Here is a 576,716-nt window from a genome sequence, read left to right as displayed (position 1 = left end):
ATTGTGGGTGCTAACTTTTGTTTAGATGGTTTCCATGGAGACTGTCTCTACCCATCCAGGGGGAGGTTAATTACTGGAGCCTTTTAAGAGGGAACCATTTTGAAAAAGCTTTAGAGCCAACAGAACAGGCAGAGTCCTGGGAAAGGCACTGAAGAAGCCTGGAGAGAAAGCTAGCAGACATCATCACATGCCTTTCCAGCTGAGAGAGAAATCCTGAGCATCACTGACCTTCTTGAACCAAGGTACCTTTCCCTGGATGCCTTAATTTTTATAGCCTTGCCTTAATTTGGACATTTTCACAGCATTAGAGCTATAAATTTGCAACTTAATAAATTCCCCTTTTAAAAGACCATTCCATTTCTGGTATATCACATTCCAGCAACTTTGACAAACTAAAATAATTACATTAAATGTAAATCATCTAAATACAACATTTTAAAGAGAGATTGATAGAGGGGATTAAAATACACCCCATTGATATTCTGTCCATGAGAAACTAAATATATCAATATAGGCAGAGTGAAGGTAAAAGAATGGAAAAGGATCTCCCACTTTGAATAGTAATCAAGGGACATCAGAATTGGCTATAATAATACCAGACAAAGTAGACTTCAAAGGAAAGAATACTATTAGAGACAAAAAGGGACATTATAAAATGATGAAAATCCACCAATAAGACATAGCAATCCTAAGTGTGCATGCACCAAACAACAGAGCTACAAAATATGTGAAGCAAAAACCTACAGTGCTATAAGGAGATATAGACAATGTAGACAATAATAACTGGAGACTTCACTGTCCTCCTCTCAGTAATTTATAGTACAACTAAACAAAAAATATCAGCAAAAATATAAAAGAACTCAACAGCACAACCAACCAAAGGGATCTAATCAACATTTATAAAACATTCCACCCAACAACAGCAAAATGCATATTATTTTCAAGTGGCAATGGAACATGTCAAGATGAGACTCTATCCCGGGCCGTAAAGTAAACCTTAACACATTTTTTAAAATTCTAAATAATATAAAGTTTGTTCTCTGACCATAAAATCAAAATAAAAAGCAGTAAAAGAAAGACAACAGGGAAATCTTGAAGCACTTGGAAACTAAATAAGACACTTCTGTATAATTCATGGATCAATAAAAATAGACATTAAACTGAACAAAAAATGAAAACACAACATATCAATTTTTGTGAGACACAGCAAAATCAATGCCAGGAGGGAAATATACAACCCTGAAGGTGTATACTAAAAAAGGAAAATGCTTCAGATCAATAATCTAAACTCCAAGAACCTAGAAAAAGAACAACAAAATAAACTCATAGCAAGCAGAAGGAAGGAAATCAAAGAGATAAGAGCAGAAATCAATGAAGTTGAAATATAGAAAAAACAACAGAGAAAATCAATGAAACTAAGAGTTTTTTTGAAAAAATCAATAAAATTGACAAATCTCTAGCAAGTCTGACAAACAAAAAATGCAGAGACGACACAAATTACCAATATCATGAATGAAACAGAGAGTATCACTACAGACCCTGGAGACTTTCCCTAAGGGAAAACTAAAAAAAGCTCTATATGGAAAACACAACTTACCACATTTTACCCCATATGGAGTAGATAACTTGGATAGTTTTATTACTATTCAGAATAAAATAATCTCATTACTATCTATTCCATATGGGGATAATTTTAAAACTGTGAAAAGAAATCTCTAAGTGCCTATAGTTTCACTGAAGATTTTTACAAAACTTTTACAGAAGAATTAACACCAATTCTACATAATTTCTCTTCCAGAAAATAAAAGAGCAGAGCACACACACGTCCTAATTCATTTTATGATTCCGACTTACCCCATAACCAAAGTCAGGAAAAGACTACACGCACATACACACACAATAACAGACTAATACTCTCATGAATAACAATGAAAAACTCCTTAACAAAACATTTGTAAATAGAAATCAGCAATATATAAAACAAATATACACCATGACCATGTGAAGTTTATTCCAGAGATGCAATGCTTGCTCAATATTTGAAAAGCAATGGCTAAAATAAAAAATAGTTACACTACCATGTACAAGTAACGATTCAGAGAAACTGCATCACTCATACATTACTTGGTGGAATGTAATGGAATACAGTTTTGCAGTTTCTTAAAAACTAAATATGCAGCTAACATACAACTCAGCAATTTTACTCCTGAGCATGTATACCAGAGAAATGAACACATAAGTTAACACAAAGTTTTGTACACAAATGTTTATGGCAGTTTTGTTTGTGATAGCCCAAAACTTGTAACAACTCAGGTGTCCTTCAAATAATAGATGGTTATGCAAACTACGGTACACCCACACAATGGAGTACTCAGCAATGTATATGAATAAATAATTATAAGTTCAGCAACTTGGATGACTCCCCAGAGAATTATACTGAGTGAGAAAACCCAGTCCCCAAAAGTTACATATTGTATGATTCTATTTAAATTATATCCTTGAATTGACATTATAAAAATGGAGAACCGTGGTTCTCACAGAAGTGAGGGGGTAGGGAGGGAGGGAAATGGGTATGGCTACAGATGGGCACATGGGGGATCCTAGGTGTGCTGGAAACGTTCAGTATCTTGACAGCACCAAAGTAAAAACCCTGGTTGTGATATTGTACCATAGTTTTGCAAGATGTTACCATTGGGGGAAACTGGGTAAAGGGTAAATGGAAACTCTGGATTATTTCTCACAATTACATGTGAATCTATGATAACCTTAAAATTGAAAACATAATTTAATTTTTTAAAGTAATTGACTATCCCAACATCCTTTGTTTATTTGCACCGTATCTATTGGTATTTATCACATTGGACCTGAAAATAGAAATTTTGAAAATATGTATTTACTATGTCTTTAAAAACCCATTACACGTTGCCTTGAATGACATGTTTTTATGGAAAAAAAACCCCATATTTTCCGAATTGGAAAAAACTTGTGAAAAGAGAGCCATTAAATTAAATTGAAGATATATTTGCAATATATCTTGCAAATATGGTAGGTGGCTAGTTGTTCTCATCTGCTTCTGTACTCAGACTTTCAGAAAATGCTGTTTTGGAAGAAGTATGTACAGAAAATGTGTCTTTACACAAATATATAGTTGGAAAAGAGGGGAGTGTTTTAGTGGTCTTTCTAGTTAATTGCTGATATTCTTCTTTAATATTACACAAAAATTCATCAGATAGTAGTTTCTTGAAAGTTGGCTGCAGAGTGAAATCAGAAATATCAATGAACTTCCCTGTGCTCTTTTTGTTAAAATTTATTAATCCATCCTGCATTTCAAATGGATCTTTTACCCATGAATCGTTTAGTAGCATCATGATGTGGTCATCTGAAAATATTAGTTTATTGTGTATGCAAATCTTCCAAATCTTGACACAATTTATTATACAATATAAAAAATGGCATTTGTTGATACCATCACTGAGCATATGAGAAAAGTCTTTAAGCACTGTTAGATACAAGTTTTCCAAAATTCTAATTTTTGTTTCAAATTTTTGCATTTATCACTGGCAATAAATACTATCATTTATTTTCCTCTAAATGAAAGGCTCACGTTGTTCTTTTTTTAGAAAATATCTGCCAAATACCTAAGTCCTAATGACTATATTTTCTCTGTTGATAATTTTTTCAAGTTAAAATGTTGTTATATGGGGGGGAAAAGGCTAGTTTGGCTCACAATTCAAACAATTGCACAAGTGCTTTTCTTCATGACAATCATCATACTTCAGTATACAGCAGCAGAGCTTCATAAGCACTTAGTATTTTGTTACCAAGAGCCTGAAAGGATGGATATTCAAGTGTCAAATATAATAAAGTCATTTTTATTGCTACATCTATGGAATTTTTAAATGAAAACAGCATTGTTTTTTAAAAATGTGAGAGCATGCTAAGGTAACTTTCCAGAAATCTACAACCTCCAGATGGGTCCCTGGACAAGATAAGTCCTGAGATGCAGAGGGGTCAGCCTTTTCAGAACATCATCTAGTCCCATCCCCCTATCATATTATCGACAGCCCCTTTCAACATGAAAAAGTTAGAATGGGCATAGCCCAAATACTCCTAAACATCAAAGCTGATGGTGGAGTTATACAGAGAAGGTAGGGTTTAAGGAATGAGCATGAGAGCTGAAACACTATGCTGCTATTTCTTTGAGCCTCCTGTACCTTATAGCAGCTAGAAGCAGAAACCTAAAATGGTGGAATTGTAACCCATACGAAATTCTGAAATCTGTTTTACAACTAATTGTTGTGATGTGCTTTGAAATGTATTGTTTTTTAGTATATATGTCATTTTTCACACAGAAAAAGAAAGATTTCTTCTAGCCTCCAGTATTTTGAAGCAACTAGAAGAAAAAATCTGAAATAGTGGAATGGTAACCAATAACAAACACTGAAATCAGTTCTGTATCTACTATTGAAGTGTACTTTAGTATCATTGCTTTTTTTCCTTTTTCTTTTATATATATTAAACAATAAAAAAAGTTTTAAAAATGTGAGTGCATGGCTATGAGAAAGAAAATGACTATTAGCCCAGTTTGATACCACTGACGTGCTTCATGTTAAGGCACCAGCAGTTAAACCCATCATTTCTTTTGCACCATCATTGCAAATGTCAATACAGTGAAAGGGCGAATAACGTCTTAATGCTATTATGAAAAATCTGTAAGAACCCCTCCCCAGTTGTCTTTGGACCACATTTTTGCCCACCACTGTTCTGCTAGAACAACATCTTGCTTCTTTAGTTCTAGTGTTTTCCTAGTTCTTAGAACAGTAACTGGCCCATAGTAGATATTCAATAAATATTGGTTCGATCAAAATTAATGGATGAATGAATGAACCTTGTAGACGCTTTACATTCTAGGAACACATAAAAGCAAATAACTTTCCCATGAATTACTGCCTCAATGATTTAGTGCCTCAACTAAGCAAAGAAAAAAAAAAAAGAAATAGTTCCAGCTTTGAGGACATAGGATCTAGTACATAAAATCAGATGCAAATAGAGAAATAAACAATATGGAAGCAAAACAGATATTCACAAGGCATCAAACAAACTACAGTTTCTTCCTTAACTCAAACTTCCATGCAAGTCCATTATAAAAAAAATACAGGTTTTCTGATTACTTTATAAGAATCTGCTAAAATAGATTATCCTGGGAGAAAAAAAGGACAATTTCCTTTAACAGTATCCCTTTTGACATTATTATCCAAACATCTAATACTGTTATTATGATAACCTTTTTTTAGTTATAGATTAGATACTAGTAGAGCACTCTCTGCATCAGATTTTTTTCCTTAATAAACTGTGTATATATGCATATATATTTAATTCTAAAACATGCCACTTCACCTAAAACACAAGGAACAAGTCAATTAGTTACATAGCATAGGTATTAGAAAAAAAGCAAGATTCAAAATTTTCTCTTTTGAATAGCTCACTATTCACAGGTAGTAGTTCATAGTCAAAAGAGTTTGGGGTTAGAAAGAACAAAGTCAGGGTTGGGGCATGTGTGCTGGGTTTGGTATGGTGGTGACTAAGGTGTGAACCTGGCAGCTTAAGCAGAGCCCCTGGCTAGCCTTTATGTGCCCCTGGGGCTCCACAACCCTGGTGCTGAGCTGGAGCTGAGCCTGCCCAGCCAGGTCAATGGTGTAGCATTTTCTGGTCCAGGCTAAGCTCTAGAGTTCCTGGGAGAAAATATTCGCTGCCTTCCAGCAGCATTATCTGAATCCGCCTAGCAAATGTCTTGCTGGAAGACAATACACAGAGAGGTTACACTGTCCAGGAGGTCCTGTTCCTGTGTTTCCTGACAAGACCTACAGGATTCCCTGCTAAGCCAAGCGATTGCCAATGTTACCAATTCAGTGAACTACCTGGAGGACTCTTTTGTGGACTTAACAGAATCAGACCATGACCACCTTCAAATGGAACATCAGCCACACCCTGGCTGATGGTGGTGGAGGAACCGATGTACTTATGGTGTGTACTGATGACATTGGCGTGACCACAGTCCACCAGGAAAACTGGATCTCCTTTAGCTTGTTTGGTTATCCAAAGCTGCCCAGATTTAGTCTAGTTCAGTTCAAAAGCAACATGACCAAGACTATGAGGGGTTTTGAATACCTCTTGACCCAACTGCAAGGGACGGTCCCTTCCAAAACACCTGCTGAGACAGCCAAGGAAGCCAAGGAACAGACAAAGGAGAAGGCACTGGCAGCTAGGAAGTCCATGGACCTTGTCATCAAGGCATCTCCCATGAAGTGGCAGCAGCTGCAGTTCCTATAGCCAGCCCAGGCCCTGGCACAGTGGGTCCTTCCCCTCATGGCCACAGCACATCAGAACACCTGGTTCAAATCCCTCCACCCTTTCCCCATTGGACTTTATTATTAGAAATCATCTTCCATCCCTAACCACCTGGGTGGTGGCTTGGGGTGTGTGAGCTTTTAGGCATCTACCCCGGGCAATTACTGATGTCTGAGCCAGACCTGCCTATTCTCCTGTCAAGCAGCTGAGTGGCATGACCTGCCCTGAGACCTTTACCTACTGGTCTCAGACCTTTGCAGGTAAAGCAGCAATTATGGCTAAACTGTAAGGTCCGCGATGGCAGGGATTTTTTTTTTTTTTTAAACCATGGCTGCCATTTTTTTATTTATTTGTTTTCTTTATGGCCTGAGGAGGAAGTCAGATGTTTGTAGGGCTCCAGATTTTTTTTTCTTTGTCATTAAGCGGAACACAAGAGGTTGAAAATGAGGGATAAGGGGGGGTCCCACAGCCTTCCACATAACACACAGCCCGTTAATACTGTGCTTCCAGTTATGACTCACATTCCTTTTGCTTAGGACCCCACATTAAACCCCTCCAACTCTCAAGCACATCCCCTCGCGTTTTTTTTTTTCTTTGTATGCTATATGGCGGGGGTTACATTTCATTCTTTTTCTATGTAAGTATCCCCTTATTACAGCACCATTTGTAGATTTTTTTGTTTTTGTTTGGGTTTTTGCTTGCTTGTTTCGCTTGTTTGTTTGTTTGGTAAGTGCGTGGGCTGGGAATTCAACCCCCAGGTCCTCCCCCTAGCAGGCGAGAATTCCACCACTGAACCACCTTTGCACCCCCTCAAGTACGTTCCCTCTTAGCGTTTTATTTTCGCTCCTCTAAGAGCACTCGGCTGGCTGTAACAGCTGTCTTCATACTCCCTGCATTGTCACGGAAAGAACCATCCCTGGGAGCCTGGCCCCTTGCGAAATTGCAAATGAAAGTGGTGCCTAGACCTTAACAGGATACTGTAGTTACAGTGTTTGCATTCATTCAGTTGGTGGAAGAAGCGCAGGGGGACAGTCCTATCAGGTTCTTTCTTTGTCATTCTCTTCTCTCCTATCCACCCCTTTTTTCCTGGTTGGGATGGTGCCCTCCCAAAGGGCAAACTGGTAGTGGATATCTTAACTGAAAACCAGCACCCAGGCCATGCCCGGTAAAATCTTACAGGGTAAGATGCCTTCTCTCCTGCCCGTGGTACCCGCTTTCAGTCAGGAAGTCCTCTCTGAGGTCCAGTCTCATTCCCTCCACCTGTCTCCTCTTATCCTCTCCTGTGCGGAGGAAGGTTTTGTGAGTGGGGGCCTTGCTGGCACCTTTGAGAGAGGAGAGGGCAGGTATCTTGAACCCCCGGATGCTGGGTTGGTGGCCGGGGTTGCAAGGGTGGCTGGCCTGTTTGGGGAGAGAGCATGCTCCGACAGGCAGTTCCTCCTGGAAGGGGAGCTTCCAAGTGGGAAGCTCTGTGGTGGGTTTGGTAACCTGTCCTATAGGCTGCAGGGACAGCAGCTGGGCCGTGTGCAGGGAATGGTGAGGAGGGCTACAGCCCATCCACTGGGACACGGTTGTGTAGCCAACACAGGTAGAGGTCCCTGCACGGGGCCACTCACCTGCATTAACAAGTCTGCCCAGCCGTCCCTATTATGTTAAACTGCTGTTGGGTGTGGGAGCGGAGGCCTCAAAGCTCTGGTCCCAGGGCTATTCTGGCCACCAGGGTGTGAATTCAGGAGCAGCAGGTCTAACCCTGTTCTACTTTTCCTCTAGGCTATGGGCTGTGTCCTGGGAGGGCAGGGCTGGGACTGCGGGGCCTGGAGCTCTGTATGAGCCATGACTTGAAGCATCGCTGAAGGGGGGTCTCTCCGGTGGGAGGCTGGGTAAGGAGAAGAAGCAGACACTGCGAGAGGGCAGGGATCTCTGACTTGTCCTCCAATATATCCAAAGTACCTAGAACAATATATCATACATAATAAGCACTCAACAAATATTTTCTGAATCTGCCTGAAAAAAAAGATCAGGGTTGGAATCCCAGATCTGCATCTCTTGTACTTTGTCAGTCTGCACGTGATTTTTGATTTTTCTAAACCTCAGTTCTCTTATGGATAAAAGGGAGATAATAAATTTATTTCCCAATTCGTGTGAGTTTCAAACGAAGTGATATATGGAAACATGGTTTACAAATTGCAAGGTAAAACTAAAACTGATAGTTATATTTATTACTGTTTTTCCAATTCAAATTAAGTTTGATTACTCCTAAACAGTCTTCTTAAGGAATTGAATATTGGCAAAAAGTCTTATTTATGAATATTAAATTGAAAAGGAAAATACCTTTCATTTCTGAGGAAAAGAGTATTTGCAATTTAGATAATCATTTCCTATCTCTAAATTGATGAATCATAAATCATGCATGTTCCAAGACTCCCAATAAAAACAGAAGAAAAGAATTTAAAGATCCATGATAACAGAATAAGAAAGGATTCATTGTAATTGCTAAACCACTGAGGAAACAACTTATGGGGCATTTAATGGCTAGCTGCCAAATGGCCACATTAAAGGAATATGTTTTGTCCTCCCTTTAAGATATTTTTTGCATATGTAAAGTGTGACTATCTTTCAAGTCAATTATTTCCCACAGCATGAGACCATTCCCAGCATATGCACATGAGAGTAATAACAGATTATACTGCTTGTTTGAATGTAATATGTGCACTAGAATGTTCTACCAAACTGCCACACCTTCAATTTTCCAATGTTAAAAAAGCTTTTTAAGAATATAAACTAGCAATAGTGTATGGAACTCCAGTATATGGATACTGCTTCAATTGCTTAGAAGGTTAAATGCTTTGGGAAGTCTTCTTTTGTTTTTTGTTTTTTGTTTTCCTTCAAAAAATGCAGGGCAGGGAAGCTACAGGGATCGTTTCTTGTCTTAGGCTGAGCATCCCTGTGGAGAGGATGCAAGCGTGAAGTTTCTTTGAAGTGAATGGAATCTCCACACTCAGATCAGCTCTGAGGGTATATAGAAAAGAACAAAAACTGGCAGCATGAAAGCAGACATTAGCATTTAAATGATGCTGGGCTTAAAAGAAAATGTATGCATTAAAAATATTAAGATTTATAAACTAAGATACAATTGTTTAGCAATCCCAAGTCAAACCACATTGCATAAGATGTAGATGTTTCATAGATCTAATGCAAAGGAAACAGTAGAAAATGTTCAAAGACTCAAAGATTAGGTCAGAAGTAGGGGACCTAAATCATGTTGAAATATTACCAATGGTACTTCTTCTATGGATACACTCAGAGGTCTGGCGACATCCACCAATTGTAGGTACCCCAAACCCTGCTTTTCATTCTGTATTTAATACTGGTGGGCTGGGAAGGTAAAAACAAAACAAAAATTATCATCATAAAACAATATTCCAGTCAAGAATTCAAGCATGAATCTTGCTAATGTGGGTAAACCCATCATAGGAAATATAATCTTCTTTGAATGCAAAAATGTATCAGCCACCTATAAAACCAAATAGAAAGGAGAATCAGAGTTATCTCAATATCCATCAACTGTCAGTCAGAAGTTAGTCTGAATAACACAGCTACTTAAGGCACAGTGCTTGGCTGATTTTAAGTCATGGTTCCTGAATTGATGTTTACACATAAAAACATAGTTAAGTATATAAGACAATATATGTTAAGCATCAAAAATTCTATGATATAAGAGGATTATAGAAGCTAAGTTGGCCTGGAAATGCTTCCTAGACAGGGCAGTCATTGGCTGGTTCTTGAGAGATAAGAGAGCACATAGCTCAGTAGAATAGAGTATTGAAGTACTCTAGGTGAAGGGAAGTTCCCCGGGAGACACTTGGAAATAGGCAGAAACAATGAGTTTGGGAGACAAGAAGAAACCATTTGGACTAAAACAAAAGGGTCTCTGACAATAGTTAAAGGAGAGAAAGATTGGAATCAGAAGGTGATGGACCCTCCATACCAGTCTTCTTGTGGCAAGTGATAGACCCATAGAATCGTACATTGCAGGGGGATTGTGGTGACGATCAGGTCCACACTTGATAATTACCACCAGGTAATGCCTGATTCCCCTTCAAGCACCCATCACAAATTGTCCACCAGCCTTTGCTTAAAGAACAGTTTGTTACTGATGGTCACACTGTTCTGAAAGTGACCTCTTGCCTTTCTCCATGCCCTTATTTCTTCTTCTTGCAAACATCATACATTCACATATGAATGTGAACTCCCAAATGGTGTTTTCGTGGCTGACTGTCAATGCTAGGAGACTTCAGGGAATGCAGACGTAAATAGCTGGGGAAGTTATCATAGAAAAGAAGGATATCCACTGGGCTTTGAAAAATAGATAGTATTTTTTTAATGTTTTTATTGAGAAATTTTCACACACATACAGTCCATACATGGTGCACAGTCGATGACTTACAGCATCATTACATAGTTGTGTATTCATCACCATGATCATTTTTAGAACATGTGCATCATTCCAGGAAAAGAAATAAAAAGAAAAAATAAAAAACTCATACAAACCATACTCCTCACCCATGCCTCTCATTGACCACTAGTATTTCAATCTACCCAATTTATCTTACCCCTTATCCCCTTACTATTTATTATCCTTTTTTTTTTCAATTTTTAAAAATATTTTTATTGTAAAAACTTAACATGCAAACATATATCCTTGACATTAAAACGTTTCATACATGGTATACAATCAATGGCTCACAATATCATCACATAGTTGTATATTCATCACCATGATCATTTTTTAATATTTGCATCACTACAGAAAAGAAAAAGAAAAAAGAAAAAAACATACATACCATATCCCTCACCCCCCCTCTCATTGAACAGTAATGTTTCCATCTACCCAATTTATTTTACCCTTTGTCCCCCTTATTATTTATTTATTTATTTTTATCCTTTTTTTTTTTTTTTACTCATCAGTCTATAGCCTGGATAAAGGGAGCATCAGACACAAGGTTTTCACATTCACACAGTCACATTATAAAAGCTATATTGTTATACAGTCATCTCCATGGATCAAGGCTACTGGAACACAATTCAACAGTTCAGGTACTTCTCTTCAATTACTCAATACACCATAAACTAAAAAGAGATATCTATACAATGCATAAGAATAATCTCTCAACTCTTTGACATCTCTCAGTCACTGAAACTTTGCCTCATTTCTGTCTTCTCTCTTTTGGTCAAGAAGGTTTTCTCAATTCCATATTGCTGGGTCCCAGCTCATCCCAGGAGTTCTGAACCACATTGCCAGGGAGATTTACATCCCCTGGGAGTAATGTTCCACATAAGGAGGAGGGCAGTGAGTTCACCTGCTGGGTTGGCTTAGAGAGAGAAGCCACATCTGAACACAAAAGAGGTTCTCTGGGGGTGACTCTTAGGCATAATTATAAGTATGCTTAGCTTCTCCTTTGCAGGAATAAGTTTCATGGGGGCAATCCCCAAGATTGAGGGCTCGGCCTATTGATGTGGTAGTCCCCACTGCTTGCAAGAATATCAGGAATTCCCAAGATGAGGAAGTTGAATATTTTCTCCTTTCTCCCCAGTACCACAAGGGGACTTTGAAACTATCTTTTTATTCATTGCCCAAATAACTCTGGGATATATCAGGGCATCATACTAAACTATACAAACCAACAAGATTGCATGCCCTGAGAATAGATAGTATTTAGGAGCAGAGAGGAAAGTGATAGATTCTAGACAGGGGAATTTTAGGAGCAAAGCTCAAAGATAAAAGGTGATCCTGCATTAATATTAAAAAACAAAAAGCAAAACCTCTAGGATTAAACTGTTCAGCACAAAAGATTTTCATTGAAAATTAGCCAATATGAAAAACCTTGAAAAAAAATTACAAAGAGTTTAGATTTGTTAATGTTGACAGTAAGGTTTTATAGTACATTCTTAAGTAAAATCAAAGTTTAAAATATAAGGAAAATGTCTGTTGAAAATATTTTTTTAGGAGGACCAGACTTACAGTGGTAGGTAAGACAGACTGATTTGGAGATAAATTCGAGGCAGAAAGAGTCTTTGATTTGAAAATTACTAAGTATGAAATTAAGGCGACCACTTTGGAAAACAGTTTGGCATAACCTGGTAATGCTGCAAAGACACATATCCCATGGCCCAGCAATACTGCTCCTCTGATATTTCCTAAAGGAACTCTTAACATGTACATCAGACAACAAGTATATGAATGTTTGCTGCTGCATTATTTGTATTAGTAAAAACCTGGAAACAACCCAAATATTCATTACGTGTAGGATAAATACATTGTAGTGTATTCAAATAGAGCAACGAAAATGTGTGAACTACAGTCACATCAACATGTGAAAGACACCAAAACATAATGTTGACTAGAAAAAACAATTTAAAAGAAAATGTTATATATTATCTCATTAATTTATATGTGTGTGTGTGTGTGTGTGTGTGTGTGTGTACAATTTTCCTATGAATTGTTTTGGTAGTATAATTTCATTTTTATGGAGTTCAAAAATAAATAAAACAACTATCCTTTGTTTAGGAATAACAAACATATGAGAAAACTATAAAGAATGGAAAGAGAATAACAACAAAGTTTAGGTTGTTATCAGCTTCTGGGGAAAAGAGTATAAAACTGGAGAGGGACACACGAGGGCTTTCCAGGGTTCTAGCAATATTCTATTTCTTATTTTGTTGTTATTTTAACTGCATCAGTAATTTTTAATTTCCTTTGATAGTTATGATACATTTAACAAACTAAAAGGTTACAACAAATAATAAGAATTTGAGTTAGGGTGATATTTGTGGGCATGTAAGGGAATAAATGTGCGGTAGGGTCCATATTTATTCATCTGGGTGAGATTATGATGAGTCAAATTTGTACTAGTAATATTAGGGCAGAGAAGAAACCATTCAAACCAACAGTGTCTTAAAATTATTTAGAATGAAAGAATAAAAATTTCAAGTGTGTTTTGCCTTGGCTTTTTGGACAAAAGGTAGTTTGGTAGGTGGGATTAAAGGCGTGAAATATTGAAGCAAGCTAGGATGCTTTCATCATCTCAGAGTAAAATGCAATTAGGATCTCTAAGTATGAGCCTAACAGGTTGACCTTCCATTCCATATCCCTTCTGTCCCATCAATTCCATACATATTTTTGAGTCCCAGACTTGTCATAGAATTTCTCATTCACTTTACCAACAATATTTATAGAAAATAAAAACTTATGATATCACATCTGTGGTAGTTTGAAGCTGTTATGTGCACCAGAAAAGGCCATATTCTTTTGATTCATTCCTGTGGATGCAGACCTGTGGTAGGTGAGACCTTTCGGTTAGGTTATTTCACTTGGGATAATAACGTAACCTATTCGAGGTGGTCTTAATCCTTTTACTGGAGTCCTTTATGAGAGAATAAATGACAGAAAAAGCCGAGAGAGCTTAGAGAAAATTCCCCCAGAGAAGCTGAGAGAGGGAGCCACTGAAGCCAGAAGCTGAAAGCAACAGAACCTGGAGAGAAGGATGAGCAAACATCAACCATGCTTTTCCAAGTGACATAGGTGTCCCAGAAGCCGGCAGCTTTTCTTCTGAGAAGGCATCATCCTTTTGATGTCTTAATTTGGACATTTTCATGGTTTAAGAACTGTAAATGTTTAAACTAATAAATCTCCTTTGTGAAAACCAACCTATTTTCTGGTATATTGCATTCCAGCAGCGTTAGCAAACTGAAACAGCATCTTTCATCCCTTTCTCCATTTTTACCCTCCTTTCTTCATCCAATATTGACTGAGTAAAAACTAAATGCCAATGCTATACTAGCTACTGGATACTAAAGATAAAGAGACTTGGGTATTGGCTTTCATACCAAAATAGCTTTCATACCGTGTTGGTTTTCTGTTGCTGCCATAACACATTATCACAAACTTCCTCTCTTAAAACAGCATAAATTTATTATCTTATAGTTCTGTAGGTCAGAAGTCCACAGCAGGTCTCATACAGCTCAAATAAAAATGCTGTTACTTGCTTGGATTTCGAAGAAAGAATCTATTTCCTTGCTCATGCAGGTTGCTGACAAAATTCATTTCCTTGGGGTTGTAGGACTGAGGTCTCTATTTCCTTGCTTACTATCAGCCTGTGATTGTCCAGCTTCTACCGCCACCCTACCCCTTCGCTGGTGGTCCCCTTTGACTTCAAAGCCAAAGTCACGTCCATCTCATGTCTCATCTCCCCTGTCTCTTCTTCCATAATTTAATCTCTCTGAGCAATTCTTCCACTTGCTTCCACTTTTAAAGTCTCATGTGATTAGACTGGGCTTACCTGGGTAAACCAGAATAATCTCTCCATCTCAAGTCCTTAACTTTCCTAACCTTGACAAAATTCCTTTTGCCAGATAAGATAACATAGTCATAGGTGTTAGGGATTAGGGCATGGACATCTTCGGGAACCATTATTCTGCCTATCCTAATGGATTTTAACAAATTGTAACATGGAAAACAAAAGCCACATCCTGATTAATGGAGTAGCCATGATGACAAAAGATTAGATCTATTATTTTATTCAATATATCTCTCCATTTCTTTTCTTTCCTTTTCTGGGAAGAGAGAAGGATACAATAAATGAGGGGCGTATCACACTGCCTGATAGATGATAAGCATTCAACAAATAGAAGATCTCCTGTAACCCAAATACCCGCAATAATTTCACATTCAGTTGCCTTTTCTTGAATACCCAAATAGTAATCTGATCCTCCACTCAGTTTATTGGTAAGAAGGCCCTTTACCAGATTCCCTTTCCCAGGCAGATGAAGGAAATCTCCAGGCCCACAAATCAGTCTTGGGATTCCCATGGTCTCTCTCTGCACTGCTATCACAGGTTTCCTGCACAGCAACTCTTGCTAGCACGTCATCCTCATTTCCCTATTGCTGCAGCTGTTGCAGATGTTCCTCACAGCTCTTCCCCAAGCACTGACACACACCTTTCTTTCTGGTCTCCAAAGCTCAGATAAGACTGGAAGATAGGAATGAAAAAAATGGATACAATGCAAGCAAGGAAACTTAAACTTGGATATTCATTGTTATTGTTCACAGTGTCTGATACCTGTGCCCTACACAATAAGGCTGCTACTGACCATCTCTGTGATGTTGCTGTACTCCTAGGACCACCCTAGTTGCCACCGACCAGAGTGTGCTTTGTCCAAGCCCTCCCTGCTTGACTCAGGTATTGACTCAGATTTAATGTCTCTGGGGCCTTTCCTTGTCAGTTTAGGTCTTTATCTCTGGAGAGTATAACTGCCCTTTGGTGTATCCCTCCAGCACAACGATCTCTTCCCTTCCCCAAAAGACAACAGAATAGTGCCTAGGGACTTAATGCTAAAGCAACAAGAGAATGTTAACATTTTAAAATAGCTGCTTCTTTTAGCTATCAATATTCCTCAAATACAAAGACCTAATCTAAAAATACTTGTATTAATTTTTGCACTATTTTCCTTGCAGAATTATTATGTTATTTTTGAAGGAAACTTGCAATTCTCTAAACCAATGTCCTCAGTATAAGGTAGAAAACTGAGACCCAGAGAAGAAAAATGAAGTGTATAACATCACACAGCTCATTTGACCTAAATGCACAGTAAGAAGAAACGGGTATTCTGACTTCCCGTGTGCTATTTTGAAAAGATGTTTTTTTTTCGATTTGCAATAGAAACAAAAATTTTCAACACCTGAATATTATTTTCTTTCTGTGGCTAAATATGAATGGAAAAATCTATGTCATTCATTACATATCTGTATATTATATATATATTATATATCTGGAGTTTTTTTGTTGAATCTGAAATAGAAACTTGCATCTACAACTGCTGAGTGAAAAAAGTACAAATATGATGGGAAAGAAAACTATGTAACAAATCCATTTCATTTTTGATTTTCAAGTTACTGAAAAGAAACAGAATCTTGTGACAAAGGATGTCGATTATGCCTTTTGAAAATATCCATTATTTTTTCCAACAATAAATGTATTCCCACTATTTTGGAAAATCCAGAAAAATATAACACATCTTTTTTTTTTCGGGCTTTTTTGAAGCAAATCAATTTATTTCGAACAAGAGTTATTCATTAGCTCCCTTGCTTCATTCCAAATAAGTATCCCCTTACCATTTCTGAGTCTCTAGCTGTAGACAAGTGTTCTGGGTTTTGGTGTCAGCAAAAGGATTTCTTTTCTAGATTTCTAACAGTGAAATCATACAGTAGCTATCCTTTTGTGTATGACTTACTTCACTCAGTATCATGTGCTCAAGGTTCATCCGTGTTTTCAAATGCTTCAGGGCAGCATTTCGTCTTACAGTTGCATAATATTCCATGCTATGTATATACCACATTTTGATTATCCACTCCTCTATTGATAGTCACTTAGATTGTTTCCATCTTTTGGCAGTTGTTAATAGGGCCACTATGAACATCGGTGTGCAAATGTCTGTTCATGTCACTGCTTTCAGCTCTTCTGGTTATAAACTGAGTATTGATATTGTAAAGTCATAGGGCAACTTGATATTTAGTTTTTTGAGGAAACACCAAGCTGTCTTCCACAGTGGCTGTACCATTATACATTCCCACAAGCAGTGAACAAGTGTTCTAATTTCTCTACATTCTCTCCAACATTTGTAGTTTCCTGTTTGTTTAATAGCAGCTATTCTTATAGGTGTGAGGTAGTATCTAATTGTATTCTTGATTTGCATTTCCCTTACAGCTAAAGAAGATGAGCATTTCTTTACATGTTTTTTTTAGCCATTTTTATTTGCTCTTTGGAAAAATGTCTCCTCATATCCTTTGGCCATTTTATAATTGGGTTGTTTGCTCTTCTGTTGTTGAGTGTATAATTTCTTTATGTACACAGGATATAAACCCTTATCCAAAATGTGATTCTCAAATATTTTATCTTATTGAGTTGGCTGTCTCTTCATCTTTTTGATGAAGCCATTCGAGGCACAGAAGTTTGTTTGTTTTTTTTGTATGCTGTATGGTGGGGTTACATTTCATTCTTTCTTGCCATGTGAGTATCCCTTTATTGCAGCATCATTTATTGGATTTTGTTTGTTTGTTTCTTTGCTTGTTTGGGAAGTGCATGGGCCAGGAATCGAATCTGGGTCTGCTGCATGGCAGGTGTGAATGGCACAGAAGCTTTTGACTTTAAGGAGTTCCCATTTATCTTTTTTGTTTTATTTTCATTGCTTGTGCTTTGTGTGTAAAGTTTAAGAAGCTACCTCCTATTACTAGGTCTTGAAGGTGTTTCCTTATATTTTCTTCTAGGACTTTTATGGTATTAGCTCTTATATTTAGGTCTTGATCCATTTTTAATTAATTTTTATATAGGGTGTAAGATAGGGTCCCCTTTCATTCATTTGGTTATTGATATCCAGTTCTCCCAGGCCCTTTTATTGAAAAGCATAATCTGTCCCAGTTCAATGGATTTGGGGGCCTTGTCAAAGATCAATTGACCATAGATTTAGTGGTCTCTGTCTCGATTCAATTCCATTGGTCAATACTTCTATCTTTGTGCCAGTACCATGCTTTTTTTTTTTTTATGATTCCATTTTTAATAAAAATCCTAGAAAATGCAAATTAAGCTATAGTGACAGAAAGACGGGAAGTGGTTGCAGGATTGGGGAAGTAAGAGGAAGGGATTACCAAGGGGCACAGAGAAATTTGGGTGGGTGAAGGAAATGTTCCCTATCTTGATTGTGGTGATGGTTTTATGGGGAATATATATTTTAAGACTAATGAAGTTGTGCACTTTAAATATGTACAACTTATTATATGTTGATTAGACCTCAATAAAGGTGTTTTAAAAAACCAACCAAACCCTATACAAAGACTTATGATGTTAAAAGAATGAAATTGCAAGCCACAAAATGGGGAAATATATCTGCAACAGATATAACTGACAAAGGGCTCATATCCAAAAGAAATTACAAAAGCTCCTACAAATAAGAAAAAGACAGAAAAGCCCAATTAAAAATGGGCAATATATTTGAGCAGACATTTCACAAAAATAGATATCCAAATAGCCAGTAAACAAATGAAAAGGAGTTCAACCTCATTAGTAATCTGGCAAATAAAAATTAAAACCACTTTGAGATAGTACTATATACCAGAATGACAGAAATAAAAGTGATTATGCAAAGTGTTAGTGAAGATGTGAAACAACTGGGACTCTCATACGCTGCTGATGGGAGTGTAAATTAATACAACCACTTTGGAAATCTGTTTGGCATTATATACTAAAATTCACCATAGGCAAACTTCACAATGCAGAAATTCTACTCCTAGGTTTATGCCCAAGAGAATACATATATATAGTGCCATGCTTTTTGACCAGTGTGGCTTTGTAACAAGGTTTAAAGTCAGGAAGAGTTAGTCTTCCCCACTTCACTCTCCTTTTTAAAGATATCTTTAGGTCTTTGAGGTCTCTTTCACTTCCAAATAAACTTAATAACTAGCTTTCCCAAGTTGGAATTTTGATTGGTTTTGCATTGAATCTGTAGATCAATTTGGGAATAACTGACATCTTAATGACATTCACCCTTCATATTCATGAACATGAACTGTCTTTCCACCTATTTAAGTCTTCTCTGATTTCATCTAGCAATATTTTATAGTTTTCTGTGTACAGGTTCTTAGCATCCCTGGATAAACTTATTTCTATATACCTGATTCTTTTAGTTGCTATTTTGAAGGGAATTTTATTTCTTTTTCTCCTTATTTACGGCGTTACTTGTGTATAGAAGCATTGCCAATTCTATAACAAGTTCAGACTACTCAACAGACATCGTAGAGGCAAGAAGGCAGGGGTATGATATGTTTCAAATACTGAATGAGAAAGACTTCCAGTCAAGAATCCTTTATCAAGCCAACTTGTCCTTCAAAACTGAGGGAGAGACTAAAATCTCACACAAACAAAGGCTGAAAGAATTTATTAACAAGAGACCTATTCTATAAGAAGTACTAAAGGGAGTTCTGTCAGCTGAAAAAAAGAAATGACAGGAAAAGGAGGTCTGGAGGATGGCACAGAATTGAAAAGTATCAGTAAGAGTAATTTAAAGGATAAAAAGAGAGAGAGGGAAAAGAATATATAGATCTGATAAATAAAAATTTAAAAATTAAATGGTAGATTCAAGAACTGCTGCAACAGTAATAACTTTGAATGTGAATAGACTAAACTCACCAATTAAAAGATACTCGTTGGCAGAATGAATTCAAAATTATGATTCAACTATATGCTGCTTGCAAGAGATTCATCTTATAAAGATACAAATAGATTGACAGTGAAAGGATGAAAAAAAATGTTCTATGAAAGCTGTAACCAAAAGAAAGCAGGAGTAGCTATACTAATATCAGATAAAATAGACTTTAAGTGTAAAGATGTCACAAGAAACAAGGAAGGAAACTACATATTAATATAAGGAACAATTAATTAAAGAGAAATTACAATCGTACATGTTTATGCTCCCAATCAAGGAGCTATAGCCTATACATGAGGCAAACGTGGGCAAAACTGAAGGAAGCCATAGACAGTTCAAAAATAATAGTGGGAAGCGTCAATACACCACTCTCCTCTTTAGCCAGAACAAGTAAACAGAGAATCAGCAAGGAAATAGAGGACTTAAACAAAGTGATAAATGAATTAGATCTAACAGAGTATGTAGATTGTTACACCCCAAAACTCCAGAATATACCTTCTCCTTTAGTGCTCATGGAACATTCTCCAGGATAGATCATATGCTGTGACACAAAACAGGTCTTTATAATTTTTATAAGATTGAAATTATCCAAATCACTTTCTTTGATTGCAATCAAATGAAGTTGGAAATTAATAACCACCAAAGAACAGAATTTTCACATATACATAGAAATTAAACAACATACTCTTAAGTAATCAGTGGGTCAAAGAAGAAATTGATAGAGAAATAGGTAAATATCTGATGACTAATGAAAATGAGAATACAACATATCAGAACTTATGGAATGCAGCAAAGGAAGTGCTGAGAGGGAAATTTATTCTCCTAAATGCCTATAGTAAAAAAGAACAGATGAAAATTGAGGACTTAATTGCTTTCTTGAGGACTAGAGAAAAAACAGAAAACTAACCACATCCTTTCTTTTTTTTTTTTTTGTCAAAATTGAGATCCTATACTCAGATATTTTTAAAGTATTTGCCAGACCTTTTAATTTGATTTAGTAATTTGCAAATAATTTGTCTTACTTTCCTGGCTGCTAAAACAAACACCATACAATGGGTTGGCTTCAAAAGGAAATCTTATTGTCTCATGGTTTTGAGGCTAGAATTCCAAAACTGAGGTATCAGCAAGGTGATGCTTTCTCCCTGGGGCTGGCTGCAGACAATTCTTGGGTCCTTGGCCTTCCCATCACATAGCAATGTCCTCTCCTTTCTTTCCCTTCCTGCTGATACTCTGATTCCACTCTTTCCTGTGGCTTATGAGGCCTCCAGTGATAGGATTAAGGCTCATGCTATTTCAGTTGGTTACACTTTAATAAAAATAATATCTTCAAAAAGCCCTATGCAGCATGGGTTAACACCCACAGTAATAGATTAAGATTAAGAAGATTATTTTTTTCTGGAGGTACATAACCAACCTATCACGTAACTTTTTGTATATGTTTTTCACTAGAAAAATATGTGGAGCTTCCTCTTTTTATTAGGAAACTAAATTAGTCCATCTGTTGGGAAATTGAATTTTTCACCAAAAAATATCAAAGCTTGTGGAGCAGTTTTAGAGGCCCTGATTTCCAGAAATTTCTATTAATTCAGTGGCTTTTCTAACCTCAATTATCACCACACCAAATTCCTAAATTGCTAGGAATCTCCCCAAATAAGATGATAGAGAGAAGCAGTATTTACTTAGGCTTTACATGACCTTGTAATCTCTATTTTCCTATCAAATACTATTAGCCTTTTCAACTTCTCCAATCTATCCATTTACTGTCAATTAATTTTCTCCCCATATCTCCCTATTCCACCTCACTCTACCTTACTCCTCTATTTTGTTTTGTTAAAGCTGCCAGGATGCTATATACCAGAAATGGAATGGCTTTTATAAAGGCAATTTATTAAGTTATGAGTTTACAGTTTTAAGACTATAAAAATGTCCAAACTATGACAACCATGGAAAGATATCTTGACTCAAGAAAGGTCAATATTTCTAGAACACCTTTGTCAGCTGGGAAGGCACATGGCAGGCATCTGTTGGTCCTCTGGTTTCTGGTTTCAAACAGATTCAGGGGTGGAGGGGCATTTTCTTTATCTCCAGATGCCTGGGTCTCCTGTTGACTCTGAAGCAATGGTTTTTTCTCCAAAATGTCTTCCATTTTAAAGTATTTAAACTAATCAAGACCTGCCTTGAATGGATGGAGTCACATCTCTGTCTAATCAAAAGGCCACACTCACAACTTGGTGTGTCACATCTCCATAGAAACTATCCAATTAAGGTTTCCACCCCATAATATTGAATCAGAATTAGAAGAAAAATGGCTGCCCCCTTAAGACTGAATCAGGAAAAGAGACATGGCTTTTCTAGGATACATAACAGCTTCAAACTGGTATACCCTCAAACAAAATTGTGCATTGGAAAAAATTTTATGGTTTACATTATAATAATCCTTAATACCTATCACTTGTACTAACTTTGGGGTAATATTATCTTCATTTCAAAAACATATTGAAAGCATTTATTACTTACATGAAATTGCCCACAGCATTTTAACACTCTTCTTTCAAATTTGGTACTTCATTATTGTTGAATCTACATAAAATTGATGACCCTGGTAACCCTTGTAATTATTTGGATTTTAAACTTCAGACTTTATAGAAAGAATTAATTATAGCATGTATCTCTTTTTTTAAACTCTAAATTGGATAATGGTTTAATAGATTAAAGGAATTACTTGTGGGAATTTAGATTGATAAGATTCAATTAATCCCAAGTTTGTTTTCCTGTGTGATCTCTGTCTTTGATTCCAGTAACAACCCTCTCCCCACCCCTGTCAAGTGAGCACTGATCATAAATTTTCATTGTGAGCCAGTGTGGTAGTTTGAAGGTATTATATATTCCCAGAAAAGGCCATGTTCTTTTCATCTTTTCCTGTTTTAGGTGGGACCTTTTGGTTAAGTTATTTCACCTGAGATGTGACTTTGTCCATTCAAGGTGGATCTTAATCACTTTACTGGAATCCTTCATGACAGGGTAAAAGACAGAAAAAGCTGAGAGAGCTTAGAGAAAAGGCCCCTGGAGCTGACAGAGGGAGCCACTGAAGCCAGAAGCTGAAAGCAATTAAACTCAGGATAGAAGAACCAGTGGTCACTGGCCATGTGCCTTCCTACATAAAAGAGGTGTCCAGATGCCAGCAGCCTTTCTTTACAGAAGGCATTGTCCTGTTGATACCTTAATTTGGATATTTTCACAGGCTTTGAACTGTAAATCTGTAAGCAAATAAATCCCCATTGTAACAACCACCCCATTTCTGGTATATTGCCTTCTGGCAGCTTTAGCAAACCAAAACAGAAATGGGGTGCTACTGTGATTTACAAATACCAAAAAAAAAAAAAATGCTGTAACAGCTTTATGAATGAATGAGGGCAAGATTCTGAAAGAATTGTGAGATGCTTAATAGAAAAGGCCTAGATTGGTAGAAATATGGACTCAAGGCAATTCTGATGAGGCTGTACATGGAAATGATGAGTGTGGGTCAGACTAGGAGAAAGGAAACTCCTGTTTTAAAGATACAGAGAACTTGGCAAAATTGCATCCTGATGTTAGATGGAAGGCAGAGTTTGAAAGCAATGAGTTTGGATACTTAGCTGAAGAAATTTCCAAATTGAATGTGCAAAATGTAGCTTGGCTTCTCATTGCAGCTTACAGTAAAATGTGAGAGGAGAGGGATAATCTGAGAACTGAACTCTTGGGTGAAAAGAAATCAGAAATTGAGAGTTTGGAAAAGTCTGAACTTTTGGAAAACAAGTCCCCAGAGAATAGTGTTGCATGTGAAGGAAGATTTAGCCAAACATGGAACCATCCAGACATTTCAGAACAAGTCACGGTTAGAAAGGAAGAACCATGGGAGCTGAGGTCTGAAGCCAGGATACCTTAGGCCAGTAGAGCAGACCACACATGCATGTGAAAAGGTTGAGTTCGCCCTGGAGTTTGCAGAGGGTGGGCCTTCTGCCCCATTCTTCAAGAAGAATGCTGCTGCCTCAGGACTCTCAGATGCCTCAGTGATGGAGGAGAGCTTAGCTGCCCTGTTGTTGTTCAGGAAGAGTGTTGCCACCCCAAGCTTCAGAGAGGGTGGAGCACATTCACCAGGGATTGGGGAGAGCCTAGCCACCACCCCAGTTTTCTGAGGGGTTTGAGCTTGTGACTTGAAGATGCCAGAGAGTACAGCTGCTGCCCCAATGCTTAAAGAGAGTGGAACAGAGAGGGTGTCTGTCTCCTCTATGCTTGGAGGTTTTGGAACCCTCACCCCAGTGTTCAGAGAGAGCAGGACTGTTTATAAACCTTGGAGAAGGTGGCACTTCCATTCTGTCAAGCCCTGAGGATAAAACATGACTCTATAGATGTCTTTCATACCTGGAAATCTAATGAAGTATGTCCTGCAAGTTTTGGGAACTGTTTGGGTCTGGTGACCTCTGTTTTCCCTCCAATTTCTCTCTATAGAAGTGGAGACATTTAATCTCTGACTGTCCCTCCTTTGTATATTGGAAGTAGACAACTTGTTCTAAGTTTCACAGGTCCATAGCCTGAGGGGAATTTTGCTTTAGGAGAGACTACTCCTGTAACTGATTTTGAGGAGACTTTATACTTAATACTGTTATTGAAATGTTTTAAGGGTTTTGTGATATTGTGAAAAATTGAATAAATTTTGCATATGGAAAGAGCATGTCTTTTTGGGATCCAGAGGGTACAGTGGGATCATTTGTAGCAATTATGCACCCCAGTATTCAGGCCCAACCATGTTCCTGCAAAGCATGGTTCACTGCCACTGCAAGACTGAAAAGCACAACAGGCACAGAAGCAGGCACAGATTTATTAGGATTTATAAACAAGAGACAGTCTCCCATGGCAGTGGTCTGGAGGGGTAATGCCCTACATGGGGCAGGAATGCAAAGGGCAGTATGCATATGATTTTAGAACAAAGACATTCCATATAGCATGAGGACATTGGTTCTCTAGTGTAATCATTAAAGTTTCTTAAAATCTAATGTTTTACTAAGATTAATGTTTAAGACTAAGATACAATCAGTGCTATTCTGTTCCCATCACTTTACATCCATGATTACATTCTTTTCCCTCTAGGGAGTTTGTTTTCTTTTTTGACCTTTGAATTGGTCAAACAGGTTGTTACATACTTGGGGCTCATTCTGGTTTATGAGGGAGCGGGAGCCCTGGGCTGCCACACCCAGGAAAGGCCAGATTTTAAAAATCCATTCCTGTGGGGGCAGACCTCTTGTAGGTGGGACCTTATGGTTAGGTTATTTCACTTGAGATGTGAGTCAACCCATTCAAGGTGGGTCTTAATGCTTTTACAGGGGTCCTTTACGACAGGATAAAAGACAGAAAAAGCCCAGAGAGCTTAGAGAAACAAGCCCCCAGAGATGCTGAGAGAGGAAGCCACTGAAGCCAGAACTGAAAGCAATGAAACCCGGAAGAGAAAGGTCAGCAGACACTGGCCATGTGCCTTCCCATGTGACAGAGGTGTCCCAGATGCCAGTGACCTTTCTCCAGAGAAGGTATACTGTTGATGCCTTAATTTGGACATTTTCATGGCCTTAAGGCTGTACATTCTTAAGCTAATAAATCCCCATTATGAAGAACACCCCACTTCTGGTATGTTGCTTTCCAGCAGCTTTAGCAAACCAAAACAGCCAGACTTGGCTGTAAGAGCCAGGAACCTACCCTAAATAGGGAGAACATAACTTAGTACGGGAAACTTATCTTGTTAAACCAAATTAGCAACTTTCTTGATTTAAATAAAAAATAAAAAATAAAAAACTGTACCTAATAGGTAGATCTGTTCATATTAAATAAAGTTTATTTAAAACAACAGTTTTATTTTTATTTTCTACATGTTTATACTCTATCATTGGTTCTCAGCCTTGACCGCACATAAAAGCCACCTGGAGAATTAAATAAATACCTGTCCTCAGCCCCATTCCCCATTGTTGCTTATTTGGTCTGAGGTAGAGCTGAAGGATCAGGATTTTTTAATGCTCCCCAGGTGATTCTACTGGGCAGTCAGGATTGAGAATCACTATGTCTAGCCACTAGGAATAAAGCTTTTTTTTTCTTTCTCTGAATAAAGGGATTGTGTGAAATTAGAGGGACCAATACCTGGGGAGTGTGGGATATATGCATCATAATTAGGCTCTCTACGTGTCAACCACAGTTTAGACAGGGAACACCAGTGGAGGCAAGAATTAAAAATGAATAATGTCCTTTGTACCGTCATGATAATATATTCTACTCTCTGGGAAGCTATCAAAATATTCCTCTTAAAATCTTTTTCAAGTCCAGTTTAAAGTGTCACAAGAGAAAATAATATAGTGTATTCAAAAAAGCCGTGGGTACTTAACCTGGCAGAGCTTCCTGCAAAATATTTTGGTATTTTATTCATGTATGCATCATGCAGTGAAAGAGGGGGAAAAGGGAGTCTGCCAGAGAAAAGGAAAGAAAGAGGTTTCACATTTGCATTACGTCAAGGAAGTTTGACTTGGCCCACCTATCTCTTAATGCACTTTGAAAATCTTGAGTCTGTTTGATGCATAAATTTCATATGAGCCTACCCTCATTTAAATGATAATTTATGTTCTTAGAATGCCATTTTTAGCCTTTTTCTTTTCATACCCTTAGAGCAGATCAGAGTATGGTGATCTCATTGTTTTTAAAGGAAGCTTTCCGTGCGTGCTCTCTCTACAGGGGTTAGTAGAGAAAGACAAGAAGATGGTCCCCTAGTGTTTCTGCCAGGTAATGGGGAAAACTTTTCCTCCTATATATATCATCATGGGCAATTGAAGTAGCACCCCAGTAAGAAAGAAGTTGCCGTTACATACTCCTATAGTTTTTTTTTAATACCGTAAAATTAAAGAACATGCCAGCATGAAGTTGCATATTTTTGATCACTTTCAAATAAGCAATGTGGTATGTTATTTCTTTTATAGCACATGCTGTGCAATATAATTGACTCCATGACAGATGTCTATTTTTCAGAGGAAAATGTAGTTGTGAAAGAACAAAAATATATTACTTAAACATAGGGCAATTCATTATGTGGCCCACAAGGTGCTTTTTGTTGACTTGGAAATTGAAATTAATATTTTCTCTTGTGTTCATAATATTCATAAGCAAATTTGATTGATTGATATCACCAATTTGAAGCTTTTTCTACTATTTGAACATAACCTCCTGTTCTCAGTCAAGGTTGGGTACTCTTAGATCATGTTTGAAGAACTGTGGAATGAGGAAAGGTGGACATGTACTTCCAAATTTTTGGAGAAGCTTGTAGGCCACACTTTCCCCCAGTCATCTGGGATAATTTCTATCTATCAGGCCATTCTCACTACCAGAAAGATCTAAAAATAAGTTATACAAGAATAGTTTTCTAAGGATCCTCCCTCACTTGGTCACTTCTACTTGAAATATCACTCTTTTCAGAGACAAACACTGGTAAGGAACAGCATCTGAAGTCCCTAACCCTTATACTCTTTAGTGTGAGGTATATTGGTTTGGAAAACCAGCAAGGTTAGGTGGACAGGGTGAAGGCAAATTGCCAAAAACAGGAGGCTTACGGAAGAATGTCCATCTCCATTTATTTTGTCACACTGACCAATTGTATTGCCTGTAAATAAATCCTCCCATTCTTTTTGCTATAAGAAGTTTTCCTAGTAGAAAACTGGGCCTTTTATCCCAGTCACCTGATAGGATGCTTTTTGCAATAAGACTACATCATACGTATAAAATTTAAATAACTATTATACAGAGGGATTATCATATTCGAAAAAGGATGTTAATTTTAATAAGGCTCAACTCCAGAGATTTTTTCTTTTAAAGGGACGAGAAGGAAATTTTTTTAATTCAGGCAAACCTTTCTTCCAGCCCCTTGAACTTTCAGTGGCCCTGTAGAAATAAGGGAAGGAAAACAGATTTTCTAATTAAATGGGAAGCAGCCTTTTCAAAAACAAAACTGCACCACTCTAGACAGGTCTGATAACCACACTTCTGGTGAACAGAAGCCAAACTCAAGTGGGGCGGATCCCTGAGAACAACTGAAAGAAGCCTTCCTCTTGTCCACAAAGTGTCAGTTGTTGGCTCCAGCCTGTGCGTGCTAAATTTAGGTGTCCAGTAGCTGGCCTGCACACAGATTGCATGTTGGGGAGCTACGACATACGAGGCTCGGAGGGCCTGGGTTTAGCAGTGGCTTCCTTAGGCATGCTGGCTCTCAGTCAACACTGCCCAAGCTGTGGCTGTGCAGACGGGGGCCTTGAGGGTGTGAGAAAGGGTTGCCAACGGATTGCATCGCAAGCGTTGTCCCAGGTGCTCTTCCACATTTAAAGGCAGCTGTAAAAGTGTGGCCACCCACTGAACAAGAAAATTATCTTGACATTAAAAAGCACTGAATTAAGCTAGAAAATAATAGGTACCACAGCCCTAGGACTCCTGTGCTGGTTTGAGGCTATTGTGTACCCCAGGAAAGTCATGTTTTTTTTCCTAATCCCGTCTTGTGAGGGCGCACCTATTGTCTGGGTGGGATCTTTTTGATTAAGGTGTTTCCAGAGAGATGCAACCCACCCAGTTGTGCATGGATCTTTTTTTTTAATACAACTTTTTTGAGATATAGTCATACAGCACACAATCTATCCAAAGTATACAATCGAAGAATCACAGTAACATCACATAGTTCATCACCACGTTCCATTTTTTTTATCATCATATAGTTGTATATTCATCACTGTGATCATTTTTAGAACATTCACATCAGTCCAGAGAAATAAATAAAAAGAAAAAAAAATACTTACCCCTCCTTCTCATTGACCACCTATATTGCAATCTACCCTCTTTTTTTAACCCCTTACCCCCCCTCCCATTATTTAATTAGTTTTGTTCTTATGTTTTTACTTATCTGTCCATACCCTGGATAAAGGAAGTATCAGCTACAATGTTTTCACAACCACACAGTCACACTGTAAAAATCATATAGTTATACAATGGTCTTCAAGAATCAAGTCTACTGTAACACAGCTCAACAGTTTCAGGCACTTCCCTCTAGCCACTTGAATGCACCATAGACTAAAAAGGGATATCTGTATAATGCATAAGAATAATCTTTCGGATAACTCTTTGAAATCTCTCAGCCACTGAAACGTTGCCTCATTTCTCCCTCCCCCCTTTTGGTCAAAAAGGCTTTCTCGACATCATGATGCCAGCTCCTGGCTCATTCCCAGGAGTCATGTTCCACATTGCAGGGATATTTACACCTCTGGGAGTCATGTCTCATGGATGGGAGAAGCCAGTGAGTTCACCTGCTGAGTTGGTTTAGACAGAGAGGCCACATCTGAGCAACAAAAGAGGTGCTCTTGGGGCGACTCATAGGTGTAATTATCAGTAGGCTTAGCTTCTTCTTTGCAGAATAAATTTTATAGGGGCAAACCCCAAGGTTGAGGGCTTGTCCTATTAAACTGGTTGTGCCCAGCATTTGCAAGAATATCAGGAATTTCCCAGGTGGGGGAAGTTTATTATTTCTTCTTTTCTCCCCGGTTCCCTAAGGAGACTTTGCAAATACTTTTTTACTCCCTGCCCATTACTCTAGGATATTTCAGGGCATCGCCCTAACCTGTATAAACCAACAAGACCTCACTCCCTATTCAAGATACCATGTAATTAAGGTATTCAAATAAATGAACTACACAAGTTAAATTAGATAATTGCTACCAAAAATGTAAATTTTGCACCAACTTAACATCTTTTCCTTTGGTCTCAAATCCTGCATTCCTTAGGCTAAAATAGTAGCATGAATTTCTGGCATTATCCGCAGATTGTGATATATTTTACTATCTCAGCTGGAGGGTCAATTTTAGAGGCTTTCACACTTGGGCTTACTCATTAAATAACTCATATCAGAAGGGAAAATTCCGAGGTAGTATTTATGCCAATGCATACCTAATGAGGAATATTTTTTACTAGTAATAAAGATTTACTGATTCTAATTAATGATCTTTATGAAATAATGATGAAAATGCTTAAACCATCTATCTGAATAAATAAATACTTTTATCTACAAAAAAAAAACACACAAAAAAACAGAAGTTGAAGTTTTAAAATATGGACCATATCATCCTTTACCCTGTATACAGATTTACCTTAGTCCTATCCACATCAGCTTCATTCATATCTCAAGTTGAAGTCTGATCACTTTTTCAACTTTTTTTTAACAGTTGCTATGTGGGTAATGCTAACTTTCACAGCTTAAGAGCTCTAACTCTGAGTCTCAGCTTTCACCCAAATACCTGAGGTTCCAGGGAATGGCTTGGTTATAAACAAATAGTCCAGCATCTCACATTTAGAAATAACAGTTATGAATCAGAAATAGATGTGACTGCTGTAAGAGCTTACAATTTAAGAACTTTTACAATAGGCCCCAACCTGCTAGCCTATGCTCTCAAGTTCAGCTCTCCAAGTTTGCATATTATAGTTAGTACATTAGGAGTGGACTCGGTAGTCACTCAGTAGTCCATTGTATGATGTATACATACAATGTATACACCAGATTTCCCCCTCCCATGCCTCAGTGGATATACCCTTTGGCTCCTTCTATTCGTTGCAGATTTTGAACACTGCTGGCACAAACGTGGGTAGGATCTTTTGATTAGATGGTTTCCATGGAGATGTATCTCTGCCCATTCAAGGTGGTCTTAATCAGTTTACCAGAGTCCTTTAAGAGGGAACGATTTTGGAAAAAGCTCAGAGCCGACAGAGAGAGAGAGAGCGGTTTGAAGATGCAGAAAGAAAATCCCCCCAAGGAAGGTTTTTGAAATCAGAAGCTAAAGGACCAGCTGAGATCAGCCACGTGACTTTCCACCTGACAGAGGTGTCCCAGACTTCATCAGCCTTTCTTAAGTCAAAGTGTCTTTCTCTGGATGCCTTAGTTTGGGCATTTTTAGATGCCTTAGAACTGTAAACTTGTAACTTAATAAATTCCCTTTATAAAGCTAACCCATTTCTGATACATTGCACACCAGCAACATTAGTAAATTAAAACAACTTCTGTCTCTTCACATTCCCTCCTCCCTTCACCAAAATTGACTTCTTATTGAAAGAGTATATTCAAGCGCTAGCTTTATTTAATGAGCCAGGCAGCAGGAAAGGCAAAAGTGATTTGAGGGATGCCTAAAGCAGAACAGCTGCCTTGAGCAGTAAACTAATCCAGTTCTGAGTCTTCTTGCATCTTGTCCGTGACCATTAGTTTCTAGAATGAATTTTTTTATCACTGGCCAAGAGCTTGTGGTCATTAGTCTGCCTTGAAATTCTGGTTGATGACTGGGATGAGTAAAGGCACTTCTTGGCCTAGACCATAGTTTATCCCTGACTTCCCACTGTCCCCGGGGAATTCTGTTTGAGGAGGTGGCCCAGATTTTCCAACCCACTGGTTGGTTTCCCTAAGGAGAAATGAATTTCCGTCTTGGAAGTTATCCTGACTTGAGGTCTCCGCCTCCCCCCTCTTCGCACCTCTTCCCTGCCCTTCTTAGGTCCGCCCTTTCCTTCCTTGTCCTCAGTCCCCTTGCTTCTTATTCCTCATCTTCTTCAAGAGAAGTCTGCCCTCTCAACATAACTCTTCCTTCTAAGCACCCAAGTGGGCGGAGTTGTCTAGGAATATGTGACTAAGGCGCTGGGAATACAGGACATATTGGGACCGCACTGCCAGGAGCTAGGATGGACAGGTTGGGAAAGCAGAGGCAGGGGGAAGAGACGTGGCAGGCGCTGGGGACGACAGAGGCGCGGTGCACACGTCCAAGCGCTCACCCGCTGAGGGAGAGCCTGGCAAAATAATCCGCTCTCGAATAACATGCGTGTCGAACCGCACGTGGGGTCCGTAACGCAGTCATCACAACAACTTGGGTATAAAGTCTTCTGGTTTGAACTCCCCAGCCCCGCGGCTCCCAGCTTTTCCCTGCTTTGGCGGTGAGGCGGGGTGACTGGCTCCAGTGTTTCGGGGCGAAGTGGCCGGTGTGCGCGCGCTGGCAGCGCGGTGTGCTGAGGGTTTTGCAGCAAGGGATACGAAGATCGAGGGCGGTAGGAAGCCAGGATAAAGAGTGCCCCGGGCCCGGGGTGCAGGTAGAGACGCACTGCTCAGAACTTGGCGAGGTAACCTAAATCCAGGGACCGGGCCAGGGGTGTGAGTGGAAATCGTACCTTTCCCACGAATTTGACCCCAGGGCCCGGTCTGCCTGTTCCGCGCACTCTACGTGCGGGAGTCCGGAGTCCGGATTTAGGGGGGCAGGGGGAAAAGCTCCACGGGCTTCTCGGGAAACGGCCTCCTGGCCTGGCGCTGGGCGGAAAGTCGGACATTTTCCTCGGCCCGGCTCGGGGCAGTCGGCGCAGCCACCTCGTAGAGGGCTGTGTTTAGGGACACGGGGCTCGGGCGAGGCAAAGGGAGTCTACTAGGGCCGGTGCTCAACCCCCTCCCCGGGGCTTTCGAGCGAGAGTTTGAGCTCTCCGTCCCCTCCTCTCCTCCCGGGAATTCGAACCTTCAGTACGCACGACCCCCGCGGGAAACCCCAAGAAGCTGCGCGCATCCGGGGGTTACTGCGGGGACTTCGTGCCCACCCCTCCGAGGCCCTGGGGAGGCAGGGGCGGGACAGAGGCGGCCGGCGCGGGGCGGGACCAGGGGCGGCCGGGAGCTGCGGAGCCGCCCCGGGGGAGGGACTGGGAGCTGCCCGGTGAAGCCGAGGGCAGGCGGCGGACAGGGCCCGGCACCGCGCGCGCGGGGAGGAGGGAGCCCCAGCCGCCGCCGCCGCCGCCGCCGCCGCGTGCTCAGCCTGTCCCCGCCCAGGGAACCGGAGCCTTCCAGCTAACTCCGCCCGCCGATCCGTCGCCCCAGGCTCCGGCTTCCGTCCCGGACCGAGCCCGCGGCCGCGCAGGTTGGTGCTGCCGTAGCCGCCGCGAGGCGTGCGGGGCCAGGGTGAAGGTGGGTGCGTGAATGGAGCTCGGGAAGTTGGGCAGATGCTGAGCCCAGGACGAGGATCCTGCTACAGCTACAGCTTCTGTCGCTTCCCGGTCCCCGGGCCGTTGTCGATTTCCTCCCGGGCTGCGTCCCGCGTCCTTCTCCAATGCTGCCCTGGGGGCGCTCCGGGGTGCCCGGGACCTTCCTGGGCTTCGGCCAGCGAGTGTCCTGGGGGCTGAGCCATCCTCGCCTTCCCCCAAATCTCTCTCTGACCCGCCCCCCTCCAGCCCCCACCCGGCGTCCCTTGCCAGTTTCGGGGGAGGGCTCACTCTCCTGTCCGCCTCACGTTTACTCTTCTCCTTGCGCCCTCACTCTCTGGGAATATTTGTTCATTCGTCATTGCAACCTCCAACTTTGGAAAACTCTCCGTAACTACGCCTCCCCCCACCCCCCGGCTCGCCCTCGAGACTGGTTGGGGGCAGTGAGGACCGCCAAGCAGACAATAAGGGGATAGAGGAAAGTGGCGACGTGGGGTGCTGAGTGCGGGCCATGGCCGGGAAGCGGTGGAATTTCCTCCTTCTTTCCCGTCCTTGTCCTGCTCCGCTCTCCTCCCTGCGGTTTTGCCAGCCGTAGACTGTAACATGCCCGTGAAGAGTGATCGCAGAGGCGGAATGGAAAGTATAATCGCCGCCTGGAGTTAAATGGAGATTTAAGTCTGGGTTCAGTCACTTTCCTGTGTGTGAAATACGACCCATCAGAACCTCTATCCTTATCTGCAAAATGTGCGTCTGCTCTGCCCGCCGCCGAGGGTCGTTGTGAGGCTCCAAGTAGGATGGCAAAGGCATGTTACTTTATACTGAGTTCAGGTCTGTTGTCTGAGCACGCTGCCTTAATGGCAGGTCCTGTGTTCTAATCCTCTGAGTTGGTCTTCCTTGTGAGATGTGGTTATTATGTCTCTCTAGAGGATTGGGCGAATCGCACGTGTGCCCAGAGCGCGCATTCTTTAGTATTCGGGGTTGAAATCGTCCTCTCTTCACCAAAGTAATGGACCCTACATCTTGTGTGACATGTTGTCATGGAAATGCAAATAGCAGGAAGATTGTTTTTGGTCCTAGTCTTTGGAAACGAGAGCTGCATTAGCTTCAGATGTTTTCCAGTCTTTACAAGCACTTTTTCTTCTCTGGTTCACATTTAAATTCTTGATTTGCTGCTTATTTTAACAATGCAGGGAGGAGGTCTTTTTGGTAAAATAAGTTCAGACGTTTAGCACAAACAAATGACATGTGACGTTTGATTTGTAAATTTTCCGTTTATAGTCGCAGGCACAAGGAGCGTTGTTATAACCAGTCTAGTTACTTTATGGAAAAAGCAAGTAAATGGCCTAAGAAACTCAGCTTTAGACTTTGTTTAGATGGCTAAGACCTGTCATTCTTGCATCCCTAATTTAACAATTTCATGAGTTCTTGTTTTGTGTAGTGCACTTTGCTGTGTGCTGCTATGGAAGTCAAAGAGGCTTCCAATCTAACTTAGAGACTAAGCAATTTTAGTTCATATTTAATATGGACATCAAATATATCCTGATGGCTGCATGTGGCAAGTAAAATTGTGTCAAGAATGCACTATCAAAGGCCTTTTAGGATCTTTATTTGATCAATCTAATGAATAGATTGAAACAAATGCCAGGCTTTGGCTAAGGCAGTGTTTTCCAAAATAAATTTCTAATGCCTCTGCTTCATCAAATAGGTGCGCAACTTGTAAATAAAATGAATCCTGTCTTTTTAGAATTCAAGCTCTGAAAAACATCCTATACATGTATGACATGGTGATCAAACGTTACAAGTAGAAATTGCAATTCTAACTTTAATCAGTAAGTCCATAAATTTATGGTACCCAGGTAAAATATTTCCTCACCTTGAAAAAAGAAAATTATTTTATATTGTCTAGAAAAAATACAGATTGAATGTAAAATTTTTAATAAATCAGAACTTGAAAAACTTAAAGGCTTTATGGGCCCTGAATTGACTGGGAAGTTAAATGTTCTTCTTCTTCTTTTTTTTTTTTTAACCATTTATGCATGTGATTTAGATACCAAATACCCAAAAAAAGATTGACCAGGATTCTTCCCATCTAGACTCGGCTGTATTGTGTGTTACTAGGTGGCATTTCTCATTCTTTTCTTGCTCCTGGGAAGAATCTTTCTTTCTGCTGGGTAAGTGTAAAATTTTGTAGGCTTTACATACTGAGCACTGTGATTGAATTCACACAGTGAGGCAGGACAGAGGGGTAGTCTGAGGGAGCGGATTTGAAATTTATACTTGGCCTTACTGCTCATTACCTTTGTTTTCCTATTTGTAAAACGAGATTAAAGACTCTTAATACTTCCCTGGAAATTGTGTGGTTCGGTAGGATAGTCATGAGATATTAAACTAGAAAGTGTCTTGTATAAGAACTTTTTTCACCCCTTTGACCCCTTTTATCTTTAAGAACTAATTGTTAAAACTGCAGACAAATAGCTTAGAAGAATGTCCCTGACTAAGGTTGTTGTTTGTGTCATTGCTGTCAGGTGTTCTGGAAGAAATTTCACTGATCTTTTATCTCCTGCAATTTACTCTACTGATGTGGAGAGTGAGACCATCATTCTCAGGGTTGAGCAGCTAGTTAGTGGCAGGCGTGAAACTCTAATTGTGATTTCCTTATAACCAGTTCTGTGTTTTTTTCCTTACCCGATATATTCTTGTTATCCAGGGCACATTAAAAATTTACGTTTGTAAATTATGTACGATTAAGAACTTTGACTTTTGATTCTGATGGACCTGGGTTTGAGTGCTCTCCAAACATTTACTAGTCATGTGAACCGTTGTAAATGACTTAACCTCCCAAGTCTTCAATTTTCTCATCTCCATAATGGGAACAATAGAAATACTTACTTCTGAAGACTGTGTAAGGTTTAAATGAACTAATGTAAAGTGCTTCTCACACTGGCTGTGAAATAGTACACAACTACTGCTCTATACTGAAATAGTAATTTCAGTTTCTTTATTGGTGGGGGAAGGGGGGGTTAACATATCAAATGTCCAATTAAAAAATTTTTTTTCAGTTGCTATTCCTCAGCTAAATTCTGTTTAATTTATTCATTCAAAAAATGTTTGTTGAGTGCCTAATGTGTATTGGGCCTTTTCCTATGCACTGGCATAAAATGGTGTGTGAGTCATAGTTATTCTCTTATGAATCTCAATGTCTTGAGAAGGAGGCAGCTTTGTAAACATAAAATTACAATATCATGTGACTTGTGCCATGACACAGGTAACACAGAACTACAGAAGACGGGGTGCGAAGGAAGGGACCTAGGTGGGTGACTAGGTTCACATCGTACATCTGATGGGGGTTGGTGGTGGCCAGAGAAAACTTCCCAGAGGACATGAATACACTGGTACCTGATACATGGGTGGTAATTAGCAGCTGAAAAACGTGGAAGGGTTAAACAAATATTCCAGGCTAAGGGTAACAGAGGATTCGCACTGAATTTAGGTGGATAATGTAAAGAAATAAATAAATGAGAGCATGAGGGAGAGGTGTGGCAACCTGGAGATTCTATGCTTTGTCTAAAGGGAATAACTGACATTCAGCTTCCACCAAGAGTTGGGATGTTGGATGTCACATAGGGATGTACATGCCTGGTGTTACCAGATGTCCTGATTTTTTTAAAAAGGAGCTTAAAATTTATTTTTAAAAATGTGACATCTCCTAATGTTTGAATGGCCTAAATGTGTTCGTAAGTATTGTGTAGGAGAAACCTAACAAATTTGAAATTAGAATATCACCTGGGGTCATGACTTTATGACCTGTGTATATAAGCAACTGAAAGCTTAGTTTTGCTAAAGGAATGCATTCTTAGAAAAGCTAAATGAGAGCCATGCTCACAGATAGAAGCCGAGCCACTTCATTCAGGGCGTTGAGGAACTTGCTAAGGAGAATTGGCTTCCACCTAAGAGGCACTGGGTGACATCAAAGATTGAAAAAAGAGTGACACAATAGATACGTGTTTATAAGGAACATTCTGGCGACAACATAGGGAATGCCTGGCAGGAGGCAGTAGCGGAAGTACGATAACCATTTAGGCATCTATTGCAGTATTCCTAGCAAAAAATAAGTATTACCAGTACCAAGATAGTCAAGCAAGGAGAGAGGTGGGTGAATTTCTGAGATATATATGATACTTTCACTGTTGGGAGATATTTTCCATTACTAATTCATGTTTCCTTACATATTGTGAGCAGAAGCACTGACTATTTTCATTCCGGACTGTACTTCAAGGACATTTGTGTAGCAAAGAGCCTTTGAAGACAGAAGTAGTGTTTCCCTCTAGAACAAACGGCAGATAGACTTACTGTCCAATATAAACAATCAGGTACTCTAAGTTCAGTATTCGTTTCCTGCAATGCAAATCACTGTGTGTGTGCAAATGTCAGCTGGTCCTTTGCATATCATTCTGTGGGAATTGGGTTCCAGGGAACTGGAAAAATTATTCTGAAACTGCTGTGATTGCTTTTCTGTGAATAATAAAGTCCTTCATTCTGACCCAAGTATCTTATGTCTTCTCCCAGCATCCTTTGAAACTGTGGCATGCTAATTTATTAGCTTGCAAGTAGGATAAAATCTCAGGTCCACTGCAGTTCTTAAGAGCCACTAATCGCATTGACTGATACAAATTTAAATCTAAACTGATTACAAGAAAAATAAAATTTAAAAATGTCATTTACTCAATTGCATTAGCCAGATTTCAAGTGCTCAGTCGCCACATGTGACTAGTAACTGTCATACTGCACAGAACAGATAGAGAACAGTTCTATAATTGCAGAAAGATCTGTTGTTGTGCATTGCTGGTTTAAAGCAATTTTGTGTGTGCATGTGTGATGTAGATGAATAAAGGTGGTAGAAGTTAGGTTCATGGTGGTTCCTATATGTAGACGAAATATTCCAATTTGGATAGTCTGTACAGCGTTTAGTTTAGGCCTGTCAGGCAAAAAGTAGAAAACCATCTGCGGTGTCAGTTTGGAGACTACGCAGACTGAGACAATGAAACAGAAGTTCTGCATATCTACGGCATTCCTTAAAGTCGTGTGTGACTGTGAGATTGGGATCTGTGCCCAAAGGATCTTGAACTTCTGAACACTGTCTTCAGCCTTATCTGCAAGCCATGTTTTACATGAAAGGATGAGGACTGCATATTAGCAGCAAGGGTCTGGAACCCAGCCAATCCAGCAGCTCCAAGTCAAGTGCCTGCCGCAATCCAGCTGTGCTGGCCTGGATGGAGGACAAAAACAAGATTTCCAAATCGCTCTTGTTCCCGGAGCTTAAGAGGGCAGCCTCGAGAAAAGAATGACCAGGACTTAGAAGAGAAGACATGCAGTCCTTTAAGGCACAACTGAAAATGACCCAGCAGAGGTGAAATGGGGCAGTGGTCATGGTGGTGCCAAGAAACAGTAGAAGCTGCAGATCTACTTCCCTGTCAATGGCAAAGCGCGTTTTGAGGAGGGCTTGGACCACAAGTACTTGAAGTGGAAGTATCAAAAATGATAGTCCAGCCAACAGCAGCAGCAGCCGCAAAGGATCCATTTTGCCTGCATTGAGTGTGTCGTTGACGGTTGGTCAAGTAGTTACAACATGAGCAAAACAACGGACAGTGGTAGAAATAAATAAAAATGAAGACTTAAGACCACTGTGGGAGACCCCTATTACTACCTGCTCTTTCCACGACTAAAAATACCTTATTATAAATTTCAGATATTGGGGATTTCATTTACCTATGCGGGAGAAGTTTTGCTTTGAAATAGCACTTATTTGTAAGTCCAGCAAAAATTTGTGTCTATGAAGATTAAATCATATTTAAAAAAATCTATTTTAGAATATTAAAAAAGATTGAATGTATTTAATATTATTTTTAAGCACCTACATATATAACCCAAAACCTGCTAAGGGTGTTACCTTTTTGAACTCTTTTTAGGAGAATTTTTGTAAAGAGATAAGTTAATCTTGAAGGAGCATGATAATTGTTTGCATGTAACTGGAGATTTCTAAGGTATTTAAAAAAAATTTTGTTTAGATTATACATATGCATCTGGTTTATGATACTAATTGCACCAGTTACACTGCTAATTGCGTTTTCATAGATAGCCCTTCCCAGATTTCAGGAGAGCCAAGGTCATGAGTTATTAGGATTTGTACAAATGTAGAATCTCTTGCCTAAAGCACATATCTCTTAATAGATGGGTTTTACTCCATTTTCTTTTTTTTTTCCCAACTTTTTTCCTGTTTGAGAACATTTGTCCTTCAATTTTCATTTAAAATCAGTCTCTTTAAATATCTGTGCAAGTTCTGAGTGGGGAAGACTGAGGAATAGATGTTGCAGGCATTCTTTGTTGGCTCACATCCCTTTCTCTCTCCCCTATCCATTTAGTTCCCTCCCCATTTAGTTTTCAGTGCTACTTTGTTAGCATTTTTTAATTGTGAATTCTAAAATCTTATTTCTGTAAGGGTAAAAAAAGGTTGGTTATCTCCCCTGCACTTCCCCCTCTCACTCTAAATCTGGTAAAGTCAGTTTTTCCAGAGTGCTTTCATTTTTCCTTTCTGTTTGTTTGCCAGGTCTCTTATTTGTGCCTCAGGTTTTTATTTCCTTGTGTCTCTGTTCTCTTTATGTAAACAGCTTGACATAGGAAATAATATTTGTTTTATTTTTGGAGACCAGAATTTTTGCTATTTTTGTGCTGTCCTTTCTCAGACAGGGTGTGGTAAGTCAGCTTTGGAAAACTGACTCCAGAAAACTGGAGTATGCTGTTGAAACGTTGCTGTGCCCTCTATAGAAAGCAAATCCAGAAGACTTGCTAGCTGTTGCATGAGTCCCTGATGGATTCAAATGAAAGGAAATTTTAGATTTTTTTTTCATGTTCATCAACATTAGATCTTCTTTTAAAAGAAGCTTGAAAGAAGGAAATAAAAATAAACTAATAAGCACCTTCTCCTCAGAGAATTTAGAATTATATGGTTTCTGGTGTTTTGTGAACAAAACGGTAACAATGCAGGTTAAAAATTTGGCCTGTTCTTTAACCCATAATATTGTGTAGTGCTCTAAACTTTTCGGCGAGTACACATCCTCAAGTTGTGCTTGAATAACTTTAATCAGGAGTAAAGTGGATTCTTTTTATTATATGCCATTTCCTCCCTGGCCCTTGCCTCACTTAGCTATTACTGTATGCCTAATCAACCACAGTGAAATGCCTTTAAAACATTTTCCAGGGGATAAGGATTTTTTGGAGAATTTTTATGAAGGAAAATGCCAAGGAGAGCAAAGTGAGAATGGCTTCTCTGCTTAGACAAATATTTCCAAAGTGGCTGAGTCAAGGAGTCGCTAATAGGATATGTAAATGTAACCTTTCACCTATTTACTGTCATTATCTAAGTCATAGCTATGTCATTTTAGTAAATTGTTTGAACCGGTTCTTGTCTAGTTCCTTAATGAAACAGTCTCTTCATCTCATTCAGTAGTCAATGCTGTTTCAAAGTAGGTATTGTCCCATATATCCCTTTCTCCTGTTTTTTCTTTTTTTTTTTTCAGCAGCTGCCCATTATCATATCATGGATTTTTACAAATGTCCTTGCCTTCAGCTTCACTTCAATATTTGTGGAAAGTTTCAATAACCATGTATTTGACTATGGTTTTTTAGCTCTTTGATCTCTGTTTTAGTTTGTTAAAGATGCCGGAATGCAATCTAGTAGAAATGGAATGGCTTTTTAAAAGGGGATTTATAAAGTTGCAAGTTTACAGTTCTAACACTGAGGAAAATGTCCACATTAAGGCACCAACAAGAGATGACCTTCACTCAAGAAAAGCTGATGCTGTCTGGAACACCCGTGTCAGCTGGGAAGGCACATGGCTCTGTCTGCTAGCTTTCTCTACCGGCTTCTTCAAACATCTTCCTGGGGGCATTTTCTCTCTGCATCTCCAGAGGTCTCTAGCTTTGTGGGCTTTGTCTGCAGGGAAGCTTTTCCCAAAATAGTTCCGTCTTAAAGGGCTCCAGTAAGGGACCCCACCCTGAATGGGTGGAGACACATCTCCATGGAAACCAGCTAATTAGAAGTTACCACCTACAATTGGCTGGGTAACAGCTTCATGGAAATAATAAAAAAGCTCCCACCCAGCAATATTGGATGAGGATTAAAGAACATGGCTTTTCTGGAGTACAAACAGTTTCAAACCAGCACAGTCTGCAACAGGGTATCTTCTTTCATTTATTCAACAAATGTTTATTCTGTGCCCACCAAGTACCAGGCATTATTCTTGACACTAGACATCCAGTGGGGTGAGTAAAATATTCATGGTCTATCTTATCATCGAGCATAGAGACCAGGAGGAAGATCGTCTTTAATTAAAAAGAAAACAAACCAACAGAGGCACTAATGAATATAAACTGGGGTGAATGCTGTGAAGTACAGCAGTACAGATTTGTGGGCATGTAGACCCCTGACATGAGTTGCTCTCTGAAGAGTGAGTAGGAGAATCTGCGAGGGTGGAAGGAGAGTTTTCTGTGGTCCCAGGCAGCCCAGGGAACTACAGTTTGTGCAGAGGTCCTGTAACAGGAAGGAATGGAGTGGATTCAAGCAACTGGGGAGAAGCAAGGGGAGAATCCAAGGGGGAGAGGAGCAAGATAAGGCTGGATGGCAAGGGCAAGGACAGTCTACACAAGTCTTGCTGCCCATTTAAGGATGTAATCCTCATCGTAAGAACATCGAGTGTTTTAAGTAGGAGCTGGTTACTCAATCTGATTTGTGTTTTGATAAAATGATCTGTGGGGGGATGGATTGGTGGGGAACGGGCAGTGGGGTGAAGCTGTGTGCCTGGTAAATTCTCAGTCCAAATGAGAAATCATGGGATGTATTAGGCTGGTTGTGAATCCTGGAGTGATATGTATTGGCAGTGAAGATGTAGAGACAATGGTGGATTAGAGGGTACTCACTAAGGAATAACATCAGCTGTACTTGGGAATAAGACTGGATTTTTTTTTTTTTAGTGAGTCCCGACTGTGTGCCAGGCTCTGTGTTAGGCCCTGGGAATAAAACTGAGAACAAGACAGGTAATATTCCTGTACTCATAGAGCTTATATTCTAATAGTAGCGACAGATAATCAATAAGAAAATATATATGTAAATATACTTAAGTTTAGGTAATTGAAGTCTTGTGGAGAAAAATAAAAATGAAGTAGTCTTATGCAAAGATCCTCCTCTAAGTAGAAGGAAAAAGTAATACAGGATCTTGAGGCTTCCCTACTAAAGAGCACCAAGAAGCCTTATGTCTAGAAGTGTGGGAGGGGCGGGGAGAGGAAGAAAAGGAAGGTGTGAAGGATGTCTTGCCAGTAGCTGAAACTTAAAGTTATCTAAATAGATTCATTATCTTCTCTTCAGTCATGACCAATTTTCAAAACCACACATTGCACCAACCACGATTCTTAGTGCACTACAAATAAATTGTTTTAAGCATGGCTACTATAACAATTTCCTTCAAAAAACTGATCTCATCTCATACTGCTTAAGAGCTGACAGTCGTAACTACATGTCCGTTCTGTCAGTGATAACTCTTTGATCAGATCACTTGAAGGGTCTTTCCTTACTTCAGCCCATTTCCCACTGAACCTCTTTGGACATCCCCAGGGAGTGCATTTCTTTGTTAGGCCTTCCACATGCCGTGATGCTTTTCTCCTTGGCATTGCATTCATCATGGTGCCTTCTCCCTTTCTTTTAGTCTATTTTCAGCTGTTCTTTTACGTTCTCGTTCTCAAGTTACCTTATTTACACATTTCTTCTGATTTACTCCATCCTACTTGGATCAGTGAGCCCCTCTGCCTACTTAATCTATATGATATTTTTTTTCTTTCTTCCTGAGTCCCCAGGAAAGGCACTACTTTAAATTTGTGATTCTAAATTAAAATACTTATGATTGTATCCTTTCCTCCTAGAAAAGATTTAGCACCAGTACTAGCGTTGATAGTTGAACTAGCGTTCAAGTCTCTGAGAGGTTCAGATTCTTTGTCCATAAGATAAAAATAACAGGCCTCCCTTATTTTATTCAGTGTGGTCGTGGAGACTAAATGAAGTAAAGCACATAAAATGTTATGCAAATGCAAGGCATTACCTTTAATTTTAGGTGGCTGGATTTCATATCCTTATCTAAATTGTAGGTTTCTAACACCAGCTCCCACAGCATGGGATTGTGTGTGTGCTGCAGAAATTCTGTGAGACTTCTTGGGCCTCTAGCTGCACTATGGTAGCTTACGTCAGCTGCATTCGCAGCTTGGTTCAGTAGGCATACAAGAAAGGGTAGTCACCAAAATGTGGAGTTTAGTTGTATGTTACAAGAGTGATTCACATAGGAGATGATGCATTAACTATGTAAGAGCTAATTTCCTGTATGAAATAGGGTAAAAGAAATGAAATATTTTGTAAAAGTTGTATGTGGAATTTTAAGTGTTCATAAATACTTATTTTAGAGTTCTGCAAGTCCTGTTAACTTCAGATTGGTATAAATTAGAGCTGAGAGGATTAGCCAGGGGGAAGAAACAAAGGAACCCAATAACTTTTTTTTCCCCTAAATTTTAATAGTACGTTCAGTTATTGTACTGATGTGAATGGAAAAAACCCACGAGATTCATGTGCTTATTCATTTAAGTTTTGTGTGGCCCTTTTTTGTGTGAATGATTTTATTGCTTCATTCCTTTGACTTTCTGGAAGGCCATGTGTGGTCCCGTGATGTAAACTGACCATTTCTCTGCTGAACACCCCGGAGGGTCCAGGTTTTTGTCTTGTTAGATGCCCCCGGCTTGACTGACAAAAACAAAGTTACGATTGCACACACTCTTAGACTTAAAGAAACTTATTGATGCTATATTGTGTGTTTTTTTTCTCACCATTATGTATTTATGTCTTTATTGTTTTTTTTTTTCATAGTTCAGGGAAGAGGAATACATTTTGACCTGTTGATGTTAGAGGATACCTGATTCCATTGTTTAGGGACTTTTATCAATACTTGGCATGAAGTTGTTTCATTTTATCTGGTCAGCATGCAATTACCTACCTATGATATAATGCCTCTTAACTGGGTATCTAGTCAGTCCTTGCTTCAAGGGCATTAAGGAAAGTACCTAAAGCTGTTGTGGTATTTTCCATGAACCTGGTTGACCAGTTTAATAGTTTAACTATTTTTTATTTTCTAACGGTGTGGCACATAGATCACATCTGAGAAGCCTCTTGTAGGAAGTCATTCAGATTTAGTGACTAGAAATTGAGTACTTGACCTTTAACTTAGAAAAGTTGCCTACCAGAAGAGCTTTCTTAGCTTAGCTCTTACATTCCAAAAAGCTGGGTGGTAGAGGTTTTTAATTGCTGCACTGTTATTAATTTGCCTCAGTATTATTGCTGCTTCAAGAATTTCACCCAACGAACAATAGCCATAAGTTGTTTATTCTTGCTTACTGGTTTTTTTTCTTTTTAAATTAAAGCAAGAGACAAGCAATATATTTCAGACTTCACAGCTATTGTAGAAATAAATTTCCTCTCTGTATCCTATCAAGCAGTTGTTACTTAGAGAATAACAGTTTCGATCTTAATCTTTCAAACCTAATAGAACACCTTCTCTCTGAAACTGTAAAAGTGAAAGAGTTTTATAAAAAGGATAGCATATGGTTACCTTATTCTTCACCATCTGAAAATTTCTATTCTTCCTTTTTCTTAAGTTTTTTTTTACTTAAATATTTTTCCTTCTAAGCATAAATACCAGAAGGTCAGACCGAGTGACTGAAGTGATAAAATCAACCGTGAAATGTATTGAAGAGAGAATATTTCGGACAGAGAGTTTCATGGGTTGGGGAATGAGGCAGGACATTTTAAGAAAGTCGCCTTTTTTTTTTTTTTCTTGAAACCAGGAGACATTTTTTTTTCTGGCCAGTTAAAACCTTTTTTTTTTTTTTGTTAAAGTTTATTTGGGCAACAAATGACATGCAAATGCAGAGTCAAACCAAAAGTGGTAAGGAGCTCTGCCAAGGAAGTAAAAAGGGGAAACTTACATAGGGTAAACACAGAAGCAAGAGAGGAAATATTTTGACAGGAAATGTTCTGATTGGTTGTTTCCGTTCCACGTAAGGGGGTCTAATAAGATGGGAACAGATAGACATTGATTTGTATAGGATATCCATTGTGATAAGCTGTCTCTCCTGGACCAAAACTGGTTTATTACCAGGTATTGTTTGTCTGAAGGTCTCTAAGTTACATTCTGTTCTTCCATTTTCTTGAAAGCCCCTGCAGGTCAGTTGTTTTTGTCTTCTGGAAAAATCCTTTCTTGGAAAGGAGTGTTTTTTAGCCATGCCCAATGAAACCAGCTATTTTATTTTACTTAACAGTCTTTCCCCTTTTGGTCGTTTATATCAATGATCTCATTGGGAATTTGACCAAAACACTCTGGCCACCGTTATCATTGTTTGGGTGGCTATTCAATTACATTTAAGACCCTGGGAGTGGGATCCCTTTCTCAGTTTAGAAGATTATGGATCTGGCCCTCTCTCCAAGTCAGATGTCTGTTATTTTTATTTTTAATCTCAGTTTACTAGACACAGTCCCATTTCTCTCATTTTCCTTTTGATTAACTATCTTAAGAGCAACCATCTGTTAGAGGATAACGAAGAACTTGAACAGATTCTTGAGACACTGTTTGTACAACAAAAAAGAAAACATACACGAGTAATCACAATTAAAAACATATACCTAGGGTGGGCCACGGTGGCTCAGCGGGCAGAGTTACTGCCTGCCATGCTGGAGACCCGGGTTCAATTCCCAGTACCTGCCCAAGCAAAAAAAAAAAAAAAAAGCATGGATCTAGAATCCTAGTTGTCCCCATGTTCTGGTCTGTTTAAATGTTCTTTTTTGCTGTTTTTGTTTTTGCAGTCTTCCATTGCTGTTCTAAGTTAAAATATTTATATGTATATTTTTTCTCTCTAACTCATGAGCTTAAGGTCACACCTGGGACCATCTGGTGTTTTATGTAATCTCAGTATCCAGTAGAGGTCTCTGAACCAGTGGATCCTTAGCCACTGGGTTCAAGGACAGTCATAACCTCACTGATACCAGTTGTCTTTTTTGATGAATTCCTTATTTCTTGAGCCATATATATATACACTTGAAAGTGACAGGGCTTGTTTTTCATGCAAAAACTTCTTTATATTTTTGGTGCTAATTGGTGAGATACATGGCTCTATACAACCCATTTCAATCATATTTACCTTCAAGATGGCAATATTACTTATAAACCCACTAGTTAACCACCATCACTTCTTTCAATTCCCATACATTTAAGTTCAACCTCATTAGGTCACATTCACCTATCTCTAGCTCCTGTGTATCTCTAGATCTCCTATATTCTACATTGTAAGACTCTGACTTTACCTTTAACAAGGTAATATTAGCTAAATTATACAGTATCTGTCTTTTTGTGTCTGGCTTATTTCACTCGGCATTTTTCCTTAAAGTTTATCCATGTTATATGCTTTAGGAGCTCATTCCTTCTGACTGTTGTATAATACATCAGTATGTTGTGCTGGTATGAAAAGATTATGTGCCCTAGAAAAGCCATATTTTAATCCTAATCCAATCTTGTAAGAACAACTGTTTCTTTTAAGCCCTATTCAGTACTGTATGTTGGAAACTTAATTAAGTTATCTCCATGGAGATTCAACTCACCCAATTGAGGGTATTAACCTTTCATTAGAGGGAGATGTGACTCCATCCATTCCAGGTGGATCTTGATTAGTTTGCTGGAATCCTTTAAAAGAAGCAAGCATTTGTGAAAGAGCCATGAAGCAGAGAGTCCAACAGCCAACGACCTTTGGAGATGAAGAAGGAATATGCCCCTGGGGGAGCTTCATGAAGCAAGAGGCCTGTAGTGTTCACCATATGCCTTTCTAATTGAGAGAGAAACCCTGAACTTCATTGGCCTTTCTTGAGTGAAGGTAACCTCTTGTTGATGCTTTACTTTGGACATTTTTATAGACTTGCTTTAATTGAGACATTTTCAGGCCTTAGAACTGTGTACTTGCAACTTAATAAATTCCCCTTTTACAAAGCCATTCTGTTTCTGGTATATCACATTCTGGCAGCTAGCAAACTAGAACATATGTATATACCACATTTTGATTATCCATTCATCTGTTGTGGACACTTCAGTTATTTCCATCTTTTGGCAACTGTGAATAATGCCGCTATGAACATTGGTGTGTAAATGTCTGTGTCGCTGCTTACAACTCTTCTGAGTATATATCTTGAAGTGGTATTGCTGGATCATAGGTGTGCTGGTTTGAAAGGAAGTATGCCCCCTAAGAAAAGCCATGTTTTAATATAAATCTCATTTCTTAAAGGTAGAATAATCCCTATTCAATACTGTATATTTGAAACTGTAATTAGATCATCTCCCTGGTTGATGTGATTTAGTCAAGAATGGTTGTTAAACTGGATTAGGGGATGACATGTCTCCACCCATTTGAGTGGGTCTTGATTAGTTTCTGAAGTCCTATAAAAGAGGAAACATTTTGAAGAATGAGAGATTCAGAGAGATTCAAAGAGAGCAGAGAATGTTGCAGCACCACGAAGCAGAGAGTCCACCAGCCAGCGACCTTTGGAGATGAAGAAGGAAAACACCTCCCGGGGAGCTTCATGAAACAGGAAGCCAGGAGAGAAAGCTAGCAGATGACACCGTATTCGCCATGTGCCCTTCCAGCCGAGAGAGAAGCCCTGACTGTGTTCGCCATGTGCCGTCTCACTTGAGAGAGAGACCCTGAACTTCATCGGCCTTCTTGAACCAAGGTATTTTTCCCTGGATGCCTTTGATTGGACATTTCTATAGACTTGTTTTAATTGGGCATTTTCTCGGCCTTAGAACTGTAAACTAGCAACTCATTAAATTCCCCTTTTTAAAAGCCATTCCGTTTCTGGTATATTGCATTCCAGCAGCTAGCAAACTAGAACAGTAGGGCAACTTGATATTTAGTTTTCTGAGGATCCTCCAAACTGTCTTTCACCGTGGCTGAACCATTATACATTCAACAGGGCTTTTTTTGAGATGGTTAAAGGGGGTGAACTTGAGAGCCAGACTGCCTCGGATTCAAATCTCAGTTCTGGCATTTGCCAGCTGTGTGATCCAGGCAAGTGATTTATCTTCTCTGTGCCTGTTTCCTCATCTCTGAAATTGAATAACAGTAACAATAATAATAAATAACAACTAGCCCTCACGTAGTATTTATTGTATGCTAGGCACTGTTGTAAACATTTCACCTATTAAAAGGTTTAATCCTCACAACAGCCCTGTAAATAAGTACTGTTACTACCTCTATTTACAAATGAGGAAAGTAAGATACACAGAGGTTAAATGTCACATAGGTATGAAGTGGTAGGACCAGGATTTGAGTCCATTGAGTGTAGCTTAGGGACTGGTGTCACCTCACAAGCTTGTTGTGTGGGAATAAATGAGATGGACCATGTAAGGTGCTTACCAGAGCAAGCACTCAGACTACTTCTATTACTATTACTATTAATATTATATCTCTGATTGGTGCTTAATCATATTTTATTAATAATTAGTAATTTTCCCAAGCTGTTTCAATGCACCATGAAAAATGGCTTTAGTAGTGTCTCTCTTTGTTTTTTGTTACAAGGCAATATTACTTGCATTGCTTCTCAAAAGAGGTTATATTTTATTTTAAACCAGCATTTAGAGCATGTCGGTATAACACAGTGTTTTATCCAGTGATGCAGCTGCAGCTGGGTAGAAAAAACGAGGTTTTGGTTAAGCCTTTTGGGCTTAAAGAATTTAGGCCCTGTAGCAATTTAAAACTTCCTTTTCTGTACAACTTATATTTGATTTCAGGGGATGCAGTTTGGAAATGTTGGGGACTGGTATCACCCAATAACCTTTTTATCTCTAAAAGAGATAATATAATATAAATTATTCTGTTATAATGATTATTTGTGTGGCTCTTTAAGTAAAAATGAAGACAAAGCTCTCATATAGGCAGATGTATTTGTCAGCCAGTAATGAAATTGAAGATCTTTGTCATTTAGTGCCACATTCTAATTAAGGAGAGCACAGAAGATGGGAAGAAAGTAGTGTTATATTTCAAAGCATAAACCATGTGCAGTTGAAGCTCACCAACTTGAAATGTTCCCCGGTGGTTTTTCATCTGTCCAGCCAATTTGGTGATCGTAGTCTGTGTAGTCAACCCCAGGAGCCCAAATCTGGGAAAGACTGGAGGAGGGGCCTTTTAGACTCCTGAGAAGAAGAGGAAATTGGTGTTTACACTGCTGGTGGCTGGAAATGTGAAGCTTTTAAAAATAAAGTTGCACTGTGTACCCTGAATTTTATAGAGAGAAGCCTTGTGCCAGTGGAAAAAAGCATTCTGGAAAGTTTTATGACCCAGGAAACCCTGAGGCCCCCTCAGAGGCTGTGGTGTACTAGAAAATCTGGGGCTAGGTTTAAAAGAAGAGATGTTTATGTCTTCTCACCCTGATAAACTATGAACATCAGTATCATAAGCATGGCTTCCGTTTTTCATGGTAGCTTTGTATAGTGGAGAGGAAAACCAACTTCCTTTTGGCGTTAGGCATTTGTATCAGGTCTCAGTTTTGCTTCTTACTAGCTACGTGACTGTAGGCTAAGTACTGAGCCTCTCCGTGCCTCAGCTTTGTTCTCTGTAAGAGGGGGATGCTAGTACCTACTTCATAGACTGTGGCCCTAATGATTCTTTAAGGTGATGCATATAAAATGTTAGCAAGTGCCTCACACAATGCTACGTAATTTACCTCAATATTGGGTAAATGCTAGGTGTTATTATTATTATTCAGCGTTGGGTACCTTAAGAGCATCTCCATAACCTCACAGGTGAATCTGTAGTTCACAGAAGTTAAGCAGTTTGTTGATAATGGCCATTCTGGTGGGTGTGAGATGATATCTCATTGTGGTTTTGATTTGCATTTCTCTAATGGCCAGGGACATTGAGCATCTCTTCATGTGCCTTTTGGCCATTTGTATTTCCTCTTCTGATAGGTGTCTGTTCAAGTCTTTTTCCCATTTTGTAATTGGGTTGGCTGTCTTTTTGTTGTTGAGATGAACAATCTCTTTATAAATTCTGGATACTAGACCTTTATCTGATATATCATTTCCAAATATTGTCTCCCATTGTGTAGGCTGTCTTTCTACTTTCTTGATGAAGTTCTTTGATGCACAAAAGTGTTTAATTTTCAGGAGCTCTCATTTATTTATTTCCTTCTTCAGTGCTCTTGCTTTAGGTTTAGAAAATGACAAGTGCTGGAGAGGATGCAGAGAAAGAGGCACACTTATCCACTGTTGGTGGGAATGTCAAATGGTGCAACCACTGTGGAAGGCAGTTTGGCGCTTCCTCAAAAAGCTGAATATAGAATTGCCATACGACCCAGCAATACCATTGCTGGGTATCTACTCAAAGGACTTAAGGGCAAAGACACAAACGGACATTTGCACACCAATGTTTATAGCAGCGTTATTTACAAAGAGATGGAAACAGCCAAAATGTCCATCAACAGACGAGTGGCTAAACAAACTGTGGTATATACATACGATGGAATATTATGCAGCTTTAAGACAGGATAAACTTATGAAGCATGAAGTAATAACATGGATGGACCTAGAGAACATTATGCTGAGTGAGTCTAGCCAAAAACTAAAGGACAGATACTGTATGGTCCCACTGATGTGAACCGACATTCGAGAATAAACTTGGAATATGTCATTGGTAACAGAGTCCAGCAGGAGTTAGAAACAGGGTAAGATGATGGGTAATTGGAGCTGAAGGGATACAGACTGTGCAACAGGACTAGATACAAAAACTCAAAAATGGACAGCACAATAATACCTAATTGTAAAGTAATCATGTTAAAACACTGAATGAAGCTGCATCTGAGCTACAGGTTTTTTTTTTTTTTTACTATTATTATTACTTTTATTTTTTTCTCTATATTAACATTCTATATCTTTTTCTGTTGTGTTGCTAGTTCTTCTAAACTGATGCAAATGTACTAAGAAACGATGATCATGCATCTATGTGATGATGTTAAGAATTACTGATTGCATATGTAGAATGGTATGGTTTCTAAATGTTGGGTTAATTTCTTTTTTTCCGTTAATTAATAAAAAAAAAAGTTAAGCAGTTTGGTTTGAATGTGAAGGCGTCTGAAAATTATCTGTCTTGTGCCATCTTCCTCATCTTGACGATTGTACTGTGCTGTCACCCACCAACCTAAGCTTGCGAAATAAAGAAACCAGGGACGGTGACTTGTTTGTTCTTAAATTATGTGCTAGGATATTTACACCATTAAACGCATCCACATCGTGTTCTCAGACTTGTGAAATGTATGTGCCTCCTTCAAAGGAAAACATTCTCACTTCCAGTTTTACATAATCATTTTTGTCTGAATGTTACTTAACTATATTCAAACTTGGAGAAGTCGTCTTAGTTTATAGCACTTATACAGTTACAAAATAAAACACATTTACAAGTTTAATGCCAGCAAAAGTATAAAATCCAAGTAATTACATTAATTTATGCAACAGACTATGTTATTTTGCTGAAAGCAAACTGTCAGTTTTGGTTCATCCATACTCAGGCTAAGTTGTTTTGTTTAATCTGTGACTGCATTTTGATTTCATAATATTAATGCATCATAAACCTCTGAATATAAGCAATTTTGCATGGGTCAACCTGAAAAAAAAACTATGCTTTTAAAAATAAATATGCTATATAACTTAGTAGTAATGATTTTGAGGCGTTGTTTGACATATCAAAATAATCAGATTTCGGGACTAGCAATTTTAGTAATATTATTTGGTAAACCGGGAAAGCTGTTTTGCTTATTTGGAAGTCAAGATAATTTAGTAACTCAACTTAGCCCTGGCCTGAGCTGAGGGTCTGGAGTCAGGCTTCTTGGGTTCTCACTGCTGAAACAATATCTTTGTGCATAAAAGTTTCTGAGAATTGTACATTTCTTTGAGATAAACTAAACGTATTGGGTTAACAGGTATCTAAAGTTCATGCTTTGTATGAACACAAAGTTCTCTTACAAGTTCTCTTACTCTGACAGTGTACGAGGCAGCCTGTGTCAAAGGTCAGCAAACTTGCTCTGAAAAGGGCCAACTGGTAGGTATTTTTCTTTGTGGGCCACATAAGGGCACTGTCACAACTACTCAATGCTGCTGTTGTATGAAAGTGGCCATAGACAAAACATAAAGCATGGCTGTGACTGTGTTCTAATAAAACTTTATTTAACGGATACTAAAATATGAATTTCATATAATTTTCAGGTCATAAGATATTATCATTCTTTTAATTATTTTCCAACAGTTTAAACATGTAAAAACCATTCTTACCTCACAGGCTTCACAAAAACTGTATGAGGCTTGCCTTAGAAAACATCTGATAGTACAGAGGTACTTAAAAAAAAATTTTTTATTTTAATTATGGAGGTAGGATGGTGTGATGATTAAGAGAGGAGCTCTGAAGTGAGACCATCTGGCCTTGAACTGTGACCTTTCTGTGTCTCAGTCTTCTCATCTGGAACATAGGGGAGAATTTTAAACATTCATTGGCGGATAAAATAAGGAACTGTACATGTAGCCCTAAAATAATATGTGATATGGGGTAAGTGGTCTAACTTTAGCAAATACTATTTCATTAATTTCTTTACAGTTTTTCATGTGCTTATTGGCCATTTTAATTTTTTTATCTTCTTTTGTGTCTTTTTCATTCATAGATATTATTTGTTCTTTAGATATTGATACAGATGAGTTAGTTATATGTAAGGTTATCAACCCATTGCCAAATATTTTGCAAATCATTTTTTTTTCTGTTGTTAGCCCTTGGTTTCGTATGTAGTGTTTTCTTTACATCTACAATATTTTTATGTATTTATAAATTTATTGTCTACATTGTTATATTTATAAAAATATTCTCGCTCTAAAGTTAGGTAATATTTAGCTAGATTTTTATTCTGGTTGTTTTATAATTTCACATTTTATACTTTAATGCTGATATTTAATTTTGTGTGTATCATGGTATAAGTATCTAAATATGTATTTTTTCCCAATAGTTTTAAAAATTGCTTCAGCATATTAATTGAACAATCATTTCATCCCCACTGATTTAAAGTGCCACTTTTACCAGACTCTAGATAATTTGATTGAATGAAATTTAGCCTGAAAAAACAAATTAAAGCAAGATTGTTAATATGGCACTGTTTTTCCTGGTCTCTAGTGCTTGGTAGTTTGGTATAATATGAAGCATTTTGTGTTACTTTAAGAATTTTCTTTCTATCTTTAAGACTTTTTTTAACTGTTTTTCTTTTTTAAAATTTCTTGCTAATTTTGGGTCAAATGGAAATCTAGTATCTCTGAATGGATGGAGTTATTAATATCATTTATGTTTTATAGCTTTTGGATTTTTCCTTAAAGAGTATGCACACAATTTGAAGGGGGAAATTGGTATGAGAATCCTATTATTTGACATTCAGATTATTTCTGCTGATCCCTTAAGTCTGGACCCTTAAATGGTCAAAAACCCTATTCAGGCTCATTTATTGAACATTTGTTTACCGAGTTCCCTCTGTGCAACCTATGCTCCTATTTGGTTTACTCTTATATCTGCTCTTACTGAATATTCAGTTATTTGAACTTATCACTATGATTGAATATTTAGTTATTTCCGCTTTGCAGAGCTGCAATAGCAGGACTTTTCACTAGTCTGAAAATAAATAACAGCAAAGCAATAATGAGGTGAAAACGCTTTTTAAAATGAGCAAAACACTTAAAATGCATAGTTTTAAACCTACTCCCATTATGCACCACAATTGCCATTAAATGAAAAATAAATTAGTGAAAAACTTAATTAAAATTGCTTTAAAATATGTATAGCTAAAAAATTAAAGTATAATATAAATTTATTGCATAACATCTAGGAAATTGGCACAAACTAAAAAGAAAAAAAAGTTACCCAGTGTCAGTTTATTCCCTTCAAGTGATCTGGTAAAAAATCTAAATCTTCTTTTCTCTCACTGTCACTTTTTTTTAAAAGTCAATTTTTAGTGACTTTATCTCTCTGCTTCTCCCTTCCCTGCCTCCTGTAGCACTTTAATCTACATAATTGTGTGTTTGTGTGTGTGTGTGTGTAAGTATGCATAAGTGTGACATAGAAATGAAATCTGAAATTTGATTCTCTCTCCACTTCTCTTAAACCAACTTTTTGAACAATTTATCTCTTTCCAACTTTGTTAATTTGTGATTGTTTTTAATTATATATAGTTATTGCATCAATTGTTGGGAAGTCTGTTCTTTTCCTTTGATGTATCTGTCTGTTCTTCTTCAAGTACCATATTGATCTCATTAATGTAGCTTGAAAATAAGTTGTAATGATTGGTGACTCTTACTCCCTAATTCTTCTTTTGATTATTCATATGATTTATTATTCCTGACAATTGATTCTTAACTAATGTTACATACCAGAACAATCTGGGACGCTTTGGCAAAATATACATAATCTTTGTAAATTCTAGTTTAGTAGTACTAAACTATACGTGTTGGGGCATAGTCATGTGTATTCTGAGAATGCTCCCCGAGTGATTCCAGTATGTGTCCCTGTTTAAGAACCACTATTCTAGTGATATTAGCATCATTCTACTCAGTTCCACTCTACCTTGAGATTTTCAATGGAATTGCATTAAACCTGTCAATAATTAGGGCAAAATTACCATCTTTACAGTATTTAGTTTTCCCATAGTAGATAACAGTAAGTGATTCCCTTTGCACAATGCTGCTTTTATAACTCTCAGCAAATTGTTGCATTTTCCCCTTTGTATGCCACATATTTCTTATTAGGGTTATATAGGAGGAGGGTATTTTGTTTTTGTTTTTGTTTTTTTGTGAATGGGCTTATCTCCCACCTACCCTCTTATAACTTCAAATTTGTTTTTGTGGGTAGCCAAAACTTTTTTTTTTTTTTTTAGATATTTCTAATGTAGGGCAGTTTTGTTAATGTGTTAACCTCATTCTTAGGTGAAATGAATCTTTTTTAACGTCACCAGGGAGAATACAAATAGCAATATAAAAATGAAAAAGTGAAGCAATGTATGAATGGACTTATTTACAGAGAAAGGGGAGTTTTCTATGAACAGAAGACATCAGGTCACTTCCTATTGAGGCCTACCTTGATGACTCTATTCAAAATTGCAAAACCTTTTCCTGTTATCCTGTATTCCTTTGTTCTGCTCTTCTGCCACCCCCCACAGAGTTTGTAATTGTCTAATATATTATATACTTTTCTTTTTCCTTATTATTTGTCCCATCTAGAGTTGAAGATTCATTGGAATGGGATTTTTAGAACAGTGCCTGGGATTTAGGCACTCTATAAATATTAGTTGAATGATTAAAACTTTAGATAAAGAAAAATTTAGTATTTTAAGTACGGTTTCTGTAAAAAAGTGACCTAAGTGAGTAAGAGCGAGAAGTCTGATTCCACTAGAGAAATTAAAAATGAACACAAATGTGGCCTTTTCTTCCCAGAAGGAATGTGTGGGTAGAATGAATATTTGGGAAACAGTTCTTTAGCTAAGAAGTGAGTGATTTGTATTTAACTATGTGAGGAACAGGGCATGGTTTACCAATCGATTCCCAGGGCCCATTTCATTATATGGAGGTCGTTTATTCTCCAACTCTCCTGAAATAGAGAGCATACTGGCTTAACCTTACCCCCTCCTCCATTAAGTGGAGGCCACTGAAGTTATCTTTTTCCATTTTTATAGATGAAAGAGAGAAAAATTGTTTTGTTACATGGAAGATTAATAGGGTGTATTTCTGTTTATTTCTTCTGTGATGCTGCAAATGGAAGGCCATCTGCCAGTTTTCTCTCTGCCCTTGAGAGTACTGTAGTTCATTCTTCTTCAGGCAGGGCTGTATCAGTTGTGACTGGAACCTTGAACACGTAAATAGCATAGGGCCATCTGAGGATAAGCAGGCTGGATATCCAGGAAGTACCTCTTGGAAGCCACAAGATAGAAAAAGTCCACAGGAGAATGCCTGCATCACAGAAAATGAAAAAATGAGACTTGAGATAATTGCCTTTCGGCTTCTTGGCTCCCCACAAGTTTTTTTATTCCCTGAAATTTGATTTGTGTTCCCCTTAATACTTGTGTATTGCTCTTTAGCAGTCTCCTTGATCTTGCTGTGTGCTTCTGTTTACATGTTTATATTTGTTCTGTCTCCTCCTTTAGGTGGTCACGTCGTCAGAGGCAGACAGTTTGTCTTCTACTTTATCATTCCCGAGAGCAATCTGTACAGTGTTTAAAACAAGGAACACTCAATTAACGTTTATCTAACAAGTAAACAAGAGGGAAAATTAAGGCTTTCAGGAAGGAGATTGTACTCTTACCCAAAATCATATTAAGGAGTTACAGTAATGAAAACAGGCATTTGGTCTCCATAGCATTTAGTGTTAGATGAAACATGGACCCCATATGAAAAGATAAAATGAGTTGTGGGACTGCTGAAGTAGATCATTATTAATTCCTTCCAAAGCCTGTCTGACATTTTTTTTCCAGAGCAATGCTAGACCTGAGGTGATTTAATTTTGTAAAATTAGAAACCTTTGAAATGAGTCATTCTCATTTCCATTCACCGTGTTTTTATGTAGAAGATTGCATAGATTGAAAAACAAATGAATGAAGCTTAGTTTTCTGGTGGGTTGTTGCTGACGGTTTTCTCAGTTTGTCATGATTCCCACTGTAATATTTTATATGTTATGGCTGTACAGGTCAGGTTTATTTTGTGTGTTTTGGAAGGAATACTTTGAATTGGAATCAGGCTATCCCTAGTATGCTGAGCTCTTTTTATAGCATGGATATAAGATCAATATAGAAGGAAATGGCATATTGTGAACTTGCCGTCAAAAGACCGAATGGGCTCTTCTCTGAGCCTGCATCTTGAATTCCATAAAATGAAGGGGTTGAGTAGGTAATCTGTAAAGCAAAGATTCTCAACTATATTGGACCCAATGCCTCCTTTTATTTTTTTTATAACATGTTTTGTAGTGGTCTCTTTACTAGCATAAAATGAAATTCTGCCTACCTACATAATTAATTATATATATATAATATTTCTAACTATAACATAAAAGAGTAGTAAAAGAAAAATAATTTATAATAAAATAATATATTGCAACATGTACATTCTGGGTTATGATTACACTGGAAGATGTAAGGAAGTATTCAGAAACTTTTGCCTATAGATGGGATGAAGCAGATATGACGGCTACACACACACACACATTGATAAGTCTACGTTGGATTGGCCACTCAAGGACTACAAATAGCATTATTGCTAGTTTTGTCACTTTTTGAAAACAGCAAGTGACTCTTAGGAAAGTTCCAAATCAAACAAAATACTCTCTTCCATTGATTTACACGGAAATTTGCATTTCTAGAACATTAGATTTTTTTTTTTAATCCATGCAAAAATTATTTGTGTTTAATGTAAAATGGGTTTGAGGTGTATCACTTAGGAAACTCATGGGGGCATTTGAAAGCTGAATAGAATAGTGCTTCATTCAGAAGGATTCTCTTGCACACTGAAGGCTGCATCTCTGGTCCTTGCCTACTAACGCCAGTCGCCTTCGCCCCCACCAATCCCGACAAGATTTCCCAGTCATCCTCTAGGGACAGTACTGTCCCCATGAAACTGCTGCTCTAAGGCAGGGTTTTGTAACACTTTTGACATTTTGGGCTGGATAATTCTTGATTGTGGAGGGCTGTCCTGTAAACTGGAGACTACTTAGCAGTGTCTCTGGACTTCTATCCACCAGGTGACGATGTCATTGCTCCAGTTGTCGTAAGTGAAAATATCTCCAGACTTTGCTAAATGTCCTTTGAGGATAAATTGTCCCAGGTTGAAAAGCCCTGGTCTAAGGTCGCTACCAGCTCCGCCACCCCAAATCTGTCGTTCAAATGATATACCATTTGTTAATATGGATACAAATATTGCATGGTGTCCAAAGGGTATTATTAATATTTCTGTCAGACTTGGTTAGTATAGTAATGGATGTTTTAACAATTTCTCATTCTTGTTTTTCTGGTGATTAACACTGCGATTGTTTTATTGCCTGGTATAGAGGGGTGAGAAATAGGTACAGTTTAGGATGATGAATTTGTGATATGAAAGCATAGAGAGCTAGAATTTTAAGAAAGACTGCCCCAAGAGGGCCCTTTGGTAAGAGTTCACTTAACTTCCTTTCTGACAAAATTGACATTACTGCTAAAGGTTATAGCATCAGAATTTAATTTTAGTATTTCAAGAAATATTAGAAATTCAGTGAGAACCTTCTCATTTTACAGAGGAGAAAAAACTAAATGCTAAAATAAAGTCACAGCTTAACTGTGACCCCTGACTTTAATCCATGTTTTGGGCTGTCCCCTCTGCTGCTCTTTGTACACATTACAGTGCTTCAAAAGCAGGATATGTTTGTAAAATATGTTTCACTTTCTGCAAGCTCTGACCCTTGTTAGGAAATAACAGACAAAATGATGATTTTCTTTAAAACCTTGATCTCTAGTATGCATGCTAAGAAACAGAAGTGAGCATGTTTGCTATAATATACAGACGTGCATTCATAGATTAAGTCCAGAAATAGTTTTAGTACTAATATACCAACACGTGCTTTTTCTGTACCAGGCATTGTTCTAGGATCTGTACCTTTTTTAATGCTTGCAACAACCTCATGAAATAGGTACTGTTATTATTCTCCCTGTTATAAAGATGAGGCACCAAGAGCTTGAGAAACTTTCCTAAGGTCAAATGATTGTAAGTGGCTGAGCTGGGATCTGTGAAGCCAGGCATTCTGCTGCCATGTCCACGCTGTTGCCTGCTACTCCAGTCTGCCTGCTTCAAGCCTCACTCCCTGAAATGAAGAAAGATTGCATTAGATCCTAGTTATGCAATTAATATCCTTCAGAGCTAAACATTTAGAGAATTTCAAACCTGAAAACTTTCAGAACACATTATATGTTCTTCAGAGTTCAAGTCACTCTTCACATTTCTCCAGCATTTGCACCAAGAGTGAACTTACTCTTGATATGATGTAAAGAAGAGCTTCTTTCATCTTGTCTGTGTGTGAAGCGTGGTAAAGCAGAATTCTGGCACGAAGTTCGTACAGCAAGCAATCAGGCTCTGAAATGAAAGGATTATATGAAGTAATCTTTGTTTATTTCACCTTTTGCTTTTCCCCTAGAGGAAGGAGATAATGATTTTGAAGTCCTTTATTGCAAAATGAGTTTGAAGTCGACACAAAAAATATTTATGATTGACAGATATTTAAAAAAGAGGAAGAAAGAAAAATCCAGTTCTTATTTCAGAAAGACCCTTGAAGGAAAAACATCTATGTGTTTGAGAGGTGGAGACAGACCATCTCAAGCATAATATTTAAAAATGGAAATAACATCACAGGGTTTAGAAGTATATCTGAAGTCAATATTCAGTTTTTACGTTCCAGGTGGCAGAAAAGGCAGAATCAATTAAGCTCTATATTCCCAGTGCACACTTTCTCTCTTTCTTTAATTTTATTTATTATCAGCGAAATTGGTACATGCAACATGTGGGGTTCTTCTTTCCACTCAACTTTTTTAAAGAAATTGTGCTTTTGTGAAATAATCTTTTTTTTTTTAAGTTTCCTTTCCTTCTACTATACTCTCCATATTGTTGGTTGTATCTGAGTCTCTAATGGGCCTTCATTTCCAAGTTTTTATTTCCTAGTTGTCAGCACCGCTTTTACACCTTTGCACAGATGGAAACTTGGCAGGAAAGCTATACGCCAGGGTAAGTTTGTATGTGTGAAAGTGTGAGGAAGGGGAGGGAACATGCTCATATAAAAGTAAGAAACTTTTTCATTGAGTATGATCTCAGCTTTTATTACTTAGGTCATCCACTTTCCTTATTAAATTGATGTTTTCATTTGTGGTCATAATCAAGGTCAGCTACATAATTATGGGGCTTGGTTCAAAGGGAAAATGTGGGTAAGGTTGCCAGATTTAGCAAATAAAAATAGAGGATTCCCAGTTAAATTTCATATAACAGCAAATACTTTTTTTGTATAAGTATGCTCTGAATATCATGGAACACAATATTGCCCAGTGTTCTAACATCCAAAATGATTTTAAATGATCATTGCTGAGATTGAGCTCAGTTTCAGTAAAAGCAAAAATGTAAAACCCACCTGAGTTGCAAAATAATTTGCTACTTAGTCAGTAGAGTCCTTCATTTTCTCAGTACCAATGCTAGTGTTTAGAATTATGCCTTTATTTGGGGTCTCTGAAGATTTTCAACTGTGAGACTGTGCCCCCATGGTAATACTAAGCAGGAAAGTTGGGATAGGAAATGAGAATTTGCAGATAACAGACTTTGTTCTCAGGCAGTTTGGTTTTAGGAAAGAATGCAAATTAAGACTGAGACTCTAGGAATTGGCTCTTTTCAAACTACCCCTGTGCTGGTTTATTCCTTGGAAACTCTTCAGGTATTCCCAGGAAGGCAAGAGTTTGAGGACCAAGGGATTATATTGCAGAGGAGAAGATGAATAGAGCTCAACCTCTGCATGGAGGAGCCTACCAGCCAGAGGCAGAAAGCCTTGTAAAGACCTAACTGCGGGAACTCTCTAATGATTTCCCTTTGCTTTTGGAACATTCTCAAATTCTTCACTTGGCCTGTAAGGCCCTGCATGATTGGGTCCCCTAGCTGCCTCTTCTGTCTTATCCAATATCCCTTTCTCTCTGCATGATTCCTTAGCTCCACCCACACCTACCTTTCTGTCCCTTTCACACTGAAGTCTCTTCTGGCTGAGAGGCATTGGTCAAGTTGTTTGGTAGCCTGGAATCCTCCTTGCTGTTCCCCTCTTCCCTCGGCAAGACTTAGGTTTTAGGTTTTCTTGACGCTCCCAGCCTAAATGAATTTAGGTGCCCCTATTATAAGCTCTCATGGTATTTTCGTTCTCTTGTACAGTGCTTATCGCAAAAGTGATTAATTCTTTACATTTATTAGTTTGTCTGATTGCTGTTGAGTTGTTAGCTTTCTCAGGGCAGGTATCATGTATTCCCAGTGTAGAGAATGGCCTCTTGCATTTAGGAAGCGCTCCATGCATATTTGTTAAGTGAATTACAATGAGAAGGAAGCTAACCTTTATTAAAAAAATGATTTTGTGCCAGCTGCTGGATTGGCATTAACCATGTATCATCTCATTGAATTCTCACAAAATCTTTGGTGAACAGTTGCACCTCTTTTAGAGATAAGTAAACAGTATTTATTACTATTATATTGTTATTATTAATTAGTGATTAAATAGGGCTCTTGGGTAGAGCACGTGTGTGAACACAGGTGAAGGAAGTTGAATGCTGTGCTAAAGACATGGGACTTCTCTCTAAAGACCAGTGGTGCTCAGTACTGCCTAGAAATCAGAATCACCCTGGAGGATTAAAAGCATACTGATTTGCATATAGCTGGTTTGGGGTGACATCAGGCATTTTTAAAAACTCCACAACCTGCTTTGATGTGCAGTATTGGTTTGAGAAATTAAAATGTGGACACCGGTCTGACCTTAGCCCCCCTGGGGAACTTGTTAGAAATGCAGATTATTGGGCTTCTAATCCTGACCCTGATGAAGTGGAAACAGGATGGTGACTGGTGAGGTGGGGCTTGAGCAGGCTGTTTTTTAACAAGCTCTGCAGGCAAATCTGATGCACTTTAAGGCTTGAGAACCTTGGCTATAAACTATTAGAAACCATTCAAGAGTTTTAAAACTTCTGTGTTTTAATACACAACTCTGTAGATATGTGGTCGGAGGGGGTGGGGTGCAGATTAAATAAGTAATAAACCAGAGAATAAGGGAACCAGTTAGGGGCTGTTAGCTTTACGTAGATCGTGGTGGTAAGATCTAGAGCAGTGGTTATGGAAATGAAAGTAGATGAATTCAGGAGGCATTTTGGAGTCAGGATTAGTGAAATTTGTTAACGATTGATTGGATGGAGGTTTGAGGGGTCAAAGAAAATGTGAAATTTCTTTCTGAATTGACTGAGGGATGTCATCTAACCAAGCAGATATGTCTTTAGAAAGTGTAGACATAGAGGAAACAATAAAAGTACTGAATATAGGCCACCTTTAAGAAATGTCTTGCCTAGTTGGAAGTTTGGTTCTAGAGCTTGGGAAGCAATTGGGGATTGAGTTCTCACCATGGTATTTACATTTTTAAATTCATTCTTTCAAAAAAGATGTATACTCATTTATTTTTTAATTTTTTAAATCATTCTTTCAAAATGATGTATGCTCATTTATTTTTGAATATGTCAGTTTCGTTTCAGATTGAGTTAAAGATGTTAAACTTTAAACAAATCTATAATTTCATATTTGGGCCATTTATAACAGCTATTTTTACTAATTAATCAGATTTGTGGAATATACGAAGAAATTATGTCAAAACTGAAAAAGTTACTTTTTGTAAAATTACAGTGCTGTTCTTGAGTCAGATATACACAAAACACATTTGTTTTCTGATAAATAAATGATAAGGAAAAAATAAGAATAAATTTCTCATTGCAAGAGGCCATTCTGAATTGTGATTAAGCCCACAGGTTCTAGAGCCAGACTGAGTTCCATCCACTTCCTACAGGTGTGACCTTGGATTTACTCTCTCTGTGCCCCAATTTCCTCACATGCAAAATCAGGAAATTGATATTACCCATCTCATAAGGTTTTTGTAAGCACTGAATGAGTTAATATCTGCAAAGGCACTCTGAGTAGCAATCATTAAATATAAGGTCTTATTAATATTGAAAACAATTTTTCTCTCTCTACCCTCAGTCTTATTTTTTAAATTGTTACTATAAACAGTTTATGGTTCTTTTATGTGATTTCTGTTAGCTTTATACCCTTCTGAACACAGAAGGGAATGTGATTACAAACCAGGTTTCTAACAATTAAATTCTCAGTCATTCATGAGAAAATATAGAAGTGCGCCAAAAATAGAGTGTAATTTCTGAATGCATAGAAATGAAAAGTTATCACTCAGTTCAGAAACCTACAATTTTTTTAGCTCGAAAATTGGAGGGCAGGAGCTACCAGGTTGTAAATTCTTCACAACTTTAAATTTTATTTCATACATCTTCATTCTGAGCAGAGTAAGTGACAAATCAATGATTTATTCTGAACAGGAATAAGTAAATTATCAGTCTTTTGATGCCTCTTATAAAGGTCAAAATTATATTAAAACAATTTCTACACCTACAAGTTATAAAAAAGAAAATTATTAGGCAAACTGTAATTATAATTAGCAGTAATAATGGTAATTCCCAATCGATACCTTTGGCCCTTTCAGCTCAACGGAAAGAACATGAATGTAGTCCCTCTGGAAGCAGGAAAGGATCTTCTTTCATCTGAGATTTGCGAATTAAGGCTGTTCATCATTGCTCATGAATTGTAATGATCTGGGGTTCACTAACAATTTTCCTTTCCTTTAGAAATCATATGATGGTGTAAAGGCTGGGGAGAATGCGTCAACGTTAACATTTTATTTATCATCCTCAAAATAGTTTTGTAATCCACATTTTCCACCTGTTTCATTATCGGGGACTAGGGAAGGGGTAGGGCTAGGCAGAAGAGCAATGGATATACTTCTGGGTGTTTGTACTTCCAGATCCAGCCAGATTCAAAGAGCACTTCTAATTTGGGCATATATCCAGGCATATTCTAAATATAGCTGACACGGTCCAGAGCTACTTGGAGTTTTCTTGCTCTGGAAGTGGCCCATAGTGGGGATAGATTCCCTCAGCTCAGTAGAAGGTACAGAAAATATGCTACTTTAGGGTCTAGATGATTAAACGCAGTGTAAACAAGACCCCAGTCAGCTTTATCCCTGGGAGGGAAACATTGTGCAGCTGTCAGAAAGGGAACCCATATTTCAACGAAACCTATGGAGGCTAATAGCTCATGCAGAGGTTTGACTCCTTTGGTAAGTGAATAGAAGATTCAACAAATTACAGGATTTTACAGAAATCTTTAAACAAGTGAAAATAGGTATTCCCAGGAAATGTTGGATTCTTCTAATGTTTATTTGTACCCCCCCCCCAAGGAATTGGGAGTGCATGACACATATAATATGGATATTTCCAGGGTGTTACTATCGTGGTTGGCAGATTTGGCAAAATAGATATATTAGCTTTTTTTTTGCGTGGGCAGACACCGGGAATTGAACCCTGTTCTCCAGCATGGCAGGCGAGAATTCTGCCACTGAGCCACTGTTGCCCACCCAATGTATTAACTTTTGATTTAAGAACTAAAATTGAATCATATCTGTGAGAAATGTTTTGCTTTTCCTGTCTGTAAAAATACTTAAGGAAAGTCCTTGTCAGTTAATATGCACTTCTGCAGCTCACTGCTGGTGTGCAATGAGGGCCACTCACTTGCACACCAGTAACAGAAATCATCAGTTTGATGTCTTAGATGAGAGATCGACTTTACTTTTATAATTTAATCATTCATTTGGATTGTGGGTTAAGGTGTGACAGTTTATGTATTAAAAATTAAAATTTACAATAAGAAACTGCCCACATACTTTACTTGAAGGGTGATTATCCTCCATATACTCCATAACTCACCAGCTTTGATGAAGGCGGCAGTGAGTTATTATGGTCTTTACTTTGTCAGACAGACTTCAATAACTTTATCATGCCACTTGTGTCTAAAGTTATGGATCATATGCAAGGCATAATAACTCTTTTTTTATAGAAATTACATTTCTTTTCCCAAGTGGTCAGTAATTCACAGTTAAGAATTTAAAAACGAAGGCTCATACCTCTATATCATAGAGATATCTAGATCTAGATCTAACTCAATATAGATGAAATACCTTATATTCATGTGGTTTTAAAACTACGAAGAATCCTTACATATTAATTTTTCAAAGTGTAGTGAAATCCTTTGGCAATACCACTGAGTAAGCAGATGGTAATATCTGTGTAATGGCCAGCCATGTTACATCTGGCTTTTATGATCAAATTAAATTAAATATTGTGCTGCTGGGGATCACAATTTTATCTGAATTATATAATAATAGTGTTGGGCTCAGGTGATAACTTTAGAATTACAATTTAGCAGCATAAAGGACTGACCCAAAGTGTAAATGTGCAAGGTTTCCACTTACCGAAATCTTCCTTATTTTTTTCCTTCTTATTCCATTTGGCTGGAATTTTTCCCACTCAGTAACTATTATTTTAACCGCAAAATTGTGAGCATTTTGGTATCTGGAAGTGGGAAAAAGGAATGTTTTATCAGCTGCAAGCACAGAATGCATTGGTGGTTAAAGTGCCCTGTGGTTGACGTTCAAGGGGAGAGGCTAGAAAGTATGAGGAAAAAGGAAGAATATTTATGGATAGCATTACCAAGAGCAACGGGCTTTGCTGGAGAGAAGTTGGCTAGCAGTGGCGTTATCAGGAGATTTATCTTTAGTCATAGGTATGAATGTTACATTTACTTTTAACTTGGGTTTTAAAAGCATACAATGAAAGGAAATAAAATAGCTCCTTCTAGACTGAAATTGATGATATCAATTTTTAAAACATTCACCAAAAGACATGCTTATAGAGAGTTGGAATTTTTAAAAGCAAAACTTACTAAGAATAATAAAATGTTCCCAGTTATTTAGAGAATGAAGTAAAAGTCTAATATAAGGGTTGGCTAATAATTATTCATACTCGCAAATATTCAGTAGTCATCATTAGCCTAAATTTAGTGAAAATATAATTCCCTTATCTTGTATATGATCTAGGGATTGACTTGCCTATATTTGAAAGTACTTTCTTTCACTACTTAGCATGATCCTTAGAACATGGAATGTGCTCAAGAAATAATTGGGGATTGGTATTTGTTTATTTGGGAAATTATAATTTGTTTATTCAGAAAATTATATGCAAAATATTCAGCTTAACTGTAACTCTTTAAACCTACAACACACTCAGTGAGCAGGTAGGAAACAGACTTTAAAATAGAGATGATCAAAGAATTGTAGTGGGTGATACATTACATAATGGGGACTGACGTAGCTTAGCTATTATAATATATGCCATGAATTGGTTAGGCATTGATTTAAAAACAAGAATAATATTCTTTCAAGAAATGGCCAGTGATTTTGGCTGAAAAATGGCCTCTGGGATTGATAGTGCTGTTATTCCCATTTTATGGATGTACGAAGGATTCCAGAGGCATCATGGCAGTGCTTGAGGCACCTTGGTGCTTGTTTTCCTCTAACAGTGGCTTCCTAAACCTCTGATTCTTGTGAGGGTGATTCACCTAAAATCCTGGGAATAGATCTTAGAGTGAGGACAGGAAAATTATTACAATAGTGTGGAATTTGGATAACACTGCTCTATAGGCTTCTTTTACTAGGTGGACAAGTGATGCCATTCTCTTCTTTTCTGTATGCACAGAGTCAATTTTACCCCTTTATCTGAAACATATAATACTAATCTTGGGTTCAGGTGAAAACTTTAAAATTACAATTTAGCAGCATAAAGGACTGACCCAAAGTATAAATATGCAAGGTTTCCATTTACCAAAATTATTTTCATTAATCTGACCCTGTAGTTCTAGTTATGGAAACTAAATATCACCAGAATAAGAAATTACACAATTTTTTTCTGAACAACTTTTTCTCCCTGTGCTTACTTAAACTGTACTTGTTCATTATAGAAAACTTGGCAAATGAAAAAGTAGCACAAAGGAGACAATATTTTAAAAATTACCCATTATTTTAACACCCAGAGATAAGCGCTATCATTTGTGTGTCAGCCATTCCACTGTTCTATTCTGTCTTTGCATATATGCACACACAAACCGACAGGAAGATATAAAGTTGGAAGACATAAAGTTAGGATCATAATGTTCATTCTACTTTATAACCTGCATTTTTTCACTGCACATTAGACAGTGAACATTTTTTCATGACACTAAATGTTCTTTCTGTCTGCTTTCTAAGTAACTGCATTGTACTTTTATGCATGTACCAATCCTCTATTATTGGTATTTTAGAATGTTCTTTTTTTTTTGCTATTATAAATGACACTGTGATAAAGATCCTTTTTAGATTAATCTTTTTTTACCTATTTCTGTTTATTTTCTTAGGATAAATTCCTAGAAATAAAATTAAGTCAAAGAGAATGAACACTTTAAAAGACATTTAATATACATATATATATATATATTAGTTTATATGTTTGGCAAATGATATATTTAGTACATATCAAATATATATATGTGTGTGTGTGTGTGATATACTCACACACACCAAATTGTCCCTTCAGAAGACTATGTGATTTTTATACTACTACATCATCTGAATGAGAACACCCATTTCCCATCCTGGGTTGTTTTTTTTTTAACTGTCAGTTTAAGAAGTAAGGAATAATAATCATTTGTTTTATTCTGCATTGATGAGTTGAATAGTTTCTTATGTAAATTTTAGGTATATGTATTTCTACATGTCATTGGTTAATCTGTTGATGTGTTTCTCTTTTCTTTTATATTTGTAAATTTTTATTTATGTGTGAAAGATATTAACCCAGTAGTATGTTTCTTTTGCCAGCTGTAGTTTTGGTTGTGTGTTTTTATGTTTTCAACATTTTGCCAAATGTTACCAAGGAAAAAAGTAAAATAAATAACTGAACAAACTAAATCTTTTGGTTACCTGATTTACTTTATTTTGGATTTCTTTCTAACACAAGCTAGATGAATAAATTCCTTTTCTTCAATTCCAGGTGAGAAAACCTTCCTCTGTCAGTTAGTTACAAAGCATTCAGTCTTATAAGTAAGGTAACTTCAGATAGCTTGTCTCCAGGAGTTTATCTAAGATATGCCAGGAGTTTCTTGAAGGGAAGTGTAGTTATAGTGAACATTTCAGTTAGGGTCTGCTTCGTTACCCCAAGTATTGCTTACATACAACATTGGACAGTAAGCAAACAGTTAGAGAAGTTCTGTCCATACTAATAAGGAAGATAGTAATAATTGAACTATTGAATGGGATTTTCTTTTTACAGCAGAGAGTATTTGAGCAACTCTTGAATCCGTTTTTCCCTGAATGGAAATTAGAGTTATTTTCGGTTGGGGGTTGTAATTATATTTAAACATGGTTTGTATGGAATTTAGAAAATTCACTTGACATATCGAAAGTTAGCAATGTGTGTGTATACCTGAGTGCGTGTATATGTTGGAAGGGATAGGTGGTGACAAAAATAATTCCAAGAACATTATTTGAGAAAAATATTAAAGGTAATTTAAATCTGTATTGTCATAAACTGCTCTCCATTCCAATAGTGATAAATGGCATGTGAAAAGACTATGACGTTGTTTTCAAAACAAACATTTACAAATTCCAGGAAATGAATGTGTTTATGTAAAAAGCACTTAGTTGCACAAGGCTTTTTCTTCTTTTACTGTTTACCAAGCAGTTGACTGTTAAGGTCCATTTCGTTGCCTTAGGGGCTTTGAACTTGCTGTTTTAAGAATGTAATGTCACACTTGGTTTGGCACGCTCTTAAGCTTTCAAGACACCCATTTGCAACTGATTGAGGTTGTGAAGAGCCGAGAGGGAGGGTGGTATACAAGTATGAAAGGTCCATGGCAAGTTTACTTTTTGTAATTTGAAATCCAATCTCAATACATTAGAGATGCCTCTTATTTAAAGGGATCCAAACAAACCGTAGTTTTGTCAACTGAAAAAAGCTTCTGAAAGACATACTTACCATTGGTTTATACTACTTGCAAATCAGAATACACTTTCACATTATTTGCTGCTCATTATTGTTTCAAACTGACTGGTAATTTGATTATGAGCAAGGACTGTGCTTTCTTAGACCTCTTAAAAAAGAGGGACACAGGAGTCTCATATCATTTAGGCAAATGAGTTTACAGTACTGCCAAGTGGAGTTTAGTATTGATCAAGTAATATTTGAATAATTAGTTTTTTTCTCTAAAAAATCTCACCTTTAAGATCACTGTCAGCTGGAAGAAGTCTTGATCCTCAGGAAAACAGAATACATTTTTTGCTGCCTACCCTAAAATAATGTTTTAATTCTATAGCACTTTTTCTTTTCTTTCCTTAAAACTTACTTAAGTTTTTCTTTCCTTAAAACTTACTTAAGGTCATCCACTCAGAATGTGTGGATTTTTATGGAACATCTACAATTCTTTGTGATTAAAGTTCCTGTACGGAAAAAAATACATAGATACATATTTAAATATACATAAATTTGATTATGTGCAAGGTGTGTAGGTTTTTTCAGTTTTTTTTAAATTTTTTTATTAATCAAAAAAAAGAAAAGAAATTAACACAACATTTAGAAATCATTCCATTCTACACATGCACTCAGTAATTCTTAGTATCATCACATAGATGTATGATCATCATTTCTTAGTACATTTGCATCGATTTAGGAAAAGAACTAGCAAAACAGCAGAAAAAGATATAGAATGTTAATATAGAGAAGAGAATTAAAATAATAATACTAATAATATATATATATATAAAAAGGAAAAAGAAAAAAAACAAAAACAAAAGATACAAACACACAAACAAACAAACAAAAAACCATGTTTCAGGTGCAGCTTCATTCAGTGTTCCAACATAGTTACATTACACTTAGGTATTATTGTGCTGTCCATTTTTGAGTTTTTGTATCTAGTCCTGTTGCACAGTCTGTATCCCTTCTGCTCCAATTACCCATTATCTTACCCTGTTTCTAACTCCTGCTGGTCTCTGTTACCAATGATATATTCCAAGCTGATTCTCGAATGTCGGTTCACATCAGTGGGACCTTACAGTATTTGTCCTTTAGTTTTGGGCTAGACTCACTCAGCATAATGTTCTCTAGGTCCATCCATGTTATTACATGCTTCATAAGTTTAGTCTGTCTTAAAGCTGCATAATATTCCATCGTAGGTATACGCCACAGTTTGTTTAGCCACTCGTCTGTTGATGAACATTTTGGCTGTTTCCATCTCTTTGCAATTGTAGATAATGCTGATATAAACACTGGTGTGCAAATGTCCATCTGTGTCTTTGCCCTTAAGTCCCTTGAGTAGATACCTAGCAGTGGTATTGCTGGGTCGTAATCCATTCTGCCATTCTATGTCTTTTGATTGGGAAATTCAGTCCATTAACTTTTAGTATTATTACTGTTTGGATAATATTTTCCTTTACCATTTTGGCTTTTGTATTATATATATCATATCTGACTTTCCTTCTTTCTACACTTTACTCCATACCTCTCTCTTCTGTCTTTTCGTATCTGACTCTAGTGCTCCCTTTAGTATTTCTTGCAGAGCTGGTCTCTTGGTCACAAATTCTCTCAGTGACTTTTTGTCTATAAATGTTTTAATTTCTCCTTCATTTTTGAAGGACAATTTTGCTGGATATAGGAGTCTTGGTTGGCAGTTTTTCTCTTTTAGTAATTTAAATATATCATCCCACTGTCTTCTAGCTTCCATGGTTTCTGCTGAGAAATCTACACATAGTCTTATTGGGTTTCCCTTGTATGTGACAGATTGTTTTTCTCTTGCTGCTTTCAAGATCTTCTCTTTCTCTTTGACCTCTGACATTCTAACTAGTAAGTGTCTTGGAGAACGCCTATTTGGGTCTATTCTCTTTGGGGTGCGCTGCACTTCTTGGATCTGCAAATTTAGGTCTTTCATAAGAGTTGGGAAATTTTCAGTGATAGTTTCTTCCATTAGTTTTTCTCCTCCTTTTCCCTTCTCTTCTCCTTCTGGGACACCCACAACACGTATATTTGTGCGCGTCATATTGTCATTCAGTTCCCTGATCCCCTGCTCAAGTTTTTCCATTCTTTTCCCTATAGTTTCTGTTTCTTTTTGGAATTCAGATGTTCCATCCTCCAGTTCACTAATTGTAGCTTCTGTCTCTTTAGATCTACCATTGTAGGTATCCATTGTTTTTTCCATTTTTTCTTCTTTGTCCTTCACTCCCATAAGTTCTGTGATTTGTTTTTTCAGATTTTCTATTTCTTCTTTTTGTTCAGCCCATGTCTTCTTCATGTCCTCCCTCAATTTATTGATTTGGTTTTTGAAGAGTTTTTCCATTTCTGTTCGTATATTCAGCATTAGTTGTCTCAGCTCCTGTATCTCATTTGAACTATTGGTTTGTTCCTTTGACTGGGCCATATCTTCAATTTTCCGAGCGTCATCCATTATTTTCTGCTGGTGTCTGGGCATTTGATCAGATTTCCCTGGGTGTGGGACCCAGCTGGTTGAAAGGTTTTTCTGTGAAATCTCTGGGCTCTGTTTTTCTTTTCCTGCCCAGTAGGTGGCGCTCGTGGCGCTCGTCTGTCTGCACGGCAGTTGGCCCGGGAAACCGCGCGTGGAGGCGGGGGTCGCTGGCCGCCGCGGCTTGGGAGAGTGCCGGTCCTAATTGCCCAGCTGGCCCGAAACGCCAAGCGTGACGGGAGGGCCCCGCTATCCAACGTTCCCAGTCAGACCGGGGAGCCACATGCGTGGAGGGGACCCCAGTCGCCAGCAGCCCCGGCCGGGAAAACGCGCGCCCCTCGGGTATCTCACCGCAGCAGATTCTCCCTGCCCGTTCAGCTGTTCCAGAATGGGGCACGCTGTCTTTTTGGTCTCTGTCGTGACTCCGGCCGGGAGCTGTTTCGTATTGTTTCTGTTTCTTTAGTTGCTTTTCTGGAGGAGGAACTAAGACCCGCGCGTCTTACTAAGCCGCCATCTTCTCCGGAAGTCCGGTTTTTTCAGTTTTAATGCTTAAATCAAAAAGTTCTTATAAGTAGAACTTTTTAAAATTTTGAAATGAGTCTTGGTTTCAAATGATTCTTTATTTCAGAGAGGATATAAAATAACCTTTCTCACTTAAAAAACAACTAATATAAAATTTTTAAAGAATTTAAAAAGTAACAAATGCATTAGGTAATTCTAACAACAATTTTATCCTAGATTTATATAAAATTAATTTATCAGTTTTGTAAAGTAAATAGAATTAAAGCAAATTAGTTTTACATTTTGAAAAAAACTCAAATTCAGGAACCTATGAAACATATGTTGAATATATATTACGTTAATTTAGCTGAGAATTTCTGGTTTAGCAAATTAAATACACATTTCTGTCTTTCCTTTTTGTTTTTAATTCATTTTGCATTGTCATATAATTACTGTCCTTGCTTATTGGGGAATTTTAACTAAAATTCACCGCTTGTTTAATCTTTTGAATTCATAATGTACTTGAAGTGGTTTATTTATCCTTGGTCAGTTAACCCTTGAAACTCTAACTTCCTCTTTTATAAAGCTAATTTAAAGGATCATTTAAACACTGAATTACTGTTTCTGGTAGACTTTATTTCTTTTACCTTGAGGATCAGCAAAATGTAGTGCAAATCATGACGGCTGAGCCCATCTGCAGAGAGGACGGCGGCAGGGCATTCGTCTCAGAGAAGGTACAGACTGGCCAGCGCTTGGGGAGGTATGAATTGGGCAGGTGGAAAGCTGTTTTCTAGAATGAATCAGCAAAGTAGGGTCATATGGATCTAGATACATTTCTACCAACTGAAGGCAGAAATTATTAAACCCAGTGGAGAACAAAGAATTTCAAGGGTTTTAAAAGAAGTGGTTAGAATAGGTAGATTTTTCTTTCCTACTTGAAAACAAGAGAGAAGATATTAGTATTATTAAACTAGCATATTCTTGCTAATATATTATTTTCAAAGTAAACTTTTAGGGAAGAGTTTATTTTGTTTAATCATATTGATTAAACGTGAACGTTAGTGAAATTAAGAGTTATGCTTATCACCCCTAAATATATGTATAATTTAAACCAAGACTTTGAGCTTGAAAAATATATAGCTATTACATGTTAAATATGTATGTCACTATGAAAATTTAGATGCCATTTTTTTCTTTTTTGATAACTGTACTTTAAAATCTGGCTTTTTGATACCTGTACTTTAAAATCTGGCTACATCTTTCAGGAGATTCACAAGTCCTGTTTCATTGTATTGTTTGTTTAGATTGAGACATTTCTCAAAATTTAACAGATGTTAGCTTGTTGTTTCAAATAGTGACAAGTTAAAGAAATACGAAAAAGTAAATGGAAATGAGAGCAGAGTTATCCCACCTTGATACTTTTTTTATGTTTCCTCTTCTATTATCTTTCTTTGCATATCCTTATATAAAACTTAAAAACCATTGTTGAGATTTTTATGGGAAATGAATGAGGCATGGGGGAGGAGGCAAAGTTTCCAAGTGTAGTTTGACCCCTAATACTGGTGATGCTCAATATTTTTTGAGTACAGCAAAGGTTTAAAAGTGCTTATCAGAGCAACTCTTTACTGCCTCAATTTGTGTGTACACATTGCAGTTAGTGTTGTTACTCCCTGGTAGTATCGGGCTTACTAGCTAATTTCTTTATTTATTAGCTAAATGATTTTCTTAATGGGTACCCTTTTGACAAACAGGAAGTCTTAGTTGCTCTGAGAGGGAAAACCAAATTCAAAGAATCAAAGTGAAAGAGATAAAGGCCATCTGTATTCATGCTACGGCTGTGTTGGTGTGGGAGAAAATCTGGGGATTGACCTTGATTTTTGATGGAAAGTCAGGAAAATATGCACAATTTGGCCTTTGTCCATAAAACAAATAGCAGCTGACTCCATTTAAAGGAGGAATTCCATTTCCTTTGTTTTGAGTGTAGAAAAGGAAATCTTTTCCAACCTTATTATCGAAAGGTTTAGTATAATTTTTCTTGGAACATTTTAGAATCTTTGTTTGACAGAAGTATTTAGTTTGAATCCATATTTTTCCTAGCCATGAGTTATTTTTTTAATTTATAGTTTTAAAATTTATGTTTAAGAATTTAGAGAACTGTAATAACGTACTTAAAGGAGAAATGGCTTTTTATTAAACAATCAGACCAAACTGAAATAGCATCAACAAAAACTCCCAAGATCTGATGGCAGATTTTGGATCAGGGTCCTTGAGCTTACACTGGGGAGGGACACTGGGAACTTACACTGGGGAGCCAGTTTGGGTTTTCTAATACACAAATCTCACTTTAGATTGGCTTCAGTCAATGAGGGCAGCACACGCAGAGCTGTAACCCTCTAGAGCTAACAGTTTAAATTCCACTGACCTATGTGAGTTACTGTTAATGATTCATTTGGTCACCAAGGATCACCCTCCATGCATATGGAGAACCAGCTTTATAGGTAAATAGTCCAGGACTCTTCTAGACCTATCTGTGCCTCTAACACCAGTGAATCTGACATGGAACCAAAATGTGTGATGAGTCACCAGAAATCATCTCAGAGCTTGGGCAGTGAGATTGTATATGTGTAGTTCCATGCAGCAGAGATCCATTTTATAAGTAAGGCAATAAAAATTGTGCTTCCTAGCATTTCAGTCCAGTAGAAGTCAATTTTGATCTTGCAAATCTGGTTGCCTTTCTTTATTTTTTGCATATTAAGCACCACGCCAAGTACTAAGGTTAGAGAAAATGAACAAAGGAACCATTTGTCCTTATTTTGTTCCTTCTTTTGATTTTCTTTATACTATGCCTTCTCTATTTCTTTCCCTTGGTTGTCTGTCAGATTAGGGCCTTGTATGACTGCCTTCCCCCATTGAAGTTTAGTCACTGGCTGACTATCTGTATACCTATGAGCAAGATACTGAACCGTTTTGAGCCTCAGTTTCCTTATTTGTAAAATAGAATAGGGTATTACCTATATCATAAGGTTGTTGTTAGGATTAAATGCATTCAGATATGTCAAGCGCTTGGCTTAAACCTGGCTATACTAAGTACCAAGTGACCAGTTCTCTAATAATTGCTGAAAGAATCTATTAGTAGACTAATGATGGAAGTGAGAGCCATACACTCTATTGTCAAGTTTCAAAATGTTAAAGTAAGATAGAGCTGTGAATTCTTTGTAATTTCAACACCACAGAGGCTGATGAGTTCTTCTTCCATGTGTGTAGACTACTAGACTGTTTTAAAGATATGAGAGGTCTATTGGGTCAAGCCCCAGTAGATGACTGGAAATAAGAGCAAATATCCTAAAGATCCCAGGAATCCTATTGAGCATGTTACTTTTATTGGCTACATAGCATTGAGCTGGTTGGGTATTTTATAAATTCTGTAAACATTTTTTCTCTCATACTAGACATGGTGCCTTCTTCAGCTAGTGTGAATGCTCTAAATTATGTGACCATTATTAAATTTTATTTTTAAATTAATTTCTGGTATGCTAAGTACATTTCTTTTTAAGGCAAATGTAGAATCGTTCCAACCCCACCCATTTTACTTTGAGAATACTGCATGGAAAATAATTTTGAAAGACATTTTCTTTCCTAGTATGTGCTTTCAGCAGGTGGCTAATGGCTTTTGACCTGCCATGGTAGCATACAGGCTGTAACTGAATGTCAGATGGAATATTTTTTAAAAAGCTGCAATTTCATCTTGCATAAGGAAGCACAGTATTTCTTTTGAGATTGCCTTGCATATTTTTCCAAGTAGTTGTTGATAGAGAAGTTCAGTTTTGTAGGAGAGGTTTTACAAATATTTAAATATATTCAGATTGGCAAATGTGAGTATTTTAATAGATGATCTCAGATCTAATATATATACAAGGTAAAAGTCATTGAAATACATGGTATCAGCATTCCACATTTCCCATATCTTTTGGCCATTGATATAAAAGCTCACACATTTTAATCCATGCATTTTCTCCTTGAAATGTATCCAGGATATAGCATACCCTATTTTCAATGCAAAAATTAAGAATTATTGTTATTTTGTATAATTTATAAACTTTAGTCTATATAATTCTTAAATTTGGGATGGAAGTGAACCATGACATATACCCTATAAATGACAGAGAAGGGCAAGCCTCTAGGATTAGCACTTTTAGGTCATTTTCAATATTAATTCCAAATTATGTTTTCACACACATTTTTATATGATCCAGATCTTTGCAATCGTATATTATGTTGAATAACATTAGGATTTAAACTTAGTTGAATTTTTTAAATGAAGATGTGCATGCATCTTGACTGGTGCTCAAAGAACCTTGTGAAACGAGTGGCATGATAAAACGACAATGTAAAGAGTTTTAATTCCTGTATGTACATGTTAAAGCTGCCATCTTGGCAATGAACTGTATGGTAAGGGAGGAATATTGTTTGTGGGCTTTGAACATAAGTGATCATTTCCAAGGCCGAATTCTAATTCCATTTATTCCCTTAGGTAGTTACTGATTTTCAGAGATGGAAAAGAAGTCTATTATTGGAATTTTTAAAAATGGTTAAACTTGCGTAGCAGACATGCTTTCTTTCAATTTAGGCACTGGAAATTCTCACACATCAAAGCAATTTGTGACTCTCATTTGTAGCCAGAGAGTTAATCGCTTTTCAATAATGCTTTGAAGTTAGCTCTTTTCTTCTTTTTTAACCCAGCATGGGTTCATTAATAAAATTAACCACTCTAATAGATATAGTGCACTATTGCTTTTGCCTGTGGCTTTTGCTTATAAAAATTTGCATCCTGATTAGTTTGCTATAGTCAAATCAAAATAGTATGTGTAGTACTTTTTTCCCGTATTGAAGCCCTCTCACAAAAGTAGGTAGGACAGAAAGCATGGGGGTGGAGAGATGGGACAAGGTAATTCAGGTTAAGTATATTTTAAGATTTTCTGCCTATGTTGTGTGAGTCTGTAACTTGTAAAGATTTTTACTTCTCACAGTCCTAGAATCCTAAAAATTGTGAACTGAAAATCCTGTTCTTTCACTAAAGTAGAGGAATCTGCTGTAATATGGATGAAGTAGCAATCACAATAATGGCAGTAATTTAATTTGATAATGTATATGTGTGTTTTGTGTGTTTGAATGCAGCTGTATGAGAAAATGTCAACTGAAGAGTAGGGTAGATAGTGCAACCATTTTTAATAACTTGGAATTTTCACGGTTGCCAAAATTAAGTCAGCTTGCTTGCATGCTTAATCGTGAAATCAAATAGGGTTTGGCATTTTAACGAATGGGATGTTTTCCACTAATATCAACATGGAAAAGAATTGTGCCTGGATGCTTGCTTCAGAATGTGACATGTGAATTTACAGACCAGAGAACATGCCAGCACCAGAGTGATGACTGTACAAGGCACTCCATACTAGAGCCAGATGTACTAGGCTCAGCTGGAAAGATCCTTAAAGTGCAGTTAGAGGGATACAAATAAGAAGCTTGTTTAGCAAATTTGCGTTAAGTGTTTCACAATGGTTAGGAGCATGATCTCAAGAGTTATACACCCAGATTTGGTTCTCACCTTTAACTACTTGAATGCTGGTCACTTTGGGCAAATAAAGTAATTTCTATGAGCCTCAGGTTCCTTACTTATAAAATGGGGATAGTATTTGTGTTCAATTCATATTAATATTGTGAGAATTACAAAAAATTAAAAATATTAATGAAACTGAGAGTGAACAAAAACTGGCAATTCCAGAGCCTTGGCAATATTAATTATTTACATATTTTTGCATATAATGAAATGCTTTGTTACAGTGGCTCTTACTTGGCCTCTGAATCCTTCTCAAAACAGGAAGCCAAAAACCCCCAATGATTTCATAGAAGTTGAAGTATAGTTAGGCTAATCCAATCCATTTGTCTTCTCTTTTCTTTCTATTTTGTTGACAGTACCTCATGCAAGTACCAATTCAGTTACTTGGGAAAGTGGAAATGGAGAGATTGGTTATCCATAATCATAATGTTCATGCACTATGCTATGTGCTTCATACAGATTTTTCTTATTGTAGGAAACTATCAAATTTATATTTCTAGGCTTGATCTCTGAACCCAAGCTTCATTCCGTACATTCCCTTATTATAGGCCCTGTCACTTAGTTGTCTAATAGATGTCTGAACTTCCTGTGCTCATTTACTCCAGCCACACTGAAGGGCTTTATGTTCCTTGAACATGTCAAACTCATTTCTGTCTTGAAACCTTCTTGTATTTGCTTATCTCTGTGCCTGGACGGCTCTGTCTTTTGATTTTATGCATCTTGCTCCTTCTCCTTATTCAAATGTCATTTTTTTCCGGTGACGGAAGGTTTTCTCTGACAACTGTATCAAACTCATTCCCCAATCCCATCGGTCTGTATCTCATCACCCTTTTATATATTTTTTCAGAGCCCTTTTCCACATCTGTGAAATTATGTTATTTCTTTAGTTGTTGGTTGTTCTATCTCCTGAAGCAGAATATTAAACACCATATTCCCAGTGCCATAAACAGTGCCTGGCCAATAGACGTGTGCTCAGCAACCTTCAGAGATGGGCTTATTCTTTAATTTTATAGGTAACAAAAGTGAAGCCCAGTGAGGTTAAATAACTTATCCCCAATCACAGAGACTAGGAGTGGCAGAGCTGGGATTCAGACCCAATGCTATGCTTTAAAATACTGTGCAGCACAGCTTCCCTTTCTGCAAGCTAAAGTCGAGAACATTAATGGGGACAGGTGGATGTGTTGAGTTCCTGGAATTTCTTTGGGTCCCTGAGCCACCTGTTGTTTCCACGGCATTGTTGGACAGGAGCTGGTCCTGATCACTTTGTACCCTACTAGCCTTGACTTACCCTTTGTTCCCCTTCCCTTTTAGACTCATTGCCCAAGACACGCCTGATTAATATTTTACAAGGATGTATTCAATCCCTTACTGCTTGGAAGAAACAATGAGACATTGGAATTTTTTTGCATGGGCTGGCGCTGGGAAATGAACCCAAGTCTCCAGCATGGCAGGCGAGAACTCTGCCTGCTGAGCCACCGTGGCCCTGAGACCCTGGGTTTTAAAGCAGCTCTCAAAAGACTGGAATCCATGGTTTTGAGCCCAGATGGGCTTTTCCATCTGTCTTGGGTTCTTTCCTTTGTACGTACTTGCTATTTTCTGAGTATTTCTGCTTGACAGTGGTTATAGCTATAGCTGTCTTAATTTGCATTTGTGTTAATAACACAGATATTGCTTTGGCTCTAAGTTATTTGCTCTGCCCTTGGCCCTTGAGGACCAGCATGTCCCATCGCACACCCGGCCTGCCAAATGTGGTGCTGAAGTTGGGCTATTTATATTGTTTTAATCTGACATGGAGTGAAATAAAACAGGCTTTCCTGTAATGCAGATCATTAAAATTTATAAATTGTGTTTCAGCTTGGTGCGTGTGGGGGTGGGGTGGGGGGTGAAATGAGAGAGAGAGAAAAAAGAGAGAGAGAGACCAAAGCAGTTGATTAAAATAGGATAATCCACTGGGTAATAAATCACAACCAGCAGATTATAGAAGGAGTAGTTGTTAGTGCTCTGTACTCCAGGACATTTGGTATATGTTGCTGCTTTTGACCTTTTAGAAGCCATTGACATCATTTGTGAACCGCCTGTAAACCTGCCTCAATCAGTTAAACTGAAGGAATCTTAGCATTGTGGAACTGACCAGTTGATTAATTTAAATCCTAACACACACATTCCAGCCTGGATGCCCTTTGTAAGACCCTTGCACAAAAGGATTTCATTCAGAAGCATTATAAACCACATGCTGCTGTCAGACCCTTTCAGCTCTGTTTGCTTTCTTAGGCTGCAAGCATCATCCTTAACCTCTCTGTAGGCTGCCTTTTATTTCACAAAAACAAAATCTATGCTTAAATTCACATAAATGCTCTACATTTCCCTCAAGGTTCTTTATTTGTATCCTGGGGAAAGGATATTTTAAAGTTCCACTAATTGAGAAACTAAAATAGGAACTTATCTTAAACTGACTGTTTTAGAAAAAGTATTTTAGAACTTAATCCAGCGCTTCCTCCGGGAATTTATAATCAAAATTAGAATCAGGAAATGTTGAAATGAGATTTTGGCATTAGAGTTAGCCATCATCTACAATTCCTTTGACTTTTAAATTCAAAACATTGAAGGCTTTCTAATATAGTGTTTAGTTTGGGGAAACAAATTAATGATTCTGGAGTGAGTTCAGAGATAATATCAGGGTGTAGTTTTGGGCCTTTAAATGAAAGCAAAATTAAAATTCTTTAAGGATAAAACTTTGAGTAGCTTCTGTCCAATATATGGACTGAATGAAGTAACCAGACATTGGGAACTCCACTGGACTCGGTTGCAAAAGAGGGAAGATATTTATAGGGGAACACATAGCACATAGGATTTAGATTGGAAGAGAACAACACTATCATTATGTATTTAAAAACAAACAAACAAAATTAAGACCCCAGTTATTTTCTCAAGCTTTTAAAGACTCTTACTTTACTACTTCTGCCTCCTCATCACCCATATAAGCACTGTCCAAGAATACAGATGAAACCTGTCAGTGAAAAGTGTATAAGATTATCTATCATTTTGTACATTATTATTAATTAGAACAACTACTGTTTAAAGCACAGTTTTGATGTATCAGTACTTTTTGTGCTATCTTTGTCCTCACAACTACCATATGTTTACTGTCTGTGTTGAAAGTGATAAACTGATATTTAGAAAAGTCAGTGGCTTGTCCAGAGTAACAGAATCAGTCACTGAGACAAGATACTTTGCTTTCTCATGAGAAGGGAAGATGGCAGCTAGATGTAGGAAAAAGGAATGGGTACAAGAGATGCTTCTCCCAAGCCTCATAAGTTGCTCTGAGTAAGTGAGAGTAAGAGGAATGACTAGGATATACATCATGGATAAAGAAGAAAAATTAAGGACATTTGGGCATTAATTCTTCAGAAAAAGTGGCTTCACTTTGAGGGAACCCCATTTCTGCCATTAGAAACAGTAGATGTCCGGATGAGAAGCGAAATTAGGGAACTTAGAAAGTATGTGACACATTTCAAATTTGTATAATTTTGAATCTTTTTCCCTTTCTTTTTCATTTTTAAAAGTAAAATTCTACTTTCTAACTTACCCACCATCCTGGGTTGTTTCAAAGATTAAGTGAAATAATTTACTCTTCAGCACTTGGAAAAATGAAAAAAAATTAGGATATAATAAATTTTTGTTCATCTTTTTGTTCATTTATTGAGTAAATGCCAAATTCAAGGCACGGTGTTATATAGAGAATTAGAGAAGAGTGTAGACAATATCTGTTCTAGTTTGCTAGCTGCCAGAATGCAATATACCAGAAACAGAATGGCTTTTTAAAAGGGGAATTTAATAAGTTGCTACTTTACAGTTGTAAGGCTGAGAAAATGTCTCAATTAAAACAAGTCTATAGAAGTGTTCAATCTAAGGCATCCAGGAAAAGATACCTTGATTCAGGAAGGCTGATGAACTTCAGAGTTTCTCTCTCAAATGGAAAGGCACATGGCAGACATGGCATCATCTATTTTCTTCTTCTCCTGGCTTCCCGTTTCATGAAGCTCCCCGGGAGATGTTATCCGTCTACATCTCCAAAGGTTGCTGGCTGGTGGACTCTGCTTCTCACGGCTATGTCGTTCTACTCTGCTCTCTCTGAATCTCCTTCATTCTCCAGAATGTTTCCTCTTTTATAGGACTCCAGAAACTTCTCAAGACCCACCCAAATGGGTGAAGACATGTCGCCACCTAATCCAGTTTAACAACCACTCTTGATTAAATCGCATCTCCAGGGAGATGCTCTGATTACAGTTTCAAACATATAGTATTCAACAGGGATTATTCTGCTTTTACAAAATGGGATTTTGATTAAAACATGGCTTTTCTAGGGTCCATACATCCTTTCAAACCAGCACAATGTCTCTACCTTTCAGAAGCTTTAAAGGAAGTAGGGAAAATAAGATATGCGGCAATAGCTATGCAAGAGAGCGTTTTGAATGCCTTTAGCGAGGCAGAGAGCATCGAGGTGGTTCCTGGGAGGAACTGATTCCTGATGGAAGAGGTGGGTCTGGAAGAACACACAGGGTTTTGATTGGCAGCGAGCAGAGGGAGGAAATGTGTATGCCCATTGTAGATGTGGAATTGCAGGAGGTGAAAACACTAGGAACAAAAGGCCTAGAGGAGGGAAAGTGCAACATATTTAGTGCAGTAGATGGGCTGAAACTCAAGATGCCCACAGGTGAGTCTGGCACACATGGGCATATATGTTGAGTCTGTGGAATCTGCACTTATTTCAGAAGCGCACAGAGGAATCCTTTTAGGATTTTGGAATTTGGTGGTAACCTGGTCAAAGAACAATTTTGTAACGATTCCTCAAGGACAAAGTGATGCATAGTATCATTAAAGGATGCAACACTGAAAGCTGGTTAAGAAACCAGAGCATGGACTTCCGGAGAAGATGGCGGCTTAGTAAGACGCGCGGATCTTAGTTTCTTCTCCAGGACAGCTACTAGGGGAGTAGAAACGATACAGAACAGCGCCCAAAGCCACAACAGAGATAAAAAAGACAGCGTACCCCATCCTGGAACAGCTGGCTGGCTGAGAGAAGCCGCTTGGGTGAGATCGCCGAGGCGCGCGGGTGGCGCTCCCTTCCCCCTTCCCGGGCCGGCTGGGAGAATTGGAGAGGTGGTCCCCTGAAACCGCGGCAGCTGGTGGCCACACCACGCGCGGCCCCCCGGACCAACTGAGAGAATTGGATCGGAAATCCCCAGGCCGGGGAGAACGGTGACGGGCGGGGGAGGCCCCTTCCAAACCCGTGACTCCCCGGGAACGTGCACTCTCCCGGGCGGGCCGCTGCCGCTGGCGCCCTCCTGCCACACTTGTCGCCCGGGCCGACTAGGAAATTCGGACGGGCGCTTTCCCGGGCTGCGGCGGCCAGCAACCCTCCCTGCGTTCAGTCCCCTGGCCGGCTAGAACTCTTCCAAGCCGCTTTGGCTAGCGAACCTCCCGGACAGCGAGAGTTTTCCAAAGTTAAAGGTCCCACAGCACCTTTTACTGGTGGGACCCGCAGACAAATGTGTGCCATGAGCGCCACCTACTGGGCAGGATAAGAAAAACAGAACCCAGAGATTTCACAGAAAAATCTTCCTAACTTTTGGATCCAATACCCAGGGAAATCTGTCTAAATGTGCAGACGCCAACAGAAGATAACGGATCACGCTCAAATAATTGAAAATATGGCCCAGTCAAAGGAACAAACCAATAGTTCAAATGAGATACAGGAGCTGAGACAACTAATGCTGAATATACGAACAGAAATGGAAAACCTCTTCAAAAACGAAATCGATAAATTGAGGGAGGACATGAAGAAGACATGGGCTGAACATAAAGAAGAAATAGAAAAACTGAAAAACAAATCACAGAACTTATGGAAGTGAAGGACAAAGTAGAAAAGATAGAAAAAACAATGGATACCTACAATGATAGATTCAAAGAGACAGAAGATAGAATTAGTGATTTGGAGGATGGAACATCTGAATTCCAAAAACAAACAGAAACTATTGGGAAAAGAATGGAAAAATTTGAACAGGGTATCAGGGAACTCAAGGACAATATGACAAATAGACGTGTTGTGGGTGTCCCAGAAGGAGAAGAGAAGGGAAAAGGAGGAAAAAAACTAATGAAAGAAATTTTCACGGAAAATTTCCCAACTCTTATGAAAGACCTAAAATTACAGATCCAAGAAGTGCAGCGCACCCCAAAGAGATTAGACCCAAATAGGCGTTCTCCAAGACACTTACTAGTTAGAATGTCAGAGGTCAAAGAGAAAGAGAGGATCTTGAAAGCAGCAAGAGAAAAACAATCCATCACATACAAGGGAAACCCAATAAGACTATGTGTAGATTTCTCAGCAGAAACCATGGAGGCTAGAAGACAGTGGGATGATATATTTAAATTACTAAAAGAGAAAAACTGCCAACCAAGACTCCTATATCCAGCAAAATTGTCCTTCAAAAATGAGGGAGAAATTAAAACATTCTCAGACAAAAAGTCACTAAGAGAATTTGTGATGAAGAGACCAGCTCTGCAAGAAATACTAAAGGGAGCACTAGAGTCAGAACCGAAAAGACAGAAGAGAGAGGTATGGAGAAGAGTGTAGAAAGAAGGAAAGTCAGATATGATATATATAATACAAAAGGCAAAATGGTAGAGGAAAATATTATCCAAACAATAATAACACTAAATGTTAATGGACTGAATTCCCCAATCAAAAGACATAGAATGGCAGAATGGATTAAAAAACAGGATCCTTCTATATGCTGTCTACAGGAAACACATCTTAGACCCAAAGATAAACATAGGTTGAAAGTGAAAGGTTGGGAAAAGATATTTCATGCAAATAACAACCAGAAAATAGCAGGAGTGGCTATACTAATATCCAACAAGTTAGACTTCAAATGTAAAACAGTTAAAAGAGACAAAGAAGGACACTATATACTAATAAAAGGAACAATTAAACAAGAAGACATAACAATCATAAATATTTATGCACCGAACCAGAATGCCCCAAAATACGTGAGGAATACACTGCAAGCACTGAAAAAGGAAATAGACACAAATACCATAATAGTTGGAGACTTCAATTCCCCACTCTCATCAATGGACAGAACATCTAGACAGAGGATCAATAAAGAAATAGAGAATCTGAATATTACTATAAAGGAGCTAGACTTAACAGACATTTATAGGACATTAAATCCCACAACAGCAGGATACACCTTTTTCTCAAGTGCTCATGGATCATTCTCAAAGATAGACCATATGCTGGGTCACAAAGCAAGTCTTAACAAATTTAAAAAGATTGAAATCATACACAACACTTTCTCGGATCATAAAGGAATGAAGTTGGAAATCAATAATAGGCGGAATGCCAGAAAATTCACAAATACGTGGAGGCTCAACAACACACTCTTAAACAACGAGTGGGTCAAAGAAGAAATTGCAAGAGAAATTAGTAAATACCTCGAGGCAAATGAAAATGAAAACACAACATATCAAAACTTATGGGATGCAGCAAAGGCAGTGCTAAGAGGGAAATTTATTGCCCTAAATGCCTATATCAGAAAAGAAGAAAAGGCAGAAATGCAGGAATTAACTGTTCACTTGGAAGAACTAGAGAAAGAACAGCAAATTAATCCCAAAGCAAGCAAAAGGAAAGAAATAACAAAGATCAGAGCAGAAATAAATGAAATTGAAAACATGAAAACAATAGAGAAAATCAATAAGACCAGAAGCTGGTTCTATGAGAAAATCAATAAGATTGATGGGCCCTTATCAAGACTGACAAAAAGAAGAAGAGAGAGGACGCAAATAAATAAGATCAGAAATGGAAGAGGAGACATAACTACTGACCTCACAGAAATAAAGGAGGTAATAACAGGATACTATGAACAACTTTATGCTAATAAATACAACAATTTAGATGAAATGGACGGATTCCTGGAAAGACATGAACAACCAACTTTGACTCAAGAAGACATAGATGACCTCAACAAACCAATCACAAGTAAAGAAATTGAATTAGTCATTCAAAAGCTTCCTAAAAAGACAAGTCCAGGACCAGATGGCTTCACATGTGAATTCTACCAAACGTTCCAGAAAGAATTAGTACCAATTCTCCTCAAACTCTTCAAAAAAAATTGAAGCAAAGGGAAAACTACCTAATTCATTCTATGAAGCCAACATCACCCTCATACCAAAACCAGGCAAAGACATTACAAAAAAAGAAAACTACAGACCAATCTCTCTAATGAATATAGATGCAAAAATCCTCAATAAAATTCTAGCAAGTCGTATTCAACAACACATTAAAAGAATTATACATCATGACCAAGTAGGATTCATCCCAGGTATGCAAGGATGGTTCAACATAAGAAAATCAATTAATGTAATACACCACATCAACAAATCAAAGCAGAAAAATCACATGATCATCTCAATTGATGCAGAGAAGGCATTTGACAAGATTCAACATCCTTTCCTGTTGAAAACACTTCAAAAGATAGGAATTTTAAGGGAACTTCCTTAAAATGATAGAGGGAATATATGAAAAACCCACAGCTAATATCATCCTCAATGGGGAAAAATTGAAAACTTTCCCCCTAAGATCAGGAACAAGACAAGGATGTCCACTGTCACCACTATTATTCAACATTGTGTTGGAAGTTCTAGCCAGAGCAATTAGACAAGAAAAAGAAATACAAGGCATCAGAATTGGAAAGGAAGAAGTAAAACTATCACTGTTTGCAGACGATATGATACTATACGTCGAAAACCCGGAAAAATCCACAACGAAACTACTAGAGCTAATAAAGGAGTACAGCAAAGTAGCAGGTTACAAGATCAACATTCAAAAATCTGTAGAATTTCTATACACTAGTAATGAACAAGCTGAGGGGGAAATCAAGAAACGAATCCCATTTACAATTGCAACTAAAAGAATAAAATACCTAGGAATAAATTTAACTAAAGAGACAAAAAACCTATATAAAGAAAACTACAAAAAACTGTTAAAAGAAACCACAGAAGACTTAAACAGATGGAAGGGCATACCGTGTTCATGGATTGGAAGACTAAATATAGTTAAGATGTCAATCCTACCTAAATTGATTTACAGATTCAATGCAATACCAATCAAAATCCCAACAACTTATTTTTCAGAAATAGAAAAACCAATAAGCAAATTTATCTGGAAGGGCAGGGTGCCCCGAATTGCTAAAAACATCTTGAGGAAAAAAAACGAAGCTGGAGGTCTAGCGATGCCAGACTTTAAGGCATATTATGAAGCCACAGTGGTCAAAACAGCATGGTATTGGCATAAAGATAGATATATCGACCAATGGAATTGAATAGAGTGCTCAGATATAGACCCTCTCATCTATGGACATTTGATCTTTGATAAGGCAGTCAAGCCAACTCACCTGGGACAGAACAGTCTCTTCAATAAATGGTGCCTAGAGAACTGGTTATCCATATGCAAAAGAATGAAAGAAGACCCATCTCTCACACCCTATACAAAAGTTAACTCAAAATGGATCAAAGATCTAAACATTAGGTCTAAGACCATAAAACAGTTAGAGGAAAATGTTGGGAGATATCTTATGGATCTTACAACTGGAGGAGGTTTTATGGACCTTAAACCTAAAGCAAGAACACTGAAGAAGGAAATAAATAAATGGGAGCTCCTCAAAATTAAACACTTTTGTGCATCAAAGAACTTCATCAAGAAAGTAGAAAGACAGCCTACACAATGGGAGACAATATTTGGAAATGATATATCAGATAACGGTCTAGTATCCAGAATTTATAAAGAGATTGTTCATCTCAACAACAAAAAGACAGCCAACCCAATTACAAAATGGGAAAAAGACTTGAACAGACACCTATCAGAAGAGGAAATACAAATGGCCAAAAGGCACATGAAGAGATGCTCAATGTCCCTGGCCATTAGAGAAATGCAAATCAAAACCACAATGAGGTAACATCTCACACCCACCAGAATGGCCATTATCAACAAAACAGAAAATGACAAGTGCTGGAGAGGATGCGGAGAAAGAGGCACACTTATCCACTGTTGGTGGGAATGTCAAAGGGTGCAACCACTGTGAAAGGCAGTTTGGCGGTTCCTCAAAAAGCTGAATATAGAATTGCCATACGACCCAGCAATACCATTGCTGGGAATCTACTCAAAGGACTTAAGGGCAAAGACACAAACGGACATTTGCACACCAATGTTTATAGCAGCGTTATTTACAATTGCAAAGAGATGGAAACAGCCAAAATCTCCATCAACAGAAGAGTGGCTAAACAAACTGTGGTATATACATATGATGGAATACTATGCAGCTTTAAGACAGGATAAACTTAGGAAGCATGTAATAACATGGATGGACCTAGAGAACATTATGCTGAGTGAGTCTAGTCAAAAACTAAAGGACAAATACTGTATGGTCCCACTGATGTGAACAGACATTCGAGAATAAATTTGGAATATGTCCTTGATAACAGAGTCCAGCAGGAGGTAGAAACAGGGTAAGATAATGGGCAATTGGAGTTGAAGGGATACAGACTCTGCAACAGGACTAGATACAAAAACTCAAAAATGACAGCACAATAATACCTAATTGTAAAGTAATCTTGTTAAAACACTGAATGAAGCTGCATCTGAGCTATTGGTTTTTGTTTTGTTTTGTTTTGTTTTGTTTTGACTTTACTATTATTACTTTTATTTTTGTCTCTATATTAACATTCTATATCTTTTTCGGTTATGTTGCTAGTTCTTCTAAACCGATGCAAATGTACTAAGAATTGATGATCATGCATCTATGTGATGATGTTAAGAATTACTGATTGCATATGTAGAATGGTATGATTTCTAAATGTTGGGTTAATTTCTTTTTTTCCGTTAATTAAAAAAAAAAAAGAGAGAGAAGGGGTAATTGGAGCTGAAGGGATACAGACTGTACAACGGGACTGGATATAAAAACTCAGAAATGGACAGCACAATACTACCCAATTGTAATGCAATTATGTTAAAACACTTGTTAAAACACTGAATGAAGCTGCATGTGAGGTATAGGGTTTTTTTTTTTTCTTTCTATTAATGTTTTAATTCTTATTCTGTTGTCTTTTTATTTCTTTTTCTAAATCGATGCAAATGTACTAAGAAATGATGAATATGCAACTATGTGATGTTATTAAGAATTACTGATTGTACATGTAAAATGGAATGATTTATAATTGTTTTGTTAATTCTTTTTTTAATTAATAAAAAAAAACTAAAAAAAAAAAAAAAAGAAACCAGAGCATTATGAGATAACCAATAGTCAAGACCTCAAATTTGTGCTTCTGTGGGTGGCCTACTCTGGGTGTGTGCTTTGCAGGGTAGCACTGTGCTAGCCTTGAGATTCCAAGCAAAGGAGGTAGAAATTTTTGTATGATGTCTTTAACTCAAGAGTTTATGATCTCTAAGAAGGCAGTGAGATTGCACTGATCAAAACATTTAATGGAGTGACAAGACTAAATGGGACACTGACTAGAACATGATGCATTCGTCTGCTGTGTAGATTAGATACAAACTAAATGAGGCTTATAATAGGGAGTTGGAGGTTGGAGAAATTAGGCCCCTTTTCTCTAGAGTAAGCGTTCTTTACTAGGCCACCTAATCTGGCCATCTGGGGTTGAGTGTCACGCCAAAACTTGATTTCTGTTTCTGCTAGAGGTTTTCTGTGTCCCCTTCAGCCTTCTGTAGTGGCCAGAACCCTTTGGCCTGACCTTGTTGGTTATGCTCATTTCCAGTCTGTAGCATTTTTAATGTAAAACCAGCTTTACTGCTGGACTATTCTTTTATGATTCAGAAATTCTATACACTTGCCCCTTTTCGTGTGTGTGTGTTGCCTGGATAATCTTTATTTGCGTTTTCCATCCTCATTCTGTTTAAACAGGTGGATCGTCCTGTAGTAAGAGTTAGAAACAACCTTGAAGAAGCCTGGCTAGCTTGTAAGGAGGACCTACACCTTGAAGCTGTCCTTGACCTTCACTGAGAGTGGATTTGCTAGGACTGTCATCTAGGAAAACATGTAGATGAATTTCCATTTTTTAAATTGCAATAGTAATGGTTGTACATGACAAAAAAATAAAAATTTGAAAGTATAGTAGGCTATGATATAGAAATAGGACTGTCTCTCAAACTGATCTCCAATATAACTGCCACAAATAACCTCTCCTAGGGTAGAATATGTCTCTTCTGGACATTTTTCAGTGCATGTTCATATAAACACATATTCATTTTAAAATTTGAATCATACTATGCACACACACATATGTATAAATATGTAGCTTCTGCACTATTTTCACATATATCATGGTAAACTTTTGAGTGGTTTTCTTCTATAACTCAGGATCTTAGGAGGAATAAGTGATAGGTTAGAAGAAATTCTGTTTTGTTAGAGAATATACAAAATAAGGCCCTGACCTTCCACTGCTAGAGAGCTTCTTGACTTTACCTAATCTTAGGAATGAAGTATTGCATCTTTTGTGAGGGCTGACTTAACTATTCGGTTTTTATGTTCTCCCTAATCTTTACAATAGTGAAAAGTTCAGCTTGTCCACTAGGCTAAAATTATCTACATTTTTCCACATCGAAAATCGGTGCTATTGTATTCCATTTTACTATTTTTGTAAGCAATATTATTGTTATGCATTTATATACTATTTTCTCACAAGGGGAAAGTTAAAAACCAGGCTTAGCTTCATCTAAATTGAAATGGAGAAATAATAGTTTCTCTGAAGTAACTTAGCTCTAAGTAGACCGTACAGAGTGACAGCCCTCATTTGCTATTGTGTTATGAGTATCTTAAAGAAGATCTGCAAAATTCCTTGCTTATCTTTACAATTACAGTATTTGCAGTAGAAAAACAGACTGTGGTGTTGTGTTAAAACATGTCAATCTAATATTCATGGAGAAGAAAACAATAGTTTTCATAGTACAGATGATAAATTATATACTTATTAAAGCAGCACGTTTAATCAAATAAGCATGATATTTGACTGTAGACTCAGTTTGATGTTAAAACATTGTCATTTTAAGCAATTACTTTATAACTGGTATTTTAAGGAGGGATTGTATTCCTCTGAATGTGGGTGGCAGATAAAGCGAAGGACAACTAGTTCTAAGGGAAAATTTAAATTATGCATAGTTTTGGGGGTTGTTAGAAGTGGAAATAATTCTGCTCCATTTAGAATGAATGAACTTCAACAAGGAAACTGGGTAGCAGTCAGTAGGCAGATGTCTTCTGATTTTATCAGGGTCTCATAATCAGGCATTTAGCTGGAGGTGTTTTCTGGATAAGTGATGTATAGACGAGGATCTCCTGGAGCTTGGAGATAAATGGAATGGACAGCTGCTGCCTCCTGGAGAAGTAAATAGAGAATCAGTTTTCATTGTTATCAGTACGCTGACCTCAGAAGGCACAGATGTGAGCTTTCTTTTCCAAGGAAATCAAGTATTCATCCTTAAGGAATAGGTTGTTTGTAATACTATAATACTAATGCTTGTTACATGAAAAAAATATATAAGAATCCTTATAATAGTGCTACCTGGGGACATTATTTATTAACCTGTGACTTCATCAGGGCTTCAGATGTGAGAAGAAGATTGCTAATGGAATCATGCAATGACATTTGTCTTTAAAAAGTCACAGAGAAATTAATAGATTCAGAATTCATTGAGTCCTCTTGCCCTGTGTCATACTCGCTGCCTCTGTGACAACCTTCATTTCCTACTTAGCAAATCCAAGCCCGGTAGCTGGAGCCCCAGGAAGTTGTTAAAGCAATTAAAGGCTTCTGTCTCCCAGCACATTGCTCGGTTACCATAGTATCCTCTGCCTCCAAGTCTCTCCTGATGATGTCAGTATGCATACAGGGGTTGTTCAGAACAGCTACGTGGGCATGATTCACCCTGCAATAAAGCCCCTCTCCTTTTGCTCGGTTTTCAGTGCGATTCAGATGTCCCTAGCAATGGAAGGTAAGTGCCTTATTTTGCATATTCAAGAATTGCTAAATGCCTCTATTATTCTGTTTCAAGTATATGAATGGTTTCTTGCTTTCCAAATCATAGTGTATGGAAGCATTCCAGCCAATTACCATGAACAGACTTAGAGTTTGTACTTAGAGTGTCTGTGTGTGTGTGTATGCGAGCACACGTGTCTGCAGTAGGCTTATAAAAATAACTGAATGCACAATGAAATGCTTGCCACTCTCCCTAGTAAACAGCAAACACAGCAGAGCTTTTTATTTTAAACTATTTGAAATATATAAATTTCTTTACATATTTTGACAGGTGTCACAGGGCAAATGGGGATATTTTTTGTGAGTGAATTATGTGTTTTTATTGGCACTTTATATATTCTGTCCAGCTTAAACAATATTAATATTTGAAACATTTAAGATGATATAGGAAGATATTATTAGAAAGAAGGGCCAAGTTAGGTTGAAATTTTATGTGTTCTAAATGTAGACTTTCAAACTTTGACAAATTGAGAGAATATATCAAAAGGAAATAAACAACTGTAGTACAAAATTGAGTTAATCATAGAGAGGTTCAAAGTATATTGATAACCATCATTTTATACCTATTTCATATTTTTATAACTTTTAAATATATTGCCCTATGATAGTAAAAATAATGCTACAATTATTTTGATAAATGAAGTTCATAAAAGTTTTCCTTTAATATCTTTCCCTGCTTCATAAGGGTAAGCCAGCTGTGTTCAGCTTTATGAAAAGAAACTAATACCATAGAACTACTGTTAATATTCAAGTAGAAAACCATGAATGAATATTTTCCTTAAGAAGTTAAGATTTTCTTTTAATTTTTTTCCTATACTGTTTCTCATCAATAAACAATCAATAATGAGGCACACAAGATGGGTTTCTCCCTATAAACATACTTCTGAATATCAGTTCTGAGAGTGGTGCCCATATGACAATCTTAGTCTTGTACATTTGCTGTTCTTGATTTCCAAGGGACCATTTCAGGATATTCTGTGAATAATGTAATACTGGGTTTAAATGGAGGTGGTAGTTGAAGGCAGTTTCTAATTAATTAATGTATAGTTTTGCAAGAGAAAAAAATGAATGAAAATGGAGTGATGGGGCAGGGAACTCACCCATTTCTTTATATAGCTGGACTCTTTTTCTTCCTGGGAGGTAGGTAAATGGCTTTTTCAGTTTAGCCTGTCTGTTGCTAGAATGATGTTTATTAAAACTTGCAGTTCATTTCTTGTATTTTTGGAATCTGAATATTCTGGAATCTACCCTGTTGTCTAACTTTGCTTTTGATTATGGAAGTTTATATATTTAAAAAATTAAATAAACTTGAGCTGTTTCCATATTTCTAAAACCCATGTTATTGAAACACTTTCATAATGCTTGTGCTGGAAAGAAGAATAATGTTTTTATAGGCTGAAAGATTTTCCAGTTTTTTCCTCTTTTTTTTTTTGTTAATATTTTGGGTGATATAAATTAATCTATCAAGTAGTTAAATTTTTGTAACAAACATTTCTTCTGCAGTTTTGAATACTTTTGAGTACTTTTTCCTAGTTAACTTTAAACTCATTTTTGCTCCACAAAAAGAGTGATTAAAATAGTGTAATATCTAGGAAGGTGCCTTAGTTTTCTATTGTCTCTTTGGCAAATTGCCACAAACTTTATGGCTTAAACAGTGCAAGTTAGAAGTCCAACACAGTTCTTGTCAGACTATAACCAAGGTGTCAGCAGGGCTATGCTTCTTCCTGGAGGTTCTGGGGGAGAATCTGTTTCCTTATCTTTTCCAGCTTCTAGAGGCCACCTGCATTCTTTGGCTCATGTCTTGCTCCCTCCATCTTCAAGTGCAGGCTGAATCCTCACACTGTGAGATCTCTGGCTCTCTGCAGCTAGGAAAGGTTCTTTGCTTTTAAAGGACTTGCTGTAGTTCGCTAAAACTGCCAGAATGCAACACACCAGGGATGGATCGGCTTTTAACCAGGGGATTTATTTAGTTACAATTTTATAGTTCTTTAGAGGAAAGGTAACTAGTTTTCATCTGAGTTTCTCTGTATGGGAAGGCACTCAGTGATGTCTGCTGACCTTCTCTTTTGGCTTCTGGGTTCCAGTGGCTTTCCCCGGGTGATTCCTTTCTGCATCTCCAAAAGTCTGGGCTGAGCTGTGAGTGCTGAGATGAAGTATGCTGAGCTGATGAGTTCTTTTCTGACTTCCCTCTTTAGAGCCTCCAGCTAATTAAATTAAATGTCACTTATCGAGGAAGGCACTCCCCTTAGCTGACTGCAGATATATTCAGCCATAGATAATTTCACATGGTGATGATATAAGTCCGCAGCAACGGAACTAGGCAGGAGCACTTGGCCAAGTTGACAGCTGAACCTAACTTGCACAAGACTTATATGATTAGAATAGGCCCATGTGGATAACCCAGAATAATCTCCCCTTTTCAGAGTACACAACCTCACTCACCTCTGCACAATCCCTTCTGCAGTGTAAGGTAACATATTCACAGGTTCTAAAGATTGGGGTGTGGACGTTTCTGGGGCTATTATTCTGCTTACCACAGATGGATTACAAAATGAACAGTTGATTTTATCAACAATAAATTCACAAATCAATTTTTTCCCTGGAAACTGTAAATTAAACCAGTGAGTGCCAATAGAGACAGTGAAATTTTGACCTAATTCAGTGGATGCAGTCATCCCTAAGGATATTAAAATGCCTCAAGGTAATTAATGAGAGAAAATCAGATTTAAAATGTTTCACCTACTCAGTTCAAAATTCTGAGGTACAGATGTGAGCCTTATATAGTGACATTATTCTCAGTTTAATATTTTTATTGAGAGTCTCACATCAGAGGAAGTTAATTAACCAAAGCTGATTTGGGATTGTGAACATTCCATTAGTTAATTCCTATGTGAATGAGCCTGGGTTTCTTTTTAAAACAAAAAACAAAAAACACACATTTATTCTTTTATTTAAAAAAAAAAATTTTGTGTGTGCGTGGGCAGGCACCAGGAAACGAACCCAGATCCCCAGCATGGCAGGTGAGAACTCTGCCTGCTGAGCCACTGTGGCCCCCGCCCTCCTGGATTTCTTTTGAAATCGGACGGTAATGGCTGGGCCACTAGAGGCCCAAATGTGAGCTCTAGTAACTCTGAGTTTTGAATAACACTATCTTTCACAGATCTGGCATTAAGCCATATAAGTCGCAAGACCCAGGAGATGAATCTGGCAGGTAGGTATGCCCTATGTGGTTTCTTAGGAAAGACGTAGCATATTGCCACAATCGATAACGCTAGACTGAAGTCAACAGTTTCAGTAATAGTTTCTCTTATTGTTCACATCCTGTGTTTTTTTAATAAATTTGAGCCAATTTATGGCACATGAGTCCATCCATATTAAGCATAAGAGTGTATATCTAGTGGCAGTTTCCTTTGCTAAGTGATTATTAGCAAAGAAACATTAACTAGTAGTAAAAGAAGCAGAGGAGAAACTACGTTAGTATTGGTTTTGTATGGAAAGGCTAAAATTACATTGTGTTATGTTTTTCGGAAAGAAATGAGGTGGAAAAGAAACCAGCCGTTTTCTTGCTCATATTATTTCTTAATTTTAGAGTCCTTTACTGGAGGAAGACTAAATATTAACTTAGGAAACTTGCTTAGAAGCAAGGGCTTGTAGAAAGCAAATTTCTTTGCAAGAAGTAATTATTTTAACATTGATTCTTTTTGGTACTATACTGATATAACAATCTTAGGATTCTATATAAAAGCATAATTCATTTAATCTAATTTTATGCTATCTTGGGATGTATTTGTCAATCAAATTATCATCATTAAAGACGAAGACTTATTTGACAATTTAAAAATTTACATCAGCTAGTTATACAATTTGATAGAAAGTAGCCATGCATCTATGAAAACATCTCTATAAATAAAATACATATTTAGTTGAGTTTCTTCTTTATCCACATGTGAAGCTCCACTTCAATGTATCTTTTATCTGTCAGCAATATATAGCATTTCAAGTGTCACAAAAGAAATAAAAACAAAACCCAAACATCTTTAAACAATTGATGATTTTAAAAATGTATACAGATTTTTCCATATAATGCTAAAAATTTCCAGCTATGGTAAATTAAAATGAGTAAAGATGAAATCTCTGTTTCACTTAAAAAAAAATCACAAAGCAGCTGCTTTCTCTGTGATAGAAGAGACTGTTTAATCTTTACTTGAGCTGGCTCACTTGCTTTACTGAGCCTTTCACTTCGTTAAAAATTATCTCGAAAGCTTATCTTTGAGAGATGTCTGAGATAAAGGAACTAATGGAGAGGAGAGCTTTGAGGTTTTGTATCTTGTTTGGTCAGTGGGTGGTGGATTGGATGGAAGACTTCAGAACCAAAAACTTCAAAGATTGTTATTATTTATCAGTGACTATTCTGAAAACTAGTCCAGAGTTCTATTTCTAGGGGGAATTTTTCCCAGTAAAGATGGAAGCAGCAAGTAAATGATGGAAGTAAGAAGTTATCCTAACTCTTTCTTACTCCTTAGGCTTTGCAGATCAGAAAGCCACAGCAAGCTGTGCTCATTTTCTTCACTGATCTTACCTTCAGATGTTTCCTTTAATTTATTGGTGTTTTAATTATTTTTTTTTAACTTTGTGTCCAAGATGAGCTGCCTTTGTGGTGTTTTAATTTTATATACATCTTTAAAATAGAATGAAATTTGGAGAAAGGAAAGTAGTTATTGGAATTGTTTTATGAAGAAAGTTCTTTTAATTTGTATAATGCTCTTAATTCTATCAATTTCTGAAGAAAGTTCATTTAATTAGTGTAATACCCATAATTCTATCAATTTCTGAGATTCTATACTTCAGATCATTTTAAAAAATTAACTCCTCTTAAAATACTCTGCATAAGAATCAGAATTAGTGGAAATAATGGGTACCCTTTCTGTGAGCAAATATTCTTGGCGTGGGATAAATAGAAAGAAGAAAGGATAAGCAGCAGTATCGTAAATGGCAGTATCTTAAAGGAACAAATGCCTGCCATCTTCTGTTGCTGAGTTGTTGTTATCAATGCATTGTAGAATGAGCCAGGACGTGGGAAAGTTTAGAGAGAATTGTGTACCCTATCCTTGGTGCTGACTTCTCTTTACAAATGATAAGAGTCTATTTCAGTTTGATAAAGCTGCCGAAATCTATATACCAGAAATGGGCTGGTTTTTAACTATAGGGATTTATTAAGTGACAAGTGTGCTGTTTTGAAATGATGTATGTACCCTAGAAAAGCCATATTTTAATCCTAATCCCATTTTGTAAAGGCAGCGGTTTCTTCTAATCCTTATTCAGTATTGTATGTTTGAAGCTGTAATTAGATCATCTCCCCGGAGATATGATTTAATCAAGTCATTGTTAAGATGGATTAGGTATAGGCGTGTCTCCACCCATTTGGGTGAGTCTTGATTAGTTTCTGGAGTCCTATAAAAGAGGAAACATTTTGGCGGAGGAAGGAGATTCTGAGAGAGCAGGATGACATAGCCATGAGAAGCAGAGTCCACCAGCCAGTGACCTTTGGAGATGAAGAAGGAAAATGCCTCCCGGGGAGCTTCATGAAAGGAAGCCAGGAGTGAAAGCTAGCAGATGACTGTGTACACCATGTGCCCTTCCAGCCGAGAGAGAGACCCTGACTGTGTACACCATGTGCCCTTCCAGCTGAGAGAGAAGCCCTGACTGTGTTCACCATGTGCCTTCTCACTTGAGAGAGAAACCCTGAACTTCATCAGCCTTCTTGAACCGGTCTTCTTGGATGCCTTTGACTGGACATTTCTATAGACTTGTTTTAATTGGGACACTTTCTCGGCCTTAGAACTGTAAACGAGCAACTCATTAAATTCCCCCTTTTAAAAGCCATTCCATTTCTGGTATATTGCATTCTGGCAGCTAGAAAACTAGAACAACAAATTATAATTCTCAGGCTGTGGAAATGTCCAAATTAAGGCACCAAAAAGAAGATGCCTTTGCTGAAGAAAGGCCAATGGCATCCTGGGTTCCTCTGTCACCTGGGAAGGTGACTGCTCATCCTTCTCTCCCAGGTTTTGTTGCTTTTAGGTTCTATGCGCCCTTGCTTGCTTCCCTGGGGACACTTCTCTGAGCTCTCTGTGTCCTGCTGGTCTTCTCTTAGCATCTCCAGGATGTTTTCTTCTTACCGCTTCCTTCACTTGGTTTTATCTCTCTGTTCTCTGTATCTGTCTCTCCCTGTGTGTTTTCTTGTCTTTATTCTCTTTCATAAAGGACTTCAGTAAAAGGATTAAGACCTACCTTAAATTAGGTGGGTCACATCTCCTTGGAAACAACCTAATCAAAAGGTCACACCTACAATGGGTCTGCACCCAAGGGATTGGATTGAAAGAACATAGTCTTTTCTGGGGTGCATAACAGCTCCAGACCACCATAGAGTCTTTCGTGAGGGCAGGAGAGGCTGGTTCCTGGATACAGCCACAACCATGATGAGAAATAGAGCTATTCCCTGGTATTTCTTCTGGGGGTGGAGTGTGCTAGAGAGGAAGACAACCAGAGAACCATCAGTTCAGCTTCTATAGTAATAAGTAAGGGAATGAACTCACCAACCAAAAGATTTTCAGAAATTCTTACCTACCAATTACAAATTTATACCACAAATTAAGCTCAGAACTTTCCCAAGAGTCTCACTAGAGAAGGTGATAGAGAAAAATGATTTACCGATGGGAATATTAGAGTACAAGAAGATCATGCGGCATGTTTTCCTTATTGGCAAAGGTTAGTCCTGTCCTCTTCAATCAAAATGCAATCTCAGTAATTACTATTGAATACTCTCACGTGCATGACGGCGCTCTAAGCACAATGCAGAATTAATCAAAGGACAGTGTGACCTCAGATTTAAAGGAGGTTCAGCTAAGAGCATGACTGTACATATCGAGTAACATTAAATATTTAATAATCACTTATTTTTGACAAGTGGTAGGTTCCAGTTGGGATTTATTAAATTCATTTTCTTTTCATTAGAATACAGAATAAATGAATTGATGTATTTGTTTGGTGGTAGGTACATGATTATCTTGCCTATGCTTATCCCCCCCACCTCTCTCACTCTCATTTTCCTGACTGTAAGATTCATTTATCTTCCTCTTGTGTTCCTTCTATCATAGAATGTCTTTTTTTTCTTTTTCTCATACATACCTGCAAGTGTAGCACACACACACTCATACACACACCAAGTTATTTTAAAATGAACTACTCCCATCCTAGTCCTTTTCCTTTTTGTTTCCTTCTTCTAGGCTGCCAGTAACATTTATTTTAAGCAACCAACTCTATTTATTGAACCTCTACCAAATAAAGCATCACGCTAAATGCTGAGCTTCCCAGCCCTGCCCACTCTCCCTATGCAGGTCCTTGGTTGTAGAATTATATCAGTATTTCCTCCTGGTGGGTAAAAGGTAGATGAAATGAAAGAAGAGAAGGGGCATACAGAAGGAATTTGGCTACTTACAGAGAGAAGAAATTGAAGACAGAATTTGTAAACAAGGAAAAGGCAGGGTTGAAAAACATAGCCCTGAGGTCATTATGGGAGATTGGAGGAGAGAAAAAAACTGTAGAACCAAAATTATTTTGAGTGTTTTATCAGGCATTTTATGGTGGGTAAAACAGATTGTTATATTTTTACATTGAATCCTCTGTACTAAATTACCAATTTATCTTTTTCAACTAGCTAAAACCTACATTTAAAAATCTCAAAACCACACATATCTTTTTCATCACTGCAGTTATTCCACTATCCATCCCGCCCATCTGTGGCAATCATTTCTCAATCTCTGGTGCTAAACTAGTAAAATGAAGTCCCTATATTCTATTTAAGAACAACTTGTATTTTCCAATGTCCTAAACCAGGAATCCGCATACATCAGACTTAACATATTATCTAGAATTTCTTCCTAACACATTAGACCCTCTGGGAAGTTTCCAGTTAGGCTGAACCATTGTTGGAAAATTGATCATGCAGAAACAGTAGCTTGAATTCTGTCCAGACTTAGTAAAGTGTTAGAAGTTGGAAGAATAATTGATTTTTCTAGTTAGTTTATTTTTCATTGTAGCAATCTTCTGTATTGATTTGGTTTATAATCTTTGGTCTTTTTGTGTCATAGATGATATCTGACTGGTTATCTGCTTAACGATTTCAGTATATGAGTTTTTTGGTGTTTTTTTTAATCTTTGTAGTCATGTCAGTGAAATGTAGGTTTCAGTGGTTTTTTAAAGTTAGGATTTGGCAAGAAGAAAAAAGATCATTCTCAATGAGAGGTTTGATTGAGTCATACAGAAATTCATACTTAGGTTTCCTGACAGCCCATAATTATCATATTGCAGTTATTTTTTTAGAGGTGTTTACACTGAGTTGAGGTTTTAGCCTATTGATGATTTGAATCATGAGTTAACGCTTCTGTTAATCCAGTAGTTTACCTCAGTCATCAGTCTGCCAGCCTGTTCAAAATTACCATATTACTACTAGACTCATACTTTGACTTCTTTGCCACATAAGCACATTGGGATCAAATAATGAATCCATCTTCTTCTTTAAGGAATTTACATTATAATAGAAGAGAGATAACAAATACCCAAGAATATGACTCACACTGATACAAACGCCCCCATTTCTTTGCTCCTCTTCAGAACTGCTCAAGTATATTCCATAAATGCTGTCTATAGATCTTCTCCTCTTGATCTCTCTTAAGCCCACTCCTCTCAGACCCCACCACTCCACCAACACTGCTTGTGTCAGGGTCACGAGTGACTTTCACATCAATACAGTGGTGAGTTCTGTCCTCCTCTGATTCTATCCAGCATCTCTTGCCACAGGTGGTCACTCTCTGCTCCAAACAGCATGCTCTTCTGGTTTCCCATCAACCTACTTTCCTGTTCTTCTCAGCCTTGTTTGCTATTTCATCATCATCTTTCTGACTCTAAAAATAAGAGTGTCCATGGGTCCATCGTTGATCCTCACTGAAACTCACTCTCGAATGAAACTCACTGTCTTGGAGATGTCAGTCTCCAAGTTTCATATTTGGAAACAATATGAGTTTCCAAATTCATATTGTTGATTTGAACATTCCTATGGAACTCTAGTCAATAAATTTCCACTTGGATATCTAATTGACATCCTGTACATAATATGTGCAAAACTGCTGCTCATTCCCCTGTGCCGGACCTCTCCTTCTATGTTCTTTCCAATCTCAGTAAATGGCAACTTCATCATTCAAGTTCTGCAGTAGTGCAATATCGTAGTCACTTGCCAAATGTGGCTTTTGAGCACTTTAATGCAGCTAATCTGAATAAAGCTGTGCTATATATGTAAAATACACACCAGATTTTAAAGACATAATGCAATAGAATAAACTTACTAATTTTAATAAACTGTCTTAATGATATAATGTTGATTTCTTATTGAAATGCTGTTTTGGTTATATTGGGTTAGATAAGATATATTTTAAAATTGATTTCACCTTCTTTTGACTTTTTTAACCTATCAGAATATTAAAAATTATGTGCTTGGCTCACGATTATGTTTCTGTCATACAGTGTTGTTTTAGTTGCTTAGTCAAATTACTGGAGTCATTGTTTCCTCTTCTCTTCCTTTTATACTCCATTTCCTATTGGTGCTACCTTCGACATATATCCATATATCCACCTCCACTACTACCGCTCCGCTCCAAGCCATCATTAGCTATTGCTTAGATTGTTGCCACAGTCCCTTATTTGTTTTCTGCTTCTGCAGTCTGGTCTCAACACAGTGGCCCAGATGATCTTCTTAAAAATATGTCAGATCATATCTCCCCTTTCTCAAAACCCTCTAAAAGCTTTTCATCTATTTCAGAGTAAAAGCTAAGGCCTGAAATCCAAGCTCTTTAATACCTGGTTCCTCATTATTCCTTCAACTTCATTCCTCCTTCTTTCCCAGTTATGCACTGAGCACCTGTCTCCTTTGGGCTTTTACGTTTGTTCTTTCCTTTGCCTCAAGTGCTCTTCATCCAGATCTCTGCTATACCCATTCCTTCCCCTCTTTGCTAAACTGTTACTGAACCTTCTATTTAAATTTATGAGCTTGCCCCATTCTACTGTGCCCGAATGATCTCTAACCCCTTTCCTTGCTTTATTTTTCCTTCTGAGTACTTATCAACATCTAACATAATAAAAATTCTTCTTATTTATTTTCTGCCTCTCCCCACCAGAATGTAAATTCCATAAGGCAGGAACCTTTGCTTTGTTCGTAGCGCTGTCTCCAGGTCTGATAATAATGCCTACCACATATTAGATGATAAGAGAATATTGGTTGAATGGCTGAGTAAATGAATATGTTAGCATCATAAGTGCTCTATGATTTGAAGTGAGAAATTACAGGTATTTTGGAATAGTAAATGACTGCTGCTTCCTGTATTGAAATTAACTATAGGGAGATAAGGCTAGGTGGCCAGGAAGGGACATTGTAGAGAGGGCCTTAAATCCTAGGCTGAAGGATCTGCATTTAATTCAGTGGAAAATAAGGAGCCTTTGAAAATCTGTAGGTAGAAGTAGATCAGGTTGGGTTTAGTTTAATCTGGAAGCTGAGAGAATAGATAGATGGACAGACAGACAAACAGTTGATCTCAATGCATAAAGATCATTGAGAGGCTAGAGACAAGGTCAGTTGAATGGATGATGCAGCCATGCAGTCAAGAAATAAGGGCCTGCTAGCTGTGAAATTGAGAGAAAAATATGGGCGAAACCATCCACTGCTGTAAGTTTTGGCAACTGACTCCATGTGAGAAAGGAGGGAGGGGTGGGTAGTTAAAGATGACTTTGCTGCAATCTGTCTTGTCACTGTTTATTCTGAAAAGCCAGATGAGAAATAAAATTATGAGAAGGAAGATGGTATTATGCATGGGGGTTAATTGGGATAAGAAAAAAATAAACTGGATTATTTCAACTAAAAAATCATTATTTTCTATATACTTATATAAACTCTTCTTATTGTTCAATTTAAGAGAAATATAACTCTTCAATTATCTTAGCAGTAATTAAAACACACTTCCATATAGTATCACAAACAGGAGAGATTTCTGACACATTTCTATATGTTCAAATGCAAAACCTTCTGTCCATTCTGTCTCATCTTCAAGGTATTACTCTTCTCCCTTCTCTTTCCTCTCACTGCCAAACTGCTACTTTTACTTCTTCACTTTCAACTCATTTTGAATTCTACGTCAAAACTATAAAAAGTCCCTGATAGCACTCAAATGGTTAAGTGTAATATGCCCTTTTCCTCATTCCAAATAAACTTTTGGTAGCATTTGACCCTGCGGATCACCATTCCCAAGAGATAAGCAGGCATAAAAATGCATTAAACTGTGAAGTGTCCCTGCCTTTGCTTGTGCCACTCCTTCTGTCTAGTATGACTTTCCTTCTGCCTCAGTTGTCCCAGTGAAAGCCTGCTTAACCCTCCACAAGTTGCCCAGAATCCCAACAAGATGAATTCTTCCCTCGGCACTGTCATGGTCATGCTTATACATCTCATTACATGTGCAGCATTGTTTTCTACTCAGCTATCTGTGGGGTTGGACACTTTCCTGGCCTCTGAGATCTTTTAGGTCAGGGTCCATCTTTATTCATCTCAACTCTCAACATGTCGTAAGCACTTGCTAATAAGTGCTTATTGAATGAATCTATTATGTAATGATGTACATTTAGACTTTGGAAATCTTTTCATTGTCAATACTTGGGCCCATTCATTTCTCTTCTCAAACTTAAATGTAACTGAAACTTTTGAAATCAGTATGGCATTTCCGAATGTACTTTCTAACCGTATGATGCCAAATAGTTAGAGGGCTAGTGAGCAGCATGGAAGAGAAGACTGGTTGAGAGTACATCAAATGGAAAGACGAAAGGGAAGCCATTAATTTTTAATTCCTTCCTAAATTTCTTCTTGCTTGCTTGTTTTTGGCAGCCATGAATATCTGAAACCTGCCAAGGCTGATGCAGCCCTTTTAAGTTTTATCTGTACTCTCACATTCTTTATGGACCCATTGATGAATTAAGATGAGATCCAGAATAACTTCACTAATGAGGGTAATAACAACCAGGAAAACAAAATAGAACAGCAAAACAACCTAATATCATTTGGAAGAAATTAAACAGGTGTCACTTGCTGGAAAAGTTTTGAATGTTCTGGTACTTCTTTTCTTCTTTGGGGGGTGGGTGCATGATGTTGGAATCGAACCTGCATCTTCCGCATGGAAGGTGAGCATTCCACCACTGAGCCACCTGTGCACCCTGGTACTTCTTTTAATAATGTGATCCAGTTGTAAATTTTTTCATTTTGTTGAATTTTAGGAGAATGACTCTTAGGTGTCTAAATATTTGGATAATTTTCACTTTTTAAGATATTGCCTCTTCTTCCCTATGTATATAGTTCTTTCACAAATACAAGAATTGCCTTAGAGAAAGAATGTGACACATAGTTGCTGCAACAAAATAGTAAAATATTTTTAAGAGGCTATTCATACAGTTGCTAAATGATACATTTTGTTCAGAATTGACAGTGCTCATTTTTTTTTTTTTTTGGCCAGTACTCTATATAGCAATTTCTACATTCATTTATGAAATAAAGTACGTGTTATGTCTCTTGTACTCTATGAAAATGTGCAGCTCTGGCAGTTACACTCGATGGTTTTGCTATAGTAATTAAAACACAGATGGAGCTCATTTCTTTCCCAAGTGTTTGATTGGCAGATACTCTGTGATCAACACTCCTCTCTGCTGAACACATCAGCACCATCTGCCTTCAGTCTGCTTGGAGAAGGTGGTCGCAGTGGAATTTCCTGATCATCACATGAGCTAATTTCAACTCCCAATTTGAGCAGAATATATTCCTTTTGCTGAAGCCATCCAATGAGTTTTGAAAAATTGCATGCAATATATAAGGTTTTCACGACAGTTGGTTTGCAGCTTAATGAAATATTCATTAAATGGTATATTTAAAAAAAGAAGTCATCATTCTCTCTCCCTCTGATTAAAATATTTAGAGTATGACATAAAGTGACTACACCTTGAAAAATTAAAGTTTCTAAATAAATTTGAACTGACAGGGCATTTTGTTTTCACTGAAGCTGTTTGAGATGATTACAAATCAGGGTCTTGCGTTTTGAACCATGTGTACAAGCACTGGTTACAAACAGAAATGCTTTAGTGTGTTCTCTCATAAGCTGGCATTAAAATAGTTGGAAAGAATATGCTAATTTTAAGAATTGTGTATATTTATATCTGTTAGAAATAAATTATGGTGAATGTTGCTTCTTTATTTGGATATCTGGGTGAGAAACGGATAGAAATTTACATTTATCCAGTTTTGATGCAGATAAGTGACTGTCAGTTGGTTATTACATAGAAAAAGAGGCATTTAAAACAGTGGGAGCTCCCAATGCACCAGTGGCTCAGTGGCAAAATTCTAGCCTGCTGTGTTGGAGATCTGGGTTCGATTCCCAGAGCCTGTACATGCAAACAAACAAACAAACAAAAATATTGGGAGCACAGAAACAATGACATTTTTAAAAAGGAAGTAGGAAAAAAAATTATTTTATTGTCCTAAAAACATGTCTTTTTGATGGATGATACTTATACATACAAATAGTCTAGATTTGAGAAAAATGCCCATGTATTATGCATAATAACATGAATTCTCCATATAATTATATAATGGAAAACTGTTTTGGGTCTTTTTCCTTCTTTCTTTCCAAATGGATAAATAATTATGTCGGAGAAGATTAAAAACATGTAGTACATATGGGGGCAAATGAATGAACTAAACTATTGCCTACAAAACGTTAGAACAAAGAATCAAGCAATTAGATTGAAAAACGTTCTGAAGAACCTTGGAATATGCTTACTGCTTATGGTTCCTGTGGAAACTCACCTATCATAAAGGACAAGAGTGGCCTTTGGAACTTTGGCAAGGATTTGAAGATTGATTTGTAAAGCCAATCATTTCACAGTTATAGAGAAAAATAACATGAGTTTTGGAGGTGAATCAACAGAAAAGGAAGAAGATAATTATGAACATAGAGATATTTACCTCTTCTTCTGTTATCAGGAACCTCTAAAGATAAACCTTGAATTAGCTTCTCATTTTGTTTGAATATTTAATCACATCAGTTCAAGCTTGGAATTTTTCAAGGTAAGGATTGTGGGTGGGGAGAGAGAAAGAAGAGTTCTAATTTTAGTGATTTAAAATGCAGTTTAGTGTACACAGTAAACATTTATCCTGAGGAGCTTACATTTTCATAAGGAGAAGGATGTGAATAATTTTGATACACAGACTAGGCTAAGTACCATAAAATAAAGTGCTGCAAAAGTTCAGAGAAGATAGAGAGTGCCCAGATTAAGGGAATCCAAGAACACATACATTTGTATGCTTGTTCACTTGAGTTCTATTCTAACACCAGCATCTTATTTTCCAACTGTTTCTTTTTTCTGTGCCAGTTTTAGTTCATGTCAATATTTTCTATGTACTTTAACATTTGCAAAAACCCATCTTACTATGATTATATGTATAATATGGATCTCCAGAGAACTGCATCAGATGTCATTTGATTAATCACAGCTAACATTTATTGAGTGCTAACCACATGTAAGGCACTCTTCTAAGACCTTTTCCATTTTGCTCTCACAGCATCCCTGTGAGGAAAGCGCTGTTATTATTACCTTATATCACAAATGAGGAAACTACCTAAAATGACCCAGCTCATCCAGTAGAGAGATGGATTGAAATTTCATCCCAGGCAGATTGACTCTCGATTGCTCTACTCTAGTACCATTTAAATAGACCCAGCCCCTACAGTTGCCCCCCTCCACCCCTGCAGTCGGATTAAAACCCATAGAAGGGGCTGTACTGAAGAAACTCAGATTTTAGGAAATTTGCTAGAGCCTTAGAAGAATTCCTGGGATGAGAAATTAAACTGAGAAGAAGGAAGAGGAGCTGGGAAGAGACTGGGTTGGAGAGCAGACTGCTTAGTGCATCTGCACACTGGCACAGAGCCACCTTTTCCACACATACTCTCTCTGGTGTGCCTGCCCACTGGGTCCTCCACCTGATCCCAGGCTGATGGGTGACTGAGAGATAAGATGAGGAAAAGCACTCCTTAGATGAAAAGAAGTTTTATTTCATTGATTTATTTTTTGTCCATTAAAAGGGCTTTCTGAGCATCTAGGCTAGGTGTTGAAGGATGTGGAAAAGTGAATCTCTTGCCTTCAAACATGGTAGAAGAAAAACTCCACGGGCCTGAGGAAGTGTGAAAACCCTTGCCTTTAACTTTCTCTGGTTTTCTTTACTTGTGGGTAAGACAAGGGAACTGGGCTAAAAGTTCTGGAGAGTCCCTACTTTTTTATTTTGAAAAAAGTTTGTGATGATAAGGAGCTTATACTCTATCTGAGAAGGCATGAGAAATGTATATAAAAAGTTAAATACAGGGAAAATTAATATAGAGAGAAAGATGTCAGAACAGATGTTGCCTATGGGAGATGGAGAATGGCTACAGGGCAGTAACCTACTGGTATGGTGGTGACACAAGTTGTAATTTATCAAAACTCATTGAACTGTACATATCAAGTGTGCAATTAATTCTATGTGCATTTGCCTCAGTAAAACGACACAGCAAAAAAGTTAAATGACAGAATGCTGCAATATATCTATGTATCTCAAATCAGTATAGAGATTTCAAATGACTAAAACCCCAAGTAAGAACTAAAAGTTCAGGAGAGATGCTGAATTGGGAAGACAGAGGATGAAAATGTTGTAAATGGGACTCAGGTAGTTTAATACAGATCATTGCTCTTTCGTATATATGATAAGCTATGATTTTGGTTCCTTTGACTATCTTTGTTTTTTTTTTGAAATATTTTTGAGATTATTTGATTTTTCTTATTTTTCTTGTCTTTTGTAAGCTGCACCACATTTTTGCTTTATCCTTTTTTTTTTTCAAAGCCAGCTGCTGCTACTTCTTTAAATAACCCTCTTTAGCTTTATTTTTTTTCTTCTTCTTCTTAAATCTGGCAATTACTGTGCATGGCTCACATGTCTAGACAACTCCTGGCATATAGTTAGCACTCATTAATTAGTTACACAGGACTGTTGAGTTGATATCACTTTTAGTTGTACTTCAGCATGCTGTGTGGTTTTCTGTTTAAGCATTCATTCACCTACTTTTTCACCTTTTTCTCTGGAGACAGATGATATGTTAGTGTTCATTACACTGCTCTTCCAAAAATTTCTTTTGTTCTCCTTTTGGGAAATGCCTTTTTAGGTTGGTTTCTCACACATATTTAAAATCTTATCTTTGGTTATAAGTTTGAACTATTACTTCACTGTCTCCTTTCACTCCGGTGGTGAACAAACTTATCCATATTTATGCAGATAGTAAATATAATATTTGTATGTATAAGTATCATCCATCAAAAAGACATGTTTTTAGTACAATAAAATATTTTTTTTCCTACTTCCTTTTTAAAAATGTCATTGTTTCTGTGCTCCCAATATTTTTGTTTGTTTGTTTGTTTGCATGTACAGGCTCTGGGAATCGAACCCAGATCTCCAACACAGCAGGCTAGAATTTTGCCACTGAGCCACTGGTGCATTGGGAGCTCCCACTGTTTTAAATGCCTCTTTTTCTATGTAATAACCAACTGACAGTCACTTATTTGCATCTGGCCTTTGGAACTTTGGCAAGGATTTGAAGATTGATTTGTAAAGCCAATCATTTCACAGTTATAGAGAAAAATAACATGAGTTTTGGAGGTGAATCAACAGAAAAGGAAGAAGATAATTATGAACATAGAGATATTTACCTCTTCTTCTGTTATCAGGAACCTCTAAAGATAAACCTTGAATTAGCTTCTCATTTTGTTTGAATATTTAATCACATCAGTTCAAGCTTGGAATTTTTCAAGGTAAGGATTGTGGGTGGGGAGAGAGAAAGAAGAGTTCTAATTTTAGTGATTTAAAATGCAGTTTAGTGTACACAGTAAACATTTATCCTGAGGAGCTTACATTTTCATAAGGAGAAGGATGTGAATAATTTTGATACACAGACTAGGCTAAGTACCATAAAACAAAGTGCTGCAAAAGTTCAGAGAAGATAGAGATTGAAATCAGTTCTTTTGTTATGCTTGGTCTATATTTAAAGAAAAAAAGTGTTTGGCAGCTCATGATCGACTGTGTTAGATGTCATGAGTCTTAGAAGATAACATAGCTAATAATGAATCATACTAAATTGTCTTACGTTAAAAAAGATGGGAAGATTGAAAAAGAGAGTAGAAGAAAGAAGTTCACATAATGCTCAGCTTAAAAGATGAAGCATTAAACTTGAAAGGAAGCATGAGATGAGGAAGAGCAGCTGCGTCTTTTCCCTTCTTGTGATGGTTCTTATGTTCTAGTCCATCCTAATGTCATCAACAAAATTAACTTGTCCAGATTTTTGCTGGTCTGAATTCTTACTGGGCCATGCTCACTTCGGTGTTGGTCATTTTTGGTCTTTTTTTTTTTTTAACCTTGGTCCCAGAACTTTATAAAGACAATGTTTAATGTTCTTTGTTTCCCAAATCCAAAATGCAAAACTGACTCTAGAGAGTGAGGGTAAGAGCAGGAGATAGAGCAGTGAGACAGGCATCGGAAATCAGGATAGGGCTGACGAAACTGAAGTGGACCAGAGACCCCGTCCATGGGCATGACCGAGATCCGATCCAAGAAACATGATACTGATTTCTCGTTCCCCAATAGGTGATGGCAGGCTAGGACCCAGGGGCCAAGGCAGGTGGGGAGGACTCAGTAACTTGCATCTGTACAGCCCTGGCTCCCAGGAGATTTATCTGACCCCACAGGGCTCTAGAGGTTTAATTTGAGTTGGTTTTGGTATTTAATGGAGGCCAATCTGTGAGGTTCATTAGGGCAGGAAGAGCTGTGGGCAGTGGCAATATTTGAAGTCATATAATAAAAAGGGTGGGATTAGAAAGTTTTATGAAGAAAATAAACAAGTTTCTAAGACATTTTGTACAAATTTTAAAATAGTTGATCACTTGTAGTATAATTTCAGGTGGAGGCCACGTTAGATTATAAGCCCCAAGACTGCCGAATATCCAAGTAGGTATTATTAACCCCAAGCCCTCTCAGAAGTGAGAAGCCCAGTCAGTGGCATTTTTAAGGCTCTTGGATTATTGAATACCAAATGTCAAAAGCAGCTTACAAAAACTGTAACATATTGTAAATGATTACACGTAAGTTGTTAAACCCCTGTTAAGACATTCATAGAAAAAACCATGGCTGGTATGTAATATAATTCGAGGATAACGTTAGAAGTCCAAATTTATGGCTTTTCATTAAGAGCATCCTGGCCAAATTGCCCTCTCTTTTCTCACTGCCAGCCTTCCATAGTCTCTAGTTAACGAATGCTTAAAATGTTTCAAAATGGATGCTGATAGAAATGATTTTTACAGAATTGTAAAATATTGGAAGAAAAAATTCTCAGTTATTTCTTTATAATAAAAAATTGGGGTGGGGGAAGGAAAGAATGCACAAAGAGTGTGGTATCATAAGGAGGATAAATAAGAGGAAATATCAGGATAAAGCTTCAGCTCCCTCAGAGTGCTGTCTCCCACATTAATAGATTTTCCACTGAAGCAAAAAGTCTTCAGACTCAGAAGTTGTTACAGATCAGAATAAAATCACGATGTTTACTTAGCAACATTGAGTTGAAATCGAGTTACAAATTGCTCTAAAATTTCACTGAACTTTAGAGGAGAGAGTTATAAAAGAATTAAAAAATGTATCTCTTAAAATGTGAGTAGGAATTGATGGTAAAATTGTACCTCTGTTTTTTATAATCAAAGCTTTTCAAAATGGTTTTTCTTGCTTAAAATATTTCATTTCAAGTACGTGATCATCACATAGACCTTTGATGTGGGAAATAGTCACGAAAAGATTGAACAACTGGTTGTTCAGGCTTCCTCGCCCCTGTGACTTGATTCCTGGAAGGAACACTGGAAGAGATGCCAAACTGCAATCAGCGTGAGCAATAAAACCAAGTAATGTTAGCACACTCTTGGCCAGGAATTAAGAGTTATGGCTCCTCTCTTATTCATTGGCACTTTTTTCCCCAAGGGTAGACATGGAGTTAGAAACTGCCCAGACCAAGCTCTAAACTCTGTCTTCCTGACTTTAAGTTTATCATAAATCCTTATATTCCATGCTCATGGGTTAACCTTTTTTTTCTTTTGCACATGGGCAGGCACCGTGCTCATAGGTTAACATTTAATAGACCAATTCACATTTATAGTTTTTAAAGCAGTATTCAAGCTTTTTTTTAAAGTTTTTTTATTAATTAAAAAAAATTAACTAACAAAACATTTAGAAATCATTCCATTCTACATATACAATCAGTAGTTCTTAATATCATCACATAGTTGCATATTCATCATTTCTTAGTACATTTGCATCGATTTAGAAAAATAAATAAAAAGACAACAGAAAAAGAAATAAAACGATAATAGAGAGAAAAAAAACAGAAAACAAAAAACTATACCTCACATGCAGCTTCATTCAATGTTTTAACATAATTACATTACAGTTAGGTAGTATTGTGCTGTCCATTTCTGAGTTTTTGTATCCAGTCCTGTTGCACAGTCTGTATCCCTTCAGCTCCAATTACCCATTATCTTACCCTATTTCTATCTCCTGATGGTCTCTGTTACCAATGACATATTCCAAGTTTATTCACTAATGTCGGTTCCTATCAGTGAGACCATACAGTAGTTGTCCTTTAGCTTTTGGCTAGTCTCACTCAGCATAATGTTCTCTAGGTCCATCCATGTTATTACATGCTTCCTAAGTTTATTCTGTCTTAGAGCTGCATAATATTCCATCGTATGTATATACCACAGTTTGTTTAGCCACTCATCTGTTGATGGACATTTTGGCTGTTTAGTATTCAAGCTTTTGATAATCATAACACAGAAAGGGACTCATGTTGACCCTGGCCATGAAAAAGATATATGAGCAATTTTGCCCTCTTTTTTTCAGGTAGGGGGAAGATGCTTCAACTGTCATTATCTAATCTTTTCTTTGTGTGTGTTGATAGTTTATTGAGAATTAGTTTGATTTAACCTCCATTTTTATTTTATTGTGGTTAGGAGCATTGGAAATGGAAACATTTAAGATGACATTTGGTTTATTAAAAACCCACAGAACTAGCAGATGGGTTAGGGAAGCAGCATTCAGACGCCACTTGATCCTTAATTCAAGACCACACTTGATGCTGCATCTGGAGGACGAGTTATGCCAAGAAAAATGCTGTTAAGTTAAAGACTATGTTATTCATAAATATTTAAGAAAATAAGAGATTTGTGTTCATGAGCATTATATATGAAACCAAGTACATTTTCCACGGTGAGGAGGATTCTGTAAGCTATTTCTAAATCTGTAGTGTTTATTCATATAATATTTTAATAAGCCTATGGAAAATAGAACTTTATGATGAATCCAATCAAAATTTTATAGCTACATTTTTTTACCTTAATGATTTTTTGTACAAATGAAAGTTGTCATTTTGTAATAGTCACTGGGATAAATAGTTATTGTGTGTTTAAACACCCTCATACCAAATATGGAGCCTCTAAGTTTTCTGTCTTTAAATATTTTCCCAACACTTATGATACATCTGATAGTGATTAAAAAGCTGAGTAGAGTGAATTGGTACAATGTATAGCTGTGATAGCTGGCATCTGGTTACTTTTCCTATTATGTAATTTACTCTGTTTTGCTAAAGCCACGCTGTTTGTGAAAGTTTTTACGCTTTCTGCTCAAGACATGCTAATTTGTTTTACAGTGAGAAAAAGGAGGAGGCGTCAAAGCAGTGTTAATTATAGGTGCCACGAGCATTTCTTAATTACTTTTATTGGTGTAGAAATAAGTCACTTAAAAATTCTCAAACTCCTTTTGACCGCTTTTTTTTTTTTTTTTTTTAATTTGTTGATGTCAATTTTCTGGACAAAATCTCATTTCCAATGGATTATATATAACCCTTGTGGACAGCATATTCTTGCTAGATCTATAAATTTATATCTAAAAGCCAAATTAGACTTCAGAAGACCCTGGAAGATTCTGAAATGGTCAGGAAAAGGGGAAAGTACTTCTTACAGTGATGACAGAGCTCTGTGGGCTTCCTAGAACTCAGGAAACTCAACAGCTGAGAAGGAAGCATCTTCCCCACCTGAGCATTGATACTCCCGACCTGTAACGTGAGGCCTTTCAGCTACTTGTGTAAAGTACCAGAAGCAGAAAGAATTTAATTTAAACCATTTTCAAATATATAAATTAAATAGCTAAAAATTTTATTAAAAAAAAATAAACCTTTCCACACAGAACATTCAAGAAGAAACCTTGGATGATGGATCTCCTTTGGTGCAGGTGGTTTTAGAGTCTACAACACTGTTACGGATGCTTCAACATTGCATGTTTTAGATGTAGGCTCTGGGTGAAAAATTAAATATTATCCAAATCAAATATATTCTTAATAGTTCAAGAGAATAAACGCAGAAGAGAATCAAAGACCATCTTTGATGGAAGCTGGCCATCTATTGTTTGCCTGTGTCAAAAAGCAGCGTGCTGTGTTGCAAACAGCATATAATATTCTTGACCCTAGTTCAAGTTACATGAGTACAGGCTGCGTGAACGAACTTGGCTAAGTCATGGAAGCTCCTTGAGCCTCAATTCAATTGTGAGTAAAAAGAGTATGCATCGTGAATAATACTACCCCCTAGAATTAGTGTATTATGAGAAAGAAATGACATTTGCAAGTGACTTGTCCTGGCTCAAACCTGGACTTGATTTCTGACTTTACCACTTAGAAGCTTTGAAATTTTGGATAAATTATGTAACCCAATAAAGTCTTGTTTTTCAATCATGAAATGGGGATAATTAAGAATACAGTGCTTGCAAATTGTTAGAATAAGAGCTCAATAAATGTTTGTTACTTTTACTACTACTATTGTTTTTACTAAAAATCTACAAACACATTTAGTGTCATCTGGAGATTTAAAATGATGTAATCAAATTTCATTTTGTTTACAGTTGAAAGCTTTATTCCAAAAGTAGTTAGTTCTACTTGGAAATTTGTTACTCCACACGCTTTTTTCTTACATAAGAATTACTTTTAAGTTGGGCAGTTATGTAAAAATGAGATATTTTCTTCCTAAACAGATTATGTTCCCTCTGTGTGTAATTTTTAAGCTTTCAGATGCAAGGAACTTGAGGAGAAATGGATGTCCAGGATACTTTCATTGTTTATGGTTTACCCTAGTTAACAATTTATGCATTTTTTGGTTGGTGGATTTAGTATGAGAAGGGAGGTTTGTAGGACTTTAGAGACATGGTATAGAATTTTTAAATTTTTGAGAGGAAAACATTTGATGACACTGTAAGTTGCTAATACCTTTTCTAAAGAACATATTTGAGATGTACCAGACATTGCCTCCCTCTTACAATCCATTTAGAGAGTCAGCCTCAAGCCTTCCCTTAGGTAATGGGATTAGCACTATGTTGATTATCTGTTGGGGCAGCAGTCCACAAGGCTACAGATTTGTTTCCTAAATGTTTTAGATAGTAATCCTGTGCTGCCTGACAGGTCTTACAATATAACTAAAACTTTTGAAATGGAAAATGCAGACATTAGACCTCTGTCTGCTTAAATAGGAAATTCAAAGACTATAACAGGAAGTATTCTGTCTAGAGAAAGGAAAACTTAGTTGCTCCTCATCTTTGTTCTTCTATGGTGTCAGTGACGGAAAGCCTATGGGACAGATTTCAGACTATGATGATATATAGATGTAAAATTTTATAAGCTAATCAACTATGCCTGGATCCTTTTCCTTGCAATGTATTTAATTTTCACAACTTTTTTTAGACAAGTATGCTAAGAAGTATTTTCCATTTAAGTATAGCTCATGATAATTTTAAACCTCTGAGCTTTTATAAAGGAATTCATTATAAAAGGAATAAAAGCCAAGAATTGTTTAGTTCTTCTCTTTTTTATCCTCTTTCAACAAGCTGTCTCTTTCTTCCCGGGAGGCACAGCAGGGGTGCAGAGACATGAGGATCTTTGGAAGATAAAACAAGACAAAATCTTAGTAAATTTGCTTTGACACATTTCTAGTCATATTCTAATAGTTTATTCCTTTTAATTTTTATTCCTGATATTAATAGTGACTAACATTGCAAATAAGTAACTATTATTACTTTAAGACAATGTCTTCTTTTTTATGATTTGAAATATCCCAGATCTGTTATTATGAAGCATATTTTTTTTTTAGCTAGGCTTCCAATGAGATGTAAAATATAAATTACAGTATCTTTTGAAGATTACTGGGATTTTAATATAAAAACCACTCTTGGACTAAACTGAGTAGCTGAGATAAAAAGACAATTGTTGAGTATGTTAGTTTCCTAGGATTTCTACAACAAAGTACAGCCAGTTGGGTAGCTTAAAACAGCAGGAATTTATTGTCTCACATTTCTGAAGACTAGAAGTCTAAAACCAAGCTAGGGCCATGCTTCTTTGAAGCCTCCAGAAGAGGACCCCTCCTTGTCCCTTCCCATCTTCTGCCGATTGCTGGCAGTCCTTGGCAATTCTTGGTATTCCTTGGCATCCCTTGGCTTATAGATTTATCACTTCACTCTGCTTCTGTTGTCACATGACATTCTTCCTGTGTGGCTGAGTCCAAATTATCTCCTTCTTATAAGGACAGTGGTTGTTGGGTTGGGTCCATCCTAATCTAGAATGACTTCATCTTAATTTGATTATATCTCTAAAGACCCTATTTATGAATAAGGTCACATTCGCGGAGTTATTAGGGGTTAGAACTTGAGCATATTTTTTTTGATTGATACAGTTCAACCAGAAAATATAGTAAAAATTTACCTGGAATTTGTTTGTAGTCCTTTCTTTTGAAAGGATTTTTTGAAATTCTTCTAAACTTTTTCTAAAATGTTCTAATCATTTCTCTCTCTCTCCTTGAAGATACTATACTATCTAAACATTGACTTGTCTTGTTGGCTTTTGATTGTCACTATGAATACTGTTTGTGTCTGTGCTATAGAGAGCACAAGGTACAATCTAGGAATACCAGCTTCAGCATCAGAGCTTTCAGTTTTCTCATCTGAGAAAAATGGGATTAGTATAAACATCTTGGGCAGTGGTGAGGAATATGTGAGTTCTCGTTGTATCTAGCAGTCTGGCATATCAATGACATAGAGATATATGATATTTCATTCCCTAGGTCATGATAAATGGAAATGCAAATGCAGGTGTAGGAGGTTTGGGTTTGGAGCTGAATATATGCTGATTGAAGTTGTGATCTTGATAATGATTGTTTGCTTATTTACTTCTAATTAAAAAATTAATGAAGGTAGTATGATAATGACTCTTACCCTAGACTGAAAATATATATATGTAACTTAATTACCTGCATTTGCAAATAAGAATTTCTTACCTTACAGAGTTACTTCAGTGACTCAGATATATAGCAATTCAAAGAGCAGAGCACATGCTGAGCATTCAGTAAAGTAAGCTGTTGCTAAAATAAAGATGAGATCCTTGTAATAGAGGGGGTGGGACTCCAAATTTTGGCTAAAAATCTTATGTGCAAAATGCTTTTTTGAAAAAAAATGGTTTCTGGGCACTGCAATTTAAGTGAAGCTTTAAACATTTGTAGTTAACAGAGTTGCTAAACTTTTAGAGTATATCTGAAAGTATATTTGTAGAAACAGCTGTCTTTTTTTAATCTTTAATATGTATTATTTAAATAAGAATCAGAATTAGCAAACAGGCAATTTTGGTTTTATAAAATTGTACTTGTGAGAAATATTCTGAATTTACCTGGTCTTTTATCCGAATATATACAAATTGTCCGTGGGTGTTACCTTTAGGAATCTCAGAATTTGGAAAGAATAATTTACTTAGTCCTTCTTTCTGAGCACTAGTATTATACTAGGTAGATGGATCAGTATTGTACTAATCCAGCAACATATATAGATTTCTTTCATTCTACCCATTCTAAATAAATTATTTCCGTATAACTAGGGCTTATGTCAAACTGGCACACATTGGTATTACTATACTGGGTGTGTAATGCACATTCATTCCTGATTGACAGAAACCTATATAGTATTAGTTGCTAAATATTTTTAATATTATCCTTGCTTAGAACTATTTATAGCTACTATCTGTGTCCTCATTTTCACACTTGAGTGTAACAAATTTTTTGTGTTTCTTTTGTCTTTCGCTACAGGAAGATTGAAATCTATAGAGTCAGATGGTTTTCTACAGTTAGTCAGATCTTTACGCTTAAAACTAAAGTATCTGCTGGGTTGTGGCTTAACTTGTCTCTGTAATGTATCTTAATACTGTATACTGGGCATGACACCAAATTTATAATTTGGATAGCACATTACCTAATTTAACTTGTATGGTCTGTTTAGTTGAACACCATCAGTACTGAAATGTATTGTTGGGTTGCCTTCCTCATTATCTGTTGTTTACTCATGGCTTTTTTAAAAATGCAATTTTATTGTGATTGTATACCTTAAAACTGTCCAAAGTATACAATCACTTGCTTCCAGTATCTCATGGGTTTTTGACATAGGACTTATAGCTGATAGCCCATTCTTCTCCATAACTCTCCTATTCTTCCACACTCAATCCCTGAATTTTCTCTGGTGAGACAATATCCTAGGAGGTCCTGATTAGTAAGCTATATTGGTAGAGGTCTTCGCAGTAGATTTGATAAAATTAGAAATCAGATTCACCTACATAAGAAGCATTGGCTCATCTTAGCCAGTGAACATCCTAATTATTTGGTTAACACCATCAAGTGTCCAATTTGCCACGAGTGTGGCCCATGCCTATATCCCCTGGTAGGTTGTCCACATTTCTGAATAGTGTTCATCTGAAATTAACTAAAAATACTACATGGCAAATTATTCATTTTCTGCTTTGAAAAGAAACGGAGAGCCTAAAGGAGCCTCAGAAACTTGACAGGAACAATGCTTTTACCAAGTATTAGACCTATGATGTTTCTTTGTTTATCTGGGAGTCTTATAGTTGCAGAGTAACTCAGAAGCCAACTTTGTTAATTTATAGTTAAGAATATAAACTTCATGTTTATGAAGTTTAAAAAGGATCAGATTTTGTCTGGAGAGATAAGTGAAGCTGATCTGGATAGGACAGGGGTAGATCAGAATACAGGGTAAAGTATGATCTGTCCATACTTTAATACTTCAACTTCTGTATGAGACCAAAGGGAGAGATGTTTAATTGGTGCAAAATTTGTAATTTGGATAGCACATTACCTAATTTAACTTGTATGGTCAGATTAGTTGAACACCATCAGTACATCAAATCTTGAATAGGGTGTGATATCTTGTCGGTTTGTACAGGTTAGTATGATACCCTGGTATATCCTAGAATAATTTAAGCAGTGAATAAAGAAGTATTTGCAAAGTCCCCTTGGGGAACTGAGGAGAAAGGAGGAAATATTCGACTTCCCCATTTGGAGAATTCCTGATAGGCTCACAAGCAGTGGGGACAACCAAACCAGTAGGCTGAGTCCTCTATCTTGGGCTTCACCCCTATGAAACTTATTCCTACAAAGGAGAAGCTAAGCCTACTTAAGTTATGCTTAAGAGTCACCCCCAGAGAGCCTCTTTTGTTGTTGCTCAGATGTGACCTCTCTCCCTAAGGAACTTGGCAGGTGAACTCACTGCCCTCCCATTCCTACTTAGGACATGACTTTAAGGGGTATAAATCTCCCTGGCAATATGGAACGGAACTCCCAGGTTTCTCCGGGACCTGGCATCATGGGATTCAAAAAGCGTTCTTGATCAAAAGGGAGAAGAGAGAAATGAGACAAAATAATGTTTAAGTTGCTGAAAGATTTTGAGAGGTTATCCTCGCGGTTACTCTTATGAATTTTATAGATATGCATTTTTAGTTTATGGTGTATTGGAGTGGCTGGAGGGAAGTACCTGAAACTGTTGAGCTGTGCTCCAGTAGCCTTGAAGACTATTATATAACGATATAGCTTTTACAGTGTGACTGTGTGATTGTAAACACCTTGTGACTGATGCTCCTTTTAGCCAGGGTATGGACAGATGAGTAAAAAAATATGGATAAAAAAATAAATAAATAAGATGTGGGGATAAGGAGTTAAATAAATTAGGTAGATTGAAATACGAGTCATCAGTGAGAGGGAGAATAAGAGGTATGAGATGCATGCATTTTTTCTTTTTACTGCTTATTTCTTATTCTAGAGTGATGCACTAGTTCTCAAAATAACTATGTGATGATATTGTGAGCCATTGATTGTACACTGTGTATGGACTGTGAATGTGTGAAGATTTGTCAATAAAAATGTTTTAAAGGAAAGAAATATGAAGGTCAGAATATTATAAATGATTAGCCCAGGGATGGATAGTAGGTTTCAACTTCCAAGTCATCTCTGTCAGTTGGGATTTGGGTTGCTTGGAATGTTATATTTAAGCTATTTATCATTATTGAACTACGTCAAAGTCACATAGCTGGTTTGTGGCAGATTCCAGAGTAGAACCCAGTTTTTTTTTTTTTTTTTTTTGCTTTTTATTTCTGGTCTCATTTTCATGATTTCTAGTCATCTCATAATTATCTTTATGGAAATTTTTATCTTAAAGACATTCTCATAACCTTTCAATCCATTATGCAGTCGTGAAAAATCAAGATTCTGACTTTATTATATGTAAAGAAAGTGAAAATTATCCTGTTAAAAATGTCATAATTTTTCTATTTTAAAAACACAGAAAAGATGTATGAAAGAGAAATGTAGTTCCTTATGCACATCTTTTAAGTATGAGCCTTTATTATCGAGCTTTTTTTTTCCACAAAGAATGCCATCAGCTTTTTTTATGGACACATCTCTACATGGATTAAATCTTTGGGGACTTAGCTTGAATTATTTATAGATAATTGCTGAAGCATGTGTACATCCATGTGTGTAGAATAGATTTATGTTTATCAATAGCTAAGACTAATTGCTTATATCTTGATTTATGAATAATACAACTATATTTCATAACAGTTTTTAAACCCAGTGGGTGTAGTTTGTGCATTTCCCTGGCTAACATTGTTAGTACACAGTAAATATCTAAAAATAATGATAGCTCTTTCCCTATACAGCATTCACTTTGACTAGAAAAAAATTACTACTATGTTAATGTGGTCTAATTTTTGTATGTTAAGATGCTAAGTAAATTTCATGGCACTATCATTTTTATAGGAACTGGTCTCTCTCTGTCTCTTTCAAACATGCACACACACACACGCACACTAAACCTCATGCCCCCTTCCTATGGCATGCTTCGTGTTCACATCTTACTGCCTGGTAACCAGGCCTCCCAAAGTTCCACATTCCACTGAAACCCTGAGTCTAAAGGATGTTCTCAGAGCCATCCCTTTCTTCCACGGTGCAGTGATTCTTTATAATCTGAAAATTCAAAAATGTAGTTGCAAATTTAATCATGATTATAACTTTCCAAACTTTTCAAAGTGTCCTGGTGTTTGAGTGCCTACTCTGTGTTTAGCAATGTGTTCATTATTTGGAGAAACCCAGTAATTCCTCTTTTAACAAAGAGGATTAAAAAATATTGTTAAAGTTAGCATCCCCTTAAGGCAGGCCTGATACAGACTCATGCCCACCACTGGAGCAAGCTTAAGCTGGCCGGTTTAATTTCAGGGACTTGCGTGTCCCCTTTTCCCCAAATAATATCCTGTTTTCCTTGATTTTTTTATAATGTCCTTTATTCTGTAGTTATTTGTTTGTGAAGACAAAATGCAGAGGTCCTATACTCTCCTATTTGTGTTAGTGGCCATCTTGATTTCAAATAGAGGAGAATCAGTGGTATAAATGCTTGATTTAATTATTGAATGGGTTTGACATAAAGTGGCTCCTTTTTTTTGATTTTTAAAATTTTAATAAAAGCTGGATCTGAAATGTGTCCTTTAATGCTGCATTGTTATTAGGTCAAATAAAAGATTTTATGAATATGCTGGAATTTTTCCCAGTTTAATGTCGTTTTATAGACACATAGACACACCAAACATGATTTGATTTATTTTGTTTCATGGTATTTTTTAAAAGAAGTGAAAAATCTCACTTTTGTTCCTCATAATTTATGTTATCTTTTTTCTCTTCTTTTTAGAAAATTTAACTTGAACCTTACTGCTGAACTCAACAGAGTTTACTTTAATATTATGGTCTACAGGTAGCTCATGTGTGTTTATGATGTGAAATTTGTGGTTTTATTAATTTTCCAAATGATTATTGGATTCCTGCCATAGGCTGGACACCGTGCGAGGTACAATTGTGAATAAAACAAAAATCCCTGCTCTCATAGAGTTTACAGTCAGAAATTAAGCAAATTGATAGGAAAATGATGTCATATTGTAGATGGGGCTAAGTCCTCTGGGACCATAAAGGGCCATAGGTGATGCTAGGAACATGGCGTGGGCTGCAGGTATATAAATGGGTTAAGGAGGAACTCACTGGGAAGGGAACAGTTGAGCAAAGGCCTACTGGAAATAAGGGGGAAACCACATAGATCCATGGGGTGAGAACATTGTTGGCAAGGAAATAGCAAGCGTGAAGACCCTAAGGTAGAACAGTGCCTGTGTGTTCAAGGAACAGCAAGGAGGCCGAGGTGCCTGGAGGACGGTGAGCAAGGTCAAGTGTGGAGGTAGGAGACTCATGACGTGTGGTCGGGTAGTGTAGGGTGATTGGGCTCTGCAAGGCCTCACATGTCAGTGCAAGACTCAAGCTTTTATTCAGAACATGAGGAGAAGCCCCTGGAAGTCATTAGGTAGAGGAGTGGTACGGGCTGGTGTGCCTTTTTGAAAGGTTTCTGTGATTTGTGTGCATTGAGAACATAGTACAAGGTAGCAAGGGCAAAAGCAGAAACACCATTTAGGAGGCAGTCACTATAACGTGGGCATGGGAAGATGGTATTTCTCCACTTGCTGTGTGTTTGATGCTACTGTATACAATAATATGTTGTATAAAGAGACAATGCATAAGGTGCCATTTCTGCTCATTTTTCAGCATCTGTGTTTTTCTCCTCATGGTTTAAGTATTACATAAAAGGGAGAAATCAAAGACTTGTTCCACGATTTTTTTTAGTCATTACTGGTAATGATGTTAATCGCATTAATTTTGCATGTATATGGAATTTTATAGTTTTCAAAATATCCTTCTATATCATTGCCACACCTAGCCCTTGCAATAGCCTGCATTTATCAATGAGAATTCCAAGGTTTGCCAGACATTTCTTGAGTCATGCAGCTGGTCCCTTTTCTTCATAAGAGGGTATATATTGGCTTCAGTGAATATGTATAAACCCAATAACTTTTATTTGTGGAGGATAAGACTTGAACTCTTAAAGAAATTTACTTAGCTGCTAACTCATTAAAGAATATATCTGACTTTGGTTGTGGTTGGGTTGTCAAGTTGAAAAAACATATCGTTATTGGAAATGAATCAGTAAATGGTTTAGAGGAGGTTCTTTATCAACATTAATATTCATATTTTTCTCCTTTCATTTCACCTTCTCTTTTTTGCAGGGTTCGCATATCTAGAGATAAAATAGAAAAAGTGTACTAAAACCTAAATGTGGAAGGAATTGTATTAAAAGATATTAAATTTTTGATAAGCAGTATTACTAAGTGTGGTGTTGTCATGTATATGTCAGAATATTTCAGGCAAGGGCAATTTTTATATATGGGATTTAAATAACGAGGCTCATGACATTTTACTTTTAACCTATAAGATACATTGAATACAATTAAAATATTAAAGTTATGTCAAAGAAAATAACAAAGATAACTTTTCTATGCGATGTAACTTAAATGTAAAGTATATTTTAAGTGTTTCAGTGAAAGGATGAGAAATTGTAGAAATTGCTATATGTAATAGTAGCTGAAAAGCAAGGTGTGCATTTTGTATTCAGAAATATATCGTGTAACAGCTGCTGCAAAATTTGAATGAAAAATACCTGAATGGGCAAATATAGCTTTCTAGTCAAAGGGAATAATATATCACTTAAATTGCATTCTTGAATTGCCATTTGTCTAGGAGATTGAATTTTTGGACATAACATCAGTAAAATGCATAAAAGGCAGATTAATATGGTGATTTTGTGAAAAAACTTAAGTGCTCAAGAGAGGAGCTTGAACTTACAGTTCACACAACAATAATCCGTTTCTTTTTTGAAAAAATGTGATTAATGAAAAGATTGATATTTAATGGTGAAAACCCTACTTACTTGAGTAAGTTTTCAGTTATAATATCCCCCATTAAATATATGTATAAAATAGAGCGGATATTCAGGCTATCAGTCTAACAAGTTTTTACAATACGCAGAACCTATGTTGAACTTTTTGGTAGAGAATGGTTCTGGGCAGCTGTGGGACTGGTATCATTTATAACATCTGAGGTTGCGTGGTGTGGTGTTCTCTATTCCCGTCCTTTTTTTAGGTGTACCACTTCTTCATTTCCTTCTTCTCTTTCTCCTTTTCCCTTCTCTTTCTTATTATTTGGCTTAACGTATCTATTCAAAAATACTACTGAGTGTCTACTATATGTCAGGCGTTATTCTGAGAGCTAGAAGCCTGCTATGGCTTCTCTTTCATACTTTCTACTAAGAATCTGCTAATTATTACCTATTTTAGGAGATTTTCCTTATTCTTCCACCAACTACCAGCCCCAGGGTTTCTTTCACCCTCTTGGCAGCACACAGCATGTTGTGTTTGTTTCTATTCTATCACTTCTTGAATTGCCTGGCAATATTTGTGCGTTCTTCCATCCCCCTCTAAAATGCCACTTCCTAACTTTCCCCCAGTGAAAGCCAGGTAAGCAGCTTCTCCTGGTCTTCGCCAGAATGATTTCTACTTATTTTTGTTTTTCCAGAGCCTAGCACAGAATCTGAAGCAAGTAAGTTTCAATAACTGTGTTGCATTTTTCCACCAAATTAAAAAGTTGTTTTATCTTCCAGTGCTTGTTCTTATGATAACGTGAACCCACAAATAAACTCCTCTTCTTTCCAATACTTACCAGATTAAATGAGAGCATAAAATATAAGGGGTCAATTTAAGTAACAGTGCATTTTTGCCAATGAAATAAAATTGTAAAGTAAAAGGTGCATTAGCACTAGTTACTCTCTTTCATTATTTTATTTTTTCTCTCTACCAAAGAAAGCAAGATGCTGAACCACACTTAGAATTAGTCAGAAGAACCATTAAGAGACATGTGGAAAAATAGCACTATTATAAATGCACTTTTAGACTGCAAAGTGAGATTAGATAAATCATTTGAAGATCTGTATGATTCATTATAATGCAATCAGTTATATCGCTCACCTTAGATTATAATGAAATGCTGAGAAAAATCTATGGCCTTAAGAAATATTTTATGTGGATGATGGTATTATACATTCACATAAATCAGTATAGGTATTCTTGATTTTTCGTTGGAAATTTTCAAACATCTTTTAAAGAAACGTTAAGAAGAAAATTACGTTTTGAATATTTAGTTTACAAGTTTTTGTATTTGTTAATGAAAAGAAAAAATAAATACCATCTATTTGCAGATCAGCAGTCATTGCCTTCAAATATTATGGTATTGTTCCACTATATCTTGGAAGGTATTTTTAAGTCTACAAATTAAAATGATTTCACCATTTTAAATAATAACAACCTTAAAGAAAGACCATTATAAGCTTAACACGGATTACTCCAAAAAAAAAAAAGGAAAATATAAACCACACATGCTTAAGTCTATTTTTTGTAAAAATAGCTACATTTAAAGAACTATTTTTATATGGGTCCTTCTAAAATGCCAATTGCTAGACAATAAAAAGATAAATTCAAAGGAATATTGTAATGAAGAAAGGGAAGAAAAGATAAGATTATTTAATAATTTCTGAACTTTTGCTTTCCTCGTGTTGAGGAAGAGAAACTTGTTTAAACTCCTAAGGTTTTAGCTGAAAAATAATTCTTAGTATTTAAAGAAGAAACATTAGCATCATTGTAATTGTGTTCTCGAGGTGGATGCCTGTTTCTGTTTTTATTTTATTGCAAATTCAAAGGGAATGGCTGTTTTCATAATGAGTTTCTGCCCCTGACCAGTAAATACAAATAAGAAGAAAACAGTAAGGAGAAGAAAACTATAAGAAGAAAAGAGAGGAGCAAATAAGAAAAAAGTAGAATTGGGGCTTCTGCTTCCTGTATTCCAATACTTTGGAGACACATATATGTCATGAATGTCCTTAATTCTTGATTAAGAATTTTTATTAAGATGGTAGAGTTTTGGGTTTTTCACCTTTGAATATTCTTTAATATGGACAGGTGACAGTGATGGATTAACTAATATGTAATAAACCCAGATCATAGGTCTGAAATAATCCTTGAAAAATCACTACCAATTCCCTGAATCTCGGAAGAAGTAGACCTAAGTATCTGAGTTCCTAGCGATCGTTAAAGAAAATCTCATTACTTTCTCCACGTGAAATGCACCATAAATATAGAGGCACGCATAAAGCTTAGTTTAGAAAATAGCTATGGGCACCTATGGAACCACCACCCACATCAGGAAAAGAACGTTTCTGCTGTGCCAGGAGCTCTCTCCCTGTGAAATTTCATTTGCTTTTTCTCACAACCGCTTCCAGTTGTTCTCAAAGTTTATGTTCTAGGATCCCAGGTGGAACCGATGTTTATTTTCTCCCAAATTTAAGGGTCTTATTATTGGAAAGATTCAAACTTCATAGAAACTCTCTTGAGGCTAGAAGAATTACCATTTTTGGTACTTTTGAAATGCATTCAGTGGCGAAAGTAATAATGGGTTATTTGGGCAATTGTGCCTGTTGATGCATTTTGGTGAATCAAGTGTGGAGAGCATCCTTTATTCTGTTTTTAAAATGCGGAGGCAAAGGTGAAAGGATATGGAGATTTGGGTGATGGGTTTGAGGAGGGATTCCTGGGTTGACACTGATTTAAATCCGTCCTCATGTTCCTATAGCAAATCCAACGGAGCTACAACCACTTGCAGAAAAAGCAGGGAAGAAGGCAGCCACTGGGAGGCAAATCTCAAACGTTCAGGCATCAGCAAATGATTTAACAGTAATATAATCAAGTTTTTCAGAATAAAAATATTCTACTGCTTTGCCTGACTCAACACGAGCTCTTTAAATACATACCCCAGTGCTCTGCCCATAAAACATGTTGTTTTTCTTCATTTTGACAGACATTGAATTATGTCCAAACTTATTTCTTACGCTGCTTTCTTACATTGGGGCCATTTGTTTGGTTTTGTTTTACTGTATTTTGAATTATTAATCATGGAGCAGATACTTTATTACTTTAAAAAGAGTGCTAGCTATGTAAGAACAGATGGATGCTGCTTCTGCAGTTTTCCTTATTTTTTTATTTCTGGGATAGCTGCTGGGCAAAGTATAACAATCTGTGATCAGAATTACTGGGACTGAAAGGAAAAGCAAATTAGCCATATACCAGTCTAAGTACACTTTTCTAAAAAGAGAGGAAAACAAACCAGGCTTTAAATATATGTATTTATCATAATTATTATGAAGAACGTGATAAATGCACCCCCATCAAAATTGATACTGTATCTCTCAAATTTCATTTTTCTTTTTTTTTTTTTTTACCATTCTTGACCATTTTTATGTTCTGTAGCAGATGTGATTAATAATCTCTGCTGCTGGAGCAGAGCTACCATCAGCCCAGTATGTGACAATTCACAGAGAGATGTTGTGGCATTCCAAGACACAGGGGACATTAAATAAGATGTAAGACAGAACGGGTCTTTTTTTTTTTTTTTTTTGCCCTATAAAACATAGATGCTATTGAAAAAGAAAATCACTACACCGAATATCTTTAGCCAGCAGCTTTGGAGGATATCAGTCTTCAAGGTTTGCACCATATTTTATTACTGTAGTTTTGTTTCTTTTTTATGTTTTGAAAGAAAATCAACAGGATTCACTGTACTATCTATGTAATTCAGAACAACTTGTCTGGCTTCAGAGTCATCTCTGAATGGAGTGCCACATTTTCTTGTTAGAGTAGATTCTTTAACATGTTAAAGGGTCATGTATTTTATTATCACTAGCTGGGGTGAAAAACAAGGATTGATCAGTATTCTCTCCTAGCCTGTCTCTGGATGTATTACACCCCCCTTTGTTTGTTTCTTGTTTCTACTTTACTTTTCCTGTTAAAGGTCTTTTCTAGTTAAGGTCTCTCACAAACTCCATACAATCCATCTGAGAATCAAATTATATCCAGAATCCTACCACTTCTTGTTATATCAACCACTACTACCCTGGACTGAACTGGATTGCAGCAAAAACAAAAACAAACCTTGCAGTTTCCTTGCTTATAAACCTTTATCCTCTTCCTTTCTCCCAATCTTTTCAATAAAGGAGATAAAGGATCCATTTAAAGTACCAATCTGATCATGTTATTCTTCTCCTCAGATTCTGCAGTGTCTCCCCATTTCACCATGGATACAAGCCAAAGTCTTTATAGCATCCTACAAGTTCCTACAGACTCATTCCCATTACCTTCCTGACCTCCTCTCCTCTGTCTTGCCCTTTCCCCACTCAGGTCAACCACACTGGCCTCTTACAGCCCCTTCCATCTGCCTGGAGACGTCTTCTACAGACACCCATTATACCTGCTCTCTCACCACCTAGGAGTTTTGGTCACCTTCCTAGTCTTAGAACTACCCCACATCTTTTTTTTTTTTAATTTTTAATTAATTTATTTATTTTATTTTTATTTACTTTTTAAATTAATTTAAATTTTTTTAAAATAGAACAACAAACAAGCACAAACATTCTTGACATGTGATCATTCTGTTCTACGTATATATCACTAATTCACAATATCGTCACATAGTTGCATATTCATCATCATGATCATTTCTTAGAACATTTGCATCAATTCAGAAAAAGAAATAAAAAGAAAATAGAAAAAAAATTCATACATACCGTACCCCTTACCCCTCCCTTTCATTACTCACTAGCATTTCAATCTAATTTTATTTTAACATTTGTTCCCCTTATTATTTACTTTTATTCCATATGTTTTACTTGTCTGTTGATAAGGTAGATAAAAAGAGCATCAGACACAAGGTTTTCACAATCACACAGTCACACTGTGAAAGCTATATCATTATACAATCATCTTCAAGAAACATGACTACTGGAACACAGCTCTACATTTTTAGGCAGTTCCCTCCTCTCTGTTACATCTTTACTAACAAGGTGATATCTATTTAATGCTTAAGAATAACCTCCAGGATAACCTCTCGACTGTTTGGAATCTCTCAGCCATTGACACTTTATTTTGTCTCATTTCTCTCTTCCCCCTTTTGGTCGAGAAGGTTTTGTCAATCCCTTGATGCTGAATCCCAGCTCATTCTAAGATTTCTGTCCCATGTTGCCAGGAAGGTTCACACCCCTGGGAGTCATGTCCCACGTAGACAGGGGAAGGGTGGTGAGTTTGCTTGTTGTGTTGGCTGGAGAGAGAGGCCACACTGAGCAACAAAAGAGGTTCTCTTGCCACCCTCCATCTTATTCCATCCAGCATTCCCACTGTTCATTACCCTGCTTCTCTTTTTCTTTTCTCATAGTAATTATAACCTTGTAGTATGCTCTATGATTAACTATTTATATGTGTTTATTCTCCTTTTCCTGATGGAATGTAAGCTCCATGCAGGGCAGGATCCTTATTATTTTGTTCAATAATGTATTTTAAGCACTTAGAAATTCTGGGGGGAATAAATATTTATAAGATAAATAATTGGTACATCCCCCACTTCTTGTTACTTTCTTTTTTCTAGAGTCTTACAGGTGCCCTGCATTAGCTCTCTCATGTATAGTATCTTAAATCAAATACTGAAACTCAAACTTTGAACGGAAAGTGAATCCCGAATATAAAAATCACTTGATTACTTTTAAATGATCATAATGTTCTTTATCCTTCTGTCTCTAAAACATTTTCTTTCCTTGTTTCAACAAGGAGTTGCTAAAGAAAGGAAGATATATATATATTTTTAATTTAGGTTTAATGTCTGTCTTGATATTTTTGTGACTAAGTGTAAGACAGTTCTCCATTAACTTAGATTCCTAGATTTTGAATTAAAATGTCAGAATTAAAGAAAGAAAGTTTTTAGGAGAAAGTTCGGCATTATTTAATAACCACAAAAGTTGGGGAAAAAAAGCATTTATGGCAATGTTTTTTCTTTTAAGGAAACAACACCATATATTGTGGCTCAATTGAAGAGTTATTATTTGAGCCAATATATTTAATATTTTAAGTTACCATTTACTTGCTAACATTTGAAGACAGTATGAATTCTACATAAAAGGATAAAGATCTCAAATTAGTGAAAAAATATAGATCAGCAAAAAATGCAGTGGGAGTATGGGTTGGGTGCGAGAATGAGTAAGTGAATTGAAAAATTTTGCTGAAAGTTGCTGATCAATGGAGGAATGCTGGGTTCTACAGCTCAGTTTTACCCATCAAATTAATCAGAGTGTGATGTGTTAAAATGTTCAAAGAGGCGATACATGCATTTGATTAGTGAATCATGATCCCAAGCTTTTGTGATGGGTTGGAGCAAAAGTGAATGAAATCTAATAGGCGCAGTGTAGGCATCTCGTTAGATCCCCCCAAATTAAATGGATATTTAAGGGATTCTCCTCATTATCTGCGAGGAGTTTCAAGCAGTTTTATAGTTGACTTTATTTAAGGTTGTCATATCAAAGTGGGGTGAGATTTGATTTTTTCCAAGTGTGGGAACAAAACATAACAAAACTAGACCAAATGGGTGGAGGCTGTTAGAAGTAGAATTTTAAGGCTCAGCACAGAGAACAACTTTTAATTGGTGTAGCTCTCTGAAGATGAAGAAGACTGCCCCACTATGTAGTGACTTTCTTTAAGTGTTCCTATAGCCTGGAGGATGACGGGTTCATAAACTAGGAGCCTTCCATCTCTGAGCATCTACAACTGATTTAGGACCTTCCCCTGTCCCAGCCCAACCCACCAGATAGCACCGCCAGAAGCAGTATCACAATCATTATGTATTTATGTCTTTTAGACTAATGCATTATGAGTATACTGCCATGTATCTACAAAGTTTTCAATATATTATCAAAGAGTTAAATATCCTCCTAAGGATTGTTGGAGCTAGATAGCATGATGTCTGTTTTATAAATAGTAAGCAGGTTCAGAGTAGTGGTGGCTTTCCTAGAACAAAATGGTTGATGGAAGTGGGAGTTTCACAAAGGCCCTTTAACTTTATTTCTATTTTTACAACTTGGAAATTGTCAATAAAACTGTCAAAATGGGCACATTCCTGGGAAAATATTTCGACAGAACCAACTCAGGAAGAAATAGAAAATGTAGAAGATCTGTGACCCGAAGTAATTCAGTCAGGTATTAAAACGTTATTCAGCAAAACTCCCCAAATGCCTCAGCATTTCAAGTTCTACAAAACATTCAAGATACAAACAGATCCAATCAGAGACAAACTGATCCAAAGGCTGGAAGAATGATTATTTCCCAAGTCATTTTATAAGGCTTGTATAACCTTGATATCAAAACTAGACAAGGGAGTATGTGGGAAAATTTAGGTCAATCTCATTAAAATTAGATACAGAAAACCTAAATAAAATAATAGAAAGCCAAATCTGGCCATATATTTAAAACATGTGTCACTACCAGGGAAGTTTCATCCAGTGAATTAGAGTGGCTTAATGTCAGAAAAATCTATTAAGGTATTTCCTCACATTAATAGATTAAAGGAGAAGAAAGTATTATTGTCTTTATGGTTTCACAAAAAATGTTTGATAAACTTCAGTGTTCTGTCATAATAAAAACTCTTAGTATACTAGGATTAAAAAAAATCTTTTTGGACTTGATAAACGGTATCTACCAAGACTCAAAGCAAACATCTTACCTGATGCTGAAACATTAGAGATATTCCCTTTACAATTAGAAATGAGACATATGTTTATTCTCACTGCTTCCGTTGTAGTAGATCAGTAAAACAAAAAATAATGAATAAAATTTCAAAATTATATCACTTTAAAATTGATAAATTGCCGTCTTTGAAACAACATTCGATCTAAGCTATTTTTCAAGGAGGAGGCTTTTAATGGGAAAATAGATTATTTGTTGCTTATGATTTTTATAAAAAAATCTTTGTTTCTTTATAAAATGTATCGATGGAAAAATATCTGGGCCAAATGAGGTTCTAGAAAAAATAATGATTGTCTTTTTGTCTTGGAAGCTTTTTGACATGAGGATATTTCAGTTAAAATGTATTGACTTTGTCATAGTGAGTTTTTATGACAATGATAATTTGAAGAGGAATTTCTGTACAAAGAAAGTTATAATATATTGGGTTCCACAAAATTATCCTTCTGGGCGGTGGTGGTATATAATTTGGGATTGGGTTCAGCTGCATATAATGAAACAAATGAAAATAATATCTTCAATAAGTTAGGAATGCATTTCTTTCACAAATGAAGGAATTTTGGTGATAAACTGGTATGGCTTTTCTACGTAATTATTAAGGACCCAGGCTCCTTCCAGTCGTCGTTCCTCCATTTTTATGGTATAATCCCTGTCCTTAGAGCTGTTAAACCTCTAGTCATTGCTTCTCACTTTTAGTCCGTGTGATAAGAAGGAGCAGAGAAGGGCACACAGCCAAAACTTTGCCACGCAACTGCATCTATTCGTAAGGGAGTAAAGGAAGCTGGGACATTTGGTCCTTTAATTGAGCAGCAATATGGCCAACTAAAACTTAGCTAAACTCATGAAAGAGGAAGAATAAAAAGGATATTGAAAAACTAGAGAACCATGTTATAGGTGGATGTATTCAATTAATAATTAGGCTAGTTCAATTGTTGGAATATCAGAAGTAACATATTCTTTCCTAATTTTACCTTTTCCTTTCAGTGTGTGAATAATGAGTCATTGATCTGTTTTTTTTTAAGACAATTTTGCCATTGTGAGTGTGAATAGAAAACAATCTAGCATAAACACAAGAAAAAAATACATAAGCTTCATTAAAATTCAGTTATTTAGAGTGAAATTACCTAATTCTTCAGGCAGTTTACACTAACAAAATGTACTTATCATAATTTTTAGGTTAATACTATCTCTTTTCCAGATTAAATATTTTTATTTGAATTTATGTGACAATTTACTTCTGCATTTAGGAGTACACTGTTTTAAATATATTCTACAAACCAAACTCAAGCCTTACTTTTTTTGCCATTTTCTCCTGCTCATTCACACACACACACACACACACACACACACACACACACACACACACACACTGTTGTTTCTCTGCTTTGTAGCCAAAGGATCATTATTTCCTCATTATTTTCAAAACCAAACTAAAACTAAGTAATCAGAACATGTGCAGTTTGTGGTTTCTCTGACCTTTGAAAATTGAGGCAGTTGTGTTGCATGTATATAAAGACTTAAAAGAGCTTTATATCTTGAAAAACAAGGACAGGAATTTTAGTTCCTCATGTAAGTTTAGGGACCCTTTTCAACCATTCCTTTCAATCCACGTTTCATAACTTCACTGATGGACATAAATGAAGAGTTGCAAAAATACAGTACATCCAAAAATGTATTTAGAAATTTGATCAAAATCAAAATCTCACTAAGACTTATTTTGAACTTGAAAAAAACAGACTTATTAATTTATCTTGAAAAGTAATCTGGAGATAATTCCAGCCAACAAAGATATTGATGAAACTAAGGGAACTTGAATTGTCAGATGTCAAAATGTATTCATTATAAACCTGGCAATGAAATGAACAGTTAGATCAATGAAACTGAATAGACATTTTAAAAATGTGCTCAAATTTGTTTAAGCATATAGCATGTGTCAAGATAGTCTGGATAGGATTTAATATGGCTAGATGAAAAAAATTGTTTGTGAAAAATAAAAGTCAATCTCTATTGCATGCAATATACAGAAATATATTCTGGATAAAGTAAAAAGTTGTTGATGAAAATGAAACCATGACTCAAATAATCTCTGGGTAAGGAAGGACTTAATGATGGAAGACAAACACAAAGAAAAAAACTTTTGATAATTTGATTTCATAAACATATAACCTAAATTTATGTATATGCACATCTATATATATATATATATATATAAGTACATAGAAAAGAGACTGAAGAATACATGCAGAATTGTTAATAGAAGTTACCTTCATTTAAGTGGGATTGATGTGGGGTACAATGTGAGATGGTCTTTCTCAACATACTTCTAAGTAGTACTGTTTTGAGTCTTAAACAATAGCAATGTAATGATTAATGCATTACATATTGAATCAAAAAATTTATTGGAGAATATAATGAAAAGCAAAAAAAATTAATGCACGAATCTCACCAAACTGTATTGAACAACTTTTATGAATCAGACTTTGAGTTGGACATAACTTCTCTCAAATGAGAGTAGGGTTTGGGCAGTTTGTCAAGAGTCCAGAAACATTCTGATTCCACCATCAGAGACCATTGTAAGAGAGGAAGAAGAGAGGGGAAATGAAGGCAGGCATCAACATGCTCCTTAGAAGCAGGTCAGCACCACACCCCATGAAATGGAAGAGTCTTGCAGCTTGGTCTGTGGTAGAGATGTATAGTGTTCTACCTTCAGGCCTGATGTTTTAAAGAAACCACTACAGCCTAAATGCTTTTTGTCCTATGAGTGAATGTAATACCATATGTGATCTATATCATGATAAAACATTTTAAGGCTTCTAGAACTGTGGTTTCTTGCATTTGATATATACATTTAATGTAGTGACTCTCTCGGGGTTTTTTTTTTTTTTTTTTTACCCCAAAGTTACAGCTAAATTGAAAGTATATCTTAAAACTGATAGTCTGAGTAACTGGACATTCAAAGGCAAAACCAAAAAGCAAAACAAACATTAAAACACCTCAATCTAAATATCACAGCTTAAGCAAATATTAACCCAAAATGGATCACAGACTTAAATGTAAAACATAAAAATATAAAACTTTTAGGAAAAAAACATAAGAGAAAATTTTCAGGGCTAGGCAAAAAGTTCTTAGATTTGATACTAAGAAACATTCCATAAAAGAAAGACTTGATAAATTGGACTTTTCAAAACCAAAAATTCTTCTCTATGAAAGGTCCTGTGAAGATGATGTAAAGACAAGCTGCAGACTGAGAGAAAATATTTGCAAACCAAATATGTGATAAAGGCCTTGTATCTTAAAAATATTAGCTCTCAAAATTCAACAGTTAAAGAGCAATTCAACTAGAAAATGGACAAAAGACAGGAAGAGACATTTCATCAAGACAAAATACAAATTTCAAAGAGGAATCACAGATGGCATAAGAAAAGGTGTTCAGCATCATTAGCCATTAGAGTGTTCAGCAAATTAAAATCACATGAATACCTCTTATAATATAGCTCATGATAATGCAACACACCTATCACAGTGGTTAAAATAAAAAATAATGACAACTCCAACTATTGGCAAGGATTCAGAGAAACTGGATCACTCATACACTGCCAGTGGGAATCTAAAATTGTGCAATTGCTAAAGAAAAGAGTATGTCAGTTTCTGACAAAACTAAACATGTAGTACCATACAACCCAGCAGTTCCACTCCTGAACATTTATCCCAGAGAAATGAAAATTTATGTTCATACAAAATCCTGCCCATGAATATTCATAGCAGCTTTATTTGTAAACCCTCCACATTGGAAACAACCCAAATACCCTTCAGTGGGTGAATTATTAAGCAAACTGTGGTACATTCATTTTGTGGAAGAAGACTTGGCAATAAAAATGACTGAACTGAACCAGGCTGATGATACATGTAACAACTTGGATAGAGCTCAAGGGATTTATGCTGAGTGAGGAATGCCAATATCAAAAGGTTACCTACTGGAAAAGAAAAAAAAGAAAAGAAAAAACAAACACAGAAAAAGTTATAAGGTCTAAGTGCCAGTTTGAATCTGTGGACCCCAGAAAAGCCATGTTCTTTAATCCTCATTCAATATTGCTGGGTGGGATCTCTTTAGTTGTTTCCATGGAGATGTGACCCACCTAATTGTGGGTGGTAACTTTTGATTAGATGGTTTCCATGGAGATGTGTCTCCACCCATTCAAGGTGGGGTTACTTACTGGAGCCCCTTAAGAGGGAACCATTTTGGAAAAAGCTTGAGCCCACATAGCCAGAGGTCTTTGGAGATGAAGAAGGAAAACGTCCCCAAGGAATGAGGAGAGAAAGCTAGCAGACATGCTCTCCAGCTAAGAACTTGGTAAGTCCTTTCTTTGGAATTAGGGTATCTTTCTCCGGATGCCTTAATTTGGACCTTTTCACGGTCTTAGAACTGTAAACTTACAACTTAATAAATTCCCCTTTTGAAAGCCATTCTGTTTCTGGTATATTGCATTCTGGCAGCTTACAAACTAAAACAGTATGTGATTCCATTTATATATCGTTCTTGAAATGAATTTATAGAGCTGGAGGACAGATTAGTGGTCACGAGGGGGTGGGTTCAGGGAGTTGGCCGTGGCTATCAAAGGGCATCTCCGGGGATCCCGGGGATGAAATAGTTTTGTATCAAAACTGCGGTGATGGAAACACGAATCTCCACCTCATAAAATTGCACAGAACGGGGCGGGCCACGGTGGCTCAGTGGCAGAGTTCTCACCTGCCATGCTGGAGACCCGGGTTTAATTCCTGGAATTGCACAGAACTAAATGTACACACACACACTTAAATGAGTGCATACAAAACTGGTGAAATGTGAATTAAGTCAGTGGATTGTGCTATTGTGTTATGCACAATAGATGTGCAAGATGTTGCTATCAAAGGAAACTCTGTGAAGGATATACAGGATATCTCTGTACTATTTCTTTCAACTATATGTGAGCCTATAATTATCTTAAAATAAAAAGTAAAAAAAAAAAGAAAGAAACAAAGAAATTAATGGTCCCTTAAACTAAGGGAAAAGAAAACAAGGGACAAAGGACTCCGCGGAGAGGTTAATTAACTTGCCGAGGGTCTCACTGTAGCAGAGCTTAAATTTGAACTGTTTTAAATTTGAGTTTTTTTGAATCTGAAATTTGTCTCTATTTCCACATTACATACCAGCTTCCTGGGATCTCTTATTTTTGAAGTAAACGACAGTAGTTTTTGTATGAAGGGCTTGGAAGCCATTTCTCCAGACCAGCAAAGGAAATTGAGATCAGATTTTGTGGTCAAACTCTCCTCAATTTGTGTTTTCCAAAAATATCTGGTAATGCTTCTCAAACACAAAAGATAATGTATATAAATACCTTGAAAAATAGTAGACTATACATTGAAAATTGTACTGAAATAAAGTAATGCTAAATACCTTAAAAAGATTAATGTAGAGATTTTGATAAAATGTATATTCTAATTCAGTCTTAGGTAGGATCTGAGACTGCATTTCTAATAACAGATGTTGCTAAAGTTGCAGACATGTGGGTCACAAATTGAATTGCAAACTATTTGGAACTTCTATCATACTTGTTTGTAACGAAGGTGTCTAAAAAATTGACTTACAACAAACACAGCATTTCTGATGTGGCTAAGGTCCTGCATTCCAGTGGTGCATGAAATGATAGCAGAGGAAACTGTTGTTGGGGTATAGCTTAAGTATGGGGAGTCACTCATAAGGGTAAGAGAGCTATGTTTCATTTGTGTACATTTATACCACGGAAGTGAAGATAATTGACAGGTTGTCTTGAGTGTGGGAAGAGAACTCATGCGTCAAAACTTAAAGTGATGCTGTGCAGGTCAGTTGCTAGAATAATGGCTATTTGCTCTAAATGTAATTGTGTCCAATTTCTAATCACTCATGTATAAGAGAAATTACTAATAAGGTAGGAAGTTCACTGTGTACCCAGCCTAGACTCTCATCAAATCTGACAGCTCCATTTTCAAACATTTAAGTATTAGAGGTCTTGATTTGTTCTGTTATCTAAACTAAGATTAGAACATCCATTGCTTCCATATATTCAGGAATATGCACATATTCCTTTTGTGTAATTGAATGGCCAAAAATATAGTGTCAAAGGGTCTTAGATACCCTACTTTCAAACCCAGTCTTTAAATATTAATGCTTTTTTTCAGACATTAGGAAAGGTGCTATGTATGCTGAAGTAACTAAAGCTTGATATAGCTTATATTATGATGGGAAATTAATAAATGAGTATGTGAACTGGGGAAATGAAGTGTGAAATTGTGTGATATTTCAATATGTGAGCCTCCTTTGTGATCTATATTTTATCATGTAGTAAGTCACATTTGGCAGTGCATTTGCTCGTGGGTCAACAAGCTCTTAGGCTGTGATGGTTGCTTTAAAACATCAGTCCTGAAGGGTAGAACACTGTACAACTATAATGCTGAGCAAGCTGCAATGTGCTTCCATTTCACGGGCTGTTGTGCTGACATGCTAAATTCGTAGGACTATTTTGTTGTTTTTGTTTCCTTTTCATCCTTCTTTAGAATAATCCCTAATGGTGCAAATAAGAATGGCATATAAAGTAACCCTTGAGAAGCTCACTTTCTCACTGATCTCTTGATTCTGCTTTGGTCCCCACTCCAGCCTCCACATCATTGCCAGAATAGTCTTCTGAGTTACACATCTGACCACATCACCTGCAGGTTAAAGACCGGATATCTTGGCATGAATCGCAAGGTCTTTTTGCATCAACTCAATGCCTTCTCTTTTTTGCCCTTTATTTCTTCATCTTTTCCTAGTACTCTGGTTGTGCTTAACTGTTTGTAGTAGTTAGAATGCAACTTAATTCTCTTCTGCCTCGAGAGTCTACCTATAGATTTACTCCTCTATTTGGGATGCGTTTTTCTCCATTGTCCCCCTGGTGTACAAAGTGGTATCTCAGACACCATTTCCTACATGAAGCTGACTATATTTGTCAAGGCTGTTTGGTTTCAAGGAAGAGAAGCTCACTCAAATTATCATAAAATGGTCATATTAATGAAACTGCAGGCCACCTTGTGGACATCCAAGGAAAGAGAACAGGAAATATAGCTAGGACTTTGGGACTGGAAGAGGCCAGTCATGACCAAGGCTGCCCACATCATCTCTCAAGTATTGCCTGGTCTCTGGTCTCTTCTCTCTTTGTGCCTATTCCACTCTTCTCTTTTGATTTCCAAGGTCATAGTTCTGTATTCTTTGCTCCTCTGTTTTATCATTTTGCCCATGGCTTGGCTTGCCCCATTATCATTTTGGCCCTGACTCTACATGAATTTTCAATTCAACTAACTTCTCATTTTACCAATTTTCAAATTCCCAGGGAGAGATATTTGAACTGGCCCAGTTTGAGTTCAGTCGTCAATTCATTATTGCTGGGAATTGAGGACACTGTTTACATGGGGCTGTGCCTTCCAAGGGCTGATGGCGTGGAGGTGCTGTTGATCTCTCTCCACCACTTAGGTGGAGAAGTGATCTTTCTCCTTTCTCCCAAGTCCCACCTTGCTGAGATTAAACACATATTCCTACTTACCATTACTCTAAGGGTAAAAGCTACTCAGATTTGAGGACATGCCTCTGACCTCATATTAAAAAATTCTTCTCCAAATTTTGGGTTTGTTTTCCCTTGCCAAGAAGAAAAGCAAGTCAATAAAAAAAGAAAACAAACAAAGAAGAAAAGCAAGTTCAGTTTTCTTAGTGGGCGTGGTCTCACTGGACTCGTATTTATACATCTTTGTTTTTGGTGGATGCCGGGGAATTCAGGTCTTTTGTTTGTAAATAAAAAAACTGTAAACAATTCAAAAGATAAAACTGAATTATTGTATTACTTGTGCTATGATAATTTATCTACTTGAGTGAGCTAAAAATAGTGAAGTTATATTTCGGTTACTATCACTCAGCTCTTTAAACTACTTCCAAAACTTCCAGTGACAGTATGTTAGATAAGGAACTAGGTAGGTTTTTTTTCTTTTCAATTAGCAAAAAAAAAAGAATCTCTTTTTCTCTTTTACTCTGCTTTATCCAGGAGTCATAGAGCTTGATCCTGCCTTACTTTTCTCATCCATAAGAAGAGGATATTGATACCTATTCTGCTTACTGTTGTGATCGTTTTGGGGGATCATGTAATTGTTCCATATAAACTGTCACATTTTAGAAAGATGTGTCACTGTTGGAACTTAATATATATACAGTGAAGGGAACAAAAATGACTGAACACATGGCCCCTGCCATAAAGGAGCTTTTAGTCCATTATGGGATTTAGAAAAGGGCTCTTTTATGGGAAGCTTCATGTTCTGGTGGTTGACACCTAGCTTGGGGGTCAGCCAAATTCTGAGTCAAAAGATTTAGGGTGGGGCCTGGTGCTATTTTTAATTAGCTTCTCAGATTCTCATCATTGAAAAAATTTCGGAAGTACCGACAAAAGGTTTCAATCTCATTCATGAAATGGGGGCTGAAACAAAGTTGGAATAAGATGACATTTCTGAAAGCACTTCTGTAGGCTTGGTGCATGATAGAGGTTTTTCAAATGGCAGTTCCCCTTCCTTTCAATAAAATGAAGAAGGAAATGATCAGAACCTAAGAAAAAGTAGAAATAAAGTGTCCTGGTATTTTAGAGCAGGAGGAAGGGCTCACTTCCATTGGGGAGGGAGAGGAAGTGAGGTCCCCTGCTGGCCCATCATTAACCTTGAGAGGTGACATCTGCGGTGGGTTTAGTGGGCAGCTTTGGTTATTTAATGAACTTGGTCCTACAAAACTTGGGTTGAAATCTAAGCTTTTCCATTAGCTGAGTAACCTGAAACATGTCACTTAATCCTGTGTCAGTTTTATCACTATACAGTAAGGATAATAATAAACCCTAACTCATAAAGTTGCTGTAAGGTGATAAAGCACTTCATTCATCCATTCATTCAACAAATATTTTCGCATTTTTGGAAGGGGATGGGGCAGAATAGGAGACTATCTAATTATGTCTGATTTCCCTCAAACATCAGTACACCACCTTCCTTCTGCCCTTGTGTTAGGCTCTGAGTTTTTTATTCTCACCCAGATACCACTTTTAGAAGCAAGATAGAGAATCCTAGATTAGTGCAAGTGGAATGGTTCTTCAGTATATCCTGTGTTGTAGGCCAGTCTAGATTTAGTTGGCCCAAAGAAGTGATCACCTAAGGAAAGAAAGTCAGGGAGAGAGAGGGCTAATGTAATAAGAGTCAGACCTTGATACCACATTGCCCTGGGGAGATGCTGTTGGTGTGGGGCTTTTACCAGAAGGAGAGATTATTTAAGGCAATGCTCAGACTTCTACATGAACCTGGAAGCCTTATGATCAAAACCCCTACACTCTGATTTTCAAAGTTGATCCTCACTCCATTTGTATCAGAATTATCTGAGGACTCTTGTTAAAATGCTTATTCCAGGGCCCTCGCAAGAGTGACTAAATCTGAATTTGTAACCGTGGGCCCTGGAATTTGCATGTTAAGCTCTATAAGTGATTCTAGAGCTTGAGCAACACTCTACTGTGGGGTTCCAGGAATCTAACTCAAATCCAGGAAGGCCCAAAGTTGGCCTTGATGTCAAAGACTTTTTGCTAGAAATGGTCTTCTAGTTTTGCTTCTGCCCTGGCTCAGCTAGACTTGAGTAGATAAGTTTTCGTGGGAAAGCATGAAAGCTGACCTGAGGGCAGCGCTTCTCAACCTAGGAACTTTTAAATTTACCCATGTGCCGGCCTTAACCTCAGACGTTCTCATTGTATAGGTCTGGGTTTAGGCACTGACATCTGCATTAAGCTTCACAGATCCTATCATAAGAGGATTCTTGGGCCAAGCAAGCTCGTAACTTTCTTTATCCAGTCTTTCATTTTGCTTCAGAACAGGCTCCAAGATATTCCCATGCTCCTAGTTTGCCTTTTGACCTTTCAAAAATTCTTTCGAATAGCTCAGTGAGGGGACATAGACCAGATGCTGATACTTCAAGATTGATGCTAGAATATATTGGACATTTCGGGGCAGTTCCTCTCTTCCTGATAGATCCTCAAATGTGAAAATATTTTAAAATAAAATGTGCAGAGCCCTTTCATGGTTATTATCTTCTTTGGACCTCTCAGAATCACTGTGATGTACAGAAGGCGATGGGTTTTGTTGTTCTCCTTTCAGTATGTATAATTAGAATGAATGCTAGAAAATTCAGTATCAGAACAAACTGGGGCCTGATACATAGACTTGAATTCGCTTGTTTCAAGAGCAAACTCAGGAAAGTTTTTTGACCATTTGTGAATTCAGAGCTATGGAATACTTGGGTCTATTTCTAGTACTAAATCTAAAGGAATATAAATAATTTACCTCTTTTCCTTCCCTCAATTAAGTTCTAGTTTCATCAAAATGCATTTTACAGTCTTATCTGTTGTAGGTATTAGGTATTCCCACTGTGTCCCGAACAAATGGCTAAAGCACATGTATTTTAAATTCCTGAATATTCCTGACCTCTCAGTGGACTTAGCTAAGAGATACAATTATGAGGAAATGTATCAGAAGTTTCTCGCCTTGGGCTAAATATTCTTTGTTTGTTTATGCCTCATAAATAGTAAAACCTTTCTTTTATTTTGAAATATCTAGTTACAACTTTGTACTTAAGTTGGAAAAATTTCCATTGAGAGAAGCACACATTCCATCTGTGCAGTGGTGATAGGGTAGTCGAGGTTTGCTAATGTTTTAGCTGCCTTTTAATACCTATAACAATAAAGATCATTTCTGCTGCATTGTACCACTAATTCACTATTTAGAACTAAATGTTTTAAACTAAATATTTAATTTATTTGTTTTCCTAAGTAAAATAAATATTTAATACGTTATTTTAAACTTTTATTGATTATCGAGAGGTGTTTCATCATGTTTCCTGACATTGTTTTCACATTATTGTGTTTTATTTTGGGATTATGGATGTTTTGAGCACAGTTCAGTTGAATTTTAAAAATTCGGTCTCCTTTTAGTTTCCTCAAGCAAATACCTTGAAAGGTTGAGTTAAACAATGGGAATTTATTCACTCACAGCTTTGAGGCTAAGCGAAAGCCTAAATCAAGTCGTTGTCAGGGAGATGCTTTCTTCCTGAAGACTGGTGTTCTGGGGTGACGGTGATCCTTGGTCCTTGTCTCCTCCGTCACATGGCAAGGAAAGAGCAGCCTCTCTCGGCCTTTCCATTCTCTTCTGCAGTCCCTTGAATTTCAGCTTTGTGCTTCCTGTGGCTTTTTCTCCATCTCTCTGTATTTCATTCTGCTCATAAAGGACTCCAGTAATAGGATTAAGACCCATTCTGATTGAGGTGGGCCACACCTTCACCTCAAGTAGCCTCGTCAAAGAGCCCCCCTTCACAGAGTTCCCCCCGACAGGAATGGGTTCAGTTTAAGAGCATGCCTGTCTGGGGGTACCAGGTCCCAACCACCATGCTTATCTAGGAACATTTTTGCCCTAAAATTACTGTTTGAGTCCTTAAACACAGTGTTTTACTTAGCAATATTTAAGCTTATGTTACAAATTTAAGTGTGCATGTAGTTTGAAAATGGCTATTGTATCATGGAAAATGAGAATGTCCTATTATTTCTATAATAAAAGCTACAGAAAGTGAGAGTCAACATGATCTAATTGGTTTGTACACGTGGACAGAGGGTGGAAGAGCAAGCGGTGATTCAGGGAGGGCAAAGAGGTGTATTTGGCCTGGGTGCATGTCAGAATACTGGGTAGGAAAGGAACCTATTGGAGGAGTGGTTTTGACCTTTCAGAAAAAGGGTCTTGGTGAGAATCAACGAAGCCCTGACCCCTCGCTGCACCCTGCATGGATTGTCTGCCGGCATCGGCTCTGTTCACCCCTTACCTGGAATACTCCCTGCAAGATCTAATGCAAACCTCAGCTTCTTTACAGAGCCTTTTTTTAATTGTCCCAGCCCTCAGGGATTTCCCTTTCTCCCAACATGTTTGGTGCTCATTATTATTATTATTTTATTTATTTATTTATTTTTGCGTGGACAGGGATTGCACCCAGGTCTCCGGCATGGCAGGCGGGAACTCTGCCTGCTGAGCCACCGTGGCCTGCCCTGGTGCTTGTTATGTTTGACTCACCGCATTCAGCACGTGCTCCCCTGAGTTGTTCATTTTCTCTTTAATTATGTAATTAATGTCTGGTTATGTAGTATATTTCTTGTCTCTCATCCAGGAGGCCTATAAATGCTTTTCTAGAAAGACAGTTATATGGGGAGTGGAACTGAGGAGGCAGGAGACACTTTCTCACCTCTGCTCTGAATTTAGGAAGGCACTTTGATCACTGCACTTAACCTACCTTTGTTTCTTTCCTCAACTATTTAATGAGGTAATTGAACTAGATAATCTCTTGATAATCTATTTTAAAGTGTTATCTCTGGGACTTCAGTGTTGCAGATTAAGTACAAGACTTTTATCTTCTCTACTTCCCCAAATCCCTCTGAAGAGAATGGTAAAGGGATTTAAAAGTTATAAACCTGTAAAGATAAAGGGAACAGGTGAGATTCTCCAGGAAACAAAACGCACCTGTGGAAAGAAGAAAGTGAGTCGAGGATTTAGTAGATTTAGAGCAGGGGCTGCGTTAACGAAGTGCCCGGGGGCCCTGCTGAGTGGCGCCTGCGGGGAAGAAAGTATGGAAGTCTGCCGAGGACTGCTGCTTTCATTACCTGTTGTAATACTATTTGGCTTTTAATGATGTGTTTTTACTATTTTGATTTTTAAAATCAGTTCTAAAAGTTTATTTTCTAGCTCTAAGACTTCATATATACTCCAATTAGCTATATATCATTATTCTCACACTTCATTATGAGAGTTTAAGGAACTGCATGTTATATCTCTTGTTCCCATTCATTCTCGACACATTCGTTGAGTATGTAAAGGTATTGAGAGAACTAGGTACAGGGATATACCAGCTGAGACGATTAGGATGAAACTCTGTACTTATTCAATTGAAAAGGTATTTTCTCTGAACTGGAGATATGTATAAGGCCTTAGCTAACTGTGCATGGAGTGAGCATGGAGGCCTGTGTTGAAAGCCACACCGTATTTTACCTGTAACTGATAGAAACTTCATAAGCCCCCGTCCTACTGGCTAGTTGGGAAATAATTAGATTTTCTCATTAGAGAAAATCTGAGTTTTCTGTAACATTCTCTTTTCAGGTAAATAGTTGGACCATTTTAAAGTTCAAATCCCTGTAAGGGCTGTTTCTTTTCTGGCCTCTGCCTTCCTAAGCACGTGTCTGGGTTCAGATTAATGGAGCAGCCTACCTCTGAGCTCTCCTGGTCACTGGCAGAAGGAAAGAGAGTATGGCAAGTTACTTGATGGCTTTTAAAATTTTGGCTTTGGCCTGCAGAATTCACTTCTGCTCCCGTTTTCATTAGCTAAAGGAAGTCACATGGCTACATATAAATTCAAGGAGTCTGGAAAGGGCAACCCCCCATTGAAGTACAAGAAAACTGGAAATCGTTGGTGGACAGTACTGGTGACTTCCCTCCCCAGCCGTGTCACATGCTCCCCAGTTCTGGGGCCTGAGGCTTATCTTTTTTTGCAGCAGATACAGTGTCCTACAAAAATGAGACTCTAGGGAAATTTTGATTTGGAAAATTAAGAGAAAAGAAACATAGAAGATGAGGGGCAAAAGCAATTGATTACCATGAAGTCTGAAATTCAACGAAATGAATTTGTAGGGGATATCGGAGGCAGCAGGAAACTCAAATTAGCAGGTTCCATTTTGGGAAAGCAAAAAGCCACATAATATACTGATCAGATCTGCATGGAGCAGGAGGAACACAGGATTGGGAGAATCTGAAATTGAACGTGTGGGAATGACTGTTATCAGTAATCATGCATTCTCCAATTAGTATACAAAATACCATTTTTGTACGATGCTTCCCCTTAGAATTTTTAAAATAATTTTATTAATGTTGACTTTCTCCTTAGGAAAAGAAATTAAATACAGAAAGGTTCAGGAGTGTAAGTGCAATGCTTAGGTTGTGCATATGTATATTGGATAGTTATCGGAACACATTGCATAATTAAACTTAAATATTTTACTATCTCATTTGCTATATCCTTGGAGGATAATTGTAACTCAGTAAAGAATTTCCCCTGTTCTGTTTTTTACATAACAAAGACTGCCTTAATGAACCTTTATCTGTGTACAATGTAATACCAATAGTGATTTGAATATCAAAATTTAAGGGAAAATTTATCTTGTTATATTCCCTTCTAGTCAAATAATTAATACTGCTTAATCCATTCATTTTTCTGATTTTAAAATTAGCATTTAGCTAGAATAAAACTTACTGATAAAAGATGTTGACCTCTTTTATAGAAAGGACATTTTTTGATATTTTGTGAAAAGATAACGAAAGGATTACAAAGTTTCAGGAACACGAAATCAATTCGGCCATCTTAAAATGTTAATTTGGCTAAATCAGAATGACACAATTAATATTTTTGTTTTAATATTCTAAAACAACTCTGTGGCCTTGTGTTCAAGACAAAGATAGTGTATGTTAGTGCTCTACAATTATTTATGGAGGAAGGAATTCCACCTTTTTGGTTTTTTTCTTAACCTTGATATAATTGATGAAATATTCTTTTAAAATGTATTTTCTCATTGCATTTGAATTAGCTCCCCTCATACTTAATGAGTGGAGCTAATTCTTTCTTTCACCTCTGTATCATTCAACTTATTTTTTCTATTTTGATGTAAATGAAGTAAAATACACATTTTGCTGTGCTATTGAGAGCAGTAATCAGTACAATATGTTCATATTTTCCTAACTGTAGATCCTCCTTAACAAGTCTGGAAGCTGCCTTCCCAGGTGTTACCCATCTCTGAATCAAAGATGCAGCCATCTGCAAAGGCCATTAAGATGGTGGAAATGACTGGACTGGTCACGCACAGGCCATTAATTGTGGATGTGTTGACACAGCTGTAAATTTCCCTGAAAATCAGACTGAAAGCTGAATCAAAAAATGGTTAGCTTCTTTTAAATACATTCTGATATACCTTAGGGTTAATTATTTTACAGTTTTATTTTATCAGTGGAATCTTAGTTTTCTTTAATTTAATTTCTACTTTTACAGAAACTTTAGGAATATGCCGTTTCAAGAGATAACGTGGCCTTCAGTGGCTATTAGATTGGAATTACATTTTTTGTTTTCTCACTAGACTTTCAAATTTTGTCTTGAGTTTGTTATATCATGAGGAAAGATATGTTTATCTGAATGATTTCTTCATTGTTTGAAAGAGACATACACTTATGATAATAGAAAAATATGTGAATTAAATAATGGGAAGCCAATTTAAAAATTGTACATATATACTGAACTTCTAAAATACCACTTTGAAACAACCATCTTTCAGCAAGATAGTTCACATAATCACTCTATTTAGGAATAAATTAAATTCAGATTCAAGTAAATAGTAATAAATGGGATTAGTCATATAGCATTTAGTACTCGTATAGCCCTTAGTAGTCATATAGCACATTTTGTCTTTAAAATGCTTTAGCAAAATTGTTACATTTCATGACAGTACTCCTATAAGAAGATAGGCAAATATTACTGATAAGAATCTATTCTTCTCATTTAAACCTCAAGCACCCAGTTGGGTCTACAATTTTGTATTTGATTTGTTCACAGAAGATATCTAACTCCTTTTGGAACTTACATGCAGACTATTTACCACCATTGTTGATTTCTTTGGGCAGTTGATTATGCCTCTATCTAGCTTTCTTAAGTCATGCACATAAATTTCAGACTCTAACATACAGTACCTGTCAGTGCCAGTACCGAAAAAATGTTTCTGGATAATGTTGAAATAATATTGATAATTCTTTTAGAGTAATAATTTTTATTCCTGAGCACATTTCAAATGATTTCAGTTAAGATTCTAGTCTTATTTATGCTAAATGATAGAGTTACTGTTTTTGCTCGTATTTTTAACGTTAGGAAAAGTGTTTGAATTTGGTTCTTTTGGCCCTATTTTTTTTTCTGACTCTTCAACAATAACTATATAGTGTTTCCCATCTAAAGATGTTCTAGACTCTGTAACATTACTTAAAGATGAGATACAATTTCAAAAAGGACAGTGTAAAATAGAAAAATAGAAAAGTATTTTACATTTTATCCATTGATAAAGCTGAACTTGTAACAACAATAGAAACTTAAATCTATGGTGCTTTACTCTTTTCAGAATTTGCTCAGATTATTTTATTTGTCTCTCACCTAGCCCTTTGGTATAATAGTATTTGTTTATTTATAAAGGTTCAGAAATATGCAGTGACTTAGGCATCAGTTCCTAAATGGGCCTTAGACCCACTATTTCTGATTTCAAGTCCAAATTTGCAGTCTCCAGTGGTTTCTACCTGGTGTCCCAGAATCCATTAGATGAGGAAAATTTGGGGTGGGATCCAGAGTCCTTGGCAGGAAGCGAGGATTGTGTGTTGTGGAATAAATAATACATCTTACGTCTACTCTTGATTTTAATGATGTGCCATGTAAAATACATATTTATTTGAAAACATTACACATAATGTGAGCTTATTTAGTCTTTAGGTATTTTCTAAATAAGCAAACACCAGAAGTATAGCCTGTATCATATGTAGTCTGGTGACTAATAACTTCTGCCAGCTTATTTAGTCTTTAGGTATGTTCTAAATAAGCAAACATCAGAAGTACAGCCTGTATCATATGTAGTCTGGTGATTAATAACTCCTGCCTCTGAAGCCAGTCAAACCTGCATTTTAGTCCCTGTTCCACCGCTTCTGGCAATGTGGTCTCAAATAACTTTCTTATCCCCTCCATGCCTCTATTTCCTTATCTGTAAAATAGCCATGATGCTAGAACATAACTCACAGGATGTTGTGAGAATTAAATGAACTAATACATGAAAAATATTTATGACCCTGCCTGGCATATAGCAAATACTCAGTGATGGTTAAATAGGATTTGAGTTATTAAAATTGCCACTATTGTTTTGTGTGGGTCCATGAAATGTTGTGACTTTTAAAAGGGATTTTCATACTTCAAAGATGGGAACAATTTCTCTATGCTGTGTTGCTTTGTGGGTCTCTTCATTTTTGTTAAAATTGGCAAACACAATTAGGCTATTGCACATTTTCCTGTGACTTAAAACTTAAATTTTTGTTGTGATATAAACCGTATTTGTAGCATATAACTTCAACAATGGAGAAAGAAGGCCAATAAGATCAATTGAGCGTGCTCAGTCCTCACTTACTTGGAGAAATACTGCTGGATCTGTGCCCAGTGTGTTCTCTCAGGCCCCTGAGAATCCTGGGCGCTCTCTTTTTTTGGTTCTCGTGTTTAGTTCCAGAGTGTATTGCAAATCGCTATGGGAAGCCTCATAAAGAAGATTAAAAATTGGGAAAGAGCAAGCCACTCTGTAAGCATCTTGTTAAAATAAACCACTTCTTCCTAAGCACAAGAGAGCAAGAAACAGTTTAATAGCAATGGAATAAATTCACCACCTGTTTGTGCGGCAGTATCCAAGAGTTCTAACAAACATGAGAATGCTTTGATCCGTTTCAGCCAGAAGAAAAGTATGAAACTCTTCATTGATAGCTCATAGGGAGTTTGAGGATACTGATCAAAGAAAACTATTATTACTATAGACTAGAAATGAAAATTCCTGAATGTAAGCCACTTGACTACTTTGCATTTCTTTTAATAGCGAGTTGCATGTTTAAAAATTCAAACGGTCTTCCTATGGTTAAGCTAAGTTTTATTGCAGCTTCTATGCCCTGAAATAAAAGACATTAAAATGTTTTTAAGCAACTGTGTTCCTTTTGCTAATAGCTTTATATGATATAGTTGGTATGGATTGAGAGGGCAGTGTATACTGCGTATTTTGTAGAATCCTTCTTAGTTATTGTACACCCAGTTGAGCAGAATTATATAAACGAGAGCACATTCTGACATTCCTTTGTGATCTTTAAGAAAAGTTCCCATTAGTTTTTCCAGTTCTATAATAGCATTATATGATTATAGATTTCATTGTTAGTACTGCAGTTATGCAGCTGAAAGGTTGAAGGAAAGGATAGCTAATCTTTTATAATAGCAAACGGTGTGTTTATGGAAATTTTATTGTAAGGATTTGAACATTTGAAAATATGTTTCTGCTGTGGGAGAAAATGGTTCTGTGTGAGGCGCGCAAGAAGCAAAAGATAATGTTCAGTGTTATTCTTGAGTAAAACTCCAGACATTTCCTGTAGATTTTTGCTTATTAGGGAAAGATCACTTAATTTGTAAGCACACCTCGTGGATCTCAGCCAGGTTTCATGCGTGGTTAATAGATCCAGCCTCTGAAATCATTGGAAAGCTTTAACAAAATATTTATTAAAATGTTTCTGAAATAACTATGGCTATGGATATGAAATCATAAACAGGAAAAAAATCACCAACAAAAGAGGATACCACATAAAAAACGTGTTGATTGATTACAAGAAAAATGGAAGTTAATGCAGATTCCCACCGTCTGAAGACATCTATCCTAGTATTAAATATGTGCATTTAAATACAGTGCTCTTTCCCTTCCTCTCTCCAATCATACCAACTTCCTCTTAAAAATAGAAGAAAAATGAATGCAAGACCCACGAAGAAAGCATTACAAAAGCTTAAAGCAGAACACCTTTGAATACCCAAATCAGTGGGTCATTTGATGAGTCACACATTATTGGAAATGTTGTCAGGTCTTTGGTTTAGTTTCAAACTAGTTCTTCAGGGGTGGCCACGGTGGCTCAGCAGGCAGAGTTCCCCGCCTGCCATGCCAGAAACCCGGGTTCAATTCCCGGTGCCTACCCATGCAAAACAAACAAACAAACAAACAAGCAAACTAGTTCTTCAGGAGTCTCACTGAAAAGCAAGTTAGAGAGTATTAATTTCTGAAGTAGTGTATTGTAGCGCTAACCCCACCTCCATGTCTCTGAGTTGGGATAGAGATCTCTGAGGCTGCCCACCTCACTAAATGGCTCTGTTAAAAAAAAAAAAAAATAGGTTGAAGGGCTGTTTCCCTCACTCCGCAAGGATGTTTAAAAGGAGGTGACAGGTGCAAAAGTGCTTTGCGCGTTCCTTCTGATACTAAATTCCATGTGATGTTATGAGCTTATAAATAAATAAGATACCTGGTGGGCAAATGGGTAGAATTCAAGGAGCTAGTTTACCTCTCTGACAGTTAATGCTTTCTTGTGCTGTTCAGTAGTCTCATGAGAACTTCCCAGTACAGTCCTTAGAGCTAAAAGATGTGTGCTGTTTGGAATACAGGGATCTGTTTTATCTTACAGTAAAATATGCTAGCACTGAGTTTAGATACATGTGTTATGAGATAACATTTGTATTAGTCAAAACTGAGAAATTTAATTAAGAATAATGTCTCTTGTTATTTCCCCATGGAAGTATTTACAAGACTGAGCAACTTGATGACTAATGGACATATTTAAAAGGCGTCTGGTACCGATCATGGAGAGCAGAAAAATAAAATAAAATTTGTTTCTGTTGGCAAATTCTTACTGCAGCACAATCATATGCTGACTGGTACCATTGAGATTGTTTAACATATATATTCTAATAGGTACCCAAGCAATTTTGATGTGTTTTACTAATGAAGAGAGGCTAAAAAATAAAATAAGAAAAAGGAGAAGAAGCAACTCACTATGTCTTAAGTACTGCAAACCCACATGGGGTGACGTTTGCCTTCCAACATAAAGAAAAGGTGTACCCCAGTAATCAAAACACAAATGACCTTAAGGTATCAGTTCTTAATGTTAATGAGCAAAGATGGCCGGGTATAAAGCAAAACAAAATAAAAACCAAATGAACTAGCAAGTAATGACAACGGCACAGTCGCCTTGCCCAATGGGAGTTTAAAATAAGTAATTTTAGCCTCAGGGTTTAGGAGCAAATAAGAAGGGCTGGGAACTGTAGATTGGTGGCCCAGTCTAAAAATGGTTTGAGTGCCCAGTCTCTAAGAAGAGAGACACTACTCGGTTCAGCTAATGTGGAAATATGGGCCCAGCGATACCAGATTTTACAGATATTCAAGAGATGCTGGAGGTCTCTGTTTTATGTGAAGAATCTTCATTTTGAAATGCTTACTTAGAATTCACATTTTGGGGATGGGGGATATTGGGAAAAGCTCTTGCAGGCCAAACAAAATCTACTTTGAGATCAAATTTGGCCCATAATCATTTGTCCCTCCTGAGTTAGCTAAGTGAATAATGTTTGTAAGGTTGTTGAAGAAATGTTAAGGCTTTCTAGTATACAAATGACAAAAAGATAAGGTTACATCTTGTAAACTGAGGAGTTAAAGGCTTGAGCTGTGTGAAGTCAGATTGCTTGGTGATGTCTTGGCTGTGTACCATAGGTAAATTATGTAATCTCTCTGTGTCTCAGTTTCCATCTCACTAAAGTGGAAACGATAATTTTACAAATTTCCTAGACTTGCTATGAGGATTCAGACAAGTTAAAGTGTATAGCCAGTACATAGTAATTGCTTAGCAAACATTAGCTATTATTATTATTTTTTAAATTTATTTATGAAACATAATCACAAACACAAACATTGTTACCATATGATCATTCCATTCTTGTTATATAATCAATAACTCAGAGTATCATCACATAGTTGTATATTCATCATCATGATCATTTCTTAGAACATTTGCATCAATTCAGAAAGAGAAATAAAAAGAAAAGAGAAAAAAATTCATACATACCATATCCCTTACCCCTCCCTTTCATTAATCACTAGCATTTCAATCTACTAAATTTATTTTAACATTTGTTCCCCCTATTATTGATTTATCAGCTATTATTATTTTATAACAAAATATTTAGAGTACTTTGCCCATTTTTAAATGTGTTATCTTTTTGTTTTGGAATAATAAGATTTCTTTAATATATTCTGAATATTATACCTTATGAGTGTACTCATAAGAGTATAATATTCTTTTGTAATATGGATTAGAAGTATTTTTCCCCTTCTGTAGATTGAACTTGAATGGGCATATCTGCAAAGTAATGGCTGACAAGAACATGAAAAGATGGTGAAAAGCATTAGTCATTAGGTAAATATAAATCAAAAACACAGTAAGATACAATTTCACATGACTAGAGACACTACTATTAAAACACATAAAATAAATTTTGACAAGGGTCTGGAGAAACAGGAGCTCAAAACTTTAAGTGGGTTTATAAAATGTTGCACTGCTGTGGTAAAGTTTGTTGGTTTCTCAAAGTTAAGTACTGAATTACAATGAGACTCACCAATGACACTTCTAAGTATAAAAAAATATATATATATTTAGAGTAGTTTCTTACTTATTTTAAAGAGAAACCATCCCTGTGAATGTGGAGTTCTGGTTTATATTGAAAAGTATACATTAAGAGCATAAATTTTGGAGTCATCCAGTCAGGATTTTAAATCTGGTTCTACCACTGTGCAATCAGAGCAAGTTAATCAATTTTTCTAGCCACAGATTCCTCGTCAATATGATGGAAATACTTACCCACACTCAAAGTCTTAAGGGTTATCAGACAGATTTTATCAGTCAGATAATAGGCATAAAATGCTCTAGTTAGTGCCTGGCATAGAAGTTATTATTTTTCCAGTTTTTAGCAATTCCATATTTGCAAGCCCCAACCCCCTTTTTTAAGCCATTATGCCTTGTTATGTGTATTTCATGGAAGTGGCATCACAGTGCAGTTGCAAATTAAATTTCATCTTAACGAGCCCCAATTGTAACAGTGGTTTCAAACTGTGATTTTACCCTCCAGGAGACATTTTGAAACATTTCTGTTTGCTGCTGGAACCTACTAGGTAGAAGCCAGGGACAGAGATACTGCTGGGCATCCTACAAGCACAGGGTGGCCCCCCCATAGTAAAGATCTGGCCCAAAATCTCAGTAGTGATGAGTTTGAGAAATCCACGTTACAACTACATGGCCACCATAAAATCAAATCTCTAAAATTCTTGGTAAGCAAAAGAAGAAGGAGTGTTTTTTCATATTTCCAAACAACACCTAACTTTTAGATAGAAGTAAAAAGATAAATTGTTATCTATGAAGCCAAATCCAATAAAAAATTTTTAATGTAAATAGTCATATTATGATTTCAAAAATAGGCTTGTGAAAATTAAAAGACTATAGCAGGATATAAAAGAAAGTCAGTCTCCCTTATTTTTCTACATAGAGAACTACTGGAAATGGTTATATTGCTCTTGATTTCTAAAAATACACACGTAAAAAGTGGGAGGGACTTAAAAAATATAGACAGGATCACATTTTTTTATACTTTGGCATAATTTGCTTTTTAACTAATTAATATGTCTTTCTCTTCTCTTCTTGTACAATTCAGTCCTAAAGCCATTATGTGGGGCAGAGCAAGGCAGATGTTGAGGAGGGGTGGCCTGGCATGGGGTGTCTGAGCCCAAATGGGGTAAGGGTGGCATCCACATGTGGACAAGTGGGATGAAAAGCACAGAAGGGCAAAAAGCAAGTGTGGTAGTAGATTCAGTTGTCAACTTGGCTGGGTGAAAGCACCTAGTTTTGTTGCTATGGACATGTTTGACTTCATTGGCTGGTGCTTAAATGAGAGAGCGCAACATAGCACAGCCCAAGCAGCTCAGCATACCTCATCTCAGCACTCACAGCTCAGCCCAGGTCTTTGGAGGTGCAGAAAGGAATCACCCCGGGGAAAGTTGTTGGAACCCAGAGACCTGGAGAGAAGACTGGCAGAGATCACCCTGAGACTTCCCACGTAAGAGAGAACCTCAGATGAAAGTTAGCTGCCTTTCCTCTGAAGAACTAATGAAATAAATCCCCTTTTATTAAAAGCCAGTCCATCTCTGGTGTGTTGCATTCCAGCAGCTAGCAAACTAGAACAGCAAGAAAGTGCTCAAATAATGATGGGGACGTATCAGAAGGACCCCAAAACCAGGCTACCACAGAGGCAATTTGAGCATCAAGATAAATAATGGAGAAAAAAACCTAACACAATTAAATAAATGATGTGATAAGAGGTTGTAACCTATTGAGTTAAATAGGAGATCAACAGACCATCATACAAATAAGTAAATGAGTACATTGAAACTTTGATGAAAATGGGATATTTCTCATCAATATGAAGTAAAAAATAACCTCTTATGCATACACACACAATATTAATTATGAAGAGAAAAATAACTTTTCAGTGGAAAAGTGTGGAAGAAACTACCTTATTCGAATGATTAGAGTTAACATCATCAACAATGGGATACATCAAAATTGTGTGTCATCTGTGGTCAGCAGTTTCCAAGAAGATGATCCTTGCCTCCTGGTGTTCGTGCTGTTGGGTGGTCTCTTCTCACTCTGAGTAAGACTGACTGGTACAACCAATTGGATATTAAGGAAAGGATGGTGTGTGACTTTTTTTTGGTTTTTTTTTATTAATTAAAAAAAATTAACTAACACAACATTTAGAAATCATTCCATTCTACATATGCAATTAGTAATTCTTAATATCATCACATAGATGTATGATCATCATTTCTTAGTACATTTGCATCGATTTAGAAAAAGAAATAGCAAGACAACAGAAAAAGAAATAAAATGATAATATAGAGAAAAAAATAAAAATAAAAAATACAAAAAATGTATATAAAAAACAAACAAACTAACAAAAAAAACTATAGCTCAGATGCAGCTTCATTCAGTGTTTTAACATAATTACATTACAATTAGGTAGTATTGTGCTGTCCATTTTTGAGTTTTTGTATCTAGTCCTGTTGCACGTTCTGTATCCCTTCAGCTCCAATTACCCATTATCTTACCCTGTTTCTAACTCCTGATGGTCTCTGTTACCAATGACATATTCCAAGTTTATTCTCTAATGTCTGTTCACATCAGTGGGACCATACAGTATTTGTCCTTTAGTTTTTGGCTAGTCTCACTCAGCATAATGTTCTCTAGGTCCATCCATGTTATTACATGCTTCATAAGTTTATCCTGTCTTAAAGCTGCATAATATTCCATCGTATGTATATACCACAGTTTGTTTAACCACTCGTCTGTTGATGGACATTTTGGCTGTTTCCATCTCTTTGCAATTGTAAATAATGCTGCTATAAACATTGGTGTGCAAATGTCCGTTTGTGTCTTTGCCCTTAAGTCCTTTGAGTAGATACCTAGCAATGGTATTGCTGGGTTGTATGGCAATTCTATATTCAGTTTTTTTAGGAACCGCCAAACTGCCTTCCACAGTGGTTGCACCATTTGACATTCCCACCAACAGTGGATAAGTGTGCCTCTTTCACCGCATCCTCTCCAGCACTTGTCATTTTCTATTTTGTTGATAATGGCCATTCTGGTGGGTGTGAGATGATATCTCATTGTGGTTTTGATTTGCATTTCTCTAATGGCCAGGGACATTGAGCATCTCTTCATGTGCCTTTTGGCCATTTGTATTTCCTCTTCTGAGAGGTGTCTGTTCAAGTCTTTTTCCCATTTTGTAATTGGGTTGGCTGTTTTTTTGTGGTTGAGTTGGAAAATCTCTTTATAAATTCTGGATACTAGACCTTTATCTGATATGTCGTTTCCAAATATTGTCTCCCATTGTGAAGGCTGTCTTTCTACTTTCTTGATGAAGTTCTTTGATGCACCAAAGTGTTTAATTTTGAGGAGCTCCCATTTATTTCTTTCTTTCTTCAGTGCTCTTGCTTTAGGTTTAAGGCCCATAAAACCACCTCCAATTGTAAGTTTCATAAAATATCTCCCTACATTTTCCTCTAACTGTTTTATGGTCTTAGAACTAATGTTTAGATCTTTGATCCATTTTGAGTTAACTTTTGTATAGGGTGTGAAATATGGGTCTTCTTTCATTCTTTTGCATATGGATATCCAGTTCTCTAGGCACCATTTATTGAAGAGACTGTTCTGACCCAGGTGAGTTGGCTTGACTGCCTTATCAAAGATCAAATGTCCATAGATGAGAGGGTCTATATCTGAGCACTCTATTCAATTCCATTGGTCGATATATCTATCTTTATGCCAATACCATGCTGTTTTGACCGCTGTGGCTTCATAATATGCCTTAAAGTCAGGCAGCACGAGACCTCCAGCTTCGTTTTTTTTCCTCAAGATGTTTTTAGCAATTCGGGGCATGCTGCCCTTCCAGATAAATTTGCTTATTGGTTTTTCTATTTCTGAAAAATAAGTTGTTGGGATTTTGATTGGTATTGCATTGAATCTGTAAATCAATTTAGAGATGTGTGACTTTTGATGGTAGGTTCCAGCAGACATTGCTCACTCTGGCAAAGGCAGCTGTCATGTTGTGATGGCACTGAAGCAGCCTAGAGACAGGTCCACATGGGAGGAGCTATTGTTTTTGCTGAAAACTAAAACTAACTTCCGACCATGTAAGGGAACCACCTTGCAAGCAAATCCTCCTGCTCCGATCAAGCCTTCAGATGATAACTGACCTGGCCAACACATGAGTGCAACATCATGCGATATCTGAGCTAGAAGTACCCACTAAGCTGCTCTTACTTTTGACCCGCAGAAACTGTGTGAGATAATGCTTAGTGTTTTAAACTGCTGAATTTTGGGGTAATTTGAGATGCAGCAATAGCCAGCTCACATAGATGCAGTGAGAACAACATGGCATCGTCGCTGTGATATTCCTGCCAAGATATATCAGCAGAGTCTGATACTGATGAAACAAAAACCAAATACCAATTGAGAGGCTTTCTGCAGAAAACTTGGCCTGTAATCCTAAAAAGAGTCAAGGTCATAAAAGTCAAGAAAAAACTGAGAAACAATGCCAGCCTGAAGGAGATGAGAGGTACGACAATTTTACATGCAACACCTGATTCTGAACTGTTATTTTACTATAAAGGACATTATTTGAACAATTGGCAAAGCCTAAATGGGAGTCTAAGGATTAGATGGTAGTAATGTGTTGATGTGAATTTCCTGGTTTTTTAATAGTATATTATGGTATTTGGGAAACTGCATGTGCTTTTAGGAAATCCATATTCAGGGGTGATGATACATCAGGCAGTAATTTATTCTCGAATGGTTGAAGATAAGAAATATTCTTTTGTACTGTGCTTGCAACATTTTTGTAAACTTGAGAAGATGATTTACAAATATTTTCATTATGTGAAAAGAAAAAGGAATGCCATGCAATATGACCTTGCCTGTTGTGCCTGTTTGAAAGGATTATGTAGTCTAGAAAAGCTGTGTTTTAATTTTGATCCATCTTGTGGAGGCAACTATTCCTTTTGATCCCTATGCAGTACTGTAGGTTGGAAACTTGATTAGATTATACCCATGGGGTTGTGACACACCCAATTGTAGGTGTTAACCCACCAAGACCAGGTGGGTCTTGATTAGTTTATTGGAATCCTTTAAAAGAGGAAACATTTTGGAAAAAGCTAGAGAACCATGAGAGCCCATGCAGACACAGACCTTTGGAGTTGAAGAAGGAAAATGCCCCTGGGGGAGCTTCATGAAACAAGAAGCCTGGAGAGAAAACTAGCAGATGTCACCATGTTCGCCACATGCCTTTCCAGTTGAGAGAGAAGCCATGAACTTCATCAGCCTTCTGGAACCAAAGTATCTTTACCTGGATGCCTTCGATTGGACATTTCTATAGCTTTGCTTTAGTTTGGACTTTTTTCACAGCCTTAGAACTGTAAACTTGCAACTTAATAAATCCCCTTTTTTAAAAGCTACTCTGTTTCTCGTATTTTGCATTCCGGCTGCTAGCAAACTAGAACATCTATAAAAAGAGACCTATAGTGTCCTTTATTAAAAGTACACATAATGTTCCAATATTTTAAGTATCAAATTTTTTTTTTACCAATCTATTGATGGAATTTAATTTTTTTCAGGTTCCTTGGTATTTTAAAGGTCCAGTTCTTTGTTATTATGAGCAAAGCTAGTGATTAACCTCATAAACATGTTTATGTATTTGCCCAAATTTTGCTCTGGAAAAAAAAAATCCCTAGAAATGAAATTGCTATGTGACTCGATATCCATCCTTAAGTCAGTTAAATTGTATGCCATTCAAAGAAGATGTGGTAGTTAGATTCAGTTGTCAACTTGGCCAGGTGAAGGCACCTAATTCTGTTGCTGTGGACATGAGCCAATGGTACGTGAACTCATCTGTTGCTGATTATATCTGCAGTCGGCTAGGAGGCGGGCCTGCTGCAGTGAATGACGTTTGACTTAATTGACTGGTGCTTAAATGAGACAGCACAACGTAGCACACCCCAAGCAGCTCATCATACCTCATCTCAGCACTCACAGCTCAGCCCAGACCTTTGGAGATGCAGAAAGGAATCACGCCGGAGAAAGTTGTTGGAACCCAGAGGCCTGGAGAGAAGGCCAGCAGAGATTACCCTGAACCTTCCCACATAAGAAAGAACCTCAGATGAAAGTTAGCTGCCCTTCCTCTGAAGAACTAATGAAATAAATCCCCTTTTATTAAAAGCCAATCCATCTCTGGTGTGTTGCATTCCAGCAGCTAGCAAACTAGAACAGAAGATGATCTAAAAATCTCCTTAGAAGGACATAAAATTTATAATTTGGCAGTTTTTTATTTGTTTTCCCCCCACAAGAAAGTCCCCTATAAGAGTGGGGACTTTGTCTGTCTTGATTATCACCATCATCAGTGTTAAAATAACCGTAAGTACTCAATATATATTTGTTGCAACAACCATAAAAATAAAAACTGCACATTTATTATCTATGAAGCACAGTTCTAAGGATATTAATTCAGTTTTTCCTTGCAACAATGCTACAAAGTAGGCAGTATTATCTTCACTTCCTGATGAGGAAACTGAGTCACAAAGAAGTAAGGTAGTTGCCCAGTTTCACACAGTTAGTAAATGGTGAAGCCAGGAGTCAGGCAGTTTTGCTCCGGTTTCTAAGCCCTTAGCTATTCACTATGGTTCTCTCTTTGTTGAATAAATGAATGACTACATAAATGGCCAATATATTTATTTGATTAGTTTACCATTTACCGGTTTCAAATATCTTTTCTTTTTTTTTTTCAAATGAAAATGGGAGGAAATGAATTTCCCACATAGTAAGAGCCCCACCTGGAATTGATATGTATCATTCTTATTTGCCAAACTTATGGAAATATAAACAGAAGATTTGTCTTGTATCACAAATAAAATAGTAATTCCAGGTCTACAGCTTAAGTCTAGGAAGGAGGACCTAAATTTACATGTTCTTGAAACACATCCGCTGCTGCCCATCTGGGCTCTTTTCCCCCGGCTATTCCTTACACCTGGAAAGCTGTCTGCCTCCCAAAGTGAGAATCCTAATGATCCTCCAGGGTCCTCCTCAATGGCCTCTCTTCCACTGAAGCCTACTTTATCTTTCTCTTTTTTCTTACTCTTTTGTTAGGGTCTAAATGATCTTTCTATTCTCAGAATGTCCTGAAACATGTTTAATGGCACCATTATTCAAAATAAACAAAAACAAGCCTTATGTTATTTGTGTAAAGTTCTCATCTCCCCTAATGGGCAGTACTCTGTTTTGTATTAAAATAGCTCATACTTAGTATGAAATTAAATATGTGTTTGGATGAGTGAATAAATTATATTAAGGAAATGTATTTTGCATTCTTAACATTTTAAATAAGATTAATACCATTTAGTATTACATAATATACAAATATGAGGAAATCACAAATAAAATGGTTAGACATGTTTTTTCTTTCATAAGATGATGTGTATTTATTTTGTCTTCAGTTTACAAGGCATCAAGAACCAAGAGGCAATTTAAAGACCCATAAAAAGCTCTCGTTTCTGTAAGACCTTTTGTTCTATTCCTGGCAGCAAATATCAACTTTGCTTCCACCTACAAGTTCAATTTCCTTTTCTTTTAGTAGGTGGTTTAAGGACATCAAAGATAATAAAATCAATCAAAGCGATAAGTGGAATTTTTTGTTTTCAAAAGCTAGTACTTCAGTGAGTCTTCCTGTTCGAGAATTTTAATACTAAATTTGTTTTTAAGTGTTTGTATAATACCAAATCTCCTTGCCAACTGGAAGAAGGCCTGTCCTTGAATGTTGGTCTACATGAAATAATAAAGTATAATCCCTCCTTCATGAATACATATATATATTTTAAAGGACCTCAGGGGATGTTAAGTGCTGTCATCCCACCAGATTATGCTTTGTGCTAGCGAAGGCAATAGCATAGCCTTGAGGCCAGTTGTTTCTCTACTCTATAAAGAGGCCTCTTTTCTTTAAAGACCCACAGGATAAGGTCAAAGCTGGAGGTTTTTGTTGCTGAATGCTCAAGCAGCAAGCCAAAGAAAAAGTTCAAACAAAAAATTATCAGTTTTTCAAAAATGGCATTGCTTATGTAAATTAACCGAGGTCCTTGGGTACGACTGAGCCTCAAGCATCCTTGAATTGGTTGGATATTCAATCATGTTTCATTTTTATTTGGTGCAAAGTATGTCTCTTCTGGAAAGCACAAACCATGGAGGCTTCTCATTTAAGTTAAGGTTAGTTAGTGCTTTTTAATATTTGTTTTGGTTTGGGTTTTTTGTTTTGTTTTGTTTTGCTTGTTTTCAGATTAGATTCAGTATCTTATGATTTCCAGAGGAAATTTAGATAGCAATGTGTTGGAGCTCTTCTATATGCTCCCACTGATTTTGATTTTTAGTGCTATTTGGTAAATGGATTTACTTGGGATCCCCACTCCATGTTTTATAATGATTGATTAAAATAAAACTTTAAGAAATCCCCATTTTTGGAGGTCTGTTTGTGTTATGAATGATACTTTTTCATTCAAATAATGCCTTGTGCTCCAGCCTAAATTTACAAACTTCATATACCATCTGAAATATATTCAGAACAAAGTAAAGTGGAAATAATTCTAAAATGCAATTTAGTTGAGTCTTGGTCATAAAATGCAAGGCCTCTCATTGGTGTTAACATGCAGTTCTTGATCATACCTTTTGTAGATAAAATCCAGTTTGGGCCAGCTGAGATGGTCCCTGCTGTTTCTGACTGTACTGCAAGTCACCAAACTTTATTTCAGAAAGAGTATCTTTTGGGAGGTATGCTATGAGTAAGAAATTAGTTGCATATTACATGCAAGATTTAAAAATGGGCATTTATGTTCTTATATCACATTACTTATAGATTTTTGGTTTGTTTTGAGATAATTTTTTTTTTCCCAGGGAAAAATCTGCCACTTTATTCACACCTTTAAGAGCAAATGAACATAGACACTTATAATAAAAGCAGCCCTGGCCTCTGACCCCTGAGAACCCCCCATGGCCGCCTCCTCCCTGGGCACCAGCTCCTTGTCCTCAGGAGAGGACAGCCAACACTTCTGTAGTGATCAGCGTGAATTCTTGGCCAGAGAGATCTTTTTCCTTAGACCTGCAGCTCCGTGGTGCATATATGTAAACATGCCTTTGTTTTCAAAGTCTTTTTCTGACTGATTGGTGGAGTATCCAAATGCTTCATTTTTGCCTTTCAGTTTTCTTTTTTCTTGTGCAATAGCCTGTCATTTGTGAACATTAAATGCATGTTTGGTAATATAAGGGATTGATACAGGAAGTAAGGAAAAGAAATCCGGAGAGTGGGGTGGATGTGAGGGAGAAGGGAAAAGAAGGAGGAAAAGAAAACGGGGCAGTAGAGTGTGCGTGAGAAAACAAGTAAAAGGTAGAACAGGGACATGGGGCTTTGTGAAATCTTAGGGGCTGGTCCTGGGTGATGGAGAGCAACAGACACAGTATTTTCCCCAGGCTGGGACTGAAAACTCACTAATGTATTAAAAAAAAAAAAAAAAAAAAACCTCAGCCGGGATTTGCTGAGGACACATGCTGTAATGTGTTAGTCATCCATTATCTGCTTCTATTTTTGCAGGTTCTGAATGATGACTGACGCGGATTTGTGTGATATCCCTCCCAGTCCCTGTCATTCCGGAGTGATAAGGAGCGCGTACTTGTAGCCCCAACACCAGGGCCGAAAAAAAAAAAAGGGCAGTCTGGAAGGAGGGCAGCTTCCGCCTGCGGACTGGACAAAAGTACAGCCTTCCCACGGCTCTCTGCCTGCGATCGAGACACCTCGCGCCGTCCAGCTCGCTGTTCGCGGCTCCCGGTGTGTGGCGGCAGCAGGACGCCCGCCGCGCCCGGGCCATGAAGTAGCGGCTGCAGGCGGCGCCGCTGCGGGATCGCCGGCCCTGCCCTGCGCTGCGCTGCCGGGTGCTGTCCCCCGCGGGGCCGGACCGGCGCGGACATGGCCGGCCGCGTCCTTAGCCTGCTAGTTCTCCTTGTTTTCCAAAGCAGCTGTTTGGGTTACAGAAGCCCACTTTCTGTCTTTAAGAGGTGGGTGTGTATGTGTGTGTGTGTGTGTGTGTGTGTGTGTTTTAAAGAAGGCGAAATGTTGTTTGGGTGGTTTCTGTGCATGCTGTTTAGAAATGTAATCACTTTTACAAACCTGAGTGGGAGAAATACACAGGGTTGATGCATTTTGCTGTAATGAGTTGGGAGTTTTTGGCACAGTAACTTCTTGTAAACTCCCTCGTACAGAAAAAGCCCACTGCATTGTAGCCAAGCTGCCCTGGCTTTCAAAACTCCAATTAAAAGTTGTGATTTCCAATACTAATCACTCCCTCTTGGGGAGATATTTCAGAAACTACGATGTAGCCGTGTAGACTTGAATGTCTTCTTGTAACGGCTTGGAGAATGAAATATCAAGTTAGATCAGCAGTGGGGAGAAGCAGAGATAGACTGTAAGAGCTCACAAGAAAACATTGAGCTGTAAACACACTCCTTATAATTACCATATTAAATATTTATGCACTTTTGCATTTGTAATTCACATCACAGGCTTTTTATCACCCCATACAACTCTGCCTCCTAGCAAGATTATTCTTGGTTTTTGTTTCTGATTAGTCACACGCAACACCAATATAATAGTTTTAAAAATTTATACTGAGTTATGGTTAATTTTTCTATCATTAGGAAATTGGCATGTCTGTGATCATTTCTAGCTTATTAACAGTTTATCTTCATTAACTAGACACAAATATATATTTTGACAAGTTTTTATTGAATGGAATTTTAAATGTTGCCTTCTTGGTTGCATTGGCTGTATTTTGTTTACAAGGTGTGTATATATTGTGGTTGTCCTCTAAAATACAGTTCTGAGTATATTTTAGAAAATTATGTGATATGCACATCTTTAGAGTTTACATTGGATTTAATTCAGTCTTTATTCTTAGAAAGTCATAACATCCCCTTTTTATCTTGAGTTAAGATTCCATTATGCCCAAGGATATTGAAATTGTCTTTTTTTTTTTAAGGTTTAAAGAATCTACCAGGTCACTGCCCAATGAATGTCTTGGTACCACCAGACCAGTAATTCCTATTGATTCATCAGATTTTGCATTGGATATTCGTATGCCTGGGGTTACACCTAAACAGGTGAGAGAAATTCTGTGCTTCATTATTCACTTATTTACCATATATTTTATAATAAAGTAAGAAAACTACATTTACAGCAGTAGTAACTTCTTTAAAGTAGACATTTGCTTCCAGGACTCCTCAGAGTGGCTAGAATAATCGCATATTATAATTTCAATTATATTTTGTTTTTAAAATTTTACTCATATTTAATTTTTTTTTTTTTACTGATATTGTATTTGTGTTTTGAAATGGAACCTGGAAAATTTACTTTTTGGAATTCTCAGTGGGGTAACATTCTGTGTAATGCATTATGTAAATGTATATTAAAATGTGAAAAACTTTCAATAAAGGGAAATTATATTGAGCAGCTACATCTAAGAGGTCATTGCAGCCACAAGTTGGGAAATACAAGCACGTAGCTTACTGCTAAGAATTTTCAAAACAAAGCATTCCACACATTAAAAAGTGAAGAAAACTGTTCATAACAGGTAGTTGATTGTGAGTTTTCTTTAGCATGACTTCCTTGTATTTGTTGTGTTTTGAAGAAATAATGGCAGAGCTCGTTCAAACGTAGCTATGAAGCATTTTGAGTAGAACAAAGTTGATGTTAGGGATTTTCTCCCCTATTTTCGGTATCTACAAGAAACTCAAACCCACTGCTGTAATGAATTTGAGGTGTTTCATTAACCATAAAAAGGCCAGAATTAATTATGCTTTGCAGGCAGGCAGTGCAGGGATTTATGTGTGTCATTAAAAGATAGTCCTCCCCTTTTGAAGGGCTGCAGAGACAGGGAAAGGCTTGGATGTTGTTGGAACTGCAGTGGTTGATGACTCATTGTTGCAGATAACATTTTTTTTTTTGAGTACTGAGAAAATTAATGTATTCTACTTATTGGGGAGAATTCCTTTGGAATTGATACTCATAAGTTCTAGAGAGTACACTCAATGCTTTTTGGAGGGACTAAAGAATGACAGTCATTTATTTGATGACTTGATCAAATTTTCTATAAATAACTACTTTACTACTTTACTGTAAAAATGACCCTTACTCCCCCATTCCCTAATGGTCATGCAGATTACTTTTCTGTATATTTGGTTGTTAACATCTTGGCCTTTAATGTTATTAGGTCCTTAGCATTTAGTCAAAAGAAGTGTAAAGAGATTAGAAATAGGAGAGAAGAATGACAGTGCTCATTTGTGAAGTGTGCCTCTTCTTGTCTCTTTTCACTTTTTTTTAAAACATGACAACATAGAAGCACGAACATTCTTACTATATGATCATTCCATTCTTGATAGATAATCAATAACTCACAATATTATCACATAGTTGTATATTCATCTCTTCACTTTTAAAAGAGATTTTCTCCCTGTATTTGCTTAAATTGAGTTTATACTACTAAAATCTAGTAATTGGTCTATAAGCACTCTTTTAGCCCAAGAGTATCGTAATTTTATCAAATAGTCATTTGTGGTGGTTTGTAGTTATTTTGTTGTTCTTTGCTTCTCACTACTTAACAATAATAACAATAGGTAACTGTTGGGGTCAGTATTCTCAAAAGAGTTCCTAAAGGACTTGATTATACAAAAATACAGAGTTGCTCCATTTTCATAAGCTAAAATGAGTATGTTGACTTTTATAATGTTTAATTATCAAAATAACTCAATGGGAAAAAAATACATTAATGAAATGGCCATTTTTTATTTTGCACTATCTACATTAACCTTCTCCGCAAGCAATGGGCATTTTCTGGTTGCCTTCCTGACACACAGTTCCTCCTTGCTTGTTCTCTGAAACCATATGGCTCCCAGGACCTTCTACCCCAGCTCCAGGAGTACAGCACGTAGAACAGGATTAGCAAAAGTCACTGCATCCTGCCTGCCCTTCTGTAGTAATTGATTCAGAAGAAGATGGGTTATGACCTATGACCTAGCACAGTCCAATCAAATCTTACGATTTTTTTCTGGGAATATTTTATTCTGCTGTAGAAGCAAGGAGGCATGCAGTCCTGGTGTCTGCTGCATTCATGAAGTTAGGCACACTTGAAATAAAACTAATGCCATAGAAGGCAGTTTAGGGAGACTGAAAGAAATTTCAGGTTTTGGTAATATCATCAATATGAGTCTTTCCTGTTTCAACCAGGTTGAGTTAGGTTTTCTCTTACTAAACTCTTAGGATTTAGCAGTACTGAAAAAGAGATCAATAAATCTGATGTAAATCCTTTCATTGGGAAATATAAGATTGTTAGGCAGGCTAGGTAGAGGAGAAAGCAGATACAGAATTTCAGGAATGGAGAGAACCTTCGATGTGATAAAATAATAGAACTTGCTGATTTTACAAATGGAACACAAGTCTAGATTAGTGTCTTATGAAAATACACCAAACCATGTCAGGAGGCCTCTGTGTTCCCATCCATTCTGCCAGTCCACAGGACTTCAGAGCAGCTATTAAAATTTTTTCCCAGTAGATCAGATATCCCGAGAGTCCAGGGAAAGTAGTTTATCATTTATTGCAATTTCAGTTTTATAATCAAAGGGAGCTCACTCTTGTTTTTTTCTGATTTAACATTTCAAAAATAATTTCTGTCCTCTTTCATATGTTCCCTGTTAATGTTTCCTTGAAGGAGAAGAGTAGGCAGTTTGTAGGTAACCTAGAGTAGAGGTAAAATGAGCAGAGCTGCCAAATGATGGTATCTGGAGATTCCTTTTTTCGCACCTTTTCTTTTACATTTGGTTCCCCTTTTCACCAGGATCCTATGGGCCTTTGCTGTCACCAACTCTGATATCAACAAATAAAACAATTCCCCAGTTCATGGTCATAGTAAGGTGCCATCAGCAATTTGATATAACTCTCCCATGGGTATTTGGTTTAAAAATCAAGCAAGCGAGGGCATAATTGTGATGATTTTACATAAAGTGTAGTGTCAAAATCTCAGTGAAATCCAGTGGTTTAGAATGCAGTCTTCGGGACCAGTCTAGTAGCATTCTTGTCCCAGCTCTTGCAGTGCCAACTCAGATGTAATTTTTTAACCATCTCATCCTGTTCCTTCTTCTGTGGAGAGGATAATAGTTGTACCTACTAGGGTTGTTCTGAGGACCGAGGTAAAAAGTAGCCTTTCAGTTGGTACAGCGCCCTGCATGTGCTAAGTCCCCCAAAATGTGAACTAGTATTGTTACTGTTCATACGTGTGTAGAGGAAAATGTGGATTAGACTTAAAATAAGAAAGATATTGCTAAACTTTTTGCTTTCAGTAATGCCTTCATGGAGAAGGTAAGAATTGCAGTGAATTTAAAGGAGAGGAAAGGTAACCAAATGCAAAAAAAAAAAAAGTCCAAAGCAGGGCATGAGAAGCCTGCATAAAGTAAGCAAAGAGAGGAAGTAAAACTTTCTGTGTGGCCATTCTTAAATCATTTCTATTAAAAACAGCCCTTATAATAAGAGAATGAAAGAACCCTGAGAATAAATATGGTTTTCTCTAAGTCCTTATATATCTTTTACATTTCTTGGAAAAGAAGTTATGAAAAGTAGTTTCATTAGTAAAGAAAGCATTGATTTTTTAAAAAAAGTATTCAGTTTGAAATTACCTTGTGTTTCTAAAGTGCCTGCTTTCCTGAAGGCTTTGTTGAGTGACCTTATGAAAAAAAATCACTCTTATCTAATGTAAATGCTTTCAAATCTGAAGTTTACATAGCATTTATTTATTTTGGTTTTGTTCAATTCATGCCCTCTGTAGTTTTGACTTATGTAAACCAGTTGTAAAAAGTATGCTTTTAGAGGGTTGGCCACGGTGGCTCAGCAGGCAGAGTTCTTGCCTGCCATGCCGGAGACCCCGGTTTGATCCCCAGTGCCTGTCCAAGCAAAAAGAAAAAAAAAAAAGTGTACCTTTAGAAAAGTTTTTCTTTCAACCTAAGATCTTGAACCCACATTTAACTAGATTTCCTTCCATTAATATGTATTAGACTCTGAGGGTAGTTATTTTCCTCCTTTATTTGGGAGGTGGTTTGGGGACCACAGAGGAATAAACTTTTCCCTTTATAAATCTTTTTTTCTACTATTTGTCTTTTTCTGTATTTGTCTTTTAAAGAGTCAGATCATGCTTTGAAATCAGAAAGCACCCTTCCTCCTTACTGAGCATAAATATTTATTGCCGGGAAACAGAATGCTTCTAACTTTAAATATCACATCAGTTACTCTAGAACAACAGGTTGAAAAACTTAAAATTAGAGAAGTGTTACATTATTACTTATTTTTAAAAAATGATGAAAGAAGGCAAGTATTGAAATGAAGCATGAATGAACAAAATGTTCCTATAAAATCTCAAAAACTTCAAACGGGGTTTCTCCTTGCTTTTCACTAAAAAATGAGCACACACTGGAAAATATTTATTATTACGACTTTAACTTTTTATTTTTTCTAAAAGGAGAAGAGAGTCCTCTGTCCTCCACAATGCATACATAATCATGTAATAAGAACATAAGTTTCATAAGCTTTTTTTTCTGTATTCATTCAAGGAATCAATTTTAAAATAATAAATAATATCACTTTAACAATTGTCCAGAATATATTTCTATCAGAAAGATAGTATGAAAGTTAAATGCAGAAATGCTATAATACCTTATTTTTCTTAAGTTCAGAATGCTGATTAAATTAGATCTTTTCATGTAAAATTACTCAGTTGTACAGAATGTTGGCTTTTGGCCATTTTGAGGATATTATGATTTGTTAAATCTATAATGTAAAAAATTCAGTCATTAAGAAAAATACACAAGTCAGTGCCAAAAACTCAGGGTAAAATTAGCAACAACCTCGAAAGAATGAGGCTGTCCTGGAATGCTTTCCAGCTCTTTAGGGGTTATGATTACTTTATCCTTTTATCCCCGGTTATTAGCATGCAATGGTTTGCATTTTTTTTAAAAAATAAAAAAAAAATTTAAAAAAAATAAAAATTCTGAGTTTTCTTTGGGGCATGAGAATAAAAAGAAGGGAGACACTGCAGACCCCCACTTCTCCATTTCCCCTCATAAACTGGCTTGACTTTCAGGTTAAATTTCACTACAGAAGGGGAAAAAATTATCTTTGGGCACCAGCTGTTAGGTTACCCGTTATACTCACTTGGAGGAAATGGGTCCAGGGTCTTCCAAAGCAGCGGTGTCTTTGCTGGGAAAGTTCTGGGGAACATCGCCACCCGACTCCCGCAAGCCTGGAGCCGAGAGCTTCTGTAACTGGAACACCCACAGAATCCCTGACCACCTCTGTGGGGTCAGCACCATGTTCCGTTCTACCTTCTCTGGTTCTCTGACCTGCCCACCACTGCACGCCTTGCCGTCTTCTAGCTCAGTTTGGACACTGGAACAGGCATGGCAAAAGGGGTTTCCTTTTTTGGGCCAAGTCCACTTGATTGAGAGGAATGACTGGAAAGTGTGAAGAAGTGTGAGGTCACATCTGGGCTTGGTGGGAAGTGGGCAGTGATACATGAGCGATGGCCGCCAGCAGTGGCAGCGTGAGTGGCAGTCTTCTGCCATGTGCCTGCATTGTGCTCCTGTGTTGAGGATAGACCATGGGTGAGAAATGATTCCATTGCCATTTTCTTAAAATGAACATGACTCATGGCTTTTGGTATTTCTTTTTCCTCCATTCTTTTTTTCTTCCTCCCTCCATAAAAAATAAAAGGAGCGTGACCTTGCTATCAGAGGTGGAAAATTGAGAAATACCCGAATTCTGGATTGACATTCACTTTTTATTTAGAAAGACTTAGGCAATGTGTATAAAATTCCAAGAATTGGAAAGAGTGTAAGAATAACACCTCGTAGATACTGTTATGCCATATTCTTCTCATCCCACTGAGGAAGTACCGTTATGTCCATTGTACAGATGGAGGAGCTAATACCAAAAAAAATTCAGTGATTATTACAAAGCACAGTCCCTTGTTTTGTTTACTTAGCTGCCTCATATTAAAGTGTTTTTTCCACCTATTTTGAAAGCTCAGGATTGGTGTCATTTAAACAATAAGATGCTATATGGGGTGGGCGATGGTGGTGCAGTGACAGAGTTCTCCTGGTGTCTGCCCATGCAAAAAAAAAAAAAAAAGATACCATATGGCAAATTCTCAAATTTTATACTTTTTTGTATAATGCATTCTTTGCTTTATCAGTAAGACTTAGTTATATAAATTAAAAACAAGTACAGAAATGTTAACTGTTGAGTTAAAATAGCATGCAGTTCTTTGTTAATAGTTTAAATTGTGATGCTCTCTCTTTGTTTTTACTGACATCTAATGTTGTCCTAAGAAGATACAGTTGAATGATTAATATTTTCTTTTATGACGATAATCTAAAGAAGTGACATATCTGGGTGAGAAAATGCAAATATAAGTGTAAATTAAGCACTTTTTCCTTTCTTTATTAAAAATGAGAGCCAGAAGGAAATATTTTTCTTTTCAATTAATTTTTGGTGTTTTGGAATTAATATGACACTTAAATAATATTAGAAAAAAGCAACTACAGTTTAAGGGATGTCATGATCACCTATTTTCTCATTAAGATTTAATGTTTCTAGTAAATATTTTGGAAGAGAAACAACGGTTCTATTGAACACTCATTATGTTAACACTATTGTATGAGGCACGTTACATGTATTGTTTCATCAATTCTCATAAAATCTCTGTGCTCAAAGTATTATCCCCCTTTTTTTATGTGAGAAACTGAGACTCAGATTAAAAACCTACCAATAGTCAAATAACCAGTAAAGAGAACAATGAGGCTTTAAATCTGTATTTATTTGAATCTGAGACCTATGCTCATTTCATAATTCTTTGGTGCCAACATGTGTTTCCCAGAGAATGTTGCCATATATATTTTTATGCGTGCACATATATGCATGTGTGTGTATACACACAGGGATGTGTTTTTACATACATATTGTGAAAATATAAGTTTCCTTTTGCTGAACAAACAAAATGTAGATTCTTCACTCTATCCTAAATCCTTAAATAACTTTTTCTTACATTTTCTTAGGCCTTCCATCTGCTGGTTAGATATTCTAGGTGATCAGACCTGGCTAGTAAAAGACACATTGCAATCAACTTCATTTAGTTTATTTGAACATAATTTAAAATTATTCCTGTCTAAAATTAAACCAAAGATTAGTCATTTTTTTCTTAAAGGATCAGGTAGTTAATATTTTAGACTTAAGAGCCATACAGTCTTTCTTGTAACTGTTGGAGCTAAAAGCAGTCTTGGACAATATGCAAACACAAAGTATGGCTGTGTTCCAATAACAAGCTTCATTTACTAGAATCACCAGCCAGCCCATGGGCTGTAGTTTTCTGATCCCTAATCAAAACCGTGGTATCTGCCTTTTAAGCTAATAAATTGATGTAACCTTTGGCATCTCCTGGACTGTGTATTACGACTTACAGAGCATAGAGGATAAAAATACCAATACAAGGTTAAGAATGCTTTGATCTTTATTACTTAGTTGTGTTTTAGGTTCCTGGCTGCTAAAAACAAATACGTCCTGTAAATGGGTTGGCTTAAAAAAACAGGAATTTATTGGCTCATGATTTTGAGGCCGGGAGACGTTCCTGATTGAGGTGTCAGCAAAATGATGCTTCCTCCCCGCAGGCATCCTTGGGCTGGCTCCTGACATCTTTGATCCTTGGCTTTTCTTTCACGTGTTGGTGCACATAGTGAGGTCTTCTCCTTTGTCTTCCAGGTTCCAGTGACTTCCAGCTTCTGGCTGCTCCCCTGGCTTTCTCTCCATCTCCAATTTCCTTTGCCCATAAGGACATCAGCTATATTGAATTAAGGGCCACTCTCTTTCAATTTGGGCACATCTTAGTTAATAACGTCTTAGTTAATAACCTATTTACAAATGGGTGCACACCCACAGGACCGCGGTTGGGACTTGAATGTGCCTTTTGTAGGGAACTTGATTTAACCCTCAACAGTTACCTATTCAGTTGTCATAAATAAATGATCATGAACAGGAGTCTTTTGCTTGGGATATTATAGTGTTTCAGGCTTCTGTATCACAGCAAATGGTAATTCTTATAGTTCCTCTAGACCAAATGCACTAGACTCTTTCCTGACTCCTCTTTTTCTGTCTGACACCCCTTAACCAATATACAGCAAATCTTCTTGGTTCCACCTTCCAGATATAACCAGAATCTAGCCTTTTCTCACCACACCTGTCTTTCCCGCTCTGGCTTACGCACCCTTCTGTGTTTCCTGGGTTATGGCAGCAACCTTCCTAACTGGCCTCTCTTGCATCCTAGTACCCCTAGAGACTGTGGGCCATACACCAACCACAGGGGTCCTTTCAAAACAGTTATCAGATATGTCATTCTCCTGCTGATAGCCTTTCAAGAGTTTCCTATACCACCCGCAATTAGGGCCAGAGACCCACCAGTGACCTACAAGACCCTTCATTTTTCCTGCTCTCCTCCCATTCCTGTCTGTCTCATCCTATTCCAGTCACATTAGACCCTTTACTGTTCATTGAAGGTTCTAAGCATCCTCACATGAAAGGCCTTCTCAGTTGCTAATTCTTCTGCTTAAAGAACTCTCATCCCCTAGATACTCACATGGCTCACATTTTTAGGTCTTTGCCTAAATAACAGCTTTTTGGAGAGATCTTCCCTAACTTTCCTATCATCTAGGAAAACTCCCTCCCCAGGTCCCCCCTGTGCCTCTGCTTTATGTTTCTCTGTAAATACTTATCCTCACCAACCTATTATTTGCTTGCTTATTGTCTCTGCCTACTAGAATATAAGCCCCATAAGGTCAGGCAGTTGGCCTGTTTTGTTCACTTAAGTGTCACCATGGCCTAGAACAGTGGCTGGGACATAGTAACTTCTTAATAATTTTTTATCAAATGAATGAATGAAAACATGGGAATTGGAAATGTGAAAACCTTATGCTCCAAGAAAAATGCCTTTCAACAAATATTTATTATCTTTTATGTGCAAAATTTTGTGTTGTAAGTCATTATGGAGACAAGATGAATCAGAATGCTGCCTTTACTACTTACCAGCTGCGTGATCTTAGATAGGAAAAACCTGAATGTATTTCAGTTTCCTCATCTGTAAAATGATAGTTTCTATCTGATAGGATTGCAGTTCAGTGAATTGATATGTATGAAGCTCAGTAAATGCTCCGTAAATTTTAGCTGTCATTATTTCTGCCTTGTGGTATATTACGAGGATGAGTTACATCCTGCAAGGCAGTATATGATAAATACCTTAGAAAAGTAGAAATAAAGAATTTTAGAACATAATGTTTATGCTTGGAGAGGGTAGTTGCAAAAACAGTGCTACAGTGAGGACCACAATCATAATTTTTTAAGTGCATTAAAGAAGTAGTTAGAATCTATGTTTCTCTCTTGTTTCACTAGGGAAATCTTTGTGGAAAAGGTAGGAGTTACAGAATGCCATTCACTGGATAGGGAGAGAGATATGGAAACAAAAATTTAGAATCCCTATGCAGGCACCACTCTAGAAATAGTGCTCTCCACAAATGAAATAATTGGGACTTCAACTTTTATAATTCTGTTTTAAAATAATCTAGTAATTATTAGAAGTGCAATTTACTAAGAGATAAAATATTCTATATTTTTAAACCCCCAAGTTCCTTATTACCAAGCATGCAAAGCAAACCTTTGTAGCAATAAAAAGAAGTTGGTTTAACTATAGTTATAGAGAGATATGTGATATATAAATTAGATATCAAAGCAAGCATACAAAGGATTTTAATATTTCTAACCACAGAATAATATATATTTAACATATGATAAATATAATTTTATCTATATCTAGATACAAATTTTTGTCTTAAAATCATTATTTTTCAATATTATGGAATATTTATTGAAAATCACAGAAGTGGATATTAAGAAGTTTTAGTTGACTACAATAATTAGAAGTTTTTTGTTTTTTTTTTCCGCATGGGCAGGTACCGGAAATCGAACCCAGGTCTCTGGCATGGCAGGTGAGAACTCTGCCTGTTGAGCCATCGTGGCCCACCCAATAATTAGAGTTTTATAACTCCCATTCCCTGATCATAATCCAGTAAAACTCGATAGAAATAAACAATGGAAAGGTGTCATGGAAAATTTAGCTACTTAGAAATTAAGAACCATCATTCTAAACAACTTCTAAAGTAAGGCAAAAGTCAAATTGAAATTACAAATTGTCCAGAGAGTAATGACAAAGAAAATACTTGACAAAACCCATGAGTCCCTACTAAAGCAATAATCAGAGAAAAATTGAGAGTCTTAAATGCTTTTATAATGAAAAAGTATAATAAAAGTAAAATGATATAAATATTCATTTAAGAAATGAGGGAAAGAATAGTAAATTTAACCAAAAAAAGGAGTTAATAAAGATAAAAGCTGAGATTAATAAAAATAGTTTAAAAATTTGTAAGCTATATAAAATAAGAAACCATTTCTTTGAAAGGTCCTTTAAAATAGATAAATTTACAGCAAGCATAACTGAGGATAAAAGAAAAAAAGCAAAAATGTATACATTATTAAAAATTAGCGGGCGGGCCGCGGTGGCTCAGCGGGCAAGAGTGCTTGCCTGCCGTGCCGGAGGACCCCGGTTCGATTCCCGGCCCCAGCCCATGTAAAAAACAAACAAACAAACAAAATATAATAAAACAAGAAAATGTTTAAAAATGTTTCCCTTTCTTCCTTCCTTCCATCCTTCCTTCCTTCTCTGTCTTTCCTTCCCTTCCTCCCTCTCTCTTTAAAAAAAAAAAAGAAAAGAAAAAAAAAAATTAGAAAGGACACAGAAGAGTTTTTCAACACTGTTAAGTACAACTCTGTGCCCATACATTCTATAATCTTGAGGAAATGGATGATTTTCTAGAAGGTAGTAAACTACGCAAATTGACTTAGGAAGAGATTGAAAAGGTTAAAAGACATATGCATACATATAAACAAACTTCTCACGATAAAAACTATTTAGCCAAGAACACAATAAGAGTTAAAAGCATGTAAGAGGGACAATGGTTTAGTATGCCTGCTGCATATAGAGATACTACAGATTTCTGAGAAGACAAGCAACTATAAAGAAAAGTGAATGTAGAATATTAATGTTAAATTCAGAGAGTGGAAAAAGGTTCTACCTGTTAAAAATCAGAGAAATGAAAATTGAAGAAAAAGTAGCAAACCATATATTTTTACCCAGTAGTTTGGTAAAAATAAGAAGAGTTATACAGAGCTTGTAAGAATGAGAAGACATGGACAGTCTCACAGATTGTTGGTGGGAGAGTACATTGCCTCATGCTTCTTAGAAAGGTTATCTTAAATTATCTTTTAACATGAAAACATTTACATCATTAAAATTGTGGGAACGCATTCTATAAAATATTACATGAGTGAGTGAAAGAATGAATTTGGTCTGTATCTGCTGTCCTAGAGTTGTCGTAGTGTATTCTTAAGTGAGAAGAGCAAATTTTAGAGTCCTGTGTGCAGTATAATCTCATTTTAATAAACAGAAATAATAACAAAACCCTTTTATGTTTAGTTTGTAGTTTTTTTATGGGCATGGAGGAAGTTGGAAAAAGGCACATCATCCTGTAAATTTTGGTTCCCTTGGAGAGGTGTCAGTGGAGGAGGATGAGAACAGATTTTTTTGGTAAAGAATCTGAGTTGTTTTATTGATAACATGATCATCTGTTATTTCATAATTGTTGACAATAAATAAATGAATAAATAAATAATGTTATCAAAAAATAATCCAGTTAGATCTAATTCCTTTCTGATATAAACCCCTAATGTTCTAGAAATCTCTAGAGGGGTTTTCCACACAATGCTTCTAATTGATAAATTTTTAATTCCTATTCCTCTGCTTTGCCACAGTGCTATTAAGAAAACCTGATTAATTAAAGAAGTTAGGGAATTAGGCACATGTTTAGAAACAAATAGAGCCGGATATGTAGGGGGTCATCGTCTAGTATAGTTGGTCTGAAGGTATTTGTGGAAGGCAACCATGCATATCTTTCCACATTAGCAAGAAAAGTGATTCTCTTTGCATTTGTTAGCCACCAGAAGAATCCTATTGTTTCACTTATTTTCAGCTTTATGTGGTCTGAATTAATATTTCAATAACCCTATTTGAGAGGAGCATTTGGAACCATTCCACATGGATGTTGCATTCTTTAAGCAAAAGTACAGAACACACTCTTTCAAGGCACAGCTTGCTTTTCACACGTAATATGTTCTACTTAATCATGTATAAAGGGACAAATCTGATGTACACATTAGAGCAGTAGCTCTGTCTTGGCATGCAAAAGTCATCCCATCCAACAAACCTCCGAGCATTTTTAAAGAGGAAGGTTTATAAAAAGAGCAAGTACATTGCTGCTTTTCAATATGTTGCATTCCCGCCCTCAGCTAATCCAGTATTAAATGAAAACATTTGCCATGGCAACATCGATTTACAAAGGGCAAATGATGTTTCTGAGAGATTGGAGTATTTCCTCTCATCTCAGATACACACACAGTTAACACTTTAAAAACCTTATTTAATAATTTTATGTAAAACTGAAAAGCTTTACTTATTTTTAAACGGTTTGATTTGGAAAGAGAACCCTATATGAAATACCAACCTCTTAAGAAAAATAAACATCAAATTAAATGCAAGCAGCAAAATACCACTAAATTATCTGAGCCTTCACTGTTCATGGGAAGAAAAAAATTGTTTCATGTGATAAACTGTACTGAACTATGGTTAAATCATTTACTTCCAATTGAATGATCATTTAGCTCAGAAAATGCACGTTCTCGGTTTACCTCATATTTCTGGAATTGATGTTATTAGTTATAATGTTTAGCTTCCCCATTTTGGACATGTTAAAATATTAATTTTATCTCCTTAATGTATTTTTCATAGATGGTATGGCAGTACTCAGAGATATTTTATTGTCGTGGTTTCATCTACTTGACTCAGACACAATAGACGTAAGAAAGAAGGTAGATTGCTAGCTTGGGTAAACGCCAGTATTAAAGAGGTGACTATAGCAGGGTCAAACAAGTTTAGAAGTTAACAAATAGTCTCTTCATTGTTTCTCTGCTGTCATAACCACACTGTAATATGAAATGGAGAAAATTGTGCTCAAGGGTTAGGAAATTAAGTTCCTGCTCTAAATAGCTTAGAGTTGAGAGCAAAAGATTTATCTTTTCAAAATGAATTCTTTGACTGTGCCAGAGGTATATACTGTTCCATCTTCTACCTATCATTTATTTAATCAGCACAGTAAGCTTGGGTCTAGAAGCCCACGGCTTTTAGGTATAAGGGGACTTCTAGTCCTTCAATCATTATGGCTGGAGACAGTTGAAATAAATAAGGTATTTCACACAGTTGCTGCTCAAAATATTCCCTTTTCACTTTTGTTTGTGATTACCTGAAAATCTTCTACAATAGCCAAAGAGATTTGAAGCACCACTGAAGCAAATAAAAGCCAATGCTTTTGAGTCTGCTGCTGTTTGAAGAGTCTGAGTTTATTGGAAGACGGTTTGTCTTTTATCTCCCTACTTCCCTTCTTTCCTTAACAGGTAGTCCCCAAGATCCAAAAATTTCAGTTAACTTTTTGAAAGAAGTGTACAAATATATAAATCCAAGAGAATTTCCTTGCAGTTTAATGAACACTCCAAATGCATTTATTGTGGTTAAAATTTTAATAGAGATAGAGATGAGCAAACCCAGGAATCACTGTGCTGTTTGCACTTCTTTTATAAAGGAGAACGTTAAATTAAGAATGATCTGGTGTCTTCATGTGGAAGTGGGCTTAGGAAACTGTTGATTGAGAATGAGCTTTCTCTTTGAGATACGTGAAATTCTAATCTAGTGAAACCAAAATATAATATTATATATATTAGTATTAATTGAGTTAATTCAGTCCATCCTTGTTTTTATGTGTATATCTATGTATTAAACATTTTTAAGGAAGAATTGGAATTACATTTACAGAAATGTGAACGAGATTGAAATGATCTTTCCAACTCTTCTCCTTGCCTAAATATCAGTTCACCACACTATTTTTTTACTCCAGGGCTTTCATCAAATAATCTTAGGTCACCATTGTTCTTTACATTCATTTTTCATTATTTAAATGTCGATTACAATACTGAACCTAACCTATTGTGTTTTACAGGGAATACAATAACCTTGTTAGCTAGCTGTCACTTATTGTCTTACTTTTGTGGGGAAGTATTTCCTGAACTCCATCTGAGTATTTAGCTTTCCAGAAACAAATCTCTATATCATCTCTTTTCATTGAACTATCATCACCCCACCTCTCTTTCTTGAGGTATGATGTCAAGAATAGAGGATCCTTGAGAGAATTTACTATTGAATCCCCTAGGCATAGAACAATGCATGGTATCCAAAAAAGATAAGTTGAATTTTTTTTTAAGAAAGATGGGAATTGTTTGCACACAAAGTATATTAGCTGCCTCTCCTCAACACCCACAAACATGCCTTCAAACATGTACTAGTAGCTGTAGTATTTTTTGTGCATTCACACTGAACACTAGTTATGGGTCCTCTGCTGCCATGTTCTTCATAATTAGGATATCCTTAAGTTCGATGGCTTTTTTTCAACTGGTGCCTAGTATTTTATCCCACAAAATTCATATTTTCATATTTATCAGCTTATCTGAAACATGATTTACTTAGAATAAAATTAATCAATTTTAATTGTATAATTCACTGAATATTGACAAGTGTATGGTCATCTAGCCACCTCCATAATCATAATGAAGAACATTTCCACTACCAAAGGGTTCCTTTGTGTGCCTTTGCACATACAGACACATGTGCGTGCACCTCCAGCTGCCACCTTTCATTCTTTTCCCTCATCCCTCCACCCTGACAACCACTGAGCTACTCTGTGCCACTGTAATTTGGCCTTTTCCAGATTTATATATAAATGTAATCACAACAGTACGTAATCTTTTGTGTCTGGCTCTTTCACTTAGTAGAATGCTTTTTTAGGTTCATTCATAAAGTTATGTTTATCAGTAGATTCTTTCCTTTTTATTGCCAATGCCTGTCCATTATGCATTTATGTTTTTCAGTCAATATGATTTTTTTAAGCATTCATCGTTGATAATGTTATTCTCCTACTCATTCTGACCAAATGCATTCTACTCCACATTTGGGGTATGTAAAGTGTCTGATTAATAGCCCTCATCTGTATGTTTTTAAGTTTTTTTCCCCATATTGCTCCTTCTTGAATTCCCTATTTTCTACCACACTTAGCCTGCTTGTTATTTTAACAAGTAGGTATTTTGAACCTCCTAATATTAGTAGTTCTACCTGTTATAATTTCTTTGCCCTGCTTCTTCATCCACTGGAATCATAACCATTATCATTACGTTATAGATTAGGTGTCCCCTTCTTAATGAATCTACCTTATTCTCACCAACGAATATAATCTGAGTGCTGTAATAGTTTGTACCACACTTACGGACTTGTGTTGTCACTTACAGTGATTGTAGTGATTTATTTTTATGTTTGGAATCTCTCATACTAAAGGGTCGGTGACACCAATGACTGTGTCTTATTCATCTTTTTGCATTTTTTTTTAGTTTATGTTCATACTGAGCAATCAGATACCACGATCTATGTTTTATACCTGTCCTGCAGACAGGGTATTGTTTGCCCAGTATCGTGTTTTGCATATAAAAAATGTTCAGTGAATCTTTGTTGATTAATTTGAACCTATGTCTAGCTATTCCTTCTGCTTTCAGGTACAGCTAAGAAAATAAAATAGTCTGATGACCCATATGATGTAATGAAGATTATCTTCTAGTTAAAGCTTCATCCCACTGCCTTGCAGATCTCCTGATAAATAGTAGATATCGATAAATATTGTTGAGGATAGGTGTATATTGGTTGTGTGCGTTGGGCAAGGCACAGAGCACATTAGCAAATACAAATTGATTAGACAGACATCAAAGGAATTTATTCTTTGGTGAATATCTAAGCTCCTTGGTTAAAATGGCTGGATACGCATTACACTGTCTTATACATCCTTAGTGGTCTGAATTCTGGGCGTGTACAGTTCTTTCATTTCTCCCTTTGAAATGTCTTTCAAGTGTATCCCTTTCTCTTTCTGTTCCAGCTACAGCAGTTTCTTTCATTCCTTTGTACTTGTTACATTCCCTCCCACAACATATGTCATTGCCTATGCTGTGTTCTTGCTTTGATTGCTTTTCCCTTTCTGTTTAACCTGGTTAACATCTTCCCATCTTTCAAATCTCAACCTGAGCGCCACTTTCTCAGTGGGAAGCTTTTCTGACTGCTCCCCCTTCCCCTCATCCCCCTCCCTCATTCTTCATGACTACAGTTTTGCAGTTGTTAGTGTCATTTTTCGATTCATGCCTCTATTTCCCCTTCAGATTGTAGATTACCCAAGGGTGGGCACTGCATCTGGTTTTGATCATCATTGCATCCCCTCTGCCTAGCTAGTGTCTGACGATAGTAGACCCAGTATTTATCTGTGGGATAGACAGACATATGGTTGGATGAATGGGTGAATTTCCACGGCTACTCTCCTATTATAGACCTAACCCAGATTGATAACAACACCTCTTTGTTTGTTTTCAGACTCTATCGCCTCACCCCTTCCCATTATATCCTCATCGTTCATTCTCAGTTCCATCAAAATGTTGTTCCTAAAGGACTGCACTCATGGTTCATTGCCCTGAACCTCACTCTTCATGGCTAACATCACATTACAACAGATCAAATCTAAATTCTCATCTGTCAAAGTCTTTCTATCCAATTTCCTTACACAGAATTCCCTAAATTGTCAACTCTGGGAATATTAGTCTAGTTACCACACTGTCTACCCATCTCCCATGTTCAACCAACTCGGTTTCTCAGCTCGGAGGACCTTGTTCTCAATTGGTTTATCTGAATTCTTCCCTCCCATGTAGATACTCAACTTTGCTTCATAACCTCTCAGATGTAATAGCCTAGGTCACTTCTATTTGTTTTTGAAGCTCTAATTTTATAATTTTTAAAATATTAAGAAATACCAAAAGAGTTGCATAATGATAGGGTTTTATGTTACATTCCAGAGAACCCCTCCAGGTTTACTTTCCACTCTTCTGCAGCCTACCCCCACTCCTGGGGACTGTTTATGGACAGCATCAATGGACTCCTTTGCTCTCTGACTTCCAGTTGACTTTAGTCTGGGAGGAATTGGCAGAAGACTGGAGGGCAGGAGGAGAATGAGGTCAGGGTGTTTGTTTTCTTGGCTCATTCTCTGTATGATGGGTTGACACTGACTGGATTTCTCTCCCTATGGCTTTAGCTCCTGTCAGTCTTCTCTTGTGGCTATAGCATTCTCTACTTCAGTAACTCTCCCTCTTCTCAACTTGCAGGAATTTGGGCAGTAACAGATTTCTGATTTTTAAATCCCCAGGTGTTTCCATACTCCTTAACCTAGTCCACATCTTTGTTCGTGGTTCTTTTGTTAAATTCTATTCAATTTTCCCTTTATTTGTGGCTTCTGTTTCCTAAAGAAACCCTGACTGATATATTTTAAGTATTTAATAAGCACATTAATCTTTTCATATAGAAACAGTTCAATGCCATTTACAATACAATTACAGAATTTATAAAATATACTTATTTATTGTGCATCACGAGTGGTGGGGTTTGGACACAAATTAAAAGTTGTAAGATAAATGTCATCTTCTTTCAATCCTGTCTTCTGTTTTGACTCTCTATACAATCTTTTTGAGAGAAAAGGCCCTCTGTGAATGTTAGGCCTGGCCAAATGTCCCTCCCCGCCCTCCTCTCCTTCCCCCTGATAAATCCTTGTCTAGACTACTTCAGCTTTGTGATTTCTCCCTTCTCTGAACTTCTATTAGTCTTCCAATCCTTACCACAAAGCTTAACACTTCACCATTTCCTAGTGGTCTCATGAAAGTAGGATTAGAAAATTTTCTTACCTATTTTTATGCTCCAGGAACAAAATATATGTAGAATAAATACATATTTGTTGTTCAGTTTGTTTGTTGTTAGGGTAACTGATTGGTTGGTTGGTACTGAAGATTATTGGGGACAAACTATCTTTTTAGTATTTTAAATTTTTTAATGGGAAAAACTTGTAATATATACAAAACTGGAAGACTTGTATTGTGAACTTTCATATACAAATCAATGGTTATCAGCTCATGAACAATGTTGTTTTACTTATGCACCCAACTAGTTTATTCCTTCTTTAACACACACATTGCATTTTGAAGTATCTTCTAGACATCATTTTATTTCATTTCACAGTATTTCATATGTTTTTTAAAAGACAAGTACTTTATTTTTTAACATAACCCCATTCACCGTTATCGCCATTAATGTTGTCACCTACCCAGTCAGCGTCACATTTCCCTGGTTGCTATAATTTTTAAACATTGGCTTGTTTACATGGATCCCAAATGGGACACACAGGATAAATCTTGTCGATAAATCTCTTTAAAAAATCTTGAGGTTCACTTTCTCTCTTTCTTTGTCCTTTTAATTTAGTTTTGAAGAAACCAGGATATTTATCCTATAGAATTTTCCATATACTAAGTTTTGCTGATTCTCTCACCAGAGTACCATTTAACATGTCCTCTGTTCTGTATAGTTTCAGTACTGTTAGTTACATCTCAGACTTGATGAGAGTTAGGTTAGAGCTTTTGGCAAGAAAACTTATAGGTTACTTTGTGTATGTCCAGTAACAACTTAATTGTTGTTAAAACCAGGTCTCACCTTACCGTTCTCTACATTTGGTTTTTATTGGTTGCATAACTGTAGTATCATTTGGCATGTTCCTCTGTTCCCTATATTTCTTATTAACTGGTAGTTCAATCTGGAGGTACGATCAGATTTAGTTTAGATTATTTTGGCAAGGATACTTCCTAGGTGGGGTATTATGTACTACCAAAAGGAGTTAGTTATGTAATGTCTGATTATCTCTCTTGTGATGTTAATCTTTGAGTTAGAAATTGTGAGATTGATCAATCCATTATAAAGCTTGCTATCAGCTTTTTACCTGTTGTTCTTAGCTGGTCATCATTGCTTAGAGTCTTTAGAAGTTGTTAATTGTCATTCTTTCTGCATTTATTAGTGGAAATACCTCTGTGAAAAGAAGCTTTTCCTCATAAACTGTATGATTAGCCTGAAGTACAGTTTATATAGTCAATATTCTATAATCACTGGATATAAAAGGTCACTTTTTTCTTATAACATTGGTTAAAGGCCACTAACTATAGAAACCTCACTGTATAGAAATGATTATTTAGGATCATTTCATTTTATCATACTTATACTCTGCATGTGTGTGTGTGTGTGTGTGTAAAAATCTGAGAAAAAATAAGAAAATTAAGCTGACTTTAAAGCACTGAAGTTATTTTTACATTTAGTACGAAAATTTTCCAAGCTGGCTTAAAGGATACCATGCACTGAAGTGCAGTATTTATGTTTATAATGTATGAACTGATGACAAGTGAAACCTATCTAGAAAATGGACATTTGCAGTTTCTACAGCTATTTGGTTCATTATAATAATAACCCCATTAACTGTATGACAAGTATCCACCCCTGGGATTTTAGATACAAAGAGAAGACAACCTTTATAGAGTCATTCCTTTTCTTGAATTATTAATATTGCCTTTGAATGAAAGTTGGAAAATTACAGTGGAATAAATTTGGTTTGATAGCCTTAAAGATATATAAATAAAATCCTTAAAGGGAAAAATGACTCAAGGCTCTAGAGCTATTTTTGTAGGAATAGGCCCTTTATGAAAGGTTATTACTCATGTAGTATAATAAAATTCAACAAACTAATTCAGCTAAGATTCACTGAGTACCCAATTCATATGCCAGGTGGTCTTTGGGAATACAAAGGATAAATCAAGGCCCTAGCCTTTAAAATATAAAAAATCTCCTGCTATTAGTCAATAGTAGGAGACAGACTAGCAAACAAGAACCTTTGTTGTAACTGCATAAGATTGTAACAGAGATATTTATGAAGTAAAAGGGAAGGCAAAGAATATTCCAAAGAATTTTATATTTGATTTTATAGTTTCTCTTAAAAGTTCAAGGCACAGGATGCAAATATGTAGAGATGTTCCTGAATGAATTGGAAGTCTCATGAAAATGGATGGACAACAGAGTCAATATGGGGCTGATGAGAAGAAGCAGACTGATTTTTCCATTAATCAGAACAGTTCAATTATATTACTCCAGCATTTATGTCTCTTCTTTTAAAAAAAATAAAAAGTGTTGTTTTTTCAGAAGGCACAGTTATATTAACTTAGAGCTGAACTGGCTTTCCGTCTCTTATTTCCCTCAAGATTGTCAGGTTTGCCAAACTGGGAATAAGCATTTTATCCATTTTTGATGCCTTGAATCTTAGCATATCTTGACATCTAATTGAGAAATGCTACAGAAAGTGGCTTGTTGGATATATAATTCATTTTGTTAGTTTATAAGACAAAGAGTCCAAAAAATTCTGAACATTCCAAATCAGTGCACTGAAATGAGCCCGACTGACCAATGATTATCTGCCATTGGATAAATTTAGAATCATGGGGGTTTTGTTTTTATTTTCGGAAATGTACTAACAAGGTTCTCTTGGTTGCTTACTTTACAAGCATTCCCTTCCCTTCTTTCTCGCTAACAGGACCCACTTCTTTTCCAGCATTGACCCTGGAAGTAAAATGTAATTAAATGAAGCCAATTATGGTAATTCTTTCCCCTTGTTAATGAGTGGTTTAGGAATGGATATGTGATAAAATTCTGACCATTTAGATATGAAGGGAAGTCTTCTGGATCTGAAGCGCTTCTGGAGAAATTTCCGCATTAAAAAAACCTTAAGGGAGGGACTTTCTCTTCACTGACCTTTGAACATTGTTTCGTTGAGAATGTGGTGCTGGAAACTGCTGCAATCATCTTGTGATCATGAAGAGAGAAGCTTATAGATAAAAGGCAGTGTGCTCAGTATGACAAATTGAAAGATGGAAGGAAACCTAGCACTTGATAACATTGCCAGACTGCTGGATTCAATAACGATTCTGACTCTGTCCTACCACTGGACTTCCCATTGTGTGAGAGAATGCATCCTTGTTGGTTTAAACCATCTGGAGTTGGTCTCCTGCAGTTTGCAGTCTAATTCATCCTATATGTAGAACATTTTCTTAGACCTTAAAATATGACAGTGATGCCACATATTTGATTTAGCGTGGTCTTTGTGATATGTCCTGATGACCTTATGTTCATATATTTGATTTAGTGGGGTCTCTGTGATATGTCCTGATGACCTATGATCAATACAATTTAGGGAGAAAAGTACTGTTTCTGATAAACAGTTGTAGCCCTAACTATGCATTGCCTTTTTGTTTCCAGAATCATTGTACCAATTTTAAGCATTAAGAGCAATGGAAAAAAATAAAAGATTAATTTATATTTCAGGTCAAAATTTTTGCTAATATTTGCCGTGATAAATAAATATATTTGAGATTACAAGATTATTTTCATGTTTTTCATCTTCTCTTCCACAGAAAATCTACCAGGCAATGAATTACTGCCATTACCTGTTATCAATGCATAACAAATAGAAGTGCAAATAATACGTTAATACATTAATTTGCAAATTGTAGGGAAAAGCAAACTCTCTGCTACTGCTTGTGTAGTAGCAAAGTCATAATTGACACAGTGTTCTTCAAATATGCAAAGAACATGAACATTGTTCTTTCTTAAATGGATCTAATTTAGTTTCTTAAGCCCCTGACTCTGGGTAGCAGGGAGTAAAAAACTTTAAAGGTGTCAGTTGAAAGTATCTCAGTCTCTTCTGGTTCTACATGATTAGCTCAGCTCCCTATTAAGCTGTTTCTCATTCTCATCCTTTTTTTTAATTGTCAGGATAGTGTCTGGTTGTATCAAAGGGTAGTCTTATATAAAAAGCTCTAGGCAAAGGAGTGCCCTGGGCTCTATCTAAGTCTCTACAAAAGCTTTTCTTAGTAAGTTTATTTTCTCAGAAACTTAAGGCCAGATTGATCCTAGGGCAGATAAGTCCTAAAACCCAGAGGTACCAGTCTCTCCAAGAACAGCAACTAGGTTCATTCCAATATCCTAGCAGGTCAACAGCCCTTTCGAACCCAAAGAAGTTAAAGTGGTCCTTGCCCAGATATCCCTGAAGATCAAGAAAAAGATCCGATGAGAGGAAGAAAGAGTATCTGAGCATTTAAGATTTAACAAATGACATGACTACTGACTTATTATATAGATATTTCTTCTTAGTCTAGTGTTTTAGAAGAGCCAGAAGGTAATAGTTGAAGTTGTTGAACTGTAATCCGGTAGCCCTGCCTGATCTTTGATAATGATTATATATATGACTATATTGCCAAAAAAAAAAAAAAAAGTCAAATGACCATGTTTGTATGGATCTAATTCTGGAGGTTTTGTTGATCTTTTTTAATACTTCACTGTCTTAGTTAACCTACCTCTATAAGCCCTAAAACTGGGTAGATTGCTATACTAGTTGTCAATAAGAGGGAGGAGTAAGGGGTATTTCTCCCTTTCCTCACTGGCATTAACCCTGCCCCCTTCCTTGAAAAACCAAATGTGGTTTATTTGCTAGAGGAATATGAATGCATAAGTTTAATATTTTCAAATATTAGTTTCCTTACAAATCTAAACTATGTAATATCTGAAGACCTGATGCTTTGCCCAGAACTGTAACATGTATAGTAGTGTGCTAAAACTGGTTGGATTCTTACTAAAAATTGCCATATTTGATATTGTAATATTTGTTCTTTGCTAACTCTTCTCTGTGAAAAGCATGCACTTACACAGCTTATCAGCTCATGATTTCTTAATAGATTATAAGGAAATAATTGAAATCAGTATATTCTGAAAGGGTAAAGCAGGCATTCAGGCGTTTGTTGGCATCACTAGTCTGTGGAACAGAGAGTTTCCTGGGTTGGCAATCAGTCAGCTTCCATAGGGGTTCACAACTTGGGGGTATATAATTAGTGGGAACTTACATAGTACCAGTATCACCTCAAATAATTTGTCCTTACCTTGATTTATTTTGCAAATTTGGGATACTTTTTTCATTGACCTGCTTGAGCCATCCTATTTCTTCAGCCTTCTCAGTCTCCCTTTGGTTTTTGTAATTGTTTGTTTTTCTTTTCATTGAGGTTCTTTCTTTCTTTCCTGTTTCCCAAGTTGCCTAGGCCCTGTGATCATCACCCAAGGAGCTGGTGGGAAACTGTGGAGATGCTATCATGTACTGTTATGGGGCGTATTTCTACTGGGAGATAATGTAGATGACTGTGCTGGAGAGGCTGGGGGTAACTTGGACATGGAGTGTGGTTGGAGCTCTACATAACCTTGAGAAGATGAGCTCGGATCGTGAGATTAGAGGAGCCATAGTCGTAGTGCTTATGTGAGGAACCACAGGGAAGAACTGACTTTTTCAAAATAAAGTTATGACTATTAACATACAAAGTAGATGTCTAAATATTAGTGTTGTATTATTATCATGCCTATGAGAGCATTGCTAACTTGTGGGTTTTGATTAGTGGCACTGGCAGCTACTTTCTGCTGCTTCTTCCCTCACCTTCAGTAACAGCACTCATCTGGATTTCCTCTAAGCTCCCTGGCTGCTCTGCCCATGGCTAGTCCCTTCACAGCAAGGTCAGTTCTCTTCTTTGCCCTCTACTTTCACTTAAGAGAACTTCTTTACATTCGTTGCCCAATCACCACCCGGCTTTTGTGTCTCATTAGTTTACATTTCCAAGCCAGACCTTACCTATGAACTGTAGAGCTTTGACCCAGCTGCCCATTTAACAATTACATGTAGACTTTTTAAAACCTCCTCAAATTTAATATGCCCAACAACAAAAGCATTATTGTCTCCTTCATAATTGGTCTTTGTCTTGTGTTTTCTGTCTCAGCGAATGATACTGTCAGTTATAAAATCTAGGAATCATCCTTGACACTGCCTCCTTACCTTCCACTTTTCCATTCCCCAAGTTATGTCTGTTTTATCTTTAAATGCCTCCAAAATTCCTCTTTGCTCCTCAGTTGCTAACACCCATTTTAAGCTATCACCACTGTTCTGAACAACTGCCATGGCCTCCTCTAGTTAATTCTGGCCACCATGTCTGCTTTCTACAAAATCGTTTCTGTGGTTTTCCTTTGCTCTTAGAAAAATCAAAACAAAGAAAAACAACCAAAGTCCTTAATCTAGACTAAAGAGCTCTACATCTACATTTCTAGCCAATCTCAAAACATGCTCCCTCAGTCTGTATGCACTGGCTTTTGTTTTCTCAACTACACCAAGTTCTCTTCAATTGCAAGAACTTGGAAAATATTATTTTCTCTGCTAAAACATTATGTCCCTCTTCACCTGGATAATTTTCTCTGAGTTACTGGCTCTTGTAGCAACCTGTACTGCTCTCATGTAGTACTTAAAAACAGTTAGAATTTAACATTTACTTGTGTGATTATTTAACTGTTTGTTGTTTCAGTAGACCATAAATTCCATGAGGTCTGAAGCCATAGATATTTTTGCTCACAATGGTGTGAATGTAGCAGAGTGTCTGACCATTGGGAGTTTAACATGTGTTTTGAATGAATGGATAGATGGATGGATGCATGGATGGATGGATGAATGGTTGGATGGCTAGATAGATAGATGGATGGGTGGGTAGAAGGAAGAATGTATTTCTAAAACAGGTATCAAAAGAGATATAAAGGTGGGCAAACACTAAGAAGGTAGCTATGACAAGGTATATGAGAAAATAGAAATTGGGAAGGCCACTTCATTTTATGATGGTTTATTTTAAGCATCAAGCGAATGGAATGCAGATCGTGAAGTAATTGACAGTTCTTTTCCCCTTCAAATCTAAGCGTCTCTTCCCAATGCTGTGTTTGCCCAGAATCAGGGCTAAGCCACTTACTATATAATATAGAAATATGGTATTGGGGTAGTGATTGTGGAGCTTTCCCATTCTGAAGTTCCCCAAACAGATTGGATAAAATACAGTTTTCTGTCCATTGTGCTGAAGTAGAGGACCATAGATTTTCATACGAAGTGTTGGCGCAGGTTCAGAATTGGACTGCTTCCAAATTAAGGAAAACCTGATGAAAGACATGAGCCAGTGGCTAAAGGTTAGGATAGAGGAGCGGTATGGGTCATGGCAGCCCCTGTTCATCAGAGCACTTTCACTTGGCATGACTTCCTCACAAGCCAGGGAGTCAAGTAGGATTGCCCACTGCTACCACCACCTGCTTGGTCATAGGTGACTAATCAGACAGCTGTTCTTATATTCCGTTCTGTTTACTCTTAAATGAGTGTGTGAGTGCTGTATGACAACTCTTCCCTCACCATAATATTTTCCCCTTGTCATTTGCTCACATTTATTTCTAATTCCCAAAGAAGTGCCTTCCCCAGGAATGTAGCTTCCATGTAAACGACTTGGCAGTGAGAATCTTATCATCGTCAGCCACAGTATGGTTATAGTTTAAAAGTGCAAATGGGATTCTAAGATGAGTCAAACAAAGGTTAAATTTCATACATAAAAGTGATGCTATATAAAACCCTAATTAGGTGGTATGTTTAAATACAGGTTTCAGTTCAGTCTTTTCTTAAACTGTGAGTTTATTGCCATCAAAGGAAGATGATATGGGCAACATTCAGCAAATATTCATAGAGCTCCCAGTATGTATCAGAGATTGCTCTAAACAACAAGGATTGCAGATAAACATGAATACTAGACGCTTAGACTTCTAGACTCGTATAAATGTTAAAAAAAAAAAAGCTGGTGGGAATGGAGCTTTGTTTAATGGTAAAGATTCCTGTCTTTACCATTAAGGACAAGAGTGAGGATTTGAGAGGATGCTTTCTATTGATCATTTGTAAATGTTTTATTATAAAATTTTCACTATGTTTCTTCTAGTCTCTAAGAAAAATAATAGTTTACTTTTTATTTATTTGGTGAATAAAAGACAACAGGGAAAGGAAAAATGGAATAGACTACATACAAAAGTGACAATTTGAGGAATTTTACTTGTAGCAAGTGTCACAAGTTCTGTTTACAAAGAGATAGGTATTTTAAACCTGAGTTTTTGCTTCAGAAAGTCTTTTCTGCCTTGATATAATTTCCCTTTGCTCTACTTCTTTTTGTAGTAAGATGAAGTTGAGAATACAAATACCTCCTCTTCAGCATAAGCTTATTATGTATGTGTTAAAATTACTTTGGGAAATAGGAATTTTATTCTATTATGTTTCTGGATCAATTAAAAGAAAACCCTGAAAAATAATGTTCTGATTGCTTTCTTCCTCTCATAACCAAAATTCTTGTTAAAAAGGCCTGATCACTTTCTGCACTTCTCCCTTGTTGGAATGACAGGACCACTGTCAGTTCCTGAGATTCCTCTTAGCTGTTTGCAGAATTTAGATCTGAAGTGAGTTCTGCATGAAAATGTAAGGCCTTATGGATCCTGTCTGGTCTGAATTTAATATGTGCATGATTTGAGTTTAGTAAGGAGGTTACTTCCTACTTGCTGAACAACTGCGCTAAGGCATAAGGTCACAACTAGTGCCATGAGATGGCTCCACTTGTTCTGGTACTTTAAATATATTTTTTAACATTTTTACTCTATAATATAACATATATACAAAGCAAAGAAAGAAAAAAGCAATAGTTTGCAAAGCACTCTTCAACAAAGAGTTACGGGAAAGATCCCAGAGTTTGTCATGGGCGACCGTACCATCCTCTCAGATTTTTCCTTCTAGCTGCTCCAGAACCTTGGGACCTAGAAGGAATAAATATTTCTTTATCATAAATACAATCAACTTCATTTTTTCTTTTTTGTGAAAATAACACATATACAAAAAAGCAATAAATTTCAAAGCACAGCACAACAATTAGTTATAGAACAGATTTCAGAGTTTGGTATGAGTTACAATTCCACAATTTTAGCATTAAGATACTGTAAACTGAAAGAAATATCAATATAATGATTCAGCACTCCTACTCGTTTGTTAAACCCTACCTTCTCTGTATAATGCCCCCATCACCTTTGATCTGGTTAATATAAGGGATGGCTGAGAAAAGTTACAGAGACCATGCTTTACACAATATAATATTTTTATGGGATGTGGCCAATTTACAGAGAACAACCAGTTTACAAATAACCATAGAAATAAGCAAAAGGGCCATATCCAGGTAAACCTGAGCAATCCTGTGCATTTGTGCATCTATTTGTGGTACAATATTGAATATTCTCCATAAGTGAGGTAGTCTGCAGGGCATTCTTTAGACCTACATTAAAAAGGGCTGTGAGAATATTCTCCAATCAGGATTGGATCATGGCACTCAACGCTAGACTCTGAATGGTACCTCTGGTTTCCCAAAACAAAAATTACTGATTTTATGTGAATAGTTTTCACATACAATAGCATGCAGATGGTTTTGTTTGTCCCATATTGATTTAAACAAGCAGTTAATTTTATTAACTACTTATTCCATAGAAACTTCTGCATCTGTCTCATGAATGACTAAAATAACACTTTTTTTCCTTAAGTAGTGTAGGCAAGGGTGCTATCTATTGTCTACATGGCATTCTTGGTTTAAAAAGGATAGTAATAGAAAATCATAAGAAGTCTTTAGTAATAAGGGCATGTTTTATCATTTCTAGCACATTGTCTTCTTTTGTCAGAAAAAAAATGTGCTTTTCTTGGATAGTTCCCAAGAGCAGCAGTAAAGAGGCATCAGCAGTATGATATCCCTCTTGATTCAGATTTGGCTGATGTGCCAGAACAGATAGCACTGGGAGACAGGGCTGTGTAGATTGGTATTATTTCTCCCTTTTTGTCCATCTGAGCCTAATGTTAGCAGTTTGAATCCGCAGCATTTTACAGGTAGTCCCCTGGCACCAAGCGTAGATGCAGTGCTGTTCCCACAGAGAGAAAAAGAGGATTTATGATAATGATGTATGGAAAATTGTGAAAGGCTGTACTAGTAGCTTGGGTTGAATTATAGAAGCGTCTTTCCTAGTGTGTTCGAATGAAAAGACTATTATACTGGGCATTAAGGTGCAGTTGCTCCTGTGTCTTCAGGGTGTGTTAAGAGAGAAACATTGATCTGAGTTATGTATATGTTTTCAGATAGCTTTACTTTGCAGAGACAAAATAGTGACCAACGTAAATTGCTGTGGCTTAGGTCTAGTTCAGTGGAGCTTGTCAGCAAACCATCATGAAATTTTTTCAGGTACTATTGAAATTTAGGTGATTTGGAACTGAAATTTTCCGTTAAGTATTATGTCTTTGATTCTTTAATTTTTCCTGTTAATAAAGTAAATGACTAAAATTGTGTCTAAGAACTGACAGTTTTTTTTCTTTTCAAATGATAAGGGCATTTTAATACATATCTTTTCATAGTGGAAAGAGACATAGTTTAGTGGACCGAGTTTAAATTCCATTTTTTCAATCTCTGAAATTTTTTTAACGTCAAACAAGTTATTTGTCTCCATTTAGTTTCTCCATCTTTAAAATGGTGTCTTTAATACTTGCCTGGCACTGTTATCATGGAAAATAGCTATAACTGGCTAGCTTCTAGAATAAAGTAAGAGCTGCAAAAAAAAAAAAAAAGAATTCTACCTTTTACATGGTATCATAGGCCAAGTATAGATAGAATGTCTCAATCATCTGATTTTTAGAAATTATCTCTGAGTGACAGAGGCTATAGGATACATTTATCTAATAAGTATATTATTAAATAGTTTTTTCATATTGAACATGGAGAAATGGAAAACACAACTGGTTGCCTACTCATATTAGTGATATAATGATTTTTATTACTTTGAGAAATGCATCATTCCACTTTTCTTAATATTGTGGCTTTGGTAGGCTAAGCTCCCAAAAAAACCTTTTTAAAAGGGTTCTCAAATCACAGGGTTAGTTGAAACCAACTGTATGATTGCAAATTATTATAGCCTTAAACTCCTAAACTGACTGATGCTTGTAGCATGTATTTTAAATTTAAAGTAACCATCCATTCTTGGTGGCCTGCTATAGAAATTAACTGGCATTGATGAAACAGTATTTTTTAATCACCCAAATAATCTTTTTTTCCCTGGGCTGTATTGAGCTCTTAACAGTTTGGCAAAGGCTAATGTCCTAAAATACAGAATTTAGTTTTGTTTTTTAGACAAACAGAGGTTTGTCTAACTAAAGGGATATCTAGAATCACAATTTAGCTTGAATAAAATGATGTTAAGAAAGTGGCAAGAAGGATACTTAGTCATCTTTAATGGTCCTTTTCAGTACTTTTCACTAACTCACCGGGTGCTGCAGTTGGAGAGGTTACCTTTGGGTGAATCTGTTTCCATTTCTGTAAAAAAGGGGCAGCGCCTCTTAGAACTGTCGCAGCATCATTGTGAAAGTAAAGTGACGTCACACCAAAAAAATGCTTGCTCCTACTCAGCCAGCCTCAGCAGGACAGAATTTGCTCCTGAGTCATTTTTATGATCCGACTTCTTCAGTTAAACTTCATGAATGATCCTACGGAGCTTATTTTCTTTACCTTGAACCTGCGCTCTCAACTCAATTCTAGAAACCAAATCATGGTACCAGAATACTTCAGAACAAAATCACCAGTGTCTTTTTCAGCTTCAGTGAAAAAGATAAATTACCTTTTGCTATTCTCTGTTCTGTTGAGCAGTGGTCTTCAGAGCTTTCATCTGGAGATATAATTATTGATTTGATATACATGGTATTTTTTAATGTGCTCATTTTCAGGAAAAAAATATTTTACCTTTCTTTCTTCTAACAGAATTATCCTTGATCTTGAAAAATGGGACATAAATATGATGGTGCATTTTACTTGCTTTGACAGACAGAAGAGAAAGAGTTGAAATCTCAACACATTCTTAGTATTAGAGAAGTTATAAGACAAGAAATATAAATTAGTAGAAAGAAGATTTTCTCAAATTATTCTGTGTCTTTAAATTGGGTAGATGATGGGAAGATCAAGTATTACGGTATGGATCTGATCAATGCCAAATATAAATAGCAATTTCCTTTATTCTGAATGTGTGTCATGACCACCACCATGTCTATTCTTTATTATCAAGAGAACCAGCGTTCTAGATTTGATGTATATTTTTTTATGTCTCTATCTTGCCCATTCCAAAAATAACTTGAAGTGGCTTATAATAAAATCGAAGATAGAGAAAAATCCAGAAATATTAGTCCAAATTAAAAAAGAACTCCTGCTTGGTTTTCATTATATTATGACCTTTGACCCTTGCCTGTTATAAATATGTACTTAGCTACTTTACATTTACTTTTTCAAACCCTTTTATTATGAGATACAACATATATACAAAAAAGAAATACATTTTTAAATTACTTTTTATCAAGTAGTTATAGAACAGATTTCAAAGTTTGGTATGGTTTACAGTTCCACAGTTTCAAATTTTTCCTTCTAGGCTATTCCAAGACACTGAAGACTAAAGAGAAATATCAATATAATGATTCAGTTATCCTACTCATTTGTTAAATCCCAACTTTTCTGTTATCAGTCTTCCTCCTTTGAGCCTTCTTCTAATCTTTAGGGATGTTTGGGCTATGCCCTTTCTAACTGTTTCATGTTGGAAGGGGTGTCAACAATATGGGATAGGGGGTTGGATCTGGTTGATGTTCTTGGAGAGGCTGGCCCCTCTGGGTTTCAGGACTTATCTGGCCTAGAAACCATCTGAAGATTTTAGATTTCTGAAAAGTAGACTTAGCAGTGAAACTTTTGTAGGATCTCAGATAGAGCCCCGGGTTTAGGGTTAATAGGAGTGATGTTGGTTGCGGTTTGGCAAACCATTACAATTAGCGGTATTTAGCTTTAGCTTACATAAGAGTAGTTTCCAGAATTACCTCTGGACTCCATTTGAGCTCTCTTAGCCACTGATACCTCATTTTGTTGCATTACTTTTGCTCCTTTTAAATTTACTTTTGTTTTTATATTTGCAGTTAAGTCATTAATTGTCAGGTTGCTTTGTATTATCTGTCTGCATTGTTCGGACTGCATATGTTTAAACCCTTCCTTCTGTACTTGTTAGCAAGGCAACCTCGGCAAGATTACTTAACCTTGGTTTGTCTCACTTTCCACATCTGTAAAATGGGTATAACAGTAGAACCTACAACATAGGAATGTGTTTTGAGAATTAAATGAATTAATACATGTAACTTGCTTACAACTGTGCCAGCATATAGTAAGCTCTCAATAAATGTTATTACTGTTATTATCTTTAAAATGGGGTTAATAACATCTTTCTACCATCTCAGATATTTTAGCTGTTAGATTATACATGATAAGTAATACGTTTATAGCCCTACTTGGCTCATAACAAGCATTCAATAAATGTTCACTAGAAATAGTAACAGCATTGGTAGCTTTGATAGCCTCTAAACAGCAATAACTCAGGTTACCAAGTAGAGAAAAATCTTGAATTTATTTTTCATATTAGAAGAGTAAGTATGTTTTGTGACATTATTAATTTAAAGATTGAAAAATACTTATGAGAAATCTTGTGAATGATTGAAAGATCTTAAAACATTATTATTTTTTTGCATTTGTTCCCCCTATTTATTCATTTTAACCCATATATTCTACTTGTCTGTCGATAAGGTAGATGAAAGGAGCATCAGACACAGGGTTTTCACAGTCACACTGAGAAAGCTAAGTCATTATACAATCATCTTCAAGAAACATAGCTACTGGAACACAGCTCTACATTTTCAGACACTTCCCTCCAGCCTCTTCATTACATCTTAACGTAAAAGGTGATATCTATATTATATAAGAATAACATCCAGGATAACCTCTCGACTCTGGAATCTCTCAGCCACTGACACTTTATTTTGTCTCATTTTGCTCTTCCCCCTTTTGGTTGAGAAGGTTTTCTCAATCCCTCGATGCTGAATCCCAGCTCATTTTAGTATTTCTGTCCCATGTTGCCAGGAAATAAAGCATTATTTTGACTATATATTCTTAGATTTTGCATACACAATTGATTTCTCAAGCATTTATGTGGCTTAACCTCATGACTGTGCAACTTTCAACATTTTCCAAAACTTCTCCTCCTTAGCAAAATAAAGATGAATTTAAATAATTATAAAGTCTTTTAAACAGTCTATCAAATAAGAAAAATGGCATATGCACTGCAGGAGTAACTAAGACTGAACTATAATTACATAATTTTTTCAAGTTTTAAGATTCTTGCTTGATGTATTTGAACCTCCTTGTTCACTGAAACAAAAACAAAACTGATATAAACTTCACAATTTTTAGGTGCTAACCAATCGGTTTAGAGAAGCCCAAATGATCATTATTTCTGCTGATGGAGTCTTGATTCTAGCACTGTGCAGTAATAATCCATGAAGTATGAATTACACCCTATATTTTTATTGGATATATTATCAACCATAGCACATACTTCACTGCATATGGATTTCCATTACGAACGTGGCACAGACATATCAACAGAAGTCCAGTCTCCTTAAATTGCAATTTTCATCACTAAACGCTCTTGATGTTACTATATCTGATAGTGGAAAAATGACCTTTTAGATAAGAGACCAGTAATTGGAAGAAAGGAATAACTGGATTAATGTTGATTTCTTCAATATATTACATAAAGAATTTCAACCTAAGGGAGGACAATAAAATATCGTATTATATTTTAAGGACAATTTTTATGCATTTGGACTTTTCTCATTAATATATTGGGCAGCTGAGATTCAGGAAATTAAATATTTAATTATGCAAATAGCATAGATGGTCATTGAAAACTAGCACTATTTATTTATTATTATTATTATTATTATTTTTGGCATGAGCAGGCACCGGGAATCAAACCCGGGTCTGTAGCATGGCAGGCGAGAACTCTGCCTGCTGAGCCACCATGGCCCGCCCTGAAAACTAACACTATTTTAAAACCAGATGAATTACGCTGTTCCACCCTGTATTATATATAGCATCTATATTTTCTTTTGTAATCATTCTAGAAATATGACTCATATAATTGATTTTATAAATAGGATCTGAAGTCACTTAGGAAAAAATCTTAGAAAAACTTTTAGGGAACCTGAAGTCTGGATGTGTCCTTTGTCACCCAGCCCTAGCAGGTTCCATCACCTCACTGGAACAGTAGTTTTTTGTCTGTTAGTTTGTTTTTTTCAGCTGCTGAGACCCTGCTTTTTTCTTTTTTTAAATACCAAAAAACATCAAACGCAAGCATTCTTATTTTGATCATTCTGTTCTACATATATAATCAGTAGTTCACAATATCATTACATAGTTGCATATTCATCATCATGATCATTTCTTGGAACATTTGCATCTATTCAGAAAAAGAAATAAAACGAAAACAGAAAAAAATACATGCCATACCCTTTACCCCACCCTTTCATTGATCACTAGCATTTCAAACTAAATTTATTTTAACATTTGTTCCCCCTATTATTTATTTTTATTCCATATGTTCTACTCGTCTGTTGACAAGATAGATAAAAGGAGCATCAGACACAAGGTTTTCACAATCACACAGTCACACTGTGAAAGCTATATCATTATACAATCATTTTCAAAAAACATGGCTACTGGAACACAGCTCTACATTTTCAGGCAGTTCCCTCCAGCCTCTCCATTACATCTTGAATAACAAGGTGATATCTACTTAATGCATAAGAATAACCTCCAGGATAACCTCTCCACTCTGTTTGGAATCTCTCAGCCATTGATACTTTGTGAGACCCTGCTTTTAATAGTTAATATCTTTTGTTTACTAGCAGTTGTTTAATTCACATTTTGTATCTTTCTCTCTTTAACAGTCTGATACATACTTCTGCACATCATTACGTTTGCCAGTGGATGAGGAAGCTTTCGTGAGTAAGTATTAATTGGGTGGTCTTGGAGGGGGGAAGAGTGAAAGGGTCTGTTTGATGGTTATGAGCATATTAATCTTTTACTGTCAGTTTCTAAAATGCATTTATCATGCCTAATGCAGAAACAAACTATAGAGAGCTGCTGAGAGACAAGGTTACAAACTGTATCTGGAGAAATTCATGAGTAATAGTAGTTAAGGGGCTGCATGCAGATGTCAGTGGCTGCCAATACCGTGTGGTCCCATTTGTATAGTATCGGTTTTCTGTCGGTGGCTGGATGCTTAATTCCGCTCTTCTCAACAGACTGTTTATTTACCTGCTGGTTCGTGCTATAAATCAACTGCACTTAGAATCAACATTAGGGGAAGTAAGATTTTACCTATTAGGCAGGTAGATGGAGAGGGAGGGAGGGGGTGGAGGGAAAGAAGGAGGGTAGGAAGGAAGGGAGAAAGGGAGAGAGAAAGGGAGGAAGGAAGGAAGGAAGGAAGGAAGGAAGGAAGGAAGGAAAGAAGGGAAGAAAAGAATCAGCTCTGTTGTTTATATTATAGAATAAGAGGACTCTTAAATAACAATTCCTACCTCAGTTATGCCTTTAAATCGGATAGGAAAAGTGACAAAGCACCATCTGTTTTCCTCTGGGTTGTTTTAATTTAAACATCCCTTATGACAGACTTTTAACTGTTTAGGGAAGAGGCTTGGTTGGCAAATTGTTCATGGTTTTGTTTTTTCCACTTCATTTTTGGTTTGAGATGTTGATTTTGGAGAGCAAGTGATGGTCCCTTGAAACTAATCTTTAAGTGGGCTATTTGAGATGGCTGTTATGTGAATTGTAAAATGTGTACAGTAGCCTTGGGGCAGTCTGAAGGTGAATTTTCATGAAGTGTCCCCCACAGGAATGCACATTATAGGCCTGCAAAGCCAGAGCAATATGCATTTTTCCCCAGACACTTTGATGGCAATCACAACAGAAAATACAACTGATGATAACACTTTTTCAACAACATTTGCTCCATGTTAATTCTTAAGATGAAAGTCAGATATTGGAAAGTTGAACTTTGCCTGACGTTTTGTATATTTTTTTAATATTACCAAGAAAAGAAGTTAGGAAGTAATGTGGTCCCATGTCCTGAGAAGAGTAACTTTAAAGATAGAAAAATAATTTAAGACCCTAGTTGTAGCACTTTGAGGAACACCAAAAATGATAGAATATAAATCCATAGTTAAAATTTGAACAGTGAAGCTTCCCTCAATTTCATATTTAGCAGCCTAGGAAAACAATAACATTGTCTCCTGTAAAGGGAGTTTGCATGCATTTTTTTGTTATAACTTTATCCTTTGTTCAAGTTAGGGGTAGTCGTGATTCTTTTTGTTTCACTCTTGGTTTGAAGAGAACATTCTACACACTTGTGTAAATAGCAGTAGTCTTGCTACACAGCAGTATTATGGGTCTCACGTTATACCGGTTTGTTTCTTGGGGTTAGTGATAGTGTACTTTTTTAGAGCTGGTGACTCTAAGGGCTATAAATCATATGTCCTCTAATATGTTATTAATCTTCTAATATAAATGTGTTTCCTTTCACATAATTTAAAATTGGAAACTACTAGTGAATATATTCAGACAAGAAAACTATTCATAGTAAATGTATAAAAGGCTATATAAAATCAAAGCACTAAACGATTCTGCATTTTCCGAGGCAATTCTCTTCTGAAAGCAAACTCTTCCATATATCAAAATAGTTGAGAGATGTAGTGCTTCATGTTATTGTTTATTATTTTTCCTCCTTTCTTTCGGGAATATTCTGAAAGTTCCAAGGTCCTGAAACATCTTCTAAGATTAAGTAGTGGTTTCCGGCATTTCTTCATCACTGGGAAGAGTGTATGAATATTAAAAATATTATTGCCTATTTTATAGGTGTTTTGTTTCATTTTTAGTGTAAGCCCTTTAACCTACTACTTCTGGATGATTTGTGGTGACCATTGTTTCCATAATAAGCAACTACAGCAGTTTAGATGTCAGTAACCTGGAAAATTGAAACTAAAAGACATATCAGACAGTCATTTATATAACAAGATAGGTAAGGGAAATTTTGCATGTGTTATTTCATTCGATTCTTAGGACAACCCCGTGGGGATTCCCACATTGTAGTCAGAGAGGCAGAGACAGGAGCATCTGTCTGTGATTTAATCAGGCACCAGAGCAGTGGTTAGTGTAGAAGCATTGTTTATGTAATCATACAACCACCATTATCACCAGTCATCTTTTACTGCTGGGTCTGCCAGCCTATGCAAGCCGTTTCACAGAAGAAGAAAGAGAGGAACAGAGAGGTTAAGGAAAATCCCCAAGGTTTTACTAGCTTGTGTTCACCAAGTTTTATGTCATTTAAATTATAACAGATTTGGGAGTGAGGTTAGTGATACAAAGGAGGAAACGGAAGAAGTTATCAAGTAAATAGATAGGTGGAGATGCAATATAGCTTAGCACATGTTTTATCTTCCTTACATCAAACACACACTTATTCTTTCATTCCTTTACCTTCACTCCCTACTAAGAAAACTGACCAGTTTGGCCAAAAAATCAAATAAATTTCAAACTGTCTTCCAAAATAAATCCTAACACACGTGAAGAAGATTCACGATTTGGAGAAGAAAAGGAGCTTGCATAGAGAGAGGTTTTGTGCTGGGGGGTAGGGGGGTGGCGTGGCTCTTCATATGTAATAGCTTTCCAGGACCCCAAAAGTAAAAGTTTTGCTTGTGGAATAACCAGGTCTTCTTTAGAGTATTGCTTTTTTCAAATGATTTTTATTAAAAGAAAATCACAAAACTGGAGCTGGTTAAGATATGATAAAATCTGTGTTTTACCACTGAGCTGTGTGGCTGTCTAAAAAGTGTTTTACAGACACTCAGAGGAATTGGCTCTGACAGAAGCCTACTCAGCCAAGAAATTTGACTGTCGTCTTCATCCAGTTGCTTTCCCTCACATGGGTGACCAGTAAATAAATGTGTCTTTTCTTTAGTGAATGATGGCAGGTCCCTATCTATCAAATCGCACTCTCCAAATAAGGTAGAAGCCATTGTATTTAGAAATAGATGAGATTAATGTAAGGATTCATTGCTTTTCTTGGGCTTCTCTGCTTTGAATGAGAATAATTTTGACAGCCGAATTGCACAGTTAGATTAGAATATTACCAAATGTGACCTTTCTTAAGCAAAGCACATGTTTAGATGATGTTGAGACGCTTCTAAAGCTGTAGGAACAATCTAATTGTGATCGTGCTGTGGGTCGCTAGATAACATGAGCATAAAGACCAAGGTCTGGCAGGCTGTAGCGCCATATTCCACACTTTGTCGCATGAACAGCAGTAAATAAGGGGTAGGGTGTGAGTGTGTTTCTATTTCTAATTGTGTGAGTCGCCATCTCCATGCACTTTCTATCACCTTTCTGTCTGATTTTTGCTTCCGGTGGCTGATTGCCATCTCTCCCTTCTTGCATCAAATAGGATTTTCTCCAGCATGAATAATTTAATCTCCATCTTCCAAATGACCATTGGGTATTTTCCAGCAGGGAAATACCCTGGAAAGCTGCTCTGGTTTCTTCTGGAGAGCTGCTTGGAGAGAACTGAGAGGGCACAAATGGTACATACTAGACCAGGGGTCTTTGAGTAGATAAAACCCAATTTGCTTGGTGATAATCATGAAGGAGAAACTATTTTCATGTACTCTGTGTCAGAGTCTCCGAGTATGTCTTGAATGACCTCTTTCTTTTGGAAACCTAAATATCATCTTGATAATGTTTTTCTCAAGTAATAAAAAGGGGAGGAGGAGAAAGCAATTCATTGTGTTTTATAACTGCTTTTAAAAATCGTTTCCCGGGGGTGCAAGGGTAGTTCAGTGGTAGAATTCTCGCCTGGCCGTGCTGGAGACCTGGGTTCAATTCCTGGCCCCTGTACGTCCCTGTCGCCCCTCCCCCCAAAATTCAACAAATGATACTGTGATAATTGGATAGTTACATGGAAAAAGAATGAAATGTGACCCTGACCATACAGCATACAAAAAATACATATACCATTTCCTGATAATAATGTCAATTATAATGATTGTAATTGTTGTAAAATAAAAGGTGTTAAAATGCTAAAAAAATAAAGTATGATTTTATTCTCTTCTTCATATATATGTTTATACATGTATAATAAAATTATGGATATGCCTGATATTTATTATCATAAAAATTTCCTCCATGTAATTAAATATCCATAAAAATATGGATTTGGGTGGCTATATTATATTCCTTGTGCATTATATCATGTATCTATTTCCCTATGTTTAACATTTAGGCTGTTTGTAATATTTTGCTATTATAAATACTGTTGTTCTCATTATATGTATAGACTGAATACATGTATTTATTTCAGCATCCTCCTAAAACATGACTGAAGTGAAATTAAAGAAATAAAAAAAAAGCAAAATCCCACAATTACAAAATTTACAGAAGAAAACAATATCCAGAATTGTGTAAATAAAATTTTAGTGATTGGCCAAGTAATAACTTTAAATTCTGAAAGCAGAAGGTCCACTAAGGAGGAAAACAAGAAGGAAACCAGTTCATACCTCAGCATGCTTAGAAAGCACAAAAATTGGAATCAGGCAACCAACAGCCCCTACCTGCCCCCTCCGCTGCCAGAGGTATACTCACTGAGGAGATTGATTGAAAGATGCTCTGGACTTGGAGATAACAAGAATAGCTAAGAGTAGAGGGACAACACTGTACTGAAAATGTAGAAAGGGATTAAGTGAAAGTCTACTTTCTCATTGTTAAGGATCCCCTGCCCCACTGCCACTTTTCCCTCAGCTCCAGCAGTACTAACAGCCAGAGTTACACTTCTCAGAATGATGACTGGAGTATTCTGAAAGTCAAGAAAACTGACTTGCTCAAGAAAAAAATGCTCAAGAGCAAATATGATTACCAACATTTGGGGTGCTCTCCCGATGAAACAGGCAGTGTTTATACCATCAAACAGTAAATCTAAGCACAACAAAGAGCTTCAGAAGATCAACAGATATTTGAGAAAAGCATCCTACATGAAAGAGAACAGAACAGCAGAAAAAAAAAAAATTGGAAGAAACAGACAACACAGAGAATAAAGGAAAAATGTATGATTATTTTCAGAAAGAGAAGAGAAGATTTTGAATCCATAACACAAGATTAGGATGCTACAGAACGGTACTTTGGGAGGACATCATGGGTTCTTGGAAATACCAAAGATTAGGGTAAAGAGATTAGAAGACGAGATTGAGAAAATGTCTCAGACAGTCAATCAAAACAAGATAGAGTGATTCATAGGAAAGAATGAATAATTAAAGAATTTGTCCAGGAGGATTTATATCCAAAAATAGGAGTTCCAGAAAGAATGTACATCTTCATGGCATTTAAAAATATCAAGGTGTTTCAGCCATGGGTCTCCAGAGAAACAGAAATAAAAAGATGTGTGTTTGTTGATTGATTTTAAAGAATTGCCTCATGTGATTGGGAGGGCTGGCAAATCTGACATCTGTAGGACAAGCAGGCAGGCTAGAAATTCCAGCAAGAGTTGGTTTTCTAGTTTTGAGCCTGAAATCCATAAAGGAGGGTGGCAGGCTATAAGTTCAGACAAGAATTGAGCTGGTAGTTTTGAGGTAAATTTTCTTCTGTTTTGGGAAACCTCTGTTGTTTTGTTCTTAAGGTCCGCAGTATCCAGGGTAATCTCCGGTTCTAGTTTGCTAGCTGCCAGAATGCAATACCACAGAATCAGGATGGCTTTTAAAAAGGGGCATTTAATAAATTGCTAGTTTATAGTTCTAAGGCTGAGAAAATGTCTAGTTAAAACCAGTCTATAGAGATATCCAATCAAAAGTATCCAGGGAAAGATACCTTGGTTCAAGAAGGCCGATGATGTTCAGGGTCTTTCTGTCATCTGAAAACGCACATGCTGAACACAATCACAGTTTCTCTCTTGGCTGGAAGGGCACATGGCGCGGGCAAGGCATCATCTGCTAATTTCTCTCCTGGCTTCCTGTTTTCATGAAGCTCCCCGGGAGGTATTTTCCTTTTTCATCTCCAAAGGTCGCTGGCTGGTGGACTCTGCTTCTCGTGGTTATGTTGTTCTACTCTGCTGTCTCTGAATCGCTTTCATTCTCCAAAATGTTTCCTCTTTTATAGGACTCCAGAAACTTATCAAGACCCACCCACATGGGTGGAGACATGTCATCACCTAATCCAGTTTAACAACCACTCTCAATTAAATCACATCCCCAGGGAGATGATCTGATTACAGTTTCAAACATACAATATTGAATAGGGATTATTCTGCTTTCACAAAATGGGATTTTGATTAAAACATGGCTGATCTAGGGGACATGCATCCTTTCAAACCTGCACATCTCCTTTGCTTAATGTCAGTTGATTGTAGATGGTGTAAGATATCATCTATGAATTTCTTTCACAACAATATCTAGGCCAGTGTTTGACCAAACAACTGGACACCATAGCCTAGCCAAGTTAGCACATAAAATTAACCATCACACAAGGATAAAAAGAAAATCCTTAAAATTCCAGGCAGCCAATTTGGTTCATTGACACAGGGTCAAGAATTGTAATGACCTGAGATTTCCCAACAACAAGACTGGAACCTAGAAAATAGTGAAACAGTGCCTTAAAAAATTTATGGGAAAAAAATATGTCCAACCTACTATCCTATACTGAGAAAAAATAATAATCAAGTGGAAGAGTAGAGTAATGACATTTTCAAATATGCAAGATTTTAAAAAGTCTTTCTTTAGTTTCCTTTTTCTCAGAAGATGGCTAGAGGATGTGCTCCAACAAAATAAGTGAGTCCACCAAATCTGAGGAAGACATGTGATCCAGGAAACTGGGAGAGAGAAGGAGACGTGATGAGGAAGGCAAAAACCTCTTAAGGTCAGCCATACAACTTCTAGAGATAAGGGCAGAGAGGCCCAACAGGAGATGGGGAAAATGAAACTTGGAGATTACTTGATGTACTTGAATGACTTGAGAAGCAATTCAGAATTATATCAGAGTGGGGACTGAATAAGTAAGGGACACTTAGAAAATTTAGTGAACAAATGAAAAGCATTTAATACTAGGAAAAACAAAATGTCCATGTTTTAGTGACTTGTCCAAGATCCAACAGCCAAATAATGCTCAAGTAAAAAGACCAATTTGGAAAGCTTAGGCTTGAATCACTTTTGATCTATAAATGTGCTTCACTGGTGGAGGTTCACAGGTCATTCTGAAGTACGCATTTTATCAATTTCAGTGAGGGCTACTTTAATGGCCAACTCTAAAAAAAATCAATATGAGTTGGTCTAGTCAAAGAAGAGTTCATGAGGGGTGGTAAGCAAGAGTTGATCCAGCCTGGGATGATAGTTTTATTTGAATATGCAGAGGTGGGGAGAATATTCGAGGGGCCAACAATATGAGCACAAAGGATTTCACTGAGCACAAGTATGAAAGACAGAGTCCTACAGTGGTTAAAAAAAGCAAGCTGTAACCCAGACAGACTGCTCTGCCTTTATTATCCCAACTTAACTACCAGCTACCTGCATGACCATGGACCAGTTACTCAATAGTTCTGTGCTCAAGGCTCATCAATTTGCAGGGGAAAAAGGACCAGACCTATAAGGTCATTGCAAGAAGTAAATAGTTTTCTGGCACACTGTAGGTCCTTGGTAAAAGTTATTGATTATTGCTATTAAGTGAAGAGAGCTGCTCAATGAGAGGGAAGAGTGTATTTGGGAGTTGTCATGTTGGAAAGGAGTTTGAGCTTGGAAGACTGATACAATATTATGCATGACCTTAAAAGACAAGGAGGGGAAATGGATTTGATCACACAGGCAATTAATAGGAGACTATTATAGGAATAATATTACATAAAGGGGGCTTAATGAAGACCATGAATTTTATCTTGCATAATTTGGCAAAGAAAATCTATTGATTCCTTATTAGTTGGTTCTGGTATACCTAAAGTTCCATTTTAAAAGGTATACAATCTAGAAGTTTAATTCCTTTTGTGTTGAAATCCCTTTACTCAGAGGACAAGATGATTTCATTTTTAAATTTATGTTCCATTTACAGACTTGCTTAGGTGTCTTATTTCTTGGTTAATTTGGCAATAACAGCTTAAAGTCCTCATACACCATGTGTTCTAGTTTGCTAGCTGCCGGAGTGCAATATGCCAGAAACGGAATGGCTTTTAAAAAGCGGAATTTAATAAGTTGCTAGTTTACAGTTCTAAGGCCGAGAAAATTTCCTAATTAAAACACGTCTATAGAAATGTCCAATCTAAGGCATCCAGGGAAAGATACCTTGGTTCAAGAAGGCCGAGGAGGTTCAGGGTTTCTCTCTCAAGTGGAAGGGCACATAAGGAACACAGAGTTTCTCTCTCATCTGGAAAGGCACATGGTGAACATGACGTCATCTGCTAGCTTCTTCTCCTGGCTTCCTGTTTCATGAAACTCCCAGGAGGCATTTTCCTTCTTCATCTTCAAAGGTCACTGGCTTGTGGGCTCTCTGCTTTGTATGGTTATGTCGTTCTGCTCTGCTCTCTCTGAATCTTTCATTCTCCAAAATGTTTCCTCTTTTATAGGACTCCAGAAACTTCTCAAGACCCACCCAAACGGGTGGAGACATGTCATCACCTAATCCAGTTTAACAACCACTCTTGATTAAATCACATCTCCAGGGAGATGATCTAATTACAGTTTCAAGCATTCAATGCTGAATAGGGATCGGAAGAAATGGCTGCCTTTAGAAAATGGGATTAGGATTAAAACATGGTTTTTCTAAGGTCCATACATCATTTCAAACCAGCACACCATGTTAAAGGATGCCTTATGAATTATACATCCATATCTATGTTTGCGAGAGTGAATGACAAGTTCTCTATTAAGCTTTCTGATTAAAAATATTCAAGCAAAGCATCTTTATTTTAGTAGAATTACTTTATAAGAGGGATACTGGTGAAGATAATGAAATATGCCATTGATGTGTGTTCTTAACATGCTTCCAAAGAGAGTACAGTACGATGAGCTTTATGTTTATCTGAACCTTCCTGGCCCAACAGCAAGACCATACGAACATCAAGGGCACTCATATGCACACTTAAATTACAATTTAGAGCATTACTATCTTCAATTCCTATGAATAGTTTTGGATGCATAATCTTTATTTTTTGGAAATAAATAAATATTTAAGATTGCAATGTTAAGATTTGGAGGCCTGCAGTTTTTGTTTTTGTTTTTGTTTTTTTAATTATGACAACACTTTTAGTTTATTGTTTGGTGAGCCTTACACCTCCCCCAATTTTCTCAATATTGTATGTGCTTGAAAACACTTGCAATTTTAGTATATTGATTCTTTAGCAAAGGCACTTAGATAATCACTACACACTCTATGTATATGCCTGCTTCAAGCCTCAGCCCTCAAATGATTTTAGGCAACCCTACTTAAATTATACCATGTGGCTCAGAATCCCATTGATCCCTTTTAATTAAAAAAAAATCTTAATATCAACTATTTTTTGCCTTCAAAATTTGCATATATTTATTTAAAAGTAAACATATGTACCATGTGCCCTTTTATAAAAGCAGTAGAATCTCAATCTTACTAAGATTAGTTAAAATCTCAATCTTACTAAGATTAGTTAACTAAACTCTGCATATGCCCAAACACTAGAAAACTTTCAGCCACTAAAAATATTGACTGTAGTTCAGAATTACCTGTGATTCACCAGTCAAACTTTTGAAGGAAACGCTTGCCCAGAAATGATCTTAGGAAATTTGATTGAGATGTTGACGGGGGCAGGAGAAGATATTGGTTTAGCATTGAGTCTAGGCATCTGTATTTTAAACAAGCTCCATAGGTAATCTATTGCACAGTTAAGATCGAAAAGCACTGTTGAAGAAAAATGTTTAATAATATGTAAACATATCCACACTATATGAAGTATTTCTATATATAACATAACTCCACTGGGAGGTTTAAAAAAAGTTAATTTTTTCTGTAACCACATCATTTTCAGGCAACAATTCTAGAAGGTCTAAGTTCCGGATATCTATAAATCAGTTTTGTTCAATGGGCGAAATATTCCTCTACTGTCCATGTATAAATAAAAAGGGTGCTCCTCCCATTGCCAGTGGTAATTTAGGGTTTGTTACATGTACTTAGATACTGCCCATATCCCTTGATCCTGTTCATGGCTATGTGGCTCTCCAAAATCTTTCCTTGTCCTGGGTCTGACAGAAAACATCAAAATTTTAACATGCAGTCATGGATATCCATTTAGAAATGAAAAATGCAGAGAAAAACAAGTGCTAAATGAAATTCTCTCCTAGGTCACATTCTTAAGAGAATTTCATGACCTGGATTATAGTTTGATGTTAGCTAAAGAGCCCATAAATCTCCAACAACCTCATGCAGTTAAAGAACAAATTTAGCTTAAAACTCCAGAATACAGACTTAGTTATTTCTCTCCTTAATGTTACCTACACACATACTTTCAAGGCATGCAGTTCAGATGCCATTTTCCATCCTTTAGAAATCTTCTTTCCTATGCACTTTCTGAGTCATCATATTTCCTTTCATTAATGTGTGTGAGTCACTATTTCTAGAGTCTTAGCTTTCAAACTTATTGGTTCCCAGGACTGACTCATACTTCTCTGTAAAATTTTCCTTGCTCTTATACATTGGGCAGTTTGAAACACTTTACTTACACTTTATTTGCACACTCTGAGACTGAAGCAACGTTTCCACTTAACTGTCATCTTATTATTGAGTTTGAAGAGTCAGTGGCACTTATAATCTTATTGGATACGATATTCTCGTGTCTTTTCACAAGGCTATGTCATTGCCCAGTTGATCACTTTGTTTATTTTGCCTATTGGAATCACACACTTAAATGCAGTTATTTTCATTATTATACTCTAGCTCTCTTCCTCTTGGATCCTGTATTTCTCAGGTGTGTGATGGGAGAAAAAGAAAGGGGATTTCTTTTAATACGTGACCTAAAAATACTTGCCTGTATTCTGTTTTGTGTAATATTGAAGTCTCCAGCATAGTCAGGTGTATATTTTGTGCTTGAGGGGCCTCATTCTTATTCACTTGGGGTGGCTGGGGTTTTATTTTGAAAAAACCAGGCAGGATAAATAGGAATGGAGCAAATGCAGGAAGTGAACCTGCCAGCCTCACCTTTTCTGAACTGTCACTCCTCCTCCCCAGTAGTCTCAGACCCTTCAATGCATTTATTCAAGTGGTGCTTTATTTTAAGACATCTACTGCTTTTTAAAAATTTATGCTTTGTTATGACATTCCTTTTTTGCTGGAGGTAGTTTTCATTTACACCTTGAATGAATTTGGCTTTGTGCTTTAATTATATAAACACTTAGATATAATGCTCTTTCTTTAGTGTATGGAAAATGTGGTTAGTTTCTTGTTTTCAACTTGTATCCCTAACTTACTCAGTATTTAAATTAGATCTTGAGTTTCTGGAGGAACATATGAGTCAGTGAGTATAAGATTTTACGAGAGGGAATGCTGAGGAATTTTATTTTACTACCACTTGAAAACACTGATGTTTCTCATTATAGAAATAAAAATTAAACACATAGCCAGAAAGAGTTCAATTGGAAGCAAATAACTGGTGCTTAAAAGACCAGGCCAAAATGAAAAAAAAAACAACAAAAAAAGTCAGACAGTGGTTAGAGGATTTAATACTTTGAGTAATTAAGATTTGTCTTTCACTAAACACAATTATAAAGACCCTCTTACATAAGCAGGGCCCCAGGCAAATCACGTGGCATTCTTTCCTGGTGAAAAGCCGGAGGTTGGCTGTTGTCTTTATGATCTGTTCCTCTTCCAACATGTCTCTTCCCTGCTCTTACCTGAATCTTTTGCTTGGTAATATAATTAATGATAGCCCACACCTATTGAAAAATATTTTTGCCTTGGTTTGCTGTAGGGTACGCCCTACTGCATTAACATTAAAAAATGCGTGGTTGGTGTCTCCTTCACAGATCCTGACGTCTCTCTGGTCTGAACTTTCTCTATGGCGCCTCTTTTCACCTTTGATACTTTTTGTTTGTTTTAAAGTTATTGAAGTTTATTAAAATTAAAGTTATTAAAACTTTTTTATTGTATAATATAACATATATACAATGCAAAGAAAGAAGAAAGCAATACTTTTCAAAGCACACACTTCAACAAGTAGTTACAGAACAGAACCCAGAGTTTGTCATTGTCTACCATTCCGTCATCTCAGCTTTTTCCTTCTAGCTGTTCCAAAACACTGGAGGCTAGAAGGAAGATTCATATAGTGACTCAGCAGCTGTACTCATTTGTTAAATCCAGTTTTCCCTGTTATACCTTCTCCTTCTCACTTTTGGTACCTTTATCCATCCTCATGCCTTTAGGGCTCACTTGCTGAGGATTCCCAAATCTGTAATTCTCTGCCCTCTTTCTTGAACAAGAGTCACACGATTCCAACTGCCGGCTTAATATTTCAACCTGGAATTTGAGCCAATGCGTCAAAGTCACATTGTTTTGCATCCAACAGTTCAATTCTTGAAATAAACTGCAGTTGGCATTGTTGATTTATTACCAGAGTTCCCAGAGTGGCTCAAGTTTAGGAACTCTATTAGCATAATCCACTCATAATAAAATAATCTAAATGGTAAAACTGCGATCACCTCCATAGGTGCTATAAAAACAGAAGAGATGGACCTCTTGTTTGGCAACCCCTTTGTGGGTTAGCAGAGGGATGTTTAAAAAAAAAAAAAGTAGAGCAAAGGAAGGAGGGGATGCATCAGACAAGAAAATTATAGGCGTCCATAGAATGATGCAACCAATTTGGTAAAAATAAATGTAAGATAACACGATATATCATATGCTGAAATAAATTTAAGGTGAAGAAAAAGAACAAACAAAGGCTTGGCACTGCCTTTTAGGGATTTTTAAATTTCCTTCTCACCAAGAAAGATCCCCTGGGAGGATTCTGGAATGGAGGAAGGAAATCCTGAGCTCAACTTAAGTGTCTGTCAATGGGGATGGAAGATCTATCCTTTTTTTTTTTTTTAAGAATATTTTTATTGAGAAATCTTCCACACGTACAGTACACTCATAGTATACAATCAATGGCTCGCAATATCATCACATAGTTGTGTATCCATCACCATGACCATTTTTAGAGCATTTGCATCACTCCAGAAAAAGAAAGAAAAAAGAAAAATGCATACATCCCATACCCTTTACCCCTCGCTCTCACTGACCTCCAGTATTTCAACTGCCCAGTTTTTTACCTTTTATCCCCCCTATTATTTATTTATTTTTTGTTCTTATTCTTTTTTACTCATCTGTCCATTCCCTGGATAAAAAGCATCAGACACAAGGTTTTCACAATCAAATGGTCATATTGTAAAAGCTATGTAGTTATACAGTCATCTTCAAGAATCAAGGCTATTGGAATGCAGTTCAACAGTTTCAGGTAATTCCCTCTAACCACTCCAATAACACTATAAACTAAAAAAGGATCTCTGTATAATGCATAAGGATAACCTCTAGGATAACTTCATGATTCTGTTTGAAATCTCTCAGCTACTGAAACTTGAAACTTTGTTTTGCCTCATTTCTCTCTTCTCCCTTTTGGTCAAAAAGGCTTTCTCAATCCCATGATGCCAGGTCCCAGTTTATCCCTGGGAGTCAGGTCCCATGTTTCCAGAGAGATTTACACCCCCAGGAGTCATGTCCTGTGCTGGGGAGAGGGGCGGTGCGGGGAGGGCCGTGAGTTCACCTGCTGAATTACCTTAGAGAGAGAGGCCACATCTGAGCAACAAAAGAGGCTCTCTGGGGGTGACTCTTAGGTATAATTATAAGTAGATACAGCTCTGCTTTTGTAGGAATAAGCTTCACAGGGGTGAGACCCAAGACTGAGGGCTCAGTCTATTGAATTGTTTGTCCCTACTTTTTGCGAGAATATCAGGAATTCCCCAGATGGGGAAGTTGAATATTTCTTCCTTTCTACCCAGTCCCTCAAGAGGAATTTGCAAATACTTTTTTACTCTCTGTAGAAGGCTTATTTTTCCTTCCCTTTTTTTCTTGCTGACAAGTTGAGGCTTGGGAATAGTATGCTTTTCTGTGATTTGTGACATGTTGTAGCTTCCAATTGATTCTTTCTTTCTGAAGTATCTTCTATGTCCTAGGCTTATCATATTCTTTTGTAATAGAAACAAAGCCTCAAGTTATATCAGGTCCATTTTCCAGTCATTTTTTTTTTTTTTGTAAGAGTGGTATGAAAACCTCAAGATTTAATTTTTAGGCTTTAAACTCTTATTTTCAGTGCAGTAAATGAAAGGCTTTTTATTTCCCTTGAAAGTTCTAACTCAAGATGGATTCACAGTAAGTTTCCTTCGTTTTCTGATTAAACACACCTTGCAAAATATAGCATAGTGTTATATTTTGATGGTAGCACATTTTTTTATTTTATAAATACATCTCATATTTTGGCAATAAATTGGTATTTTATTAATTATACCAAACAGATCAAAAGGGCTAAAGGATGAAGTTTTGTACACACCTGAGACCTTCAGTCATTTTAGGCTGTTTAGCATTTTTAAGTGCAAAGATAATTTGGAAACTGCCTGGGAGCATTTTGAATGAGGATGAAAGAGGATGAAAAAGGATGAAATAAGTCCAGTCCAGGAAAGGGAATTCACGCTGAATATTGACCATTAGTATCAGTATAATTTATTTTTTCTTTGTTTTACCCCTAAACTGTTTTTTTTTTCAACATCTTGCAATCACTATTATTAGGAGGAAGAGAGAGAGGACATTATGTAAGATTCAGCATCCCTTTGGAAGTGGGCAGTTCTCATTCAGGACAGTAAATGTGCATCTTATTTTTTGTACAGTTGCATTTTCCACTTTTATTTTTCTTTCCTAGTAAATTGTTTCTCTGGGTACATCCTAGTGACTACTCCTGTTATGTAAGATAGTAATATATTTGTGTTATGAATCCTTCTGCTCATGTTTTGACCACTCACTGTGGCTGCTGTTTCATTGCCGTGTCGTGCAGTGTTTTATTGTACTCAGCACTCTGCTGAAATCTAGAAGGAAATGTATTGTGAATACATAGCCTGGAGCTTTCAGTTTATGCCTATATATTGCTCTCAACACTTAAAAAAGGGTCTTCCATTAAAAAAAAAGTGTGTGTGTGGTGTTTGGCTTATTAATTATTGTTTTCCTTTGTTATATAATAGTTTACTAAATCACTAAATCAAATTATCAAGACATACTCATCCTAAGGAATAAGATCATTTATACTGGCCATACTATCATGTGAGCATTGGAACATCTTTGTCATACTGCTCTTTTGTCTGTTTGTGGTCTCTTGTGACATTTGTGGACAGAAGTATAACTTGTATTCACAATCATCTTTTTTTTCTTACAGTTGATTTCAGACCTCATGCCAGCATGGATACGGTCCATCATATGCTACTTTTTGGATGTAATATGCCTTCATCTACTGGAAATTACTGGTAAATATAAGAGACTCATAGACAAAGAGGTATAGAAAATGTGTGCTTTTTTCATGTGTAAAGTGCATCTGTTCAAGTATTTTACCACTGATTAATAAATGTACATAATATATGATTTTTAGAAAGAGAGCCATGTTCATTTGCATCACATGGTTATCAAAATTCAATTATCATAGTCATTTTTGATTGCTAGAAAACATATCAATCAGCCTTGATATACTGCATTAAGAAGCATATGTCTTTTATCAGAGATAGTATGTCAGGTACAGATGAATTGTAAAGAAAGACCAAAAATTCATGTAACGAATACTCTGGTGTTAATTTTTTAGAGTTTTATCATTCTACCCAAAGAGCCTGACAGCTGTGTGCATTGAGCACTTTTTTGTCCCAGCGACTGTACCAGATGATCTGTAGCCACGATTCCATTTTAACCTATCAGCTCTACAAAGTAGCTACTATTACCCCCTCTTTACAGACAAGGACCCCAAATTTCAAAGAGATTTAGTAACTTCTTAACATAACAGAGCTGGTTGGCGCCAGAAAAGGATTGAACCCTAGGTTGTCTGGTTGCAAATGTGAGGTTATTTCTATTTTACCTCATTACTCCTATTTTTTCAAGTAACTGTTGTAGTTTTGGAATTCATTTTAATTGCTATGATGAATCTAATATCATGTCATGAATAATCAATAAACATCTATTATATGCCTGTCATATGTCAGAACTGTAATAGATGCCATGGGAGGTTCTAGGTTAAATAAAGTAGGTTATCTACCCCCCAAAGCCTACCACAAATTTATGGCTTGAGATCTTCCCTTTCATTTTGTTCTTTGATGTTCTTGCCCTTTCAGATCAATGAACCCTGAAAGCAGCCATGCATTTTAAGTCTCGTGTTTTTCACCTACACCTGGAATTGCTCCTACCTATTTAACAATTCAGAATTATTGGTATGGCTTCCTTTGTATTGGGAAAGGATCTGTTTGAGGTCCTTGTAGCTACATAATTATGTAGACTGATAGATCCTTCTCTGCCTTCTAATGGTCATTAGTCTGATGCAAGGCATGCAGCTACTGCTTTCTCCGCATTTTTATAATAAACAATTGTAATATGTATTTGGAGCTATAAAAGCACAGGGCAATTAGTGGAAATCTCCATGGACCAAGTACCATCCAAACATTTGTTAATAGGCTTAAGTTATTTGATAAAAGGAGCACATCACATAGGAACCCAGCTTTCTTGGCTCTGTTTATGTAAAAATGGGCTCAACAAATCACAGTTAGTACCCTTTGATATCAACATTCCAGATGTTACTCTTCAGTAAATTTTTATAATAAATTTCTGGGACTGAAACTTTATTTGTTTCAGTTCTCTTCCCCCTTTTGGTAAAGAAGGCTTTCTCATTCCAGCAATGCCAGGTCCAGGCTTACCCCCCCTAGAGTCATGGACCATGTTGCCAGGGAGACTTACCCATGTCCTTTAAATTTAAATGGATTTTAAGATATCTGCCTTGCAGCCCATATTCCCATGGCATATTCCCATCTATAGATTCGTTAACCATAAAATAAGGAAAATAATTGATATTGTTATTCATCTTTTTACCAAGCCCAGAGTGTTTCATCTAACATTTAAAGGTAAATACATATCAATATGTATTGTAGAATAGGAGATAAACACTGTATTGTAACTCTGACTTCCACACCCAGCATTATTCTCCATTTTAAAGATGATATAGATTATCTGTCTTCAGTATATCTCATGGGCTGTGCTTTTCTGTTGCTGCATATGAACCTCTTTTATTCCCACTCTCAGTGCCACACGGGTTCAGCCTTGGAGACATGCCATGGATTTTTTTTGTAGTTATTCAGCTTCTTATCCTCCCACCTGAATTATATATTAATAATAAAAATCAGTCAGTGTCACAAGTCTTGTGTTATTTTTCAGAAATTTTTGAGTATTGGAATTTATCACATTCGTTTTATAGTTGTGAATCTATTCTTCAATTTTTCTTAGATAAAGACAGTTCTTAAATTAAGATTCCCAAACTTTCATGTATATTTTTACTTATAACACCTATAATGGCTTCCAATGCTTACGAAAATCAAGAACTCATTTATGCTCTAGGGAAATCTTTAAGACAACACAAAGCTGTTTTCGCGAAAGAAAAAAAAAATAGGTAGTAGGATATTTCAACACCAAAATGTCAACCTCAGATTTCCTCTCTTTTCTGTTTTGTTAGCTTGGCTTTCTCCTTGTTTTACTCGAATGTTTTATTTTCATTGCTAACAGGTTGTTAGGTAGGTATATGCTTTTAATATAGAAAACATTTTTCCCCTGAAATTATGAGATGGCAATTCATCCTCTGTCTTCAGGCAGCACTTTTAATATGAATGCAAAGAACTATTCTGATGATGTTTCACTGTTGTGCTGCCCTCCTTTGCTCTTTGTAATTGCCTCTTTCTACTGTTCATTAAAATACATTTACAGTTATATTAAGTTTAGATGAAAATAGTAGACACAGCATGAGGCAGTTTTCATTATGTAGTCATTTTAATTTTAAAGCTTTTTCCCTCTCACATATTCCAGTCTTTTGTGTCTCATTCCAAATTAGCAGCTCACACTGATAATGTGTCTAGTTAATTATATGCATGTGCATTTAAATTGCATACATTGATGGGAACCTTTTAATATACTGTTGGGTGGTCCTTTTATAGTTAGGATGAGCCTGGTGTTCATTTCCAAATTAACACACCTCTTGAGGATGCAAATAAGGACCAGTTGATGGGAAAGCAGCAATTCTGCTGACCCATGTAAAGAAAACAATACCTGTCTGATGCAATCCTAATACTTTCTTTCCCAGGCTTTTAAGAAAAGAGACATGTAGGAATGAACCAACAAAAAGTTACACCTCTAAAACTGAAGCAAGCATAGCAGTAGCATGATTTGTTGAATCCTGTTTGTGTATCCTGATAAAATTCAAAGCTTGGCAATTCTAAGTACCCCAGATTTGTAGGCTAAATGCAAGCCATAAATGAGCAGTTGTCCCTTACTGTCTTTTGGGACAGTAAGGTAATGGAGGTGCTGAAACTGGGTAATTTACATGTAAAAGTCTATTATTGCTCTCCAATAAGAATTGGTAAATATTAGGATATCCTTGGAAATTAAAATACTGCTTTTGTCTATTCTATGAATGCCTTACTTTATTCTAATTTTATTCTAATTAAGCAATTCTTAGCAATGATCAGCCCTCTAGTTGAGAGTTCAGGTACTCATGGTGATTGAAAATCATGATATTTTGTTCATACAGATTGTTTCGGCTTTTAGGATAATTTCTAGAGCGCTCTGTTTTTTCCACGTGAGACTGTAGACTTGTGCCTACAATTTATTCTGCTGACCCCAGGATTTAGGGCTTAAAGCGATTTATGATTGTAAACTCCAAGATTGTGTATTTAAATATATTGGATGATTAAACTGAGCCTTTTGTATCGAGCTTTGAACTTCAGCATGATCTTTTATGCAAAATTAAAATGATTAATTTTAGTCTTAATAATTAATAATTAATTTAAAAATGATTTCTAATGATGCTATGACCAACTAATCTTTACAGATCAAAGATGGCTTCTAAGGGTTATTTGATCTTTTCTGAAAAGAAAAATCCCAGCTGATTAAATGAGGCTATTTCCAACTGCTCTAACTTGGAATCACTTTCAAGCTAAAGCAATAGTGCTTTTCCTTCCTATGAAGCTTTAGCTTAAATCCCTTTCACCTGCTTCTATTATTAACCACCTGCTGTGTCTTTTTAAATGCCACTAGCTCCACAGGGTTGCAAATGCTATGAGGAGAGAGAGAGAGAAATAGCTAAAACATACAAATATATAGAGAAAAGCCTGTACCTGAGACACCCTGCTTGGTTACTCATTTAAATGACAGTCCTTTTTTAGGATGTTAATTCTTTCTGGATGAGTCTACATCTTCGTTCCTTCCCTCATGATGATAATGATTCTTTGGTGGAGGCTGGCATTTCCTTATGCTGCCTTTATGCAGTCTGCATATCCCAGCTACCCGTCTACTCTACCTATACCCTGGTGTCTTCTGCAATCCCCTCTTTGTTTTTTGTTTTGTTTTGTTTTACAGTAACTGCACTTCTAAAGTCAAACGTACATAGCATCCTTGTTAGTAAATATAAAAACTGCATGAATCTTATCCACACCATCCTTTGTTTCATCCACTATAAAATGTCTCTTTGAGTGCTCAAGAACAAAGTTAAGACATAGATTTTGGCCAGGCTAAAATAATTGTCTCCTTTTCCTTTTTACATTTAAATAGTATAATAGAGCCATTGTCTTGCACAAGAATGGTATAATGTACCAGTTCGATAAAAGACAGTACCTAGTTCTAGCTGCTAGTCACCAAAGATCATGTTCCTTGGCACATTTTTAGGTGGCCTGCATTAGAGGTGTTAATAGGAGTTCCACAGCCAGCTACCCAGTTCTTAGTAGAATAGTGTGAATTTCAATAAAAAAGAGTGCCACGTTTGTAACTGTTTTGACACTTTCAACAGAAGCAAGCACTAAGTAATTTTGAACATTTTTCTGTCCTGATAAAACTAGTATTTACGTGAAACCAGAATAGCAGCATTAGTACACAAGGCTATAGTATTTAACATAGAACTGGAACTTTGAAATCAAAGAGTCTTGGGTTTAAATATCCCAGTTCTGCTACTTGATAATTGTTATAAACTTTGGTTAAATGTTTTAACCTGTATTGGTCTGCCTCCTTATCTGTAAAGTAGGGCCATCATAGAGATTAAATAAGATGATTAAGTAAGTAATGTCCTGGCATATAGAAGTACTCAATGAATAGTAATTATCCTTATTCATCAATTATAGACTCTTTATTAACCACACACTATGTGCCAAGTGCTTTATTAGGTACTGGGAGTTTAGCGTGGACCAAACAGACATACCCTCTGCTCCTATGAATTTGTTTGCCTCTCTGATCTCGTGGGGTGAGGAGGATGGGAGTTACTGGGGGGTTGTTTATCAGGCTGGTGCTTTTTGATCACTGCTCTAGCTTTCCCATGAAGCAGTCTTCTAATTACTGTGTTAATGCACACCTATTGCATTGAAATTCACATAGAATTGTCTGAATTGAAAAAAAAAATGTTCTGTGGGTTTATACAACAGTTAACAGGATTTGAATATCTACTCTTTTGAAAGGTAAGGAAATTCCACACATACCATTGACTTGATGTTGTATTTCTTAAAGAAGTTTTGTAACTTTGGGTTAATTATCCTGGCTGTGGTTCTGTTAGATACGTAATGCATTAAAATTGTAATTTAAAGCCATACATTCTTAATTTGAAGGTTTGACAAGTTTAATAAAGAGATTATTTTAGCCAAAAGAAGGAATAGGCTATCAGTCTGATCTTCCCCGAGTAACCTTGGATTTTAAATAGTCTTTAACAGGTACAACCAGAAAGTACTTTAACAGTCAATCATGTTTTATTCAGACAGCTTAAAATGACAGGCTAGCACTTTTCAGTGCTTGTCACAGTCGGAAATATTCATGCCATCTGAATGGTTTCCCCATGAATTAGAGGTGAAAAAGGTCTGTAGCAAAGGTCCAATAAACCAAAATAGTTTTCAAATGTGTATTTTCATCATTTTTACTGTGAATATTAAGAAACTACAGGGCCAGAGGATCTGGGTTCGATTCCCGGCGCCTGCCCATGTAAAAAAGGAAAAAAAAAGAAAAAGAAACTACAGGGAAGCTATGTGAATCTTTTCATAATTTCATTGACTTAATCTAGAGAAGCCTTTAGAAGCTGCTAGGATTATCAGAATAAGAAACGTGGTTGATAAAGCCTGAAATTACAACAGCCATTGATCAAGAGTTACATTGCTTCCAAAGATTGAGACTGCTATTAATAAAAATGGTAAAAATCCCCTCAAATTTTGTACACCCCTTTTTGGGAAGCCAACCATGAAATATCATGTTGATCTTATTGGTCATTTTATGTGGAGAAAATACGATGCTGTTTTCAGTGAAAATGGGAAGTAAAAACCTGAAATGAAGAAATTAGGGATTTCATCCAGGTGCTCTTTGCAATTTGGTTGCAATGTCAATTTTAGAACCCAGTTCCCTTGTTTTTTCTCTCACTTAATCTTCTCACTTACTAAATTTCCGGATTAGTTTCAGTGTCCCATTGTCTCATATTGAGTCCTTGTTTACTCAGCATGGAGTTTAATAAACTTTTAAAAAAAATAGTAAACCAGCATTTAAAAATTAAAACCAAGGTTTGCTTTTAAAGATCTTATTTTATTAGATCTGAAAGGAGAATAAACTATGAAATCATTATCTCTTTCTGAATAGGACAGAAGAGCAACTTCTTTCATCTAGAATCCGATTTTAAAAGTGCATGCGTAGATTGCAACTTATGATAGCTGTCATCAAAGATTATCTTCAGAAGATATCATTCTCTGCCCATAAATCAGTCTCACAAATTGAGATATAAGGGAGTGTGTCAACCCTAGCTTTGAATCATGGCTTCACTATGTGACCTTTGAAAGTTACTTGAGCTCTCTTAGCATCTTCAGCTATAAAGTATAACCTAGTGGCACTGTTCTTGTAGAAGTGAATATAAACTGATTTCTATAAAAAACCAGGCAAATAATAACTCACATTTATTGGTATTTAATCTTTTAGTAATAGTCAACAGTGTAGTAAAGCTTTGGCCAATTCAGTTATGTAAGTGCTTGGCCACAGAAAGTTAAAAACTCAAGTAGAAGTAAGGCTCACTAAACATTTGTTGAGTGTTTACTAAATGCCAAGCAAGGTGTCAGGGGCTGGAAGTATAAGGTGAAAGGAATGATCCCAAACCTCGAAGTACTCACAGTCTGGTTGGGGACACTTAGGACGAGAGCTTATTAAAAATGGAAGGGTGGGGTAAAGACAGAGAAAGCTTCCTTAGGGAGGAAAATTTGAGCTGAAACGTAGAAGCTAAGTACAAGTTTGTCACGCAAAGGTCTGGGGAGTGGGTATTTCCAGAAAAGGAAACATTGGAAGAGATCAGAAAGTGCCAGCAACTTGGCATGACTGAAGGGGGCTGTTGTCTGGAGATGTATAACAAAATCCAAGACTGTGAAAGACCTTATGTCATGCTACAATGCTTGGATTTTCTTTTTGATGTTATTTTTGGGAAGGAGTTGAAACCTTTTGAGCCTGAGGACATAATCAAATGTGTGGCTAAGAAAAATTTACTAACCAGTTTTCTCTGTTATATTTCATTCAGGCACTTTCAAGTCATACGTTAAATCAGCTTCCATATCAGAGGAAACAATTATGTTGTTTGACCTACGAGTGTCATCACGTTGATGTTAGGCAGTTGTACATTTATGATCTTTGTGGAAAACTATGAAAATTGCCACCCAGATCTTTAAATTTTAGTAGCTCACCACACGTGAGATACAAAGTTCATCACATTTGGCAGTCTCATTTCCTTAACTATTATAGTATGATGCGTAGGAGGAAAATTTTGCTTTTGGGCACTGTCCAACCCCCTAAGCCTTTTAACACACTTGGCACAAAGATGTCACAGACCTTTATTCCAAAGCACAATTCTCACATGGTAATGAACCTTCATCCGAAGTGCAGCGTTCCTGAACTGTGAGCCATAAGAAACTGCTGGTTGATGTGTTTTACATTCAACATTACACAGTCACTTCTGCAGTCTGATTTATGAAGCAAGAGCATTTGCTGAACATAACCTTCTCAGAACTTGTCAGTTTCCTGCCCTAATGCCTTTATTCAGATGGTACCGGGGTTGTCTGTGCTTAGCGCTCATCCTCCAACCCCATTTCTGGCCAGAAGCAAGAGGAGCCTCCACCTCTGAGTATCATGTTCTATCTTACGGGTGGTTTTCATAGCTGCAGCCTTGGTATTCTCCAGATTTCTTATCTTAGTTTCTAACGTGTTTAGGAAGCCACCACAGTCTGCCTTCACTTCCCATCCCAGCCTTGGGCAGTACACATTTCTTTTCTTGTGTGAATCCGAGAAGCTGTAGCTGTCCGCATCCTTGATAGCCTTCAACCCCCTTAGATCTTCCTGAATTCCTAACTCCGACGTTGCTTGGTGCCTCTTTTCCAAAACACAAATATATAAAAGCAACTTTAAGATTTAACCTAAGACATGCTTAAGAGTTACTTCTGAAGGACCTGTGTTGTTGCTCAGAAGTGGCCTCAGTCTCTCTAAGCCCAACTCTGCAAGTGAAATCATTGCCCTCCCCGCTACGTGGGACATGACATCCAGGGATGAGAGTCTCCCTGGCGATGTAGAAGAGGACTCTCAGGGATGAATCCAGACCTGGCACCGTGGAATCAACAATTCCATCCTGACCAAAATAGGGGAAAGAGGTGTAACTTATAAAATGTCAGTGGCAGAGAGACTTCAAATAGAGTCAAGAGGCTACTCTGGAGGTTGCTCTTAAGCAAGCTTCAGTTAGACCTTGCTACCCATCATAACCTGCCAACCCCCAACTAGAACCATTCCAGCCAATCCTAAAGAACACCTAGGGCAATATGTAAGATTCCACAAGGGTTCCAGGCACTAGAGTAACTTCCCAGAAACCTACAACCTCCAGATGGGTCCCTGGTCCAATTAAGTCCTGACACCTAGTCCAGCGTCTCCAGAACATCAGATAGTTACATCTCCTTACCCTATATTAGTGACAGACCCTTCCAATATGAAAAATTTAGAATGGTCATAGCCCAAACACCCCTAAAGAGAAATATGGAAAGATCAAAGGTGATGGTAGAGTTATACAGAGAAGATAGGATTTAATATCTTATTTTCAGAGTACTCTGAAATATGTTCTACAACTAATTGTGGTGCTGTGCTATGAAATTTACTGCTTTTTGTATGTATGTTATTTTTCACAAAAAAAGAAGGAAAAAAAGTCAATTGTGATGATAAAAAAGTAATTTAAGCCATCTAGCTTCCTATATTCTGAAGCAGCTAGAAGGAAAAATCTGAGAGGATCATATGGTAGCCCATGACAAACCCTGGGATCTCTCCTGTAACTACTTGTTGAAGAGTACTTGGAGAACTATTGCTTTTTTATTTCTTTGCTTTGTATGTAGGGTATATATACAATAAAAAAGTTAGAAATAAAAAAAAAATTTAGCTCAAAAAAATACAAAAGACTGTACAACACAAACGCAGACTATGGACTATAGTTAATAGTAAAATTATAATAATATTGCTTCATTAATTAAAGCAACTGTCCCCCAGGAATGCAACATGTTAATAATAGCGAAAACTATGTGTATGATGGGGAGGTATATGGGAACTTTGAATGTTCTGCATGATCTGTCTGTAAATATACAATTTCTCTAATAAAAGTTATTAAAAAAATTTAGTCTTAGAGTTTTGGACAAATCTGAATCTAAAACAGCACAAATGGAGGCATAATAGTATAATGGAAAAAATGCCTGGTTTGTAGTCACACAGACCGCAGTAATTCTTTTGGATCTGCCAAATGTGCTAGTTAACACACCAGGTTTCCTACACACATCATAACACAACAGCCCAATCAAGGGCTTTCCTTACAGGAGCTGAGCCTTCAAAAGCTTAGCATGCCCCACATGCACAGCTGCTAAGGAGCGGTTCTGGGATTCGACTCCTGATACAGTGCTCTCTGCCTGTGCTCTTTTCCACATAGAAGACTGTCTGTCAACAAAGAATCTTTAAGTAAAGTGAATGTTTTTTTAAATAATGCATTATCCTGGTGTCATGCTTTGAGCTTTACAAAGTGCTTTCGCCTATGTACCATTTGATCTACAGAATAACTGCGAGGTAGGTATAATTACCCTTATTTTACAGGAGAAACAACTGAGACTGGGTGAGATTAAGCGACTTGGGCAATATGAAACAACTTATAAATGGCATAGCCAATATTCATAAGCTGAAAAAAATCACACGAGATCCCTTTACGTGCGGTATGCTTGTCTTGTGTATCCTACTGAGGGTAGATACATATTGTTTGTACCTTAGCCAAACATTTTTACATGGGCAGGCACCGGGAATCAAACCCGGGTCCTCTGGCATGGCAGGCAAGCGTCCTTGCCTGCTGAGCCACCGTGGCCCACACCTATAGCCAAACATTTATTCATAGCAACACTTGTCCCCAAAGGGGAATTATGTATGACATCTCTTTGAGTCCACTTCCAAGTCTCCACTGCATTAGCTCTGGATTACACAGACTCTCTATATAATGCTTATTTTTCTACTTGATCACAGTGAGTACATTCCACATCTGAACATATAAAAGTATAAATTATCCTCTACCTCACAGGATTGTTTTATAATCAAGCAACAAACAAATTTAAAAAAAAAAAACTCTTCTTGTGTGTGCTTTTCGTGTCGAAATTATTCTTTGCTCCAACTTGCATTAGTATCTAAAAAGTGGTATGATTATAATGGTGATATATTGATGTATTCTACTTTGTTTTTGATTATCACTCCCCCCACCACAGCGCAGAATGACTTATGCATTTTACTACTTGAAGAGTGATTTATAACTACTTTTTTTTTATCTTTTTCAGGTTTTGTGATGAAGGAACCTGTACAGATAAAGCCAATATTCTATATGCCTGGGCAAGAAATGCTCCCCCCACCATGCTCCCCAAAGGTACTTCAGAGGCCTTTTGGATAGTAATATGTTAAGCTGCTTAATTTCTGATTCCAAAGTCCTATTTTGTTATAGTCCTGCCCAATGGTTGTTGACAATGTTCTGTGTTGCAATTCCACACCAAAAGTACCTGCATCACCTGCTTTGCATTGAAAAGGTTTCCTGTAGGTACTCTTTTCCCTGCCTGTCTTTGGTAAATAGTTTGCCACAAAACGTTTTAGATGGAATTAGAGAATAACCAAGTAAACCTCAAGCCACCTTTGGCCTAAGGCACGCTGGTTTTTTACAGCGGGAACATTTGGTGAGCCAAGAGTGCTAGAAATTAAATAAACTGCTGTTTCAGCAAACAGATCTTTTTTTATAGTCCTGGAGCCTAGGTATTAGTGTAATGCCAAACCTCAGTTGGCTTTCTGACTTCACATTGTAAACTGTTCCTATCTTCCAATGTGTGAGTGGACTATCAGACTTGCTGTACTGGGTGGTTTTTTTGTTTTTGTTTTTTAATATCAAAGGGATTGCGCCTCAAGGTTCTGTTACAGAGTAGTTCTGACATGATTTGGGGATGGTATCTTCTCTTTTGCCCCACCCCACTCATGCCAGCATCAATAATTGATAACTGGTTTGCCTTGCTTCAAATGCCTGGAAATTCTCTCTATGATTTACCAGGCAGCCTCCTGCCTAATAAGTTTGGAAACTAATAGGAAGGTCTGACATAGATTTGTTGTGATTTTAAAAAGATGCATTGGTAGAACAGACAGAAAAAAATTCTCTGCCTGTAAATATGTTATCTGTAGATTTTTTTAGCTAATGAGAAAAAAATCTATTAATACTTTTAGGAACCCTTCAGATTCTGATCATTCATGCTGGACTTTGTAATCTAGTTGGCAATTGATTTCTTTAATGACACTTTTGTAGTTATCTGTTTTCATATGGTAAGAAAAATAATTTCACTGAGGTTCTCCTGAAAAGTCTGTTTCTTTTGTTCAGTAGAAAATAAAAATAAATGTGAATATATATGAAATGAAATGAAAGAATGGGTTTACATATATCTCTCTGTTATACCATCACTACCTATAGAATTTTGCTTTGTCTCAAAATGAGTGGATTGTCCCCTGGAAGTATAAATGATTACTCTAGTTCTGAAATGGGAGTTATGAATAGAATTCCATCAAACCTTTGAGAAGGAAAAATTGATTATATTAGAAAATTATCTGTAAATACCTAGTTTGTTTTGGTTTCCATAGAAGAAAATTTAATCTGTTATACATTATGCTTTTCCTTTTAGATCTCAGAGATCAGCAACCTGAAGTTAGCCACTCTGTTTTCATTTTGAGTTCTATTTGTAAAATATTAATTTATCATCTTTTTAATTTTAGGTGTTGGATTCAGAGTTGGTGGAGAGACTGGAAGTAAATATTTTGTACTGCAAGTACACTATGGGGATATTAGTGCTTTTAGAGGTAAGTTTTGAGATGTTGACACTAAACACAACTTTCAGTATTAAACTGTTTAAGAGATATGTACTGTTGTCGACATATTAAAACAGAGAATTGCGCACACATCTGTGGGACAGCTGTCGTTCTTTTTTCCCTTTAATTTGGGACTATTGAAGGAATGACTTTCATTTTGAAAGTTGTGTTCCCTTATACATAAAAGCATCCTCCTATGCCTTCTTATTCTGATTTTAAGGTTCTTTTAACTTTCCAATATAGTATCTTTTCTACCTGCTCCTGTTAGAAAATGCCTTCCCAGCAGCACTGTCAGCAAGCAAAGGAGGAGGACTGTTAGTTTACTTAAATTACTACCAGCAGCCGTTGAAAGAGTCGACAGAGGTATGGCAGCTGGTGCCAGGGAAATTCCCAAACAGTAAAATCATGTCAGTGTCTTATCAGTAATCCATTCCTGCCACTTCCCATCCACTGCACTCACGCACGCATCCCAACCGCTCCCTAGGCATCCCTAAATATGCCCCTTGGCACCTGTTGCTCTAAGTATGATTACTGTATATTTCATTTTAATGCCCCTTTTCTTATTATACCATCATTCACATGGAGAAGAGGCCCTGTTACCAAGGCAACCAAGAACGGTGCCTATTACTCCTTCTGCCACATTTAGGCAAACTCCAACAAGTCTCTGGTTCACGCTTTTGTGTTCATGCCAGTAAAAATGTTAACTAACCAGTCTTCTTAACTTGTTGGCTTTTCTCCTGTGTCGGGCTGCTTTGTACATATCCCCTTGGATTCTATAATTTAACATCATATTTCTACTAACTGATATGATACATTTGCCTCCCCCAAGCACATTAGATTTTATCAGACAGCTAAATCTAGAAGTAAATGTTCGTTTCTGCCTATAAAATATCCTCTGGGATCCTGCTGGCAGAGCTCTGTGTGATGAGGGGTTCTGTCAATTCTTGGCATTTGGAACTAGGACAATGTATGCCTCTGGGAAAAAGTGTTAGAAAGAATAATTTTATGTCATTGAAGAATTATAAGTAGTATAATACTTATACAATGTATGGTCAGATGCATCCATTAGATAAGCTCCTGTAGACCAGCTGATGAGCTTGACTTCCAAATAAAACTTGTTTCTGTTTTAAAAATAAACTTTTGGTTATAAACAAATAGATTTTTCAATTTTTGGAACAGAACCTAATCTGAAATTGTTAACTGTTATGCTGAAACAAGGTTTTGTTAAAAACAAAGGGAAAAATAGTATTTGTGTTTGAAGAACTCTAAAAATTTTACCCTGTTGGTATCAGTAGAGTGGGAAAATTCTAAGACCGCTGACTTTCAGAGCATTTACAAGACTATGATATTATTCAGAAAGTCCAAAAATTTTACATGTTGGTATCAGTAGAGTGGGAAAATTCTGAGACTGCTGACTTGCAGGGCATTTACAAGACTGTAGTATTATTCAGAAAGACGAGGAAGAGCTTCCCTGACCACCACAACTGAAGTCGCCCATTTTACCCCCACACGCGCCCTTATCTATGTACTCTATCCCTCCACAGTGCCCTGAACTTCACTTTCCAGCCTGACTTCTCTTACCTTGGTACTATCTCCTAATAGATACTGCCTTGATATTCAGGGAAAATTGGTTGAGATACACTGTTTTATTTTTTTAATATACTACCTTCATAATTTGATTGAAATCGATTTCTTTCTGATTAGGAATTAAGTTGTGTTTTGTTATTTACGTTTACTCTAGGAATAATAAAAATACTTATATTTTAATCTGCAAATATGGGTTGTGAGAGACAGTTGAGAAACTTTATGTAGCATTTTTTTTCAATTTTTTAAAACTTGAAATAGTTGCCCTAATAAAGTTACATCTGAGATAGAAAGATTACTAGGACTATAATTCATAGACATTATCTTAAGATAATATAATAAAAATGTAAACAAAAATTTTTACCCAAGTAATTAATTCATTTCCAGTTAGATATCATCTTGTTTCTTAAGCTATACATGATTTAAAGTAGTAATGAACACATAGGAAAATATCAAATATCACTTAAGACAGTTAGATACCATTTTACATATATTAACATTAGGGATATGTGGAGATAAAGCTTCCAGAGAAGCTTTATAAATTAGTGCAATGTTTTTATAAAATTAAATTATAAAATATTATGTATCTATTTAATATTAATATTTTAATATTATGTAATATTAAAATCTTATTCTGGGCTTCTGTCTTAAAGAAGTAGAACTTTTTAAAAGTGTGAGCTACCAACCCAGTTATTTATTTACCATTAACTATTAATATGAAAAACTAAAAAATGAGTGTGTCCTTAATAGGACACTGGTAAAATGAGTGGTATAGTAACAAAAATAGCAAATCGTAAAATTCTACACAGACTATATAAAATATATACATGCTTGTATGTTTACAAAGATTGTAAGGAATGAGGAAAACAAGAAATAGTTGATGTGAATAAAGGACAGGATTGTGTAATTTATTTTCCCATAGATATTGGAAGCATTATCTTTGTCATTATATTTTTGAGTACCACAGGTAGAAGCACCTTGTTAACTTCTTTAGTTCATGTCAGTTAGTATTCTAGTTTGCTAGCTGCCAGAATGCAATGTGCCAAAAACGGAATGGCTTTTAAAAAGGGAAATTTAATAAACTGCTAGTTTACAATTCTAAGGCTGAGAAAATGTCCCAATTTAAAAAAGTCTATAGAAATGTCCAATCTAAGGCATCCAGGGAAAGATACCTTGGTTCAAGAAGGCTGATGAAGTTCAGGGATTCTCTCTCAAGTGAGAAGGCACATGGTGAACACATAGGTTCTTTCTCAACTGGAAGGGCACATGGCGAGCATGGCATCATCTGCTAGCTTTCTCTCCTGGCTTCCTGTTTCATGAAACTCCCCGGGAGGTGTTTTCCTTCTTCATCTCCAAAGCACTGGCTGATGGACTCTCTGCTTCATGGTGCTGCAGCATTCTCTGCTCTCAGAATCTTTTATTCTCCAAAATGTTTCCTCTTTTACAGGACTCCAGTAAACCAGTCAAGACCCACCCAATGGGTGGAGACACATCTCCCCTAATCCAGTTTAACAACCACTCTTGATTAAGTTACATCTCCAGGGAGATGATCTAATTACAAAATTGAGTATTGAATAGGGATTATTCTGCCTTTATGAAATAAGATTTTGATTAAAACATGGCTTTTCTAGGGTGCATACATCCTTTCAGACCAGCACAGTTAGTGTACAACTTCCACTCATATCCTTATGACAAAAAAAAGAGTTAATGAGAACCTCTACAGGACTAATTTATTAAAAGAAATGACTTATGCCCGAAAAAGATTCTATGTTGTGATCTCATACTTCAGTTTCACCTAGAAATGGAAAATAATACTATATATATGTATCTTTTTAAATTATTAAATTGCATTGTATAAACTGAATCCAATGATATATTAAAGAACTATTTCATCATGACCAAGTGGGATATTTACTCCAAGCATGCAAGGATGGTTCAAAATCAAAGTAATACAGCACATTAACGCTTCAAAAGGGAAAATCATCTAATCATCTCAATTGACACTGAAAAAGGATTTGACAAAAATCAACATCCTTTTCTGACAAGACACTGCAGAAGGTAGGAATCAAAAGAAACTTTGTCAATATCATAAAGGGCATATATGAAAAACCCACAGCCAGCATCATTCTCAATGGTGAGAGACTGAAAGCATTCCCCCTAAGATCAGGAATGAGACAAGGATACCCATTGTCCCCACTATTATTCAGCTCTGTCCTAGAAGTTCTAGTGGGAGTGATAAGGCAGGAGAAAGGATTAAAGGGCATCTAAATAGGAAAAGAATAAAGAAAATTTCCATTTTTTGCAGAAATAGATGATCCTATCTTAGAAAATCCTGAGAAATCTATGACAGACTACTTGAGCTAATGCACAAATTCAGCAAAGTGGTGAATACAAGATTAATGTACAAAAATCAGTAATGTTTCTATATATAGGCAATGACTTCACTGAGGAGACAATTAAAGAGAAAGTTCTATTAAACAGCCACTAAAGTAATCGAGTATTTACAGTAAACTTAACCAGGGATGTAAAGGACCTGAACACAGGAAACTACAAAACATCTGTGAGGGAAATCAAAGAAGATCTTAATAAATGGTAAGCTATTCCATGCTCATGGGTAGGGACGTTCAATGTCATTAAGATGTCAGTTCTACCCAAATTGATCTATAAATTCAATGCAATACCAATCAAAATCCCTACAACCTACTTTGAAGGCTTGGAAGAGTTAGTTATCAAATTTATTTGGAACGGAAAGAGTCCCCCAATAGTTAAAGATATGCTAAAAAGAACAAAGTGGGAGGATTAAAACTTGCTATAAAGCCATAGTTGTCAAAACAGTATGATAATGGCACAAAGATAGAATTATTAACCAATGGACTCACACTGAGAATGTGGGACTAGAGCACCAAATCTATACACAATTGGTCTTCGATAAGGCCCCCAATCCACTGAACTGGGAAGGCACAGTCTTTTCAATAAATGGGCATGTGGGAATTGGATATCAATAGCCAAAAGAATGAAAGAGGACCCCTACCTTACACCCGAGGATTAAAGACCTAAACATAAGAACTGGTACCCTAAAACTTATAGAAGAAAATGTAGGGAAACATCTTTAAGTTCTAGTAATAGGAGATACCTTCTTAAACCTTACACCTAAAGCACAAGCAATGAAAGAAAAAATAGATAAATGGGAACTCCTTAAGATCAAGGAGTGCCTCAAAGGTCTTTGTCAAAATGGTGAATAGGCAGCCACCTCAATGGGAGAAAATATTTGGAAACCGCATATTGAATATAGGCTTGATGTCCTGTATTTAAAGAAATTGTACACCTCAGCAACAAAAGTACAAACAACTCAATTATAAAATGGGTAGAGAATATGAACAAACACTTTTCTGAAGAGCAAAACAAATGACTAAAAGACTGTGAAAAGGTGCTCATCTTCATTAGCTATAAGGAAAAAGGCAAATCAAAATGACAATGAGATACCACCTCGCACCTATAATATGGCTGCTATTAAACAAGGAGAAAACTAAATGTTGAAGAGGATGTGAAGAAATTGGAACACTTATTCACAGCTGGTAGGAATGTGTAATGGTGCAGCAGCTGCTGTGGAAAACAGTTTGACAGTTCCTCTAAAAACTAAATGTTGAATTGCCCTGTATCTGGCAATACCTATACTTAGTATATACCCAGAAGAGCTGAAAGCAATGAAACAAACAGACATTTGTACCTAGGTGTTCATAGCAGCACTATATATAATTGCCAAAAGATGGAAACAATCCAAGTGTCCATCAACAGATGAGTGGATAAACAAAATGTGAGATATATACACACACACACACACATACGTACACACATACACACATATACACATACATACATACACACATACCATGAATATTATGCAGCAGTAAGATGAAATGAGATTCTAAAACATGACAACATGAATGAACCTTGAGTACATAATGCTGACTGAAATAAGTCAGACACAACAGGAAAGATACTGTATGATTTCACTATTATGACTCTAGTAAAGGTAATCTCAGAGGTTACACTGTAGAATGTAGCAGTCCTAGAGTTAAATAAAAGCTAAACATGGGGGGAAAGATTCCCCAAGAAGGTTGAACTGAAATGCAAAGGAACGTATAGAGTGATAGTAACTAGTTAGTGTTACTATAAGTAACATTGCCATATTGAAGGTGAATATGATTGAAAGGAGGTGTGTGGTGTCATGTATCCCCCTGATTAAACCTACAATTATAAATAAGTTCTTACATGAACTATTTCAAAGGTTTGATATTGGACAAAGAGTCAGTAGTTGAGGGGTATAGAGGGAAACTAAAATTGTATGCTATAGCCAGTAGTTAACAGGAAGACATCAACAGTACCACAGCATTACCAGAGGAGCAAGAGATAAGGGGCAGTTGGTTTGATATATGGTGAGACTGTATTTGTCAGTTCTTTGTCTCTATGGACGAATGAAAATTGTTTAAAATTGAGAAGGCTGCTTATTGTAGAACCAACTGAGGATATTTGTAAGCCATGTTTGATTATTTTGGACATTATCCATGATGCCCAGCAGATGGAGGGAGCTGAAGGGTACAGTGACTGAAAAACAGATTAGCGAACTGTGGTACTTTTATATGATGGACTGTGGAGCAGCTACAAAAAGGGGAGGCACACAACAAACTGAATAAACTTTGGGGACAATGTATTGTGCAGAATAAGAACAAACAAAAAAAAAGAAACAAAAAAAAATGAATATGCTAAGGTCTCATCTAGAAAATACTTATAAGAAAATTGGAGCCCAGATTGTAAACCCTTATAGCAGTCACACTTAGTCTGAGACTGTAATTCTAGACTCTGATACACTGAGCTGTATGTGTATCAACTGGTATTTCCCTGAAACTTTGAGTAACTCCATGATACCTAAGAACCATAAATGGAGTCCTGCAGCACTGAAAGTATAGCATAGTTAGATACAATAAAGTTAAGGTAACTGAAAAAGAGATCAGGTCTCAATGAAACAAAGCCAATCTGGCTGGATGAAAGTTAATCAGAATCCAGAGTAAAAGATGATAGTGTATGTTCTAGTTTGCTAGCTGCCAGAATGCAATATACAAGAAACGGAATGGCTTTTAACAAGGGGAATTTAATGAGTTGCTAGTTTACAGTTCTAAGGCCGAGAAAATGTCCCAATTAAAACAAGTCTGTAGAAATGTCCAATCAAAGGCATCCAGGGAAAGACACCTGGGTTCAAGAAGGCCATGAAGTTCAGGGTTTCTCTCTCAAGTGAGAAGGCACATGGCGAACACAGTCAGGGCTTGTCTCTCGGCTGGAAGAGCACGTGGCAAATATGGTGTCATCTGCTAGCTTTCTCTCCTGGCTTCTGGCTTCATGAAGCTCCCCGGGAGGCATTTTCCTTCTTCATCTCCAAAGGTCACTGGCTCGTGGACTCTTTTCATGGTGCTGCAGCATTCTCTGCTCTCTCTGAGTCTCTCTCTCTCCAACATGTTTCCTCTTTTATAGGACTCCAGTAAACCAATCAAGACCCACTCAAATGGGTGGAGACATGTCATCCCCTAATCCAGTTTAACAACCATTCTTGACTAAATCATCTCAACCAGGGAGATGATCTCATTACAGTTTCAAATATACAGTACTGAATAGGGATTATTCTACCGTTATGAAATGGGATTGATATTAAAACATGGCTTTTCTTAGGGGGCGTACTTCCTTTCATACCAGCACAGTGTATGTACTCTAGACCTTCACCTCCTAAATGAGACCAAAGGCAGAGAGATCTGTTTTGTCTAGAACCTAAATTTTCTGTAACACACTATCTAAATCAACCTATCTGGATAGCTCATTTAAATAACCCTAACTCCTAGAGTCTAGAATGGGAATGAGACTTTGTAATTCTGTATAGGTTGATGTAATACCCAGATGCATCTCAGACTATGGTGGGCTGATAATTAAGAAGTATTAGTTAAAAAAAAAAAAAGTATTGGTTAAAAAAAAGAAAATATTGGAAGAGTCCCTAGAGGATCTGAAGAAAAAAAGAAATGTGGAACTATCGAGTGTTCCTATTTGGGAAACCCTGGATACATTCTCAACCACTGGGGACTCACAAGAAAATAGGCCAAGCCCTTGATTTTGAGGTTTGTCCTTAAGAAACTTATTTCTGTAATGGTGGAGCTGATGCTATCTTTATTGAGGCCCAAGAGTTGCTTCCAGAAAACCTCCTTTGATGCTCAGATGTGGCATCTCTCTCTCTCTCAACCCAACTGTGCAAGGGAAATTATTACCCTCCCCTCAACATGGAACATGACATTTAGGGGTGAAAATCTCCCTGACAGTATGGGACATGACTCCCAGAGATGTATCTGGCCCTGTCATTATGGGATCAACAATGCCTTCCTGACCAAAAGAGGGAAAAGAAGTGGAATAAAATATGGCACCAGTGGCTAAGAGAGATCAGATAGCGTCAAGAAGCTATTCTGCAGGCTACTCTTATGCAAGCTTTGGTTAGATAGTGCTACCTGCCATGATTTGCTAAACCCCAACCAATACCACTCCTCCTACTCTTAAGAACACTTAGGTGAATGATAGTGATGGAGGCACTACTTTGAGAATGAAATTGACACCCCTGAAATGTATATTTTGAAAGTGGATAAACTGGGAAATTTTAAGTTTTATATATTACCAAGACGAAAAAAAACACAAAACTGTACAACATGAAAAGTGAACCCTAATATAAACTATGGACTAGTGTTAATAGTATAATTACAGCTATGTGGTTTCATCAATTATAACACAGGTATCATACTAATGGAAAATGTTAATAATAGGGAAAATTGTGTGTCTGAGAGCAGTATGTGGGAACTCAGTACTTTTGGTATCATTTTTTCATAAACCTACAACTGCTCTAATTTTTTAAAAAAAGTTTGTAAGTTTAAACAACAACAACAAAAAGGCTCTATCTGAGCTTCTACAACAGTTTCATGCACTAAGTTACACTTTACAGAAACCTATAACCTCCAGGTGGTTTCTAGGCCAGGTAAGTCCCAAAACCCAGAGGTGCCAGTCTCTCCAAGAGCATAAGCTAGTTCCATCCCCCATCCCATACTGTCAACACCCATTTACGACATGAAAAAGTTAGAATGGGCATAGCCCAAATACCCTAAAGATTGGGAGAAGGATTGAAGGAGGAGTTATAACTAAAACTGGATTTAACAAATGAATGTAACTGCTGAATCATATTGATATTTCTTTTAGTTTCCAGCGTCTTGAAGAAGCTGGAAGGAAAAACATAAAATTATGGAACTGCAACCCATATCAAACTTTGAAATATATTCTATAACTTTTTGTTAAAATGTACCTTGAAAGGTATTGCTTTTTTGTATATGTATTATGTTTCACAATAAAAAAAATGTTAAAAATAAAAAAAAAAAAGAACACTTAGGGCTTGAACTGAGACTCTATAGGTTTCATGGACTAAGTTTGCTTTCCTGAACCTAAAATTTCCAGAGGATGCCTAAGCCAGAGGGACCAGCCTTTCCAAGAATATCAGCTAATTACATTCCACTATACTTTAGTGTTGACAACTCTTCTCAATATGAAAAAGTCAGAATGTGTATTGCCTAAAAATCTCTATAGATTGGAAGAAAAATCAAAGGAGAAGGAGGAGTTGTAACAGAGAAAATAGGATTTAACAAATGAGCATGACTGCTGAAGCACTACATTGATATTTATTTTAGCCTTCAGTGTTTTAGAGCAGCTGGAAGGAAAACTCTGATATGTTTTCTATAACTACTTATTGAAATATACTTTGAAAATTATTACTTTTTCTGTTTTATTTTTATATATGCTATATTTCATGATAAAAAGGCATTTTAAAAAATTCCAGTAACCTATTTTGAAGACTTGGAAAACTAATTATCAAATTTATTTGGAACAGAAAGAAACCTTGACTAGCTGAAGATATCCTAAAAAAGAAGAGCAAAGTGGAGGACTAATACTTCCTGGCTTTAAAGCATACTATAAAGCCACAGTGGTCAAAACTGCATGTTGCTTGCACAGAGATAGAAGTATTGACCAATGAAAATGAATCAAGAGTGTGGAGATTGACCATTAAATCTGTGGTTAATTAATCTTCAACAAGGCCTCCAAATCCACTGAATTGGGACTGAATAATCTTTTTAATAAATGGGCTTCAGAGAACTGGATGTCAAAAGCCAAAAGAATGAGAAAAGACCCCTATCTTACACCCTATACAAAAGTTAACTCAAAATGGATCAAAGTCTTTAATATAAGAGCTGGTACCATAAAACTCCTGGGAGAAAATATAGGGAAACATCTTCAAGAGCAAGTGATAGGACATAGCTTCTTGAACATTACACCCAAAACACAAGCTACAAAAGAAAAACTAGATAAATGGGAACTCCTTAGAATCAAAAGCTTCTGTGCCTGAAAGTAGTTTGTCAAAAAGATGAAGAGGCAGTCAACTCAATGGGAGATGATATTTGGTAGTCATATATTGGATAAAGGTTTGATATCTTGTGTTTACATGTGTCATACAACTCAACAACAAAAGAACAAACAACCCAAATATAAAATGGGCAAAAGATATGAATAGATATTTTCCAAAGAGAAAATAGAAATGGCTAAAAAGCACATGAAGAGAATGCTCATCTTCATTAGCTGTAAGGGAAATGCAAATCAATATGACAATGAGATATCAGCTCACACCTATAAGAATGGCTGCTATTAAACAAACAGGAAACTACAAATGTTGGAGGGGATGTGGAGAAATTGGGACACTTATTCAATGCTGTTAGGAATGTGTAATGGTACAGCTGCTGTGGAAGACAGTTTGGTGTTTCCTTAGAAAACTAAATATCAAGTTGCCCTATGAACTGGCAATACCAAGACTTAACTGCTTGTTATATACCCAAAAAAGCTGAAAGTAGTGGCACAGACAGACATTTGTACCCCAATGTTCATAGCAGCACTATTTATAATTGCCAAAAGATAGAGACAATCCAAGTGCCCATCGACAGATGAGTGGATAAATGAAATGTGGTATATATATATATATATGATGGAACATTATGCAGCAGTAAGATGAAATGAAGTTCTGAGGCATATAACAACGTGGATGAACCTACAGGATATAATGCTGAGTGAAATAAGCTAGACACAGAAGGATAAATTTAGCAAGATTTCATTATTATGATCTGGTAAAGAGCAAATCCAAATCCTAAGGCCCAGGAAGAAAATCTCCTCATATATGGCAATGAACTAAATGTTGCATCTCTGCAGCTAGAGTATGTAAATGACTTCACGAACAGTGGCTTCCATATGTTTCACATTTTTAACATTGACCGTTTATAGTAAAGGGTCTACAATAAAGAAAAAATTCATTGCATGTATTTGTGTGCACATGCATGTATGTATATATATCCGCATATGTACCTAGTACTAGTGTCAATGAAAATTACTGATGATATTTTAAACTATATAATTTATAAAGCAAGCAGAAAAATATTACTAGAAAATTATTGCATTCTATTGGAAAGTGGGAAAATGTTTGGCTTAAGGGTATAAACATTTTTTCCACACGAAGGTTTTAGAGAGTTGAGAAACCTTGGACTTTCCTTTAATAAAGTGCTAACTGAAAATAAAATGCCTTCTAAGACTTGTCAGAATGCAATAAAGCAGAGAGAACATAACCAGAAGCCAGCTGGATATGCCTTGAACTGTGATCTCTATTAGTAGGGAAGGATTGAAGGTATGATTAGAGTGGGTATTGTGAAATTACCTAAAATATTTGGTTTGGTTTGGTTTAGTTTTTGTCTGTTTGTATTTTTGTTTTGGAAAGTGTACAGAATGTGAAGCTGTAAAAGCATCATTTAAAAAATAGTCAACATTTATTCATCACAGTGACAGGCCTGTGCTAGTGCTAGGTATACAGATCTTCCTGCCTTCAGGGGTTTAGGATGTTCTAGCAGGGGAGATGTGCACAGACACTTGTATGTTTCTAAGTGTACGTACCAGACACGGGGGCTGTGGTGAGGCTGGTTTGTGCAGGTCTGCCTGGGAGAGGAGGGCTCCATCCTTTGCGAAAGGCTTCTCCATAGATGGAACTGGAGCAAGGTTTTGAGTGGTGATCAGGGGCTCCCACACAGGCAGGAGCAGGGTGAAGATGCATTCCACACAAAGTTAGAAGCATGCGCAGATGCAAAAGAGAGAACAGCCTCTGTACATAAAGAGCTCTGGGTAATTGGGCATTACTGGAGTGTGAAATGCAAGGGGAGAAGTGGCCAGAAGTAAGAAAGTGTACTAAGAGAGGTGAAGGCTTGAGCTAGGCTGTGGAGATCCTTGTTAGGACTTTTTTCAGAGGGCCACAGTGAGTCACGGAGCAGGAACCTGACTAGATTTTCGTTTCATAAAGTTGTCTCGTCATGGGTTTGAGTGCATGCAAAAGCTACTTATGAAAGAAGGATTTGGGTTCTAGGAGGCCAGAATGAGCCAGGAGTGGGACTTTGGGAGGTCGGAATATTTTTATTTGTTCATTTCTTTATGCTTCTTAACATTTTTTTACAAGTATTTTTTTTACAAATCAGTGTCACATGGCAAACACAACGTAGTCCAATTAGAGATGATTGCCCCATGTAGTGATAGTATGGTAAAGGAGTGAGCTATTCTAAAACCAGAGAGCCTGGTTTAAATTCTTGCAACCGTATGTGCTAGTTTTGTTGCCCAGCCCAAGTTCTTGACCTCTCTTTCCCTCCGGTTCCTCATCTATAAAATGGGGGTTGTGATGGTTCATATAAAGTACCTAGTAAGTGCTCAATAAATGCTAGCTATTTCCATTATAGCCCGTGTAAAGGCTTCAAAGGTAGAATAAATTCCCCCAAATGCAACGTTTTGTTGTCATCATAGTCTATAACATAAAGAGGATGTTGGTTTCTATTGTAGTCTTTCATTAGTTTTGACACAGAAGTGTGTACATAGCTGACACATTGCCAGTAGAGGCTTCCTAGTTATGCTATTTCCTGTTCTCCACAGCAATTTTATCATTCATGGTGCAGATATATAAACTACACAACCACGCCCCTGCCCTGAAGAAAACTATAGTAGTTGAAACTAGGAACTCTTCCCCTCCCCCCAGGTTTTTCCATAAAAGTCTTGTTCCATGGAGAAAATTCCCCTGAGATTGTCACAGAATGTTAAATTTTTCTCTGAATATTTTGGCCGAGGAAAATTTTAAGAAAACTGGCCTCTTGTTTCTAAAGTTTCTGGCATTCACTTAATAGTTTCCAGCAATAACTCGTTTTTCAAATTGGAGGAGCCATGCACTCCCCAACTGAAGTTGAAACTGATATTCTTAGAATGGAAGTAAGGATATCATCCCAAGTGCTTAAACCCTGATTGTCCTTGGAATGTCAAAATTTCCAAGTTATAGTCCACTTACTGCCCTTAAGCTCTGGGTGCATATAGGAAAATTACTAGGTATTATCAACGATATACACACAGGCGCACACACATGCACACACACATACACACCCCATACATGCTTTCAGGACTTGCTTCCACTCCTTCATCACAGCCCTGGAAGTATGCCTACACGTTAACACGTTCTTGGGAATATTGCCAAAAGAGTCGTCTTTCGTAGAGTGGTGTTCAGTAGTTACATTCTGAATGCAATGAATGAAACATGGAGATCCTATTTTCAACTCTATGTTATGAGCATTTAGTCTCCAAATTTCTGAAACTGTATTGGCAAAATCAGATCATAAAATTCTACTTAGACCCTTTAGAGAACAAGTCATTTTCAATGGCCAGATTTTCCAGAAAGCTAAGGTTTTAGCTCTTAACTACTATAACTTTACAACATTTTGGATAGAAATCTTTCAAAATACATTACATGTTTTATGAACCTAAAATAGATGGTGTATGTTAAATGCCTACAGCTGTGACTGACACAGAGTAGCTAGACAATAAATGTAAGCTCTCTTCCTTTATCTTCTCCCCCCTCTTCTTCATACTTTTGGGATATCACTCCACATGTCAACAGCTACACTACGATTTCTCTCAAATTCCTAGGAATACATAAAGATTTTCCAAATTACTGGGCATGTTGCCTGCTTGTATCTACCTTTTCATATGTTCTGTAGGTTTTGTTGTCATACTGCCTGCTTCAGCTCATTTTAATACAACCAAAGCACCATGTAGAGGTAAAGATATAGTAAAAAAAATATTCTGCCCTCATATAGCTGAGGTCCAATGGGGGAAAGGTACAAATGGCACAGTAATTGTAGTAATGCCATCCAGGTCCAAGTAAGTGCCCCAAGAGAAAGAACTGAGAAGTAGGCAAGAGGTCATATCTAATTCAGAAGATATTCATTTCCTTGACTTTTCTGCTCTATTCCACCCTAGAATTCAGGTGCAGCTCCTGAAAAGCTTAGTTCCAGAAAGGTAGATGTTGGTAGACACAGGGCGTCCATCCATGCATGTCCACTATGACATGTACACACACGGGGGAGGGGGCAGGAGTGGGGAGGGTCCTTGTTCCACCCACAACCGAAGGAGTAGGAGCAGGAGGAGCAGTGGCAGAAGGAAGCAAGAACAGAGGACTCCAGAAGAATTCTAATTCCACTGTGATTTCTGCTGCTTCTCTGCCTCTTATAAAACTCCTGCCAGGAAGCTATTGGAAAAAGCTTTGAAATTGTAAGTCTGGGAAAAATCCCCTGCTAATGCTTTTTTTAAAAGATGGAACCCAGATCAGTGTCAGGGTAACTACCTTAAAAATATTTCATTCCAGTATAAAGTAGGCCATACAGACTTCAGTGTAAACATTAGAGAGCTTTTGACTCCCTGCTACCTGATTGCAGAGAGCGGAGGACGCTGGGTCAGGAAGGTGGCTCCCCATTGCTTCTTCTGTTGCCTTCTATAATCTGTACTAGGAGCTTCTTCCAGCATGCTTTCCAGCATGATATACCACGCCAGCTTTTACTCATTCCTCTGCAATGTGAGGAATGCTATGGGGTGGGGTGTTTGCTTCCACATATTTAGAGCATTCTAGATTACATATTCAAGGAATGCCTTCAGAATTGCACATGTCGGGTGTTGTTGATGCTCCCCCAGCCCCCAGCTGAAATGCCTTGAAGTCACTGAGTCTGTATACTGAAAGGTAAACTTAGATGGCACCTTTCTAGCACCTGGCCTGGCATTGCCTGAATAGGTCCTTGGCATGCACACAGGCTGGTAATCCTAAACCCCTTCAAGATTACTGATCATACGTTAGTCTCACCATGATCTTTCATTCAAGAGCACACAGAATATTTCCAGATTCTCCACTCCACAGGCAGTAGCCCCATGAACCATGCCTCGTCCCCAGTAGATACAGAAATGTAGTTCCAGCAAGAGTACGTTTTTCCTCAGTTTCCTTTTTCTCTCCCAAGGTTGTGAAACCTCTGTCACCACTAGTCTCCTTTCTTCCCATCTCCCACTTCTGATTTCTCTAATGTCCCCTTATATAAGGACACAAACCTTTATTCAAAGTGCTTTGAACCAAGTTAAGAACTTTTGACATTTTCAAAAGGTATTGAAGTACATAAAGTATATATTATGTTATATCATTTTGGGGAATCTAAACACCATTCCTTACAAATACACTAATATTGCTTTCTATAGGAAAGTATTCATATATTCACTTTAAAAGGGGTAAATAAAAACCACAAATAGATTTACATCCATTCAGGTTAGATTTTGCTGTCAAACAACAACTTTAAGTTTCCAGAGCTTTTTAGATTTCAGAATTGCAAAAACTGCCACTATTAGGGCACAAAAAGGCTATTCCTTAATTCCTGAGTTATTAGTTAAAACACTAACAAAGATTGGATGACTCTGGATATATTTGCATATTTTGTCATTGGAGGAGTCTTTTCTCCACAAGTTTTCTTTCATCTTTTGAAAAATATTGGAAAACATTAAAAAAGAATATACAAGATCACTCACAACAACTCTGATTTTAAAAATCCCTTTCATCCAAATTCCCTTTCTCTGCACTCCTCATCCCAAGGTAATTACTGTTTATATCTACCAATTTTTCTTTCATTATCTCAGTGTTTCTACATATACACATATTTATACCTATGCACGTCCAAATTTTTGACAAAAATCAGATTGCACTCCCTTTCTTGATCTGCATTTGTCTTTTTTTTAATTAATCGATTTTGATGGTGTACCCTGGACATATTTATATATCTAAGGCAACACATGCAAAGTTCTTTCATTATTTATAATGACTGCCTAGTGTTCTCTGTAGATAGACCATAATTTATGTATCCTGTTCCCTATTAAAGATGTTTACGTTCTGATTTTTTTTTTTTTTTTTTTTTTGCTATTATAAGCAATGCTGCAGTGAACTTTGATGTTAGAAATGCTTTAGGTAACCATGTATTGCTACTGCAGCTTAGATTTCTAGAACTAAAATTTCTGGGTCACAAGATTTTACATCTTAACAGATTTTACAAAATTACCCAACAAACACGTTTTTCCAATTTACAGTTGATGGTGAATGAGCAAGCCCCCCATCCTTACCTGAACTAGTTATTTCTTCGCTTTCGAAGCTTTGCCCAGTGTTTACTTAAACCAAAGAGCTCCCTAAATTGTTTCATTAAAAGAATTAGTAGCCAGAAGATCTTCTTAAAATTACATCTAAAGCACATAGTCTAGATCAGGATTTTTCAAAGTCTGACCTTAGGGCTACCGGCAGCAGATAATCTCCTTGGGGTGATTTTTGAAAAGAAAATTCTTGTTTCAAATTGGAGTTACTGAATTAGATGCACTGAATATGTACCCCAGGCAATTATATACTAGAGTTGCCTCACGTTGGCTTGCCCAAGAGCCAGTTGTTAATTTTCATGTGTTTTGTGAACTAGTTGTTAAATATAGCCATAGTTTTTTTTTAAAAATGTATTGAATACTCAAAAATCATTATCTCCTAATAATTTTGCATTTTATTGTTTTCCTTGCTTTTGAGGTTATTTACCTCTGTTGCATCTGTATGGGAGAAATACTACAAAAATACTGCACATCTCTTTCCAACCCAGTGCTCAGTGACATCATGTTGGTAGCTTGAAATCAGCTGTGGTGGAAAATTTACACCATGGAAATTGGCAAATGCTACACATCAAAAGAGCCTGATCAATTATTTTGTTGATTGTCTAGATTTAAGGAAATGATGGGGAAATCGAATAATGCAGATTAAATCTAACATTTGCCATGTTTGTAACCATTATATTGTGAGTAGCCAAAAATATTTTCAAATATTCTTCCATTATTCAGAAACTATTATTCACTATAGGAAAGATGCGACTCATGTCATTGATGCACAAGTGCAATTCCAATGTATGTCTTTGTTATTTCATTAAAAGTATATATGTATATCAACCAGTGTTTTTATCCAAACTATTTTCCCTCATCTGGTATGGTCATAGGTGAACTGTGGAAGAGCTCAGCTGAAATCAACAAAAGCATTCTGTGAGAATCAATTGGTTATGTGGAATTTATAATGAGTGTTGCATACTTTGTTATTTGTAAGTCGTGTACTACACATTTTTGTTTCAGTAAATATAATAAACTTTCTACATGCACAAATTTTTTTTGGAGAACCTGCTATTAGACATTTACCAGCACACCACTGGGCCCAGAATTCCAAAATTTTAATAAGCTCCCAGTTGAGTTTTATGCAAACTGAAGTTTGACAGTTGGTCTCAAATTTTCCTATTAAGAATTTTAGCCACTTTTACGTTTTTTTCCCCTCCACCGCAGATGTGTCAGGTCAATCTCCTTGGACATAGGACTTACTCAGGAAAATTTGCATTTACTAAGCAAAGTATAATTAAATCTCAATTCTCTTAAGAAAAGGGGAGCTGTGAACAAAGAAAATGCATTTAATTACTGACAGATTATTCTAGTACTTTATTTCACTTAGAAAGGTAAAGAATTTATTTTTTTCTTAACTTTTTCACGTAATTGGTGTGTGGATTTTGAAATACTGTAATAACAGAAACCACTTACAATGCATGTATGACTTTCTGAAGTCCCCCTTCCACCCCATATAGGCATGCAAACATTCCTTCTTCATGCTTAATCTGCATAGATAATTTGAATATTTGAATAATGGGTCAAAATAGGCTCCGTCCTTCCACTTTATGCATTTTTAAATCTTTTAAATGAAAATTTGAGGGTGAAAGAAGATTAAGAAGAAAGAGATTAAGAGAAAGGGAGAGACCAAGAAATCAACTCTGAGAGAGAAATGATGGAAACTTTTAGCATTCAACTTGCACAGAATTCCACAGCCTTTTTCAGGTAAAGGGAAGGGCTGAGAAGTCATTGCAAAGAGGAAACTGAGACTTTTACTGTGAAAAGAAAGGAGGAGTAAGATCTATAGAGCTTAAGTATTGTTTATTGATTTGTTTTTAAAGCCCTGGTTTGTAAAATCAGAAACTGAGACCAGAGAGATATGGGGTAATAGAATGAGTGGTACTGGAATAGACCATCTAGTACAGCCCTCTCATTTTACAGAAATAGAAATCGAATCTCAGAAAGGTTAAGGGACTTTGCCTAAGGGTGATATGGCTACTAGTCCAATGCTGTTAAGAAACGAAATGAATTTAATTTGTGTTGGATTTCTAGTTTGTCCATGTGTCAGAGTTCATGTCCTTACCATAAAAAACAATAAATGGAGTCAGTATTCCAAAAAATCTTTTAAGCCTCTTAGGAACCAAGAGAAGTGATCTCATGCCCAGTAGAATAAATGTGAAGATCAGAGTCATTTACCTCATCTCATTTGTGTCATTTCTTTCTGACATATGAAATAATCCCTTTCCTTTATCATGTAGGGATATGTCTAAATAAGTTCACTTGATAATCCCACTGATTTCAGAAGGCTTGCAATCAGATATTCTTCTTTTTCTTCTCATCTTGAACCTTGATTATACTCAGGCAGCTTGCTGTGAGTCATGTGAATGATTTTAAGACTATTCAGTACCTCTCAAATGATCCCAAACAAGGCTATTATCCAGCAGTACTGTTTTTGCCCTTGCCAATCTCTTCACGTAAATATGAACTCACTGATTCTCTAGCTTCCTGCATTTCAACTTGTGAATCATCCTCAGTATGGAAGACTAATGATCCTTATTCATCTCATTCATTTCAGAGACACCTGTTTATTTTAATACCTAAATATGACCATTAAGTACATTATGTTTTCATTCATTTAGCTATGAGATGATTTTACATGTAAAGTACTGCAGTAATATTTCTTTTTTTCTTTTTTTGTCTGCTGTGCAGTGGGTGGGTGGGGGGTCATATTTCATTCTTTTCCATATGAATATCCGTTATTGCAGCACTGTTTGTTTAATTTTTTTTTTTAAGTGCAGGGCCTGGAATCAAATCCACATCTCCTACAGGGCAGGCGAGAATTCTACCACTGAGCTATTTGTGCACCCCAGTATTTCTTTCTCGAAGAATAAATTCAGAATGTTCTTTATCGCCTAAAATATGGATTTTTAAAAGTAATTTAACATTGAAAAATATAAGATTTAGGTTACTAGATACGTTTTCGGTAAAAAAAAAAAAGACTACATGCAAGTTAGTTTTTCAAACTTCATGTTTATTTTCCAGTTGGTTGGGGTTTCTTGTTTGTTTTTAAGAAGAAAAAACAAAGGTATAAGGAGAAAGCCTTATACCTTACCTCCATTTACCCTTTGTGATTCATGCTTTTAAAATCACTCATGATTATTAATTCATTTTTAAAAACTGGTAAGAGCTACATAGTCATCAATTAATTAATTCCATTTAAATTAATAGCAAATGGCATTTCATTTTTAACCAAAGGGAAGTGAGAGGAGAAAGAAAAAAGTTGCTTGCCCATAGGCTCACTCAACAGTTTGAAGATACTGTTCATCTTCATTGAAGTCTAGTTCCGGACCCAAGCAACACTATCCTGGGTATTTTTTTCTCTGACAAAGCATATCCCTCACCCCATTCTTCATTCCTCTCCTCATTTCCTCAGCATGTTCACATTTGTTTATTATGTTCTAGCAATTCTGAGAAAAGAAGGAAATTAGACCGAAGAGCTAGGGTTTTCACGTTCCATTTCCCATTTACTACTGATTCACATTTTCAGTTGACCTGCTTGTGAAAATGGAAAGGATTCTCTAAATCATGACCTAAAGGAGCATTTGAAGAAAGCCAATCAAATATAGCATTTAAAAACACTTAAAAAATATTCTGTTAGCAAATAAAATCAAAACGTTCGAGGAACAAAGAGATCTTTATGATCTCCATGTTTCTGCCAAGACAACCATTTATTCTCTTCATGCAATTGGAAGCCCTTCATTGTGGTCTCAATTTCTTCTCATAACACATTAATTCTTCTTTTCTCCATCTTTGGAAACTTTTAAGTGTCTTTTGTCTTTCTCTCTTCCCTTAACACTTTCCCAGCCCCATTTCTCTGCAAGCATCCTTCTTTCTCCAGCTTAAGTATAATATAATATTGAACCTGAACCTGAGAGTTGTATTTTTTCATTACTGTAAGTTCTGATTGCTTATTATTTCATATCTTGCTTATTTATGTTGCTTGGATGTCAGAAGAGTCAGAGTTAAGAAATAGTTACTTCTTTAAATTAGTTTCTTATGTATAAATCCCTTCTGCTGTGAAATACATTCTAGTGCATTTTGCTTAGTTTCACACAAAAAAGTTGGATTACTCCACTTGGGTTTCAGTTGCGCAGTTTGTGAACCTTTCTATTTGGAAGGTGGAATCTAGTATACTGACACCTCTAATTATCACCACAAATTTAGAGAAAATATGTAGGATTCTAGTAGGGTTGAATAATTAAGAACAGAGTAATATAGATGCTTGTTCAATAAGATGCTAACCACCAACTATTAATAACTTGAAGCGGAGTAAAATGTCAGAAACCACAGATCCTTCTGCAATGACACTTTATTATTTTAAAGGTTTGCTTAATGTCTAAGAGAATTTGGGGAGATAATTTGGATTACTGAAGGGTTTCAATATTTTCCCATTAATATAGTAATGGTACTTAGCATTTACGTAGTACATTCTTTTCATCTCAGAAGTGCTTTATAAATGTTACTTTTTTAATCCTCATACCACATTACAACAAACAACCATATTGAATGACTGAAAGTTAATGCTAAATCAAGTATATGAGCTATAATGTTCAAAGTGTATTTCCTAATTAATACCAAGGATACGTAAGTAGATGTAAATTATATGTTTTGGCTTTATTTTTTCATCGAAGAAACAAAACACAACACACATTAGTATTTTAAATTGATGAGGATAATTGGATTGAAAATGTAACCATTGATTTTAGGTTGAACCTCAAAAAATATATTTTCCAGTTAAATTACAGCTTTTGCAAAATTGAAGTTTCCTGTTGTCAAAACAAAGTCTGATGGGTTTGCTACAGGGTTATCCTTCCTTTGATTAACCGAAATCCATGAGCATTTATGGCGTTAAGTTAACCAAAAGAGGGTGAACATGTTCTTACACACTGAAAATCAAAAGGGGGAGAGGAGTGAATCCTCTAAATAAAAAGAAAGAAATGTCCTCAAAATAAATTAAAAATTCTTAGTAGAACATTTTGTATGTGAAATATCTTTTCAGCTTTATATTTCAAATTGTATTTAAAGTTTTGTTTTGTTTTTTAAATAAGAACTCTTAAAAGTCGGTTTCATTTCATTATTTATTTTATCTGGTACTTTTTCCATGGTTCCTGAACTTTTGCAGATACAGTCTGCCCTCAATTGGGAGAACATACAATAATTGGGAGAATGTGAAAGGAATATATATTTAAAAAGAGATAAATAAGTAAAAAGTGGTTGATGGGAGTTTGGACTGGAAGAAAGGGGGAAAAAATAGAGATTTTCAGTAACTACATATATATTATTTAAAACTCCTACCAAAGGCTATGCAGCTAGTAGATAAGTTAGGTCCACATGCACCTGGTTTTAGCCAAAGGACATCTTTTTCAAAAGTAAAAATAAAATGTCTAAATATGATATATACAGAAGTGTAAAGATTTAAAATATAATGCCTCAGGAAGTAGATGCAAGTGGAGGTCTTTTGTGTTTTTTTAACCTGGATCTTGGTTACATGGGTATGGTAATTTGTGAAAATTCATGAAGCTGTACACTTAATTTGTGCACATTTCTGTGCGTTGTCCTTCAATTAAATGGTCAAAATTCAATCAATTTAAAAACAGTGCCACACTAAAAAAATATGCTATATTTTACTTGAGGTTGATGGGTTTTAGTTTTTAATCCTTTTCATTTTACTTCCTCTCTTAGAAATATGACTCTGGAGCAGGTTTATAATTCTGAGAGGAATTAGTGTAAATCATAAACTTCACTGTAGGGTTTTTTGTGTGTGTGTGCGTGGTTTTTTTTTTGTTTTTTTTTTTTGCATTCATAAAAGATGGCAATAGGGAAGTGCCCTGACATTAGTTGTGCCATGACATCTTCCACACGCAGAGCGATTATAAAAGCACATTGGTGAGCCTGTCTGCCTGCCTCCATTTGATCTCTTTTGGGAGAAGCACAGGCCATCATTTGTGAAAGTCATCTTCTTGTAGGATGGATAAATGCATTTTCTCTTCCTAGGCACAGGACAAATGGAAGCTAGTACCCATAGCAGTGAATACAAAAATCAAAGGAGGCTAACTCACTGCAGTGACAGCTTCAAAGGAAATTCTTTTTTTGAAGATTTTTTTCTTCTGTACTGCTTGCTTTATTTAGAACCAAAGCTTCCCTGCTAAGGAGCTTTTAGCAGCCTCCAGGAAAATCTCCAGGCAGCTTGTGTCCGGTCTTAATGGTGCCCTTATTTCAGTTATATTTGCTAAGCAGATACGCAATCGCCATGATTGCTTAAGGTATTAGTGCTTTTGGAGTGGGGACTATTTTCTTTTAATGTATCTTTAACTGGAGTGACCTGATGCTCTTGAGAATGTGCTCTCCAGGATCCATGAATATTCTAGAATTTTTATAGACTCAGATTTTGTTTGGAAGAAACTCATTAAAAAATATACAAACTTTAGTTTGTTTTTTTAAAATAAAGGCAAGAAAAATATATACAAACTTGAATATACACATTTTCTGGTTGATTTGTATGAACACCCTAGTATCAGGAGAGTTTAGGACCTACATTTGTCATCCAGATGGTTTCAGAAACACAAAGGAGCTGTGTCTTAGGTTCATTCAAATCAGAGTTCCATTCAACATGTCTGTCCCCAGAGTGAACTCAAGATGAGACCCAGATCTCCTCTTCCCTCAGTTGGGCTCATTTACTATTTGCCTCTCATGTGAGTGTCCATCTCTCTGTGGAAAGTTTTAAATATGTAGAAATAACCTTTTTTTTTTTTTTTTTTTTTTTTGGCATGGACAGGCTTTGGGAATTGAACCCGGGTCTCTGGCATGGCAGGTGAGAATTCTGTCACTGAGCCACCATTACACTGTCCTAGAAATAACCTGTTTATATAATGACATGGCCCAACTATATAAAAATATGTTTATTTTTAACATCGTGACCCAACTGATAGCAATCTGTTACAATACTAATGAAGCTGGCTGTGTTGGATCTATCAAGAGTTCTCACTCTGCACTCAGGGATTTTCAAGAGAATTTCAATTATGTGAAATTTTCCCTCACCTTAGAAATTAATCCCTGAATAATCCTCTACCCTTAGTCACCTTGGAAGCCATGATTTAGTCTCAGCAAAACAATATCATCTGTCCCATTAATTTAATGTTAATTTAGAACAAAGAACCATACAATAAAGATCAAGCCAGCTTAATAGTCAATATAGTTATTATAGTGTCTCTGTGTATACATTATTGCAGAATTATTGGTGTTTACTATGAAATCCCTCATTTACTTTTATTTGCTTGTTTAAAATGGGGAACATAGAGAAGGGAGCTTTTAAACTATGCTTAGAACACTCTGGGAAGGGTGGAAGAGTATGATAAATTTTAGAACTATTGGCTGCCAAATTCTAAAATAAGTTTTTATTATTAAAGATGTTACTTACTTGGTTTTCGTAAGTCTTGACAATGGTTCCAGACAGGCTTTTTCAGTACTTCCATAAGGAAAGACTCCATTATCCAAAACTGTGGTTTGGGATAATAGATAACAAGTGTGCCTTTTCCCTTACTTACGCCTTCCTCGGAGAGGGGATTGAATTGAAATCCACTCTACGACTGTCTTTCTGAGGGTCTTTTCCAATTAGTGGGATGCAGTTTATAACAATATGTTGGTTCCCTCAGGATCAATGGTTAGCCTATCCTTTTACTGAAGCAGGAAACAACCAGGACAAGATGAGCTCATGAAGTGTAGAGGGCTATCTCTAGAGGGAAAAATTAGGAGAAACCAACAGACTTCTAAGGACCGAAGATGCAATAGATTATTATCATGCATTATTCCACATACGTACTTTATTACTTAGCTTATGAATCCAAGCAGGATCTACAAGCTATTATGAGAAGAGCAAGCTAAATAGTTTGGGATGGATAACCTCATATCCCATGCACTCACCTCCCATTAAGAGAAATGAGCTTCCTGCTTTAAGTGGATGTGTGTGAGTACCATTGGCTTCTTATCCATTCTTGCTTAATTCCTTTATCTTAGCTTCAGGATATTTCATAGATAAAGTGCCTTGGAAATTTCTAAGAAATAGAACTTATTTTTAGTACATAAGATTTACTACACATTAAGATTGGAGAATTAGATTCTCTCCCCAGGCGTGTCACCAGTTAGCTGAGTTACTTTGGGTAACACCTTTAATCTCTCTAGCCTCCTTTTCCCCATCTGCAAAGTACAAGAATAGAACTGCATCATATCTGGGGTCCCTTTCATTTCTAAAATTCTATGAGTCTATATATTTGATAAATACCTCCCTGTGGTTATACATCTCTGCCTAAGCAGAGGACAGCAATTTCTTGTGGAGCGGTCATCCAGTTTTCAATTTGCTCAAGATTAAATTCTGATTGAATGCTATTTTCAAGTCTCAACGAGTGTCTGGAAATGCTTGTTTTCTTCATTTTTAGACTACTCTTTAGGAATCTTACCAACCACCAGAATTGCACTACTGCCTTATGCCACAAGTCTTCTAAAGGCATTAGACATTGCTATCTTAATTTACTTTAAAATGTGATTTTTTTTCGTCTCCATCGTTAATGTCTTCAACATTTCAAAAGCTTCTAGTACAAACAAATGATATTATCATGGAATATAATAACAAGGAATGGAATATCCCTCACACTGTCATCTGGTGCATATCAAGTGAACTCTGTATCTTGAATTCCATTAGGCTAAAATCTTGTCTTACTGCAAGGGGACAACAGTCATGAAAGACCTGTTTAAATGGGGTACTGGTGTTCAGTCCTCTGTTAATATAGAGTATTAATTGCTAGAAGTCCTTATTCACCAGTGTACTTTGGAGAAAGAATAAACCTGGAGCCCAGTCCAATGAATGAGAAAACAGATTTACTTTGGAACAAAATTAAAACAGGATAAATGCAGCTGCCTGGAAAGAAGAGCTGAGAATTTTACATGATGACAATTGTACAGGATAGCAAATAAATATAGACTAAAGCAATAATTTCAAATCAACATTAAAAAGGTCTAATTTTCCTTTCCACAAATAGGATCTTGCTGAATTGACCTCTTTTGGCCCAGAACTCAGAGTATTGCACGTTTTTTGGCTAAGGGGAGCTTATTACAAAAAATCATGGAAGCAACTTGAAATAACACATTTTGAACTTCTCATGGCCCCTTAGCTTCTAACCCAAGACTTCCGTTTTAGCCAGACCATGGTATTTATATCCTGCAAAAATTTCTTTACTTCACTGATGATTCTGTTCTTTAGCTACTTATGTTATATTCTTCTAAGTCGGTCTTTCTTTGGTGATAAAGAGTCCCATTTTGAGACTAGTGCTCCATCTTTAACACCCCAAAATGCAAGTTTTACTTTTTTAACCCTTCTTTCTTTTACTATTCCCATGTTCTTTTCCTTCTTTCTTCTAGTCCTGTGTAATTAGTTGGAGAAATTTGATGCGCTTAAATTTTTTCATTCAAAGAAATTCCAAACATTTGATAGCAAAATTTATTTCTTAAGAGTAAAATATTCGTGTGCTAATTTTTGTTTTGGAATCTACAAATAGAAAGAATAATGATAATAATAGCACACACTTACTGGATTTTTCCTGTGATTCAGGTAGAGTGCTGAGTTCTCTACAAAGATTATCTAATTTATAGACTACTTTCTAGTGGTATAAATATTGATCCCTAGTATCAGCCGATCAAGTATTGAATAGATAAACCCTCGATTCCACTCATTTTAGAACAAACTCTATTTGGAAACTGATGGTGATATTGTAAGATCTTATGGTCAAACAACCATATGTGACTAAAATACACAGCTTTCATGCAGACTTTCTGCTGCCAAAATTTTATATGTGAAAACATACAATATTTATATTGAAATATAAATCAAAGGAAACAGTGTGCCTCCTTTTCTGCCTTTCATTCAGACAAACTCATACCTGTTATTTCAGGCCTTTTTAGTTGTTGGACACATTACTGCTCTCATCTTTTTCAGGCATTGGGATTCCATTTCTCTACTCTTCTGTCCTGACTTAAATTTCCCATCCATTCTCTCTCCTCTTTTCTCCGCTGTTTGTTTTTATTCTAACCATTGAATCAGTCTTCAGATCAGCTTTTTCAGCCAGTGTACAATTTTGACAGCCTGAGTTCATTTTCTATACATATCTTAAGTATCTCTGTTCTTTCTTTTTTTTCTTTTTCATTTTATGTGATATAAAATACTAGCAGAAACACCAGTGTATTTCCTTATTGTAATAAGCTTTTTATGTGCCATCCATCTTTATGATGATGCTTGTCAGAGATGGGCTTCATAGATAGCCTGATGAATTAAAATGAATTAATCCTTATGAGGCTTCATATCTTGTGGCTCAAGCACTTTGCTATACCAGAAGGGCAGGCAAAGTCAGAACACTCTGCAAATCATCGGTGGAAATATGTAAAGCTTTAAGTTTCTGAGTTTACCAGAAGTAAGATCAGTGTTAAGGTTATGGAAATAATAATGCATCACTGTGGCAAGGATTATATTGGAGTTGGAAGGTCGTAGTTTTCACGCCAAACCCCAGACAGAAATATGCTTCACACCAAAACCACCACCCGCTGTAGGAGTAGCCGTGGTTCAGGAATCTTCCAGCACCCCCAGCCTGCTGTGTTTGAGAAAGTTCTAGTTGGTCCCGCTGTGACATCTCACTGTGTACATGTGCAAACACCTGGGCTGTTCAGGTCAAGCTGCAGGAAAGGTGCAGAAGCAGCAGCCACAATTATTTTCAGCAATAAAATTCTATTTTGAAATAGTTAATATAATAAATATAAGTAGCAATTGGACTTCAGTGTTGCTTAAAATGTATATAAAATGTGTTATAAATGTTTTCCTTACTTTGAGATAACTTGGTTTATAATTTTGTATATTTATCCATTTAGTAAATAATATAAAATTTTTGGCCACACAGTTATAATTGTAATTCTACCAGCCCAGGGCTAGATAATGATGATGATAATCTAAGTGTTATCCATAATTTAAAGCATAATATCTACACACATACACACACCACATTATTTAGAATGCCTTGTTTCCTACTGATTCAGTAGATCAGATTGACCAGAGAAATTTTCTGTAAACAAATTCCTTTGCCATTACTCATTACCAGTATAGTTTTAAGGGTGTCTTTATATTTTGATCTCTAGAACTTTTTGTAAATCAGGTAAGATTTTTACTTTACATCTACGGATATTCACCAACCATTTTCCCATACAGTGTTAGATTGATATTCTATAAGATAATACTTAGAGCCTCCAAAATTCCATTTATCACACCAATTATAACACATAAATCAGAAGTATAGTACATTTCCCCCCAAATGTATTAGTCATCTCATACTACAACTTGAATTTTTAGCTGTCTGTTATTATTGTGTGATATCTTTGACTTGCTTATAGGTTATGGCATGTAGTGGATAAAAATATGGTTAAAAAAAAAAGAAGAAACTTTTGTACCATGCCTTGCCATAATGGAGTGAATGGCAAGGCTGATTCATTTTTAAAACTCTGAAAGAGAGAAGCAAACAAGTGATTATATAGTAATGACTATTATTTAATTTTGAGAAAACTTTAATGCTTGATTGTAAACGCCTTCAAATTGAATTTTAATTCTGACTTATTCCTGTGCTTTTCTTTGAATAAAAACCTACCTAATTTAGACAAGGCTAAAGAACATACCTAATGAAAAGATGCACTTGGCAATCGCTGGCATAATATTAACACGACTCCTCCTACATTTCATTTGTTGGCAGATTTCACCTTTAATGATAGATCTCTTCAGTACTTCCTAATGTGTGTTAATTGCTTAATTTCTTACGTTTTATTTTATTTTTAAACTCACGGTAAAGAATGGTCAGACAAGTTGGATGATAGAGATCAAAATGTGTTTCACTTGATTCATTCAATGCAAAGATATAATAAGAAACTAAGAGACATTTATCAATGCAGATTGAGGCTTCTCCTTGTGTGTACAGTTTATGAGGGGAAAAACCCTCTCCTGGTATTGTGTACTTAAAATAAAAACTACAAAACTGACATTCAGCATTTAGTAATTAATCTGTAAGTACCAGGCTCTGTACTGGGTGAGCACCTTATATGATCCTATCACACCACTGCTTAAAATCTCTCAAAGGCTTCTTTGCACGCAGTTTCTTCACATACTCTGCATGGCCTGGACTCATTAATCCTCAGCCTCATGGACAGTCCAAACTCCTTGTTCACTATGCTCCTTTCACACTGGTCATCTTTCTGTCCCATAAACATGCCAAGTTTTTTTAAAGCCTTTTAGTCTTTCTTCTCCCTGGAATGCTTTTTTCCTTTTAGCCTTCTTCTCATTCAGGTCTCTGTTCAAATGTGATCCTTCCTTGATCACTTTAGATAAAACAGCTGCCCACAATCACATTAGCCTGCTAAGATCACGTGATCGTATTTGCATATTTGATGTTTTCTGTTGCCTATCCCACCTGCCTCAGCACTCCCATTAGAGCATAGCAGGAATGGGATGACAGTAGGAAACCTGAATGTGCTAGTTTTAACTGTTCCCACTGTATACAGTGGAGAATAGTTAAAATTACGGTGGAGAATAACCTGGAATATACTATTCAATTAAATATTAACTGAATGACTATATGATGACCATTTCTCAAAATCACCTTGTAAGGTAGATATGTTTGTTACCTACAAGAGAAATGTTTCCTGAAATCAACTGAAGTAATAGAGTCTTTTGGATTGGAAGTCATCTGGCTCTACAACTAGTATCCTTTCGACTCATTCTCTTTTTTAACTTTAATTTAATTTTTTTGTTTTTTTTATGATTTGTGCTTTTTTATTAGAGAAGTTGTAGGTTTGCAGGAAACTCTTATAGACAGAGTTCCCATATACCCCCTCACTTACAGTTTTCCCTATTATTAACACTTTTCATTAGTGAGGTACTTTTGTTGCAATTGATAAAACAATTTTATTATAATTATTATTAATTATAGGCCATAATGTACATTAGGGTTCACTGTATGTGCTGTACATTAAGATTTTTTTAGTTTTTATTCTGCTAACAACCTAAAATTTTCCCTCTTAACCATATGGAAATATACAATTGTGTTAGTAATTACATTCACAGCGTTGTGCTACCGTTGCCACCATCCATTACCAAAACTTTTCCATCACCCCAAACAGAAACCCTGTAGCACTCCTCATTTCCTACCCTACCCTGGTCCCTAGTAACCTAAATTCTGGTTTCTGACTATATTCGTATGTTCTAATTATTTCATATAAGTAAATCATGCAATATCTGTCCTTTCGTGTCTGTTATTTCATTCAACACAATGTCTTCAGTGTTCATCCATGTTGTTGCATGTATCAGCACTTCGTTCTTTTTGCTCTGAATAATATTCCATTGTATGCATGTACTGCATTTTGTTTATCCATTCATCTGTGGACTAGCACTTGGGTTGCTTCCCTCTGTCAAAACAAACTGAGCCGCCAGTAATAATCAATATAATGGGTTTATTGAAAGAGAAACTGCTGAGCAAGATGAGCTCAAAGCCAAGTAAGAGTCTCAAAAACATTAGCAAGTTATATTAGCTTATAAAGACAATTAGAAGATTTCTAAAAGGGAAATTACATTAGCTGTTGACATTTAGTTTCCTTATTTTGAAGGAGGTTCTCACAAAGCAGGGAATGATCATAGATTAGTTATTAGAGTCTGTCTGTTGCTCACAGGCTATTTCAATTGCAGTATTACAGTATATTTGTCCCTTGCTCATAGACTGTTTCCATTTGGTGTGAAACCAGCTTGTTTCCAGTTGCTGCTTAAACTGTAACTTTTACAAGGCACACTTTTTTTTTCTTTTTTTGGAAAACACACTTTTATTTTTAACTCTTTAGAAAGTCTCTGTCTATTCTCAGAAAAGGGTCACTCCCAGGAATGCCAATGTAGATAGTCAGTTTATTTTATTTAACTCATCATTGAGAAGGTGCCCCCGTGGACACAGGAGCGCAAATATTTGCTTGAGTCTCTGCTTTCAGTTCTTTCAGGTCTATACTTAGAAGTGGGATTTCCAGGTCAAATGGTAATTCTATACTTAGCTTTCTGAGGAATCACCAAACTGTTTTCCACAGTGGCTGCACGATTTTACATTCTCACCCATAATGAATGAGTATTCCTATTTCTCTACATCCTCTCCAACCCTTGTTATGTTAAATGTAGCCATTCTAGTGGGTGTGAAACTGAGGTTTTGATTGACATTTCCCTAATGTTCATGATGTTGAGCGTCTTTTCCACATGCTCATTGGTCATTTGTATATCTTCTTTGGAAAAATGTCTATTCAGTCTTCTGCCCATTTTTTAACTGTATTGTTTGTCTTTTTGTGGTTGAATTGTAGGATTTCTTAATATCATCTGGATATTAAACCCTTACTGGATATGCAGTTCCCAAATATTTTCTCCCATTCTGTAGGTTGTCTTTTCACTTTCATGATCAAGTCCTTCATGCACAAAAGTTTTAATTTTGATGAACTTTCATTTATCTGTTTTCTGTTGTTGCTTCTACTTTTGGTGTTAAGTCTAAGAAACGATTGCCTAGTGCAAAGTCCTGAAGATGCTTCCCCAAGTTTCATCTAGGAGTGTTATAGTTTTAGTTCTTGTATTTAAGTCTTTCATCCATTTTGAGTTGATTTATAATTATGGTGTGAGGTAGGGGTCCATCTTCATTCTTTTTTTTGGGGGGAGAGTGCATGGTCCAGGAATCGAACCTGGGTCTCCCACATGGAAGGCAGGTATTCTAAACCACTAAACTACCCATGCACCCTCCACCTTCATTCTTTTATGTGTGGATATCCAGTTTACCCCAGCACCATTTGTTGAGAGGCTGTTTTTCCCCATTGAGTGGATTTGTACCCTGACCAGAATCAATTGGCTATGGATATGAGGGTTTGGGGTGGGTAAGCCAGAAATGAGTGTCTTTGTCTAATCTTTCAGGCTGCCCGCCTCCTCCCACCACGGAGTGGCACTGACATACAGGCACCCCAATGTGTTCATAGGGGGTACTCTGCTCCCTTTGGAATAGGGTCAGGAAACCACATGAGCACAGGCTAGTTCCACACTGCCATGGGGGGGGGGGGCATCAGTGGGAGAGGGTTCAGCCAGGGTACTGCAAGGTTCGTCTACAATTTCCTAAATTGGGTTTTCTTGATTCAACACTCACCTAGTTATTACAACATTGTACTTGTTTTCTGGAGTTTTGAGGAATATGGCTATGCTAGTTATTACATTGTACCTGTTTTCTGGAGTTTTGAAGAATATGGCTACGCCAGTTTTGCTGGTTATTCAAAGACTATATGGAGGAGCAAAACTCTGTGACATCCTATCCTTCCTTCTTGGTCAACTGGAAGTTTCTATCATTCTCCTTTGATCAGTGAAATATTTACATGAATCTGAGTGAGGTCATCAGTTATTTGTTTTCAAAGTTATACAGAGGAGGTATATTTACTAAATCATATGCAGTGCCCGTAGGAAAGCTTTCTATCAAAAATAAAAGATTTTTTTTAAATAAATGGAAGGGCAATACTCTTGAATTATCCTTTCTGTGTTTAAAAGTGTAATCAAAAAATAAAATAAACCTGCGTTTATTATTATTTTTCATCCTTTTAAAATTGAAAGAGTTTGGATAGAGATTCCTTTATAAAATGGCAAAGACAAGGATAACCCAATTAAATCTAAAATGGGCACCATTTAATTTACTCTTCTACTATCTTTATCTTTGGTAAGCTAAAATTAAATAAAATACAATTTCCTTTTCATTTTATTGCAAAGTATTAAATACCATTTGATATATTTTATTTCTGAACTCTATGCTAAATCAAAATGCATACATTTTTAGTTGTTACCTATTATTATATTTTTCTACCTTTCTTGGTAATGAAAGCTACCTTTCTTTTTCTCATGAAAATTAGATGAAAGGAAAATTTTCCTTCAAAAATTCCTACCACATCTGCTGTTATTAGCACACTTCTTAATTTCTAGTATAAACCTGTCAGTCTTGTACACACACATTATTTATATAAAAATTAACTCTAAAAATTGAAACCTAAACTTACTTTTTTCGGGGGGTGCACGGTTCGGGAATCGAACTTGGGTCTCCCGCATGAAAGGCGAGCATTCTACCACTGAACCACCCATGCACCCTAGACTTACTTTTTTTTTATCTGGGCAGGCACTGGGAATCGAACCTGGGTCTCCAGCATGGCAGGTGGGAATTCTGCCTGCTGAGCCACTGTGGACCGCCCTAAACTTACTTTTAAGAAATGCTAAGCATAATGCTTTTTAAGCAATTCAGAGTGCTATTTCAAAGGTATTGTGCATCTGTCTTTAATATTACAGATTAAAATATCATTATAATTATATACCCTATAGATTTGAAAATGGTATAAATCAAAGGGTATATATGATTATAGATCTTGATCTCTTATAAACTTTTGATCTAAAACAGAGAACAGAGATCTAGGGATAGTACTCAACACCCCTCTCACAGCATTTACAATGATAGATTAAAATGTGAAGTAGGAAGAATTTAATAAATACAGAAATAAGAGAAGGAATGAGTAAGCATGAACTAATATTCATGGTTATCTGTAGTGAGAATTAGTGAGTTCAAAAGGGATACAAATTTGGATAAGTGTTTTGGAATTCATCCTTTATTTCTACTTGGGCAAGACCAAGGAAGATGAAAGAGAGAGGATTTGCAGAGGTGTGCTGGTTTTAAATGATGTATGTACCCTAGAAAAGCCGTTTTAATCCTAATCCCATTTTGTTAAAGCAGCTGTTTCTTCTAATCCTTATTCAGTATTGTATGTTTGAAACTGTAATTAGATCATCTCCCTGGAGGTGTGATTTAATCAAGAGTGGTTATTAAGCTAGATTAGGTAGAGGTGTGTCTCCACTCATTTGGGTGGGTCTTGATTAGTTTATGAAGTCCTATAAAAGAGGAAACATTTTGGAGAATGAGATATTCAAAGAGAACAGAGCAGAACGACATAGCCACAAGAAGCAGAGTCCACCAGCCAGCGACCTTTGGAGATGAAGAAGGAAAATGCCTCCTGGGGAGCGTCATGAAACAGGAAGCCAGGAGAAGAAGCAGCAGATGATGCCGAGTTCAGCATGTGCCCTTCCAGATGAGAGAGGAACTCTGACCATGTTCACCATGTACCTTTCCAGACGAGAGAGAAACTCTGACTGTTTTTGCCATGTGCCCTTCCACTTGAGAAAGAAACCCTGAACTTCATCGGCCTTCTTGAACCAAGGTATCTTTCCATGGATACCTTTGATTGGACATTTCTATAGATTTGTTTTGATTGAACATTTTCTTGGCCTTAGAACTGTAAACTAGCAACTTATTAAATTTCCCTTTTTAAAAGCCATTCTGATTCTGGTATATTGCATTCCTGCAGCTAGCAAACTTAAACAAGAGGTCTCTGAAGTGTCTTTGGCAAAGAAAAAGAGACATTCAGAGGCTTTCAGCTGAAGTTAAGGTATAAAAAGAATGAGGATCAGATTTCTGTTTAGAAGATTCAAATTAGTATGGCTTAGAAATCAAACAAGATGATTCTAATACATAAATTTGAGACATTAGAGTTTCTAAAAATAATAATACTTAAAAGCCCATATTGTGTGACACTTCAATTTTTTTAAAAAAAGTACTGAAGACAGCTGTTTGGTATCTTATAGAAGAAACCATTCCTTTCGCCAACTTTTGAGGGTGTTTCTGCAATGCAGATAAAGCACAAAGTAGCAACAATTTTCTTCTGTGGGGCTATGACTGCAGGAAAACAGATAAACTGGTCAGTCAGATAAGTAAGTAACACAGACTTCTTGAAATGATAGTTTTGTTGCTGTTGTGCTACCTTGAATATTAAATGATGTAATGGATATGAAAGCATTACGTAAACCAGAAAGCACCATACAAACATTGTGAGTTGCAATCACTTTAATTGTTAGTAGGAAAAACCTTTTTCACATTTTCTTATTTAACCTGCTTCTTTTCCATGTGCGTATTTTCAGATAATCACAAGGACTGTTCTGGTGTATCCCTACACCTCACACGTTTGCCGTAAGTACTTCCAGTTCTCCTAGATGATTGAAAACTTAAGAAGTTGCGAAGTGGGAAAGTCACTGTATTAGTTATGTACTGCTGTTTAACAAACTGCCCTAAATATAGTGACTTACACACTTAGGAGCTCACATTTTCCTGTGTGTCAGAAATCTGGTCGCAGCTTAGCTGCGCTCTCGAGGTGTCAGCCCAGCTGCAGCCATCTCAAGGCTTAACCAGGGAAGAGCCACTTCCAAGACCACTCGTGGTGTCAGGACTCAGTTCCTCCCTAGCTGTTGGCCAGAGACCTCCCTGGGTTCCTTGGCATGTGAGCTCCTGTCTGAACAACTTGCATGACAGCTGCCCTGCGAGCAAACGAGAAAGCAGAAGGGCATGTAAGAGGGAAGCCAGTCTTTCTGAGCCTGCCTCACCTCCGAGGCGACATGCACTTACTTTCATCATAACCAATTCTTTTAGAAATAAAGTCCGCTAGGTCCAGCCGTACTCAGTGGAAGAGAATGAGGCAAGAGCATGTACCTGGAGCTATGGATCTTCAGAGGCTGCCTTCTGCATTCACCCTGCCATAAAATGTGTATTTATCTACTTGCCCAAGAAAATAAGTGATTTTTAAGGAGAAAACATATATATATATATATATATATTCTGCTTCATTTCCCATATTATTTCATTTAAATTTTCACAAGAATCACATTTTACAGACCAATGTATTGAAGTATATCTTATTTTTACAGGACAATAATTTTGAGTTTTTCAGATACTTGAGAAAAATATTCCTTTTTTTCTGCAGACAGCCTTTAATTGCTGGCATGTACCTTATGATGTCTGTTGACACTGTTATACCAGCAGGGGAGAAAGGTGAGTAAAGATCTTTAGTACTTAATATTATTTCATAATCTAATTTATAGGAAGAAATGTAATATATATATATATTTTGAAATACCAGTATTTTTGAGTACAGAAAAATGAACCAATTCTTTATTATCCTTTGATTTAAATAGAGTTTTGTATTACTCCAAGCCATGTGGTTATTGCTTTTTAATTATTTTAGTGAAATGCTAGGAATAAAGGCCCATGGGTCAGTGATGGGATATACAAAAAATGTCTTGAGCATTCTACAAATCAGTCATCCTTTCCCTAGATGCAAAAGACAAACTATGACATACAGTAGCATAAACCACTGCACAGAACACCAGGTTGAAAATCAAGAGATTAGCCAATGCAACAGTGACTCATTCTTTGAACTTATTCGGTAAATGGAGATAATAATAGATGATTCTCCTAAATTTGCAAAAAGCTGTGAGAATAAGAATGATATAGTTTATCAGTATCTTAGGTTCCCCTAAAGAAAGTGCCTTATTAGAAAGTATTCATTTTTTTTTATTGGGAATTTTTTAAAGTTAATGTCATGTAAGTAATTTATGATCTCTTCATCACAATTTACTTAGTATTAAAGAAATATTTGTTGGATAGCTGCTGTATGTTACACTGTAAGTAAAGTATATGAAATGGTTCCTTCTCTTATCGGATCGTTATCAGTCTAATGATCATTCTTGTGAACTGTCCATCTAATGCTCTATGTTTACATTCAATTTCTGAAAATCCCTTTGTTCCAAAAATAAAAACCAATTTTTAAGCTTTTTCAGCTGAATACGTTAAAAGATAAAGATAATAAGTTAAGCCTATGATGTCACTGACAGGGTATTTTGATTTGACTGTAGTCATTTTGTTTATGAATGAAATAAATATTTGAAGACCAGGAATTCTTAGTTCATCTTTGCTGAGTGGCTGGCACATGAGTGCTTCATGTCTGCTGAGTATATGACTGAGTGTGTGTTTCCTTAGTAAGAAAATCCTATGCCCAGCATTGTATGAATATCCTGTATTTACTTTTAGACAAGAATAATGCCATTTTCCAGTTGAGTAGTGACTTTTTCTGTGCTTTCGTTTCTAACAGTGGTGAATGCTGACATATCATGTCATTATAAAATGTATCCAATGCATGTCTTTGCCTATAGAGTGCACACCCACCATTTAGGTAAGAACTTTGATTACGCATTAAATTATTAAAATTTACCATTGTGCTTGCTAATGTTGTAAATGTAAAATGTAAAGTGTGTCCAGGCTTAAATCTATTTCTATGAAGGGATTTTGTGCCATACCTTTTCTATGCTATTTCATAATACTGTTTTCATCAAAATACTCAGTGTTTTGGGTTCTGAAGACGTTCAGATTTATTTTAGAATGGGAAAATATATATAAGTCTTTTATACTTCTGATACCTTATTATATTATCTGATTACAATTTGTGCTTATTACAGGTCAGGTAGTAAGTGGATACAGAGTAAGAAATGAACAGTGGACACTGATTGGACGCCAAAGCCCCCAGCTGCCTCAGGTATGTAAAAAACTAATTTATTTTAAGAGAAAAAATATTAATTGGCAGGTTGTAACCCTTAAAAACTCTAATCGAACCCTTTTCAATTTCTCTCGAGACAAAATATCTCTGAATGTACTTTTACTGTTTATCTGAAACCTCTGTTTTTACAACTTTCAATTTGGTGCTATCATTATTGATTATCTCATTATTTCTAAGCATGCTGTTGCAGTTTTTCCTAACCCATAATTTAGTCAAAGATAGTGTCTTGGAGCGCTTTTTCTGTAACTATATTTATTCTGAATTGTATGGAAAGCGTTTGTTGTGCTGTCACTTATTTAGATCAAGTTAGTATTCTTACTATAAAATAGAATTAAATAATTAAAGGGATACACTGTGTGTGTGTGTGTGTGTGTGTGTGTGCATGCACGTGTGTGTGTGTGTCTTCATCCTCTCTACCCTGAGTGCTCCAGGACTTATGTTGTTAAAGCGTGTGGTTCTGGGATTTTGTTGGGAACTTCATTGAATCGTTGTGCTTCTCTTCTTGGCAGGCTTTTTACCCTGTGGAGCACCCAGTGGATGTAAGTTTTGGTGATATATTGGCAGCGAGATGTGTATTCACTGGTGAGGGAAGAACAGAAGCCACACGCATTGGGTATGATTCCACTATTTAAAGAGGTTTTGCAAGGCAAGGCATGAGTATAGGTGATGGGTAACTTAGTAAATAAACTGCACTTTTTTTTCTTGACATTGACAATGACAAAAAATGGTAGGATTGTATCATTTTAGTATTGACTGACTTGGAAAAATCCCTGAACATGTGCTCATTTGCCGTTTCCTTTCTTTCTTTCTGCTTGTTCAAGACCTTCAACATCATACCTCTACATATTAGAGCTACCACAAGGGTGCATATATCTACATCTATATCTATATCTATATCTATATCTATATATATATATTTTTTTTTTTACATGGGCAGACACCGGGAAACGAACCCAGATCCCCAGCATGGCAGGTGAGAACTCTGCCACTGAGCCACCATTGCCTGCCCTATCATTCATTTTAATAAAGAAAAATATAAGGGTGCGAGGGAAGTTCAGTGGTAGAATTCTCACCTGTCATGTGGGAGACCTGGGTTCTATTCCAGGTCCATACATTCCCCCCAAAAAGCAAACAAGCAAGCAAAAACAAACAAAAAAGACAAGCAATAAAAAAAAAATTCAACATATGGTACTACAATAATGGGATAGTCATGTGGAAAAATAATGAAATGTGACCCCATCATACAGCATACAAGAAAAAAAAAGAAAAATGTAATGATAATGAAAAAGTATTCTCAAATGTCTTTTTTCCTTATGTTCTCCTTTTGCTGGTGCCTGTTAAAAATACTCAGAGGTTTGCGAGATCTTTTTTTCATTCTGTGAAAATTTCTTTGTATTCAATCTTTTCTGGTTGTTTAGTCTACCAGCTGAGAATAATACTATATAGCACTTTTCCAAAAGGGAATATCAGGACTTTTAAATTTCCAAAATACTGGGTTGAGTTGAAATAAGTGTATTTTATAACCCTAAGAAAACTTTTCAAAGCATTGTGAACTCTTTCAGAAGAGGCTTATCTAAATTATAAAGGGAAAATAAAGTCTCTTATCATGCTTTTTGTTTGGAAAGAATCAAAGAACCTCCCTTTCATTTTCATTTCACATTATAAAATATTTACTGATGCCCCTGGAAGCTAGAATTTTAAACCCTTTATCTCCTAACCAAAAAGAAGTTACAGAAAGTAGGCATCTGAAAATATATATATTACATATACTGGAAATGATACTTGTGGTAACAGCACTAATTGTTGTTTTTAAAAAAAGCACCTTTGATATGGTAGAATGGGGTTTTTTATATCACCATAAAATATTTTTATATCTAGGCTAAAGGTAGAACAAATAGAAAAAATGATCAGTTTGTATTAAACAACATTGCTTTCAGTAATTTTGGGAAAGCAATAAAATTACTGAGTTACAGGAAATATAGAAATAATCAGGTATGAAGGAAAAAGTCTGACAATTCACTTCTTGATAAATGTTAGGTGCATGAAGTGACATGATTCAGAGACTTTTGATCGGCTCATTTCTATTTTTTTTTTTTGCATGGGCAGGCATCGGGAATCAAGCTCTCAGGTCTCCGGCATGGCAGCCAAGAACTCTGCCTGCTGAGCCACCGTGGCCTGCCCCTCTTTTCTATTTTAGGTTAGAGTGAAGACATAGGAACTTTACTTAAATGCAGTCAATTATTTTTATTTATCTTTGGAAAACAGGCAAAATTAAAAAAAAAAAAAAACTTTTAACGCACTACATGTGTCAGTTCACAAGTTTACGTGTGGAATAAGTATAATTTTAGGCCTGGAGGTCTCTTTACAATTTGGGAGAACTCTTAACTTAGGCTGAATTCTATCCTTTATGCTTTCTCTGTGAGACAGTTTCAACCACAGAAATGAATGCCTGTTAAAGTGCCAGAATGAGAGGCCAAAGTGATCTCCAGAGGCCTCTTTCTGTTTCATGAGTCCAGAATAATTCTAGCCTTTTTAAAAATGTGCGTTTTGCTCCAAAATAATATCCTAAAATGACTACACTAATCTATCCTTTTGCAAATCTCATGTGGGCAAAAGGAAATGGCATTTTGTAAAACAAATGAAATGGAAAGAAATAATAGAAAATTAAGTTAATGGGTGAGTCCATATTCTGAATGTTTAATTTATACGTCAGAAGCGATTTTTTCCATTGGACTGATAAACTAAGACAAGTTTGAATAATTTAAAATATGAATAATATTCCTCAGAATAATGCATACACTATTCTGTAGTACTTAATGTGTTTTACAGTTTTAGAAAAGTTCAAAGCAACAATGCATCTCTGCTTAATAAAATAATGGACACCATCACTGAGAATGTGAGCAATGAAAGCAAGTATTTTATAATGTCTCTTAAATTAAATGATATCTTGTAACTCTCTCCTCCTCCCCCTCCTCCCCCCCTCCCCCTCCTCCCCCCCCTCCCCCTCCTCCCCCTCCTCCCCCATAGACAAACATGCAGTCCCACTGGGCACTGGACAGAGCCGTGAGCCTGAAGCTGACTTACTTACTGATCAGCTTGTCCAGTAGGTGTCCCCTCAATGCGCTGGGAGAACTGTCACCTTCCAGTTTTAAACCTTTGAACTACAATCACATGGCAAGTAGGGTTTGCAGGGAAATCATGTTAATCGTGATCAAGGAAGATGTTCAGTTGAGTGTTTCTTCCACCTACACCAAGCTCAACCCTGAACTAAACTGAAAATCCTAGGACTGGAAAAAACATTGCTTGGGTAAAATAATCATGGTTAACTAAGAAAAAAACATCTGAAAAAATTAAGACTGATTTTCCCATACCAGGCAGGGATTCCTCTCACAATGTAACCCATGAAAAATATGTGAATTTAAGACTAGAAATATGAATACATATGAATAATGGTAAAAGTTTAAATCCAGATATTGTATTTCTTTTTAGATTGTAAATATGAATTATATGTCTTAGACAAAGTACACTCATGTAAATACTGACAACAAAATACAAAAAATTTATGAAGAAGCAATATTTTGTGTTCTACTGCATTTCATATTTTACATTGAACATAACACTTTTCTAAATTCATTTTAAATGTTTAGTCAAGTTCAAAACAAAAAAATAGAATTTAATGAAGTCAGCCAATTAAGTGAACTTACTCATCTAATTAGCCTAAATGTTTATGTGCTAATTTAAAAAATTCTTTTGAATAGGTACATAACATTTACCCATTTGGTCAATTTCATAGGCCATGCTTTTATTTGGAATGAATCATTTAATGTACATATGAGAATTTATAAAAAAAAAATTCATAAATACCGGCCACAGCACTTTAATCAGCACTTTAAAGTATGTCATATGCAAAGATAATATTATATAATCAATAATAATTCCTTAATGAATAAGTTTAGAAGCATAGAATCTCTTAAGAAATAATTTGAAAGTTTTGTAAGATAACTTCTTTAAAATTTCCTTATTTCTTTCCAAAATTATTATCACCCATCCTTGATTATTTCCAAGCCTAGCATCTGTTGAAAGTAACGGGGCAGGAGGTGAGAGTGGAAATCCTCAAGGCAATGGAGTATGGCTATCACAATGTGCAATGATAATTGGATACTTCAAAAGATATATTTTAGAATATTTAATGCTCTTAAATCTCTATTATGATCTTTGTGACAAAAAATAATATATTTTATAACTATTTTTCAAAAGTGTCACTGATAAATCAAATACTTAGAGTTGACCTGATTCATTATTTAGCAGTGTGTATTAGCATATAAGTTACGCTATAATGAGGAGTAAGCACTTGTTAAGCTGGATTATTCATTTTATTCTTCATTTTTGAAGAATTTAATTCATTCTGTTCTTCATGTCAATATTTATTGAGAGCTTACTCTTTTCTGGCTCACCGCATTTTGTCAGATTGAAAAGCACCTATATATAAGAGACTTGTCAGATAAGCACTTTATTATGTAAGAGAATGAAAAAAATGCACTACTGCCATTTGGAACGTAGATGCAGCAGTCGTGCCTTAGAGAATCCCTTAGAGATAGGAAACGTCTAAAGGGCCGTCCAGTGGAGACAGGGCAAACTAGTGAACACAGCTTCTCTCCTTCCTTTTTCGCTCACATGGCTTGGTGCCATTAGCAGAGTTAAATTGCACATGTTGATCTCTAGGCAAAACAAGCGTAGGTGCGCAGAATCCTCACTTAAGAATACAGAAAGCTGTTTGCAGTATATTGAGATTTGTTTTTTAATTCAGCAAAAGTAAAATGAAAATGAAAACTTGTGAAATAAAATAGACACACTGTCATACTAAGAATGATTTGAGACCTAACATTTTGGGGGTAGGATAGTTTCTCTGTCAAAAAGAAGCTCGGAGTTAACTTGACTGCAAGTACAACTAACAAATGGAAAAAAATGAATGAATTGTGACTTTTTTCTTCAGCCCTTTTAATGAAATTTTCCTCATGATAGCAAAAATTCTTAACGTATTTTACCTCAATTTTGTATTGTACAATTAGAGTCCTGAATGAACAATATATATTGGTGAGCTAATTAGGATGTCTCACAAAGTCATATAGGTTAAGATATAAACATATATATGTGTATATAAAATTAATATACAAAGAATAATTGAATTACTGAATTGTGTGTGTATATGTGTTAATGTGTTTGTGTATACGTGCATATAAAATTTTACTCAAAAACTAGCTCAATACATGACAAGATAATTCACTTTATAGTGAAGTAACTTGTAGCATGGGCTTGATATTTTCATTTTCTCAAGTTCACTAATTAAACCGACAAAGTCCAATCATATGTTAACAAGGATAAAGAGTCATATTATTTAGAAAGTTATTGATTTCCCGTTATTTGCTATAATTAACTGTACATTTTTCAAACATACAACCCTGTACCTTGCTACACTATTTCTGAGATAGATAGCTGCTACCTTTGTCCCAAGATTTAGTATAAAAATTATCAGAAATAAAAGAAAAAAAGAATTAAAAAGAAGCCAATGAAATTGTTTATCAGATTTCAGAAATTTATTCCTCCTTCTTATTTAACATTGTCCACCATCCCTGTGTACAGTTTCCTTTTCTTTTAACTGTCACCTGTCACTCACTGTATTGATCATGATAGCAAGGAATTTTATCCAGTATAGTAAATTCTTGTCTTGACCATGGTATTGGTTGACTATTCCACTTAGCATACATCTCACAGTTTTGTTCCTTGTTCCAAGATTGATTACTTTGTATTTGTCTGAAATCAACTCTTTTTACTTTCAATACAATTTCTTTTCAAATACTTATTAAAAGTAAGGCCTACAGATATACGTGTAGCAAGTTGAGAAGTACCAAGAATATATTTGGAGGAATATATGTTAACAAGATATTCCATTTTAGTTATCTGGAAACTTTGTGACATTAGTTCATCATCAAATCCCTAATAGATTTTTCTGGAAATTTAAATATGACTAAATGAATTGATAGATATAAAGTGTATAGGTAAATATCCAAAATATCTATGCGTAGCTGTTTAAGCATGCTGTAAAATATCTCTGTAGCTCTTTCCCTGTACATATCTATGCATATGTGGTTGAATAGTTCTAAATAGCTATACTATACAAAGATGTGTTAGGGGATATTCTCTGAAAATAGCAATATATTTTTACCTATGTCTACAAACCAGTGACCTGTAATGAAGAAACCTTTTTGATTGATAATTCTTAAAGAATACTAGGATTATGTTTCTACTCCATGTCAAAAAAGAGTAAGTCATAAGTACCATAGAATAGCTTTTCTTAAATAATCTTCTGGAACATGCACGAAGACAAAGGAGCCTGGTCAAATTGATTTGGAAATGGCTGACTGCTGTATCCTATCATAGAATATCCTGGCACATTGAATATTAAAGGCTCTTGAAGTACAGAATCTGCTTAACTTGTGAATCAACATTTCCATGTTTGGTCACAGAATAACTTCTTTGCAATTCATCTGTAGCATTTCGAGAACCAGAATTTCATGGTAAAGTTATGGAGATACTACTTTAGAAGAAAATTAGGAAGAGAAAAAGAATTCTAGGACTCCCTCTCTGTTTTATAAACATAACATTATAAGAACTCACAGAATTAATTATTTCCTTCCATCAACAGAGAACACACTGGCCAAGGGAACCGAAGACATCTAGAACAGCAGTTATAATTACTTTTCTTTTGCTCTGTTTTTTTGATAATAAGGGAAGAGATCAGGGTACTGGTTGAACTACATACGCTATTGTGTGTCTGTATACCTCACCTCTTGAAAGCAGGGGCATATTGTTCCCAAACTGATAAAATATGGAAGGTTCCATGGATTAGTTGCATCTTTCATTACTCCTTAATTTTATGATTTATTATTGCTCCTTAATTTTATTTATGTGACTCCTTAAATTTATTAAAGTTTTTTCTTTCATTAATTTGAGAAGCATGCATGATTATTTTGCTTTCTCTCTCTGCAAGGAAATTCAAGATTTTCTAAACTAGAGTCACATCTTAAATTCTTTTTCTCTCCATGCTCTTTCTTGATCTACAGATTTCCTGATTTTGAACAGGGAAGGGAAAGGTAATATGGTGGGAGGCTCTGGTCAATTATTTTGGCATTCTCTATCCCTTTTATAGCACATAATTTTCTTACAAGCTCCAAAGCTGTTATAACATAATTCTTAATAATGGTGTTTTGACATCATGAAGATATGTGTAGCAAACGTATCTGTTGAAAGTTGCACTTCACTATTTGCTTATATTTCATGGCAGAGGCAATTACACTGACAGGTATCAGATTCAGAGACTGAGAAGCCAAATGATTTTTAAAGCATAAGCAGAGGTTCCTGTGGTCTCTCAGGCAGGTCTACATTTTCAAAGCTTGGAGAAAACAAATCCTGTTTGGAAAAGATTATTTTTTCCTTCCTTTGCTGATGTCGTTGCTGTTGCTATGGCGAAAAAGTGAATGTTGCATGACACTGCTGGAAAAGTCAACAATGACACATTTCTGTACAACAAATAGTCCATCTCTTAGCTTGTTTTTCATTACTGTAGGCTTGCTCGATATTGACAGAGCTAATACAAAATGTGAAATGTTTCTTGGCCCAAGCTATTTTGGTATATAAAAGTCTTGTGAAGGTGGACTTAAACAACTTGTTCCTAATCATAGTACAGAGGGTGAAATATATAGCATCCCTTGTAAATTGAGGAAGAAGAAAACATGCCATATAAACTATTAGGCATTATTTATATTATATGGAATTTTTTATTGTACGTATCCATTCCACTGTTTTAAAATCTGTTTTTAATGGTGAATCATTCAGCTGTATCTCACTGCCCCATTCAGGTCTGAGTCCCTGGGAAAGGTTAGTGCTGATTTCATTTTTTATCATTAGCTTTCCTCTCCTGCTATAGAAGCCTCGGTGACAAGTCAGATATTAGGGATACTCTATGATGTCTTAGTATCCACACATGGTTCTAGGTAATTTGGATATGAGCAAGGGGGAAGTTAGCTGAAAACAAAGTTTCAGACTTCCTGTGTTAAATTTTTAAAGATTTGTAAAATATGATATTTCTGTGAAGTATTCTGAACTTTACCATTATTAAGTAAATAAGATTTTCCAGGTGAACATACTTTGCCACATCTCTCAGTTTTGGCAAACGGAAGAAGGACTAAGGACTAAAAATTTAGAAGATGAAACAAAGTTTCTCTCAGGTGTCTTTAAATGCCATTTCTAACTGTGGTATCGTTGATATCCGCGGAGTGACTACAAACTGATATTCTACTATTAAAGGGGAAGGATTCCTTTGACAATGTGCTTTTGATGTTAAAAAGCATGGTGGGTTTTAATGAAAGCTATGAAATAAATGCACAGTACATCTACCTTTGCATCCATTGCTGATAGATTTACCGGTTGCATTAAGAATGGGTTGTATGTGAAGGGCTGATTTGTTTTTCTCTCTGTTTTTGCTTTTTTGGTCTCTAGTGGCACATCTAGTGATGAAATGTGCAACCTGTACCTAATGTATTACATGGAAGCCAAGCATGCGGTTTCTTTCATGACCTGTACACAGAATGTAGCCCCAGACCTGTTCAGGACCGTACCGCCAGAAGCCAGCATCCCGATTCCCGTGAATACCGAGATGGTTATGATGCATGGACATCACAAAGGTAAAATTAGTGTCTAATTTAAAATTGCATATGCTTTGTTCTTTTTTTTTTATTCCTTTGAGCATATGGTTTTGTATTTTATATTTTCTTATATATTTCACTTTGACTATGTAATTAATATTTAAAGTCATCTTTAATCCCCTTTCCATCAAATACCACACATGCACATGCATTCTCTTCGCCGCTTTTCTCTCTTTCATATTCTATCTCCCTTCGCTGACTCATCCTTATTTAAACAGTTAAAGAAAGAGTATCTCAACCGGTGATGAAACAATGTTAGTTTGGGAACCAACCCCATAAATACAGACGTTTCTTCATTTAATTCATGTTTTCTAGTTTTCCCATCTCATTCCACCAATAACCAGCAGTGGCCTAGGCAACTTCGAAGTTTATACACCATGTTTTAAACAGTGCTGTGATTTGCCAATGACAATGGTTATCATTATACCCTAAATTATCTGCTTAATGGGCTTTTTCAAGCAAAAAACAATTATTGAATTATGAGGTATTTCTAATCTTGGCCTTTTTGGTCTCATTTAACTCACTGTTCATCTGCAAGATGGTCATATTGACTATTCTTTCTTTGGTTTTCCAAAATCCACATCCTGTTTTATTGAATGAAGCATGCTAAGACTTTGCTGGTTTTTACAAGTTCAGTCTTAAAATGCCAGAGCAACCTTTTATTTCTTTCCAGTGCAGATTTAATAGAGAAGTTAGCATAGCCATCAGACCATTTATTAAGGTCTTATATATTTATAGAATATGCCTTAAAATGTTCTTAAAATATCCTTAAAATGTTACTAAATTCCATTTTTGGAAAAAAACAAATATGAGCATCTTTGTTAATGCTATTTCAAAAATTCTTAATCACGTGTATTTTACTGAACACATAATAGACTTAGTAAATCAGAAGAGTGGTAATTGTTGGTTGTATTAGTGTAGGCTTCCTTGTGAGTTTTAGTATTCTATCATATAAATTCTTTTTTTTATTAATTAAAAAAAAATTAACTAACACAACATTTAGAAATCATTCCATTCTACATATGCAATCAGTAATTCTTAATATCATCACATAGATGTGTGATCGTCATTTCTTAGTACATTTGCATCGATTTAGGAAAAGAACTAGCAAAACAACAGAAAAAGATATAGAATGATAATATAGAGAAAAAAATAAACATAATAATAAAAATAAAAAATAGAAAAATATAAAAAAGGAAAAAAACAAAAAACACAAACAAACAAAAAAAACTATAGCTCAGATGCAGCTTCATTCAGTGTTTTAACATAATTACATTACAATTACATAGTATTGTGCTGTCCATTTTTGAGTTTTTGTATCTAATTCTGTTGCACAGTCTGTAACCCTTCAGCTCCAATTACCCATTGTCTTACCCTGTTTCTAACTCCTGATGGTCTCTGTTACCAATGACATATTCCAAGTTTATTCTCTAATGTCGGTTCACATCAGTGGGACCATACAGTATTTGTCCTTTAGTTTTTGGCTAGACTCACTCAGCATAATGTTCTCTAGGTCCATGCATGGTATTACATGCTTCATAAGTTTATTCTGTCTTAAAGCTGCATAATATTCCATCGTATGTATATACCACAGTTTGTTTAGCCACTCATCTGTTGATGGACATTTTGGCTGTTTCCATCTCTTTGCAATTGTAAATAATGCTGCTATAAACATTGGTGTGCAAATGTCTGTTTGTGTCTTTGCCCTTAAGTCCTTTGAGTAGATACCTAGCAATGGTATTGCTGGGTAGTATGGCAATTCTATATTCAGTTTTTTGAGGAACTGCCAAACTGCCTTCCACAGTGGTTGCACCATTTGACATTCCCACCAACAGTGGATAAGTGTGTCCCTTTCTCCACATTCTCTCCAGCACTTGTCATTTTCTGTTTTGTTGATAATGGCCATTCTGGTGGGTGTGAGATGATATCTCATTGTGTTTTTGATTTGCATTTCTCTAATGGTCGGGGATATTGAGCATCTCTTCATGTGTCTTTTGGCCATTTGTATTTCCTCTTCTGAGAGGTGTCTGTTCAAGTCTTTTTCCCATTTTGTAATTGGGTTGGCTGTCTTTTTGTTGTTGAGTTGGACAATCTCTTTATAAATTCTGGATACTAGACCTTTATCCGATATGTCATTTCCAAATACTGTCTCCCATTGTGTAGGCTGTCTTTCTACTTTCTTGATGAAGTTTTTTGATGCACAAAAGTGTTTAATTTTGAGGAGCTCCCATTTATTTATTTCCTTCTTCAGTGCTCTTGCTTTAGGTGTAAGGTCCATAAAACCGCCTCCAATTGTAAGTTTCATAAGATATCTCCCTACATTTTCCTCTAACTATTTTATGGTCTTAGACCTAATGTTTAGATCTTTGATCCATTTTGAGTTAACTTTTGTATAGAGTGTGAGATACGGGTCTTCTTTCATTCTTTTGCATATGGATATCCAGTTCTCTAGGCACCATTTATTGAAGAGACTGTTCTGTCCCAGGTGAGTTGGCTTGACTGCCTTATCAAAGATCAAATGTCCATAGATGAGAGGGTCTATATCTGAGCACTCTATTCGATTCCATTGGTCGATATATCTATCTTTATGCCAATACCATGCTGTTTTGACCACTGTGGCTTCATAATATGCCTTAAAGTCCAGCAGCGTGAGACCTCCAGCTTCATTTTTTTTTCCTCAAGATGTTTTTAGCAATTCGGGGCACCCTGCCCTTCCAGATAAATTTGCTTATTGGTTTTTCTACTTCTGAAAAATAAGTTGTTGGGATTTTGATTGGTATTGCATTGAATCTGTAAATCAATTTAGGTAGGATTGACATCTTAACTATATTTAGTCTTCCAATCCATGAACACGGTATGCCCTTCCATCTATTTAGGTCTTCTGTGATTTCTTTTACAGTTTTTTGTAGTTTTCTTTGTATAGGTTTTTTGTCTCTTTAGTTAAATTTATTCCTAGGTATTTTATTCTTGTTGTTGCAATTGTAAATGGAATTCGTTTCTTGATTTTCCCCTCAGCTTGTTCATTGCTAGTGTATAGAAATGCTACAGATTTTTGAATGTTGATCTTGTAACCTGCTACTTTGCTGTACTCATTTATTAGCTCTAGTAGTTTTGTTGTGGATTTTTCCGGGTTTTTGACGTATAGTATCATATTGTCTGCAAACAGTGATAGTTTTACTTCTTCCTTTCCAATTTTGGTGCCTTGTATTTCTTTTTCTTGTCTAATTGCTCTGGCTAGAACCTCTAACATGATGTGGAATAATAGTGGTGATAATGGACATCCTTGTCTTGTTCCTGATCTTAGGGGGAAAGTTTTCAATTTTTCCCTATTGAGGATGATATTAGCTGTGGGTTTTTCATATATTCCCTCTATCATTTTAAGGAAGTTCCCTTGTATTCCTATCTTTTGAAGTGTTTTCAACAGGAAAGGATGTTGAATCTTGTCAAATGCCTTCTCTGCATCAATTGAGATGATCATGTGATTTTTCTGCTTTGATTTGTTGATATGGTGTATTACATTAATTGATTTTCTTATGTTGAACCATCCTTGCATACCTGGGATGAATCCTACTTGGTCACGATGTATAATTCTTTTAATGTGTTGCTGGATTCGATTTGCTAGAATTTTGTTGAGGTTTTTGCATCTATATTCATTAGAGAGATTGGTCTGTAGTTTTCTTTTTTTGTAATATCTTTGCCTGGTTTTGGTATGAGTGTGATGTTGGCTTCATAGAATGAATTAGGTAGCTTTCCCTCCAATCTATCATATAAATTCTTAATATTGTTGTTTTTATGAAACGAAGACCTGAGTAGTATTTTTATGTTGATGACAAATTTTCAATAAACTAAAGTCCTATTATATACATCACAAATTTATGCTCAGCTTCTTTGATCCTTTACAGAAGCAGAGAACAAAAATAAGGCTTCTTTACTACAGCAGCCAAAGCGGGAAGAAGAAGCACTCGAGCAGGGTATGTATGCTTATTTCTATAACCAGGGCTATAAAACTATTCGTTTCAGAATAGGCAACCAAATTATTAGTTATTAAATATTTTAGGGCTCCCTTTTTCACCCTCCAATCTATTATTGTTATATGTTTATGTAATGCATAATTCATGAGGAAATGGTCAGTTATTGCACTTTAGCCTTGGAAGTAAAATTCATTAGTTTAATTTGATATTGGTAGATTTTTCTGTCTTTGTTTTAGTTCATTTAATATTGTAACTTTTATATATTGTAAAAATAAGTGCCATTAGATCGGCTGGACAGCTTTTTGAAATCCGATGACCTTTGCCATTTGAATTCTCGTGTATTTTGTATGGTGTTGTTCATTAACTATATTTGAAATTCAAGAAAAAAGAAATTAAGAATTAAACCCACATCTTGCCTCTATAAGTCGCTCTTCTCTGCCTTCGGCAAGGTAGGAGAAATTATTGTCTCATGCATTTGTGATTTTGTCTTATATGCCATCTGATGACTTAAACAAGCACTATTCTTAATCTTTTCTATTTATTTGAAGCGGGAATGTTTGACGCTTGTGTGCTATATACTGCATGTGCTGGCACTTAAAATTTGCTCTCCTGGGTCTTGGTTTCTTGCCAGTTGTTTGAAACTGTGCTATCTTGTTAGGTGTTGGTGTATGTTATCTTATTGAGTTCTTTTGTCCTAGATATGATATTTTTTAACCACTAGTTTACTGTTAAACACACTTCTGCTGTCAAAATAAAGTGTCAGGAAACAAATAGGCCATTTCTATCAGTAACCTGTTGATGTTTCAGATTCTATGTACATTGTAAACCACTATTGGAATTCTTCAGAATGTATCACTACTGGAATTATTCAGGATGTATCTGAATAGTATTTTGGAAAATTTGGAAAGGGAAAAATGCACTCAAAGTAGAACGTCGTGAACTTTAATCTAAAGGTTTTAAAATTATAACATATTTTCCGTAACAACCCATTCTAACAAAATGACCTTTAAAAAAATACAGGTCACCTCAAAGTTGCTACTATGTTGTGTTAAATCAAAATTAGGGAGATGATCTTTTACTAAATGGTTCTTAAGTAGGACCTAAAATAGATAGATGTATCAATCCCTGTGTATATATTTGTAAGGGATTTAGTAATAGTGCCCAAATACTGTCATTGTATTTACTCTAATTGGACTGAAATTTAATCAGACATAAAATGAGTTATTTGACATTGCACATACTGTTTGAAATGTGTGTCTTTGAAATAATTTATCATCATAAAATACATTTGCAAATATATATATATATATATATATATGTATGATACATTATGAAATGTACTAATACTTAGTAAATGCAACTTTTAAATGTGTTTCAATGGAAACTGAGGCTGGACTGTGTTTTCCTTTTAAAATTAGTTGAGTTGATCAACGGAGACATTGAAACCTCTGAAAGATTAGAAACCCAGAAGTTTTGCTATTGATACTACAAAGCAAACTTAAATGTTAGTTTTAATCTGTCTTTTCCCAATACTAGGATTTAGGAGATGTCATTTATGCATACAAAACAAATCCTTTAAAGTACTTTCATATTTTGCCAATCATTTCACATTGTGTTGTTTTACAGCACATAGAGAGTATTCAGAGGTTTAAATATACCCAAACACTATTGACCCCAGAGAAGAATTCTATGGACATATAAGAAATTATTTTACTATAGTTGTTTTTTTTATTTGAATTATGAAGGAAAGCGCAGTAAATAAAATAATTTAACTTGGGGGAGAAACATAGTGTTACTCTGACTCAGTTTTCATGCTGCAGAAAGCAGGCTCTGGGATTCATATGTTTAAATTAGTGGGTGATCAAAATGTCACCTCCTAGATTATGTGAAGACTTATACCTCACCAGAAGCCATCCCAACCCCATGTATTTGCTTCCTGATCTCTTGGGTCTACCAGCCTTGAAATTAAAATGAAATGCAGAAATATAGCAATTTTTTGCTATATATATTTTTTGCTGTATTTTTTTTTTGCTATATTTTTGCAGATAGTTCATATGATTCTTCACTAATGAGATCAATCTCTCTCCGAGGCCAAATCAACTTTTACTGTGGCAGTATTCCATTCTTCTCAGAGATGATTGTTTACACAAAATATCTCTTTGTATTCACTCCCTGGGCAGTCAGGTTCACCAGGTAGCTAATAGGAAGGCTCTAATTATTCAAATAAATTATGTCACATTTGCTAATTTTAAAGCAAGCCCTCAAACATGATCCTTGGCCTTATTTTGGTATTACAGCCAAAATAATGTCTGTTCAAGTACTCTTTCAGGTTGGATTGATGATTTTTATATTTTATATTCCAAATAAATGAAAGTTCTTCTATCACTTCAGTTGTGCTAGCCACAAATGAACAGACAACATGTCTGTTGGGCACACAGAAGATGTCAGACCTCGTTGGAAACAGAACAATTGTTGTAGGGCGAAATAAAAAGATCCAAAGAATTAGAGTACCCATACTCAGATGCAAGCTCTATATCCATGAGTGGCTGAATGATGCAGAGTTCTACCTGATAATGCAAGTGATGATTTATTTTTAATTCCTTTCCTAATACCTTGGAAAGCAGATAGGAATATAAAGGCAAAGATAGGCAATTTTGCTATGTCTGAAAGAAAGAACTATATTATGGTAGAAAGAGAGAGAGAGAGAGAATACTATTATGCCGCAGGCTGAAAAACAGAAATGTAGTATGCCACAGATGGACAGGAAACAGTAGATAACTCTATCATAGAGAAAAAATCAAATTATAGTTTTATCTAATGTTTTGTTTGTATAGGATAGTCTATCTCTTTAAAAATTATCACTAAAATTGCTATTAATTTTTTGCCAGAATATTAATCTTGATTGGAAATTAAATAGACTTTGAAAGAGTTGCTTGAACCTACGAACAGCTGTGCTCACCCACAAACACACTAACCTGCGGCAGCATCTACAGCTGCTCTCTCTAGAACAGAATCTGATGTAAGACTATTGTATCACAAAACCTATTTCAAAAGATGTAATTACAGACACAGCACAAGGACCTTATTATATGACTGTTTTACCTGTCAAGTTGTTCTGGGGGTCATGCAACAATGGGAAACATTTTAGTGAGACTTCTCTTAAATCACCAGGATTTCTTTTTAAAATAATGCTCATTTGGACTGATTTTTAAAATAATATTCATTCATAAGTTATGGAAATTCTAGATCAGTATGAAGATGCTGATAAAAATCATCCATAATTCTAGACATATGGATTCTATGTATATTTATATGCATGATATATATATATATACAGTACATATGGACATTATTTTAATAATATTTGGATTATAATGCATGCACAGTTTTGTATCCTGTCTTGTTTTAACATATTTTGACTATTTCCTCCAACTAAAATTATTGGAAAGCAGGATTTTTAATGACTGCATAATATGTACATATTCCTGCCCATATGCTTTGAAAATAGCCTATTTGCATATAGGTAAGCTTATTTGTAAATGAGTTGATTATGTCTGCCTCCTTGTGGAAAAACACTAATGGATATTCAAAACAAACTGAAACGCCACTCACCCTCGAAAACATTGTAAGTGAATAATTACCTACATATGTAATAGGTACAATAAACTAAACAAAACTCAATTGTATAGTGATTCTCCAAGGAAGAAATGAATCCTAGGAAACTGTAAGAAATGAGGAGGGTGGCAGTGAGGTTTCCAGATCAGACACACTCTCATGGATCCCTCACTTACATCTTATGGTTGGCACTTATAGGAAGCTAAAACATGTTTTGAAAGTTCTTTTTAGCTCTTACACATTGTGATTTTCTTATTTATGCTTTTACTATGCTGAACCATATTATATTATAGTAAAGGTCCAATCTGAGCGTTCTGTCAGCATTATCTAAGGCAGAAATGTGGGCTGAAGCTGAGAGACCTTTCATCTCTAGCGAGAACGAAACTGAGAGCACTCAACTCCAGCATGAATGCACGACTATATTTAAGAGCTTTGAATTTGAATATTTCTCTTCTTTAAAATTCAAGGTATAGATGTCATGTTGAAATGTATGTTAATTGCATTTGGAAGATGATGTAAATTCAAAGCAGAATAGAAAGTCAAAATCTACAATACAAATATGTCCTTGTTATTGTATGTTGTGCTCTGGACAGAGAATCTTTTGCTGCAGAATGAGCCTTTAACATGTTTTATTCAGTTTGCTCCAAACTCTTCTCGTTCTAGTCTTTGTGCCCTCATATAATCAGTCTTCCTACTCAAAGGTCAGCATATTCCCGAGACAGAGAGAATATGACAAAAATACAATTTGTAGAGAGAAAACACTCCCTGACCCCTGATAGTTAAAGGGCTTCAGACACCTTCTGTGAAACAGAATGATTTCACAGTGGTTTTATGCTAACAAAAATGAATTATCATTGGCATGGTTTGTCAGATAAGCACAATCAAGGGAATAAGGTTGCAAGTTAAATGGTCTAACTATAAAAGCTTGTTAAAGTAACAGTTTGTAAACCATTTATTAAAGAAGTTGAAACAAAAGCTGGACTTAGTAGCTAGAATTTATATTTCTTGACCATGTTCAAAATAGGATACTCCCTCAGCCCTCTAATAAAGTATAAAAGTTTTTGGTAGTATCTCCTTAGCTAATTCCAAGCACCCCCAATTCCATTTTGACTATTCTTTTAAAGAAGATACAATCCTTCTTTGCACTCCCATTCACTGAAAATCTATTGGTTTCTTATGATTTATGAGCAGCTCACCAGTCTTTATATATTGAACTCATCTATCAAATACAATTCTAAATACCACCCCCACCCCCACCCCAAGGCTCTGGGAAGCTGACTGGGTGGCTATTGTGAGTTGGTTTCCTAACAACGGAATGGGCAGATGCAAATAATCATTTATCACAAGGTTGTGCTTTCAGATATAGATTTGTATGCCTGGTAGCTGCAAAAGGCATCAGCTCCCAGCTTTCTTCTTTTTGTATTTGTCTCATTTGCTTAAAAAAGAAACAGAACCTATTTCTGATGCTTTTGCAATCAGATGAGTCCTATAAAATGAATATATACTAAAGTTGACCTGATTTGTAATCCTTGAGCTGGCCATCAATATCATGTGTTTTATTTATCGGAGGAAGGATAAATTTTTTGGGTTAGCAATAAGCAAATAATCAATAAGCCAAATTGACTTTAACCAGAAGGGAAAGTCAGTTATGGCTGAATTGTAAAGCAAAGTATTAAAATCTAAAAAGGAGTGTTTTTAGATTTAGGTTCTATCTCACTAGCTTGGTTACTTGACATAGTTAATCGGTGGTTAAACTACTGACAAACTTCCTGTTTAACCTCCATATACCCCTAAAATCATATAGCAATAAGTAGTAGCAAGACCTGTTTGCTTTAGGAAATGAAGTGCTAGTGATTTGTGGGGGAAGTAGGAATTTCTATTCTGAAAAGTTATCAAGAAGTTTTTGATTATTTAAAAATTCAACTCCCTGCAACAATTAAGGTTTTGTATTATCTAAAAGGAGAAAACCTTATTTTTTAATCCAATAATCTTACAGCATTTCATTAAAAAAAAAAAACCCTCATAGAACAATTGTTCAATGTATTTTTCCATCCATTTTAGTTCATTCTCATCATATGCCTGAAAGTAAATCAGAGGAATTTCCATGCTCGGGGCAGGAGTCATCCCTGCTAAATAGAAAATAAATAGAAAATCACCCAGTTCAGCCACTCGGTAGTTATGCAAGCCCTAACTTACAAACTTGAAGCTTAATTACAGTGTTTTTGATTCTTGTGAACTATGCTGTGTCCCTTTTACTAAAAGACACTCTACAGTAGTAAACTGCACTGTAAAGCACAGTACTGTTACTGTAAAGTTTTCCAAATTCCGAACCCATTCAGTTAAATAAGTCCACTTAATAAGATAAGAATCAAAATTTGAGGAGAACTAGGAAGAAATGGTAACTCACTGCAGCTTAAAATCATCAAGGAAACTTTTTTATCCCTCCTGAGGCAGGAGCAAGGAGTGACATTTTAACAAATTATGAGTCATTTTAAAATCATTAATTAAGCACCTGCTATGTGATTGGAACTATACCAATCACCAGGACTATGATAGTACATAAGAAACAAGAGATTTTATTTCTTTTATATAAAACCACCTTTAACTCTTGCCACTTATCCCTTTCTAGAGACAACTTAAATGTATAACAATGAATTTTAGAGCATCTTATAGAATTCGATCATAAGTATGTAAGTTTTACTGCCAGAGATAAGTGAGAGCTATTGAAGGGAACAAAAACCTCTTCTACTTTTTCAAACCAAAGAAAACCAGTCATTATTCTTTAAGCCAGTTTTACGCAGATCACTATGGTATATAATATCTGGTTTACTTCTTGTAGCCCTAGTCACATGCGGCTGTTTAAATGTCGATACAAATTAATGAAAAGTAAGATTTACATTTTAATTCCTCTGTCACAGTAGCCCCATTACAAGTATTGAATAGTTACTAAATATCAGGGCTGGGTTCAAAGATTAGTGTGAAAAACAGACAGGAAATTGGGCAATTACAATGCAGGGTTTTAAAGGAAACCACAGGGAATGACGGGAGTGGTGTCAGTGCACAGAGAGGGGCCCTGAATTAAATGATCAGAGAAGCCATCTTAGATGCAATGACACTTCTGGCTGATGAGCACCTGAAAGTTGAGGAGCTAATAGATTCCTGAGGATACAGTGTCCCAGGCAGAAGAAAAACCGTTTTCATGGAGATGACCTTCAAGGAAGTCAGAGTCCAATATGGCTGGAACATAAACTGAAAAGAAGAAAGGTTGAAGATGAGACTCCTGCGAAGGATGAGACTCGAGCAGGACTAGGCGCCCTCCTTTTATATTCTATTCCATTTGTGGTACTCAAGGTTGGATATATTTCCTAAATAAAATTTTGAGAACCTTAATGTAGCTAAGAAAAAAAAATGGTTAACATTTCAGATCCTATATACTCAGTTAGACCAAATGAGGGAAAAAAAAAAAGAGTATAAGAGATAAACATCTAGAGGTCTCTCTCATTTGTAATGAGGTGTTTATGGAGATGCGACTCTGAAGCTCTGTTCTCTCCAGGCCAGTGCAACCTCTGAACAGTTTAGCACAACATATTGGTTTAAAAATCGGTTGCCTTCCTAAGCCAATGACAATTCGAATGATAATTTCAAAGGAACAAGTGCTCTGCTTTTAGAATTTTACTTAAAACCATAGGGGGTTAGGTGTAGTTCTGAGCCTGTGTTCCTCTATAAACATTGACGCGTGTTTTAAAATCCTATTGTTTCTGTCCCTTAAATAACCTAGTAGTTTATTTTCCATATAAAATGTTTCATTGCATAAGAGCACATGAAGCTATTTAACCATGTATAGAGCAGGAGAATTTAACGATAATGAAGCAGGAATTTCTCCTCTATGAAGCAGAATGCCACTGTGACCTAACAGATTTGGTTGAGTTGCAATTTGCTTTGTTCATTTGACCGAGATTGGCCCTATTACTTGGCAATTATTTTCTGATTGAAGATTTCACCTGGGATAGGCTGCTTCCACGGGCAAGATGGGAATCCGACTTTGAATCATTTAACCGGGACTGTTTGTAAACATGACAGGATCACTTAGCATCATTTTGGAAAGGCTTTGTATCCCCTTGAACCAATTTCTTCATAATATATTCTTCACTGGAACATATAGTGGCTAAACCAGTTATCATTTTCATGTCCTAATGGGCATGAAAAAGGATTTTAGAAACGCTTTCTGATGGTGCTGTAAATGTAATTAAAACTTAAGCAACAGAACTCCATAGTCATAAAGTCATAAGTAATTTCTCCATTAACAGCACTTAGAATAGGGTGAAAAAAAGGAAGAGCTGTGGGTTACCTTTGGCTTAGGAGAGCTGGTTTGTGTTTCAGTTGAGAGCATGGCTATTTCCCACTCTCACAGTTGATGTATTTTGAATTGTTTGGAAGTCATGGGTGTAAAATGATAAGGATAAAAATGCTTTGTGAACTTTCTGGAGTCATATTTCGTATCTGTCATGATACGTTCTAAGTAATTTGTTTTCATGGAATTGGATTATCATATCTAAATTTACTCCTTAGTACAGGAAGGCGTGAAATACATTTTAGTGATGAATCATTCCCGTAATATTAGCTTGTTAAAAAAATCTCCTCTTTTGTTTGAAACTGATTTTAAAATGTTCTTTTTTGCAAAAAAAAAAAATATTTTCTGGGATGTGTTCACTTATTTAAAAGGAACAAATGGAACTACTTGCAGTAGCATTTCTAACAAAATAATAACAAAGAAACTTTGGTTTCCCAGTTGCCAAATAGATGCATATTGTTAGATCTCTTGGTTTTATAGTACCTATGCCAAAAATATATATTTAAACTCTTGTGAATTATATTTTAATAGCTTTTAAAAGACAACTTCAAAGGGTTTACCTATATAATGTTTATATGAAGTAGCTGTTGGTAATATTTTATTTTAGAAACCTGATGCACTCCAGCTTCCAAATCAATCCAGCTATTCGGTAGAAACTATTTATTGGAGCTTATCAGGCAATCACATAGGCATTATCATGTTTCTACTAATATGTTAAAGTTTATACACTGTTCTGGTCTCCTGAAATGTGAAGGCATGCTATTCTTTCATTTTTCTAGAAAATAACTCTTTTTTCCATGCCTACAAGTCTGAGAACACCCTTCTCCCTCACGTATGGTGAGGAATCAGGAGATGATATTTTTAAGGCACAAAGCTTTGTAAACTTTGCAATCTTATCAACCCCCACTCCCTTCTCTTTTCTCTTTTTTTTTCTACAGGTGATTTCTATTCACTGCTTTCCAAGCTTCTAGGAGAAAGGGAAGATGTTGTTCATGTGCACAAATATAATCCTACAGAAAAGGCAGAATCAGAGTCAGACCTGGTAGCCGAGATTGCAAACGTAGTCCAAAAGAAGGACCTTGGTCGGGCAGGTGCCAGAGAGGGCACAGAACATGAGGAAAGGGGCAATGCTATTCTTGTCAGAGACAGAATTCACAAATTCCACAGACTAGAATCTACTTTGGGGCCCGCAGAGAACAGAGTGTTCTCATTACAGCAACCCCTACCTGGTGAAGGCACCTGGGAACCAGAGCACACAGGAGGTGCGTTTAGGGCTTCTTTCAAGGAATAAAACCTGAAGGGCTAAAATCCACATGAGTAAAATCTGAAGGGAATACAAATTAATGGGTGAGCAAAACTCACCAATCAAAAGGATGATTAGAAAAAAAACATTACTCAGATTTGGGTTACCAGATGTCATGTTTTCTGAGTTTTCCTTTTTATTTTGATCCAATGCCACATAAATTTCTTTTACTTGGTGAGCCAGAACTACAAGGACTAAAAAGCGTTTGCATCGTTTTGGAAAGAGTGGCTCATGAAATTCAGGGTAACACATTCTTACCAAGTCAACACTTTCCATTTTGCTCAGTTGAAAGAAAATTCAAAACCTGCTATTTAAAGTCATATGATATGAAATGCTTACACATTACCTTCTTTTAAAGTTATTAAATTCCTCTCAGTGGAATCGTATACATTTAACATTCTTATCCAGTTGACTTGTAAAATGTAGCCCTTTAATTGCTTTGATTTCTGAAGTTCCATTATCAATTACTACTTTAAATTGGGAAGTTGAATAGCTGTTTCTGAAGGGACTGCCAGCAAAGTCGATAACTATCAGATTTATCTTTATTTCTAAGTGGTATTGGCGTCCATAATTAGAGGACAATACCTTATTCCCTTCAGGTTTCTCTGCCAGCAAGCTATGGATGCCTCATCTTTGTCTTTAATTGTGTTGTGGCCTCTGTGATATTGATTGTGTTTTATGTTACTTGCTAATGTGGAAAGCCAGATAATACAGCATGCGACGATAACCTCCAAAAAAAGCAGTGGATATGCGTGCATGGCAGCTGTCCATGCGCGGGCCAGAATGGCACAGACTGCCAGCTTGATGTTTTCTAATACAGCTTTGCAGGAAGCCATAAATTATTCAACACCCAGCTGATTTTTATTTATAATTGAAAAAAAATTAGCATGCAGCGCCTTTAGCTCACAGAGATGTTTCAATCATTGTCCATTGGGAATGGCCTAATGGTCTCTATGAGAAGTTAACCAGGATCTAGATTTTTACTTCTTCATGTTTAAACAGGATCAGCCCGGCCCTTACCCATTCTAAATTGATCTAATGAGATGGGTTCTCAAGAGGTGGTCTCTAGACCTCTTTACCTCAGAGTCAGCGGAGAGCCATACTAAAGACAGTGTATTCAGTGCAGGCAACATGGAAATTCAAAAAGCGTAAGGGTCTCTTTGGTGAGAATGTGGCAAGACTCCTATGTGTCTTGAAGAAAAGCTGTGGAATATTAGAGTTGCTGCATGCTTTTATACCCATGTCTTTGTCACAGTACAACGTGAGAATGTGTCATAGTCACTTATAGGCATCATTAAGTGTCACTGTAAAAATAGTAATTTCACTTAAGGCATTGTACTCCTTGAAGTCTACTAAGTTTTTCTAAGAAGGAAATGCTTAAAATTCCTGAAATACTTCTGCTTGTCAAATCACCTCATACTCTCCAGGGTGGTCAAAATGGCAAAAAAAAGAGATAATTCTCCAAGATCAGTTTCAGGAAGTTCCCTTTTGGTTTAAATATGTGTAGAATGTCTCTGTGAATTAACAATGAGTCTTAGAAGCACACAGCACAAATCTTAATTATAGAAAGGAAATGTGCACGTATTTTCTTTCTGAAATTATATGTCTATGTGCTATTTCCCTACTCCGATTTGAAAACTTAAAAAAAAATTGAATGCAAAAGAGCAAAGCTCCTATCTAGGTAAGCTGTTTCTAAAAGCCTTTTTATTCTCAATTCTCTTTCACTGTTTACCATCTATGATATATAACACAACGTCATACCTGACTTTAATTGAAGCTGTGTGTTTACTTTGTGTTAGCCAAAGACCTACCCTCTGGAAGCTTTCCTTTTGCAGAAAAGAAAGTAGAATTTTGTTAGCTTATAATACCCTAATAAAATATGTGAGTAGTTTAATCCTTGTACATTTCTCAAGAATGGGAAAGGAAATAAATTTGATGGATAATCTTCCCTTGCTTTTCCTATACCCTTTCTTTTCTCCAGGCAAAACTGAGAATGGGGCTCTAATAGCCTGGAGGAATTAGTTCTCCTCTTATGTGCATAATTGGCTACCAGAATTATATTAGTTGTAAAGAAGAAAGTATTTTTATATGAGATTATTATTGAAACAAAAATGTAAGAATATTGTATTGCTTAATATCATGGCCCATACTGATTTCAGATATATTTGAGACTTATTATTCTGAATTTTCAAATAAAGAAACTAAAATTCATTTGAATGAAATCAGAGTCTGAATTGAAAACTTGGACTTTATGACTTCCAATGTGAACTGTATTGTTCTTTACATTTAAATACAGTTGTGCTCAAAGAGGGACCAACTTGCTTGCCCCACTTAGTTAGCTACACCTCCCTGGAGCTCCAGAAGCCCACTGCTTAGAAGCTGGAGGCTTCCATTCAGGTCCGTGTGCCATTGTCCCCAGTTCTTAGCACCAACACAACCCAATACAGTGGCGTTTTCAGCAGCAGCACTCTAGATTTCATTGACAGGCCCATTTTTTGAAAGTTCAATATGGTGATGGAGGCCATCCAACTGATTTGCGGGTTCAGAGGTGAAGTTTAGAGGAAGAGCTCAAAGATCCAGTATGACTGTGAGTGGTAAGCCCAGGGCTACCTGACGGTTTCAAACACACCACTATTTTGTAGATACTTAGTTTACTCTGGGTTCCACTTGGTCTCACATTCTGGCAACTCCTCTTACAATTGAATTCTCCATGTCATTATGGACTATTATACAGCATCAGTGGACACATGAAGAACATGATGGAATGACAGCTTCCTGCTGTGCGTAGCTGAGAAAGTCCTCAACAGTCCTCAGAACAAGATGGTTAAGGCCTCTGTCTTCAACGTTTCTCTCTCTAAAAGTATAAACATCTGCCCTTGGCACTTTTTCTTTTTTAGATCATGGACTTCATGACTTTTGGTGAGGTATAGATTCCATTCTGAAAACTCTCCTACTAACAATTATGAAAATAACATTAACAATGGAGAAACTTCTGGACAACTTCAGCTAAACTAGACCTGATATTTTCAAATTATTGTTTGAAAGAGATGCCTGAAGTAGTTGTTACAGCCTTCTGTCATGCACACACACACGTACACACACACACAACTTTCCCCAGAGCTATGAGCATTTGGAGATAGTATAATGTAGAAACTTTAGTCATTGGAGCCCAACTGCCTACTTGTGAATCTCAGCTCCACCACTTACTATGTGGCCTTAGGCAAGTTTTAAAATTTTTCTAGGTTTTAATTTTCTTCCCTTCAAAAGAGGATTATAACAGTATAATTCTTGTAGGGTTGAAGTGAGGGTTATATGAATAGTAAGTTCTTTGAACAATATCTGGAATATAAGACGAAATAAATGTTAGCTGTGGTTGTTATTGTTAGACTTACTAGTGCCACAATTAATGTCACGTTGAACTGAGATTTCAAAAAGTTAAATTCCAAAGTAGTATTACCATATTAAATACTAAAGTAAATATTGTTTTCTCTTAAGCTGCGTTTTTGATAGAATTTTCTGCAATGTGTAGGGAAGTTGTAAAATTTGCCCTCTAGTGTGATAGGTTCACAAAGCAACATGGTGGTATGCTGTCGTGATTAGACTTTGTGGTTCTCCAACTCTCCAAACGCTTACATTCATCTGCCTTATTGTTTGCATGTGATGTATGGTATAGAGTGTGAAAATATTCAATGTTGTAAACTGAGATGAAAATGCATCCTATTTTTTCCACATATATATTTTTTCTGTTTTTGAAATGTAGTTTTCTACCATCACTTTGATATCTTTATGAGACAGCAGTGATAGAGTAGAAATAAAATTTTAGTTGCCCTTTTGGAATTAGACTCATTGAATAATAAATTTTAAAATTACAGATAGCTGTTTTAGCTGACAAATTTCCATTCTGCTAACATATGGAAGCCTGCAGTTTGGCAAACTCTGAATATCAGAAAATACATCTGTATTTATGTGATGCTTTCCATCAGATAAGTGGACTCAGAGATCTCTCTCCTTATACATTTAAGTTTTTGCCTCTTTCTGTGGATAACTTTTACTCATTCTCAGTGTTCATTCTTTTAGCATATCTCAGTCATATGCATACCTTTGGGGTCAACTGTTACAGAATTCCCAGAGTAAAATAAGGCACTCAATTGACTGAATTTCCACAACTGGAGGGAAGGAGAATAATTGGGGAAAAGAAAAAAGCACATACGTAGCACTTGCTATGAGCCATGCTAAGTTTTTACACATGCTTTAGCTCATTTAATCCTCAAAATAATCCCATTTATAGACCCATTTTACAGAGGAAGAAACTGAGGTATGGAAAGGTTGTCAAATGCCCAAAAATGCCACAGCCCAAAGAGTCAAGATTCAAAGCAAGCAGGCTTGCCCCAGGGTCTGAGTTTTTAACCACTGGAGTTTAATCACTTTGCCTCTCACAGAAAAATTAAATAGTATGTCAGATAATGATGATAGGTTAGTTAGGTAGGTAGATAGATGGGTGAGTAGATAGATAGATAGATAGATAGATAGATAGATAGATAGATAGATAGATAGATAAAGTTTTTTCCAGTCATCTCTTCATCTCAGTCTACAACTTACTAATTTTAACTGCAGATTACCTTTGCTCATGCTTTTTCAGTCATTATGAGCATAGTTAGACCAAGATGAATAATCCATCTGCAATTTTAAAATTTTAAAAAGTGAAATTCTGCTAGTGCTTTTGAGCTGAAAGTTATGTCCCAACTCTCTTCGTCATTTCACTCCTGCGAAATGTAATGGTATAATTAATTCTTGTTTTCCTTCTGACTTTTGTATAAATATTTCTCCTATTGTTTTAGTTAATTACAGTTACTGCTGGAATTTTTGATGTGTTATAACAATTCCTAATCAAAATAACACATCTTCTCCTCCCTGGAGGAGAATTAGTGAGCATAGCAAAAGCAACCACCACATTTTGTTCTTGTTGAAGTCTTCTAATGATTTTATCAGGGTCCCTTTTCCTTTAAGATTGAATATGAAATTAAGTTATAAGTTAAGTTATAAGTTAACTTAATTAAGTTAAGTTTATAAGGTTTTGAGTTTGGAATTATATATTTTTTCAACTTCTTCTAGTTCAATTTGTCCTTATGTAACACAGATAAATGAATGACCTTTTAAATTCCTATTAATAATTTCATGTGAAGGTAGCATTGATCACTAGCATTAATCTCTTTCCTGGAAAGGCGTAATTCATTAATCCTTTTAAAGATTTATTGGTACAAGTTTAACAGTATTATTTAATTTTATTTTTCTAAAAGCAATAAAGTTTTTTCCTAAATATATTAGACAAAATATGAGAATGAACATTTACCTGTAATGAATACAAGGGTTCTTTATAGAGTAATAAAATTTATTTATTATAAAAATGTTATATATCACTTGGGAAAAATTGTAATCACAGGGATTTTTTTTTTTCACCTTCTCATCTTTTATAAATCCCAATGACTTTGTATGAAGGTTACTAGGATCAATAGCTTATGTATAGTTACCTTTTTTTTTTCTAAAAGTATTGTTTCTTCTAATATGGGCTGAGATTTTCATATGAGAATTATTTCATAACTGATTCTAGAGCAGTGGAATTGGGAGTGTCTTGCTCAAGATAATGTGCAAGAAATTTGTATTTAATTTTCAGATTAAAACTGCAGATATATAGGATTAAGCAGTCATATGTTGACTCATTTCTTAAATAAAGACAAGAATCTAAAGTAGAATTTTCAGCTTCCCCATGATAAAGAATGCTAAGTGTCAGTTAGAATCCAAATTTTATCATATAATTTAGTTAACAAGGATTTGAAATTTTCTTTAATTAGATATCAAAAAATAATCATCCTTGATATTGGTGCCCAAAGACTGGCCCGAGCTTCAAGTTCCTTTTCTGTGAAATGAGAAGTGACCCAGGATGACCAAAAACAGTTCTAAGATTATGATTCTTGGGTCAAGATGGGCAGCAGTTGGAAGAACAGTCAATTTAATTGCATCTACATATGCCATTAGCCCCAAATGACTACCTTAAGTCTTAATCCTGTAATCTTAAAAATAAGAGGACCGTGGGTGCACGACTAGTTCAGTGGTAGAATTCTCACTTGCCATGTGGGAGATGCAGGCTTGACTCTTGGTCCATGCACTCTAAAATTAAAAAATTCAACAAATGGTGCTGTGATAACGAGATAGTCACATGAAAAAAAGGAAATATGAGCCCCACTGCACAACATAGAAAAAAATAAGTAAATGAGGGAACAGTCTTAATTATCTAATTAGGAGAAACATGGTGACAGTAGAAGCAAAAACATCAATTAACTGAGCTGAAGTTCACTCTCAAGAATATGAATTCAGTTTTCCTCTACCTATCCCAGAATATCTGGTTAACACAAAGCCCTAGGTCATGAAAGGTTTGAGGTCTTAGATAAGTAACCTCAATAAATGTGAATCAATGTTTTTAAATGAAATTTAAAATGATATGTTTTACAAACATCTTGCCACTCATGAATAATAATGTTTTGCATTGACTCAGTAATAAAAGAGTCAGGCTGCAAACTGTTAGCCCTCTTGAGTGTTTCCTGTCATACCATCCTTACTGTTTTAAAATTCAACAAAAGTATGTGTTGCAATAAATATATTCTAGATATTCACACTTCTTTCCTGAACATTTCCAACCAAATATGTTGTTACAAAACAAGTGTTTTTATAATTGGTTGATGATAAAACCTTGCAGATAGGCTCAGAACCACCTATTCGTAACACTTTTTGCAGATTTTCAAGCACTTAGCAATCTAAGGGCGTATGATAATTGAGAGCATTTGAAATTCTTTACACAATACTTCTAACATTTTCCAAAATTCATATGTTGCCACAGAACAATATATATCCTTGGACAACTCACACTTTCTGTAAGAATTAATATATCTATACCTTCATGAGCACGTAGCTTCCAGTATCTGCTGGTGGACCACCAAATAGAAAGATATCAGCTATTTATTTATCTTTAATGAAAGTAATCAGTCAGTCAGCATTTTTATTGATTCTCAAAGTGTCTCCAGCCTTGTGCTAGGGGTAAACAGAGATGGTACAAAGAAATTATAAGATCATAAGGGAATTTAAATTCTGATTGGTCACATATGTAAGAAGAGACTGGAGAATAGAGTTTATTTCAGTGTACGTATTCAACCATTACATGAACCAGAGCCTGTGCTAGGCTCGGTGGCCCAACAGTGAGTAAGAAGTGATTTCTGCCCTCAAGGAATTCCACCTTATAGTGGTGGTTCTGAGATTTGAGAATCCGATGAAAGCAATTAGATATCATCGTGAGGTTTGAGGTTCCTTAGCACCCATCCAGAAGCTTCAGGTACTGGTGAATGAGTATATAATGATGGCCACTAAACAGACAAGCTGGAACTAAATGTATGAATGAAATACAGCCTGAGATCCAAACAATTTTAAAATAATTTTAAATATTTTCTCTGGGAAATGAGTCATCCATCTGTTGATCGATCTAGACATCTCTAAGTATAGCGTTTATACCCGATTTTCAAAGTTAACTTTTGAAAACACAGTTATGTCACCCCATGCTTAAAACCTTTAGTGGCTTCCAGTTGCCTCCAGCAGCAATTTGCAGCCTTTTTTCTTATTATGACAAGTGTGATGGATGATGGACGCTATTCATCTGAGCAGCCCTATTCATATCCACTGCTGTGCCCAGGATCATTTGTAGGTTCGGGCATGCCAGCTGTAACTCTGTCCCTGTTCTCTCCAGCTCAGGAAGGCATAACAGGACACATGTGAATGAGAATGACATTCTCATATGCTCTAATATGTTTCAAAAGTAAATTATTCCTCACCTTTTGTGCCTTACTACCACCAATAAGGTAGTGGCAGCATGCCTTAAAATTAATCATAATATAGATCAAGACACACAGCTAAGAACTAGCAGTGTGTTAAATCCACGCTCCTTGGTGTGACGTGCAATACAACATATTTCCTAGGCTGGCGCTAAACTAGATCTCAAGGTCAACCAGTGCTGCCTCCCTCTCTCCCACCACCACTTCACATATACAGGTGTCCTTTCCAGGCTGCTTAAAGACCTTGAAACACATTCTTCAATACAAACATCCGTGCTTTTGCTGTTTCTAAAGGAAATAATTCCATCTGCTTCTGCAGTCGATGAACCCCTACGTATCCTGTAAATATGAACACAGTTGTCTGGCACCTCTGGGAAACCTCCAGCAGCCTGAACTTAAGCCTTCGTAGTCCATCTCAGCCTTAGGAAGGTTTAGAGGGCCCTTTCGTGTGTTCCAGCACTGTTTTGTATTATAGTTATTTGTTTCCTGCTCCTCGTTTTATCCTAGAAGTTCATCAAGTTCAAAACCCACGTTTTATTTGTTTGTGTTCCCAGAATCCACAGCATAGCCCCTCCTGGAGAGAATATGCTCAAGGAACATTTTTGTTGTGGGTACTTCAGCCAAAATTGTAGGCAAAACTGATCTAGGCCTCATATTGATTGTACTATGTTTTGTTAATGTTCATTTTTTTAATTAAACATTAAAAGATAAAAATATTTTGCATGAAAGGGTACTTTTTTCCCCTTTTGTATAATTGAGGGAATTCTTTTTAAAGCGCATATTCGTACACGAGCCCATTTTCACGTTTTCCTTCAGGAGTTGATTGTACAAGCCCAGGGCTCCCCTTTCTCCCTCCCGTCTCAGTGCCTCCCTTTGAGGAGATCACTGTGTCTTACAACATCCTTAAAAAAGTGGGAAGGAGAAAAGAGGTTCAAATTACTGCTTTCCTACTTCTCAGCATCTTTGTTGAAGCATTTGAGAGGGAATGAAATGTTGAAACTGATATGGTCTGGGTTTCAGGTTTATCTTCATAACTATACATCCTCAATTAATATAGATAATCCATAGGGATTAGCTGTGGTTTTAATTTGGTAGTTTGAATCATCATACCTCTTTATTCTTAAGCATGTTTATGAAAGGGATTTATACAAACAAACCCAGGTATTCTCTTAGGTTAAATGTAGCTTTTTTTTTTTTTTTGCATAGGCAGGCGCCAGGAATCGAACCCGGGTCTCTGGCATGGCAGACGAGAATTCTGCCACTGAGCCACTGTCACACTGCTTAGGTTACATGCATTCAGATTTTTAAAATGAGAAATACTTGGACATTACCATTCGGTCCCAAATTTCTGGGGTCATATTTTCCTTCCCTCTCTTTCTAGGAAGCCATGCAAATAAACAGTGAAGGAAATCATTCGTCCATTTCCATTCTCATAGGGATGTTGACGTTAGGAGAAATGAGACTGGTATCTTACACAGCTCCTTGTACAAGGGATAATCAATGAGTGGTTTATGATAGGGTCTAATGTATATTGAACATCCAGAATTTACACAGTCTGGATAGATGACAGACAGATAAGACAGATGGTCAGGCTTATCAGCCATTCTTCTTGTTTATTTAGAACATTTAGTAAAAACACATGGGATTGCTCGCAGGATGCCATTCCAAAATTTTGTATTAAAATTATGCCCCCCATGTTGCCATATTTTTGAAATATATTGATTCAAAATAATAATCCTGTCAAGAAGAGTCTCACATTTGTTCTTCAGTCACTTAAGAATAAGCAGATTGTACAGATCTGTTATAAACAGGAAAAGAGAGCATATAGTCCCAACATGAGTTCACAAGTCACTGTTTTATTTCATAATTCAGGAAGCTACTTGGCATGTGCATGGGGTGTATTTTATCTAGAGCACTGCTTTTTTTTTTAATTCCTTTGCATCTAGCGATGTTACTGCATGAGCTGCTTTTAACAACTGCGAATCTTCATAAGGTTATACTAGTTTTCCTTTTACACTAAATGTATGGATTTATCTTTTATTAGACTTCCATGTAGAAGAGGCACTGGATTGGCCTGGAGTGTACTTGCTTCCAGGTCAGGTTTCTGGGGTGGCTCTCGACCCTAAGAATAACCTGGTGATTTTCCACAGAGGCGACCATGTCTGGGATGAAAAGTAAGTAATGTTTTTCCTTCAAGGAGTAAATGTAAATAAAAACAATGTGTATTGCTTTCCGTTAAAACTAAAAATAACGGTGAGAGGACTATGAAGTTTCTTTCAGATCTTGATTTTTGTGAGCCAAGCATATTTGTTCTTTTACCATATGGCTGTGATAAGTAGCAGAGTGAAAATGCTAAGAGTTTTTAAACAGTGAAAGTTTCACTAGTTTATGGAAAGAAGGCAACATTTAAGGATTCTCCCTACTTACCATTCTGCTCCCCTCACCCTGAAGTTACTTTCAGAGACCTACCTGAATAATATTAAAGGCAGTTTGTCAGTATATTGCTGAGGAATTTGAAGACGTCAGAAGAAAAGTGCACCGAAGGTCAAGGGTGGCTCAGTGGTAGAATTCTCGCCTGCCATGCAGGAGACCCAGGTTCGATGCCTGACCTATGCATTTCCTTACCCCACCCCCACCCCTCCACAGTTCAACAAATGGTTCTGCAATAACAGTATAGCCAAATGGAGAAAGAATGAACTGTGACCCCCGCCATACAGCATATTTAAAAAAAAAAAGAAAGAAAGAAAATGCATTATGATAAGCAGTCAAATAAGAGTGGATATTGGATGATTTTATTGTTTCCGCATACTGGGTACGGAACTATTCTCAGGGCATCGGACCCTCCCTTTTCATCAGACCACCCATGGCATGATACTTTCAACCTTCAGGAGACTGTGGGTGGAGCACTTTGGCCACCAAATGTGTAGAAATAGTATCTTGGCTATTTGTAATAGTATTTTAAATAAAGTTATTACTCAGATTTGTTCTTGTCGTGAGCATCAAAGACAGGAATGATGCTAGGACAGTCTATTACCCTGATTTTTTTTTTTCCTCTAGGTTTCTCTTTCTACACTTTCCTTCTATCTTTCAATACCTTCTTATAGGGATTTTTTCAAATAAAAATGTCTAACATTTATTGAGTATTTCCTGTAGACTTGTCACAGTTCCAAATATTTACATACATTGCCTCACAAACAGCCAAGTACTGTTCTCATCATCATGAAGAAACTAAGAGAAGTTACGTAGTTTGCCTGAAGACTCCTGGTTAGCAAGTGACAAAGAGCCGGCTTTCAGTCTCACGGAACCATTCTGCAGTACTGTCCCTCGTGGGTTCATAAGCACATCTTGGAATTCACATGGTAGTATTTTTAAAAGCTTGCTCCAAACATTAGCCTGTCATTTTAACTTTAAAATTTAGCTTATTTTAATTCTCCTGAGTTATGAATATCCATCCATTCATTTGTTCTATTACCAGTTTACATATGAAGGTACATTTTTAAAATAACATCAATTTAGTCAAATGAATCTGCTCCTTTCAGGTATACAACAATAGGGGCTAATTTGGAAAAACAAGAGTCTACATTGTAGCTCAGTTTTTTCCCTCTGTTTTCAGACTTGTTGGATTAAACTTTTGCTAAACTTTCTCTGTCACACATACATGTGTGTAGTTTTCTTTGTACAGTTGAAGATAGAATTCAATCAATATTTTAAGATCAGTTAGCACCTGGTACTGGCTAATTATTCTTTGAGATTGTCATACTTGAAAATGGACTCTGAGAACGAGGTCACTTCAGAGTTCAAATCAAACAGTCGAACTCAACATTTCCATTCATCCATTTCTGTTACATCATCGTAGTCAATATTTAATAGTCAGTGGTATTTTAACAAGTGCTTTTCAAAGCAAACTCTAACTATTCTTTATAGTGGAGTCTTTATTTTAATGAATATTGCTGTATATTCTGCATGGATTTCTGGGCCCATTTTGCCAGAGGAGAAAGTCACAGCATCCTTTTCTCCCATTGATACTGTTTGAGCTGGCTAAAGCTAAATTGGGCAAAGTCCAGTTTTCCATTTTAACATGATATTCATTCCAAATAAACAGCAGAGGTTGTAATAGAGTATAAGAAAAAGAGATCTGTAAAGGCCCACTTGGGATAGGAGACACAGGGCTGTAGGACAAGAGCCATGAGAACATTTTCTCTAGCTATGTGGCAGTCCTAGCTGAAGACTGCTTTTTTCCTGGCATCTAGCTTTCATCCAGATAACCAGAACCATGTTTAAGTAGAGCCCAGTTTCAGCACCAAGCCCTGGTGTGTTTGCTCTGATAATTGACATTAAGGAGAGGGTATTAAAAATGCAAGAATTCTTTGGAGTAAATGTTCTGATTTTACTCTTTAAATCCTTTTCATCTTTCCCCTCATCTTTATCTTTCAGATATAAGAATAGTTAACCTCTCTATCCTTCTCCTTTCCTGGTATTGCCTGTTACCCCCCTGGAAGCCTATGAGGAAATTCTCTTCTGTCCCTCAGATCTCTGCTTTATAATTCATGAAGATAATTAGAAATAGATTACTCTGTTGGTTATTCTTTTAGGAAAATTTGTGGACTCTTGTTCTTTGGACTGTCAGGCATGAAGATCCTTCCCACGCATATGAGCAGCCTCATATAAGATAGGCAAAGTGTGTAGTTCTTCTTCTCCTTCATTAAAAACCCAAGGATTGTACGAAAAGCAATTCCTGTAGAACTTATGATATGCCGGTGAGAAACCATGAAAATTAAGACATTGGGTGGGTTTTGCATTTTTGTTGCTGCCACTGTTTGGATAGAAATCCTGTATTAATTTTCTTTGTAATCCTTCCCATCCTGTTATTTCTCAAATTCACAAAATTGTAGCTTCCCTAAGGATAGGGCTGGTGCTAAATCAAATCTAAGCATTTTATATCACATGGTTCTCAGGAGATGGTACTTCTTTAAGTATTAGATAGAGCTTGGAGTCAAGAATGATCCCTAATTAAGACTCAGTGGCTACAGCTCCTTTGATATCATCGCGTCAACTGTCCTCATAAATATTATTCCTCATTTCTAGTTGACAGCCCTGATCTTCCCTAATCTTCTATTTATCCATGCTAAGTAGGCATGGAAACCAAATAATAATAATAAACCATGTAACCTCCTGAAAGATGATTCTCATTTCCTTTCTCAACTTGATTTCCATTTTCTTCTCCTTGTGTCCCTTTTTTCAATGACAGCTTTAAGAAGCCTTTTTAAAACAGAGATAGGAAATGCCAAATGCTAGCAGGGTGTAATGAAATTTTAAAGAGCCTCTTGTCTGTTCTGATGTTAGGGACGCATGGCAGCTAAGATTCTCTGAAGTGTAAATGTTTCCTAGCAGGAGCTAGGTAGCTCCTGCCTCAGTAACAGCTGTTCCTGGGTCTCCATCTTAAAATAACCAGGAATGTCAAAGACTTGTTTCCTGGCCTTCAATTATCTCAGCTATTAGTGGGGCTCTACCATGTGGGGCTCAGATCACATACCTACCTAACTAAAACTATGGGTCTTGCCCTTAACTTTTAGACATTGAAAGTTGTTGGCTTTGTGTCAGTTATCATTTCTTCACAATGGAGTTAGAAGGGATCTTGGAAGTTGCATCACTTTGGATTTCTTTCATACCTTAGTAAATGCTAATTCTGGCCTTGAGACCAGAACCCAAGGTGGTTGAGTGATGTCATAATATCTTCTTTTCTGAGAGAAAATTGTAAGGAGTTCTGCAAAAAGAATGTTTCAATATTATGCCCTTCTCTATCAAAATGGAAAATGATGCCATTTTCCATTTTACTCAGATCATTTTCTTAGAGTCTTATGCTACTTTTTCTAGTACTACTTCATTATGTGACTATTTTTCGATCTCTTTATACTTATACTATTGAACTGACAGGGGGATTCTCCAGCCTTGTGAGGTCAATCCTAGCAAGAGAGAACACTTCAAAAAAAGAGACACAGGAGACCTGGCTTTGAATCTTGTTTATTGTTTCCTAGCTTTGAGGTTTTTCTCAAGACCCTTGAAATCCAGGGAACTTTCAGTCCCCTTGTCTGGAAAATGAGGGCTTAAATAACTGCCTCATGCAGTTGAATGCCAAAAGCACTTTGTCAAGTGACTTGTCCCAATGGCCTTAGGGATAGCAGAGTTCAAGGTGTGGGTACCCTGAGACCTACCTAGTTCATTGTTATTTTCATCGTTTTTTGTGGTGGCTCTAGTTCTAGGTCCATCAAGGCACTGAGTGGTCGTATTGGATTCTTTGTCTCCTTACTTTATATACTCCTCAGAGAGATTTTCTTTTACCGTGTGTATACAGTCAAAAGTAAGTGTTTTTAGCATCGTAATAAATTATATTTCATTTGGAGTCTCTGGCCTTTGTATAATGTCTTTGCTTTCCTAACATTGAGAGTACGTGTCCACGTATTTTCTCACTTGAAACGTATGGTTCTTTCTCAAGCTTCTTAATTTAAATAATTACAACCACCTATTTCACTTCTCTCTTCAGTTGCTAGTATTTATTTTATTTGCCCTTAATTTTGATTGATGGCACAGAAGTTTATTTTCTACTTACTCTAACTCTTTTTATATGTGAATGTAGCAAAGCATTTCTTCCCAGCCTTATCTAAACTATTTGATTAGCTGCTAATGTGCAAAATCATTAATGGGGAATTCAAAGTGCTAAAATAAAGAAACTGATGAATTCCGACCCATAGGCTATGGCAGTTCATTCTGCTCAGCTGAGTGCTTTATCAGAGATGCAAACAAAAATCATCAGTGCTCCAGGCACTGTGTGAAACGTGCGGGGTGTTATTATATTCTGTAAAAAGTTAAATGTGGTTGAAATAAAAACTGCTCTGCAGCATATAAAGTGGGGTAGCTGCTTTAGAACACTAAATAAGCACTTTGCCATAGCAACAGTATATCTAGCTCTATAAACTGACATTTATTTGTGGACTGTTCAAGGGTTACCTGTCTTTTAATTATAAGACAATTTATAAATGACTTTCTTTGGCAGGTTTAAAATATACATATATTTATGATTTTCCCATTTAAGAAAAATAAATCAATTTCTTTTATTATCTTCCCGTGTAACTACGGGGCCAGATGTTACTTGCCTGAAGCTCCAGCTAACCCAAGGGAAAAGATTAGGACCAGTCAACAAATCAATTGAGTGATTAAATGTCCCTTGATGCTGCCGGTTAAGTATGTACGTGTTTGTTAAAGGTTGTCACCAAGGTTTTTAAATGAAGCAGTCAAGTCTATTGTGTTGTGGTTAATTCCTTTAAAGCTATATTCTTCCTAAGAATTCTAGAAGTTTATAACTTGCCATCTATATTGGTGGAGTAGATTATATATTTAAATGGCGTTAATATAAGTAACACTCCTTATCTTTGGTTTTTGGTTTCTTATACTGTGTTTCTTTTGTGTGTGTATGTGTGTGTGTGTGTGTGTGTGTGTGTTTGCTTCATTTTGAAAGGTACTGTTTAAATGAACAGATTGCCTAATCAGTAAGTTCAAGAACTTGCCCAGCCACTGAGATATTTAACAGATACAAGGGAAGTAAGTTATGATAATGATGAATAATCTTAAGCTATATACATAGGAAAAATGATTTATCTTAAACATATAAAATACCCTCTGACATACTAATGACTCTGTGGTAGCAAATAGAACCTAAAATACAAACCAAATTATCAGCTGTTACATTGTGCTTAAACATTGAGAAAGAAATCTTGATAAGCTAAGAGAACTGATACTTGCTATGGATCCAACTTCTTATTTTAAAATTTTGATTTCTTTATTCTTTGGCTTATTTGTTTTGTCATTTATCGTTTCTTTCCTTTTCTACTTCATTTGCTATTTACCAATTTATTACAACCTCGAAAGGAGGATAATGAAATAAAAATGGATGATCCTCAATTTGTTTAATTTTATTATTTATTACCAAGTAACATTCATCAAAATCTTTATCACTTCCAGCATAGCTTCTGACGCCAACTTCAAATACTGCAGTAACTCAGTCCAACTTAATTCCAACTCGACCCTGCATTAAGCCAAACTCCCAAGAGTAAGCTGCCCTTTAGGCCCCAGTCACAAGTTCGGGGACCACTTGTACTTTCTGAAACACTGGCTACAGACTCAGGGGTTCCCATACCTCCTCAGGCTTGAGCATTTGCTAGAACAACTCAATGACTTCACTAAAAGCACCACATTTAATGATTACAGTTTTATTTTCACAAAGTGATGCAAATAAAAAGAAGCCAAAAGAAAAGACCCATAGGGCAAAGTCTCAGAGGATCTCAGATGCAAGCTTCTACCTTCTCCTTGTGGAGTCAGAACGTGTCACCCTCCCAGCACAGCGATGTATTTTCTCGGTCTTCCCATGATTGATGGAATTAGTGCCCGCGTGGTTGAACTCAATCTGCAGCCCCCTTCACATCCCAGAGGTCAGGGTCGTGGGCCGGTATGATGTGTCCGGAACCCCTAACCCCTTAATCACCTGGCTATCTTTCTGGCATGGTCAGCCCCCATGGCCGGGTGTGGCTGACACACCCTGTAGTTTTCAGGTGTGCTCCTGCCCACCATGAAGAGCAAAAGATATTCCTATCACAGGAAATTTCAGAGATGCAGAGGTTGCCTTTGAATCCCCAATTCCTGAGGACAAAGAAAAGCCAAGTTCTTTTGTTTTTTATTTTCAAGTTTTTCATTAAGCCACAGGCAACCTCTAGAAATTTGAAATTCCTAGAGTATGGTTGGAGATGTCCACACACAAAACGTGTTTGGGACATCAAAACATAAATTACTTGATAAATTTTTTTCACCACTTGTGGGTAATGGAAAATATTGACAAAGGCTATTTTTTACCTACCTATTCATCAGCTACAAACATTTTCATTTCACTTGACTGGCACAGGGACTGAGGTGCTGGGTCATTTCTATTTCTTCCTTGCTGCTTGTTTTCTTGGAAACTGAATCCAATATTTCGGATCTGTGACTCTGAGCTTACATGGCTGCCACTGAGTAATTTCAGCTTCAGTTTACATTTTGAAATATTTGGGTGTCTGGAGATATAAGCTGGAGCTATAAGAAATGCTTTAAGTTAGAGGAATTCTAACTTAAATATAAATGCTTGGGGAAAAAAATCTCTTTTCTATTTTCTCCCCGGCAATGAGTTCTAGGAATGTTATTTCCTAAAGTAGTTATGAACAGAAGTTTTGAACTAGTGGTGAATATTTAAGTGAAAGACAAGACAGAGCAAAGGGACAATTTTCTTACAAAATCACTGTAACCCATTCTTGGAGAAATAAGCGAGTAAATATATGTGGCTTTCTGTGTTATTTGTCATTCTGCTGAGAAGAGGTTTAGAATTAGATGTGTTGACATCTGATATGCTCTGGTTTTGTAACAATATACAGTATGCCCCTGAACTGCTACTATTGTTGGTTGTTTATGGTGAGACAGAATAGTATCTACATGTAAAGTGGATAGCACTTGGTAAGAATTAGGAGGTGGGCGGGCCACAACGGCTCAGCAGGCAGAGTTCTTGCCTGCCATGCAGGAGACCCAGGTTCGATTCCCGGTACCTGCCCATGTAAAAAAAAAAAAAAAATTAGGAGGATTTGGTAACTTTCCATATTCCTAATCTTAGTTGGGGGTGAAATGGAAAATAATATAAAACCTGTTCATGTCCAAGCAAACAAACTGTAATGAAAACTGTAATGAATAAATGAAATTTTTAGGAAATAAAAAAAGGGAAAAGAAGAAATCTGAACAAATTGATGGATTATTTTCATACCAGTATCCTGATAGCAGTGCTATAGTTTTGCAAAATGCTACCATTGGGGAAAGCTGGATAAAGTATACATGGGATCTCTCTATATTATTTCTCATAACTCTGTGTGAATCTGAATCTGCAATTATCTCAATAAAATTTTCAACTTAAAAATAAAGAGAAAATAAGCTTTTAACTCCTACTGAATAGAAGTATAATTTTCATGTTATTCAGATTCCTGTTGTGCCTTTACAAAGCACTGGAATTCTTTGAATAATAAAGAATATAGGAACTTTAACACTGAAAGAGATAATGAACAAAGAGACTTCATCCTATTACACATGAATATGAAACTACAACATACCTAGTCTTATACTTGCTTAAGTTGACAAATATCTTAGTCAAGTTGGAGAAAAATCAAAGATCATCGATGGTTGAAGCCATATCTTTGTTTTCTAGAAGAATAGTTATGTTGTTTTTAGTGAAGGAATTCACATTGCAAATAGAATTCTAGATGTACTATAAACTCCTTGGTGTTTCGTAGTCGAAAGGAAGAGTGATGTCATTTTTGACCTTTACTAGTCTCCTCTGATTTAATAACCCCTTGTATATTTTTACATTGGTTTCTACCTAATAAAATTTCACATTTCAATTTGATTGTGACCCCACGTATAGCTAATAAAATCTGTTTTGTAAGTGATGCTACTTCCACTTCAAAAATATTTGTTTTTTTTTCGGGCTCTTGCTATGTGGGTTTAAATATACATAGTATCATATGTAAAAAGTATTAATTAAGTTCTAGGTTGACAAAACTGAATCAATATTTTGAGTTCAATTGAAGGCATCATCAATAAGAACTGCTTCAGGGACTTATTGTTCTCTTTCAGGAAAAAAAAAATTACCCAAAAGATTGTAACAATAAAAAAGTTCTAAATAATTGTCTGATGTATATATTTAATGATGATAGAATTTAATTCTAAAGATTTTGTTCTCCTATTGGGAATTCTCCATAAATCCTATAAATATATCAAATAATTAATCAATCAGTATAACAGGTTTGAACAATCTGTAACCTTTCAAATTGCAAATGTATCTCCATAAGTATTTAGTGTTATTCAGGTTCTTCTTTTTCTTATATATTGGAATTACCATTTTTTAATAGTTTTTTTTTTTTCCTCAGTCTTGTCTGATGCTGTCTTAGTTTATCAGAGCTGCTATCACCAATACCACTCCTTGAGTTTTGGCATAAACAACGGCAATTTATTGTCTCACAGTTTGGGATGCTAGAAGGCTTGCTCCCTTCCACCTGGGCGTTCTGGTGCCACCATCCTTGGGGTTGCTTGGTTCACATCTCTGCCTCACAACACGTGATGATATCCTCTTCTTTCTTCCTTTTGTGCAATCAGCGTTCTTTATATAAAGCTTCCAATAAACCGAATTAAGCTCACCCTCTTCGGCTGGACACACCTTAACTAAACATCACATCTTCAAATGGTCCAGTGAGTTCACATCTATTGGGACTTGGGTTAAGATTAAGAATGCTTGTTTGTTGGGGTACATAATTCAGCCTACCACAGATGCTGAAAAGTATATATTCTGTTTGACAGAAATATTCACTAATCATCCAGTGACTTTGCTGGCAAATACACACACACTCACACGCACTCACATTCACACACACACAGCCAAACAGAACATATATACGTACGCTCAACTATGTGATGATCCATTTCTTTGTTCTTGAAAATAATAGTTGGTCTCCTGGTGTTATATGCATTTGCCTCTATAATACATAAGCTTAGATTGATATCTTTGTTAGTTATTTGCACTGACGTATGATTTTCCAAATAGGAATTAAATAAATATAATGTCAGTAATAATTGCTCACTTAGGGAAAGAGTGGTAATAATGCAGGTAGAAATATAAATATATATATTAACATATATACATAATATTATGTAATAATATAGATGGTGTTGAATAAAAAAGCAGAAATTATCATGTTTGTTTTAGATTTTATTAATTATTATGTAGTTGTCCCTTTTACATTTATAGAAAGCTGTTATAATGGAAAACAATGTCTCTCCATTAAAGTATAAACATATTTTTTTATTCAGTATATAAATCACATTTTATATTTATGAAATATTTTGAGCATTCTGTTTTATGTCCTTAGGATAGGTTTTTGCATCTTGTACTTATAGCAAGCATAATAACAAATATTTTATACCTATCCCTCCTTCTATTGTTTACTCTTTCCTTATTTTGACAAAGTTACAGTATTTTAGTGCTTTCTTTGGTAATTTGAAAGAAAATAACTCATTGAATTAAAATATTTTAAAGATGTTTTTAAAAAGGCATTTACTTAAGTATCTAGATCAGTTTTTTCAAACTCTAATGTGCATACGAATCACCTGGGGGATCTTTTGAAAGTGCATTTTCTGATTTTGGGGGCCTGAGACTCATTTCCAAGCAATGTCTGTGCTGCTGCTCTCCTGATTTCTCTGAGGAGTACGGTTCTACAGGCCAGTATACTGAAATGTGGAGGACAGAGAGTAAAGTTAAATTATGTCTGAGCTCTCCTTTTGACTCTGTATTTAGAATCTCAACTAGTGGTCTGCATTTCTCAACTCCACTGTTTGGAACACTTTCTGATTATTTTCCACTTAAATGGATTTTGTTTAGCTCTTTTGACAGCAAGTTTGTTTATCAGCAAAGAGGACTTGGACCAATTGAAGAAGACACTATCCTTGTCATAGATCCAAATAATGCTGCCATACTCCAGTCCAGCGGAAAAAATATGTGAGTTAAATTACCTATGTTGTAATTGTGGCTTGTGCTACGCATACGGGGTGTAAAGTTGATCATTGGGTCTGGTATTGGATAGAGAGTGTTGCATAGTGGTGGTAGGAAGCCTGGCCCAAGAAAGCAGACCAGCTCAACCATCCCATCTTTGCATTTTCTGAATAGGTGCTTCTAAACCCTGGTTCGATGTTAGAACTACCTGGGAATATTCAAAATAATTAGATTTAGATTTTAAGTGTAAGGGGGAACCCAGGCATCAGAAAGTTTTAAAGCTCCCCCAGTGAGTTAAATACATAGTCAAGATTGACAGAGCCATTGATATATATAGCTATTGAAGCGACTTCCTAGTCAGCTAGATTTGAAGATTTAATAAAGAAAAATCTTTAGTAGAAAATTGCATAGCCAAACTCATTAGGCAATCATAGTTAAGAAAAAAAAATCTTCTTATCTTCCCATCTCAAAATGAAGATTAAACAAATGTCATTTTTAACTTTCCTTAGCGTGCACATGATTTGGCTTTGAGAGCTGCTAATTCTTTGGTCTTATTCCTAGATGGCATTTGGCAGCCAAAAAAACGTTGGCTGATATTCATGGTCATTGAAAGCTTGCAGAATGTCCTCAACCATTTTAACCTGGCAACTTCAGGGACTATAAAATACTCCATCTGCTTAGGAACAAGGAAAGCCACTTCTTTGAAAGTCAAGGAGCCCTCCACTTTGAATTCAGTTGCTTATGAAGATGGCAAAAATGAGGCTTAGAATTTTTAAATAGGGTTCAAGGATAGTGAGTCAGGACCAAATTCTAATATGAACTCCACCCCTCAATGTGCTTGAAGGGTCTTTTTTGTGCTCTTCCCATTAATCAGAAGCACCCTCTTTCCAGAAAGAAGTTAAAGAGGAAGGCAGAGCAACTACTTCTCAATCAATTTAGCCACCCGTGTGTATGTCTGTGTTGAAAACAAATCATACCCTCACATTCAGCTGCCAAGGCACGGATCTTGTTCACTTAAGAGTCAGGATCAGAGTGATACAATTTTGGCCTATAAAAAAAATCTGTGGTGCCATTACCGTACTAAGGCTTACTGTCAAAAATAGCTTGTGGATTGTGGGATGTCATTTGACTAAAACCACATGAAGATACCATCCATGTTTGTTAACTCTGCCCAGTTGCCTCAAGCCTGTAGGCCTCTGTCTACATAAGTTTACGAATCTCTAACTCCAATCATCCAGATTGGTTTGTTAAATAGATTATCCTTTCCGCTGATTACCCAGTTCACCAGTTGATTTGCTTAGACGGCACAGCCCATTTTACTCTCTTTAATAAGCACACTTCAAGCTTTGAGTCATATATTTAATATTTTACATCAATACAGCAATACATTACTTTGTAGTGTACTTTAACTATTCGAAATACCTATACAAATCAATTTATATTTCTCTTGACAATTAGATTTTAAACATATTTTTAAGATGTTGATATTTATGACCTTAGAAACTGTTTTAAACATGAGGTTGTGTTGCTTATGTTATACTTTATACTAAATATGCAGGATTTATATGTAGGCTTCATTTATAGATTTTTTTTTCATTTATGGATTTTTAATATGATTAAATACTACTTAAGGTTTGTCACAAGTTAGGTCTCTATTAAAATAAGTATTTTCATTTAATAATTCATTTTGGTCTTTTCTGTAGTAAGGCTGGTTGTGCTTATCAATTTATAAATTTGTATTGTCTTTAGGGATTAATTAGAAAAAACAGTCCTCTCATGTAGGCTTTGGGAAAACATAAAATTAAGACTGTTATTTTTATGTTTCAGGTTTTATTTACCACATGGCTTGAGTATAGATAAATATGGAAATTATTGGGTCACAGACGTGGCTCTCCATCAGGTAATCTCACATGGCTGTGATTCGAACAGAAGCTAACTGAATTATGCCTTCAGATTGCTCTAATTTTCGGGAGCTGTCAGGGTCATTTTCTGTGACCCGTTAAATTTATAACGAGAAAATGGAACAGCCTCATCTGAAAGTTTTATTTTAGAACTCTATGCTAGGAAATGCTAACACGTAAGTTATCAAGCCTTTCTTCTCCCAAAGACTGACAGGAAGCTAAGATTCAAAAATGGAGCTCCACAATAGAGAAAATATACGGCCTCTCCCCTCCTCCTTTTCAGCTTTTTACATTTGTTTTTATTTCCACTGTCCCCAGGTCTTATTTCTATGTTGCCACTTGTGGTTTTTTTGTTTGTTTTCTTTTCTAAGCTACCTGAAATCTTCTATAAACTGAGCATATATGTATGCATAAAAAATCCAATTTGAAAGCATGTTATAGACAATTACTCCGTCCTCTGTAAAAGAAATTGTATTTCTATCACAGAATAGTCCGGAAGTCTTTCCCAAAAAAAATAAGCTCAAGTTTAATGCCATTTATATGAATAGGAGACAAAGAACTAGGAAAAAGCCCTCAGATGACACAGTCACAAGAGTCATTAAGTTGTTCTCTCCACATTCTTCAAATGTCATCTCAGTATGATTTTTTTGTAAACATTTATTGCTCATGTATTATCTGGAGAACATATACTATTAACTAATGAAAAACAGAGGAAGCGTGGAGGGCAGGGGTGGAACTGAACCCCAGTGACTTGTCTCACCACTAATTAACCTTCAGCAAATGCCTTTATTTCTCTCGGCCCTGAATGAACTAGCATTCCATCCAGTTCCAAACAGTATCTTTTTTTAAATTAGCCTCTGGGAGGTTACACTCTGCTTGTCTGTGAGTGTCTTAATCATGTGGACATGTACCCCTAATAACCAGCCGTACCAAGTGGATAAGGCCTTTATCTTGTTCAAAAAGGTGTTCAAGCTGCATCCAAACAGTAAGGATGGGGCTCTGTTGATCCTGGGAAGGAGCATGGAACCAGGCAGTGACAAGAATCACTTCTGTCAACCCACCGATGTGGCTGTGGATTCAGGCACTGGAGCCATCTACGTGTCAGATGGTTACTGCAACAGTCGGATTGTACAGTTTTCACCAAGCGGAACGTTCATCACACAGTGGGGAGAAGGTACCCAATAAGATCTTTTTTTTTTTTTTTAACATGGGCAGGCACCGGGAATCAAACCCGGGTCCTCCGGCATCACAGGCAAACAGTCCTGCCTGCTGAGCCACCATGGCCCACCCAAGATCTTGATGTCTAATTGTATATCTGTAGATCTTAGCCATTATCACTGGGGTTAAGATATTGGCCGCCCTTCTTATTTTGTCGGATGTAATTGTTCTATATAGTGAAGAAAACAGGGTCTCTGAATGGCCCTAGTTGGCTACACACACGCACGCACGCCTGTGTGCAAGTTTTATAACAGGAAAAAGAATGCTCCCACTTTGTCTGAATAGTACAAATCTGTAATATTTTGGAGGGTAAGAGTATGGCCTGAAACTTACAAACTGCTATACCTTATTTTTAATCTGATTCCAGGTATCAGATGGTTTCCTATCATGAATTTGGGAGTTAGACTTTGGGTGATTTTATAAATTGCAGATCAAAAGTGGATTTTTGTGGTTGCTATTCTATAGAATCTTCAGGGAGCAATCCTAAACCCGGCCAGTTCAGCCTTCCTCACAGCTTGACCCTTGTGCCTCATTTGGATCAGTTATGTGTGGCTGACAGGGAAAATGGCCGGATTCAATGTTTTAAAACTGACACCAAAGAGTTTGTGAGAGAGATCAAGCATGCATCATTTGGAAGAAATGTATTTGCAATTTCGTATATACCAGGTATCTCATCTTAATGTATTTTGGGGGTTTTGTCATATGGTTCTCTATCCTTAAAAAAAATATCTTTTTTACCCTCACATGCTTTCTTAACATTTTTTTCTCATTGAGGGTTTGCAAATGCCTTATATATGGAAATTTAAAATGTCTTAAAGCTGTTAGTGCATTGTAAATCACTTTCAACTCATGCTACTGTTCCTTATACAGAAATAATGAATTCAAAGGATATAACAGCTGTTTTTAAAGGGTTAAAAATTTGTTCCCAAACATTGGTTTTCATTTTTCTTTAATTAGGGTAATCTGCCCTATCTATGACATGAGTAATGTTATGTCTTCGTTTATCATCAGCAGGGGGTATATGGTTGATAAAATTAGTATTCCAAATACTTCTGTTTCATATGTTTTAAAAAGTGGTGGCCAATTTAAAAAGATAGATATGTCAAATAAGTGAAGCTTATATCTATATACCATAAGGAATGACCAATAAAATCTTGAATTATTTTTCTCATTTTCAAAATAAATTTTCTTGACTTAAGAAAGTCAGAAAAATAATCCCAATTTATGAAGTAAGAGCCACATAATTCACTTTGCAAAATAACTCAGCGTAAGATTTCTTTAATAATGAATACTGAGCATATAGAAAATATATTCAATTTCTAAAGTGTGTATACAATGTTTATAATATACTTGTTTCATTAAGAGTATCTACACCTATATTCAATAGCACTATTTATAGTGATTATTTTAATACTTATATTCCTTAAACTGTTAAAGTTATGTATGCCTGCTGTCTTCCCGAGCATCCAGCAATTTATTTGGGATATATGCACTATAAGAACTCAGGTAACTGGATAGGGAGCAAGTTTGGCTTCCCTGAAGAGTAAATAGTAAATGAAGTAATAAAAAATCTTATTAACATCAATGGAAGTGATATTTATAATGTTCGTTTTAATCTCACATGTAAAGAATAAAATTGGCAGGATTCCTCACTTACTAAGAGAATGATCAAGTTCATAGTGAACACAAATAAATGAGAAACAATAATCAGAGAGAAGATTGGAAGATATCTGGTTAAAACCAGATCTAAACAAATGACAAAGCGTATTATTATTAAAATTCTCCCTACAATATTGCGCAATAGTAATTAATGTTTATAGGGGCAATATTTTTGTAATATGATGTGCTAACATACCCTATAATCATTAAAGAAACATGAAGATATGTTCAGTAGTGTATTATTCAGGGTTCTCTAGAGAAACAAAACCAATAGGAAATATCTGTGAATATGAGATTTTATGAAAATATCGCACGCATGGGTGGGGCTGCACACATCCAAATTCCATAGATGGGCCGCTAGCTTGCAGCACTGACGAAGGCCATCAATGAGCCCCGGGAGATGTTGGCTGGCTGAAGAAGTGAGAGTTCTCTCTTCTCCCTTCAAAGTCTTCAGCTGATTGGATTAAATGCAGTTGATTGGATTCTCTCATTGCAGAAGACACTTCCTTTGTTGATCTTAGATGTATCATCCACAGATGCAATCAGATGACTGATAATTTAATAAACTGGCCTTCTGGTTTATCAGCCAACCATGTCCTTGCAGTAATGGTTAGGCCAGTGCTTACTTTACCAGACAACTGGGCACCATCACCTGGCCCAGTTGAATTGTGAACCTGACCATCACAAATAGTATTTTAGTGTTATGTGTATAGTATTTTATTGTTTCAGTTTTTTTGGAAGTTGGTAATACTCAGTCATCTGTAGTATTTAGCTAACCAAATCATCATAGTATTTTGAATAAAAACAGTATTATACTAAGAAGTATAATTTTATTACAGAGAGTATTTATAGAATTATGATAAGATAGTCTACTTTTTTACAAGGGGAAAATATGTCTTTGACAATCTGATATACTCATCTCACATTTTCAAACTCCAGGTGTTTAAAATCAATTCATCCTTTTATTTATATTATAACTTCACTTACTTTTTTGCATATTTCTCGCCAACTCCTCTAAAGCAATGGCATATGTTACATATCTTTGAAAATATCCAATAGCCTGAAATGATTAGCCTATATAATCTGATTCCTCCCAATAGCTGTTTGGGGTGCCGCGATATCTTCATTTACATATTCCTGATTTTTACTGGTTTCCCAAGGAGAATAGGCTTTCCAGGTCCTGGTTTTCCTATTACAAGGAGGTTAACTCTCTACACTGATCTTGTCATTCAAGAAGAGATATTTGTTATCAAGTATTTTATTCTCTACCTTTGTCGCAGTGGTAGGGAACAAGTTGATTATACATCAATTGTTTGTGCACTGTACAGGCATATATTTGAAGGTCAATCTTGTCTGTATTTTAAAAGAACATTAACTGGATATGTTGCCACAGGTTTGATCTTTGCAGTGAATGGGAAGCCTCACTTTGGGGACCAAGAACCTTTACGAGGATTTGTGATGAATTTTTCCAATGGCGAAATTATAGACAGCTTCAAACCAGAGCGCAAGGTATTCACAGACATTTCCTAGGTTTTCATTTTTATGAGAATAAAACAAATAAAGGAATCTTGACATTCAACTTGTACTTGAATATTTTTTCAAAACCTTAAATAGATGTAATTCTCTTTGCTAAGTGGATGAGGATGTTATATTGTTTTATCTAAGATAGATGTCTTTTCTATTCCTATATCAATTTCTCCATATGCATATTAGCTCTGCTTGCAACTGTAAGGTTCTTAGTAGATTTTCCATATCATATCCAGTGTAGTTCTTGGTACTTAAAATACCCCGCCAAAAATAAGTCCAGTAAGAAAGACACTGCAGTATGTCAAATTATACATATGGTGTTCTCTCATATCCATCAGAAATCATGTTTGGTCTTTTTACTGCCATGAGTATATTAAGCAACAAAACTTGCGAATAGAGCTTCATGGAATATATCAATATATTCTTATTGATATAGGTATCTTATAACTTGGTTTAGGTAAGAGACTAAGGGTTACTTTTGGCTTCATAAATGGTTTGCCCCTGTTTATTTGAGCAGTGCCTTTTACAAACATAGTGACTATGGTTTAGTGTACCCATAACTTTTCTGTATTCTCTTTTTACTTTCTCTGCAATATGATTGCCAGAATTATCAGAATGCTCACATATATTGTATAAATGTGCTTATGGTACATCAATTTTAGAAAATTCAACTCAACCTGCTAAAATTCTGCATTTAAGGTTATTTTTCAAAGCATGTAAAGGTTTATTGGCTTACTTGGATCAGGATGCAACTTGCAGAAGCCACTGAACACATTTTATATGGATACTAACAAGCTTTTCTGTTATCTTTTTTAATATACCAAGTTTGCCAGATTAAAAAGGGAAACTTTAAAATGATTCAGTCTTTTAGAAATTACTCTGTTAGAAATACTGATAGCTAGTCTTGGGTTTATCATCAAATTTCATTCCACATATATTTATTAAGTACCTACTATGTGCCAGGTATTCTGCAAGATAATGAGGATATAGTGGTGAGCAGAATAAGAAACATACTTTCCCTCAGTGGAGCTTTTAGTCAAGTGTAAAACTTTACAGCACCTGAAAGAACCAAACTGAACCTGAACTAAAGTTTCCAGTACAAATTCCTTTCTTTGGGTTTCTATCCACATATAACAAATAAGATTTTTTTTACAGAAGTATGTCACTTGAACAGCAATAAATAATCAATGATCAAATAATAATAGCCTTTCCAAAAGAACTTCATTTCACTGAAAATATAATTTTTACTTTCTCAATGTTTCAGACCCTCGTTGATCCAGTCTACCTACCTTTTCCCCTTTTGGCTTAACTCCCTCATATCTTTTGATAAAGAAAGTGAGATACTTAACTGTCTTTCAGGTCTCACTTGTAAGTAGGGAGCGTTTGCCTTGCTGGTTCTTTTAATAATTATATACTGTCTTAAAGAAGATATTAACTTATAAAAAAAATCTTATTTTATTACCATATATACAACCAAAAATTACCCCTTTTAACATCAGATATATAATTCAGTGCTGTTAATTATGGTAACAATGTTGTGCTACCATCACCATCATCTGCCACCAAAACTCTTCCATTGTCCCAAATAGAAACTCTAAAATTTAAGCACTAACTCCCCATTCCCCATACCCACCGTGGCCCCTGGTAACCTATATTCTACTATCTGACTCTGTGAATTTGCTTATTCTAATTATTTCATATCAGTGAGATCATTCAATATCTGTCCTTTTATGTCTGCCTTATTTCACTCAACATGTTGTTTTAAAGGTTCATTCATGTTGCTGCATGTATCAGAACCTCATTCCTTTTTACAGCTAAATAATTGTCCACTGTTTGTATAAATACCACATTGTGTTTGTCCATTCATCAGTTGATGGACCCCTGGGTTGCTTCCATCTTTTGGCAATTATGAATAATACCACTATGGACATCAGTATGCAAATATCTAGTTGAGTCGCATCTTTCAATTCTTAAAGATATACATATATATATTAGGTAAATATATATATATATATATGTATACACCTAGAGAGATTACTGGGTCATGTAGTAATTCTATACTTAACTTTCTGAAGAACCACCAACCTCTCTTCCAAGGAGGCTGCTCCATTTTATATTGCCACCAAAAATAAATGAGTGTTTCTATTTCTCCACATCCTCTCCAACACTTGTGGTTTCCTGTTGTTGTTATTTTTAATAGTAGACAATCTACTGGGTGTGAAATGGTATCACATTGTGGTTTTGATTTGCATTTCCCTAATGGCTGAAGATGTTGAGCATCTTCTCATGTGCTTTCTGGGCATTTGTATATCTTCTTTGGAGAAATGTCTGTTCAAGTCTTCTGCCCATTTTTAATTGTATTGTTTGTCTTTTCGTTGTTGTTGAAGATTTCTTTGAATAGTCTGGATATTAAACTCTTATTGAACATATGGTTTCAAAATATTTTCTCCCATTGCGTAGGATTTTACTTTCATGATAAAGTCCTTTGAGGCACAAAAGTTTTTAATTTTATGTAGTCCCACTTATCTGATTTTTCTTTTGTTGCTTGTGTTTGGACCTGATGATGCTTCCCTGTATTTTCTTATAGGAGTTTGATAGTTCTGGCTCTTATATTTAGGCCTTTTCCATTTTCAGTAGATTTTTATATATGGTGTGAGGTATGGGTCCACTTTCATTCTTTCACAAATGAAGATCTAGTTTCCCCAGCACCGTTTGTTGAAGAGACTATTCTTTCCCCTTTGAGTAGTCTTTGTCTCCTTGTCAAATATCAATTGAATATAAATGTGAGTGTTGATTTCTGAGCTCTCAATTCAATTCCTTTGGTCTATATGAATACCCTTGTGCCAGTCCTGCTATTTTGATTACTGCAGCTTTGAACAAAGTTTTAAATCAGAAAGTGTGAGTCCTCCAAATTCATTCTTCCTTTTCAAGCTGGCTTTGGCTATTCAGGGCCCCTTAACCCTTCTAAATAAATTTGATGATTGGCTTTTCCACTTCTGCAAAGAAAATCTTTGGCCTCTCCCCCTGTTAACAGTTTATGGGAGTTGCAGTGATTGCCCCCTCTACTCCCTTTGAAAAGATTTGTACTCTCAGGTGTGACTTAATGCAGGGAGTCCCTTTGCTCCAGGCTACTTCAGTTTAATTGTTTTTTGCACAGTCCCAGCTATCTGCAAACTGCTTCTCTGCAGTCAGGACAAATCCTGGGAGGGTGAGCCCAGTCCCTCAGATTTCTACTCAGTAGATTGGCACTGACATACATGCACCCCAGTATGGGTACAGTGGTCACTTTTCTCCCACCAGAACAATGCAAGGGATCCACAGTGGGGGTGCAGGCTAGCCCTACCCCACATTATGGTGGAGGTGGATGAGAGGTTAGCGAGGGCATCAGGAGCTTCTTCTGTTGCTTTTTTTTTTTTTTTGCATGGGTAGGCACTGGGACTCAAACCTGGGTCTCTGGCATAGCAGGCTAGAACTCTGCCACTGAGCCAGCGTTGCACCGCCCTTTCTATTGCTTTTGAAGCTGCATATTCTTGAATCAGCACTTACACAGTTAATGCAACCTTTTTAACTATTCTTCATAATTTTGAGTAAGGTTACTATCTTTAAGAATCCCCTGCTACCTTTGCTCAAGGGGAGTTAGAACAGTGGCTGCCTTAGCAAAGTGAAGCAGCAGATCAAAAGCAGTGGTTGGTAATCAGATCATACACACGCTGGTTTGGAGGATTAGTTCTTTATGTTCCACCCTGGCACCAGCAACCTGTACCAGGAACCTGAGCTGTAGTCCCCACTGATGCTCACCACTAGACTGGGGGATGGGGGGGTCATAGCCACTGCAGGGTGGGAGGAACTCTGCCATATTTAATGTACTTTACCAGCCTCTTCCCCCTTGGATGCTGCACAGTGTTACACTAGACCCCAGAATTGATTCATACAGTTTCCACCAGTTCAGTAGTTGTTTTGGTGGAGGGATTGGTTGTTGGATCTTCCAGCTTCACCATCTTCCCACGGTCTTCTCAGGATCTTAACTTTTAATTCAAATATGCATCTAGAAATCAAAATTAACTGTTTACTTCTTGACCAAAAGGGAGAAGAGAGAAATAAAACAAAATGAAGTTTAAGTGGCAGTTTTTTTCAAACAGAGTCAAAAGGTTATCCTGGAGGTTATTCTTATACAATATATAGATATCCCTTTTTAGTTCATGGTATGTTGGAGTAGGTAGAGGGAAGTACCTGAAACTGTTGAGCTGTGTTCCAGTAGCCTAGATTCTTGAAGAGGATTGTATAAAGATACAGCATTTACAGTGTGACTGTGATTGTGAGAACCTTGTGTCTGATGCTTCTTATATCCAGGTGTTCTAGTTTGCTAGCTGCCAAAATGCAATATACCAGAAATGGAATGGCTTCTAAAAGGGGGAATTTAATGAGTTGCTAGTTTACAGTTCTAAGGTTGAGAAAATGTCCCAATTAAAGCAAGTCTATAGAAATGTCCAATCTAAGGCATCCAAGGAAAGATACCTTGATTTAAGAAGGCCGATGAAGTCCAGGGTTTCGCTCTCAAGTGAGAAGGTACATGGCGAACACGGTCACGGTTTCTCTCTCGTTGGGAAAGGCACGTGGCGAACACGGCACCATCTGCTAGCTTTCTCTCCTGGCCTCTTGTTTCATGAAGCTCCCCAGAAGCATTTTCCTTCTTCATCTCCAAAGGTCACTGACTCTGCTTCTTGCAGTTATGTCATTCTGCTCTGCTTTCTCTGAATCGCTCTCATTCTCCAAAATGTTTCCTCTTTTATAGGACTTCAGAAACTAATCAAGACCCACCAGAATGGGTGGAAACAGGCCGTCACCTAATCCAGTTTAACAACCTCTCTTGATTAAATCACATCTCTGGGGAGATGCTAATTGCAGTTTCAAACACTGAATGGGGATTAGAAGAAATGGCTGCCTTTACAAAATGGGACTAGGATTAAAACATGGCTTTTCTAGGGTACATACATCATTTCAAGCCAGCACAGCAGGGTGTGGACAGATGAGTAAAAAAAAAAAAAAAGTAAAAGAGAAGTGTGGATATAAATAAATAAATAAATAATAGAGGGGACAAAGGGTAAAATAAATTGGCTAGATGGAAGCATTAGTGATCAACAAAAGGGAGGGGTAAGGGGTATGTTATATATGAGATTTTTTTCTTTTTCTTTTTTTTGGAGTAATACAAATGTTTTAAAAATGATCATGATGATAAATACACAACTATGAGATGATATTTTGAGCCATTAATTGTGCACTATGTAAAGAAAGTATCTGTGTGAAGAGTTCTCAATAAAAAAATTAAAAAAAAACAAACTTAAGTGCTTAGCAAGAAGTTTGACTCTAAATGATCCTTACTCTCTTAAAAAATGTAAACAGCTCTGAATTAAACTTTCAGGAAGCAGTGTTCCTAAACATCAGCATTCATCACACATTCAGGAACGAGAGAGTCATAATATTTGGGTCAATACATCAAATTTGAAAAAAAGTAAGTCTAGTGCCTAGATGGAATTTGCTTTTCATTTAAGTAAACAAGAATTTATATTACACTAAGACAGAAATGTATTCTATGTTGACTCAGTAAACTGAAATCAAGTTATGAATCTCTCCAAATTTTCATTTAATTAGATTATCATCACAAGGATTAAGTTTGAGTGAGGAAAATAATGTGAGATATTAACTCCTGTGTAAGAAGAGATTCTTCTTTCAAGTCAAAGGTCAAATTTTACATCACTTATCTAAGCTTCTATCTGTGCTTAACCACTGCTTCTCTCCTCATGTATTCCAGGTCTTCCTCTTCTGGTATTATTTTCTTTAGACGTATGTATGCCTGAAATACGATCTCTATCTTTATGGAAGACAGTAGGACAATATGGAAGATGGTACTCTCAAATAGTGTCAAAAACCTGTGAGGAAAAAATATACGTAATCATCTCCGAAATTCTTTTCCGCATACTTATAGGAAAGCCAAGTGGTTTCTCATCATCTGCTTTTGCACACACCCTTCAAACTGACATTTTCTGTGTTCTTTTTTCTGCGAGGAAGCTGATGTAGAAAAGGAAGGGAATGATACCTGCCCTTCCACAACCCCAAAATAAAAAGATGAACAAGAAGCCCATATTCATGTTATTTCTCCAACTTTCATAATGGAGATTGAAATTCAATATTTAAGCTGAAAAGTTAACATACATCAAATGATTTGGCCCGAGTAACATAGTAAGGTGCACACCTGGTTCTCAGTCCAGTTCTTTTGAATTCCAAAATGTACTTCATCACTTAACATTACATATTTAGGATGTCAGTATTCTCAGTTGTTACATGAAGTTAGATTAGAACGTGTTCTCCATCTGGAGTCCTTTTCACCTATGAGGTACACATTTGGTATGCCAAGCATGATATATTAAGCTACAGTATAAACGTGGTGCAAATTTTACTCCTTGTTGTGTAAGTTTGAACCTTAGTTTGGGGCTAAAACAACCATGATTATGACATGGAATAGAAAATAAATTCCTCACGGATTTTCAAGATGAAATGTAAGATTTTGAGGGCAGGTTCCCCTAGGCTTTACCTTTAAATAACTCCAGGAGTTTGCTATCATTCTTCTCTGTTGTCAATTTTATTCTGTCCAAGCCTCCTTAAGGAGAAGAGTCTGCAAAGCGTGCACTAGAAGATCATTCTAAATCCCTTCAACTCTGAAGTCATAAAACTTAATCCTAAACCTTAAACGTATTTTTACTGTTTCAGATGATACAGAGCAGTGGGATACTTCATTAAACAGATAACAGTTGAGTACCTCTGCAGCAGGAATGAAGTTCCAGAAACACTTGACTCTATGATCAGTTTTGAAAACCACTGATAGAGGTTTATAGTTATTTGTAGTCTTGAATTTATGACATATTGTTGTCATTTATTAAATGTAAAGTCCTTGGCCAATAAATAGTTTACCCATTCCCCCTTCACCTTCATTCCCCCACCTGTTATAATAAATTAATAAAAATTATGAAACACTTTACAACCATATGCTTTACAAAGCAGTTTCTAAGAACATATTTTCGATAGAACAGGAACCGCCTGTAATTTGCAAGTCTGTTGTCACCCATTAGCTGAACCCAAAATAAAGATGAACGTTTAATGACAGCTTGTGAGATTCCAACAAGGCAATGTTTTGATTTCTGGCTCTCTGTCCTTCTCTTACACATTTCTCACAGCTCAGCTGATGGTGTGAAGGAATAAGCCTCCTTGGCATGGCTCTCTTTTTTCTTTTCAATGTGACAAACTGTTGTAGTTTTTTTTAAAGCACAATGATATCTCCAAACAGCAGATTCTGAAGTGTGCTAAGAAAAGTAGTTTGCCTCATTGGTGCCCTTTGTTCCCAGCAGAGGTGGGCAGATGTTATCTGATTTGCCCCCAGTCTAAATACTGCTCCTTTTCATACTCACTAATAATCATAGTTTTGAGAACTGTGTATTCAGGCAGGCCTGTAGACCTCAAAGGTGAAAGAAAGTCTCCATGTCCTGCCAACTAGAGGATATGTGACATCTTTGGACGCTTTAGTAGACAGATGGAAACTTGAGAAACACAATGTTTTAAGCCTGCTCTTCCAAGAACCAGCTTGGTGACCCCGAGAAAGTCTAGCATGAAGTGCTCCCCTGCCAACTATGTCTTCATGTCCAAGATGACAATGATTTGATACAGGGATATATCATAAGAAAAGACATTAAAACACCTGAGCATCTCTGAAGTAGGTACTAAAACCCAGGAAGTTCATGGGGGTAGCCCTCAATTTGTTTTCTTTGCTGACTGCAAACATTGGACTTTAGAGTATGAAACTTCACTTTGCTGCATGTCAGCCAGAATATTTCAGAAATAATCTAAATACCCCAAGTCTTTGGAATAACTCCTGTTATATTGTAGAAATAATTTTAAAAGTAGTACATGACAGTTTATTGGGAATAAGAAGAGAAATTAATATCTGGTCCTTTTGATTTGTACAAATTAAAACACGCAAATTTGATAGGGATTACAAGGTAGAAGAACCATGAAGGCAAAAATAAATATAAATACGTAGATGATATACCACCAAGTAAATAGCATTGCTAAAAAGTAATCTACTTGGAGTTTTGCTTTCAAGAAGATGTGAAAATCAGTCTCAAGGGTCCCTTACGATTAGCCTGTGTCTAGAAGTATGCCTGGCCCCGATTCAGTACCCAGTGAATGAATGACTGCCTCTAGCCTGGAGTTTGCTTTGATGGGAATTATGGCTGCTTTGCTTTGAGTGATGTACCTGTAACTTCATTATGTGCTTCGTTTTTCTCCTTTTTCACAAAAGATTCAAGGGTAGATTTACCACCCTAATATGTGGCCTGTTTTTTTGGCAGCACTTCGACATGCCCCATGATATTGTTGCATCTGAAGATGGGACAGTGTACATTGGAGACGCTCATGCCAACACCGTGTGGAAGTTCACCTCTACTGAAAGTACGCCTTTTATAGTGTCCACATGCTTCCTCGGTTTTATTACTCGGAAACATGTGAAACAAAAACACTCACATTTCCTTTTCTTTATTGATGGGAATGGGGAAACAAGGTGCAAATTTGCAGTTGTTGAAAGACCTGGTTGGTATTCAGTTCAGGGATTAAATTCATTGTTTTAAAAGCGAGGAGAAACATCTTTTTCCTCCTGGCAGTTATCCCCTTGTTTCCACAGATATTCCACAGGAAATTTTCCATGCCTGAAGTAATGTCTGTTAAACTGAAAGTCAACATTAAATCTATCTTAGTTCCAGAGAGATAGAAACTGCTTTGTCAAAGCAGAGGGCCTGACTTTTTTCTACACAGACATCACTTCCCATATGGCTCTTCAACTCTCTATAGCTGCTGAGCATCTGTCAGACGCGAGTGTTCTAAATTGAAGAGCTCCTGGCTGCTTAGTAGTTGGCCAGCCACAATGTCCAGGATTGCTTTTAAAACATGGCAGGCTCCAAACAATAGGAGGAGGTGAGAGAAAAGAATTAAAGATGATACACTTAAGGTATCAAACGGTAACAGGCAGTGTTCGATAGAGAAATAATGATGTGAAAACTTGTTGGAAAAAGAGCACACATCATAACAAGGAAAACTACCAAGTTGTAACAAAGAAGATCGAAATCAAGAGTCTAAAACTTTAGTCAAGTAATGTGTAGGTTTGGAGTCCAAATAAATTGGATAACCACTCTCTTCAGAATCATCCCTTGAGTAAATTTGCTTTTAGGTAATAAGTGTCCAGTTAGTATTGAGTGCACATGGGGTGCCCATGAACTATTCCATCCCATCAGTAGCTTCACATACCCCTTACGCATGTGCTCCTACCTTCTGTCTTCTCAAAGGAAATCAAAAAAATGTGGGCAGACAGGAAAACCAAGAGAGCTGGATAATTCCCAATTGCATCATTAAACTCAAGCTTTTCAGAACAAGAATGCATAAATTCCTTTAAAGATGGTAAGTCTTCAGATGTTTAGCCAATATCCTCATTTTTCAGATAGACATATGAAACTTGAACTCATTAAGATTCCAGTCTCGATCTCTTTATACTGCCCCAGTGGTTGGCACTCAACTGAGATGCATATCTGAGTCTCCCTGGAGAGGATTTTCAAAATACATGGCCAGACCCCTTCAGGTCCTGTAGAAAGAAGAAGGGTGGTATTATGTGTATTTAGGAAAGGCTTCCCACGTGGTTTGGATAATCCCCTGATTGAGAAGCACTTCAATATAGCACACAGCTTTGAAATAGAAAAACCTTCTGGATAGTCCAGAGTACAGTGCTTCAAATAATGAATCTGCAAAATGGTATCTCTTGAATAGTAAGATTGCCATCAGAGACTGAACAAGCATCTCATGTATTTGCATTCTAATATTTAGCTGGTCAAACAATTTATGCCAGCTATAAACTAGTAACCACATGACAAAATTGAGATAATTGCCTATATGAAATTAGAAGTACTTGGTATTTCATAAATAATACAATATTACGAACTCTACAAATAAAAACTCATTCTGATAAAATGAAGATCTTAAAAATGTTATAGTTAACATCCTTGTAAACTCTAAATCCAGGATTCATGAAGCTGGCACCTAATTAATAGTGTGTATTGGACTGTACTCTAAAGATAATAATGCTGTTGATTAATTAGGGATATATTTCCCACAGAATTACATTTTCAAACATTCTTTTTGGGATTCTGAGTTTTCTGTCTTTGTTGTCCTATTATAGAAATGGAACATCGATCAGTTAAAAAGGCTGGCATCGAGGTTCAGGAAATCAAAGGTTGGTCAGATTCCTTTTATAACTGTGAAACCCAAGGCTATTTGTATTGAACTGTTTTATGGCTCATGATTGCACTTCAAAAATTATCAGGCTGGAAATATAATACAATCTTGTAAATTATCCATGATTTCTGTTATATACTAAGCCTTTAAACCTGCATGTTGCTACATTTTTTCTGATAGATGGAATAGTGATAATGAACTCAAATTCACTTAGTTCAAGAGATGGAAAGTGATGGAAGATGTAAAAAATCTGTTAACAGTGGGCCAAAGACATTCAGAAAGGAAAAAAAGTCAGTCACTTTTGGGAATATGTTAACCTCAAGCAGACAGAAAACTACCTTGCAATGTACTGGAAAAGTTCTTCCTTTAATGGGATCTAATGTAGAAGAATGAAAAATGTCTTTGGTGTATTTATTGCCCTCGGAGACTAAAAGAGTCAGGTGTTCCTTACGTCCCCATCTTAATACATTCAGCCTCCTAGTATCTACTGAGAATGTTCTATGTGTAAAGCACTATAAGAAGTCCAAGAGAAACAAAACTGTGCCTGACCTTAAGAGATTTTCAAGGAGAGATAAGGCACGTGTGTGTGTGTGTGTGTGTGTGTGTGGACATACATACATACAGACATATACAAATACAAAAATCAGTTTATCGTCACTGGTATATAATATCAAACATAAGGAAATTGTACTTAGCTAAAGATAAGCAACATCTGGGTTCATCTCGAGTTCCAGTTAAATAAATTTCTCCTATCACTAGGTTCAGTTCGTATTTATACATTTTCTATTATCTTCAGGGTTTTGATACATGGTTTATAGTTAAGAACTCAACGATGCATTTCTTATCAGGTACTCCTAATATTTAAATAGCAAATTGTTTCCATTATTGGTTGCTTTATAAATGATTTTCCTATATATTCAGACTCAACCCTAGGCTTACTTGTTTTCCTTTCTCATGAAAGCAGGTGGAAAAAAGATGAAAAGAAACAAGAACCGAGAGAGAGTTTAGGGATTTTATGTAGGCAGATAAGAAAATATAGCCGGCTCAAGGTTGAAAGGGGTAAGATGATATTATAAAATAAATAAATAGCAATTGTTTGCTTTGTAGAATTTCTACCCAGGTGACACTACTGAATGGTACAAGCATGCCACACATGTATTGAAAAGGTCTCCTGATCCCCTAGTATTTTTTTATCATTGCTTTATTGATAGAGCAAACTTATCAATAGAGAGCTATTGATAAGTTCTGTGTGTTCTGGAATAAAGATCTTAGGAAAGATATTGTTGCTAATATAAAATTACTTATGGATTACAAACAATGGACAGTAGGCTATATAAAAATTAACCAGTGTCATCATTTCATGACTCACATGAAAGTTGCTGTTATCCCCATTTTACACGTGAGGACATTGAGGATCGGAATTTCTACCGAGATAGGAATGGTAGAGCTAGCTTTTAAAACCAAATTTTCTTTGGCATCAAATCCTGTGCTCTTAGCCACTCTTACTGTTGTTGAGGAGAAATGGATGCCCCCAATTCATTTATCATAAATTCTTCCATCTGCATGTTGGGAATGATTGTAGTTTACTCTGAAACCTCTGGAATTTCAAAGTGGCTTCAAACCATTTCTGTTCAAATCTGTCAAATATGTCTATAACGAGAATAGTCCAACTGAGCAGACCTCATCCTGGCTGGCCAGTGCAGGATGAGTGAGGGTCTCCAGTAGGCCCTCCTTCTCTCCTTGGTGCATGCCACTGAGTACAACTGGTTGGATTCCCAGCCTTGGAACCGAAGCAGTTCAAATAGTAAATAGTAAATTTTGTTGAAATGTTTTTCTGACAGTCCGGTTTTATACTTAGAGATACCAAAACTCAAATGAAGTTTGTTCTCTTCCTCTTAGAACCTGTATGACTCTCATTAAAACTTTTTTTTTTGGGGGGGGGGGGATATTTTCTTATTACAAAAAAAAGAACATAAATCATGCTGGCTTTCTGAGATCCTGTATTTTATCAGAATCTTGGTGTTTGATATAAACCATATACATGAAAGATAGGGGAAATTCTATCCTAGATTGAATAACTCTTTAGATACTTGTTAATTTTAAATTTCTAAGTTTGGGTGACCTTTGATAGCGCTGATGTGAATGATCATGTAACTGATCAATAATGTCAGAGTTTCATAAACAGTGTTCAAGGGATTTTCAGGGATAAGAAACTTTAAGGTGATAAGAAGCTTAAGAAATGGATTTAAATTTTCAAGTAACATTACTAGGGATGCAATGGATATGCCAATTTTCTCTCGAAGGCGTAACACTTGCCTGTATCTCGCCCCACACCCCCTCCAAAAAAAAAGAAAACAAAGATGCTGAATCAGTTTCAAGAAAATAAAAGAAACTCCCTAATGACATTAGCTTCTTAGGCCTGATAGAGAACAACACATTGTAGGGGAAAGCAAATTTGCATTAAAAAAAAGGAAAAAGTTTGATCTTGTTGGTGCTATAGGTACTTTCTCATGCTCTAAAATGTAACTTGGTCGTATATCGTCTATGACCTTAAGCCTTTAAGTGTCTGTGATGACCTGGGAGATATCCTGTTTTGTAATGTTAATTATGTTCCTCCTTTTCTGTCCCCCTTATTCCAGTTCCTAGCAGTCTCTGGGTTTCTCCCTTTCTGCCAGGAGGAGAGAGATATGCCCATACTTGTAGGTGGGAATGTGTGTGCACTCGTACGGGAGAGCACCTAGACTCATTCTCTAAATGTATTATTTAAAGAAAAAATAATCTACACCTCATTTTTTCAAAATTATGTTTATTTCCAAATATCTTTAGAAATGCTACAAGAGCTTGTGCTCTTGTAAGGTTGAAGTCATTTTTGTCCTAGATGGAATGTATCTGGCATTGTATGTCATAGAGGAGCGTCATGCCAGGTACCTTTATCTTCCAGTCACACCAGGACCTAGCTGATCTTAGACAAGCTCCATCTTTCTTCCATCGGGAATGCTCCAAATTATTGAGGTTATTAATAAAAGAACTTAGGATAAAGTGGATGAGTGGCAAAATTTGGATTATTCCTTACGTTTTTAGTGAAAGTTTTAGAATCTTAAGTAATAACCATGGTGTTAGGGCTCTTTATTCCACCTATGAAACCTCCTAAGAAGAGCAATAACATTGCTTTTTGTGTTTCAGACTGAGAAACTTTTAAATTTTTATCCCCCCTCCTTTAAAATATAGAGAGCATCTTTTAAAATCTAAGCATACTGAAGCTGGCTTCAAAAGTTAGAATGTTCCAGTATTTTTAATAGATGACTCTGAATGCTCCAAAGGGCATGTGGAAATAATGTCTAAAATGTCCTGTGTTTATCTTAGTAAACACATCACCTCATTCTCAGCATACCTTCTATGAATGATAAATTGATACTTTTGTCTTTATCGTTTACTTCATCCGCAGTTCTTCTTTCCGTTTAATGAAGCCCAGTCCTGGTTTCTGCCTTATAAAAGAACTAGAAATGAGCTGGACTTGGTCTTAGGTACAGGTAAATCCATTGACCAGGCCAGCCAATTTCTCTGGGCATACTTGCCCTCAAATAGTAACAAGCTCTTCTGTCCAAGAAATGATTCTTGAATAGTTGTCATCCTACATGATTGGCCTAGTTTTTAAAATCTCACTACCCATTTATGGTTATCTTTTTCTGCTTAAATGTAGAATGAGGTGAAATATAGAACAAGTTGTATATCTTATCTGGAGTAACAGAAAAAGACAAAACAGTCAGTGGTCAGAAAGAGTGAGAATCACACTTTTATTCCACTAGTTTTCTTGTGGCAACGGAGACTTAGAAAGGTAAACTTTGAACCATCATGGTCTGTGGCATCCCTTTCCTTCTCTCCCTCTCAAGTTTCATGAGCTATTCCAGTGGCCAAAAGAAGAGGAAGTGTGGTCTCCTCTTTACCATGGTACAGGGAGGAGACAAACACCATGAATCCTATTTCTACAGACTTAATTTCAAAGATGAGGCCATCTGTAAAACGGTGATAATAATAGTGCCTAATCATATTGCATTGGTTTGATGCATAGAGGAAAGCAATGCCAGACACAGTGCAAGTGTTCAATAGGTGAAATTGAGACTATGAAGTAGGCTGGCTCAGATGTGGAAGCAAAAAGCTGGAACCTGCCACTTGTTTGTAATAATAAATGGTGTCTACGGTGTTTTAAATCATTTGAGAAATGACTTTCTTGGAGAAGTGTCCAGAAACGTATTAAGTCATGTCAATACATATTAAACATTAACTGAAGACTGTCCTAACCATGGTAAGCCACTTCACCTTGCCATTTTGTCAAAATATCCATGGGGCATACATTGCCCTCTGCATCATAGAGCAGAAGGTCACACCAAGACATTGGAGCTCCAGAAGCAGTCTGAGCATTTTGGAAAACATGGTTGTAACTTTTAGCCTGGGAAAATTCTTCTTGGCCTTTGCAATGCTAGGGTTTTCTGTACACACACAAACACAAACACAAACGTACATGCACACACACACACACATACACACAAACGTGCTTTCTGGGACAAAGCACAACCTCATTTTCTAGTCAGCTTTCATTAAGATCCCTGCAATAGCTTATATACTTTTATTACATCAGTTTCCCAAACAGTACTTTAGGCCTGATCTACCTGCTACTTGCTAATATTACAGAAGAATTATATAAGTTATTTTTATCACTAGTGAAAGGATATGCAGTGCATCTGCTTTAAATTTTTTGATTTTTAAAAAATTTTATTTTGGTAACATATAACAGTACAAAATTCCTATTTTAACCACCTCCATGTGTATAATTCAGTGATATTAGTTACATCCAAAATACTGTGCTATTATCACCGCCATCCATTACCAAAACTTTTTTTTAATAGCTTTTTTTTTAATTAAAGAAGTTGTATAGGACATTTTGCTAGGGACTATAGCAAAGAACATGAAAAGAATACAGTTCCTTTCTCCATTTTGTAATCCTAGAATTGATGCATGTAGGTGTGCATGTGAAATATGCAATGTAACAGTAATTCATTGGACATGAAAGAGATTCATAAAGAAAAGATATAAGGAAACAAAAACACTTATTAAGCACCTTCTTTATGGCAGAAATTTATATCCAACCATTTTATGAAAGAGGTATTATTATCACAGTTTTATAGATGACATCACTAAGACCCAAATGATTTAAGTAACTTGCCCAAAGTTGCACGTTTATTATTGTAGGAGAACTGAGGGTTGAGCCCAGGTTTAATTGATTCCATTATGCATGCCAGTTCTGTCCCCTGTGCCATGCTATGCATTAATTTTAACTTTGGGATAAATACAACAGGAAATATATTGTGTAGAATTGTAGCTAAAGAGGGAGTTAAAGGTGGAACCAGGGAAAATCAACCTGTAGGTGAAAAGCCATTCAATGGAAATTACTAATTTGGTAATTTGGTAGGTTGGCAGTTTCAGATATTGAAACATGAACCCCATGAGCGTTAGACTCAACAAATTCTTTAGAAACAGTTGGTGATTTGGCTGGGTAGAGTTGGTTGGGTGGGAACTGGGATCTTTGAGTCAGTTGAATATTGTGAACTCTTCTTTCTCTGAAGAAGCCGAGGCAGTTGTTGAAACCAAAATGGAGAACAAACCCACCTCCTCAGAATTGCAGAAGATGCAAGAGAAACAGAAACTGATCAAAGAGCCGGGCTCGGGAGTGTCCGTTGTTCTCATTACAACCCTTCTGGTTATCCCTGTGGTTGTCCTGCTGGCCATTGCCATATTTATTCGGTGGAAAAAATCAAGGGCCTTTGGAGGCAAGTAAAATGAGCCTTGAACTTGAAGCGTGCCTGTGAGTGTACTGCCTGATTACTCTCAGGAGTTTTGTTATGATTTTTTTTTCAGTGTCTTTTTTTGCTTTTTGCAATGCTCTCTTTTTTGACGTTATTGTCTTTGTTACAAGTATTGTCTTTAGATAATTTCACAATAGAAAATAGAGCCAGACCCTTTGAAATTAGGATGGGTAGTTTAAAACATAACTTTTCATATGGCCTTTTAGCAACTGGCACAAGCCCAATTAATGTCAACATGTGATATTGTGGGGATAAACAGAGTTGGTAAAAGTTAGCTAAGAGGGTTGGGGATGAGAAGGAGATTCCCAATGTTAGGAATGGGCCTGTTCCTTAAAGTATCTGGGCCAGTTATTTGGGGGGTTTATTATTTTTTCCACCAACCTGAGTCCTGGCTCTAGCTCTTACTTCATGACCTTGGGCAAGTTACTTAATCTCTCTAAACCATCATCTTTCCTCATCTCTAAAATGAGGATAAAATGCTTGCCTCACAATGCATGTGAGAATTAAATGAAATGATGAATATAAAGCATTTATCACAGTACCTGGCATCTAGTAAGTGCTCAATTAATACTATCAATGATTATGATCAGTAATAATTGCTAATAAAAGTAATAAGAAGTCATAAAACATAGCTATCCATGCCATCAGCCCACCCTAACTGAACAAAGCAGGGTCTGATACAGGAGGCAATATTTTATAAAATCATTAGCCCATCACAGGACCCGGGAGCTGAGTTTCTTTCAGGACATCCAAATAAATAAATAAGCAGATAATCTGACCAACAGTTCTCACCTCTCATAGCAGTCCCCTTTGGCTGTGTCCTTGGGTCCTCAGGCAAGAGTTTATATTTGCATCCTGGGTGGAATCCATGGTTCAGGGTGGAAGGCAGTGTTTGAACAGAAAACATCTGATCCTATTTCAAGCCAAGGCGGCCGTGGCAAAGGTCCCGTGCCCATGGCAAAGCCGTGACAACAGAAAAGGACATGGAAACAATAACCAAAGGATCCAATTTAATAAATGGTGAAAGAGAATCTTTCCTGGACTTTCTTTTGCTTTTGCTACGCAGTCAATAAAACTCTGCAAAAGTGCAGCTAACTCTTCCCCAAAAGGATTTCTAATTAAACCTTTGTTATGGGTTTAGAGCTGTGGCAAGGAGGGACGGAGATAAATAGAACGTAGTTGTGGTCTTCAGTGAGTTGGATATGAACTTCAAAAGAGCGAAAATCGCCTATGTCTTGCCGCCTATGTATCCCCAAGAGCAAATAACAGTTCTTGGGATCAGGGGTTCAGTAAATATTTGTTGAAAGGGCGAATGAATAAATAAATGGCGCTCACAGAATAGGTGATACATAAGAGAGGGATGGCACATGAAAGTTATAATAGAGTGTGGTAAGTGCAGTGATAGAGAAATACTCAGAGTGTTATAGGGGAACACGTGGGGTGTGGGTGGCAGGTGGCAGGAATGGAGGAATCAACCCAAACTGGAAGACGAAGTAGCTTGGAGAGAGATTCAAGGAGGTTTGGTCTCACCCATTTGCTACTATTAAGCGCATGTGCTATGGCAACTTGATTCAGAAAGCTGAGTTTATAGAAGTGTGTTGAGAAAGTAGAGACCCAGGTTGAACCATGTGAAATTGCCATTATCCAATCATCTCTTTATTTAGGAAAAAATTGTGCTTTTTATATGGTTCTGCCTAATATGTTTAATTTTAAAAATAAATAAGCATCTCACCTTTTTCCAGCATTCTTTCTTAATAGATCTTTTCCTATTCTGAGGTTTCTAGAATCCCTCATGAAGGACCCATCCCTTTGTTCAGTACACCATTACTGTGTTTCAGCTTCACATCAGACATTGTGCTGGGCACGGGGGACACAAAACTGACTAAGGCATGTCCCCTGTCGTTGTGCAACTTACAGTCCCTGTTGGCTTTCTTGCAATCCTAACAGATTCTCCTTCCCTATCCTGCGTATTTCTCCCTCCTCCACTCTTTTAGCTTTCCTGTCTTCTGTTACCTTTCTCCATGCGGCTGCCTCTACTCCTTCTTAGAGGCAATCTAGGAAACCCCGAGCCTGGCTTCTCAGACTCTAGTCCTTAAGGGAGTGATGAAAGGGAAAGGAGGACAGGGAGACATGAAAAAGGCCTAGAGAGTCTGTTCTTCATGGAAGAACCTTATATGCTTGGAAAATACCCAGGGTTCCAACAACCTTTGCCTTCACTTTTATCGTACTTAAAGGGAAAATGATATATGTGGATCCAAAGCTCTCTATAGCAGAACATGGACCTTTCTTAATAAAAAGAACAAACCCTAAGACAAATATCCCTAAATTGTAAAAGCCAGGGTCCAAGTTTTTACAAATTATTGAAAACTTAACTCTATCTTAATGAAAGTAACCAATATTAATTGAGCATCGACTGTCTATATACAGGCAGTCTTCTAAACACATCAAATACTGTGTCCCATCTAAGCCTCACAGAGTGGTAGACATGGTCGGTGGCTCAGCAGGCAAGAATGCTCGCCTGCCATGCCAGAGGACCCGGGTTAGATTCCCAGTGCCTGCCCATGTTAAAAAAAAAAAAAAGATACGTATATATATATATATATATATATATATAGACAACAGCCAGGCCTTGTTAATCATTTATGAGTTCCTGGTTTTGTGTTTAAAGTTGATCTCATGGATTGAGGACTCATTTTACAATGTGCCGTCTCTTTTTAGCAGATTCTGAACACAAACTCGAGGCAAGTTCAGGAAGAGTACTGGGAAGACTTAGAGGTATGCCTGTAAACTTAGAATTCTTTAACTTCAAGTTTGGTTCAAAGTGAATAAACTCATATCTTTTAAAAACAAGGAGATATTTCATTTTTGCCTCTGAAAATTAAGCTCCGTGTTGCAGCATAGGATTTCCCCAGCATTCAACCCAGAATGCAAACTATAAACTAAATCAAAGTGTGTGATTCCGACAGCAAATTTCCATGGTCTGTTTTTTTTTTTCTTCTTCTTTTTCCAGTTTTCCATTCTAAATCATCTCATTCTCTCTGCCTTCCTTTTGTCTGGCTTTATTTGTCTTCAGTAAATTTTCTGTCATTCCTGTTGGCATGTTAGTGCTTGTCTTAGGGAAGATGACCTTTTCAGAAAATCATTGAAATGAAAAGCTGCTCAAGGGATGCCAGTTTCAGACAGCCTGGAAAAAGCAGGAGGAGAAAAGTAAATCTGAAATATTCCTGCAGAAACACATAGGTCTGGGGAGCTTCAGTGTTCTGTTTGTTTGTTTGTCTTTTTGTTTATTTTAATAAGTCTGTGGAGTAGCGGCCTATCTGTTGGATAAGTCTGTATGTCTCTTTCACACACACACACACACACACACACACACACACACACATGCATACACACACAGATGTTCAGAGCATTAGCTGTCAAGAGTGTATTTTGAAGTTTTTGCCTATTTGCACGGTTTTGTACACAACTTTTGTAATGATTACACAAACCACAGATATAGTGAAACTTTTCTTTGTCTTCAACCAGAAGAAATGTGTTGTATAACATTTAGGAGATATTTTGTTATATAGCCAGTATGTCACACATACACATATATGCTATACGTACATCCATACATATATATACATTATACACATATATGTCCTTTCCAATTCTCCAACTGCTAATCATGTTTGCCATTTAAGAATTGACAAGGAAACTAATTATCATGTGTACAAACTTTACCTCAATTCTGTGTTTTTGCTTGCTCTCTTCAGGAAAGGGAAGTGGAGGCTTAAACCTCGGAAACTTCTTTGCAAGCCGTAAGGGCTACAGTCGGAAAGGGTTTGACCGCCTTAGCACCGAGGGGAGTGACCAAGAGAAAGATGAAGATGATGGAAGTGAGTCAGAAGAGGAATATTCTGCCCCGATGCCCCCACCAGCACCATCCTCCTGAAAACCAGGCTTTGATTGAGGTTGAACGAGATATACCAAGAATGCCAGATTCCTCTCCCTTTAGCACGTTGAAAGTTTTGTGTATTTAATTGTAACTGTACCGGTCTGTGTGGGACTGTACACATTTTATTTACTCCCTCCTGGTTTAGTTGGCTTCTTTTTCTAGTTGAGACATTTCCAAGAAGTTCATAGCAGTGCCATTGTTGTTATATGAACATAGCATAGAAAAGCAGTCCTATTCTTCCATCACAGTACTAATTTAAACGATGGAATGTTTGCCCATTTACATTTTTGAGACTTTTCTGTGGATGTAAATAACCCCATTCTCTGCTTGAACACAGTATTTTCCCACTAGCACTTCCATTGCCAATGTCTTTCTTTGGTGCCTTTCCTGTTCTCCATTCTCAGCCAGTGGCAGTAAAGAGAAACTTTGTGCTACGTGATGACAAAGCTGCTAAATCTCCTTCTATTTTTTTAAAATCACTGACATTATATTGCAATGAGGGAAAGACAAAAAGTATTTAATTTTTTTTTTTATTTTTCTCCTTCAGTTGGTGTGTTTCTGGGATGTCTTATTTTTAGATGGTTACACTGTTAGAACACTATTTTCAGAATCTGAATGTAATTTGTGTAATAAAGTGTTTTCAGAGCATTAGCTGTCAGAGTGTATTTTGCAGTTTTTGCCTATTTGCGGGGTTTTGTATACAACTTTTGTAATGATTACACAAACCACGGATATAGTGAAACTTCTTCTTGTCTTCATCCAGAAGAAATGTGTTGTATAAAATTTAGAAAATATTTTGTTATATAGTCAGTATAAACTGAAAATCAGATGAAGAATTTACCTACATGTGTAAAACCAGGCCCTCTTAAAATTTAAAGAGGGTTCTTTCCTGTATTTCCATCAGAGGGTAAAAAAAATACCTGAATAAACGGTGATAATAGCTAAGAGGAAACCTGTGTCTCAAAATCACATATGCAAATGAATCCATCAGTGTAGGCTACTATTCATACTATTCTTTGTCAAGAATAATTTCACTGAAATACCAATATATTTATGGGACTATTCATCTCTTTCAGTGACTATAAATTACATTTAAAACATCTTTTTTCATCATCTTTTGATGCAATTTAGTAAACACCTGATAATTTTCCTTTTTATAATAATAACCCTCGAGAACCCTGACTTCAAAAGGCTTGTTTGCAATTCAGACATCATCCTTATTAGTATTTGGGATATTAGAGATTTAATTAATCACTAAAACAAAGCAAGGTATTTTGCAAAAATTAAACATTAGACTATCTTCCAGCTATGTCATTCTTTTAAAAATCTAACTTAACCTAGATTTTTTTTCCCCTTGATTGAAAGATTTCTTCACTTCCTATATCTTGACCTCACTTTCTTATTAAAACTTAATTTGGACATCCTACCCAAGTAGAAACTTCATGTTTTTTTTATTTCTTGTCTTCTTTGTTCTCAAATACAGAATATGTTTTTCCTCTCTCTGATTCCTTTATCCTCCTTTCACTACCTCAGTGGTAAATATGTCAAGGTAGAGTCATAACAACACTACATGGATGTGTCTATGTGCTCACTGTATCTTATATATTTTTATGTCAACACCAGAATTAGTGTCTAGTGCCCAAGGCATATGTTTTATAGGTTGGCTTTGATGCTATTCAGGTTTTCTTACATTGAGGAATTTAGTTGACTAACAACAACCGCCCTTTGTGGTGCAATATTTGACCAGTGGCTTCATTAACTATGTTTTTTTAATGGTAGGTACACCTCATCTTTTTCCTGAACAGTTTTACAGTAACTTGATGAATGTAAAATATAAATAAAATGATAAATTATAAGGCAGAGAGAAAGAAAAGGGGAAAGCAAGGATAATAAAGGGAAAATTGAGACAGGAATAATCCTTATTATACTTGCTCATGGAGAACAAATTCGGCTCCAGACTTCCTAAAGTTCATTAAAGAAAACTTGATTAGTCACATAATTCATGTTCAATACTTTATTCAACATTTAATATTCATACTATTAAGACCAGGAATAATTTGCTCCCAGGTATTATTCTGAAAGTTCACACTCTGTCATGTAATTAAAGTCTTCAACTATATAAACAATTTGCAGGTCTGTTTCTTACACATGTCCTTTAACATAAGCACCCGCATTATAAAAAGTGAAATTCAGGAAGAGAAGATTTCTGGGGTCTTTCAGACCTGCCCTAGTATACCACACTTATTTGACTAAACTGGCTAATTAAAGATGATAGATTAGAAATGAATGACCTTCTTTGCCTTCAGGCAATCTCTTCACTGATTGTTGTCCTTCACTGACCTTTATTTATTGAGTCAGTTTGAATTTGCACTGCCTGGGAGGTGCCCAGAGGAGTGGTTCCCAACTTTCCCAAATCTGGCTTCACAATAGAGTCACCTGGAGAATTTAAGAAAAAAACGCAGTTGGCCATTTCCTACAGAGACTTTGATTTAGTTGGCCTACAGTGGGATACAGGTATCCATTGTGTTTCAAAATTTCCCAAAGCGACTCTAATGTACAGCTAGTATTTGAAAACTACTGTCTTTGAGAATTGGTATTCTACCTTCCCAATTACTACAAATAGATACGCTAATTTATTTTTATTTTTATTTTTGAGCCACATCTAAAGACAAAAATCAACAATTAAGTGTGTTTTCCCATATCATGATTTAATTAAGGGGCATATTCATTCTAGAGGATATGTTGAGGATGATAAATTTAACTTCCCCTCACAGTCTTAAAAATTATGAAACACCAAATCACATAAAAGTCAATCATACATTTGAATTATAGGTATGAAACAAGGAAATAAGTGTATTTTCTGTGTTCCACTTAAGTGTGCACTGTACCACCACACAGAAGGGACTTACCAATGAAGACCTGATGATAAAGTGCTAAAGTTCAGATACACTAAGATGGATTATGAAATAGGAGCTTATAAAAGGAAGCTTGACAATAGAAGGGAAGGCCTTCTTCATTTCTGAATGAAAGTACATTGCATCACACATATTCCCTTATATAAGCCAATAACTTTTGAGGATGCTCTCCTTATTTCCTGTTATATCATCCTCCACACCTTTAAAAAAATGTCATCTGGGAAACTGAGAGGTAAATTGGGTCCTTTTTGATTCTGGTTCCACCACCTTCCTTTGCTGGACCACGCTAAGGGTCAAAAGCTTTTCCTCTTAAGACCTCAAAACTCATAGTTTCACCATCCTTTCCTTCCCACAAACTGGGCTGGCTCTCTGCCATCTGTACCCGTTACTAAGGGAGATTGCCTGGTGATTCCTAATATCCCAACTCCACCTAGCCAGAGAGAACTTTGTTCCATGATTCAAAGGTGATTTCTGATACCTATTCAGGAAACATTTCTGAAGGTATAACAAGCCAGAGTATTAGAAAATCTGGGGACACAGTGGTGAAAGGCAGTATCCTATCTCTACTGGGATCTACATTTGAAAGGAGTTTACATTTCTTTTATTTTTTCTCTCTCACTTATTCAAGAAGACAAAAAACATAAATGTAGTCCTTGATTGGATACCCCATTAAATATACTCATAAATAAAGAAATTGGGACCCAAAGGAAGGAATTGAGTACTTATACTAATATCAGTACCTCTTTGGTTGATTTAATTTCTGGTACTTGGATTTACTGTGCATTTCCTCTTAAATGTAGTCTTTTCTGTAAGTCACAGGATTCACAGAAATCTTTAAGAATTTCAAATTTCTAAAGCCCTGTTCGGCTTTCTTTGGTCTCTGAAATGAAGAGATCCTTTCTTAAGGATTAAGAAAAATTAAATAGATTGAAATACAAATTGCAAAATTAAATAGACTGAAAGGCAAATGATATGTTCAACAGCCATTGATTGAGCTTCATTATATGCAAAATACAAAGATGAAAATGTCATAATTCTTGCTGTCAAGGGTTTGTAATCAAGTAAAAGAGAAGTAAAATAAGCAATTAAAAATTGCAGTATAAGGTCTGAGGATCACATGCAAAGCACTATCAAACTTCTGGTTGAAGAGCACTGAGTCTTCATAAGAAGCAGATATTTTAGTAAAGGAGAGGAAGAATAAAGGAAAATGCTGGTTACATTAAGGGATTCGCAACAGGGCTAGATTCTTTAGAGCTCAGGGTCAGTTTGGGGAGAAGTGGTAGACAAGTGGGAAAGTCAGGTTGGTGCAACTTGAACAACTTCAAAATCATAAAGAATTTGGATTTGACTATATTGGATGTGCTTGATTTTATATTTATTAAAATACTGAGGTCTGTAGGAAAAGTTCAAAAAAAGCAAATTAGACTTCCGATAAGACAAAAAAATTAGTCTACATTCTTGGGAAACATATATATGGAATAAAGCTGTTCTATCGGATATATGATTTACAAATATGTTCTCCCTTGTATGTAGATTCTCTTCTTGTTCTGTCAACAGTGTTTTTCAAAGGGAAGATTTTAATTTGATGAAGTTCAACTTTATATTTCCCAGTAGTCACAGGGTTTACAGAAACCTTTAAAAAGTTCACAAAGGCTCTAAATTTTCTGCTTCTACCAGGAGAAGAGACGGGAACACCATTGAGATTTCTGTTCCCAGAGGCAATCGTTTGCTTACTTTCTCAGCTGCATTTCCCTCCACTTTCCCCACCAGTCTCACTCCAGAAGCTGTGATCAACTTCTTTCTCAAATGGCCATACGCTAATGCCCTCTAGACACTTACTTCTCCAGCTGTTAAAACAGACTTGCCCTATCAAAGCTCTTATCTCACTGGGTTATGACTGTTTTATAAGAAAGGGAAAGAGAGAAATTTATTGATTCATTGGCTCACAAAAATTCCGGGCTAGAGCTGGATCTAGGGCCACAAAGGATGAAATAAGAGAGCTCTCTCTCCTTCTCTCTCTCTCTCTCTCTCTCTCTCTCTCTCTCTCTCTCTCTCTCTCTCTCTCTCTCCACCCCCACCCCCCTTGTTCCACTGCTCTGTTTCTCTCTCTGTTGGCTTCATGCTCTAGCCTGTCCTTTCTATGAAATATGAAGGATGTCTTTGATAGATAACAATGAAAAATTTAAGGAGAGAGAATCTCATACTCTCCCCATATCTATATTAGCCCCCCAAAAGGATTCAGAAATACAGAATACTCAGTGCTTTTTCATAAATTACTACAGATTTGCAAATATTTATCCACCAGCCCTTCATCTTGAGCTAATCCTTAGCAGAGACAAAGGAATTATTTTTCGACCACTGAAGCCCAGACGAGAAGCTTGGATGGAAACAGCTTCCTCTGAGGCCAAAGGCTCCACAGGGAAAGTGCCAGACACCTGAACAAAATCAAGACTAATTAAGTTAGGGAGGATAAAGTGAAATGGTTGTTGGGTAGGAAACCAAGAATTCAAGAACATGGTTGCCGTTCATGTTCGGGGAATAAAGTTCATTTATAGCTAGGTACTTGCTATTGAGTTCCCTGACCTCAAATGGCTCGCAGTCTAAAGGGAAGAACAAGGATAAATTCATAGCTGTGGTGGGAGCTCAGCAATGGAAATAGGGACAGGTACCTGATACAGTGGAGTGAGGGAGTATAGAAGGCACGTGTTAATGTTCAGGAGACATTTATTAGAAAAACATTAAAATAGAAGTTGTTAGTAGCTGTTCATATGGGAAAAATCTTTTGGACAGTTTCTAGTAGTTAATTAGCTTTAATTACACTAGAGCCTCTCTAAAAATCAAATATTGCATAGTTTTCTAATATGTAGTTGATTGGCTTCCAATAAGAATATATTACTGCATAACAAGAATCTAAAAAGAGCTGCAAAGAACAAAGACTCCAGGCGATAGATGAAAGTATGTTCTGGAAACAAAAGCTGCAAAATAGCTGTTGCATCTGTCCCAAAGTTACTGGGCTAATCACAAAGATCTGAATTCTAAACTACAGTTCACAGAATATTTTCGTGTCATTTTCACATCTGTATAAAGATGTAAATATGTAAATATTTAAACTCTTCATCATGTTTTTTTCCTCACAATACATCCCTTTTCATATTATATTCTGTTCGTTATTTAGAAAGACTAGAATAGGTAGGTAGATTTATAAATGATTGATACACTGACAGTCATAGCAGGAAGGAATGGAAGAAGGATGGAAAGAGAGAGGAAGAAGTTAACCACATTCCCAGATTTGTCACAAAAGCTTCAGGATGATTACTTCAGTGCAGTGAATCACTGACATCTGGTGGTAAAACTCGGTCAGTAAAACCTTCACGTAAAAAGATTGTGCACTCCTAAAACAGGTGCTGTTAAGTGAATGATGGCTGTGTCTTCAAAAAGAATAATTTAAAAGGTTGCGAGCCGTCCAGTGTGATGTCTGCATCATGCCAACCACAGCAGCATTTGAAAATATCTGGAATGTCAGGCGCCACGTGGATACTGACAGCATTTCATACCCTTTTCACCAATATCACTACTAACACTGAGAAGAATATGATTAAATTGTGATGGGTTTGGGTACTGGAAACAGGAGGAGTATTTTTAAAACCCAGTCACTGTCAAAGAGGGTAAACAATGATCTATTACTGTATAGTCCCCTGACTAATCAGACTCCCTGCTAAATTTATGTTGACCCTTGTGGATTGTCTCTTGATTAAACTACTAAGTCAATCCATTAGTTGAGAATATTCACTGAGGGCCAATTCTATGCTGAGCTCCATGTAAGTTTTGTACATAATTATAAGTAGGACATGGTTCTAGTCCTTAATTTTTTTTAAACCAAACTATATATTTACTGTTTACATTAGTAAAGGATAACAAATGATGTACAAATTGGTGCATAAACACAACAGAGCCACCAAAATGTCCCACCCTAACCTATACAGCAAAATGCCATGTAAATGAGGGCATTTGCAGCAAAATTTCAAGCAGGCGAGAGATGATCGGTGGGGGACAATAAAAAAGGCAAAGCATGGCTGTCAGGCAGCAATGGATCCTGACTGAAGGACAACAGGCAGAACTATGGAAATGTTAATTGGCATAGATCCCATAATATTTCACAGAACCAAAATCACCGTACCAACACATAAACTCAATACATGTTTGGAAAGCAGCAGAGCAAAGGTCCATGAGATCCGGGGGAGTAAGACGAAGCTATCTTTCCACAGGTCTCATTTTTAACCACACTTTGAATAGCTCTTTTACACAATCACATAACTGCAAAGTCAGCCATATTTAATGTTACATTTTTATATAAGACCATACTTACTCATCAGAAGCAAATACTAGAAAGAATCTGAGGCCACAGTATAACTACCAAATGAGAACTGTGGTAATTATTTTCTTCCATATTAAAAAAAGGTGGGGGGTATGCGGGGGTATGCAGTGCAACAGTGGCTCAGTGGCAGAATTCTTGCCTGCCATGCCGGAGACCCAGGTTTGATTCCCGGAGCCTACCCATGGCAAAAAAAAAAAAAGGTGGGGGGGAGCCAAATTAGCCATGCCAGTTGTTGCCCAGCTCACCTCGGTGGTAGGAATCCTGGGCCTCAAAATCCACAGTTCTCAAGGAGTAGAGGATGCTCAGCACCATGTTTCCTTCTTTTATTTTTTAAGAAGCAATATTCCCTTCAACTTTACCATATTCTGGCAAAACTTACATTTGCAGAATTTAGCATTTTAATAACAATTAGCAAGTCACATTTTGCTTTTCATTCCCATCAAGCCCTAAAACTTGTCCAACAGAACCCCCACCCCCACCCCCACTGCAGTGGACCTGAGTGGGCCAAATGATTAGAAAAAGCAGTGCAGGAGGTGGTATGGGGATGCAGAGAGGGGAGGACTCACAGCGCCTGGGAATAAGATCTCTATTCACAACCTCAAAGTGGACATTCAGGTCACATGTTTGAGGGGAAAATGTAAGAGGAGTAAAAAACAAAAATAAAAATAAAATGCTCATAAAACCTGGCAATTACCTAAACAAAGATAACAATTCCTTGCAGGTTAATCCCTGCGGATATAGTTTTTTGTTGTTGTTGTTGTTTTGCATGGGCAGGTTCCAAGACTTGAACCTGCTCTCCGGCATGGCAGGCGAGAATTCTGCCACTGAGCCACCATTGCACTGCCCCAGATACAGTTTTGAATTGCACTCACAGTGCATCAGAGAGAGAGGAAAACAATTTGGGTGAGTATGCCGGTTTGAAGCTATTACGTACCCCAGAAAAGTATGCCCTTTAATCCTTCTTCAACATTGCTGGGTGGGACTTTTCTGACTGTTTCCATGGAGATATGACCCACCCAATCGTGGATGGTAACTTTTGATTATATGGTTTCCATGGAGATGAGTCCCCATCCATTCAAGGTGGGGTTGCTTACTGGAGCCCTTTAAGAGGGAACCATTTTGGAAAAAGTTTTAGATCCACCTGAACCAATAGAGCCCACAGAGCCAGAGACCTTCAGAGTAGAAGGAAAACATCCCAAGAAACTCTTATGAAATGAGGAGAGAAAACTAGCAGATGTTGCCATGTACCTTTCCAGCTGAGAGAGAAACCCTAAACATCATCAGCCTTCTTGAACCAAAGTATATTTTCCTGGATGCCTTAAAAAAAAAAAAAAATCTTTTTTCCTGGATGACATTTTCATAGTCTTGCCTCAATTTGGACATTTGGCCTTAGAACTGTAAACTTGCAACTTAATAAATTCTCTCTTTTTAAAGCCATTCCAGTTCTGGTATATTGCATTCTGACAGCTTTCAAACTAGAACAGTGAGTCTCCTCGAGTTTCTGTAGACTTCTTTGTGATTGACATGTTCAGGTATTTACCATTTAAGAGCAAATTCAAGGACAGATGAAACAGTGTAGCAGTGGTGCTTCTAGATGCCATTTCCCCAGAGGGCCAGGGCCTCCCACACTGCCCCTGTCTGCTGCTGGAACATGTTAATGGTGTCTTCATTCTCCATCTCCAGCTGTGCTGGGGTAGCTGATCATGTCTGGGGTTTCTCTGTCACGTGGGAAGGCACATGGCAATGTCTGCTAGCCTCCTCTCCTGGCTTCTGGGTTCAAATGGCTCTCTCCGCTACTTCTGTATCTCCAAACGTCTGTGTCTTGCTTTCATCTCTCTGCTCTCTGTGTTGGCTCAGGGCTCTATGTTTTCTTGCTTTTTATTCTCTTCATACAGGGCCCCAGTAAAAAGATTAACACCCACCTTGAATGGAAGGGGTCACATCTCTCTAATCAAAAGTATCCACCTGCAATTGGGTGGGTTGTATCTGCATGGAAACAACCTAATTAAAATATCCTACCCACAAAGTCTGCCCCCACAAAGTTAGCAGGACATATTTTGGGGTACAAAACAGTTTCAAACCTGAATCTAATTTGTCTCACTGACATACCCTGTCTCTCCAGTGTGACTTCATCAGCTTGCTTAGCAGAGTGTGCCTCTTGATTTAGAGCTGGACAACCGACCCATCCTGCCTGGCACTTTCAGATTGATGTGGTTGAACTTTACTTCCTCTTTGGGCTTTTCTCCTCCAGCAAGGCTGTGGGTGGTAGTGGCTGGAAGGCAGGAGTAGCTCATAGCTGGCAAGTCACCTCTAATGCTTAAAATTTTACAGAAATGTCTAACAAATAAGAAACAATTAGAGAACCCTAAAAAAACAGTTTGTGTTATGCAGTGCAGAGAATAATTGCACAAGTTTGCTCAGAAAACGAATATCTATGAAGACTGGAGTTTGGTCAGATTTTCAAAGTTAATGAGATTTGAACTGAGCTTCTAAAAACAAGTAGGTTAGAATGTGAAAGGGTAGAAAGGATATGGAAGAAATTTCAGATGAGAGTAAGATGAGTGAAGGCCAGAGAAATAATGAATAGTGAATCCACGGAATGGTGATAAAGGGGTAGGATGGAAAATAGTGGAACACTATTTGGTAGGTTCAGAACACAGGGAACTTTAAGAGATTGGTATTTGATGTGGTAGAAAATTGGGAATCAGAAAATTATCATTGGGTAATGTCATAATAAAAGTAAAGATTAAGGAAATGAATGTGGCAGTGGAGAGGTGGCTCAATTAGAAAGGGTATGGAGAGACTGAAGTCAGGAAGGTCTCCGAGTAAGTTTGGGAGTAAAATGATCTGGGAGGGTGGTGGTTGCTTTGAATAGGAAGGATGGCTATATTTCATAAATCTTCAGAGATTTTGAGATTGTTTGGATGTTGGGGAATGTACAAGAGAATGGAGTCAAAGATGACTCCAAACCATTGCCATGACAGCTGATGATGGCAGACTAGCATGTGTTCAGTTAGAGCTATTAGAACTCAGGACTTAATGCCAGATGAGTGGGTAATTAACCAGGAATTCTGAATTGGGAATTATCAACACAGGAATGATAGTTGAAGTTAAAATATTGCTAAACCTTCTAAGTTCTTCTGACTTGTAGGGCTGACATTGAAAAAAAAAGGGCCTACAAAAATGCAAGGGGATTGAGCACAACCAAAGCAAAATGTTTTCAAAGAGTCTTGTGTCCTATAGAACCAATATCTGAGGTCCGTAAAGGAAGCATGGAAAACTGAAGGTGGAATAGGAAGGAGAGAATAAATGAACTGGTACATGATGTGCTATATCACACATGTAGAGTAAGAATAAATAACAAAATGGAATTTCTATGAATAGTGATAATTAAAAATTAAACCTCTATATAAAATAAATTTGAAATATTCCTATAGCACAATGAAAAGAAATCCAAAAATGGTAGAAAATATATGAAAATCATATACCTGATATGGAACTTGTATCTAGAATCTATAAAAAAAGTTATAACTCAAAAATAAAAAGATAAATATTTCAAATTTAAAATGGACAAAGGATCTGAATAGAAAGTTCTCCAAAGATATACAAATATCCAATAAGCATATGAAAAAAATGTCAACATCTTTCATCATTAGGGAAATGCAAATCAAAATCACAATGCAATATCACTTCACACCCACTAGTATGGTGTTAGGGGTTGAATCACATGCTCCAACAAAAAAGGCTTTTAGTCTTAATTTGCATTCCTGTGGGTGTGAACCCATTTGTTTAATAGACCTTTCTGAGGATATCATTATTTATGGAATGGCCCAATTGAATCTGGATGTTCTTACTCCATATTTCTGGAGACCTTATAAAGGGAAGAAATTTGGATGCAGTGAGGACAATCAGTAGAAAACAGAAACCAGAAGAAGCCAGAAGATAAACAAGCCAGAAGTCCGAGAAAGCCACAGGAGGGGAGAATGGAGTAGATCGCCGTGTGACAGAGGGTTGCCATCACCAGAACGCCACCGACTCCAGGAGAAAGCATGGCCTTGCTGATATCTTGAATTGGGACTTCCAGCCCTCAAAATCATAAGACAATAATGCTTATTGTTTTAGCCAACCTGCTGGACAGATTTGTCATTGCGATCTTGGCAAACTAAGACATGGCTATAATAAAAAAGATAATAATAAATTTTGGTGAAGATATGGTGAGAAAGTGAAATGAGGTAGCCACTTTGGAAAATAATCTGGCAGTAACTCAAAAAGTTAAATATAGAGTTACTATACTCCCCAGCACTTTTACTTCTAGGTATAGACCCAAGATAAATGAAAACCTATCTGCACAAAAACTTATACGTGAATCTCCATAGCAGCATTATTCAAAATATCCAAAATGTGGAAACAACCCAAATGTTCATCAATTTCTGAATGGATAAATATAATATGTCCATATAATGCAATCTTATTTAGCAATAGAAAGGAATGAAATACTGCTACATGCTTCAGCATGGATGAACGTTGAAAATATGCTATGTGAAGGAAGCCAGTCACAAAAGACCACCTATTGTCTGATTCCATTTATATGAAAGTCCGGGATAGGAAAATCTATTAAGACAGAAAGTATATTAATGGCTGCTTAGGACTAGGGGATGGGGGAATGTTGAGTAACTGCTATTATAGGGTTTCTTTGGGGGGTAATTAAATCTAAAATTTGATATTGCACAGCTCTGTGGGTACTAAAAACCATTGAATTGTCCACTTTAAATGAGTGAATTTTATGGTATGTGAACTAATTACCAATAAAGCTGTTAAAACAAACTATAATCACCTTCAAACCAAGGAAGTCACCAGCCATCTCCAAGGCTTGGAAACTCCCGATCACAGCTGGGACATGTAAAAATCTATTCATGGACTCTAGATTGAGTCATATCTCCCTCAGATTCTTGTAGTAACCACTAAGGGTGCCACTAAGATAATTTCCCAGGTGCACACTTTTGAAAACACCTTATATATGTCCTGCTTAAACCAGTTCTATAACATTTCAAACAGGCAGATACCCTCACCAAGGTCTCCCCTCTACATTGCCTTCCTTGCTTAGGGAAAGACCTACAAATGTGGGGGAGCTGTGTCCCATGTGGACATCTGTGTGCCACATCAGAATTTCCCTCCCTCGTGTCATGCTCTTGCCACTGATAAAGCCCCCATCTCATTCTTAGGTTGATATACCTCCGACATTAGCTTCCTTGGCTCAGAGGGACTCAGTCTGTGGAATTCAAAGTCTAAGGGATAGAAGAACTCCCAGAGGGGAGAGATGTGAAGCTAGCAATGGCAAAAGCTGAATATGTGTGTGTTTTGCAAGGGGTTGGGGAGAATGGGGAGAGATCTAGAGTTCTGCTTCCTTGCTGACTTCAATGCTCATTCCGTCTTCCCCAGTACACAGGACCTTCCATTCATTCATCAGAGTTGAAAGGAGCATTCTCTATAGACAGTGCCAAACATCACTTTTTGCTATGAGTAAACTAAAATGCTATATTGCTCCCACAAGGTTCTGTATCCCAGTGCCCTTGATAATTTAGGTAACTTAGAAAGAATTATGTATAAGACCAAGATTTCTAAAGTTCCGTTATTTTCTTACAGGAAATCAAAAGATTTGGGATTAAAGGCCAATAATCTCAGGTTTCTGAGACAGAATAAAAGATACTCACATTTTAATTTTTTTCTTCTGAAAAAAAAAAGCCCTCTCCTCTTGTGCCAGTTTGAAACTATCATGTGCCCCCGAAAAACCATGTTCTTTAATCCTCATTCAGTATTGTTGAGTGGGCTCTTTCTCATAAAGTTGTTTCGGTGGATACATGACCCACCCAGCTGTGGGTGGGACCTTTAGATTAGGTGGTTTCCATGGGGATGTATTTCCACCCATTCAAGGTGGGGTTGCTTACTGGAGCCCTTTAAGAGGGAACCATTTTGGAAAAGTCTTCAGAGCCAACAGGAGACCCAGATGTATGGAGAAGCAGAAGGAAAATGCCCCCCGGGAAGCTGCTTGAAATGAAAAGCCAAAGATCCTAGCAGATGCCAGCCACAAGCCTTCCTAAATGAAAGAGGTGTTCCAGACCCATCCACTTTTCTTTGGAGGTAAGATATCTTTCTCTGGGTGCCTTAGTTTGGACATTTCAATAGTCTTAGAACTGTAAACTTGCAACTTAATGAATTTCTTCTCTAAAAGCTGCTCCATTTATGGTAAATATTGCATTCTGGCAGCATTAACAAACTATAACACCTCTTCGGTTTCACAAATTGCAAATTAAAGTGAAAGTAGGAAGATGCTTTTGGAACAACAAGGTATAAATTACCTTGGATTATAAATTCTTTAGCAAAGACAACATACTATGTGGTTACAAAAGAATTTATTACAGATATATTTCACTACTCTAAGCTCCAGGAGAGCAGGGAATTTTGTTTGTTCTATTGCTGAAATATCCCCAGTGCCAGGATAGTGCCTGGAAAACAGTAGGCATTATATATATGTATTTAAGCGTATGAATGACTTACAACTAAAACTGACATTTTCTTTTATAAACCTTATGGAGTTACTCTTTTTAGATAGTAACATAAGAGATTTTTGCACTTGCAGTGTTAATCAGGATATTTATAAGCAACTTTTCAAACCAGGAATTTATTCTCACTCAAAAAATATTTTTCCTTTAGTGTAGGTCAGCATCTCCATTTCCTTCTGTATCATGCTTTTAAGTGTTTATTTAAAAATACCACAAGGTGGCATCCAAAACCTCAAAAAGACATTTCTTGTTTTTCGTATGTGAGAAATATTTGCTATATTTATCCAATAGAAAACCTTCCTTAAATCCAGGCAAGCGGGATCCCATTGCAGACCCCTACTTGAGGGCTGGGCTCTTTCCTACTCCAGCAACACATATCACCATGGTATGAGATAGCACCTTTCCTCACCAGGAAAACCTCTTCCAGGGCTTTCCTAAACTCTCTGCATAGAGTGGACAAGCAGCTAGAGTGTGTATTCCCAACTCAAGGGGCATGACTGCAGATGCTAAGGTTGGGTGTCCATGGGCGAGGACAAGGTGGGACAGGGAGGGTGGGGCTGGGGGCCTACGAAGACCAGCTCTCCTTGCACTGCCACTCACTAGGGAAGGGCTCTGAGAAGTCCAAAAATTATAAATAGGAACCTTAAGAAGTATATGTTTTGGTTTGCTAAAGCTGAGAGAATGCAATATACCAGAAATGGGCTGGCTTTTACAATGAGGATTTATTAGCTTGCAAATTACAAGTTCTAAGGCCATGAAAATGTCCCAATTAAGGTATCAAAAGGAAGATACCTTCTCTGAAGAAAGGCTGATGGCATCCAGGGTTCCTCTGTCACATGACCAGGCAGATAGCGAGGGTCTGCTTGTCCTTTTTAGTCTCTGAGCTCTCTCCAAATGTCTCTGGGTGTTTCTCTCTGAGCTCTCTCCACTTTTCTGTTCTTTACCCTCTCATAAAGGGCTCAAATAAGTATCAATACTCACTTCAAACTGAGGTTGTTTTAGCTTGTTAAAGCTGCCAGAATACAATATACCAGAAATAGATTGGCTTTTATAAAGGGAATTTATTAAGTTACACGTTTGCAGTTCTAAGGTCATAGAAATGTCCAAACTAAGGTATCTAGAGAAAGATACCTTGATTCAAGAAAGGCCAAACACATCTGTCAACTGGGAACAGACATGGAAATGTCTGCTTGCTTTATCTCCTGGTTTCTCATTTCAAACAGCTTTGTCAGAGGTGTCTTCTTTCTGCATCTCCAAAATCTTTTTCTGTGTTGCTGTGAAGCTTTTTTCAAAATGGTTTCTTCTTAAAGGACTTCAGTAAGCAACCCCACCTTGAATGCGTGGAGACACATCTCCATGGAAACCACCTAATCAAAAGGTCCCAGCTATGATTGGGTGGGTCACATCTCCATGGAAACAGTCAAAAAGATCACACCTACAATATTGAATAAGGATTAAAGAACATGGCTTTTCTAGGGTACACAACAGTTTCAAATCAGCACAGTGGGTCATATCTCAATTAAACCAACCTAATCAAAAAATCCCACCCACAATGAGTCTATACCATGGAAATGGATGAAAAGAATGTGTTTTTTTCTGGGATACATAACATTTTCAAACCAGCACAGTATATTTACCTAGTAAGAATAGTTTGTTAGCTTGATTTATAATTTTTAAATATTTAGGCAAATGATAGCTAGGATGCCATGATAAATAACACACAATGGGTTGGCTTAATAACAGGAACTTAATGACTCACAGTTTGGAAAGCTAGAGGTCCAAAATCAAGGCAACGGTGAGGCCATGCATTCTCCTAAAAGTGCATAGCCTTCTGGTGCTGGCTTGCCATAATCCTTGGAGTTCTTTGGCTTGCATTTCTGTTCAGGTCACATGACAATATCTCAAACTGGAAGTGTTTACACTTCCAGTTTCCTGCTGACTTCTGGCTTTTGGCTCTTCCTGTTTCTTTGACTTCTGGTTTCTTCTATTGAAAGGTTTCCGTTAATATGAGTTAAGATCCATTTGGTTGATCATACATTAACTAAAAATAACATCTTCAAAAGGTCCTATCTACATGTGAGTTCATACCTACAGAAACACAGATTAAGATTAAGAACATGCCTTTGCTGGAATATGTAACTCGTTCTACCACATGGACTTCCACTTTCGTTCTTGACAGGGCCCTACAGACATCTGAGACAAGCCTTGGCGTGTACTGTGTATTAAATCTGTGGGTATTTTCTGTGCGTGCATTCGTTTACTTAACATCTATATTTGGACGGGTGCATGGGTAGTTCAGTGGTTAGAATGCTCGCCTTTGATGTGGGAAATCTGGGTTCTATTCCCAGACCATGCAGCCCCACCCCCCCAAAAAAAGAAAAAAATCTGTATTTGGAAACTTTGTATTATAATCCTGGGATTTTGGTAATAAAATCAACCTTTTATGTGAATATCTTGTGGGGCTATTTATCAGGGAGTAAAAAGAACTTTTACTTTAAATGGCCTATGAAAAGAATTTGCAAGAAATGAGCTACAAATAAAAAGATGCCACAAAGAAGCATGGAACTTTCATCATGTCACAGATTGCTTAACTCTACCTTGAAGAAAAGAAGAGGCAACACATTCTAGCAAAGGTGTGGTAAAGTCCAGCGCAAACAAAAGGAATAAAAGTAGGAATTAATAAGAAATATTGGGGAATAGTGAGTAAAATAGGTTTGACTGTAGTCAATATTTTATATGCAGAAAATAACAGGTTGTAAGGTTTATAATCTTATGTGGTTCATGCAAAGAATAGGACTTGAGTGTTTCCACTTTGCCCTTTATACAGCTTCATCCAGGGAGTAAATAGAATGACTTCTTAATTATTTTATTCTGTGTTATTAATCAATGTGGCAGCTGTTACAGCTATCTACAAATATCCTGGTTTTCCTACTTCCAGAAATACAATAGGACTGCAAATACCTGGCCTTTGTAATTGGGTTTGGCTGTGTGGCTAGTTTCATTTTTTCAAATATGGCTCAGACTCATTTTTACAACAGTTTTATTGTGATATAATTAACATACCATAAAATTAATTTTTTTCAAGGGCACAATTCAGTAGATTTTAGTATATTCATAGAGCCGTACAGCCATCAACACTAACTTTAGAAAGCATGCACACTAACTAGCAGTGTGGACTATGTTTGACCATTATAATGCAAATAAGAAGGATGTCACAGCAAATCTAAGAGTCAGTGCTCAGTTCACCATATTCCATTCATATTGCTGTGGTGACAGATGTTATTTCATCAGCCTGCATCTCAGAATGAGGACAGAAATGGAGACAAACTCCTTTTGAATTGATGGAGGCATGTGGGTGACCAAGAAATAAAACTTTGTTGTTTTAAGCAACTAAGCTTTTGGGGTGGTTTGTAACCACAGCATAACCTATGGCAAAATGACCAATAAACACAAAATAAAGGTCTGATTGGTGAGAAATTATTTAGGGGAGGCAGAATTTGTAAAGAAAAAAAAATTGATTAGAACTTCTATTTCCAAAATGATTCTGATTATTACTGATAGCCCACTTAAAATGGAAAAAGAGGGCAATTTTGAGTCTAGTGATCATTTAAGGAAAGTCACTTCATTTCAGTTGAGAAAAGGACACCTGGTCACTTACGTCTACCAAAGAGGAGATCCAATATGACTGATTAATTTTGTTCTGTTGATGAGAGTAGAATAGGTTTCCCTGTTAGAGACTACTATGCTGATGACCAATATAAGACATGAAGAAATAAGATAGGTAGAAGGGAAAAATATCTAAAGAAAGTGAGAAGGTGGCAACAGCACACTCTTAGGTTTTCCCTGTTTTTATCTTTAGTAGAGAAATTGTGGATGTATAGAAATATGCATAAAATACAGTGCTTCCATATATCACCCTATAATTAACTTTTTGCATTGATATGGTATATTTGTTACAATTGGTAAAAGCATATTTTTATAACTTCTATTAATTATATAGACCATGGTTTTTACTTAGGGTTCACTATTTGTGTTGTGATACTCCATGGACTTTCTAAAAAAAATTTTATTGTAATACTATAAACACAACCTACAACTTCCCCCTTTTAACCACATTCAAATGTATAATTCAGCACTGTTAATTATGTTCACAATGTTATGCTATTATCACCACCATCCATTGCCATCATCCCAAATAGAAACTCTTTACGTTTCAAGTCTTAACTCCCTATACTCTACCTCTACCCTGTCCTGTGGTAACCTATATTCTAGAATCTGACTTATTCTAGTTATTTCATATCAGTAAGATCATATAATATTTGTCCTTTTTGCCTGGCTTATTTAACTCAACATGATGCTTTCAGGGTTCATCCATGTTGTTGCATGTATCAGATCTTCATTCCTGTTTACAGCTGAGTAATATTACATTCTATGGATATACTTCATTTTGTTTATCCATTTATCATTGATGGCACTTGGGCTTGCTTCCATTTTGACAATTGTGAATAATGGTGCTATACATCATCGAACTAACAACTGCAATTGTCTGCTTTCAATTCTTTTGAGTATATATCTACGAGTGGGATTGCCAGATAATTTGCTAATTCTATACTTAACTTTCTGAGGAACCACAAAATTGTCTTCTACAGTGGCTGCACCATTTTACGTTCCCACCAGCAATAAATGAATGTTTCTATTTCACAACATCCTCTTCAATTTTCTATTTTTTTTAAGTAGTAGCCATTCTAGTGGGTGTGAAATGGTATATCATTGTGATTTTGGCAATGAAGTTCCCTAACAGTTAGTGATGTTGAGGATCTTCCTTGTGCTTTTTTTGGCCATTTGAATAACTTCTTGGAAAGATGTCTATTCAAGGTTTTTGTCCATTTTCTAATTGTTTTTTTTCTTCTTCTTCTTGTTGAGTTGAAGGATTTCTTTATATAATCTGGATATCAAACCAAATATGTGGTTTCCAAATATTTTCTCCTACTGGGTATAATATCATTTTCCTTTCATGATAAATTCCTTCGATGCACAGAAGTTTTAATTTTGATGTGGTACAATTTATCTATTTTTCTTTCGGTGCTTGTGCTTTGAACCTAATAAACCATTGCCTAACATGAGGTCCTGAAGATGCTTCCCTACATTTTCTTCTAGTAGTTATATAGTTCTGGCTCTTAGGTTTATGTATTTGATCCATTTTGAGCTGACTTTTGTATATGTTTTGATGTGGGGTCCACCTTCATTGTTTTGCAAAATAGAATATCCTATTTTCTCAGCACCATTTGGTCATGAGACTATTCTCTGCCAATTAAGTAGCTGAACAGTTTTCACTGCCTTGTCAAAAATCAGTTAGCCATAAATGGGAGAGCTGACTTCTGAGCTTTCAATTCAATTCCATTCGTCTGTATGTCTGTCCTTGTGGCAGTACCATTCTGTTTTGATTACCATGGCACTGCTATAAGTTTTAAGGTCAGGAAGTCTAAGTCATCTAACTTTGTTCATATTTTTCAAGAGGGCTTTGGCTTTTCCAATGCTGCAAAGAAGGCTATTGGAATTTTATTGGGATTGCATTAAACTGTAAATTGCTTTGGATAGAATTGACATCTTAATTATATTTAATCTTCCAAACCATGAACACGGGTTGTCTTTCCTTTTATTTAGGTCTTTAATGTTTTAAGCAATATTTATAGTTTCCTACATAAGGTCCATTATATCCTTGCTTAGATTATTCATAGATATTTCATTATTTTAGTTGCTGCCATAAATTGATATTTTTTTAAATTTCTTGTCCCAATGGTTCATTACGCATGTATAGAAACTACTGGTTTGGGGTGTTGATTTTGTACCCTGCCATTCTGCTGAATTCATTTATTGGCTCTAGGAGTTTTTTTTTTTTTTTTTTTTTTTTCAGGATTTTCTGCCTATAAGATCATGTCATCTGCAAATAGTGAAAGTTTTACTTCTTCCTTTCCAAATTGCATGGCTTTTATTACTTTTTCTTTCCTTATTGCTCTGGCTAGAACTTCCAGGACAATGCTGAATAATAGTGGTGATAGTGGGCAGCCTTATCTTGCTCCTGATCTTGGAAAGCTTTCAGTTTTTCAACAGTAAGTATGTGGGTTCATTTGTCATGTTGAGGGAATTTCCTTCTACTCATAGTTTCCTAAGAGTATTTATCAAGAAGGGTGCTGGATTTTGTCAAATGACTTCTCTGCATCAATTCAGATGATAATGAGTTTTTCTTTTTATATTTCATTCTGCTTATGTGGTGGATTACATTGCTTGATTTTCTTATGCTGCACTGCCCTTGCATACCTGGAATTAATTCCACTTGATTATGATACATAATTTTTAAAATTTGCTGTTTGATTTGGTTTGTCAGTATTTTGTTAAGCATTTTTCCATCTATATTCATAAGAGATATTGATCTGTAATTTTCTTTTTTGTGTAGTATCTTTATCTGGTTTTTGTTTTAGACTGTTGGCCTCAGATAATGAATTAGGGAGTGTTCCCTCCTCTTCAGTTTTTTGGAAGAGTTTGAGTAGGATTGGTGTTAAGTCTTCTTGGAATGGCTAGTAGAATTCCCCTGTGCAGCCATTCGGGTCTTAATCTTTCAGTGTACACGTTATTGATTAATGATTGAATCTCTTTACTTGTCAATGGTCTGTTGAGATCTATTTCTTCTTGAATCAGTGTAGGAAATTTCTGTGTTTGTAGAAATTTTTTCATTTCATCTACAATTTCTTTTGTTCATAATATCTTTTTATAGTCCTTTTATTTCTGTGGAATCAGTAATAATGCCCCATTGTCATTTTTTATTTTAGTCATTTGCATCCTCTCTTTTTTTAATTATCAGTCTAGGTAAAGTTTTGTCAGTTTCATTGATCTTTTGAAAGAACCAACTTTGGGTTTTGTTGATTCTCTCTACTGTTTATGTTATTCTTCATTTCATTATCTCTGCTCTAATTTTTGTTACTTCTTTCTTTCTGTTCACTTTCAGTTATTTTACTTTTATTTTTCTAAATCATCTAGTTTTTGAGGTCATATCTCTGATTTGAAATATTTCTTTTTTTACGGTAAATATTAGAGCTGTAAATTTTTCTTTCAGTACTGCCTTTGCAGCATCCCATAAGTTTTTGTATGTTGTACTTAAATTTTCATTTGCCCCAAGATATTTCCTAATTTCCCTTGTGATTATTCTTTAACCCATTGGTTGTTTAATTGTAGGTTGTTTTATGTATACATATTTGTGAATTTTCTAGTTCTCCCTCTGTTATTGATTTCTTGTTTCATGCTTCATTTCATTGTGGCCTGAGAAGAGACATTGCATGATTTAGATGTTTTTTAATTTATTGAGCTCTTTTGTGATCTTTTATGTATAGTCTATCCTGGAGAATGAGCCATGTGAACTTGAGAAAAATGAGAATTCTGTTTAGTTGGGTGAGGTGTTCTATATATGTTAGGTCTAGTTGGCTTAGACTATTGCTCAAGTCGGCATTTCCTTATGGATTATATGCTAGATGTTCTATCCATCATTGAATATGGTGCATTGAAGTCTCCTACTATTAATGTAGAACCATCTATTTCTCCCTTCATCTCTGTCAGAATGTGCTCTATATATTTTGGGCTCTGTAGTTATGTTCATGTCTACAATTGTTTTATCTTCATATTGAATTGATCCCTTTATAATAATGACCATCTTTGACCCTTGTAGCAGTTTTTGACCTAAAGTCTATTTTATCTGCTATTAGTACAGCAACACCAACTCTCTTTTGGTTACTACTTGCTACTTATTACTTACTTATGTCTTTAAATTTAAGGCAAGTCTCTTATATAGTTGGGTCATACTTCTTTTATTCATTCTGCCAATTTCTATTTTGTGATAGTGATTTACATTTAAAAACACTATTGATAATGCAGGACATTCTTCTGCTATTTTGCTATTTAGTCTTTGTGTTAGACCTTTTATGTTCTTCAAGTCTTCCATTGATACTTTCATATTTATTTGATTTTTTTTTTTTTTTTTTTGGTTTCATGCCATATGTTTTAGTTTGCTGAAGCTTCTGGAATGGTTTTTAAAAAGGGAATTTATTAAGTTGCAAGTTTACAGTTCCAAGCCTATAAAAATATCCAAACTAAGGCATCCAAACAAAGTTACCCTGGTTCAAGAAAGGCCAATGGGTCAGGAGTACCTCTGTCAGCTGAGAAGCCATGGCTGGCATCTGCTGGGGTTTCTGGCTTCTTGTTTCAAACAACTTCCCCAGAGGCATTTTCTTTCATTGCCAAAGGTCTCTGGCTATGTGGGCTCTGTTGGTTCAGAGCTTTTTCCAAAATGGTTCCCTCTTTGAGGGCTCCAGTAAACAACCCCACTTTGAATGGATGGATACACATCTCCATGGAACTCATCTAATCAAAAGTTACCAGTTATAATTGGGTGGGCTACATTTCCACGCAAACAATATAAAAGATCCCACCCAGCAATATTGAAAGAGGATTAAAGAACTTGACTTTTCTGGGATACAAGACAGTTTCAAACTGGTACACCATATTAAATCACTTCTTGTTTCTATCTGGATATATTTTTCATATATTTTCCTTGTGGTTACCATAGGGTTAAAATTTAACATCCTAAATACATAATAATCATATTCGATTTAACACTAACCTGACTCCAGTAGCATACATATATACTGTTGCTTTACTTCTCCATCCTTACATCTTTTATGTACTTTTTAACAAATTATATCTTTATATATTGTATGTGTAATACTGTAGATTTATCATTACTTTTTCTGCATTTGCATTTTAGTACCTGTAGGGAGTAAGTAGTGGAATTACATACCAAATTAAAGGATAATAGTACTGGCATTTATAATTACCCAAATGGCTACTTGTACCACAAGTTTTTCTTTATGCTGTTTTGAGCCACTGTCTTAAGTGTCCTTTCCTTTCATTCTGAAGAACTCCCTTTAGCATTGCTTGTAGAGCAAATCTAGTGGTGAACTCCCTCGGCTTTTGTTTATCAGGGAATGTAGTAATTTCTCCCTCATTTTGGAAAAAGACTCCCACTGGATATATAATTCTTGACTGGCAGTTATTTTCTCTTATGCCTTTAAGTATTTCAGCCCACTGCCCTCTTGCTTTTATAGTTTCTGATGAGAAATTGCTATCTAATCTAAGACTCCCTTGTATATAACTCATGACTTTTCTCTTGCAGCTTTCAGAAACCACTGTTATCCTTTGTATTCCACAGTTTGATCAGGATGTGAGGGGCATACTTTTCCTCAAGGTTTACCTTTTTTTATTTTTGGAGTGCATATTCATATCTTTTGCTACGTTTGGGAGGTTTTATGTCACTATTTCATTGAATATTCCTTCTCCTTTCTGGATTCCCATAAGGCTATATTGGTATGCTTGATGTCCCAAAGTCTCTTAGGCTATATTTCACTCTTTTTTATTCTTTATTTTTTCTTTTGTTCCTCAACCTAAACTTATTTCAATTGCATTGTCCTTCAGTTCACTGATTCTTTCTTTTGCCAGCTCCAATCTGCTTTTGAAATCTATCTGGGGAATTTTCATATTAGTTACTGTGGTCTTTATCTCTAGTAGTTGTGTTTGATTCCTTTAAAGATATTTATGTCTGTACTGAGCTCTTATATTTTTCATTCATTGTTTTCCTGATATACTTTCATTCTTTCTCTGTATTTCTTCTTCATCTCCTTGAGGATATTGGAGATTTTTTTTTAAGTCTTTGCCTTGTGAGTCCAGAGTCTGGTCTTCTTTATTGATGCTTTCTAGCTATTCAAACACTTCCTTTCGATTGCCATCATTTCCTGTTTATTTGTTTGTTTTCTAATCTTTTGTGTACATTGTACATTTTAGTCTATTAAAATGCTAATCTATTAAAAATTCCCTGAGATTCTCTTTCTTGAGCTTGTATCCAGTGGTGATGTGAGAATTTTTCTTGAGTGTCCAGAGCAAACAAAACCAAGCAAAACTAAGCAAAAAAACTTTTCACTATCTTGCATATTGGCTTTGCATTACTGGTGTTCTACATTAGAGTTCAGCCCTCTTATCACTAAAGGTCAGCCCAAGGTGAACACAAAGTACAGGACCACTCTGTCTTTTCTGGGCCTGTGTGGCCTGTGTCTTTTTCTGAGCTTGTGCTTTCTGGTGGCCTTAGGAGTTTTCCTGTTTATAGGAGATTGAATGCCCCTTTACTTCCCAAGAAACAGACCTTCTCCCTCTCCCAGCTGTTCCATTCTAGAACTTAAAGCAGTAAGCCTTTGTCCCAGACTTTGTTTCATTTATTGCTTTTGTTGTCTCCAGCTGCTTTTGTGTGGAGGGCAAATTCTAGGACAGGAGCTATGCCAGAAAAGTTTCCCAAGTCAGTCTTTACTAGCCCGAACATGGCCAGGATCCCATAACATGGCTGGCTCCAACCTGCCCTCAGGAGGGGATAAGGGGGCGCCAGGAAAGGTACCAGGGGTTTTCTTCCATAGCTCCCCAAACTGCGCTTTCTTGGCTTGGCACCTGCCTAGCCCATGCCACTCTGAGGAAGCGTACCATCCGTCTCCTCTGCTACCTTCGTCTAGGGAGGGGTGGAACAATGGCTGCCCTCAGAACCAGGCTTCCAGAAACCCAAAGTAACCAAAATCAGTGATCAGCAATCAACCCCACCCCTTCCCCCAGACCTTAGAAATGTGTATTTTTACGTCGTTCTCTAGTACCAGCAAGCTATGCCAGGGTTTAGAGGCCACTGTAGCATGTGCATGCGTACAGGTTAAGTACCGGTAACCACTGCAGAGAGCGAGCAATTTATTGGTATTCACCGCAATTTATACCAGCCTCTTCCTCCTGCTTTTCCCTGCATGTTTTAACAGTGTTCTACTGGGCTCTGGAGCTTTGAAATAGTTGATTCAGATAGTTTCTGCCTGTTTAATAATTAGTTATTCTGGTGGAGAGACTGATTTTGGGGTTTTCTACTCCAACATCTTCCCACCTAGCTTCTCACTTTTTCCCAAACTCTTTCCTTCCTACGTTACTGTGAAATCACCATGTGCCAGTTATCCTGTCAGATGCTTTATCAATACAAGATGTTTTATCAATACAAGATGGGGCTACAAAATGTCTAGAGCTTGTTCCAAGTTTTTTTTTATTTGCCCCCATTCAAAATGAAGAGATCCTTTCTTAAAAATGTCACCATAATTTTCACATCTGTGATAAAATATATGCCCTGGCCTAAGCTTATCAAATAAAAAATTAAGTAAATTGAAAGGCAATAAATGCACTGAATAGATTTGGATTAAGTTTTGGTATGTGAAAAATACAAAGATGAAAATGGCAGCTTTGCCCTCAAGTGTTTGTAATTTAGCAGAGAGAGCTTAAATAAATCCTTTATGGTTTCAATATAAAGCATAAGAGGAAAACATGCAAAATACTATCAAACTTCTAAATGAAGAGCACTGGGTCTTCGTAAAGGAGGTATTTTAATAAAGGAGAGGAGGGTTAAGGGAAAATGCTGGTTGTATCAGAGGGTTAGCAACAGGGCTAGAACCTTTAGAGCTCAGGGCTGGCTTAGGGGTGGGGGGGGTAGATGAATGGGAAAAAGCCAAGTTGGGACAACTTGAAGAGTTTTAAAATCATGAAGACGAATTCGAAAATGTCTATATTTGACATACTTGAGTTTACTGGATTTATTAATATATTGAAGTCTGCTAGTAAGTCAAAAAAAAAGCTTTTTGTATTGAATGAGACAGAGAAAAGAGCAAATGAGATTTTCAATAAAATTTCAAGTTTCATTTTGAAAATAGTCTAAATTCTCAGGAAATGGAGTGTTGTTCTTGATATATTCTGGATAAAAATAATTTATCAGATATGTGATTTATAAGTATATTTCCCAGTCTGTAAATTGTCTTTTCAATCTCTCAAGTCTTTTGAACAGAAATTTTTGAATTTTGATGAAGTCAAATTTATCAATTCTTTCTATTATTTATGTTTTTGGTATTCTATCTAACAAAACATCTTTGCCTAACCTGACATCGTGAAGATTTCCTCCTGTTTTATATTTGTATGGTTTACACATTTAGTTTTATGATCCATTTGAGTTAACCTTCATATATGGTGTGAAATATGGACCAAAGTTCATTTTCTTGCATACTGATATCCAATTTTTACAACATTTATTGAAAAAATCATTTTTTTCCATGTAATTGCCTTTGTACCTTTGTCAAAAATTAATTGAGCAAATATATGTGGGTGTATTTCTGGACTCAGTTCTGTTCCATTGATCTACTTCTCTACCTTTATGCCAATAATACACTTTCTTGATTACTTTAGTTTTATGGTAAGTTTTGCCATCAGGTAAACTGTTTGTCTTTGAACTTTTTTTTTTCTTTCAAATTTGTTCTGGCTATTTTAGGTCTTCTGCATTTCATGTGAATTTTATAATTAGCTTTTTAATTTCTTTTTAAAAAAATGGCTGCTGGAATTTTGGTTCAATTGCTTTGAATCTATAGATCAAATCTGGGAGAAAGCATTAATACTGGGTCTTTCTACCCAAGATATGCAATATATCTTTTTATTTGATTAGTCATTTAATTTCTTTCAGTAGAGTTTTATAGTTTTAGTGTATAATTTTGTACTTTACTGATTTATCAATGAGTGTTTAATACTTTCCAGCTATTCACGTTATTTTTCATGAGTGAACTTTGGTAGCTTGTATTTTTTAAAGGAATTGTCCATTCCATGCAAGTTGTCAAATTTATTGACACAAAGTTGTTCTTAATCCCATTTGAGCCTTGTAATATAGGTACAATTTGCAGAGCTGTCACCTAACATTCCTATTTTCTTTTTTATTCTAAAAAGTTATCAATTTTATTGATCTCCAAGAACTAGCTTTTGGTTTCACTAATTTTCTATATTATTTTTGTTTATTTCACTGGTTTCTGCTCTGATCTTTTATTATTTTATCTACCTGTTTTAGGTCAAATTTGCTCTTCTTTTTCTAGTTTAAGATGGAAAAACTGAGGTCATTTTTTATTAAAGCTATTTAGGGCTATAAACTTCCCAATACATATTGCTTTAGTGGTATTCCACAAAGTTTGATGCTTCCTTTTTCAATCATTTAAAAATACTTTCTAATGTTCCTGTTGATTTCTTCTTTGATCATTGAGTTATTTAGAAGGTTTTAGTTTGCAAATATTTGTGGGTTTTCTGGAGATTATTGATTTCTAAAGTAATCCATGTGGTTAGAGAACAGACTTTGTAAGGGTTGAATCTCTTTCAATTTATTGAGACTTCTTTTATGGCTTGTAATATGGTCTGTATTGGTAAATGTTACATGTGCTCCTGGAAAGAATGTATATTCTGTGTTCTTGTATAGATGGGTCTATAATGTCAATTAGTCATTATAGTCAATTGCTGATGCTACTGAAATGTCTACATCCTTACTGATTCCTGTCTATTTTTTCTATCAGTTGTTGAGAAAAGGTTACTGAAATCTCTGATGATAGTTGTGGATTTGTCTCTTTCTCTTTGCAGTTTTATCAGTCAGTGCTTCAGACATTTTGAAGTTGTATTAGGCAAACATTTAGGATTGTTTTATCTTCTTGATGAACGGATCCCTTGGGCATTATGAAATGATCTTTTCTCTGGTGGTATTCCTTGCTCTGCAGTCTACCTTGTGTGATACTTATATAGCCACTCCAGCTTGATTTCTGTAGACAGCATATACTTGGTTCTTTCTTTATTAACTCAGTCTGACAAACTCTGCTTTTATTTGAAGCATTTAGATGAATTCATTTAATGTAATTATTGACCTGAAAAAGTTCAAATTTATCACTTATTTGTGTTTTTTATCCTATGAATTATTGTTTCCCTTTCCGTCTTTTTCTGCCTTCTTTTGGTACTTAATTATTTCTATGATTCCATTTTATCTCTTTTGTTGCCTTATTACTTATAATACTGTTTTATTATTTCAGTAGGTGTTTTAGGATTATATATATATATCTTTAATTTAACTCTAACTTAACCATAGCCTGGCTCCAAATGATGTTATATTACACAGAGTATGGCATGGGCAGGCACTGGGAATTGTAACCAGGTCTCCGGCATGGCAGGCGAGAATTCTGCCACTGAGCCACCATTGCACCATATACTTTATTTTTTAATTTTTTAAATTTGGCATGAGCAGCCTTCAGGAAATCAAACCTGCTTGTCAGATGAGAATTCTACCAAGGAGCTACCTTTGCCCCAGCCACTCTTAAATCAACTTATATGAGGTCTTTATAAAATTATGATGAAACTCTATTATTTGCTGTAAATACATTTATCTTTAAATTTGTGTGTGATGTTTTTAATATATCAAAGTACTTAATTTTTTGTATCATCAAAGCTATATATTTTTCCTCTTGTGATTTCTTTCATTGTTTTTATGATTAAAAATTCCTTCTTTCAGATATTAGATAACATGGCTTACGCTTATTTCTAGTTTTTCTCAAGTTTCTTTCTGGAATTCTATCTGTAATTCATTTGCTTTGTGGTATAAGATGTGGTCCTAAATTGATTTCCAACCCCTGCTTCCACTTTTCGTTTAGCCTATATTAACATAATTTAATCTTTCTTATTTAAATTGGTAAATGGAACACTTAAGGTCTCCATTTTCAATATCATATATCACCGTTCACAATGGTTGATGCAAATAATATGTGAAATATTTTGTAATGATCTTAAGAAAAACTCTATCCTCTACCAATGCTACCAGCCTAGTTTAGGTTTTCATTATGCATCATCACTGCAAAATTCTATCAACAGGTCCTCATGCCTATTTTCTCTCCTCTAATCTTTTTATCAGGTGCTACATTAGTTAAACAGTAGCTCTGATCATGACAACTCCTTACACAAAAACCTTCCGTGGCTCTCAGAAAATAAAAATTTAGCTTGTCATCCAAAGGGTTCCATAAGGATCCCTACCTACCTCGCAGTCTTACCTCCCCTAACTTTATACTTTTTTCTAAACCCAGTGTAGATGACAAAAAAAAGTACCCACCCTTTCTGTGAACCATTATACTACTTTTCAATTTTTATCTCCCTTAATTCTTTTATATTCACTCACCAAACCCTATGCATTCTTCAAGGTCTAGCCCAAATGACCTGTCTTCCATAAGCATAAACCTAGTCAGAAACAATCTCTCTCTCTGCCTCCCTAAGTACATTACCTCTACTTTTAGGGGAATTTAGAATTTTCTAATTGCAACTTGTGTTGTACATGTCTTATAAGGTCTATATTCCTTACCAGATAAGTCCCTTATGGTATATATCTGACATGTTTTTATTTTCCCATAGTGCTCTTCTCTGTGCTGCACAACAAATATTTGCTGAATGAGTCATGAATATAGCAGAAATTATAGTTTGAAATGTTTGATATTGGCTATTATATCATTATTGTTTACTTTTTTTAAAATTGCAGAAAAAATTCTTATTAACAGATGCTTTGGGCTTTCATGTATAACATGCAAATGAACAAATGGTTCCAGAACAATAAAGCAGTTTCAGACCTTATCTAACACAGTGAAATTACCAATATCCTGTAAGAGTACACATTTTTCCTCAAATATTATGTTCACACACTCCAACAACAAAGACAGAAGTTTCACTTAAGTCATTGTTATGGTTGATTCAATATATATTAAGTCACTACTATATAGTTAGAACTTATTTTTTAAAAAAGAGAAGTATTCCAGAAAAAATAAAACTGAACACATTGTACGGATACCAGGAAAAGAGTTGAGTTTTGAGCTGGAGTTTTAATCTACTTCCTAAGAAGCATTTGTGCTTAACCTGTTCTCTTTTTAGAAAAAGTGAATTCTATATATTTCCTATGACTTTATATGTGTGTGCACTGACAACCAAACAGTTATAACTTTAGATAAATAAAAAATTATTTAAAAAAACTTCAAGATTTAGTCATCAAGGTAGGTCAAGACACTTTCCTATAGAACCTTTTTTTTGATAGATACATCAAGATTTAGGGGTTATACCCTGTAAACAAGTGCTTTACATGAATTTTGGTATTTACTAACTTAAGTATTCAAGGACTTGGTTTGAAGAGTCCAAAAGACTGAAAGTCTGCTTTTCAAGAGTACCACGATCTTCTATCAGTGGAGAGATTTTGGCATTTCTATATTCTAATAGTTCGTTATCTTTGCTTGACGTCAGCAATTCATTATCAACTACACCAATTGTTGCATCTTCTACCAGAATATTTGCTTGGTATGCTCCAACTGGAATTTCAGGCAATCCAAAGTAGTCATGATCTGCCACTATTGAACCTTGTAAGAGATAAAGATTGTCTGGAAAAAAAAAATCATAGGTTTTCCATTTAATTTCAATGATAATTAAAATAATTTTTAAGTTAAACAATGATAGATGAGGAACAATTTCCAAGTAACAAAAATTACCCATTAGGATCAACGTCAGTGGGATAGGGGGAAATCTCTTGTCTACTAAATATACATGTCAAATAATGAATACAAGAACATATGATTTTGATGGTTCATATTTATCTAATATACAAATGATCAAGATTTTAAAATACCCAGGCTTTCCTGTTCTTTTTTTCTTTTACATGAGTAGGCACTGGGAATCGAACCCAGATCTCCAGCATGGCAAGTGAGCATCTGTCCACTGAGCCATCATTGCACTACCCTTTCCTGCTCTTTTGACCTAACAAATAGAATTGTTAAATCCTTATATTTACAACTTTAGATAATTTCCCAATCTTTACAGAATCCAAACTAGGAAAATAATATGAAATTGCTAAAAGATGGTGATATAAACTAAAGTTAAGATAAAGTTTCTAGAACCAGGTTTATATGATAGCAATGTAAGTAGAGAAGGTGCAATGAAGTAGCTTAAAAGAATAGCTTATTTAATTCCAATTTAATACCAAAATTCTCAGGAACTTTGAAGGTCTAGGTAAATTCATATCAAAGAATTTTTTTTTGCATGGGCAGGCACCAGAAATCGAACCCAGGTCTCTGCATGGCAGGCGAGAACTCTGCGGGCTGAGCCACCCTGGCCTGCCCTGTATCAAAGTACTGATGGGGAATTTTCCTTATCAGCATTTTATTCTATTTTGAGCAAATTTCTCAACACCATTAGGTAAAAACATGCTCAAAATAAATGTTAAACTAATGTCTAAGCAGCAGCATCTTTAAATATGAAGGTTAATGTATACAAAAGGATTCTTCTGTACCTGATATTTTAATTTATTACAACAATGAACTCTCCCTTCATAGCTGATTAACTTCCTGGACCCGTGCCTTTTCTTTCTATATCGTCTCCCCAGATATTAACAGATGTTCTTAAAGATATTAATGGCCTCACCAGTCCACAAATTTTATGTTAAGAAATAACAAAAGGAAGATTAATTGCCCATTTACACTAGAGATGAATGAAAGTTTCTGATGGCAGTACATTCTGGAACATGATCCCACCCTAACTTCACACTAAGACTGAAAACCTCACTAAGCCTATTTCAACATTAGAAGTTCATGATTTTAAGAACTTCCAATTTACAAATTTAGATAAATCAAACAAAGCTATGCTTTCTGACAAAAGATGGCATAAGTGGTAGGATTTGTATGGCTCTTTATATTTGCCCATTCAGTTTTTCATAAGGCAAAGTGCGTTTGGTATCTTAGTTTTGAGAATTATTCCAAATTTAGCCCACCAATTATAGCTAATGCTGAAGCAGTAATCAGGTGAAATTGCTGGTAAGGAGATGCTCATATTTAAGACAGAAATAAAAGTACTGACACTTAAAAGTGATAAGAAAATAATGGCTTCCATACACTTAGTATGAGATTAACTGCTGGACAAGAAGAACAATTGTCAAAGACAAAAATCAAATATGTCATCCATGAAAAGTGCCATTCCCAAAAGTATCAAAAAGAAGAAAAAAAGATGAAGTTGAAAGCTTTTAGAGTGTGTTGCTAGAGGTTGTGTTGTTAAAGGTTCAACATCAAAATTGGCTACTATCCTACCGTTAATGTTGGAGAAAGCAAGGTAGTAGTTTATACGAGATCTTAAAAAGGTTAGGTGTGATAAAAGTATTGCTGATGAAATTTTTCTAATAAAACATAGATAGTTTCAAAGGTTAAAGATTTGTATAATCCTGCAAAGTATTGAAGGCAGACACCATAACTCTTAAGGAATTTCTGAAGATACTTGCAGAAATCTTAGATGAAGAGCTTTCAGTCCCCCAATATTTTTTGATACAGAATGAAGCAGGTCTATTTTAGAAAAAATTATTCAGTTAGACATACAGTGACAGGGAATAACTTGCTAGATTTAAAGCTCTTAGAAGCTACCAACTTTATTTGTTGGCAATGCATTCAGAGACCTTGCTACAGTGGATCTAAAAATAAACAGACTTCACTGACCTCACCTGGTTCTAAGAGGAGTGCTTCTGTATGTAAGTGATGTATTACATATACATACATACATAAATACACACATCCCTTTTCTTTAAATAAGTGATAACTTTAAAGTACCTTACTGTAATAAAACTGTAATAGTAAAACAAAATTATGTTCAGGAAATCCTACATAAATTTTTTTATATGCAATGGAAAATTACTCTGATGATGTCAAGGCCTATTTGTATAGGAAAAAAAAAAAACTCTCAAACAAACATCTCAAGATTATCAAAATCAATATCTAGGAGCCTAAATACATGTTGAAATGATAATATTTTGGCTATACTGGATTATACAAAATACAATTATTTTCACCTTTTTTGCCTTTTTTGAATATGGCTACTAGAATATTTAAAATTATTTTTTACCTATTTTTATATTATATTTCTGTTAGACAGCCTTGCTCTAGAGCCACACTGAGTTAGGGATATAGAAATGAACAAGAAAGTCTTTACCATCAAGACACAGAGTCAGGTAAACAAACATACCATATTAATAATCATTTCTACTAAGTTACATCACACAATAGACTTTACTTTTGTATTTTTCCTTTGTCATTCTATTAATTCACTTATTGCTATGACATTTGATGAAGGCATCATTTCACTCTTTGACTAGCACTATTTGACTTATTTTTCCTTATGTAGTTTGAAGATGTAAAATAAGATTAAGAAATAGATTTTTAAGTTACTTAAGGAAAAAAGAAATTAAATCTAAAATGTGGTGGCTTGGAGTTAGTTGGGACTATTATCTTATAACTAAGAGGACAAAGGCTCTATACATAATTTATATTAATCTTAAAGTCAAGACCATGGTGATGTTATAGAGACTAAGCTTTACTTTGCATCACGAATGCAGACTGTAACTGTGGTAGGGAGAATAATGGTCCCCAAAGATGTCCACAGACTAAACCCTGGAACCTTTGAGTATGCTACCTTGTACTATCCTGGATTACCCAGTGGGCCCAGTGTAATCACAATGCTTTTAAATGTAGGAGAGGGAGTGGAGGAAGTTGGAATGACTCAGTGTGAGAAGGACTCGGGAACTGCTAGCTTTGAAGACAGAGGAAGAGAACCACAAGCCAAGGGATATTGGTGGCTTCTAAAATCTGAAAAAAACAAGGAAAATGATTATCCCCTAGAGCCTCCAGAGGGAACACAGTCCAACCAAAGCTTGCTTTTAGTTTACTGAGACCTAAGTTGGACTTCTGAAGAACCTAAGATAAAAAATATGTTTCAAATCTAAATTCGTGATAATTTATTATGGCAGCAATAGGAAATTAATAATGAAATATATTTGACTGTGAAAGGCCATCAGATGAAAACTTCTTGGTAAGGCAGACATAGTCTATCACAATACTTCCATGAAAATAAAAAAACTATCCAAAATCTCTATCTATATTATAAATGTAATTAGCACCAAGAATTATATACATAAAAGTGTTTAAAATGAGAAATTTCATGTTGTACATGTTGCCACAATAAAAAAAAAACCCTATATCTGATAGAATAGTGTGTCAATACATCATTTTCCTTTTCAAAAGGGAACATTATGATTACTAATAGGCATAATGGTTTGTCATAAAATTTCTTGATATGATTTTAATAAAATAATGAGTCTGAAAAGGTGCTTGGCATTGAACTAGACAAAATGACAAACAGGCCTGCTTAAAATAGCAATTATAGACATAGTATTGTGCTCTCTCTAAATTATACTCTAGATAAGAAGAGATAAGAAGTTGGCAACAGAAGTCAGTGAATCCTTAATACAACTATGAAATCTCAAGGCTGGTAGCTGCAATGACGAGTATACAAACACAAGTCCTAGCTCTTTTGGATTCAGTGCATCCAAGCTCATGTCAAATAAAAAAGCTGCAAGATTATTCAAAGACATTTGTTTGCTTTAAATTTTGCTCAAAGACTCTTTAGCTTGTGAGGTGAAGATTTTCACGGAAATATGTGATACTGAGAAAAAAAGATAGCAGAAATCACACTTATTTTGAATTTCTACCAAAAGAGAAACACAAAATAGGGACAAAATGGTAATCAGCAATCAGGTTCCAGTATGGAGAGATCAACATTTACTTTGGTCAAAAGAAAAAAAGAAAGCCAATTCAACTGTAAAATCTCAGATTCTGTATGTGTACATCAGTATTAATAGTGATAAGTGCCTTTTTATTACAAAAAGAAAAATCTGTAGGAAGTCAAACATTGGGCAAGAATTATACTGCTTTTGTTTAGAAATTGTTCTACTTAACTGGTTCTGAAATACTCAGGCAAAGCAAAATAGTTGGCCATCTTTCTAAGCAAGTCTTTGGCAAGAGCAAATTGCAAAATATAGAAACAGATCCTGACTAGAGCAACATTTAAAATTTTGTATTAATTAGGGAAAGTTAAAAAAATAGAAGGAAACAAATCCTGGATGCCAAAGGTTAAGGCAAAAATCACACTTGAAGAGAAAGGAAAACATGTACCTGTATAATCAATCATTTTTTTCTACTTAACTTGTTTAAGGGAGAGATCATAAAGAGTAGCTTGGAGCTGAGAAGAGGCACAAGAAATGAAAGCACTTATCTTCTAACAAAGAAAATGAAGGTACTTCTGAGTTTTCAGAATCAGAACACAGTCCAAGATAAATTTTCTGGCTAGAGCAGTTAGGTTTGTCACAAGCAGAAGGAAATGCACTAAGAGCTTTTGACACCAGGGTTGTGGCCCAGATCAGAAACAGAGTTGAACTATCACTGAGCAGTCCCTAAGGGATTCATACCCTAAAAAAAGGCATAGGGTAAGTGAAAGTTATTTATTATTGTTACTATTATCATTCATGTAATAGGCCTGTTAATCTACTTGTTACTGTTCATTTTCTTTAAAAACATCGCATTGTATTCCCCATAAAAGTTATTCAATTTCAAATAATAATGATGAGAGATTATACTCTGAATTCCATTTTATTTTCAGAGTTCATGTGTGAAATACTGAACCTGACACAAGCCTGACAGTTTCAGAACAAATATTCTATGAAAATAGACTACTTGGGATGTTTAAAACAATACCAAATTTTATAAATATAAAAAAGAGACACAGAAAGAATACCTCACCAAAGATGGTGGTGGCAGTGATTCCTATATTTTCAGCCTTTCTACTCATTCAAATAAAATAAAAATATAACAACTGACATTTACCTTGTTCACTGGATTCTCTTACATAGGGCTTGAGGTGGGACATTTTGATAGGTCTTTTAAGTCTTGAACCAGTGTTGTCTCTCAAGACAGCGCAACCATTTTCTGTAATATAGTCTATGACACAAGGGCCAACCCATTCGGACTGGAAACGACCATCCTTCCACCAATTTTTCCTTTGTCTTAAAACTTCATGACCCACTTTCAGATGAAATGGATTTAATTGCTTTTTTGGTTTCTTTTTAACAATGATCTTGCTTTTGTTCAGTTCATCAAAATTTGTGTTCTCCATCTAACAATAGTAAAAAAAAAAAAAAGAAAAAGAACAAAAGGATAAATGACCTATAATTTCTTGAAGACAAATCATAATACTAAAATTGATTATTTATTCTTTTTCTATTTTATTTTGTTTTTTTTATTTAAAACTGATTATTTAAGATGGTACAAAGAGGTAGGCATGAACCCCGTTTAATTTTTAAAAACAGTATACTTCAAAGTCAGTATTAGTAGTCCACTTTACATATAATTTGGTGATTGAGGTGGTCCTACTGTTATCTCCTGAATTTCATAGCTAATAAGCATACTAATTAAGACAAACAGAATTTAATAGAAAAATATTTTCTTAAGGATACATCAAATGTGTGTGTATGTATGTATGTATATCATGTATGCATATATACACACACATAATAAACACTTTAAAATAAATGATCACTTTATTGACTATAGTTTTTCCTAATAGAATTACCTGGCTGGTTCTAGTTGTCTTATTTTCCATCATTTTATCAGTTTCTTTAATTGCATGTAGAATTTTTGCAAACATACTTGTATTGTCAGCATCCACTCCATGAAGACTATCTGAAGTCTCAGGTACATAATGATTTCGATTAAACATTTGAAAATATGGTGTATTTTTAGTCGGCTCCTATTTAAAGGAAAACAGAAGTTAACAGTAAATTTACTTATCCAGGCAAGAAATAATCAGTCATAATTCAGAAGTACAGAATTATAAAAAAGCACATACTAAGTGAGTTACATTGAAGGCAAATGAAATAGCTGAAAGGTGATCATCCCAATTGTTTGGGTGGTCAGCACAGTGTTTGGAGAGAAAGGTTTTGATTGTGCTAGGTGTACTTTCAGTTGGATCAACAGTTTGAGAGGCACGAGAAATTACAACATGCTTTGTGCCAAACAATCCATGGAGTTCCACATTGATCTGAAAAATAAATAAAAACAAAGCTAACTTTTAAAATTCTGTACTTTATTTTTCCATTGATTAAAAAAAACTTAAAAAGAATTTGAATCTTGCCTTTTTCATTGACAATAGATGCTGTATTTAAAAACATAACTAGTTGGTTTAAAACAGGAATTGCTGTTTAGTTGAGTACTTGTTAGGCATTTTATATTACTATCACTTACCTTACAATAATCTTAGGTATTAATAACTCCATTTTAAAGATAAGAAAGCTAAAGCCTTGGGAGGTTAAGTGTTTGCCAAAAATATATGTACAGCAAGGAAATGGAAGAGCAGAATTTACACTAAATCTGAGTCCACAAAACATTCTACTTTGGTAGATAGTTTACCAAATAAATTCTAGGTCACGTAATCTAGCTAACACCTGTACAACATTGTCCAACTCAGTAAACCTCTCTGTACTCAGTTACATCTGTTAAATGAGTAAATTCCTACCATTATACTATTCTTTTGATAGTTAAATGAGGTTTGTACAGCATTTAAAATAGTTCTTTGCAGTATAAATGCAGTAATTACTTTATAACATTTAACTGCTACTATAATGGTTATTGTTGTTATCATGAGTAAGGCCTAAAAACAGTAAAAGTTGAGCTATGAAAACTTCTAACAATAAGCTTGTCAATGTAAAGTAATTTTCCTATCTCACCCTCCAGACTTTGATTTTCTTATTAATTTTAATTGGATAAAGCTTTGGCAGATAAATTTTTTTAAGAAGAATTTTTTTCTTGTGGCTTAATTTTAAGCAACAAGTAGTGTAAGAGTAACTAAAATGCTAAAGCTAATAAGTGAGGGAAAAACAATACAAAACAAAACCACATGTCCCAAGTTCCCTTGTAGGTAGGGGTATCAGTGCAAGTTGTGGGCTTTTAAAAGTTGTTGGGCAGACTCAGCCTTCTTGTCCAATTGTTCTTCCCCTTCTTTTTGCCTGAAATGTAGACATGGTGGCACGGGCTTTGGCAGCCAAATTGTGAGCATGAGATTAAGAATCACAACAAAGATGATAGGACAGAAAGCTAGGAACATGGGTTCCCTATGACATTTAGACCACCTTCTAGTCTTGGATGCCTGGCATTCTTTTACATGAGTACAAAATAAATTTCTACTGGAGTTTATATACAGGGGGGAGGAGGAAAGAGTTTTCTGTTATTTGCAGCTGAATACAAGTCCCAGCTGAGAGCTGATATATGTACTAATTCAGGTGCATTATTTTAACTTAAAAATAATGTTTTAAAATTTCAGAGAATATGTGTCATTTAAGTTAACTTCAGTCTGAGGTTCTGATCAATAATTTTAAATGGCTGACCTCTAGAAAGGGCTTCAACTTCTCTGTTTCAAGAGGATGACTAGGTATGATGCAGGGACTACACATTTGTGAGATGCTATCTTAATATCCCTACCCATCATTCTTTCCTCCCCCCATCAAAGCAGATATTCCATCAGCGGTTACAATTACAGCTTTCTATGGGACATTATTTTTTAATTAAAGTAGTAATTTTTCCATTGGAAAATATTTATTTTCTTTCCTTCAGAGGTTTATAAAAAGTTCTTTGTGCAATTCATTGAAAAAAAATAGCAAATACCATATGTTTTGCTGGAAACATCTATATTTTCATGTAACTGTATAAAAACTTCCCACATTGCATATTATGTTCTAATCTTATTTCAACACTTTAGCAATGCTCTCTATGTCAGCATCTGCTGATAAAAGAATACATTTTATTTTGTCACTTTTTATGTTTTCTGAGTAATATTTGAGCCATTTTAATCACAGGAAAAAGAAAAGTTTTCCAATTCTTTTGACTTTTTATTTTTTGCTATTAAGAAATTTCACAAAAGAAACTTAAAAACATTTACTGTTAACTCTATTAAATTTTTCTAAAGACCAGGATTGAGCATCACATGACTTTAAACATAACTGGAGAAATTTCTGGTAATTATAATGACTTCCTACTATTATTAATATACTGAAGTACTACATGCACTTATGGTAAAATTCTTCATTAATAAAAGTGGAAATGAATTAATAATTCAAATAGTCTTCTCAATAATTTCTAAATTTGGTGGCCAATTTCCAATCAGATCTTTCTAGTTCATATTTGTTTACATTTCATTAATGTGTCTAACAAAGAACTAGTACCAGGAATTCAGTAGAAGTGTCAGTTCTATCATTTTCTTGTGGCCGATAGGTGTATGCCTCATTGAAAGACCTTTCTACTACCTAGCCATTCTGTGAAGAGTAGTTTGGTTAATACTAGATAATAGTATTTATAAATTCAAATTCAATTAACTGCTGAAAGCAAGAGAATCAATTTTTTTTTCTTTTAAGAGGAGACCACTGTAAACTCCTACATGCTGTACATTTTCAGTTTCTCTCAAGATCTCTCACACACCATATGTGACACAACAATCTTCTTCTGCCTTATTGACCGAGCCAGTATCAATTTTGTACACATTATCAGTAAAGCTTCATTTCTTTCATATCTTTTAGGTTAAAAAAGAAATATAAACAGTAGTTTTAATATTGCCTTCCCACTAACTGATGAAACACAGTTTTATACATGCCCCTTTGCATCAACTGCAGTAAAAGAACACCTAAAAGTCACAGTGACTTAACACAACATTTTACTTCTTGCCTATCCAAAGTCTGCTACAGGTCTAGGTATCTTTCCAAGGCACTATGCTCTACTTGGGGCCTCAGCAAACCTGGATTAGCGAGGTTCCACCACCCTATCATGCATAATCTGGAATATTTAGTCAACTCCCCAGAGAAAGAAGATGACAGGGAGCCGGTAGAATTGAGTATGGCTTTTCACTGCCTTAGACTGGAAGTGACACATATCCACTCACTGAAATTGTTGAGCTAGGACTGGTTACTTAGGCTTGCCCACTTGCAAGAGGCTGGAAGTAGAACCTTTTAGGTTTGGAACAATGAGAGAACTAGAGATTTCTGAGCACTAGTTATTTGTACCACAAATGCAAAAGATGATTATGCATATATTAATCACAAAAATATAAAAGAACATGATACATATATACTGAAAAACAAGAAAAAAATGTATAATACCATCATCCTTAAATTTAAAAATAATCTAGAATAAAAAAATTACTTTTTAGTTTGTACCATTTTTTGTACAGTTGTGATACTATAATAAAGTTCTTTACCCAGATTCCTAATTTAATAAGTTGTAAATATTTTCAATGTTATTTTCTTTTCTATATAAACATCATTTTCAATGGCTATAAAATATTTCATCACATGATTCCTGAAACACTTCCTTTTCTTTACATATTCAGGTTGCTTCCAATCTCTCACTAATGTAAAGAGCACTGTAGTAAATGTCATTGCAAGAGTTTTTATACTTTGGGTAACTTCCTTAGATTAACTTCTTAGAAATAATTAACCAAAAGGCAAAAATACATTTTTGACTCTTAATGGATCTTTAACAAATTGTCTTACAGAAGGTTTAGTTTCAAGTTGCAATGCCACCAATCATGTGAGTGCGTATCATTCGACTTGTAGGCTATCTGATACTGTTACTATTTTTGGTGACTGGAAAAGCAAAAGATGGTGACTTAATTCACATTTATCTGATTATTGAGTCTGAACAGTTTTTCCAGATGTTTATTAGTTTTATTCCCTCTGTTGATTATTATTTTGCTATTGACAAATTTTATTTATTTATTTTTTGAATCTTGTATAATAAAGACACTAGTCCTTTCTCACATGGATTTTCCATTAGTATTTTTCTTGGACTGTTATCTGCCTTTGGTTCTGGTTATTTTACCACACTTAAGTTATAATTTTTTTTTTTCATGGGCAGACACCGGGAAGCAAAGGTTTTAATTTTCATACATTCAAATTTGGTAATTTTTTTTCTTTAGGGTTTTATATCGCTTTCCTAAGCTTAGGATGGTATTCTTAGATCTAGAGATTAAAAAAAAAGTCAAATGAATTTTCTACTAATTTTCTGTTTCATTTTTTCAATTTTAGTGTGTGGTATGAATGTCTAACCCCTACGCTAACTGTTGTTTACTAAATAATCCTTCCTTGCTCCACTTACTTGTGATGTTGACTTTACTATCAATGTTTTAACTATGGTTACCAAATTCTGTGCCAACATGTCCCTCTAACATCTGTTAGATACAGCGAAAATTACTAGCTTAAAGTAGCTCAGTGTCAATACTAGATCAGGCTATATTCCTTTTGATGATGTCATATTTTTGCAAAACTGGTTTTTTAGTGAAAGCCATGATAAAAAGCACCTAATGTGTAAAAATCAATGTAGAACAGGAAATAAGAGTGGCAGTGTCCAATCTGATCCAAGGTTTGAAAAGTTGAGCAGTGGTTAACAGGTGTACATATCTTGTTATTAACTTTTTTTTTAATAAATAATATATTTTCTTTCAATATATATTATTTTTTAAAACGGTTATTAAAAGTTCAGGTTGTCTGGACCTATGCAGGAAAGAGTTAACGCAGCAGAACTGAGATGCTATCCTTTGAAAAGCGTGCTTAATAAGTTTGGCCCTTGGTTGGCATCTAGGAACTTGGTATTTGGGAGGGTTCCCACCATTCTCTGATTTATAAGGGTAGTTCACTGTGCCTAAATTGTTATATAAATAATATTTTTTATTGTGGAACACCTACTTCTTTCTGGGAATCTGGACTTTTGGTACATGGTGCCAGGCAGAGGGTGTCTATGTAACAAGACCCCAGTAAAAACCATGGGTTATTAATTCTTAAATGAGCTTCCCAGATAGACAACACTTCATGTTGCCACAACTCCCTGGTGGGGGAATTAAGAGGATTCTCAGGAGCTAATACCTAGTTTCTGTGGACTTTGCTCCATATACCTTTTCTCTTTGTTGAGACTGTTCTGTATACTCTCACTGCAATAAAATCTTAGCCATGGGGGTGCAAGGGTAGTTCAGTGGTAGAATTCTTGCCTGCTGTGTGGGAGACCTGGGTTCGATTCCCGGTCCATGCATTTTCCCAAAAACAAACAAACAAGCAAAAACAAAAAACAATAAAAACAAAACAAAAATTCAACAAAATGGTGCTGCAATAATGGGATACTCACATGGAAAAATAACGACATGTGATCCTGCTATACAACATACAAAAAAAAAAAAAAAAAACTTAGCCGTAAGTATGACTATATGCTGAGTCCTATAAGTCCTCCCAGAGAATCAAACCTGAGGTGGCATTGGGAACATCCAACACAAGACCTAACTACTCAATAAAATAATCTTAGGAACTTCTTTTTGATTAAGACACTAAGGATGCTATGCTATTTCTGATTATTATAGCAGCACCTTGTCAATTACACGAATTTAAAAATATGCCTTAAGTCCAGTAGTTATCACATTCATTTTTTTGGATTTTTCAAATATATGCATGTCTACCTTTTCTTCAAGATTAATTTTAAACAGGAAAAGCCCTCTTAAAATGCTCATAAGAAATATATTATTTTTATAAATTAATTTTGATTTAGGAAGAATCAGTGCTTTCAGGATTGAGTATTTTTTTCATTTATGAATGTGATCTATTTCTCCATTTCGACAAGTCCCCTTTACATATAAATTATATAACTTTTAAGCAGTAAGGAAACAATGATCTGATCTTATCTCCTAATTCTTGTTTGAAGAAACCTGACAATAGCTTTACAGTTACTTAGTGACAAAACAAGAATTAAAATTCTGGGTTCCTAACTTTCAGTCCAAGTACTTTTGTATTATATATTGTTCCTACATTTATCTAAAATTATTAAGTATCCAAGATGTACAAGGCACTTGTTCTGGGCAATGAAAGGTGAGTGAGATATGCTTTCAGACATAAATTGTTTGTCTTACCTGATGAATGAACTCATCTCTTTGGTCCATTATTATTTTCTGAGGAGGTCCATATAAGAAAAATATATTGATTATAGCTTTAGTAATTTCTGATACTGAAACATCACACAGAGGCAAAATCACAACCCATTTTGTGAATAAATCTGTCATGATTATAGCATATACATGACTTTTGTTGCTTGTATGAAAAGGTCCCATCAGATCAACAGTAACTATACTCCACGGATTTTCCACCTTGAGAAGGCGTTGTTTAGGTGCTAGAACAACTGTATTTTTTGCCACTTGGCAATGCTGACAATCATATACCTAAAAAAACAGATAAACAATAAAGAAAATATAGAAATGTTAAGATAATCAACATAGTAAAGACTGTTATGAATCTGGATTTAAAAATGATTAATAGGTACTTTGTGGTTTCTGCTTCTTTTTTTTTTTTTTTTTTGACACAGGCAGGCTCCAGGAAACAAACCGGGTTTCAGACATGGCAGCAAGAACTCCACCATGGAGTCACTGTTGCCAGCCCAGTACTCTGTACTTTGTGTTTTGATGGAGAAAATTCTAGACTGAAAATACACCACTTAGTTAAAAATGTCTATTCAGAATGATAAGCATATATTAGTTACTACTACTATTACTAACCATCTTAGAGGGTCTTACTCACACAGATCATACTTTTGGTTCACATCCAATAAATATTTATTAAAGGAATATATCCTAAAACAAGTTTGATATCATTATAAATCAGTATGTGAATATACAATAATTTCTATATATGAAAGGGTTTTTCTTTGAAATCTGTCAATATAAGTTCATTAATTTGTCTATTCTCACAATATTTATTAAAAGATAATTTTATTCAAACATCATTTATAGAAGCCAGAAACTGTTCTAGGTTTTGGAAAAAGGGAGTGAACCAAACAAAGCCTAAGCTGTCATGGAGCTTTCATTTGAGTCAGGTGAGACATGATCAATTGCTCAACTTATTGATGGTGCCACTGCTTAAAATACTTACGGAATTCATTTTAGAAACTACTTTCAAAACCAACTTATTAGCAAAATTTTAAAAACCACTGTCTTGCATGGTTACTTTTGATCAAAATTTTTATTTTTAATGTATTCACTAGTTTTAATCCAAATAACTTCTGATTATTTCCAAAAATCATATTCATTCTCAAGTGAAAAGATCTGACAAAGATTTCACCGAATGTTTGTAAAGGAACATTTGGCATGCTGGAGAGGCAATTCCAAATACAGAGGTCTTTAGAATACCTACACAGACTCATAAACTGATAATTCGTAAATGATACTTAGTTGAATAATGATTTTATCCTTTATGGATTAACTGGTTGTCTTTTTCATGTACTATTAAAATTATTAAAGAGCTCTGATTTACATACCAAGGAATTCCTTTGCTTTGGCAAACAGAATACACTAGAAAGAATAGGGATCAGTTGACCTATCAACAAGAACCACCAAATTACTAGGTGAATTTTCTTTTAGAAGAAATTGAAGATCGTAATGAGCTATAAAGTCACAAAAAGCATACTCATTTCTTTATCAACATAATTTGACTTTACATTTAGTTGGTTTTGGATTTCTGCCTTATTTGACATTATATTTCTACCTCAAGATGGAATAGGCACAAAAGATGAGCACAACTGAGCTTGACTTATCATGAAGATATTCTCTCTCAAGCAAAAGCTTTTCTGACTGTAATCAAAGAGATAATGATTTAGTCAAATGAATTTCAGCCCCATTTAAATTTTACCTATACAAAGGAATTTTAATGATAAAACTCAGGTTCTATACTTAAAAAGGTATTTAAATCTGGTATTTTCAAAAGTCTGTTCTTATGTTTAATTAATGATTATTTCTAGTTCAAATTATGCTTTACTGATTTTAATGAAGAGTCATGAAGGGGAATAAAATTTCCTTTAAATGTTTTTGTACAAAAACTTCTCATGCAAAAAGTACTTACAGTAAATCCAGAGCACTGATTAATTTTGGATATTTATTACAAAAACATTATTCAAAATACTCCAAATGCATAATCCATACCCACTGTTTGACATCATTGGTCACAGAAGTCCAATAATAACTGGATTCCACTAAAGTAAGAGTTCTGGATATGCCATGGTGGACTCCAGTGTCATTTTCATGGCATTCTTTCAAGACTTTCTTTTTTTCTTCTTCACAAACAATTACCAAACGATTTTGTTTTCTATCTTTTCCAACATAAAACAGCTTTTTTTCTGAAATAAATGACATAAAAAGAATTTGCAATTTTTACAAAAACTGAAAAAATACTTGCAGTTGCCTCCTAAAAAACTGGCATGAATTAGCAAATGAATCATAATCAGATAAGCAACCTCCTGGAACAGAATCCAAAATAGTATTTCATCATAGCTGTATTTTTGTAAGCTACCACCTCTTTCAGGTGGATTGGATTGAGTTGAAGGTGGGGATGGTAGAGTGGGAAAGTGGGAGAACCTTAATTCTCAGGATAGTTCTTTGTTTCCCTTTGAGGACACCTGAAAAGAATATGCAGCTGAGAAGCAACCAAGGAATGGAAAGAATTACCTCCTCTCCCATATGGATAGGGCAGCTATTCAAATTCCAGAATATGCCATTTTAATATAGCCTAAGCATGTGCTGAGTGGAACATTTCTTACTTTAAGGTTTAGAGGTAAGCAACTTGAGGCAAGGAAATTTATCTATCTTATTCATCAATGTATCCTCAAAACCTGGAATGTGGTTGGCAGAAAATAGAGACCAAAATCGCTGTATAAATCACTAATAAATGAATGAGTAAATCCTCACTTTAGTCTAAGTGATAATGGATTTAGGCAAACCGTATTCAGCCTCAGGAAGTTATTGGGATGAGTATACACAGTGAGAAATGAGCAGGCATTTATTTGTTTTACAATTTTCTTGACCTGCCTTGGCAAAAACCTAATTCTGTACCTATAAACAAAACTCCTATTAGTATCACCATCATTCATTAAATTATCTGGCAATTATACTTCTCTTTATCTTTAAGGGGTGGGGGGGGGAAGTGGGGGACTACCATAACCTTTGAAGATAAACATTCTATTGCTTTCAAATATTTAATCCTTTCAGGAGATGGGGTCCAAAAACAAATGTAATCCTGAGACTATTTCATGGCAGTGGGAAGGGGAAAACTTTAATAAACACGAGTTTTGTCAACATTTTGACATGAAGTATTAAATCAATTCTTCATTGAAAGTGGCATCAGTGCTTGAAAGTGTACCATTAGAGTATAAAGGAACCTCCTGAGTCAGAAAAAGCAGAAGTTAATTTTGGTATTTTATTTTCTTTTATGGTGTGTTGGTATGAACCTGTTAGGACCCCAGAAAAGCCATGTGTGCTGGTTTGAAAGTACTATGTACCCTAGAAAAGCCATGTTTAATCCTGATTCCATCTTGTCAGGGCAGCCTTTCTTCTAATCCTGATCCAACAATGCACATTGGAATCTTTTGATTAGATTATCTCTGTGGAGATGTGACACATCCAATTGTGGTGTTAACTTCTGATAAGACGGAGATGTGACTCAACCCTTCCAGGTAGGTCTTTATTAGTTTACTGAAATACTTTAAAACACGAAACATTTTGGAGTAACCTCAGAAATGACAAAACAGACAGAAATTTCAGAGTAAACAGGCAGATAACAGAAACACAGATGTTTGGAGATGCTTAGAGCCCAGCTTATGTTGCCATGAGATGTTAAGCAAACCAGAACATGGAGAGAACCAGGAGTAGCCAAGAGATGAAAGCCAGCCCCAGAGAAGCAAAGAAATGAATCCCCACAGAAACAGAGGCTGAAGGTAATGGAGCCCAGGAGCAAGGGACCAGCAGATGCCAACCACCTGACTTCCCAGCTCATGGAGATGTTCCTGACCCATCAGCCTTTCTTGAGTGAAGGTAAACTCTTGATTGGACACTTTCACTTCCTTAGAACTGTAAACTTGAACTTATTAAATTCCCCTTTTTAAAAGCCATTCCAGTTCTGGAATATCATATTCCAACAGCTTCCAAACTAATACACCACGTTCTTCTAATCCAATCTTGTGGGAGTAGACCTGTTGTTGGGTGGGACCTTTTGATTAGGTTGCTTCCATAGTGATGTTACCCACCCAGCTGTGGGTGGGACCCTTTGTTTAAGTTATTTGGATGGAGATGTGACCCTGCTTATTCAAGGTGGGTCTGAATCCTTTTACTGGATTCCTCTATAATAGAATAAAAGGCAGAAAACACAGAGAGAGCCAGAGTCAAGACAGAGAGCAGAGATGAAAACAAGACACAGATGTCTTAAGAAGCAGAAGGAGCTTAGAGAGCTAGTTGAACCCAAAAGCCGGGAAAGAAGTATAACAGATGTTCTCTTGTGCCTTCTTATGTGAAAGAGAAATTCAGGACATGATCAGCCTTTCTTAAGTGAGGGTATCCTCTTGTTGATGCCTTAATTTGAACATTTTTATGGCCTTGGAACTGTACACTTGTAACTTAATAAACCCCTTTGTAAAAGCCAATCCATTTCTGGTATATTGTATTCTGGCAGCACTGGCCAACTAAAACATACAGTGTCATTTTTTGCCTATGATTTAAACTTTCCTTTAAATGTTTACTGGCCTTTAGTTAGTGTTCCAGTTTGCTAGCTGCCAGAATGCAACACACCAAAGATGGGCTGGCTTTTGAGAAAAGGGGATTTATTTCATTAGTTCTTCAGAGGAAAGGCAGCTAACTTTCATCTGAGGTTCTTTCTTACGTGGGAAGGCACAGGACAATCTCTGCTGGCCTTCTCTCCAGGCCTCTGGGTTCCAATAACTTTCCCCAGGGTGGTTCCTTTCTGCATCTCCAAAGGCCTGGGCTGAGCCAGGAGTGTTGAGATGAGGTATGCTGAGCTGCTTGGGCTGTGCCATGTTGTATTCTCTCATTTAAGCACTAGCCAATTACATCATTCATTGCAGCAAGCACGCCTCCTAGCCGACTGTAGATGTAATCAGCAACAGATGAGGTTCACGTACCACTAGCTTATGTCCACAGCAACAGAACTAGATGCCTTCACCTGGCCAAGTTGACAACTGAATCTAACTACCACAGTTAGCTTCAGTGAGATTTCTACTTTGCTTTTGACTGGGTGGCATCATCAACTTAACTATTAATTATTAAGCAATTCTAATCATTACAGAAATTCTCAAGTTCCACAAAACACATGGAGAAACATCTATATTAACCATATACTCCAGGTTTTGCATATTAATTTTACCTTTGAAGATAAAATTTTGTGCTGCTCTTCTTATGCCACTTCTCTCACTTGGCAGGGTAGTTGGATGATATTCACCAGTTCGTTTATAATATGCAATCTGTTTCAGATGAAGGTCACCATTTTTTCCACTACGGACCATTATTAACCTAGGGAAAGATATTTAAAGGTATAATTTAAGTGCTAAATTAATATAAGTGCTACACTAAAGATATAATTTAGTTGCTATTTCAGTTTAGGCTTCTATCATATTTTTGCTTACAAATGAATTTAGCTTTCCCAGAACATTATCTATGAGCAAGATAATTGTAGTACAAAATGGAAGAGTGACGTATATGAACTAAAATATTCGAATGCTATTTTTGAGACACATAATGACAAATTATCTTGTCTCTTTCCATGTGACAAGAAATGTTGAGCATTTTCCAGATACTGAGGAAAAAGGGAAATGAACAAGTATACATCAAAAAGTCTTGCTTAAAGACTTTCTTATTGTCATGAACTGAAATATTATTTAAATAAGATAGTCCTTATCCTATCAAATAAGATAAGATGATATTTAAATGATGACAGGTTATATAAGGGGGAAAAATATAGTTTTACATTACTTATAAATATATTCATGGACATTGCAAAAGGCAAAGAAAAAACAAACTATTCAAATCATATCTGAGAAAGGTATATTTTATAGGTGTTCACTGGAGTGCACAGGTAGTTCTGTGGTAGAATGCTCATCTGTCATACAGGAGACCTGGGTTCAATTCCCGGCCTGTGCACCCACCCAAAACAAACAAATCAATAACAACGAAAAAAAGACAAAAATGTTAAAATGACGGAAGATGTTTAGCTATGCTAGACCTCAAACACCCTTCCTAACTATATATGACCTATTCTTTCTTGAACAGAAATGATTTTTGATCTTATGTATACTTTTTCTATATTATAAATAATAATCTGGCTAGGAAAAAAATCCTGTTCTCTATTGTAGAATCTAAATAATATGGGAAACATTGAAAAGATAAAGCCTTTCTTTCATATTTTTAGTTGAAAGGAAACACTCTGTGCCTTTCTCTCAGTTGCTACCACCCCAATCCATCCAGATTTTTGGCCTCTCTCTCTCTCTCTCTCTCTCTGCTGCTGTGCCCTGTGAGATTGAGCCTTGCAGACTACATTTATAATTTTTCAGCTGGAACTGGCAAATAGAAGGTACTGGGAGTCTACTAAGAACAAAGAAGCGGTCAGGATATTAGAATGTTTATTTCTCTGTTCCTTCTTTGGTTTAAACTGCTGTGGTTTACAACTACAGCCCCTGTCAACACACACACACACACACACACACACACACACACACACACACACACACACACACACAATCTTTCCTCTCCCTAGTTCTCACTGGAATTCTGTAACATCATTTCTTCTCCTTGCTCCTTCAGCTCTAGAGGTGCTATATCCTGCTATTGCTAATCTCCAGGCAATAAATTGTTTTGTTTTGATCCAGTGTCCATACCTCTGTAAACAGTTTCTTCATTAAGTTTTCTTTAAAATTCCAGCAGAATATGTCTTCTGTTTCCTGTGGGGACTCTGGACATTTCAAATGCTTAAAATGACGAAATTCTAAAAACAATTATGGGTATTTACATCCAACTAAAAGATTTAGGAATGAGACTAAAATATCATATAACTGCAGAGAACCTTAAAACGAAGAAAAGATTGTGAACCATGGCTTAAGTCAGCCTATTAAATCTCTTCCTATGATACAGCTCTTTCCATGTTGAATAACTACCTTTCTAATATGTTAATAACTTTCAGTGATGCTGCCATTATATCAATAACCTCTGTTAATTTTAGGTTAGCATGGAAGATAAATTTAAAAAGCAGATTCTGTAATGCTAAAAGTACCCTTTGATAACATAAGATAACCTAAGTATATGGGGTTGATTGCCACTATAAAGTATTATAAAACCATTAATTTTTTCTAATATAAATTCGCTTTCAGTTAGACATTAAATATATGGATTATTCATTTTATCATATATAGCTGCACAGCAAAAAACAAATGTAGCTTATCACAGTTTCTAGAACATCTAAAAAAATGAATGGATCAGATCCTAAGACAGTATAACGTTATAGTAAATAAGAAACTGTGGTATTAGCATAAGGAGAGGAAAACAGATTACTGAAACAGAATAGGGTGTCTAACATTGGATCCCCATATATATGGTCAATGAACTTACAACGAAGGTGTCAATTCAATGGGGGAAAGAGATGATCTTCTCAATAAACGATACTGGAGCAACTGGGTATCTGCATAGGAAAAAGGAACTTTAACTACATACCTCCCATTTTCATGAAAATCAATTCCAGATAAATCATAAAACTAAAGGTAAAGAATAAAGCCTCTGGAAGAAAACAAAAAAATATCCTCAAAACTTTGGGAGGCAAAGATTTATCAAACAGGACACAAAAGCCACTATCTATAAAATACCAAAAAAAAAACAAATTGGACTTCATGATAATCAAAACTTCTGTTCATCAAAGGACACCATTAAGAGGACTATGGGAAGATGGAGGACTAGAGAGCTCCAGGACTGCCATTTCACCAAAATACTATTAAACAGGTGGGGACTGTTGAAACAGCAATTTGAAACTATGGAGGACAGAAAAACTGTTCAGCATCAAGGGAAGAGCAGGAGAAAGAGACTGATAAATTATGGCAGAGAATAGTAAATTGCTCTAATGGCAGCTATCATCGCCCGTCCCCCACCCCCCACAGCAGGCCACTGTGGGATCCAGTTCCTGGGTAGCTCACTGGTGACACAAAGGGGCATAAAAATCCTCATCTTTAAGTCCAGGGGTAGGCACAGATGAAGGCTTGGAACTGTCAAATTTGGATTGCAGGGCCCCTGCTCTGGCACAGCCAGTGTTTCAACCTGCTCTGACAAAGGAGGCGGCAACCATTGTTTCAACTTGCCCAAGAGAGGGGTGACAAGAAACTCAAAATGAATCTGATTGAGAAGCTGAAAGAAAAAAAAAATATTAAAAGTGAAAATAATCTAAGATAACTCTGGGACACCATCAAGCACACCAATATATGCATTATGGAAGTCCTGGAAGCAGAAGAAAGAAAAAGAGGGAGAAGGAATATTCAAAGAAATAATGAGAGAACTTCTCAAACTTAGCAAAAGATGTGAATATGCACTTCCAAGAAGCCCAGAGAACATCAAACAGGATACACACAAAGAAAAGTACACCCTGTCATACACTGATCACACTATTGAATGCAAAGGACAAGGAAAGAGTTCTGAAAGGTGCAAAAGAAAAGCAATGTGTTGACATACTAGGGAGTTCCAATTAGATTGAGTGCCGATTTCTCACAGAAACCACAGAGGCAAGAAGGCAGTGAGTTGAAATATTTAAAGTGCTGAAGAAAACACAAATGCCTGCCAAGAATTTCATATCCAGAGAGATTTTATTTAAAAAATGAGGGAGATATCTTCAGATGAACAAAAGCTACGGGAATTCATCACTAGACGTATTTTACATGTAATGCTGAAGGGTTTTCTTCAGACTGAAAGGAAAGAACAGTTGACAGTGGTTCAAAGCAGCAAAGAAAAAAGACCGGTGGTAAGGGTAACTATTTGGGTAATTATAAATGCCAATATTATTGCAGTATATTGTTTGGTATATAACTCTATTTCTTACTTCCTATAGGTCCTAAAATGCAAATGCATAAAAAGCAATAATAAACCTATGGTTTTGGACACACAATGTATAAAGACATAAGTGGTAACAAGTATAAAAAAAAAACAAATGTGGGGGGACAGAGGGCTATAGGAAAAGCATATGTGAATGCTATTCAAGTTAAGTTGGTATCAAACCAAATATTAATGTTATATATTTAGGATGTTAAATTTTAACCCCATGGTAACCACAGGAAGATAAATGAAAAATATATCCAGACATAAAAGAGCAGACATTCGATACAGTACAACACAAAAACTCAAATAAATAGAAAAGTAGGAATTAATGGAAATGAGATAAAACAATCATGCATAAAACAGAAGATTCTAAAATACCATCCTCACATTACTTTGGAATATTTGTTACCATTGATGGCACATTTTTATAATTGCACTATTAACTGTAGTCCATGATCTCACATAGGGTTCACTGTGTAGAGTAGGTCCACGGATTTTTTTTTGTTGATATTTTGTTACTATACATGTAATCTAACATTTCACCTTTTAATCATACTCAGATACATATTTCAATCCTCTTACATTCACAGTGTTGTGCTCCCACCACCACCATCCACTAACAAAAGATTTTCATCATTCCAAATATTCTAAGCCTTAACTTGCCATTCCCTATCCCCACCCCATTCCCTGTTTAACTCATACTCTAGTTTCTAGGACTCTATGAGTTTGCTTATTCTAATTATTTCAAATCAGTGAGGTCATGCAATATTTGTCCTTTTCTGTCTGGCTTATTGCACTCAACATGATGTCTTCAATGTTGAGTCAGGAATGTTGTCATATATATATAAGGGCTTCATTCTTTTTTGCAGGTAAATGATATTCCATTGTATGTTGTGCTGGTTTGAAAGGATTTATGTACCCTAGAAAAGCCATGTTTTAATCGTAATCAGTCTTTTGAGGGCAATGATTTCTTCTAATCTCTATTCAGTACTGTAGTTTGGAAACTTGATTAGGTTATTCCCATGGAGATGTGACACAATCGATTGTGGGTATTAAACTTGATTAGATGGAGACGTGTCTCTATGCATTCCATGTGGGTCTTGAGTAGCTTATTAGAATCCTGTAACAGGAGACATTTTGTAAAGAATTCTTTTGAGAATGAGGAGAGAACTTCAGAACCACAACAGAATGATGAGAGAACCACAGAGTCCACCAGCCAGTGACCTTTGGAGATGAAGAAGGAAAACGCTGCCAGGGAGCTTCATGAAACAAGAGGCCTGGAGAGGAAGCTAGTAAATGTCACCAAGTTCGCCATGTGCCTTTCCAGTGGAGAGAGAAACCCTGAACCTCATCGGCCTTTTTGAACCAAGGTATCTTTCTCTGGATGCCTTAAATCTGACATTTCTATAGGTATCAGTGTGCAAATATCTGCTCAAGTCCCTGCTTTCAATTTTTTTGGGTATATATGAGTAATGTGATTGCCAGGTCTTACAATGGTTTTATACTTGGCTTTCTGAGGAACTACCAAACTGTTTTCAGTCACCAGGAATGGATGAGTGCCCCTATTTCTCTGCATCCTCTCCAATACTTTTTTTCTTTCTTTTTTTTAATTCTAGTGGGTCCCTGATGGCTAATGATGTTGAGCACCTTTATGTGCTTTCCAGCCATTTGTATATCTTCTTTAGGGAGATGTCTATTCCAATCTTTTGCCCATTTTTAAAATTGAGTTGTTTGTCTTTTTGTTGTTAAGTTGAAGGATTTTGTTTTGGTTTGTTAAAGCTGCCAGAATACAATATACCAGAAATGGTATGGCTTTTAAAAAGGAAATTTATTACAAGTTTGCTGTTCTAAGCCAACAAAATGTCCAAACTAAGGCATCTAGAGAAAGATACCTTAACTTAAGAAAGGCCAATAGGCCCAGAACACCTCTGTCAGCTGGGAAGGCATGTGACTGGGAACCTTCGCTTCTGGTTTCAAACAGCTTTGATGCCAGTGGTCTCCTCTCTAAGCATCTGTGGACTTCACTTAGCTCCTCCAGGACACAACTCTGGATTCTGGCTTGCTTGGCATCTCATGGGAAGGCACTTGGTGATGTCTGCTGGGTTCTGCCCATGTCTCGGTGTGTGTTCTCTCTGTCGGCACTCCAAGCATCTTCAAAGTCCATGTCTCTGTCAGCTCTGGAACAACTGTTCTCCAGGCATCTGCACCTGACATTTCTTCAAAATATCTAACCTTTTAAAGGACTCTAGTAAACTAATCAAGACCCACCTTGAATAGGTGGAGTCACATCTCCACCTAATCAAAAGGTCACACCCTTTTGATTTAGGCGTCCCAGGACGCCTAAACATCTCTATGGAATAATCTAACCAAAAGGTGACACCTACAACTGGGTATGTCACATTTCCATGGAAACAATCCAATCAAAGTTTCTCACCCTAAACAACAGGTCTGGCCCCATAAGATTGGATCAGGATTAACACATGGCTTTTCAACTCAGTTTGAAACCCAGCACAGATTTCTTTATATATTCTGGATATTCAACTTATATCAGATATGTGGTTTCCAAACATTTTCTCCCATTGCGTGGGTTGCCATTTTCCTTTCATGAAAAACTTCTTTCAGGTCCAAAAATTTCTAATTTTGATGAGGTCCCATTTATCTATTTTTTCTGTGCTTTGGGTATAAAGTCTAAGAAATAACTGCCTAGCACAAAGCCCTAAAGATGCTTCCATACATTTTCTTCTAGGAGATGGAGAATTCTGGCTCTTATATTTACACCTTTGATCCATTTGAGCTGATTTTTATATAAGGTGTGAGGTAGGGGGTCCTCCTTTTTTTTTTTGCAAGTGGAGATCCAGTTTTCCCAACACCATTTGTTGAAGAGGCTATTCTTTCCTAATTAAGTAGTCTTTGCTTCGCTATTAAGAATCAATTGACCATAAATGTGCAGGTTGATTTCTGAGCTCTCAATTCAATTCCAGTGGTCTATGTATGTGTCCTTGTGTTGTTTAGATTACTTTGGCTTTGCTATCAGTTTTAAGATCAGGAAGTTTCAGTTTCTTTAACTTCATTCTTCCTTTTCAAGATGGCTTTAGCTATTTGGGGCCCCTTATCCTTCCATATAAATTTCATGATTTTTCATTTTCTTACAAAGAAAGTTGTTGGAATTTTTATTAGGATTGCAAAATAAATTGCTTTGGATAGAATTGATACCTTAATGATATTTAGCTTTCCAATCCAAGAACATTGCATGTCCTTCCATTTATTTAGGTCTTCTATGATTTCTTTTCGCAAACTACAAGTCCTTTATATCCTTGGTTAGATTTATTCCTAGATATCTGATTCTTTCAGTTGAAATTATGAATGGATTTTTTCCTTGATTTCCTGTTCGACTGCTCATCAAGTGGTGTTAACTATAAGCTTCTCATATATGTCCTTTATCATACTGACGAAATTTCATATTATTCCTAGTGTTCTATATTTTTATCAAGAAGGGATACTGGATTTTGTCAAAAATACCTTCTACATCAATTGAGATGATCATGTGTTTTTTTTTCCTTTGTTATACTGATGTTTTACATTGATTTTCTGATGTTGAACCATCCTTGCACACTAGAGATAAATCCCAAGTGATCATGGTGTATAATTCTTTAAATATGCTGTTGCATTCTGTCAAGGATTTTTGTATCTGTATTCATAAGAGATAGCTTTCTTTTTTTGTGTGGTATCTTTACCTGCCTTTGCTGTGAGGGTGATGTTGGTCTCATAAAACATATCAGAGTGTTCCCTCATCAATGTTTTTGAACAGTTTGACTAGAATTCGAGTTAAGTTTTCTTGGAATGTTTGGTAGAAGTCCCGTGTAAAGCCATCTGTTCCTGGGCTTTTCTTTTTTTTTTTATTTTTTTTTATTTTTATTTTATTTTTTTATTAACGGAAAGAAAAAAAAAAGAAATTAACACAACATTTAGAAATCATACCGTTCTACATATGCACTCAGTAATTCTTAACATCATCACATAGATGCGTGATCATCGTTTCTTAGTACATTTGCATCGGTTTAGAGGAACTAGCAACACAACAGAAAAAGATATAAAATGTTAATATAGAGAAAAGAAATAAAAGTAGTAATAATAGTAAAAAAACAACAACAAACAAACAAACAAGCAAACAAAAACAAAAAAACCCCTATAGCTCAGATGCAGCTTCATACAGTGTTTTAACATGATTACTTTACAATTAGGTATTATTGTGCTGTCCATTTTTGAGTTTTTGTATCTAGTCCTGTTGCACAGTCTGTATCCCTTCAGCTTCAATTACCCATTGTCTTACCCTGTTTCTAACTCCTGCTGGACTCTGTTATCAATGACATATTCCAAATTTATTCTCGAATGTCCGTTCACATCAGTGGGACCATACAGTATTTGTCCTTTAGTTTTTGGCTGGACTCACTCAGCATAATGTTCTCTAGGTCCATCCATGTTATTACATGGTTCATAAGTTTATCTTGTCTTAAAGCTGCATAATATTCCATCGTATGTATATACCACAGTTTGTTTAGCCATTCTTCTGTTGATGGAGATTTTGGCTGTTTCCATCTCTTTGCAATTGTAAATAACGCTGCTATAAACATTGGTGTGCAAATGTCCGTTTGTGTCTTTGCCCTTAAGTCCTTTGAGTACATACCTAGCAATGGTATTGCTGGGTCGTATGGCAATTCTATATTCAGCTTTTTGAGGAACCGCCAAACTGCCTTCCACAGTGGTTGCACCCTTTGACATTCCCACCAACAGTGGATAAGTGTGCTCTTTCTCCGCATCCTCTCCAGCACTTGTCATTTTCTGTTTTGTTGATAATGGCCATTCTGGTGGGTGTGAGATGATATCTCATTGTGGTTTTGATTTGCATTTCTCTAATGGCCAGGGACATTGAGCATCTCTTCATGTGCCTCTTGGCCATCCGTATTTCCTCTTCTGGTAGGTGTCTATTCAAGTCTTTTTCCCATTTTGTAATTGGGTTGGCTGTCTTTTTGTTGTTGAGTTGAACAATCTCTTTATAAATTCTGGATACTAGACCTTTATCTGATATGTCATTTCCAAATATTATCTCCCATTGTGTAGGCTGTCTTTCTACTTTCTTGATGAAGTTCTTTGATGCACAAAAGTGTTTAATTTTGAGGAGCTCCCATTTATTTATTTCTTTCTTCAGTGCTCTTGCTTTAGGTTTAAGGTCCATAAAACCGCCTCCAGTTGTAAGATCCATAAGATATCTCCCAACATTTTCCTCTAACTGTTTTATGGTCTTAGACCTAATGTTTAGATCTTTGATCCATTTTGAGTTAATTTTTGTATAAGGTGTGAGATACGGGTCTTCTTTCATTCTTTTACTTATGGATATCCAGTTCTCTAGGCACCATTTATTGAAGAGACTGTTCTGTCCCAGGTGAGTTGGCTTGACTGCCTTATCAAAGATCAAATGTCCATAGATGAGAGGGTCTATATCTGAGCACTCTATTCGATTCCATTGGTCGATATGTCTATCTTTATGCCAATACCATGCTGTTTTGACCACTGTGGCTTCATAATATGCCTTAAAGTCCGGCACCGCTAGACCTCCAGCTTCGTTTTTTTTCCTCAAGATGTTTTTAGCAATTCGGGGCAACCTGCCCTTCCAGATAAATTTGCTTATTGGTTTTTCTACTTCTGAAAAATAAGTTGTTGGGATTTTGATTGGTATTGCATTGAATCTGTAGATGAGTTTAGGTAGGATTGACATCTTAATTATATTTAGTCTTCCAATCCATGAACACGGTATGCCCTTCCATCTATTTAGGTCTTCTGTGATTTCTTTTAGCAGTTTTTTGTAGTTTTCTTTGTATAGGTTTTTTGTCTCTTTGGTTAAATTTATTCCTATGTATTTCATTCTTTTAGTTGCGATTGTAAATGGGATTTCGTTTCTTGATTTCCACCTCAGCTTGTTCATTACTAGTGTATAGAAAAGCTACAGATTTTTGAATGTTGATCTTGTAGCCTGCTACTTTGCTGTACTCATTTATTAGCTCTAGTAATTTTGTTGTGGATTTTTCTGGGTTTTCTACGTATAGTATCATATCGTCTGCAAACAGTGATAGTTTTACTTCTTCCTTTCCAATTTTGATGCCTTGTATTTCTTTTTCTTGTCTAATTGCTCTGGCCTGGGCTTTTCTTTATTGGGAGGTTTTTCATCACTGTGTCAATCTCTTTACTAGTAATTGGTTTGTTGAGATCTTCTATTTCTTCTTGAGTCAGTGTAGGTACTTTGTTTCTAAGAATTTGTCCATAATTTCAAGAAATTGTTTTCATATAATTACTTGGTAGTCAGTTGTTTAAATCCTCTTGTAGGCCTTTTTTACTTCAGCAGGATCAGTAGTGATCACCCTTTTCATTTCTGATTTTTGTTATCTGGACCTTTCTTTTTTCTTTGTCAGCCTTGCTAAAAGTTTGGCAATTTTATTAATATTTTCAAATAACCTAATTTTGGTTTTATTGATTCTGTTTTTAGTTCTCTATCTTATTTATCTGCACTGTTTGTTATTTCCTTTTCTTCTACTCACTTAGGGTTTTGTTTACCCTTCTTTTTCTAGTTCTTTGTTTTGATGTTAGCTCTCTGACTTGGTCTTCTTTTTAATGTAAACTTCTAGAGCTATAAATGTTTCTCTCAGCACTGTCTTCCTTGCATCCCGTATGTTTTAATATGTTGTATTTTCATTTTCATTCACCTCAAGATATTTCCTTACTTTGCTTGTGATTTCCTCTTTAACCCATTTATATTTAAGGGCATGTTAATTTCCATGTATTTGTGAATTCCCCATTTCTTCCTCCTGTTATTGATTTCTAGCTTCATTTAGTTGTGGTAAGAGAAAATACATTTCATGATTTCAATGCTATTGAGATTTGTTTTTTGTCCCAACATATGGTTTCTCTTAGAGAATGAGCTATATACACTAAAGAAGAATGTGTATTCTTTTTCTGTTGGGTGAATTATTCTATATGGTCTCTTGGTTTATGGTTTCATTCAAGTTGTGTAGTTCCTTATTGATCTTCTGACTGGATGTTCTAATCATCATTGAAAATAGTGTATTAAAATCTCCCACTATTAATATAGAACCATCAATTTCTCCCTTCAAAACTGTATTTGCTTCATATATTTTGGGGTTCTGATGTTAGGTGTATATATATTTATAATACCTACAACTTCTTGTTGATTTGTCTCCTTTATCAATATAATCCTGTCTTTGTTCCTTGAAACTGTTTTTACTTAAAGTTTATTTTATGTGATAATAGTGTAGCTCTTTTTTGATTATTACTTGCATGTAGTAATAAAAACTTGCATTTTTTCACTTTCAAGTTACCTGTATCTTTCAATTTAAGGTGAGTCTCTTGCAAACAGCTTATAGTCAGGTCATGATTTCTTTAATCTCTTCTGCCAATCACTGCCTTTTCTTGCAAACAGCTTATAGTCAGGTCATGATTTCTTTAATCTCTTCTGCCAATCACTGCCTTTTGACAGGAGAGTTTAATTCATTTACTGATAATACAGTACTTTCTTCTGCCGATAATACAGGACTTTCTTCTGCTGTTTTGCTATTTAATATTTGAAAGTATTATATCTTTTTTTGTCCAAACCCACAACTTCTCTAATAAAGAAAAAAAAAATACTCAACACTACTCTCAAACAATGATACCTACGTCATCACATGGCCAACTTCTTTCTTGTGTCTGTCTCCAAGTCCAAATTTACTCTTCTTACAAGGACACCAGTCATAATGCATTAAAGGCACTCATTCAATTTGGTCTCACCTTTACTAATTATATCTTCAAAGACCCTATTTTCAAATAAGTTCACATTCATAGGACTAGGGGGAAGGACTTGAACATGTCTTTTTGGGGGACAGAACTGAATCTATAATACCCTTTCACAAGTGTGCTATTCTCATCTTATTTTGAGAAGTTTGTTAGTTTTCTTGGCTCACTAAAGAACAGAAGAACATGCAGTCACCTTGAAACTTATTTAGACTATCACTCTCCTCTAGCATATTTTTATATTCCAAATGATTTACTTGACAGAATAGATATGTTTTGGTTTTCTAAAGCTGCCAAAATGCAATACCAGAAATGGGTTGGCCTTTACAATGGGGATTTATTAGCTTACAAATTTACAGTTCTAAAGCTATGGAAATGTCTAAATCAAGGCATCAACAGGACAATGCCTTCTGTGAAGAAAGGCCACTGATATCCAGGACACCTCTGTTACATGGGAAGGCATATGGCCAGCATTTGCTGTCTTTCTCTCCTGGGTTTCATTGCTTTAAACTTCTGGTTTCAGTGCCTTCCCCTCTCACCTCCTCTGGGGACATTTTTTCTTCAAACTTCTCTGGGTGTTTCTCTCTGTACTCGCTGGGCTTTTTCTGTGTCCTTTATCATCTCATAAAGGACTTCAGTAAAAAGATTAAGACCTACCTTGAATGGGCTTGGTTACATCTGAATTGAAATAATCTAACCAAAAGGTTCCACCCACAACAGGTCTGCACCAATAGGAATGGATTAAAAGAACATGGCCTTTTCTGGGGTACACACAGCTCCAAACTACCACAAGACATATGAGACTCCTGGGAACTGCCAATAGACTAATGCCTCTACTGTAGATTGGCCTCTACAACCTGGCAGAACACATAAGCCTTACGGCTTCTCTCAATAGTCTCCTTTATATAATTCTGGTCACATCCCTTCTATTCTCTGGACCTCAGTTTACATCATCATTTTTCCCTTTGAATGCCTATTTTTCAAGTTCTACCCAGTCAAGTCTTATCCTTCCTTCAAGATCAAGTCCTATCTCCTCAATGAAGAAAGCATTCCATGAACTCTGAGTTGTAAATGATCTCTACTTCTTTTGAATTCCCCCTGTAGCCTACTGTGGAACTTTCCATGTCTTAGCTTCTTGTATAGTTAGTTGTTTGCCCATCCATCCACATAATCTTTCATTTATTTGTTCATTCATTTACCACGCCTTTATAGGTACTAGGTGATGGGAATAAAAAGTTAAACAAGATGAAATTCCTGACCTCAAGGAACTTATGGTCAAATGACAGGGACAGACAAGTAAACCGGCATTTACACAGTACAGAATGGCATTTTGACAAAAGTATGCAAAGAATGCTGTAAAAAAGATCTAGATTTATTTATGAAGAAGAGTAAAGTATCTTGGATGAGGTAGAAATTTGAAATTCATTTCAATGCCACTGCCTTAGTTCTAACTCATATCTGATCTTGCCTCCCCTATCACTAATATAGTCTCTCTCCTTACTATTGCTATAGAGGTCATCCTAATACACAAACCTTATCATGACACTCATCGAACTTGCAACCTTTGCCTTCCTGATGATATTTAAACTCTTCAGACAATATACACAAGGTTTCTGAAAAGGTGGTCTTTTCTAACCTCTTGCTTACATGCTTAATCTTGGCAAGCCATTTCAAACCCTAAGCTCTAGTTTCACACACACAAAAAAATCACCATAGTTCTTCAAGTATTCCATGCAGTGGGCTCATACCTTTTCATTGATATTTTTGCCTGGAATAGACCTCATCTCTAACTCCTCAAACCCCATTCAATTTTTCAAAACTCACATTAGGTGCTATTTTCCAACAGTATGCCTTTTTTGACCACCCTCACCTGGGGTAATGTGAAGAACAAACAAGAGTTTTAAAGTTAGATTTCTATTTCAAAAAGTTCATTCTGCAGTAATATGGAAAAGAGGTTAAGGTAGAAATGTGGGAGGGTCAGTATAGATCAGCTAGAGGACTACTATATAATTAAGGCAAGAAATGATGAAATTCCCAGTCAAAACAGTGTCAGTAGAAACAGACAGATAAATTTTAAACTGCAACTGACTAGAGATATGGAGTGAATGAGAAGTCTGAAATCACTTCTAGAGTTCTGGCTTAGGGAGAAACACTTTCTATAATGTCAGAAGTAATTAAGAGAACCTTAGATCTATAGAACAGAAATAGAATGACACAAATATAAAAAGTTGATTCACGACAAAGAGGGCAAGGTAATTCAATGGAGAAAGGATACTTTTTTCAACAACTGATGTCGGAACAAGTGAACATCCATATGCAAAAAGATGAACCTCAACCTAAACCTTGCAGCATAAGTAAAAAATTAATTGACAATGGATCAAAGACCTAAATGTAAAACCTAAAACAATAAAACTTCCAGAAGACAAGAAAGACAAAATTTTTGTGAGGTCAGGTTAGGCCAGGATTTCCTAGACAGGAAATAAAAAGCCCCTTCCATAAAAGAAAATAAATAAATAAAACTTCTGCTCTTTTAAAGGTAAGAAAATGAAAAGAGACATCACAGACTGAGAAAAAAATATTTGCAGCACACATATATAATAAAGAACTTGTATCTAAAATTCATAAAGAACCCTCAAAATTCAATAATAAGAAAACAAACACCCCAATTTTAAAAATAGGCAAAAAATTTGTACACCAAGGAAGATACAGCATTTGCAAATAAACACACAAAAAAATGCTCAACATCACAGTGATACTATTACAAACCCATTAGAATGGCAAAAAACAAAAACAAGACAAAACTATACCCGACAATACCAGGTATCACCAAGGATATACAAAGGATGTGGAGAACACAAAATGGTGTAAACAGGTTGGAAAACAATTTGGCAATTTCTTACAAAATTAAACATAAACTTATTTATGGCCTGGCAATCCTACTCCTAGATCTTAATTCCAAAGAAATGAAAATATATACCTGCACAAAAACTTGAATGTGAATGTTTCTAGAAGCTTTATACATGACAGACAAAACGTAAAAACGATACAAATGCGCATCATCTGGTGAACAGATGAAGTGTGACAGATTTAGTGTGAATCTCCTGTTCAGTACTGGTATGGAACAAAGTACGAATACACTCAACAAATGGATGTCTCAAAATCCTTAAGCCATATGAAAGAAATCAGACCTAAAAGCTACATGCTGTGTGATTCTATTTATACGACAACTGGAAAAGCCAAAAAATACAGGGTCCAGAAACAGTGTCAGATTAGTCACTGACTAAGTCTGGAGATGAGGGGAGGGGTTTTTACTACAATCGGGCTCGAGGGAACATTTTTAGGTGGTGTAAATAGTCTGTATCTTGATTGTAGTGGTTATAATGCACTTATATACATTTGTCAAAATTCCTTCTGGTATACCCTGAAATGTCTGAATTTTACTCTAAGTAAATTTTACCACGCTGTCTTAGTAACCAAAAAAGTAACATTAACAGAAAATCCCCACAGTTATGTAATTTGGCTTTCAAAACAATTTTTAAAAATAACTGCAAAAACATTTATACAGTACTTTACAACCTCCCTACAGACCTCCTCACAACCACCCTACAGAGTACACATTAAGTACATCCATTTCACGGGCAAGAAAATAGAATCACAGAGCGCTTATCCAATTTACTCGGCCACACAATGATTGCATGTGCCTTGCTCTGTCTTGCCTCAAGTTTCATTTTGGTTTTTCCTCCCCTGATACAGCTTTCTTAATACTTGGTCAGGCCTCTCTGCTAAGACAACTTGTGAAGTGGTTTTATAGTAAATAATTTTGCTTACAATTAAGGAATGGAAAAGTCTCATTTCTGTGTGTTTACCTTGTTTAATATAGTGTTTTGTACACAGTGGACATTCAACTATTTGTGAGAGAATAATGAGTTACTTGTATTTCCTGACAGAAAAGCTGGCACTGAATTACAAAATAAATGTTCCAAAGATAATTTATATTTCACATCAAAAAACATTATTTCACTTGTATATATATATAGTTTTGGAATTAGGGTGCATTTACGAAGCTATGAACTTTAGGAATCAGAATTTCAGGCATTAGGCTTACTTAAGTCCTCAGTGTCTATATTTGAAAAAAGGACATAATATCTAGTTTTCCTTTATCAGTTATGAGAATCAATGAGATAATAGATTTGGAAAGGCTGTTCAAAGTAAGAGAGATCCTTTTCTCAAAATCTTTTATCTACAAGGAAAAATATTTTTAAAATCTCTTTTCTTTCATTACTAAAGCTTTGTAGCAATTTTTATTTATATTGTTTTACTACTAACATGGAAACCTGGAAGACTCAAGATTTGTATACCTTATAATGAGTTTACAGCTGAGTACAATTCACAAGCTTCTGGCCCTAGAGAGATAAGTAATAGAAACATAAAATGCATCAGAAAGAAAAATCAGGTTCACAAAATTCCTGGTCTTTTAGGTAGATGGTTTAAAAGGCTGCTGCTGCTCTTAGTATCTGCTTTTTAGGCACAGGAATAGCTTAAAGAACTAAAAGTTCTTTTCTTTTTAAAGTGTATTCACAGCTGGTCCCTAGAAAATGTTCATGTGTGTAGTTAACATGAGAAAATGGCTTTTAGCTGCTGACATTCAGAATTTAAGCTATAAAATTCAGAACAAAGATAAATACAATCTTTCTAGAGCTAAAGATTATTAGGCAAAGTTACCACTTCGGAGATAGTGGTTTGAGTTGAATAAATTGAGTTGGATAAATGAAGATTATTTTAGGCAGCCTTTGGACATACATGTTCATATTTTCAAGAATTTTCTGTTAAGAGAATTTACCATGTATCAAAATGCCTAAAATAAGAAAAGGCAAAGAAGACAGCTGATTATACCTTCTGGTTTTGGAAGAGAAATGCCAGGGTAACATTTATTGAGGTGTTTACACCACATATTTCTTGTACAACATAAAATCAACAAACACCTGCATAAAGGCATACTGCTTAATAACTTTAGTAATTTTATCCGTGTGTGCAACAAAGTAAGGCAGTTAGGCATCATTTTAAATAAAATTAGGATTTGACTGTTTCACCAAGCCTACAACTATTAAGGATACCAATTTAAGCCTTTTAAAAAATTACGGAAATAAACGTTTTCCCACTTAAAACTCTAAACCAGTACTATTTCAATAAGCACGTTAACTTGGGTCAAAATTCTGACTTTTAAATTATTCGACTTTAATTTTTAAAAAATGAAAGGGCACAATTTTATGTAATGTCAAACACTGGGGACTCTAATATACAGACCCTTTTCTATAATCTGCCTCACTTCAGCATATAAATTCGTTTAACAAAAAATGGCTTCATCTGCCGTTATGCAAACACATGAGACACATGAATTTCCATGTTGAAAAACACTTTTCCACCTTGGCTCAGAAACGCCCATTTAAGAAAAACACTGACAAAGTGGATTTCTTTAGAAATACATGACAAGCTTCTCCCTTTAGCTTCAGTTTCATTCGGAAGCAAAAAACTAATATTCCAGACTAAATGACAATTATGAGAAAACAAAAGAGTAATTCTTTAACACAAGTGCCGCACTCAACTTTTGAAATTCGCTTTGGCGCTGAGAGTATCAGACACTATTTCAGCCATGAGGAAGCGTTTCAGGATCGCTTCGGTGGCTCATGAACTAACCGAGAGCGAGATCCAACCACTCGTTGCACAAGCAGGAAGAGAAACGTTAAGTAAACTCGGCTAACACCAAGAAAGCACCTCCCAGGCCCGGCAATAGAACTCGCCCCTTGGCTGCTGAGCTCGCGCAGGACTTCGCAACGCTCATAGCTCTCCTGTCCCAAGAGCGCCTGCGCAATGTCCACAGCGTCAATTAAATTTAGGGCAGTCGAAGAGAATGGTTTTGAAATTATCAAGTCACGTCTCACGTTGAAAGTCAGTAGGTATGACAAAGCACACCAGAACGACCACTCACCGAGATGGTCCTAAACGCAAACGACAGGATTTAAGCTTCCTCTAGCGACTTATCTGGTGCTGCCGGAAGCGGAACTACCCGTGTCGTTGAGGGGGGCGTGCCTATAGGGACTGCGGAGCCTCGGTCTAGAAGGTTGTGCTCCCGCCGGAAATCGTTCAGCCCGGTGATGTTTCTGAGTGAGACCCGAGGCTGGCGGGGAAGAGGCGTGGCCGGGATTCATGCGGTGAAGTAGTGCTTTTAGATACTTGCATGTGTCTTTCAACTGCCACTGAAGGGAGAAGACAGACCCTCGTCCGCACCAACACTTGGGGTGTCTTGATGAACATCTTTTACTTCTCACACTCCTGGGATTAAGGGGAAAACCGAGACCTGAATGGGCTCGGTCATCTCGAGCAGCTCGCGGGATGACCGCAGCCGTGGCAGGTGAGGGCCCCGCGTTCGGAGGGGAAACCTAAGGTTGCTGCGGCTGGTAGGCAGTTGTTTTGTCTCCACCTGCGCTCTGCGGAGCCAGGACGCGCGCTTCATCGCAGGGCTTGTGCGAGACCGAATTGCAGCTTGGGCATGGAGGAGTGACAGTATGACCCCGAGGATCCCTTTCGCGTCTTGATTTCCATTGCTCCTCCCTTCCCTTCTCGTTATTGTGTTCCTTTCTTATTTATTGGGTTTGAGACACCAAAGCTTTCAACTCAGCTAGAAGGCTTAACTATGGAACTGGCACTTCAGGCTGCCAACTTACAACGCCGAACTAGGCAGCCTCCAGCTGGGGACTGTTGTGGGACGACTATTGTAATTTTTTAGTCTTCATCCCTCCGCTTGTCGCCGCTTCCAGTCCCACTTAAAAAGAACAAAAAAGCGACGTAGCTACCCCTCGTAAGGATGGAGGCTATAGATCACTGTCGCCCCTGGTCCGTAGGAGAGTCGAAGGTAGTGACCATTGGCTCTCATTCACCAGGTTCTGGGCTGTCTGGGAATTTGCAACCCTCGAAGTCCTGAGGGTTATTTTGCTTCATCTTGTTGGAAGTCTTAGCTGATGGAAGTACAAAGCTCAGCTGACCTTAGCACCTAGAGTCCTTGCTTTACACCAGGGCAAGGTTTTGTTTGCTATTGAAAATTCTTCAGTGAAATATCCAATTTTTGTTTTGCGCAGTTAAAATAACTATAGCTACGGATACCTGAGTCCTTACGTGTGCCACGTGCTTTACGTATTTTCTCACTCCTCTCAATTCCATGAGGTATAATAGAATATTATCCCCATTTTATGAAAGTAGAGCTGAAGTTTAGAGAGATTAAGAAACTCATCCTAGGTTATTCTACTAATAAACGATTTAAACTGTGTTAGAAATCGGATGTTTTACTCCTTAACTTGTATTTTTTATACCACTATTATGCTTCTTCAGTTCCAATTTCTTCATAACATTTTCAGCGATTGCACGTATTCATTCACTAAAAAGGAGTTCTGTGCCTACTTATGAGTTTGACAAAAGACAGACATGATCCTGGAGAAATTAAGACTTCAGTGTTGTCATGCCAATTCATAATTGGGCTCTTAAGGGAACCTGAGGAAAGGACTACAATGAAGGCTTGGAAAGGGGGACTCTGAATAGCAAGTGGAATTGACTGGTGGATAATCCAAGGTGACATTTTAAGAACTAGGTAGCTTTGGCCATGGAGAAGGTATGAAGTAAAAGTATGAAGGAGATGACTGTTCATCCCAGGTAGTATAGTGGTCAGGCTAGTCTCAAGCAGTGTGGTAAGACTGGAAAAGATGTGGTGAGAAGTCTGCAGTAGCAGCAGTGGCAAAGAGGAGTTTCTGTGCCTTCACTAGATGGAAAATAGGTACATTCTAAATAGAATTGTTGGTATTTATTCTTTGCTAACCAAGTTTAAGTCAAAAATCTTTGCCTTAATTTTAACAACAGCTAACAAAATGCATAGATTCTCTAGTTAAATGCTGATTCAGAAAATTTGGCCCAGGAGCCCCAGATGATTCTGATATATTAGAATTCATTTGGGAATCATAAGTGCCCCAGATGATTCTGATATATTAGAATTCATTTGGGAACCACTGCTTTAGAAGAAATTTTTAAAATAAGACATTTTCAGCTCTGATATTTGAATAGTATATCTTAAAGAACAGCCAGTTATATGTTTTAAAATTCATACCTGAGATGTAGTTTGATAAACATGCTAAATAATGTAGAAATGCTATATATATAAACTTGTTTTGGTTCAGGTGACAGGGGTTCAAGTGAAATAGCAAACTATTTAGAATGTCCTGGATCTCTTACAGTGTTCATTAGATTTCATTTTGTACCACAATATATGTACCACTTGGAGGGGCAGAGTGGATTTAAAAGAAAAAAAAGATTTATTCCATATCTTTAGTTTTCCAAGGATTTATTAACCATTTGCAATGCGGTAATAAAAATTTATGAAGTCCTGATTTTTGCTCTTGAGAAAGCATGGTGACCTTTAGTTTGAACAGACGTGAGTTAGAGTTCTATTTGTCAAACTTACTAGCTGTGTGGTTATAGTCAAATTACTTGCTTCAAGACCTCATTTATAAAGACATGTGATGGACATATGTCTGTGTGCTTCAAGCACTATGCAAACACATGAAACCACATGAGATATATGAATTTCTATTTTGAAATTTACTTTTCCACTTTGGTTCAGAAATGCCCATTTAAGGAAAACACTGACAAAGTGGATTTCTTTAAAAATACCTGACAAGCTTTTTCCTTTAGCTTCAGTTTCTCCCCGCCACAGATTTTATTTGGAAGCAAAAAAAAGTAATATTCCAGACTGAAAGACAACCATGAGAAAACAACAGTATGATTCTTCAACACAAGTGCCACACTCAACTTTTGAATTTGCTTTAGTGCTGGGAGTATCAGACACTATTTTAGCCATGAGGAAGCATTTCAGGGACGTCTGGGTGGCTCATTAATTAGTTGAGAGCAAGGTCCAACTACTTGCACAAGCAGAAAGAGAAACATTAAATAAACTAGGTTAACACCGAGAAGGCACCAACCAGGCCTGGCAATAGAATGGTACAGCAATTCAAAACTTTCTTTTGTTCTTTTTCAGCAAATACCTTAAAATATAGAACAGTACAAAAGGGAATTAGGATGAAAGGCATGAAATTATAAAGTAAATTATGTCTACTTTCTTTATTCACAAATTGTTTTAAATTTCATAACACTATGAACAAGGTAATTATAATTTTAAAGATAGATAAACTGAAGATTGCCTGGGTAAACTAGCTTTAATGTTTCATAGGGAGTCAACAATTAAACTGGGATTAGGATTTTAGGAATAGGACTTTTGGGGTTATGTTTTGCATTTCTACCTAACAAATCATTCAGCACTTCTTAAGGATATTACATCAAGCATTTATAAAATGAGCAAAATATACCTAATCCTAGGATTGCTGTCCAAATAATTGTTAAATCACAAAGTACTAGCTGCTCTCCTGGTACGTTCTAAATTGAATTCTGTTTGTTCTTTGCTAACCAAGTTTTTGATACTGTCTTAGCTTGCCAGGACTGCTATAATAAAGTACCGCAGACTAGTTGGCTTAAACAGCAGGAATTGTTTCAGAGTTTGGTAGGATAGACTTCTTTTTGTTTGTTTGTTTGTTTTTATACATGGGCAGGCACCGGGAATCGAACCCAGGTCCTCTGGCATTCCAGGTGAGCGTTCTTGCCTGCTGAGCCACCGTGGCCCCCCCTAGGCTTCTGAATCAAGGTTTTGGCAGGGCCATGCTTCCCCTGAATTCTAGTGTTCTTGTGGTGGCTGGCAATCTGTGAAGTTCTTGGGTTTGTGGCATTACTCAATCTCTGCCTTCATCAGTTGTCTGTCTCTGTCTCCCACCAACTGCACAAATTACTTCTGCTTACAAAAAGGATACCAGTCATATTAGTTGGAAGGCCTTCTCTAATCCAGTTTGGCTTCATTTTAATAACATCTTCAATTTCTTGTATTACCAGTAATCAAAGGAAGCAGTAAATATGCAATTTCCATCTTGTTAGAGAATTAGTTTTAATATGTCGAAGGAGCAAGTATATATAAACAGCTTTGGTAAGCTTATATCACTGTTGTATGGTAATTCTTAAACTAATGTTCATAAGTACCTGGTTATGTGGAATACTTTGAATGTCAGTGAATCACATAAAAGTGCTTGCAGAATTTAGTGCATGTGTGTGTGTGTGTCTGTGTTTTTTCTGGGGGGGGGGAGAATCCACAGATTTTGTTAGATTTGCTGAAGAGTTTTTGACTTCTAAAAGATCAGAGTAATTTATAAATGATTTATTTATGAAGCCAGAGTGCAGAATGGTTATGCTCTTGGAAAAACCCATTTGCAAACGGAACTTTTATAATTCGAGGGCTTTTCAAAATTGTCAAGATAATTTTGGATTGATATTCAATTGTCAGTGGTTTCTAAATCCTCATTACATTTAATCTGTCCTTTCCCATTCAATTCAAATATTATAAGATGCTATGATGAGGGAATAAGCTTTTTAAAAGTAACTTATAATTCGAATGATTTTCTCCTAATTTTTCAGATATTTTTGGACTTGGCAGATTTAGTGTGTATTCTCTTTATTTTGCATGTTTGTCAGATTGCTAATATGTAATTACCAAAAATACCTTTAATTTTAAAAGTTTATAAAAGAAAAAGAATTTTCATTGTGAAGTTATGCATCAACTTATTGGTTCTGGTTTTAAAGTGTCATTTGAAGTTATTTTAGCATGAGTATTTTTGAAGTATATGATCCAAAATTAATTTTTTCATTGCATTTAGGTAAAAGCATTAATGTGTCGACTTGGGAAAGCAATAGCCTCACTGTCTGTTTTTTAAACTGCAGCAACAACTTAAATATCAACATGAAGCATTGATATCTGAGAACAAAAGAACATTTGCCAACTAACTGTCATCATAATTTCAAGTGATTTGTATAAGCAGAAACCAGCTGCAACAGACCTATGTGTCAACCAGCTATAAGAAGAATGCTTTCTTCTGATAACATTTACTTAGAAGCCGTTTTAGAATAGATCATTTTAATTATATCAAATGAAATAAAAATGAGTGAAGCCCCTAGATTCTTTGTTGGGCCTGAAGATACAGAAATAAGTCCTGGAAATTATCGACATTTCTTCCACCATGCAGATGACGATGATGATGACGAGGACGACTCTGTAAGTTGTTTGATGAGCAAAGATTGATAGTTTTTTATTAGTCGCTGTTAATGTGAATTAATACAATTATCTTAAATTGATAACACTTTTTCACATACAAATTTGTTAGGAATGTTTTAGACTGCAAAAACATTTGGTTCATGTGTGATATTATTGAACCTGTGGTGCATCAGAATATACAGATTTAAGATAGCTGTACCTTGAAATTTTTATTGTCAACCTGATTTTTTGTTTCCTTTCTGTTTTTAGCCACCAGAAAGGCAGATTGTGGTTGGAATATGTTCCATGGCAAAGAAATCCAAATCCAAACCAATGAAGGAAATTCTTGAACGGATCTCCTTATTTAAATATATCACAGTAGTAGTATTTGAAGAGGATGTTATTTTGAATGAACCAGTGGAAAACTGGCCTTTGTGTGATTGTCTTATTTCATTCCATTCTAAAGGTACTAAAGAAAAGAGGAGACCCTTTTTTCTTTTCTTATTATAAAAGTAATACATATTAGTTGTAGAAAATTGGAAACCAAAAACAAAAGCAAAAGTAAAATGAACATCACCCATAATACCACTCTGACAAATTATATTAACGTTTTGATATATTTCTTTCCAGCCTTCTTTTTTCTTTGTATGTCTTTTGAATTCAATGCTATAGTATATATTATACTATATATATAATATATATATAATTTTACATTTAGCTTTTTTCACTTTTGTTTCAAGAGTTTTTTTTTTTTTTCCATATCATTCTCTAAAACCTGATTTTTATTGACTGCATGGAGTTGTCATCATGTTGCACTGTCATTTCAGAAGAAGCTCAGGCCCTGACTTTTTAAAAAACTAATGTCCCTTTTAGGAGAACCTTAAAATATGGTTATCCTTGAGGGTGACATATTCTTCCCTTAGAACCACATAGTTCTTCCTGCCAAAGCTATTTGCCTACAAAAAACTAGGCCCTATTTAAACTATGCCTGGTTTAAAGTTATATTCCATATACTGTCTTGGTAAGGAAAATGTTCCTCTTTAACAGAAAAGCAGGGGACCAACCATGTGGATGTTTCCTATTTGCAGAATTCTGTTAGAAAGCTGCAACTCATAGGCATTGGGACAGCTCTAAAATAAATGATGAGTTCTTCTGAGAATCCTTATAAAATTGAGAGATTTGTAACTTGTTTGTAACCAAGTGCTTCTTAGTGTATTTAAACTTTATAATCTAAGAGGAATTTAAGAATAAATCTTGTTTAACTTACCATAGCTTTTTTTTTTTCAATTTTATTTAAATTTTAGACTACTTTAAATATCTCTTTTCTCTCCCATCTATTCTGGTAGTGTTACAAAATATAGGGTCTTCACAAGTATTCTGTGGTATGCTATATTTAAACCCTAAAGTTATGCATGCTTGCTTAAGTTTACCCTTTAAGATTTTCGTGGAAAAATTTGTGATTTAAAGTCACATTTATTGAGTGCTTACTATACCAGGTACTGTGCTTACTGCTTTTTGTATACATTTCATTTAATCCCTCAAGAATTACTGGGTTAGACTGGTTTAATACCCACTTACTGTCAGGAATCAGGGGTTAAGAGGTATTAAATAAATTCGCTCAAGATCATGTAACTAGTGAAATATGGAGTCAGGATTTGAATCTAGGTTTATGCTCTTTAATCCTATAATAATGTATATTGATGGATAAAACTAGAGACTTCTGCTGTCAATACAGAGAATGAATTGCAATTGTTGAGATCTTTTAGTTTTTTTGGGGGGGGGCAGGGCTCTACTTGCCATATCTGCCATTTGATTTGTTTCTCTTGTAATTAGTACTTTTACCAACATCTGAAAATTTGGGGGAGTTAATTTCTGGTATAGCAACGGGCTTCTGCTCATACATTTTATGTTTTGAGCAAATCCGTTGTGTATGAATTATTTTAGCTGCTATTTTTAAAGATACATAAGTTTTTTCAGTTATTTACTAATTTATATGTATAGCATCACAATTTCTAAGTGAGAAGAGGAGGAGTTGTGTATATAATAAAAATACAATCATCAGGTGACTGTGATATACTTTGTTATTTATATTTAGATTTGTCATTATATATAAGGTAATTTTATCATCTATCAGATGACTGAGTAATCAGTCATTGACTAGCATGTCTGGTCTAAATATGGTTATATAACCACGGCTCACTGTGCCCTGTCAATCAAATTAACTTGTACAAAAAGTCAAGATTTGTTTAATGTACAAGTTGAATGAAGTTCGTGTTTTTGTTATTCCATACTTGTTACAGAAGGCAGTTCTATGTATAGTGAAATAAGGTATAGATGTCAACACCTTGAGATTGCACAGAATATGTTAATAATGTGTGTTTTTAGGATTTCCACTGGACAAAGCAGTTGCCTATGCAAAACTCAGGAATCCTTTTGTAATCAATGATTTGAATATGCAGTATCTCATTCAAGATAGGTGAGTGGTGGAATTGGCTGAATTGAGGGAAGGAAAAGTGACATTTATTTAGTACCTTAAGTTGATATGACATCAGATGTTTTCACATACATTAATTCATTGTACCCTCAAAATAATATTCAGAAATAGGTATTTTCACCCATTTTTACGTATGAGGAAATTTGGGAATTGGGGAGATCAGTTAATTTTCTCAAAGTCACAAGTAGTTCCCTAAGTAGAACAATAAGTACTTAAATCAGGTTTGTTTAATTTCTAAAGCTTACTAAAACACTGAAAATTATGGACATTTTTTGGGTCATGTGACTGATAATGAAACTAGGGGTCTACTCATTATAACTGGATTTTTTTAAATGATTAAGTATAACCATTTTGAAAATATTTTACTATGTTTTTTAGCATTCGTTTAATAGGCGTAAAGCAGGCGTTTCCAGGAGAAATTATAAAATGTGAATGTATTTATATTTATTTTAATTGGTGTTTCACTCTGGCTACTCTCTTAATTTCACCAGCATTCTATTTTCTTTTGTTAGCATTACAATATGAGATTGTATACCTGAAAATGCTTTATAGAATTTAAGACCCTGTTATGTTTATGCATTTCTATTTTTGTTTTTTCTATTCTTTAGATGGTAACACAACTAATATCTAAAATTGGTAAACATTTCCCCTAGTTTATATATGAATGCATGTTTTTATATATCATAAATATATTTAATATGCACATTCTTTTTAAGAAGTTTAGAAAAATAAAAACATAAAGAAAGCCATGTAATCCTACAATTATATTTCCCATAATTTTTCTTGTAGAAAGCAACACATAAATACACTCACATTTTACACAACTAGGATCACTTTTCTCTTAGAACACTGTGAATATTTCCCCATGTCATTAAATATTATTTAAGTATAAAGTTTTTAATGAATAGGTAAAATTCTATCATTGAGATAATATCAGCTTTATTTAACTATTTATAATATTACAGCCCTGATTTTTAAAATTAGTATTTTAATATGCTTCAAAAAGTATTCTTTTTGTGTAAATTTTTGTTCTCATTGCTGAATATTTTCTTGGGATACATATTTCAAAAATTTAAATATATATTTGTTTACTTAAAAAGTGAAAAGGCTCAACACATATGCCCTTTCTGGTAGTTGAATAATAGTGTACTTTAAGAACAGTGCAATAATATACTTACTGTGAAATAGAAGTGTAAAACAGTAAAGATATTTTCCTTTTTCTTTAGGAGAGAAGTGTATAGTATTCTTCAAGCTGAAGGTATTTTGCTTCCTCGTTATGCAATCTTGAATCGTGACCCAAATAATCCCAAAGGTAAGAGTAAGAGATTTTAAGCAAATTGCCTTCTGCCTCTTGGCATGCATAATAATTAAGTGGAATGAATTTAAAGAATTCGTAGCATTCTGTTAAATTTTGTTTAATGATCCAAATAAATAAGCATTAAATTAAAATATATCACTATGAATTATAAGGCTAATAATAATTTAGAAGTTATCTATTCTACTCTTTGTTCTACATTGGACATATCTCAGAATTATAAACTAAAAATTTTTAATTACATTTTTAGCTGTGGATAAGCAAGTATTTCATCTATGACTATTGAATTAAGTATTAGAATTTTTGATGAGTAGAAATTTTTTGAAATATTACTGTTATTAATATTTTAAGCACCCTTTGCTTTTTCCTGGTTATCTGAAACATAGCATGTAATCTGATTTTAAGCATAATTTATTCTAAAAGGACAAATTAATGTTCATCTGTGTTAAGATTTAATATTCTGATAGTGCTTACTATTTTGGGAATTTTGATGACTTTGATTTACCATAAAGCAAATTTTATTAAAAACCAGGTGTAGCATTTATTAATCTGAAACCAGGACCTTTTTTCATTGTTCTGGAGGTAAGGAATTACCTTTCTCATTGGATTGCTTATTTAATTTGCATTTGGATTGTTTTTTGGCTTAGATAATTTCATTGTTGTGGTATCTGTGAAACAAAAGATCATATGCATTTTTCAGAAAATATTGACATTATAGAACTACTTCTCCATATTTCCTTTAGGTGTCATTTTCTTTCTAACTTTGAATTCTATGGCATGGTAGGGTAAAAGGGCAAGTTAATAAGATTTTGAAGAACCATAGTGCTGTTTGGATTTGGTAAAGCTGACATAATGCAATATATCAAAAATGGACTGGCTTTGCAATGGTGATTTATTAGCTTACAATTTACAGTTCTTAGGCTGTGAAAATGTCCCAACTCAAGGCATCAACAGAATGATACCTGGACTCTGGAGACAGACTCCTGGCATCTGGGACACTTCTATCACATGGGAAGACATGTGGCTGGTGTCTGCTGGTCCTTTTCTCCTGGGTTTCGTTGATTTCAGCCTCAGGTTGCTTTGCCTCTCAGCTTCTCTGGGTTCTTTTTTCATTTTAATCTCTTAACTTCTCTATGTTTTTTATCCTTTTATAAAGACTCCAGTAGGAGGATTAAGATGCACCCTTGAATGAGGGGGGTCACATCTCAATTTTAAAGTAACTTAATGGAAAGGTCCCATCTACAATAGATTGTACCCACAGGAATGGATTAAAAGAACATGACTTTTCTGGGTTACATAATTGCTTTAAACTGCCACATTGCCTAATGCCATGTACATCATAAATGTTAATATATATTGTTTATGTAAGTATTTTAAATTAAAATCAAGTAAGTACATTATCCTAGTTCAAAAGTCCTGAATAATAATATGGTATCTAGATAAGAAAATGGAGTTATCTTATCTAGAAAAAAAAATAAAAATAATTTTTTTCCTGCTATTATGTTTGATTTATAGAATGTAATCTGATTGAAGGAGAAGATCACGTGGAAGTAAATGGGGAAGTTTTCCAAAAACCCTTTGTAGAAAAGCCAGTAAGTGCAGAAGATCACAATGTTTACATTTATTATCCAACATCTGCAGGTGGTGGGAGTCAAAGACTCTTTAGAAAGGTAAATCTTTGTTTTTCTAGCAAACACTGTTCTTGGTACATTTGTTGTATAAATTATATGAAGAAAGCAAGCATTTAGCAAAGTTTATTAAATACTGAACTCTTAAAAATTTAGAGAGAAATTCATGAAACTGATATACTTTGGCAGAAACACGAGTCATTTCAGTTACTTGTTATACAGAATTCCTACATACGAATATTGAGACTGCCACTTGATTTTCCTTCTAGCTTACATTTATTAAATTAGAAAGTCAGTAGTCTTTAGAAAAATGGCAGAAAACACATGAAATCCAAAAACAGACTGTTCACAGAAAAGATAATAAATAGCTCTAACTTTTGCATATGTGAATTGCATTTGTAATTAAATTTTGTGCAATCAGAATTAAACAGTGTTGTATTACTTTTTAGATTGGCAAGGATCAAAAAGATTGAAGTTGTAGGGAAACAGGCTCAAACCCAAACATTTTTGGGAGGAATACAAATTATTATAGCCTCTTAGCAACATAATTTAGCAATATATGAAAATTAAACTCATATAAACTTATTAGCAATTATGGAAAGCCAGTTAAGAACACAATAAGATACCATTTTGTATCCATTATAGAGGTAAATATTATGAATTCTGACAATATCGCGTATAGACAAGGGTATAGATAGACAAAGGTATAGAACAGATATACATTGCTGGTAAGATTCTTTTGTAAGTTAAATATTAGCATATTCTAGCACCTAGCAATTAAATTTTTGTGTATATACCTTAAAAACACTCTGGAGCTACTGGAACATTCATAAGAATATTCAAAGCAACATTGTTGTACTAGTTAAAACTTGAGGAACAATCTAAGTATATATTGATAGAATGGGTAAATTATGGTGTTCGCACAGTGAAAATTTTGTAATAGTAAAAATGAGTAAATGAGAGTTACATGCAGCAATATAATGAATCTTAGAAACCTATGTCAGTGTTCATTGTATTTTTGTGCTATTTAATTTACATGTAAGTTATCATTACAGCAGAAAATAATACAGTCCAAGTAAATAATAAACATTGTTAAATATTTGTGGTTTTAAAATTTATTTGAAGATACCTAAGATGAAAATAGAGACAATAGAAGGGTTACATTATAAAACTATGGGTAATATTTTGGTTTTAACACTTGAACGTCTTTTGTTTTCAGATTGGCAGTAGAAGTAGTGTATATTCCCCAGAAAGCAATGTGCGAAAAACAGGCTCATATATATATGAAGAGTTTATGCCTACAGATGGTACTGATGTTAAGGTAGGAATGATTGAAAGTATATTGTCATTTGATACTTAAAATTTACCAAAGATCTCAGAAAAACAGGTAGCCCTTTAACTCCTGTTCTGGATTGCTTTCTTTTTGTGTGTGCGCTGTATGGTGGGGGTCACACTTCATTCTTTTTCCATGTAAGTATCCTCTTATTACAGCACTATTTGCTGAGTTTTTTTGTTTTGTTAGTTTTTCATTTGTTTGGGAAGTGCATGGGCTGGGAATCAAACCCAGGTCTCCCATGTGGCAGGCGAGAATTCTACTGAATTACCCTTGCAGCCCCACTTTCTTTTTGATTTGATATTTTTTTTGTACCACGAAGCATATGGATTTTTTTATTTTTTAAGAATAGTGTTCTTAAATTCTAAAAATAAAACAGAGTTACAGAAGAGACAAATTTCATTGTAATACAGTTATCAAAATATTTTAAAGTCAACTTTGTAATATAATCATATATATGATTCTTTAAAGGGGCATTAAAGAATAAAATATACTTGTAAATGTCTAATATATCTGTCATTTTCCAAGTAAGCCTGGCATACAAGATATCACAGTGTATTCTTTGTCTATCTTAAAAACTCATTGCTTACAGCCTAATCTATATCAAGTTACTTGTGATTACCTGGATATCAAGCTGTTTCATGCTTCTGTCCTTTGTGTTTATTACCTCTGCTAGCTGTGGAGTGCCTTTCCCTCTTTAGACTACCTTGAGATTCATGCCCCACTCCCTTTTCCTAATCTTTCTTTTGCCAGTTATTGTCTATAATGTTGTATAGTTATTTATATCTCTTCTTTATTAAACTACAACAGCTTGAAAAGGGGGATTACATCATATGCATACTCGTATTACCCCATACTGCTTATCACAATCGTTTTCTTTAGAAAGTGAAACATCACTTTACAGTTTCACAATTACTTAACCTCTTTCTTTATGTACTGAAAATATTTTCTTATGAAATAGAAAGATGTGCATATTTAATAATCTGGCATCTGTACTATATATTTTATTGGTTATATTTCTTTGAATTTGTTGTTTGTTGGTTTTAAATTATTTTTCTATAACATTTATGAAAGGTTTATACAGTGGGTCCTGATTATGCCCATGCAGAAGCTCGAAAATCTCCAGCACTCGATGGCAAGGTGGAACGAGATAGTGAAGGAAAGGAAGTAAGATACCCTGTTATTCTCAATGCACGAGAGAAATTAATTGCTTGGAAAGTCTGCCTTGCTTTTAAGGTAAAAGACATTATACCAGCTTTATAGACAATTGTTAAAGGAATTCACATTTTCTTTCTAGAGTAAAAGTGAAGTTATTTAGGCTTATGGTTGGGGAAGTAAGCTGAGGAAGTAATTCGTTCATCTGAACAGTTCATGTATTTCTCAAGTGATTCTTGTTATGCTAATAATAAAAATATGTAATAAATGAATGTCTTTTTTGTATATTCTTTCTGTATTATATAAATGAGAATTTTGCCAATTTATTCAGAAGTTAAAATTACAGATAATTAAAGCATTAGGGTTAACTGGTATTTAGGGGAATTGTTTAACTTTAAAAAATGATTATAAGCATTATTTACTTTCATAGAATTGATAAAATTTATTTTATTTTTAAATTAAAAAAGATACTTAAGGATCTAGCCTTTGTATTTGATCCTGTAGCTTAATATAAGATATAATATGTCCATGAAAATAATACAGATACAATTCTTTTTTTTTTTTTTTTTTTTTAACATGGGCAGGTACCGGAAATCGAACCCGGGTCCTCTGGCATGGTAGGCAAGCATTCTTGCCTGCTGAGCCACTTTGGCCCACCCCAAATACAATTCTTAAAGAAAACCTTTTAATTCTGCCTTTTGACAAATTCAGGTATATTGTAGGGTTTTATTGTGAGATGTTTATATTAATACTGTATAGAAAAAAATTATATATTATGTAGTCTAGTTAACTTTTTTACCTTTTCAAAACTTTGCCTTGGAATCCATAATTTAAGGACTAATATATAATGCAGTTTATTAAATATTTTATGTCTTAATCATTTGAAATCTTTTTCATGGGAGGAATATTAACCTGTAAATACGTTTTAATAGCTTTATATAAATAGTTTTCATTTTGTAATGCCAGGATCCAAAAGCCAACTCTTAAAATATATTTTACTAGTATGTGGTGATTTGTGCATACAATAGAGAAGATTAGGACATTTCTGGAACCTAGGCAGGAAATATGCTGTTTTCCTTGCCTAAATAAAGTAAATTTATGTCATGTGCCCACGAGTGTGTGGTTGTCAGGTTTTAAAGGATTCATAGAGATTTAAACTATTTTTTTCTGGGATATGTCTTCAAAACTATTTTTCCTTTCATTATTTTGAAGTAATTTTGCTAGTGCAAAATTTAGTTCTTGTAACCTTCAAAAATATTTACTTTTTTTTAAATTAAATATTAACAGCAGAATTTTATACATTGCTTTATTGTTCTACATCTACTTGACAGTAAGAAATTTAAATAATATGTGGCCTGTATATATACTTCAGAGCACTCAAGTATTTCTTATTTACTATGAAATTAACTAGTATACTGCAATATACTTCTTGATATTATGAAATTTGGTAAATTCGAATAAGACTGGAAAACTGAATCTTAATAATTCAAGCTGAACCTTTAAATTTATGATTTATTTTTTAATAGCAAACAGTTTGTGGCTTTGATTTGTTACGGGCCAATGGACAGTCCTATGTCTGTGATGTCAATGGTTTTAGTTTTGTGAAAAATTCCATGAAGTATTATGATGACTGTGCAAAAATACTTGGGTAAGAATTTTTTCCTGTAGTTATTTTCTCTTTTCTTTTGTTACAGCTAATGCATACTAGTTATTCAGAAACTAAATAATAATAAAGATCAAACGTTAGGGTTTTAAAGCAGTCTATAGTAAAAATCTGTGTTCATAAAATAGCACTCCAAAGACCATGCCAGGTCCTGAATTATAATGTGTTATCAAAGACAGATTAATTAGTGATCAGAATAGATGAAGGACTAAAGGTATTTTAACTTTGTAGATTTAGAAATGCTATAACTTGATTATTAATCAAAACAGGTAATTTATTAGAGTACCTTGCTTGTCAAATTTTTGCTGTATGATTACAGTTGAAAAGGTTTAATTCTCTTATTTAGTGGTACAAAGTGAACTTTTCATGAACTAAGTAACCAGAGTAAAGTACAAATATGTACAATTCAAGGTTCTTTTGAATGATGTTTTTTCTACAAGCATATGTTACTTAAAGATAACGCAAAGATGATCAAATGAGTGTAGAATTATTGCATGTAAGCATGCCATTTTTATATATTTTTAATCTATTTTCTTGTACCTTGACTCAGCAGACCAGCAAGACAAAAACCATTTAAAAATCTTTTCTAACTGTATATGACAAAGCCATAGCAAATTTATATTTTAAAATACTGTTTACTAATTGGAATCAGCTTTTATAGTATGTTTCAAGGATTTGTAAATTTTCCCTTGAAAGTGAAATTTGAACAGTATAATAAATCTTACCATAAATAAGTGCTAAATTTAAACAAAACAAAAACATAATTATTTAAAACATGTTTCCATTGTTAACTCTATTAGTAAAACTTCATCGGTAAAATACAATATAATAGAGATTTGTTGGAAATGAGCATGATATCTTAAGTTGTTTTATAAAAATTAAAAATAAACTGGTGAGAAATGATCAGTGATCCCACAGAGTTCAGAATGTGTATAATTATATATGATGTGCTTGTGATATCTTTAATTCTAATATGATTTATATTTTTAAAATTTAAATGAATAAATAAATAATTCCAAATTAGTGGCATTCTCATTAGTGCATTTTGATGCACAGTTTAGAACTGCTGATGTAAATTTTTCTTGACCATGATTCATTTGTTGGGTTACTTTTTCTGTGATGTAGCCACTAGTTTGATTTAAATCGTCATAATTCTGTATCATTGTGTTATGTAACCAATTGTGTTTTAAAATAGACTGGTTGTTCTTTTCTTTTTGTCTTGAAGCAATACTGTAATGCGAGAGCTTGCTCCACAATTTCATATTCCCTGGTCAATACCCTTAGAAGCTGAAGATATCCCTATTGTACCAACTACGTCTGGAACTATGTAAGTAAGAATGTTTTCGTTTAGAAATCTCCTGGTTTTTCTCCATAAATCTGTGCTATAAGAATAAAAATTAAATTTCTAAATAATTATAGACATTTTCACTGTGTACGTTTTCATATGATTAAGTCTGAAGATGAAAAAATAGATTATATGGTTTTACAATGGTCTGCCTAGACTAAAAATCTTGTATATTGTTATAAGTAAAATTCTGGATAATTATTGAACTCTTGAAGTAAGCCGTAAAAAGAGAAACAGATGTTTAAAGATTCATGGCCTTGGTGATCATACAACTTTGGCTCTCTCAGGATATAATGAAAAAATATATTATTTCTTGAGATAAATTAACAAGACTGATATTTCTCAAGTATTCAATAACAATGTACAAATGAAAATTACTTATTTTAAACCAAACTTATCTCACACAAAGGTTTTTCAGGTAACGTATTCATATCCTACAGGGTGGTGTTCTGTAGTTCACACTTTGGCAAATAATGAATTATAACCTCTTAATCCTAGTGTCCTTCTGAGACAATTCTGTGTTCCAGTAAATTGAATTTCAAATATATGTTCTTCTTACATGGGCGAAATAAATTCAGTAACCATCAAAGTAAAGCTTTATATTGTTTTGACTCAATGAAATCTCCAGTCTATAATGATCTATGATATAGAGCAGAGTCTTAGTAAACCCTGAATCTGGTGTCCATTTACTTTTATCTTAAGAGTAAAGAGGGTCGTCCTTAGAGTGGAAGCAGATATCGTAGTATGTAGTTTAATATCACTCCTCCCTCCAGTTTCTTAAATTCTTTTTAGGATTTGGTTTAATCAAATCCTAAAAATCCAAACATAAAATGTGTAAGTATTATTCTTTATGGAGAAGATCTTGAAATCGTAAAAAAGACTCTAAATAAATTATTGCATGTGTTATTCTGAATTATACAACACAAATCTTCATTAGAGGATTGGAAGTATTTTTTCTTTTAATTTTAGGATGGAACTTAGATGTGTGATAGCAGTCATACGTCATGGGGATCGAACACCAAAACAAAAAATGAAAATGGAAGTGAGGCATCAAAAGTAAGTTAAAGAGAAATAATTTAACATTTAATTTAAGATTTCTGATAGGTGCCAAGCTCTTTTGACTACTTCCTTATATAGAAAAGTTTTGTTTATCTGCTCTTTTCTTGGCCATTGATATTTAAACCACTGGATCCATTTGAAAAAAGTGATAATATCAGTAAATGATCATCAGTCTGACCTGTCTTTAATTTTCTGTCCTGAAGATGTTCTGTTGGCTTTATCATTCTTATGCATTGTTCTATGAGAATCATTAAACCCTAAATCCTCTACAAGAAAAGTAGTAGAATGAATATTTCTTTTGTTTCTATTCACTATTTGATTTGGAGATGATAAAATTTGAAAACCTGAGCCATAATGTATGATTTGTACAGGCATTTTCTAATGTGTGTACCACCTTCAAAGAAATGTATATTTGAATTATAATCATAGGTACAGCTTCAATTGTGAGAAAACTATTTTAAATTAAATATGGTGATTATTAGTTTGATATGGTATAGGAAAACATTAAGTTTATCAATCAAAGCAGAGTTGCAGCGTGGTATGGTAAAAGAGGACACAAAGTACTCCAAATTCATAGACCCTGAGATTTAGTCCTATGTCTATCATTTATTAATGAGTAGAGTAAGTAAATGCTGGTAATATTAATCTTGTGTGTGACTAATGGTACTCTGTCTTTTTTATAAGATTTTTTGATCTATTTGAAAAGTGTGATGGATATAAATCTGGGAAATTAAAACTCAAAAAACCAAAACAATTACAGGCAAGTTTATTTTTTTTGTTGAATTTTAAAATTTTAAATGATAAAACTATATAAAAATTCAATTCTTTATTACTTTATTTTATAGGAAGTGTTGGATATTGCACGACAACTTCTTATTGAACTTGGGCAAAATAATGATTCTGAGATTGAAGAAAATAAGTCAAAACTTGAACAACTTAAGACTGTATTAGAGATGTGAGTACTTTTTTGATACCCTTAATTATGATAATTAATTGTTATGCTTCTTTTTCCTGGGTGACTTACCATTATAATTTCTTTCATGATTTTATCTTTCTGCTTTTTATTACTATAACTGAGGAGAAATTAGTGAAAATCTGTGATTTCTCCTTTCACTTGTGAGAAAATAGATAGTTTTAGCTTTACTCTTAAATTTGATGAGAATATCAGAAGAGGACATCAAATTTGGATCTTCTCTGAGGTACTGCTTAAAATTAACACCACATTGTAACCTTGTCGTAGATTCATTGCTATTTAAATAAAGAACATTTAGTAAAACTATTTAAAAAAGAAAGAAAGAAAGAAAGAAAGAACAGTTTTGAACTATGCTTTAATCAGATAAAATTGTTGCCATCAATATTTCTTACAAACTTCATGTTGGATCACTTAATACTTTTAAGTATTTTTAAGTATATGCTTGACCGTTTAATACTTTTATTTCCTTTATATTTTGGAGGACACATACATTTGTGTTTTCACTTATTTCTATGGATTAACATATTTTCAAAATTGTTTAACTTTTGTATACATTTTTTTTAGGGTTGTTAAAGTGACTACCTATGATATAAATTTTCTCCTAGGATGTTTTGAAGAACTAAGTTACAAATAAAAAGGGGACATTAATATAATTAATATGTGTGACTCAGTTTTTCTTTAGATGGGTTTTAGTTTTTCTCTAGGAGGTCACCTCAACCCTTAGTGAATATGTCCATTCTGCTTGCCATTTCATTTCTCAGGTATGGCCATTTTTCTGGAATAAATCGTAAGGTCCAATTGACTTATCTCCCTCATGGTTGTCCTAAAACATCTAGTGAAGAGGAAGGTATGGTGTTATTGTTAATGCCTGTTGTGTTTTAATTACATTTTGTTTGTATATTTATTCATGTCTATATATGTATGTAAATCTGTTTATGTACACATACACACACATATAAATGTAATTATATATGTACTTATTCATTTTTTTACTACCTTTTGTCCTTCTTCTGCCTAATAGATTAGGGACTGGCATGCTGAATGAAGGAAGCAAAGGGGAATTCTGTTACCTGCTTTCTGTCCTTTAAATAAAGTATAGATTTATTGTTTATCCTTTAAGTAAAGGATAGAATTTATTATTTTGAGAATTTAGTACTTCCGTTTTCCTCTGGAATTGTTGCAGAAAGCTTTTTTATTTCTATCTAAATGTTAATAACCTTCTTCCTTTTTGATAGAAGAGGGCATAGTATACAGGAAGAAAATTCGAGGAGTATGAAAAGACTACTCTTAAAAAAACACACAATATGTTCCTAAAATAACTTGATATTTTCCTCCATCCAATAAACAAGAATGAGCATTTAAATAAGATTTATCTTCTAAGAGCAGTCAACACAAATGTCCATAAATTTGTGTGCATTTCAGAAGAAAAATGGGCAAGCACTGGAGAAGTCACTTCATAGAAAAATGTAGGTAGCCAATAAGTAATACTGAAATATCACTCCTTTTTTCTGTGACACTGACAAAATGTTTTCTTCTTTTATTTTAAACTGGTAGTACGAAACACTGGTGAGAGTAGAATGCAACAGGATTTCAGTCTGCTGCTAGAATTATAAATTGAAAGTAATTTGGCAGTATATAAGAAATTTCAAAAATGTTCGTGTGTTTTGACCTTAATTCTACTTAAAATAATTTATACCAGGGAAGTAATCATTAATTCAGTGAAAGATTTATCTCTCAGGATATTTACATTGGCATTATTTATAGTTGCAAAAATTAAAATAATGATTTTCTTAAATACAAACACAGGTTTGAATGTGTTAATCTTTATATATTTTTTTAATTTGACATGTAGTTCTGTTGTTACTTTTGTGATTAATAACATTTTAATCCTGTTAGTTAATTTCCTATATCTTAATGTTTATGATCAGAAAGATTCTATAAATACAATTTTAAAAGTTATTTAATAGTCCTTTCATAAATTAATATTGGCTGCATAGTAAAGCCCATACAACTGTTAATGAACCTCAGGGGGATAGGGTGCTTTTCTATCAGTTTTAAAATAATTAAGTTCTTTTAATGCCTATTTCAGTAACCCAACTCGGATCTTAAGGATGTGATAAAGGGCAGATCAAAATTAAGTACAGGAACTTACTCACTTAGGTTATCTTTCCTGTGTCTGAAAATATTCTGGTCCGGGACCTACAGTGATTTTATAATTCTCAATTTTGAAAAGCTGCTCTTGACTACATTTTATTTTATCTCTGAAAAAAACATATTAGGCTCTCTTATACTACATCTTCTGAAACTTTATATCACTCATTCCCAGTTATAAAAATGCATGTATTTCTTCACTTCAGTTAACATTACCTTTTATGTGACAGCCCTTGATATAAAAAAAAAGGTAGCATATTACTTTCCTTTATGTGGAAGGCCCTTGATATAACAACAAATAATATCTGGATCCTACCATCATCTAACACTAGTAAATTAAATGTACGGGCCACTATGAGAACAGGGAAGGGTGACACAATGCATTCCTTCAGAAAATTGAGAAAGAGCCTCCTGAAGTCTGAAAGAGAGTTCAAAATTTTATTAGGATTTTAACAGGTAGAGAAGGGATATTCCTGATACAAGCAACAGTGTACAAATATAGGTACATTTAGAGAACCAAATAATTTACGTTAGAGCCATATTTCCCTGCAGAAGAGAGCACAGAGAAATTAATCTTGAAGCATGTCTATTAAAAAAAACAATTTTGAAATTTATTTTATCCATTCACATGTATCTCAGACAGCCGAAGAGAAGAACCCTCCTTACTTTTGGTTCTAAAATGGGGAGGAGAACTAACCCCTGCAGGCAGGGTCCAGGCTGAAGAACTTGGAAGAGCTTTCAGGTGTATGTATCCTGGAGGTCAAGGTAAAACTTATAGTTTATTTTGGTTAAATTAATATGTTGTTTTTAAATTCTTATTTATTTTGGCATGTTTTAAACATACAGAAATACAGTGAGATAAAAATATAGCTTAAGTGATTTGAGGATTTGTTTTCAGGAGATTATGCAGGATTTCCTGGTTGTGGTTTACTTAGATTACATAGTACCTACCGACATGACCTCAAAATATATGCCTCTGATGAGGGACGAGTCCAGATGACTGCAGCTGCTTTTGCAAAGGTATAAATTTTTTTCTTTTTTTTTTAGAGTTGCTAGAATTTTCATTTATGGTTATATTTTAAAAGAGTTTTACTAAGGCAATATTTTAAAAATCCAAATTTGGAATTTTGAATTTAGTACTCAAATGGCAATCATAAACTATATTGTTAATAAAATGTATTTATTGTAAATATTTAGCCTATACCTTAGGAAAATAAGCATGCAACAAAATAATGATAATGCTTTCTATCATTTTCAATATTAATTTTGTTTAAATCTGTGTTGGCTCTATTTAATTTTTTAGGGACTCTTAGCTTTAGAAGGAGAGCTTACACCCATTCTGGTTCAGATGGTAAAAAGTGCCAATATGAATGGTCTTTTGGATAGTGATAGTGACTCTTTGAGCAGTTGTCAGCAACGTGTGAAAGCAAGACTTCATGAAATACTTCAGAAAGATAGAGATTTTACTACAGAAGATTATGAAAAGGTGGGTTTTAGCAAATTTTTACCTTGTAAAATATTACTTGTACAAAAAAATGTATAAAATATAAATGTAGAGCTTATTCGTACTATAAACATTCATATACTCACCACTCATTGTAACGGTCCTGTTGATACTTTTGTGCTTCTACCAAACTGCAAACCCTTCCCTTTATCCTAGAAATAACTGCTATCCTAATTTTTTATGTTGCTGTTTTTTGATGGTCATATAATATCCAGTATACAAATTTGAATATTATGCATCCCTAAATATAAATAGTTTAGTTTTTGGCTGTTTTTTAAACTTCATGTATTAAAATAATACAGTATGTTTTCTTTTATGTCTGTTTCTTTTGCTCAATATTATGTTTATGAAATTCATCCATATTGTTACGTACTGCCATGGTTCATTAATTTTCATTGCTGTGTGACATTCTATTTCACAGGTTGGCAAAATTTTTTCTGTAAGAGACTAGAAAATAAATATATTAGGCCCTGTAGGCCACATATGGTCTCTATTGTATGTTTTTTTTTTTTTGTAATACCCTTTAAAAATATAAAAACCATGTGTACTTAATGGGCTATGCTGCAAGTGATTTTAGGCCACAGATTTTAGGCCTGGTGGCTGTGTTTGCTGATCCTTGTTCTGTTTTAAGAATATTCTACAATTTATATATGCTTTCTACTGTTGTTACCAATTTTGGTCTGCTGTGTTTAATGCTTCTCTGAATAACCTTGAATGCCTCCTTGTGAGTATGAGCATGCATTTCTGTAGTGTATATTCTAGAAGTGGAATTTTGATTCACAATATGCTTAAGTTCAATATTAGTAGATAATATCATACTGTTTTCCAAAGTAATTGAATCAGTTTTTGCTCCCACTGGAAGTCCATGTGAGTTCTTACTGCTGTACAAAGTCTCTCCACTCTTGGTATTTTCAGACTGTTCAGTTTTGGCCATTCTAATGGATGTATAGTGGTATCTCGTGAATTTATTGAACATTTAGATATCCTCTTTAGGGAGGCATCTCTTCAAGTCTCTTGTCCATTTTTTCTACTAGTTTGTGTTTTTCTTGTTGTTTGGTTGAGGTTCCTTATTCTGGATATGAGTTCTTTATTATATGTGCTCTGAGGACTATTGCCCACTCTGAGGCTTAATGGTATCTTTTGATAAGCGGAAGTTCTTACTTTTCACAAAGTCCAAGTTCAGTTTTTTTCCTTAATGGTCAGTGCATTTTTATGTCCCATTTTAAAATATATTTTCTAACCAAAGGATATAAAATATTCTCCTATATTATTTCTAAAAGCTTTATTGTTTCAACTTTCACATTTATTTGCAATCCAACTAGAATTGATTTTTATGAGTACCCTGAGGTAAGGGTATCAAAATTGATTTTTCCCCCAATTATATGCATATCCAATTGTCTCAACACCACATACCAAGACTGTCCTTTCCCCACTACTCTGCAATTCCACTTTTATCACATATACATGGTCTGTTTCTGGATACCATATTCTGTTTGTTGTTCAATTTGTTGATCCTTGTATCATGAAGAGATCCCCCAACTCCTACATTGTTCCTTCTTTAAGTGTCTCTTGGCTTTTCTTTGTATTTCCATATACATTTAAAATTAACTGGGCAGGCAACAGTGGCTCAGTAGCAGAGTTCTCGCCTGCTGTGCCAGAGACCTGGATTCGATTCCCAGTGCCTACCCATGCAAAAAAAAAAATTAACTGGTCAAAAATTCTGTTGGGTTTTTTATTTTGATTGCAATAAATCTGTAGATGAGTTTGTGAGAATTTTCATCTTTTTGTCTAATCTTCTCAATCTGTGGACATGATGTAGCTCATCGTTCATTTATCTGTCAGTAATGCTTTTAATTGTCTTTATTGAGATCTTGCACATCTTTGTTAAACATAGGCTGAAGCAATTGATATTTTCAATGCAACTGTAAATTCTGTCTTTTTTTAAAAAAAATTCTCTTCTTCTTACTGCTATTTCAAAAAGTAAAAAGTAAAATGTTGACTTTGTTTATCAACCTTGTTGAACTCATTCTAATTTATCTGTAGATTTCTTTTTGAATATTTTAAAAGCAAATAGTCATATTCAGTTTTTTTTCTTTTCTAGTGTTTTTTTTTTTTTGTTATTATTATTTTTCTTACCTTACTTCAATAGCTTGGATCTTCAAAAGAATATTAAATAAATGTGGCAGTTTTCTTGTCCTGTTCTCAAAGGGAAAGTTTTTAACACTTCACTGTTGAGTATAATATTATATTGTCTTTGAGATTGTTTTTAATAGATGCTCTTCTTCAAAATAAGGAAATTACATTTTATTCCTATTTTGCTGAAAAATTTTTATCATGAAGTTAGTGAATTTTTTATGTCATTGTTCTATGTAATATATGATTTTTGAATGTGAAACAAACCCTAGTTCCTAGAATAAACTCAACTCCTTTTATATATCACTTATTTTATATATCACTATTTTGCATTTCCTAGTACTTTTGGGTGAGTTTTGTTTCTATGTTCATGAGTCACATTGGCTTTTACTTTTCTATTCTGTAATCTTTGCCTACTTCTGGTGTGAGGATTATGCTAGTGTTAAAATTATTTGGAAGTGTTTCCTATCTTTTGGGAAAAGTTTGCATACAAATAGTTCAGTAAATGTTAGATAAAAGTTACTGGTAAACCCATGTGGTTTTACCATTTTCTTTTGGGGAACTTCATAGTTATAGATTCCCAAATAGTTTATTGGTTTTCAGTTTTATATGCCTTCTTGTGTCAGAATTTGCATTTTTCTTGAAATTTATATCCTCTTAAGAGCTTTGCTACATCACAGAATCTGTAGGGATGTCCCTTTTGTTTTATAACATTATGCTTTCTTTCTTTTGTTTTTTTAAGAAATGTTTTTATTTTGAAATGTAGCATATATATAAAGAAAAGAAAGAAAAAGCAATGATGTTCAAAGTATACTTCAACAAGTAGTTACAGAATAGATTTCAGAGTTTATTATGGTTACCGTTCCACTATTTCAGATTTTTCCTTCTAGATCTCCAAAACACTAGATGCTAGAGGGAATTATAATATAGTGATTTAGCAGTCATACCCATTTGTTAAATCTTATCTTTTTGTTTGTTAAATCCTTATAACTCCTCTTTCTCCTTTGATCCTTCTCTCAATCTATAGGGAACTTTAGGCAATGCTTGTTCTGATTTTTTCATGTTGAGAAGGGGTGTCCACCCTAAAGGATAGGGAGCTGTAATTAATTGATAATCTTAGAGAGTCTGGTCCCTATGGGTTTCAGGATTTATCTGGCCTAGGAACCCTCTGGAAATTATAGGTTCAAGGAAAACAAACAGTACATGAAACTTTTATAGAGTCTGTGTCAAGTCCTAGGTGTTCTTAAGAGTTAATAGGAGTGATGTTAATTGGGGTTTAGCAAATCACAGCATTTAGCACTACTTAACTGAAGCTTGCATAAGAGTAGCTTCCGGTATAGCCTCTTGACTCTATTTGATATCTTAGCCAGTGGTGCCTTATTTTATTACACTTCTTATCCCCTTTTTGGTCAGGAAGGCATTGTCGATCCCACCATGTCAGGGCCAGACTTATCTCTGGGAGTCATACCTCACTTTGTCAGGGGGACATTCACCCTGAATGTCATGTCCCACATAATGGGTAGGGTAATGATTCTCCTTGCAGATCTGGGCATAAAGAGAGAGAAACCACATCTGAGAAGCAAAAGAGGTTTCCTGAAAGCAACTCTTAGGCCTTGTTATGGGTGGTCATTGCTTCTTCACTATAGAAATATTTCCTAAGGGCAAGCCTCAAAATTAAGGCCTTGGCCTATTTTTTTTGGGGCAGTCCCCAATGGTTGAGAGGATACCTGGGGTTTCCCAGATGGAAGAGTTTAATAGTTCCATATATACATGTTTTTTGCCTTGGACCCTCAAGGGACTCTACCAGTACTTTTAATAGTCCTTTTTGTTTCATTTTGTTTTATGAATAAAAGAATGTACTTTCTTTTATTCTTGCTCAGTCTCACCAGAGATCTATAAGTTTTATTAGTTCTTTCAAAGAACCAACTTTTAGATATGTTGGTTCTCTGAATTATGTACTGTTTTCCATTTAATTTATTATTTAATTTTATTTCTCCTACCTATTAAGTTTATTTTGCTCTGTTTTCTAAATATTGAAATCTAATAACTCTAGATGTATGCTTATTAACTCACGTAATGTTCATTCTTTCCTAAAATATGCATTCCAGGCCATAGATTTTCCTCTTTGCCCTATTTTGACTATATTCATACATTTTGTGATCTATTATCTACCTTATACGGTTTGGAACATGTTCTAATTACCTTTGTGATTTCTTTGTAGATTTGTGGGCTATGCAGATGTGTATTTTTAAAATTTCCAAATCCATGACATTTTAAAGTTATACTTTTCTTATTTCTAGCATTATTTCATTGTGGTGAAAATAAAAGTTCTCACCAATTTTTTTTATCTGTTTCTGTCTCTTCCTATTTTATGTTAAAATTCCCTAAATGTTGGAGGAGTTATCCTATCCTTGTAGTTCTCTTGATTCGTGATTTACATATTTTGATGCCAAGTTATTATTAGATGCATACAAATATAGAATTGGTAGATTTCAAACTGCGCTTTTTACCTTATATGAATATAGCTACACCAGCTTATATTTCTTTTATTTGCTGTGTGCATAGTATAACTTTATCTTTTTATTTTCAAGCTTTCTGAAATTTTATATTTTTAGGTATATTTCTAGAAAATTGCAAATGCTTGTTTTTAAAAACATTACTATGGCAGTCTTTAGGGCATTTATTTTAGTTGCATTACAAATTGCTAATTTAGATTTAAATCTGTCATTTTTAAGTACCTTATATATTTACACTGCCTTTTTTTTTTTTCTTTACAGCCTTGCTTTTTTGGAAACTATATTTGATTTTACTGTTTGTTTTGTGGCTAGCCCTGAGATAGCAAAAGGCATCCATGACTTTTGAAAATCGAATATGTGCATCATGTTTTTGCCTAATTTTCCTAGATAATGAAAGGACTCTAGAAGAGTACTTTTCAAACTTTGATTTATGAAAAATCACCTGATGTCTTGTTAAAATGCAGATTCTGACCCACTAAGTCTGGGGTGAGGCCTGGAGTTCTTCATTTCTAACAAACATCTAGTTCTAGCCAATGCTGCTCTTCCTTAGATTATGTATTTAACAGCAAGACCTAAAAATTTTGTAACATTTGCATACCTTGCAAATTATATACTACTCATATTGTATACTTGAATTCTACTTATTTAAAAGCTAAAAATTCCAGTATTATTATTCTTTTATGCAAGCACTATTCACTTAGGTATATAAATTAGTAAATTTACTCTTTCAATTACTTATTCTCTCTTGAATTTCAATGCTTCCATCTAGAATCATTTTATTTCTGCCGAAAGAACAATGTAGTATTTCTTTTACTCTTAGTCTACCTGTGGTTTGTCTGCAAGTGCCTTTATTTGCATTTTATTCTTGTAGAATATTTTGATTGGATGTAGAATTCTAGGGTGGCACTTATTTTATTTCATTCCTTTGAAGATATTGTTTCATTATCTTCTGACCTATGCTGTCTCCTTTGAAAAGTCTTTGTCGTCTTGGTACTCCTTTGAAGAAAACAAAATTTTTTTCAAACTCCTTCAGCTACTGTTAACATTTTATTTTTGTCATTAGTTTCAGGAATTTTTCTATTGTGTGCCTAAGAATGGATTACTTTTTATTTATCCTGCTATTGTTAGGATTCTTGGATCTGTGGCTTAATACCTTCCATCAATTTTGTAGCTTTCTCTTGGCCTTATCCTTTCTTTCGATTTTTCTACCCTTTTGGTCTCTATGTTTTAGTCTAGATATTATCTTCCACCTATCCTTTAGCTCACTAAATCTATCTTTGGCTATATCTAATCTGCTTTAAATTAAGCCACTGTATTTTTCAATACTAGAATTTTTAGTTCCTTCTTTTATAAAAATCTTTTGTCATTTTAAAAATAATTGCAGTTCTTTGCAGATTTTAAATGTATTTTTCTTCTTGAACTTAATAAACCTCCTTATTTTTGAGTGTTTTCAATGTGATTAATATCTAGAGTTTCTTTGGTTCTAAGTGTTTGTTGTCTTTTCTGCTGAATGGCAATTATTCCGTCTTATTTTCTTGACTGCCAGAATATCTTTCATTGTAGCTGGACAGTTTATTTGTAGAAATAATTTGAGTTTAAACTGATGTTTTTCTTCCAGTAAGGATGTTTGTTTCTGCTCTGGGCCTATGGACATAGCAATCTGATATTACCTTAATCCAGTTTCAGAAACAAATTTTTTGAAACAATCCATTTGAATCTGGTTTGCAGATTGTTAGTATGTTGGTTTACTTCTGATTCACCCTCACTTTGTTGAACCGTAAGTGCCGAGGGTTTACTAGAGCTCCTTATTTGGTGAACTCTGAACTCTACTTTTGTCCACTTAGCCCAGCAAAGCTAATAAAGTTCTACACAGCATCTCAACTGTCTCTTTGGGATCAACAAATATCACCAGTGCAAAAACAGCCTCAAATACTAGGCTTACTCTCTGGATCACTGACCTATAAATTTTGGCTCCATAGTCCTTTACTACCTTGTTAATTCTCAGATGCCTTAAAGCAGAAATGTAATTCTTTGTCCAGGATATTTACTTGCCTTTAGCGGTAAAATTGATCCAAACAATCTTACCTAGTTCATCATAGCCAGAAGTAGAATTCCACTTTCCCTTTTTTATGTTGGTAGAAACTTATTTGGTGGGTGAATTAGTTTGTTAAGCTGCCAGAATGCAATATACCAGAAATGGAACGTCTTTTAAAAAGGGAATTTAGTAAGTTATAAATTTACAGTTCTAAGGCTGTGAAAATGTGTAAATTAAGGCACCAACAAGAGATTACTGTCAGTCAAGAAGACTGGTGCCATCCGAAACACCTCTGTCAGCTGGAAGACATGTGGCTGGCATCTGCTGGTCCCTTGCTCTTGAGCTCTGTTGCTTTCAGTCTTTGTTTCCTGTGGGTTCTTCACTTGGCTTCTGTTGGCCTTCACTTAGTTCCTCCAGGACACAACTCTGGGTTCTGGCTTGCTTAATATCTCACAGGAAGGCACATTGTAACATCTGCTGGGCTCTGCCCATGTCTAGGCATCTGCTGTCTCTTTTGGCACTCCAAATAACTCCAAACATTTGTGTCTCTGTCAGCTTTTAAGCAGCTGTTTCCCAAGTATCTGCATCCAAGGTTTCTCCAAAATGTTTCTCCTTTTAAAGGACTCTAGTAAATTAGTTCAAGATCCACCTTGAATGGGTGGAGTCACATCTCCATCTAATTAAAAGGTCATACCCACAATTGGGCCTGCCACATCTCTGTGGAGATAATCTAATCAAAAGTTTCCATCCTATGATTTTGAATCAGAATTAAAAGAAAAGGCTGCCCCAGGACACTGGATCAGGATTAAGACATGGCTTTTCTGGGGTACATAATATTTTCAAACTGGCACTGTGGGTTTGACTACTTACCCAGTTAAGTGTTCAAACTGGAACCTGGAACTTATTTTTTTCTTAGTCCATGTCCAAGTTCACTGATGACCTTTGTTGACTTGGATTAAAAAAAATAAAATTCTATGCTTATCATAGAGGCAGAATAGTATAGTGGTTGAGAGCATCAGCTCTGTAGTCATACTACCTAAGTTTGATTCCCATTCTTTCACATTCTAATTTTGATCTTGAGCAAGTTGCTTTATCTCCATTAAGTAACCGCATCTCGAAAAAGTTGATAATAATAGTCTTAGAGTTATTACTTGTAAATATGTGTGAAATGGTTAGAACCATGTTATATTTGCACATATTAAATGAGTCAACAAATTAACATCATATTTCATTCTAAGTGTAGCACGTCTACTAAATGTCTCTAGGGATAATCTATTTATAGCTAAGGTTTAGTATTATTTTTTTGTTGCTTTTCTATTGTTTTCTTTTGCTTTTCATTTATTGATTTAGCATTATTTTAACATGACATTTGGAGGTTTTTACTTCCTACTTGATCTTATTGCTATATTTTGGGGATCATCTATCATTTGTCATAGGAATTATTCCCCAGTTATTAGAGATTTTGGTTAGTAGTATATTATTCTCTTGGACAATTAACTAGGCATTATCATATATAAAATATGTACTTTTCTCATTTACAGCTTACTCCATCTGGAAGCATTTCTCTTATCAAATCAATGCATTTAATTAAAAATCCTGTGAAGACTTGTGACAAAGTTTATTCCTTGATTCAAAGTTTAACTTCTCAAATCAGACATCGAATGGAAGATCCGAAGTCATCAGGTAAATATTTTGTCTTTCTTAGAGCATAAAAGAAATAAAAGTTACTATTAAATAAGATGCACCAATCTTATTTTATGAAATAAAGCCTCTCTATTGAGGACTAGGTATAATATGGGTTAATATGTATCCATCAAAAAAACAAATAACTAAGTCATAGTTGCTTTTACCCATAACAGCATGAAAGAAACAATAAAATCTTCTCATTTGAACATCTAATTATATAGCATTGCCATATAGTTAAACAGCAAATAAGCAGCACAGTAAGAAGGAGCAAGCAACAAGAAGATGGTCTGCTCTCTGGTTCTGAGAGTCAGTTAATAACGATCAGCTTTGGCATCTTGGGTTTCTTACCAGTAAAAGTGTATCATTTGAAATGTTTAATTTCTAAGGTTCCTTTCAGCTTAAGATAGTTGGTCTATTCTGTTAGTTATGTGAATCTAATGAAAATGACAGAATTTTAAGATTCAGAATTGAAAATATATTAGCTTGAAAACTTTGTTACAGTGTTGTTATTTTTCTTATAATTAAAGGCTATAATAAATGGAAAGAACTTTTATAAACCCAATTCTTAACCAAAGTGTTTATACCTTTTTCCAAGTTTATAAAAATATGTGTTTGGTAACAGTGTATGCATACATTAACCCTTTCTAATTTACAATTTTACCTTTGATGTTTTAAAAAGTTTTTAATCAACACTTTAATAAATATGCATTAATCAGATTTTTCAGTTGAATATACTAACAATGTTATGTTGTTTTAGATATTCAGCTTTACCATAGTGAGACATTAGAGCTTATGCTACGTAGATGGTCCAAGTTGGAAAAGGACTTTAAAACAAAGAATGGAAGATATGACATTAGTAAAATCCCTGACATATATGACTGTATAAAATATGATGTCCAGCATAATGGTTCCTTGAAATTAGAAAACACAATGGAATTATATAGGCTTTCAAAAGCATTAGCAGATATTGTTATCCCTCAGGTAAGTAATTCTTAAGAATCACTTTTCATATATTTTGTTTTATAAATGGATACTTTTTTTTGTTTATCAGTGAATAAAAGGTAGTTGGTTTTCATGCCGTGTAAAACCAATAATTTCTTTTAAAGAGGATAGTATGTATTCTTAAATATATATATTTTTAATTTTTATTGGTTATATTAAATAGCAAAAAGTTACTTTTTTACAAATGGTTTGATAGCAGGGATTTATTTTTTCTAATTAAAGAGTTGGTACCCTGAAAGAATAATATACTAGCAAACAAAACAACTGAAAACAATATAGAATACATCACTTGTTGTGGGGGGATGCAAGTGTAGTTCAGTGGCAAAATTCTCACCTGCCATGCAGGAGACCCAGGTGTGATTCCTGGCCCATGCTCTTCCCAAAAGCAAAAACAAACAAACAACAACAACAAAATTCGACAAATGATACTGCAATAACAGGATACTCACATGGGAAAAGGATTAAATGTGACCCTGCCATACAACTTAAAAAAAAAAAACCTATTGGACACCAGTAAGGCTCTATGTTAATAAAATGTGGTGAGGCAAGGAATAAAGATTATTGTGGCCCTATATAAAAACTTTTGCAAGCCTTTCTACTTTATATGAAAGTATTTTAAAAATGATGTTTAGGGGTCAAGATATAAGTAGTTATTCTTTTGAAAGGCACAGCCCTTTTATTATTGGAAAATAAAGGTGTAATGAGAATTAACTTAAAATGCAGTTAAGCAGAGAATCAGATTGATAATAAAGAGACACGAAACAAAACATTCTGGTGTCAGGGATGTGTTGAAAGAAAAACTTCCAGATGCCATTCTTTCAACTTCATTAGTAAAAGATTATTTGAATATTGTAAAAGGGGGATTGAAGTGGATCAGGCATTCTAATTGTGAACTATAGTTAAAAAGCAAGTAAAAATGAAATACATAAAGAGGCAAATGATTATGAACAAAAGTAGCCTCATTTATAAGTACCCACACATAAAAATGGTTAAAATAATGCCAGTGTTCCTTTCTTAAAATTCACAGACTTTGATAAACTGGGACTTCAGACAATGAACAACCATCCTGTAGGTTTTTGTGTACATGTTGGAGATTAGCTTATTCATTAACAGGCAAGAGCAACTGTGTATCTGTTTTGTCAGATATGAAATATAGAGGGTGGTGCAACAGTGGCTCAGTGGGAGAATTCTCACCTGCCATGCCACAGCTCTGGATTCGATTCCCAGAGCCTGCCAATGCCAAAAAAAAAAAAAATATATATATATATATATACACACACACACACACACACTTTAGTTTTATAAATTTTTTATAAATATATTTTTATTTTATGTATACATAAAATGTATATTTATAACAGGTATTTTAAGATTAAAATCAAAGTGAAAACATAAACTCATCTTTAGCTGCATGATATTGATCATTAAGCTATCATCAATTTGATTATAACTTAGTGAAATTATTGAATCAGTATCCATCTTTGTTATGAAATTCAAGATAAAGAATTCAGTCAAATTTTTCCTATTAAAAATTATGAGAAGGGTGGTTATTGTTAATTTAAGGAAACAAATTGAGTTTCATTTAAAAGCATAAATGAGACTGATTTTTAATTAACTTTGCTTTGATATTATAATGGCTGAATTTATGCCTAAATATTTCATTAACTTCTGATATTTGGCAGTTCAGATTCTTTTTCATTTTTTTTCCACTTTCTTTACACATACACCTTTGTATACCCTCAAAACTATTCTGTAGCTCCAGAAAGTTTTTCAGTTTTATTCAGACCATCAATGTCTCACACCTTGCTAATAATAAATTTTGTTTCCCCTGGTGATTTTTTTAATCCCAACATTTTCCTTCTGTTTACATATACATCTACAATGACATGTATGTATTCCTTTTATACACCTAATTCACCTATACACCTAATCTGTTGGTGAGATTATGAACCATCTTGCTCTAACTGGGAAAGTAAGCTTTAGTTGAAGTTAAATAGCCCTGAGAAGTTACATTTTCATGGATTTTCCATCTATATTCAATCAGAATTTTATTAGGTAGTTTTGCTATCTATTGGCCATACTAATACTTTTGCCATCTGAATCTTTATAGAGATGCCTGTTATCAAGAAGTAGCCTTTAAATTCAGGCAGCCAAAAGTGAACTTGGAGAGGGAATAGTTTCTTCTCTCCCATCCTCCCTCTCTTCCCCTACTTTTTGTCTTCACCTTCTCTTGCAGTCTCACACACATCATAGATTTTTCTTTTCTCATACTGTGTTCTTTTTTAGAACCTAAATTTTTACAATTATTTTGTTTTCTTGACCCTTCACATTGGAATAATTATTAGAAATTTTATTTATTCAGTGATTATACATATCATTGAACTTGATAATTTCATAACATCTGCTCCAGTTTACTAAAGCTGCCAGAATGCAATATACCACAAATGGGTTGGCTTTTGACATTGGGAATGTATTAGTTTACAGTTACAGTTCTAAAGCCATGAAAATGTCCAAATTAAGGCATCAAGAGGAAGATACTTTCTCTGAAGAAAGGCTGCTGGCATCAGGGTTCCTCTGTTACATGGAAGGCACGTGTCCAGCATCTGCTTTGCTCCCATGTCTTGCTGCTTTTAGCTTCTGGTTCCAATGGCCTTGTGTCTGAGCTTATGGGGTTTTATGTCTTAGCATCTCTGGGTATTTATTCTTAGTCTCCCTGTTTATGTTTTTTATCCTCTCATAAATGACTCCAGTAAAGGGTTATGACTCACCTTGAATGGACAGGTCACGTCTCAATTGATACAGCCTAATCAAAATGTCCAGCCCACAATAGGTCTGCACCCATAAGAATGGATTAAAAGAACATGGCCTTTTCTGGGGTACAGAACAGCCCCAAACTACCACAGCATTATTGCTCACCACTAGTTATATCTTTCAAAATATTAGCCAAAGCCTTTTGAAGCCACTGTAATCTTTGATGTTCAGATAGACAACAATTTAATGGTTTTAATTTAAATTTCTTCTTTTATCTTATGTTCTGTGCTTTATTGTTGGTAGCCTGTAGTGCGTCTTTTAGTTTAATTTAGTTTAGGTTTTTTTTGGGGGGGACCTTTAAAACTTTCTGATTGAGTTGAACTAATATCCACAAAAATTGTATTTAACCTCCCTTCTTCAGAAATTACTTTTTCAGTTAAAATATCAATTCCTTCAGTTATACTGAATAATTTGGGGAATAATGTATTTGCAGTTGCAGAACTACAAACTAGGAATTGTCTAATGTTCAAAAAAGGCTTAATAAATATTTCTAACTATAATTGTCTAATTCAGTTATGTACTTGTTAGCTATCTGTCATTTTATAGTGTCATTTATGTTCTTTTACTAATATGTATTTTCTGCTCAGGAATATGGTATAACTAAAGCTGAAAAACTGGATATTGCCAAAGGATACTGTACACCTCTAGTTAGAAAAATTCGCTCAGACCTTCAGAGGACACAAGATGATGACACCGTAAATAAACTCCATCCTGTGTACGAAACTGTACTGTTATTTAAATCTATAGACATCTATTTTTGTATACTTCAAATCTAAATTACTTTTTAATATTTCTATTCAGAAGTCAGAAATGTATTATTTTGGCATGCTTGGGAAATATAGAATGCCTCATAATTGTTAGTTAACTTCCAACTAAGGTTCTTTTTGGTTCTAAATTGGAGAAATACTGAGGTGAAAGGGGCAAAAAGAATTATGTGCCATCAGCTGTACTCTATTCAGCAGCATAAACATCTGTGAGTTTCCTTAGGGCTATAATTAGTTCTTTGACTAATTTCAGAATTCCCAGTTCGTTCTTTTTTTAGCTTCATGTTAGAAATACCTACTAAGGTAATTCCTTTTGTGATTGAAAGAGTGATAGATTTACCTACTATGATCTTTTACTTCCAGTAGGAATAAATTCCATTTTACAACATAATTTTAATACTAAATAAGTTTTGACTATTTGGTTATGTTTTAACTTTAGGTATTCCAGAGGTGTTCTTTCTCCTGAACGTCATGTCCGTACCAGATTGTATTTCACCAGTGAAAGTCATGTACATTCTTTGCTGTCTATTCTTCGCTATGGTGCCTTATGCGATGTAAGTAGAATAAGTTATTTCAATCTTACTGAAAAATATAAGCCCTGGAACATGTAATGAAATCACTAATCCTGATATCATTACCATGAAATGATTCATAACTAAGTTTTACCATTTAACAAAACACATTGTTGGATGTTGTTGATAAAGATCTGTTTTCTTACGTTCAGGAAAGATCCACTTAAGCAAATAATAATGTAAAGTATTTTAGGTGCTATTGCAGGCTGATTGTAGTGAGATTTAAAAAAAAATGCTGATGAATTTTGAGTTATTTAGGTAAAAGAATTGAGAATTTGGTATTTACTTGAGCATTGTGCCTGTGATCTACAGTTGTATAATGATTCACACCAAAACTTATTAGCTTAAAACGATTACACCTTTATATTTTTATCTCTTATAGTTCAGAAGGTTGTCTTGGATCAGTTAGTCATTTTCATTTAGAGTCTCTTATGAGATTACAGTCAGATAGTAGCTGGGGATCAAATCATTGCAGAGTTTTCTTCTTGCCTGGTGCTTGATTTTATCTGTCAGCTGGGGCCTCAACTGGGGTTGCTAACTCGAACGTTTACATGTGGCCTCTGCATGTGATTTGCTTCCTCACGAGATGGCAGCTGAATTCCAAGAATGAGCTTCCTAAGAGACTTCGTGCAGTTATATGATATTATTGTGACCTAGCTTCTTAAATCACATAACATCATTTCTACCAGGTTCTGTTGGTTGAGGCAATAACAAAGGTCCAGCCATTTTCAAAGGGAGAGGCCTGCACCACTAGATTGATGGAGTGTCAGTGTGGCACTGTAAGAAGAGTATGTGACATTGGATACACCATGGTAGCTATCTTTGAAAAATAGTCTATCACAGTATGCCCTTTGGCCACAACAATTCATATTTCTCCCACATGCAATATTTAATAAGTACCTTCTCCAATGCCTGCCCCCCTGCAACCCCCCCAATCCTATTATAGTATGCAATGTGAAGTCTAGGAGCTCATAATCTGAATCATCTGAATCAGGTTCAGATGTGGAAGAGGCTCCTTGGGTAACAGCTCCTGAAGTGCTGTGTGGGGCACTCAAACTGTAGTTCTCAAGTTCACTAAGTTTCGATCTAAAGACCTATGAACTAAAGGAACCAGTTTTCTTCCCCTCAGACACCAAACATAAAATTCTGGACAGGTTTTAGATAACCAGTTCTAAAGAGGAGAAACAAGTTACATAGCAGCCACTGCCACTGGTCAGTAGCAATTCTGAAGTCTACCCAGGTACATGTTGCTGGTTCCTTACCTAGGAATCCTTCCTTCTGCCAGAAAATTGTTTACAATTTTTTTTTTTTTTTGGTATACTGTATGGTGGGATCACATTTCATTATTTTTCCATGTGAGTATCCCGTATTGCATTACCATGTGTTGAATTTTTTTTGTTGGTTGTGAAGTACATGGACCAGGAATCGAACCCAGGTCTCCCACATGGCAGGTGAGAATCCTACCACTGAACTATCTTTGCACCCTCTGCAATGGATTTTGACTTCATACCGTAGGCCCTTGGTTGCTTTCTCTGAGTCCTCATTGTTCCTTAAAAAGTAGCCCATGTTTGCAGCTGAATACTTTTTTCAGTCTGCTTGCTATCCAGACAAGTTTTAGGATCCAGAGTTCTGTTAATTTTCAGTCAAAGATGGTGTAGTTTTTTTGTTTCTTTTTTTTTTTTTTAATCTTTTTATTGTAAATAACAAAGAAATATATAAACATTCTTGGCATGGTTACAGTTAGTGGCTCACAATATCATCACCTAGTTTTGTATTCATCACCATGATCATTTTTTTGAACATTTGCATCTCTCCAGCAAAAGAAAGAAAAAACAAAAAGCTCATACATGCCATACCCCTTACCCCTCCCTCTCATTGACCACTAATATTTGTCTACTCAATTTATTTTAACCTTTGGTGTATATATATATATTTTTAAAAAGCTTGTGGGACGATATACTCTTAATATTCCAAGAATCTCAGTTGTTTAACAGTGAGCATCTGTGAAACATACTCATAATAGCACTGAAAGTCTTTTCTGTCTTTGAAATGGTCTGCAGGACACCTTCTTAAATTTTTCTGAGGTCTTAACAGAGGGTTTATGTTCACATCAGTGGTCTAAACATGAAGAAATTAAGTCATGTGTCCTGACAGAACCCTATATTTGCTCTCTGCCTAAAAGCCACTATTATTTTTTCTTTTTATTGAGATATATTGTATATTCACATATCATATAATCATCCAAAGTATACAATCAGTGATTTACAGTATCATCATCTAGCTGTGCGTTCATCTTCATAATCTATTTTTGAACATTTTCATTGCTCCAAAAAACCTTTATTTAAAAAAAAAAAATAAAAATAAAGGTAAAAAAGAACACCATACTGCCAATCCCCCCCCATTGTTTTTTTTTTCTCTTAACTTATCTGTTCATACACTGGATAAAGGGAGTGTAAGTCTCAAGGCTTTCACAATCAATCACATAGACACACCTTAAAAGCTCTATAGTTATCTTCAAGAATCAAGGCTATTGGGTTATAGCTCAACAGTTTCAGGTATTTCCTTCCAGCTACTTTAGTACACCAAACTGAAAAGGGATATGTATATATTGCATAAGAATAACCTCCAGAATGACCTCTAGATTCTATCAGTATCAGATATGGGTATCTCTCAGCCACTGATACTTTATTTCATTTCATTTCTTCTTTTTGTCAAGAAGCCTTTCTCACTTACACATTGTCAGGACCAGGCTCATCCCTGGGAGTCATGTCCCATGTATGGGAGAGGTTACTTGGTTCTCCTGCAGAGTTATAGAAGCCACTGTGTAATTATAGCATTCTTTGCTCTCTGGAGAGGTAGGAAATGAGAATTGTATTTTTGAACCTGACATGACTCCTTTATAATTAACATATTGTCCTTTAGCTTGTCTCTCTTCACCTATCTTTTATCCAAGGCAATGAGAAGCCCACAGTACTTTTAAGTATTCTTTCTGGAAGTCTTTGTGGCTAGCTCTTTGAGTTTATTAGGTACTTTTTCGATATTTTCCACTTGTCTACAGGGTACAGTATTTTTACACTTTTTGCCATTTCATAGCAAGGGTTCTTTTTCCTCTAGCTTCTAAAAACTTTTTTCTTTTCTATTACCCCTCACCAACAACCTCCTCAAGGCTGATTAGGATTTCACTAACACTATTCTTTTGAGGCCCTTTGGGTTTTTAGCAGCATACTCCTTGACACCCTTCTAGTGCTGCAGATGTGGAGGGTGAGGAAGAAAAAAAAATGTTCCCATATTTCTAACTTGAGTAATTTGGTAAATAATCAGACCATTCACTGAGACAAGTAACACTTAGGGAAGAACAGGTATTCAAAGGGAAGTAACGAATTTAGCTTTAGACAGGTTGAGTGTGAGGGGCCTAAAGGACAGTCAAGTAGAGATGTCTAAAACATTATTTCATATATGAGGATAAAGATTTGAGCTAGAGATATAGAGTTAGGAAATGAACATATAAATGATACCTGAGGCATTGGCAGTTGATGAGTTTGTATTTGAAAAGATGATAAAACTGACATTTGAGGACTTGACAAAGAAAGTAATATGTGCAAAAAGAATGAGAAAAAAAAAGAGAGAAAAAAAGAATGAGAAAGTTTACTTTTATTTTTCATTTAAAAATTGCTAAAATTTAGTCTATACCCACCAAGTAACTAATCCCCTTACTCCCTCCCCCTTTTCCCCATTCTAATCGACATTCTGTCTATGCTAGTTTGATACTTAAAGATATTTAATATAAGTGAAATCATACAGTATTTGTCCTTTGTGCCTTGCTTATTTCACTCACCTTAATGTTTTTAAGGTTTATCCAAGTTGCAACATGTCTTTAAACTTCCTTCCTTCATATAGCTAGACAATATTCCATTGTATGTATGTACTATATATTCTTTACACATTCATAAGTTGACAGGTATGGGTTCTTTCTGTCTTTTCACTATTGTGAATAATGCTGCTGTAAATATTAGTATACAAATATCTGTTTCAGTCCCTGTTGTCAATATCTTTGGGTATATATCTAGCAGTAGAATTGCCAAGTCATATAGTAATTCTATATTTAACTTTTTGAGGAACCTCCATATACCATTTAATAGTGGCTGCATCATTTTATATTCCCACCAACAGTGCACAAGTGTCCAGTTTATTTGAAATATTTGATTATTAATACATATTACTTAATATATTTATTTGGAATAAGTTCCAATGCTCATTTTCCTTTTTTAATATAATAACCATTCTTGTGGGTATAAAGTGGCTTCTCATTGTATTTTGATTTACATTTCCCTAATGGTTAATAATGTTGAGCATCTTTTCATATGTTTATAGGTCATTTATATAAACTATTTGAAAAAATACCTGTGTAAGTCCTGGTCCATTTTTTAACTGGGTTGTTTGCCTTTTACTGTTGAGTTATAAGAGTTCTTTATGCATTTTGAATATCAAGCCCTTATCAGATATATGATTTGCAGTTACCTCCATTTTTAGGTTATCTTTTCACTTTCTTGATGATGTCCTTTGATGCACAAAAATTTTTAAATTTTGAGAAGTCAAATTTATCAAATTTATTTCTTTTGTTGCTTGTGCTTTTGGTGTCATAGGTAAGAATCCATATTTGGGTCATGGAGATGTGCCGCTATGTTATCTTCTAAGAGTTTTATGGCTTTAGAACTTAATATTTAGGTCTTTGATCTGTTTTGAGTTTACTTTTGTATATAGTCTGAGGTATAGGTGCATCTTAATTATTTCACGTTTGGGTATCTGTTTTCCCAGCAAAATTTGTTGAAGAGACTATACTTTGCCCATTGCATATATTTGGCACCTTTGTTGAAAATAATTGGCTATAGATGTATGAGGCTATTTCTGGACTTTCAGTTCTATTCCATTGGTTTTTATGTCTATTCTTATGCCATTATCACACTGTTTTAATTATTGTGGCTTTGTAGGAAGTTTTGAAACCAAGGAGTGTGGGTCCTCCAACTTTGTCTTCTTTTTCAAAATTGTTTTAAGCTGTTCAGGGCCCCTTGCAATTCCACTTGAATTTAAGGATCTATTTTTCCATTTTTGAAAAAAAGGCTGCTGAAATTTTTATAGAAATCACATTGAAAATGTAGATTACTTTGGGTAGTATTGCCATCTTAATGTTAACTCCTCCAATCCATGAACATGGACATCTTGTTATTTATTTCGTTCTTCCTTAATTTTTCTCTGTGTATATTGGTATACACACACACATATGCACACACACACATATATACAGAGTGATTATGAAAAAGAACTAAATTATTTTTATTTAAACTACTTTTTAAATAAGGGTAGTGAAAACTATATTGAAGAATTGTTATGTTATCTCTTGATTACATATAAGCTATCATATTACTGGGCCTTGATGAATAATTATTGTTACCCTACAACTATTTCAATGTTCTGTTCTCATCAAATTTTCTAATCCATATGTTTTTCTCTCCTGTTTTGGTTTCTTCTTTGCCCCATTAAGAAAGAGCAAAATGATATACCTTGTATACATAAGTGGATTAGTGGACCTTTAAGAAAAGATAGAGTAAATTAAGGTTATTATGCAAGAGCTTATATATCCATTAGTAATGGTGAAATTGTTTTTGTGGAGGAGAAATGCATTCTTTTACATGGTCCCATTTTTGCCCATCTTTGCACATACTTAAGAGGTAGAAATATAGGAACCGATGGAAGGTCTGTGACTGGATCATAGCAGTGAGTAGTGAAAGTGGCAACAGATAAGGTTGGAGAGCCTGAACCTTGTATGCTGAGGGGACTCAGAGGTCAATGAAAAGTTTTTTGCTGAGAAACAAATGGCTTTGGGTACTTTGTGGAAAATAGATATATGTGAGCAGGTATAAGGAAAACAAAGATATTACAGTGGTCTGAAGTAAGGATGATATAAATCTGCTTCTGGGATAAAAAATAATTATAAATAGTTATTAAAGTGAAAATTAATGTCTATACCAGAATAATGTCCTTTTTCCTAAATTTTAAAAATCAGTTTATTTAAACTGTAATTCAGTATCTAACAGGTATTTTCTTTTTGTGAATTAATAATACATGCGAAACCTTGTTCAGTATTTCCAAGTTGAATTTTTAATTTTTCAACATGGACTGGTAAAACAGTCTCCATAATAGATTGTTTAACAAGTTTGTTAAGGAAATAAGAATACAAACAGAATTTTCAAGAGATATATTTAATAGTTTAAATATCTTAAGTTTAAAAACAAATGACTTTTAAGAACTCTTGTGTATTCATTGTATTCAGAAATATGGTACTAATATTTAATTTTTCTGTTCATTAGGGCAGACTAGCAAATTTATAATTGCAATGGTGAATTGATATTAAATGGTGTTCTTATTAATTTAGTATCCTAAAATATAATACATCTGCTTACCTACTGAAAACTTTTAATATTTATTTTAAAACTTAACATTTACAGTAATTTTCATGTAATAAAACTCAGTAATTCTATTTATGTTTTCCCTTCTCAGTTTTAGGAGAATGCATGTCTTTGTATACATCCCTTGCCCAAACACATGCACATGCAGACATACACACACACAGATACAATTTTACTCTCAAGTTTTGTTTAGGTTGGGAGTAGCTGCTCTCATTGCTTGGCCAGAGCATTTAAAAGTGTGAATACCCATTTGTTGAAAAGAAGCTAAGAATATATATAATTATACAAATTGCATGATACTGAGTTAAGTTTATTCTTCAAAAAACTTACAGAGCAAAAGCCTATAACTTGTGCTTGGGCTTTTGAATATCAAATTGTATTTTTTAAAGCAAGCATATGGTATACTATAGTCCAAAATATTGTGTACTCTTAATGTATATAAAAATTGATGGCTGCTTTTATATATTTGAAAGGAAAGTTATCTGTGAAATTCAAAAGGTCTGGTGACAATTTACTATAGACTTTGTACCTTGAGTTTTATCTCTCCAGATGTAATTTTCTAGTGTGAACCTTGTAGTACATGTTCTCTAAGATCCCTTTCAATTCTGATGCTTTACAATTACATGTTTAAAGACCAATGATTCTCTAAATGAAGGGGGAGGAATAGAGAAGGAGATGGTAAGATCAGTAGAATTTATATACGCCTCTTTTTGCTGATTTTTAAGTATTATTGCAATGTAATGAGAGGTATTTAATGATAGGCATATACTGTGTACATGGACCATATTATGGTTTGGAAACAGTAGTACTACTACTTTTAAAGATACATTTCTGAATATTTGAAGCATGTTATAATTAAGTACTTTGGGACTAAAAAGTTAAAACTGCTCCTTACAACCCAGAATTCAGTAGTATCAAATTTTGAGATTATTATTAGATATTTTTATTAGAGTCACTAGTACTATTGGAAAGAGATTTTAAAAATAATTTCCTTGAACAGGCCTAAATAACTTACTGAAACTTACACATAGTGCTGTTCTCTTGAAAGATTGTACATATGTTAAGTATTCATTTTATTTGTGTGGTATCACTCAGGGTTAGAGAAACTACTGTAATAAAACAAAATAACTTTGGTATAAGGCAATATGAGGAAATACTCACCATATACCTTTTGTTCAGGAATCAAAGGATGAACAGTGGAAACGAGCTATGGATTATTTAAATGTTGTCAATGAACTCAACTACATGACTCAGATTGTTATCATGCTTTATGAGGATCCCAACAAGGTAACAAGAGTTCCTGGCTTATGTTGATCCCCAGAGGTAAATAAATAGCTCAAAGTTCCATATTATTAAAATGTTCCATCATATTTTTTAGGATCTTTCCTCAGAGGAACGCTTTCATGTTGAATTACACTTTAGTCCAGGAGCCAAGGGATGTGAAGAAGATAAAAATTTACCCTCTGGCTATGGATATAGACCAGCTTCCAGAGAGGTAATATAAATTAAATGCTCATGCTTGGTTACTACAGTTCTAGATTTTCAGGAGCTTTTTATATACTCTAAATATCATATGTTTACTATAAATATAATTTTACCTCAACTAATAAATAGGAATGGTTTAAAATTTTTTAAATATGATTTGTGTATGCAGCATCTTTATTTATATTAGAATATACTTATAAAACTTATCTTTTATTTAGTATGTTTTGGATTTTAAGCCCAATGTTTACAATGGAGAACTATAGTTTTTGCTTTGTTTTTGTTGTTTTACTTGAGGACTGTTACATTCTAAACACCTTACTAAGCATGTGGCTTGAAATTATTGCATTTAATCTTTATAGTAATCTTATGAAGTTGTTCTATGCTCCTTTTTAAAACTTTTTAACTGTTATAATACATTTAATAAAAGTTGCTAAATTATAAGAGTATAGTTTAACAAAATATCACAGAATAAATACAATTGTAAAACAACCATCCATCATAGATAGAACATTATCTTTGTTCTAGAATCTTCAATTGTGCCCCTTCCAATTACCATCTTCCTGTCTTCTCCCAAAAGGTGCCTACTATCTTGACTTCTAGCACCATAGATTAATTTTGCATATTTTGAACTTGATTGAATGAAATTGTAAAATATATGCTTTTTCGTTGTTGTTTTTATTTGGGATCTTTGTGGTTGTTGGAGAATGGGTTTGGATTAGTTCATTCATTATGTTTGTGAGATTTATGCTGTCTCCTCATGAAAAATTCCATTAAACTAATATTGAATGGATAATATGTTTATTCTATTTGATAATATATCTATTCTTTTTTGTATGCTGTGTAGTGAGGGTCACATTTCATTTTTTCCCATGTGAATACCCCCTTATTGCAGCACCATTTGTTGAATTTTTTATTGGAGTAGGGGGTGAATGGGCCAGGAATCAAACCTGAGTCTCCCACATGGCAGTCAAGAATTCTACCACTGAACTACTCATGCACTCTACTTTGATAATATTTTTATTTGTTTACAATTTGGAGCTATTAAGGTGAATACTTTTATGAAGATTGTATTCAGATTTTTAGTGTCCATGTATTCACATATGTATACATATCTTTTGGGTATACATCTAGGCCTAATATTGCTAGGTCACAGGATATGCACAAGTTTAACTTTAAAGATACTGCCAAATAGTTTTCCATATCCTTATCAACGCTTGGTATGGTTATTGGTTTTAATTTTAGTCATTTGGGGAGGTATGCAGTGATATCTCATTGTAGTTTAAATCTTATTCTCATAACCAGTGAGGATTAGCACATTCTCATATATTTATTGGCCATTTTGATATGATATTTTGTAAATTGTCAGTTCAAATCTTTTGTGCATTTAATAAAAATTGTTGGTCTATCTTGTTCTTATCAATTTGTAAGAATTCTTTATGAATTCTGGGTTCAATTTCTTTGTCATTGGCTTTAAAATATCTTTTCTACTCTGTAACTTGCCTTGTCATTCTCAGTGATATTTTATTTAATATTTTTATTGAAAAATCCTCACACACGTACAATTCATCCACAGTGTACGATTAATAACTCAAAATATCATCACATAGTTGTGTATTCAAGGCCATGCTCCTTTACAGAATATTTTCATCGCTCCAGAAAAAGAAATAAAAAGGAAAAACATATATCCTATACCCCTTACCTCTCCCTCTCATTGACCATTAGTATTTCAATCTACCCAATTTTTTTTTTTTTTTTACCCCTTATCTCCCTATGATACTATTCCAGCACTTCCGTTTCTAGAATAAACCCAACTTGAATACGAGGTACTGTTCTTTTTTATATATCTTGGGTTTCAGTTTGCTAATATTGTCTTTGGGATTTTTGCATCTATATTCCTGAGTTAGATTGCCCTGTAGATTTCCATTTTTATATGTTTGTCTAGTTCTGGTATGAGGGTTAGGTTGCTCTCAAAATGAGTTGAAAAGTTTCCTTATTTTTGTAGTCTCTTAAAGATTTTGTGTAAGATTGGTGTTTTTTCTTCCTTAAATATTTGTTAAAATTTTTAAATTTCATTTTTTAAAATGACTTGTTAGAAGTCATTTGTCAGGTTAGAAGTGCTGTGTGAAAATATGCCACTGTGATTATAGATTTATCTATTCCTCTTTACAGTTTTGAGAATTTTTGCTTCACATTTTAAGGTTATGTGTATGTACACTTTTAGAATTGTTATATCTTCCTCAGTACATTTATCTCGTTATAAAATGTTCCTATTTATGCTTGGAAAATGCTTTTTTGGCATTCTTTTAATTATATGAACATATTAATTTTAAGTATAAAATTTATAACTTATAACTTCATTATTTGGATCACCTGTGAGTCCATTTCTTTTTCTTTTCTTTTCTCTGTTTTGGATCTCTTCTTATTTTCTTCTCTGTTATTAAAAACTGCAGAGATAGGGCAGGCCACAGTGGCTCAGCAGGTAAGAGTTCTTGCCTGCCATGCCCAAGGACCCGGGTTCGTTTCCTGGTGCCTGCCCATGTAAAAAAAAAAAACAAAAAAAACTGCAGAGATAAATTGAGGCTGCAGTTGATGCTATATTCTTGTAGTAGGACTTACTTTTGCTTCTTTTCTGACAGGGAGCTAGACTAAGGGAGCTAGAAATCCTAGATCATACTAATTCAGTTAGTGGTTGAGATGATCCAAAACAAATCTTCAGTCACTTGAAGGACTGATCTATTTCTGACTTACTTTATTCCTGGGTTGTGGCCTATCAGGCTCTTAGTTAAAAACCCTAGTTCCTCCTGAGCTGGGCTTGAGTTTCAGTTTGTGCTTCTATGTTTTTTATCCATCTTTTGATCTGTCCTCCTGGAACATTAATCCTTTTCCTATTATAAAAAGTCTCCTTTTGACTTTGTAATTTTTTTTACCAAAACAATGCATTTTGCCTTTGTCTGTGTCATCCTATGAAATACTTTTTGTGACTATTTTCTCAGTTATCTCAAGGATGGTACGTAATTGTACCATTCTAGATAATAGGAGATAAGTTAATTCATTACATACAGTGACTTCTAGATTTAACCTTGATGAAATCTCAGTTGTGAAAGGTTGGATGATATATCGTTTTCTACCCTTTTACTTTTAACCTTCCTGGATTTGTATATTTATAATGTGACTCCTTTAAAACACATATACTTAAGTTTTAAAATTTTTGTATGATAATCTTTGTTTTTAATTGAAATTCATGGGTGATATATTTGTTCATATATTGGAATTTATTATATCATCTTAAATCATTTTACTGTTTATGTTCTCATTGTCCTATTTGTTTTATATTTCTTTTTTCTCCTTTCTTGCCTTCTTTTTAGTTAAGTATTTCCCCTTCCTATAGGATAGTTGGTAATTTTTCGTTTTTTTACTTTTATGTTAGAGCTTGTAACATGCCTTCCTGACTTGTTAAAGACTCATATGAATTAATACCTTTATTACTTATTAGGCAGTGTAATCATCTTAGAATATTTTAACCTTTTTACTCCCCATGTTGTCTTTTGTTTTATTGCTTTCATGCATTTTAGTTGTTTATATATCTTAGAAAATGTATTTTAAATACCATACGACATTGTTTATAGTTACTATTCATTTAGATTGGGAATACTAGAATGTTTTAGAATATTGATTGTGTTATAACTGTAGCCTGCTAGAAAAAGAAGTAGATATACTTTTTTTTGGAGTATATTTTTTTGGAGTGTTGGAGCGTGTGTTCTAAATCAGTTTTGACAGATTTACCATTTTTATTGTTCTTTATTTCTTCCTGCAACTCTTTCATCTGGCATCATTTTCCTATCATTTTTTAAATCAATGGATATTGTCTTTTTTGGGTGTATTGTTTGCAATATACAGTTCAGATTTTTCCCCCATATGATTAACTAATCCCAGCACCATTTAATGAAGGATTTGTCTTTTCCCTGTGGTGCAGTACGACTTTTGATATTGAAGGCAAATATTATGCCCTTATATAGGCAGGTTGATTTTTGTACTGTTGGTATCGTTCTGTTTAGTTCCACTGGTCTATTTGTCTTTTTCTTTCTACTAGTGCCATAGTGTTAATTATTGTAGCTTTATAGTAAATGTTGATGTTCCATAGTGGAAGTTCTCCAACTTTATTTGTTCTTCAAGATTACCTTGGATATTCCAGTTCTCTCACATTTCCATATAAATTTTACAATCATCTTGTAATGTTTCAAAGAGAACTTTTGGAAATTTTAATTGGGGATACATTAACTCTGCAGATCAAATTTGGGAGAAATTACGCTTTTATAGTATGGTATTTTCTAGTCCAAACAGTGGGTATATCTTTGAATTTATTGAAGCATTCTTTATATCTTTTTGATAAATCAGTATTTTCTTCATGTCTTTTGCCTTCTTTGTCAGATTCTTTATATATATATATATATAAATATATGGAATATAAATATATATGTTCTTTTTTTTGCACGGACAAGCACCAGGAATCAAACTCAGGTCTCTGGCATGACAGGCAAAATCTCTGCCTGCTGAGCCACCGTGGCCTGCCCAGATTCTTTATATTTTTTGATGCTATCTTGAATGTTTTCTTTAAATTTCATCTTCTATTTACTGCTATGTTGAATTTTAACTCACTTGTGTATAAAAATTTTATAACTGGCAATCTTGGTAAATGCATTCTTTCTAATAATTTATCCACAGATTCATTTGGATTTTCTTGTATATAATCTTACCATCTATAAGTGATGATGCATGTCCTATAAAATGCTGAATCAATTTAGTAATGGTGGGCACTCCTCTTGTCTTTCAGTGTTTTATTATTAATTGTGATGATTACATCAAGACTTTAGATATACCTTATTTGATTAAACAAGTTCCCATTGATTTTTAGTCAAGGCTTTTATATACTTTTGTGTGGTTTCTTTTGGTCAGTATGTTTGTGAAATTGATACATGTAGTTGTGGTTAGTTTGTCCATTCTATTGCTGTATAGTATGCGTTTTATTGCATAACTATATGCAATAAACTCCAATTTTACTGTGGATTGATATTTGTTATAAAATGTTTTTACCTTGTCTGTCTCCTGTTCTGTGCACTGTGAGATTCTTGCAAGCTGAAACTATATCTTACTCACCTGTGTCTTGGCACATATTAGGCACTCAGTAAATAATGGACCTTCAAAAGTTTGTCATTGTTTATGCAATCATCACATTTATTGGAAATATTTGGAATATAGCATATATTCTAAAATATACAGATTCAAGTGCTATTTTATTTGCTTCTTTGGTGACATTCTTATGTAACGAAACTGATCTCTACTCTTTCCTGCTGTCACTTATTATTTAATTATTTAGGTATTTGATTAAATTTAATTAAGCGCTTGTTTTTTTTATGGATTTTTCTTGTTATTTTAATGTTCAATTTCTCCATAGAGTATATATATTTATTGAAGTCACGGACTGTGTCATCTCTCCCACAGTACTCAGCGTAAAACTAGGCTGTTGTAAGTGTTCAATTATTATTAATTCACTTGAGTAAACAAACATTTGTATGTACTTCAAATGACTACACTAATTGGTGGTTGGACTTGTTCATCAAAGGACATTGTTTTTTATCTAAATTTTAAAAGTGTGTTATTGTATTCTTTGCCCGTAGAATGAAGGCAGGAGATCCAAAATTGATAATGATGACGAACCACGTACTTCTAAAAAAGATGAGGTTGATCGAGCTGTGATCTTGTTCAAACCTATGGTATCAGAACCAATTCATATACACAGGAAGTCTCCACTTCCAAGATCTAGGAAAATTGCTACAAATGAAGTAAGTTTATATGTTACAGCATGTTTGTCATAAACTAAGCTAACTATATTTTAATAAAACAGAAAAGAAAATACAGCTTTAATTATGGAGCTTGGGAACTTAACAGAATTTCTAATTGTTGTCACCTTTGTCTATTTTGCAAATAAATTTTAAAACATAGAAACAGCTAGAAAATAGAGATGAACTCTAGTTTAATAACATGAATGGATAGAAATGTTAAAACAAGGCCTTTCTAATAATTTGATAAACTGATCTATTTTATTTGTGACCTCAGGCTATTCTTTATGATCTTTTTAAATGGCTCATTTAATGGATGAAGAGTAATTTTTGCTTAAATGTAGAGAAGAATTGCTGGAGCAAAACTTCAGCAACAACTAATAATTGACACTGTAAATTAAGACGGAAGTCTAAATTGTTAGTCTGATTGCAATAATCAGTATAGGAATTTGAAAATTTGGTGATACAGTTGAAAAAATTAATCTTTATTAATATTTATGGTTAAATAGGTTAGACTAATTCTTATGGTCACTAATAGAATGACACTTAAATAAGAAATAAAATAGTATTTAAAAAGAAAGTTAAGCAATTGAAATGAACTTCTTAAGTAAATTTTTAACATCCAAACAAACTTTTTTTTATCTTAAATAACTTTTAGTTATCTGTATTCTCTATAGGATGATCCTCCATTGAGGCCAGTGCTTGTAAATTTTCTAAATGCTTTGGTAAAAGTATAAAGCAAAAACTTAACTTTAAGATAGAGCCATCAATTTTTAATTGTTATTTAAATATGCTGATTCTGAAGAGTTAGGTATAACAATCTAGCATTTGGTAGATAAGAATATATAAACATCAAAAAAGAATTGTGCTCATTTTTGTAGCTCCAAATTACGCAAGCATAAGTGCTTTATTTTAATCTCAAATTTCAAATGTATCCATGCTATAATTTAACATTGCAATTATATATGGGAAAAAATTCAAAAATAAAATAGATTGCTATAACTTTATATTGGGAATTATATACTAGTTAGGGTTCTCTTGAATGGATATTTTAAGTTAAATATAAAAGATGCTGCTTAACAGCTGTATAACTTCAGATTACTTGTTTTTATAGCTTAATTTTTAATTGAGACGTCTGCATTTATATTCAGTTATCGTTAATTTCAGAAAATGTAAAAAGACATGTTAATATAACCTAATTTACCCTTATGTGAGAGCAGTGATTTGCTGTGTTGTTGAACAAAGCAGTCTGCATTTCATCAAATTGTTCAGAATTGCTCCTTTTAAACCTTCTCCTCTGCTTTCCAAAAAGCCTATGACACTAATACAGCAAATGTATTGGTGACACTGATGCAGCAGATGTATTGGTGAGTCTTCATTTTGTAGCTCTTCTATATTTGCTAAATCATGAACAAAATCACTGTCCTTGTTAAATTTTAAAATACAGAACACATTGATAAACCTATTCCTCTTAAGTAGTTAAATAGTTGCTTCCAAGAGATCGTTTCTGTGCCATGCCAAACTTTTACTTCCATAATGTAAATTATTCAAGTAAGACTTTGAAGACTTTTTCCAGTGCCACCATCTCCATGGGCATCAGAAGTTTGCACTTCCCAAAGACACACAGAGAAAAAGACTATTCTCTTCATTTTGTGCAAGTAGATTTTCAGTGCCCTGTCTGAAACCTGAGCATGCAGACAGTAAAATGAGAATGTTTGCTGCATGTTTTGCCTTTTGAATGCCACAAATAATTTTGGGGGGTGGGTAATCAAGAAAGTTTGAAAATATAAACAAGTGCAGTTTGAATCCATCTTGTGTTCTGATTTTTTTTCCCTTAATATTTGAAAGACATTTTCCTTTCTAAGATTTATACATTGAAATCTTTAATACTTTGCACAGTTCCTTAGTGCTTTGATTTAAAAAGTTCTTGCAATACAGCACAAAACCTCTTGAATATTGAAAATTAAGCAGAATATTTTTAGACTTAAAACAACTACTAATGTAGAATAGAAAATTGTTAAAAATTTTTCCAGTTTAAAGAGGGAGAGAACTATTAGGCAATGTAAATATCTTGTACAGTATAAGGTAAAAAGATTTCTTTTATAATTGTTATCACATACAAATAAATTTATAAGTTGTTCCTATCATATTCTCAATTACTAAAATATTTGGCTCCCAAATTAGTGTTTAATAGTTTTAGAAACATTATAAGCAAATGCAAACTGTATTTTTTTTTCTTTCTGATCATTTGGCTCTGTTGTATCTAACTTTGCATGCTCTGCTTTTTTTTTTTCTTTTTCTTTTTTTTTTTCTTTTTGCCCCCTTTCTCACTTCCAGGAAGAGAGCCCCCTGAGTATGTCTAGCCCAGAGGGTACTGGTACCTGGCTGCATTATACCAGTGGTGTGGGTACTGGGCGTCGAAGACGCAGATCAGGGGAACAAATCACTTCTTCCCCTGTCTCCCCCAAATCATTGGCTTTCACATCCAGTATTTTTGGCTCATGGCAACAGGTTTTTAAACTTTACTTCATTAAACATTTTTCCTCCCTGCATTCAGAGCAACAAACAGCTGTATTTGAGGACATCTAATCCCTTATATTTTACATCAGCGGAAATTCTTCTGTTTTTTAATTATTTAAAATTGCTTGTGATATCTGACAATATTTGAGAGGAAGAAACGGCGTGTATTGCATGCGTTTAGCATTTTTTTTACTGGGAGGGTTTTATATATCCAGGATTTAAAATTAATCATTTTTATACTCCTGGAATTTCAACTTGATAAAAATCTTTTTTTAAGTAAAGAAAATTTATTCTTTGGTTTAGTTGTCCTTTAAAGCTTTCAAAACAAAATTATTTAATTTGATGGTAGGAAAATTTAATAACTCCCCCTTCCCCTCCCCTAATAATTGAAAAATTAGATTCCATTTGGAATTTGCTGAGAATTTAAACATTTTTTAAAGCATCAGAATTTCAGTGGATGGGTGTTCATTAACAGAATAAATCTAATACTGATCACTGTCTCCCTCACTGTTCTCTAAAAGTATCTAATTTAAGGGATACAGTACATTATATCTTCCTTTGTGCTGTGCAATATTTTAATGCTCTCGTTAAAATAAAGGGAGTGAATGTATATGTGCCCATCAACAATTTGAGTCAAAATAAAATGATTTCAGGACTTTCTGTGTTAACATTTGTAAACTTAAAATACTATGGTTTTTATTACAATGGAAGGTCCGTTATTACACATGACTTTTCCAAGAATTTCAGCAATTTCCTTTTGGAAATGTAATGTGTTTGATTATAGAAAAAGGGATTATGGTATCCATTAAGGCTGTGAATATTTAAAGGTTACTCTGATAAAGCCCATGCATGGATCAGTAATTGTATGGTGATCTCAACAGTCTCTGTCTGTCTTTTCTTTTGTTTGTGGTTGTTTTTCTCCCCTTCAAATACAGGAGCTGTTTAAGAGTGGGCATTTGACTTACTTTTAAGAGAGAGTAAAATTATATCCGTCTGTTAATTGTTTCTTTTCATCTGTCTTGTTTCATACATGATGTTTCATTCTGAATGCCTGCTTTGCACCACTTCATTGCAAGGACCTCATATGAAATGACTCCCTTCAGAAGGGGATTTTGCATGATCTTTCATGTTTTATGTATTTCTACTAATATTTATCATACAGCTTATTAACCTTTGTCTGTCTGGAACAGGTTGCATATGAACTGTGGATTTTTATATTTATTATACTGTTTTATCTCATTTATGTTGCTTTCCTTTTGCAGGTTGTATCTGAAAATGCTAATTACCTAAGAACACCAAGAACTTTTGTGGAACAGAAACAGAATCCTGTAGGTATGTGGTCTAATGGAAATTTTAGTCCTAGTCTTTTTTTTCTCCCTATTGTGAACAGAGTAGTGAAAACATGACCAAATGCTATGCTTCAGTTTTTATTTAATGTATACTATTTCAGGAATATTGAGTTGTGCAACTCAAAATATACAATAATGTTTCAATAAAATGAATAAAAAACAGTGCTTGACTTTTTGTTTTGTAGCCCTTTTAAAATGCCACAGTGTAAATCACTCAGATAAAGTCCATTTGCCAATGCTGGTTTTTAGCCTTGTAATCTATAAATTAAAATCCCAGATCCTATTACGTTTTAATTTAAGACGGAAACTTCATTTTCCCATTTGATAAAGATGTGAAGTTGCTATTACATGCAAAAAGGAACCTTCTACTTTCTATTCCTTTTTTTTTTTAAACTTAAATGAAGAGTGTTTCAGGCCTGTTATCTGAATATTAATTTTCCTTTTGAGCAGCTCTTAAGGAAAACTAAATCAAAACTAATACACAGTGAGAATGGTACTCTTTATAAAGCTATAGAACGTGATTGACTCTTTGCTAACACTCAAGCAAAGCAACATAGAAAAAGACTTTCCTAACTCATTTGGTTTTAAGCTTATGGTTGATATACTGTAACAGGTAATAGCATATTATTTTTTTGTAAATAGCTGTCTACAAAGATTTAATTAAAACAAATAGATTTCATTGTAAGTTTAAACTATAGATGTACTGTGTTCTATATGCTAAGTATATGAATTGACTTTTGATGCCTACATACTTGAAGATCTTTCTTAAGTTAATTATATATAGTTTATGTTGATCGCTTTTAATATTCCCATAGTATCTTACAAGAAATTTGCATATTCCCCCTTAATTGATGTATCATAATGTACTTGATAAATTTTGCCCACTGGTGGAAGTTTGGCTTGGGTGTAAAGACTTTTGCTACAAATTAAACATCACTTTTTAATGGCTATATTTTATTGTGTTTTAATAATTATTAAGCTCTTAAGTCATTTGTTAAGTATTAGAAATTTAGAGTGATTTAGGACTGGATGATCTAGAAGGAATTGTTTTTACCTAGTCTTCTCACAGTGAGCCAGCTTTATTTGCTTCATTTCATAAAAATGAAATATTGATATTCTTAATTCAGTCCATCAGAAAAGATTTTTCATTCGTAGACATACCTTTAAAAATACTGACTTAATGTGACTTAATTTGTAGTAGGAGCATAATTTTTTCCTTTTTTACAAGATCTTCTCTTGCAAATTGATTGACAAAATTCCATTCCCTGCTAGATTAGCTTTTATGATAGTGTTGTTAATGTTTTTAGATGTATATGTCTAATTATTTTCCTCAAAGATAAAATTTTGTCCAGTATTAAATTCCCTCATTTGTACATATGATGGTAGTTAGAAGCATTGTATTAAAATTGATATCACTAGGCCATTACAAGCATATTGTGAACCTGTTCAAGGTACTCCCAAAGGCTGCCTTATATATGGTAAGAGCCATGTTAATTGCATGCTGCATGAATTCCCAATGTGAATGGAAGAACACCCGTTGTTGTATGTATTTTCTCTAACTTCCATCAGGGTCTCACTGTGCGGGACTGTTTAGCACCTCCGTGCTTGGGGGTTCTTCAAGTGCACCTAACCTACAGGATTATGCTCGTACTCATCGTAAAAAGCTGACCTCTTCTGGCTGCATAGATGGTATGTGCACACATGCACACACAGATTCATACCTACATCCATGCACACACCCATGAGCATACAGTATTTCTCAAAGGCAAGCCTAAAGCCACTGACTGATTCAAGTGGAATCTAGCATCTCTTTGCCTGAATGTTATCTGTGCTCTCTGTTATCCACTTCTTGGATCCATGTTTCATCAGTTAATTGTAGTTAGACTTAAAATATTTGTACCTTGAGTAGTTTCTTGAAATGTAAAATTTAAAGCTGTATGATGTGGATTGTTTTAGATAGTTGATAAGCCATACTATAATTTTTTTAAACTTTTGTTAAAAATTTTTTTTAACTTTTTGTTTATCGTCAACTCTTATACTTACTAACTTTGATCCAGGGAAAATAAATGGAATCGAATGTTTATAAGCAGAAGAAAATATCTTGGTCATATATTTATAAACATAAGCATAAGGTGAGACTGTTTTAGGATCACTAATTGAAGGAGATCCTCTCATTGTTAATATACCTTATATTTTAATATTCAGAATGTATTTTGAGGCATATGGAGGCTTCTTTTTTGTTGATAGGAGTGTTGATTAGCCCTTTCAGGCTCAGCTTTATTTAAAGCTTTTTATTATAGATTCTACAAATTTACTTCAGTCAGTACAACATGGATTTACCAAAATTGCCCACTCATCCTGCTTTCCTTTCTTTTGTGTATTCATTAAGCAGTTTGCCTCTATCATCAAGCCAGTTTACTTCTTTTAACCAGTATTTGGCTTATTACCTTCTCTCATTGTTCTTCTGCATGTCACCTAACTCTAACTTCCTCATATATTTGTTTTTCCCCTCTTTTTTTAAGTGTCCCTCTTTTGGTAGCTGTTATGAATTTCAGGTACCTGTTTTTCTCTTTCTCAGACGCCACACGTGGTTCTGCTGTTAAAAGGTTTTCTATCTCATTTGCTCGACACCCAACCAATGGTACGTTTTGCTTTTATTTTAAAAGATACTCCCCTGCTTCATTCCTTTTTATTTTTCTTTTATTTCAAAATGTGGGGTATACAGTATCATTCACTTCTCTGTCCTTAATTTCAATCAACATACAATTCCAAATTATTATTTCCCCAAAATATTGATACTGTCTATTCCCTTTTTCAGCTATAAGGTACACTAAAATGTAATATGACTCATCATACTTTTAAATTACCACAATGATGATGAGCTTTAATACTAAATTAATCCCTGAAAATTTCTTCTGATTTCTCAAGTAATCAGCCTATACAAAGTTTTAAAACTCCATAATAGTATTCTTTAATTTGTTCTTAATTCTCAATAACAATGTTTTTTTCCTAAATTGTTTTCTGGTCGCATGGTTATTTTTGAGAATTTTAACAAAAATACAGAACCACCCACATCAAAGAGCCCAATGAGATGTCTCTGAAAATTTCTTGGGAAACAGGAGATGCAGATTTTACTGTATAATATCGTTTATCACTGGCTCTTTATCTAAAGCAAACCTTGACGTACTTAGGAACATTCTGAAAATTTCACTTAGTATTCACTTTGTCCTGGTGTGGTGATACAGTTTACTGTTGTCAAGCAACCAATTCTTTTTTATATTGCTACCTTTTGTTAAAATTTGGAAGACTCCAGATAAGAAGAAGACTAAGTTAAAAATATAGAGACCCTAATCATTTAAATTAAGTTTTTGAGTCTGAACAGGAAAATATTTTCTGAATATTATTTACAAACTGCATTGGTGTGCTGTCCATCTGTTTAGAGTTTGATCTTATGGAGAGAGAGGGTGTTTTTATTGATCGCTTTTGAATAATCCAGGATCAAAGAATTAAGAAGAAAACATAGAGGGTTTTGCTTTTATTTGGAATGAAGGTATATTTATCCCAGGAATTTTTTCTTTTTAGCTGCAAATAAGGCTTTTACAAGCTTTTATGAAGCTACAGAATTTGGACACAAGTTTATGGTCATCTTTCCCCCTTCTGGATCGTTTACTTTCACACCTAAATTACAGTGCATTACCACTTCTTGAAGGTGGTGTAAGAAGAGCTCATCTTCAACAAGTAAAAATTTAGCCTTAAAGATTAATGTGCCGTGACTCCATCATAGCTGTTTAAATGCTACTTTTTTGAAGAAAACGGTCCTTATTTGATACAGCTGCAGCTTCTAAAGGAAACACACTTGCATCTCTTGGAAGAAAAATATAAGTTATGAGAAAACTAGAAGTCACAAAATTCTAAGAAGAAGCATTGCAGGTTTAAGGCTTTTTTTTTTTTTTCTTAATACAGACTGCTCATGTGTTTGTATCCAGTATTGCAAGTTTTATCCAGGAGAAATCATGTTCAACTGAAGTTTAAAATATGTGCATTCTTTTATTAAATTTAACAAAATTGAATAATTTTATATTCTTTCTGTTTAGACTTTTTAAAAGAAAATGTGGCTTATCCATACTCTGTGCAGATTTAATCCATGTAAAATGCGTTCTTTTCAACTCTAGAAATACTTCTTTTGGGTTTTCAAGATTCAAAAGTTTCATTTTTTTTCTAAATGCTGTGTTGTCTATCTGTCCTATGAATTGTCATTTGACTCTTCCTTTCACTTTTTATTTCCCCTAACTTTCATGTTACTTCCATCTTTAACACATATCATGGACTTACCCGTCCCTTCATCTTTAGTCCAAGGAACATGGTGAAACAAGTTTCTTCTGACAGTGCTTTACCTTATTTTCTGGGCCTCTGTGCAGAACACCTACACCTCTTTAGGTGCTGGTCCATTTCCTCTGTGGAATTTCTAGGCTCCAGTGGTATGTTTTTATAGCTTCTAAACATGACAGCAGAGTGGCTTTTTAAATTGCTGCGCTAACCTTTTCGTTGTGCTTTTTTTTTTAAAAAAAAAAGTGTGCTGAAGATGGAAAAAATGTAGCCCAGAGGAACTTAATTATATTGTCATTTGTCTGTTATAAAATATAATGGGCAAATACAAGAAAACTAGTTGTTACAAAAGACTTATAAACATTCTGGTATAGGTGGGGGGGCTCACATCGTTAAGCTTAGTGTAATACAAAGAAAGGGTTTGCACTTATTTGCATGAATCTTGTATTTTTTAAAAATGTAAGAATTGTGCCAAGCCTAATTTCGTTAGTGCTTAACTTAGGTGCTTTAGCTGTTGTTATGATATTTTAGTGTTGTTTTATTTTGAGTATGTTTAATATTACTTCGTGTTTTGGTTTGTATCTGAAAATCAAACATACCAGCTTTGTATGTCCTTTGACTATCTTCATAGGAAGACTAAATTCCATTTTAACCAAAGAATTTCCCTATTCCAGCTGAGAATTAGGCAGTTCTTGGGTTAATATTTTCTCCCAAAATTAAGTAAATCAAATAATAGTCAGTGTTAAAATAAACATATGCCTGTTGAAGCAGAGAGTTTTGCAGTCTATTATGATAAATTAGCTTTAATTTTTAAACAACATTTGGCTTTCTGTAAAAACCTTAATTTTTAATAGTTTATCAAAGCAATTTTAAAAGCCATTCAGTTGAATAAACTTTAAAAAAGCAGGTAGTTAAAAAAAAAAAAGAAATAGCCTATATCCTATGTGTATAAAAACATTAAACTCTTAAAGTGCTTTTGTTTTACTGATGGTATTAATACATATCTGCATGGTTGCTTCATGAAATTTTTGTATTTGTGTATTGTTGAATACAGATGTGTTTGTGTATTGTATTGCTTTTTACCCAGCCTAACTTTACTCAGCCAGCTATTTCCAATAATGGGTTATTGTGTTAATTTAATAAGGGTAGGCAAAATATGTTTTGAAATTTTATCATTGCTTTCAGATCACGCTGAAGAATATATTTTTGGCCTTGAGATGCCTAGGAAAGTATTTAAAAACACTCTTCACAAGTAATTATATAAGTGTTTTTCAATAAGAAGTTACCTTTAGCATCTGGCATCAGGGACATATTATAGCGTCAACGTATGTCACCTATTGAATACACCTGCCTTTAAAAAAAAAAAAAAACTTAAAAATTTTATGTTTGTCTGTTTCCCCGCCCCAGGTTTTGTCTTCAAGTATTCTAAGATTTTACCAAAATACAGAATAAAATAGTTTGCATGCTATACTCTGTGGTTACAGTTAAAATGATTTTTGTCACATCTTGTTCCAACTCCATTTTGCATAGCATCTGGTGTCATGACTTCAGAGATCTCTTGTGTTTGCATGTGATAGATTGAACAGATCTAAAGTATCCAATTTTAAGCTTTGGTCTTCTTCCTTTTTATGTTATGATTTTTTAAATATCCAACATTTTTGTTGTTTTTGTTTTGTTTCCAGGCTTTGAATTGTATTCCATGGTGCCATCTATTTGTCCTCTAGAAACTCTTCACAATGCCCTGTCTTTAAAGCAGGTGGATGAATTTCTTTCTTCCATTGCTTTTCCATCAAGTGAAGTTCCACGGAAGGCCCCTGAAATTTGTAAGAAGAGTTACCTTCATTATTATTATTTAATTATTGGACAGTAGATGTTACCTGAATATAAGAAAAATTATAAAATCTTAAACTCAAGTAATGGTAATGAATAGAATTTTAGGATGGGACGGGGTATAAAGGGATGTAATTAAGAATTTTCTGGTGTAATGTACAAGGTACCACTTTTCTTGACACCTTTCCAAAGTTTTGAGAAAGTGTATTTTATACCCCACATACCTTTAGAGAATTATAGTTGCATTAGCATCTAAAAGACTGAAAAACTATGGAACCCACATTTTCCAAAACTTATTTTTTGAGAAAATACTTTTTTTGGTAACACATTTAAATATCATGTAGCATTCTTCTGAAGGACATCGATTTGAGAAATGCTCGGGGCTACCTTTTTATGTGTGATTTGTGATGTGTCATCAGTGGGCCTTATTCAGCTCTGTAGAATCCTTTAGCACATTGGCAATTCCAGTTTAGGAGATGTTAGTTTTGAGAGAAAGAGTGGTCTGCTTATAGGTAGAAACCTTTTTGTAAGGTGCTATGAATATATCTGTTTCTTCCAAGAATAAAATAATATACTGGATTTCTTGGAATGAAAGACACTTACATGTTGCTGTTATTCTCTTCCCTTTCCTGGGTTACCTCATGGTATAAGAGCACACTGTTCATATTGTATTCTGTGCAGATGGTGCCCCTGTACTTGTCCAGTGTTGTCATCTTTCCCTTTTATCCTGTATTTGTTACTAGGAGCCAGCTTTCCATCATTCGTGATAATGAAGAGTTATCATGGTGTGAATATTCTAAAATATTTTACTCTAGGAATGGCTTTGGGAAGTAGGTTTTAACTTCAAATCGTTGTATGCATATTTGATTCTGCGGGTCGATAATACTCCAAATGAAATAACTTCTCCGAGCTGTAAAGTCACAGTCATGAAATTGAAGGGAAATACTTTTATGTTCTCTATAAATAGAGAATAGGTACTGCTCCTTTGTTGAATGCAATAGAAGGTCCAAATAAATTCTACTGTACCCTTCTGTATACTGGCTGTTTCCTAGGGTCAGGGATTTGAAATCTTAAAAAATAGAGATTAAAGAAAGATTGAATAAGTAAATAAGAACAAAAGGTAGGTATCAATTCTGCTTGGTGTTTAGATGATTTGCAATGAATTACTTGAAGCTAATAGCAGTAGTAATGACTTCTATTTATTTTAAGAGAATTTTAGTAGAATATTTGCAAAAAGGTAATCTTTTAAAGTTTATCTTGTGGTACTGTTTTTTTTTTCTTTTTCTTTTTTACGATGGCTTCATTTCTGTGGTTAGTGAATTCAGTTCATCATTAATATACCTAAATACCTATTATTTAGGTATATTAATGACAAAGAGGCCAAGTATATTACAGTCCCTTTCCAGTTGTTTTACCTAGCTTTCCTGTATATCCTGGTAAAATTATACCCTAGTCCTCTAGCTCTCTTAAAATTTTATACCATTAGTTATTAAGGGAGCTAAATGAGAAAATAAATGCGGTAAGTCTATTCGTATAATTGAATAAACCTTAGAGACTGGATAAACCTTAGAAGTTTGTTTAAACAAAAAACTTAGACACAGTTGAAGGAATCAACTAGTTAGTGGTCACATAAATCTAAAATCCAGGTTTTCTAAAGTATCATTTTTTTTCATTCTTTGTGAATGGTAAAGAAAATAGGTAGTAATTATGATTAAAGTATCTAAATCTTGGATTTTATAGAGTAATTACAGAAATAATATTTATTAATTACAGCATATTAGCATTTTTTACACTTAATTTTCTGAATTAACAAGAAAATAGCATCCTATACATAGAACCATATTATTTTGAGGCAGGGGGGTGGGCAGTATAACAAGGGAGAAGATATTTTTAAAATGGTAATCCTCTAGTTTCAAAACCTTTTTGTCCTGATCTTGGACCAAATTAATACGTTTTGTGGTAACTAGTAGATAGTTTACAATGGGTTACTGACAATTCAGATTGGGAGAAAAGGTGTGCGAAACTAATTAGGATAAGTTAGAAGTAGAAGTTAATAGAATTGGAGGAAAATTTAAGCAGAAAAGAGCCAAGTAATAATGTAATGCATCAGATAATATCTTAGGGACTTTTTCATTACTTGTATAGTTTCTTCATTGATGACTGCTTTGAGCTTCTGCCAGTGGAAATTATGTCCATTATTTGGAACTCTTCATCTTAAAGATTACCTATTCTGATACCAGGCAATAAAACAATGTCACCAGTTCTCTGCCATCCTTAAGAATCTGAGTTTCTAACAGCAGGATAAAATTAAAAACTGTTGCTCTGTTCTTATTGGTGTTTCTTTAGTATATAACTGTTAAAATATTTATTGTTTAAAATTTAAACAGTATTTATTTGGCTAAGGAAATGAGAGACATTTCTTTTTATAGGAGAGATTGTTTCCTGAATTTATTCTGCAAACTTGCTCTTTTTTTTTCTATTGATACTATGTATATTCTTAGGATACTAAATGTGTCATATATTTTTTACAAAGATTGTAAAAATAGAATTGGCAAGATATTATTGAATTACCATGTTCATTTATTTTTTTTCAGCATCTACGGCTTCACGTTCCAGTCCAGTAGTGAGAAGAAAAGTATCTTTAAATACATATACACCTGCAAAGATCCTCCCAACACCATCAGCTGCCTTAAAGAGTACTAAAGCAAGCAACAAACCAGGTTAGGAGTGTGTGTGGGTTTATGGATTTTGCACAGCAGTCAGAGGGGTGACAGTAGCTTGTTTTGCTTTTTAAATGAACTAGAGTTTTGATATTCAAAGGAAATTTTCTTTATTATATTGTAGTCTTTTATTTGGGCCTGGGGTAGGGTAAGGGCCAGAGAGGAAGGATATGATTACATGGGTTAAAAAATCTATTATTGTAGCCTGTTATAGATATTTTGTTTTTTGTTTTTTTTTTTTTTTGGTCTCTATTAATTGTTCCTTTATCCTCATCTATAAATAAAATATACTTCATTCTCCCACTTTTCTCTAAACTAAAGAACCATCTTCTTTTGCTTTTCTCTTGAACCTGTAATGTCATTTTATATGAAAGTATTTTTTCTCTTTACTCTCTTCCTTTTCAGTCTATTCAACCATCTTTTCTCAGCATTTTCTGTTTTGACTTTTTGGCACATTTGATTCTGTTTTTGATCCTCACGGAAATGCCCTTACTCTGGCTTCTAGGATAACTTGATGTTCTTCCTTCTACTTTTCTTATTTGATCTTCCTGCTTTCTTCTACTTTCCTGTCTCAGATGGGGATGTTCTACTCTGTTCTTTTTTCTTATTCTATCCGTTTTTCCTCAGAGAATTCCATATAGCTCTACAACTTTGATTATAATCTTGATAGAAATATCTTCCTTCTTTTCCTCCTTTTAGTAGCTTTGCTACTTATTAGCTGTATAACCTCGGACAGTGTCTTAGCCTCTCTGACCCTCAATTTCATAGTCACAAAACCAGGATAAGAATACCTCCCTTATAGGGTTGTCAGAAATGGATGCAATAACATGTATAAAATACTTGGCACACATAGTAGACACCCACTAAATGGTAGATGCTATTGTTGTTATGGTTATTGTTATCCTATAGCAAAACAGTTCTCTTCACTTCTCCCCAAATAAATCAGCCTAACACTCAGGTCATTTTTTTCTTCCTAAAATGTTTTTCCTTTTGCTTCCTGCCCTTCAAGACTCAATCCATCTGTCACCATTGTTGCATTTATAATTATCAAAGCAATAATTCCCATTAAACTCTGTACTACTAATTTGATCTATTAGATCTGATTGTAGCTCTCTCGGATTACCAGGCCTTGTAAGTTGGGGGCAATAACTTAAATAGAATTGAACTTTAAATCTCCTACATAATCAGTATGTGAAACTGCAGACAACGAGTAAGAATAATAAGTAAATGTAAATCACAATGGTGCATTTCACATACAACCCAAAGGTAATACTTGTATAGTTCTTTATATTACCAAGCACTTTTTTGTTAATTCTCATAGTTCTTACCATAACCTTAGAGGTTGATGCTATTTATGTGTCCGTTATAGATGAAGTAGCAGAAAAATTGTGACTTGTTCCAGTTCATATAGCTAGTAGTCAATAGACTTATGATATGTATGTTCACTGAATCAACAGAACATTGTTATCTTTGACATGTTAGAATAGTAATAATGGATTATGTTATACACATTTTTTATAATAAAGTTCAAATGGTATCATATTTGACATTTCAAATATTAAACTAACCTTGCATTCCTTGGGTTTCTCTTTGATTATGATGATGATTATTTTTTTAAATATGTCTTGCTGGACTTGTTTAATTTGGGGGATTTTTGCATGTATTCATGAAGGTTAGCCTGTAGTTTTCTTTTTTTTTTTTTTTTATGCTATATGGTGGAGGTCACATTTCATTCATTTTCCGTATGAGTATCCCTTTATTGCAGTACTGCTTGTTGAATTTGCATTTTGTTTTAGTTTGTTTACTTGTTGTTTGTTTGGAAAGTACATGGGCCAGGAATCAAATCTGGGTCTCCCACATGGCAGGCGAGAATTCTGCCACTGAAATACCCCCATACCCCCCAGTTTTCTTTTTTTGTAATATCTTCTTCAGGTTTTGGTATTGGTGTAACACTGGCCCAAGAATTATTTGGGAAGTATTTCCTCCTCTTCTGCCTTTTAAATGAGGTTTTGTAAGATTGTTATTTCTTCCTTGAATTCTTGAAACAATTCGCCTGTGAAACCATCTGAACCTGGAGTTTTCTTAATGGGAAGATTTTGTTAATGAATTATCTAACTTGTTAACTTTGTTGCTTATTATTCTTTCATACTGTATATGATAATAACCTCTGCCATTCATGCAACTGGTCACTTGTGATCACTTCTTTTCCTTAATCATTCTAGTTGGTTATTTATCAATTTTGTTAATTCTTTCAAAGAATCTTTGGCTTTGTTTTTCTGTTTTATATTTCATTGATTTCTGCTCTTTATCATTTTCTTCCTTCTATGTACTTTGGATTTATCTTCTTAGATTATTAATTGTCAGATAATTCTCTTATATAAACTGCTAAATCCTGAAGTTTCCTTCTAAGCATTTCTTTAGCTGCATATCACAAAATTTATGTTTTATTTTTGTTATTATCCAGTTAAAACATTTTCTAATTAATCTTGTGATTTCGTCTTTGAGTCAGGGAATATTTAGAATCATATTAGTTCATTTCAGAATATTTGGGGTTTTTCTAGGTGTCTGATTTACCAATGTATTTAATTCCATTGTGATTATGAAACATACACTGTAATTTCAGTTATTTTAAATTTGAGACATGTCTTAACATTTAGTCCATTTGAATGTACTGTGTGCACTAGAAAAGAATATTAATCTACAGTTCGTGAGTCTAATATTCTATTATTATCTACAAGGCAAAGGTGGTTGATAATGTTATTCAGATCTTCTATATATTTATACATTATTATTATTTTGGTCTTGTTCTGTCAGTTACTTAGATGTGTGCACTTATCTATTTCTCCCTGTTCTAATTTGCTAACTGGCGGAATGCAATATACCAGAAACAGAATGGCTTTTTAAAAAGGGGAATTGAATAAGTTGCTTGTTTACAGTTCTAAGGCTATAAAAATGTCCCAGCTAAAGCAAGACTATAGAAATGTCCAATCTAAGGCATCTAAGGAAAGATACCTTGGTTCAAGGAGACTGATAGGTTCAGGATTTCTCTCTCAGCTGGAAAGGCAGGTGGTGAACATGGCGGCATCTGCTGGCTTTCTCTCCTGGCTTCTTATTTCATGAAGCTCCACCAGGGGTGTTTACCTTCTACATCTCCAAAGTTCTTTAGCTGCGTGTGCTCTGTGATTCTTGAAGTTGTGCCAGGGCTCTCTCACAGTTCTGCAAAGGGACTCTATCTAAAATGCTTCCACTTTTAAAGGATTCTCAGTTAACTAATCAAGACCCACATGGAATGGATGGAGTCACAACTCCATGGAAGCCATCTAATCAAAAATTACCTCCCACAATTGGGTGGGTCACATCTCCACGGAGACAATCTAAAAGTGTTCACCGGCAATTATAGAACAAGGGTTAAAGGACATGGCTTTTCTGGGGTCCACAAATTCAAACTGGCATACTCCCTTTCATTCTGCCAGTTTTTGCTTTGTATATTTTGAAGCTTTATTATTAGGTGCATACATATGTGATTATTTTGTCATCTTAATGTGTTGACCCATTTATCATGAAACTGCCCTCTTAATTTCTAATAATACCTTGTCTCAAAGTGTATTTTATCTGATGTGAATATAGTGACTCCAAACTCTCATATACTTACCATCTGCATGGTATGGTCTTTTCCATCCATTTACATTCAACCAAGCTGTGTCATTCTATTTAAAGCAGAATTTTGGGGGGACGGTATATTTTGGGAATTTTTTTAAAGCCATTTAATAGTATCTGCTATTTTATAATTGCAGTGTTTAGTCCATTAACATTTTAGGTAATTATCAATATTGATTGGGTTAGGTCTACTATTTTATTTTACATTTGTTCCCTCTAATTATTATTCTATTTCGTCCTTCCTTCCTTATTTTTTATAATTTCATTTTAACTTATATATTGGCATTAGCTGTATCTCTTTGCAGTATTTTTTAGTGGTTACGTTAAATTACATTCCTAGATTTTCAATCTACTTAGAGTTAATTTCTTTACCATTTCAAGTAAAAGGGTAGACATCTTGCAGCCAGGTGGATTCATTTACTTTTTGCTCCCCCCAACCTTTACAAATAGTTATCCATATGTATTACTTATTATAAGCACTACGATATGTTATGATATTTACTTCAAACAGTCACGTGCATTTTAAAGAAACTGAGGAAAAGAAAATCTATTTATCCACGTATTTACTGCTTTCAATGCTGTTCGTTCCTTTCTAGAAATGTGTTCTGTCTGGGATTGTTTTTTTGTTGTTGTTTTGTTTTGTGTGTTTGTTTGTTTGCATGGGCAGGCACCAGGAATCAAACCCAGGTCTCCAGCGTGGCAGGCAAGAATTCTGCCACTGAGCCAACGTTGCACTGCCCCATTTGGTTTTATTTTTCTTCAACCTGAAGCTTTTTAGCATTTCTTATGCTGCACAGCTGCTAGTGATAAATTATTTTCATTTTATCTATAAAATCTTTATTTCACCTTGAAGGATAATTTCACTGGATATAGAATTCTGGGGACATTTTTTTCTTTCAGCACTTTAAAGATGTTTTTCTGTGGTCTGGCTTCCATCATTTCTCTTGAGAAATCAGAGTATACTTGAATTGTTCCCATATCTGCATTGGGTTATTTATATCTGCCCAATTTCACTGTTTCTCTTTATTTTTAGTTTTTAGCAGTTGAACTATCATGTGTTTAGGTCTGTTTTGTTTGTTTGTTTGTTTGTTTGTATTTTTGTTTTAGTAATTCTGGTTGCTGTTCATTCTTACCTGTCATATAAATTCTCCTTTAAAATTCATCCAGTATATTTTAATTTCAGATGCTTTGCTTTTTAGATCTGGACATTTTGTTTGAATCTTCAGTCTTCTTTATGGTTTCCTTTTTTTTTTTTTTTCTTTCTGCAGTGATCTACTAGCTTTTCATTAATTTTAAGTATTTTTTTCCCATTGTCCTCGGGCATAATTATAATAGGTGCATTAAAATCCTTGCTTCTTCATCTGGCTTATCTCAGGATTGGTCTCTGTTGATTGACCCATTCTTAAGAAGAAAGATATGCTTTCCTGTTTCTTCATGTATCAAACAATTTGATATTATATCCTGCACACTGTGAATGATATGTTATAGAAACTCTGGATTCTGTTATTTCTTTGTTCCTCCAAAGAGCATCAGTTTATTTATTTATTTTTAAGCTGAGTAAACTCGGTTGAACTCAGATTACAAAATTGTAACCCTTAAAGGGACTAGCATTTCAAACTTCAGTTCATTTTTCGCCTTAACTGGGTTGCTTAGAACTTGCTCTCCTCATAGCATAGATTTGATCAGGGCCTGTACAAAGAATTGGAACTCTCCTTTCTGGGATTTCCCACCTCTCTCTCTAGCAGCAGTAGTTGCCCCAGTCTTTTCTTCTGACTCTTCACACCAGAAAATTCAAATATAATATTGGCATTTTAGCTGTTCTACATGGTGGATACTGGGGTCTCTCCTCAGGCTGAACACTGTAAAAAAAAGAGCAATGTATCCCATGTTCTCTCTTCTTTGAAGTGTCAGTTGTTCTCCAGAATCTACCTGCTTTTGTTCACTCTTCAGTATCTTCAAGGGGTTCCTTTTCATCTCTTATCTGGAGATTATACTTGTTATCTGCGGGAGGATTGGTCTCATAGGAACTAACTCATTCATACCGGAAGTATAACTCCACCTTTTTAGTATTAAGCTCACTAGGCCTTAATATTGGTTTGGATATGGAAAGGTGAGTCCTATGCCAAGAACAGTTTCTAGTTTTCTAAACTTCTCATTTTTAGATAGTGGTGAAATAGAAGATACAGGAAGAAATAGATGTTTATAAGAAAAGAATGAGTTCACTTTTTTTGTTTTTAATATTTTTATTGACACTTCTTTACACACATACATTCCACACATGGTGTACAATCAGTGGCTCACAATCTCATCACATAGCTGTGTGTTCATCACCATGATCATTTTTTAGAACATTTGCATCACTCCAGAAAAGAAATAAAAAGAAAAAAGTAAAAACTCATACATACCACTTACCCTCCCTCTCATTGATCACTAGTATTTCCATCTATCCAATTTATTTTACCCCTTATCTCCACTATTGTTTATTTTTTTTCCTCATCAGTACAAACCCTGGATAAAAGGAGCATGAGACACAAGGTTTTCACAATCACACATTCACATTGTAAACATAATATATTTATTCAGTCATCTGCAAGAATCAAGGCTGTTGGAACACAGCTCAGCAGTTTCAGGCACTTCCTCCAGCCACTGCAATACACTATAAACTAAAAAGTGATATCTGTATAATACATAAGGATAACTTCTCCACTCTGTTTGAAATCTCTCAGCCACTGACACTTTATTTTGTCTCATTTCTCTCTTCCCTCTTTTGGTCAAGAAAGCTTTCTCAGTCCCTTCATGCCAGATCCCAGCTCATCCCCGGAGTTCTGTCCCATCTTGCTAGGGAGATTTACACCTCTAGGAGTTCTGTCCTATGTATGTGGGGGAAGGCAGTGAGCTCACCTGCTGAGTTGGCTTAGAGAAAGAGGGCACATCTCAGCAACAAAAGAGGTTCTCTGGGGTGACTCTAAGGCATAATTATAAGTAGGCTTAGCCTATCCTTTGCAGGAATAAGTTTCATAGGGGAGAACCCCAAGATTGAGGGCTCAACCTATTGATTTGTTTGTCCATACTGCTTGCTAGAATATCAGAAGTTCTCCAAATGGGGAAGTTGAATATTTCCTCCTTTCTCCCCAGTCCCCAAGAGGGACTTTGCAAATACTTCTTTATTCACTACCCAAATTGCTCTGGAATATTTTGGGACATCACACTAACCTGGACAAACCAACAAGATCTCATCCCCTATTTCAAAATTCCATGTTCTTAATGGTGTTTAACTAAACTGATCATACAAGTTAAATTAGGTAATGCACTACACAAGATATAAGTTTTGCACCAAATAAACAACTCTCCCTTTGGTCTCATACAGAAGTTGAGGTTTTAAAATATGGACAGTATCATCCTTTTCCCTGTATTCTGCTCTACCTTAGTCCTATCCAGATCAGCTTCATTCATATCTCTACTCAAAGTCTGATCACTTTTTAAACAGTTCCTGTATGTGTTACTGCTGACTTTCATAGCTTCAAAGCCCTGACTCTGAGTCTCAGGGGTCACATAAATACCCAAAGTTTCTGAAAACAGCCAGGTTTATACAAACAGCTCAGTATCTCAAAATTTAGAGATAACAGTTACAACTCCTGAATATATGTGACTGCTGTAAGAGCTTACAATCTCAGACCCTTTACAATAGGCCCCAACCTGAAAACCCCTGTTCTCAAGTTCAGTTCACTGAATTTTTAAATTGTAGTTAGTCCATATGATAGGGGCATGATACTATTTGTCTTCATGTTCTTGGCATTCCTCTCAACATGCAGTCCTTAAGGTTCATACACTTAGTTGCATGCCTTGCAATTTCATTCCTTCTTGCAGCTGCTCACTAGTCCATTGTACATATGCACCGTAGTTCCCCCTTCCATTCCTCCGTTGTACCTTTAGGCCACTTCAATCCATCATGAATCACGACCACTGCCACCATAAACACCAGTGTGCAAATGTCTATTCGTGTCCCCACACTCCAGGAAAATACTAAGCAACAGGGCTTCATGATCATATGGCAACCCCACCCCCAGCCTCCTGTGGAACCACCACATTGCACTCTAAGTGGCTACACCTTTGTTTCCCTACTGATAGTGAATAGGTACATCTCTTTCCTGCATTTTCTCCAGTGCTTGTTTCTCTCTGTTCGTTTTAAAATAGTTTTATTCACATATCATACAATCCAACCTAAGTATTTAGATATACCTTCACCACCATAATCTATATGAAGACATATCCTTTACTTCCACAAAGAATCCACACCCCTGATGCACACCCCTTACCCATTGACATTTAGTTTTGGCATAATGCCTTTGTTGCCTTCAGTGGGAGCACATTGCAGTGTAACTGCTGACTTTAGACCCTAGCTTGCATTGATTGTACTTCTTCCCATATACCATCATTTTCAGTACCTTGCAACGTTGGCATTCATTTGTTCTCCCTTATGCAGAAACATTTTTTTGTTTGTACATATGATCACCATCATTGTCCACTCTCGGCATTCCTAAATTACATGGTCATGGTCATAGTCTTTATCCTCTATCTTTCCTTCTGATTTCATATGTTCTCCCACAATCATACTTGCATTCAATACTTATATTATTATTAATAATATAATAATACTTATTGTGCGACTTTCAGGTAGTATTGTTTTATCCATTTCTGAATTTTACAATCATTCCTGCACAGTATGTATTCCTTCAACACCAAATGCCCAATCTCTACCCTTTTTATCTCTTCTGATAACTTGTATTCTTAACTTTAATTCTCAAAGTTCACTCATTAATGTTAGTTCATATCGTGAAACCATTCAGTATTTGACTTTTTTTTCTGGCTAATTTCACTCAGCATAATGTCCTTAATTTCATGCACATTGTTACATGCTTCATGACTTTATTCTGTCTTGCAGCTGTGTGTAATATTCCATCATATGTATATACCACAACTTGTTTAGAAATTCCTCCATTGTTGGACATTTGGGCTGTTTGCATCTCTTGACAATCGTAAATAAGACTGCTGTAAACACTGGTGTGCAGATGTCTGTTTGTGTCTTTGCCCTCAAGTCCTCTGAATTTATACTTAGTAATGGGATTACTGGATCATATGGCATTTCTATACTTAGCTTCCTGAGGAGCCGCCAAACTGCCTTCTAAAGCAGTTGTACCATTTTTACATTCTTATCAACCCACAGTTGATAAGTGTGCCTGTTTCTCCACATCCTCTCCAGCTCTTGTCGTTTCTATTTTTTTGATAACAGTCATTCTAGTGGGTGTCATATTGTTCTCATTCAAAAGCTGCCAGAATGCGATATACCAGAAATGGAGTGGCTTTTAAAAGGGAGAATTTAATAAGTTACAAGTTTACAGTTCTAAGGCTGTGAAAATGTCCAAATTAAAAACAAGTCTATAAAAATGTCCAAATTAAGGCACCAACAAGAGGTTACCTTCACTCAAAAAAGGCTGTGGAAGTTCAGGGTTTCTCAGCTGGAAAAGTACAAGGTAAACATGACAAGATCTCCTAGCTTTCTCTCTAGGCTTCTTGTTTCATGAAGCTTCCCTGGGAGCATATTCCTTCTTCATCTCCAAAGGTCTCTGGCTGTGTGGTCACTCAGGGTTCTCATGACTCTGAAGTTTATTCCAAAATGTTTCCTCTTTTAAAGGATTCCAGTAAATTAATCAAGCCCCACCTGGAATGGGTGGAGTCACATTTCCCTCTAATCAAATGTTAATACACACAATTGGGCATGTCACATCTCTGTGGAGATAATATAATCAAGTTTCCAACCTACATTATTGAGTGGTGAGTAAAAGAAACAGCTGCCTCCATGAGATGGATCAGAATTAAAACATGGCTTTTCTAGGGTACATAATCCTTTCAGACAACACACAGATGATGTGTCATTGTGGTTTTGATTTGCATTTCCCTAGTAGCCATTTGTATGAGCATCTTTTCATGTGCCTTTTAGCCATTTGTATTTACTCTTCTGCGAAGTGTCTGTTCATGTCTTTTGCCCATTTTTTTAATTGGGTTGTTTGTCTTCCTGTGGTTGAATTGAAGAATTTCTTTATATGTACTGAATACTAAATCCTTACCCAATGTGGGGTTTCCAAATACTGTCTCCCATTGCCTAGACTGCCTTTTTACTTTCTTGACAAACTTCCTTGATGCCCCAAAGTGTTTAATTTTGAAGAATTCCCATTTATCTGTTTTTTCAATGCTTGTGCTTTGGGTATAAGGTCTAGGAAATTGCTTCCTATTACATGTATTTCCCTACATTTTCTTTGAAAAATTTTATGATCTTAGCCCTAATGTTTAGGTCTTTCATCCATTTTGAGTTAATTTTTGTATACGGTATGAGATACAGATCCTCTTTCATTCTTTTGCATATGGATAGCCAGTTCTTCAAGCACCATTTATTGAAGAGGCAGCTCTATCCCAGTTGTGTTGGATTGACCGCCTTATCAAAGATCACTTGTCAATAGATGAGAGTGTCAGTATTTCTGAATACTCTGTTCAATTCCATTGGTCAGTATATCTGTCTTTATGCCAGTACCATGCTGTTTTGACCACTGTAGTTTTGTAATATGCTTTAAAGTCAGGTAGTATGTGACCTCCTACTTCATTTTTTTCTCAAGATATTTTTAGCTATTTGGGGCACACTACCCTTCCAAATAAATTTGGTTATTGGTTATTGGTTTTTTCTATTTCTGCAAAGTAAGTTTTGGGATTTTATTATTATTATTATTATTATTATTATTATTATTATTATTTATAATTCTTTTTCTTTTTACATGGGCAGGCACTGGGAATTGAACCCGGGTCCTCTGGCATGGCAGGCAAGCATTCTTGCCTGCTGAGCCACCGTGGCCCACCCAAGTTTTGGGATTTTAATTGGTATTGCATTAAACCTATAAGTCAGTTTAGGGAGAAATGACATCTTAACTATATACAGTCTTCGAATCCCTAAACATTGTATGCCCTTCCATTTATTTAGGTCTTCCATGATTTCTTTTAGGAATTGCTTCTATTTTTTCTGCATTTATCTTTTGTGTCCTTGATTAAATTTATTCCTAAATATTTGATTCTTTTGGTTGCTATTGCAAGTGGAATTTTGTCCTTGAATTCCTATTCAGATTGCTCATTACTAGTATATAGAAACGTTACTGATTTTTGTGTGTTAGTTTTGTACCCTGCCATTTTACTGTACTCATTTTTTAGCTTAGTAGCTTTGCTGTGGATTTTTAAGGTTTTCAACACATAGTATCATATCATGTGCAAACAGTGAGGGTTTTACTTCTTCCTTTCCTATTTGGATGCCTTTTATTTCTTTTTCTTGTTTGATTGCTCTGGCTAGAACTTCCAGCACAATGCTGAATAACAGTGGTGACAGTGGTATCCTTGTCTTATTCCTAATCTTAGAGGGAAAGCTTTCAATCTTTCTCCATTGAAGTTGATGTTACCTATGGGTTTTTCATATATTCCCTTTATCATATTGAGAAAGTTCCCTTCTGTTCCTATCCTGTGAAGTATTTTCATCAAGAAAGGATGTTGAATTTTGTCAAAAGCCTTTTCTGCATCATTCAAGATGATCATGTGGTTTTTCTGCTTTGATTTCTTGATACTGTGTGATTCATTAATTGATTTTCTTATGTTGATCCAGCCTTGCATATCTGGAATAAATCCCACTTGGTCATGCTGTATTTTGCTGCTAGATTCAATTTACATGTATTTTGCTGAAGATTTTTGCATCTACATTCATTAAAAGATTGGTCTGTAATTTTCTTTTCTTGTAGTATCTTTGTCTGGCTTCAGTATTAGGGTGATGTTGGCTTCATAGAATGAGTTAGGTAGCTTTCCCTCTTCTTCAGTTTTTTGGAAGAGCTTGAGCAGGATATTGATATTAGTTCTTTCTTGAATGCTTGGTAGAAGCCAAATGTGAAGCCATCTGGTTCTGGACTTTTCTTTTTGGGGAACTTCCTTATGACTGATTCAATCCCTTTACTTGTGCTTGGTTTGTTGAGGTCATCTGTTTCTTCTCGAGTCAGTGTTGGTTGTCATGCCTTTCTAGGAGGTTGTCCATTTCATCTACATTGTCCAGTTTATTAGCGTATAGTTGCTCATAGTATCCTCTCATTCCTTCCTTTATTTCTGAGAGGTCAGTCATTATGTCTCCTCTTCCATTTCTGATTTTATTTATTTGTGTCCTCTCTCTCTCTCTCTCTTTTTTTTTTTTTTTTTTTTTTTTTTTTTGGTTAGCCTAGCTAAGGGTCCATTGATTTTATTGATTTTCTCAATGAACCAACTTCTGGTTTTGTTGATTTTCTCGATTGTTTTCAGGTTCTCAATTTCATTCATTTATGCTCTAATCTTGTTATTTCTTTCCTTTTCTTTGCTTTGGGGTTATTTTTGCTGTTCTTTCTCTAGTTCTACAATGTAAACAGTTAATTCCTCAATTTTTGCTCCTTCTTTTTTTTAATATAGGCTTTTAAGGTCTCTTAGCGTTAAGTAAATTTGTCTTTTAGCACTGATTTTGCTGCATCCCATAAATTTTGATATGTTGTGTTTTCATGTTAATTTGCCTCTAGATATTGACTGATTTCCCTTGTAATTTCTTCCTTGATCCATTGGTTGTTCAAGATTGTGTTGTTTAGCTTGCATATATTCGTGAATTTTCTGGCCCCTCTGCCTGTTATTGATTTCTAACTTCATTCCACTACCCAGAAAGTGTTTTGTATGATTTCAGTCATTTCAAATTTATTGAGACTTGCTTTGTGACCCAGCTTATGGTCTGTCCTGGAGAATGATCCATGAGCACTTGAGGAAAATGTGTATTCTTCTGTAGTGGGATGTAATATTCAATGTCTGTTAATTCTAAATCATTTGTTGTATTATTCAAATTCTCTGTTTCTTTATTGATTCTCTGTCTAGATGTTCTATCCATTGATGAGAGCAGAGAATTGAAGTCTCCCGCTATTTTAGTAGAGGTGTCTATTTCTCCCTTCTGTTTTGTCAGAGTTTGCCTCAGGTACTTTGGAGCACTCTGGCTCAGTGCATAAATATTTATGATTGTTGTGTCTTCTTATTGAATTGTTCCTTTTATTAATACATAGTGTCCTTTGTCTCTTTTAATTATTTTACATTTAAAGTCTAATTTGTTGAATATTAGTATAGCTGTTCCTGCTCTTTTCTGATTGTTATTTGCTTGAAATATCTTTCCCCAACCTTTCACTTTCAACCTGTTTTTGTCCTATGGCCTAAAATGAGTCTTCTGTAGATAGCATGTGATGGATTCTGTTTTGTAATCCATTCTGCCAGTCTATGTGTTTTTTTTTTCACATGGGCAGGCACTGGGTAACGAACCCAGGTCCTCTGGCATGGCAGGCAAGCATCCTTGCCTGCTGAGCCACCATGGCCCTCCCAGTGTATGTCTTTTGATTGGGGAGGTTAAGCCATTAACATTTATTGTCATTACTGTAAAAGCAGTACTTTCTTCTACCATTTTGTCTTTTTGGATTTTACATATCATATCTATTTTTTTCTCTCTTTGCCTTTGCTAATGGTCTTTATTTCTATACTCTTTTCCAGATTTGTCTCTTCCCTTTTCCTCTCTGCCTGTAGTCCCCTTAGTATTTCTTGCAGAGCCAGTCTCTTGGTCACAAATTCTCTCAGTGATGGTTTCTCTGAAAATATTTTAATCTCCCCCTCATATTTGAAGGACAATTTTGCTGGATATAGAATTCTCAGTTGACAGTTTTTCTCTTTTAGAATCTTAAATATATCATACCACTGCCTTCTGGCCTCCATGGCTTCTGCTGAGAAATACACACATAGTCTTTTTGGGCTTCCCTTATATATGATGGATTGCTTTTGTCTTGCTGCCTTCAAAATTCTCTCTTTCTCTTTGACATTTGACAAATTGGTTAGTAAATGTCTTGGAATATGTCTGTTTGGATCTATTCTGTTTGGGATATGCTGCTCTTTTTGGATCTATGATTTTATGTCTTTCCTAAGACATGGGAGATTTTCAGTGATTATTTCCTCCCTTAGTCCTTCTTTCCTTTTCCCTACTCTTTTACTTCTGGGGCACCCATAACATGTATATTTGTGAACTTCATGTTGTCATTCAGTTCCCTGAGACTCTGCTCACATTTTTCCATTCTTTTCCCTATATTTTCTTTTGTATATTTGATTTAAGAAGTCTAGTCTTCTAGTTCATTAATTCTTTCTTCTGCCTCTTCAAATCTATTGTTGTAGGTTTACATTGTTTGTTTCTTCTCTTCAGTTGTGCTTTTCATTCCCATTAGTTCTGTGATTTGTTTTTTCAAACTTTCAAGTTATTTTTGTTTGCCCAGTGTCTTCTTTATATACTCCCTCAACTCATTGATTTGATTTTTGATGGGATTTTTCCATTCTGTTTGAACATCCTGGATTAGTTGTTTCTACTCCTGTATCCCATTTGGAGAGTTGGTTTATTCCTTTAACTGGGCCATATCTTTGATTTTCTTAGTATGGCTTATTTTTTGCTGGCATCTAGGCATTTGATTTCCTTAGTTAGTTTATTATGGAGGTTGTTTTCACTCTCTTACTTAGGATTTTCTCACTAGATGACTTTGTTCTCTGTCTGTTCTTTGGCATTGGGTTCAGTTTATCCTAGATTTCTATCATAGGTTCGGTTTAACTAATCAGAATTTTTTGTTTTTTGTTTTTGTTTGTCTGTTTCTTGCCCTGCCTATATGGAGCCTTTTTTTTTTTTTTTTTTTAATTGGGTTTCCTCAGATATTGTAGACCCCAGTCAGGTTTTGCCAGACCACACAGGCCCATGTCTCATGAGGAAAGAGTAGCCAGCATCAGTTTTCCCTGAGAATGAGACTCAGCAGGTTGTCAGACGTTCCTGTGAAGTCTGGACACTGTGCTTTTCCTATCAAGCCCAGCATGTGGTGCTTGTCAGTGATGTGGTGCCTTTAATTTCAGTAGACTCTCCCTGCCATTGGGGTGGATGGGACAGATGTGAGGTTGTAGGTTGGCTTTAATTGCTCAATTTTCCAGTCTCTGGGGCCTGAATTGTTGCAGGAAGGATTCCACTTGAGCTGAGACCCCACCTTTCTCTTGGGGAAGTTATACCCTTTAGGGAATTAGCTCTTTTCACCTGACTAGTTACTTTGTCTCTCAGACCAGCTTAATTCCACCCTTTCTTGGGGTAGTGCTAGAGCATGAGAGTGCTTCCTGTTCTATCTAATGAACTGCTAAGGAGTAGAAAAAAAGCTAAAAAAAGGAGACTTTAAAGTGCAGGATCCATGTTCCTTGGATTTGTCAATCAAGTGCTTAAGTTAGCAAGTGGCTGTGTTTCTACAGGCTCTATGTGCCCCTTTTTCTTGAGATCCAACCCTTTTCCAGTATTCTGTGCTGTCCAACTCAAAAAGCCTCTGATTTTTGTTTTTTGCCTTCCCTCAGCCCTGCCCCCTTTGTGCCAAGGCAAAAACTTCTTGTTCATTTGTGCTTATTCCAGGTTTATCTGTGCTGGAAACCTATTTTCAGTAGTCAGAATTTGTTAGTTAATTCTACAATTGGAGCTTGATTGAGCAAAGCCCTTGGTGTTAGTAAAGTCAGTCCCCTTGGGGAACCAGCCCGCCGTGCTCTTGGGGTAGGGGTGCCAGCCTCTACGGCTTACAGTTCTGTGTGGGTCTCAGCTGCTCTACCTGGTCCAGACTGGTATACACTGTATGTCCAGTCGCTGGTGTTCCCCCAGCAGTTGTTCTGTACCGTTCTAGCTGCTCTGGAGGATGAACTAAATTCCACATCTCACTATGCCACCATCTTTGTAACTCCTCATGCAGATTTTAACTGAACTTACTTTTAATCATGTTAAGTTTATGTTTCTTGTCAAGTGGCTACATAGAAATGGCTATTAAGCTGTTGGATGTATAGTTCTTAAGCTAAGGAAAAAGACCTGATCAGAAGTAAATATTTGAAGACCTTCAGCATAGTAGGTAGCAGTTAAAAACCATGGGAATGAATTCATTTCCCAGGAAGAATATAGAGTGAAAAGAGAAATTTGTTTTGTGAACACAGTCCATTAATATTGATGTTGAATTCTAAAGCATATAAGGTTAAATACGGTATAGTAAATATTTGCACCATTCATTTACATGATAATTATAATGAGAATTATTTTATCACCCAGCAGTAGTCTTTGAACTTGAATTGTTTGTCAAAATCTAAACTATTATTTTTTGGTTTTTTTTTTTGTACAGGTACCAGTGGACATTCTAGTGCAATTACTCCTAATACCTCATCTCGGAAAAAGAGCATAGCTAGCAAAACAGAAGTGCATGAACACAAAAAAACCTCTGGGAAGAAGAAATGAAATCTTAGCAGAAGCTAGAATTTCTTATAGAAATCACATTTAAGGGGAAAAAATAACATGTAATGAACCTTGACTAAAAATTGTCAAAGCAAGTAATTTGTGTTTCTCCTTATACATCTCTGTGTTCATTTTAAAACAGCTAGATGATTCTTTGTATATATTCAAGTAAATAACTTTAGTCATGATATAGAAATGTTTAAAACTATGTTTGTTAGCATTTCATGAGTAGCAAACCTTATGGTGATAAAGCTCTACCATTCTTCCTATCATGTTTACTTGTGCTTGTGGTGAAGAAAAGGAACGTAAAAACCAGTTGGCCTGTGACAGTGTCACAACAGTAATGGTACTTACCGAAGGGGCTGTTGAGGTGGCCTGTGTATACATTTCTGTTCTCATGACATTGCATCTTGGCTTTAAAAACATTTGACTTGTGCTGAAATTTGATAGCCAGGATATCATACTGGAGATTTTTTTAATTAAAGTATATTTCCAAAGAGATTTCATTAATCATTTAGATTAGAAGCTCTTTTTTCCCAGTTGTTAAAATGACGTATGCTGCAATATTTAATGACTGGAGTATTGGTGTATGGGATATTTTTTTCAATCTGAGCTTTGAATTTTTTTATTGTGTGTTATTTAAAATATTGCATTTATAACTGGGCTACCTACACGTTTGTGCGTATAAATTTGCATATTAATTTTTAGAAAATATTTTCTTTTTATATTTTTTTTATAAGGTGCTTTTGTTCATCAGGAAAATTTTTGCTTCATATATTGGCAAGTAAATACCTTTTGAATTTCTTTTTGAGATGTGATTGAAAAATCTATAAATGTTACAAATTATAAGTTCTTTTTAGATCTAAGGAACTCAGTTCAATGTTAGAATAGTATCTGTATTCTATAGTTAGTAGATTTTACATATAGCATCTGTGTTTACCATTTCCATTCTTTTCTCTAATGTGTCAGTTGATCTCAGAAAGTTTAAAGATTGAGCATTTCAAATAAATACTCTTTCCAAGTAGTTAGATTTTGAAGGGAAATTGAGATCAATGTGTTATGATTTCATCATTGATGTGAAAAACATTTTATTATCCTTGGTGCTTTTTCCCCCTGATGCGCAAATGATTATGAATCTACTTGAAATGACTTAAACTGTAAACCAAATAGTACAACCTGATAAATATTTCATGCATTGCAAGTTAGATAATATAAATCACTAAAACTTCAGCTCAAAGCTTATGTTTAGAAAAATAAATGTATTGAATTATCTTAGTATGATCACTGCTATTGTATTTCTTCAAAACAGACTAACTTTAAATCATTCTACATGAACTTTTAGAAAACAAGTATATTATGTGTTAGTTGTTTTAAAAGGTACCATATACAAAAAGTCACCAATATGTACAATTACATAAGTTCATATATACACATGAATGTGAATGTATTATGCAGAGACATGTCTTATAAACAGTTGAATGTACCTACATTTTCTGTCTGTGAAAATGTGATTAATATGTTTATTGTGGGGGTGAGGAATCTACTTTTGTTTTTTAAGTGAAGCTGAATTAAAATTTCAGTTTATTTCCAGAATCAGAGATTGGCTGAAGTTATTTTGTATTTCTGTGCTTTATCTCTTTACTTTTAGCTTTTAAAGAAGAATGAGGAAACCACTTTAATATTAAATGGTACTACTTTAGATTTTTGTTTTGGTTTGCTGAAGCTGGTGGAATGCAGTATACCAGAAATGGATTGACTTTTACAAAAGGAATTTATTAAGTTAAAAGTTACAATTCTGAGGCCATGAAAAATGTGCAAATTAAGGCATCAACAAGGAGTTGCCTTCATTCAAGAAGGCAAAGGCGACTTGGGGGTTCTCTTGCATGGGAAGGCATGTGGCAATGTCTGCTGGTCCCTCTCTCCTGGGCTGCCATTTCAGTGGCTTGCTTTCTCCTCCCTCAGCTTTTCTCTGGATTTCATCTCTTAGCTTCTCTTTTGGCTCTGTCCGGATTCTGACTTTTTCAGTTTCTATGGGTCCTTGCTTAGCATCTCCCTGGGCATTTCTGTCTCCAAGTATCTGCTTTTTCCAAAATGTTTCCCTCTGAAAGGGCTCTAGTAAGCAGATTAAGACCCACCTTGAATGCGTGGACTCACATCTCCATGGAAATCAAGTAGACCCAACAATAGGTCTACTCCCACAAGATTGAATTAAAAGAATATCGCTTTTCTGGGATACATAATGGTTTCAAACCAGCACAATATTAAATCACATTTCTTATTGGCCATACACATAGTAACATTCTATTTCATCAGTTATAAGAAAGTTTTTTTTCATATTTTAACATTCTTGAAATTGGAGTACATGTTAAAATCATTGCATGTCATAGTTTATTTTTTCCTCTTCCTTTTTTGATGTAGTAATTAAATGGTGCATCTTATTAGTTATAGGTTTCTTAGATTCATTAATATACCACATATGAAAATATGGTGACTGCTATTTAAATAAAGTATCAAGTCCCCTAGCTTTCCTTTCCAACTACATTGCAACAGATCAACATGAGCATCAGCATATTTGCATTGGTTTCTCTGAATACCAAGTCTCTCAGGGGTAATGTTAGATACCCTGATGGGTTTGCATTCCATCTGAGGAAGACTCACTTGGGGAATCCTCTTTCATAAGCAAGCAGTGAGCAAGCCACTTACTCTTGGTCCCAATTGTTAGATATATGCTGCAATGCTCACTCCCATACACCTATGGAGTATTGGTGTATGAGAGTGAGCATTACCTCATCTCACCAGGTTGCTGGCTGCTTAAAAAAAAACCAGAGAAATACCCCAGGTAAAAGAGTGGTGAGACCTTGTAGTCAGACACTCAGCAAGTGTATAGGAATTAACATGGTCCAAGGAAGACCTCTCTCCCAACAATGTGATTGGCTTCCTTTGCTAGAACTGCTACTTATATATTTATTTTTTAAAACTTCATGATCAGAAAAACTGTCATTTTAAATTAGTTGTATTGGTTCCTCTACAAGTGATGGCTTAAATTCACTTAACACCCAATCTGAAACAGCAGTTCCCCCATTCTCTACTTTCTTCCTCTGCCTTATTTTCCTATATAGTATTTATAACCTGAAATTACATATTTTTATTACTTGTTTGACTTAATCACCTCTGACTCTCTAGGACAAAAGTTAGTAAAAGTATACAATAAACATTTGGTAAGTGAAATTCACTTTTGAGGACAGACTGCTTCTTAAGTTACTAATAATCATTAATGCGTCCTTTGATTAATGCAGAGATAAAGAGATTTTAAACTGGGAAGTGTGGGGAAAATGAGCTGACTGCTGTGTAATGATAAAAAAAGAGCATCCTTCTTTTTCTACATGCTATAATGGACATAGCATCCACCTGTCTACAATGGTCCTTGCTTCTCATTCAGGCATAGCTCCACTGAAGAATTTGTAACTTGAGGACTAAATTATAGACTTAACCATCACCAACATTTCATATATAATAATAAAGGAATAGGAGAGGAAGAAAAATAAATGTACAAAATTGAATACACAATCTTGGTATATATGCATTTGTGTTTAAATAATGTACAATTCATATATAAATTTATATAAAAATACATAACTCATTTACTTATACATGACACACACATTTCCAGAGTTGTTTAGTAGAGCTTTAATGGATATTTTTAACTTCCTTTTTCTACTACCCATTCCCTGTTTAATTTACCTTCTACTTGGTTAAGGTTAATTATTTGGTGGAGTGAAACAAAATTCATTCCTGAAAGATTTGAATGTTCCAGTGAACCTGACTTTTTTTGGTTACTGTGTTCCATTAAACTTTACTACTGGTCATGGAAGCAATACAAGATATCCTAAAGAATTCTCCAAGTTCCAGATACAATCTTCCTTTACCCTCATTGTGTAGCCACAACTCAATTTCCCCTCAGTAATCACCCCTGCCAGTAAAGTAACCTCTTTCTTTGCTTATTGTTCCAATGTCACGAGAAGTCCAAAATGTCCAAACAGCAACCACAACATCCAATTCAATGGAACTATTGTGTGTCCCCTGGTACAAGTTTTCCTCCTTGAAAATTAAGACTTCCCAAACAGCATAGCTCTAATATGTATGAACGGAAAGAAAAAATTTATTCTAATGGGGTATTTGGTGTATTAGCAAGAACTAGCCCCACTTCCACCCTTTGATTTCAGGACGCATGTATTCTGGATATGGCAGAAGCAGCATCACAAATTTGTTAAGGATTTAAAGCATTTTGTAAAACAGAATCCCAATGTTTCAGTAAATCCCAATTGTTTTCTACTATTGCTATGGACTATATATTAGGCCAGTTGTTTCTGGGAAATGAGGTATCTAATAAAAGCAGTGACTTTCATGGGCATTGCCTATTACTGCACTTGTTTTTCTGTAAACGAAGATCTTCGGTTAGAAGGAATGTTGTGCAGAATATCCCTAGAGTGAAGCAGGCATTCCACGAGTCCACAGACGGCGAGGTTAACGGAAGAATGGTGGGCAGGGAAATCAAGTCTATATTAGAAAATACAGGTTGGAAAGAAGAAAGGGCTTTTGGTACAATAAAACAACCTTAACACAATTGTTAAGAAAAACATAAGCATCTTTTGGGGTTGTTCAAAAAAGATTCACTAGACTAGAGCAAACAATTGTGATGTGTAAAATATACGCATGCAAAGGAAATGTAGCAGGTTACAGAAATGCCAACTAAGGATAAGGAGTTTCTTCCTATAGTAAAAAAAAAAAAAAGATTTGCTGTTTCATTCAATAAAAAAGGGATGGTGATGTATACAGTTGTATTGAGGTATAATTACATACTGTAAAATTCATATGTAGTGTACAATTTACCACAATCTAGTTTTAGGACATTTCATGACCCCAAAAGTTCCCATGCCCTTTCATAGACAATCTCTTCTCCCATTCTTTCGTGTCTGGCTCCTTTCACTTTGGATATTTTTGCAGTTCATTCACGTTGTAGTATGTATGTATCAATAGTTTATTTCCTTTTTAATTCTGAATAGTATTCCATTGTATTAATTTACCTCATTTTGTTTTTTCATTCACCAGTTGTCAGACAGTTGCATTGTTTCTAGGATTTTTCTGTTAGGAATAACACTGCTGTGAACATTAGTGAACAAGTCTTTTTATAAACAAATATTTTCCTATCACATGAGTAGATACCTAAAAGTATCTACTGTGTTAAATAGTAAGTTTATGTTCAACCTTTAAAAAAACTGAAAATTGTTTTCTAAAGTAGTTATACAATTTTAGGCTCCTACTTGCAATGTGTGAAAGTTCCAGATTCTCCATATCCTTGACATTTGTTATTGTCTGTCTTTTCTATTAGAACCATTCTATTGATATGTAATGATATATGATTGTGGTTTTAATTTTCATTTCCCTACTAACTGTTTATTTTGAGCACCTTTTCATTTGCTTATTAGCTATTCATAGATCTTTTTTGGTAAAATACCTATTTAAGTATTTTTACTATTTTTCCATTGGATTGTCTGTCTTTGTATATTCTGCTACAATTCCTTTATCGGATTTATAAATTTGCAAATATTTTCCCAGTCAATAGGTAATCTTTTAATTTCTTACTGGTATCCTTTTTTAGCACAAAAATTTTTCATTTTGATGTAGTCAGATGATGGAGTGTACTTTTGGCATTGTATCTAAGAACTCCTTGCCTAAACAATGTCATGAAGGTTTTCTATGAGTTCTAGAAGTTTTAAGGATTTAACTCTTACATCTAGATCTACTAACCATTTTCAGTTATTTTCTGTATATCTCATGAAGATATCTTTTTAACATATTGATATCAGAATTTCTTAATACCTTTTAATGAAGAGATTATTCTTTCCCCATTGAATTGCCTGGGTTCATCATTGTTATAAATCAATTGACAAGCTTCCAAGAAGATGGCAGAATAGAATAGGTTGAATTCACCCCTGCCCCAATGAACAGGTAGAGAAAGGACAGAAAAAACCCGGGAGAGTGATTCCAGTGTGTAAGTGGCCTAGGAGTGTCTTCTGTACCACATAGGGAGGCCCTCATTGAAAAAACAGAATTGAGACGCAGAGAAACAGAGACTGGTCAGCAAGTGCAAATAAGCCTAGTGTATCCATTTCCAGATGGTGGCCCGGAACCATCAGGAGAGCAACAACAGGGATATGGGGACAAGGAACTAAGCCAAGCCACATTCCTCAAACAGGCTACCCTCTTCTCGCCACCGCTGACCAGAGACTCCCTCCACACCCCACGCACCCAGTCACCCAATCCCCACTGCACACCAAGCACTCTCACTATGACCCCCCTCTCCACACATCCCCACCCCACACCCCTGCCCCTGGCATGCGCCCAAGCCTGGCCCAGTCCAACCCACCTCTCCCGCATAACTGCACGGTCTCACCCCGCCTCTCCCAGAACCTGCATATCTGCAGCCAGCCCATTGACCTCCACCTCCCCCTCCCTGCCCCCCTGTGAGCGGTCACCTTCATATCAAGGCATACCCACACCCAGCCCATACAAGCGCTCAACACTGCCCACCCACCCCTGAGCTCTGTGCACAGGCATATCAGCATCCAGCCCCCCAGATGGGTGCACGTGCACATTCTGACTCATGCCACACCACTTCAGCTCTGGGTGCGCACTGATCTTGCATCCAGGCCACACCAACCCCCACTGATCTTGCATCCAGGCCACACCAACCCCCAGCCCACGCAGGCACAATCACACCCCACTGCCCTTGAGCTCTGCACACATCACACCAGGTCCATGCCTCCCAGACACACACACCAGGGCCCTGCCCCTCAGATCCATGCACTGGCACAGCCACATCCTTCCTGCTGGGCACTCATGTTTCCGTGCATGGACTTCTTGACCACTGCTCCCTACCCCACCCTTCCCAGTACACATGCACACCCTTGCCCCACCCCATGGCACAAGTGTCCTACTCCCATACCTGGCAGGTGCTCTCGGGCACATTTGTGCCACTTAGTCTCCACCCTGCACTAGCAGGCACCCCTATCAGACCCCACCCCTGCATCTGGGGAGCCACACCAATGACCTGCCCACCCATCATCACCCAACCAACACATATTCTGCAACCTGCACGACCTGTGACGTACCCCTACACACTCTCATCCACATCCTGGCCCCCCGTGGACCCTCCCTCCTATGCAAGGACACACCCACACCCCAAACTCCATATGCCCACCTTCCGTGCCCTGTACCCATACCCTGACAGCCACAACCCATATGTTTCACATGCCCACCTGCATCCTGCAACATATTAGCCCCCATGTATCTGCTCAGCAATGTCATCTGCCTCCTGCCGCGCCCTACCTCTGCTTTCCCCATGCCACACCCTGCTCCTGCACTTCAAGGCCTGCTTGAGCTGCACTTCACCCCCATGGCCCTTGCACAGCATGCCTTCCACACTATGACACACACCCCATACTCACAGGCACAAGCGTAGAGCCCCCGACCCGTGCATATACCTGCACTCCAACCTGTTAGCAGATTGCTGTGCCCCTCCCCATGCCCCACAATCTGCTCCACACCCATCCTGCAATTAAAAGCTTTAGACTTTTGAAGGAAATCAACTTCCAAAGTAACCCTATCAAGATATTTACATGCTGCAAAGACAATAGAAGATCTCTAGCTATTGAAGATGCAGACAGATATAGACCAGTCGCATGACCAAATTAAACACTGGAGGAGACACAGACTTTGGAACAGCTAATCAAAGACATTCATTTATCTTTACTAAATAAAATCAGTGAGATGACTAGTGACATAAAGGAGACCAAGAAGACACTAGAAGAGCATAAAGAGGAATTCCAAAGAATAAATAGAAAAATAGTAGATATCGTGAAGCTTAAAGATGCTGTAGACCAAATAAAAAGTATACTAGAGACACATGACAGCATATTTGAAGAGACAGAAGAAAGAATAAGCAAACTAGAGGATGGAATAACTGATTTTGAAAACACAAGACAGCAAATGACAAAAAAAGATAGAAAATTTTGAATTGGACCTCCAGGAAATGATGGACAAAATAAAGTGCACAAATGTAAGAAACATTGCTGTTCCAGAAGGAGAAGAGAGAGTAAAGGACTAGGAAGATTAGTGGAGGATATAATGGGGGAAAACATCCCAACCTTTATAATAGACATGAATATGCAAATCAAAGAAGCCCAACAAACTCCAAATAGGCCTGCACCAAGACACATACTAATCAGTCTGTCAAATATTGAAGAGAAGCAGAAACTCCTGAAAGCAGCAAGAGAAAAACAGTGTACTACATACAAGGGAAACCACATAAGACTGAGTTTGGACTACACAACTGTCACTATGGAGGTGAGATGGCAGTGGTGTGATGTATTTAAGATCCTGAAAGAGAAAAACTTTCAGCCAAGAATTTTGTACCCAGCCAATTTGCCTTCAAAACTGAGCGAGAGATTAAAATTTTCACAGACAAACAAAGGATGAGAGAATATGTCAAGAATAGACCAGCTCTAGACTTCCGGAGAAGATGGCGGCTTAGTAAGACGCGCAGATCTTAGTTTCTCCTCCAGAACAACTACTAGGGGAGTAGAAACGATACAGAACAGCTCCCAAAGCCACGACAGAGATAAAAAAGACAGCATACCCCATCCTGGAACGGCTGGCTGGCTGAGAGAACCCGCTCTGGTGAGATGGCCGAGGGGCGCGGGCTTCACCGGGCAGGGCGGCAAGCGGCCAGAGTCACTCCCTTCCCCCTTCCCGGGCCGGCTAGGAGAATTGGACAGGCGGTCCCCTCAAACCGCAGTAGCTGGCGCCCACACCACGCGCAGCCCCCCGGACCAACTGAGAGAATTGGATTGGAAATCCCCAGGCCGCGGAGAACGGTGACGGGGGGGCCCTTCCAAACGCATGACTCCCCGGGAATGTGCACTCTCCCGGGCGGGCTGCTGCGGCTGGCACCCTCCCACCACGCTTGGCACCCCGGGCCGACTAGGAAATTCGGACGGGCGCTTTCCCGGGCTGCGGCGGCCAGCGACCCTCCCCGTGTTCAGACCCCGGGCCGGCTGGCACTCTTCCAAGCCGCTTCGGCTAGCGAACCTCCCGGACGGCGAGAGTTTTCCAAAGTTAAAGGACCCACAGCACCTTTTACTGGTGGGACCCACAGACAAACGTGTGCCACGAGCGCCACCTACTGGACAGGATAAGAAAAACAGAACCCAGAGATTTCACAGAAAAATCTTCCAAACTTTTGGATCCAACACCCAGGGAAATCTGTCTAAATGCACAGATGCCAGCAGAAGATAACGGATCACGCTCAAAAAATTGAAAATATGGCCCAGTCAAAGGAACAAACCAATAGTTCAAATGAGATACAGGAGCTGAGACAACTAATGCTGAATATACGAACAGAAATGGAAAACCTCTTCAAAAACGAAATCGATAAATTGAGGGAGGACATGAAGAAGACATGGGCTGAACATAAAGAAGAAATAGAAAAACTGAAAAAACAAATCACAGAACTTATGAAAGTGAAGGACAAAGTAGAAAAGATGGAAAAAAACAATGGATACCTACAATGATAGATACAGAGAGACAGAAGATAGAATTAGTGATTTGGAGGATGGAACATCTGAATTCCAAAAACAAACAGAAACTATCAGGAAAAGAATGGAAAAATTTGAACAGGGTATCAGGGAACAGAAGGACAATATGAAGCACACAAATATATGTGTTGTGGGTGTCCCAGAAGGAGAAGAGAAGGGAAAAGGAGGAGAAAAACTAATGGAAGAAATTATCACTGAAAATTTCCCAACTCTTATGAAAGACCTAAAATTACAGATCCAAGAAGTGGAGCACACCCCAAAGAGATTGACCCAAATAGGCGTTCTCCAAGACACTTACTAGTTAGAATGTCGGAGGTCAAAGAGAAAGAGAGGATCTTGAAAGCAGCAAGAGAAAAACAATCCATCACATACAAGGGAAACCCAATAAGACTATGTGTAGATTTCTCAGCAGAAAAAGACAGTGGGATGATATATTTAAGTTACAAAAAGAGAAAAACTGCCAACCAAGATTCCTATATCCAGCAAAATTGTCCTTCAAAAATGAGGGAGAAATTAAAACATTCTCAGACAAAAAGTCACTGAGAGAATTTGTGACCAAGAGAACAGCTCTGCAAGAAATACTAAAGGGACTAGAGTCAGAAATGAAAAGACAGAAGAGAGAGGTATGGAGAAGAGTGTAGAAAGAAGGAAAGTCAGATATGATATATGTAATACAAAAGGCAAAATGGTAGAGGAAAATATTATCCAAACAGTAATAACACTAAATGTTAATGGACTGAATTCCCCAATCAAAAGACATAGACAGGCAGAATGGATTAAAAAACAGGATCCTTCTATATGCTGTCTACAGGAAACACATCTTAGACCCAAAGATAAACATAGGTTGAAAGTGAAAGGTTGGGAAAAGATATTTCATGCAAATAACAACCAGAAAATAGCAGGAGTGGCTATACTAATATCCAACAAATTAGACTTCAAATGTAAAACAGTTAAAAGAGACAAATAAGGACACTATATACTAATAAAGGAACAATTAAACAAGAAGACATAACAATCATAAATATTTACGCACCGAACCAGAATACCCCAAAATACATGAGGAATACACTGCAAACACTGAAAAGGGAAATAGACAAATACCATAATAGTTGGAGACTTCAATTCCCCACTCTCATCAATGGACAGAACATCTAGACAGAGGATCAATAAAGAAATAGAGAATCTGAATATTACTATAAATGAGCTAGACTTAACAGACATTTATAGGACATTACATCCCACAACAGCAGGATACACCTTTTTCTCAAGTGCTCATGGATCATTCTCAAAGATAGACCATATGCTGGGTCACAAAGCAAGTCTTAACAAATTTAAAAAGATTGAAATCATACACAACACTTTCTCGGATCATAAAGGAATGAAGTTGGAAATCAATAATAGACGGAGTGCCAGAAAATTCACAAATATGTGGAGGCTCAACAACACACTCTTAAACAACGAGTGGGTCAAAGAAGAAATTGCAAGAGAAATTAGTAAATACCTCAAGGTGAATGAAAATGAAAACACAACATATCAAAACTTATGGGATGCAGCAAAGGCAGTGCTAAGAGGGAAATTTATTGCCCTAAATGCCTATATCAGAAAAGAAGAAAAGGCAAAAATGCAGGAATTAACTGTTCACTTGGAAGAACTAGAGAAAGAACAGCAAACTAATCCCAAAGCAAGCAAAAGGAAAGAAATAACAAAGATCAGAGCAGAAATAAATGAAATTGAAAACATGAAAACAATAGAGAAAATCAATAAGACCAGAAGTTGGTTCTATGAGAAAATCAATAAGATTGATGGGCCCTTATCAAGATTGACAAAAAGAAGAAGAGAGAGGATGCAAATAAATAAGATCAGAAATGGAAGAGGAGACATAACTACTGACCTCACAGAAATAAAGGAGGTAATAACAGGATACTATGAACAACTTTACGCTAATAAATACAACAATTTAGAGAAAATGGACAGGTTCCTGGAAGGACATGAACAACCAACTTTGACTCAAGAAGAAATAGATGACCTCAACAAACAATCACAAGTAAAGAAATTGAATTAGTCATTCAAAAGCTTCCTAAAAAGAAAAGTCCAGGACCAGATGGCTTCACATGTGAATTCTACCAAACAGTCCAGAAAGAATTAATACCAACTCTCCTCAAACTCTTCAAAAAAATCGAAGTGGAGGGAAAACTACCTAATTCATTCTATGAAGCCAACATCACCCTCATACCAAAACCAGGCAAAGATATTACAAAAAAAGAAAACTACAGACCAATCTCTCTAATGAATATAGATGCAAAAATCCTCAATAAAATTCTAGCAAATCGTATCCAACAACACATTAAAAGAATTATACATCATGACCAAGTAGGATTCATCCCAGGTATGCAAGGATGGTTCAACATAAGAAAATCAATTAATGTAATATACCATATCAACAAATCAAAGCAGAAAAATCACATGATCATTTCAATTGATGCAGAGAAGGCATTTGACAAGATTCAACATCCTTTCCTGTTGAAAACACTTCAAAAGATAGGAATTTTAAGGGAACTTCCTTAAAATGATAGAGGGGACTTCCGGAGAAGATGGCGGCTTAGTAAGACGCGCGGGTCTTAGTTCCTCCTCCAGAAAAGCAACTAAAGAAATAGAAACAATACGAAACAGCTCCCGGAGTCACGACAGAGACCAAAAAGACAGCGTATCCCATTCTGGAACAGCTGAACGGGCAGGGAGAATCTGCTGCGGTGAGATACCCGAGGGGCACGCGTTTTCCCAGCCGGGGTGGCTGGCGACTGGGGTCCCCTCCATGCACGTGGCTCCCCAGTCTGACTGGGAACGTTGGATAGCGGGGCCCTCCCGTCAAGCTTGGCGTTTCAGGCCAGCTGGATAATTAGGACCGGCACTCTCCCAAGCCGCGGCGGCCAGCGACCCTCACTCCACGCGCGGTTTCCCGGGCCGACTGCCGTGCAGACAGACGAGCGCCACGAGCGCCACCTACTGGGCAGGAAAAGAAAAACAGAGCCCAGAGATTTCACAGAAAAACCTTTCAACCAGCTGGGTCCCACACCCAGGGAAATCTGATCAAATGCCCAGACACCAGCAGAAAATAATGGATGACGCTCGGAAAATTGAAGATATGGCCCAGTCAAAGGAACAAACCAATAGTTCAAATGAGATACAGGAGCTGAGACAACTAATGCTGAATATACGAACAGAAATGGAAAAACTCTTCAAAAACCAAATCAATAAGTTGAGGGAGGACATGAAGAAGACATGGGCTGAACAAAAAGAAGAAATAGAAAATCTGAAAAAACAAATCACAGAACTTATGGGAGTGAAGGACAAAGAAGAAAAAATGGAAAAAACAATGGATACCTACAATGGTAGATCTAAAGAGACAGAAGCTACAATTAGTGAACTGGAGGATGGAACATCTGAATTCCAAAAAGAAACAGAAACTATAGGGAAAAGAATGGAAAAACTTGAGCAGGGAATCAGGGAAGTGAATGACAATATGAAGCGCACAAATATACGTGTTGTGGGTGTCCCAGAAGGAGAAGAGAAGGGAAAAGGAGGAGAAAAACTAATGGAAGAAATTATCACTGAAAATTTCCCAACTCTTATGAAAGACCTAAATTTGCAGATCCAAGAAGTGCAGCACACCCCAAAGAGAATAGACCCAAATAGGCGTTCTCCAAGACACTTACTAGTTAGAATGTCAGAGGTCAAAGAGAAAGAGAGGATCTTGAAAGCAGCAAGAGAAAAACAATCTGTCATATACAAGGGAAACCCAATAAGACTATGTGTAGATTTCTCAGCAGAAACCATGGAAGCTAGAAGACAATGGGATGATATATTTAAATTACTAAAAGAGAAAAACTGCCAACCAAGACTCCTATATCCAGCAAAATTGTCCTTCAAAAATGAAGGAGAAATTAAAACATTTATAGACAAAAAGTCACTGAGAGAATTTGTGACCAAGAGACCAGCTCTGCAAGAAATACTAAAGGGAGCACTAGAGTCAGATACGAAAAGACAGAAGAGAGAGGTATGGAGTAAAGTGTAGAAAGAAGGAAAATCAGATATGATATATATAATACAAAAGCCAAAATGGTAGAGGAAAATATTATCCAAACAGTAATAATACTAAAAGTTAATGGACTGAATTTCCCAATCAAAAGACATAGAATGGCAGAATGGATTACGACCCAGCAATACCACTGCTAGGTATCTACTCAAAGGACTTAAGGGCAAAGACACAGACGGACATTTGCACACCAGTGTTTATAGCAGCATTATCTACAATTGCAAAGAGATGGAAACAGCCAAAATGTTCATCAACAGACGAGTGGCTAAACAAACTGTGGCGTATACCTACGATGGAATATTATGCAGCTTTAAGACAGACTAAACTTATGAAGCATGTAATAACATGGATGGACCTAGAGAACATTATGCTGAGTGAGTCTAGCCCAAAACTAAAGGACAAATACTGTAAGGTCCCACTGATGTGAACCGACATTCGAGAATCAGCTTGGAATATATCATTGGTAACAGAGACCAGCAGAAGTTAGAAACAGGGTAAGATAATGGGTAATTGGAGCTGAAGGGATACAGACTGTGCAACAGGACTAGATACAAAAACTCAAAAGTGGACAGCACAATAATACCTAAATGTAATGTAACTAGGTTGGAACACTGAATGAAGCTGCACCTGAAATATGGTTTTTTGTTTGTTTGTTTGTGTGTTTGTACTATTATTACTTTTATTTTTTTCTCTATATTAACATTCTATATCTTTTTTGGTTATGTTGCTAGTTCTTCTAAACCAATGCATATGTACTAAGAAATGATGATCATGCATCTATGTGATGATGTTAAGAATTAATGATTGCATATGTAGAATGGTATGATCTCTAAATGTTGGGTTAATTTCTTTTTTTCCATTAATTAAAAAAAAAAAGAGAAGGGATAATTGGAGCTGAAGGGATACAGACTGTACAACGGGACTGGATATAAAAACTCAGAAATGGACAGCACAATACTACCCAATTGTAATGCAATTATGTTAAAACACTGAATGAAGCTGCATGTGAGGTATAGGTTTTTTGTTTTTGTTTTTGTTTTTGTTTTTCTTTCTATTGTTTGAATTCTTATTCTGTTGTCTTTTTATTTCTTTTTCTAAATCGATGCAAATGTACTAAGAAATGATGAATATGCAACTATGTGATGTTATTAAGAATTACTGATTGTACATGTAGATTGGAATGATTTCTAATTGTTTTGTTAATTCTTTTTTTAATTAATAAAAAAAAAAAGCAAAAAAAAAATGATAGAGGGAATATATGAAAAACCCATAGCTAATATCATACTCAATGGGGAAAAATTGAAAACTTTCCCCCTAAGATCAGGAACAAGACAAGGATGTCCACTATCACCACTATTATTCAACATTGTGTTGGAGGTTCTAGCCAGAGCAATTAGACAAGAAAAAGAAATACAAGGCATCAAAATTAGAAAGGAAGAAGTAAAACTATCACTGTTTGCAGACGATATGATACTATACGTCGAAAACCCAGAAAAATCCACAACAAAACTACTAGAGCTAATAAATGAGTACAGCAAAGTAGCAGGTTACAAGATCAACATTCAAAAATCTGCAGCATTTCTATACACTAGTAATGAACAAGCTGAGGGGGAAATCAAGAAATGAATCCCATTTACAATTGCAACTAAAAGAATAAAATACCTAGGAATAAATTTAACTAAAGAGACAAAAAACCTATATAAAGAAAACTACAAAAAACTGTTAAAAGAAATCACAGAAGACCTAAATAGATGGAAGGGCATACCGTGTTCATGGATTGGAAGACTAAATATAGTTAAGATGTCAATCCTACCTAAATTGATTTACAGATTCAATGCAATACCAATCAAAATCCCAACAACTTATTTTTCAGAAATAGAAAAACCAATAAGCAAATTTATCTGGAAGGGCAGGGTGCCCTGAATTGCTAAAACATCTTGAGGAAAAAAAACGAAGCTGGAGGTCTCACGCTGCCTGACTTTAAGGCATATTATGAAGCCACAGTGGTCAAAACAGCATGGTATTGGCATAAAGATAGATATATTGACCAATGGAATCAAATAGAGTGCTCAGATATAGACCCCCTCATCTATGGACATTTGATCTTTGATAAGGCAGTCAAGCCAACTCACCTGGACAGAACGGTTTCTTCAATAAATGGTGCCTAGAGAACTGGATATCCATATGCAAAAGAATGAAAGAAGACCCATCTCTCACACCCCATACAAAAGTTAACTCAAATGGATCAAAGATCTAAACATTAGGTCTAAGACCATAAAACAGTTAGAGGAAAATGTTGGGAGATGTCTTATGAATCTTACAACTGGAGGCAGTTTTATGGACCTTAAACCTAAAGCAAGAACACTGAAGAAGGAAATAAATAAATGGGAGCTCCTCAAAATTAAACACTTTTGTATATCAAAGAACTTCAACAAGAAAGTAGAAAGACAGCCTACACAATGGGAGACAATATTTGGAAATGACATATCAGATAAAGGTCTAGTATCCAGAATTTATAAAGAGATTGTTCAACTCAACAACAAAAAGACAGCCAACCCAATTACAAAATGGAAAAAAGACTTGAACAGACACCTACCAGAAGAGGAAATACAAATGGCCAAAAGGCACATGAAGAGATGCTCAATGTCCCTGGCCATTAGAGAAATGCAAATCAAAACCACAATGAGATATCATCTCACACCCACCAGAATGGCCATTATCAACAAAACAGAAAATGACAAGTGCTGGAGAGGATGCAGAGAAAGAGGCACACTTATCCACTGTTGGTGGGAATGTCAAAGGGTGCAACCACTGTGGAAGGCAGTTTGGCGGTTCCTCAAAAAGCTGAATATAGAATTGCCATACGACCCAGCAATACCATTGCTGGGAATCTACTCAAAGGACTTAAAGGCAAAGACACAAACGGACATTTGCACACCAATGTTTATAGCAGCATTATTTACAATTGCAAAGAGATGGAAACAGCCAAAATCTCCATCAACAGAAGAGTGGCTAAACAAACTGTGGTATATACATACGATGGAATATTATGCAGCTTTAAGACACGATAAACTTATGAAGCATGTAATAACATGGATGGACCTAGAGAACATTATGCTGAGTGAGTCTAGCCAAAAACTAAAGGACAAATACTGTATGGTCCCACTGATGTGACCGGACATTCGAGAATAAATTTGGTATATGTCATTGATAACAGAGTCCAGCAGGAGGTAGAAACAGGGTAAGATAATGGGCAATTGGAGCTGAAGGGATACAGACTGTGCAACAGGACTAGTTACAAAAACTCAAAAATGGACAGTATAATAATAACTAATTGTAAAGTAATCATGTTAAAACACTGAATGAAGCTGCATCTGAGCTATAGGTTTTTGTTTTGTTTTGTTTTGTTTTGTTTTTACTATTATTACTTTTATTTTTTTCTCTATATTAACATTCTATATCTTTTTTGGTTGTGTTGCTAGTTCTTCCAAACCGATGCAAATATACTAAGAAACGATGATCATGCATCTATGTGATGATGTTAAGAATTACTGATTGCATATGTAGAATGGTATGATTTCTAAATGTTGGGTTAATTTCTTTTTTTCCGTTAATTAAAAAAAAAAAAGAGAGAAGGGGTAATTGGAGCTGAAGGGATACAAACTGTGCAACAGGACTGGATATAAAAACTCAGAAATGGACAGCACAATAGTACCTAATTGTAATGCAATTATGTTAAAACATTGAGTGAAACTGCATGTGAGGTATAGGTTTTTTTTTTCTCTCTATTATCGTTTTAATTCTTATTCTGTTGTCTTTTTATTTCTTTTTCTAAATCGATGCAAATGTACTAAGAAATGATGAATTTGCAACTATGTGATGATATTAAGAATTACTGATTGTACATGTAGAATGGAATGATTTCTAAATGTTTTGTTAATTTTTTTAATTAATAAAAAAAATAAAAAAAAGAAACAAACAAACAAACAAAAAGAATAGACCAGCTCTACAAGAAATACTAAAGGGAGTTCTGCCAGCTGAAAAAAAAAAAAAAACAGGATAGGGAGGTTCTGGATGAGGGCACAGAATTAAAGAGCACCAGTAAGGGTAAGATATAGGATCAAAAGAGAAAGAAGGAAAAGAACAAATAAATCTGATTGATAAAATCCAAAGGATAAGATCGTGGAGTCAAGAAATTCCTTTACAGTAGTAACTTTGAATGTTAATGGACTGAACATACCGATTAAAAGATACAGATGGGCAAAATGAATTAAGAAATATAATCCAGCTATATGCTGCAGGATGCAAATAGATTGAAAGTGAAAGGATGGAAAAAGATGTTCCATGCAAGCTGTAACCAAATGAAAGAAGTAACTATACTATCAGACAAAATAGACTTTAAATGTAAAGGCATCATAAGGTACAAAGAAAGACACTATATATTAGTAAAATGGACAATTAATCAAGAAGAAATATCATAAATGTCCATGCTCCCAATCAGGAGCTCCAAAGTACATGAGACAAACATGGGCAAAACTGAAGAGAACAATAGATGTTTTAGCAATAATAATAGGAGACTTAAAATACACCACTATCCTCTATAGATAGAACAACCAGAAAGAGGATCAACAAGGTGATAGAGAAGTTAAATAACTTGATAAATGAATTAAACCTAACAGATATATATAGGTTGTTACACCCCAAAACACCAGGATATACATTCTTCTCTAATGTTCATGGAACATTCTCCAGGATCAATCAAATGCTGGGACATAAAACAAGTCTTTATAAATTTAAAAACATTCAAATTATTCAAAGCACTTTTTCTTATCACAATGGAATGATGCTGGAAATCAATAACTACCAAAGAAAAAAAAACTTTCAGAAATGTATGGAGATTAAATAGCACACTATTGAAAAACCAGTGAGTCAAAGAAGAAATTGCTAGAGAAATCAATAGCTCTCTGGAGATGAATGAAATGAGAATACAACATATCAAAACTTATAGCATGCAGCAAAGGCTGTGCTGAGGGGTAAACTTATTGCACTAAATGCCTATATTAAAGAAAAAAGAAAGAGCAAAAATTGAGGACTTAACTGGTCACCTGGAGGAACTTGAGAAAGAACAGCAAACTAACCCCAAAGCAAATAGAATAGAAATAACAAAGATTAAAGCAGAGTTAAATGAATGAAAACAAAAGAAAAATAGAAAGAATCAATAAAACCAAAATTTGGTTCTTTGAAAAAATTAATAAAATTGAAGGGCTACTAGCAAGGCTGACAAAGAAAAAAGAGAGAGGCTTCAAGTAAACAAAATCATAAATTAGAGGGAGGTCGTTACCACAGACCCTGAAGGAAAAAAAAATCATTAGAGAATGATATGAACAACTATATGCCAACAAATAAGACAACTTAGATGAAATGGACACATTCCTGGAAACACACAAACAAGGTACACTGACTCAGGAAGAAAGAGATCTCAACAAACCCATCACAAGTAAAGAGATTCAATCAGTCATCAAAAATCTTCCTACAGGGCGGGCCGCGGTGGCTCAGCGGGTAAGAGTGCTTGCCTGCCATGCCGGAGGACCTCGGTTTGATTCCCGGCCCAGCCCATGTAAAAAACAAACAAACAAAAAACAAAATATGATAAAACAAGAAAATGTTTAAAGATGTTTCCCTTTCTTCCTTCCTTCCATCCTTCCTACCTTCTCTCTGTCTTTCCTTCCCTTCCTCCCTAAAAAAAAAAAAAAAAAAAAAAAAAAAAAAAAAAAATCTTCCTACAAAAAAAAGCCCAGGACAAGATGGCTACACAGGGGAATTTTATCTAACATTCCAAAAAGAACTAACACCAATTCTGCTCAAACTTTTCCAAAAAAAAATTGAGGAAAAAGGAACACTGCCTAACTCATTTTATGAAGCTAACATCACTTAAATACCTGTTCCAGTTTGCTAGCTGCCAGAATGCAATATACCAGAAATGGAATGGCTTTTAAAAAGGTGTAATTTACTAAGTTGCAAATTTACAATTCTATGCCCACAAAAATGTCCCAATTAAAGCAAGGCTATAAAAATGTTAGGGAAAGATACCTTCCTTCAAGAAGGCCAATGAGGTTCAGGGTTTCTCTCTCAACTGAAAAGGCACATGGCGAACATGGTGACATCTGATAGCTTCCTTGCCAGTCCTCTTGCTTCATGAAGCTCCCTCAGGGGTGTTTTCTGTCTTCCTCTCCAAAGGTCTCTGGCTGCATGGGTTCTCCTCATGGCTCTCTTCATGTGGAAGCTTTCTACAAAATGTTTCCCCTTTTAAAGGATTCCAGTAAACCAATCAAGACCCACCTGGAGTGGGTGGAGTCACATCTCCCTCTATTCAAAAGTTAATACCAACAATTGGGCTAGTCATGTCTCTGTGGAGATAACCTAATCAAGTTTCCAATCTATAGTACTGAATAGGGATTGGAAGAAATGGTTGCTTCCACAGATTGACTAGGATTAAAACGTGGCTTTTCTAGGGTACATAAATTCTTTCAAGCCAGCACATTCCACCCTCTGGACCCTAAAAATGACCCTAAAATATATACAAATGTTTTTTTCCATATACAAAATACATTCATTCCATCACAATATCAGAAAGCCTTGACACATTTTAGTAACAATACAAATACAATACAAAGTTAAAGCGAGTACAAAGTCTCATCAAAGTTGGCTACAGGCATGCTCTGTCTTAAGGCAGAACTCTCCTCTGGTTCTGGACCAGTAAAAATTCAGAACAGGCTATTCACTGCCAATATACAAAGAAGGAAGAGTCATAGGAAACATATTCCTATTTCCATAGGGAGAAGTTGGAAGGAACACGGGAGTCATAGGAACTAAACAGTTTGAAAACAAGCAGGGCAGACTCCATTAGATTTCAAGTCTGAGAGTCATTGATCTTTGGGACTTTAGAAAGCAGCAGTCCCACCCTTTCCAAGGGCCTATGCAGTGGCTCACCTCTCTCCAAATGCAAACTTGGTGGACAATGTGGAGACCACATTTTTCTTGGCTCCACCCAGGCTCTCTGCCATCTCCAAGACACATGCTCAACCCCTCCATGTGGTGGCAGCAGTCTCTCCCCGATCCCCAAAGAAGGTGCTGTACCCTCTTCAAAGCCGGAGGCCAGCCAATCTTCCATTGCAATTAGGTGAAAGACCCATCCTCTGCCTTTGGGGCAAACTCACCCTCCCCACATGCTTGGGTGGGTCCGCTCTCCTGGCTGAGGTTTCTTGACTTCCATAGTTCTGCCTCTGAAGTTATTTTTCCTCCATGGGTCTCTTCTCAGTCCCTCTCAGTCCTGACTGGCAGTGGTTCTCTTTATACAGGTCCCTCAGTACTCTCATTGGCTTTCTACACAGTAGTCTTGGATCATGCCCATCAGACATAAAGAGTTTCCATGAATCCTTCCATGTTCAATCCTGGCTTTCTCTGAAATGGCTGACTGGTTTCACATTTGGCCAGATCCTCACGAGGGGCACCGTTCTCTGGGGTCTTCCTTCCTGGGGGACCAGAATATTCCAGAACATCAATTTCTGCTTTCTTTATACTCAAGAGTTCAATTCTCAGCTTATTTCTTTCCTGTTGTATTTCAATAAAAGCTGTGAGGAGAAACCATGCTGCACTTTCAATATGTAGTTTGGAAATCTCTTGTGCTAAATATCCAAGTTTATGGTTTTAAAATATGCCTTCCAGCCAAAGCCAATAGCTAATTTTGTCAGATTATCTGCCAACTTAAAACAAGGATCGCCTTCCTTCCAGTTTGCAAGATCACATGCCTCATTTCTGTCTAGAGCCTTTTCAGAGGTATCTTTAGAGTCCACATTTCTACCAACAGCCTCTCCAAAGCATTCTAGGCCTTCTCTATCAAGCTCCTCACAACTCCACCAGAATCTTCCCCTTATCCATTTAGAAAGATGTTCCCAACATGTTTGGTATTTGCAAACCACAGCAGCACTCCACTTCTCCAGTACAAAAATCTATTCTGGATTGCTAGTTGCCAGAATGCAATATGCCAGAAATGGAATGGCTTTTGAAAAGGGGAAATTTACTAAGTTGCAAGCTTACAGTTCTAAGTCCACAAAAATGTCCCGATTAAAGCAAGGCTATGAATATGTCCACTCTAAGGCATCAGGGAAAGATATTTTATTTATTTCAAGAAAGCCGATGAAGTTCAGGGTTTCTCTCTCAACTGGAAAAGCACATAGAAAACATGGCAATGTCTGATAGGCTCCTCTTCAGGCCTCTTGCTTCATGAAGCTCCCCCCAGAGGTGTTTTCCTTCTTCATCTCCAAAGGTCTCTGGCTGCATGGGATTTCCTCGTGGCTCTCATCATTCTGAAATTTTCTCCAAAATACTTCCTGCTTTAAATGATTCCAGTAAACTAATCAAGACCCACCTAGAATGGGTGTAGTCACCTTCCTCTATTCAAAAGTTAATACCCACAATTAGGTGAGTCACATCTCCATGGAGATAACCTAATCAAGTTTCCAACCTATAGTACTAAATAGGGATTAGAAGAAATGGTTGCCCCAACAAGATTGATTAGGATTAAAAAATGGCTTTTCTAGGGTACATAAATCCTTTCAAGCTGGCACAATACCAAAACCAGGTAAAGATGCTACAAGAAAGGAAAACTACTGACCAATCTTCCTAATGCACAGAGATGTAAAAATTCTCAACACAATATTAGCAAATCGAATCCAACAGCACATCAAAATATACAACATGACCAAGTACGGTTTATACCAGAAATGTAAGGATGGTTCAACACTAGAAAATCAGTTAATGTAATCCAGCACATTAACAAATTGAAAGGGAAAAAAACATTTGATCATCTCAATTGATGCTTAAAATGCACTCAACAAAATTCAACATCATTTTCTGATAAAAACACTTCAAAGGGTAGGAATCAAAGGTAACTTCGTCAAGATAATAAAAGCCATAATCAAAAATCCATAGGCAACATCGTACTCTATGGTGAGAGGCTGAAAGCTTTTCCCCTAAAACAGGAAAGAGACAAGGATGCCCTGTCACCACTATTATTCAACATTGTAGTAGAAGTTCTAGTGAGATCAATCGGGTATGGAAAAGAAATGAAAGGCATCCAAATTGGAAAAGAAGAAGTAAAACTTTCATTATTTGCAAATGACATGATAGTATACTAGAAAAATCCTGAGAAATCTATAGCAAAGTTATTTGAGCTAATAAACAAATTCAGCAAGTTGGCACGTTATAAATTTAATGTGCAAAAATCAGTGATGTTTCCATACACAATGACCTAACTGAAGAGTCAATTAAGGAAAAACGTTCATTCAAAATAGCAACTAAAAGAATCAAGAATCTAGGAATAAATTTAACTAGGGATGTAAAGGACTTGCACACAAAGAACTATGCAACATTGCTAAAAGAAATCAAAGAAGACCTAAATAGGTAGAAAGACATTCCATGCTCATGAATTGGAAGGTTAAATGTGGTTAAGATGACAATTCTACACAAATTAATCTACAGATTCAATGTAGTACCAACCAAAATCCCAGCAACCTACTTTGAAGACTTGGGAAAGCTAATTACCAAATTTATCTGGAAGGGAAAGAGACCCTGGATAGCTAAAGGCATCTTAAAAAAGAAGAATGAAGTGGGGAATTAACACTCCCTGATTCTAAAACTTATAGTAAAGCCACAGTGACCAAAACAGCACGGTACTGGCAAAACAATATAAGTATTGACCAATGGAATTGAATCAAGAGTGCAAAACTAGACCACCAAATCTATGGTAAACTAATCTTTGACATGGTCCCCAAATCCCTGAACTGGGACAAAACAGTCTTTTCAATAAATGGGCCTGGAAGCCAGAAGAATGAAAGAGAACCCCTATGTACACCCTATACAAAAATTAACTCAAAGTGGATTGTTCTAATTTGCTAGCTGTTGGAATGCAGCATACCAGAATGCAATGACTTTTGAAAGGGGAACTTAATGAGTTGCTAGTTTACAGTTCTAAGTCTGAGAAAATGTTCCAGTTAAAGCAAGTTTATAGAAGTCCAATCAAAGGCATCCAGGGAAAGATACCCTGGTTCAAAAAGGCCAATGAAGTTCAAGGTTACTCTATCAAGTGGAAGGGCACATGGCAAACACAGTCAGAGTTTCTCTGTCATGCGGAAAGGCACATCATGGACATGGTCAGGGTTCCTCTCTCATCTGGAAGTGCACATAGTGAACATGGTGTCATCTGCTAGCTTCTTCTCCTGGCTTCCTATTTCATGAAGCTCCCCAGGAGGTATTTTACTTCTTCATCTCCAAAGGTCACTGACTGGTGGACTCTGCTTCTTGTGGCTATTTCATTCTACTCTGTTCTCTCGGAATCTCTTTCATTCTCCAAAATGTTTCCTCTATTATAGGACTCCAGAAACTTATCAAGATTCACCCAAAAGGGCAGAGACATGTCATCACCTAATCCAGCTTAACAGCCACATTAATTAAACCACATCTCCAAGGAGATGATTTGATTATAGTTTCAAACATATAGTATTGAATAGGGATTATTTTGCCTCTACAAAATGGGATTTAGATTAAAACATGGCTTTTCTAGGGGACATACATCCTTTCAAACCCACACATGGATCAAACACCTAAATATAAGAACTAGTACCATAAAGCTCCTAGAATAAAATGCAGGGAAATTTCTTTAAGACCTAGTAATAGGAAGTAGCTTCCTAAACTTTACACCCAAAGCTTAAGCAACAAAGGAAAAAAATAGATAAATGGGAACTCCTCAAAATCAGATGCTTTTTTGCCTCAAAAGACTTTGTCAAAATGGCAAAGAGACAGTCAACTCAATGGAAGAAAATATTTGGAAATCACACATTGGATAAAGGTTTGATATCCAGTAAACATAAAGAAATCATACAACTCAACAACAAAAGAACAAACAACTCAATTATAAAGTGGGCTAAAGATATAAATAGGCATTTTTCTGAAGAGCAAATACTGATGACTAAAAAGCACGTGAAGAGATACTGATTTTCACTGGCTATAAGGGAAAAGCAGATCAAGACTACAATGAGATACCACCTCACACCTATAAGAATGGCTGCTATTAAACAAACAGGAAACAAAAAATGGAAAGTATGAGGAGAAATTGGGACACTTTTGTGCCGCAGATGGAAATGTATAATGGTACTGCCACTATGGAAGAAAGTCCTCAGAAAACCAAATATCAAGTTGCCCAATGACCTGACAATACCAATACTCAGTTTACACCCAGCAGAGATGGAAACAGTGACACAAACAGAGATTTTCACACTGATATTCATAGCAACACTTTTCAAAATCACCAAAAGATGGAAACAATCCAAATGCTTATCAACAGACAACTGGATTAACAGAATGTGGTATATACATGGTGGCATGTTATGCAGCAATAAGATGAAATGACATCCTGAACCACCAGACAAGGTGGATGAGCCTTGAGAACATTATGCTGAGTGAAATAAACCAGACACAAAAGAATAGATACTGTATGATTCTACTTTTATGGCCATGGTAAAGGTAAAATCAGAGGTTTATAATACAGAATACAGAGGACCTAGAGATACACAGACGCTTGAGATGATGAACAGCTTGCTACTCAGGTTGAACTTAACTGTAAGGGAGTAGATAGAGGTGAAGGCAGTTCACTAGTGGGCCTGTAAGCAATGTTACCATATTGAAGGTGAGCATGATTGAAATGGGTTGTATAGTTTCATGTGTCCCACTAATTACAGTACAAATGTAAGTAAGTTCTTGCATGAACTACTGCAAAGATATGAACCTTGTACAAAGAGTTTATAATTTCAGGTTATAGGGGGAAAATGTTATTGCATGCTGTGGGCTATGTTTAACAGGAAAACATTACCAGTACTACAGCAACACCAGGGGTACATAAGGGAGGGGGGGGGGAGATTCAAGAATTAGAGGGAAGGACAAGAGTTAGGGGGATGTTATTTTCTATTTGGTGAGGGTTTGTTTATTGGCTATCTTTCTCTTGGGAACAATGAAATTATCTAAATGGAGAATGTTGGTGGATTGTTGACTTTGGACATTATACATGAGGCCCAGTAAGTTGGGGTGGCTGAAAGATGCACTGACTAAGAAGTAGATTGGAGAATGATGGTGTATACATTTGATGAACACTGTGCTGCTACAAAAAGGATGCAATGATGTGAATGAAACTGTGAGAAATTTGGCGAGGCAAAACAAGACAGAAACAAAAAAACAAATATTGTGTGATTCCAATTAGAAAATACTTATTAAAAAAAACAACTAGAGCCTAGAGTGTAAGCTCTTATAGTAGTCACACTTAGTCTGGAGTGGTAAATGTTATTTCTGGATTTTTAAAAACTTTTTATTGTATAGTATATATACAAAACATCAAAATAAAAAAAACAATAGTTTTCAAAGCATTCTTCAACAAGTGGTTACAGGACAGATCCCAGAGTTTATCATGGGTTACCATACAATCCTCTCATATTTTTCCTTTTAGCTCCTCCAGAATATAGGAGGCTAGAGGGCTGAAATATTTTTTTTATCATCACAATCTCCTTTTTTTCCTTCTTTTTTGTGACACATAACATACATACAAAAAAGATATAAATTTCAAAGCACAGCACCACTATTAGTTGTAGAACATATTTCAGACTTTGACATGGGTTACAATTCCATAATTTTAGGTGCTCTAAAATACTGGAGACTCAAAGAGATATCAATTGAATGGTTCAGCATTCACATTGATTTGTTAAATCCTATCTTCTATGTATAACTCCACCATCACCTTTGATCTTTCCATACCTCTCTTTAGGGCTGTTTGGGCTATGGCAATTCCAAATTTTTGATATTGGAAGGGTCTGTCACTAATATGGGGTAGACAGATGGCTCTGGAGAGGCTGGTCTAGGTTTCAGGACTTATCTGGACTATAGACCCATCTGGAGGTTGTAGGTTTCTGGTAAGTTACTCTAGTGCATGGAACCCTTGTGGAATCTTATATATTGCCCTAGGTGTTCTTTAGAATTGACTGGAATGGGCTTGGTTGGGTGTTGGCAGGTTATGATAGATAGCAAGGTCTACCTGAAGCTTACATAAGAGCAGCTTCTAGAGTAGCCTCTCAACTCTACTTGAACTCTCTACCACTGATACTTTATTATTGCACTTATCTTCTCCTTTTTGGTCAGGATGTAATTGTTGATTCCACAGTGCTAGGTCTGAATTCATCCCTGGGAGTCATCTCCCACATTGCCAAGGAGAATCACCCCTATGATGTCATGTCCCATGTAGGGGGGAGGGCAATGATTTCCCTTTCAGAGTTGGCTTAGAGAGACTGAGGCCACATCTGAGCAACAGCAGAGAATCCTCCAGAACTAACTCTTAGGCATGCCTATAGGTAGTCTAAGCTTCTATGCTACCTACGTAAGCTTCACAAGAGTAAGCTTCATGATTGAGTCTTCCATACTGGCTGTACATTATACATTCCCACCAGCAGTGCATAAGTGTCCCAGTTTCTCCACATCCTCTCCAACATTTAGTTTGCTGTTTGTTTAATAACAGCCATTCTTATAGGTGTGAGGTGGTACCTCATTGTAGTCTTGATCTGCATTTCCCTGAGAGTCAGTGAAAATGAACATCTCTCATGTGCTTTTGAGCCATCTATATTTGTTCTTCAGAAAAATGCCTATTCATATCTTTAGCCCACTTTATAATTGGGTTGTTTGTTCTTTTGTTGTTGAGTTGTATGATTTCTTTGTATATACTGGAAATCAAAACCTTTATCCAATATGTGATTTCCAAATATTTTTTCACATTGAGTTGACTGCCTCTTCATTCCTTTAACAAAGTCTTTTGAGGTGCAGAAGCATTTGATTTTGAGGAGTTCCCATTTATCTATTTTTCTTTTGTTGCTTGTTCTTTGGGTTTAGGGAGCTTCCTCCTATTACTAGGTCTTGAAGATGTTTCCCTACATTTTCTTCTAGAAACTTTATGGTGCTAGTTCTTATACTTAGCTCTTTGATCCACGTTGAGTTAACCACTCTCTTGGTTATTGATATCCAATTCTTCCACGCCCAATTATTGAAAAGACTGTTTTGTCCCAGTTCAGAGGATTTGGGGGCTTTGTCAAAAATCAGTTGACCATAGATTTGGTGGTCTATTTCTACACTCTTGATTCTATTCTATTGGTCAATGCTTCTGACTTTTGCCAGTACCGTGCTGTTTTGACCACTGTGGCTTTATAATAGGTTTTAAAGTCAGGGAGTGCTAATCCTCCCACTTTGTTCTTCTTTTTTATGATGCTTCTAGCTATTCAGGGTCTTTTTCCCTTCCAGATGAATTTGGTAGTTAGTTTTCCAAATCTTCAAAGTAGGTTGTGGGAATTCGAATTGGTATTGTGCTGAATCTATAGATCAATTTGGGGAGAATTGACATCTTAACTGTATTTAGCCTTCCTATCTATGAGCAGGGAATACCTTTCCACCTATTTAGATCTCCTTTGTTTTCTTTTAGCAGTGTTGTGTCATTTTCTATGTACAAGTCCTTTTAATCCCTAGTTAAGTTCATTTCTAAGTATTTGAATCTTTAGTTGTACTTTGAATTTTATTTTTTTCCTTAACAGACTCCTCAGCTAGGTCATTGCTTGTGTGTAGAAATGTTACTGATTTTAGCACATTAATTTTATATCCTGCCACCCTGCTGAATTTGTTTATTAGCTCAAGTAACTTTGTTGTAGATTTCTCAGGATCTTCAAAGTATAGTATCATATAGTCAAATAATGAAAATAAGGAAACTTTTCCTTTCCAATTTGGATGCCTTTTATTTCTTTTTCCTGCCTGATTGCTCTAGCTAGAACTTCTAGAACAATGCAGAATAATAGTGGTGGCAGTGGACATCCTTGTCTTGTACCTGACCTTAGGGGGAAAGCTTTCAGTCTCTCTCCATTGAGTACAATGCTGGCTATTGGTTTTTCATATAACCTTTTTATCAATATTGAGGTAGTTATCTTTGAGTCCTATCTTTTGGAGTGTTTATATCAGAAAAGGATGCTGAATTTTATTGAATGCTTTTTCAGTATCAATAGAGATGATTATGTGATTCCCCCTTTTCAATTTGTTAATATGCTGTATTACTTTAATTGCTTTTCTTGTGTTGAACCATCTTTGCATTCCTGATATAAGCCCCACTTGGTCATGGTCTATAATTGTTTTAATGTGCTGCTGGATTCAATTTGCTAATATTTCACTGAAATTTTTTGCATCATTGTTCATTAAGGAGATTGGCCTATAGTTTTCTTTTCTTATAGCATCTTTACCTGGTTTTGATATTAAAATGATATTAACATCATAAAATGAGTTAGGTAGAGTTCCCTTTTCCTCATTTTTTGGGAAAAGTTTAAGCAAGATTCGTATTAGTTCTTTATGGGATTTTTGATAAAATTCCCCTGTGAAGCTATCTGGCCCTGGGTTTTTCTTTGTAGGAAGATTTTTGTTGACTGTTTGTTTTTTTGTTTTTAATTGAGGATTCCTTACTAGTCCTGCTTCCACCTGAGTGGCCAGGGCCAGAAGAAAGTGAGAAGGGCACCAGTGGGCACAGGGAGGGAGTAGGAATATTTTTGATGACTGATTGAATCTCTTTACTTGTGATTGGCTTGCTGAGATTTTCTATTTCTAGCTTGTTTGTCTCCAGGAATTTGTCCATTTCATCTAAGTTGCCTACTTTGTTGGCAAATAGTTGTTCATAGTATCCTCTTATGATTTCTTTTATTTCTTCAGGGTCTGTGGTAACACACATTTTCTCATTTCTGATTTTGTTTATTTGTATCCTCTCTCTTTTTTTACTTGTCAGTCTTGCTAGTGGCTCATCAATTTTATTGATTTTCTCAAAGAACCGAATTTTGGTTTTATTGATTCTTTCTATTGTTCTTTTGTTCTCCCTTCATTTATCTCTGCTTTAATCTTTGTTATTTCTTTTCTCCTATTTGCTTTGGGGTTAGTTTCCTGCACTTTCTCAAGTTCCTACAGTTTTGCTGTTAAGTCCTCGATTTTTGCTCTTTCTTGTTGTTTAAAATAGGCATTTGGGGCATTAAATTTCCCTCTCAGCACAGCTTTTGCCACATCCCATAAGTTCTGATAAGTTGTGTTCTCATTTTCATCCATCTCCAGATAGATACTGTTTTCCCTAGCTATTTCTTCTTTGACCTATTGGTTGTTTAAGAATGTGTTATTTAATCTCCATATATTTGTGAATGTTCTTGTTCGTTGGTAGTTATTGAGATCCAGCTTCATCCCATTGTGATCAGAGAAAGTGCTTTGAATAATTTTTTGTATTTTTCTATTTATAAAGACCTGTTTTGTGCCCCAGCATATGATCTAGCCTGGAGAATGTTCCACGAGCTCTAGAGAAGAATGTATAACTTTGTGCTTTGGGGTGCAATGACCTATATATGACTGTTAGGTCTAACTCATTTATCAAGTTATTTAACTTCTATATTTCCTTATTGATTTCTGTCTTGTTGTTCTATCTATAGAAGAGAGTGGCATATTGAAATCTCCTATTATTATTTGTTGGAGAAGCCATAAAACATCGCTAACATGGCTGCCGTGGCTGATGCAAGGCAACACAAAATGGCTAACCTGAAATCTGCCCTCCACCCTAGCAAAAATGGTGACCAATCCCAGTAATCTGCCCTCCAGCCTAGCAACAACGGCCACCAATCCCAACCCAACATGTGTCCCTGCATGCTTCCCAGCCTATATAAGCCTGTGCACTTCCTGAATAAAGCAGACGCCTTCCATTTTCCTCTGAGGGTTGTCTCCTGAGTCGTGCGCTGTGTGCTCTGTGTCTGTGTGAGTGACTCAGTACGGCCACTTACCCCCAGCCATCAGCTAACCAGCCACCAGCGACTCAACGATTATTGTTGAAACATCTATCATTCCCTTCAGTTTTGCCAATGTCTATCTCATGTACTTTGGAATTCCTTGATTGGGAGCAGAAACATTTATGATTGTTATGTCTTCTTGGTGAATTGACCCTTTAATTGGAAAATAGTGTCCTTCTTCATCTCTTATGAGGTCTTTACATTTAAAGTCTATTTTGTCTGATATGAGTATAGCTACTCCTGCTTTCTTTTGGTTAAAACTTGCATGGAAAATATTTTTCCATCCCTTCAATTTCAATCTATTTGTATCCTCATATCTGAGATGAGTCTTTTGTAAGCAGCATGTAGCTGGATTATGTTTCTTAATCCATTCTGCCAGTCTATATTTTTTAATTGGTAAGTTTAGTCCATTCACATTCACAGTTATTACTGAAAATGCATTTCTTGATTCCACCATCTTATCTTTTTTATTTTATTTGTCAGATCTACATATTCTTTCCCCCCTTTCTCTTTATATTCCTTAAATTATCCTTAGTGGTACTCTTCAATTCTGTGCCCTCCTCTAGACCTCCCTCTTCTCTCCTTTTCTTTCAGCCAGCAGAACTGAAAGTATTTTAGTATTTCTTATGGGGCTGGTCTCTTGCTGACAAATTCTTTCAGAACTTCTTTGTCTGTGAAAACTTTAATCTCCCCCTCAATTTTTAAGGACAATTTGTCTGGGTACAGAATTCTTGGTTGGAAGTCTTTCTCTTTCAGGATCTTGGATATATCATACCAATGCCTCCTTGCCTCCAGGGTGCTAGTTGAATAGTCAGAATTCTGAACTCAGTCTTATTTCCCTTGCATGTAGTAGATTGTTTTTCTCTTGCCACTTTCAGGATTTTCTGCTTCTCTTCAACATTTGACAGACTTATTAGTATAGACCTTCAGAAAGGCCTATTTGGATTTATTCTGTTTGGAGTTTGTTGGACTTCTTTGATTTGTATATTTATGTACTTTATGAGGGTTGGGAAGTTTTCCCCCATTATATCCTCAACTACTCTTCCTAGCCCTTTACTCCTCTCTTCTCCTTCTGGGGAACCAACGAGTCTTATGTGTGCATGCTTTGTTTTGTCTATCATTTCCCTGGGTTCCCATTCAATTTTTCCATATTTTTTGTCATTTGCAATTTTTAGTCTTCAAAGTCAGTTATCCTGTCCTCTATATCACCTATTCTTTCTTCTGTCTCTTCAAGTCTGGTTTTTGTGCCTCTAGTATGTTTTTTATTTGGTCAACAGAGTCTTTAATCTCTGTGATAACTGCTATTTTTCTATTTATTCTTTCAAATTTCTCTTAATGCTCTTCTACTGTCTTCTTGATCTCCTTTACATCATTTGCTGTTCTATTTATTTTATTAAGTAGAGTTGTATGAACATTTTTGATTAGTCATTACAGTGTCTACATCTTCTTTGGTATTTTAATTTGGTCATTAGGCAGGGCTGTATCTGTCTACATTGTGATATGCTTAGTGATCTTCTGCTGTCTTTGTGGCATGTAAATATCTTGATTGATTTACTTTACAAGTTGATTTTCTTTCAGTAGTCTAAGGCCTTGTGTTTGCAGGATGGTTGTACAGCAAGGAGAAGGGCATGCTGTTGGCATGCAATGTGGTGATTTGTTTCAGGGCAGGTATAGGTGCAGGTTGGGAATGTTACACTGATGCTTGTGAACGTGGGTGCCCAGTGGCCAGGAAGGATGTAGCTGTGTAGGTTCCACCACTCTGAGGTGTGTAACCCTGGTGTGCACTGGTCTAAGGCATAGGGCCCTTTGTGCGCATGCATAGAGCTGTGGCAACAGGCCAGCATTATGCCTTTGTGAACTGGGGATATATGTGACTTGGCTGTGCAGGTCAACACTTTCTCAGAGCTGGGAAGTGTGGCTGAGGGCTGTGTGCATGTGCAGTTCTAGGACTGCTATAAAATGCAGTTCCCAGAGCTGAATGATGTGATTGGGGGCCCATGTGCATGTGTGGTCCTGGGAGTGCTGCAAGCAGATGCACAGAGCTCAAGTGGGGTGGAGTGACACTGCTACTGACATTATAGGTGCAGGTGGGAGGCAGGGATAGCCTAGGTATGGAGGTTAGTGCCCACAGCCTTTATGCACTGGCAACAGCCTGCAGGGCACAGGGAGCGGGAGGGAGTGCTCAGGAGGGCTGCAGGAGATGTGGGTTGGGCTGCACTTGGGGTGGGGGTGGGGGGCAGGTACGTGCACTGGGAACTGGTGGGGTGGGGGTCCCTGGAGCATAGGGAATGGGAGCAGATGATGGGGTTCGGATGTGTGGGGTGTGAGGTGAGTCACTGGTCACAGGGCTGCACTGGTGAGAGTAGCGTGCCCAAGAACATGGCCTGGCTTGCTTCCTAGTCCCAGGTTCCCATCCATGCACTCCTGTGGGCTCCGTGGCTCCGCGCCTCTGCACCACGCTCCAGCTTTCTGTCTCTCAGTTTCTCGGCCTCTGCAACCAGGGCTGCTGCATGTGGTGCAGAAGCTATTTCTGTATTTTAAGGGGCGTGTTTTATATATGTGTAACCTGGTATTTAGAGATAAGAATGGAGCCAATCAGGTTGGGATTAAGGTAACTCAGAATGCAAGGGTAAGGAAAACATTGCCTGTATTTTATAACTTTACCTATTCTTTGAGACCAGAGGAAGAGAGTTTTATTATGTCTAGAACCTAAATTTTGATAACAAGTAAGTTATCAGTGGCTGAGAGAGTTCAGATGGAGTCGAGAGGCTACACTGGAGGTTACTTTTATGCATGCTTCATTCAGACATTGCTACCTATCATAATTTGCCAAACCCCAACCAAGACCATTCCTGTAAATCCTAAAAAACATCTAGAGCATCATATAAGATTCTACAAAGGTTCCATGCAGTAGGGTAACTGTCCAAAGCTTAAAACCTCCAGATGCATCCCTCGACCAGATAATTCCTGAAATGTAGAGGGGACGGCTTTTCTAGAAAATCAACTAGTTCCATCCCCCATCCCAATATATCAACAGCTCCTTCCAACATGAAAAAGTAAGAATGGGCATAGCCCCAATAGACTAAAGACTGGGAGGAAGATCAAACGTGATGGTGGAATTATACAGACAAGGTTGGGTTTAATAAGTGAGTATGAGTGCTGAATCATTATGCTGATATTTCTTTTAGCCTCCAGTACCTTAGAGCAGCCAGAAATAAAAACCTCAAAGCATGGATTGTAACCCATACCTAACTCTGAAATTTCTTCTACAACTAATTATTGTGATGTACTTTGAAAATTATTTCTTTTTTGTATATATGTTATTTAAAGGGAGGCATATAACAGAGAACATAGGATTTAACAAATGAGTATGATTGATGGATCATTATATTTATGTTTCTGTTGGGCTCCAGTGTCTCAGAGCAGCTAGAAGAGAAGACAAAAAATTGTGGAACTGTAACCCATACCAAACTTTAAAATATGTTTTATAATTGCCTGTTAAAATGTACTTGGAAATTTATTGCTTTTTTGTATGTATGTTATATTTCTCAATAAAATAAAATGTTAAAAAAAACATTGACCATAGATAGAGCGGTTTATTTTTGGACTCTCAAATTTGTTCCTTTGATCTGAATGCGTATCCTTGCTCCAGAACCATGCTGTCTTGGTTACCATAGTTTTGTAGAAAAGTTTTAAAATCAGTTAATTTAACCTTTGCAACTTTGTTGTTTTTCAAAATTGCTTTGGCTAGTATGGGTCATTTAATTTCCACATAATTTTTAAGATCAGTTTGTCAGTTTTGATAGGGGTTGCATTGACTCTATAAACAAATTTGAGTATAATTACTATCTTAATATTCACCTTTCCAATACATAAACATGGAGTATCTTTCCATTTATTTACTTCTTAATTTCTCCCAGTAATGTTTTATGATTTTTTCAGTATACATAGCTTGCCTTTCCTTTATTAAATTTACTTTTATGTAATTTCATTCTTTCTGATGCTGTTCAATTGTTGTACAAGTGTTTTCCTCATATCATTTTCATCTTGTTCATTTCTAGAGTTTAGAAATAGTATTCATTTTTGTATGTTGATCTTATATCTTGAATCTTTTCTGAAATTGTTTACTAGTTCTAGCAGGAATGTGTCTTTGTTTCCTAGGGTTGCCATAACAAAGTACCACGAACTGGGTTGCATAAAACAACATAAATTTATTGTCTCACAGTTCTGGGCGATAGAAATCAAGGTGTAGCTAGAGTTATTCTTCTGAAGTCTGTAGGATTCTGGCTGAGGCTTGCCGGTAATCCCAGACGTTCTTTGTCCAGTGGCATAACTCTATCTGTGCCTTCAATACATGCCTGTCTTCTCTCTCTGTCTTCCTCTCCTGATAAAGACTCTAGTCACTCTGGATTAAGGTCTACCCTTGTCTCGTTTGGCCTCAATTTAACCAATAACATCTCAAAGACCCTATTTCTAAATAGAATCTCATTCACAAGACCAGGAGTTAGGACTTTAATATCTTTTGGGTGACATTTTTAGGAGGACACAATTTACTCTGGGGTGTGTGTGTGTGTGTGTGTGTGTTTGTGTGCATGTGTGTATGTGTGTGTGTGTGTATTTCTTAAAGTTTTCTACATACAAGAATGACCAGGTCATTTGCAAGTAAAGACAGTTTGATGTCTTTCTAATCTGGATGCATTTTTGATGGAAGCTTCTCTTTTTTTCCATTAGTAGAGAAGTTGCGTGCAATAATCATGTATAAAATACAAAATTCCCATATATCACACTGTTATTAAACCCTTGCAGTGATATCAAACATTTGTTTCATATGATAATAAAACATTTTTAAATTGTACTATTAACAGTAGTTTGTGGTTTCACTTAGGGTTCACTGTTTTATAATGTTGTACCATGAATTTTTTAATACAAATTGTTATTCTGTTAAAAAATAAAAATTTTTATTCTGAATGTAGGATATATACAATCCTACATTTCCCCTTTTATTCAGATTCTGATGCATATTTCAGTGCTGTTAATTACATTTGCAATATTGTGCTACCATCACCACCATCCATTACCAAAATGTTTCCATCATTCCAAATAGGAACCCTAAGCATCTTAAGCCTTAACTCCCCATTCCCAATCCCCACCCCAACTCCTGGTAACTCATATTCTAGTTTCTGGGACTCCATGAATTTGCTTATTCTAATGATTTCAAAACAATGAGATCATACAATATTTGTCCGGTTCTGCCTGGCTTATTTCATCAACATGTCTTAAAGGGTTATCCATATTGTTGCATGTACCAGAGCTTCATTCCTTTTTACAACTGAATAATGTTCCATTTTATGTATATACCAAATTTTGTTTATCCATTCATAGGCTGATGGATACTTGGGTTGCTTCTATCTTTTGGCAGTTTGAAGAATGCCACTATAAACATAAGTGTGCAAATATCTGCTTGACTCTGTGCTTTTCATTTCTTTTGGGTTAAACTTAGTAATGGGGTTGCCAGGTCATATGGTAATCCTACACTTAGCTTTCTGGGAAACCACCAAACTGCCTTTCATAGTGGCTGCACCATTTTACATTACCACCAGCGATGAATTACTGTTCTATTTCTTCACATCTTTCTGACACTGGTTATTTTCCATTTTTTAATAGCAGTCATTCTATTTCACATCACATCTCCGGATGTGAGACTCTACTGCACTCGCTGGTGTATGGGGATAAAGGTAAAGTGTGCTTCCTCCAACTCTGGGCTGGAAACAGATGTGAAGATGGCTGGCCAGATGAGCTCCCAGTAGACTTCATGGAAGGGCAATGGTTTCATGGTGACATCAGGGTGCTCAGGTTGGGGCATAGGGGGTGCATGTCCATCTCATGCTTGGGGTCCAGCAGTGTGCCAGGGGCCAAGAGGGCAGGGGGAAACTAGAGATAGAGCACCCAGGGAGCCTACAGGAAGGGTACCAGGGCGCAGAGAGAGCAGAGAGAAATCAGAGAGCCCCAAGGTCTTCCGAGGAAAACGTCAGCAGTAAAGCTCTTTAGTCTTCTTTCGGACTCTAGGGACACAGCTGGACTTGAGGAGGTGCAGGGCGTTGGCCAGGAGCTCGTGCTTTCATTCATTCTTGTTATGGCTGCAAAGCCAAGGAGCACCTGGAGCTCAGACACCCAGAAACTCATCACCATGTGCTTTAATTCACCCAGCTCTGCCATCTTGAGACATTGCAGGAGCCAGAGCCAGAGCCAGAGCCTGAGCACGAGCCCAGGGACCAGTGCACATCCAGTATATTCTTAAAACTCTCCTGGGGAGTTTTCATTTCAATTATTGTCATCTTCAGCTCCAATATTTCTGTTTGTTTCCTTTTTAAAATTCCTATCTCTTTACTAAGCTTCTCCTATTGTTCATTCATTGTTTTCCTGATATTCTTTGTTCTTTCTCTATATTTTTCTTCATTTCCTTGAACATTTAAAAAAGATTTTTTTTTTAAGTTGCCTTCAATAAGTCCACATTCTGGTTTTCTTCTTTGGTATTCTCTGGATTTTTATCCTCTTTCTTTTGATGTGTCATCATTTCTTGCTTCTTTGTCTTGTACTCTTGTTGTACACTGTATATTTTAATATTTTAAAATGTTAATTCTGGGGCTTATTTCCTGAAATATCTGCTTTATTATTTTGTAATCAGCTGGTAAAATAAACTTTCTTGAACCTCAGTCCTTTTATCAGAAAGGTCTGCCCTAGGCAAATTTAGTGTGCATAGCTTTTCTGTCTTTAGGGGCCTCTGTCTTATCTGGGCTTTTGCTTGTTAGTTGTTTTGGAATTCCCTTGTTTGCAGGAGTTTGGTTGTCTCCTCTGTTTCCCAGAAGATAGTGTCCTGAGTGGAGCCAAAAGGCCTTTGTCCCTGATTGTCCACCTCTATAGCTTCTTACATTCCTTTCCTTATCTCAAGCTGCTTCTCCCCAGAGGGCAAATTCTGGGAGAACAGAGAAGACACGTTGGAGAAGACCTTCCCATCAGCCTTCCCTAGCTGAAACCCAAGAAAGGAGCACAGACCAGCTCCAGTTGTGGGGAGGAGATCATGAGGGATGCGTGGAGCTTCTTCAGTACCCCATAGCTGAGCTTTCTTGTTCTACACAACAAATGCAGCTTTTCAACTGACTGTTCCCTGCAGTCCTGAGGAAGTGTAACATCTTCAAGTCCCTTCCACCATGGTTTTTGTACCCAGCAGGTTGAAACAATGGCCACCCTCAAAACTGGGTCCCTAGCCATTAGAAGTCACTAATCAAAATGCATGATCAATAATTAACCATGCTCATCCCTGATCTTCTATCATCATCAATGAGCTTATCAGGGGCTGGACCCCATGGCAGCCTGCCCTGAGTGTAGACGATGGGTGCCAGTGCACTCCATGCATAGGTGTAATTTATTGTTCTTTACTATAATTTATCAGCCTCTTCCTCTCACTCGTCCCTGGATTCATACGGCTCCGATGGCCTCTGGAATTTCAAAATAGTTCTCTCAGGCAGTTCCTACCTATTTAATAGTTGCTAGTAGAAGGACTGAGTCTGAGAGCTCTCTACTCTGCCATCTTCCCATAATCCTCTCCCTGCCTGCCTTTCCCCCCTCTTACTGCACTTGCTAGAACTAGCAGTAAAATGTTCAATATAATTAATGCGAGCAGTTCCCTGTCTATCCTGGAGAGAAAACCTTCAATTTTTTACCATTAAATATATTAGCTATAGATTTTCGGCAGATATCTAGTATTGGGTTGAGAAGTTCCCTTCTATTACTATTTTCTTGAGGTTTTAATGTATCAGGAGTTGGTGTTAGATTTTGTCAAATGCTGTTTATACTTTTTTTGAGAAGGTCATGTGGTTTCTCTCCTTTATTCTACTAATATGGTATATTACATTAGTACATTTTCAGGTTTTTAACCAACTTTGGATTCTTAGAATAAATTCTACTTGGTCATGATGTTTAGTTCTTTTTATACATTGTTGTATTGATTTGCTAATATTTTATAAGGACTTTTTGCCTCTAGTTCATGAGGGCTATTTATCCACTAAAAGGATTATAAAGGAAAGCTGCTGCCACTGTGCCATCATGCAGCCTTCTGCTGAATCAGCGTTTTGTGGGTAACTTGAGGCCTCTTCAGTCTCTCTTGAGTGGGTGTGCAGCCTTCCAGTTAACAAACAATGTGCAAAGCTTATCAAGACTCTTTACAGCTATCTCTTTTCCAGAATCTTCCTGTTAATTTCTGGCAAATAATTTCCGACTAATCTGCAGGTCTGTTGCTTACCTTGAACCAGGACTACTTCTTCAGAGTAAGCCACTATCCCTTCCCATTCATTTGCCACTAAGCTTGTTGATTGTTGTGAATGCCCCTAAGTTTTCACACCCCTGTCCTAATAAACCGAGCCTTCTCTAGCAGCAAAGCTGTTGATTTTCATGGCTTCCCCTGCTTCTGTAGAATTACCATGCCAAACAAGCTAAGGGATGGGACAGGAGTAGCACCGGGAAAGAACACCGGTGAATTCCACTGCTGTTACATGAACTTCAGTAGTTTTTTAAGAACAAATGCTTCTCAATGAATTGTATGCCTTTGGTTAATTTGTAGAGCCCTGAAATGGTTGTTTTTGACAATTTTTTTTCCAGATTTTTTTTTTTTGTTACATTTTGGGTAGATAATTTGCCAAGCTCTTCATTTCGCCAAACCGTATGTCCTACTTCTGGTGCACATTCTTGGACAAAAGATGGGTAAAGAAAGGAAGAGAGGTATGACAATCAATTGGCATGAGTGACAAAGAAATAGTATTGTCAATTCATTTATTCAATTTAAATTTTTTTTCAGATACTGTTGTTGGGATTGCAACCATGAGAAAAAGCAGATTTGGGCTTGCATTGTTTGAACTTACAGACTAATAGAAGTGATACTGAGAGGTTAAATAAGATGAGAAAAGAGAAAGGGCCTATGGATTTAGTCATTGCATAGGGTCAAATGTTTTGGGTGAAATGATTGGGGTAGAATCTAAAATGCACTGGTTAAAGAGGGAGTAGAAGGTAATATATATAGAGGACATCTCTTATGAGAATCTTGTCTGCAAATGGGGAGAAGAGGTGACAGCTGAACCTGGGGGAGTAATCTAATAAAGTTTGTTTTCATTTTAGTTTCTTATTTACTTTAAATGAAGGGAAGACTTGGGTATTTAAATGCCAATGAGGAGGATTCAATCCAAAGGGAGAGGGTGACTGTAAGGGATGACTGATACTCCAAGGTTCTTTAGAAGGTGGGAGATGATGGATACAAGGGACAGGGAGAAGGGCTAACTTACTGGAAGGAAGGAACAAATTTATTGTAGTAGGAGGGAAGTGGAACAGTGTAGGTTCAGATATATGTATTTGCTTAAATCAAGTGAAATTGCTTTTTTAGTAGGTCACAGTAGTCATGTATCAGCAATTTCACACGGTTCAACTTAATATATATATCTATATAATATGAGAAGAAGCTTTTTAGAGAAGAAGATCATGATAAAGAACTAAAGAGCAAACCGTCTTATTCGGAGCTGCCGTGTACTGCAATCCTAGGGAGTGCCATTCACATTAGAGATGAAAATTATACATTGCCCTGACTGCATAGTGCAGTAACCTTGTTTGTAGTTATGGCTGAGCTCTTCATTAGAAAACAAGTTGGAATTTTCCTAAGGAAAGCGAAATACCTGGACCTGGACCTAGAGAGAAAAAGAGTATATGTAGCTTTGAAACCTTTTCTGACAAGAAGAAATATTGCTAAGAAAGCAGTTGATCTCAGTAAGAAGGCTATAGATCAATTTTTTTTTCTTCTGGATTTTATGGAGATCCTTACACCTCTTAAACTGTAGAAAATATTGCTGTGCTTATATGTATGTGTGCATTTATCTGAAAGACTATTTATAATGTTCATTAAATGCTAAAAATGCCTCATAACCTGCCCAAATGTTAGGAAACACTGCTTTTACCTGTGGTTCTGCATTCCATTCATCAGGGTCAACCTCTAACTCTAGACTCCTTTATCTGACATAGCTATTTAAAGAGGGCATGGAGGAATCAAAGCCTTTAGAAAGGCGGGAGGCTGTAACAAAAGGAGCACGGATTTAGCAGTCATTTGTGTTTTAAGCCAGGCTCCATTAGTCAGGTAAAATAGAACAGACCATATACCATCCATGATCTGTAGTTTCATTTTTTCAAAGAAAAGAGATAATGACTTCAGGGTGTAGTGATGCCTCTATAAAATAATGTATATAGCTGCTTGGCACCGACCAGCACCCAGAAAATATTCTCTTCGTAACCCATTCTTTAACTTGTAAGCCGGTTAGATGTGCTGTTAGATGGGTCAGTGGCAGGCTCTTAGGAGACTTAACTAAATCAGTGATTAGGGTCTCCCATTTTTGAAATACTAACACTTTGAAAGTCTTTAATATAAAAAGTTTTAAAAATGGTAATGCATTATTTTATAGTATATATTTTAATAGGTAATGCATATTCATGAAGGAAAGTTTAAAAAGCTTTATAATGAAAAATCACCCTCCCATCATTGTTGCTTGAAACCCTGAGCTCCCCTCCCCCCCCAGAGGCTACCAATGTTAACAGTTTCCTGTGTTTATTTCAAGAGATAAAATACTAATTTTTTAAGGATTTCAAATTAGCCTTGCCAAAGCACCATAGTCAAAGAAGTGCTGATAACCTGGTTTTGCTCACTCTGGGGGTCTGGAAATTTGATTCTCCAAGACTGACTATAGTGTTATTTTGGTTGAAATATCTCAAGACCTGCAGCAGTTAACTAGAAGCTTAATGTAGAAATCAAAGCAACAGTTGAGATATTCTGAGCCCATAATCTGGAATGAGAATCCTTTTCTGCAGCTAATTTAGGCATGTCTAAAACAATAACTATAAATAATATGCATTAGGAGTTTTGAGATACATTTTCACTCTTCCTCCAGAGATATATAATTAAAATCCATTAGCCCGGGGGAATTCTCTGTTTTGATTACACTTAGTACAGATTTTCCTCCTGGTTCTGCTGATTCTGATCTGCATGTCAACTGTTACCTCATTCCATGGTAGGCTGTACTGTTATCACTGTTTTGTTCTGTGTTCATGGTTTTGTAGAAAGTTCTTAGTCTTCTGTTGTGTGCTTATTAATTTTGTTGAAGATACTGTGTTTATTAATTCTACATCATCTTATCCTTTGCCTTATTATCTAACAGTGCAGACTGCCTGTATTATTCTTATTTAGTCAGGGTTGAAGTCTCTTCGGTTAGAGGGTTCAGCAGTTCCCTCCCTACCCCTCTCTAATTCTCCTTCCCTGTACCCGGAACTGTCACAGACAGTAGCATTCTTGCTCTTAGGAGAAACTCTTACATACCTTCCAAAAGTCACTTGTGATAGGTATCTAAGCTCTGTGCTGTCCCTTTGCACAGAATCATTGGTGCCAAAATACTATCACTCATTTTGTTTGCTTAGATTGAGTTTTGTGGATATTCCATGGACAAATAAATAGAAGATCTAGTCTCTATTTACAGAGTATGGGCCGTTATACAAATTTGATTAATTTCTATGATAAGTAAATTAAATAGTATATAAATTATATCTCCTTTATTCAATATTTTATTTAGATTTTCAATAACTTGCCTTTCCTTTGGTCTATTTGCTCTATCATGGACTAAGAGAGGTAAATTTAAATCTTGTTCCACTTGGAGATTTCTATTTTCTCTTTTCATGTTCCGTGGTTTTTATTTCACTTTTCTCTATATAGTATTTGGCTATGTTTACTGGCACATTAATATTCATGACTGTTAGATTATTTTCATTATAGGTTTTACCATTATTATTATGAAGCATCATTTGGGGGTCTCATTTGATACTTTTTTGCCTGTAATTAAAATTGTCAGATATTGAGATTATGGCCTATGCTATTTTGGGGTGGCATTTTCCTGATATACCTTTATATACATTTTTTGTATTTCTGTGTCTCTGTTTTAGGTGGTATTGTTATTATTATTTTTATTATTATTGTTTTTGCTTTGTGACTCAATTTTAGAAACTCTTGTTAAACAGATTAAAGCAGTCCATTCACATTTATTTATATGTAATATATTTCTTTGCTTTTATGTTATACTTTCTGCTTTAATTGCTTTTTATTCTTTACCATTCTCTCACTATTAAAATATGTTTTGCTGCAGGTAAGAAGCACTCCAATTTAAGCCAGCTTTAACCTGAAGGAAATCACATGTTACTGAAGGTCCCAAAGAGGGTGGACTCCAGGCCCAGTTCTATTAGTCAGAATGTCATCAGGGACCTCAGTCACTCCCTCTCTCTTGTGGCATAGTATAAACTTTATCCCCAAAAGGTTTCTCCTCATGGTCACAAAATGGCTGCCAGTGGCAATCAGGGTTACTTGCATGTATACTTATTTGTGCCAAGTGCATCAAAGATTGAGGAAAACTCTTTTCTTTCGTTGTGATTGGGCTAATTTTTTAGGTCATCTGTCCATGCTGGATGAACAGCATTTTCAAGGAGGATTCCTTGAAATGAGTTTCTTGGCCCTGGAACTGGTGATGAAACCAGGATCCCCCCAGAGCAGGATTTTTCAATCTTGACACTGTTGACATTTTGAACAAGATAGTTCTTCATTGCAAGGACTGTCCTATGCATTGATGTTTAATAGCATCTCTGGCTTCTAAAAAGCCAGCAACATGTCCCCAAACTGTGACAATTAAAATGCCTGCAAACATTGCCAAATGTTTCCTAGAGTGAAGGTGGGGACAAAAACATCCCTGGTTGAGAACCACTGTCCTAAAGCACATGACTATGTGGAGAATGGGTGGATATATGAACAGAATCAGTTTTCTGATAGGAAGGAAGGGAAGGAAATGGAAGACAAATGAGTAACCAACAATCAACACTGTACACTACATTTTCATTATATAATCCGAGTTTGCTATAGTTTGTTTTGTTCCTCTAGTGGTTGTCTTTATAACTTTGAATTATATATCTAATTTTTTAAATGTTGTTTGTTGACTACCTGAAATGCACAATGCCCATTTAGGATATTTTCTTCTACCTTTCTCTACCTCACAGTTTTAATTGATTGAATTATTTTCTTGGTTATTCTTGTGTTTGCCTTTATATCTATAAAGATTTTGATAACTTTATTATATGCCTACCAACTTACATGCTCTATTTTGAACCCATAGTTAATCAAGATGAGGAAATAGTTCACCTTATATCTGCTTTGCCTTTTGTTAATTTAGCATGTCTTCTCTGTATTCCTTCTTTTTTTTTTTTTTTTTTGCATGGACAGGCACCGGGCATTGAACCTGGGTCTCCAGCTTCACAGGCAAGAACTCTGCCTGTTGAGCCACCATGACCCGCCCTCTGTATTCCTTCTGATGTGGCCTTATTTCTGGGATGGCTTTATTTTCTCCCTTCTGTTTCTTTCCTGAACTCTGTTAGCTCGTGTTGCTTCTTCTTTCGTTTTTCTTTGCTTGTTTTTTCTTGTATTCCCTGATCACCTATATCTCTGTATGAATCCTTTGACTCCTTAATTTCTTGGAGTTATGACAGTATATTTGGTCATTTTTTTTCATGCACTCAGTGGATCCATTTATTCTGTTTAGTGGCTTTTATCTCAATTGTTTCTCCTGTTCCTTTCCAACTTTTCTTGCAGTTTTTGTATGAACACCATGCAGGGTCATTATCAATTATTACTCACCTTTAAATTAAATGAATTTCTTTCTGCCTCGTCTACTTAAAATAAATTCATATTCCCAGACACAATTCCGCCTAGGTCACAGGGAAGCCGCTCATGATACAGATTGTGGGTCTGAGAGAACCGTTTGAGCCTTTTATTATCTTTAGCCAGCAAAGATTGGCAAAGGGCTTCTCACCATTTGAAGTCTTATCCCTTCTGCTTCATGCACAGACTTCTTGTAAATGTGGTCTGTATTTCTTCCTTTGGCTCTGCCTCTCCTGCTTTCTCTGTGGCACCAGATAGTATCCAGGAAATTCCCTGCTGCTGGTATTCACCCCATTTCCATTTTTGCAGACAAGGAACTCATTTTGCCTCTCAGATGATGCCATCTATTTTGGAATCTTTTGGTCTATTGACTTTAGCTTTAAGGATCCTCTCCAGGCATCTTCCTGCTTGACCTTCAGTATATTTGGTAGGTCTTTCTCATAGAATGTGGCTGAGGTTACTGAGGTTACTTCTACTTCTACTTCTAGTGGATGAGGTATCTTCCTGGTTTACTGAAGACTGTTCATATTGCTGTTTCATATTTTGGGGTAACTATTGGAAAATGGTTTGTCCTTCATCTTCATACTGAGCATCAATTATTCACTTGTTACTATCTCTGGACAAGAAGAAAGAAGTGGAGGAGGAAGGAAAGGAAAAGCCCCAGCCACTCTTAATTGTTCACCAAGGTTATATTTTTAAAATTAAGTTACTAATGCCAGTCCTGCTTAAATAAAATGTTGTCAGAATCAAGTGGAATAATATTTGGTAAACTGTAAAAGTGAAGAACAAATTTGAAATATTGTATTTATTCTTTTGCTGTAATAGAGTTGTGTATGGTCCAAATGTCAAGGAGGACTCTGTTTTCAATGGTATTTCAGCATTTTTGTAGTCAAGGATGTTCTAGACAGCTCCCACTATTCTTTTATGGCTGCCTCTGTTGCCAAGGAAACAGCCTGCCTAGTAACAATCTGACAGATAAAAAAAAAAATCAAGGTTAGCATCTTCTCCTTTTAAAAAATCTTTAAAATATGACAATCTAGTCTTTCTCAAAAAAGGATTTAAAAAAACAACAACAAGCCAGCGTCTAACAAAATAAATTCAGGCCTTCCCTCCAACCCATCCCTCCATACAGCATGTGGTTTGAAAGACACTGCTGTGTGACCCTAGAGAGATAACGGGTGTGCAGTTTAGATATCCATTTTAAAGTATTTGTAAATATGTAACTCCATGAGGAAAGCAGACTAATTCTTTGTCATTCCATGTAAGATGCTTCAGGACTACTTGAAATACTGAAGGATGAGTTTTAAAAATCAACAATGTGCCTTATGAAAGTGTTTTGCAAGCTATCAATGCTGAATAGAAACCTTAGCGATAAAGATGGGTGGATGGACGGATTGAAGGAAAAATGAGTAGAAAAGAGAGTATAGGAAGGTGAGGTAAGGGTGAGTGAGAACAAAAGGAAGAAAAAATAAGCAGTCTCCATTGTATTAGCAGAAGGCATCATTGCTAATGTGAAAGAGGAAATTGGAAGTCAAATAATTAATGTTTCACTTCACATAGAAATGCTAATTTGTTATATAATGCCCGTGCTCAAAACACATGACAATAAAATGAAACCCAGGAGTTCCAAACCTTATAACTTTTTTTTTGCAATTTTGTATGACTAGTTCTTCACTGGCATCTAGAAATTTTTCTGAACAACCTGTATACCACACCTGCCTCACAGTGGCATAGATGAAAAAGCCACAAATAGAGAATAAGCTACAAAACAGTACTCATATTGGAAGAGAAAAGAGTCTGCTCCACTGGTGGGAAATGCAATCACTTAAAAAAGTGAAAACTGAAATATTCACAGCTTGATGAAAACATAGAGTAGTTCAGAAGCCTTACAAGAAATGGTAAATGTCCAGCTTGGAATTGTGTGACTGAAATTCCACCAAGAGCTCAGTTCACAGTCTGGGCGAGAGATAGAGCACTGAATAGATACTTTAATTCCATGTTTGGCAATGAAATTTGAACATGTAAAAACAGATTTATATTGAGCTTCCTGGTTGTAGTTTCTTAGGCTGCTCAGCAAATACCATAAAATGGTTCAGCTTAAGCAATCAGAATTTTTTGCTAATGGGTGAGGTCAGAAAAATATCCAAGTCAGGCATCATCAAGTCAATGCTTTTTGCCTAAAGACTGTGGTGCTCTGGGACTGGCTGCCAGCAATCTTGGGCTCCTCTGTCACATGACAAGGCACATCGTGTCATCTCCTGGTCTCCTCCTTCTCTTCCTGGTTCCATTTCAGCTTCTAGATTCCTGTGGCTTTCTCTTGGTGTCTGTCTGAATCTCATTCTCTTATAAAATACCTGAGTAATAGGACTAAGACCCATTCTGATTGAGGTGGGCCATATCTTCTTAACTGAAGTAGCCTCAACAAAAGGTCCTACTTACAATGAGTTGACACCCACAGAAGTGGATTAAATTTAAAAGCATGTTTTTCTGGGGGATAAACAACTTCAAGCCATCACAGATGTTTTTCTCCACAGCTTTCCAAAGTCTCTTCAGGATAGCGAAAAGTGACCTGTTATAATGGTTAGAATAAAGTACTGGGAGGTCCTGGAATACCCTCTAATATTTTGGGTTCAAATTCCCCATTTACAAGGTTAATCTGAGGAGGCCTTTTCATCCCCTCCAAATTGTATAAACTTACTTTTCCTTCCTTTCTGCATTCTCAGAATTTTAGAACCTTAACCCTCTACTCTCACTATCTCCATTTTTTTTTCATCATAATCAATGAGTGTTCAATCACCTATTTAGGGAGGCAGCATAACTGAAAAAGAAGACTTAGTAGAACCCATTGATTCCCATTAACCACTCCTTGTTTCACAGATGTTCTTTTGAACAATTTTCTTGTTCAATGTAGTTAATGCTATGGTATTTTATAATGTTATTTTTAAAAATAATCAACATAAAACAATTAATCTACATGATGGCTTCCCTTTACTACCCAGAATGCACCTAGTTTGTGAATGCAAACTTCTTTTTAGGTTTGCCTAAATATAGTTATGGATATGTTCTGTGGCAAAAAAAATATTAATACATAGTAGTCATATTCAGAGGTAATAGAGTCCTATAGACTGCAAAAGCAGATGGCTATAAGGGGAAATGTTTAAGTATATATGATGTGTTCCATAGTCCAACTGCATTTATCTTATCACCCTTGTCTCGTTGTTTGAACTGATCTATAAATTTAATCTTGTAAAATGAGCATCAAGGTTCTGTTCTTTTACATTCTATGATTTGATTCTGAAAATATTCTATTATTCCTTGATACCTGTTGCCCTCTAGATTTTGACCAATGCTGTAACCACCAGTAAATGTTTATCTTGCTCTCTGAGAAAGAATAGACCTGAAATTCATTTTATCATAACACGGTTATAATTTAATCTTGATAAACAAAAGTAAGCCTAATAAAAGTTGAGTAGCTCCATATGAATCACACGGGGTGGCTTTGGCCAGGTTTCTGCATAAGTAGAAAATGACTGGAAACTTAGAATTTAGAAAGAACACCCCTTTGCTCTGTTCGAAATATTTCACCTTCTTGCTTAATCTAGTGCCCAGTATGTGAACACTGGAGGGCATGCCTCCAAAAATATAATCAGTGAGGAAGCTCAAGAACTCTAGACCCTTTTAAAATGCAAATGCCTTTGGAAGGCATCCATAATTAATCTGGTCATTAACCCCATAGCTGCTGCTTTTTTTCCCACAGGGAATGAGGTTGTGTGCTCTATGCATGGCAGGTTGCTGGAACTGGGTTCCATTCATAAAGCAGGAAGCAGGAAAAGCTCTGTGCACTGTCCATGACCCAGAACTGTAAAATCGCCTCATTTCTGCTCCATCTCTTGACAAGCCTTGTAGAACCAGAAAAAGAAGAAATGCCAATGCATACCATGGGAAACTCACAATCCAGACCACACACATGGCTCTCCCACCCCCAAGAGAAAACCACCTTGAAGAGAGTCTCATAAAAAACAAACCTTGAAAATCCCATGAGAAAATCTACCACAGTTGGTCTCCTCAGAGACTCCTTATCTGAGGAACTAGAACTAATGAAGTAATTGGAAAAGGACTTATCTTTAAAAGACATTCTTTTTTTTTTTACGTGGGCAGGCACCAAGAATCGAACCCGGGTCCTCTGGCATGGCAGGCAAGCGTCCTTGCCTGCTGAGCCACAGTGGCCCGCCCTAAAAGACATTTTTCAAAAATCAGGTGATTCAGTGGTAGAATGCTCACCTGCCATGAGGAAAACCCAGGTTCAATTCTCGGACCATGCACCACTACCACCCCCCCGCCCCCGAAAAATCAAGGGTATAAAAAAATAAAATTGACAGAAGGGATAGAAAATTATTAGTAGAATAGGCTGATTGAAAATAACAATAGAAATTTTATAAATGAAAAACAGTCTTTCAAATTTAAAAGAAATTAACAGACGGGTTAAGACTAGATATGATAGGAAAGAGAATTGATTGAAATAGAAGATACATCTATAAGAATTGTCCAAAGCATAGCAGCGAGAGATGAAGAATTGGGAAACGTAAAAGAGAAAAAAAATTTTATGAAGAGTGTAAAACACCAATGTATTTGAAGTGAAATACATAAGATATCATAAAATATCATTTCCATAAGATAATGTTTATGTGATACAATAGTCAAAGAGCTATTTCCTGAGAATTTTTTCAAAATTAAAGAAGAACCAGATCTCAGATTGACCAAGCACTTAGTGCCAAGGATTAGGGGGAAAACATGACATATACACACACAGAGAATACGCATAAAATATATATTTACATATATAACATGCATGTATAGACACAGTGCACTCTGTGGTAAAAATTCAGACCTTCGAAAACAAAACCATCAAAGACGAAAAGACCATTTACCAAGAATAAATAAATAATGGCTAGAAGACTTCCGTTCAACACGAATAGGTGCAAGAATAAAATGGAACAGAATCTTCAAAGGGTGGAGGGAAAACAATTGTCAGCCCAGATTATTAGACCCAAGCATGCTGTTCAGATTGTAGGCAAAGGTATTTTCTAGTTTATAGATGTATACAGTCCACTACTTCCAGACCCTTGCTGAAGAATTGATTTTCATCACAAATTAATTGAACATAAAGAAAGAGTGGGAGAGTCACACGAACAGCATATAATTAAACATGTTGATTTCCTGAACATATATTGATGTAAAACCATTGACTGACTTTTGAAAAGGATAACAACAAGTTGGAGCTCAAGTGTTAGAGAATAACAATGATGAAGGGTGGAAGTCTTGGGGTAGGAATTAAAAGCATTACAAAGTTCTTAGGGATGAAGAGAGATGTTGATTAGCATTAGACTGCCTGAAAAATATGAAGTTAATTTAGTCACAGTGTGAACAGAGAAGACAGCAAAAGACATGATAGACATTTAGGAATATTTACGGATGAATGCTTAAGAAAGGAAGGGTCATGGTGTTGATGTGGGCATGTGCAACAGCCAGGAGTCAAAGGTGAAACTGAAGTTTGAGCAACTGGGCACAGCAGGTTTAGAAGGAAGTTCAGTTAAGGACTTTTGACTTGGAATAACCAAGAGACATTCGCGTTGTGGGATATCCAGTCTCCTGCTGCAGCAAGATGCACCAGTTGGCAGTGACAGAAGGAGAAACAAGATAGGTAACTCTGATGATGTCTTATCCTGGCATATTGGGGGCTGAGTGAGAGGCTGGAGTAGGAAGAGGCATTGAAAAGGGGAAGATAACAAAGACAAATTCTGATGACTTCATAAATATGCCTGGGCTGACCTTAACTAGAAGACTCTGAAGGATTAAAGATTTTCATGTCATTGGAGTTTAAATTTATGGAGACAGGGATGGTTTTCATACTAATGGAATCCCAGATAAAGTATGTACTCTAAAATGTTCCGTAGGCTGTAAAACCTTTGTAAAATTAAGTGATATCAAGCTAATGTCAAAACATAAAGTAAAAAAACAACACCAACAACAATGTATTATCTCTGTATTCAATAAAATTGTTTTCATTTATCCATGGTCCCTTCCAGGTATTGTCTTTAAGCATTTTTACATAACTATAATTATTGAGCCATAAACCTACAATTTTGTTTCTCCTAGATTCTGTATTCCATATCATATGAATTTTCCCATATTGCATACTATTTATAATATTCATAATTATTTTAAAATACTGGTATTTTATTTTTTTAATTTTTAAATTTTTAATTAAAGTAATATGGGCACATGAAGGTCAAATGTTACTAAAGACATAAAAAAAGAGCTTCAGTTCCCTGCTTCATTTTTCTTTGACCTCCACCCACCTCCACCACAACTCCCATCTTCTAACGGCATCTCTTTGCAAGTCTTCTAGCTTTTTTCTTCAGATATTTGCCTCTACATTTCTGTACAATAATCTTATATACCTATGTCCTGATTTATCCATTTTACAAATCTACTGACTTCTTGTTATGGTAAATAAAGACTTAACTTTCTAAACTTTAATTTTGACCCCCATCCTCTGATATTGTAATGTTGTTAAATCATTGTAAGTCAGTGCTTACAATATTAGCGGCTATGTAAATTTTTTTATTGTTGAATCATGTAGTATACTGTGATTATGTTTCCTTTCTTGTATATTTGTGTCTTCCCAGAATTAATTGTTTCATTGGTCTCATTCCATGTATGTATTATGAGTTCTTCAGATTTTCTAATGTGTAGGGCAGAGTTCAGTATATTTTTCAATATGATAATCAATTGGTTCTGTTTTTTTTTTTTCTTGGACATCTCCATTATGGAGCCTGTTGGTAGGATGATTTTAGATGTTAAGCCCACAAACCAGAAAGAAAAACAAACAGAAGATGTTCCAAAATCAATCCAGTATAATTTTATTATTCCTAAGAAATAAATGGTTCTACCAGTGAGAAAGAATTAGAAATGAATGATTTCACAAAGTTTTGCTTTTAAAGTTAGACAGGGAAACATTCTTACCTTAAAAAGGGGCCAAAGAAATTCAGAATCCAATCAAATAATATAGCCAATGAGATGGCAGTGGCAGACCTTCAGATTCCCATGAGAAAACAAAAAATTCAGCAACGCAAATTTGTATCTAAGGGATGCAGATGACATAACAACCTCCTTCTTCAGGTCACAGAGTGCTTAATATAGCAACTATAGGCAGAGAGCAGTATTTCTCAGCAGTGTTGAAGTCAAGAATTTTAGCCATGGCCAAGGCCTTCTCGGAAACATAATAAAACGTTGAGCAAGCTGAAAAGGCAAGCAAAAAAGTGACCTGGAATGGTAATTCCAATATTTAGGGGGTAGATAACAATTTTTTTTTTATTGGTAGGAAAGAAATGTTTATATTTTAACCTTGGGAAGATTTAGAATTAAATAGAGGACTATTTAAGAGAATCAACTCTGAGCAATAACATTCTCTGGGTTATGGAATCTACATTTCCATTTATTATGTAATTGTAATATTTAAGAGAAGTTGGCCAGAATTAATACATCAGCCTTATGATTCCAAGGTTAAATGTGTAACTGATTTAATTTGATTTTTAGTTGAAATCAAGCTTAATTTATGACATTTATAAGATTTACATATTAGGAAGATTTGTTAGACAGTTAAAGCATTTAAAATGCTTAAAGAGTATCATGAACTAATAGTAAATGAGACCGAATGTTAATCAAAGGATCCCTCATAAGCAATTACTAAAATTTGCTAGATTTACAGGAAGAATAATATCTTTAAGTTGAACTTCTGTGCTTAGGGGAAAAAAAACGGTTTTGAATTTGTCACTTAAGTAAATTGAACATTTAAGAAATCAAAGTACTCTCTGAATAATGTTTTTGTGTTCCTGAACTCCCCTTGCAGGCATTAAAGAACGTAAATTAACAGTGTTTCCTGAGCTTGTGCACCAATCTGGGCTGATTGCTCTCTAAGCCTGTTTCCCCTACTTTCCGTGTTGGCTCCAAGTGTTCTAGATTCTTTGCCCAATTCTTCCCTTAAATCACATGGTCACGTGGCCATATTCACAGAAGGGCTCAGTGTTCTTCTAGGAAGGAGGAAGGTTGAGCATGTAAGGAAATGTTGAATAGAAAGCCACTGGGGCCTGCCACATGTCCTGTCATCCAAGCCCCATCCCATAATTGCCTCCCACAGAACCATACAGTCCAAGACTTTGGACATTTCCTGGAGTGAGTGAGTCAGTTTGCTTCTCATTGGGTGTCCCCCAATCTCTTAGGTTGCAATGGCCTCTGTTCTGTGTTAGTCTGTTAAACTAGGTTGTGTGTTTTGTACTTTCCAAAAACTTCTTGACTCCTGTCATCTAAATGTTCTTTTCATTCACACTCTCTCTCTATGGCTTATGCATTTTTAGAAAATGACTTCTTTCTTGTCATTTTAGAATGGTTTAGAAGGAAATGATAAATTGCATGAGTTCAACTTTCATTTAATGGGAAATCTCACCATTTTTAATCATGTGTATGATAATAATTTGCTTAAATGTCCCTCATTATGAAAAACACAAATTCCTTCCTTTTCTTTACTGTCAGCTTGTTTTCTTCTGATAAATTACTTCCTAAGAGTAAATTATAAGAAATGGAAAAATGGGGTCAAGAGTTACAAAAGGATACAGTGAGGGGTAGCAGAGAGTGTGGGCTTTGAAGCTGGTACAATTAATCTCTTAGTCTTGTTCATTGCTAGTTGTGTGATATTGAGCAACTTAGTTTTCAGAGCTACCTGAATCTTGGTACCCAAATTCTGATTAAGACACACTATTTATTCCCAAAATAAAAATATCCTGCAAAGTAAATAAAGTAAAATAAAAGTAAAGGAATAAAATTGATAGTAGCTATAAATATGACTTCGAAAGTAAGAAGGAAGGTAGACCTCTTTGCTGTAATATTCTTTACAAATTTAATTCCACTACTTACCATTTTCGCCTCTTGCAAAGTCTTTGGATTCTGAAAATTTCTATGTATCAAATCACTTCTGAATTTTATCAAAGTGCACACATACTTGAGGCTTTCTGCAGTAGACATCTAAAGGTTGAACAGTGCTTTTTGTACCTACTTAGAGCTTAGTGACTGGTATTATAATAAATATGAGTTCTCTCACTTACAGCCTTTTGTAATCCACATATGAAATTAATATACCTTTTTGGAATCTTGCCTGCTTTCAGATAATGACATTAAACTAGCACAAACAGGAGGATGGTTTTTTTTTGACTCTTTGTTCTATTTGTATTCCTAGAAAGCTGCTGCCAAAATTGCACAGACCATATTCCTAGCATTTCTGTTTCTGAAAAGATTAGTTGGCTACAAAATCTGTTTGGATTGAAACCTGCTCAATTTTTGATACCTGCTTCGCTATTCTCAAACTAAAAATGAGCCATAAAATATTTCCATGAGTATACATCTTACCTTCAATGGTACCTTTTTAAAAAAGAAAATAAAACTATAAGCAAAATTATATGGTGGATGGGGGTAATCATTAGAACATAAGAAAGGAAAAGAACATAGAACTAGTTAATTACATTTTTCAAGAATTGAATGCATTCTACTGGAAATAAAATACACATGTATTTAAAAATGCTAAACACTTTTATTATTCACACAGTAAGAATAGATGAACTTCTCGTCAAGTACCTCAACTGCAGGCCTTTCATTTGTACAGACGTATTTGCTTGCAGGCAGCTTCATTATCAATTACTTGGCCAAGTTCTCTAAAGAGCCCTGGAAGTTTGGCAGAGCACGTAGTATTATTCTTACTTGACACATAAGGAAGTTGACACGCAGAGAGCCTGCCAGAGAAGACACAGTAAGTCAGTGACAGAGCTAGGACAAGGGATTCAAGTGCCCCGACCCAGTGCGTTTTTGCCTCGGAGAATCATCTTTCAGTGATGAGTTATCTCACAGTTATTCATTTATATTTAAATTTCTAACCTCAATGGGTGGTCATCATTCTTCAGGAATATTATCTGGCTCTTGTCATTTGTGATGGAATCATTGAAAATGTATTTTCCAGTTAGGTGAAGTATTTTAATTACTACACAGAATTTGACTGTGTTGCTGTAATCTGCATACAAGAAATATCATTCATTTCTGGTTTTCATTTATCCTGTCTACATCTCAACTCTTGTACTAGAGTGCGGTTGTGGGAAGAGTACTGGATGACTGCCTGGGAGGCCTGTCGGCCTTAGGCCGCACCTCCCTACTGGACGTGACCTTTCTGAATCACTCGCCCTCCTCTAACCACAGCCACCTCGGTGGTAAAAATGGGGTTAATATCTGTTTTTCTTGCTTTACCAAGTGTGTGTGTGTGTGTGCGAATGCACATACATATGCATGATAAACAACAATATATGAGAAAGTTCTTGGTAAACAGCAAGGCACACCCACAAGGTAAGATACTATATTTTTTCAATATCACAGAACAGGTGAAGAGATAACTCAGGCTAATTCAGGGGAGAAAGTAAAAGGCCATTTACGACATTTCATCTTTAGCTGCTAACATTTTATTTGCTTGAAAGATAAAAGTTGACCTTTAGTAAAAATTTCCACTGTGTAAGCAATGCAAATATGGCAGTTTACAATAGGCTTGGCGTCTCTGGAGTACAAAGGTGTCCCAGACATAGAAAAAAGTAGAATCCCCAGACTTCAGGGATGAGAATAATAGGGAGCAAACTGTAGGACTAAATCTCTACAGTTTGGTAGCTTACAACTTGTTTTCAGATGTTCTGTCTGGCTGCTGGCTCCTCACACATGCAAGAGAAGCCAAATGTTTATAAGAAAACTGAATAGTTCCAAAATTGTATTTAACCCCTTATCACAAGCAGAATTATCAGCCATGGAAGAGGCATGGAGCTAAGAATTCAATCCAGTTTCCAATGTGAAAAATTAATCTGCAAGACCCAAATGTGGCATAATCGAGGTTCTGCATTTAAGCAGAGGTGACAGAAATTGCCAAATTAACAAGCATCTAAGTGATGGATTGGATTTGTGGTTGCCTAACTGTCCCAGTGCTTTCTTTGTGCTAAGGGGATGTAGATCACCCTTCTCCATTTTCCCACTCCTGCTGGCTTTTGAGATTCCTTTACTGTACAGTTCTGAGATAAGGAATTTGGATCGATAAAAATAGGTAAACAGAAGTGAATAGAAAAGAGAAAGAGAAAGGAAAGGGCATTGATTTTTAAATCAGAAAATTATCATAGTCTATAATTAATTATTCCTCTCTCCAATTACAAGGTAATTCATTTTCAAATACATTTTAAGACTCTATAATGTTTCTTGGCATGCATATGGCTCTTTAAGAGAATTCTGTAGGGGACATTGGTCAAGCCATTGAGTAATGATGTTGAGAAGAAGTTCCTTAATCATAAGAAAGTTTTTCAAATGATCTTTCTATGGGAAAATATCCCAGGGCTATGCTGCATGCCATGTAGAAAAGTTGGCTTAATTTGTTCAATCGTCTTATAAATAATTGCTTATAATTAAGAAAACTGACTTGAGAAACTAATGCTAATTTCCTTCATCGAATGCATATTTTTTGATAGTGTATTGCATTACACATCTTAGAAAAAAGTTTAGGAATGATTCTTAGTTTCATGCATTTACAGGGTAGCAAGTCCTTTTGGCTAAGAACTAAAAAGCAAAAGCATGTATTTCTTTTTGTTCTTTCAAAACAGTTTTCCTGCTCTAATCTTTGCTAAACTCTGATCCTAAATACTGCCTGCCAACATGCGGTGTTCGTAGCACCCAGGTCTTTTTTGAATAGTTGATAATAAGCTGCTCATTTAGAACAGTTATTAGTGCAAGTCCTCTGGATGTTAGTAGCAATTACTTGGGAAAAGAAAAAGTTCGATGATCAAGTAAATCTGGGAATAAACCTAGATTAAACAAAGTTAAACAGGCTTCATTAATGCAGGATTCCTCGGAGCCTTTTAAAAATGATAATAAGTACTGTGCTCCTTCCAGTGGGGGGCTTAATGTGCAGTATTCCCCAAACTCAATTGACCACGAAATCCTTTTCTCATGCAGGCATCTCTTGGGAAAGACAGATAATTTAGAAATTAACATTATCGTGGACATTAGGAAAGCCTTTAAAATAGGCTGGCTCTGGATTAAAATCAGACAGAGTTCCAGTCCTAGTTTTGCTACTTATTATCTATGCTCCTGGACAAGTCACAAGAACCTTTTCTGAGCCTCAATTTCCTCATGTATAAAATGAGAACAGGAATTTCGCTTCAAACCGTAATTGTGAGGAAAGAAAAAAAAAAAAACTATGTGAAAATGCCCTGTAGAATGCAAAGTATTTCAAACATGTAAGCGCTAATGAAAATAATGGGTACAGCATTGAAAATTGGTCTCACCAAGTACGTTTGCTCTACTCAATTTTAAAAAAATCTGACATTAGATGAATGATCTGTAGTGATCAGGTTTCCTTATACAGTTAAGGAGAGTTTTTCTCTCCCAAACCATTCAGGTAGTGAAGTATTAACTTCAGGAGAAATAACTATACAATAATGAGGCAAATGTTTCCATGTGACTCATTATTTTTATAACGATCCCACATGTGAATTCTGCATAGTGTTTGTTGAACTAGAAATGATAAATGTTAAAGAATAGGCTTCATTATGGTTGGCGAAATGCCGGCCTATCATTTTTCTTACTTGGGTTGGCAATAAAATACTAAGAAATGATGGAGAAAATTTATGTGAGTAGGTAATGAAATCACTTTCGGTTTCATCCTCCTTATTCTGCTCCAGTTAGATGGCTGACAGAGATATCAATGACCCCATAAGATGACAATAAGCAGTAAAAGAGTGAGGAAGCAGGGGTCCAAAAACATTTAATATTACAGAAATAGAGTGAGCTAGTTGATGATATTCCCTTAGGACATCCTATAATTAAATATCTGTCTGAGCTTTTAAAGTTTACTTGTACTAAACTAAATCCCCAACCTAGAGCATTATTAAGAATTAAGGACAAAAGAAAATACGTATGAATAATTTCTCTCTGTTTGTACTTGATTCATGTTTTAGTCAAATTTACCCTCTTGACACACCATTTTTGTTTAATAGAAGTTTATGCGGCTTACCCAGAAAAGGACTTATGAGTCTGAGAAGTCTTGAATGCTCATAAATTAAAGCATTAATGGTTGAGAGTAAGGTTTGCAACCAGATAGCCTGGGGTCACGTCCCCTCTCTGTTACTGTATAAACCGATTTATCAAATGGACATACTAGTAGTACTTACTCTTTAGGGTTGTTGTGTGGATTAAATGAGTTAAGGGATGTAAAGTTGAAACCACGACTCGAACCTTAAAGGTCTGTAATACAGACAATGAACTTGCAACTCACATAGCCACCACCAGATGGCAGTGTGGTCATCCAAGGTTAGGTAGCCTGAATGCCTACCTGAAGAACAAAGTAACCCAATTCCAGCGGATTTCTATGAAAATAAGAGGTTTTACTCTATGCAAATAATTCCCCATAAGTTCACAGAAATGTATGTAAAATAAACGTTTAAATAAAATATGTGGTTACCATTAGCTGCTTTCTGTCTCTACTCAAATCTTGGTTCTCTGGCTTACTGACTGAATAACACAGGCCAAGTTATTTACATTTCCTAAACTTTAGTTTTCTCACCTGGAAAATAATACATGCATTAAAATTTTTTTTTTATTGTCGTATGTCAAACATTGTTCTGGAAGCTTATTTTAAAAAGGACTTTTTCAGGTTCATTTCCTGGAGCCTGCACATGCCAAAAAAAAAAAAAAAAAGACTGTTTTAAAAAGTCAGAAATCCATGCCCTCATGAAGCTTAAATTCCAGTCACTACAATTTAGTGGATAAGCAGAGTCTCTCTCACTTAAAATAAGATAAGGTCGTACCCCATTAATGTTAAAATGGGCCTCTCCACTTCAGTTTTCCCTAAAGCCCCAAAGGCTGAGAATGAAATAGGTGCAATGTATCACTACCTTTTGTAACAAAGTATTAGAATAAACCATCCCTTCAACACGCGCAAGGGGTGGTAACACCAGCACCCCTTACCTCAGTACCTCCCTCAAGCATGGAAGACAGCTTGTTTAAGTCAAAAGAAAGGGTTGGTTTTAAAGAGAATTTATCGGGAGAAAGTTTGAAGGGCGGTTCTTCCCCACCGCAGTGGGGCAAGGTAATTTTCCTTCTCACCTGGATGAGAAAGGATCCTCCAGAGAATCTCTGGGTGAGTTTGACATGGGTCCCTGAGACACATAAAGATTGTATGAGAGGCTGTGGCTGCTTAGACCTGAGCTGGCAGAGAAGCGAGAACAGAGCTGAGCTGGAAGCAAGTACGTTTCTATTGCAGACTGGCAAAAACAAAAAAAGAAAGAAAGAAAAGCGCAAGTGTTTTTCACTGACCAGATGTGAACTCCAAGATGTCTGGAAGGGCAATGTGATATCTGTCTGTCTGCAGGGAAAATTCCAGAGCACAGGGCAGTATCCACGGCACCCAGTGTCCCAGGCCCCAGCAGGAGAGCCTCGAGGAGCGCTACTAGGGAGACTCAGCCCCAGGAATCCACCCAAAAGTCATTAGAGGACCCGTTATGAAAAGTGTTAAATCATTACGGGATCTGCCTGAGATTTCATCTGAGGCCAAGAAAATACTTAGCTCTCCTAGTAAACTGAAAGCGGACAAGGTAATGAAGAGTTTCACATAATAAATATTATCTGTTTTCATCATTGTTCTTATCGTGTTGTACTGCATCACTCTTGAAGACTGAATGAAGGTTGCCAAGGAAGCCAACAGGGTGAACTGTGAAGAGTGAACCAAACAGGACGCACACCACCAGTCCTCACTGAGGAGCTGGCTCGGCTGTATAGCGCCCAAAGAGAAGGGGAAGAAGTTATTTCCTGAAAGTCTGAGTCAGATTTTCGGATCCTCAACACCGAGCCTTTGTGAGCCGGAGGAAATCTGTTGGGGAAGATGTGTGGCTTCAACCGAGGAAATGAAGTCAGGAGTTGTTCATCTGCAACCACTATTGGGTGCTCAGTATTTATAGACTGAACACAAGCATGAGTGCCTTGGCAGGAAGAGGGGGTTAACTTATCTCCAGGCTCTGGGAGTGAACTGGTACAGTTTGTATGGTGCCTTCAGAAACAAATCGGTGTTTTGCCAGCTCCTCCAGGAGTTAATAGGAATATGGAGAGAAAATAAAAGGCTGCACTAGTCATATAAGTTTGGGAAATGCCTCATGCTCCGTCCTCCCCATAAGATCATACACAACAGCATATCGTAATCTTAGAAATCCAGCAGGTTACTTCTGCTAAACCCGGTCTGTTTATTGATTTTGTAGGAGCTCAGGTCACCTTTCCTCTCGGCACAAATGGTAACATCCTTGTGAAGAGTGTTTTGTGAAGTAACATTCTGGAAAAGGTAAGATTAAAGCACTAGCTCCAGAAAGCCTCCAGGTGCAAAGGATCAATACATAAACGAGTTAGTGTGCAGTTTATCCCCAGCTGTGATCCTGGAAAGCAGAGAGCAAGGCTATAGGAGAGTGGGATATACAGGGTAAGGTAGGTTTTGACGGGGTGATAGAGGACCGAGAAAGGATTGGAGGACGGGACACCATGGCTCAGCAAGCAGAGTTCTCACCTGCCATGCCGGAGACCCAGGTTCGATTCCCGGTGCCTGCCTATGCCAATAAAAAAAAAAAAGGATTGGGAATCACCGGAGTTAGCCAGAAGTCCGAGGAGGTCAAAAGGGAGCGTGTGGCCCACTGTAGAAATGTAGTGTGTGTCACAACTCAGTGAAGACAAATACAGAAAGAGTGTGCCCTGTTACTATGGGAACTAAAGATGGAGGAAGATGGGCTTGCACCTCAGCCTATTCTTGCTATAATGAATTTTATTTGTTTAATTAAGACTTCCCTGGCACGCACTATGTGCCAGGCACTGCTCAGAGTACATGATGGATGTTAATTCATTATGTCTTCAAGGCGGGCGCTGGTATTATCATCCCTGCTTTACAGACAACGGAACCAAGGCACAGAGATGTTTCTAGAAGGTCAGGGCTCAAACGCACATCAGCTGACTCTGTGTCCATGCTCTTAGCCTTTGCCCTTTGCTGCCTTTGTGAACCGAGAAAGTAGAACCCAAGTGGCAGGGGTAATACTGAATGATTTAATAGTTCAAACTTCAATTTCAGCTATAAAGGAAAACTCCCCCTCTTCAGGTCCTCTGAAATAGGAGAAAATTCTCCACCTTAATCAAAACTGACTGGCATTAATGTTTATTCCTGTAACTTCTTGATATGACCTTTTATATGCCCAAGATGAAACTAGAATTGATGTGGAGGACAGCATTTCAGGTAAAACAACTTAAGTGATAAAACATGTTGCCTCAGCAAGGTTGCCTGAGGGGGAGACTTACATTTTTCATGAGAAGCGTTAGGCAGAAGGTCTCAGCGCCATTTCATGCACCATTTAATCAGATTTAGCTCTAGAAATTGGGTGAGATGGAAAAAGCTATACTTCTCTTTTAAAAAATAGACCTCATATTTTGGTACAAAAGTAATTCATGGTCACTACAGATGATTTGGGGGGAAAAACATTAAATTTATAATTAAGAAAATGAAAATGACACATAACATCACCTTTTGAAGAAAAATACTTTGAGGTATTAACTTCCCTTCTTTTTTGTATGTTTAATATATGTTTGTGTTTTTTTGTTTGTTTATTTGTTTGTTTGTTTTTTGCATGGGCAGGCACCGGGAATCGAACCCGGGTCTCTGGAATGGCAGGCGAGACCTCTGCCTGCTGAGCCACCATGGCCCACACTGTTTACGTGTTTTTAATAAAAAAATTTTATTAGAGAAATTATGTATCACGCATAAGATTCAGGATTCTCAAAAACCACCCCACCATCAATACTTGCATTGGTGTGGAAAGTTTGTTAGAATTGATAACACTTTTTTTGTAATTCTACTATTTTTTCAACAGTAGTTCCATTTGTTACAATTGGTGAAAGAGTATTAAAGTAATACTATAACTTTTGCGTATAGTTTATGTAGGGGTATTTTTCCCCATATTCCTGACCTATTATTATTATTATTTTTCATGCATGTTTTTATTTTATTACTCATCTATCCACACACTGGTTAAAGGGAGTGTTAGTCATAAGGTTTTTGCAATTGCATAGTCACTTAATAAAAGCTATGTAGTTATACAGTCATTATCAAAGATCAAGGTTACTGGATTATAGTTCAACAATTTCAGGTATTTCCTTCTGGCTATTCTAATACACCAGACACTAAAAAGAAATATCTATGGAATGAGTCAGTTGTCATTATCATGTGTTAAATTCTAATTTCTAGTTACACCTTCTCCGTCTCATTTGATCATTCTCTCAATCTTCAGAGATATCTTGGCAATGACCATTTTAACTTTTTTTTGTGCTAGAAAGGGGTGTTGACATTATGGGGTAGAGGAATGAAACTGGTTGATGGTCTTGGAGAAACTGGTACCTCTGGGTTTCAGGGCTTATCTGGTATACGAACAGTCAGAGGTCCTTATGTTTCTGAAAACAATAAATGTACTTTAAAACTTTTGTAGAGTCCAACATAGAGCCAAGGGTATCCTTTAGGGCTTTCAGGAATACTGCTTGTTGGGGCTTGGCATACTGTGGCAATTTGCAATAGCTGGCTGAAGCTTGCATAAGAGTAACCTCCAGAATGACCTCTCATCTCTATTTGAAATCTCTTAGCCACTGAAACTTAATTTTGTTCCACTTATTTCCCCCCTTTTGGCTGAGATGGCATTCTCATACCTGTGATGCCAGGGCCAGGCTCATCCTTGGGAGTCATGTCCCACATTGCTGGGGAGACTCACACACATGGGAGTCATGTCCCATGTAGGAGGGAGATAGTGAGTTTATTTGGAGAGTTGGCTTAGAGAGAGGCCACATCTGAGCAACAAGAGAGGTTCTCTGGGGGTGACTCTCAGGCATAAATATAAGTAGGCTTAGCTTCCTCATTACAGAAATAAGTTTCATAGCAGCAAGCCACAAGATCAATTTAAATTGGGAGTCCCTAATGCTTGGGAGAATATCAGGAATTCCCCAGGTAGGGAAGTTTAATATGTCCACATTTTCCCCAGTCCCCCAAAGGGACTTTGCAAATATATATTTTTAATTTTCTGCCCAAGATACACTGGAATATCTGTGTATTATATTAACCTGCACAAAATAACAAGATTTCATTTCCTAGACTAGGATCCATGTAATTATGTTGTTTGAATAAACTGAACTGACGAGTTAGATTAGATAGTGTGCTACAGAAAATTAAAATTTTGCACCAAATAAACATCTCTTCTTTGGTCTTGCACAGAAATCGAAGTTTTAAAAGACAGACAGTATCGTCCTTTGCCCTGTATTCTGATTTACCATAACACTAACCAGATTCACTTCATTTATATCTTGAATGGAAGTCTGATCTCTTTCTCAGCTTCTTTAATAGTTGCTGTATGAAGTAATACTGACTTTCAGAGCTGCTGAACTGTAAATCTGAGTCTCAGGTGTCATGTATGTGTGCTTTTAACAACATTGAGGTCGTTCTGAACACATTTAAAATTGCACATTTTTAACTTAATATCATACTGTGAACATTTTCACATGTCCCTAAAAATCTTTGTATCACTATAATGTTTGTTTTAATGTCGGTCATCTTATTTCACATTTTTAAATATCTTTATGGTTATATTTTGGTGTCATTTTGTTTGCTCTCTATCTTTTAATGAAAGGAATATATATTTTCTGATTTTATCTTCTAAAATGATTTGTACAGTTCTCACTTACTGTTTGTACTTTAACTTCAACAATAGGTCTCTAATAAGGCAAGGCAAAACAAACCATTTTGACTAAGCGTACTTCAAAAGAGAAGAAATTTTCCATGCTTCTATTTCTTCATGTCTATTCCTCTTCCACTTTTTTGATGTTTTTTAATATCATCTGTGGTTTAAACTACTATTTAATATAGTCTTGTCAATGCATATATTCTCTTTAATTATTATTTGTTAACATTGGTAATAATTCTTGTGATCATAACATTTTTTTCTTTTTCAGCTTTTAATGTGGAAATAATTTCAAACTCATATAATATTGTGAAAGTAAAAATAGTATAAAGAACACTCCTCTCCCCTCTCTCCAGGTTATCCCCCTCCTGACATTTTATCCCATCTGCACCTTCTCTGTCTCTCTCTGTTCTTATCTCTCTCTCTCTGTATAGATATAAAGATACAAATATATGTATTTTTCCCTGAGCCAATTGAGGGTAATATCATCAACAGATGCTATATCCAGGAGGAAGTGTTGATGAGGTGTAGGATATTTACTTTGTTTTAAAGAGCCTCCCAATAAACTGCTTATGATTGCAAGAGAGATTAAAATCAGTAACTAGAGACTGGGGAAAATCGAGCAACACTATAACCTACTGATCAAAATTGCCATCATAACTGAGGGACAGATGTGCCTTCAGATCTGATACCCTGAGAAAGACACAAAATCACTTGTGTGGTACTCTGGTCAAAAACACATCACCTCAGGGTTCATTTCCCGGAGACTGCCAATGTCAAAAAAAAAAAAAAAAAAAAAAAGTACATTACCTCAGTCTGGTCATGATGAAACATCAGGAAGATGGAAAGAATGAATAGACTGAAAGTCCATAAGAACACAGAAGAATTGAAAAACCCTACCAACTAACTTGACCTGAATTATATTTATAGAACACTCCACCCAACAGCAGCAGAATCCACAAGTTGCATTGGGAATATTTCCAAGGTAGGCTGTATTATGGGCCATAAAACTAGTCAAGTGAATTTTAAATAATTCAAATCATTCAAAGTATGTCTTCTGACTATACCAGAATTAAATGAAATATCAATCCCAGAAAAATCTCTGGGAAAATCTTCAAATATTAAAAACTATCTAATGTACTTCTAAAAAACTCACCGGTGAAAGAAGAATTCAAAAGGGAAATTAGCAAGTATTTTGAATGGAATGGAAAAGAAAAAACACAGCATTTGAGGGATGCAGCTAAAACATGCTTAGAGGCAAAGGCATGTTTGCATTTTGGAGAACAAAGGTCTCAAGTCAATAACCTCAACTTCTGTAAGAAATTAGCAAAGCAAGAGCAAATTAAAGTCAAAATAAGCAGAAGAAAATAAACAACAAAGATTAGAGGTAAAAATCAATGAAATAGAATGCAGAAAAGCAATTGAGAAAATAAATGAAACCAAAAGCTGATTCTTTAAGACCGAAAAAATTGATAAATATTGCTGCAGATTGATTAGAAAACAAAAGAAAGAAGACATAAAGTACCAATATCAGGAAAGAGAGAGGTGACGTACTTACATAACCTACAGATATTTAAAAAATAACAAGGATCAACAATTATGAATAATTTAATGCCAATAAATTTGTCAACTTAGAAGAAATGGACAAATTCCTTGAAAGATGCAGACTGCCAAAACTTACTCAAGAAGAAATAGATAACTTGGCTAATTAAAGAAATTTAATTTCCAGTTAAAAATATTGCTACAAAGAAATGTTCAGGCCCAGATGACTCCACTGATAAATTCTACCAATGATTTAAGATAGTGGTAATACCGATTCTAACAATCTTTTCTGGAAAATTGAAGAGAAAGGCATAGATTATAACTCATTCTATGAGGTTAGAATGACCTTGATACAATAAAAGAAAATTTGAGATCAATATCCCTCATAAACATAGATGCAAAAATTCTTAACAAAGTGTTAACACATTAAATCCAACAATACATAAAAATAATGCATCATAAGCAAGTGAAATTTATCCCAGGAATCAAGGTTGATTTAACATCTAAAAATCAGATTGGAATTCACCATATCCAGTGACCAAAGGAGAAGGAACACATGATCATCTCAGTAGAGTAGGATATATTTTTGACAAAATTCAACAACTGTTAAAGACAAAAACTCTCAAAAATACTAGGATTAGAAAAAAGTTCCTTCAAACTGATGAAGGGCGCCACACCAAAATACAATAGTTAATGTCATATGTAATGGTGAAAGACTTAATGCTTTTCCATTAAAGTCATGAACAATGCAAGGACATCCATTCTCACCACTTCTGTCTATTCAATATTGTTCTAGAGGTTGTCTCTAGTGTGATAAGGCAAGAAAAAGAAATTAAATTCATTCATATTACAAAGGGTGAAGTAAAACTATTAGCAGACATGATTTTTTATGTAGAAAATGGAAAGGAATCAACAAAAAATCTTCTGGAACTCAAAGTTGAGTTCGGCAAGGTTGAAGGAAACCAAGTCAATATGAAAAAGTCCGTTGTAATATCAACAAATGATTAGACATTGTAATTAAAAATGCAACTTATGAGAAATAGAAAAGCATCAAAAACTATGAACTCCGGAGTGGTAAATCTTACAAAAGATTTCAAGATATGTACCCTGAAAATTATACCACTTTGCTGAGAGAAATAAATGGACAGATAGATCATATTTATGATTTGAAAGACTCATTATTAGTAGTATTTAATTCCACCCAAAATATTCTATAGATTCAATGCAATCCCAATAAAAATCAGAACAGGCTATTTTATAGAAATTAGATGATTCTAAAATTTAAGTGGGACTTCATCATAATTAAGAGATTTCAGTCTTTAAAAGATACTATTGATAGAATGAAAAAGCAAGCTATAATCTGAGAGAAATATGTGTAATAATGTATTTGATAAATGACTTTTATACACAATATAATTTTCAAATTTCTCAAATGCAATAATAAGAAAACAAACAACTCACTTAAAATGAACAAAATATTTCAATATATACTTCATGAAAAGATGAATGGATGGAAAATAAAGGAAAAAGGGACGACATCATTATTAGGGAAATACATGTTAAAACCACAATGAGATACCCCCACATCCTTGATAAAATGGTTAAAATTAAAATGACTGATCAAACTAATTGTTGGCAGGAAATGGAATCAATGTTTAGACAATGCAGGTGAGAATACAAAATGGTACAACTACTTTGGAAAGAGTTTACAGTTTCTTAAAATGTTAAATCTATCCCTATCACATGACCTCATCATTCCACTCCTCGGTAGCAATGTGAACACAAATACTTGAATATGAATGTTCATAGCAGTTTTATTTGTAATAGACAAAAATTGGGAAGAATTCAGATGTCCAGAGGCAGGTGAATGGATAAGCAAATTGTGATATACCCATCCTATGGCATACTACTGAGCATTAAAATGGAACAAACTCATAATACCAATCAAAATTCCAACAACCTACTTTGAAGATTTGGAAAGGCTAACTACCAAATTTGTCTGGAAGGGAAAGAGACCCTGAATTGCCAAAAACATCCTAAAAAAGAAGAACAAAGTGGGAGGATTAACACTTCCTGGCTTTAAAACCTATCACAAAGTCACAGTGGTCAAAACAGCATGGTGCTGGCACAAAGACAGAAGCATTGGCCAATGGAATCGGATTGAGAGTGCAGAAATAGACCACCAAATCTATGGTCAACTGATTTTTGACAAAACCCCAAATCCTCTAAACTGGGACAAAACAGTCTTTTCAATAATTGGGCATGGAAGAACTGTATATTAATATCCAAGAGAATGAAAGAGGACCCCTATCTCACATCCTACACAAAAATTAACTCAAAGTGAATCAAAGGGCTAAATATAAGAACTAGCACCATAAAGCTCCTAGAAGAAAATGTAGGGAAACATCTTCAATACCTAATAGTAGAAGGAAGCTCCCTAAACTTTACACCCAAAGAACAAGCAACAAAAGAAAAAATAGATAAATGAGAACTCCTCAAAATCAAATGCTTCTGCACCTCAAAAGACTTTGTTAAAAAGGTGACGAGCGGGTGGGCCACGGTGGCTCAGCAGGCAAGAACGCTTACCTGCCATGCCAGAGGACCCGGGTTCAATTCCCGGTGCCTGCCCATGTAAAAAAAAAAAAAAAAAAAGAAAAAAAAAAAAGGTGAAGAGCCAGCCAACTCAATGGGAGAAAATATTTGGAAATCATATATCGGACAAAGGTTTGATTTCCAGTATATACAAAGAATCATACAACTCAACAACAAAAGAACAAACAACCCAATTATAAAGTAGGCTAAAGATATGCATACACATTTTTCTGAAGAGCAAGTACAGATGGCTCAAAAGCACATGAAAAGATGCTCATTTTCACCATCTATAAGGGAAATGCAGATCAAGACTACAATGAGATACCACCTCACACCTATAAGAATGGCTGCTATTAAACAATCAGGAAACTATAAATGTTGGAGAGGATGTGGAGAAACTGGGACAATTATGCACTGCTGCTGGGAATGTACAATGGTGCAGCCACTATGGAAGACTGGTGGTTCCTTAGGAAAGTAAATATCAAGCTGACCTATGAACCAGCAATAGTACTACTTGGTATATACCCAGAAGAACAGAAAGCAACAACATAAACAGACATTTTCACACTGATGTTCATAGCAGCATTATTTCCAATCACCAAAAGATGGAAACAACCCAAATACCCATCAACAGATGAGTGGGTCAACAAAATGTGGTACATACATACGATGGAATATTATGCAGCAGTAAGACAAAATGACGTCCTGAAGCACATGACAAGATGGATGAGCCTTGAGAACATAATGCTGAGTGAAATCAGGTAGACACAAAAGGACAGATACTGTATGATTCCACTTTTATGACCAACATAGTCAGAGACTTATAATACAGAATACAGGGGACTTAGAGATATAGAAGCTAGAGATGGATGAACTGTTAGCTAATGAGGTTGAACTCCAATGTAAGGGAATAGATAGGAGTGAAGGTGATTCTCTAGTGTGTCTAGAAGTAATATTATTTTGAAAATGAAGAAGATTGAAAGGGGTTGTATAGACCTATATGTCCCCCTGACTCACAGTAGAAATATGAATGAGTTCTTGTAAGAATTACTTCAAAGATAAGATTCTTGTAAAAAAAAAAAAGTGTTCAAGTCCAGGGTACAGGGGGAAAACTGCTGTTGCATGCTATGAGCTATGTTCAAAAGGAAACCAACCATCAGCACTATCACAGCAAGAGCAGAGGTAAATAATGGGGGGAGGGACAAGAGTTAAGAGGAGGTTTAGATTTCCTATTTGATGAGGGCATGTTAATTGGTTTTCTGTCTCTTGGGAACAATGAAATTATCTAAAATTGAGAATGTTGATGGACTGTGGACTTTGGGCCCTCTACATGATGTCCGATGAATGCAGGTAGCTAAAGGATGCACTGACAGAGAAGTAGATTGGTGAACGATGGTGTATAACTTATGAACGAAGGCTGTGCAGCCACAAAAAGGAACAACGTCATTAGGCATGCAACGATGTGAATGAACATGTGGGACATTTGGTGAGACAAAATAAGCCAGAAACAAAAAAACAACAATGGTATGATCACCTTTAGAAATTGCATATAAGAAAATAGGGACCTCGCTTGTAAGCCTTTAGAGCAGACACATTAAGTCTGGAGTGGTGATTATTATTTCTGGATCCTGAGAGGCTGTTTTTTATATATAACCTGATATTTAGAGGTAAGAACGAAGCTGAACAGGTTGGGGTTAAAGTAATTCTGATCATAGGAAGACAGTGTCTATATTTTAGAACCACATATACTCTTTGAGACCAATGGAAGAAAGGTTTATTTGATCTTGAAATGAAATTTTCTGTAATACATAATCCAATTCCACCTATCTGTATAGCTCATTTGAACAACTGAAACACAGAGAGCACAGAATGAGAAAGAGGTCCTTTAATCCTGTCTAGATTATGGTAATGCCTGGAAACATCCTAGAGTATATTAAGCAGATAATCAAAAAGTATTGACAAAGTCCCCTGAGGGAGGGGAGAAAGACTATGAAACTATTAAACCTCACCATCAGGGAATCCCCTGATACTGTGTCAAACTTTAGGGACACCCAAATCAATAGCCTTGCCCTCAATCATGAGGCTTACTCTTGTGAAGCTTATGTAGTTAGCACAGAAGCTTAGACTACCTATAGGCATGCCTAAGAGTTACTTCTGGAGGATTCTCTGCTGTTACTCAGATGTGGCCTCAGTCTCTCTAAGCCCAACTCTGCAAGTGAAATCATTGCCCTCCCCCCTACATGAGACATGACATCCAGGGGTGAAAGTCTCCCTGGCAACTTGGGAGAGGACTTCCAGGGATGAATCCAGACCTGGCACTGTGGGATCAACAATTACATCCTGACCAAATGGGGGAAAAGAAGTGTAATTAATAAAGTATCAGTGGCAGAGAGAGTTCAGATAGAGCTGAGAGGCTACTCTGGAGGTTGCTGTTACACAAGCTTCAGTTAGACCTTGCTACCTATCATAACCTGCCAACACTCAACCTCCTAGGACCATTCCCGCCAATCCTAAAATACATCTAGGGCAATTTATAATTGCCCTCCAGATGGGTTCCTGGTCCAGATAAGTCCTGACACCTAGCGCAGCCTCTCGAGAACATCAGATAGTTCCATCTCCCTACCCCATATCAGTGACAGAACCTTCCATTATCAAAAATTTAGAATTGCCATAGCCCAAACAACCCCACTGAGAGGTATAGAAAGATCAAAGGTGACGGTGGAGTTTTGCATAGAAGATAGGATTTAACAAATGAATATGAATGCTGAATCATTAAATTGATATCTCTTTTAGTCGCCAGTATTTTAGAGCAGCTAGAAGTAAAAACCTAAAATTGTGACATTGTAACTCATGTCGAAGTCTGAAATACTTCTACAACTAATTGTGGTGCTGTGCTTCGAAATTGAAAGCTTTTTGTATATATGTTATTGTTTTCAAAAAAAAGAAGGAAAAAAGTCGGGTTGTGATGATAAAAAAGTACTTAAGCCCTCTAGCCTCCTATATTCTGGAGCAACTAGAAGGAAAAATAGGAGAGGATCGTATGGTAGCCCATGACAGATTCTGGGATCTATCCTGTCACCGTTTTTTGAAGGGTGCTTTGAAAACTATTGCTTTTTTATTTCTTTGCTTTTGTATATATGTTATATTATACAATAAAAAAAGTTTTAAAAAATGGAACAAACTGTAGATACACGTAATAACACATGAGTCTCCATTATGATGAATGTAATAAGTCAGACAAAAGAGAATACATATTCAGTCTTTCCATTTATAGAATATTGTAGAATATGCAAACAAATCTGATGACAAAAGGCAGATCAGTTGTTGCCTGGAAGCAGGTCATAGGTCAGGGGTAGAACAAATGCAGGAAGGTGTGGGAGGATCACAAAGGATATCAAGAGGCATAAAGCAACTTTTGAGATTCATGGATATATTCATTATCTTAATTTCTGTGATAGATTCACAATACATTCGTGTGTAAATATTTGTCAAATTGTACTTTATAAATAAGTAGGAGTTTATTGTATTTAATTTTAACTCATTAAATCTGTAAAATAAAATAATAACAGATACATATAATCCTTTTCACATGTCAGGCATTTTTCTTAGTTCATGATATAACATACATTAAATGTTATAAAAGAATTTAGCACCATGCTTGTAGTAAGCACTCAATAAATGTTGAAAAATAAGTGATCTGTATATTGCTTTTTTATGAGAATGTTTAGCAAAGAGTAAAATATTTATCTCTAATTACATATAGTATCATAGTTTTCCTTTGATATATTTTTGGACTGAACAAACAAAAATGCAATAAAAAATGTTTCCCTGTCCCATGGAACCCAATGACACTCTTGACCCCTCCCTCCTCTTCACACCTGCACACACACCTGTGCACACATACGCGCAAATATTATACACACAGACGTGTACAAATTGAAGTTCATCTAATTAGATGCTGTTTCAAGAGTCTACTCAATAATACCTAGAAGACAAGAGACTTCAAAGTCAATTTATTAACAAGGTACCTGAAACACAATTGGTGTTCAATAAATTAAAAAAAAAAAAGAACAATCTTGTCTCATGTAAAGGACTTACTAAAAAATAACTTTCAAAAATTAAAAAAAATATATATTTTTGGTCCTATGACCTAAAAGTTGCTACCATTTGTGAAAAACCCTACCTTTTTTTGTATAAATAGCTCCTAATTGATGGTGTTAAATAAAATAAATGCTGTTTCCAAAATTATTTTGACATTGAAGTTAGCGTGATCTGTGTAACATTAATTAGAGAAGACTAAAAAATAAACATAGACATTCAGTGGTTTAATGGCAGGAAATTTTTTAAAATCCCATCTCTCTGCTTATCTGCTTTGTTATGGTATGAATATCTTCATGCTATCATTACATACAGACTCTGGCTTATCAAGGACAAGGCTCATTAAAGATAAGGTGTTGGGGTAAAGAAAAAAAGGTGAGGAGGGGAGAAGTATGAGAAAAAGGAGGTAGAATGCTGGAGAATATTACTATTTATGTAAAAAATTACTAAATATGCATACTAACTAGGCAGTTTCCAAGATCACTGTTTAACCTTCAACTTAGATTTAATCAATCATCAATATTTATTAAACTTCCATACTTAAGGAACCATGAGAGATACCATGACAGATGATTCTTAAATCTCCAAAAAAGAGAGTATATAAGAAAAATAGTATAAGGCTGGAAATTGAACTTTGGGAAACACAATTAGAAGGGATGTAAAAGAAATAAATCCAGAGAAGAAAAGAAAAAAGAAAGAATAAGAAAGAGAAAAGGGGAACCTGGGTAGCGTGTCATTATGAAAATCAAGCTTATATTTATATATGTTATACCACATTTAGGACTGCGATATACATTCCACTCATCAATATCCTGTTCTCTTCTTCTCTCAGGCATATAGAAAACAGCCTTTTCTAGTCCTCTTGCAGATAGAAATGGCAATTTGATGATTTCTAACTAAGAGACTTTGGGCAGAAGTGGCAGTTGTCATTTCTGGGCCAAAGCACAGAAGAGCAGATATGATATATCCTTGGACCCTCTCCCCTGCCATGTATTGGGATGTAGACTGTTCATCAACCCGAGTCCTTGAATTATTATAAGAAGAACATTCTGCTGCAATGTGCCCATGAAGAAGAAATCACTATTTTGGTATTAAACGATTGAGATTTGAAGGTTGTTTGCTAAGTTTAGTCATATTGACTAACATAGGAAACATTTGGTTAACACTTCTATGTGCCAGAGAGACCAAAACAAATTTTCTCATCCAAATTTTGGTGAGCCTTTGGTGGCTCACAAATAGGTATGATGCTATCTTAAAAGGGTTTTATTTGTCTAGATTGGAAAGACAACACAACCATGTGGCTCAGATAGACAAAGTAAAACAAACAAATCAATGTTTTGAGAGGGGCAGTATCTATTGATTTATCATTCCCTATGGTACACCCTTAATATTTTTTATCATTGGACCCCATTTACATACATTTTAGTTCCCACATGGCAATTCTCAGTGCATTGCCGTCTGGCATCTTCTTATCACTAACAGCCTATACGAAAGTTTAACATTTACCATGATGTATTTAGAAATACTAAAAATGATTTTCTATAGGGTTATTGAAGACAAGTTATCCTCCCCTCCAATTCCTGCCAGAACATTATACTAGTGATCACCACTAGATCCCCTCCTCAAAATTACCTCCGGTGGAACTAGAGGAACCTGGGAAGTCTAATGGCTGTTTTGATCTGTTGCCTGAGGGAATGAAGGCTCTTGCCTAGATATTTTGCTCAGCCTCCCACTCCCCCCACCCACCTTGCCTCTGGGCCAGCATCCATGCCACAGGCATCCTCAGGGGTAAAGTCTTGGCAACACGAAAGGCTAGTTTTGGTGAGGAGTTTCATAAACATGTGGGGACTGGTTGTGCTTGTATGGTCAGTTCCGCATCTTCCCTGTTTCCTTGCTCAAACCTTGGGACTGGACAGAAACACACTGAGGAGCTTTGCAGGTGCCTCTCCTGGATTTGTGTCCTCCTTATGCCTTAATGCCCACAGGTCTGATCCAGACTGGACTTTGGTCCTTGATCTTCCTCCATATGTTTCTGGACAGTGTAATGAATACCTCAAAAGGAATATTAATTAGTTCACAGGCCAAATAAGGAGATATCTGAGTAACATAACTAATAAAAAAGAAAGCCCTACAAATTTAAAAAACAAGCAGAAACACCTAGCAAACTAGATTACAGAAAGATAAGTCTCAGAACTCATGGGACAAGAATTCAAAATAAGCCTAATAAATATACAAAAAGAGTTAAGGGAAGATATTAAGACACTAGTAATATGAAACTATTAAAAAACAACAACAACAAAAGAACCAAGTAGAAATATTGTATGTGAAAAAATAGTAGTTGAAATAAAGAGTACAATAGATGGAGTAAATAGCAGAATTAATACATGCAAAGAATTAATGAATTAGAAACTTGATTGAGGCAAAATATAAAGATGTCAAAAATATAAAAGTTGAGCAGCGTTGAGTATATAAGTAGAAGGGCTACCATCTGGATATTAGGGGTCCCAGAAAGGGAGAGAAATACAAATAGAGAGGAGTCAATACTTGGAAGAAAAAAGTTAAGGTTCACTTTCACATAAGATGGAGCAGGAAAGGGCTGTAGGATGGTTCAAACCAGTCTTGCAAGCATGGAAAGAGAGAATCTCTGATGTAAACCTAGAATGGGTACCAAATATGAAGAAACGAGTTTAAATAAATTAACAGCCAGGGTCATTGAAATGTAAAGCATAATCAAAAGTGGGAACCTTGGGTGGGGAATTTGAATTAGCAGAAAATTTGAATTAGTTAGACTGTCTGTATAGGCTGTAACTTCTGGAGTATCCAATCAGTAGAGAAACAGGAGGGACCTGCATGCTAGGCTTAGGGTATAAAATCTGTGGCATTCTATTGTTTGGCACACCAGCCACCATTTTTTGGTTGGGTACCTGTTCTTACAAGATCATGAATAAATTCTTTTCTTCTCCAGAAACAAGTGAGCATTCATTCTCTTTCAGGTTTAGTATTCTTTCTAACATAGTTAAAGATATAGTAGAGATAATGGAGATAAAATTCTCAGACTTAAAGATAAAAAATTTCAATTTTTGAAGAGCTTATAGTAACAAACAGGAGACATAAAGAAAAACCCACTTGTAGGCATATTATACAAAATTTAAAATTATCAAAGGCAAAAAATTCTAAAAATTTCAGAAAGAGCAGATCACATTTAAAGGAAGTGGCATCAGTCTGATGTTAGATTTTTCAATAGCAATGTTGCTTGTCAAAAGACAATGGAAAGACTTCCTGGAAGATGGCGGCTTAGTAAGACGCGCGGATCTTAGTTTCTTCTCCAGGACACCTACTAGGGGAGTAGAAACGATACAGAAAGCGCCCAAAGCCACAACAGAGATAAAAAAGACAGCGTACCCCATCCTGGAACGGCTGGCTGGCTGAGAGAAGCCGCTCGGGTGAGATCGCCGAGGCGCGCGGGCCTTACCGGGCGGGGTGGCAAGCGGCCGGAGTTACTCCCTTCCCCCCTCCCCGGCCGGCTGGGAGAATTGGAGAGGCGGTCCCCTGAAACAAAGACGGCTGGCGCCCACACCACGCGCAGCCCCTGGACCAACTGAGAGAATTGGATCGGAAACCCCCAGGCCGCGGAGAACGGTGACGGGTGGGGGAGGCCCCTTCCAAACCCGTGACTCCCGGGGAACGTGCACTCTCTCGGGCGGGCCGCTGCCGCTGGCGCCCTCCCGCCACGCTTGTTGCCCAGGGCCGACTAGGAAATTCGGACGGGCTCTTTCCCTGGCTGCGGCGACCAGCAACCCTCCCTGCGTTTGGACCCCGGGCCGGCTCAAGCCGTTTCGGCTAGCGAACCCCCAGGACGGCGAGAGTTTTCCAAAGTTTAAGGTCCCACAGCACCTTTTACTGGTGGGACCCGCAGACAAACGGGTGCCACGAGCGCCACCTACTGGGCAGGATAAGAAAAACAGAACCCAGAGATTTCACAGAAAAATATTACAACCTTGCTGGGTCCAACACCAAGAGAAATCTGAATAAATGCCCAGACGCCAGCAGCAGAAGATAACTGTCCACGCTCAAAAGATTGAGAATATGGCCCAGTCAAAGGAACAAACCAATAGCTCAAATGAGACACAAGAGCTGAGACAACTAATGCTGAATATACGAACAGAAATGGAAAACCTCTTCAAAAATGAAATCGATAAATTGAGGGAGGACATGAAGAGGACATGGGCTGAACATAAAGAAGAAATAGAAAAACTGAAAAAACAAATCGCAGAACTTATGGAAGTGAAGGATAAAGTAGCAAACATAGAAAAAATAATAGATAGCTACAATGATAGATTTAAAGAGACAGAAGATAGAATTAGTGATTTGGAGGATGGAACATCTGAATTCCAAAAAGAAACAGAAACTATAGGGAAAAGAATGGAAAAATTTGAACAGGGTATCAGGGAACTCAAGGACAATATGAACCGCACAAATATACGTGTTGTGGGTGTCCCAGAAGGAGAAGAGAAGGGAAAAGGAGGAGAAAAACTAATGGAAGAAATTATCACTGAAAATTTCCCAACTCTTATGAAAGACCTAAAATTACAGATCCAAGAAGTGCAGCGCACCCCAAAGAGATTAGACCCAAATAGGCGTTCTCCAAGACACTTACTAGTTAGAATGTCAGAGGTCAAAGAGAAAGAGAAGATCTTGAAAGCAGCAAGAGAAAAACAATCCATTACATACAAGGGAAACCCAATAAGATTTTGTGTAGATTTCTCAGCAGAAACCATGGAAGCTAGAAGACAGTGGGATGATATATTTAAAATACTAAAAGAGATAAACTGCCAACCAAGACTCCTATATCCAGCAAAATTATCCTTCAAAAATGAGGGAGAAATTAAAACATTCTCAGACAAAAAGTCACTGAGAGAATTTGTGACCAAGAGACCAGCTCTGCAAGAAATACTAAAGGGAGCACTAGAGTCAGATACAAAAAGACAGAAGAAAAAGATATGGAAAAGAGTGTAGAAAGAAGGAAAATCAGATATGATATATATAATACAAAAGGCAAAATGTTAGAGGAAAATATTATCCAAACAGTAATAACACTAAATGTCAATGGACTGAATTCCCCAATCAAAAGACATAGATTGGCAGAATGGATTAAAAAACAGGATCCTTCTATATGCTGTCTACAGGAAACACATCTTAGACCCAAAGATAAACATAGGTTGAAAGTGAAAGGTTGGGAAAAGATATTTCATGCAAATAACAACCAGAAAAGAGCAGGAGTGGCTATACTAATATCCAACAAATTAGACTTCAAATGTAAAACAGTTAAAAGAGACAAAGAAGGACACTATATACTAATAAAAGGAACAATTAAACAAGAAGACATAACAATCATAAATATTTACGCACTGAATCAGAATGCCCCAAAATACGTGAGGAATATACTGCAAACATTGAAAAGGGAAATAGACTCATATACCATAATAGTTGGAGACTTCAACTCACCACTCTCATCAAGGGACAGAACATCTAGACAGAGGATCAACAAAGAAATAGAGAATCTGAATATTACTATAAATGAACTAGACTTAATAGACATTTATAGGACATTACATCCCACAACAGCAGGATACACCTTTTTCTCAAGTGCTCATGGATCATTCTCAAAGATAGACCACATGCTGGGTCACAAAGCAAGTCTTAACAAATTTAAAAAGATTGAAATCTTACACAACACTTTCTCGGACCATAAAGGAATGATGTTGGAAATCAATAATAGGCAGAGTACCAGATAATTCACAAATACGTGGAGGCTCAACAACACACTCCTAAACAACGACTGGGTCAAAGAAGAAATTGCAAGGGAAATTAGCAAATACCTCGAGGCGAATGAAAATGAAAACACAACATATCAAAACTTATGGGACGCAGCAAAGGCAGTGCTAAGAGGGAAATTTATTGCTCTAAATGCCTATATCAGAAAAGAAGAAAGGCAAAAATTCAGGAATTAACTATCCATTTGGAAGAACTGGAGAAAGAACAGCAAGCTAACCCCAAAGCAAGCAAAAGGAAAGAAATAACAAAGATTAGAGCACAAATAAATGAAATTGAAAACATGAAAACAATAGAGAATATCAATAAGGCCAGAAGTTGGTTCTATGAGAAAATCAATAAGATTGATGGGCCCTTAGCAAGATTGACAAAAAGAAGAAGAGAGAGGATGCAAATAAATAAGATCAGAAATGGAAGAGGAGACATAACTACTGACCTCACAGAAATAAAGGAGGTAATAACAGGATACTATGAACAACTTTACGCTAATAAATACAACAATTTAGAGGAAATGGACGGGTTCCTGGAAAGACATGAACAACCAACTTTGACTCAAGAAGACATAGATGACCTCAACAAACCAATCACAAGTAAAGAAATTGAATTAGTCATTCAAAAGCTTCCTAAAAAGAAAAGTCCAGGACCAGATGGCTTCACATGTGAATTCTACCAAACGTTCCAGAAAGAATTAGTACCAATTCTCTTCAAACTCTTCAAAAAAATCGAAGTGGAGGGAAAACTACCTAATTCATTCTATGAAGCCAACATCACCCTCATACCAAAACCAGGCAAAGATATTACAAAAAAAGAAAACTACAGACCAATCTCTCTAATGAATACAGATGCAAAAATCCTCAATAAAATTCTAGCAAATCGTATCCAACAGCACATTAAAAGAATTATACATCATGACCAAGTAGGATTCATCCCAGGTATGCAAGGCTGGTTCAACATAAGAAAATCAATTAATGTAATACACCATATCAACAAATCAAAGCAGAAAAATCACATGATCATCTCAATTGATGCAGAGAAGGCATTCGACAAGATTCAACATCCTTTCCTGTTGAAAACACTTCAAAAGATAGGAATACAAGGGAACTTCCTTAAAATGATAGAGGGAATATATGAAAAACCCACAGCTAATATCATCCTCAATGGGGAAAAATTGAAAACTTTCCCCCTAAGATCAGGAACAAGACAAGGATGTCCACTATCACCACTATTATTCAACATTGTGTTGGAGGTTCTAGCCAGAGCAATTAGACAAGAAAAAGAAATACAAGGCATCAAAATTGGAAAGGAAGAAGTAAAACTATCACTGTTTGCAGACGATATGATACTATACGTCGAAAACCCGGAAAAATCCACAACAAAACTACTAGAGCTAATAAATGAGTACAGCAAAGTAGCAGGTTACAAGATCAACATTCAAAAATCTGTAGCATTTCTATACACTAGTAATGAACAAGCTGAGGGGGAAATCAAGAAACGAATCCCATTACAATTGCAACTAAAAGAATAAAATACCTAGGAATAAATTTAACTAAAGAGACAAAAAACCTATATAAAGAAAACTACAAAAAACTGCTAAAAGAAATCACAGAAGACCTAAATAGATGGAAGGGCATACCGTGTTCATGGATTGGAAGACTAAATATAGTTAAGATGTCAATCCTACCTAAATTGATTTACAGATTCAATGCAATACCAATCAAAATCCCAACAACTTATTTTTCAGAAATAGAAAAACCAATAAGCAAATTTATCTGGAAGGGCAGGGTGCCCCGAATTGCTAAAAACATCTTGAGGAATAAAAACGAAGCTGGAGGTCTCGCGCTGCCTGACTTTAAGGCATATTATGATGCCACAGTGGTCAAAACAGCATGGTATTGGCATAAAGATAGATATATCGACCAATGGAATCGAATAGAGTGCTCAGATATAGACCCTCTCATCTATGGACATTTGATCTTTGATAAGGCAGTCAAGCCAACTCACCTGGGACAGAGCAGTCTCTTCAATAAATGGTGCCTAGAGAACTGGATATCCATATGCAAAAGAATGAAAGAAGACCCATCTCTCACACCCTATACAAAAGTTAACTCAAAATGGATCAAAGATCTAAACATTAGGTCTAAGACCATAAAACAGTTAGAGGAAAATGTTGGGAGATATCTTATGGATCTTACAACTGGAGGCGGTTTTATGGACCTTAAACCTAAAGCAAGAGCACTGAAGAAGGAAATAAATAAATGGGAACTCCTCAAAATTAAACACTTTTGTGCATCAAAGAACTTCATCAAGAAAGTAGAAAGACAGCCTTCACAATGGGAGACAATATTTGGAAATGATATATCAGATAAAGGTCTAGTATCCAGAATTTATAAAGAGATTGTTCATCTCAACAACAAAAAGACAGCCAACCCAATTACAAAATGGGAAAAAGACTTGAACAGACACCTCTCAGAAGAGGAAATACGGATGGCCAAGAGGCACATGAAGAGATGCTCAATGTCCCTGGCCATTAGAGAAATGCAAATCAAAACCACAATGAGATATCATCTCACACCCACCAGAATGGCCATTATCAACAAAACAGAAAATGACAAGTGCTGGAGAGGATGCGGAGAAAGAGGCACACTTATCCACTGTTGGTGGGAATGTCAAAGGGTGCAACCACTGTGGAAGGCAGTTTGGCGGTTCCTCAAAAAGCTGAATATAGAACTGCCATATGACCCAGCAATACCATTGCTAGGTATCTATTCAAAGGACTTAAGGGCAAAGACACAAACGGACATTTGCACACCAATGTTTATAGCAGCATTATTTACAATTGCAAAGAGATGGAAACAGCCAAAATCTCCATCAACAGAAGAGTGGCTAAACAAACTGTGGTATATACATACGATGGAATATTATGCAGCTTTAAGACAAGATAAACTTATGAACCATGTAATAACATGGATGGACCTAGAGAATATTATGCTGAGTGAATCCAGCCAAAAACTAAAGGACAAATACTGTATGGTCCCACTGATGTGAACGGACATTCGAGAATAAACTTGAAATATGTCATTGGTAACAGAGTTCAGCAGGAGTTAGAAACAGGGTAAGACAATGGGTAATTGAAGCTGAAGGGATACAGACTGTGCAACAGGACTAGATACAAAAACTCAAAAATGGACAGCACAATAATACCTAATTGTAAAGTAATCATGTTAAAACACTGAATGAAGCTGCATCTGAGCTATAGGTTTTTGTTTTGTTTTGTTTTGTTTTGTTTTGATTTTACTATTATTACTTTTATTTTTTTCTCTATATTAACATTCTATATCTTTTTCGGTTATGTTGCTAGTTCTTCTAAACCAATGCAAATGTACTAAGAAATGATGATCATGCATCTATGTGATGATGATAAGAATTAATGATTGCATGTGTAGAATGGTATGATCTCTAAATGTTGGGTTAATTTCTTTTTTTCCGTTAATTAAAAAAAAAAAAAAAAAGGAAGGGATAATTGGAGATGAAGGGATACAGACTGTACAACGGGACTGGATATAAAAACTCAGAAATGGACAGCACAATACTACCCAATTGTAATGCAATTATGTTAAAACACTGAATGAAGCTGCATGTGAGGTATAGGTTTTTTGTTTTTGTTTTTTTTTTGTTTTTTTTCTTTCTATTATTGTTTTAATTCTTATTCTGTTGTCTTTTTATTTCTTTTTCTAAATCGATGCAAATGTACTAAGAAATGATGAATATGCAACTATGTGATGTTATTAAGAATTACTGATTGTACATGTAGATTGGAATGATTTCTAATTGTTTTGTTAATTCTTTTTTTAATTAATAAAAAAAAAAAGACAATGGAAAACTATTTTTAAAACATTGAAGGAAAATAACTTTGAATCTAAAATTCTGTATACAGATAAATTATCATGCAAGTGAAAGAACATGGTAAATATATTCTCAGGTATACAAAGCCTCAATAGATTTCCCACAGAATGACACACACTGAAAATGGTTCTGATGACATGACTCAAATGAGAAGAGAAACCAATCTCGAAGATGGTGTAGGAGAAATGTGAAATATCAATTACCAAATATTTGGCAAACTTTGTTGTTAAATTTTTTAAAAAAACTAAGATCAAAGAAAAGACAAAGAAAAAAAGATAAACATTATATACCCCAGAATTAAAATTACTGATAATATAAACACAGGTTGAAGTGGGGTCAGAATGTCTAAAGGACCTGAGAATATAATAAAGTGCTTGTCTCTTGTTAGAGGAACATAAACATACCTATTTTTAAGTATGAAATGATTAAAATGGAAAAGTGGGGCAGACTGAAATAACAAACTAAGATGATAGAAACAAGTCCAAGTATACCAGTAATGTTAATAGAAGTCAGATTGGAGAAAAACAAGATACATGCTATTTACAAGAGACACACAAAAGAATAAACAGTGCTGTGTGCTGAGAGCTATTAATTTGTGTTGGTTCTTATTATCCATATATGTATTGTTCATAATAAATCATTTAATTTTAAGCTATCAGTTTGCCTGTTAATTAAAATAGAAGAGCTAGTGTTTGCAAAGGCTGATTATAAAATTGATCACCCTGGTTTGAGGACATGAACAATCAATATGAGAGCAAAAACAACCTATTCAACTAGATCAGGAAAAAACATATTTTTTTTCTAGAATAGAGGCAATACTTCATTTGATTCTTTTAAAGTCCTTATAAGCATGCAGCATCTTGAATGAACATACATCATCCACATGAGCAACTATGGAGACGTATATAGAGATTAATATTCTAATCGGATAAAATTATAATAAAAATAATCTTATCCATTTAGCAATGTCCCTCATCATAATATTGCAAAGTAATCTGGCTTAGCTAGTAAGCAGTAAATGATTGTAAGTAATATATTTCAGCTAAATCAAAATTTTTGTTCTCGTCTTTTTTTTGGTGCTACACTCTTAAAAATCACTGTATTTTGATAGAATTATCATCATTTCATCATCATCACCTTTATTATCACCACTTTTATGGTTGATAGTATCTCTCTCATATCTCTCCCCCCATCCCATCTCTCTCTCACTTTCTCTCTCTCTTACACACATGCACAAACACACACAGAAATAACTCTTTGTGCCTGACATTGTGAGAATTTAGCACTAAGAGACAAAGACAAATTTTCCTGGTGACTATGAAAGGGTTAAAACTGTGAGGTTTCTCTAACATGGTCACTGAAGAGCACAGGAACCAAAGAGCAGAGTTATGATCTCTGGTTGATGAATTGGTAAGGACGGGCCTAAGTTACTAAAATAATCAATAAATTGATAGTGCCAAAACACAATGTCTTACATGGAAGTCACAGCTATCCTACTGTCTGCATATGGTGCTTAATATGACAATGTGTTGATTAACTACCTAAAGTGTGGTGTTTGGAGGTACCACTTCCTGAAAAGAGAGGTTAATACTGAGAGGCTGTCTCTACAAAACCATCTTTTCCAAGCAAATTCTTATGTGTTTAAAGAACAGGAAGAAATATTTCCCTTGATAAGTGATTAAATGGGCTTTGTACTCCAAATATGTCTTGTGAGACTGTGGACTTCAGGTACTATGAATTTCTCCAGGAAACGGATGAGTTGATCCTTATCATTGGACAATCACAGTCTGTAACATAGAATGAGAAAAGCAACTGTAAGATACTACTTGAATATTAGTTTATCCTTTGTAATTACATACCTCTCAACACCTTTTTAAAGACTTTGTCATGTCCAAGAGAAGAAAAAGATTCCAGTCTTGTGATAAGACTATCCTTTTCATAAATGAATATAATGAAATTGGGATAAGTGAGCATCAACCCATACCATTATATCTCTGAGAGTCTTCTTTATTCATGAATTCTGGGGTTACGTAAATTGATGGCTTACATATAAAAATCTCTTAGAGTTAAAAAGTAAAAAATAAATTTTCATCACCTGTGTGGTACACATTAATATATCTATACTTTCATTGAAATAAGTATATGAAAATTCTGTGGATTAACTGTCCTTCTGATGAACACATTTGAAGTAAAAACTCAGTACATGCAAACTGTATGCCTACGAAGGCCAAACTCTTGTATGCCAACAAAGGGAAGTGAATGTTAGATGTTATTTAGATGTTATTACGAGGACTTTAAAATGGCAACTGGAAACTTATAGTAAAAGCTTTATCTTTAAAATGTATTTTTTTATTTACAGTATTTCAGAAACACATCTAACATGTGGCTAATGAAGGAAGGTGGAAATACAGAAACATCAAGGAAAGACCACATATGTTCCTGTTTTGGTTTGATGCACACAAGCTTGATGTCTTATGGAATTGGGGCTCTCTTACTGCCATCCCCAATTAAGGGCGACAGTCATGTAGACACAGCACAGTACCACTGCTAATGCACTGTTTCATTGGCACTAACCTGTTAAAACGGGTTCAGATTGATTTTGCTGTCTTAGTTGTTTAGATGGCCACGCAGCTGATGATTCCCTGACATTGGAAGCTTGCTTATGATGAAAACAAGCACCTAAAGAAAGAAAGGGAAAGACAAATGTGGGACGCATGTGTCATAGTCAGGTTCATATGTCAACTTGGCCAAGTGGTAGTACCTGTTTGTCTGGTTGGGCAAGTGCTGGCCTGTCTGTTGCAATGAGGATATTTCATAGAATTAAATCATGATTTCGTCAGCTGTATCCACAGCTGATTCCATTTGTAATCAGCAAGGGGGAGTGTCTTCTACAATGAGTGATGCTCAATCTAATCACTGGAAGCCTTTTAAGGAGGATTGGGAAGAGACAGCCTCTCTTCCTGCTTTAGCTGGTGAGCCTCTCCTGCAGAGTTCGTCCAGACCCTCCATCGGAATTGTCAGCTTCACAGCTTGCCCTGTGGATTTGGGACACTGCGTTCCCACAGTCATGTGAGACACTTTTATAAATTTTATAAAATTTTATCTTTTATAAATTGTTTCCTGTTGATTCTGTTTCTCTAGAGAACCCTAACTAATACTCTATGGTTGCTTTTATTAAGTGTGGTTTTCCTGTTATGAGTTGGTAGGGGTGCTTTGTGTCTAATGAGTGCAGACTAAGCCACAGCCTCTCTGTGTCTCACAGACTCTTCTATATCTCTGTGAGAATAGCGAAGGAGATTTATTTCACATCCACTCCAGATGCCTTGGTTTGGAAATTACTTCTTCACACTGCATGTCCCTTCCACTGCTCTCATTTCCACAATGCTACTACCTTCTAGAACTCCCCATTGTTCTCCACAAAAGGATGCTGAGCTGGACTCCAGGCTGCTGTGATGTGGAAATCACACACTTTCATTCATTGCTTTGTATCTTAATTCCCCCCCAGCACCAGCAGTCTGGGTGTAGGAGTGAAATGGTTTTCCCTGAAGAGTTGGGAGTAATTAAAGAAAATTAATTATAACAGAGACAAAAACTTTAAATTATACCCTAAATATGTCTGTTCCCTTAGTCCAAGAGAAGAAAAAAAGATGAGTTGAGACCCTCAGAAGCAGTGACCTTAAGGGCAGACGTTCTTCCCAAATCTCTACCCGCCTTCTTTTTCGTTGCTTTCAGTGGTCACCCCTCCCTTTTAGGTAAAACTTGACCACCACTATCATACCCCCACAGGGACCTCTCTTGCCCTTTTTCCCATCTCTCTCTTCCAATGACTGTATCCTTAAACTAAAATAATCTTCAACCATACATTTCTCAATCTCTAAAGTATTTAATCTGAGAAATCTAGGGGATTTTAGGAGAACAGTCCAGCGTGGACTTTTGTTTTCTAAGGAAGGAAGGCGTATTCTATGGTCTCTCAGGTAGTTGAGGTAAAGTTATGCCTCTTCCTCTTTTCTGGGTGTAACTAATGGTTGAAACGTATGTACAAACACAGAAAGAGATGAACAATAAATCTCAGAATAGAGGAGTCTAAATTCATTTTAAAAACCAAAAGCATTTTTCTAACTGCAACACAACACAAAGCTCTGTCAGTTCTCCCGTTTACCTCAACAGGTACATTACAGAGTCACTTAATCCTTCAAGGACCACTTCTTTGTTACACAGAGTTCTAGAAAAAGCTTTGAAATTATACTTTGTGGTGTTTTTTTTTTTAAAAAAAGAGGCCAGATCAACTTCTTGAGACACACTGGAGAGAGGAGATTTTGGTTTTGCAGTTACACCATTATTCTACAGTTGCTCAAAATAGTTCAACAAGTGGAAGCACAATGATCGTTCCAAATTAAGTTTCAAAATGGTCAGCAGAAATGATAATAATTCAAAATTATAAATTATGAAGTCACTATATACATCAAAGTTCAATCAGGAAAATAGAAACTATACCAGTTATTCTAACAGAAATCATTTAAAGGGGTAATTGGTTAAATACATTAACCTGTGGACTAAAAAAAGCAAAAAGGGAAATTTAGGTAACAGATTCAGTAACTACAGGAAACCGCTACCACCCTTAGGACAGGGTAACGACAGGAAGAGGTTACCACCTGGCAGCTTAGAGATGGAGCTAGACTCAGACCCCCGAGGAAGGGAGTGCTAGTGATGGAAACTGTGAGGAAAAATCGGAAACTGGAACCAGTGGCAGCTGCTGGCGGAACCGCTGCTAACATGATGCTGACAGGTGCCAAAAACAAACCAGGAAGCAGTAGCAAGTCCCTCCTTCCTCCTTCTGCCCTCCAGGCTCCCACTAGTGCCCTCTTCTGTTAGTGCCTAACAGGAGTCCATGTGCAAATCAGAGCAGTGATTTCTGCAGAGTCTCAGCCCCAGCATCACACAGCAGAGTGTTCAAGGGTGGGTTTGGAGCTGAGTCAGGAGTTTAATAACTGTACAGCCATTAAATTATTTAAAAGGTATTATACTTTGTGCTGGTTCAAAAGGAAGTATGCCCCCTAAGAAAAGCCATGTTTTGATATAAATCCCATTCATAAAGGTAGAATAATCCCTATTCAATACTGTATATTTGAAACTGTAATGAAATCATCTCCCTGGTTGATGTGATTTAGTCAAGAATGGTTGTTAAACTGGATTAGGGGATGACATGTCTCCACCCATTTGAGTGGATCTTGATTAGTTTCTGAAGTCCTATAAAAGAGGAAACATTTTGGAGAATGAGAGACTCAGAGAGGGCATAGAATGCTGCAGCACCACGAAGCAGAGAGTCCACCAGCCAGTGACCTTTGGAGATGAAGAAGGAAAATGCCTCCTGGGGAGCGTCATGAAATAGGAAGCCAGGAGAGAAAGCTAGCAGATGACGCCTTATTTGCCATGTGCCCGTCCAGCTGAGAGAGAAACCCTGACTGTGTTCGCAATGTGCCATCTCACTTGAGAGAGAAACCCTGAACTTCATCGGCCTTCTTGAACCAAGGTATCTTTCCCTGGATGCCTTTGATTGGACATTTCTATAGACTTGTTGTCATTGGGACATTTTCTCAGCCTTAGAACTGTAAACTAGCAACTCATTAAATTACCCCTTTTAAAAGCCATTCCGTTTCTGGTGTATTGCATTCCGGCAGCTAGCAAACTAGAACATACTTTGTGGTTCAGAAATGAAAAAGTGCTTTTCCGTTAGATAGTCTAAGTTAACAACTAAATAAAGAGAAGGTTGAAGACCATTGAAGTACCACTTTGAAAGGAAATCTGATAAGTAAATCTAGTATTAATTGATGCATTATAAGATTTCTGAAGGACAGTGACATATCTAAACAGTCTGTATATATATCTCTCTACGTCTAAACTGCCTTGTTTAGATAAGGAATCTTCTTGTTCTCAGGACCAAGACAAGGATGACCACTGTTACCACTGTTATTCAATATTGTATTAGAAGTTCTAGCCAGAGTATTTAGACAAGAGAAAGAAATTAAAGGCATCCAAACCGGACAAGAAATAGAAAAAATTTCCCTATTTGCAGATGATATGATCCTATCCATAGTAAATCCTGAAAAATCCACAACAAAGCTATTAGAGCTAATAAATAAACTCAGCAGAGTGGCAGGGCACAAGATCCACATTAAAAAATGAGTAGTGTTCTGTACCCTAGTAATGAGCGTTCTGAAGCAGAAATCAAGAAAACAGTTTTATTTACAATAGTAAATAACAGGCTCAAATATCTATGAGTAAATTTAGTGAAAAATGTAAAGGACTTGTACACAGAAAACTATAAAGTATTGCTAAAAGGAATCAAAGAAGTCCTAAGCAAATGGAAGTAGAGTCTGTGTTCATGGGGCCCTGGTGTTCACCTACGCAGAGCTCAGGGGCAGCAGGGTGGGATAGTGCTTGCTTTGGCAGGGGGTGGGTTTGGCCCAGATGTGCAGGTCAGTGCCCACCCAGAGCTGCGTGGATGTGGCATGAGTGCGCACTCCTCTGAGGGTCCAGATGTTAATGTGAGGGGAGGCGGTGCCAGACCGGGTTGAGCATTGTATGGGCTGGGTGCGGGTGTGTCCCTGATGTGAAGGAGCGTGCCTGCAGCTGGGATACACAGGTGACTACCTGCAGGGGTCAGGGACGGGGAGATGCGGGTTAAGGGGCTACACAAGAGTACGCGGGTCCTAGGAAGGATTTAGTGAGGTTGTATCTTTGTGTGGGAGAGGTTGGTCAGGCTGAGGTAGGCATGCTCATGCATGGGGTGGGGATGCACAGGGAGGGGTGTTGGAACGCAGATGCTTAGAGTGTGGTAGGGGGGTGGTTGATGGGATTCAGCTGCATGGGGTGTGGGGGGGAGTTGTGGTCACTGGGCGGGGGCAGTGTGTTCAAGGAACTTGGCTTGGCTTATTTCCTTATTGTCTCCCTGTCTGTGCACTCCTGACCACTCTGGACCTCTGTCTGGAAATGGACGCTCTAGGCTGTTTGCACTCACTGACCGGTCTCTGGTTCTCTGCATCTCAATTCTTCTGCTTTTTCAATCAGGGCCTCCGTATGTGGTGAGGAAGACCCTCCCAGGTCGCTTACACCCTGGAATCACTCTCCTGGTCTTTTTTCTGTCCCTTCTCTAGGTGTTCTTTGGAGCAAGAGTTAAGTCAACCAATCCTATTCCATCATCTTCCTGGAAATCTGGACAACTGATTTTTGACAGGGGCGCTCTACTCAACTAAGAAAGAATAGTCTGTTCAACAAATAGTGCTGGGAGAACTGTATATCAATATGAAAAAGACTGAATGTGGCCCTACCTCCCAACATATACAAAACAACCTCAAAATGGATCAATAACCTAAATATAAGAACCCAGGCTATAGAACTCTGCAGTAGTTTGAAGCTGTATATACCCAAGAAAAACATGTTCTTAAATTTAATCCATTCCTGTGGGTGTGAACCTATTGCAAGTAGGACCTTTTGTTGAGGTTACTTCAGTTAAGGTGTGACCCACTTCAATCAGTATGGGTCTTACTCTTTTATAAGTAGTCCTTTATAAACAGTAACATTACAAATACCATGCAAGGTCAAAAGCAGTACAAAGTCAGCTACAGGCATGGTCTGTCCTAAAGCTAAGTTCTCCTCTGGTTCTGGACCTGAAAAACTCGGAACAAGTTATTTGCTGCCAACATAAAAAGGAGGAACAGTCATAGGATGCATATACCCATTTCCATAGGGAGGAATTGGAAGGAACACAGGGGTCACAGGACCTAAACAGTTTTGAAAACCTACAGGGCAAAGTCCATTGGATTTCAAAGTCTAAGAGTCATTTATCTGGGGGGCTTTAGAAAGTGGCAGTCGCACCCTTTCCAAGGGCCTATGGTGTGGCTTGCCTCTCTCTGAATGCAACCTTGGGGGACATTGGGCAGACCACCTTTGTTTTCAGCTCCACCCTCTCCAAGCATCTGGCCATACCTGGGCTCTCTGCCATCTCCGGGGCACAAGTTCATTCCATCCATGTGGTGGCAGCCAGGCTCTCCCCAATCCCCAAGTAGTGTGTTGCACTCTTTCGAAGGCCTGAGGTGGCACCACTCTTCAACTGCAAGGAGATGAAAAGCCCATCCTCTGCCCTCAGGGCAAACTCACCCTCTCCACATGCTTGGGTATGTCCACTCTCCTAGCCTGAGGCTTCTTGACTTCAAACCCCAGCTTCCATGGTTTTGCCTCTGAAGTTATTTTTCCTCCAATGTGTCCCTTCTCTGTCCCTTTCAGTTCTGACCAACAGTGGTTCTCTTTATACAGATCCCACAACATTCTTGTTGGCTTTCTATGCAGTAGCTTTGGATCAGTAGCCTTGGATGCCCATCAGACATAAGGAGTTTCCACAAATCCTTCCTTGATAACTCCATGTCTAATCATGGCTTTCTCTGAAACGGCTGACTGATTCTACATTTGACCAAATCCTCACGTGGGGCACCATTCTCTGGGGTCTTCCTTCCTGGAAACCCAGAATTTTCCAGAACATCAATTTCTGGTTTCTTTGTACCCAGGAGTTCAGTTCTCAGCTTATCCCTCTCCTGTCGCATTTCACTATAAGCTGCGAGGAGAAACCAGGCTGCACATTCCACATTTAATTTAGAAATATCTTTTGCTAAATATCCAAGTTCATGGCTTTTAAAATCTGCCTTCCAGTCAAAGCCACTAGTCAATTTGCCAGATTATCTGCCATTTTTAAACAAGAATAGACTTCCTTCCAGTTTGCAATAACAGACACTTCATATCTGTCTAGGGCCTTGTCACAAGTATCTTTAGAGACCACATTTCTCCGAACAGTCTCTTCAAGGCATTTTAGGCCTTCTCTATCAAGCTCCTCACCACGCCTCCAAAATCTTCCCCTTATCCATTTTAAAAGCCATTCCAACATCTTTGGAATTTGCAAACCACAGTAGCACCCCACGCCTCTGGTACCAAACTCTCTTCTAGTTTGCTAGCTGCCAGAATGCAATACACCAGAAATGGAATGGCTTTTAAAAAGGGGAATTTAATAAGCTGCTGGTTTACAGTTCTAAGGCTGTGAAATTGTCCAAATCAAAACGAGTGCATAGAAATGTCCAATCTAAGGCATCCAGGGAAATGTACCTGGTTCAAGAAGGCCAATGACGTTCAGCATTTCTCTCTCAGCTGGAAGGGCATATGGTGAACGTGGTGGTGTCTACTAGCTTTCTCTCCAGGCCTCTTGCTTCATGAAACTCCCTGGGAGGTGTTTCCCTCTTCATTTCCAAAGGTCACTGGCTGGTGAACTCTGTGGTTGTCTTGTCCTTCTGTCGTGATCCTTCTGCTCTCTCCTCATTCTCAAAAAGGAGTTCTCTCCAAAATGTCTCTTTTTTTAAAGGTTTCCAGTAAACTAGTTGAAACCAACATAGAATGGATTGAGACAGGTCTCCAATCTAATCAAGTTTAATGCCCACAATTGATTGAGTCACATCCCCGTGGAGATAAACCTAATCATGTTTCCAACCTACAGTATTAAATAGGGGTTAAAAGAAGCCATTGCTCCCACAAGATTGATCAGGATTAAAACATGGCTTTTCTAGGGTACATAAATCCTTTCAAACCAGCACAGATGTCTACTAGCTTTCTCTCCAGGAATCTTCAGTAGCTTCCGTGGGGCTCTGTCTGTAATGTTGGCTCTGTCAATTCTGATGGCTCTGAAGCCTTTTCCAAAATGGTTCGCTCTTAAAGGGCTCCAGCAAGCAACCCCATCTTGAATGGGTGGAGATACATCTCCATGGAAACCATCTAATCGGAAGTTACCACCCACAATTTGTGGGTTATAGCTCCATGGAAACAATAAAAAAGATTCTGCCTAGCAATACTGAATGAAGACTAAAGGACATAGCTTTTCTGGGGTACATAATAGCTTCAAACTAGGGCAATTTATATGAAGGAATATGGTGTGATTATAGAAATGAAGGATGTCAACATCATAAGAGACAAAGAAGGACATTATATATTAATAAATAGGACAACTCACCGAGAAGAAATAACAATCATAAATGTTTATGCTCCCAATCAAGGAGCTCCAAAATACATGAGACAGACATTGACAAAACTGAAGGAAGTGATAGATGTTTCAACAATAACAGTAGGAGACTTCAATACACCTCTCTCTTCTATAGACAGAACAACAGATAGAGGATCAACAAGGAAATTTCAAAATATAAGGAGATTAAATAACACACTCTTAAACAATCAGTGGGTCAAGAAGAAATTGCTAGAGAGATCAATAGCTATCTGGAAATGAATGAAAATGAGAATACAACATATCAGAACTTATGGGATGCAGAAAAGACTGTGCTAAGAGGGAAATTTACTGCTCTAAATGCCTATATTAAAAAAGAAGAAAAAGTAAAAGATTAGGACTTAACTGCTCACCTGGAGGAACTTGAGAAAGAACAGCAAACTGCAAATACAATGCAAATAAAAGAAAAGAAGTAACAAAGATTAAAGAAGAGAAGTAACAGATTAAAACAAAAGAATAATAGAAAGAATCAATAAAACCAAAAGTTGATTGAGAAAATCAATAAAATTGATAGGTCACTAGCAAGACTGACAAAGAAGAAAAAAAGAGAGTGAGGATGCAAATAAACAAAATCAGAAATGAGAAGGGGTGTGCTACCACAGACCCTGAAGAAATAAAAGAAATCAGAAGAGGGTACTATAAACAGTTATGTGCCAACAAACTCGACAACTTAGATAAAATGGACAAATTCCTGGAAACACACAAACAAGCTACACTGTCTCAGGATGAAATAGAAGAGCTCAACAAACCAATCACAAGTAAAGAGATTCAAAGAGTCATCAAAAATCTTTCTACAAAGAAAAGTCCAGGGCCAGATGGCTTCACAGGGGAATCTTATCAAACATTCCAAAAAGAACTAACTCCAATTCTGCTCAAACGTTTCCAAAAAATTGAGGAAAAAGGAATACTAACTAAATCATTTAATGAAGCTAACATCACTTTAATACCAAAACCAGGTAAATATGCTATAAGAAAGAAAAACTACAGGCCAATCTCCCTAATGAACAAGGATGCAAAAATTCTCACAGAATGCTAGCAACTCAAATCCAACAATACATTAAAAGAACTATACACCATGACCAAGTGGGGTTTATACCAAGAATGCAAGTATAGTTCAATACAAGAAAGTTAATTAATGTAATAAAGCACATTAACAAATCAAAAAGGCAAAATCACTTGATCATCTTGATTGATGCTGAAAAAGCATTCAGCAAAATTCAACATTCTTTTCTGATAAAAGCACTTCAAAAGATAGCAATCAAAAGTAACTTCCTCAACATGATAAAAGGCATATATGAAAAACCCATAGCCACCATTGTACTCAATGATGAGAGGCTAAAACCTTTCCCTCTAATATCGGGAATGAGATAAGAATGTCCTCTGTCACCACTATTTTTCAACATTTTTACTAGAAGTTCTAGCTAGAGCAATCAGGCATAAAAAAAGAAATAAAAAGCATCCAAATGGGAAAGAAGTAAGTAAAACTTTCATTATTTGCAGATGACATGATACTATACTTGGAAAATCCTGAGAAATCTACAACTAAGTTACTTGAGCTAATAAACAAATTCAGCAAGGTGGTGGGATATAAAATTAATGTGCAAAACTCAGTAACATTTCTATACACAAGCAATAACCTAACTTAGGATTCAGTTAAAGAAAAAATTTCATTCAATATAGCAACTAAAAGAATCAAGTACTTAAATCTAGACCTGGCACCATGGGATCAATAATTCCATCCTGACCAAAAAGGGGAAAAGAAGTGTAACTAATAAAGTATCAGTTATAGAAAGAGTTCAAATAGAGTTGAGAGGCTACTCTGGAGGTTGCTCTTATGCAAGTGTGTTAGATTCAGTTGTCAACTTGGTCAGGTGAGCATACCTAGTCTTTTTGCTGCGACGTAAGCCAATGGTGCGTGAACCTCATCTGTTGCCAATTACATCTGCAGTCAGCTAGGAGGCGTATCTGCTGCAATGAGTGACATTTGACTTAATTGGCTGGTGCTTAAATGGAAGATTGCAATGTAGCACTGCTAAGCAGCTCAGCATTCCTCATCTCAGCACTAGCAGCTCAGTCCAGGCCTTTGGAGATGCAGAAAGAAGTCACCCTGGGGAAAGTTGTTGGAACCCAGGGGCCTGGAGAGAAGACCAGCAGAGACCATCTTGTGCCTTCCACGTAAGAAAGAACCTCAGTGGAAAGTTAGCTGCCTTTCCTCTGAAGAACCAACAAAATAAATCCCCTTTTATTAAAAGCCAATCCGTCTCTGGTGTGTTGCATTCTGGCAGCTAGCAAACTAGAACAGCAAGCTTCAGTTAGAACTTCCTATCATAACCTATCATGACCTGCCAGCCACCAACCAGGACCAATCCAGCCAATCCTAAAGAACGCCTAGGACAATATATAAGATTCCACAAGGGTTCCATGCACTTGGAATAAGGGTTTCTGAGCAACTTTCCAGAAACCTACAGCCTCCAGATGGGTTTCTGGTCCAGAAAAGTCCTGAAACCTAGCCCAGCCTCTCCAGAATATCAGACAGTTCTATCTCCCTGTGGTGTGTTTTGAAATTTATAGCTATTTTGTGTATATATTATTTTTCACAAAAAAAGAAGGAATAAAAGTCAATTGTGATGATAAAAAAATTTAAGCCCTCTAGCCTCCTACATTCTGGAATAGCTAGAAGGAAAAATATGAGAGGATCATATCATAGCCTAAGACAAACTCTGGGATCTGTCCTGTAACTACTTGTTGAAGAGTGCATTGAAAACTATTGCTTTTTTATTTTGTTGCTTTGTATATATGTTATACTATACAATAAAAAAGTTAAAAATAAAAATAAAATAAAAAAAGAATCAGGTACCTAGAAATGAACTTAACTAGGGATGTACAGGACTTATACACAGAAAACTACATAACATGGCTAAAAGAAATCAAAGAAGATCTAAATAGGTGGAAAGACATTCCTGGCTCACGGATAGGAAGGTAAAATACAGTTAAGATTCTGCCCAAAGTGATCTAAAGATTCAATGCAATACCAATCAAAATTACAATAACCTACTTTAAAGACTTGTAAAAGCTAGTTACCAAATGCACCTGGAAGGGAAAGAAACCCTGAATAGCTAAAAGCATCCTAAAAAAGAAGAACAAAGTGGGACGATTAACACTCCCTGACTTTAAAACTTATTATAAAGCCGCAGTAGTCAAAACATCATGATACTGACACAAAGATAGATATATTGACCAATGGCAGCAAATCAAAAGTGCAGAATAAACTACCAAATTTAAGGTAAACTGATTTTTGACAAGGTCCCCAAATCCACTGAATTGGGACAAAATAGTCTTTTCAATAAATGGGCTCAGGAGAACTGGATATCAATAATCCAGAAGAATGAAAGAAGACCCTTACTTTACACCCTAAACAAAAATTAACTAAAGGTGGATCAAATATCTAAATATAAGAACTAGCACCATAAAGCTTCCTGAAGAAAATGTAGGGAAACATCTTCAAGACCTGGTAATATGAAGTCATTTCCTAAACTTTGTACCCAAAGCACAAGCCGCACACAAAAAATGGGAACTCCTCAAAATCAAATGCTTCTGAGCCTCAAAAGACTGTCAAAAAGGTGAAGTGGTGGCTAACACAATGGGAGAAAATATTTGGAAATCACACATTGGGTAAAGGTTTGATATCCTACATATGTAAAGAAATCCCACAACTCAACAACAAAAGAACAAACAACTCAGTTATAAAATGAGCTAAAGATGTGAATAGGCATTTTTCTAATGAGCAAATACAGATGGTTCAAAAGCTCATGAAGAGATGTTCATTCTTCTTAGCTATAAGAAAAATGCAGATCAAAACTACAATGAGATACCACCTCACACCTATAAGAATGGCTGCTATTAAACAAACAAGAAACTACAAATGTTGAAGAGGATGTGGAGAAATCAGGACACTCATGCACTTCATGTCAAAATGTATAATGATGTAGCCACTATGGAAGACATTTTGGCAGTTCATTAGGAAACTAAATATCGAGTTGCTGTATGACCCAACAATGGCACTACTTGGTATATACCCAGAAGAGCTGAAAGCAGTGACACAAACAGAGATTTGCACATTGATGTTCATAGCAGCATTATTCACAATTACCAAAAGATGGAAACCATCCAAATGCCCATCCACAGATGAGTGGATTAACAAAATGTGATATATACATATGATGGAATATTATGCAGGAACAAGAAGAAATGTTGTCCTGAAGCACATGACAGATGGATGAGCCTTGAAAACATAATGCTGAGTGAAATAAGTCAGACACAAAAGGATAGATATTGTATGACTCCACTTTTATGACCATGGTAAAGGTAAAATCTGAGGTTTATAATACAGAACATAGGAGATTTAGAGATACAAAGAAGCTGGAGATGGGTGAACAGTTAGTTAATGAGGTTGAACTCAACTGTAAGGGAATAGATAGAAGTGAAGGTGGTTCACTAGTGAGTCTATAGGTAATATTACTATATTGAAGGTGAACATAAATAAAAAAGGAAGGATATCAAGAGGCATGAAACAAATTGAATTAACCTTGGGGATAATGTGTTTTGAAAAATCAGCCACAAACAAAAGAACAAATATGCTGAGATCTCTTTTAGAAAATACTGATAAGAAAATTGGAGCCTAGACTGTAAGTCCTTAGAGCAGTCACACTTATTCTGAACTTGTGGATGCATTTCTAGATTCTGAGACACTGAGCTATGTGTGTATTAGCTGGTTTTTCTCAGAACTTTGGCACCTAAGACCCAGAAATGGAGTGCTGCAGGCCTGAAAGTTACCATAGCTACCTATAGTAACAAAAAAGAGATCAGGCCTCAATTAAAGATAAGAGAGAAGCCAATGGCTGGGACTAAGATAAATTAGGATACAGGGCAAAAGATGATAGAGTATGTACTTTAACCTTCACCTACTGCAGAAGACCAAAGACAGAGAGGTTCATTATGTCTAGAACCTACATTTTCTGTAACAAACAATCTAAATCAACCTATCTGGATAGTTCATTTTCGCAACTCAAACTCCTGTAGTCCAAAACAGAAATGAGGCCTTGTAATTCTGTATGTTCATAGCAGCATTATTCACAATTACCAAAAGATGGAAACCATCCAAATGTCCATCCACAGATGAGTGGATTAACAAAATGTGGTATATACATATGATGGAATATTATGCAGGAACAAGAAGAAATGCTGTTCTGAAGCACATGACAGATGGATGAGTCTTGAAAACATAATGCTGAGTGAAATAAGTCAGACACAAAAGGATAGATATTGTATGACTCCACTTTTATGACCATGGTAAAGGTAAAATCTGATGTATATAATACCTGTATATATCTCAGGCTGTGGTGGGCTGATAATTAAAAAGTATTGGTAGAGGGCAGGCTGTGCTGGCTCAGCAGTAGAGTTCTCTCCTGCCATGCCAGAGACCCAGGCTCGATTCCCGGTGCCTGCCCATGTGGAAAAAAATAAAAGTATTGGTAAAGTCCTCTGAGGGTCTGAAGCTAAAAAAAGATATGAAACTATTAAACTTTCCCATCTAGGAAACCCCAGTTACCCTTTCAACCACTGGGGCATCTCAGGAAAATAGACCAAACCCTTGATTTTGAGGCTTGCCTTTATGAAACTTATTTCTGTAAGAAGCTAAGACTACCTATAATGAGACCTAAGTGTTTCTTCCAGGAAACTTCTTTCAGTAGTCAGATGTGGCCTCTCTCTAAGCCCAACTCTGCAATGAAAATCATTACCCTCCCCACTAAGTGTGACTTGAGATTCAGGAGTGAAACTCTCCCTTATAACATGGCGTGTGACTCCTGGGAATGAGTTTGACCCTGGCACTATGGGATCTACAATACCTTTATGACCAAAAGAGGGAAAAGAAATGTAATAAAATAAGGCACCAGTGGCTAAGAGAGTCAAGGGGCTATTCTGGAGGTTAATCTTATGCAAGTTTCAGTTGGATAGTGCTAATTGCTATGATATGCTAAACCCCAAACAGCATTACTCCTGTTAACTCTTAAGAATACCTAGGGCTTGAACTGAGACCTATAAAATTTCATGCACTGAGTTTGCTTTCCTGGAGCCTATTAATTTCCAAAGGGTTCCTAGGCCAGATAAATCCTGAAACCCAGAGGGACCAGCCCCTCTAAGAGTATCAACTAGTTCCATCCCCCATCCTTTAGTGTGCACACCCCTTCTCAACATGAAAAAGTCAGAGTGGGAATTGCCTAAAGATCCTATAGATTGTGAGAAGGATCAAAGGAGAAGGAGGAAATATGACAGAGAAAATAGGATTTAACAAATGAGTATGACTGCTGAATCACTATATTAAAATTCCTTCTAGGCCTCAGTGTTTTGAAGCAGCTAGAAGGAAAATCTGAAACAGTGGAATGGTAACCCATAACAAACTCTAAAATCTGTGCTGTAATTACTTGTTGAAGTGTACCTTGAAAATTATTGATTTTTCTTTCTTTTCTTTGTATATATGTTATATTTCACAATATTAAAAAAGTAACCTCCTCAATGTGATTTTAGTTGTCCTTACAGATCCCCATGTGCTTCCCCTGTTGCATTGGCCCCTACCCCACAGAATTGTTCTTGGAGGAGAAGTTGAATATAGACACAGAAAAACAGATCCTAAAGCCTCTGATAAAGAGGAAAGATCTCTAAGTTCCTGCTAGCTTTGAAGTTTCCATACGGTCTGGCTGTACTTTGTTTCCTGCCTTTGTTTTCTCAATTATGTATCTCTAAAATCTTCCCATCCTTGGTTTATCTTAGTGACCCTCTGTTTTTTGCAACTGAAGTATTTGCTCTTGATAATTTCAGCTCTTTTTGAGCCATTACTGTATATAAGTTAAATCTAATACCCAAAGCAATATGGTAACTGGATGTTATTATGTTTATTTTATAGATGAGGAAATAGGTTAGGTAGGTTAAATGATTTGAGCAAGGTGACATGGCTATAAATCCTAGAGTACATGATTCCAAAGTCCAAGCTATCTTTATTTTATCACATTGTTTCTAGTAATATAAGTAGAGGACATGGCAGGATGTCAAGGCTGCTCCCAGAAAATAAAACATGTGCATAATCCATAGCCAGAGAAACAAATAAGAACAAAGTTCTTCTTTTTTCAAAAAATTTCTGCAAAACAATGAGTAGATAGAGGTAAATTTTCATAATTAAAAAGGTGAATGTTTTGGTTGTTTGGGAAGAATTAAAAGTTATAATGCTGAGATAGGTTAATGATTAGAAAGGCAAAAAGTCATTTCATATAATTTCAGAATAGAAGATGAACAGATTAATTAAGATTGTTAACAACTGGAATATGTTAAATTTTGATTGGTTACAAGAAAAAGATTTTAAAGCAGTTTTATTGAGATGAATTCACATACCATAAAACCCATCCAGAGTGTACAATCAATGACTTTTAGCATAATCACAGAGTGTGCATGTATCACCACAACCAATTTTAGAACATTTTTCATTACTCCAAAAAGAAAAGCCCTATACCCCTTAGCAGTCAATTTTCAATTCCTCTATCCTTCTGCAGCCTTGCCTAACCACCAATCTATCTCTGTATCTACAGATTTATTTGTATTTACATTTTATACCAATGGAATCATACAATATGTGGTCCATTGTGCCTGGTTTCTCCCACTTAGCATAGTGTTGTTTTTTAATTATTATATTTTTAATTAGAGAAGTTGTAGGTTTACATAAAAGTCATGTAAAATGTACAATGTTCCCATATACCTCCTATTGTTGACACTTAGCATTAGTGTGATAATTTTGTTACAATTGAAAGAATATTGAAATATTTCTGTTAATGATGGTTTATACTTTGTATTAGGTGTGCTTTCCCTCATATACCACCCTATTACTTACATATTGTAATAGTGACATTCATTTGCTATAATTCATGAAAGAACATTCTTATGTTTGTATTATTAACCACAGTCATCATCCACAATATGATTCACTGTTATACAGTCCATTTTATCCTCTAATTTTCCTTTTAATAACATGCACAACCCCAAATGTCATCTTTCAGTCACATTCACACACATAATTTAGTACTGTTAGTTGCACATCACCACTATCCACTTCCAAACATTTATAATCAACCTAAATAAAAATTCTGCACAAATAAAGCATCAGCTCTCCGTTCTTTATCTCCATTCTATCCCCGGGAACTTACACTCTAGATTCTAACTCTATGAGTTTGGTTTTTATAATTAGTTCATATCAGTGTTATTGCACAATATGTGTCCCTTGTGTCTGACATATTTCACTCAACATAATTTCGTTAAGGTTCAACCATGTTATCGCATGCATCAAGAGTTCATTCCTTCTTACAGCTGAATAATATTCTATTGTATACATTTTCTTTAACCATTTATTGGTTGATGGGCACTCAGGTTGCTTTCATCTTTTGGCAATTGTGCATACTGCCTCTATGAAAATTAGTGTGAAAATGTTTGAGTAACTGCTTTCAATTTTGGGGATATATACTTAGTAGCAGGATTGCCAGAACATATGGCAATTCTAAACTTAGCTTCCTGAGGAACTAACAAACTGTTTTCCACAACAGCTACTCCATTTTATATTCCCACCAGCAGTAAATGAGTGTTCTTATTTCTCCACACCCTCTTCAACACTTGTAGTTTTATGTTTTTTAACAGTGGCCACTCTAATAGGTATGAAATAATATCTCAAAGTGATTTTGACTTTCATTTCCCTAATAGCTAATGATATGGAGCATATTTTCATGTGCTTTTTAGCCATTTGTATATCCTTTTTGGAAAATGTCTATTCAAGCCTTCTGCTCATTTTATATCTGGGTTGTTTGTCTTTTTATTGTTGAGTTGTAAGATGCCTTCATATATTCTGGATAATACCTTATCAGATATAGGGTTTCCAAATATTTTCACTTTCTTTTTCAAATATATTTTTATTGACAAATCTTCACACACGTACAGTCCATGCATGATGTACACTCAATGGCTCACAATGTCATCACATAGTTGTGCATTCATCACCATGATCATTTTTAAAACATTTACATCACTCCAGAAAAAGAAATTAAAAAAAAGAAAAACTCATAAATCCCATATCCCTTACCCCTCCCTGACATTGATCACTAGTATTTCAATGTACCCAATTTATTTTACCCTTCATCCCTGTATTACTTATTTATTTTTTAATCTACTTTTTTATTCATCTGTCCATACCCTGGATAAAAGGAGCATCAGACATGAGGTTTTCACAATGACAGTCATATTGCAAAAGTTATATAGTTCTACAATCATCCTCAAGAATCAAGGCTACTGGAATACAGCTTAACAGTTCCAGGTGTTTCCTTCCAGCCACTCCTATATACAATAAACTAAACATAATACATAAGAATAACTTCCAGGATAACCTCTTGACTCTGTTTGAAACCTCTCAGTCACTGAAACTTCATTTTGTTGCATTTCTATCTTTCCCTTTTGGTCAAGAAGCCTTTCTCAGTCCTATGATACAGAGTCCCAGTGAATTCCAGGAGTTCTGTCCTACATTACCAAGGAGATTTACACCTCTAGTCTGAGAGTCATATCCTATGTAGGGGTGACAGCAGTGAGTTCACCTGCTGATTTGGCTAGGAGAGAGAGAGGCCACATCTGAGTAATAAAAGAGGTTCCCTGGAGGTGACTCTTAGGCATAATTATAAGTAGGCTTAACCTATCCTTTGCAGGAATAAGTTTCATAGTGGTGAACCCCAAGATCAAGGGTTCAGCTATTGATTTGGTTGTCCCCACTGCCTGCAAGAATATCAGGAGTTTCCTAGATAGGGAAGTTGAATATTTCCTCCTTTCTTCCCAGTCCCCAACTCTGGGGTATATTGGAGTATCACGCTAACCTAGACAATCCAACAAGATCTCACACCCTAGTCAGTATTCCATGTACTTATGGTGATCAACTCAACTGACTATACAAGTTAAATTAGGAAATGTGCTACCCAAGTGATAAATTTTGCACCAAATAAACATCTCTTCTTTCGGTCTCACACAGAAGTTGAAGTTTTAAAATATGGACGATATGATCCTTTACCCTGTATTCTAATTTAACTTAGTCCTGTCCAGATCAGCTTCATTCGTATCTCTACTTGAAGTCAGATCCCATTTTCAACTTTTTAAACAGTTCTTTTATGGGGTACTGCTGACTTTCATAGCTCCAGACTTTTAATTCTGAGTCTCAGTTGTCACATAAATACCCAAAGTTTCTGTGAACAGCCAGGTTATAAACAAACAGTTCAGTATTTGAGAATTTAGAAATAATAGTCACAACTCCTGAATGTATGTGACTGCTGTAAGAGCTTACAATATAGGACCCTTTACAATAGGCCCCAACCTGACAACCCTGTTCTCAACCTCAATTTACCGAGTTTTTATATTACAGTTAGTACATATGAGTGAGGCATTGTACTGGCTTGAAAGGATGTATGAACCCTAGAAAAGCCATGTTTTAATCAGAATCCCATTTCCTAAAATGGCAGAATAATCCCTATTCAATACTGTATGTTTGAATCTGTAATTAGATCATCTCCCTGGAGTTGAGAATAAGCTGGATTAGGCGAGATGTGTCTCCACTTATTTGAGTGGATATTGATTGGTTTACTGGAATCCTATAAAAGAGGGAACATTTTGGAGAATGAGAGATTTGGAGAGAGCAGAGAATGCTGCAGCACCACGAAGCGGAGAGTCCATCAGCCAGTGCTTTGGAGATGAAGAAGGAAAACGCCCCCCGGGGAGCTTCATGAAACAGGAAGCCAACTCACCATGTGCCCTTCCAGCTGTGCTCACCATGTGCCCTTCCAGCTGAGGAAGACACCGTGGCTGTGTTCACCATGTGCCTTCTCGGATGAGAGAGAAACCCTGAACTTCATTGGCCTTCTTGAACCAAGGTATCTTTCCCTGGATGCCTTTGATTGGACATTTCTGTAGACTTGTTTTAATTGGGACATTTTCTTGGCCTTGAACTGTAAACTAACAACTCATTAAATTCCTCTTTTTAAAAGCCATTCCGTTTCTGGTATATTGCATTCCAGCAGCTAGCAAACTAGAACAGCATGGTAATATTTGTCTTTTTGTTTCTGACATTTCATTCAAGATGCAGTCTTTAGGGTTTATTCACCTAGTTTCATGCCTCACAACTTCATTCCTTCTTGTAGCTGCTCAGTAGCCTGTTGTATGTACACACCATTGTTCCCCCTTCCATTCCTCAGTTGTTGTACCCTTAGACCACCTCCAACCATTGTGGATTGTGAACACTTCCACCATTCCTGTCCCCACACTCAGTTCCTCCAGGTATATACTGAACAACAGGTTTCAGGACCATATAGCAAACCCCACCCCTGACCTTCTAAGGAACCATCACACTATCCTCTAAGGGACTGCACCTCTCAGTTTCCCTACCAGCAGTGAATAGGTATTCTCTTTCTCTGCATTTTCCCTAACATTATTTCTCTCTGCTCTTTTTCTTTGCGGGGGGGGGGGGGGCTTGGCGGTGCACGGTCTGGGAATCAAACCTGGGTCTCCGGCATGTAAGGCGAGCATTCTACCACTAAACCACTCTTGCAGTTCTATTGGTT

The 576,716-nt window shown here is 36.1% G+C and overlaps 3 protein-coding genes across 38 annotated transcripts; 2 read left to right on the top strand and 1 right to left on the bottom strand.

Annotated features, from left to right (window-relative positions):
• The first annotated feature begins 161,668 nt into the window (after positions 1-161,668).
• PAM (peptidylglycine alpha-amidating monooxygenase) lies at positions 161,669-330,977 on the top strand. Of its 16 annotated transcripts, none has more exons than XM_077139052.1 (25): positions 161,669-161,804; positions 162,785-162,905; positions 196,788-196,845; positions 212,333-212,420; positions 223,020-223,105; positions 224,482-224,565; positions 258,953-259,001; positions 259,789-259,856; positions 260,956-261,036; positions 261,320-261,396; positions 261,927-262,030; positions 269,974-270,158; positions 274,082-274,150; positions 283,055-283,378; positions 293,338-293,467; positions 303,787-303,903; positions 305,725-305,797; positions 306,762-306,972; positions 307,482-307,682; positions 310,069-310,184; positions 318,602-318,701; positions 320,473-320,526; positions 326,153-326,353; positions 329,111-329,164; positions 330,145-330,977. In XM_077139052.1, exons 1-25 carry the CDS (start codon positions 161,716-161,718, stop codon positions 330,321-330,323), a joined length of 2,919 nt encoding a protein of 972 aa, XP_076995167.1. In that variant the 5' UTR covers positions 161,669-161,715; the 3' UTR covers positions 330,324-330,977. The 16 variants fall into 16 exon arrangements, with proteins under 16 accessions (XP_076995167.1, XP_076995166.1, XP_076995165.1 ...); XM_077139051.1 differs by having other exon boundaries at positions 329,108-329,164; XM_077139050.1 differs by having other exon boundaries at positions 326,150-326,353.
• Positions 330,978-351,001: 20,024 nt separating this feature from the next.
• Positions 351,002-395,856, bottom strand: GIN1 (gypsy retrotransposon integrase 1). 19 transcript variants are annotated; one of them, XM_077139028.1, is made up of 11 exons: positions 395,754-395,808; positions 394,126-394,170; positions 380,465-380,534; positions 379,738-379,844; positions 378,231-378,376; positions 375,005-375,198; positions 372,947-373,252; positions 366,863-367,054; positions 366,587-366,763; positions 365,842-366,130; positions 355,685-360,531 (listed from the first exon to the last, which is right to left on the bottom strand). In XM_077139028.1, exons 5-11 carry the CDS (start codon positions 378,367-378,369, stop codon positions 360,257-360,259), a joined length of 1,572 nt encoding a protein of 523 aa, XP_076995143.1. In that variant the 5' UTR covers positions 378,370-378,376; positions 379,738-379,844; positions 380,465-380,534; positions 394,126-394,170; positions 395,754-395,808; the 3' UTR covers positions 355,685-360,256. The 19 variants fall into 19 exon arrangements, with proteins under 19 accessions (XP_076995159.1, XP_076995152.1, XP_076995157.1 ...); XM_077139026.1 differs by lacking the exon at positions 395,754-395,808 and adding an exon at positions 395,371-395,743; XM_077139025.1 differs by lacking the exon at positions 395,754-395,808 and adding an exon at positions 395,462-395,743.
• PPIP5K2 (diphosphoinositol pentakisphosphate kinase 2) lies at positions 395,765-475,263 on the top strand. Of its 3 annotated transcripts, XM_077139045.1 has the most exons (31): positions 395,765-396,176; positions 400,625-400,955; positions 401,205-401,400; positions 403,320-403,410; positions 404,655-404,740; positions 406,259-406,413; positions 407,591-407,692; positions 408,779-408,940; positions 410,386-410,507; positions 411,748-411,849; positions 412,837-412,923; positions 413,611-413,686; positions 413,772-413,881; positions 414,661-414,746; positions 416,690-416,815; positions 416,949-417,070; positions 417,354-417,536; positions 425,780-425,921; positions 426,682-426,905; positions 430,325-430,452; positions 430,941-431,055; positions 438,717-438,824; positions 438,916-439,032; positions 444,698-444,862; positions 447,197-447,370; positions 448,642-448,711; positions 450,298-450,417; positions 451,307-451,369; positions 454,737-454,877; positions 457,479-457,604; positions 473,546-475,263. In XM_077139045.1, the coding sequence occupies exons 2-31, from the start codon at positions 400,842-400,844 to the stop codon at positions 473,656-473,658; spliced, it is 3,726 nt and encodes a 1,241-aa protein (XP_076995160.1). In that variant the 5' UTR covers positions 395,765-396,176; positions 400,625-400,841; the 3' UTR covers positions 473,659-475,263. The 3 variants fall into 3 exon arrangements, with proteins under 3 accessions (XP_076995160.1, XP_076995161.1, XP_076995162.1); XM_077139046.1 differs by lacking the exons at positions 395,765-396,176; positions 451,307-451,369 and having other exon boundaries at positions 400,822-400,955; XM_077139047.1 differs by lacking the exons at positions 395,765-396,176; positions 447,197-447,370; positions 450,298-450,417; positions 451,307-451,369 and having other exon boundaries at positions 400,822-400,955; positions 473,546-475,262.
• The last annotated feature ends 101,453 nt before the right edge of the window (positions 475,264-576,716 follow it).

The sequence above is a fragment of the Tamandua tetradactyla genome, chromosome 21 (genome assembly GCF_023851605.1).
Source record: "Tamandua tetradactyla isolate mTamTet1 chromosome 21, mTamTet1.pri, whole genome shotgun sequence".
Lineage (NCBI taxonomy): Eukaryota > Metazoa > Chordata > Mammalia > Pilosa > Myrmecophagidae > Tamandua > Tamandua tetradactyla.
Note: the sequence above shows the minus strand (reverse complement) of the source record. Positions and strands in the feature narration are given on the sequence as shown.

What these genes read in the sequence shown, in the direction of transcription:
- PPIP5K2 (XM_077139045.1), top strand. Translation starts at nt 400,842, where the DNA reads ATGAGTGAAGCCCCTAGATTCTTTGTTGGGCCTGAAGATACAGAAATA. An exon ending in TATTTCATTCCATTCTAAAG is followed by an intron (nt 401,401 to 403,319) that starts GTACTAAAGAAA and finishes GTGTGTTTTTAG; the next exon opens with GATTTCCACTGGACAAAGCA. An exon ending in CTACAGAAGATTATGAAAAG is followed by an intron (nt 417,537 to 425,779) that starts GTGGGTTTTAGC and finishes TCTCATTTACAG; the next exon opens with CTTACTCCATCTGGAAGCAT.
- PAM (XM_077139048.1), top strand. Translation starts at nt 161,716, where the DNA reads ATGGCCGGCCGCGTCCTTAGCCTGCTAGTTCTCCTTGTTTTCCAAAGC. An exon ending in TCATCTACTGGAAATTACTG is followed by an intron (nt 212,421 to 223,019) that starts GTAAATATAAGA and finishes TATCTTTTTCAG; the next exon opens with GTTTTGTGATGAAGGAACCT. An exon ending in AAAATCAAGGGCCTTTGGAG is followed by an intron (nt 326,354 to 329,107) that starts GCAAGTAAAATG and finishes GTCTCTTTTTAG; the next exon opens with CAGATTCTGAACACAAACTC.
- GIN1 (XM_077139023.1), bottom strand. Translation starts at nt 395,419, where the DNA reads ATGGCTGAAATAGTGTCTGATACTCTCAGCGCCAAAGCGAATTTCAAA. An exon ending in ATTGAATTGACACCTTCGTT is followed by an intron (nt 378,377 to 380,464) that starts GTAAGTTCATTG and finishes ATCTTTCCCTAG; the next exon opens with GTTAATAATGGTCCGTAGTG. An exon ending in AGACAACTAGAACCAGCCAG is followed by an intron (nt 366,131 to 366,586) that starts GTAATTCTATTA and finishes TACTATTGTTAG; the next exon opens with ATGGAGAACACAAATTTTGA.